This window comes from Trematomus bernacchii, unplaced genomic scaffold (genome assembly GCF_902827165.1).
Source record: "Trematomus bernacchii unplaced genomic scaffold, fTreBer1.1, whole genome shotgun sequence".
In the NCBI taxonomy this organism is placed as follows: Eukaryota; Metazoa; Chordata; class Actinopteri; order Perciformes; family Nototheniidae; genus Trematomus; species Trematomus bernacchii.
In genome coordinates this window covers 5,000,429-5,570,549 of record NW_022987547.1, presented here as the reverse complement: position 1 = coordinate 5,570,549, position 570,121 = coordinate 5,000,429, and the positions used below count along the sequence as shown (strand labels likewise).

At 40.5% G+C, this 570,121-nt stretch overlaps 29 protein-coding genes and 1 long non-coding RNA gene across 48 annotated transcripts in view; 11 read left to right on the top strand and 19 right to left on the bottom strand.

Moving 5' to 3' along the window:
* Positions 1–61,634: 61,634 nt before the first annotated feature.
* On the bottom strand, positions 61,635–140,140 carry LOC117476528 (mediator of RNA polymerase II transcription subunit 13-like). 2 transcript variants are annotated; one of them, XM_034123136.1, is made up of 31 exons: positions 138,662–140,140; positions 122,194–122,431; positions 92,428–92,512; positions 88,459–88,542; positions 79,658–79,803; positions 78,656–78,862; positions 77,243–77,407; positions 76,972–77,128; positions 76,759–76,863; positions 75,261–75,917; positions 74,718–74,931; positions 74,487–74,565; positions 74,279–74,400; positions 73,968–74,046; positions 73,620–73,837; positions 72,563–72,738; positions 71,448–72,370; positions 70,995–71,174; positions 70,649–70,878; positions 70,348–70,546; positions 69,608–69,896; positions 69,264–69,516; positions 68,983–69,171; positions 68,660–68,883; positions 68,422–68,564; positions 67,750–67,908; positions 66,706–66,870; positions 65,767–65,930; positions 64,580–64,744; positions 64,319–64,428; positions 61,635–63,460 (listed from the first exon to the last, which is right to left on the bottom strand). In XM_034123136.1, the coding sequence occupies exons 1-31, from the start codon at positions 138,731–138,733 to the stop codon at positions 63,328–63,330; spliced, it is 6,330 nt and encodes a 2,109-aa protein (XP_033979027.1). In that variant the 5' UTR covers positions 138,734–140,140; the 3' UTR covers positions 61,635–63,327. The 2 variants fall into 2 exon arrangements, with proteins under 2 accessions (XP_033979027.1, XP_033979028.1); XM_034123137.1 differs by having other exon boundaries at positions 73,620–73,834.
* An 11,307-nt stretch (positions 140,141–151,447) lies between these two features.
* Positions 151,448–158,796, bottom strand: mtfp1 (mitochondrial fission process 1). Its single transcript, XM_034123402.1, has 4 exons — positions 158,628–158,796; positions 154,519–154,646; positions 154,057–154,289; positions 151,448–153,524 (listed from the first exon to the last, which is right to left on the bottom strand). The coding sequence occupies exons 1-4, from the start codon at positions 158,695–158,697 to the stop codon at positions 153,458–153,460; spliced, it is 498 nt and encodes a 165-aa protein (XP_033979293.1). The 5' UTR covers positions 158,698–158,796; the 3' UTR covers positions 151,448–153,457.
* Positions 158,797–160,116: 1,320 nt separating this feature from the next.
* lman2la (lectin, mannose-binding 2-like a) lies at positions 160,117–165,347 on the top strand. The gene is made up of 9 exons (XM_034122678.1): positions 160,117–160,306; positions 160,651–160,769; positions 161,402–161,519; positions 161,604–161,686; positions 161,829–161,861; positions 162,348–162,509; positions 162,976–163,090; positions 163,482–163,604; positions 163,804–165,347. Exons 1-9 carry the CDS (start codon positions 160,117–160,119, stop codon positions 163,944–163,946), a joined length of 1,086 nt encoding a protein of 361 aa, XP_033978569.1. The 3' UTR covers positions 163,947–165,347.
* A 382-nt stretch (positions 165,348–165,729) lies between these two features.
* Positions 165,730–174,090, bottom strand: wbp1 (WW domain binding protein 1). Its single transcript, XM_034122820.1, has 4 exons — positions 173,862–174,090; positions 172,622–172,724; positions 172,200–172,367; positions 165,730–171,279 (listed from the first exon to the last, which is right to left on the bottom strand). Exons 1-4 carry the CDS (start codon positions 173,922–173,924, stop codon positions 170,705–170,707), a joined length of 909 nt encoding a protein of 302 aa, XP_033978711.1. The 5' UTR covers positions 173,925–174,090; the 3' UTR covers positions 165,730–170,704.
* Positions 174,091–209,099: 35,009 nt separating this feature from the next.
* On the top strand, positions 209,100–213,627 carry LOC117476703 (apoptosis-associated speck-like protein containing a CARD). Its single transcript, XM_034123411.1, has 4 exons — positions 209,100–209,478; positions 210,530–210,574; positions 212,074–212,121; positions 212,818–213,627. Exons 1-4 carry the CDS (start codon positions 209,235–209,237, stop codon positions 213,081–213,083), a joined length of 603 nt encoding a protein of 200 aa, XP_033979302.1. The 5' UTR covers positions 209,100–209,234; the 3' UTR covers positions 213,084–213,627.
* Positions 213,628–220,227: 6,600 nt separating this feature from the next.
* On the top strand, positions 220,228–223,440 carry LOC117476704 (ADP-ribosylation factor-like protein 3). The gene is made up of 6 exons (XM_034123412.1): positions 220,228–220,293; positions 221,497–221,640; positions 221,750–221,866; positions 222,385–222,435; positions 222,606–222,791; positions 223,068–223,440. The coding sequence occupies exons 1-6, from the start codon at positions 220,291–220,293 to the stop codon at positions 223,113–223,115; spliced, it is 549 nt and encodes a 182-aa protein (XP_033979303.1). The 5' UTR covers positions 220,228–220,290; the 3' UTR covers positions 223,116–223,440.
* A 17,213-nt stretch (positions 223,441–240,653) lies between these two features.
* On the top strand, positions 240,654–252,657 carry pax8 (paired box 8). 3 transcript variants are annotated; one of them, XM_034123294.1, is made up of 12 exons: positions 240,654–241,004; positions 243,381–243,538; positions 246,171–246,312; positions 246,656–246,853; positions 247,126–247,202; positions 247,402–247,527; positions 248,078–248,256; positions 248,482–248,602; positions 248,825–249,064; positions 249,445–249,546; positions 250,793–250,879; positions 252,056–252,657. In XM_034123294.1, exons 2-12 carry the CDS (start codon positions 243,517–243,519, stop codon positions 252,124–252,126), a joined length of 1,365 nt encoding a protein of 454 aa, XP_033979185.1. In that variant the 5' UTR covers positions 240,654–241,004; positions 243,381–243,516; the 3' UTR covers positions 252,127–252,657. The 3 variants fall into 3 exon arrangements, with proteins under 3 accessions (XP_033979185.1, XP_033979184.1, XP_033979186.1); XM_034123293.1 differs by having other exon boundaries at positions 246,147–246,312; XM_034123295.1 differs by lacking the exon at positions 243,381–243,538 and having other exon boundaries at positions 246,147–246,312.
* Positions 252,658–259,416: 6,759 nt separating this feature from the next.
* Positions 259,417–271,015, bottom strand: LOC117476513 (PH and SEC7 domain-containing protein 4). Of its 2 annotated transcripts, none has more exons than XM_034123116.1 (16): positions 270,614–271,015; positions 268,206–268,912; positions 267,838–267,913; positions 267,358–267,679; positions 265,304–266,287; positions 264,585–264,665; positions 264,372–264,484; positions 264,217–264,275; positions 264,030–264,119; positions 263,903–263,946; positions 263,627–263,799; positions 262,950–263,020; positions 262,263–262,411; positions 261,805–261,949; positions 260,927–261,073; positions 259,417–260,244 (listed from the first exon to the last, which is right to left on the bottom strand). In XM_034123116.1, the coding sequence occupies exons 2-16, from the start codon at positions 268,731–268,733 to the stop codon at positions 259,948–259,950; spliced, it is 3,279 nt and encodes a 1,092-aa protein (XP_033979007.1). In that variant the 5' UTR covers positions 268,734–268,912; positions 270,614–271,015; the 3' UTR covers positions 259,417–259,947. The 2 variants fall into 2 exon arrangements, with proteins under 2 accessions (XP_033979007.1, XP_033979006.1); XM_034123115.1 differs by lacking the exon at positions 270,614–271,015 and adding an exon at positions 269,258–269,414.
* Positions 271,016–272,093: 1,078 nt separating this feature from the next.
* Positions 272,094–275,900, top strand: LOC117476514 (oocyte zinc finger protein XlCOF6). The gene is made up of 2 exons (XM_034123117.1): positions 272,094–272,992; positions 273,899–275,900. The coding sequence occupies exons 1-2, from the start codon at positions 272,746–272,748 to the stop codon at positions 275,497–275,499; spliced, it is 1,848 nt and encodes a 615-aa protein (XP_033979008.1). The 5' UTR covers positions 272,094–272,745; the 3' UTR covers positions 275,500–275,900.
* Positions 275,901–279,235: 3,335 nt separating this feature from the next.
* Positions 279,236–280,111, bottom strand: LOC117476633 (proteinase-activated receptor 3). The gene has a single exon (XM_034123313.1). It carries the CDS (start codon positions 280,109–280,111, stop codon positions 279,236–279,238), a length of 876 nt encoding a protein of 291 aa, XP_033979204.1.
* Positions 280,112–288,962: 8,851 nt separating this feature from the next.
* Positions 288,963–302,343, bottom strand: sapcd2 (suppressor APC domain containing 2). 2 transcript variants are annotated; one of them, XM_034123373.1, is made up of 6 exons: positions 301,335–302,343; positions 297,792–297,925; positions 291,318–291,464; positions 290,661–290,762; positions 289,958–290,065; positions 288,963–289,542 (listed from the first exon to the last, which is right to left on the bottom strand). In XM_034123373.1, exons 1-6 carry the CDS (start codon positions 302,116–302,118, stop codon positions 289,414–289,416), a joined length of 1,404 nt encoding a protein of 467 aa, XP_033979264.1. In that variant the 5' UTR covers positions 302,119–302,343; the 3' UTR covers positions 288,963–289,413. The 2 variants fall into 2 exon arrangements, with proteins under 2 accessions (XP_033979264.1, XP_033979263.1); XM_034123372.1 differs by having other exon boundaries at positions 288,965–289,542; positions 289,958–290,068.
* Positions 302,344–306,165: 3,822 nt separating this feature from the next.
* On the bottom strand, positions 306,166–308,279 carry tmem141 (transmembrane protein 141). Its single transcript, XM_034123371.1, has 5 exons — positions 308,107–308,279; positions 307,861–307,927; positions 306,829–306,912; positions 306,610–306,720; positions 306,166–306,332 (listed from the first exon to the last, which is right to left on the bottom strand). Exons 1-5 carry the CDS (start codon positions 308,158–308,160, stop codon positions 306,271–306,273), a joined length of 378 nt encoding a protein of 125 aa, XP_033979262.1. The 5' UTR covers positions 308,161–308,279; the 3' UTR covers positions 306,166–306,270.
* Positions 308,280–309,709: 1,430 nt separating this feature from the next.
* zmynd19 (zinc finger, MYND-type containing 19) lies at positions 309,710–317,021 on the bottom strand. Its single transcript, XM_034123133.1, has 6 exons — positions 316,702–317,021; positions 315,051–315,110; positions 314,837–314,943; positions 314,095–314,235; positions 312,780–312,960; positions 309,710–312,113 (listed from the first exon to the last, which is right to left on the bottom strand). Exons 1-6 carry the CDS (start codon positions 316,750–316,752, stop codon positions 311,970–311,972), a joined length of 684 nt encoding a protein of 227 aa, XP_033979024.1. The 5' UTR covers positions 316,753–317,021; the 3' UTR covers positions 309,710–311,969.
* A 4,143-nt stretch (positions 317,022–321,164) lies between these two features.
* On the top strand, positions 321,165–327,468 carry bspry (B-box and SPRY domain containing). Its single transcript, XM_034123132.1, has 6 exons — positions 321,165–321,600; positions 322,165–322,263; positions 324,835–325,065; positions 325,195–325,220; positions 325,312–325,436; positions 326,225–327,468. Exons 1-6 carry the CDS (start codon positions 321,220–321,222, stop codon positions 326,758–326,760), a joined length of 1,398 nt encoding a protein of 465 aa, XP_033979023.1. The 5' UTR covers positions 321,165–321,219; the 3' UTR covers positions 326,761–327,468.
* Positions 327,469–328,304: 836 nt separating this feature from the next.
* coq4 (coenzyme Q4 homolog (S. cerevisiae)) lies at positions 328,305–343,087 on the bottom strand. 3 transcript variants are annotated; one of them, XM_034123131.1, is made up of 8 exons: positions 342,422–343,087; positions 342,182–342,271; positions 333,404–333,556; positions 331,736–331,832; positions 331,527–331,629; positions 331,285–331,414; positions 330,735–330,828; positions 328,305–329,990 (listed from the first exon to the last, which is right to left on the bottom strand). In XM_034123131.1, exons 2-8 carry the CDS (start codon positions 342,195–342,197, stop codon positions 329,816–329,818), a joined length of 768 nt encoding a protein of 255 aa, XP_033979022.1. In that variant the 5' UTR covers positions 342,198–342,271; positions 342,422–343,087; the 3' UTR covers positions 328,305–329,815. The 3 variants fall into 3 exon arrangements, with proteins under 3 accessions (XP_033979022.1, XP_033979021.1, XP_033979020.1); XM_034123130.1 differs by having other exon boundaries at positions 342,182–343,087; XM_034123129.1 differs by lacking the exons at positions 342,182–342,271; positions 342,422–343,087 and adding an exon at positions 334,233–334,403.
* traf2b (Tnf receptor-associated factor 2b) lies at positions 334,451–348,683 on the top strand. 2 transcript variants are annotated; one of them, XM_034123128.1, is made up of 11 exons: positions 334,451–334,556; positions 339,010–339,212; positions 340,945–341,023; positions 341,189–341,287; positions 343,145–343,306; positions 343,398–343,472; positions 343,865–343,939; positions 346,519–346,743; positions 346,830–347,133; positions 347,379–347,527; positions 348,057–348,683. In XM_034123128.1, exons 2-11 carry the CDS (start codon positions 339,037–339,039, stop codon positions 348,273–348,275), a joined length of 1,563 nt encoding a protein of 520 aa, XP_033979019.1. In that variant the 5' UTR covers positions 334,451–334,556; positions 339,010–339,036; the 3' UTR covers positions 348,276–348,683. The 2 variants fall into 2 exon arrangements, with proteins under 2 accessions (XP_033979019.1, XP_033979018.1); XM_034123127.1 differs by lacking the exon at positions 334,451–334,556 and adding an exon at positions 334,575–335,004.
* A 3,078-nt stretch (positions 348,684–351,761) lies between these two features.
* On the bottom strand, positions 351,762–360,694 carry fbxw5 (F-box and WD repeat domain containing 5). The gene is made up of 10 exons (XM_034123126.1): positions 360,593–360,694; positions 358,979–359,174; positions 358,707–358,864; positions 358,390–358,573; positions 357,600–357,748; positions 356,907–357,218; positions 356,643–356,826; positions 356,265–356,412; positions 354,548–354,760; positions 351,762–353,571 (listed from the first exon to the last, which is right to left on the bottom strand). Exons 2-10 carry the CDS (start codon positions 359,163–359,165, stop codon positions 353,283–353,285), a joined length of 1,824 nt encoding a protein of 607 aa, XP_033979017.1. The 5' UTR covers positions 359,166–359,174; positions 360,593–360,694; the 3' UTR covers positions 351,762–353,282.
* Positions 360,695–361,778: 1,084 nt separating this feature from the next.
* LOC117476717 lies at positions 361,779–362,973 on the top strand. Its single transcript, XR_004555281.1, has 3 exons — positions 361,779–361,915; positions 362,417–362,506; positions 362,589–362,973. It is a non-coding gene; the product is annotated as an uncharacterized LOC117476717 (long non-coding RNA).
* A 1,848-nt stretch (positions 362,974–364,821) lies between these two features.
* LOC117476757 (PR domain zinc finger protein 12-like) lies at positions 364,822–368,641 on the bottom strand. The gene is given in 6 exon segments (XM_034123484.1): positions 364,822–364,903; positions 364,905–365,259; positions 365,763–365,874; positions 366,121–366,276; positions 366,871–367,061; positions 368,424–368,641. Coding segments are annotated over 6 exon segments (1,113 nt in total). The 5' UTR covers position 368,641.
* A 4,481-nt stretch (positions 368,642–373,122) lies between these two features.
* fubp3 (far upstream element (FUSE) binding protein 3) lies at positions 373,123–393,452 on the bottom strand. 4 transcript variants are annotated; one of them, XM_034123144.1, is made up of 19 exons: positions 393,306–393,452; positions 388,876–388,987; positions 386,659–386,692; positions 385,951–386,000; positions 385,726–385,797; positions 384,741–384,798; positions 384,355–384,517; positions 383,122–383,220; positions 382,797–382,901; positions 382,615–382,717; positions 382,071–382,171; positions 381,270–381,483; positions 377,488–377,648; positions 377,156–377,229; positions 376,462–376,541; positions 376,087–376,143; positions 375,792–375,842; positions 375,540–375,673; positions 373,123–374,751 (listed from the first exon to the last, which is right to left on the bottom strand). In XM_034123144.1, the coding sequence occupies exons 1-19, from the start codon at positions 393,399–393,401 to the stop codon at positions 374,743–374,745; spliced, it is 1,773 nt and encodes a 590-aa protein (XP_033979035.1). In that variant the 5' UTR covers positions 393,402–393,452; the 3' UTR covers positions 373,123–374,742. The 4 variants fall into 4 exon arrangements, with proteins under 4 accessions (XP_033979035.1, XP_033979036.1, XP_033979037.1 ...); XM_034123145.1 differs by having other exon boundaries at positions 376,462–376,538; XM_034123146.1 differs by lacking the exon at positions 376,087–376,143.
* A 10,966-nt stretch (positions 393,453–404,418) lies between these two features.
* On the bottom strand, positions 404,419–429,642 carry ass1 (argininosuccinate synthase 1). The gene is made up of 15 exons (XM_034123395.1): positions 429,460–429,642; positions 428,354–428,487; positions 427,225–427,293; positions 426,479–426,667; positions 425,036–425,092; positions 424,851–424,925; positions 423,607–423,677; positions 423,488–423,518; positions 418,122–418,212; positions 414,603–414,687; positions 414,060–414,124; positions 411,295–411,426; positions 409,181–409,337; positions 405,017–405,082; positions 404,419–404,868 (listed from the first exon to the last, which is right to left on the bottom strand). The coding sequence occupies exons 2-15, from the start codon at positions 428,453–428,455 to the stop codon at positions 404,820–404,822; spliced, it is 1,239 nt and encodes a 412-aa protein (XP_033979286.1). The 5' UTR covers positions 428,456–428,487; positions 429,460–429,642; the 3' UTR covers positions 404,419–404,819.
* Positions 429,643–433,638: 3,996 nt separating this feature from the next.
* On the bottom strand, positions 433,639–441,626 carry surf4 (surfeit 4). The gene is made up of 6 exons (XM_034123216.1): positions 441,383–441,626; positions 438,381–438,567; positions 437,528–437,604; positions 437,383–437,426; positions 435,921–436,107; positions 433,639–435,310 (listed from the first exon to the last, which is right to left on the bottom strand). Exons 1-6 carry the CDS (start codon positions 441,428–441,430, stop codon positions 435,044–435,046), a joined length of 810 nt encoding a protein of 269 aa, XP_033979107.1. The 5' UTR covers positions 441,431–441,626; the 3' UTR covers positions 433,639–435,043.
* A 1,812-nt stretch (positions 441,627–443,438) lies between these two features.
* On the bottom strand, positions 443,439–446,002 carry surf2 (surfeit 2). Its single transcript, XM_034122682.1, has 6 exons — positions 445,824–446,002; positions 445,531–445,682; positions 445,248–445,351; positions 444,282–444,455; positions 443,941–444,083; positions 443,439–443,857 (listed from the first exon to the last, which is right to left on the bottom strand). The coding sequence occupies exons 1-6, from the start codon at positions 445,896–445,898 to the stop codon at positions 443,765–443,767; spliced, it is 741 nt and encodes a 246-aa protein (XP_033978573.1). The 5' UTR covers positions 445,899–446,002; the 3' UTR covers positions 443,439–443,764.
* Positions 446,003–446,668: 666 nt separating this feature from the next.
* cunh9orf16 (chromosome unknown C9orf16 homolog) lies at positions 446,669–448,825 on the top strand. The gene is made up of 2 exons (XM_034123109.1): positions 446,669–446,863; positions 447,805–448,825. The coding sequence occupies exons 1-2, from the start codon at positions 446,785–446,787 to the stop codon at positions 448,038–448,040; spliced, it is 315 nt and encodes a 104-aa protein (XP_033979000.1). The 5' UTR covers positions 446,669–446,784; the 3' UTR covers positions 448,041–448,825.
* ciz1a (cdkn1a interacting zinc finger protein 1a) lies at positions 448,679–458,723 on the bottom strand. Of its 2 annotated transcripts, XM_034123107.1 has the most exons (16): positions 458,583–458,723; positions 457,815–458,086; positions 456,251–456,366; positions 455,841–456,082; positions 455,119–455,254; positions 454,192–454,279; positions 453,903–454,015; positions 453,687–453,766; positions 453,271–453,462; positions 453,011–453,141; positions 452,736–452,829; positions 452,506–452,619; positions 452,266–452,403; positions 452,073–452,151; positions 451,857–451,978; positions 448,679–451,577 (listed from the first exon to the last, which is right to left on the bottom strand). In XM_034123107.1, the coding sequence occupies exons 2-16, from the start codon at positions 457,982–457,984 to the stop codon at positions 451,011–451,013; spliced, it is 2,382 nt and encodes a 793-aa protein (XP_033978998.1). In that variant the 5' UTR covers positions 457,985–458,086; positions 458,583–458,723; the 3' UTR covers positions 448,679–451,010. The 2 variants fall into 2 exon arrangements, with proteins under 2 accessions (XP_033978998.1, XP_033978999.1); XM_034123108.1 differs by lacking the exon at positions 453,271–453,462.
* An 844-nt stretch (positions 458,724–459,567) lies between these two features.
* dnm1a (dynamin 1a) lies at positions 459,568–513,860 on the top strand. 2 transcript variants are annotated; one of them, XM_034123048.1, is made up of 23 exons: positions 459,568–459,927; positions 472,271–472,344; positions 474,119–474,268; positions 475,071–475,274; positions 475,919–476,017; positions 477,270–477,430; positions 478,805–478,947; positions 479,022–479,157; positions 480,679–480,746; positions 481,393–481,531; positions 485,859–485,945; positions 486,500–486,570; positions 486,722–486,773; positions 487,947–487,958; positions 489,835–489,864; positions 490,153–490,266; positions 506,065–506,174; positions 507,151–507,262; positions 507,499–507,507; positions 507,721–507,891; positions 508,524–508,765; positions 509,420–509,623; positions 511,593–513,860. In XM_034123048.1, the coding sequence occupies exons 1-23, from the start codon at positions 459,767–459,769 to the stop codon at positions 511,621–511,623; spliced, it is 2,580 nt and encodes an 859-aa protein (XP_033978939.1). In that variant the 5' UTR covers positions 459,568–459,766; the 3' UTR covers positions 511,624–513,860. The 2 variants fall into 2 exon arrangements, with proteins under 2 accessions (XP_033978939.1, XP_033978940.1); XM_034123049.1 differs by lacking the exons at positions 489,835–489,864; positions 507,499–507,507 and having other exon boundaries at positions 459,767–459,927.
* Positions 513,861–515,282: 1,422 nt separating this feature from the next.
* Positions 515,283–534,837, bottom strand: golga2 (golgin A2). Of its 4 annotated transcripts, XM_034123044.1 has the most exons (28): positions 534,698–534,837; positions 533,361–533,525; positions 530,788–530,856; positions 529,626–529,778; positions 528,877–528,923; positions 528,527–528,590; positions 528,050–528,109; positions 527,290–527,370; positions 526,783–526,821; positions 526,605–526,667; positions 526,216–526,309; positions 526,008–526,114; positions 525,865–525,923; positions 525,566–525,707; positions 525,261–525,350; positions 523,902–524,009; positions 523,717–523,804; positions 522,806–522,948; positions 522,383–522,601; positions 522,130–522,243; positions 521,662–521,886; positions 521,335–521,431; positions 521,013–521,104; positions 520,490–520,850; positions 519,649–519,810; positions 519,461–519,567; positions 519,157–519,349; positions 515,283–518,634 (listed from the first exon to the last, which is right to left on the bottom strand). In XM_034123044.1, the coding sequence occupies exons 1-28, from the start codon at positions 534,743–534,745 to the stop codon at positions 518,366–518,368; spliced, it is 3,459 nt and encodes a 1,152-aa protein (XP_033978935.1). In that variant the 5' UTR covers positions 534,746–534,837; the 3' UTR covers positions 515,283–518,365. The 4 variants fall into 4 exon arrangements, with proteins under 4 accessions (XP_033978935.1, XP_033978937.1, XP_033978936.1 ...); XM_034123046.1 differs by lacking the exon at positions 529,626–529,778; XM_034123045.1 differs by lacking the exon at positions 530,788–530,856.
* A 2,344-nt stretch (positions 534,838–537,181) lies between these two features.
* On the top strand, positions 537,182–541,104 carry hspa5 (heat shock protein 5). The gene is made up of 9 exons (XM_034123039.1): positions 537,182–537,402; positions 537,955–538,105; positions 538,229–538,460; positions 538,588–538,725; positions 538,825–538,937; positions 539,039–539,429; positions 539,514–539,751; positions 539,845–540,012; positions 540,119–541,104. Exons 2-9 carry the CDS (start codon positions 537,990–537,992, stop codon positions 540,685–540,687), a joined length of 1,965 nt encoding a protein of 654 aa, XP_033978930.1. The 5' UTR covers positions 537,182–537,402; positions 537,955–537,989; the 3' UTR covers positions 540,688–541,104.
* A 662-nt stretch (positions 541,105–541,766) lies between these two features.
* Positions 541,767–544,751, bottom strand: rabepk (Rab9 effector protein with kelch motifs). Of its 3 annotated transcripts, none has more exons than XM_034123043.1 (8): positions 544,681–544,751; positions 544,071–544,125; positions 543,832–543,986; positions 543,407–543,562; positions 542,942–543,106; positions 542,528–542,677; positions 542,217–542,366; positions 541,767–542,044 (listed from the first exon to the last, which is right to left on the bottom strand). In XM_034123043.1, the coding sequence occupies exons 2-8, from the start codon at positions 544,121–544,123 to the stop codon at positions 541,818–541,820; spliced, it is 1,056 nt and encodes a 351-aa protein (XP_033978934.1). In that variant the 5' UTR covers positions 544,124–544,125; positions 544,681–544,751; the 3' UTR covers positions 541,767–541,817. The 3 variants fall into 3 exon arrangements, with proteins under 3 accessions (XP_033978934.1, XP_033978932.1, XP_033978931.1); XM_034123041.1 differs by having other exon boundaries at positions 544,545–544,741; XM_034123040.1 differs by lacking the exon at positions 544,681–544,751 and having other exon boundaries at positions 544,071–544,532.
* A 7,923-nt stretch (positions 544,752–552,674) lies between these two features.
* The window catches only part of LOC117476632, a 17,538-nt gene continuing 91 nt past the window's right edge, over positions 552,675–570,121 (bottom strand). Inside the window, 16 exon segments of the mRNA XM_034123312.1 lie at positions 552,675–552,879; positions 553,122–553,217; positions 554,279–554,391; positions 555,655–555,766; positions 555,768–556,068; positions 556,593–556,790; positions 557,900–557,988; positions 563,855–563,935; positions 564,017–564,142; positions 565,089–565,174; positions 565,553–565,682; positions 567,395–567,621; positions 568,774–569,204; positions 569,358–569,570; positions 569,709–569,821; positions 569,917–570,121. The exon segment at positions 569,917–570,121 is cut by the window's right edge and continues 8 nt beyond it. Of these exon segments, the coding sequence (XP_033979203.1) occupies positions 552,679–552,879; positions 553,122–553,217; positions 554,279–554,391; positions 555,655–555,766; positions 555,768–556,068; positions 556,593–556,790; positions 557,900–557,988; positions 563,855–563,935; positions 564,017–564,142; positions 565,089–565,174; positions 565,553–565,682; positions 567,395–567,621; positions 568,774–569,204; positions 569,358–569,570; positions 569,709–569,821; positions 569,917–570,121 (2,722 nt within the window). The 3' untranslated portion in view covers positions 552,675–552,678.

Genomic DNA, 570,121 nt, shown 5'->3' with positions numbered 1-570,121 from the left:
AATAATGTGTCTGATTTGAATCTGCCTGAGCTTACTGTAGGTGTACTTTGTACAGCATTCTGTGTAAAAGGTTGAGACCTAATGTAAGCCTTGAATATTACATGGGTAGACACCTTTACACTTAATTAGTATTATGAAGAAGGTTGAGAGCATTCATTTAATGTAAATTATGAACTGCAGGGGTGAATATTAAGTGTTATTTTTGTGTAGTACTGTGTATTACTCCATGCTTTCACTATCTAACCAAAAAACATGATATTTAAAAAAAATGATCTTTATCTTCTCTGTTAGCCCATCACTTTCTATTATGGTTTATAATGCCACACATGAGTCGTGTTACTGCAGGTAAAAGCAGCATAAAGGTCTCGGTGGTCTGTCTGTGTTTCAGAGGCTCGGCCTGTGTGTACAGTGATCATGGCCGACAGTACCACTGGCTACGGTGTGATCAACAAGATGCCTCCAGTGATAGCGTATTCTCGTCCAATATTTGCCCTAAACCTTTTCTTTTATTTTATAACCTGCTTAACAGATGAACAGCCATTTGGGGAAAAGGCAGTAGCTCCACCCTGAGCTCCCTACAGCCGGGTGCTTCAGGCTCTGGTGTGATTTTGCAGGCTGTCAGTGACCCTGGCAGGGATGGGGTAGGACCTCTCTGGTCCTCTCCTCTCTGGAAATGTCCAGGGGGTGTGTAGGGGGATTTAGGGGAGGGTGGTTGCTGGGGGGTCAGTTTATGTTGTGCCTCACTCTGCCCCATTCAGCTATTTGGTGACCTTGCAGGCCAGCTCTGCCCAATGGGGAGAGCAAGGGAAGGGGAAGTGGAGGGTCATGATCCCTGCGGTGCACGTGTTGGACGCAGATGCTAACGCAGCCTGACGAGGGTCTATTGGAAACATATTCTCCGGGCCCTCATCACTTTAGCATGCTCTTTCCTTCTCTTTCTGTGTTTTTCCTCTGACCTGATGGAGCTGAGCAGTGATAGCTGACCTTTTCCCTGACACTGAATTGTTCCGCCCAGCACCATAGGATCACTGTTTACGCACCCCCGGCTTAGCCCTTAGGGAGGAAAGTGTGCTGCCTACACCACATAAGCACTTGCAGACGTCGGCACACGCACACACACGAACAAACACACACGCATACACACACACACACACACACACACACACACACACACACACACACACACACACACACACACACACACACACACACACACACACACACACACACACACGCATACACACGCATACACACGCATACACACACATACACACACACACACATACAAAGAGATCTCACCAAAGAGCATTGTCTCAATATGCACACTCTTCCTCTGTGTAAGTCTTTTGTTTTTGCAAATTGTTACAATGCAAGTCCACCCAGGAGACAACTGTGGAGAATTGTCTGAATACATAATCAACAATGTCGTATTGTGCTGAACCAACAGGGAATCCTCATATATTCACAATCTGACACATGCTCAGGGGTTTATGTGCTGGAATTGTTTCTTGCAAGCTCATATTTGTTCCAGATACAGTGTCTGACTCAAATAGCACAAATGTGTTTCATTATATGCATCGTACCTCCCAAAAAGCCCACGTTTAAATGTCTCGTTTGTTTGTTTGTTAGAAAGCTCCTAATGTTCACCGCCAAGACAAGAGGGATCTCCATCAAAGGGTAGCAGGGAAGTGGATGGAGTAGAGTGTGTGTGATGCTCCAGTGCTTCACCACAGTCCTGTAATCTCCCATCTGGAATGTGTAAATCAAGACTCTGTATACGCTCAACTCTGCAGCCCTGACAGATTTATACAGCTCGAGCTTGTGTTTCGAGGGCTCCAGAGGCAAAGAAAATGTAAACTTTTTGAAACAGTTTATCACTGGGACCAGTGTTGTTTCAAAAGTCGAGCATCATAACCACTTTGGGTGAGAAATTGGTTGTTTTCAGGGTTTCAGATTTATCTGTACGAGTTGCTGTCATTCAAGAGGGCATGGACATACGGTAGGGTAGCTGCCCAATATGTATTAAAGAAGAGGTGATCTTGAAGGTTATTATTATTTAACTTCAAGTTTTGTTTCCCCCATGCAACTATCATCATATAAATTACCCAAATCAAGACTTTACTCTGCAGCTCTAACTAATTCTAGCTTTTCAAACAGTAGATGGAAATGTTGAAATGGGTTTTTGGCTCGGTGGCTGTTTCCCCTTTCTTCCCCAAGTTCGAGGTCACAACTTTAAACTGTGCGTGCGTGCGTCGTGTTTGGTGTCAGAGTTGGGGCGATTGAATGTTGGCGGCAGGGGAGCTGACATCTAACATGAAGGTTAAGTGACAGGCGGGGCACAATAAGGTCAGCATCGGCGTGTCACCCTTCCAGACCTCTCAGGAACAGAGCGGCAGGAAAAGGCCCAGTCAACTGCTTGCAGATGTGTCTGGACGCATGTTTCACTGACAAACACGAGGCAGGCGCCGCTCTCTGATGGTACCACTGGTCACTTCTAATCTGCATCTCTCAGGCTGAGGGAGCTGCAACACTCCAGTCAGGGCCGTCAACTCAACTGACTTTGGCCCTTGACAGAATATTTTGACCAATCTCCTGATAGCTTGCACATTCAGTTAGTTAAGAAGCTCGAGTACTTTGACAACTTAAGTAAGTGTTGTTGTTATTATACCAGTAACGATGCAGCAGTTTGACAAGTAGCAATCGTACATAATTGATGGCATATTTTGTGTTGATCTTGAATCTTTCTTGATGTAAAAGACACATTTCGTGCCGTACCATCATATACAAAAAAGGTGCTTTGAAGTAAACGCAGTCTTTAAAGCACCACTGCATCTCTGACAGCTGTTTTTAATGAATTTGTACAAACACTGGGAACACAGAGTAAGACTTCTCTGAGGAGAGGCCATCCTGCAAAAAAAACAGACTCTCTTAGCTTCTGGAAGTGGCAAATAAAAGAGTTCAGACATTTCATGGGTGTTAACAAATGACAGTACAATTACACATCTTTTAAACAAGTCTTGCAATATAAACAATATGTTGTACAGACAATTCAGCCACACCTTGACATTGGTAGGGACGTATTGTACTGCAAATACCATGGAATTCAAGGGTGTTTAGTTTGATGGTGCTTACTGTAGCAACCTTGAAGGAATACTTTCTCCCAAAGGAACAATTTGTACATCAATGACTTACCCCATGTTACCTTCAATTTGTAAAGAAATGTTGTCTGTCCATTGAATGAAGAACTTACAAAAATGAAAAGTTCTTGATAAAAATGGCAGCCACATTAGACAATACTACTAATATGACTAACACATTAATGATAAAACAACATTTGCGTTATAATCCAAATCTCATTTATCCGAGCTTGTGCTCTTTACTTCACAAATACATGCATTTTTGCTTAAAACCTTACTATTCCAAAAGATTACAAGTGAGAAATATAGGAGCATATGACTGGGTAAATGATACTTTGTCTACACTGCACCAGCTAGGGAGAGTAACCCCCATTTACTTCAATTGATCAAGAATCAAGATTTTGAGAATGCATTCAATAAAAACAGTTTAATAAAAACAGTTTTCAGATGGTAATTGATATACATGTTTTGGGGGGGGAAGTATCCTATTAAGGACCACTATAGTACTGGTGCTGCAGAGTGCCAAGGCATGGGTAAGACATGTAGAAATGGAGTGGGCAGGCCACAAAAACACTGAAGGGATCCATTCCACTTAGTGAATGTTTAATTTAAGAGATACAACATGCATTGGGGGCACATTGGGGTCAACTGGTGGACAGGTGGGACAACACACTGATCGACAGAGAGAAAGTGAGAAGCACAGGAGAAGCAAACAACATACGGGAGGGAGATAAGGAAACATAGAAGTCTTCATCCACCACCTTGACACATGGAGGTAATAGGTCATTTGCTGGGTTATTATGGTCTGCCATTCCATGGAGACAGTTCCTGGCTTTCATGGGCGGCATCATCAAGCTCTTTGCTTTCCCCTCAGATGTCTGAGAGGTGTCAGAGGAGAGGAGAGAAAAGGAGACAGGTCCTTTCCTTCCTGACAAAATGATGCAAGTGTTTGTGAAAGGAGGAGGGAGCCCAGCTCTGCTGCAGTTGCTGTCTCTGGTATGTGTACACACACACACAATAACACACATCGAGCCTGGAATGGTGAAAGCATTACATCGTGTATTGATGAACCCCCTGCATTCACACGCACGCACGCACGCACGCACGCACGCACGCACGCACGCACGCACGCACGCACGCACGCACGCACGCACGCACACACACACACACACACACACACACAGCTGCTCCACCCCACCCCTTCTCCAGGCACTTTAGACAATGAAGACTTCAGTCTGTAAGCAGCAACCTTGGCCTGAAAAAGGTAGCAGTGTATGTGTGTGCATATTTTGTGCTGTTTTTGTGTGAAAGGACCTTAAGGTGAATCTTAAGATTGGCTCAAAAAGAGAAATATCTGTCAATATTTTCTGTCCTCTGTCATCGTCTCGATTTTTTTTCCACCCTTCCAAGTCTTGTTTTTGCCTGATTGTGTGCACCTATTGATTGACAACTGGCTCCAGAGCCACTCAGGCCTCTTAAAATACCAGGCCGGGGCTTCAGGTTTCAGGCCCCGGCCTCGGGCCCTGCCATTGTCTGTGTCTGGAAGGCTGGCTCCATTAGAGCCCAGCCCAGCCAGCCCCATTCAGCCTGCCTGCTTTGTGTACCTCCACCTCAGCCGCCCGCCTGCTACCCAAAGGGTCCTGGCTAGGTGGGGCTGACAGGGTGTCAACAAGGACAAGAACATGGCAGTTAGGAAGAGAGACAGGTAGACAGCACACAGGCCCAGGCGCCTATCATGGCAGCTATTCTCAAGAGTCTTCCCTTTCTGACGCTGCTCACTCATCTTTTGTCCCCGATGGTGTTGGCATTCTGTTCTGCTTGTACAGCTTCACAAGTTCCTGAAATGGGTTGTTTGCAGACAGTACGATGGCTATCACGCCGAGTGTGTGAAAGAGCAAGAGCTCACATTACACATATTTCCCACAAGATGAATGGGTTAGGCAGATGCAATTGAAACTCCGGTATTGTTTTATAGTCAAATCCCCTGCAGTGTTCTTTGAATTGTATTTCTGAATGTTGTTTGTGTTTTAATAGAGCATACATGAAGATTTATCAATCAGGAGTCCCGAGCTTTTATTGTGTATTGCGCAATTATGTGAAGAGTTTGCATTTATCAACAATAGAGCAACAACACATGCTTTTTTTTTCACATGAGTTGAACATGTCATCTCTCTGCCGTCTGCCCTACCTGACATTTTAATCAGGCTGAGTTGTTGCAGTGCCACATCCTCTTAGCCAACAGTCTCATCCGGAGAATGCATGTAATGAAATTTGCCCTAAATCACGGACATCAGGCCGGAGGTCCAAAAGGTTAAGAGGAGCGCAGGGTCAGGTCCCATATAACGCTCCCTGGGCAAAATTAAAAGGGAAAGGCTTCCTTTGTCCAAGCCGCACCGCAGGTCAAGGAGGTCAGGAGGTCAGTGTCAGGGGGAACGCCCGGCTCCACCACACTCAAAAGCTACAACCTCCCCCCCGAAAAAAAATCAAAGATACCTCCCCAAAAATTAGCGTTGTTTTTGATGGTCAGGGTTCAGCCGGGGGCACGCCGACATGATTCGGTGTGCCTTAATCGGGAGAAGAGGAAGTCTATCTCTGCAAATACACACACTTCTGAGGTCAGAGGACAGCACAAGCACCTGTGACATTATTGTGAGTGACTGCACGTGTTTGCGTATGAATGTAGATGACATAGGGACAAGAGGTTTTCGAGGAGCAAATTGGATTCATGTCAGACCTTCTGCTTATTGATAAAGATGACAGATGCTAGCATAGGCATGGCGGGCCAGATTCAGACGTTAACACAGTTAACTGCTATTTGCTCACAGTGCTATTATTCTAAATGGCATTATGGTGGGATGTGTGGATTCAAGACATGCTGGTGTGCTGCGGCTGGTGTGTGTTTAATGTCTGAGCTAGAAGCTGCTGGTTTCAATATTGAATGGGTATACAGGCCAAATGGAAACAGTGGCAGCTGATTGAGACAAATGTTGTTGAGGCCTGATTTCTCAACTGGGAGAGAGAAAGAAAGCAAAAGATGGACACACTCTGTGTAATGATATCACACTTGATAAATGCCACGTAAGTACTTTTGTTGCTTGCAAGGAGATACTAAAACAAACTTCAAGTAGATAGATAATACATACTCGTAGAAAAACAATAGGATTCATTTGAGAATGTTAAAACATAAATGTGTGTTTTTTACTGATTGAAATCCAGAACAAGAACAATCAGATTAAATAGTTTGCGTCTGGTCTTATGTCTTCGGGGCAGATCGAGAGATGTCTACCATGTTTACGTGGAGTGACCCTCATTCTTCTCGTCCATCCCAAGGGCTCTCTTTCTCTCTGTCTCTCTCTCTGTGTCTGTCTCTGCCTCGCTCTCTCTTATCTGACTGTCTGAGCTTGTTGACCCTACCTGAGTTGGTTAGTCATCCTCTCCAGGCGTCACTATGGCAATTTCACAGATGACCATAAATCAGCTGACAGGCTCCGCTATCAGTGAGTGACACATTCAACATCCAAGCAAAGTTTAATGGTGAGCTATAAACATTTATGAGTATACCTTTTGTGTGCAACTCTCTGCTCAAGTATCTCTCCGTACCTCTATCAGTGCTTCCTTATCACACACGCCGTGTCACAGATACAGTGAGTGGGGACAGAATGGGCTATTTGTTCACCTGAATGCTTCGACCCACATAACCTGTTGGTTAAGATCAGTGTCTTTCCAGTGTGTATTGATTTTGTGATTAAATTGTTGAATTGTTGTGGGTCAAAAGGCACTGATAAGGAAACAGAAAGGTGTGAAGACAGTGCTCTGAAAATAGAGACACGGGAGGATTTGTTCTGAGTAAGAGGAATATAAAATAATCCCAGAAATTTGTTTTTACAACACACCCACTTTGTAAACACTGTAATCAGATAAGAGTGAAGTAAAACATGTTGAGTGGTGTTGATTCCCCTCCCCTTACACCTATAAACCATAGCTGTCAAAAGTACCTCTGCTGACCAGCGACAGACAAGTAAACTGATACTAACAGATCAGAACTTCATAATATAACAAACAATGATTTATTTCTTTTTTATTTGTAGCAAACCTCAAACCTTTACTCAATGTTTCACTTGCTGCTGATGCATGTTTCAGAATATTTGGGATGACAAATCAAAGTGAGAAATCCTCGATTGTTAATGACAATCAGTTGTCATCCATCTCAAATGATAAAATATAACAATATTGTTTTTTACTTTCAGCTTTTGACAGAATGCAGGGGACATTGTTTATGGGTCATTAGTCCATTAGAAAGCTACAGATCTGCTGACAAACATATCAACACCTTGGGGCAAAAGGACTGTAAGAAAAAAAAACAGTATGGACACTTGTTGTTGTGAGACAACTGACCTTGTCACTGATGTACATCTGCCTGCAGCAGCTGCTTCTGCTTCTGGAACTAGTTGCATAGCATTGTGATATGTTGTCTCTATGTGATTTATATCCCTTGTATATGCAATTATCTTGTGCAGAGCATTGAACCGAATAGAATGTAATTACAATGATACACTACACAAATGCGTATTATTATAAAGCATAAAGGAAAACATTTCCCTGTACTGTACAATGCAGAACTTTCGATGCTATAGATCAAAGGTGGCGGTGGTGGGGGCAGGTGTGACAGTGTGGGTTTAATTAGAGCGTCAACACCACCACGCTGTACCGGCTAGCTGATAAGGAGAGCAGACAGATGACAGGAGGTGTGCGAGGCCGGTTGGAGACAGTCTTATCTCGGGGCGGAGAAAGACTGCAGCCGCCCTGGCTTCCTCACGCAATGTAGGGAGGGGTGGAGGAGGAAGATGGGGGAGAGGTTGCGATAGGCAAATTACCTGTGAGTCATCGGTCTCTTCTTCCCATGCTATTTAGATAGTCGGCACAAACTGGCACACGTACTGTGGGTGTCTAAGGTTAAATCAGTTACCTACAAGGTCTCAGTGCCACCTTGTGTTGTGGGAATGTCTCATTATCTGCTAGTTAGCTTGAACCCTATTAAGAAGGGAGTAACCTGTCATTTGAGGTAGAGCCGAGCCTGCGCTCCACCAAGGATGAGCTCCAATCCACAAGGTTAGCTATTGAAACAGTCATGAATGACTGAGCTTACTGCTCCTCCCTTAACAAATATAAAATTGAATTAAATAACATATTTACTGTATACAGCTCTATCCAGGCTATATTATAATGATTACAGGTTTTCAACCTAATATTTGCAGGGTGAAAGGGTTACGGTGCGAGTTTAGTGGGGAGATTATGTGAAAAGAAAAAGGTGAGACAGATGTTCAATCTGCTTTTTATCTGGAAGAAAGGCATCAGATGAAGTGTGGGTAAATGGATGACCATCTATTTCTGTTTGTGTATGCTAACATTTATGAGGATATTAAGTCTGTGTGAGATATCCATAAAAGAGAAAAAAAATCCATATAGCGCCGCTGCATTGGCTGAGTGTGTGTGTGTGTGTCTGTGTGTGTGTGTGTGAGACGCTCTGGCTCCTAGCTGTCTGCGCCTTGCTCCCCGCCGCTCACTGCACACCACATTATTTTTAACCCACTGCCTCCGAGAGGAAGCAGGAGACGCTTGGGCCTCTGAAGTCCAGCACAATGAGGAATAAGCTAACACACATACACAGTCACCAAGTCGCACACGTGTGCTCAAACACCTAGACGCACACACCAGCTTTTGTCATCTGCCGACAGACACACACTGGTACCTCCACGCGGACAGACATTACACACTTACCAAACACATTGTCCTTCAGCACCAGACATCCATCCATCCGCTCTTCGCAGACTATACACTCTCCCGCAGACAGCCTGCCTTACCTTGCGCCCCACCCGTCTCCACCGTGGCGCTAGCTGTCCCTGTTGACCCAGATCCAGCAGGTCATCCTGGGTCAGTGGGCTGTAAATGAACTGATACTAATTACAGTAAACAGCACCACATCAGAGCGTGTGTTCCTGCGTGTGTGTTTGCATGCATGCATGAGAGTGGTGAAACTGGCCCGGCTTAATTCACGGAAAAGCGAGGTCCGCATATCAGCCCCGAGCGGCAATCAAGAGTGTTTAATTGTTCATGTTGATCGTCTCGGGTGGGGGCTCTTTAGGATTTAGGCTGAGGCCTCTCATCTATTTTCTAACTTTCTCTTCTGAACAGTTAATCATCAGAGTGGTGATTGGTGTTTGGATTTGGGTTTCGTGGGCCACCAGTAACTTGAATAAATGAAATGGATATAGTTTCAACACAATATTTATATGTATGTTTCACTTTTGGATGACATCATGCGATATATGTTGATGAAAGCAGTGAGCCACCTGTTGATGTGGAATGTGATAGCATGATTCCTTCTCATCCTCACCCGCCGTCTCACATGACTCCGCGCTGTCTAATTGACTCCACTCTCTGTAACTCACCCAATCAAACGCTCCCATGATGCCTCACCAGGAAAGCGACTGACTGACTGAGTGGTGCCTTGTAAGTATTAAACCTCGTGTAGTGGAGACACACACTTATACATACACACACATCAACCCAGTCACTCAGTCAAGGCAGAAAATCTGATTGACTCAACCTCTAAAGGCAATGCCATTGAAATCAGATTACAGATGAGGGAGCCCACAATTTCCAGAGCACCGCACCAACCACAAACGCTTTGGCCTTGAAAACATACACCTCTTACTCCCTCTCTTTCTTCCTTACATACACACATGCATCTAAGCACACACACACATGCACATTCACTTGAAGGGAAAAGTGATCAACAGGGAAAATGATGGCTGGGGGAAAATTGAAGGTAATTAAGTCCAGCCCTCCTTGTCTGAATCGATGAGATGAGGGGTCGCAGGCCCATCTCACATTGCACTTCCCTTTTGGACCCCTTCTCAGACCCTCCCTCTATTCATCTACCTTTTCTATTTATCTTTAAACTCAACGATATACGCAGTACGTTTGAATATGAGTTCCTGAAGTGTGCATCAAGGTTTTCCATTACTATAACTCTAAGAATAGAAATGAGTATTCCTTCACTTTTGCTTCATATGCGTTATTGAAGCAGCCCTCAGTTCTCTCCATGAGGGCTGATGTTGACATCCTGCTTCACAGCCTGTCCAGCCGCCACAGTGTGTAGCCAAACGCCCTGAAAGTGTCTGCCACATTGTTCTCCCACTTGAAAGTCAGCAAAGCTTTGTCAGCGTCCTCTAGTGTAGTCCTTTATCGTATTCACACGCTGTGCTGTATTTTTAGCCCATCCAAGCCCGTTCCCTTTGTTCCGCCAATTCTTGAGCAATCTTTCAGAGCCCCCCCCCCCCCCCCCCCCCCCCCGCCTCCTCCATTGTATTTTTAGACAAAGGTGAAAAATGGCAGACCTGACGGGGAAATATGAAGGACCTTCCCCTTGATGAGGGCCAGGTCTGTCTGAAGAGAGAGAGAGAAGAGGGGGGGGGGCTGCTGAGACTAGACAAGCTGTGTCAAAGCTGGGAGGGCATGAATCCTACTATTGCAAATATAAATAATATATAAGATTATTCCATTTATGTTAAAAAAAGTATTCAGACTAATCGTTTTTTCTACAATCATTAATGTGGTTCTGTTTGAACTGAAACTAATGGAAATACACTGGATGGAGAGACAAATACTACAACTAATGACAGAGTCCTAAAACAACAAACTGTCCCTTGATTATTGGTCTGTACCATTTATTTCTTGGAGACCTAACACCTAACACCAAATTATTACAATTTGATGACTAAACTTAAATGTTGCTGGAGAAGCCAGGCTAGCTGTTTCCCCAATTTTCCGTCTTTGTTCCAAGCTAAGTTAGCCGGCAGTCTGCAATAGCTTTTTAATGAGTGTACGGACAAAAGACTGGAATCAATCTAAGCCCCTGTAAGAAATTAACCAAGTGTATTTACCAAAATGTTTTACTTTTTTGTAATCAAAGACACAGATCGACCACTGTTAGCTTAGACACTGGCAACCTTTGTATTCAAATTATATAAATATTTGATTAAGAACAGTTTCAGAATGATGTCAGAAAATGCACAAGGAATTCAATCCACAGAAGCACCCTTTGATTTAAAAAATAATGTGCAACACTGATGCAGCAAATCCAACATGGATACTTATCATACTGCATTATATCATGCTGCTAGGAAACTAGAAACTGTGATGTGGACATGGTGCAAAATGTTTTGACACTTACCATAATCACTTGATGTTAACGCAAACTAAAAGTATCTCTTGCCTTCATCTAACAAGAACTACTCCAAAAAAGTGATTATTTCAACCTAAACCATAAAGCTTACGTTGAACATATCATAAAATAGCACCTTGTGTCTAGGTGCTTGCATGACAATATGTTAAGCCAGACAGATCCCGATGATACTAACAGCCTGTGAAAGGTTGAGGACCAGATCTTCATTTCAAAAGTCAGGACCCTGCTTTGAAGATGCACAAGATTGACATGTTTGTGTGGCATAGCACAGTTCACCACGGCCAAAACATGTAAGTGTGTGCCATTGGAGACGGACAATATACTGTATCTCATAATGCAAGAACATATTCTATTAAGCATATTCTTCACTGCATTAAATAAAAGCATTTTGAGAACTGTATTATATGCTTTCAAAAGATTAGAAAATATATTTGTATTTTATTTTTGTTTACTTACATTTCTGACAGGCCTATTCGATAACTTCTAAATCCAACTTTTTTAAGTGGAATGTTTCACAATAATTGTGAGAGAGCATTTCAAAATGGAGTCTGACATGTTCACATCGTTGCCAGTTCTGTGTTATCTCTATCAAACAATTAGCCCAGATGTATAGTGACAAAAAGATTGCGTCTTGTTGGGAAAGAGGCAATGGGGCTTGTCCTATGAACTATATGCTGTTTTGAAGCAATCATTGCAGTTGTGCATGTGTGTATAGGTATTTATCCATGTGGATCTGAGAGGGCTGCTTTGCTTCTTGTGTGTATTATCATGTGTCTGCATGGGTTCAGGCCTCAGAGTAACAGATACATCCAGGGAGAGCATTTTACTCCAAGGCTTAATTACTTTTTTGTAGTTGCCGTGGTCCTGAGTTGAGCTAAAGAAGGAGAGGGGGGTGTTGGGTATGCAGCGGAGGGGGGAAAGTCAAGCCACTACTTCAACAACCCATGTTAAGGCGACCGTGTTTCATTTCCTGGTGCCTGCCTTAGTTCCCCTTAAATAGCATTACCTGTTGAAGCCAGTTAAATCACCGACAGCATGATTAGAAGGCCACTGAGGACCCAGAGTCTGGGCAACAAAGCACGAACTAGCCTTTAATTCAATTTATCTTTATAAACATACACATCTGCCTCTGATTTAGCACACATTTTCGAGATGTCTTTTACTGCTTTGACAGAGGAGTTTGGGCTCAATTTACTTTCAAACTGAAAAACACTCTCTGTTTCCAGAACCTCCTATATCTGGATATTGATCATTCTGCTCATAATAAGGTCTAAGGTAGTGAGTGCTACATAAAACAGTACATAAAATATAGTCCTAATGGTACATTAATGAGTAGTAGATCAAAAGACAACTGTATTAGCCTGGATGATATAAATGTCCTGGGTCAGTTCATGGTTAATGAGGATACATGTGTTCTGAATGTATCAGAGCAGATATAGTAAAACATAATTGTGATAAATGTGTGCATTTGTGCTTTCTTAGTTCATGATATTCTGCAGGAAAATCGTTTGAGCAAAAGGTTTTCACATCATTGTAGACAAAGGTTATTGTATGCCAATTTTTTTCCACATGCATGAACATAGCAAAACTATTATTTATTATTTAAATGCACACTTACCTCTTAAATAAGCATCTGCAGCATTAACCAAACACTGATCTGCTTCCCGTTGTGATTATACCTCCAATACAAAAAAAGCCCTTACATATATAAAGAACATTAATATGAATCATGTTCCTGGGGCTATGAATGAGGCACTATATATAATTTAGTATGTAAATAATACCTACATGCTGGCCTTGTTGCTCCATCCAAACATCTTCCCCACATGGGATTCGTGGAGGTGAAAGAAACAGATGGGTGCTGGAGGACATCAGCTGTGGCCCGTTAGCCAGGTCACCATGCTAGCCATTGTCACAAGCAGACTCAATCCTCATGTCTACATTCTCAGGTCATGTTCTGGAAGTGTGGGGTCATGCCCCTTCACCTTCACCCCCACCAATGAGTTAGGAGCCAAACACGATGTAATTACACCCATTTGGCTAGTCGTAGGACTGGCAAGTGGTCTGCTGTCTCCTGTGCCTGTCTCCTCAGACAAGGCGACTCAAACAAGGGCCATGACCTATACCTTTGTCAAGCACGGACCTCTGAGACTATTGGGTGATCAAGCAGGCACTTAGGGCAGTGGAGACAACAGCATGCAATCGTGTTATACAAATGCGATTAATGTATAGTCTTGCACCTAGTCTGTGAAAAGTACGTGTCCCATCTCAACCTGAATCATATTTTTAGAGATGGCATAAATACGGAAAACAGTTTTCTGTTATAACACCATGTCACACTGCATGGTGAGCCACAACAATGCCACATATCATTAGGGTGTTATCAGTGGCTGCATCAAAGGATGGGTAGAGGGAGAAGTGTAACAAATCCTTGGTGCTTTGGATATGATAAGCATCATTTATCACTGAGAGTGCTGCTGGCCCATTAACAACCACGGCTCCATTAGCACTATCTGCAAAGCTTTTATAATGCCTTGTCTGCCCACATCTTTACGTTTGTATGAGGAAATCATTAAACATTGTTTGTGTGAAGCGGATGCAGCTTTTAGGCTATCTAACAGCTCGGCCATGTTCTCTAGGGTCCTGCTAGGTGGAGATGTGGAAACTGCTTTGATTTCCAATCAAACCAGTAGTGAAATGAGTTTGAAACTATGCAAATGTTTTCAAGACATGCAAGACAAATGATCCAAAACAGCGAATGAATTTGTTATTGTTAAATCAGGGAGATTATGGGATTTGAATCTCAGTACTACATTAACTGTAATTGTTAAACATTTATTACATGGGTTTACTTCAGTGGGGTTTCTATACTTCATAATGTTTGTTGTTTTACAGCGTGCATTAGGCTGGTGCTTGTGTTTTCTTTATTTGCATGTGTTTTCTTAAATTGCCATGCGTTGAGCTCTCAGGGCCACTGTAAGACGGCGCCCAAGTCATTCATTTTACTACTGAGCAAGATTGTAATAATTTGGTTAGGCATTTGGGCATACAAATAGTGTGGATTGTGTTACAGGTATGTGTAGGCACAACACATAATGTAACGTGAGGTCACAAAAACAGAAGTTGCAGTCTGGTAATGAACACTGTATATCGGTTAAGAAATGGCAAATCTATGTTGTACTTTGTGAGACATCAGTTCAGCAAGCTTCAAGCCGTTTACCACATCAACAGGACAACATTTAAAAACATTACAAAAGTTACAGGTTTCACCTTTAAAGGGAGCTACCTGTAGCCATAACGTCTGTCAGTGCTTCAGTCTTGGTGGATGGTCGGTAATCAGGTCCTGTGCGCGTCCTGAAGGGGTTGAATAGGTTTTAAAGGGAAGGGCTGAACAGTAATTACCATCTGACCCCTGCTCTAGCTAATGGGGGTAGTGGGGGGGTTATAAGTAATGGGTGAGGGGTGGGGATTAAGGAAAGAGGAGGGGAGGCCTCTCGCTTAGACTGAAGATGAAGACAGTTTTGTTTGTATGAACAGACACTGGAGTTCATTGTCCTCCACGCTTCCTGCGCCCCCCTCCCCGCCAACAAAAAAAATGACCCCCTACTCAATCTGGTGAGGTATCTTTACCCACAAATATATGCACACACACACAGACGGCATTCTGAGCACACATATACACATACTCGCACACATCCTCTTCTCCTGATCAGATGACATCATTAACAATCATTACTGGGACACCAGGAAGTGCAGAGATCTCCGGCTCAGCGTCTGGCAGCACGGGATCAGGTTAGCCTGCTCCAGATGAGAGATTTGAAAAGGAAAGCACCCACCAAAGCTATTTTACCTCGGATTTCAATAATACCTCAGCGCTAAAAGAAGCCACAAAGAAACAATGGTTCAATTCTAGAGAAACAACATCCCACCATCCCTTTTTATGTACTTTGCGTTTATATCCTATACATTTGTTTTTAGAAATTCTTCCTGGAAGCTTTAAAACATATATGTTCACTTGATTTTTGAATGAAAATCCAAAACATGCTTGTAGCTGTTTTAAACTTATAAGAAAGGATATCCAGATGGCGGCTTGATAAAATATTAAAGCATATTTACAGTATTACACAAGCATATATTACATTTAGGGTTCGTCTGATGTTGAATATTTAAATGGAGTTGGTTGATCAGTGTTTTCTTATCCTGTCAATTTAAACTAGATACAGGGCTTTGTGGTTCCTGTGGCCAGGTTAGTGATTTGGGCCGGGGCTGGTGTGTGGTGTGTGCTGGAGCCAGAGTTCCTCTGAGAGAAAGGCCTTCTCTTCAAGTCCAGAGAAAGCTGACACGCCAGGCCTGGGTTAGTCAGTGACAGGCCCCTGGCAGGAAGCTTGTCTGAGTCCATGGGCGTCTCAGTAGCTGTTCTTGTATCACACTAACCACAGCTACCACAAGACAAGCAATACTGCTGTTGCTGTCGGAGGCTATGTTACTGTGATTCGATGCATGCAGACCTTTCTGTGGGACAGGGGAGAACAGCAAGGGTGTATTTTAATTTATGTTAGTGGCTGCTTGCATGCATGCATATGTGCGTGCAATGCTGCAAACACATGTACATGCACGTGTATGATTGAATCTTTGCCTGCCAGTTCATGTTGGTGTGTGTGTGTTTGTGTGTGTGTTTGTGTCAGGACTCTGAAATAAATGCTCTACTAGGGAGGAGAGAAGAGTGACCCCTACTGTCAAAGAAACTGCACACCAGCCCCAACTGTATATAGGTACAGAATAACAGTGAGACAATGAATTACCCTAAAAATAATTTATTGAATTAAAGGTCATCATGATTGCAGATTATCATCTAACACATACAGTTGCAGTCTTAATACAATATAACTGTGTGCACACATTGAGCCATTGTCCAGCAAAGAAAGAACATAGTATTTTAAATGTGGGTTGTCTTCCCAATTGCCTTCACCTCAGACAACAATCATCAGTAAACATCACAGCCAGAGAAGTACTTTTATATGTTCCATCACCATCCACTTGAGCTTTCAGTTTTTTCTCTGAATAGGGGCTATGATTGGAGAATGGAGTGCTGGAAATCCTTTGAAAGGGGAAAACAAAAGGTCTCCTCTGCTGTGATGAAGCATAGCTCTCAAGAGACCAGAACTGGGCCTGACTCAACCTTTCACACAATCGCTGGCCAACAATGCAACAAACCCTGCCCTGGCAAACCTACTATTGTACTGGAGCACACCGCAGCTGTGGAGAATCACATTTAGGTGTCAGAGGCAACAAATGTTTCTTTAATTGGAATAGTGGTATTAGCTCATGTTTCCTCCCTGCTTTATGAATCCCTTGTGCCTATTGTTTGGAAGAACGTGTTGACGTCGCTTTGGCGGCCCCGGCTAATTGAGAGAGTGTGTGTTTGGACCAGGTTCAAGAGGATAGCGTCTCTTGGTTGTGTGTGTGGGAATAATAGTGTGTGCGTGTGCATTATGTTTTGTTTCGTTTTGTTATTTACAAGGTTGTGCGTAAGTCTACGTGCAGGATCCTGGTGCTGTTTATGAGCCTCTCTGTGTTCTCTCGTTGACAGTAAATGTTATACACTTTGTTTATTCTAAATGAGCCTATACACAACCTGACCCTGAGCTAAGTCATTTAGTAATTTCACTCAATTTGAAGAACCCCCCTCCCCCTTTTCAACACTGCACCTAATCTGATTTTCAGACAGATTAAATCAAAGGAAAAACAAAAACAGTGACCATATTTGCCAACATTTGAAATCTTGAAAAAAATTGAAAAATAACCCTTAACAACATGAATGGGTTGCCAGTTTCACGTGCTTAATATCTGATATGCTGTAAATATTTAAAGCACATTTTTTATAAACAAACATATTACCCAGTTTACCGCTGAGATTTTGGGAGCATTATCAGCTTTTGATTATTGAAAGCACAAAACAGAACAATATATTATTCGTAGAGCTATACTTTGTTTAAAATCCCCTGCTAAATGTTTAAATAAATATTCATTTTCTGACCTTCGTTTAATTTCTGGAGTGATTCTGTATTGGCCTGATAAGTACCCGAGTTTTTGCACTCTCCTGATCTTTTCTAATCTGAAGAGATAAGATTATTGGTAATCTAGGGCATCAAAGACACACCAATCCCTTTCCTAATATGAGATCTTAACACTGGATCAAGACAAGTCGCCACAATCCAGGTCACAAGCATGGATAAGAAAGATTAAGAAAGGGAAGCACTCTTGATTTTCCAACTTTCACTTATTATCTTTTTCATTCATGTAGTATGCTGAACAACTTTTAGTATGAAATAATATATTTTGTTAAAACCAGGATAACTTCTAAACGAGGAAGGACAATGTTGAATTACGTCACATCGAATCAAATGGTCACCTTATTCCCCTGAATATTTAGTTTTGATATTAATAGGAGCTGGACATTTTTTAAATACATAGCTTTTTCAACAATTTAACTGCATGTTGATTCTACTTAAAGGTGCCAGACACCATGGAAATCATATAATCCACAGATTCATATGAAACAATGTGTTTACACTATAATCTTTAATCTTTGTTTCAGATGAATAACAAATCAAAGATCGTTGCAAGAAAGTGTGGTGTGTTTTCTCTCATCTCGAGAGGGAACAGGTGCGGCTGGCCTTTGAGATTGGTGTCAACCAGGGATTACAGCATGTGTCGACTGTGAACGCAACTGAAGAATTACTGTCATAAGAAGGAATTGAGATTACAAATATGGATTAGGAGCAGAATGAGACGCAGATAGTGCTAAATTCACAAGATAATCTGTCAGTGTGCTTTGACAAAAATATTCCTTATGTGAAAACAGAATTAAGACGGCTTTAGGGGTGTTCGTGTGAGTGTGTGTGGTTGGGATTATTGCAGGATGCACTTGATGCACTTGCTTGAAGTCTGCTTTTGAATTATAATTTAAAAGAATTGCTGAAATATCATTATATTTATTATTAGGAAATTAACCTTAACTTTGGACTTTAGTCTAGAGTTCTTAATCTAATATTATATCTTGTGTGTTTTTGTGTGTGTGTATTCGTTTTACACATTCTTTTGAGTGTGTCAAGATATCCGAGGTTCGCTGGCCAAACTAATGTGATCAGAGCACAGAGGGAGTGCGGACTGAGTATGTGTGCATGCAGTGGTAGCCTCTGAAGTGAGTGGTTTGGAGAGAATTCATTAGCGTGTAGAAAGGTGGCTAGTATTACACTCCAGTAGTGAAAGTCAGCAGCCTGAGCTGTCCTGTACTCCTCTCTCTCTCTCTCTCTCTGTCTCTCCCTCTCTCTGCGAGCAGTAAAGCTACACCGGCCTGTATGACATTTCCACAGACAGCAGGCCACTGATTAGAAAATGGTCTGCACTGAAACAACAGCCTCCGATCTTTATCAAAGTTTAACATCCCCCCCATCCCACCACCCCAACCTCTCTCTCCCTCTCTTCCTCCCTCTCTCTCTCCCCAACCCCGCTATCTATCCGTCTCGGAGGCCTGTCTCTCTTGGGAGCCAACTATAAGTACTCCATCAGGCAAACCGCATTAGTGTAATTTCGTCCCAGGAAATTAGCAGAGCAGAGCGGCGCCAATTAGAAGTCAATAGCTGGCTTTATTAATCGAGCTAGCCATCGCACTTGATTAGATTAAGCTGGGGCTGAGCTCTCTCTCTCTCTCTCTCTGTGTGTGTGTGTGTGTGTGTGTGTGTGTGTGTGTGTGTGTGTGTGTGTGTGTGTGTGTGTGTGTGTGTGTGTGTGTGTGTGTGTGTGTGTGTGTGTGTGTGTGTGTGTGTGTGTGTGTGTGTGTGTGTGTGTGTGTGTGTGTGTGTGTGTGTGTGTGTGTGTGTGTGTGTGTGTGTGTGTCCTCATGCAGAGAGCGGCAGGTGCTGCTGACTTGCTGATCCTGTCTCATTGTGACTGTCTGCGGCTCTGTCAGAGTTCAGTAATATGTTGATATTGACCCTCTTCGACTGCAGGCTCTTTAGAGGACACACTGCAGTGGGGGCCGAGTTAGAGGCATCAGTTAATGCAGAAACAAGCCAGCCAATTGGATAAATTAAACTGACATTATTATATTAACCATTGTAATCATAGAGCAGTAATTAGCAGGCCACATAAGGAGCATAATATCATAATATCACAGTACAAGCCATAGCCAACCCATGGATAGTGTCATAAATAAAATAGTCTCACAACCTGACTCTATGAGTGTGCTGGTGGGATGATGTGAGAAGCTGTTTACAGTCATAGATCAACATAGATCAGTGGATTTGACAGCTTAGGTGGCATTATTCACTGATACAGAGGCGCACATGAATTTCTTGAAAATATGGATGTATCACGCTAGTATATCCCCTTGATATCCTCTTTATGCGGATTAAAGTGTGAATTTCCTGTTTTATCACTGCCCCTGCCCATATGTGTAATCTGAAAATCTCAGGCCTCACTGACAATCCTTCACAAACTTGTCCTAATCCGTCCGACATATCTGATGGCTAACACCTGTTCCTGAAGGAGCCCAGAGTGGAGAGAGACTGTAGGGGAAGGACGGGATGCAGGAAACAGGATGTATTGAAATGTTGTACTTGTATGTTTCTTCTGCCGGTCTGTTTACAGTACTGTCAGTCTTTCTTCCGTCAGTTTGCCACTTTCTCCCTCCTAAAATAAATCTTCACAATCCGTATCCTGCGAAACACTGGAACAGAGCCTATAGCTTTAACCAAACACACTTCAGACACGTGTGGTGAAGTAGCTTGTTTACAAATTATACATTCAGAAATGGAACGGAAACATACATTAGTGACAACATTGACATTTTTTTTAGAGGCAAAAGATCTAATCACAGTTCATGGCCGCCAGTAAGGGCTCAGGGTGTTACATTTCCAGTTGAAAACACTTGGAAATCCATGGCCCCTGTGTGTCTTTAAAACATGGAGTAAGGGTACCACAAGATAGTCAACACACCCAAACCACAGAAACCCTACTCCCTGAACACACACACACACACACACACACACACACACACACACACACACACACACACACACACACACACACACACACACACACACACACACACACACACACACACACACACACACAGTCACACACACAGTCACACTCACACTCACACTCACACTCACACTCACACTCACGCTCACACAATCACACCAAACACTGGCACCAGTATCCCCATGCACAACCCGGACTGGCAGCCTTTAAGCCAATCTGTAAATCCAGGCATCATCAAAGCGCAAACCCAGCTGCCAGTCTTAGGTTACAATTCATTGCAATCTTTGTTAAAAGAAGTTGAAATATTACATTAACGGAGTTCATCATTCCATCCAGCCACAGATAACGCTAGCATAGCCAAGGCCCAAAAACAACACCAGGCTCCACTGGCCCAGAAAGGACGGCTCCCCCTGGGCCACGTCTGAGAGGCTGGTGGCTAAGTTGCTCTGACAGCTACATGCTTTAACAGATGCAGTTCCCATCCACTGAAAAGGCCTCTTTGGGAGCAGATGAACTACAGAGAATTGGTATGGCCATAGTGGCATTGGTTAGGGGGTAGAAAGATGTGATTGAGTATAGCTTGTTGCTAACTGTAGCTGCTGGACAGAGCTTGTCCACTGTGATTGAGCTCATGAATATCATGGCCTGTGACCCTGCTGATAATATAGTGTCAGCAAAGGGGGGATGCCACAAGCTGAATGTCAGTGAGCTCAGAAAGTTCAACTGCTGCTCTGGGAGGACATGGGCAAATATAGGAAAACATGCCACTGTATCATTGTATTGCTGTCTATAAAGTATTGTATTGTATTTGTTAGGGTTATAAGAACTATAATTTCAATAATTAACTTCGAATAAAGTTTAGCCCTTCACATTACTCTAAACATAGAGTAGAGCAACCACATCAATTTCTATATAAATCTCTTTCGCTAAAATGAACCAGTCAGTATAAATGCCTGCTGTATCCTTTGATATCATATGCCAGGAGCTATAAACTGTACCGCAACAGCAATCAATTGTGCATCATGCCAAGGTACTTTCTAAAGGGTGGCAGTCTTACACCCCACCTACAGATCGGCTTACGGTGCACTTCAATCTCAAATCTAATCACAGAAGCAACAATAGCTGTGAAGGGAAACAAAGCAAGAGGCATTTCATATTCATCTCCCTTGTGTCAGGTGGACTAAGTGCCAGCTGGACTGAAAGGGCTGGCGAGGAAGCAGGTAATGTTGCTGACTGCAAAACAGTCTTAGGTTACCGAGCAAAACTGAAATCATCGATCAGAGCCGCCACGGGGGAATTGTAACTGTGCTGTCTGAAGACATAGAATTTAAATGTTTCTGACAAGGGGAAGTGAAAGAATGCAAAATGATTTTCAGAAAGGTCTGTAGTGAATAATTGAAATGCTGAATGTAAAGAAATAAACCTAAAAATGCTTGTATCTACTCTAAAAGCTAAAGGCTGCTGATAGAACCATCTGTGGTACTCAAAATGTGTGTTTGAGTTTGGAAAAAATCAATTGAAAACATTTCATAATTACATACAGTACTGTCGTGAAGAACCTCATACCCAAAATGTCTGTGCCTTTAAGTAGTAAACAAACAATCAGTCAAAAATATCTAATTGAATTATCCAATATCGACTTTCAAGAAAACATTTCATCAAATATACCCCCAGGTCTTCCTCTCAAAATTGTCAAATCATGGCAAAACATTTCCATTAGTGACCTCTTCACAAAAATCCCCTAAATCTGACAAAGGGCTTATTCCAAACCCATCCCCAACAAACAGCACCATTCACATTGGCTAAATCATGTGAAACATCGCAGAGATGTGACCAGCTGCTAACCTCATCTCTGTAGACTCAAATGTGCCTCGGGAAAACAATGTGAATGAACGAAACCCAGCATAAACAAACAAAACCATAATCTAGGGCTTTTCAACACGATACTCAGTGTTGTTGATATTCCCAATTCTTTCCTTCCATTTATGAGGCTTGGTGAGGACATGTAAATATAAAATCAAAGAGTGGAAAAGACAAAATAGAAAAATGTCAGTGCTGCTGACTGTTTAAAAGGATCATACAAACAAAATGAGGAAAGTCAAACTATTTCCATGCTACTCAAAACAGTACAATATGGAGGCTTGAGGGAGAGAAACTTTCTGATGCTTTCACTAACTTCTTTTTCATCTCTTGCCACCAAAAAGCCTTCTTTCTTTTATTATTTTGAGAGCCTTCGGGGCCCCACGCTCACGTGTGTGTGTTTTTAGGAGGAAAAACACCACTTATTAGGTGTCACGTTGTGTTAGAAGCCGTGACCTGTCAGGGCTCGTCTCGCTACTTATCTGTCACCACTAGGCTGTTCAGTGTCTGCGGGTGGCTTGGAACAGTGCACCTCAATACACATATTTGCTGTTCAAGCATGACCTGAGCAACAAAGAGGTCAGCCATCAAGATGACCCTGATTGTCAAACACAAGTAAATACAAAGACGTTTTAGGAGCTTGCTAACCCTCTGGCTGAATGGACATACACCCATTTCTCAACAATTATCATGTAACTGAAGAGACAGGTAACAAATGAGCAAAAACCCAGTTTAGGAAATTGTGATGATTTCAGGAAAGCCATTCATTTTGGCATGTGTCAGTACAGTATGAAGTTGCCTGAGAAGTAAAGAGTGAAGCCCAAGTTCTTGAGCTTTGCCCCGGTGTTCACCATTTTCCCAGCTATAAATCATGTTTGTGATGGGGCCTCGAGAAACTGGAATGTGAGAGCGTGACAGTGATGGAGGTGAGCTGCCAGACAGGGCGTCAGGTAGCTGCCACACAAGGTTGATCAGCCCCGTGACACGCCAAGAGGCCCGGCCTGTGACATGCCGTGCTGTCCGACAGGTTATGAAGGGAGGCAGGATGGCGTTGGGGTGACAAGAACCAGGGGCTGTCAGGAGGGAAACGCAAGGACGAGTTGTCATGTTCACCGCGTTGAGCGGGCGGCACCATCTTTGATTTTGCTCTGCTGAGACAGCTGTGAATGCGTTGTGTGCATGGTGCTGATGGATGTGTTTATACTGCATCTCAAAGATGAGGAGTGTGTGTGTGTGGGTGTTCCTGTGTGTATGTATTTTGTATCCTTAAAAATGTTTACCAGAAGGCAGCTGATGACATTTTTCTCAAGCATAAAAGTACACTTTATGACTACGTTTTCTGCAAGACAGATGGGTTTCTTGTAAATTATTCTCATGATTTTGAGGAATTAAAAAAGACTCCTTTGTTTTGCGAGTTGCTATTCAAAGGATGCATTCAGAGAATTTGTTGTTCCCAGAGGTTGTGCAGAATGGCAGGGGGCTTCATGGTGGTGGTGCGGTAGTTAAAGCTGAAAGTAGCAAACTGGGTTCTGGTTTTAACCCGCAGGCCAGCCTGGGCTCTAATCTGTGAAGTTTGAATGTGGGCCTATTATGGGTCTTTTGCTGAGTTCACCGGCATTTAGGAGAAATGCAGGTTGGGTTCATTCTTGACTCAAAACTGCATAGGTGTAAATTATAAAATGAATGGTTGTCTTTCTCTATGTGTCAGACCTGTGATGAACTGGCGCCTTGTCCAGGATGTACCCCGCCTCTCGAATAATAGCTGGGATCGGCTCCAACCCCTGCAACCCTCTAAGGGATACGCGGTTTATGGATAGATGAAAGAATGGCAGAAGAAAAACACATCAATGTCACTTTTGTTATTGTTGTGTGAGGAAAGAGATAGTTATTTTAAAAAACTGACACATTTATTTTCCAGTGGTCTAGATGAACATATCAAATTTAGCAAGCTGATTATTTACTTTGCCCATCATCTTAATTTCATAGTGTTTTGTACATATTGTAATCCTGTAGTCAAAGGTAATTGATTATCTAATCTAAGTTAAAAAACAACTGAAAATAATGAAAAACAGACAAAGGTCATTTGGAGTACAACGTGCATTATGCATTAGAAGTTACTGTTTGTTAACCAGCCTAATGCAGCTAAATGAAATGGTTTGAAGCCCAAATGCCTGTTAAGTAAACAGAAAATATGTATTTGTATGCTCTGTCTCCCTTAAAACGTAATTTTTGCCTTTCTGATCAGTTTCTGTCTCTATCTGCTCTGAGTGTGGATGATTCATGGGTCCAGTGCGGATGAATTTGCACATTTACACTGTCAAAAAGTCATGTTAGGCGTGATCCAGCTACCCCAGGCCTCCAACATGACAACCCAATGTGATCCTTGGCGAAAGACAAATGGTGTTATCAGGACCATCTGTTGGACATATTCCAGACGAAGCAGAAGTAAAGTCATCAAGGGCCCCAACTGATCACAGCACCTTAGGGCCATGTTTGAGGCGCCGCTTGAACTCTAGCATGAGGGCGTCGTATTCCAAACATGTTCTTGTGATGCTTTAAAGCACGTACCGGCAATACCTCTCACAATTTTGAATGGAGGAAGACTGTAAAGTGCAAATACGCACACACAGACAATATACACTGAGATTTAGGGACAAATACAATAACAGACATTAATCCCCACCCACTCCCAGCCCCTTCCATTAATGCTCTGTATTTACCTAAAAACCATATCCTTTGTTAAATCTCAGCCTGCTGTTGATTGAAAAGTGTAATGATAGCTGCAGGGGCTTATGCATTAGAATCTGCTATTGGCAATCATTCATTTTCTCCTCTCAGTCTTTCCTCATCCCACCTCTGAAGGGTTGAAGTCACGGTCAGGACCTGTAAATGGGGCTGCTGTTCCTGTCTTTCCACCAATCACAAGACCTGCTTTCGAATAGTGCTGTTCAAGGTCAGATGACAAATAGAAGAGCATGACAGTGCTCAGTGCCAACAGTGCAACACACACACATACACTGTGCTCTATATATTTATATTTAAGTACTACAGCATCCTGTCATGTGAATCACCGTGTCAGATTTTAAAAATGTTCTCACTGACAGCTCCTTGTTTCCAAAGTCGAACGCAAACACCAGTTAAGCAAGATCATAAAACTGTCTCAATTATTTAATTGATTAGTGAAACATGCCCAGGGAAGTATTCTCTTAAACAGAAAAGTCATTTCAGGTCAATTGTGAGACAGAGTGGTTCTTTCCCAATAACAAAGGGGTTGTATGGGAGCCGTTCCTTGCTCATGTTTCAAAAGTTGCCTTTAGATCTTGCATAAGGCTCTGCATACTGTATGTCTCGTCATGTTGTATTTTAACTGTTGTCTCCATGTCAAACAGTTTGATGAATAGAAGGGGAGATGAACAGAGAAAAGCTGGATGGGAATTAGTCTGCAGCAGAGTGCTTCATGCGGCAACAGACAAGAGATCAATATTTACCGACACTCCCCTGCTTTAGACAGCATTCATGTCAGAACGAACAAACAGTCCTCGCTGCAAAGGTAATGTCAGGCCCACACAATATCCCACTCAGGCAGAATACACTCTCTCTTACCTCGTCCGTCCCTCCCTCACCCCTCCGCCCTGAGACAAAAGCAGAGGTAGAGGTTGACAAAAGGTGTCTATGGATCTTTGAGTCTCACACAGCAACCGCAGCCTACATTAACCCTACAATTATCTACTTACAGACCTAATCCTGGCAGTTAAGTGGCTTGCTAAAAGCATGTGTACACAAATGCGGCCGGAGAGCAAGGTGATGACTCTACTCTACTCTACTCTGTCTGACCTTACGGGGGGGCTGAACAACACTTACACAAAAACAAACAAGATAAATACTTGTTAAACTGATAAATGTGGATAACGGACAGCTGAAGGCTGATTTGCATGTTGTGATCTTAAGAAATCGCCATTGGCCGAATGTTTTATGTGCTGCAACCAACAACCTCTCAAGCCAATGTGAGTGTTTGTTTCTGTATTGTTTGTCACTGAGGGCAACTTTGTGGCTTTATGGTAAGATTATTCGGTTCTGCCTTTAAGCGGCATCCTTCCTTAAAAAGCTCATTGCAAGTCTAAGCTGCTTTTGGAAGAAACACTGGTATATTGTGTTATTGTTTGAACATCCATGACAAATTGGTTTCACTGAGGCCAGTATGGTAGATTATAACCATTTGCTGTACTGTACTGATGTACTGATTATTGAACCAAAAACGTTGTGGTAAAGCCATTGTAATTTAAAACATGATTGAAAATATCACAGATAATTTTGCCAAAAATAAAAAAGTGTTGAGTTGTTCATTTATGGTAATGAAGCGAAAAAAGATACTGACAAAAGAGATGACTTACTTTTTAAAAAAAAAGTGCTTAAAGGGCAGAATAAGACTTGAAAAATCTAATGTTTTTGATTTAGTGACAACTTAATATGGAGTTAGCTCCAAAACATCCAGCCTTCAATCTTTACATGAGCCAGGAGCCATTAGTCATATTACCCTTGCTAAAATGAGCAAAAGCACCTCTAAAGGAAAGGGAGAGAGAGGTAACCTGAGCCAGTGTGAATGGACTCATTGTTGCTTTGGCTTAATTAGGCGTGACAAGCGAGGCGTGAACAGATTCCCATCATTAGGCTCTCTAAAAAACCCATTAGAATCAATGGGCCACACTCCGGTCAGACTTTCTGTCTACCAGCCAGCCAGCCTCCTGCCCCTTCAGCAGGACACTGTATAAAGTTACAGCCACCCAGCCACGGCTACCTCAAACAAGGCAACTCTATAGCTGTGGCCCTAACACCCGAGGTAATGCAATTGACGCCACGTTCGAAAAGAAAAAGGGAGGATGATGAGAGAGAGGTAGGGACGTGTGTTTGTGGTGGTTTGGGTGTGCGAGGAAGTGTGTGTACATTGATGTGTGTTTATCAGTGTGTGTGAGAGAGAGCATGCATCCACAAGCATAAGCCTGTCTGCTCGACAGTGAACTGTACCAGGCAACAGATCCCGGCAGCCAGTGTGGCTGATAAACTGCAGGGATTACCAGCCACTTCTGGAGCCCAAGTGGCCCTATCAATACAGGACCGGGCCCATTGATCTGTTGTCTGGACGGGTGCTGGGGCTAATTCCTGGACCTTGGCTCTGAGTGCTCCTCGCTAGGGAGGTGGGAGGAGGGCAGAGATGGGGGAGAGACTGGCTGGCTACAAGTGGCGCCATCCACAGACCCTACTGGATTTGAAGCTCAGTGCGCCATGTACCAACTCAATAGCACAATGTCCACAACTGGCTGATTGAGGCCCATCAGAAGAAACAAGCCAGCCTAACACACTCACGATACATTACTGAAAGACAATCATAATTAATTTCCTTTGTACATGAACTCAAATCACCTAAGATAGCACAATCACAGACAAATTGATGTTGAAGTGAAGTATTACTGCCTAATCTTAAGTAAACCTCGGCCAATTATGACTTCCATTTGTCATGTGAAAAACATCCCTTATTATCTGTAATTCAACCTGAGTGGATTAATTTAGGGTGCTATTCCAAACATTTATAAAGGAACATAATAGAGTTGAGAAAAGAAAAAGGTCCCTCTTGTGTTGAGATGTTGCAAGATAAAAGCTTTAGCCCCAAGTAAGGTCCAGTTACCAGCTCACTTTCACCAAACTTCACTTAGCCAAATAAGTGTACCATTATAATTAATTAGTAAGCAAATTAGTCACTCAAACATTTATCAGTGTATGGTATGCAAATTGCAACGTGTTGACAAATGGAGCTTATCTAGAGTAGAGCAGCTTGCATTAGCACCTCCATGTAATGCCTGGCTGTCAAAGATACGGCCAGTCGAGGAATGGTAGAACCAAGTGAATAGGGGATAGTAGGATAAGAATGGGAAGAAAGGATGAAGTAGCCTACCTGTTGAAGAAAGTGTAAGTAACATGTTTTATTTTTCGTCCGACCTGAGGCGTGTTGTTTTAGCTACATGAACACAACAGGCTGCCACTGATCAAGCTAAACACACACTCACCACTCATGAATCTGTGAGCCATGCCCTGCAGTAAATGTGGTCGGGAACATAAAGGTGGACATTAGGAAAATAGAAGAAACAGTGAAACAGACATGCAGCATCAATATTACTATTGTGGGGGGCAAAAAGGAAAGAAAATTAATAAAAAATAAGATAACAGTTAATAACATAAGATAATATATACGTGATTGTCCCGCAGGCAAATCTGTGTTGAGCTCCAAGCAGCCCTATTCAATATGTCCAATACTCATAAATGCAAAGAAATACAACAATCATGCTTAACATCACATGTTGTGAGACAGTGGTTCTTTAAAATAACAAAAGTCAAAGGGCTCTACTGTGAACTCATTCAGTGGTGGTGAAGCAAGAAGATAAGCACCTACTGTTGAATATTTCATAGCATAACTGTCTGCCTGCCTGCCTGTTGAGTGACAGACTCTTTCTGGCGCTAAGGTCCATGGCATCCTGCACAGCACCCTGAGATACTGGAGCACTCCAACATAGGCTTCACAAGGAGAAATATACTTTATCGATTAATACTCATATAATCAAAACATGTGTGTGCATAGAGGGGAAGGTTTGTTTTAATGGAGAACATAATGTAACAAAGTACTCTTTGTCCTAGGACATCTGCAGCTGGTTTGTAAGCTGATCATAAACAACTTAGTTTTGAAGGACTGATTCAGCAATTCACAAAAGAGACTAAAGCCTTGATCCTATTTGAGTATAGAAACAGTCTATAACCACTGGATTACAAGGTACTGTGTGTGCTATCTTTAGCATGTTAGCATGCTACCATTTGCTAATTTGCACTTAACCTAGAGTGCAGCTGAGGCTAATGGGAATGTCTTTAGCCCTTGCAGTTATTGAGTCATTAACCAAATACCTTAGCAGAGGAAAATATTCAGGATACCAGTCATACCTTTAAGTCTGAGAATTTATAACATAACGCATTGACCTGTGATTGCTAAAGGGTTAGGTCAAATGTGGAAAGGGAATGTGAGATTAACACCTTTTAAGACCTATTTTTGTAATTAGTAGAAATTAGATCTACTTACAGTATAGCACTATATGAAGTCCACAATAAATGTGCCCTGTGACATTTGTTAAACTATTTAAGCAAAGAAAGACGTAATGCTTTCTTTGACATACACACACAAACACATGTACAGAGGATGATTTTGTGCGATACCCTGTGTGTTACTCTAAATGTTGATACCGGGAAATTGAAAACTAGATTTATGACAACAGGTTTGATATAAAGTCTAAAATATACTGCTGAGTGATTCTATATCAATAGCATATACTAAACTTAGTATGTGTTCTCCTCTTATTTCAACCCCCATTCCTCCCTGTCACCACTTTCCCCTCATTTCCCCACTCTCCCCTTATTGGGTCATCTCCGTCTCCCCATTGACTCTCATCTTTCAGTAAAACCATTTTCCTAAAATCAACTCTAAATAACGTTTCACCTCCAAATTCCTTCCAGAGACATCCGTTACCTCCATGCACCCTTTAGAGAGAAAACCCATTCATATTTGATTCCCGTCTGAGCAGAAATGGCAGTAATGTCTCCTGTAATCTTGACGAGTGTAATCAGGCAGTCTTTTGATGGGCTAACTGTCAGACGTGCACTCCACTACTGTGTCAAGAGTGATATTATATTTGGCAGCTGTGTCACATTGTTCTAAAAAGCTTTTCTTTGATTTGCAGACAAAAAGCTCTTGAGAATTCCTTAACTCTATACATTTTCTTTGTTTCCCAACTTCTCTGGCAGAGATCAGAAAAAGGTTGCGGTTCTTCAAAAATTGGGTTTCCTATATGTGTCAGACATATTGTTTTATATATGTGTTGGGTTCTAAATGTATTTGATTGCATATATTTTAAAATACGGAGTGTTGTTTAGGAGAACATTTTATGTTGATATTTAACATTTCAGAGAAGCATACATAAAAAGGAAAAAGGGGTCTATTTTGGGGTGAAAGTGATCAAAAGTGATATAGTTTTAGTAATATTTTCCTTTGAAGTTGAAGGAACTGTTATTTAATTGTTTAAACGATTACATTTTAAATTCCCATTGTCTTAATTTAGTGTCCCCTCTCTGTATATATTTTCAGGTTTTTCCTCAAAAGAATGAAAAAAAAACATAGCGCTCTCTCTCTTAGTTGTCTATAATGCCCCACAAAACTGAAATGAAACAATAAAAACAAAACGTCAACAACAAAAAGTTCAAGTGTCTTTGATAGAAAGGGTCGAAAGATGGCCGAAAAAGGCCGAAAATATTCAAGTGACAAATTCAAAACCACACGTACACACCGCTGCATTTAGTCCAATGTGTTCCATAGCCTAACCATTAAGTCTCACCATTTTTGTTTTTTTATTAACTTTTTGTGGAGTTTTTTACTTTGTGTGGCTGTGCTGGATGGAGACCCAACTACATTTGGTCTACTACAACTGTATATTATTAAAAAGGAGACATTCATACAGGTGTAGTTCTGCGATGACTAGAGTAAAAAAAGGGGGTGGGGGGATCCCCATGCTGAAACGGCTTTAATGTGTCATATAATCGCGACAAGTGTGAAATCAAGCGGGTTTTTTGATGGGCTAACTGTTGAAGTGCTCTCCACTCACATGTCAGGAGTGATATTGAATTTGGCAGCCTTGTCACGTTTTCGCGTAAAAGCTTTTTCTCTGATTTGCTGACAAAAAGGTGCTCTTGAGACACTGATGACGTTTACTTCCATTTCCTTTTCCCTCTTCTGTTAGGGAGGGGAGCCTTCCCCGCCGTCAGCCAAGTAAATCTTCAGAAACCAAACTGCATTGATCTGGTTTGGGGATCAATGGTAAATCAATAAGAATTCCTTTATTGGCTCTTTCCCTCTTCCTTTTCATGCATCAACTTCCTTTGTTTTCTTTAGCTTGAAGCCAATCCTTTTTCAGCAGAATGACTAATACTATTTTTAAACCAATGCTCTGACATGATCTTATTCCATACAGATTGTTTCTCCATGAGGCCCTTGGCAGCATGTCCTGTGTGCATATGTGTGCATTTGACCATTCATGCACGTGTACGTTTTTGGTTGTATGCTGTTTGCGGTGTCAGGGGCCCAGGATCTTCCTAATCAGGCCTGACACCACACCAGAGGCCCCTCATGCTACCCCTTACTAATTTCAACATCACTAGCAACCTCTCTCCACCATCCCTCCACCGGGCTGACAGGGGCCAGACTGTGGCTCCAATCAATCCACGCTGATGGCAAATAGCTTCCAGAGCTATGCCAAGCCAATTATTTCCCACCCAGAACCCGCGTATAGGCTCAGGTGAAATTGGCCAAGCTGAAGAAGAAGGACGGGGTTCATCTTGGGGTTGACATATTTTACAACTACACACTCAAAAAACACACACATCAAACACATCAAAGCAATCACACCACCATTCACTGACATTCTGACAGCATAAGTGCAGTCATAACCATACACGGTAACGCTATCATACGTATTTAAATTTACACACCAGGAGGAAGTGAGGGTTCTGGGGCCTAAACAAACTCAGGATGCCAGGGAGTGTGGGTCTTAAAAAACACACTTCCACAAGGGATCAGGTGACTTCTGATGAGCTCTAGTTAAAGTCTTGGATATCCTCCTCAAGTGCATCCACATTGCAGGGATAATCATGTGGGGAAGTGCAGCCAGACTCTGAGGTAGATATTTTAAGTCAGTTTTCTGTTATTAATATCAAAGAAAAATGGTTAATTGACTTAAAAATCTTTTTTTTTCTGCACATGATTTGATAAACTCAACATTGCCAGAATGTCATTTGAACTGACACAGTGAGATCGCCGTACAGTAACTCATCATGAAACACATGACCGGCTCTCCTTTGAAATGTTGGACTATCTGTGATTTTGAAAAACCACAGCTATCTCTGACATGATTGACTATTCAGCGTGCGTTTTCCCATTTCTGAAGCGTCAAAGCTCCTGTTTTTAACAGCTTTTGCCAAAAACATACAGTCCCACTGTGTGCCTGCAAGCAACACTCAATTGCTCGCTCGTCAGAATAGAGTGACATGTTTACATAAAGGGGGAATGAACTTGTTTTTAAGCTGCATTTGAGCCTTTAAATCATTTATATGACTGACAGGTACAGCTCACTCCTGCAATGACCCCTCTCCCTGCACAGGCCTATGACTGCAAACAGCGGTTGCTCATCCTGTAACCACTTTGCTTCCCCCCCTCTCTCTCTCTCCCTTCGCTGCCTTGTTCAGCTTGTTGAAGAAGATGCTGATGAAGAATTATGTTTTGTTTGTTTTAGTTGGAGGCGAGAACATATTTCACAGTGTTGTAGGTCATAAGGCAAGTCGAGTTCTATGTGGCGAGGGGAGGAAATATGAGCCTTTAAAACTCTTTAAGTGATTCCTTCACTGTCTTGGCCTCTGGGCAAGGCTTGACATGTTTCAACAAACCCAAACCGAACGAGGCCCGAAGCTATACAATGACAGGGAAGTGATTTGTGAGATGTTGTTGGGGCAACATGGTCACAAACTGAAAAAAGGGTTTGAAATGATAGTGGACTTTCTAAAGGAGATCAAATAATATTACTGTATCAGAAGACTTTGAGCAGTTTTTGTCTGTATATTCTTCTCTTATATTAATATGTTAAAGTAAACTTATGTGTGAACATTACATTGCTGAAACTCTCTCTATCTTTTAATATCTCACTCACACATAACGTCACCTGCTCCAGCCTGATCACTTTTTGAATGTGAGCCCTGCCCCGTCTACAGATGTTGGTTGCCAACAGGGTCGGCTTCATGGGGGGTCATTCGCGGGCCATTCCCCCCCAAACGAGTCACTGTGCCCCCCCAACGCAGGGCAGGCAAGCCCTGCCACTTTGCCGTTTTTTTGTTTTGTTATCATATTATAAGTGAAAAAGTGTCCACTAAAAGTCTTTTGTATGAAATAAATCAGAAATAAAGAATACAAATACAAAACACAGCCTGAGGTGTGCTCACTGCTGCTCGTTGATTGGTGAGTTGCTTGACCAATGACCCCTGACCTTTGTTTTGTTGTCATTACGTGGCTGACTGTTTAGTTGTAAGCCCAGTGGCGATCTGTTCATCTGTTATACTGATTATACAGTAAAGCCATCGAAAATAATATGATACAGTACAGTACAAGTACTTCTGGTTCTCTGTGTTTCATTCAAGCTCGGCTCTGTGTATGTGTTAGCATCTGGTTAGCTAGCTATGCTAACGGATATAAAGAGCTGTTTCTACATCAAGTGTGGAGGAGAGTCCTTTCCTGTCAGACTGAGAGGCTCAGATAACTACAGCTCAGTGAGGTAAGGTTAGTACTTATAGTTAGTGTTTAGATAGTTAACTTAAGTTATCTCAGTGGGTCTCAAACGGTTTGGTCACCATTTATGTAAACAAGTATTTCCGAGGAACACCTTTATATGATCATTATAGTTATTAAAAAATAAGAGAATAAATGAAAAACCGGTATGAAATACTATAGGACAGTAAAACAAGAATACCGTTTAAAAGGGGAGTGATTTGTAAAATAAAGAAATTTCATATGGGTGTGGAGAGATGTATCCATAGATCTCTTCATTTTGCTCTCAAAGTGCACCAGATTGATGCATTTAACTTCAATATTTAAAAAAAGAATTCGTCCTGGGGGAGCATGCCCCCGGACCCCCCTAGAGGAGGTTAGGTCCGCCCCAATTAAAACATGTTCACATGAATAGGATACTAAATACATTTGAACACTTTTTATATGGTGACCTATGTCCATATGTTTCTGTTTTGGTGGTCGTGCCACAACCGTGCATATATGCACAAGTCATAGGTGCGCTAAAAAATAGCACTACACCCCTGCAATGTGTGTGAAAACAAGAGACTTTACAGCATGTTTTGAAATTGAAGTTGCATTGGTGTTTGTGTGTTGGTTGTTGACGGCAGTGTGTGCCCCCCCGTGGTAAATGATTGCCCCCCCATTCGATTTGTTCTAGAGCCGACCCTGGTTGCCAAGTACCAGTAGATCTGTACCAACCACAATCTGCCTCTGAATAGTTTCCTTTCTTTTTCTCCCAATACAGATAGTTATAGAGCATTTAAGGGACATGACCTTTTTACTGATAAACCACCACTATTACCAAACTAAGAAGGCAATAATAATAAACGCGCATGGGAAAGCACAGTTGGGGCTTTCCCGCTGCAGGAGTAAGAGTCACACAAAAACTGCTTCTGATTGGCTAAGGGTTGTCAAGAGACAAAAAACATCCAGAGACTTGATCAAGGGCAAATAAATGACTGTAGTGTGTGTGCGTGCAGAATCCCTTGTGCCCAACCTGGCATCCCTCCAGTTCAACTCAGCTGAGTTCTCGGACAAGGAAGAGATAATTGCCCCAGTGATCACTGTATGAGAGAGATTTAGTGTTGCTAAGAACCAACAAATGTCAAAACATCCCTGATCCTTACAACCCGTCAGTTGTTCCTCTTCTGCTCTCAACTGAGAGCCTTGTGGTCAGCTCATTAGGGCTTTTCACACATGTGATTATTCAATATATGTATGAATGTTTTGGGGCCATGCAGGGGAATCTTTCTCAGCATGAGCGCAGAGAAGTACAATCACTCTCTCTGTTGCTCTCTTTCCCCTCCAGTCTCTGCTCTGTGTCTCCTTCACCTCATCACCTCTCAGTGTCCCACCACTGTGAGGGAAGGAAGCCATGAGGAGCATCACAGCCTGATTTGTTTAACGTACCGACTGCTTCTATGAGGTGTGTGTGTGTGTGTGCGCACATGTGGGAGACAACATATCAGTCATAGGAGGAAAGTGGAGGGAGATGAGACTAGATATCTTTAATAGCACCGCATTATTTGACATGAGGCCTGGGTGAAGAGGCGGAAAAGCTGGATGAGGTCCATGGCAGACATACTGCACGCATACACAAACACGTATACACACACTTATCCCTAGAGTGTGCCCCTCCTTGTCAGCCAAGTGGTGCTACGCTTTGATCTTGACACTGTGGGTCAACCCAAACCCTCATCTCTCGCTCCTTTTTTCTCTGTGTCTCTTACACTTTCTCTCTCTCCGCCTGGCTCTGTCTCCCTCCCTGCAGCCGTCTGGATGGCTGGCCGGGCAGCCTTGGGGTGTTTAGGCTCTGGAGGGATCCCAATTTCCTCTTCTAATCATGACATCATCCTGCCTCAATAGGTTAAAGATGTGGCCAGGATATTCCTTGCTTCCTTGTTCTGCAGCCTCCCATAAAATTGCACACATGACATGTTGCCAGCCGCGCCAACAGGCTATGAGTTTCTCAAATATAGGAGTTGGCGCAAATGGGGAAGGAATGCATGCTAATGTTGTTTGGTTAAGGGTTGAATCATGTGAACATATTTGTGCATTTTGTTAGGGATGCAGAGTGCAGCCTATATCCAGGTCATGATGAAATCCAATATTGCTGTTCATCAGTAGTTTGGAGATTGTGTCCCAGGATCAGACTTGATTAAAGGCTAAGGCTGATTAGAGGTGAAGAGTAGCCGCGGCCCGCCTGGCCTGTCAATAGCTGTTAGCTTCACATCCAACAGCTACACCAATCACACCAAGAGTGGCTCATCTGGCCGCTCTCTGCTGAACTGTGAACTCTTCTCCTCTCTTCTCTTCTCTTCTCTTCTCTTCTCTTCTCTTCTCTTCTCTTCTCTTTACTTTACTTTTTTCTTCTCTTTGCTGCATAAAGTGAGTAATGAAAGAGGCCCAGATTACAATCACACTCTTCATTTTCTGCTCGGTCAACAGCTGTGCTTAGCCATCAAGCACATAATGAAACAATGTTACTGGAATAAGTCAGAGCAATATCAGCATTGCCATCAGCAGAGTAATTCTAGCAACTGTTCAAACTGACCAAAAACTATACCGATACTTTTTTGTTATATCATATATATCATATTTATTTGATTCAGAATAGACAGTAAAGTTTTATAGCAGATGTTATACAGTAGGTCTGACAAAATCAGCTGTAAAGCGATCATAAGTTACGAGACATAAGGAATTCATGAGATACCACAAATGCTCTTTTTATGTGTTTTGAGCCTTTACCTGCCTACTAATGAAGAATCGTACCCAGTACATCTCTTTTGATAGCTCTTATCTGACAAATGTATCAGTGCTGTGGCTTGATAAAAATGCACATGTTTTACACATATTGGATTCGCCATTCTGTATTACATTCGTTCCATTAACATTGCCTTTAAATGCACATATCTGTTTATAACAGCAAACAGACCCAGACTTTTGACCAGAGGGATAGATAAATAACTTTATTATTGCAAAGGAAATGTTGTTAGGGAAATTGAAATGAATGCTACTCCTTATCTAAACAAATCTAAGGGCAAGTAGAGGATACAGCTGAATCATACTAGGCACAATATTTCTGCTGCTCTGTTCTTACGTATTTTACAACTTCCATTCATGTTGCACTTGCCAATCCAAATAGAGAAAATGTCTTGTTGTGTCTTTGCCAACACTATCAAGCTGCAATTACAGTTAATCTTGGCCTCTTTCTGCAGTTGGATTGTCAGATCATGTAGAGTGAACGTCATACCTATTGCCTCATATGCCACAAGCACTTCCAGTTAATCAGTTTTCCGCGCCCTTACATGGCACAGCAGGAACAAATGGAGCGCAGCCATAGAAAGCACTGCACTGACTTGGGTGTGTGACATGCTTGAATGTTGAATGAAATGTTCTGCAACTTATTTGTTAAGGTTCCTCCCTTTCAAATCTCATTTGTGTTGATGTGTCAGTGGCACTTCTAGGAATTGACACGCATATTCATAATCTAATACTTTCAAAGGAAACCACTCCTTAAGAGATGCTAACTGCAGATGCCAAGAATAGCAGCAATATATTCTTTCTGTAAGTTCTGCTGCCATGAACTAGGAGTTTTTAAGTAATTGACCTGCATGGGCTCCTGAATATGAGTGCTGCTGTAATAGCTGGTATGCTTAACCAAGTATAAAGAAAATATCTTCCCACTGCTGAAAACTCTGTCCCAACTCAATACTAAATCTCTTTTTATTGTAATATTTTTGCCTTTTATTCTTTGATCCTTTAGTCTGGTACTGTGGTGTTATTCATTTATCCATGTTTATGATGACTTTATCCCTCCAAAGTTATGATGGCTTAGTTATAGCGCTCTGATTTCAATAAGAACACCGCCTAGATTTTAATGAGTCTGGGAGCTAAATGCACTTCTAGATCGAGCCGACTCAAGAGTTTCCCTCTGGTGGTTTGAATCAAACAATTGCTGGGATTTGGGGTCACATTTAAATTCTATATAAAAAGGATAAAAAAAACAGCTTGCCCATTACTGCAGCTGCAACCACACAGGCTTCCTATGCCCTCTAACCAACTGTCCAAAGGTCATTGTGAGCGTTTTTATCCACCTGTTACTGCATCAGCTAACGACAAGGTCTCATGGGCTCGACTTAGGGAAAGGTTTATTTTGCACTACTTGCCCAGAAACCCGAGCCCTGAATTTTAAGTCCACTAGAGTGAGGCTTTCAACCGAGAGCGGGCCAAAGAGTATCTACAGCTCTTAAAACAGATTTCAAGCTCCGCGAAGGACCTCCAGATCCTCGCCAACCCTCAACACTTCCACTTCCCACTGGCCTCTATTGCAGTCAACTTGCATGGCAGTCAAATATATAAGGTCATTGGTAAATATAGAGAATTGAAATTGCAACACCCATTCTGGCCTCTGAAGAAGAGTGTTTATCACCTGTCCTTTTCATCATATATTTTTTGTTGGCCTATTTGAAAAGAAACTCTCACTAAATCATCATATCAGCTTTCTTAAATGTAATATAATGACATGAGTCTTCATTATAGCTATATATGAGGTTTTAGTGTACATAGAATGTTTTATTTGGTTTTAATAATCGCTTTTATATTGCATTTTGAATTTCCTTGGTATTATTACCCCTATTCAATTGCCATGCATTTCAAGAGATCAACACTCTCAAAAGTGCTGAGACGATGTGACACTTTTTATTTGCACAGTGGCAATAAAGTCTTTAGTGCTCTTAATAACAGGCAATTTGCAAACCATTTTGGAATTATTCTCAGACCATTATCCATATTGTAAATCTAATTAGTTTAGCTTCAGTGGTGACCTCAGTGTGAGTGCTGTACTTGACTGATTCAATTCTTTATTTAATATAGTTTTAAATTAACATCTGTCAGACTTAAAACGGCGAATAATCAGCCAACAACAAGACAAGTTCAGAGGATACTCTAGCTCCACGGCAGTTTGAAAGATGCCTTGAGAAATCTCATCCATGGACAGTTAGCTCTGTAATGTTTAGCAGGCTGTCTAGCACACAGCCAGAGTGTGTTTTACATTAGGGAATAAGAGAGTGATACTGTGCTTGAACCTGGCAAGTAGTAACCTTTATGGTGGTATGAGAGGCAGTTGAAGTCAAACTCACACAGCCGTTTTTCATTCTTTTAACTTTTTCATCTTTCTAGCCAAGCTCCCTCTCTGGAGATTATGCTTTTCTCACCGTTGAAGTGAAACCTCTGTTGGAAAAAAAAACCCTGATCTAGCAAATAGAATCACCTGACATTTGTGAAGGAGACATTATACTGTCAGGTTTCTGAAAGCATTCCAGTCCAACAAAACAACATACCGTGAGTTTGATGACTGCTTAGCATGTGTACTCACACACTTACGAGCATATCTCTTCTTTTTATTTGCAAAATGAGAAAGGTGGGAGAGGTGGGGAATTGGATTCCTCCGACCCTGCTGTTCCTAGTCAGTGCGGCTGTAGACAGCTGGGCGCCCACTACAGTTAAGATCAGAGGCCTTGATAACCTGGGCCCTGATTTATGGAGAGCAAGAGGCCTCTGCAATCACCTAATGAGGAAGAGAACGCAGAGTGTTTACATGTTTATTAGATAGCCAAAACCAGCTGTGGACACTTTATTCCTCTCTTTCTCCTTCTCTCTGTCTTATAGTAGATTCAGAAATCTATATATCTATATATCTATCTATCTATATATCTATATATCTATCTATCTATCTATCTATCTATCTATCTATCTATCTATCTATCTATCTATCTATCTATCTATCTATCTATCTATCTATCTATCTATCTATCTATCTATTCATCTATCTATCTATCTATCTATTCATCTATCTAGTATATATATATCTTCAGTTTGTATGCTTTACACTGATCTTAAAAACAAGAAAGACCGTTGGATACCGAAATTGCAGGAGGAAATAAACTCCCTTTTTGATACTGTGGCCAATACATAGTGACCGGTTACAGTAATTGAGATACACCCATGAGTGTTTAACAATGTATATCTGCTTATTTCCTAATCAGTCCGGCACAGGTTACGATCCCCAGCAGACCCTATTGTCTGCGTCCAGCACCAAACTACACCATGTACTTCACGTTCTCATTACAGGAGGTCATGGAAAGTGTCCTCAGTAGGGGCTCGTCTACCTCAGGGCCTTTTCTCAGCTGCAGCAGACTGGAACTTACATGCCACTGCAGCTTCTTGGCTTCTTACTCTGCAACTTCAACATTTACAGTAACAGTTTTATAACCCCCATAAACAAACAATTTACGGTATCTGCGCCTATCTTTGCGGTGGTAATTCTGTTGGTGTGTTTGTACATGTGCGTGCATCCATATGTAGACATTTTCACCGCTTTCTGGAAATCTGATTTTATAATCCACACTGCTGGTTAGGCGCTTAAAACTAAAAAAGAAGAACAAGTTGTGGTGAAGGCGGTTACTTGAGTCACCTCACGTGTATTATGACCTTTCTTTCAACAATGTTCTCTAGGTTATGGTGATAAATGATTGTATGCACACACAAACACAAGCACAACATAACACACGTTCACATCAGCATCTCTGGAATCTCTCACCACCTGGGAAAAACTCTTTGCTGTCCAAAAACGTTAATGCACAACAGACCTCTCTCTCTCTCTCTCTCTCTCTCTCTCTCTCTCTCTCTCTCTCTCTCTCTCTCTCTCTCTCTCTCTCTCTCTCTCCCATTTGGCCTTGTTAAACCTCTGCAAATCAAATCCGCTTTCCATCAGAGTTGTATAATTGTTGTTTTTGTTAAAGGAACGCTGGGGCTTTCAGAGCTAGTCATTCAACTTGACAAGTCTCTGCTGCTGCTTGGTGCTTGTTGCCTGCTGCTGTGTTCTGGTGGAGAGCAGATTGTGTCAGAACCCCTGCTGGATCTACAGATCTACTGACTGTTTCTGATTGACCCGTAAGATCCCAGTGTCAACTTCCCCTGACAGATGGCCGTTTAGGCTTTTGTCAAACTGGAACTTATAGGCTACCTCTTATCATTTGTGCAGGTGCCAGGATGTTTTTACTGGAAAATGTAGTACAGTAATAGCAATGGCATAGTGGAGTATACTATAAACATGTCATTATGAAAAATCTAGTGTGTCCTGGAAAAATGTAATTCAAAGTATTTTTAATTAATTGAATGTTCCATTTAAATGTCATAACAAAAGTAAAGTAAGATATGTCCCAATGCATAAAATGTCATAATATAGATTGAAAGCTAGTATGCTATATTAAAAAAAGTCATTAAAAAAACATAAAACAAACATAAATGCGTATCTGCTTTAGTAAAGACACATAGATGATATAAAATATTCTCCCAACATTTTTTGTAAGAATGGCCTCTAAATGGACTTTTCATGTTCTTCGGATGTGTGCCCTACTTACATACAAAGCAGTATAAAGATCCACAATGTAAATCCTTGACCAGGCAGAGACATGATTTGTTGCAGACTGCCTTGAATTGTGAACCTGCGTGATACCTAAGAAGAAGAGATCAATTCCATTAGGAGTTTATTACTGTCGCACTTTAATCAGCAACAGCTTTACACACCTCCTGATTTTACACAGCTACAGTAACACGCTGGAGGAGCTCAATCATAAGAGTCTGTCGTCTCAACTTCTATCTTCCCTGTCCTTTGCCCTTAGATGCCGACTGGTCGGCGCTCCTAACCGGCCCCGACCCCGACAAATCACTCATTTTTATACAATTACCTCCCGCTCCCTTCCTGCACATGGCTGGGTGCAAGTGTCGCCCGTCTGCCTGCCATTGTGTGCTTATTTTAGGCCTATTATTTGCTCTAACAAATGTGCAATGGGCAGAGTCACTTTCACATTAATAGTTTGCACCCAGAGGGGAAGTCTTCCCCCTCATCATGGATCAAAGGTCTCCTCTATTGTATCTAACTTCCTGTTTCCCTTTTTAGCTACTGTGTGTTGTTTTTTCACACTCTCTCAACCTGCACCAAACCACACGAGCAGTTCAGGGCTTCAGATTGAACACTGCTGTGAGCAACAAGGATGAGGAGGTGCCCTTTGACTTTTAGTCTTTGTGATTCAAAACGAGCCAACAGGTGATTTGTTGAACTATGAGCGAGATACAGGGAGATGCGTAAAGTAAGAGCGTTCTCTCTTGAAACCACGAATCCTCAGATGGGAGGAGATATCTGGATTCTATTGTTGAACTGTCAGCAGAGGTGTCTGAATCTGACAAAATGCTACTTCACCTTTCTCCAGTTCAACTTCCACAGAGGGTAAATGTTAGAGGCTGAGCCGTTGAGATTACGGTGACCTTGATCTTCCAAAAATAAGCTTTTTCAGAGTAGAATAGGCAGCTGTGCGCTCTTATAATCTTACCAAATCATTACATAAACCTGTGCTAACTGGTGATGGTTGCTGTCTTATCTATATCCCCTCAAATGAGTTACTACCTTGCATGACTGATGTCACTTTGTGTCACAGGAAGCTGTACAGTGCAGCAGACTGGGAAGACCCTGGTGTCACAAAGATAAACAAATCACATCTCACCATTGTACTGTGAACAACCGACCCAACACATGTCTCCTATGAATCATACGGACACGTTTGTCTGGGAGATAAAAGGCATTAAATAATCAGGCAGGGAAAGGTCACTGTAACTGTCGGAGTCAAGAAAACACACTTAGATGTAAAGGATTATTCCTCTGTATTCATAACATCAGGACAGGGTAGGAAACACAGGCAGTCAGACAATAATGGTTTTAGACTTACTTTAGCCAAATGTGTTATATTGTCAAGGACCTATTGCTTCAGTAATGGTATCATCCATTTCAATTTCTTAGTGACCTGTTTACAGCATGCTGGTTTTCCAAATGTTTCTGTCTAATGAGTAGTTAAGAGTGATGTAAGCGTGGCTAATGGATCATATCAAGAGGGGCCGTCTCTTTCAGGGACCCATCAATACCATCACTAGTTTCGCCCAAGTTTTATCCTCTTAAAGAATCCGTTAATGGAAACTGTGGATAAACACACAGTCTGCAAACATGTAAAACACAGACATTCATCTGTGTCCCTATAGTACAGAGATGTGATCTGCAGAACACACAGTAAAGAAGTCATGCTTTCTGATTCTGTCATAAACAAATATCAGAAATAGGGGCAGAACTGAGAGGTTGGAACATGGCTTAGCGAGGAGGCGTTTTTTCGGAGCCCATGATCCTGTAATTAGGGCCACACAGAAGGTGAAAGGGATCGCTGTCGGGGTGACCTCTCGGGTGCTGGGGGATGGAGGGTTAGAGTAACTGCGGCCAGTTCTGCGGCTATGGGAGTGTGTCATCCTCCGCTATGTGACGTGTCCATGCTAATGCAGAATGTCCCCGTGGGACAGCAAAGGGACCGAGCCCTGCAGACTTACAGAATGAGCGGTTTGCTCATGATACTTTAGGTCAAACATTCTCCTCCAAGCAAACAGCACTGATGATTTCACAGAAACTGTGTAGAGAGCCACAGCACATTTTCAGCTATTGGAAATTAAGTATTTTTCCTTTTCGGTATATTTCTTTTGTGTGTCATTGGTAAATTCGTATATTTTGTTGCATTCAACAGATGCTATTGTCATAATTGTCTTTTTTGTTTGTCATCATTTTATATGTAAATGTTATTTGCTTATTGAGTGCTGTTTGGGATATATATATATATATATATATTACGTGTGTGTAATACTGTATATATATGTGGTTGGAAATATATTTGTTTGTTAAGACCATTGTAGGTACATGCATTGGAAAGTTGCAGTAGCTATGAATGCTGTGATACATTGCATTGGATATATGTGCAATTCTCTATGTACAATCTATATGTTTGTATCAAATAAACATCAAATGAAGCTTTTTTGCCTAAAAATGTAATTAAAGACCCTACGTTAGCGAAATTAACTATATATCATTAACCTGGAATTGTATTTCCTTGGCCCACTCAAGGGCTACAGTTGTCTCTGTTCTCGGCTTCCTGCTTCTTCAGCCTCTGTGCCGAAGCCTGCGTGTCTTTCTCTCGTACCATGATGGTTATAGCCACACTGGGCACTGCCGGGAACGAGCACAGACAAATTGACTTTATCCTCGTTTGTAAAGTTCAGGGGTCTGACAGACGGACAGACACACACAGGAGGGGCGGAATATCTGTGAGCATCTGTATGTCAGGGAGTCATGAGGCATCTCATGGGGCATGTTTAGAGAGTACAGAGCGGGGTTGAGGGGCGTGGGGGTTAGTGCTGTGTGGAATGGAGCAGACTGAAGGGGGGCAGGTCACTGTGCCTTCAGGCAGGTGGGGGTGGGCTCAGGAGTTAATTGGTAGTTTGTGGTTTGATCCTGAACATTGGTGACAAGTCTGTGTGGCCAGACCCAGTGAGCCCTGCTGCATATTCACTGTGTCGCAGGGCATCGCGGCAACTGTCACAGCTCACCAAGGCACAGAGAAATGAATAGAGGAAGGGGCAATGAGGGGAGGAGAGATGAGATGAAGACAGAGTAAAGATTGATTCACTTTTTTGTATTCCTCATCTCACTTTTCTTTTCCTTTCCTTCTTACCGTATTATACCTAACAGCGCTGTTTGGTTCATTATGAATATGAACTATTCACTTGCCTGCTGAGAAAGGACAGCTATGGCCGGTTCAAAGCCAGCTTTAGTAAGTGGGAGAGGAGGAGAGCTGGGGCCAGAGTGAGGCTCCATGGAAGCATGACGCTGGGGTGACTCAGTGAAGCCCTGCTTCTAATTGTGGCCCAGGGAAACCGTTGTAGCCGGGGTGCGGGTCACCCCGGGCCCCAGCAAGGTTACACTGGCCCTCTTAAACCTGTTGTTGCCTGGCGCTCACATAAAAATTACACCTCGTAAATATGTACAGCTAGGGAGTGTGTGAGGCAGGACGGGGTCAGTTACTTTTCTGAACCCTGCCCTTTAAACTTGCAGTCACCTTGGTCCTGCTGCCGACTGCCTGTTAGGTTGTTCTCTCAGCCTGCGTGGCAATGCGAGACAAGCAGCTGTGTATTACTGGCTTCTCTGTTCGCTGGGTAGTTTTGTTTGCACCTCATGTTGCTTTCAAGCTGTGAAGCACTGCTTATTGTACTTGCTTTGATGTGTTTCTAAGGAGCAAAAACCTTCTTTTGACTCTTCTATTATTTCTAACAAATGATCTCTCCAACACACAAAACATACAGTTTATTTCAATGGCAGGGCACTGGCTCTTACACTGTTAATACTTTACTAACGTTTATTAAGTGGCGATGTTATTCTAGCGCAGACATGCAATGTTAATCTTTGAATTGCCAATGATTATAAACAAGTTCAATTATCTCGTGCAAGTCAGTATCACCTGCGGCAATAAAAGTACAGTATACAAGAAGATTGCACTATTAGGAAGCAGATGCCCCAAAACAGCATTTGTTTACCTTAAAGGGGACCTATCATGCAAAATGCACTTGTGTACGTCTTTTATACATGAATATGTGTCCCCGGTGTTCCAGGGAACTCACCAAGTGTCAGAAAACACAACCCTCTCTATTTTCCTCCATACCCAAATCTCTAAAAAAGGGGCTGCAACGGATCTGATAAAAACTGATCCAGATTTGAACACTGTCCTGACGTCAGGACAGTGGCACTACGGCTATTGGGCCAACTCCACCAATCAGGAGGAGACAGCCACGGCCATTGCCGTTCGAAAGCGCTGGAGACGCTGTAGTACATTATGCCAGGCCAGTAGATGGTGCTGTTCTCACATAATCTGCCCTTGCTAAAACAGAGCTAGAAATGTTCAAATTGAGCAAAATGAGGCATGGCTAAAATGCATGATCTGTTTGGTATTTTGAAAAAAAAAAGTATAAATATGCCTTATATAGGTATGGTCCTACACTATATTATTCAAATATAGCATGATAGGTCCACTTTAAACAAACAAAGACCTCTAGTGGCCATTGTAATAATGATTCAAAAGTTTTAACGGTTAAAGATTGTTTTGAGTTAGCAACTGTTCAATGCTGAGGGTGCTTCAGCAGTTTTATTATGTTTATAGTTTTTTTTTTTGTTTTTCTGTCACATTCCCACCTCTCCTTATCCACATTGATATATTTTGTTGAAATGATTGCGAGCAACTTTGGCTTTGCGGGTTTACTTCATATGTCGTAGTTGTCTGTCTTGTCTGTTGGCGTGTTGATCTACCAAGTAAAAAAGGCCCGATTAACCAGATAAAGAGAACCTCTGTAGCACAATCAAACAATTCTCAATGTAAAGCTGTGTATTTATTGGTTTAATTACAAATACAGTGAATGCAAAAAACAGTAAGAATTTAGAATCACAATAAAAAAAAAAGTGGGCAATGTTTCATAAGGATCATGATTCAGAAGCCTCTCACAAAATCCATTGCCCCCTAATTCTGTCCAATATTATTATATCACTCTATTGGATGGATTTCAATGTAAATATCAATGTTGTTATAGTTCAGAGGGGGAATCAGATGCTGTACATTAAGTTTTCTCTGGCTATGGCACTGACTACTGTATGTGCATACATGTAGAGTTCAGTATGTGTAGATCTGGACCGTTGTAATAAGGCCTCTTTTGTCATTAAGAGTGAGTAATGGGGATACAGGCAATAGAGAGCCCAGGGGAAGGCATCAAAACCTTTGTCAGTCTGATATTGTTTTAGAACGTATTTATCCAGCTTGAGGTTCATTACTCTCTCTCTCTCCCTCTCTTTCTCTCTCTCTCTCTTTCCTTTCTCTGCCAATTTCCCCCTTCTTTGGTTCCCAGGGACCTATGTGGGAACAATAGATGTACAATTAACGTGGGCAGGCACGGGAGAGCAAGCGTTTGATGTTCCTGTTGAGTGGCCTCCTTGCTGAGGGTAGGAAAGCAATGTTTGCCTGTGCTCAGGCTTTACTGTGTGTTTTCCTTCTTTCTGAAGCATATTAGCTCCCATGATTATTAGAATTCAGGCCATAAATAAGCTGATGCCAGGTGCAATATGCCAGAAATAATGTTTACAAAGCCAAGGCCCTCATTACCTCCCCAAGGCCTAAAGTAGGAAGACAAGGAGTGGGAGGAAAAAAAGGAAAAATGCTTTTAAGCCTCCTTTAAGCTCACTTTCATTCTGCTCTTCTTCACTCTCATTTCCTCATGTGCCATTCCTGTCCCACTTAGTGTGACGAGCAAGACAAAGCAATAGTCATGGTAATACCCTGTGGTATCAGTAGCAATATATAAATTAGCCCCAGTAGATCCAGATGAAAATAAAAGGTACTTGTGTCCTGCTCTATAGTGCTTTTTGCTTATGTCAGGTTGGACATATTTTCATTCATGGTGAGAAAATGGGATATTTATAGTTTCCATGTCATCTAATCCATTGGATATTGAGTGAAAACAACACCAACACTAGGAGAGCATGCAAAATTAACATAGGCCACAGATTGTTGGACCTGGATAAAACCCAGGATCATTTTGGCCCACCAGAGTATCCACTGAGCATTACAGTGTATCAAATCAGGCTAATAAAATCAGCACGAATCAGAATAGACAAGATCAAATAGTAGATACAAAATGGCAGGAGATTGCCAGTGTAGGGACAACATATGTGTGTATGTTATAATAAGCACTCACACTTGTATGCACAAACACACATACAGTGCAGAGAAAATAATAGCAAACATACTCGCATGCACTTGAACACACACAAATCAAGAAACATACATGGTGCACCCACTTTCAGCTCAGTGTTGGCAGGTGGTTGTTCTAAATTTAGTTGTGTTGTCAGTGTCTTTGATCAGTGGCGCTGCTGATGGAGGCTGCTGAAGGTTTTTAACAAAAGATGTGGGGAGAAGACAGACGGCATGTCACATAAAAGCTTGTTGCTTTATTGAGAAAGCAGGTTGGAGGAAGTGAATTCTGAAGTGTGAAGTAATGAGGACAAGGTTGAATCTTCTCAGCAAAAGCATAAGCAAATGTGGTTTGGTACAGCTACTGACACAACAAATTACACATTCTCTATAACAAGTACACACAGGAACCAGAAGCCGATGGGTGATCGTTTCAGGTGTTTCGAATGAATAAACAATCTTATCTATGTACAAAATATGTTGATTAACGGTTAATTTACTCTGCAAACAACTTTTTACAGGATACATATGGTCGCTTTCATAACGTTAAAGTGTACAATCGCAATTTTTTTAAATCTAGAAGTACAACATTCCTTTATTTCGGAGAAAACATAGCAAGGAGGTCAGAGGCTGAATTGAAAAAGCACTGGAGAATATGTTTGTATTGAGACTACTACAACAGTTGGTTAGGGCAAACATTTGACATTTGGGACACACTTTCTAGCTGAGAGTTGTATGAAATGACCTCAAAGCATACGATCAGCATCATCTTTAATATTCAACCAAGACACTCTTTTCCCAACCTTAAACAAATGATACGAGTCGCCAAATAAATAACCATAGAACATTTATAATGTTTTATTTTCTTTTTTGCAGGTATTGTAGGAGAACAAACGAAATCTTCTGTCAGTGAGCAGTTTGCAGATAAAGATTTTGTTTAATACCACCGAAATCCAAGGGGCAATGTGTCCTGTAAAATTAACTAACTATTTGTGTTTGTATGTCATTTTCAGGACTATATCCTCTATTGTATAGCCAGAGACTGTACAATGTTAGCCCTCGACAAAGAGGAGAAGGATAACTTGGAAGGAGTTTTTCTTTTTCTGTTTTCTTCCTTTTCTTCTACCATGTCTAAGTGTGTCTAAGACTTTCCATTTGGCTGTCACCTTAGATCTGCTTCTTATCTTCTGAGAACTCATCTAGTCTTCTTGGCAGCTAATGGACCCGGTGTGGCAATAAAATGGTGTATAGTCAGTGTGGTCATAGTGTCAGCATGGGGAGAACCTTACAGTGAGGGCTTTCAGAATCGCAGGTAATGTTGGGGGGTGAATGATAAAAATAACATCTCTAAATAAGGGTAGCAATTTCTGTCACAAAGATATTTAAGTATTTTAGCATGCACACAATTAGATGTTGTGCCTCAATCAGCTGCTTTAACTGAAGCTGATCTGTAACAAGGTGTTCTTCTTTATGTCAGTGTAAGGAGAAGAAGAGGTTTATACGCAGAGGTGTTGAAGCAGTGGAATGACAGATAAAGCTTTTTGCTTCTGTAAAGCAAAATACCTTGATAGACATTATTCTTATAGAAAGACAACATCGCCGAAGAGTGGTGAAATGTATTGGTGGCACCTAAACAAATTGGCAAGATGGAACAACTTCAATCTACTCTGCATAGGATTTAATGAAACAGATACTACTCGTGGAATTGCTGCCAGCTGCACAGCACCATTTGCCGCTGAGAGGGAGAGCGGGGATAAATCAGAAGTCAAATGCCAATACGCCGTCGGCCAAATCTCTCAACCTGATGAAACAGAAGAATAATCAGATTTGGAGATGCTTTTTTTGGGGGGGGGGGGGGGGAAGTTCTGGGGGAGTGGGAGTGTTGGGTGATGATATGAGCAGGATAGACAGAACAAGGAGTGATTTTCCCCCGACTGACTGACAGTCCTAAACAAGGCTGTTCTCTTGTGGGTGGTGGTGAGGGGGGGTGGGGGGGATCACGGGGTCTTGTCCCCCGACATGATCCCAGCAGCTTGGAGAGACAACATAGAGGAGAGATAAAAATGTTCTTTGTGGGGCACTAAGGATGCGTTGGTTGATCTGTGGGTCAGATAAGGGGAGTGAAATTGAGAGTTTGACAGATGAATTAGTCTTGTTATATAACGTTCATTGTGCACAAGGTCAACTGAATGTGTGTCTGTGCACATTTAAGTTCCATTTCTAATGTATTTGTATTACTGCCTGCAACCACGGTGAGTAGATCTCTGTTTGGTTGTCCATGGTGACAAATGTGTGTATCCGTCTTGCCTTTTGCAGGTATTTCATCACCTTGTTCATCAGTTGACACAGACGTGGACAGAAAAGCCTGAAAACAACAGCTACATAGCTACTTCTCTGTCGAGCCGAACACTAGACACCTCGGCTGCCATTGTATTTGCACACTCTGCAGACGCATTCACACACACTTGCCATCACTTGGTTAGCTGCTGACTGCTATAGCATACATTTTACAATGACATTCATTTATCTGTAAAGACTTATTGAAACATGAGATTCCTCCTAAACATGGTATGTAAGTAATAGTTCATGACATAATTCATCCATCACAGGCATGTTTAGACAGGAGAGTTTGTTACACCATAATGTCATAATGTTCTCTGAATTCAGTACTGTCAGAATTGTATGGCTGGATTAAAAAAGAATATCATGAACATCTCATGCAATATCTGTCATAACTAGCAAACATGTCCAGTTACTGCAAAGCAAAAACTATCAAATAAAAATCCTACAATGAAAATAAACAAAAGTAATTCCTTTAAAAAAAGACTAACATATAAACCGATAAAATACATACATTGTATTTATAATTATGGAAATGCATAACATAAACTAGCAATAAGTCTCTCCGAATGCAAGTCTTTGAAGAAATAAGCTGCCATTTATTTATGAACTAGTTAATTATGCCAAAAATAGTTCCACTTTTATTATTATTATTTTAAACAAAACATTTTCCAAATCATTATTTATTATCTGAGTTAATAATTACAAAGTGATCACTGAGTGTCACATCTTTGCTCCAACTTTTCACAATTTCTCTGAAATATTTTATTTTAACCAACTCACTTTGATTTCTCTCCAATGTTTTTTGAGTGAAGGCTGTTGAACCTCATATAATCTTTGGATAGCTTCGTAGTGATTGCACTTTTGTTATTCCATGATTGGCCCTCTTTTGTTTTCACTGGAAACGAGCTCTCTATTTTAAGACTGTAATCATGCAAACACACTGTCCACAACGTCTCACTGTCAACGGGCCGGTTGTTTGTGCGACTCGTAGTGATCCATCCGCCTGTCTGAGTGAGAGAGCAGCGGTAGCAGCGCAGAGAGGGAGGGGGACAGCCGGCTACTGTAATGTGGAAAACACCGGTGCATTGGCTGTAAGGGACGTCAATTTCCTGGGGAAGATTTTATTTTTGTTTTACGCAGTAGATCTTTGATATTGTATATTTTGTTCTGATCTTAGGGGCTTTTAAGTGAAGTAAGTGTGTGTGTGTGTGTGTGTGTGTGTGTGTGTGTGTGTGTGTGTGTGTGTGTGTGTGTGTGTGTGTGTGTGTGTGTGTGTGTGTGTGTGTGTGTGTGTGTGTGTGTGTGTGTGTGTGTGTGTGTGTGTGTGTGTCAGCGTACCAGACATACAGTGTACAGTATCATGCTGCAGCAGCGCCATAGGCAGCACGCACACAGCACTGTTTCCATGGAGCAGAGACAGACAGCAGGCCTGAATCCGATAGAGTAAGATCATTTAAACTAACACTTTACCACCTTAACGACAGGCATGTATGCTTTATTTCATTTATATTTTTATAAGAGTTAAAAAGCAATAATTACGCACTTAATTGTCTAGCTCAAATTAATCAGAACTTATTTCTTGCATGCACGCGCGGTGAAGAGGCCTTTATTATTTGCATCGTTATTCCCTAATTATTAAAATGTGCACTCATTCTGAAATGTCCTAAATGCCTTCATTTATTTAATCTAATTTTAAACTATGTCTGGGCTTGTAATGTCGGATAAGCCTAACACAATGTTTCTTTTTACATTGCAAATGAAGAATTTCAGTAAATCACCTGTAATTGTCCTTATTTTTTATTTCACTCCAACTATATAATATAAATAATATAAGTATACTTCCAATTGGAGATAAAAGTATGCAAAACCCATTACGGATTTTTGTGTTAATTAGGTGTGAACATGTATATTTAATGTAAATGTTATTTTTGAGACGATTGTCCTTTAACGTAACATTTCAACAAATGTAATTATGATTATTTTAAGATTTGTATTATTATTATTATTATTATTTGTTATTGTTGTTGCTATTATACAATGATAGCTATTGTACTATCATTGTCCCGCCGTGTGTCCTGCAGTTCCCTAGCGCCATGCAGTGGACGGAAACTATTTCCAATGCGGTTTCATTTTCCTCTCCTCACTGCCAGGAGGGATTTCTGCTCATTTGGTGAGATCCTTTGATACATCAGAGTTATGATTCCCTTATTCCACTTTAGGTTGGTAACCCTAATATATAAATCCATGCAATTCTTTTTCATAAAAAATATGCTTTTTGACACTTTTGATCGCTGATTACAATTGTCAGATCGTTTTAAAATAGTGCCTCCGCTAAAAAAAAAACGAAACGATTATCCTTTGCCTTTAAAGGGGTCCAGATATATCTTGTCAAAAGCAAAATAAACTTTTGTTCCAGTCAACTTTGATGTCAAAAATCAAAAGCGTTTTAGCACCAAATCCGTTTCAGCAGGAAAGCCTAATAGCCTAATTGGGTCTATCAAGTAAAATTGATACAATAACATCCCCTCGCGCGGTTCAAAGAATGCCCAAAGAAAACTGTGACACTTTTCTTTTTTTCCTGTAATGACCCCTGCAATTTTCATCCACCCGGACTCATTTGCCGTCGAGGGGCGGAAATATTACATGGGACCATTTGAGGATGATTTTTCTTTGAAACAGTTTCTCCAGGTCGCTCCTGAGGGGAGTTTGAAAACATGTCGGCCTTAATTAGCGCTCCAAACATCACACACGAGACCAGGATTGTGCCCTGTTTGGGATTTCACAACAGAATATAACAAAAAATATACCTTTTTATTTGTATTAATCCGTCATAAAGAGTGCACCATTTCTGGACACCACATCTAACGTACATTTACAAGACAATCTATTTTACCGTTGTTTTTTTTTCGATTTCATTTTATCTGTGTCTCTTTGTGATCTTTATAATGTCTATTAAAACATTACAGTGTCCTGCCTAAATTGTTACTCCTAAAATTAGGCCTTTACCTCCCTGTAATCATAATGTTGTCTAATATATTAAATAGTGAGGTAAAAACAAAAATGGCAATAGTGAGAAAAAATATATATTCTTATCTTCTCACTGTTTAATATTTCCTGCACGAAAAAAAGCCCAAAACAGAGCAATGTCGCTCGTTATTTCTGCCTTCCAAGGTAGTTTCCTTTCTTTCTTTCTTTGTTTTATACATGTCCATACACCAAGCTCAGTTTGCAGTTAAATATCATAATAATTGTTCTATATATTATTGTTGATCGAACACTTTTTAATAAATACCTTTAAAAAGCAGATCTGACATATCAAAAAACTGTTTTAATATGAAGGGAGATTTTTTATCAATACATTCTCAGCAAAACACAATATATCAATATGACAATACCAGTGATATATCAGCTTACAATAAATAGAATCATGATTTGTGTTCTGTTGCACTTCTTTTATCCCCCTAACAAAAATATAGAAAAAAATATGATTGTGCGTCATGGCCATTTCAATCACATTACATCAGTGATGATACCAGTCTATACTAGTAATAATTTACTCCAGTTGCCTATTAATCACCTTCCATTAGTGTCTTCTACCGGGCTTTCAGAGGGGTTCCTGCCATGGTTCAGGATAAATTAGTCCTCAAGCCAACCGCAAAAATACAATAAATAACTGCCTTTTGTTCCCGTGTGTACTTTTGCATTTAGGTTGAGAACACAGGCATCGATTAAAATATGTTTTCCCACCATCAGGATTGGGGATGGCGTCCCATGAGATATGAAGGTTGGTGCGGGTGGAGGGAAGGAAAGGAGAGAAGGGAGACTCATGTGCAACACTTTAAAGAAGGAGGGTTCTCCATCTTGCTTTGTCAGGGGGCCTGCTGACATGGGGAAACATCTGCTGTGTAGAAATAGAGATGATGACTCAAATGATATGCAGTCAGAGGGTCTTCCAGCTTAATGTAATGGTGAAAATATGGATAAAACCACATCCCTTCCACGCCTTACCCCAAAAGGTATTGGCTCACAAAACACAAAATATAACTTTTTCTCATTTACACACTCTTAAAAAATCTGGCACGTCAGGGTGTTTGTGTTTTAAAATGAAAGTTCAAAAGATAAGCTGTAATACCCCCTCGCCAAGTGGATCCACACATGTCAAAGTGTAGGCTACCTCACCTTGCGTGCTTGCTGGGACGACTACAACTAAACACATATCAGCAGGGTTGTTTGTTGTCTGCCTCTAATAATCAGCCTCTCTGCCATTTGATCTGGCAGCTGAGAAGTCTGTCTCTGTCTGCTGCATGTTCCTTGTTGTGTTGGTGCACTTGAGTGAAAATGGAATTTTTAGGGGCACGTTTCACCTTTTGGTTAACTCTGCAACAGCGGCTTGTTGATGCTTTTTATGATTAGGACGACTAAATTAGAACCAGAGAAAGCAAAGCAGGAGAAAGATAGACAGAAACTGCTTGAGCGGCCAAGCGAGGACCATTTCTGCCTACTACTTGTTCAAGTATTAATACACAGAGCCAATAAGCCTTGGTTTCAAAAAGATGAATGCTGTCGTTGTTATTGTAATGATAATCAGCATACACAGGGCTTATGGCACGAGGAGGCACACCATTCCTTGATACTGTAGCATGTCCGTTGTTGTGATGATCAAGGAAGACAGGAACAACATTATGTTTAATAAAATGTCTCCACCATGTGTTGATTTACATACAGTTGTGGATCCTCCATGAAAGCTGAACAACAGGGAAAAGGGAACGTGTGCTCATGTTCTCGGTTTCAGGCATGCCAGTAAGTTGATTTATCTTACCACAAGAGGCAGATTTTGAGAATATGCAAAGAGAGAAAGCTAATGTATTATTATTATTATGTGTTCCTCACTCCAATATCTATCTAATGACTGCAGGGTCTCACGATTCTAGCTTTGATTTGGAGCCCATTCTCCAATGTGACTTGAGTGGACTAGCTGAGCTAAGACACCATTTTCAGGAGATTGCAGAGTAAGTGCCTCTGACAAGACCTTTATTTATATGGCACTTGACTTTCTCTATCTCTCTCTGCTGTTTGGGGAAAAGAGAGCAAGAAGGGGAGAAGAAGAGAGTTTTTTTTACTGTTATTGATTGGGTTTTAGAGGATGAAAACCACTATGTGCAGGTCAAAACAAATAATAATAGTAAAAGCAGTTTGCAATAACGCCTTTAGTGACCCTTTAAAAGAAGAAAGTTTATAGCTAGTGTTGTGTTTAAAGTCTGGTGACTAAATATAGTCATCTTCCAAAAGGTTTTCTCATTTCAGATACAACATGATGATCCAGTCCACGGGAAATTCTGCTATTTTTAATAATGAGTTCAAATATGATTCTAGTTTAGCAGAAACACATGAGGAAATAAACGTGTTTCCCTTTACAGGTGAAATGTAAACTTCACATGAGAACACTGATCTGGTTAAAAGGCACTTACATGTGTGTTTGCCCCAAAACACTCTAAGTTTCTGAGTTTTATTTCATCAGACTCAAGTTAAAAAGTATTACATTATATTAGCTAAATATTGCTCTCATAACCATTAACCCCAATAGCTGTTCACATGTCTGTCCAGTGCATGACTGTTTGTGTGGGTGTGTGTCACTAGTGTGTGTAACAAAGACTTCCCCCCGATGACAAATGTTACACATTTATTTAATTGGTCACAGTTGATTAAAAATAATTGTATAGTGTACAATTAATGTTACATTGAAGGTACGGTTCAATCATAGCATTGGATATGTTTAAACTTGTATTATAGGCCTATGCAAACGCCTAGTGCATCTGTTGAGTAACAACTCTCCCTTGTGGGCAGGGAGGACATTGCACGAGTACGGAAAATAAAATCTTAAAAAGCACATTCACCTTTTTGTTTCCCATCATACTGGCTCTCTTGTCTAGAACAATAATAATAATAAGTAATAGTTAAACACAATACTATCACCAAATGCGATACGGTTGAACAATGGGCTGTTGATCTACAAATATTGTGGTTGCTATGTGACAGGAACAGTTTGATGATGGCAAACTGCCACTCATGCAGTTAATTATACACTCTTGTTTTACCTGCGTGAGTGGCAGTTTTCCATCAGCGTATGTGAGGTTCTGTGGTGCCACAGGTGTGCCGTAGGTGGGTGTTTTATAGCCGCTCAGCCAATCACAGCGTTCGCGAACATCCTCTCAATAATTAGATCAAATAACGAATTCAATAATGGAACAATGACACTGGAGAGGACGTGTTTTGCATCTCAGAGGCGTTGATAGGCCTCATCACGAAACCAAGTGGGGGTTGGAGTGCCCAATAGCTTATTGGTTTTAAGAATCAACCATAATACTCAATTTGTCAATTTGTTTAATATTTAAAAAAAAAGATGAACTATGCTATGGCTAAGTACATTATTTAATCTGTTTCAATAATTCAATTTAATTCTGAAAACAAGAGGCAAATCACAGATAGCGTCTATGCACACATTTAGTTTTTAGCATATTACTATGTGTCTTTTAAGTACCATTAGTGCTTATTTATGTCAGTGATGTGATGTATTATGAACAGCTGTTACAAGCATCGGGTTTGCGACTTTCTGCCTTTTAACACACTCATTTGGAAAATATCACCACATACATATTCTAAAGCTATCCACACACATAATTTTGCATTTTGTTTTGCTGCAATCTAATGAACAGGCATACTATTGAATTAGATTTAATATAGTACTCAATATATGAAAGACATGCTTGCACTGTTTTAAAGATAATTTCTGTGACTTAATTATGAAGGCCATTGAATGACTGAATAAAGCATTTTCTCCTCAGCAGAACAGGGACATATAAAATATTTAGTCTTGTAGTATATGAAATGGAAAGAGTAACTACATTTTCAAACTGAATATTCATAATGCCTAACAAACTTCCCAATATAAAGACAAATTGACTACCTTGAAAACCCATATATCTTCTGATTTATCTAAATTGTTTGTATGTTGCTTTGGATAAAAGCATAACAAAAACTATGATCTTTTAACTAGATTAAAGTTCTAAATTGAAATGAATTGGTGGGGGTTAAGATTAGTTAAATACTATAATGAGACAGTGAATACTGAACTAAAAGGAACACTGAAATGATACTAACATATGACATGAATATTATTATTAACACTGAGTTATTTATTTCACATTCGACCAGGAGACCCTTGAATATCTGTGCTACTGATTACAATTCATTCATTCCAGTTCATAAATAATAAACATGTTTAGCCATTGTACCATGATTCCCAAAATGAGTACACAACACCAGTCCACATCCTTGGTTTCCTTCTAGGTCTACGTTCCCCCTCAGCCTTCTTGGACTGCTTGTGGCATACACTCATCAAGGGGATTAATGTCCTTCAAACTTTTATATCCGACATAAATGACAGATTGTTTTCTCTCTTGCGTTTTGATGTGTGCACGAGAGGGGCGCAGAGGGACGGCTTTGAAGTCGGCAGAGCTTTTATCTCCCTCTATTTACATTGGCTAAAGTGTTAAGTGGAGTTCTCGTTTGGCTTAAAGGATGTAATACCCTGCAATGAGAGATTTACAGGAAGGGAAATTGCAAACTCTCTGGGCTCCTTTCTGTGGCCCCCTTCTAACAAAAACTATTTATGCAAATGCAGAGGCTGTGGACGGAAAGCACTCCCAGACAAAATCAGATGTTTCAGAACAGGCTGCCGTGCTGAGTTGGCAGATGTTCTGTCGCTTCAGCAGGGACCCTTTAAACAAAAGCTGTTGATGGCTCTCTGCGCTGAGTGTAAGCCAAGAGCTGCATTTCCTCGGAGCCATCTGGAAGATGGCAGAGTATTTGTTTGGCTGGAGCTGGCCTTGCACAGGAGCCACGGGAAATTGAGGGCACTAATTGAAACGATACTAATGACCCAATAATGGCCACTGACCGCCTCTAATAATATAATTGTCTTCCCATCAATAAAATACAGATCAACTGATAGACTACACTACACAAAAATCAACGTCATTTAACCCTCCTGTTGTCTTCGGGTCAAATCTGACCGATTTACAACTTTCATCAATCATAACTTTTTTGTTTTAGATTCGATTGCATTAAGGCTTTATGATATCCTTCACAGTAGACATTTGAACATGTAAAATTGCTGACCACCACTTTCATTGAATTTTGGATGATTTAGTCAACTTTGTAACATCCATGGTGTTCCCGGTCAAAAATTACCGCCATAAAGAAAAGGAATTAGTAACCATCCGGATCAGATAAAACACACACACACACACACACACACACACACACACACACACACACACACACACACACACACACACACACACACACACACACACACATGTGAATCACACCTGGCACACACAAACACACACACACACAGAACAATTTGACACATTTCCCGCTCTTATGTGCCCATCCCCCCACATGGATCACACGTGACCTGGCACACGCAATACATGTTCAGTGTCTATTCTTTGTATATTTACTGCAGTTTGTCATGCATACCAGTAGTCTGATACAATATTTACAGTTTGAAAGGGTGTTAAATGAAATTTGGTGATGATTAATGGTTTTTGTGTTAATGTAATAGCAGTTAAAACAGGACCGGTCAAATTTGACCGCAAACACCAAAGTAAGGGGGGGAGAAAACGAAGACAATAGCAGGGTTAAAATCTAATCACCCATAGAGTATATATTTAATTAACACTTACAGTATAATGAATCCTTTGGAAAAAGACACCCAACTGTACTAAAAGATACATAGCATAACTCTAGGGCCACAGCGAATTAGATGGAGGCTTTGATGCAAACATAATGCCATTTAAAATACACTGTTGCAATCAAACCTGTGACTCAAATCTGACTGGAGCCCACACCTCCAAAACTAGTTTCTACATGGTTCTCAGGGTATTTATCTACCACAATAACACTTAATTGTGCCAAACCTGGTGACGGTTGAACCTCCCAAACCCACAGCTCTCACATCAGATGGTGATGACCCTGACCCGTACCACCCACAGCTCAGAGTTGAACCCTCGCTGACCTGGCTGGCATATCAGAGGTCAGGCTGATAGGACCTACCACGTTGTCCACCCCCCATGACCACTGTCATGACAGATACCAGACAGTGTGTGTGTGTGCTGTGTGTCCCTTTTCCTCTCTCTTTGAAGTTTAGAAAAATCGGCAGTGTTAGCACCGTCTACAAAGCGGTGTGAAGCTACAGCCCCCAGCTGCCTCCACTTCAGTGGGAGATGGCATGTCAAAACAGCACATGGCTCTGCCCTGCCAGAGTCATGCCTGCAAGTGGAGCACTCTCACGGGTCATCTGGAGCGACACAACAGCCACAATCATTCACACACCTCTGCTCTGTTTTCATTAGAGGACAAGATTTGCATTTATACAAAATTAGAATTACACCAGGCATGTTACTGTGTGTGAAGTAGGAGTACCTAATACACTGATTTGGTGAGTTTTGAAGTGTTTCTCTCTTCAAATTAATTAATTTAGCAGAATTTCCAAGTGCGACTGTGAGTGAGGAAGCACTTCAGCTTTTATGTTGTAAATATACTAATACAATAGTGATTTTGTTATTGTAAATTAAAGTTATAGGCATCAAGCTGTAGAATCTGTAGATCGGGTCGATTCTAAAAACACTTCCATTACATGTCACATTTCAGTTATAAGTGGTTATTTTTGGACATTCTGTTTTATGATAGTAAGCCTGAAATGAAGTGTTTAGTCGACCTCTTAGCTCTCTTAAGAGGGCTTTTTCGAACAACCTTGTTGTCTCTCACAGTTGGCAGAAAAGCGACGTAAAACGTCATTGACTTGTAATTGTGTTTGCGCTAATGCTATGTCAATCCAGAGTCTGGTCTCCTTTGTCCAGTCTGTAGGGCATTTGGCTGCAGCAATACACTTGGCAAGCAAGATAACAGGTGAATGGCCATGGCCTAATAGGCCATCTGTGGAAAACACATTGCAGTCAATTAAGAGTCCACTGCCTCCAGTTGTGGCCATTAGAAAGCCCCACTTCGACAAGTGACTCTTCAGTGGCTTTTACTCTGCCCACTCCTTTTCATACACGCTATCCTCGAGCTGCCCAGTCCCTCACAGACTGTCTTTTTGTCTAGTTCCGTTGTCCACTAGGCTTTTCTAGGTTCTATCAAAATGCAGTTTTCCACTCAAGGATTTGATGTGACCCTGATGGTCAAACAGAGCCTCCTTCACTACCTATTTATCTCTGCTGTCCTGCTCATTTTATTTCCCCCACTACACCACACAAAAGAAACATAGCTCTTCCTTCCTCTGGAGAGGACATACTTGAGAATAATAACATATACACAATAAACTAATTTAGTCCATAACATTTAGCCTTTACTATTTTTCACATGCACGTGCGCACCCACGCACACCTACACGCACTTTAAAAGGGGACATATGTTAATATCTTAATATTTATTCACATTATGATTATATATATATATATATATATATGTATATATATTTTTTTTTATTCAAATCAATAATAAATATCTCTAATAAATCTAAAAACTAGTGTGCTCAACTCATATTTGTTCATTTCATCAAATATAAAGTGTGTTAGATGACACTAATAGCACTAAGGGGAGTGTGCTGAGAATGTAGACACCATTTTAAATTGCAGAGCTGAGAACAGTTCACTATAATAAAGCTCATTAGGTTATACAAATAAGAATTTTTTATTTAAGCAGTATTTCCCTGCGGTGGACTCTCATAATTTCAGACTGATTTCAAAATAATGCGAAAGCTAAGACGTGACAGAGTACATATTTATCTGAGTATATGAAAATCAAACATGCCACTGTGGCGTAGGCGTTTCTGCAGCCTTCAGTTGGCTTTATTTTGAGTACAGTACGACACTAATGTGGCACTCCTTGTTTTTTGGGCTCATTGCCATTTCCTTAGCAGGTTTGTTTTATTTTTTTACCCAGGCCAGCTGATATGGCTAAGTGCAGGAAAGGCTTTTTCTTTATGTGATACAAGTTAACCTGCTTTATGCCAATTTGTGTCTGTGCTTTCCAAAGCAATTTAATCAGCTCTTATGTTTGCACGAGTGAGCCCAACACATCCCATAAAACAAGACTTTCCTGTTGAACAGGAGGGAAAACAGCCCGGTGGTATTCACTCCACAGCATCATTCACTATTTCTTTGATTGGCTTCTAAGAACCAGTCAGTAAACATTGCTCTTATTCAAAGGTGGGGCTATCATCTCATCTTCACCTTCAGCCTCATTCACAATGCCAGAAGTAATGCTTATGGTTATGCAAAAGCCTTATATGTAATCTTTTTGAATGTTGTAAGATGTAGCAACGTTTCCCACCTCTCCACAGGGCAGTGTGTTCTAGTTCCTGCTGCACACTGTATTCACATCGTTTCATCTTTCAACTCTCAAGCTCCATCGTTTACTTTTTCAAAAGAAGATATGAAGCATCATAAATCTAATTGTTACAGGAACGAATTTGCTCAAAACATAAAATACTGTAAATATTCAACTGGATTTGTGTGTTTGTCTAATAGTATATATTTTAATTTGCCCTTCTACTTTGCAAATTGATTATTACAAGCATCACAATACCTCATTGTATTGAATTCATAATTTAAAAGTAAAGAATTCTAAGCAATTAATAAATGTTATAACTCTTTACGTCAATTCAACTCAAAGATCAAGTAGCTGTCAAAAATGTAGTGCAGTAAAAAAAAGAAATGGTCTCTAAAATGTTTTATAGAAGTACAAAACAGAGCCTACCTTATTTTACATATAGTATAGGATTACCCAAGCTGTTCCTACAATAAAATGTGGTGGTTTACAATATTTTGGATTAAAAGAGAACATTGAACACAGCATCATTTTCAAGAGTTTTAATAATTTACTACAAAAGAGTGTAAAAGTAACAGACGTCTCCCACTGAAGTGGATCTGTTCATATTCAAAGTGATGACAGATGTAACAAATGTTTGCAAACTTGCCCACCTCTGTTCATTTGCGTACACTTACTTGGCAATTCAACCTCTTGGCTTTAATTAAATGAGTTTTGCACTGTATACTGTATATCAAAAAAGCTCACAGCAAAAAAATACTTTGATATGAATCACTTGAAAGTAAACCAACCAGCATGAAATGTACAGCTTTAAGAAAATAAAAATAAAAACACAGCTGAAAAGTGTATATACAAACATGCTAGGAGTGGAGCTGAAGAGACAGGCCTTTCTAATGCTTCGCTTGACATCATTTAGTAGCGCCAATGAAATAAAGCATCATTCTTAAATATTTTAATAACCTTGCAATATTCAAAAACCATGGTCTTCTATTGCCTATTTCAAGTTTTTTAGCAGAAGAGGAACACTTTATAAATATAGAGTTTATTGTATCTTCTGCATCAATTAGTTTAATTTAAACTCATTAAATAAAAAGGTAACATTTTCAATATCTGTAGAAAATAAAAACAACAACTTAAATGTTCATACTGTGTCCACTTTTAAAGAGATGGTTGTTTCCATCACCCTTATCATTAAGTGCCTGCTTGGAAGAGGTAATATATATGTATATACACATTTATATATTTATATATCAAATTCTATGACATGATATAATTTGTATAAATATGGCATCTTTACAATTGCATTAACATGACAATTTTATTTCTGATCCCAAGACAATTAACAGTCAATTGGGAAAAGGCCTTGTTTAAGTTTCTCATTTTCTTGTTTTAAATATTAAAAATAAGTCTCAATTATTTGCAAATGTATGTCTTACATCATAAACAACACCTCTGTCCTAACTGGTCAAATATGTTCCATTGTGTTCATATCTACAACACTCTGGAAGGTGAGGAAAAAGTGCCATTATCAAATGCTCCTCCCTTTGGAGTAAATGAGGACCTTTTGCCCCTCAAAAGTTTCATTGACCCACTGCAAGTCCCAAAAAGCTCAAGAGTGCAGTTCTATACAAAAATGTAAAAGCATCTTTGATGAAAAAAAGCCATGTGTGTGTGATGTCATGCCACTTTGCTGGTTGTACAATACGAAGTTATGTGGCTCTGCACGGATGTCACTTTTCACAAGTGAAGGTGTAAAAAAAAAAAAAAAAACCTTGTAGAAAGCTTCTCTGTAAATGTCAGATGCTTCAAATGCCACTAAGAGGTGTGGGACGTAATGCTTTTTGATCAGAAGAAATGTAACATTGTGATATGTCAATAAAATGGACACGGTTTGTTGGATCCATCGGTTTCCCCCCTCAAAAAGCACCATAATGGACCAGTTGTGAAGGCTCAAGCTGTAATGGGTTTGCAGGCTGTCACGATTCACAAGTGACAGTTAGTTATTGTTCAGAGCTTTTCACTTTTCCTATTCAATACATTCCAGGCATGGGAGAGTACTTTCTGCCCTGTCCTTTTCCCCATTTGGCCTTTAAATCCACGTCTACCCGAAACAACAGAAGAGCTCTGGTGCTCTCTGGTGCCCAGAAGGAGGAAGCGTAGGCACAGAGGAAGTGAAGGGAACATCTGTTTCCTTAGAGCTGTCCTGTGAGTCTCACGCTGCTAAAGCATGTTCAGGATGGCATTGTACATCTGGACCAGTACAGCCAGGTGGACGGGCAGGCAGGACTGGCGGTCCTGGGAGGCAGGGGTACACGTCAGCCAGGACAGAGCGTTGTACTGCTCCAATACAAACCTGGGGTTAAGAAAATACAACATATTAGCAATGACAATTTATAATAAAAACTGTCATAATAACTTTATTTATACAGCACTTTTCAAAACAGCGTCACAAAGTGCTTTACATGGATTAAGAACAGGATGTTCAGGCAACAAAGCATGCGGTCAAAATTCCCCAAAACCCAGCCAATACAACATACAGCATTTCAACAATAGCAGCAGTAATACAAAAATAGAACATGGATTTAGAGTAAAACAGAGCAGTGTCATCATTAGTTAAACGCTTGAGACATTCTGAAACCATTTTAATGCTGTTCTAGTAAATCCATCCAGCAAATCTACTTTTATTTCCTTAACCACTAAGTGTGCACTAAAATAAATTGTCACTGTCAATATTGAAAGCAAATATTTATTAAGTATTAATTTAACATATATTACCACTTTGTAGCATATAATGGCTCCCAATTATTTTTAATGTATTTATATTGAGCAATTATAAATGACAGATTGAGATTGAATCAAGACAATTGAAACAACAAATAAACGTGTTTGCACTGTTATCTGATACATACATCAGTTATGATGTATGTCTATGCAAATGATAAGATGTAGATTTTTACTCAAATAAATATTAATATATATTAATAAATAACAGTATTTAATGTCAATATTTACATTTGTGTTACTTTAGCTGAATGTTACACTTACTTATAAACACAGACATTTTAAATAAATCTAAAAAAGTTGTATTAACTACTTAAATAAGACAAATGGCTGCAGGCTTTGAAGGGTTCATCCTGTTTTGTACTCACCCTCAAATATATTCCTATAGAGCAGAAGATAATGAAGTGTAAAGGGACAACATGTCATTTACCTGAGCACATCAGAGGTGGTCTTTGAGTCCAAGGGGTGAGGGGTCCTCTTTGTCTTGTCTGACACCAGCTCATCAGGCTGGGCTATGGAGATGTGGTGGTGGAGGGAGGCCTGGAGAAAAGGAAAAGAGGGGGAAATGTCAAATGTTGAAGCATCCCTGGCTACACCGTATGCATTCTTAATGTTATAGCACATAGTTAAAGCTTTTTTTCTTTGTATTTCTTCTTGCACCCACAGGCAAAGCATACAGAGTTGTGGTTACCTTGAGGAAGAGTGGACACTGGCTCTCAGCCTGCGGACAGGAGGCCCAGAACCAGTGAGGGAGTCCATTGGCTTGTGCAGTGGAGACGTAGTACCCCAGAGCTAGCGGCTGCTGCTTCAGCTCCTCTGGAGGACTGTCCCTGGACATCAGGCGCTCTCCCTGGCTCTTTACAAACACAGGAGAAGGCCACTTATTAATTACAAACCTTCATGGTGATCCTTTCTAATCCTTTGCACTGGCATGACTGGTTTGTTCTCCTTTAACAATAATAAAAACGTGTCATTTTCAAGGCAATGCAAAAAGCATGAAAACAGAAGACCTCCTCACGATATACTGTAGTTCAGCAAATGCCCTTATTGTTTTGTTTCCGATGCTTTTCGTTGTGCTTGAATGCAATCCTTGTAATTAAAAGATAGTACACTGCAGAAAATGTGAATGTTATACTGGTTTTAACAAACAATTATTTTATATCCTCATAAGCTTTTATTCACATTGAGTCAAACTTGTTTCAAGACAACATATATATTTGCATGTTTTGCCCGTAGGTCAATGGGGACATGACATACAACATCCGTATGAAGTTACTATAGCGTGTTAGTACAGCTACACACTGTTCCCACAGTTAATCGGTACTGAAGGAAATGTTCTGTAATATAGGTTGTCAACATGTCTCTTCTACTGTGCCTCCAAGACAAATTCCTATGCATCTATTATACCTGGCAAAACTGTAATTCTGATTCTTGTTTGATAATAAGAAGTGTTGAGTGTCAGTCTGCAGAGAAGACGCTCCCATGCCTCAAAGTACAGAATCACATCTGAACCTGAAGAGGTATGCATTATGTTTCCAATAAAACATTTCTGTAATAAACAGTTGTACATAGCAATTAAAATGTGTCTTATATGGTATATGATTCACTCTATAGGTCACATAGGGCTATAACAACCGGTTTATTTTTTAAGGTATATCAAGGTCACAGATGATATGTTCGCTATGTGTGTGTGTTCTGATCACACCCTGTATTTCACTTATATCCTGAGTCAATGCAGTCTTCTTTCTTTCTTCAAAACAATGTGTATATCACTGTGCTTTTGTCATTGTTTTCCTTTGTACTGTAAGAGGATGTCATTTACTGTACTACTGCTCACACTCCTGTAGGATGACTTCCTTCCACTGGCCCATGACTCACCTTGGTGTGCTGGAAATTTGATCCCATTCCCATCCCGGACGGAGACCCCGGCGAGGGCACAGGAGAGGTGTTGGGGGACGGGTGGAGGTTCCCTGTGATCAGCATCATGTCATGGCCAATGTCGTTCTCCAGCTCATCAGGGAAAGGCAGATCGAACATATCATCTGGGGGGGGGGAAACAAATGATGTTAGCACAGCCCTTATCAACCTAAACTCTAGTCATTAACATGACACATCTCCACTTTGAGGTCCTTTCCAACCAGCACATTTAATATTCAAACAAAGTGGCACAATGAAGTCCATAACAAGGAAAAGCCATCTGTGACTGGGTAGAGATGTTTTAGCACTAAGATGCCACCTGTTGGTACAAAATATTAAATCTGAACCATTTTAAACAAGGTTAGAGTTTTATTTATGTGTCCTGACTAGGCATGTGACAATATAATTTAACATTCATGTTGTGATTATCCTGGTCAAAATAATACAAATGTTATTATCCTGGTAATCATCAAAGTATGCTTAAAACTTAAGATGGCAGCAAGAGATAGTGGAATCCCTTTTACTCACATGTTGCTATCTTACATTTTCTAAATTCAATTTCAGATAGGACAAACCTCTTTTTTAGTGAACATCAAAAAAGCTTTAATTAGGTCATCATTAACCATAAGGTCCCCTTGTCACTAAATGATGAATACATTAAAAAAAAAGTGCAAGATTGTGTGAGTCTTTTCCTTCTAACATAACAATTAATGTTATTTTAAACCAGAATCCATTTTTAATAGCAAGGAGGAAAGATTTCCAAGTCACTTATGTGTCACTCAATATGTTATTTTGATAATTCATCATCATTAACAGGAGTGCTTTCCTCCTATATTTTACTTACTCTAGCCTTAAGTAATTGTGTGATTAAATGATGAGTGTTATCCTGCTAGTTGTTACCATTATTGTCTTCCGTGGGGTAGGAGCTGGGGGCCAGTTGGGTAGTGGCAGAGGTTGGGAAGACGAGGATGTGTGTACAGGAAGCATCCTGAGGCGTGTTCAGCTGGGAGGTCTGCAGGTTCAGAGCAGTACTGCGGCCGAACACTGAGCCCATGGTGACTGCATCTGGACACAAAGAGAAACACAGCACAGGGGTATGTTAATACAAGGTATACCAAACATTTGTGTGAAATAAAATGGACCACGACTACTGCTTTTTCTATTTCTTGCTGAAACTCATTTACAATTGTTTCTTGTTCGCACTATTTAGCACAACAATCTTGGACCTTATCAGTTTTTCAAACATTGTATCACATTAACTGTATTTCTTGACTGTATTATTAACAATTTCGTTTTTTTTCAGAAATATTCAACATACTATATACTATGACTTTAAACAACATTCTGGCTTTTTTCAACATACTAATTATGACATCCTTTCTTTATTTTAGACATGGTAAACTATGACCTGCTGTACAAACTGTACCTGGGTTTTTCGGATATTTTTGATGTACTATACTATGTCGTTTTAAAAAAAAATTCGACATTCTGTTATTTCCCTTTTTTCTACATACTATGTAGCTTTTTCTGACATTTTCGCCTTTTTATACTATGTAGATTTTATTTATTTTTCGGCATACTATACTACATCCCTTTTTCGGAAATCTTCGACATACCATACTGTCGTTTTAAAAAAAAATTGTCGACATGATATTATTTGACATTTTTCAACATACATTGTGTCGCTTATTCTGATATTTTCGACATACTATATACTATGTAGCTTTTTCTGATATTTTCGACATACTATACTATTGTCGTTTTTTCAAGTAAGTATACTATGACTACTACTATACTACTATTAACGCATTGTTGAAGATGTACAAGGCTGATAACGTAAAGGCGTTGGCCTACTTGCTGTGGCTGATCCCTGGACACCCCGGCTCAATTTCAACCCTGCCCATCATTTATGTTGTAGTTTTAGAAAGTGTACAGGCTACTAACCAGGCATGATCACAAAGGAACCTTGTGGCTCCATGGCTACCAGGCAGGCACTGAGGATACTGGGGGAGTCAGCAGCTGAGATCCCACACATGCGACAAGCCTCCTTCAGCTGGCGCCCTATCGAATGGAGGGAATGCTCCCCAAGGAGTGAGCTCCAGTCTGGTTCAGAGAGAGGAAGGGAGATGCATAAAACAGAAGGAGAGAGAGAGATATGAAATAGTCTTTAAATGGATCATTCTCTAATTATTCAAAGCTCTTAAATAATTATTGGGGGATAAGAAAAGAAAAGAAAGGAGAACAAATAAAATAAGAATGATAAAAAGACAGACGTGTGTAAAACAGTGTAAAGGCAGTCCGCTTTACATGTATGAAGTGTATGTCACATAATATTATGGTATCATGGTCATAGTTAATATTGAAGAAATGTCCCTACTTACTGCTTTGTCTTAGCTTGAAGCAGAGACATTTTCCCAAATGAACATTAATTTGTTTTTGTCAATATATGCACTCAGAATCGAATTATAGTGATCTTAAAGTAATGTTTTATCCAAATTAGAAAATAAATCCAAATGATATCTTTACTCAAACAAGTACTTAATATTCCCCTTGAACATGGCTTAAGTGTTTTTCATCAAGACAAGCCTGGCTTCTTTTAAAACAGACGTCACTCACCTTTCAGCTCCCCGTGACCCAGTCTTCCTAATCGACCAATCACAATCCTCCATGGCATTGAGGTCATTTGGATGATCCCAATACACCATTCCCACAACTTCTGTAGTCCCATCTTTCTGGCTGAAACCTTGGGACGTCGCGCTCTGGATTGAAGAAAGAAACAATGAAGAGATATCACAAACAAAAGCAGAAAATAATATTTTTTTAAACTGAGTACAAAAGTAACCAATTCTCTCACCTGTTGGGTACATCAATGTTGATAATGCTAGTCTCTAGGAGCTCCCCCTGCTGGTCGGTGCAGGAAACAAGGATCCAGCGCTGGTCGTGTGATAAGCAGTATCCAACAAAGAGCACATTATATTTGGGAGGGATCTCTGCCCATATCTCCCCTTGTTCTGGCAGCTTGGAACGGGTCGGACCAAGGATGAAGGGGGGGGTGTACAGCTGCAGTGGGCTGGGATGCTGGAGCAGGAAATTACATTTCAAGTAAGAAGTGTGAATTAATATCAGGAGCAAGTATATAATAAACAGTCTGGAAAGTTGATGAATGTATTTGCCTACCTCTGGACTCTTGAGTACAGAATTGACAGTGGAAATGGGTCCAAAGCCGGTCAGTGACTTTATGTATGTTTGTTGGGGCAGCAGACGTCTGCATTGGGAGTAACAGGAGAAGGACAAGGAGCGCAGATGCTGCAGGTAGAAATGACTCTCCCCACTGGCCGGCTGGAGAAGGTACTGGCATGGCACCACCTAGGTTAGACAAATGAAGATAGAAAGTAACAATGATGATGACAGGAGTGGGAGTGTTCTGTTTCATTCTGTAACTCTGAGTATCTCCCTACCTGTAGCACCAGGGCAGGTCTCATGGTCTCAGGCAGAGTCTGCAGCATATCTGTGTAGCAGCGAAGAAGCCCTAGTAGCCAAATGCTACTGGAATCCACCTCGTCACCCTCTTCGTCCTCTCCCATTTCATTTCTCGCTCCACTCGAGCTGAGAAAAGCATCCACTATGTAAATAACAATAGCTGGTGGGTTGGCGCAGCTGTCGATTGAGTCGGGCGCAGTGGGGATGCCGATTCTGGACTGCTCAGCAGTGCTAAAAGAGAGCAAAAGAAAAAAGAAGTTGTATATTTATTGTACTAGTGGGGCTACATTTGAGTTGAGTTTTTTTCCTCAATAAGTCTCACAGTTCAGGGATTTCTGCTGGTGTGTTGGCTGGTGGTGTGGCACTGGAAGGCGCTTTAGAGTCGCTGGTTGCTCCTTGGGTTGTTTCCCCCGTTTGATTTGAGGTTACTGCAGTCGGGGCAGAAGTGTTTCCTGACCCAGCAGTGCCTGGAGCTTGTCCTCCATCAGGGCCCCAAGCTTCAGGCTGCGCTGAAGAGGCAGGCTGGGCTGAGGATGTGGGGTTTGAGGGAGGCTCGACTTTGGGGGGCAAAAAAAGACTGCTGTCCAAAGGCAGTCCTGACAGCTGGGGACCTGCAAGAACAGAAAGAAACACACTTAGTACATAATATTAATAATGTATCCATATTTGCTGTAAGCATAAAATACACCAAGAAACCCTGTAGAATCATCATGATCTCTCCATTCTCTTTTAGCACCTTTCCTTCATCAGGGATTTGAATTTCTAAGACAAAAAGTGATTTCAGCTCTTATAAGTATTTTGAGAGCACTCTCTACCAATCTACCAAACTAGGTCTGTGAGCCTATAAATAACACAACAGGACCTACTTTCTTGACGGACACAGTCTCACCATCAGTCATGATTACAGAGACACAAGCATTTTTCATTTACCTCAGAACGTCTTCCCTAGGCTGTCACACCACTGTACTGCAGGTATTATCTGAATCCGCCCCAGAAATAATCCACCCTCTAAGTGGTGGTATGGGGTGAGTAAATACAATTAGTCATTGTCAATATTCTCACCAAGTTGCTGCTTGCAGGCATATGCATAAAGTTTAAGTTTGCTGAGGTTGTCCGAGTGCTGCTGTCCCGCCCAGGGTCCCGTCACCCACTGGTCCACGTCCAGCTCCTCCAGCTTTTCTGGCTCCACTTCCTCCCCCACTCGCACAAGACCATCCCTGGACACTTTGGTCAGAGGACGGTGCTTCCCCAGGCGGCACGTCTGGAAACAGAGTCAAGGCTTATGTTTATTCTCTGATTAGAAACACTTATCAATATGTGTTGAAAAACTACAATGCTTCCGATTCAGTATCCAATCACTTACCTCGTAAACAGAGCTGAGTTCCTGGAAGAAGGCCCGGGCTGCAGTCAGCAGAGAAGGACTATTGGGACACAGAACCAAATACGCCACATCCCGCTGCCCACCATAAGGCTCCAGCAGCAGCTTCTCCCAAAAAGGTAATGCCAAAGGGGACAATGCCAAGAAGTCCCTCTCCCGGTCATAGCCCAGTAACACTGTAGGGATGGGCAAGGGCTCCGGGGACTCCTCCGAACCTTAGACAAATATAAATAGTACCCTGTTTAGTTGGCTCTATGCATAATATCACAGGCAACATAACGTACCAGACAGAAGATTTGTATTCTGCATAAGATCAAATATCTTGACTCACCGTAGGATCCTCTCCCGGCCATCTTATGGAACTGCTGCCAGGTGAGTGGACCCTGAACATGCTGGATGTTTTCCCACGTCCGTCCTGTTCTCTTCTTCTGGATAGCATCCTGCAGGAAAGGCTGCAGAGACAGCAGCATACGAACCATATCCTGGGACGACAACATGTTCATGTCCACCACTGTGGAGATTGTCGGACAAACACACAAACACACAAAAAGGATACATGAACAACGGATGCACACATGTTAACATGATTCTATACACCAAATAAACAAAAAACACACATAAAACAAATCAATACATAGTTTAGATAACATAATGTCAGCTAAGTAACATTTTCACCAAATATCCGTTAAGTAGGAATTATTTAACGTAGTTTATCACACACTGTAATCCCAATAATGCATTTGGTTATTTTTACTTTGTATACTTTTCTTCAGCAGCTTCTTACCATTTGTGTGCGGCCAGGAGTGAAGAGCGGTACTTCTGACGACAGCTGGATCTACTTTTCCTCCTGTGGGGTTATCCACATACTGTAGCCCCTGTCCCAAGGCATTGTAACAATCCACACAGGCATCACTCTCATCTGCCCACTGCTTTTCAGACGTCCAGCTTTGCAGCAGCGCCCCCTTGCGGCCATGGCAGGAACAGCTGAGGGGGAGATGCAGTGATGCCAGGGAAGAGATGGGCTGCGAGCACTGCTCCTGCAGGAGGACCATGACTAGCGGAGAGGCGGGGGCTGCATCCTGCGTCCGTTTGGCCCTAGGGTCACCCATAGTGGGGTCCCTCCGGCAAAGAGCCAGCCTCCTCTCAGCCGCTCGGCCGACCTCAGAGGTCCGACCAAAAATATCCAGCTCGTCCTCCAGGAAGAGGCCTGTGCCGTGGGCCAGCCGCCTGTTCACAATGGCACTGAAGCCACACATACAGCGGTACTGATCTTCACAAGTGGAGTCAGGGATATACACGCCCACATCTGCTCCTTTGACATTCATATTGCAGGCACAGATACAGCAGCTGTCAAAGTTGCGGTCCTTGTAGACGTTGAGGACGGAGTCTGAGAGCAGGAGGATAGCGTACAGGCTGTGGGCCTCAGGCAGGGAGGGTCCCGGCCGAGCTTGGTGCTCCACAGAGCTCAGAGGCAGGCTGGTGGAGGGGGTGGAAGCCGGGGAGCTGAGCTCAGTACCATCCTGCTTCACAGAACCATGGCCAGAACTTGCAGCGTTGATACCTCTTGGTGTACGAGGGGTGCGGGGGGTGGGCACAGAGAAGCGGGGAGTGGCAGGAGACGGGAGGATGCCAGCAGAGGTGCTCACAGAGGTGGCACTCATCTGGCCGTACTCCTGGTCAGCAAAGTTGTTGACACTGGGCATGTTTCTGAAAAAAACACATTCAAGAACATAAAAATAATATTCAGATAGACAACCAAGATCACTTAATATGTACGAGCAGGATCTCTTTAAGGGCCAAGACTACAAGGTTAACATCACATATTCGTCAACATATAAAATATAATGTGGATATTCAGGATCTCTTAGTGACAAAAGCTTGCCATCTCTAACTACTCACGTGTATCCATCTCTGTTGAAGGTTGCGTTCTGGTTATGCATGACTGGGAAATGCTCCATTTTGGGCATCATGGCCCAGGATGGTCGATAGTAGCATTGCTCGGGAATCTTGAGTGGTGGGAGATTCTGACTGGGTAAGCAGGTGAGCGGAGCAAACATGGAGGAGCCTATCGTTGGCTGGATAAAGAAGATGTAATGGAAAAAAAGTGTGTCTCTTAGTAATACAGAGGAATGTGGTTCACATGTCAATCTAGTAAGAATGCCTTGCAAGAAATAAGTTACTTTAGTTAGCAGGTTACATGTTATGCTACAGTAAACAATAAGTCATGTAAAATCACACAAAACATCAAGTGGGATAATCAAATCTACAATGTACACTCCGTGATCCTTCTATATTAATGTAGCAGGGAAGAGCCCCTTTTTGCTTTTATAATTGACCCCTCACCACCATAATAATGGTTGTATACTGTATATATATTTATAATACATGGTTATACTGTATAGCATACAACACTTTATAAACTATAGAAGCTGTGGCACATTCCAATACAAATCCACTACATTCGGAGTTGACACACACAGTCATTGTCATTAAGTTACTCTATTTTGATCAGATACATTCTGATGCTAAATGTAACCTCTCAATTCTGTTTGCATATTGAGTGGCACTAACAATGCTTGTTGTCTGTGATGACGAGCAGCTGCACTTTATAGTGGCCACTAAGTACCTTCTATCTAGTCTAGTCTATAATTTGCACGTCCCCGCTGCAGTGCGTACAGGTGTCACCACACAGAGATAGCTAATTAGTACGCTACAGGTATCGGTGAACCATATCCAACATGTTGTTTTAGTGCGACAGGAGTGGACTGTCAGTCAGTCAAAAAGTCATTGTATTGACTTTCCCCTTCCCCCTTTATATGAATAAAAGTACATTTATGAAAGAAATGAACCAGCCCAAGACCCTTTTCTCTTCCTAGTTTAATTCACTCAGTTCATGTTTTAACACATGAAAATGCAGCTATATGTGCTGCATATGTATTTGATTGTCTCTCCTCACCTTGATATCCTCCTGCCGTGGACTGGCCATGCCATCCTCAATCTCCATCCTGTAGTCAGTAAACTGGGAGGAGAAGTAGGGCAGCAGGTGGTCCGCTGCCCCACTGTGAGTAGGGGGCTCTTGGCTGGGGAGGTCACGATACGGCGTGATGGGAGAGAAGGCAGGGTGCTGCTCTAAAGAAGGCGGGGTGGGAAACATCCTCTGAAGGTCTGCTACTGCTGAAAGGAGACAGGAATTGAGAAAGAGATGGAGAGAGGAGATGAAAACATTGAGGTGTAATGGGAAAACACATAAAAACTGTACTTAAATAGAAAAGTTTTACATGATTTGCTCATTAAAGTGACTCACTGGATGGATAAGGTACCGCAACTCTCCCTTCTTTCCCCAGAGGGCGATCTTCTGAGGATACTGGTAGCTTGGTTGAGTGCTTGTTGGGGTAAACAGTTTACATATTATTACACATCAGAATACATTTGACTTAATAACACTTTCCAACTTGAACATATTTAGGCATTACACATAATGGTTGATTAGTATACAAATAAATAATATCACAGCTTCTGTTTTCACTTAATCTTTCAACATAAAAACTGTAACTACAGTAAGTGTGCCAGAAATAAAACTGTCAGACAAATGTCAGAATATAGAATATGCCTCACCCCCAACTCTTCCTCATCTTCATCAAATATGTTGTCGAGATCAGAGATGTTGACCACCAGATCTTTCTCTCTGGTCAGAGAAGGGTTGGCTTTGGCAGCTGCGTCATCCTGACCTGATTCGTCTAAGAGAGCACACAAAAAACTTAGGAACAATGGCTGCTAACAACCCATGTAATACTGCACTCTGAAATGATTTTTCTGCACCCACCTGATTTTGGAGTTGAGTTAAAAATGGACATAGCATCATTCCCCTCAGGCAGTGTTCCATTGCTGGTGATTTCTTCTCCCTGGTGGATCAATAAGAATAAAGTAAAACATTGTTTGAAGAAGACATATTGCATGTTTTGCAACAGCACAATCAGTCATGTGATCCACGGTTAGAAAATCATGTGTTGGAATCTAAACTATCACTGTATTGAGTTATTAAACCATGTCCTACCTTAGCCTTTTTGCTGGGTTCTCGCCCTTGACCCTTTAACCTCTTGGAAGAGGAGAAAGTGTATTCGATGTCTCCTTCCTTAAAGTCGTAAGGGTCTTCGCCCGGCTCCCGCAGCGCCTCCACACCCGGCTGCTGTAAAAGGCCCAACGTCTGGATGTGCTCCTTCAGCCTCTCCTCGGAGATTTTAAATCTCTTGTGAGTCTGTGTGTATAGTCTGGAGGAGACAAAGAGTAAAACAAATCAAATAAAGTGTAGTAGTGAAAATGTATTATTTATGTCAAACGTGTTTTCTTTCATTGCCTCATATCTAAACTCATATCTTATTAAAAACTCTTGGTCCATAAATACTTTCATAACACCAGTTCTAACTGCTTAAGCTGCTAAATTAGTGCAATGTGTATTGTTTAAGTGTCGTTTAGTATGACTCTGGCTCAGGTATCACAGGCAGTCTTTTGCAAAAAGCCTGCATCTCTTCATCTGTATTCTTTGCTGGTCTTTGCTATTGACATTTTGCAAAACCCTCCTGTTTTTTCTCGCTCCCACCTCTTTAGTGGAACTCCCTCATTCGCTGTCTCCGCCTTCACTTCCTCTAACTTATCAATGGGGAGTTCACAGGGTCTGAAGTCAGTCTTATCAGTCCTGGGGGTCCTGAAGCCTCTCCACCAGCCCGCCTCATTCTCCCTCTGCCTCAGCAGAGCTGCATACATGGCCGTCTCGCTGTTAATCATCCCCATCCCTGAAGACCCATCCTGACAGACAGGCATATCCATGGGCCCATCCAGGACCTCCAGGTCCTGCCCCTGGGGGTGGGGGCTGAGTGTAGGAGGCAGGGGAGACATTGGCGAATTGAGCAGGGAGTCATGGGCTTTTCTGCCATTGGAGAGGGGTTTAGGATACTTGCAGTTTGGCAGAGGGGCCATAGGCTCCAATGATGGCTCTAAAGCCACAAGACCCCCGAGCTGGGGCCCTCCTGGCGAGTCCTGCTCCAGGGGGCTCTCCTGTGTGACAGATAAACGGTGGTGGAAGGCAATCGTTGCTGGCCTCTTGGATTGTTTGTCAGCCTTCTCCGTCTTGTCACTGATCTTGTGTTTGGGCAGCGAGGGAGGGTATAATGAGGGGCCCGAGGACTGAGGGGGGTTGGCACTACTCTGGGGGTTGTTGGTGGATGTGGTGGTCAGATTCAACTTCTGCTGCTTCAACCTGTAACACAATCAAGTAGATTGACAAACAAAAAAGAATGTGAACAACCTTAAAGGAACTGTTTTAAGGTCATTATTACATAGGTCTTTCTTTAAAGACACAATAGAATCAGAATCAAGTTTATTGCCAAGGAATTTGCTTTGGTATCTGGTGGTGCAAACATAAACAATCTATAAAAATAGGTTGCAAAGTAGGTTAAAAAAATAAATATATAAGGATAATAAAAAATAAGTAATTTTAAGAAACAATTTAGCAATAAAAAAAGGATGCTTAAGAAAAGTATTTACACCAAATTTAAATGTAACTATACAATTAACCTTAAAAGCTAAAAAAACAAAAATACTTAAGACAATAAGTATATATGGCAACCTACAGTGTATTTTATTTTAAAGTGGAAGGCTGTGCAGACATGTGTGCAAAAATGTGCAAAAAGCAGTCGGAGTTGAGCATGAACATGGCTCACAGTATTAAAAAACACAAACAATAAAAATAATGGGCAATCTTTGAGTTGTCCATACTTATTCTTCTAATATTCACTTTTGTTGGGCAGTTTTACAACTACTAAGTCCCATTGATTGTTATCATCCATCTCTTTTCTGCAGAGCATTATTAGTCTCTGGTTTTATTTAAGTTTAGACTGTTATCTGACACTGCATTATTCACAGTATTTGACTATGAAGGATGTTGACTTAAGTACAAAAACTCTCAGAATTAATGTATATTTGAGCATCAGTCTTGTAAAAGTCTATATGTCTTTTGTAATGAAGACAAACACAAAGCTCAGATAATGTATGATTAAATATAATATGATATTGAGCAGTTGGGTGCAGCTCTGTGGTACCTGGAGCAGCTGCAGGATGATCTCGCCCCCAGATCGTTGAAGTCCCACGTGGTTCCTCCATTTGGCACATCCTTCTCAGGCGTCACGTCAGATGTCTGATTCGGTCTGCAGAGAACAAACAGATCCATGAGGACAGCAGCTCACCTGCATCACTGCACCTCCACAATAATGCCACCAAACAGCGGAAACAAACTCGGCGATGGTTGAACTTACACATGCTGTGGCTGGTTGAGATAACACTCCCGCCATGCCTGATGGACCACCTGACAGGTGAGTTTCTTCCCAGAGTGCTTTGGGCTGATGCTGGCAACCCCCATGCTGCTGTCAGGTGTGGGGACACTGGAGACGGAGGTCACAAAGCCGCTGTCCGCTGAAAGGATGAAGTGTGGAGCAGATGTCAGAATGCATGAGTGAGCACATGATTTTGAAGACGTTTGTTTAATGTTGTATGTGATCTCCTGCAGGAAGGTGTGTGTTGTGTCACCTGAGCAGGGCTGCTGCGGTGACGTTGGCGGTGTGAGCGGCACGCTGCAGTGGTTCAGCTCCCTGCTGAGGCCCAGAGCTGTAGGGAGGGGTGGGGGCTGCTCCACTGGTAGGTCCCCCTGGGCTAACAGCACTAAAGCAGCTGGGTATGTCATCCTTACTCCACCTGAGAAGACGAGGAAAAGAGCATTATTCACTTTTATGAAGCAATGGGATGGCCGCTGCTCATTTCTAAGGGCAATGCTTATTGAGCACAATTTTCAAGTCAGTTAAAACAACCAGCGGTGCGAAGTAGTAGAGTAAAAATACTTCGTTAATGTACTTCAATTTTCAATTTTTCTGGTATCAGTACTTTACTCCACTACTTATTTTTCTGACGACTTTTTACTTTTACTTCTTACATTTTTAACACAAATACCTGTACTTTCTACTTCTTACATTTTCAAAACAGGCTGGTTACTTTAGTTTTAATCTGTGTTTGGTGGCGTGATCATTATTATTTAGAGTCATTTCGTGCCTATTGATTTTAACACGATCCGTGTATCCTTCATTTCCTGGTCTTCTCTAAAGAAGAGGGACCAATGAAAACGTTGTCATGTTGCCGTTGTTTAGCATCGAAACATTCATTAACTAACAATGACATTATTGTCCTATTAATATAAAGGGAGGTCAGGTACTCTTTAAAACAGCTGCTAGTTATGGGTACTTTTTACTTAAGTACATTTCGAAGCCCATACTTCTTTACTTTTACTTGAGTAAAGAAGTTTAGTCAGTACTTCTACTTTTACCAGAGCATTTTTGAACATGAGTATGTGTACTTCTACTTGAGTAAAGGATGTGTGTTCTTTTGCCATCTCTGAAAACAACAGCTAGATTTATTTTCTTATTATGCAATACCTTCAATAGAATTCATGTAAGAATATAAGTACAGCGGTATATAGTCAATGCAATGTACTTCCTCCTTATCTATTCATGTAATCAAACAGTTTCACTGCTAATATAAAACATATCATCTTAAATCCCATCGTGCACTTCTTCATTATAATTTCATGCAGCGAAGACAAGACAATGTTTTCTTCTTATAAGTAAAAGCTACTGGAATCCATAAGAGTTTTGATTTGAATCAGGCCAAACCAACGCTGTGGGATCAGACTGATTAGTCCAAGCTGTTGGAGTAACTCCCCGCGGCCTCAATTTCCCTATCTGTCCTCTCATAATTTCCTGAGTCCTCCTCCCTTCCAGTAATTTCCCCTTTTCCACTCTGAGATGCGATAAAAGACTGAGGATCATTGCAGCTAAAGTACACTCCAATAGCACCCTATACACCAATACCTCCGCTTAATAGAGACATGAAATGGAGACAGAGGGTTCCACACTTTTTAAAATCCAACAAACATTTTTACTTTTCCCTTACCTACAATGACCTCAACTGCCGCGTGACAGTTGCGATCATAAGCTTGACCTGCTTCTTCTTTTTCCTTTTGTCCACTTCCCTCTTTCTGTGGAAGTACTATCGGGTAGAAGTAGCTCCACTCCTCCATCAGCTTCCGTGTAGCGGGGTCACTCATCTTGAAGGCCTGACCTGTTAGAGTGCCGCTCAGACCGTATGGACTTAGGATCACTGGGAGGATATAAAGCATGGTGTGATCAGTAATTATCTCTTAAGTGTTCCTGTATGTATCACACATAACACATACACACTGAGGAGGTACATGGTAAGTTTAATGAGTTTACAAAGGGTTGTCCATAATAATCTTTAAAATATCAGTTTTCTGTTCTGTTCCAGCCAATAACAAGTTAAGATAATCTCACATAATCGTCATACAATCAGGAGCTTAACTTTGCAGCAACTTGAACACATTTACTCAAGCAAAACTTAAGTATAATTCTGAGGTACTTAAATTAAATGTTTCCATTTAAGGCTATTCTATACTTTTACAGTTCTCAATACTACAATTCAGAGGGAAATATTGTACTTTAAACTCCACAACTTTAGTCACTAATTACTTACAAACACACTCGAAAGTAAATTAAATGCTTTAAATTAACTAAATCTTGACCAACTACAACAGTAAACTTCTACTTATCAGTATAGAGTAGCATAACATTCACAAGATGCATTTTTTCCCTTAATTCCAATTAGTTTAAATTATTTTAGTATATTTTGTTAATAATTCTTACATACTTTCAGTTATATATACACACTTACAATCTTTAATTAAGTAAAGGATCTGATGAGAACGTTAACTATTGCCGATATAATCTTTGAACAACATGTTTTCTATAACATTGAAGTTTGCATGTTCATCAGTTTCTGGTTGTACCTGTCTTCCATACAGTTTAGCTAATTTAACATTGTTTCTGTTTTGTTCTGTAGAAGTAATCCATAGGGGCAACAATTGCTTCTTGGTGTCACCTTGTACTGGTGTGATGGAGGTCTGTGCGAGGCAGATGTGGTGTTCTGTGATGTGGTATGCAGGCTGGTGCTGGGCGATCTCCACACTCGTGCACACGTTGCTCTCCCCGTGGAGGAAGAAGGAGAAGGAACATGATAGGTGTTCACTGGGGGAAGGAGACAGTAATCATTTAGATTGCGAGACCACAGAAATGCCGAAAACAGTACAGGACTGTCTCCTATGTGTTGACAGTGATCTGATCGACACAACATATTTCATACTGTGAAAAATGTAATGGATTAGTGAATATGAGTTTGCATGGCAACACAGAACCTCTGTCAAATGTAATTACATGTGCACATACCTTCACATTGGTTAACATAATTGAATTGAGATTTAAATCGAATCTGAATGACATTTAATTATGTTAAACCTGAAATTAAACAAACCCATAAATCACATCTATTGAAAAACCAATGTACAAAATGAATACGCCGGTCTTTTGGGCAGCGGCATGACAGATGAGTGCTTTGCTCCAAACAGCAATTTAGAGAACACTCAGAATGTATCTTTGTAAAAGCCCCGCTAAGACCTACCTACATTGATCATCTTCATCATTTCCCACACGGGCTCCTTATTGCAGGTATAAATCCTCATTTGCTTATGACTGATTGTGGTGACTACATGTTTACATATGCAGCGCTCTCTTTATTACACAACCCTGGCATAGTCCATCATGCATTGCTCCTTTTTCTTCTTTTTTAATTTTTAATTTAGTCTTTTTTGGGGCCTTAATGCAATCTCCATAGCAGTTGGGCGTGCTGGACATCATTAACTACCAAGATGGCTTCACTGATGTATATTTTTAATCTATAAAAGATCCTCACCACCTTGGTTTACATCAGACTGACAATAAAGTCAGGTACTGTAATCTCCTTGTGATAACCCTGCTGCCTGTGCAATATCTCCTTTTCCCCCGAGGGAGCTGCTTCTCTTGTCAAGCTGTAATGAATCATCAAATTCAATCAAATGGCCAGTACCATAGTCCCTCATGAGCAGAACTGAACACAGTCTTAAGGGAGCTAAATATATTTGGCATTGACCGTGGTGGCCTCCAGATGGCGCCGAGTGCATCCTAAAAAAGATTCTGTAATTCATAAACATTCATATGCTCTCTGTGATAAAATACATACCCTCCTCACAGGTGGTTTAAACACAATGGCGCTCAACCACAGGAGGAAGAGAACAGATAAAAGCACATTCATATGCAAGCCTGTGACACAAGCGTGCGTCACCTTTGCGCGCGCGCACACGGGCGAACACACAGGCACACACACACACACACACACACACACACACACACACACACACACACACACACACACACACACACACACACACACACACACACACACACACACACACACACACACACACACACACACACACACACACACACACACACACACACACACACACACACACACACACACACACACACACACACACACACACACACACACACACACACACACACACACACACACACACACACACACACACACACACACACACAGCGCTAGTCTATCATCTTCACAATTTTCATTTGTACAACACATGAGTCAAAATGCTTTCAATGTCACTACCCTGCAACCTTGTCCTCCGTGCATCATTACGCCATATGAAGAGCTATATATAGCAGCATGGAAACACTCAGGAGAACAGCTGCAAGTCAAGAGTACCAGCCCAGCTAAGACATGCACATATGCACAAACAATCACAATTTACATTTAGGACATTTAGCCAATTGAAAAACCACATGCTCCAACTGGTTCTTTATAAATAATGTATCTTTATCAATACAAACGGCTAAGGCTCCAAATAATTAAGGAAGTGTTTTTATGTTTTTTGAAAAGGCTGATTTGTTGATTGATTGATAAATTGTACGAGTTTCACTTTCTGTTCTCTCTGCACTGATTAAATAAGGCTGTGAAATGAAGCATCCATTAGAATGTATTCCCTCTTGTGTTGATAATTCTGTTTGTATTGTTATTATATATTTTTATGAGATGTGTCGGGACTGATGTGTGTACAAAAACACGACTCCCTTAAGACAACTCGTAAAAAACGGCAGCACTTATCGAATAGCGGCGAATCAATGTTGGAAATCATCTGTTCTCTCGTTGTATCTCTGTCTCTGCAGGATTAGAGGCTGGAATGAGGGTGTGCTTATGAAGAATTGTTCATCTAAGTGCTCTCAATGAAATCTACCTGATACATTACAAAGAAAAGCCGGGGAAAAAAGGCTTCTGATTAAAACGATCTAGTCATTTATTATAGTATACACAGGGAAAGCTCCGTTATAAGTGATAAACCAGTCTAACCATTAACTGATGTGCAACACTCATGACCTAATATATTATAGCTGCAATAAGGTGCAATTAAATGCGAGTCAGGGAAAAGCAGAACTACAAAAAGAGTATCAAACTGTAGGCTGACGCAGCTTGGAGATTGATGCTCCCTGTCCTTTTACAAAGGGCATTTTTCTGCACAGTAAGCGGGTGTGAGCGTGTGGACACACTGGGCTTCTTGCATCCTCGGGGGACAAATGTGCACTCTGCAAGTGTGTGTGTATTTGTATGCATGTGTGTGAGGACAGTGGACAGAGATGTGAGGCGACTGTGTGCCTGGGCTGTATGAGTACAGGTATTAATAAATGAAGAGGCGTGATGGCTGAGACTCGCCCTCAGGGCTGACAGAGCTGGAGAGAGAGAGAGAGAAGAGACAGAGAGAGAAAGGGAAGGGGGAGAGAGGAGGGGGGGGAAGAGAAAATAAGTGAGTGCGAGCAGGAAGAATTGAGGATAGCAAGAAAGACAGCAGAAGAAGAAGAAGATGGAGACAGAGCGAGCACTGGAGGTGTAACAATTAAGGCTATGCATGAACTGAGAGGAGAAGGGGAAATAGGATAGAAAGGATATTAGGAGAACAAGGAAAGACAGATGCAGTGTAAAATGAAGAGTGAGAGCAAAACGAGTGTGAGAGAAAGAGGAGGAGGTGAATAATTCAGTGCCACGCACTACAACTGCTGCACACATATCGATGAGATCAGAGTTTTAATGGGTGGCTACTGAGCACAATGTTATGGTGAAATCAATCAGGGAATGTAGAAACAGAACACACACACACACACACACGTCACTGTCCATGGCTTTATATGTCTGAGCGTATATTCAGTGTTAACAGCAGAAACACAGATATATTGGGAGCCCACATGTGTATGTACGGCATGAAGTGGGAAGCACAAATGCACACACACAATGCCACAGTTATCGTGACAACATGTGAACGCACGTTTTGTGCATCACACGCACGTTTGATGCCTGTGAAAAGAAGATAAAGCGGCTGTGCTGGGCTCATGTGACAATGTGTGTCTGTTCACCACATCACGACGCCACCAGCCAGCCAGCAGGGGAGCCGGGTAATGTCCGACATGCATCATGGACTTGACACACATGCATCTGTGTGAACAATCACATGCACACAAAATAACATCTCAGTTGTGGGGACGCTCTCATGTCTAAGGAGAAAATAAAACGAAATTAGACAGTGAGGAAATAAACATGTGCACCCTTTTATTTTCCTCGGCTACAGCCATCCAAAGCCTATGATGTGAGCACTGTGTTAAGATATCATTAACCAACACATGCACTAAGCAGACATGATCTTAGATGTTCTCAAATCTGGGGGATTCATCTTCTTAATCTGTACCTTAAAGTCTCTGTCTGCCACCACAGCACCACTTTTATGAGTTATCTTTATATTCTAGAGCTCTCTTCTTAAAGATTCTGAACACTTGTCAAGGTAACACAAGAGTGTCAACATAAATCTCTGGTGGACCGATTAGCGGATGTTTACCGTCTTGTCAGCAGCGTTTGCACACATGCTCTAAAAAGTCAACCGGCACGATACGTTTATTCCATACAAACAAACGGGCCAATAATCCCAGGCTAATGCAGGTGAGTGCATTTGTTCTGGCACACACGCATGATGACATACTAGTATTAACACGAGCATAAGAAGGATGCAGTCAGCTTTATGTATTATTCAGTGGCCCCCGGTGGGTGGTAAGGCTAGTGTTGCTATCCCGATGTCTGTGCTCAAACACTGCTCCGCCAAGATTCACAATGAAAAGGTGCTCAAGGACACAAACTGTACACACTTATCATCGCCCTCTCTACGGGCGTAAGAAGCACAGAACAAATATCAAAATTAGATTATACTTGTTAGTCCTGAAAAACCGCAGCTGTGAATAATTTGAGGTACCATGGGTTTTACTGTACCTCCATATCTGCTGTTCTAATTAAAAAAAGAGGAAAAGCGTAGGTAGGATGTTGCTGTGATGTATCGCCGTCCTCTTTATTGATTTTTACAGAAAGTGCTTTTTTCTCTTCCTCCTCTCTCTCTCTCTCTCTCTCTAGGGTGGTTTAACCTGGTCATATTAGGACTCTAGGGCGATTAAAGGCTCTATGTCTTTAGAAGCCCAAGACACATGTAAGAAAAGAAAAAGAAATGTAAATATTTCGGGAATTGAACATTTAAACAAGGGTTAATAAAAGATTGCTCTCCTAAAAAAAAGGATAAAGCATGAAAAAGAAGACTTTAATGTACTGAAATCAGATAATGCCTCATTCCCCTGTAGTACATTCATATTGTTATGGTCAGAATCTTATGTATTCAATCAATGAGGCATTTCACAGCTCCAAGCTGCTGCATTCACATACAGTAGATTTTCCAGCAACTTCTCTATACAAGCCATTTTACTACTGATGTACTGAATTCAATCAGTGTCATTTACAAAGCAGGGGCTTTTATTGAACATCTGAAAGTATTCAAAATCGTATTGTAGGAGATAGAAAGGTTCAACAAATTAAGACGTTTGGTCATAGTGATCTGGAGAACGAGTTCAGTCAAATGAAGTAGGAATGTATCTCCAGTGACTTCCCGCAGGAATCTCATTTAGCTTTCATTTCTCCAAAAGCACTTGATCACAAAACAAAAATATGGATGGTTAAATCATGAAGAATGAAGGAACAATGAATGATGTCTGAATGAAACGTCTTCACTCTTGAGAAATCATCACTGAACACTACTTCTCAGAACTAAAACGGAAGCCTTGCTTTTCATTGGAGCCTCTATAAAACTGGTCGTTATAGTTCATTCACAGCGAGTGAGTAACGAACTTAACCTTCATCTGTCTGCCAGTCAGGCTGAAAGCTTCCATCTATCAATCAGCCTTTTACATTTTACATGTCACTTGTAACCAATCAAATAATAACCTGGCCCTAAGTCAACCAGCGGGAAAGTCTTTAGAACATCTGGGATCTTACACCATTCACCACATATTCTATATAATCATGGACATTTTTGTTGGAGTTAAACAAGTTAAACGAGCTTTACTTTGAACTGAAATCAGATCCAACAATGAATCGCATGATGTAACATACAACATGTTTTGGCAGAACTAAGGGACTTTCATTCTCTCAGTTATTGCAACTGGGAGTGTAATTTTTTGAAGCCCCGGGGGAAAGATTTAACCAAACATACCAAGTATAGATTTATTCTTCCTTGCTCATTATCGCTGTTTCTTCTCATCTGTCTACTTATGATTACACTTGATTAAGTTACATTCTTTTCATGTTAGGAAGTACTTTGTACAACACCCCCTGGCTTCTTTCTTCCCGAGAACATTTTCCATTAACCAGGCTATTTTAATTGCACAAACAAACACAAATAAACCATCCTGGCATCAGTAAAAATATCGCACAGGTCTTAATACAGATGCATGCCCAGTAGAGCGTTAGTAACATGTGAAACTGTGTTTTTTCATATATATTTTGGTTGATTTTATTTCTGGAGATTCGGTGACCTTGTGATGTGGCCTGACACCAAATGTTTGTTGCCTAGGAGATGGCTAATATCTCAATGTCATTGGTCCCTGGGGAGGAAGGGGAGAGCAGAGGAGAGGAGAGGAGAGGAGAGGGGAGGGGAGGAGAGGGGAGGAGCTTCTTCCCTCAGGTCAGGTAAGGATTTCTGCGATTGTTAAAAACTTTCAATAGACAGAGCAACTTGATTGTGTTTCATGGTGTAGCACCAGAGGACAGCTCTATTACACTGTAAAATATGAACATTATTTATGCATGAGTATATGGCCATTAATGCAAAAGAAAGCTGATAGATGAACAAATATACAGTGCAGTGTACTTGGCATGCATAGAATTGACTGAACTAATGAGGGAGACTGCCTCTAATACATCCATTCAGCCGTCTATAGTAATGATTAATGTACGACCCCCCACCTTCTCTGATCCCATTCACACACTGAGCTATCACACACACACACACACACACACACACACACACACACACACACACACACACACACACACACACACACACACACACACACACACACACACACACACACACACACACACACACACACACACACACACCACACACACACACACACACACACACACACACACACACACACACACACACACACACACACACACACACACACACACACACACACACACACACACACACACACACACACACACACACACACACACACACACACACACACACACACACACACACACACACACACTCTCTGTTTCCCAGTAACTCTCTCTCTCTCTCTCGCTCCCCTCAGCGTCTGATGCAATCCGTTACCAACCCAGAGTGTTTTCCTTCCATTCAGACACAAAGAGAGCACGAGTGCTGTGCTGAGAGAGCAGGAGGGAGGAGGAGGGAGGGGGGTGGGATGGGGGGGTGTAGGAGAAGAGGAGGGTTTGGATGTGTCCTGGATGTGCCAATCCTCGCCATACCCCAGGGACACATATGAGATAAACACTAGATAAGCCTGACAAAGGCGGCGGCGCCAAGGCACAGGAATTGGCACGGGTAAGGAGGCACGGCATGGATATTAGCTCCGAAGCGCCCCCTGTTGGGGGTGAAAGGCATAGTGTGGGAGTGAAGATGAGACAAAGGAGCTGGTTACAGCTGAGGCAGGAGGTCAGTGCATGCCTAACTGAGCAATGTTCCCTCATGGCATGAAAACACTGACGGCCAGGGATCTGCAGGGGTCCTCAGGGCTCACACTGTCAATTGTGGGGCAACACTGCTATTCTGGGAACAAGGCATGGTGTGTGTGTGTATGTGTGAGTGTGTGAGTGTGTGAGTGTGTGAGTGTGTGAGTGTGTGAGTGTGTGAGTGTGGGCATTCAGGACAGCATGTGTGTTTGCATGTGTGCTTGAAGCCAGTAGTGGAGAAATGTGGAAAGAAAAAAATGGCATGGTTGATTTAAACAATGTGAAACACGCTACAGCCACAGATTGCACGCATCAAATGGCCACTGCAGACATCTACATTAGATTTGTATTTATTTTGCTCAATAATTGTTCAAGCTTTTCCTCTTCCTGCTCTGTATCTCATTCCAGGACGTTCAATAATTCACAGACAGAGCAAGTCAGGATTGGCTCAGCAGGGGGCGTACCAGCTGACAACATATTCATACAGGCTGTCAAAACCAAAGGAATTACATGATGTACAAAAGAGACACTCGCACATGTAAATCTCTGCACTCAAAAACTCAACTCTGGGTGTAATTTCAGAGAGAGAAGCTCAACATAGGTTTGAGTGCATGCAGTATGTATGGAACTCAACTCGGCTTCCCACACAAATGTAATTTTCTGATCTTGTATGCTATAACATTTGGTAACTTTTAATGTCAGTAATATTTTATTGATATCTTTATATTTCCAAGCAAAGTATTTTCAATCTGCTAATTAATCAGCAAATTAGACTTGTCGAACAGATACGTAATGTCGAACAGATACCCAATAAAAGCGCAGCCAATCTGTTACAGATGTCACCACCTCTAAATAAATAAGAATAACAAGTAAAGAGCCACAAAATGCATCCATGGTAATTAGAAATATATCATTTTGTGGGGGTGAAATACAGAAGGTGAGAAGTTTGGTGATGTCACGTTGGGTTTTCCACCTGCTCTGAACAGCTTAACTTGAGTTTGCACTTGTGTCAGCAACTTCTTAAAAGCTAATGTTTCCCACTTCGCACAACATTTAAATGACAAGGCAATTTATGGCTTTCCATCTCAATAACTACAAAGTAAATAAATAGCTTTAATGTCTGTCTGCTGATTCTAAGAAATATTCTAACACATTTCTAAAATGAGCTTCTTGACAGCTAAGTGCTTTCCTACTTGGGTACTTAGCATTTGATCAGCGCTATGTTAGGGATGTAAGGAATGTTGAATCCCCATCAGCAGGAGAGGCTGGAGTGGGCAGAAGCAACAAGTTGAGCAACTGTCATCACACCCGCCCCTCTTTTTTAACTCTGTTTCAGTCTCTCTGTCTGTCTCCCACATTTTCCACACACTTACATAGCGTGACACTGACACACACACACAGCCACCCTCCCCTCACCCAGAGAGAGAGAGAGAGAGCTGTGAGAGCTCGGCTCAGCACGGCTCTCACTTCTCGCCACCATTCACTGTCCTGGTTTTTAATAGTCTCACACCATGAGCCAGCTGCTGCAACATCAAGGAGAGGAGAGGAGACAAACACTGAATCACATGAAAGCCATTCAGCCCGCCTCGCTGAGTCACACTTTGACACAGGGTCTCACATGAGGACCTCTGCAGTGTATATTCCTCACATACATGAAACCTTGTAGCGCACAAAATACGCTGAAGAGAATGTCAAAGAGACAAGTGTGCATTTCAAGTTTTTACCTGTTGCCCAAAGACTTTTCTTCCAGTGCGTGGGGCTTGAAGAACCACTTCCCGATCCTCACAAAGCCCTTATCCATCAGACATCTGCAGCAGGAGCGAAGAAAAAGAGAGTCAGAAAATAGGCTTAACATCTTTTAAAATGCACTTTCACAAATGAATCGTGAAAAACAAACAGTATTTTTGAGAGGCTTAAAGAGGTTTTAAATTGATCTCAATGAAGATTTCTTTTTATGCTTCTAGTGACGTTGTATTGGAATGCATCCCATTACAGAGTGTTTCTCAATGACAGCTTCTATAATATCAAGCCTGAGCTTCTTGTTTTTATATTAAGTTGACCTTGCATAAGTTGAATCAGTTTTCAAAATGGTTCTATATAGTGCCGAAAATAAGCAACAACACATGCCAGACAGAATCATTTTGGCTATTTGCCTGTTAGAGTTGTTTTATGACTTTACTTATTATACTGCAGCACCATCCATGAGTTACCTCTGAGCAACACTTGAGATGTGGCCTTTAAGTGTGCAGATAAAAAGGAAAGGTAATCTTCTGCTAATCGGTTTCCCCCCAAAGTGGTGTGCACTTTTACACATAGCTTTCCAAAACCCCTTTTCTTTGGTCAGATCTAAATTTGAAAACATCAAACGGTTCAGTCATCATGCTCCCTATTTGGAGATCCCACCATCTGTGCACGTCTTCGCCTCATGTCAACCTCCTTTCAGAGACAAAACTGAGCAGCTCTGTCAGAACTTCGACTCGTCTCTGTGTGTAGGAGCCAGTTATTTCCCTGCTGGATCCTCTGATCCGGGTCAAGGCATTAAAAATATATATTTCAGTCAGGCTGAGCTATCCAAAGCTTGCAGTCTCCAGTTCTACCATCTTTGGTACAGTCGTATCGACCCAAAACAATACATTTTAGAACATTAACAAATAAACTGTTTTAATGGGTTTTGGATACATAATGACTCAAACCGCTTAATAAGCTCAGTCTAGGCTCTGATAGAAATGATGCTTATCTGATCAGGGCATCCCTGTGCATTGTCACTTCTGTTGAGCCCTTACAATGAATACACTGTAAGTTAGTGAAAGCTGCTTTAAGTCAAATCTGAACTCATTTGAAAAGCCTTAAGAAGCAGCTGCTAAAATGTTGGCTCAATGACAATATTCTCAGTAATTTTTTTTTGCCTTATAGGGGCATTTCAACCAGCTGTAAACTCATAATGTTTACATGTCTAACAACTGGCTGCTACACATGAATCAGGCGCAAAGCTAGTATTGCATCTAATTGTAGATATCCTCCCATGTTTTGCTCTATTTTGGTACCTACCGGGTAATATCTGGCTGTGCACCTGCTAAATGGTCTGTATACTGTTAACCTACTAGCTGCTAACTTTTTCCTGTGTGTAAGGTGGGTTTAGAAATGTTTTTTTAAAGAAAGCAGCAGCATTAAAATGTGATGATAACAGTAACACTGAACAGTAGAGTTATGGCTTGTTAACCCTTAGTTGCATGAGTGGGTCTTTTTTGACCCGGTGAGGTGGTTTTCTTGAAGTATCTTTGTAATTACATTTTTTTATCATTTCATATTCCAGCTATTCCTCAAAAAACTTGTTTTGGATATCATGCCATTTAAATTTTAAATTTACATTTGATACATTTTAAGAAATTGTAGTTTTTGTATTACTACCCCAAGCTTCCATAAGTGGGTAAAAAATGACCCGCATGCATTTTCTATGGGATCCTCTGAGAACCTTTGATTCTTATCACCTGTCAGGTGTCAGGAATACATTCACTGTAGACCACACAGACTACATCACAAGTGACACCTCTCAGGAAGATTATTTTACACAGCAAGATCTGATACCTGTCAGTATAATAATAATAATAATAATAATAATAATAATAATAATAATAATAATAATAATAATAATAATAATAATAATAATAATAATAATAATAATAATAATACATTATATTTGTATAGGGCTTTTCAAGGACTCAAAATTGCTTTACAATATAAGGGAAGGTTAGGGTGGGGGGTATAGGACTAACAAACTTGATCAACCGGCATGGATTGATGGGGGGTGGGCTATGAGTAGACAAGAGGAGAAGAGATGAGTTTTGAAAAGGCACTGGAATACTGTGAGGGTCTCAGAATAGCAGAGATCTTTGCATCAATATGTTCAAAAAGTATTTTTTCAAAATGTAAAAAAAATGTCTAAAATTATAAATAGTGAAAAACTAAATATAAAATATTTCTAGTGTGAACCAAAATATAATACTAAATATTATACAAGTGATTTTTCTTAACCAAAATGGCATAAAAACACATATTATTCTAATACGGGTCTTTTTTGACCCACTTATGGAAGAGTGTAGGGTCCAGTCACTCGTGCATCTAAGGGTTAAAGGAGCTGAACAACACTGATATACTTCACATAGTGTAGCGAAATTGCACAGGTGGCTAGATTTGCCACTATGAGCAACTCCTTACACTTCATCCTACCCATTGTGTATATGAACATATTGATAAGAGCAGCTTCAAAGATACATATTTCAGGAGCGCTTGATTGGAAGGTGTCTCGAGCTACAGTATCACACTTTCAAAGAATTGTGTCAAACTCCAACCTTAAGCACACATTTTTAGAAACCTATTGGCAATGTTTTTGTCTTTATGGGTCATTTGAAGGATTTATGTATCTTTTGTTTCAGTCCAACTCCAAACTCCACATTGGCAAGAAACACATTACATCTTTACAACTAACCACTCACCACGGAGCTCTTAACATGTCTTTTCAAGTGCTATTTCTCTGTGCTTGTTTTGCTGTAATATTTTTAATTGCTTTAAGCCTAGTTGTTTGATTTAGACTTTCTTAATTCAATTGTATGTTCATTCTTAATAATGAAATAATGTAATAATAACAGTCAGGGACAGAGGTCAATTTTGTCTGTACGATATGAAAGACAAAGTTGAAATGATCCATCCTGTATTGAAATAGTAAGCTGTAAAAGAAGTTAGCTTCAAGGTAATAGCAAGGTTAATTCCACCTGCCCCCTATGATGATCACTGATGCTTAACTTAATAGAGAGCAAATATATGCTGCTTCATTTAACAGATGGCTCCGACTCAGAAAGGAGAGCTTTGGGTACTTCGGCAAGTGATTCAGCCCTCAGATTATAATTTCATTAAAGTGTAAAACTGCTGGAAGAAAACTCAAACCGTCTATCAATATGACTCAAAGTTATTTTGTTTGGTGATTTTTTGGAGAAAATCCTTCATATTATTAATATTAAAGTGTGTGGGTGCTTGAATCATCCAACATGAACATTTTCAATTTCAACAACCTATTAAATCAAACTGTTACTGAATCAAAAACCCCACCTCACAATAAGTTATTGAATATTATTATTAAAATAATGAAAGCATGTTTCTATTATTTATAAGCTCTATATAAACCATGTAGCACTCAATAAATACATTGATTTAGCTTTGAAACACATTATTATGCAGCTGTACGCAAATATAAAGACATTTTGGTTTATTAATGCACAGTATTTGTCAAAAATATGATTACAAGACATGTTTATAATAAATATAATATTAGCATTGTCGCTTATATTGTCAGTCAGTATAAATTATTTTTATTCACCAGCCTTCACAAAGCTGATAAGAGGGGGAATTCTGACAAATAAATACTTGCATATATTGTTGCATCGATTCAGTTGTCTTGTGTCTAGAAACCATTATTTATTTTATTTTTTATTATCATACATTTTACCTCCTTGTGTCTATTAACCTGATAACATGTTATATTTTGCTGCATGTACCTGTAAAGTTCTTAAGAATAATCTGAGGGGGATTTCTTGTTGTTTAACTTGTGATGTGTCATTTTGTAAAGCACTCTGAGCTGCAAAGAGTTGTCCTATTCTATGTGCATTTCCCTGTGCAGATAATGAACCTTTTTTCTTTACCTTTCCAGCAGGTTGTGTATGGCCTTGAACAGGAGCGTCCTGCACTCGTAGGACAGCCCACACTCCCAGAGCCCCTCCTCAGCCACTGAAAGAGAAGAAGAAAACAATCATCAGATAATAAATCTCAATATTTTATTATGTCTAATAATAAAAGAAACAGAAATGATATTCTCCGTGACAGAGAAACATCTGCACGCACCAGCTTGAGGATAATAAACAACACATGATTCAGCGTTTAACTGCATGTGTTTATGGCACGCTCTGTCAAAACATGCTGCATGTGCTGATGAGAAAACCTGCACATCCTATCAGAAATCACACTGAAGATGAGGTTGTGTGGAAGCATCGCAGTGTGAGCGTGTGCGTGTGCGTGTGCGTGTGCGTGTGCGTGTGCGTGTGCGTGTGCGTGTGTGTGAGGGTGCTGGGCTGTACAGCTGTCAGGTTGGCTGCAGCGACAGCCCATTCAAACCCCATGCAGTTGACAACAGCAGTTAGTGTATAGAGGGAGTGCGGCTGTATGGTTGCAGGATGACACACATGCTTGCGTGCTCAGGTTTGAACATGCATCCAGAGGAGTTTGAACTCATCCCTTTTTTTTCCCCTGCGATATTCGAGCAGCTCAAGACAAAACGTGGTCAGATCAGCTGCACTCTGCCCGAGCCTCTGACATGTCAGCGGCTAGTTCACACGTGTCAAATGTGTGTGTGTGAACAATTGAACACCCTCCTGATTTCTTTAACCTCCCGACCCCACCCCGACACCAACCCCCATTGCCCTGCTCCTAAAAAGAACACACTCACACACACACACACACACACACACCGCGGCCAGTTAACAGCGCTTCTCTTTGTTCTTTGCCATATACCTGCAGGGCTCCTGGAAGAACTGGAGGATTGTGGGTGGGTGTTGTGTTTGCTTATAGGGTGGTGGCAAACAAACCAAGCATCACAGAAATACACAAGGAAAAAGGAATGAAAGACAGAGGCAGAAAGCCTGGGGGATGGGTGGCATAAACACCAGCAGAGGTTTCTCTTTCCCTTCTCTCTCTTCCTTCATTTGTGTATGTGTGTGACGTGTGTGTACTCATTTCTCCTTCTCTGTTGCTTTGTTGATATTTCACTCCTGTTTTTTTTTTTCTTCTTCTTCTTCTTCTTCTTTCTTCTTCATACCAGAGTGAATGAAATGTCCTTACTCGCCAGAATTACCCTGTAACCATGGAAACGCTGGCGGTGAGAACATGGCGCCCTGGCATTCAATTTCAACACTGGTCCCTCCCGCCCCTCACCCTCCTCCTTCCCCTCCTTTTCCTCTGTTCTAATGCTCCCAACACCCCTCCACCCTCCCCACCTTACCCCCCCTTCACCACCCCCCCCCCCCACCCACCCCTCATTTACTCCTGCTTCAGGGCTCAGACAGGAAGCTCGCTCTAGCCAGCTCCTCTACAGAGCAAGATAGAGCGAGCACCACGAGCAGAATGCTAAGTCTCTGGCAAATCCAGCTCATTAGCTCTCACTGTCTCTTTATCTCCCTCTGTTCAAAATCCCCCAAACTTTTTTTTCTTCTTCTCCCACTCTGCCAATCCTGCACAGCCCATCTTCATTTACTCTCGTCATGACCGGCTCCACAGCAGGCTCTTGACCCCTCTAACTCCAAAACTGTCACTGACTCCCACAAAACACCGCCCCCTCCCACACAGAACTTGACAAAAATGAAGCACACACCCCAAGAAGAAAGGACTTAAAGTCAACTTGTCCACATTCGCTTCCCTAACTCCTGCATGTGAATCGGTAGCGCCGAAGCAGTTACAGTTTTTTTTTTAAAGAATCTCAGCAGTAGCGCATACTCAGATGCCAGAGAAAACATGCAATCTACATAAGACACTCCTGTTTATATTGTAGCTGTAAAGGAGCCAGCTCACTGCAGCGTATCGGCACAAGGTGTGACAAATCACTCTCGCAAGCAAACAAGGTCAGGCATCCACACGAGCGTGCAGCGAACACATCCTCACATGAACGTTATAAATATAGAAAATGGAGTGTGAAATAAAACAATGATTTGATACATTGAAGAGTGATTTTTTTCTGTAGGGATGTGTGAGCCAAAAAACACCATGAAATCGTAATGTTATCAAGCTGCCGCCATGTTTTGAGTTTGTACTGCCTGTTAATCAGAGGAGGAACACAGATGGCCCGAGGGAAAAGCGCACTGTAGACACTAAATGCACAGCTAAGTGCAATAGGGCTTTAAAGCATCATGATCCATCATTCATCACAGCCGGAGCTACAGGGAAGCGCATCATGCCTGAAAGATCTTAAAGGAACTGGATGTAATCAGCCCCAATTAGATTAAACTGAAAGCTCATAATTTATGTTTTTAATTGATTTTCTCTGATAAATGCCAGATTCTTTTAAATAGGCAGATCCATTCTGTTAAACAAATTAAATAAAATGAAAAGAAATAAATAAAAAACAGTATTCTGATTCAAAGACAAAAGTCATGTTGGTTTCCAAAAGAAGAAAAATATGTTTTGTAAAACACAAATAGACGGACTGATTATGTAACAGGAAAAAAATATTTAAAATATAGTATTAACACAATTAAAAAATATATTTGTAATAATAATAGATTTTTACTCAATGAAACTATATTTAACGTTTCATAATAATATTTTTTATGAGCCCTATTTAAACTGCAAAATGACTAATTAGCACCAATCGGAAATGTATATTATGCAAACTCAATGGGCAATGAATCTCATATAAAATACCAATAATACAAATCCTCTGTAATTAAATGATCCAAAAACAGTGTGTGTACTAATATCAGTGTGAGAGCACCATCAGGCAAACAATGGTCAGAACCATTATCAACGTGTGCATGTGTTCATCCTAATGCACGCAGCCTGTGTGAGAACTGGTTCCCACAGTGCCTTAGTGCACAGGCCTGCCTTTGCACGTGTGTGTGTGGTGTGTGTGTGTGTGTGTGTGTGTGTGTGTGTGTGTGTGTGTGTGTGTGTGTGTGTGTGTGTGTGTGTGTGTGTGTGTGTGTGTGTGTGTGTGTGATTGTGTGTGTGTGTGTGTGTGTGCGCGCGCGCGCGCGTGTGTGTGTGTTTGTGTACAGTGAGGTAATGTCCTTACAAATGCACGGTTATTTAACACAACCTTCCTTCCCCCATCTCCGTGCCTCAATGCTCTTAACCGCCGCGCCACCCCAAACACAAACAAGCAGTGATGGAACTGGGTCGCCACTACCACTCTCTGGATTTCCACCTCTTATTCTCTCCATCTAGCACCATCTTTCTCCATCTCTCTCTTTTCCCAGTGTGTTTGACCCTCTCTCTCTCATTTGAACTCTTCTCATCTCTCTTTTGCCTCCCCGGACTGTGTTGGTCTCACACCACTAGAGGGAGTGACCACGCACCACTACAATACTGGGCTAACAAAACACAAGGATGTTATTGATCGAGGGGGGGGGGGGAGAAGACGGGAGTCGAGGTGTGACAACACTCTGTCTCGGACACGATGACCCCTCTCCACATATTTCCTTCCTCTCTCTCTCTTTCATTCATTTGTCTTGGATCAATATCACCAGCAGTATTGGCGTCCAGTGGTGTCTCAGCAGTCTGCAGGCTATCAGCTCTCACTGGGCAATGTGTGTGTGTGTGTGTGTGTGTGTGTGTGTGTGTGTGTGTGTGTGTGTGTGTGTGTGTGTGTGTGTGTGTGTGTGTGTGTGTGTGTGTGTGTGTGTGTGTGTGTGTGTGTGTGTGTGTGTGTGTGTGTGTGTGTAATTTCACACAAAAGCCCACTGCCACTTTACTAATTAGCTGCCCTGCTGCATGTCTGAGTAGAGGTTGGTCTCTGTTTGCTGTGTGTGTGTGTGTTTTGGTGTGATAATGTGTGTGTGTGTGTGTGGTGTGTGTGGTGTGTGTGGTGCATAGCAACATGCTTTAGTATGCTTACGTGTTTTTTGTAGAAGGAGAGAGGGAGATTACTGTACAGATGGACAGAAAGAAAAACCGTAGGATGAAGAAAGAGCTGCAATGATTGGTTGGATAATCCAATAATTGATTAGCAGAAAAATGACTGTTAACTATTTAGATAACGGCTTGATTGTGAACGTAATTTAGTGTGCGAAATTGGGCACAAAATGCTGTTTTCGGAGTCTCAAATATGAAGATTTCCGTTTTTTTTATGGCAGATGAATTGATAATGGAAGTAATTGTTATCTGGAACATAGAAGAGAGGGATAATGACGATAACGAGTCTGTGGAAGTGTGTGATAAGGCCAAAATATGATTGAGATACATATCAGAACAATATCTCCAATATTAAATAAACATTTTTTAATCTTTATGTAAATTATTCATTTTTGTGTGGCTGAGATGAATGTCAGTGTTTAAGGTAATTAAAAAACCTTCTACACATGCACTTGATCATGCTCCTGTGTGAACCCTCAACATACACGACCAGATTTATAATGTAATACAAGTGCTGTGAGAAATTGGACACACTTCTGTAAATGTTTTAGCGTCCTGCAAAGCTAGTACTACATTTTCATGACTACCTGACACGAGTGTAAGCGGTTCATCAACAGCCTGAGGTGCTGCATGAAGTCTGCAGACGTAAAAGAAGAAGATTAAAAGACCATAATAGCTGACTGTTTTAAAAACACAGATCAGGTCAGGGAATTTTAGATCAGCACAAAGAAAGGTCATTGTTAGGTCATCATTATGGATTAATAAGGCACTGCCGATTTTTTATTAGGATTGGATGTTACAGTTCAGTGACACTCCCTCTCGTCCTCCCGCAACTTCATAATTCCTATTTTTTTAGCTACCTCTGACTCAGTTGAATTCTCCACATGGGAGGGAAATTCCCACCAAGGACAAGCATTTATACGTTATGAGCAAAACAGACTTCTAAAAGGTCAGATTTCCCAAAAAACACTCTCATGGACAAGAGAATAACGAAAGGAATAGTGATGAGGGAGACACCAGAAACCCAGAGGGGATTACTTATAGCACTTACAGTCCACTGTCTTTCTGCTCACTGTTAATATCCCAATAACATGCTGTATTACCCTGGCACTGAGCCAGAGTTAATGCAGCTAGGCCAGCAAAAAACAATATATTCTTAATTCATTCAGACAGGGAACATTACACCTTAACAATATGACTCCTTTTCTACTGCAGGAAGTTAGAAATCAGGGTGTTAGGAACATCTTAAAGTGGACCTATCATGCTATATTTGAATAATATAGTGTAGGACCATACCTATATAAGGCATATTTATACTTTTTTTTTTTCAAAATACCAAACAGATCATGCATTTTAGCCATGCCTCATTTTGCTCAATTTGACATTTTTTAGCTCTGTTTTAGCAAGGGCTGATTCTGTGAGAACAGCACCATCTACAGGCCTGGCATATGCTCAGTTGTGGCACATTTCTCCGTTTTGTTCCGTTGACCAACTCATTCTGAGGTCAAAACTGTCAGAGCCCCCTGACCTGAGCTATATACAACTGAGCAATTACATTATACATATTATTTCAAGGATTTCTTTACATTTTAGTGACAATTTCCACCGCTGATTAAATCCAAACTGTAACAACTGTGTTTATTATCATTTATTAGCACCCAATTACTCCATAAACTGCCATTAAATCTGAATATTAACATCCGCAGTGTCCAAAAGAAAGTTTGTCATCAGATATTTCCATGGGACTGAGAACGGTCTCCATCCATTAGTCACAAACATTCTCGACATTTTTGATCAGATTTCACCCCCACGATTTCTCTTTAACATTTATTTGAAACAGCATTAGTGTCCCGTGTAACTGAAGTGAGTTTTACACTTGGAAAAAGTAAGTAGCTCTTTGTTTAAGCCCATTCTTTCTGTTAATCAGCACTTGTGGAGTTTAGAAGAAAAGTTAACCTGCAAGCTTTTGTGTTTCTCTCTTAAATGTATAAGAAATACAGCTCTACAGGCGTAGGTGTTATTGCTCCTGAGACGTTCTGTTTTAAGTCACATGAACATGAGCTGGCTGATATTAAAGCGGAAAAGGTTACAGGGTCAGACGAGGTCAATTTTCATCAAGGACATGATATCACACAGTTTCCCTTAATCCATTGGTATGTAATTGTGTATTTGTAAAACCCTATATCATTGGCCTTGTGTTTAAATTGTTGATACTGATGTGTATTCGTCTCACTGTTTGCTTTAGACATATGGGGGTAAATATGTTCTTGAGAAAGAGGGTATTTCCTTTTCTCATTGCAGTAAAATGCATCACTTTTAATTGGCTCTAAGAGAGATGATCACCATGTGGCATATTTTCATTCTCCCTATCTCACCTTATTTCTACCTGCTCCTCAGGTCATTAAACAGCAAACACCCCTATCCCTGTGACAGTCACCTACAGTTTCTCATGCTCCAGTGACACCGTTTCCTAAACTTTTAGCAACACCTGTCAACACAAGCAGGTCTCTGCAGCGCCATTATACAAACCCCACCACAAAATCCAGAGGCCAGTCAAACTTAAACTCTTCAGGCTTTTGAATTACGCTTATTATCAATCCTTGCAAACCTTAAACAAAGCACAATGACTCACATTGCCTTCATATCACCAGTGATGAAGATTGACAGACTGCTTGTAAACCCAGTTAACCCAGTTTACCAAATGTCTCTCCTATCAACCTTATTATGATGATAACATATCAATAAAGATATCATTTTTAGTGTCATGTTATAGGAAAACATTTCTTTTCATGTACCAAAAGAGATATGTTAAGAGGAGAAAGAAAAGGGAGCAACAAATATTACATTATTATTACATGACAAGTTACTTGTTAGACGCTTTTATCCAAAGCGACTTACATACTCAATACTGTGGGCAATCCCCACAGGAGCAATTTGGGGTGAAGTGTCTTGCCCAGGGACACAACGACATGCTTACTGCAGTGGGGTTTGAACCTGTGACCATCTGATCCCCATACCAAGGCTCTATCCACTGCGCCACACGCCACAAATATAAATATATATAACACATATTTGATACATTCATCAGAACATATATGTCATTTCATACAATTTGACTGCACACATGGCAGGCACTGAGACCCAGAAAGATGGACAGAACAAGGGGCAGCGGTGACAGCGAAGAGGAGGAGGAGGAGGAGGAGGAGGAGGAGGAGGAGGAGGAGGAGGAGAGTGAAGGGATGAGGGGAAAGTCTGGAATCAATTAGGTGACTGAGCCCGAGTTGCTTGCATATTTGTGGGAGTGAGTCAGGCAGAGAGGCAAGAGAAGGGACCAGGGTGTGAGCGTTGTGCCATGAGAATATGAATTCATATAAACACAAGCAAAAACAACAGTAAATGCCTACTTAGTGAGTATTTGGTGACATTTCGCGTGTGAGTATTGGATCAATCCAAATGTTTTTGATGGTTTGTTTCCCCCCCGACAGCACCACCGGACCAGAGGAGTCAGGTTGCAGCCAGAAAAGCCCCACCTCTCCTGAGCTGAGGTCAAAGTGGAGGGTAAGAACGGCTGGCTGGCGCTGACCCAAACCATGTCAACGCAGCAGCTCTCCATATTCCCTTACACAACTTCCCCTCGTTACTTCTTTCTGCACTGAATTCAGAGCACAGTTTTATATCGCTGGCTCTGACGGAGGGGGGATTTGACTTGAATGAAAAAAAGAAGAAAGCTGCACAAGGCTTACGTCTCCCTGTGAGAGGAGCTGAGGTTTACAGAACAAATCTGAATTTGCAGACGTCACAATATGCACAGAGTATATCATGTCACAACTTCCAGAATGTGGTTTATTCACGTGCTATTATTGCTACACAGCATGCCACCGTGCTGCCAGCGATGACCTGGTGTGAATACTAGGAGTCTAAAGCATCTCTGCTGCCGGCATGCATAAAGCATACTGATGAGAAGAGGACAGAGGGATGCAACATGGAGTGAGTGGTACTGTATGTGTGCCTGCTTGTGTCAAATAGCAAGATTAACAGGGGGTTGAAAAGAGGGTATACACGCAGAGGCAGAGAGGTAGCGGTATAGAGGTGTAATTCTCTAAGGAGTCAGCGTCCCCATGTGCAAACAGAGATGTCTTTCCCAGACAAAGCCACACATTTGACATACTGAGTGAGAAGGGAGGCAACCATCATTGGCATGCAGGAAATACATAATAATATATGATAGAAATACTTCATTCAAAACAACAAAGACAAATCACTAAATCGACATGTTAACAACAGCTGCTGTTCTCCTCAAGCCAACAAAGCAGGCAGGAGATATTAATATGGGCTTATGTTCAAGTTTAATGTGGTTTTTTTCCTACTTCTTAGAGATTAAAATCTTACTTCTGCATGTTTCCACATTTGTCAGCTTTCAAAAAAAAAAAAAATTCAGTAAACAGAAATGACACATAAGCTTCCTAATTTATTTAGCAACTCACCAGTCAGTCCTGCGCTCATTTGGAGTGATTCTGTACTGGATTCATTAGAAAGAGCATGTTGACAGTGTCATTTATAATTGAGGGGATATTGACTATATTAATGTGGAGGCGATGGTATAATTAGTGTGATTGGAGAGGATATAGCTGGGGCTATAAAAGCAACATTAAGAGCAAAATCAGATTGCTCTCTAATATAACCTGCTATAAAAACGCATGTGTGTGTATAATTGTGTGTTTAGAGGTTTGGGGTACATGCAGAAAGGGAAACCAGGGGATGGTTCATGGGTAAGAAAGAGAGAAATGGAAACAAAGCAGATTAAAAATAGAACAAAGAAGAAGGGAAAGAGGTCTGCATTAAACAGAAAAATGGCTGAACATTTATGATAGAACATGTATGGAAATGAAAATGGATTCTTTAGATGCTGATGCAGGGGAAAAGAAGGAGTGTGTGTGTGTGTGTGTGTGTGTATGTGTGTGTGCGTGTGCGTGTGCGTGTGTGTGTGTGTGTGCGTGTGTGTGTGTGTGACAATCAAAAAATGAGACAACTGTACAGAGAAAAGCCTACAGAATTATCCCACAGCATTACATCATTTGACAGTCACTTAGCTCATTCAACCCAGCACACACACGCACACACACACACACACACACACACACACACACACACACACAGACACACAATCAAAGCAGCACGCACACAGATCTGGTAATGTTTGGGATGCTGCGGATGGTTGGATGCTAAGTGCCAAGTGATTTCCCATAAGTCACTGAGAAATAAAGAAACAAATGGGACGTGCATGTATTATCATGAAAACACACTTTGTCTCTGTGGTCTCAACTGGCCTCTTAAATGTTATCCTTGAGTTGAAGTTAAAAAATAACAGCATTTAGTGAGAAGGAAAGAGATTTAACACTGTTAGCAACAATTTCTCTGCTGAACTGTATTTAATTAATATTGAAGACGACAGTAATTCCCCAAAATGTTGCTTTAACATGATGTTCCAAGTGTTTGCCAAGTGCCTGCACCTCAATTATTACTGGTTTATTTGCTGACCACGTAACCTGTATTATTATAATATTGTGTATTCCCTTCACATTTTGAGTTGTATGGCTCCCAAACGGCAGCATACATTTCTCATCTTGTTCCATAATTGCTTTAACAGTCTATCTTTTCCTCTCAGATGAATTCTGTTTGTCTGAATAAACAGGAAATAACAGCACCTGTTTATTTATGTTGACGTAGTCGAATGTGGTGAGGATGAAATGTATTTACAATTTGCTATTAATCTAAGCAGGTGCAACTGCAGTGGTGGTCTTTATGGCCACATCCATCTAATGTAGATTTACACCTGGAATATAGGCTTCTTCGCTGGGATTATGTACTGCCCACCCTACTCTTTACTAAAACTGCAATAAGAGCATTTCCATCCACCTGTTTCAGGCACATTTTAATTTGAGCATAACATTTGTAGAAAACCTTTAAATATCACAATCAGGTTTATATAAACTGAAAGTATTATTTAGGAGCCAAATCATTAATGGTTATGAACAGGACCTGTAAAATCCCATTTGTTATTTCTTGTAATTGTTAAAGTAATTTCTTTCTGATTGTTTTGTATAACATTTTTTTAACAAGACAAACATATCGCTGATGACGATGACCTAATATTTTATTTATAAGGAAAATGTATGCTAGAGGGGGTAGGACCAGAAAAGTTTTTTTTAAGCTTCTTCTTGCCCCTGTTGAACATGACAGAGACTATTTGAGAATTTTTTTTTTTCGTTTTTTTTTTTGTATTTTTTTTTTTTGTACTTTGTTATAATTATTATGAGTGAGAAAAAACAAGAAAGAAAATGATATATATATATATTATTATTATTGTTGTATGTTTTGTTTCTGACATGTTCAATAAATTGACTAAAAACAAATATGCCTTGCTGAGCTGGAAATGGTGGTGTAGCAATACAAATGGCGGCAGATGAAAACACCTGTTAGCACCATTGAGGAGAAATGTCTCAAATATGTGCCTTATTTCAATCACGTTTTCCATTGTTAAGTACATTTTACTGGTGCAATGTCACCTCTTCTTCTGCAATGGTTTAATGGCAACCCTTCTGGAGATTTAGCACAACGTCTCTTTATCTCAATGCCCCTAATACCGAATATTTACAGAACAGTTGTGAATGGAAACTTTACTTTGACTGATTTCTTGGAAATATGTGTTCAGTTTGATGTTCATTTAAATAGAAACCAGGCTTATCAGAGAACAACAACTAGAAAGTGAATAACAACACTACTGAGTCATAGAGAAACACTCGTGCAGAACATCCTTCTTCCTTCAGATCCTGACTGAAGATAAACTGAGTGTAGAAGATAGACAAAGACTTCAGGGATTTATATACCTACAAATACTTAAAGCCAGTGACACATTCACAACACTATTCTGCTAGAAACTATCGAATACCATCAAAAACACCTGAAACCTTGACTTCACTTCCTCTTTTCTTCTCACTTTTACTTTTTATAAAGTGGTTTCATCTCCTAAGAAACAACCACAACATCAACCTGGCTCTGAATGTGCCCGTGCTTGTTCATACTGGGAAGATATCCACGTCATTAAAGGAAGGTGGACTCGCATCATTTTCTCTGGCAGTGTAACCACATCAGGGGAGGTTATTGACGCATGATCAAAAAGATGTGTTTGACTCGTTGTTCCAGAGGAAGTGGAGGACTGGAGAGTGGCTGCAACTAAAAGTGGTTTCTGTGTGTTACCTGCAACACCATCTCTGTTGTGTTATTCAGGTAGAAGTGACACTTCCTGTGAACTCCCACTCATTCAGCTGTCAAAATAATGTGTCATGAGTCAAGCAGCTGCAAGCCAAATATCTAAATTAGAGTTTTTTTTAGTACAACCTGAGGATCTAATATATGTAAATATTCGGAATAATGTTAGCTTAACATCATGTAAGCAAGCGAGAGAGAAACATGATTAATATTAATAAGGAAATTGTGTAGCACACCAAAAAATAACAAGCATTTTACTGATGCACATTCAAATTAAACACCAGCAGATTAAAATATAAGAACATGATATCATTAATCACTTTTGCCTGAGCAGTGGAGCTGTAGCATTGTAAAAGGGCCCATTTCTGTGGTGTTGACCCTCATGTTAAGCCACAGATACTTGAGCACCTCATTAGAAGTGAATGGGCCTCGAGGTGGGAGGCAGGGCGGCTATTGAGAGGCTTAGCGGGACTCCACAGGGCTTCCTAACTGCCACTAGAGGGGAGAGGAGAGAGGGAGAGGGAGAGACTGACAGCAAGCCTCTCTCACTCAAGGATGAGGGAGGGATGGAGAGCCCTCCTCTCTTCCCAGGATGCATCATTCATGGCCGTGTCTGTCCCCGGTCCTTAGAGCACTAACAGTGTGAGGATTTATGTCTTAGCACTGCAGATAGAGATTTCAAACACTGCCAATCATCTTATATCTAATGGTAGCCAAGTACAGGCTTAATTGATGAGGAAATTAAACAAAAAATAAATTGAACAATGGAAAGTAGTGACGCCGCATGGTCATAATTCATACCAGGCAAATGTGGGTAGAATCTTATATCACAGCGCTGATGTTTACAAAATGTTCAAAATCTAACTTAATGCGCACATTTAATACGTTTAGATTCCCATTGTCTTTACCACACTTGAGTTTGTAAATATATAATGTTGTACCTTATTATGTTTGTGACTTGACAAACCAAAAGAAGATTCTCGTGTGAGGATTTAGCTTCAAACTCCAAAAGGATCATTTCTGCTTTTGGCCTCATAAGGTCTTATTATCCAGGTTTTATGACTAAATTCTTCAGATTTCTCTGCCATTTGAGGCGGAACTGAGGTTATGGAGGATCAAGGATAAACAGAAATGCCTCCTGATGATGATAGACCGGCCCATCGTGAAAAGAGTGAGGGAATTTATTTTAGTAACATCACTAAGCAGTGACTTTATAGTGGAATGCTCGAAAAGCCAAACAACTAAAAGAACAATACGTATTTTGGCATGCATCTATTTAGTAAGCAATAGTGCGACTGAACAAATGCATGCTATCAAAAGCCAAGTGACAGAGTGCATGCCTTCACTATCAAAACATTGACTTTCATGATTGCTAATTGTTTTAACAAACAGCTGAAGTGCCTATAGGTGAATAGCTATTGTGCAGACATTGATTTTGTGGGTAATTCAAGATCAGCATTTCTGTGCTGCTGATAAAAACGCCATGGGAGAAAATCAATGTGGCCGTTTTGTCACTTGATGCCGGCTGAGGCCTTACAAGCTGCAGAAATCAAAGGCGGCTCGCTCAGGTCGGAAGGAAACGCCAACAGTATTAATCCTCATCACCTATTTCAAAATGTATGAATGTATAGCCTTCATTTCTTTCATCTCTGGCGTTTGGCTTTCATTTTCACATCACAGGTGTCCTGATCTCAGACAAATGCTGAAGTAAGAAGACGTGCTTTTCTTAACTATCTCTACAAACACAAACATTTGATTTAGTTTCCTCTTGTTTCATAGCTCAAGGTATGATTGTGTTTTAGTTGTTTTTTGCATCTATTTAACTACTTTAGTCGAATCTGCTGTATATACGACTGCATAGTTTTGTATGAAAACAACTAAATACTTTTATGAAGAATAAAAATGATACAAAAAACAGGGCTTTACAATCTGTACAACATACCGTTTGACACCTGCTATCCTTAGATGCTTAATTCTGACAAAACAAACACTTATAAATGAAAAATTGAAAATAAATATTTGCCCATTCATACAGTTTATGATGCCTTGAAGGTAACTTGGTCACTCTGAATGAATTCAATTCTGTATCTGTTGTTAGTGCACATAAAGGTTATTGTTGGCAACAGTTGTCAGATAAATAAACAAAATGTACTTGCACTTGTATCGTAAATGTGAATAGAAGTGTGTACAATTATTATTGGCCATTAACATGAACATGAAAACAGCAATAGAGGCAAACTAAGGAAAATACATAAACAGAGGCTTTTTATTTGAATGCGTTCTTCACAACCTGTATTCTGTATTAGCAGTGGATTGCTCATCTTCCTTAACACCCAATTGAAATGTCATGCTCTCCCTCCCTCGTACTTCCCTCCACCCTCCATCTCAGTTTCCCTCCAAACACACCCCTCAACTTTTTCACACCAGTTCCTTCCCCTTCCTAAATCCCACACAACCTCTCTTCTTTCTCACTCTACTTCTTCTTTACTCCTACTCCACACACTCTCCATCGATCTTTTAGTTCCTCCATCTCTTCCTGTGTCTTGCTCTCTCACCAACACACACCAACACACACCAACACACACCAACACACACAAAGCTCTCATTCTTTCAGTTTGTGGCTTTTCTTTCAAAACCGAAAAGCTTGCGAAGGAAAAAACCTACACCCCCCACCCCTTTCTCAGTGCAGCTGGGAAGCTTCACCCCTACCATCTCTCTCTCTCTCTCTCTCTCTCTCTCTCTCACACAACACACAAACACGGTGCGGGGTCAGGAGGTCACAGGCCACCACGCCCTGACAACCCACAAGGGGAGGAGAGAAGAAGAGGAGGCGGGAAGGAAATCAGAGATCCTCCGTCCTTGCCCAACAACATTTACAGACAAGTAAACATGACTGAGGCAATTTTTTCCTCAGCTCTCAGTCTGCTTCATTTCGTGTTTCCTAGCTCACTTCCCTCCTAATCTGTTTCTCCAGGGAAAGTAAGAGAAAAAAAGTTCCCCCCCTCCAACAACCAGTAAATCTGTGACAGCATACTGTATATGTGTCCGTCCAGTTTGAACACAGTCATTAACGAGGAACAGACTGATCCTTCCTCGCAGATTGGAAATGAGAGAGATGTGAACAGGAGGTGTGAAGTGAAAATGTGTCAGTGTAAGTTGTTTTTTGCTGGCAGCAAGGCAAATAAGGAACTTCAAAAAGAAAAGTGCAGAACAACAAACCAACTGCATATCTAACTGCCCAGAGAGAAATCGCAGATGTTCTTCTCTCCCTCCAAACAAACCACTTTTATTCTGCTTTTTAAAGCATGAATTCCCGTCATACGCACACTCCCCTCCCTTTCTCTCTCTCACTACATATATCTCTCCCTTGTCCTACCCCCTCCCTCTCCTTCGTCTACCCGCCCCTCCTCCCCTCTTTTTTCTTGCTCATGTTTTCTCTCCTTTTTTTTGCTGTCATGGAATCGCCGCTTTCCACATGTGACTCACTTTTTCACCAGCCAAAGCCAGACAGAAAAAAGTGTCTCCTCTCCACCTCTCAGACTGGGTCCCTAGGTGAAGCAGCATTTCCTAAGGGGGCTCTTATACCTCCATAGGTCCGTCTCTTTCAGCGAGGTTGTTCCCTATTGAGACATGTGTCAGCCGGCGACCCAGTTCCCGATTCAAGGAAAAAATTGGGAGGCTAATTATTCATTCCCTCTGTTTGAGTTGTGCTTCTGAGAAGACAACCCCTGAAGGAATAAAGAGAAGGAGTAGGCCTTGATTGGCACCCGTACACCCCCACCTTTTATTTGCCAAGGAACTGAGCGTGCTTGCAGACATTCGCCACCCTAACATCACAGAGAGCAACCCAAAAACAAGGGAGGAGAGAGAGAATAAAGCACAACAAAGCCTGAAAAGAGGAGGGGTAGCAGGAGGAGGTGGGGGGGGGAGAGAGGGCTGGAAGAGGCGAGCGTCAGAGGAAAGATTAAATGCCAAGTAAAACTTGTTGACAGAAAAAGAGTCTTGGAAATAATTTAAGATCAGGACTGGATTCTTGGCAGATAATTAGAAGAATCTCTTTAAACAGTTCTCCATTTCAAATCAGCAGGGTTAATCCGATTCTATGAAGGTTTGGAACCGAGGTGTGCTTTTTATTTCACTTTTTGTAATATGTGGAAAGCCAGTGGGGATGAATATCTGCTTGCACTATGAACATGTTACTGTTCAACATTAACTGAGGTTTCTTTCACTTTCATTGACTCTTTAATTCACTTCCTGCTTGCTTTATTATACCAGAATTGACCCGAGTGGCCCTTATCTTGTTAATCTTTAACACCTTTCATGCAAATCCTATTCACTGCTTTATGACTAGAAGTCATAACCTTAAAAGGCTTCCTAACAAAACGTGTGTGCACAGAAATTAATACTTTCACCCACATGTTCAGGTCAGAAACACACTTTACAGCTCACTGGCACCGGCTCTGTGTAACAGTATTCAAAATGCATCCATTACATTACATTACATGTCACTTGTTAGACGCAGTGGGGTTTGAACCTGTGACCCCCTGATCCGAACACCAACGCACAACCCACTGCACCACACGCATCCAGGGAGGATTGCTTCAACGTGTTTGCACAGCCCTCATTATTGCTGCTGTGCATGCAGGGATCACATTGGCACAATGCTAAGCAGGCAGAGCAATGCTGTGTAGCTCTTGGAGCATCGCCTGTGACAACTCCACTTGATAATTTGCCATTGTATGGTATCATTATGATGCTATAAGTAACAAAGGCTGTGTAGGTAGTGTGGAGGCAGAAGAAGAATGAGGCAGGAGAATAAAGAGAAGTAAAGGGGAGAGGCAAGGGATAATAAAACACATCATAACTCCCAACTACCTCCCAGATCCTAAAATTGCACATATTATGTTGGCACTGAGAATTTGTCGGCCCCAGTTTGACCTTAAAGGTGATATTTCACTGTATACAGAATTTCCAGCTGCTCACTGGCATCATCAACATGAGTCGAAGAGCCGGCACTTTGGGATCACCAGTTTGCATCCAGGCTGCGATAATCAGCGAGGTGAAATGGACAGCGTACTCCATTCACTTAACAACCGCTGCTCAGATGCACTTCAGCAAAACACTTAATCCGTCACTGATTCAAGGAGGGCCCTAAGTAGGAGATTGTGGCAGTACTGCGCTGGATATGATAGTGCTATTAGGTGCACAGGTGCAAATACTGTATCTGTCTGCTACTGCTAGAAAAACCTGCACTAGAGAATTACAAATCAAAACTCAGCACTTTAAAGAATATTTGGACATCTTGGAACATATGTTTATTCGCTTTCTTAAAGGGGCTCTATAATGATGATTTCCAGGTTCATATTCGTTTTTTCCCTCTAATGTGACATGTTTACATGGTTTAATGTTCAAGAAGGTCTTCTTCTCATACTGCATGTGCTGCATCACCTCTTTTCACCCTCTGTCTGAAACCAGAGCCAAGTCTGCTCTGATTGGTTAACTGGCCGGCTCTGTTGGTGGTTAAACGCTTAGGGATGTCCCTCCCCTTCGCCTATCACGTACAATGTGCTGGAGCTAGTGGGGCATTTCTGTGACGCCATCTATTTTCGTTAGTTACTTAGTAGGCTACTATATTTGATATTCTTTAAAAGTCTAGTATTGTGTGTAATGTTCTATTTCTAGTCTTCTTGTAATGTACTATTTTCTACATAACTGCAGAATAATTTCATATCTTGTAAGGTTGATGTTCTTTGTGCATTGCCCATGTAAAAAATTAAATGAGATATAACATAACAACATGCACAGTGTTTCCATTATCTGGAATAAGCTAATATTAGCCCATATGTGATCTGGGTCTAGTTATATCGTTTGTTTAATCTGCACAAAAGCCTAAGTGGAAAATTCTTTTACAGGGGGTTATGTGGGGGGGGGGGGGGGGGGGGGGTATTTTTTGGCAGGGTGCAGCGACTTCCTGCAGTTTTGTCATCACCGTGAGGTTGCCAGGCAACCAGCAGAGAGAAGAAATAGCTCAGCACTTAACTCCCCGTAAATCGTGTTTACACTTGGGTTAGTGTATTTTTCAGAGATTCAAATAACTTCTTTAATGAGACAGACTTTGTAGGGCTTTAATTGGAGAGGATGTAAATGTTTCAATACCTGTCCTGAATTAAATACTAATTATGTGGTTCCAACTACAGATACACTGGTGGAAAGAAAGGCTTTTGAAGTGCACATCTGCTGCTGCATCTTTATTCTTTTGTAATGCAGAGTAGTAACAAGCGAAAACATTTTGGCTGATGCCTTTGTTATAGTCACTGTCGCAATGCAACCTTTTTAAATTGGTTAGCAGCGGTGTGCGTGATTAGAACAAGTCAAACACAGACACTTCACTAACGTAGACATAACACGTTTCTATAAAATATAAAATGCTCATTGGTAGGTGCCCTGAATTAAACTATAAGCTACGTCCTTCAAGTGTTAAATCCAAATGTAAAATAACATTGGATTTGGATCCTGTTATAGATAATGAAAGAGTCCCTTAAATAAACAGGAAATGAATCCTGTCACATTACTAACCGAGCATCCTCGCCAGCGGATCCATAACGGTAATAACCTCAAGCTAACCTGCATTTCTGAAGCAGGTGGCAAGTGGTGAGGAGGGTTTGTCTCCACAGGCCAGATTATGAGTTCACAGCCAGACGTGGACAGATGGAGGCAGAGGTTAGCCCTCCGTCCTGCGTTCTGATACACACACACACACACATTTGGCAAACCACTTTTTCACAGGACAATTACCTTGCAACCTCTGCCAGCCCACACTCAAACACACACACTTGGCCAATTACTAACACACACAAGGAATGATAACAGTCACAGTCGCGCCACACACAAAAGAAAACTGTCATGCAGTGTGCTGTACTCACAACTGCTCCAGCTCCACAAAAAATGGCAACCAGCTCTGTTTATGAAGGGCACAGCACCCAGCTGAAGCTTTCTAACACAGGAGACAGACACACTGAGGCGCTCCCCGACATATTTGGCAGAGTTTGTTCCGTTTTTTTTTAAACCCTGTGCCTGAAGTCATGTCCAATTCCTTCCCTCTCTGTTTTGGTAATTCCATTATCTCTGATTATTGTCTCATAAGCATTGCTGCTCTAATCCACTTGTTGGTCACATATCTTTGTTACACCAGCCAACCACGGAGCTGATAATGGACTAGGTTTTTAATTCAGTCCTATCTCGCTGGCTCTCCTTTTGACAGTTAGCTGTGATGACAGCTGAATTATGCTTTGAGTCATTTTAAAATACGATAATGGCAAAAAGGGATTTACAGGTGAATGATTTGTTAGTTTATTTAAAGATGTGGTGTTAAATCACCTCTCGACTGCCTGGCATCCCTGTGCATTTGAGTAAGTCGTTTTCTTTTTCTTTTACTTTCATTTTTGAATTAAGTATGCACATAATTTCTCTGAGACAGTGTGGTTAAGACTCCCGTCTCTGGAACAACATTCACCCCCAGCTAGGATTGATTCCAGTCACAATCTTTTTTTCTGCTGGATTCCCCCTACTTTGTATTCCTCTCAGCTTTATTACAGTTTCAAGAAAGAAGAGAAAAACTCAGTGGGTGGAAGGAAGACTCTTGGTAAAAAAACAACAACATACTGTATAGATATTTCCGTTAGGAGTCTTGATATAAGGGTGACAAATACATCTTAAAGACCATGAAAAAAACACGTCTGCAATGTGATATGGGTCTGAGATGCACAAGATGAATGTTTCAGCCACCTCAGATGAAATTATTGTGATAGATAAACACGCTAACACCTGCTACAGTGTAAAGTGAATGGCCCTCTAACTCTTCCTCCTGCTCCTGCATTCACCTTGACCACATGCTGTTTTGGTGACACACAGGAGCCTCGCCTATGGTGTAAGTCATCAGCCCTTCGTTTTATTTTTCTGCTGTAGATGCTCCTAACAAGATAACGCTACACCCACACACTCTGCAAATCCATAATCAATCTTATTTTAGTTCTCCTTTTTTGTTTGGAGTTTAGCATATTTGTTGGCTGACAAACAAAAATGGCATTACCATGTTCATGATCTGGCTGATGCATTTCATTCAGAGTCATTTGTGATGAGTGCAACAGCGTTTAAAATTCACAAGCCACCAACCCACTGAAAGAGCTGAAGGGTTCAGAGCCTGCACCGCACAACACTGATTAATGAATCTTTATGTATGATAAAGGACATCTGCACATTTAATGAAATTGTTGTTTAAGGATTGTTTAACACTTTTGTACACTCAGAATGAAAAACAAAAAAAGGAAGTATTTAATTTAGCATCTAACCAATACAAACGCATATTTTACTTTGGACAAAGCATTAGTAAGAGGTTAATTATTTATTTTTGAAAGCAAATGCTTTAAAACTGACTCAGATATAGGTTTTGAACGTGTGATGGGGAAGAGGTAATAACTAATGTTCATCCAACTCAGGTAGGAAAGTCATTCCTCTACAGGGAATAAAGGAGACAGCAAGGCCACTGCAGGGAGAGGGATAAATAATTGGACAATTGTACCAGAAGCATGGACAGAAGTCTAGGTCATGACCTGAAAGTACAAAATGAGTTTTGTTTTTAAAGTCAGTATGTATGGCAGGAGCAAAGGGAAATGTTAGGACACTGAGGACAATTCTGGCTGCAGCTCCTTGGATAGGATGCAGGGACGGAATAACATTGTGTAATGTGGTTGGGGATAGTCTCATTTGGGAGATGTGTTAGGTTGAGAACGGCTATGATGTGAAGCTCACACCTCAGTGTGTTATCTAAGCCTCTGCAGTGTTGACAGTATTGACAGGGAGGTCTAGCAAAGGTGTTGCCAAAGAAAACAGCAGCAGAGTCTTGTCAAGGTTGAGCTAAAGTTACTGGACAAGGATTCGACTGGAGATGTCAGGGAGGCAAGAACAGACGAACAATGCTCGGCTGAGATGAAACTTTACCAGTCCCCATGTGTCATACTCCCAGCTGTCAGAGGATATAAAGTAAAGGAGTACAGTGTTGCCGGTTTCAGAGCAGCAGGAGAAAACTATGGGATGTGAAGCGAGAGCCAAAGGCAAGCGTCTATAAGAGAAAAGACAGAGGCCCAGTAGTGAGCCCTGGGGAACTCCAGTGGAGAAGATGATTACTGAAAACAGAGCTCCTCTCTGCAGCCTTACAGGAATCATTTGGACATAAACACATGGAGCAAAAACGTAAAAAAAAAAGGGGGTAATCAAGAAAAGGCATCGTTTCTTTCAGCATTTATTTTCTTACACATTTAATAATTGATTCATATTGATGTTTTAAAGTTTACTCTTTTACATTCTGTATGGTGATTTTTATTTTCTTCTTTCTGTTGACTATTATGTTTAGGGATGCTTCGATCGATCGGTCACCGATCGAGATCTGCCGATACTCACTCTCTACCGATCGATCGGTGCTCTCTAAACATGCCGATCGCGAGGGCCGATCGCATGACGTAAAATACATGACACTTTTCTCTGTGCAAAACAAGCTCGCCAAAATGGCTTCACCGGTCTGGCATTATTTTAAGGTGTCCGAAAAAGACAGTAAAATAGCGGTATGCAACGTGTGTGTGAAGCAGAAATCCTGCAGCTCCACCCGCTGTGACGGAGCGGTGAGCGGAGCAGAACACACAAGAGTTAGACCTAACACACTTAGCTATTTTATCTACCTCTGGAACAAGCTAAACTAGTTATAAATATGTTTATTCTTCACTGTCTGCCTCACACATTACTGGATCAGCGAGCTGCATGAGATACTGACGGGCTGTCAGGAGAGGGAGAGCGGGGGAGAGAGAGGGGGAGAGAGAGGGGGAGAGAGAGAGGGAGAGAGAGAGGGAGAGAGAGGGAGAGAGAGGAAAAGAGAGTGCTTGCTCATTTCTCCCGTGTTATTATCCAAAGTGAATGTAAACTTGAATAATATACATAATTTGAATGTAATAATTAAGTTGATTGTTGTTTGTGGAAGCTCCAGTGAATGAGCCCCATTAACTGAGTTTTAAACATCACTTTAAATGGAAGATTTAAAGTGATGTTTAAATCTTCCATTTAGGCCCCGCCCACTCGATCGGATCGGCGATCGGTATCGGCAGATACTGATTCCGGCGATCGGCCCCAAAATTGGCGATCAGAGCATCCCTAATTATGTTAGTTTAAATGGTGATCCCAATGCATCTCTTATGCAACCAATTACATTTCCAATAGAGACATGAAACAAATATTCACAGAGTACCGCAGAGTAAGTCATTTAAAAGTCAAGGCAGTAAAAAAGTTAATCCGAGAATTCCCTGTAATGTTATTTTACTTTTTTTTTTTTTTTTTAAATGAATAGGGATGTTTTTATTTTTTATTTAATCGTTTATTTGACGAGGGACAGTGCACATTGATGAACATTTAAAACAAATAATGTCCTCGACTAAGGAGTTAATTAGTTTGAAAACGTTATCTGCTCTTAAATCATAAGGTTTTGTCTATATATATATATATATATATATATATATATATATTTGACCCCAAAAATCACCTATAACACTCTCATGCATCTCAGATGGTGACTCTACACCAGCACATCTAACAAGGCTATTTTGGTACTTCACAAGAAATATCAGATGACATAAAGGCTGAAGAATGTGTTACTCTTTTTTTCCTAGATAGTACTTTGTGTGGTCTGTTAGTAAAAATGCTACAGCTTTGTCATCAAAATGTCTGTTTAATACAACAAAGACAAAAATAAACCTAAATGTTGACTTCATGTGTATACCGCTCTATGTAGTTTAAAGGCCGGCAAATGATATTCGTTCTTTGAAGGCTAATTGAGCTTTCATTTGTTCCCGTCTCTGGTCGCTGTAATGTGGCTGCTGATTGTGTGTCTGTATGCAGCCAGCTGTGACTGAAGCTTGTTTGCACCGGACACGACTCAGACACATGTTTTAGTCATTCGCCTCTCAGATGAGAAACACCTTACAGTAATTTTAACCAACGCTGGTTTCTACAGCAGCTATAAGGGTTCATGCTCTGTCGCCTTCACACACAGGCAGCACTGAACTAAAGCACTTTTGATTTTAAGTTGAAATGTGTCTTGATTTTTGTCCCAGATTATATGTCTCATGCATTACTGTCAGTATATAGGCACGGCAAAAAGGATTTACAGTTATTTTGAATAAAGTTACCAGCTGTAGCGTTAATATCATTGGTTACACGCTTCTCACGTTAAGTAAAAAAACGTGAAAAATTCTTACACACCAACTTTTAAAAGGCAATACAAAATGTACCTCTTTTATACATCATTCAAACGTGATAAATGAATCTTTGACAGCTTGTACTGTCAGTATTTACATGCACACATTTGACATGTTAGTAGATGCAAAACCACAGAGCATGTGACACTTCTGCTGGATTATAACAAGGTCCAGATCGTATGTACAGTCATACATAAACCATTGTCTCTGTTCGTGTGTATGTGTATGTGTATGTGTATGTGTATGTGTATGTGTATGTGTATGTGTGTGTGTGTGTGTGTGTGTGTGTGTGTGTGTGTGTGTGTGTGTGTGTGTGTGTGTGTGTGTGTGTGCATGACAGCCTGCTAAGTGCTAGTGTGTGTGTGCATTCATATTTATGACTTGTGTCCAAAATACTATACGTCACATTGTCTTTGGCTGCGCTGGCAACTGCAAGATGCTGAAAACTCATGTGACTCAACAAATTAATTCTGTTTTCTCTCAAAATGTACTTAACCCACACACAAAAGCAAATGCCATCTGAGTTATAGAAAGCAAGCCACAGTGTGTTGAATGTGATGATAAAACACTTCAAATTGAACTAAAGACAATATCAGAGAGTGCTGGAGTACAGTGGGAGAGGAGTAGGGAGGTAACACTGGATCATAGCTACTCATACTGCTGGCACGATCTCAAAGGCATGATTTATTTAGACTAGATTAGTCCTACACTCCAGTGACACTGTGGGATCCAAGGCTTCTTCATCACGACAGCTGCCATAATCACAAGATTTTGTATTAGAATCAGTTTTGTTTATTAGCTCTACTCACAGGCAGCGTTTGTGATCCCTTTATGATGTCAAATAAACTCATAGGGAGTCAGCAAGAGATCAAATGTGCTACTTGAAGCCCCTGAAAAGTGGGTAGCAGGATTTCCAGAGCAGAAGAGGTCTTTAGCTCTAAGAGGAAGGGATGTTATGGAAGCGAGCAGCAGCCAAGCATCAGCAAATATAAATAAATGAAGCACTATATTCCTTCCCTGTCCCACCTTGTCCTCTGTTTGCATGAATATTGTAGCCAACAAAAATTATTTTTTTTTTTTTCCTGTAGTGTGTTATATATGTTTTTGTGCATGTAAATGGTCTGCAAAGGCTAAAATCCCACAGTTCCCTCCAGGGGCGGACTGGCCATTGGGAATACCGGGAGTTTTCCCGGTGGGCCGGTACCGAAGTGGGCCGGTCGGACAATTCACTAGCACCCCCCCCCCCCGGCCCCATTGGACTCCTTTGTTTACTTCTGTAACATAGTGACATAGAGAGGCTCCGAGAGAAAAGTTATCTTTCGATCCACACCGGTGTGACAGTACTCTTCAAAGGGTTCACGAAATATGACTACTACTCTTACTGTTTAACATTTTGGGTTACTTAATGTTACTTCATGTTAAGGCTAATAAAAATGACAAGGCTAAGGCTGTAATGCTAACTAACGTGCTTGCTACTAGCTAGGTAGCTAACTTGATCCAGCCACTCCTGGTCCTTTCATCAGACGGGAAGCGAAAGAATGAGCAAGACCCATTGCTGGTATGATAACAACCTGGTACTAAGCACACAGGCATCTTGTTAAAGTTATCTTATCTTAGCTGTCTCTTATATTTAGTGGAGGAAAACAATTATGACATCAGTTATGACATCAGTTACGCGACTCTGGGATTTGTAGTCTTTCTAGTTGCGTATTTTTCATAGTCTTATATTTCAACAGTTTTACGACAAACTGTGACTGTTTTGACATGGAAATGATTTTTTAAGATTGACAAACATCATATGTGTAATTCATGGCACAATTCAAACGGGATCGAAAGATACGTTTTCTCTCCCCATTGACTTCAATACATAATTTTTCCGAAATAAGGTCCCATGGGTCGGAAGTAGATGGGCCTCCATGGGACCTTATTTCGGAAAAATTATGTATTGAAGTCAATGGCGAGAGAAAGATTATCTTTCGATCCCGTTACGAATCACACATATGATGTTTGTCAATTTAAAAGATAATTTTGCAAGTCAATTTTTTTTAAATGTGTCGTAAAACTGTGAAGTAACACATTTTTTGTGTGAAACGCTCAATGAACTACATCTCTGGTCTCGCACACGTCACCAACACCAAGATGGCCGTCACGTTAGCACATTTCACCTCTTTCTTTCAGAATAAGGCGAAAAGTATTAAAAGAGGTGAAAATCACTACAAGTCTGGGCATGTTGAGAGCTCTCCATACACAAAAGGGGAGTTAGCCGGTTTCGTAAGAGCCAGCATGCGGGACCGGCTTTACAAGGTTTCGGTGAGTAACACGAGTGTAATGTGTAACGTTAATGACATCTCTTACGCAACTCTGGGATTTGTAGTCTTTCTAGTTGCGTATTTTTCATAGTCTTATATTTCAACAGTTTTACGACAAACTGTGACTTTAGTTACATGGAAATTATTTTTTAAGATTGACAAACATCATATGTGTAATTCGTGGCACAAATTGACTTCGATACATAATTTTTCCGAAATAAGGTCCCATGGGGCGGAAGTAGAAGGGCGGGACTTCGCCTCTCTATAACTATGTTACACCCGCGCTTCTATTGGCTAGTGCTCCGACACATTGTATGTGATAGGTTAAGGATCTCTAAGCAGCTGACCAATCACAACATAGCCAGCTAGCTAACCAATCAGAGCCGACTGGGCTCTGGTTTCAGACAGAAGGTGAAAAGAGGTGCTGCAGCACAGGCACTATGAGAAAAATAAAGACCTTTTTCAACATTAAAGCATGGAAAACATTTCAGAGTAGAGGCACAAAATACAGTTATGAAACCTGACAATGAGCATAATAGGGCCCCTTTAATGTAGGTCTACTAAACTGCCTGAGTTAGTGACCTAATGGAGATGATATAAATAATATCTCAAAATATGAATGACACTTTTCACTAAAAGCGCTCTGATGAGAAGGTTGTTAAAGGTAGCTGTCCAACAATGTGTGCGATATACAGTACAAGTCCTTCATTATCCTTCTTGAACTAAAGAGTTCAAATTTAGAACATAAACTCCTGCCAACTTAGTACGACGAGTAAAATATGATTTATTATGTCGCATAAATATAACAATGTCAAGCATATCATTCCTAAATAATGGACAACTACATATTTTCATGGCATTTATATCAATGATATCAGCTGTGAAGGCCCCTGTGTTCTTGTCACCTGTCAAGATTATTTTCTAAATCGACCTCACATCTCTCCTCGCCCGCTCTCTGCCAGCTGAACTGAATTTGCCCCTGATCCCACCTGTTGCAGTGCACAGCCTCCGTGTGTAAATGTGAGACTATTCTCAGTTTCACAGGTCACAAAACAGTTTAGATTATTTATATCTGTCTAATAGCTGCTGGTGGGTGTGCTGAAAAATAATTAATGTGGTGTAAATATAATGAGGTTGTATTTTTATCCATAATTTGAGTTAAAAAACAAACAACAGCCTAATGAGGTGACTTTGAGCTGCTGTGTTGTTGGTGAAACAATTTTAATGTGTGTTATGTTTATCAGAAGTTGCAATTAAAGCAGTTATCTTTTTAAGCAGGACTTGACTGCAAAATTGTACAAAGAATTTGGTATTTTTCTAATTGGTATGTAAAGTTTGTTAGGCAATATCCTCTTATGAAAACACGCCTTATGAAAACTCACCCATTCACTGCTCTGCTGAAAGAAACACTATGAACCGTCTATTTAAAACATGCCCTTTTACACTACTTTAATATTTTTTATGTGACTCAAAACATTATTAAACTAGTGATTTTCCAAGATAAATGTGGCTTTAGCTGTTCAGTCATATATGTATTAATACATTTTACTGAATGGATGAGTAGGAATAATAACACAAAGAAGAATAAATGGATCTGACATGTATTTGCAAAAACTGTTTTTGATTTGATACAACTGGCTGCTCAATTTGATTTTATCTACTGCAAAGCAACTGAATTAGATTGTTAGATCTGATATATTGCAGAATGGAAACAAGATTGGGGAAGACTGATTTTACTTTCAGTTTATCAAAGAAGAAGAAGGTGAAAGAGAAACTTAATACTTTACATAGTGGTGAGTTTCCTGCTATTTCTAACGGATTTTCTGAATGTTCCTGTAACTCCCCATATACTCACAACTATGTTTAGCCAAAGCTGAAAGCAACCAGTGGAGTAAGAAGTACTCAGACCTTGTATTCAATAAATAGTATCAAAAGTTCATTCTTAACAGCAGAATAAAATATACGAAATACATTTTAAAAGTACAATAAAAGTACAATATTTACACTCATATAGTAGTGGTTTAGGACTGCACAAAAAATATATATCAAGCACCGTAAAATTGTACATAAATACAATAACATTTTAGGACTGAGCTAAATCCTAAATATCATGTTGCTACTTGAACTGGACAAATGGCCATAACAAAAGCAGCTTCTTTTTTTCTTTTAATGTAATGACTAGTAATCGTTGCAAGCCATAATCGTAATTGCGATTAAAATACGATTAATTGAGCAGCCCTAATGACTAGGTCAGCCAAGGAACAAGCAATAAACAGGTTGAGACGAAAAATCCCCAGCAGCAACAGACTGACACAGGTGAGAAAGAAAAGAGCAAGAAGTCGAGGGGGGTGGGGTGAATATAACCCAACAATTACTCAGTGAATAGAAACTCAGGTGTGTAGCTCTTTAAGACTCAACACTTAAACGACGAAACTCCCCGTGTAACAGCCTAGTCTAATTTGTAGTAAATCCAGCTTCACTTTAATTAACAGTTATATTAATTAGAGTAAATTGAATACTTTGAGGTTTTGAAGTCTTAATCGGACAAATAAGACATTTTGTGACTTTACCTCAAGCAGATTGTGATATTTTCCCAGTTAATTAAAGTCCATAACACATAAGAAATACGAACAGCAAAAGTGACAAAGTGTACTACCGCCTTAAGTCAGAGTATTACTCCCCTAATAATGCTCTCTTTACTTTGATACATTGATTTATCTAGTTAAATATATTAAATTGAGCAATAGCAGAGTAAATCTCACTGTTCTGCATAGACATATAAAAGAATAGCGACAAAATCCTTTCAGTGACACTTCCTCAATCCTAAGTAACCAATAGCTGTAAAATGTAATTAAACGGGCCAAGATCCTTATTAACTTTAGACCTCAAAGTGCTACTCAAAGGGAGTCATCATTGGTGGTGAAGGCAGCCAGCTAACAGCTTGCAAATTGGGGAGGTAATGCTAAAATGTCCCACTGCAAGACATTTGATATGTGGCTTCTTGTTAGGGATGCATATCGTTGGCTTTTTTTACGATACCGATACTCGACCGATACATATTGTGATACTTTCATGTTGCATAAGGGAAAAATTGAAGCGCTTTATGATATAGTTAACATGTCAAATTAATATTAAAATTAATTGTGGGACTTCTACCTTTTAGTACTGAACAAACAATGAAAAACACGTTTGACAACACAGGCTTGAAGACTGTACATTCCTGTACTCTGATTTTATGTGACAGTAGCAAATGTTTTGAGAGGTTGGATGTGTTGCCGCCTTTCCCAGAAATTAACTTCTTGCAGTGGTTACAGACCCCACCATTCAGACTGGCAGTGGTTACAGACCCCACCATTCAGACTGGCAGTCATATGCAGCCACACTTTAGATTTTCGTGCCGACATCGAGCTAATGAAAAAACGAAAGCTAACCGAAAGGCTCAGACGTTCGGGAGGAAGGTGAAGGGCGTTGATTGGCAATCAAGCCAATCACCGAAGCCGTTGCAAGACGCGCAATCTGATTGGCTGGCGGTTTGGGCGTGGGTTTAAGGATATTACGCCTCACTTTATATATATAAAAATAAAAAAATCGAAAAAGTATCGAAAACCGGATCTGATTTCGGTACGGTATACCGTAGCCGCCAGTAACCGGTATTTCGGTAATACCGGGAACCGGTATGCACCCCTACTTCTTGTTATGCATTTTTGGTCTGGATGCTGAATTTGTGCCACTGACTGTTGGTTTATTTAATCATCAATGTTTTTATAAAGGTCTGTGATCACTACAAAGTAAAATCATCATTGTTAATTGATATCTATTACATGATTTGTAGACAGAGTTGTGATGTCTGGGAGTGTTGCGTAGGCAAGGAAACAAGTTATCTTAGATCCTGTTAGTGATACAAACAAAGCCTAATTGAAATGTACACTGTATCTTTCTCTATTACACAAGCTTGTGCAATCTGAGTAAAGCGCTTTCCACAGCAGCAGTGAGAACATCTGTCAAATATCTGCTGCAGTGCCTGTGAGGCCTTTTCACATCAAGTCAGCTTTAATAGGTTACTGAGGACTTAAATTCTTACTATCGCTTCAACCTCTCCATCCTATGTTCCTGCGTTTTTCCTCCTGACTGTTGTTCTACTAAACCAAACCCAATATAATCCCTCTCCTGTTTCCTCCTCTCCCTGTCTTCTAGAGGCTTAGTCGATATGTTAGACTTCTACACACGTGCGCAGTGAGATAATGAAAACGTTTCTATAAATAGGGACAATAGTGCTGACAGTAGAACTCTTTCAAGTAAGATATCTGTGTAATTTTCACTAACACAACCACACAAGCGTGCATTCACACACATAAATACTGGCGAGAGAAATCTCTTTTATTGCTGTGTGCTTCATCATAGTCCTGAAGCAGCATATTAACACTTGAGTTGCAAAGCAAACACATTTCAGATATGTGCTGTATGAGGCTCAAATATAGGACTAGATCAATGCACCCTACACATCCTAAACAAACAGCACACAGCTTGAATCTGCAGCAGACTAAACACCATGAATCTACACAATACAGTACCCATTCAGCTCCCTTCTGACACACAGGCATTACGCTATATCATAAAATCTCAAATGTATTTGCAACTCGTACAATTCAGATTGAGATTAGTTGTAACACTACACATATGTCACTACTTCTCCGTCAGGTTTGAATACAATCCGCTAAAACCACGACTGTATTCCATGTAATCACTCTCCAGTCTATATAATCCAATGCAACATAATAAAGAGCAATAATACAATTAAACAGTCTGTACAAGCCTCTAATCCCAACTCTCAGAGCAGAAATGGAAGTGAAGACCGATGGGACGGAAAAATAATGAGGTGGATAGAAGAGAGGAGCTCTTTCATTTTCTTCCTCACCTTCCAGCTCATGATGAATGACATCGGAGAGGTTGGGCTCCTCGCCCCACCAGAAGATCCACAGCTCCTTGGCGTCGGGCTTGATTTTGCGTCTCCACACACACAGCAGGTTGGCCTGCACGCAGCGCATGAAGCTGCGCAGAACCGGGTCGTCCTGGGCCGGGGCCGAGATCACCGGGCCGTACTCCCCGCTGCTCCGGAAGCTGTAGCAACGCCATTTAATGCCTGTCAACTCCGCCTGCGGGGGGGAAAAGAGCAATGATTAAAGCTGCAAACAGTCCATTAACAACCTGAAAATATAACGCAGCAATTTTATATACAAGGCATTTTTCTTCAAAGTTATTTTTTCTTTTATTATTCACAAAGCATACATAACTAAAACCACCAGACTCAGGGACAGGTTCATCCTACTGGCCATAAGACTGTTAAACACCTGAACTTTTGAAAGAAGATCCATAACATTCATCTGTTAGCAACTTATATATATTAATATTCCAATTACTTGTATATAGACTATTCTGCACTATTTCCATTATATTCTATTTTATTTTATTTACTTGCACTATTTTATCCATTTTATTGTGTTGCACTGTTGGAGGAGCCTGTGACCTAAGTTGTCCATTGTCATCACTACACTGTAGCTATGCACAAATGACAATAAAAGCCTTGAATCTTGAATAACAAAAATAAACACATCTAGGTATATACATTAACTACATAACAGTTGATAATTCCGAGATGAAATAATAATACTAATATTAATAATACAAATAAAAGAATGGATACAATATTAATACTTAGGTATACATTAATTGTCAAGTCTTACCTCATGTTCCTTATAAATCTTCATTATAGTGTTCTATACTTTACCCATTTATCCCACCTTTCCTCAAAGATATGCATTTGGATTCTTATTCTCATAGTTGTTTTCTCCATTGCATAGATTTCATTTACTATTTTTTATTCATGTACCTTAGTTATTCATGTTTTATTATCTTTGCTTATACATTTGTGTTTTTAAATGCCATTTTATAATATGTTTCGTAATGCTCTTAAAGGTGGGGAAGGTAAGTTTGAGAAACCGGCTCGAGATACACTTTTTGTTATATTCCATGGAATGCTCTTAACATCCCGATAGCAATGAATATCTTAAGTGCTTTGACAAAAATTCCATAAAACAATTTCATCTGTGGAAGCCGTAATACTGTAAAAAGTACGACCAATCATTTTAGCCGGCCCGGCCAAAATAACTGGATGGCCTACCTGCCTGTCAGCTTTCCATCTGTGCACAAACTTATCTCGTGCCCTCATTGGTCATGTGCGCGTTCGTGTGTGTTGGAGGAGGGGCTCTGTAAGGAAGTGGCAGATTTTTTCCGATTGTGTATTTTCAAATTCTAGCGATCTCGAGCCGGTTTCTCAAAATTACCTACCCCACCTTTAATGTCTTTCATTTTTGTAAAGCACTTTGAATTGCCTTGTGTTGAAAGGTGCTATATAAATAAACTTAACTTGCCTTGCCTTGCCTTGCCTTGCCTTGCCTTGCCTTGCCTTGCCTTGCCTTGCCTTACTAGGTTATTCCATTGTGAGTTTATTAAGTTATTATCTTTTAGCAAATTTCTTGTAATTTTTTTGATGATCGCTATTCTTATCCCAAGAAATAGGTATAGGTTTTTCTCTAAATTCAGTTTAAACACTGAGGTAAATGCTGTAACAATTACTTGATTAATTGATAAGTCAATCGACAGAATCTCCAATGATTTTGATAACAAACACATTAATCATTTTTTAAGCACAAGCTCATTTTCTCGAATGCAGGCTTCTCCAATGTGCTGCTTCTCTGTTTTACATCGTTGTCAAATCAATATCTTTGGCTTTTGTGCTGTTGCTCTGATATTTTGTGTGTAGCTCTTCCAATAAAATCACCCACAGATATTAATTGTTAGTTAAAATAATCAGTGTGACTATAAATGTCTTATTTAATTGTAGTTCGATTAATTATTGTCATCAAAGAGCCATGTGTTTATCTCACACCCAGTAGATGGAATGAAACGACCATTATGCACAAATCCATAAGGCGATAGCAGCCTTATTAGTGTTGTGTTAACCTTGAAGCACAGTACTTCAGCGTTCATGGATTTCTTTCACATGAAACAGAGCCTCAGACAATGTTGATTCAATCAATACCGGCGCAGACTCTGTCCAATTATTTTATATTTTCCCTGGCATATTGTTTACACAGCTGTGATCCTCCTTGTGTAAATGTGTTAGCATTTTTAACATCTCCCTGTTGTGTTGTTATAACCTTATTTAACTTGTACCTGCACTCGCTGCTGTTACGATGCGAGAGAGAGTGGAAGAGGAGAGGCAGGGAGTGACGGCGAGACATAAAAGACGGCCTTGAGTGAAATGCAGGGAATTAAGTACTACAGGCGAGACAGCATTGAAATATACGAGGGAGAGGGTGAGAGACACGCGGAGAGGAAATAACGAAAGGGTCAATACGCCTGGCCCAACAGTGGCAGCTTCTCCCTTTAATGTAACAAGGTGATAGGGGTTTATTTGCCTATTGCAGATAAGAGCCAAACTTCTAACTCATTTCATTTCAAAGTTTGTGAATGAGCATAAATAAGCAAACAAGAAGCTAAACACATAAACAGTGACGCTGCGATAGGCATGTGTGCTTTGGAAACTCTTTTTCATGTTTGTTTGTGTCCGTGTGTTTGTATTTCTGCATGAATGAGTGGAGCGCACAAAAGGCATTGTTGAACAGGACAGAGATTTGGCAGGCAAGGGGGGGAGGTGGGGGGGGGGGAGAAATCTCTCGTTGCGTTGCGCTGCCCTCCTCTGCTGTGTTCACCCAGCTGTGAGGATGATATTTGGCACACTGTCTCTGGCACCAAGACATCCAAGAGCAGCTGAGAGAAGAAAAAAAAGACTGACCCATTTTAACACGGGGACAGGTATAAAGCAGCAGCTCAAAGATAATTAAAGCCGTCCCTGCAGTGTCTTTGAGTGGATGAAGAAAAGGAGGCTCCAACGCTTTGATAATGATAGACAGAGGGAACAAGGTAGCCTGTGTGTGTGTGTGTTTTCAGTGTGTGTATGAAAGGGTCGCAGGGTTGCGTCCGAATCCAAAATCCAGCCAAAGCTATGCTGTTGTAGAAGACTGTGAATGAAATCAAAACTAACACCGCAGCATCTTATAGATGAGTGCACACTGAGGTATGCACACGACCCCCAGGAACATCCTGACTGCCCAATGTACACATAATTACAAGCACGTCCCTCCTGTAATGACAGTATGTGTAATGGGAGATATAAACATTGGCTCTGTGATAAGCCAAACCCTAAAATTAGCCATGACAAGGTCAAGGATGGCGTTTCTCCCAAAGACATCTGCTTGCATTGCCTCGTCACTCCCAGTCAATGTCAAAAGTTCCTCCGCTGTTTGACAAAGTCTGCTGCTCCTGAATCAGGAGCGCAGAGGGCGAGGCGAGGAGGAGGGCAATGTCACCAGAAATATTCACAATAAGGGCAAACCAGTTGTTAGTTTTAAAATTCAACACATGCTCTCTGGTGAATTGATTGTTAATGATCCCCTCCAGACACATATTCTGCCTGGAATAATAATTTGAGTCTGATTTGTTTCTGAGAAAAAGTTAACAACTTCTACAATGACATGCGGACATGCTAATAATGTTTATAATGTTCACTTTCTTAGTTTGACACGTTTGCTAATTAGCACTGAACATACAAAGCTGAGGATAGTAGATACGTCATTAATTTTGCAGGTTTTTAGTCATACAACACGCTTTTGGACAAATTGAAATGTTGACCCCGTGAGGCTGCTCAATGAAACATTAAAAGATGGGTATTATAATTCATCCTGAGGGTGACAGGAACTTGGGCACTCAATATAATAGCAAATCAGTCAGAAAGACAATTCACTCATAGCCACAAAACATGTGATTTCTCTTAATACAGAAATTATTTCTTATTAACATACAAGATTGGCTTTTTAAAATAATCATTCTCATGGGTAAACGTCTTAAACTCATTTATGGGTCTAAAGCACAGAGAGACTGATGCCTTCAAGTGTAAAACTGCACATAAGTAATGTTCACAGTGAAGTTCCAACAATCCAAACCAAAACACATGTCTGAGTTGAGAGGGGCGTAAAAGGAGAATCTTCTCACATTCTGCTGCAGAAATATGACTTGAAGTCTAATATTACTACAACAACAACATGTCATTTCAGTTGAAATATTGCGCAAAATGGCCAGAGGCTGCACTGCCTTTCACACACAGGTGCTGCGTATTTGTTAGCCATGTGTAAAGCACCAACCTGACACCCTGCTGAACTTCTGTGGAGGATTATCTGTGGCACAGTTGCAGGAAGAGGAACAGAGCTGCAGTCACATGCTCACAGGGCAGGCCCATCCAAACACATGCCTGCCCTCACACACACACACACTTCACGCACAACAGCTGTGATGACGCGCAGAGCAGAAGTGCTCAAAGAGACTGACATGTATCAGGACGGAGGCAGACATTTTTTCTGGCTGAGGTCCAGTTATTTGTTGGTGATGACAGTGAAGATCTGTGTTTTACTGCCTGTAATGTCTAGTATGTGCGAACATGCATCATGTGTGCCTGGAGTCACAGTAATACCAGTGCTAAAAAACAGCTTATTCTTATTTTGTGTATGAATAAATGATCACTTGTAACAGATAAGAGCAAGCAGAGTAAAACTGTCAAGCGTGTCGAGTTATTATCTCTGCAGCTTTGGTGCCAAATCAGTGTTGTGATTAAAATCCTGTCACGCAAATAAAAACAACCTTTAATCATTTCTTTCAATAGTTCTTTCATTGTTAGGGATAGAAGAATGGGGGGTGAAAGTTCCTGAAGTGCAGACTTTATATTTAGATTATAATCAGAGGATAAATTATACCATGCACTTGTCATTTTAGGTGGTAAATACAGAAAAATGTGTTGTAATGGAGAGTGCCAACTAACTAGGATTAAACTGAGATGAATATACAGTACTTGACAGAAATGCCCTTTTGTGTCATGAGCAGGGGTGATAATAATGTGTTTTTAGGGGAAGTATATATATGGTCTTGAAAATAGCAGGTGAAGAACAGAGCAAGTATGTTTCCAAAAAAGCTAAAACCTCAGCTTCCCTCAAAGCACTGAAGAGCAAATCAACGTTTGCTTTGAGCAGAAGCCTCCGTCTCTTTCAAAACTACCACGAGGGGTGAAAAGGGAAAGAGGTCAAGGAAAAAGACGGCAGATTTTGTTTCACTGTCAATAAAGCCAGCACTCTTCCAAGCCCCTTGTTCTGTTGGTTAGCTAGTTCAATTTCTGATTGAGTGCAGGACCAAAAACAAGATCTTTTCCTTCCCTTGCTAAGACCGACCAAAGCTTTGACCTCACTCTCACCTCTATTATCTTCCTTGTCTCCACTCTCCCTCTCATCTCTCAGCACTCTCTCACTGTCACGGATGCCTATTGAATACACCCAGAAGTATCTCACGCTCTCACTCTCGCCTTTGTGTTATTCCTCTCTTTATGTCTAGTAAACAGAGAAACGATAACAGCCAACCTTATGTTTCCTGAATATTTCGGTGTTAGCACAGAGAAGTTGGAAGAGTGTGCTTAGTATTCTAATACAAATCCTCTCCTTTTTCTGGCAGTGAGATGGTTTATCTACACATTTGCATTCCTTTGTTTTCTTTGAACATTGATTTCAAATAGGAATCTAACCTTAAAACCAGAGTTAAGAATAATTTCCTGACTATAAGGGGAACTGAGCCCCAGCTTGGAAAACATAATCTGTTTCCCAACCAGAGGTCACACTCAGTGCAGCATGTGCTTGTAATCAAGGGGAAATATGGAAGTCAGGACTTTCATCTTTGGCGTACATTGCTCAAACGCTGCATACAACCATGTGGCTTCAACAGAGGAGACAATCATGAGGTTTGTCATTGTTTGAGATTGACACTTACATATAATACATACTGCATATTGTTTGAAGCCCAGGAGCTTCACAATGCAGAGGAAACTTCCGCCACTTAGATAGCAACACTGAGAGGAAAACACACTTGACACGCACTTTGCAGGAATGCGTCTACAGACTGAAAATATGTGTGCTCCTCCTGTTCTTCCTCCAAAAAAACCAACTTGTTGGACCATTTTAACAGACCTCTTAAACTCAAATGCATGTTTGTGTTGGAGATTTTCCACATGGACAAGGGATGTGGTAGCTGCCTGGGACAGCATATTTAAACATTACTCTGGACTTCCTTTTACTGCCACAAATGACATATTAATTATTCAAGTGAAGCTCTATTAAAAATCAGTTGTTAAAATGTTTACAGAATAAGACAATAACAGCATTTGGTTACAAGCTGATGTTGGGGTTAAGGACACTTCTCTATCAGAGTTGCAGCTGATCTGAAAATGTTCATCTTAGTGAAGCCTAGTGCTCTATCAAAGCTGACAGAAAGTGTATGAGACCGTCATCTAAGAAAAATGCCACTTCTTTAGGAATCACACAACGGTGTAAGAGCCTCCCAGTCGGATAGTCTGACAAAGGAGGCACTTTAAGCAATTGAGAGACAGCTCGTATCAGCAGTTTTACCTACTCTGGCACAAGTGAAACACTTATTCTGTCAGAGGGGCATAGCTTTCTCATCAACGTCAAATCAGTTTAGACACTTGACAAGCTGCCAATATTCAGGGTGTGTTCAGATCGCTTGTGATACCTTCGAGTCTTTAGATAAGACTCTCGACTTTATCAGACACATGCAACACTAGCTAGCCATCTCTGTTTCATTCAATGTCAAACAACGGGTGTAATTGAATTATTTCTGACATACACTGTGAGATAACTGGCCCAATAACACTTAATTGAAGTTTCAGCATAAACACTTTTTCTTTAAAGTAACAATCCTTAAGGATTCATGAAATCCAATCAAGAACAGTCTTTGATAGTATTTTTGTCAGCATTTTTCACCAATTCCATTGAGCATTTAATTATAGTTAGTGGTGGAGTCTGCCTTTTTCCCTCTCTCAAGTCAAAATACCAACCTACAGACAAGAAGAAAATACAGATGTTATTGTGAAGTAGTCACAGGATAATATTTGTATCTGTTACAGTGGCTAGTGCTAACCCAAAAAAACTGCCACCACAAAATAAGACATTAGTTATTTTGGAAATGTATTAACACAGAGTAGTTTAAACCAGTCAGCTCTTGTGGTGTGTAGTGGCATGATGGTTTGTTTGCATAATGGAAAAGGCTAAATATTGACTTCATTAAAACAGAGTCTGGCTGCACTGTAAACAGCTACAGCAGGTGCTCTTCTTTTGTATTCCTGACAAAGGAGCTGCTTCAGTAGTGTTTGTAGTCATAAACCACTCTTGCATTCACCACCAGGACTAAAATCTTAGGGATTACAACTTTATTGACAATTTTCACAGCTGCCACAGTGAGGCAGCTGTGAAATATCGAGTATGAAAAACAAATATGAACAAAGAGGATGGCTGTGCTGCTAAGTCAGCGGCTAGAAGTCACCAGTTAGAGGAGCTAGTGGCAGAAATCAGAACAGGCAACGACTCCCTCTTCATCAATTAACCCGCTGAAATAAAATTAACCCACAAGGAGTCGCGCTCCCCTCTGGCATTTTACACCACAAATGAAGAGCGATGCACATTGCTGCACTTGTGAGGAAGCAGGAGTGACACATAAGCACCACACAGGTGTAGAGAGAAGGCCTCTGGGGCTGCATACACTAAACAGATGCTTTTCCTCTGCCTTCTGCCGCCACCTTTACAAGTCCCAACAAAACAAGGGACCGTCATTTGATCTGTGTTCTGCTGTAGCATCCGGCCCTGGGAGGTGAGCAAGCCAAGCGACCTAATTAGAGCAGCGAGAGTCCCCAGGGCTGAGTGACGGATAGACCCGCCAATCACGCTGCAGAAAGCCTCCATCAAGCCATGACTTCTCACCTGACACAAAGAGAGGCGGGAGGCAACAGACGACAGCAGGGGAAGACCAATGAGGACAGCGAGACATTGTGCACAGTGCACTGCAGCAGCTGAAAGGGCTGACAAGATCCCCAGCCATTTGGCAAATAAAACAACACAAAGCTGCAGCGTCAGGTTGCTTTTAAAGCCTTATGGGACAGGCTAAAGCCTTGGCCATGCTTAGCCTAAATTATTAACGTGCAAATAAATAAACCAGTCTCTGCTTTAGTGTCTCTCTGGTGTAACTTAATTACCCGTGACAAGCCACGTGGAGGGAGGAAGGAGCGAAACAGGCAGACAAAGACAGAAAAACTGAGAATCACAGAGAAGGAAAAACAGAAGACGAGAGAAAAAGTAAAAACAGTTGCTAGGCAACATACAACATCTATAGGAATCCAGCAAGGTATTCAATTTTTGAGATTTCTGTCTCCAGGGTTACAGTATAAATACAGTATAATATTTTAAGCTCTTCTGTGGTCTCTTACTTTAAAAGGATCACAAAAGAGTGTATGTTGTCTCCCCTGAGCACAACTACACCTCCATTTGTTCCCCTACAGCTGGAGTTCATAAGCTCAAATTTGGCTGAAGATATTATCGAGCACGTCATACATGCAGGAAAGTCCTGGGATTACCAGAAGCAAGACATGAGCGTTGCAGTATAGGATTTCTCACTGACTTTCTTTACTGAGAGAATGAGAGAATCCCACACAGTAATTGTACAATTAGCCCTGCATGGAGGTTTTCGCAAACGGCTACAAGTAGTTAATAGTTTGATTGTTCCTGAAATTGGGCAAATGGAGCATAAGCGGTATGAAAGATATCTAATTTGGCTTGTAATTTCCTTCCTGCATTGATTTTTTCCACAGGGATGCCATTTCAGATAAAATGACAGTCATGCAGTGCATATATCAGCATGACTTCCACTTGTTTCATTACAAGCCAGCAAAAACAAAATATAAAAGACAAGAACTGGAAAGAAGCAAAGCCTCTGTCTGTATTTTGTGTGGTTGTGTGTGAGTGTGTTTGGGGCCAAGCCATTAACTTCACGAGGGTCACACCTGAACAGGTTCCAACCTGTAACTCACCTGGCTGCTGTCTGTAAGACAGCAAAGCAAACGCATACGAAACGCAAACAAACCGAATACGATATCAAAAAAGTATTCCGTTCACACGAGACGGCTTGAAAGCGCTGGAGACGCTGTAGTACATATGCCGGGCCTGTAAGTGGCGCTGTACTTCTGCCACAAAATACATCAAAGCAGCGAAGAAGACCCCCGAGCATGGTTGCCATGGTTGCCCTTCTGTTTATGCCCCGCGGTGGATTTAGCAACATGTAGTTCATGTAATTCTCCATGTCCACTTGTTGCTGATGGTTGTGGTAGAGGAGCTGTAGATTTTGCACTAACATCTGTAGCATGGTCGAGCTGTAGATGTTGTACTAACATCTGTAGCATGGTCAGTAGCAGTAGCTACTGACAGTAGCTACTGACCATGCTACAGCAGTGAGCAGCAGAGGTGGGGAGAGGTGGGGCTATGGCTTCATTGTTATCAGGAAATGATCGTATAGGGCTTACATGTTTGGCCCCCCAGAGCGTTCCATTTGCAGATCTATCCACCTTGGGACCCGTTATCGTTTGCGGGGTCCGTTTCCGCGTTTCCGTTGCGGCCTTGTGTGAACGAACGGGCTATACGAAAGAGAAAAGTAGCGGATACAACCGTTTGCATTCTCGTGTAAACAGCACCTAAGCTGTTGTTTGCTTACTACGTGGGAGTGGCAGCCAATCAGAGCTTTAATACTAGAGTCCACTGCACTTCTGCCAACATGTTCAACACACACAAAATCTTATGTAATCCCACTCAAGTCCTCCTCTCCTGTCCATTCACTCTTTACAACAGATACACTGGTACCATGCCATGTTCTCTTCCAAAACTACCCTGCCTAAACACTTATCCCTGCAGCTCCTTCAGTCATGACTGGTAAATACTCCATCAAACCCTTTGGGTGTCACTTCTATACTGGAAAGTCCATTTATCCTATGATGCAAGCCAGGAGTGAAATTGTACACATTTTCATTTGCATATGAAAAATCATGGATGTCTGCCTAATTCAAGATGAGAGAGGGAGAGTGCCGTTTGGCAGCACAGGGAGAATCAATGCACCACAAACGGCTGTGAATCAACAGTCTGCATATAATGTGTTTGTTCTAATCAAGTACCCGTCTGATTGGTTGCAGATAATCTCTCAATGGAACATGAACACATGATAATTAGAATTTGCAACAACACAGTAGCCAACAGTAATGTTTTCTCCCTCCCCTTGTTGTGCCGCTCTAAAAAGACACCCTTTCACCTAAGTGTGCTTTAACTGCATTTGAATCCCAGCCAACCACGATATTGGCAAAGCTGTCTGGCTTGCAGAACATATTTGCCCAGTTATAAGCAGGGCAGTATCTACCTGTAAAGAAATTATCTAGAGATGGCTACAGATAGTGTAATGGCACAGAGAGAAGAGGCATCATCAGACAAATGCTTTGTTTATAGAAATGATCTATCAATTAAACATGGCTCAGAGGTGTAGCAGAGGAAGTGTAGCAACACACATCCAAAATGTAATAGTTTGGAGGAAAGTGATTTAAATCTGTGAGGGAGAAAAACACATTTGGAGGAACATGTCTCGCTACATGAGACAGAACATCTGTATTCAGCTGTGGTGGAGAAAAACACTACAGTGTTTAAGGGGGGCATTTATGCTTTTTGGGGTTTCCCTTTCCTGTAGTGTGTTATATATATATTTGTTATGCATGTTACTGGTCTGTAAAGGCTAAAATCCCAAAGTTTCGTCCAGAGGGAGTTTCTCTCCCACACCCTCCCCCCCTGTAAACGCCTCCATTGGACTCCTTTGTTTACATCTGAAACGAAATGACATCACTATGTAGCGCTCACGCTTGTATTGGCCAGTGCTCCAACACATTGTACTTGATAGGCATCTCTAAGCGGTTAACCAGTCACAACAGAGCCGGCAAGCTAACCAATCAGAGCAGACTCAGCTCTGATTTCAGACAGAGGGTGAAAAGAGGTGCTGCAGCACAGGCATAATGATAAGAGCTTTTTGAACTTTAAAGCATGGAGACATGTCACAGTAGAGACACTAAATACAAACATGAAACCTGAAAATGAGCACCATAAGGCCCCTTTAGGAACATTATAGTTTACTTGTGACTCAATATAATGCTGCCATATACTTTTCTACACTTCAATTATCATCAATAAACAGGTGACAAAAATAACTTTTGTGAGCGATTCCAGTCAAAATCAATTTCTTTCATTAAATCATTAACTACGTGCACATACTGATTTCAGAGGACTTTCATTTGTAATGTATTTGTACAGAGTAGCATTATGATCTAAATTCATCTTTCTATCTATCTATCGCAGTCTATCAGTCTGCCAGCTAACTAGCTAATTTTTCAGCAATCACAAGCACTTGGTGGCACCAGCTCCTGGCCATTCCTCCAATCCTCCTGTCCCGCTCAGCCTTCTGTCGCCCTGCTCACATGCAGGAACACCAGCGGGCACTAAGAATAGATCACAGCTGGCACTGCAGGGCTTACATATTTCACACTCAACCCACCGTGCTCCAAAACACTCCTGCCCATCCCGGCCCACTTCCAACTCCGGGACCAGCGGTGGTTCCCTCCCTCCTCCTCCTCCTCCTCCTCCTCCTCCTCCCTCCCTCCCTGTCCATCTTTGAACCGTTCCTCACCTCTGTGGCAGGGCACTGACAAGCCTGCTGCTCAGATAAGATCCATGACTACACTCATGGGAGAATTTAATAGAAAAAGGTTGTGTAGTAAAAACAGAAGGCAAGAGTGAGCAATCCTTGTTCACAAATCATGTTGTTATGGCAGCAAACTATTTGAGGAGCCTACATGTCTGACACACAGAATGCCATGTTCACACTGGTGGGCCACCGCCGGGTTGAGTCCTATTGCGATGACAAGGGATTCCCACAGTAGTGACAGGGGCAGATTAGGGGGAGGCGCCACATGCAGTCTCAAGGTGAAGCCAGTGCTAGCTGTCAAAATTGCAAGCGAGCGGAGCCAAGAGCACAGGTTGGGCGTCGGGGGTGGACTGTGGAGTGAGGAGCAGGCAGATGGAGCTGCTCCGTAGGGCACAAAGCACAGGACTGGGGGTGAAGCCTCGGAAACCTGGACGGATACTCTCCTTGTGTACGAGGACGCTGGCAGGGGTTCAATGTCATCTGAATATTAATTACACTTCATAGTGATGTTTACTTATCAGTCCTTTTCATCACATAGTCCCATGAATCTGGTGATAATCTTTAATGCATTAAATGTAGAAAAAGTCCGGTGAACAGGCAAAAAATAACAATAAATTGATCCTGCTGACAAGTAGTGTATGTTTATTTATTTGTTTTATTTTTTGCCTTGCATAGCATTAATAGAGCCCAGATATTTTGGAAATCATATAGCTTCTTTTTTTTTTTATTAAATTAAGGTTTGTATGTGCTTTTTTTTTTAAAGTCTTGTGCCTCTTGATAATTGTTGACAATTTGAATATCTAATAATGATATTTTGGAAAAAATATATATATTCATTACAAATAGCCATGACATGAAAACACTTTTTTTATAAGAATACTTAAAATCTGGTTGTTCAAGTATTGTGAATGGGATATTTTACAGTAAAAAAATTAATTGTGTAAAAATCAATGGTTGGCAACAGTTTGAACTTTTGTGTATTACAATATCTTATCACTACATGTTACCAATATCTGCAACATGCCAGAATTACATGTAAATTAGCATTAATTTGTTAGTCAAGTTCTAATTAAGTTAACTAGCTCTAAGGTTATACAATTAAGCAACATTTTTCTACAAATTAGAATTTTTGTGCTAAATAAACATAAAAATATATAATTGTGGTATCCTGTCAGCGCAAACAACACGCAGACCTGTATAAGTCCAACTTTATTGATTCTTTGGCCCAGCAGATCATGACACACACTTCATCCAACCTCTGCTTCTTCCTCATACCTTAGCATGCTTGCAATATCCACCACCATTAATAACGAGGAAATGCAAACAGCCTATATTAAAAAGGCACCTTCCCTGATTACCTGCTTCTTCTTACAAGGCACGGCCACTCACCTGCCATAAATCAAGACACATGCTGTTAATGGTATTCTCTCTGCCTCATCTCCGAGCACTTTATTTCCATAGCCGACAGTAGCATCATTATTATACATGCAAGATCTCTATTGGAATACAGTTTGGCTAATGAGCACCTCTTAGTTGATCACATTAGACCTCCACTTGAGGACACTTAATTACCAGTGTTGCACTCTGTCGAGGGGACAGAGGAAGTCCTTTAATTAAGGGCGCTGCATTCTACCTATGTTTGTACAGGCCTGCGTCCTTGGGATATAGGATGTATTAAAAAAAAAACAGAATAAAAGGAGATAAAACATGCGATTGTGGCTGGAAGATACTGTGTGTGCGCATGTGTGTTACATATGTTTGTGTGTGCATGTGGGTGTTTATTTGTTTCCCTCGTCTCCGGGTTGGTGAATGCATCCGTGTGTGTATTTGTCTGTGTGTGTGTATAATGTGATGGGTGTTTGAAGTTTGTCTCCCGAGTCTCGCTGGTTTATAGTGTTTACAATATACTCGCACACACACGCGCACACACACGCACACACTGAGGCTTCCAGCGTCGTGAGGCTCTCGACTGTCTCCATGCATTTCATATTCAGGCTGGGACTCTGGCATCATAAGAACCGGCCCAGTCCACAGAAAGATGACTGTTTTCTCCCTCTCTCTCTCTCATTACATTCCTCTCTTTAATTTTCTCTCTTGCTCTGTCTCACTCTCACCGTTTCTCTCTCAAAGAGGCTGAGGCTAGCAGTCAGGAAATGCACATCAGTCATAATACTTTCCTAAAATGAAAACAGATTTCGCTGCAGTCTCACTCACTCCTTCCTCGGCTAAATACATTCCTCTGTTTCTCCTCTCGTCCTCCACCCTTCCCTCCTCAGTCACCACTTTAAATTAGCACACCAGCTCAGATCTTTTCTCACACTTAACAAGGGTCTTGTTTGCTTTCTGCCACAGATGGATGATCAGCAGCAACACAAGGCAGTTGTTTAGTGGGTTGTGCGATGGCAGCGATCTCAAGTATGTGACACCGGCCTCACAGAGCGCATGACACTAACCTGCTGCATCCTCATAAAGTCCCACAGTATGTGTAGTTATACTTTCTAAAAAGGCACTTTTTATTGATGCTGGTTGCAAAGGCAGACGGTTAAACTGCGAGGGACAAGGTTATTGCATGTAGGAATGCTGTTTAACAGGCTGTCATACCAGAGCGCCATGAGACCTTTTTGTAAGAAGATAGCCAACATGACCTGGAGAAAAAGGTTAGGAAATGTCAACCTTAGAGATTTCATTCTTTAGTTATGCATTCAACTAATGAATATTATAATCAGCAAGTTTTATCGGTGTGTAGAATATCAGAAAAACTGAAGAAATTCCCTCTAGTTTCCTATACACAAAGGTTACATCCTCAAGTTGCTTGCATATCAATTAATCAAATAAGTGTTTCTGCACCAAATTATAAGTGGTGATATGCAACCAGAAAACAACTAAAGCAATAAATCCTATAACATACACATTATGCTGGATCAATACTCCCACCTGCATTAAGATAACAACACTTCAGCCTACACTTCTTAACTCATGTAGCTCAAGTATGTCATTTTCAACATCAGGATGCAATCTGCATCCCTCAGTCTGTCTCTTTGTCTCAGTCCCATCCTCTAACCAGGACACTTGGAGTGTCATTAGTGCTTTGTTCGCTCTTGGACTTCCCTGTAGGAGCCCTGCCAGTGAGCAACCGCTGTGGCACTAGCCAGTCATAAATATTCTCAACAAGCCAGCTGATGGATGATCTCTTTCTCCCTCGGTTTGAAAGGGATGTTCGCAGGGCCAGCACGACGGCAACAACGCCAGGGTGAGTGAATGAAAGCTTGTTCCACGAGGGGAATCACCTCGACTGAGACGTTGACAGAGGCGTAATCGCTGTTTTCAAGTGTAACATGTCAGACTGAGAGAATTTAAGAGGGCTGATACTGGAGCGCTGTTAGGTTTATTTCAGCGTCAGTGCACAGAAATTGAAACAAGATGCTTTTGAATAGCAAAATATATACTATTTTGAGTCAATCACAAAAACTACTGAAATACATAAGAAGGAATGTTTGAAAGTTGTGATGACTACAACGTTTCCTTTTGTCCTTTAAAACAACTATCAACATTTTCACCATGTGACACGCGTTTCCTCATTTTCTTTTAGTGCTGTTGCTGGCGGACAACCTGCATGATCACCTAAAAAGCCCTCAGGACCCCTATGTTGTTGTGGTTCTCAGCAGCCTGTGCCTGAGCTCAGTCTACCGCATGCCTTTCCACTTGGCTGCCTGTTGTAGTAGGACAGTTAACTCGCTGATTGCAGGATGAAAACTGTGAAAGCACACTGCTCAATCTCCTCCACCCGCAAAACCAGTGACTACTGCAAAAACGATACTGCCTGTGGAGTCCTAAAAAAAAACAACACCTTTTTCAGATAAACTGAGTGTGAAAGTGTTGTTTCCGCTGTGTGCTTGTTATATGCTACTGTCTGTCAAAATCGTATTAACCTTCCTCTGGGAGACATTATTATGACCACAATTTGTATATGGCTTTTGTGCATGCTTGTCCATTTATATAATCACAGAACATTGTCACTAATCTTCCCATGTATAACCTGGTGAGCCATTACTGTAGATCATCACATCAAACTATTTTTCCTGAAAACCTTTTTATCATTCTCTGGCTTGAGAAATATTTGACACAGGCAGCTGAACGCCTTCTCTCCAAGTTAGTTGCTTGGCAATGCAACAGAGTTCCTGCTAGATTTCCAGTGAAATGATTATTTATAAAGAGGAGCAGGATCAAACTGTGCTCTTGATGGTGAAAAATGTGTGTTAATCTATTGTTTATCTGCTCAACCCATGCCAGTACTGTAAAAGCATGCCAAAATTAGTGGTCCATTTGTTTTGGTAGCATTTGAAATTGTTATTTTAAGCATTATGTGGGACGTTTTTGGTTTGAATCACATAATAAAGTGTTAGTATTTTTTAAACCATGTTGATATGAGCCTCTGGGCTGAGATGTGTTATTATAACAGTCCTAGAGGTGCAATATGATGCTTTTTCTCGGACCATTAACCCGTGTTAATGATTACCGAATAACAACACCAGAACGGTTCACCTTTGTACAGCAGACACACATGTAAGCGTGCCTCCCACGGTCTTATGACTTGTCAATCACAACTGGCTGGGCGTGTGTGTGTGTGTGACATGCATGATTTATTATGGATACCGTACCAGAGAGAAAATGTTGGAGTGGCAGTCCTCAAGGCTTGCCCCGTTAGCCACCCAATTCGCTGTTGTAGTCATAATCGTCCGCCGTTGGGGTCGTCAGCGCTGGGCATGTCGAAATCCTACATCGGTATCAAACACCGAGCAGGGCTGACAAATAGGTTCCCGTAGTCTGCCGAAACAAGCAGGCTTAACACCTCACAAGAGGTCCAGATAATAGACTCGGGATGGTCGGGCAGAGGAATGGGCGTATTCAAAAAGAAGTGCAGAATGCATCCATGAAACCCCAGCGGATATAATGTTGTAATGTAAATCCAAGCGTGTGCGGGAATCAAAACATTGTTACAAACCAGGTCAGGCGATTCCAAATGTGATCATTGTCAAAGGCGGAGAGCACAGAAATGTATCCATTTCAATCCACACACAGAGGAAGATCAGGCTGTTTCCATATCAGCCTTTCCGCTAATAGTTTCATCATTAAATGAGCATAATCCATGGGGAAACGACTCCTTTTTTTCTTCCGCGCCGAGGAACAGCCCCCAAAAATGCGAAATTAAGAGTCCGAACTTCTTGTTAAAAATACCACACGTTCTCCGAAAACAATTAACTTAAAGCCGAGACATTACAGGCAGGATATCGGATTCCGTCTGCTCCACAAGCTGATGCACCACTTGTGATAGTTTTCGAGAATTGCACGAGCTATTTATAGCCTTCTTTCTTACCACAACCGTTCCTCTCACAATGTAGCTCAGTCTGCCTCGCACAAACAGGCGAGCAGCAGGAATGTTTAATCCCTCTGTTGCTCTTCAATTAAACGGACCGCAGACGAGGGGTCGCTGGGGAAGAAAAGCCCCCGGTGCTCCTCCGTGGCAAGGCGGACAAAGTCGAGCGGGTTCCCGTGTAAACCCCCGAATCATGAGTCAAAGCGTTCAGACAAGAAAAACTATTCTTACTCTCCACCACCAGGAAAACGACAAGCAGGCTTCTGTAGACCGAGGTTTGAAAAAAAAAAACCTTCCTTCCTTTCAGTTTTAAATCATTACGAAACGTCCTCGCGCGGCCACAACAGCCTCAGTCTTGCAGACAAAAAATGTTGTTTTTTTTTTTTCACAGTTCAAGCCAAAGTGACAGTCCTTGTCTGGCGCCGATCGTTGACATAATGTTGCATGCTGCAGATCTTTTCTTCATAAACCACCGCGATATTTAAAAAAGCGAATCCTCATCCTTCTTCTTCGGGGAAATGGTGATTTGATTAATGAATTAAATCCTCAAACATGTGCAGGGTTTTTCAGCGGAGACTGCTTCCTCGTTGTTGATCTCTCGGAGCGTGTTATTGAAATGGTAAATACGTGTGGCTCGAGTGTGTCATCCTCACCCTCTGTGTGTGTTTGCTTTACGCGTAGCGCCGCTGGAGCACGATCGTCCAGCCCACCACGCATTGTAATGTAATGGCGGTCGGAAGCGTATACTACCGAGACTCGCCTTCCCATTTGGCCAAGTTTTTGCTCACGTGATCACCAAAGTCTGGGATTACAGCACTGTTTAGGATCTCTGATGTGAGACTGGATGCGACGCTGGAGAGGATGTGCTGACAGTCAGCAGTTCCTCGACTGTTTCACTCTTTGTTGTTAGGTTTCTGCCTGTCTGTTTATTCAAAGTGATTGAAGAAAGGTTATTGTATATGGAGATGTTTGCTGTGTGATGCATTGGTTGTGTAGAGATCTCACAACAGAGGATGTGACAGAATAGAGGTCAGAATGATTTACTGACAGGGGTGTAAAGTAACTAAGCAGATTTACTCAAGTACTGTACTTAAGTACAATTTTGAGTATTTCAAAATGGAGCTGCTTTCTACTTCTACTCCACTATAATTCAGAGGTAAATCGTGTTTTGCTCCTCTACATACCTTTATTTACTTTGCAGATTTTGATTAATGATGTGAAATAGGATCACCACTTAAATAAGACTTTAGAGTATTATGGAGTATATTTGGAGTATATTTCACAAGCTATCCAGCAAGGTCATTAAAACTAATTGAACATCCCCCACCCCCCCCCCCCCCCCCCAATCTCTACCCCCATGACACCAAAAAATATGTATTGTGGTCACATGTAGTTATTTGTAGTTTTATTTGTTATTTGGTCAGTTGTAGTTGAATCTGTTTTCCTATTGACAAATAAAATAAATTACAATTTCCACTGTAAAATTCATTGTTCATATTAACAGCCCAACAGAGAATTACAAGAATTAGTTTCCCTCAGCTTTATGGAGCATATTGCATTTTCAGTTCATAGGCTTTTTGCTTTATATCACCAGATAACAGTGTTCTTTCCAAGAATGTAAAATAAATTACAGGCTATAAAAGGAACCATAAAAGTTATGTTGCAGCATTAACATTTTGGTGGAGGAATATGAACTCTTAATTCATTTTGTTGCCCTTAATGTAGAAATATATACATTTACTGAGTCACTTCAAGGTTGCTAAACATCCAAACAATTCTCAGAAATAACAGTGGGACTTAACCATAGTGTCCCCAATGGCATTTGGTGCTGATTATGTCATAACTTTATTTGTATCCGTCCTACTATCCAGTCATGTGTGATGCATTGTCATATTTATGTAGACATATTGTTGGAGGATTTGTTTAAACTATAAAAGCTTTAGGTCTTCTCTCAGTTCTCCAATATTGCAGGTGGAGCCCTTTGAGGGTGAAGAACAAAAGATTATGAATACAGCTCCCGTTTCCTGAGGTAGACAGAAGAGGCCATCCAGGAGTCAGTGCATCAAATATTTGTGCTGTTATCAATTATTTATTTTATCATAAATATGTGCTACATATGGTTGGGTGTCTCCTTACGTTTGGACTACAAATGTAACTGGATTTGCTGGTTTTGGCTTCAAACTGCATGTCTTTAAATGTGTTCACATTATTTTCTTTTGACCAATTAGATAATGTATTTGGTAGACAGGTTCTTCTCAATATATGAATATTAAAATATGCTAAATTAAACAGTGGTTTGTCAATGGTTGCAGACCTTTGCACATGGATCTTTAAAATGGTTAAATATTTGAATCATTATGTCAATAAGCTTTTTATCCCTCAATCACATTGTCACTTATTGGGTTGAATGGGCTTTTTCATTCAGGGTCATAAAGGATTTATTTTCCTTGAATGCCCACACTCTTTGATAATTATCTTAATCTTTATGCTAATATCAAGCTTCATGGATCTATTTTAATGTCAGTGTGACTGCATGAACTCACAGTTGAGCCTATTAAACACTCAGTTAGTGAACCTACAAACAGTGACAGGAGAAGTTGATTTACCTTGCCAGGTTTTCCACTGAGCATTATCATATAAAGGAGACAGCTATTTTTTAAGCAAGAGCCATCTTAGCCAGGTAAGTACATGACACAGAATGTAAATGTTGCAGCATGGGGAGTTTCGCATTTTCTCACAGAGACATTTGAACATCAACCCACCATCATGTGATGTGTATAAACGGATGCATAGTGGCAGTAGGTTGATTTCTGTTTTATAATTTATAGGATGTGCAGGCTGCATTTCTCCTAAGTGTAAATCTAACAGAGCTATTTATAGACATCTGATATTCTTTTTGCTGCCATACATCTCTAGAGAAGATCATCATATACTGACATATCCAATCCACTCTGATATAAGAACAATTCTGACATTAATCACTTCATACAGCTTTATGTATTTGAGGAAACAGCTTGCAGCTGGTACATATCGCCAGAGAAAGGGAGCATTTAGTCCAGTGATTCCTCTTATATCTGAAAAGCAGGGAGGGGAAGATATGAATCAGATGGATGAGCGAGGGCTTAGCCTGGCAGTTATTGATCCATTTGCTCCAGGAATGATCCAGAACTCATTTAGAGACTTTTTTTCCTTCCTTTTGTTCAATACATTCTCAAAGGCTTTCAAAAGACTCTCGCACACATTTGGGCTCACTTGGTGCGGAGCTGACCACTTGGTGCAGAGCTGATAGCCAATAGATGCTATCAGTTTGAATAAATCTATTTCAATATGTCACAATTCTTCTCATCAGGCCCCCACTGACTGAACTGTGTGTGAAGAGAAAATATGCATTACTGTTGTGATTAGATAATGTGTTTGTCTACTCTAGACCTTGTGTTTAGTCTTGTTTAGGATAAAGTGGATGCGTATTTGTGTGTTTATCTAATGTTTGGCTCTGTAAAAGTATGTGTGGGTCTTTTATTTATTCTTCTGTAAACTGACAAGATGCGGTAAACTATAAACATACACTCGTGAATTAATGCAGATGTGTATGCAGGTGGCACAAGTCTTTTTGCAGCATGTAAAATATGTTATTTACTCTTTACTTGTTTTAATAGTTTTCCTGTAAACCCTTTAACTCTGATTAAAACAATGTTGGTCTTTTTTTCCTTATAACCTTGGGCTCTCTAAAGATTTAAAAGTATTAGCTGGTTTATTAAAGCCCCTAAAAACATGCATTACAAATCGTTTAGTACTTCTTTTAGTAGGATTAAAACAACAAAGCTAAAGTTTGGGCGCGGGGGGGATTTTCTGTTGGTATTATTTCTAATCTGCTTAATCAGCAGCCAAAAGTGAAGACATTAGCGTCAATTGATTTCATGTTTCTAACTCAGAAACACATATTCTTCTATATAATAATAAAACAAGTAATAAATTAACAAATAAGTAGTTTAAGTTGAATATATGGTTTGCCCGCTAAATCTCTTGTTTTCTTAATGTGTGTTAGAGTTTATAATGGAACAGTGACTTCCTGTTTACATAGTCGATAGCCTTTGATTGGACAGAACATACATGTCCTTATGCTGTAATTGTGCAACCAGATTTAGTGGAATAAGAATTATAACTTTGTGATGAATTGAAGACTAGCTTGTGCCACCAAATCCGGGACTCTCTCTGTGTGGTTTGACCTGATTTGATTGACAGCAAACTACAACTGTCAGCTTTTTGATTTCAATGTTGTTAAATCCTGCTTGCTCTTGAACGTACACAACATTCAATTGTTCTATAACTGCTCCATATTTGGCAGTAAATAGTGGGTGTTTGTTGTGTCCCATCACTCATAGTAGCTGTATGAGAGAATGTGCTTTAATGGCCTTCAATACGTTACAAATAGGTCATGGTGACAAACACTGCTTCTACATGTTTTTCTACATGTTTTGCATACAGCTAACTGTTGGTGTGCTCATTATTAATTTAGGACGAGCACATTGCAAGGGATTATGCTGGCATGGATATCGAGGGGTATTTATTCATACCCAGAGAGCAATGTGTTTCTTTTAAGAACAAGCAGTAGCTTGCAGTATCTTCATTAGTGATTGATGGATCACCGTGTGCTGCTAACACACCTAGCAGCAAATTCTCTCCATAAAATCAGATGAGAGTTTCTCCTCTCTCCGCGGCTCCAATACCTTGGCATTTCCTGGAGCGCGGAGAGTCTGGCTGAGAAGAATAGATGGTGTGCATTATAATGAACATGGGCTGACACCGCCTCATCCATCATTCCACCCAGGAAAATTATAGCAGTGCCAGAGAGAGAGAGGCAGAGAGAGAGACTTTAAATCACAGGACGTCTGTAGGTCTAACTCTTCTTAGACTGTCATCCACTCATTGTTGTGTTTTTTAACTGTCACGTCCAGTCCTTCTGATTTTGCTATCAGACCATTTGTCTGCCTGTCAGTTTAATGTATAGCCACTTTTACTCTCTAAATATAGACGTTGTTACCTAGTTTCCATTGATATGCTTGTTTGATGTCTATCTACTTTCATTTCCTGTTATAAGGTCTGCTGCTAGCAATTCTTGTAATTATCAAATAGTCCGTTGTTCCTTTCTTTGCAATTGATTAACCTATAAAATGCCAGAACATGAAGGCATTTTCTTTCAAATGCACAATGATATATAAAAAAAAAAGAAGGAAATGTTGATGTTTAGAAAGCTGAAACTAATGCATGCTTGGCAACTGTGAGAAACCTTTCCACTCCAAATTATGGCTGAAATGTTATGCAAAAACTAGTAACCCTTAAGGCAGGGGTTCCCAAACATTTCAGCCCGCGACCCCCAAAATAAATTAGAATAAATTCTACAGATGGCCAGTACGCTCCTGAAAAATGTCTATGCACACGTTATTATTAATAATTAAAAAATAAAATTGATTAATACATTTCAAAAAAGATTTTAAAATTAATTTTCATTTTTTATTTGTAATCATCTTGCGACCCCCACTTTGGGAACCCCTGCCTTAAGGCACAGTCCATTGTTAACAGAGGCGGATAGATTTAGATAGACTTATTCTATAGCTATCGATGGCAATGTCAGTCTGTCGGTCAGTTAGTTGGTCTACCACTTTGGCTCAGACTGAAATAACTCTACAACTATTGGATGGCTTGCCATAACATTTAGCACAGACATTCATATTCTCCAGAGGATGACTAAGGACTTTAAAGAACCCCTAACTCATCTTCTTGTGAAACTGGCAGGTCGACAATTATGTTTCCCGTTAACCTGATGGATTGACAAAACATAATTTTACTCATATTCATGGTCCCCAGAGGATAAATCCTATACTGAATTCATCACAGTCACATTCCCTTAAGAACCAGCATTTGTTTGTCATGTTTTATTCCATAAAATGTGGCATATTTATAACTAACATAAATGTTCTCCATAGGATAAATTGTAACAGCTTTGATCCACTGACCTCTCATGTAGCACCGACATCTAATTATGTCTAATAAGTTGGTCATCGTGCTAATTAGCTAATGTTAGCATGCTTTCATGCTAAACAAGGACGATAACATATGTAGGTATTTTTCTTTTGCCTGTCCTGCCTTGTGATGATAGATGCTCCCTCCCTCTGTACTTTGCTGCTAATGACTGTAGTGTACTGTTTCTCTGTTGGCACAGGATGCACTCCATTGAACATGATCCTCTCTCCCCTGTGAGCCCACTACACCCAGTGTAATTCATCCTGATACTCGTTCTGCTCTGGTGTGATTTTATGCACATTTCTCAACGTGCCAAAGATTTGTCTATGAGCACGCAATTGAATTAGATGGAGCACTCTTGTGCTTTTTGGGCTTTTTAATTAGTCTTGTTATATCAAAGGACACACTGGAGGTGACAGCGTGTTTGTGTACCTGTGTGTGTGTCTCTGTGTCTGCCTGTGTGTGCCCATCATCTGTGATCTCCAATGATTCACTCAAGCACTGTGAACACTGTTGTAATGGTGTTTCCGCAGCATATTGATTTCACGATGAGCAGACGATGTCTTTGTAGGATTACTCGAGAGAAGGGAAATTAGATGTTATCTCAAAACAACAGAAGATGAGGAATCATATGGTAAGTTATCTGATTTTGGAAATGATGTCAAGCTGTCAGAATCACTGATACACAGATGGTATTTGTGCTACAAGCCTCATCGTGTTGCGGACAAGGATGATTACCGCAGAAATGCTGTAACTAGTTAATCAAGTGCAAGATGGGAAAGAAAAATATAGATTTTAATTTAAATTGCAAATAGTAGCTTCAAATTATGCAGGGTGGGAGATAGCCTGAAGGTTAGATCAAGGCCTTTAATCCCCTGTTGTCCCAGTAAACCTCCTCTGTGGCCACTATAGAAACCTGGTTGTGTTGCATATTTCAAACTGCAAGAAGAAGAATATGGCCTAAGCCGCGTGCTGCGCCTTCATGTAGAAATATTACCACAGATAGTGTGCTTTAAGTGACCAGCCAGCATTTCCACTTGGCTGCTTTCTCTGATGCCACCTGAACAGAATTCATAGGAGCCTTCAAGCTCCTCATACATAATGTATCGCTGAAGGTCTGCTCAGTTTTCATGTCCTCCTAATTCATTTCACAAAGAGAGAGAGAGAGCATACAGAGCACACAGCTTGTTTCAAATGTGTCAAATCAGGAATCATCACTTCATCACTGACGGCTCCTTTGTTGAATCCAGCGCTGTCATGTTGCTCTTTTTTTGGCATGGATCTTTATTAAGCCAATACATATTGATCCACATGATCTAGGATTCATTCTAGTTTCACTCTGTCAGAAGAAAGGTCCTGATTTCATAAGGAATGCTATGGGTCCAATAGCTTGTTTTCTATTATCATTATTTATGATCATTAATGTTATTAATTGCTTTCACATATGTGATTTCCTCTTTGACCCTGTGTTTTAAGCCTAAATGTTGATTGTCTGTTGACATATTTATATAAATTATTTCATGCTCACTTGTATTTCTAAAGATACTGTTTCAAAAATAAATCACTGAGTACAATTCCAGTAATGTGCTAGTCTCACCCCCCTCCAGAGATTGAAATGTAATTAAATGAACATAACAGGGTAATCCAGCAGCACTCTGCATGCTTTTTGTCTTCACGGCACAGAGACAGAAACTGATATTTATTAGTTAAATGCACAGTGACACGGCACTGGCCTCGCCCTTCATTTTTTATGTGGCCGTGCCTTATTTCTTTTGTGGCATGATTTGATGTGCAGTGATTGTCTTTTGTTTCTCTTTTGCTCAGAGCATAAAATCACTCATGAAAATCAATCCAAACATAGCCCGCTCTTCTGTTTCTCAAAACGTAGCCTTCTGCTGACCTCAATAAATCGACCAGTGAGCGTTAAACATTTCAGTTAGTGCCCTCAAAGTGGCCTTTCCACAAACAGTCCTTAACTAAAGGGGGGCACCGAGAGCTGTGTGTGTGTGTGTGTGTGTGTGTGTGTGTGTGTGTGTGTGTGTGAGAGAGAGAGAGAGAGAGAGAGAGAGGAGCAGGAGCATTGTAGTAACCATTATTGAAGCCCTAATAGAATTATGGCCCATTGCCCATTACTAATGATTTTACTTGATGTTATTTTAAGGGAAGGGATCCTGTTGAGTCTGCCATTTATATTGATGCCAGCTGCAAAGTGAAAGCGAAAAAGTCAAGGGTTATTGCTCTAAAGATGACGATGTTGTCCAGCACTAAAATATCCTGTGTGTACTGGAATGGCACCATCTTTTGTGCCAGAGGATAAACCAAATTGGCTTTGGTGATCCATTCACTTTTTCTCTAGCACCACCATGTGGGTTTGAGTTAGACATCTTAACAATTATTGGATGGATTGTCGTTACATTTAGTGTGCACATTCGTGCTCCGATCAGGAATTATTTTGTTTCTGGAGCTATTATCAGGTCATATATTTCAAATTGCCCTATCATTTTGTTTCTCAATAAATACTCTATAATGATTTCTCTATCATAACTTAGCTCTACTTTAGCGGTAATAAGCTAATGTTAGCATGGTAAAGCATTTGAAACTGTCTGGTTCGGGGTTGGTTCGGTTTAGCCCCCTGCAACCATGATGGGATATCCCAGCATGCACCAGGCAAGGGCTCTCTATTCCCCAGTATCTTATTGTAACATGTAGCTTTTCCCATTTGTAATCTCTACTGAGGAACTGTTCTGCTTGGCTGCTTTCCCTCAGATTCAGTCATCTCCAGTGTCCTCTGCTCTCATGTAGCAGATATTATCTTATCTCAATTTGTAATCCCAACGTTGCACAAAAGCAGTGAAGAAATTAGATCTCTGTTTTCTCTATTCACTCACCTTTTAGCACCTGTTCCTATACAGGGGCAGGTGTCTTTGAAGGGGCAGGTGCTTGAGAGAAACAAAGGGGTCTAAAGACTTAGAGCCAAGAAGGTCCCCCCCCCCCAACCCCACATTAACAAGTTGAAGTTTAAACAAAAGGTTCTGTGTCTTACAGGAGGAAAAGGAAAAGTTAATTGCCAAAAGTGAATTAAATTTAGTTTTTTGTTTACCCATTATAGTATGCTTAACATGGTAATCTAATATTCTGGACACACAGGGTTAAATGAAACATATTTGCTCGGCCACTCTGTATTTGTATGGACCTTCAAGCAAGAAAATAAGATTTACAACCAATTTTTGAAAAATAAATTAGCCATGCAACTTTCTGTATTCAAGATATTAAAATGTAACAGAATAATGCACACAAGCTCAGTGAACTAATTGCAAGGATAATCATTTTTAACACAACCTCGTAGCAAAACCAAATATGCATACAGATAACCACATGTGTTTTTTCAAGCAGCTTCTCTGTATATATCAAAATATATTCAGTATAGCCTCTTTTTCATTCCATTAGACTCATCAGTGTATTTTCAATAACAGACATAATCCAGTTTTGTGGTGCCTTATGGAAAAAATATTGAATTGCATTTCTTATATTGTGTCAAATATATTTCCTCAAACGACAGTATGCTTGTTTATAAAATAACACTTTTTTCACTTTAAAGCATAAATATTTGTCACTTTCGCTTTATCTGGACCAACTTCGGTCCCGATAAAGCGAGAGTGACAAATATTTATGCTTTCTTGTCCTGAGTGCAGCCTTGTTTTCCTGCATCTGGCTGTATGGATATCAGTGTGGGGGTGGAGGCATTTGAGAGGCTTGGGGGGAAAAAGCGGTGAGAAGAGTGAGAAGGAGAGAGGGAGGTCTTTTGGCCACTTGTGGCCTTCACAAGCCGGGCACAAATCATGGAGGGACATGGCAATCTGAGTGACAGATGAACAATGCTCCCATTTTCCAGCCCCCTGCGAACAGGCCCATCCATCACGGGAGGGGAGATTAATTCAATTCATCAGCTTTTTGTCTCCTTGGGCCCCCTAATGCCACCTGATATTGCTCAAGGAGGACTTATAAATGTTTGTGGATTTGATCTGAGCCCGCTTGCTTGACACCAAATTAAAACATTACTCTTTACTTTTAGCAGTAGGCTACATGGGGATTGCCAACAGCCTGCCATAATTCTGATGAATTTTTCTGAACAGGAAAATGTTTGCCAAAGGCAGCGAACAATAAAAATAAACTGGAGTTTGAAAAGTGAGAAGAGCGCAGGATGGTAGTTACAGAAAAGGTCCAGGAAACAAATGTCAAATCATATGCCTTTTATGCTACATGTAGGCCTATAATTAAGGCACGCAAGCAAAGGAGCTTCACTCAATGAGCGATGAAGATAACTTTGTTAAACACATGTGCAGGCAGTTCTCTCTCAACTGGTCAACTAAAGAATGTTAGTTCTAAATATCTACACAAAAAACAAGGAGAATCATTTAGTGGCGTTTAGGCACATATCCACGGATTCTCTTAATTATCCCAACATTTTATTTTTGCATCTTTGGCAAAGTTATTCTTTAAGGTACAAACTGATCTTGGAGCAACATTTAAGCTGGTAAATTTACGGTAGAGTCAAATACAGAGTTTACAGTGTGCATATCTGCAGTTCTGTCAAATTAGGTGGAGCATGGCACCAACACAATGTTAGTGATGACCTCTAGTGGCCATTCCCAAAACTCAACACTATGTCCAGAAAATTGTTTTACAGAACCTTGTTTTCCCATTTAAACCCTGAAACATCCAGACTAATTGTGGAGGGACAGGTAAAACACTGGCGTCATCAATATGACACTTAACAGCTGGTCCATTTACATTAATGTTCATTCTGCTTGCACTTCCACTCACTTCCTCTGATGCACTTCCTTGCCAGATCATTTGGATTTAAATAGAACAAGGAACACACATCAAAGTATAGCCCCATTTCCAGACATACAGCCTCACAGACAGTCCATGGAATAAAGATCCAATTACATAATCACAACATGAAACTTCTTGAGAATAGTTCGTATACAAAATAACTTTATTTTTAAGCATTATTTCCCTTCTGAGGCTGATAGTGAATCCTGCCTCCTCTCCAGAAACACATGTAATAGGACATGCTCAGAGATCCCAAAACCGACACCAGCAGGACGGACACTACCAGAACAATTTTCCACACCGCTAATTCTTCCTCTCCTGACCCTGAGAGAAAACAAACATAAAAACACTCAGTGAATGTAGTCTGGAAAGTGCAGGTTTAACAAAAATGACTTTGATGGTGTGGTTTATAGATGCACTGCTGCTACTAGCCTACCGTCTTCCTTCACGGCATATGGATCTGGAGTAGTTGGCACATTCAAGTCCTCCACTGTCCCCAACTCAACAGCTCCTGGTGGGTTCTGGGGCCAAACAGACTCCGTTTCTGGTAGATATTGTTCATACGTGTCTTCATACTGTGGACTGTCGTCAGGGATCACCCACTGGTTCTGGATGTACTGAGGAATGACTGTAAATGCAGCAATTTCAGCAGGTTCCTCCACAAATAAAAACCTGACCAAATGTATCAAATCCTCTGCTTAAAAGAAGATAATCATTTTCTGCTTACCTGACTGAGCAGTAGATGAGGCCAAAAGAGCCACGAACACAAGATTAAGAACCAACATGACTGTGTTTACTGCTGCTGCTGGGATTCCCTTTTGCCCTTTATGTGGCCACTTGATCTGAAGAATAGGGATCAGCTGTGGCCTCCTGACTCAATCAAGATAAATCACTGCAGCTGGGCTCTTAATTTGCCTGGTCTGCGGTGCCTATGGGTGCTTCAATTTCATTGGTTAAACCGCCCTCTTTCATCTGAAAGTGAGGTAGGTTAGTCAGGAAGCGGAAACTGTGGCTGCACAAAGAGCAAGTTGTTGTGCTGCCACTTGTATCACAGATAGGTGTTTTCACTGAAAGGCCCTGAAGCAGACTAGATTATGCTTCAATGTGTTTTCACAAACATAAGAGTGTCAATCATTATGTTATCAAAGATGCAAATTGGATCTGCTCTTACTTGTCAATATTCGTATTGTAGGAGAGGATTAAAACACAAAGCTTGTCATAGATCATTTATTTCACAACAGATTTTTTTTCTCCAGCATGTCAGAAGTTGTTACATAATAGGAAAACTTGAAGTCCATTGTAACAAGCAGTGCTTCAGTTTTCAACAGCTGCTTTCACATTTGAAAAAAACAATCTTCACATTGTGAAATATAACAGCACACGGAAAACAAAGAATGAGGTCAGATATTTTTTCAGTTAAGGCTGAAAATGTGACTCATAACACCGCCTTCCGAACACACTGCCACATAAGAAAATGTTCAGAAACCTTAACGATAAAAAAGTTGTGTACATTCTGAAATGCTAAATTGACTATGGATATATAGATTTTCACATGGGATACACTAATGTGCTTCTTATAGCAGGAAAAGTGTCATTAATACAAAAACGAGTGGTTGCATTATATTTAAATGTCCCAGTTACAGGCCCATCATGACACTTTAAATGTGTACACTTTGGGGTCTCTGCTGTTTCTGCTATTACAAGTCAAATTGCCTCACATGAAAAACATCTATGCCCTTAAACAAAGTAAAGTAAGGTCTGTGCTTGAGTGAACATCCAATATTGCCATACTGGAGCTTTGAGCATTTGTTTCAATGTTTAAAAACAGCGATAAAAAATATCATGCATTGTGAACCGATCTGGTTATGAAATATTAAACATGTTCACAACTTCTCAGCACATCTCTCCATGACAAAGTGAACCACATCTTTCATAATAAAGAGAATGGGATGTGACACAAACACACTTAATACAATTATTGCTATATGGTACACTACAGTTGTAAAGTTGGCAATTATAACCATTCCTAATACAGCATGTTCCTCTTGGTGACAGCTTATCCAAATATCCAGCTACATTTACTTTCAGATTTTCCTTTTTATTTCACTTTATGTAACAACATAACTTTTGTAAGATATTCACTTGCATAGCTCAGCATGAGATACAGTATTTGACTTGGCTCCTCAAAGAAAATAAATGAATAATACAAACATACAGTTTTGGTTAATTCTAAAAGAATCCCTTAAACCCTTTTCTGCATAGCTACAGCAGCACTGACCTTCACAAGTATTTGAGGAAATCAGCACTACATGTATTGTACATGTTCTAAATGAAAGTAGTCTTACATTAGTGATCGATGTCTGAAACAGGTGTGTCAAACATTTCCCTGACAAAATAAGTTTTGCATCAATTTAGTTTTGCTACAGACTTACTGGCCAACATTTTGTTTAGTATTAGTGAGAAATAAATCAAGTACTTGTGAAGTTCAAATGTAATGTTACTAAAAGTATGCTTAGTTTAAGAAAACCATATATCATTTAGAATAATATAGATTATAAAAAATGCTCCCAATGCAAACTTTGGCTCCCATGACCAACGAAAAGGTAGAATGAAACAATGAAAAGTCAGAAAACACTAGAAACACTCTTCAAAGTAACAGTAAGGCTTGTTTTCAGAAAGAAAGAAAAAAACAGTGACAGATAAACTTTATGTAAGAAATGCATAAGAGTGACTTTATGGCACACTGGCTTTTTGTTTTGGCCTGGCATTACAGTACTACAGAAAAACAGCTAGTGAGGATTTGTGTTTAATGCCCTTAACATCTGGACATGAGGCGAGTTCTCAACTCTAAACCATGAGTTGTGGAGGATTTGTCTGTGAGGAAGATCACAACCATATAACCGCACACTGTATCCCTGCCGGAGAATAATATATAACACAGGGTTTTAACTGTGAATATTTAAACATAATTCATACTGTAAATATATTAGTGTCGCTATCCAGATTGCCCTGAGAGGTTAAAATCAAGGTTCCCAAAGATTTTCATGGAGCTGGACTTCACCTTTAAAACCGTTACATACTTATATCTGGAAAATATAGTTTATTATGCGTTTCTTTGACTAACTGTGGAGTATTGCTCTATGAAATTATTCTTCACACGTCTGTAGTGCTTCACAGAGTGGAGAACCAGCGCAGGTCTGCAGTATGTCGACAGGATCAGTCCTTATTTGTGCTTCTCTTCCTCATTGTAGATCTTTCGAATGCTCACGTCAAGCAGGTAATCCACTCCCCTAAAAAGGCACAGAAAGTGGAAACATTGTTATGTTGGACACATAATACAACATTTTCCAAATCATTTCATAAAAGCAGAAGAGATGTCTTAACATTTTACTGTGTTTCTACTGTGCTGCTGTTCCGTGTTTGTGGCACCACAACTTAGTCACGTGACTGAACCTGCCATTGGTGGTAAGACCAACATCCTTTTTTTACTACTTGATAATGAACGTCAGTGTGAGTGTCTTTTAAAAATGTTTCTCTTAAATCATAACGTGTACATATGCAACATATTTAACAATTTGGTACCATCCAACTTTCCATTAACACGTGACCCTGTTGCCTACCGAAAAAAATATGGGATTTTTATGGTTCGGTATTGAAGTCTTCCATTGCAAGTAGTTTATTTATAATCAAGGAGAATTCTTGGCAAAAACTATTTAACATCATTTTATTTTAGAATATTTTCAGAGGCAGATTAATACATATTACCTTTTAAATCTAACAAATTGAGCAAGATTCCATGCAAAGAAACAAAGGTGTGCCAACCTGTCAATAGGAGAGATGATGAAGGGGATTGTGGAGAGGCCTATAGCCGTGGTGGTCCACTTGCGGACAGGCAGGGGCAACTTGGTGGTTTTCCCCAGCAGGTGCAGTGACGCAGCACACACACGGTTAATGGTGAAGCCCGGGATGATGACAGAGGCGAGGGCCTGCCACACGAACGTGTCGACCACAGCCACCGCTACCCGCGTCGTCTTCCCTGGGTTATCCCCGTGGGCCTTCAGGGACAGATTCAAAATAAGAAAGTGAGGAAAGGCCCAGCTATCACAATGATGTTTCAAATACAGTAGGTTCACAAAATCATATAATAATTTCATTCATGCATTTCTAGTTTCTCTTTTCAATCTGTTTCTGTCAATGCCCCACAGCACGCCTTAGATCAATCTTGTAGTTACTTGACAAATATGAACAATAATGAAGATAACATATACAAAATGAACGTCTCACCACAGCGGCTTTCTTCCCTTTGTCCACAGCATCAGCAGTAACGTATACAGTGGCCACAGCATAGCTGCCCCACACGAAACTCTTCGGCACTAGAGCACGGAAAGCCTCCCCGACCTCATTGGCATAGCCTGTGGACAAATACACAAGTGGAGATAAGACTTAAACCTTTTTAGTCTCCTTAAATAAATCATAGCCTTAGTTAGCGACCCCTAACACGAGACAAAATGCTATTTGAAGTTGATTAGCAAATGGACATTTCTGTAGATACATTTCTTTATCCAGAGTTACTTTGGCCCTGATAATCGTGTAATGAAAATCTATTAACATGAAAGCCCTAGGTACTTTACATTCATTAAAAGAAAGGCCATTCTGAGTAACAGGGCAGTGCATTAATACTCAAAGCTACATTTTCAGTGGAGTCTCACATCTAGGAGCGCTCATGATGTGAAATTGTAGCTCCTCCAAAGCCCTGTACATATATCATGAAATATAAAGTTGTCTAATAAACTTGAACTTTATCTCTGACACTGTGGCAGTGAAACAGAGAGAACCATTTGGGGAAATGAAGTAATACCCATTCCACAAGGTTTGAATAGTTAAAGTGCACCTATTAAGAAGTCACCTGTTCCATGCCCCAAAGAACATGTCAGCTGCTGGTAAGATTAACTCCAGTCACACAGGAATATTATCTTGGGTTTGATGACCCAGCTATCAGAGCGCAGTAAAGTCAAATTCTGCTGCCGCTGTCTCTATCTGTGGTGCCGCTGTCTCTATCTGTGGTGCCGCTGTCTTTATCTGTGGTGCTGCTGTCATAACTGAGGCAAGCACTGTGCAAAGACTGCACTACACTGTGCTGAAAAAACTAAGTGACAGCCAGTGAAACACTGATGGTGACACTTTTACTCTGCTTCTTTTATTCTATGCTTAAAGCAATCAAATCAAAATCAGGTTCAGATAAGTGGATTATCAGAGGATACACACAAGATTGTTATCTTAGGCGTCAACGATTATAATCACTGTACTATGTGGTTTAGCAATATCTGGATGATATAAATCTCTCACATCATTATTAGGTGCTTGAAATGTGTCACTTTCAGCTCTATTCCTTCAGTCTTAACGTTCTACCACAGCCCTGGCCTGATGTTACCATAAAGAGTATCCCATTGACTTCCATGCAAAGTTATATTAAAATATGGGGAAAGGAGAGGACTTGCATCTGCAGATGCTCTGAGTTGAGGTGTTATTGGTTCATTCATGTTTACTATTATTTTAAAAGGGTTTAATGCTGTAATTGCAATTGCATTTTTTACACATGTTAAGATACTGAAGTACATTAGCTTAAAGGTGGGGTAGGTAAGTTTGAGAAACCGGCTCGAGATCGCTAGAATTTGAAAATACACAACCGGAGAAAATCTGCCACTTCCTTATAGAGCCCCTCCTCCAACACACACGAACGCGCACATGACCAATGAGGGCACGAGATAAGTTTGTGCCCCGATGGAAGGCTGACAGGCAGGTAGGCCATCCAGTTATTTTAGCCGGGCCGGCTAAAATGATTGGTCGTACTTTTTACAGTATTACGACTTCCACAGATGACATTTTTTTATGGATTTTTTGTCAAAGCACTTAAGATATTCATTGCTATCGGGATGTTAAGAGCATTCCATGTAGTATAACAAAAAGTGTATCTCGAGCCGGTTTCTCAAACTTACCTACCCCACCTTTAACACACTTAACAGAAATGACATGAATGGCAAACAGTTTTCTCTTGTTTATATAAGAGTAAGAGATGAATAAGATAAGAGATGCACGAGTGAATCATGCTTCCACAGCTTCACAAAGAGAAAAACCTCGCATTACAGCTTTGTTTTTCCAATTGACTTTAAGAATTAGTCAAAGAGTACATCAAACTCTTTAACCTTGAAATGTAATCGTTGTCAGTAAAGTTGAGGACTAAGCAGTACCCAACATGTGTTATAAACTACAAACTCAGCCCTGCCTAAAACCACAGAAGCTTATTTTATCCATTTAGTGACTCAGGAGGGAAATGTATGTACATCACAACAGCAATCACAGGTGCAATAACTATTAGGCTCAATAGGCCTAGCTGTTGCTCATTTCCCTAAATGTTGGTAAAAGGCTTTTACACACAGGACATGTTGACATCAAAGCGGTCAGTGTTTCAGTTTCAGGATCATTGTACTGTGCATGCTGGCTCACTGGCATGACTTACTGGGATACTTGAATAGATCTGAGCCATTGTTGCTACGCTTTTTCCAAATATGACAAGTCCTAACGTTAGGCCTTAAAAAGAAAGCTGGCGAATAGAATAAGACAACTTTATGAAACTTGCTCATAGCTCTAGACCGCTTTGCCTTTAAAACTGCAGCACTGAAAATGTCAGCAGCTGCTAAATCTGGAGCTCCAGAAGCACCTGTTAGCATAAGGTGATAAGAGGTATAATAAAACATGATAACAAGGAGAGAGGAGATAAAATTATCTTGCAGTATAGCACTCAGGTAATAATAAAATCTGCCATGCCCCGGCACAATAGGCTGGGGTCCAATTCTGACCTGAGCAAAGGCTTCAGATTACTCTTTGTGATTCACTGCCCTTCACAGCAAGGCATGATGGTGGAGAGTGTGTGGGGTAATGTTCACAATTAAAGTAGACGTAAAGGAATTAAAAGAGATCAGGAAATAAGAGGACAAATCCTATTGATGACTAATGTAATCCAACAACAATTAGCCCACTATTTATATTTCCACCAAAAACCATATGTCATCCTCCCTGACACAATGTTTGAGTTTGCCCAACTGTCTCATGTGTCTCAAATACATTATTAGATCAATTTCACTGGTGGGGGAATGTCAGCGTGTTGAATACAAAAGTGAATATGTGATTTGTTCCCAAACAAGACAGGTACTGATCTCCTTAGGACAGGCAGCTCATACAATGAATGTGCTCTTTGGCTTTTCCTTCCCACTCAGTTAGAGCAAGTTCCTGCTTTAAGACTAAATCCAGTCTTTGTTGCATAATCACTATCTCAGTTTTTTTCCACATCAGTAAAAAATAATCTTTTCCAGACCTGCAGAAGAGTTTCTGGGAATCAAATGCTGCAAAGGAATTATTCTCCGCAAACGTGTGTACAGATGCATGAAATGTGGGAAATCATTCCAAAGAGGAGTATATCAAATGCATAGTATAATATTAATGTAAAAGAATAAAAATTGTTTTTAATAATAAGCCTGAGAGGAAGTACAAGAGGAAATCTGACAACCCCTGAGAACGGAAATGCTTTTCATCCATGAGTTGCACCATTGTTTTCACATTTTAATGTTAAACTCAAAACATGGCTAAATACACTTACATATTGTAGGACTGCTTTTAAATCGCTGTCAATATGCTTCTCAAAGGAAATGTTTAACTGCACAGGCAGGAACATTAGGGCAAATGATTATGGTTTTTTGAATGGTAAAAAAAGATTGTCATGACATAACATGGTCAGTGCAGGAGATTAAAGCATGTTCACCAGGAGGACTGCATACAGTGACAACTGCTGCAGTATGACTGCCCTTCAGACCTTTTTTCCCTGTACATACCTTTCTCAGCTAACAGCTCATTGGGTGATAGTGTAACCAATATCATTAATGCCCCTTGTGTTTGGATATAGAGTATCTGCCCCTAGAGTAGCACAGCAGGGGAAACAGGAAGTAAATTCTACCTGCCTTATTTATCAGTCTGTTCATGAGGGCGTCTCAGTGTGGTTGTGACTCATTGTTTTAACTTGCAGAACAACCTTGATTGAGAAAGACCTGAGGTACACACCCAACTCCAAAGCTAACAGTTCAAAAGCAGCTGAATATAGTTTGGAAACAAAGCACCAACAACGATATTGTAGTCCATTCTTGGACGCTGTCCATTTTTGTCCAGTGGAAACAAAATGACCTCGCTATAAATAGACATTTTACCAGCTATGCTAACTTCTAGCTAGCTAGCATGCAGCTCCAGGGTCATGACGGCTCCAGTGTAACGTTAACTGGAATTGTTACAGTCGGAAATACAGTGAACGGAGACGCCACACATTATACAAACACGTCAATACATACCTAAGAAGCGGACCCATGTGTCGCGATAAATGTCGACCGTTTTGCTTGTTTTTTCTTCAATGGGATCCATGCTTTCCTTCTTTTACTCCATCCCCCAGTGCTGTAAAACATACACTAGCAGTGTGAGCATTGAGTAAGCCGACACACGGCAGGGACAGTGAAGGGGGCGTGGTCTTCACACAGCATCCTGCAGAGAAGTCCCAACACGCTGCTCAACACAGGGCGGAGGCAGAACTACTAGTCTTTCAGATTCTTTACTTTATTGATCATTTAAATTGTATACTCTGACTTGTCAGCACATGACATGGCCTACAAGGCAAACATATTTAGTATTACATTGAAAGAGATACTAGTTATTTTACAAATTGAGTTTTTGCAAACAAATCATATAATCAAATGTTTTCATATAAACATCAAACGGTTAAGGTTGGGGTCAGGGTTTCCGACCGGAAAACAGACATTAAAATGTGTTTGATCAGCCTACATCAGCTGTTGGTGGAAACACGGAAACATGGTGGAAAACACAAAATAAATATATAAAAACTGAATGATTATGTTCTCAATTAACAACTGGAAGAAATATGAAAATACCAATTGTGTTTTTTTTATAATTACCATATTGAAAGTACCGTTATGGGCAACTCTCAGGGGACTTAAATGTCCTAGGCTGCATTTGTTTATGTTCCACATTCCTAACATGGTTCTAAATGACAGTCCCACAAACAGGATAGTGTTCCAGCAGCAGAGGACTGGCTGGTTTCTGTGGCTCTGGGCAAAATGTATAGAAGCTGCTGTCTCCTGCTGTGGGCTCGTACATGATGGGAGATCAACAAACAAAGAGCACAGGGGGCAACGTGGGTCAGTATGAGCCAACAGTTCAATGTTGTCCTGGGGCCCTGCATGAAAGTGTGGGCCCTGCATGAAAGCGTTCTAAAGCAGTGGTGTAGCAGCTGAAATGCAAATTTAGGAGCCAGCAATGCCCAAAGCAGAAAGATAGCTCACAGAAAAAGTGAAGCATTAAAAAATGATGTAATATAAATAAAGACATGTTGAATATGTCACAGCTTACTGTTTAAAAAAAAAATATGATTCTACTGTAGTTTCATCTTAAATGTCAGAATGACAACAATTAAGCAGATGTATAATCAATAAATGAGAGAAGGTATGTAATAAGGGTCAAATTACACATTATTCCACTAGTTATGCTTCTTTAAAAACTGACTTGCTGGTTTCCCAACGAATATCTGGATTACTAATAGGAACAGGATTATTGTATTTTTGCTAATTACAGTCATGCCACATATGTATAATATTATGTTATAATTGATTATTTTTCACATTTGACTATCTATAAACGATCGTACCGAACACCCAATAGAAAACGAGAATTCTGATTGACAGTCGAACGGACCAATAGTGATGAGCCATGTCACACAGGGAACCAATGGCAGGGAAGCACACCGTTCAGTGGGATGAGTTTTGACCTACGATGGCTGCCGCCAGCATGAGCTATCATTATAGGGAGCCCAAATCCCCATTTAGACGGAAAACAATGCCTTTTAAATCATACTGGACTTTCGCTTTTCTTATTTGTAATGCAGCATTGTGTTTTGCCGAAGATGAACATGAAATGGAGGAGTTTTTGAAGCGGGAGTATTCCCTTTCCAAGCCTTACCAAGGTAACAGTATTCGTTATACAGCCCACTGTCACTGGGGCAGACTGACAGATGCTTCCAGAAGAATGCATTCAGCGATTAAATCACATATAAGCTTTAGCTCTATTCATTTTACAATGTCTCGATTATTCTGGCATGCTTTCGTTCTCCAGATAAAAATATCCCTGATGTAACATTTAGCCTGTTACTGTAATAAAGCCATAGCCTATGTCCTACATTACATTGTGTTTCATTAGACTGTGTTTGTCTAGTTTTTCTCTGTTGTTTTGCAACAAAGCAGAGGCTGAATGAGCTCTATTGTGCTGTGTCATCTTTTTTCTTGCTGATGATGCTATTTGTGTGCTCAGGTGTGGGATCCGCAGGCTCCTCCCACTGGGAGCTGATGGGTGATGCCATGGTAACCACCGACCAGGTGCGCCTCACACCTGACAAGCAGAGCAAGCAGGGGGCAGTGTGGGGCCGCCTGGTGAGTAAAACATCAATTCACCCCATTTACCAGTTTTTAAGATCCATCAGGCTTAAGCTATTGCAGTCTACTTGCTACTTTACTCCTTCCCTCATGAATCTGGCAATTTGTTGAATATCAAGCAAGTTATCAAGAGTCTGGAAATATCAACAAATATTTCTACAGTAGTGTTAAGAGTGGTTGTACTGCCTATGTTTAAGTATGGGTTTGGTGTGGGAGGATGTTTTGGCAACTGGGTTGGTGCTTGAGACAGCCTGTCATCTTCTGAGCTGTAATCTTATCTGTCACTAACCAAGAAAAACACATCGTCTGCTGACCATGATTGTGTTTAGTAAAAAACCTCAAATCTCTAAAACGCTGACCCAAATACTATCTGACTCAACAGAAGACCCTTTTCCTCTTTTTTTTACCACTGAGGGCTAACATGGACCAGCTGTTTCCCTTTTCGATTAGTATTTCCTCTTGACTTGACCTCAACTCTGTGACGCCTACACAGTGCTAAAGAAAACACTACTGAAAGAGAAACAGACTTCACCTTAACACATCAGTTTTTTAAATCAGAATGATAATGCCCATTTGTTGGAGCACACACTTTATTTCAGGTGTTTTATCGAACTTGTGTGTGTTTCTAGCCTTGCCATCTGACAGACTGGGAGATGCAGGTGCACTTTAAGATTCATGGACAAGGAAAGAAGAACCTGAATGGTGACGGGCTGGCCCTTTGGTACACTAAGGAACGTATGCAGAAAGGTAATCGCTATACAATATATTATTTATATAACTTTACTTCCAATCTCTATTTTTGAATACATTATCAACACTATTATTTTCCAGGTCCTGTTTTTGGAAATATGGATAACTTCACTGGCTTGGGTGTGTTCGTGGACACGTATCCCAATGAGGAGAAACACCTAGAGGTATGCTGGAGCAGTCACTGCCCAGATCTAACCTGTTTTTGGAAAGAAAAGCAGCTTTTAAAAAAAATCATAGACGAGTGCTCTTGCAAATTTGTGTTTCATGGCTGTCTTTGTGTTCTTTTGTGCAACCTTTTGGAGTCAGGCGCAGAAGAAAAGATATACTCCTCGCACTCAGGTAATCTGCGTTCTTTAATATTTGATCACAATCCTATGTCCATTTAACAGCCTCCATTAGTGCTTCTCTGTCTGCAAACATAACCTCAGTGTTGATTGATCCCTGCATGGTTGCCATGTTGTCTTAACCGGAGTTAGATGAAGAAAAAAGCATGCAACTAAATGTGACATTCATTGTAACACTCACTACAAGTTTGTTAATAAGGGATTTTTCAATTCAACCTAATGAACAGCAGCTTTTTTTAACACCAAACTAACATAGTCTAATTGCAAAGGCTTACTTTTTTATTAAGATAAGTACTTTATTGATCCCAATTTGCGACATTAGCATTAAAAAAAAAGTAGAAAAATATACATGTCTAAAAGCAGGATATCATATATACATGTGAGGAATGGAATATTAAATGTGTGTGTGGTGTAAGATGAGGGACTGATTTTAAATGATGACCATATCCTCATCGCTCCGTTTCCTTTCTGTGACCACAAGAGGATCTTCCCCTTCGTTCTGGCCATGGTTGGGAACGGCAGCATTAGCTACGACCACGAGCGTGACGGCCGGCCCACAGAGCTGGGGGGGTGCAACGCCATGGTGCGCAACCTCAAACATGACACCTTCCTCTTCATCCGATACGTCCGCCGCAGACTCACAGTAAGAGACTCTGATCCACGATATTAAATGTGCCTAGCACACGACGACACTTCCTCATGTGTAAACAGTCACACCTCTTATTAGCATGGTTGGCTGAGTTTGGCCTGGTAATATTTATCCAAGCTTTGTTTATAAAGTGTACCTCTGATGTAATCATTTTGAGTAAACTAAGGGCTAAACTAAGAATCTAGGCAGAAGCATATCACACATATCACTTTAAGAATGCAAAGGTAGGTAACTTTGAAATATAAATGATTTTGTCATTATAGATAAAACGATATTGGTATACGACTAAATCCTTCTTCAGAATAATGCAAAGGAACTACAAGAGAGCTTTATATTTAGCTTTGTTTTTACTCAGTCATTCAGATAGCACATTAAACCTATTTGGCAAAAGAACTGAGACATGTCAGGCCTTCATATCCAGTGAGTCTCTATACGTTACTGAATTGCCTCTGTTCTTCAGGTGATGATAGACATCGATGGGCAACATGAGTGGAGGGACTGCTTGGACATACCCGGGGTCCGGCTTCCCAAAGGATATTATTTTGGAGCATCATCCGTCACTGGAGACCTCTCAGGTAAACTATCACTATGCCGAAAAGCGCCCCAATAAAAGCTCATCCAATTAAAGATTTATTGGACCATGATAAACAGACAGACAATACTATTATTATATATAATAATGTGGAGGCCCATCATTGAGGAAATCGTGAAAATGATCACAAGTGAAAACCTTTTTTATCTCACTATAATGGTAGAGAAGTGGACAAAGCCTGATGTACGAGTGTGTATCCTTTCCCCAAGTAACCCTTTTCCCAGTTTTACAGTACTTATTTTTCTCTCCTAGTTTTAATTCTTATTCTTGTCATTTGACTTTTGAACATTTGCAGTGTGAACCCTTTGCCCACCTATTTACTTCTTCTAAATATGTTTTCTAATATAATCATATTTTCTGCTGCTCTTTCATAGATAACCATGATATAATTTCCCTGAAACTCTACCAACTGACGGTGTTTCGGAGTCAACAGGAAGAGGAAGAGGAGGAAGAGGAGATAACCATACCCAGTGTGGATAACTTTGAATTTCTTAAATGTAAGACACACACACACACACACACACACACACACACACACACACACACACGCACGTCTTTGTCTTTGTGGGTTCACCTGCTCTCTCCTTGGCTGTCTTTCTGCTGCATGTCACTCTTTCTGTAATCTTTTATTTATATGTTTTTAAAATAATTGTCCCCCCCCTTTCTTCTCTTTGTACCTCCCTGACTCTCTTCCAGTCGGTCTGGTTGATGAAGGGATGAGTGGAATAGCCATTTTCTTCGCCGTGCTCTTCTCCATGCTGGGCCTCATCTTCCTCATCGTCATCGGCCTGGTGGTCTACAGCCACTGGAAGGAGAACCGACGCAAGCGCTTCTACTGAGAGGGACTGTGACAAAAACAAAGATGGAGGTGGTGATAGTGAAGACTACTGAGGTCTGAGGACCCAAACCGCACTGAGACGCTGCTGTCGGAGTGCAGCAAGTTGTTTTTACCTGAGAAAAAACACTATATCGACAGGAGACGGAGTAGATGTATCACCTGCTACTCAAAGCCATCGTCCAACTTTGCCATTGGTCGTTATGAAGCAGTAGGAAGAATTTATTTCTGTCCTCCGCCCGTCTGACACACACCAGCTCGGCCTTACCATCTCTGCCTCTCTACCTGTTACTCAGCATACGTGCAGTGTGACATCTTATGAGCAGCTACATTTTCCCCCGTTTGCTGTAGTTGACAAATAGGTCATTCTGAGATTTGTTCTTGTGCTTTTTTTTTTATTTCACTGACTTTTATGGTTTTCAAATATGATATATAAGTATCCAATGTTTTCCAATCTACAGTATGACTTGAAGCGCTAACCAAATAGCACTAAAAACAATTTAGGCCATCCGTACTGTAGCTACATGCTAACATGAGATGCATTTGTATTCAATCATTTGGAGTATACACTATATAGTATGCTGTATATTCTAGTAGTAGTTTGCATGGCTTTCATTTAGGTTGTTAGTTATGAGCTGTTGCACATCATTGTTTACAGTATGCCTGACCTTTTGATGTGTTTATGTAAAGCGTATATGGAAAACCGGCCTGTTTAATTGATGCGTGTGGCAAATATTTGGCTGTTTCAAGGAAATATTTAGTCCGGATTTTTATTTTTAACAATTAAAAAAAAATATAAAAAATATTTAGATTATTTATTTTTCATTTCCCAAGATGTTATTGTAGTCCCAAAAGATTAGAGCAAACTCCTCTAAATATATTTAAAACAAATTAATTTAAATGTTGGATGTGGACTTTGCACTGAAGAGATTTTTAATATTAATAGACACAAAATTATTTATTATATATATAACTATTTTCCTTTTTGCTGAGAGTTTTCTTTGCACATTGTACACTAATATTCATGTTTGTCTGTGTTGTTTTTAACACTACCACTGTGTTTCTGTCATACCTCAAATGCTCTTACGAAGAACGAGTAAACATGCTGGCTCTGGAGGGAGCTGTTGCTCAGCGTTTGTTAAGTTCTGGAAATGTTTGCAGGCCTCATGTCAACATCATATATCTTTCATGTGTTGCTTTGTTTTCAGTTGTGCAATAAGTGAGGACTTCCTCATTTCATGTAGCCACTTTGACAACCACCCAACCTTATTTACAGTATATTGTGTTTGTTTTGTATGACAACCATGTTTCCTCTGTCACCCACGTGTTACATTTTTAACCAATGTGTTTGTCCTGAACTATTTGTATTTCCTCATTAAAGACCAACAAATAACTACATTGATAATGTGTGTGAAGTGTGTTATATGTAAGACAAAATAAATGTTCCTGTGTACCAGGTAGAAAGTTAAATATAAACCACTTTCTGAAAATAGTGCATTATAGAAAAGCTTGTGCCTGAGCATCAACATCCTAATGTTTGTATGACATAACCTCCTGTCAACAATTCAGGCCCACTCAGAGGTGCTTTACATGAAGCCGTGAGACAATCCTCCAGATCCATATCTCATCTTTGTCATGTTAGGTGGGGCCCATTTCCACTCAAGTGCTCAAGAACTCTTTTTGTGGAGTGAACACATGTTTACAACAACATACCAGGACCCTGCAAAAGGCTACTTGAGGTGAAATGGAAACATCAAAGGAGTCAAGAAATGGCAAGGACTGTTCAGTTGAGTGCCAATCTTTGTTTTATTAAAAAAAAAAAAATACAAATGATGACTCAACAAATACATAGCAGACTTCATACTAAAACCAAAGCATTTTTATCATTCAGTGCTTTAATTCATAATATAATAAACTCATTTTGGCTTGTTTAAAGTTTTTTGGGAAACAATAAAGAGTCTGTTGCCTGTTTGAAGATGCCTGCTTCCTTCTCAAACTAGGCTATTTCTGATGTTTGGCCCAACAAGAAAATCCACATAGCTAAACTGTGGCGGCCCCATCTGTTTGGTATTATCTAAGGTTGAGAATATGTTTCAGTTTACAGGTTGTTGGACAGAGAAAATAGTTAGTTCAAAATGTTCCTTAACAGCCAAATGTGTCCTGGTTTAATGTAAGCCGACTGCAATCCATGTTGAGGTCGTTCAATTGTTTATTATACAAAACGTTTGAAACTGATAGACTTGTTATAGCTGGGATTAAAAGGCAACAGTCAGAGAAAATTCATCAAGATGGAGAAAGAAGATAGCTGTTTCTAAAACTGAGAAAACCAATGAATCGAATTAGTGCAACAAAACTCAGGGATGGAATACAGATTAAAGATATCAGGAAGGAATTCATCCAACATAAACAATATATTCAACTTTTTACTCTGGCTTCATCCACTTACTAATGTGGTTTATCTGTGAGCCAGGAGTAGAAGTGTTAGTGGTTGGAAAAGCCAGAAAGACGGGGAAATGATATATATACTAAAATTGCTTTTTAACTCAAGCCCCTCACACTGAAGCATACATTCTGACCACATCAATGCAGTAGCATTACAAGTTGTATTTTACACGTTTTCTTAAACAAATACATGTACGCACACCAACAGAAGATTACAGTACAGTGCAGTGCCACAAGCACTCAGTTATATTGCTCGTACTGGTGCCCACAGACAAGTAACAGAGAAAGTGAGAAAGGGGTCGCAGCATATAACAGTAGGTTAATGTTTTTGCATAGCCTAGTTGAGTAAACTACAATATATACAGAGATGCGTGATGCAGAAAAAAAAGACATTTTACAACAATGGGAAGAACTGCTTTGGCTTCATGAGACGGGTCAAAAATGTTTGAATTGAAAACTCTAGCACTGCGTGATAACCCTGAGAGTGGGAAACCAAATCGTCACAACCACACACACACGGGTGAAATAAGTCACGATCTGTGTAGCATGGAGGTGACTTTTGGTAAATGATTCTGTCTGGCATGAGTGGATGTGCCCTCCTGTCTCCAAGGGTCCATATGCGAAGCGCTTGGCTACAGTTTGTGTAACCAAGACAGAGGCTGGTAGTCCATGAGGAGCCAACGGGGCGAAGAGAAAACGCCCGAACACGCAGCTAAGAAAGAGTCATGTGGGGGATGGATGACGCATCACGCACCTCCGTCGACAAAACAGAAAGGCAAAGTTTAAGCCTATAAAACAAACGTACACAGTCATATACAATCAGCTGTTAAATATGAGCTCCACCACAACATTGAAAGAACATCCAAACCAACACATGTTCAGATAGTGGATCTCGGCAACTGTGGCTTTAAGTGATCAGCACAGAGGCGACCAATCACACGGTGAAATGGATGGATGTGTCCACGACTGATATAGCCCTTAACCTCGTGTGAAAACCAGGGAGGCTCGGTCGTTTTTGGCAAAGAAAAAAACAATGGACCTCCAGTTTCACTAGTCACCAAAGAACCCCCTATCCTTCCCCTCATTCCTCACCCCCCTTCCCCTATTATTTTGTCTAAATATGTATAGAAATAAGCAAAAATGCACCTTAGTAAAAAGGTTAAAAAGCAATCTCTTGTAGGAGTTCATTTTCACCCTCCAAACACAAAAAGGATGAATAACAACAAAAACCAAATGTTTTTTTTCCTCATGCTTTCAAGCCAGTTAATATAACAAACTAAGTTCGACCATATCCGCGTAACAAAAACAATCGCATAATCTGGTCATCACTAACTCCATCAGTGCCACATTTAACTAACTAGACAGTTGTTGTTTTTTCCGACGAAACCACCCGTCAGATACAAAACTACAGAACGTGTGACGCTTTAAATCCTGTGGCTTTAAATGTTTACAAACCACATCCTCTTTTCATAAAGCAAGCACACTTTTTCAGAACAAGCTTTTTTTTCTTTCTATCGATACAAAAACACTCCGCTCTGAAGCAACCATGCTTAGAACAACACAACTATTACCATTGGAGAGAAACTACATCTACGTAAGGCAGTAGCACGCCGCATACAGAGGCTATATGTTATTGTGCAGCTCCATAAATAAGACATTTGCTCTCTAGAGATGCAGCAAGGCAGCTTGAGGTGTGTTGGTCAAAAAATGTCTTTTATTACTTCTGTGTGCAGTCAAGCTCACAGTGTAACAGCTCCTCTGGAAAGGTCGTCGTCATGTTAGTTTGACTGCATGTTTAAGCACCTGCTCGACAACACAAGGACCACAAACCTTGCAACAGCACTTATGAAGTCAATGAAAATGAAACTAAATATTATTTAACCATTTTGTTTTCCCTCTATATTGATATTTTGGTGCACACGCTCGTATTGTTTTCCTATGGGCCCTATCATACGAATCGTTGTGCAGAACCCAGTGTCGCATCATGTTAAGAGGCCAAGAATTTCCAAAATGTGTCTTTGACAGAGTTGTTTTAGTGCTGAAAATAAAGAGACATGGCAATTAGTTTTAATAGCTGAATAAATACACCAGGCAAGCACGACATGTTGGCTTTTACTCCCCACTTAGCCTGCTGGAAAAGTATGAATAGAAGCTTTGATTTAAACACGTTTGCAACCTGTTAATGATAACTGGAAGTTAGGTTACTGTGCCTCGGACATGTTTAATGCATTAATATACAACAGACTATTGCACCAGAGAGGTAACAGTACTTTGTGATCTCGTTTGAAGCAGAATGACTGACGGTCTTTACAATGCGCCCGTTTTGACACACAGTATCAGGAGCAGACAAATAAAAGGCTGTTGGACATTGTCCCAAACTAAATACCCTAACGAAACATTTACTGACTTATCAGCTACTGCGCTATGGACAGACTGTTATCTTACAATTTTGTTTCGCGGTGGTTTTCCTATCTAACAATTACTAGTTTTACTGCTATGCTTTGAATACATACTGTACAGTATAATGGGCAAACAACATGCAACACAGAGGAGTTTGCTGTTAATCACAACAGATTCTGCAGCTGTGCCAACACTGGCTGCAGAGAAGAGCTTGCATCCACCTCAATTTGCTGCCAACGGAAAATACCACTGCAAATCCATCACACTGCTAAGAGCTACCGGGGCCACACAGTGCCGGGACTGCATCAGCTAACTAGCTAACATCACTGCACAACGGCATAGCATGGCACACACAGTCATCACAACACAACTTGATATAGGGCAGCTAAAACCAAACCAGTCTATTTCTTTACACCCTACATCTGGTACACAGATTTGTAGCCACTGTAGCCCACTATCATTAAAAGAAACAATGAGAAAAGCAAGTAACAAATGGCTAGAAAATACTAATCAAATCAAATTTTAAAACACAGAAATTCATGCCTCATGCAAAATACCAGTGCTTTTATAGTTAACCCACCTTAGTGCTGAGAAAGTATTACAACCAGATGCTTCAGCACTTTAAAGATATTCAAACACAACTCAATCACAAGACTCAACCCGTCCCTACTGCACTATAACATCCACTCACTGGAACACACTCTGGCAGCCCCCGTCATGGGGCTTTGTTGCAATAATAGTGACACCTGCGGCATTTACTGAAGCATAGCTGGTTATAAAATGGAAAAGAAAGCAGGTATATCCTTCGTTATGAACATCCAACCTATAAATTAGAGTGAGGATAATGGTACACTCTGACGCAACACAGTTAATAAAGAAACGCTAACACAGAGACGCCACAAGGCTTTTTGTGAATTAGAAAATGGTGCCAAGCCCTCTTGGCCATTACAATGAATGCAATGCAGCCAGAAACCAAAGTAGGGAGATGATGTGCACACAATCAATAAATCATTAAAAGCTGGTCGCTCCCTACCTACAGTTATGCCAATTGCTGACCACAACATGAATAACGAAGAGGAAAAAAGGGCTGGGGGGTGTATGACACTTAAAACAAAAGACAAAACTAAATGTCCTTCTGGTATCGCTCCTCTGCTGTTTGTGAGTTTAAACTCCCCCACTCTAGATGCAAAAAGTCCCACAGACCTGACACCAGAGGCTGGTTGCCATGACCTCAGAGCTGACATCATCGTGCAGCTGTGCTCTATATTCCACAGCACACACACACACACACTAACGAACACAAAGCTCTGGGGGAAATGAAATGTGTGCTCCTGTTGGTTCATCCAGTTCTGGTTTGTCTTTTCCCTCCTCTGCTTCAGAGTCATAGCATGGACAAGGGAGAAATGTTGTTGACCGTGTTGGTATGCTCCAAGCTGATCGTCCCTCCGGAGGTAAAATGTCAGACGAAAGGTTGGCCGAAATGTCCTGACCAAGGAGAGTGCAGAGACAGAAACATGATGACAGTGCTCGAGGAGAGGGTAGGAGCGAAGAAAACAGTCGATTCTGGTTTCAGTCACAATCAATCGCTGCCTTCTCACTACCTCATAAAGGTTTTATGAACAAATGAAGCATCCAAGTGTGTTTGCTGGTTTCCCCACTAAAGAAAAGCAAAGCAAAAAAAGAAAAAAAAGCCACAAGTTTGTCCACATAATGTGTTATTCATCATTCTTAATCTGGAGCCATTAAGGATTAGTTATCATCATCATCCTGACGTCACGCCTGCGTTAGTTTCGAATTTTTAGAATTAAACATAATGTGGTGATGATGATGGCAACAGATATGTCATATATTGCCCTGCGTGAAGCAGAAAGCCGTGCTGGTTGGCTGGTTAGTTAGTTAGTTAGTTATGTAGGCAGGGGGTCACACCATGTGGTCTCCAGTGCTGGTGCTGGCGGTCTGGCTGGGCAGCTCGGGGGTGCGCTCCTTCTGTCTGAAGGCCTGCTGCCGGGGCCCGGAGCAGCAGTCCTGCCCGGTGACCTTACACATCCGGTGCTCCTCATCGCTTTCCTCCTCAAGCCCTGAACCCTCGTCTATGTCCAGCTGGCAAACACACACCTCAATTCCTGAGTCACCGGTCACGTGGCGTCGCCGAGTGATAAGCTCCTCATCCTCCTCTTCCTCCTCCGCCGCCGCCATGAGCGAAGCCTCCACGAGCGAAGCCTCCACGAGCGAAGCCTCTACGTTCTCCTCTACCACACACTGTGCTTGGACCGACACCGACACAGCTTCCAGATCTGGGGATGAGCCTGAAGCCTGACTGTCGTCCCTCGGGGCTGCTTCAGGCAGGGGGTGAGGCACTGCAGCAACTGGCTGGCTCAATTGTGGAGGGAGTGATGGGGTGGTTTCAGGGGGGTTTTCAGAGTAAGGAGGAGGCGGTGTTGGGGGGTGACCGACCACCTCTTCATAGTCAGGAAGCTTGCAGTCGTTCCAGAACCCTAAAAGTCAGCATATACAGAAAGCTTTAGCATCCAACCAACATTCCCATAAGTAACTGTACATACTTTTCATGCTTTAAAAATAAGTTGTTTTAAGTATTGATAAGGAAAGTGCATCAGGTAAATATTCCAAATGTACTTTGCTGGGATATTATTACACTCTACAAGTAGAAAAGAGGGTTGGAGGTTGTGAAACTGCTTCATAATGTTTTTTGTTTTTTTTAAAACGCTGTGCTACATTTGTGTGTATCTACCAGGATCAACTTTCCCTTTGTCAAAACCTAATCCAACCAACCCTGAGAGCACTCAATTACTAAGTTTACATGCACATACATTTAAAATGAAGATACATTTGAAGATGGTAATATCACTGCATAAATCAGGGTTATATGTTTAAAGTTGTACTGTTAGATGGCATGCCTGAGGACATACCCTCCCTGAGTAAATTGAAAAGGCTTGTTACTACATTCCCATGATATCCTCATGTAAGAGCTGCAAGAATATATGCTTGTCAGGGTCTCTGTTAGTCACTGTCTGTGTATGCTCAAAGTCAGAGTTGTGTTCACATTCTTGACTTCAAGTCAAGCAGCATGGTCAGTCTTGTTTGTGATATTAAGGGGCAGGATATCAACTTTCAACTGACATTAGGGTGGCATCTCTGATGTCTGATGCCATACTGACAACTGAGACTTTGCTCTCCAATATACACACAGGCAATTTGCAACAGGGTATACCAAGGTCAGGATGAGGATCAGCACCTCTAATTCAAAGGTTATATCTCTCTCGGAGTACAAGGTGGCTGTTTCATTCACAAAGGGCAGGGAACAGCTGCTCCTTGTGTGTATGCAAAATCAGATATGCCCTATCCATCTGACTATTACATTCTGGGAGGAGGGATCTTTACGTCCAAGACTACTCACTTAGATTGAGCGGTGGAGGGGAAATGAAGGAGCTGGAGGCTCCCTGGTAGGCCATGAGGCTGATCTCACGTTGACGCTGCTCCTGCTGAAGGCGCATCTTAACCCTCCGGTGTCGGTAAGCACAGCAGCAGCTAAGCATGATGATCAGGGTCCATACCAACCAAAACCCTATGAGAGGTGAGAGAATCACTGTCATCTTATCATCAAATACTGGCAACTGTTTTTACTTTCTAGTTATTTTTTTGCGAAAGTGAAACTAATTTCTGGAGTAAATATCAGACACAAATCAACACAAATCTAAGAGTATGTTCTCTTTAATCTGAATTTAGTGGGACAATAGTGATGGGATACAAATAAATGTTGTGTGATTAATGTTAATATAGAATAAGGAGAAATAAATAAACTAAAGAATAGGAACTTACACCAGAGCTCGTAGTAGTAGGTGCAGCACTCAGTCTCTCCACAGCAGTACCCCATCTCACAGCGGTACTGTTCATTGTTTACCCCGAAACAGAACTCCTTCCCCTTAAATACACACAAGAGGTACAGAAAGTGAGAGTCAATTCCACAGGTCAACAAGAAACTGCAGAGTTAGCTTTCGGTAAACTGACAAATGTAACCTTATTGTGTTTCCACAAACAGGCTTAATTAGTTTAGCCTGTTTGTGTAAATTAGTTTCTGTACACATACAGGCAAAAGATTCAAAGGTTTTATTGTCATATGCACCATTAACTACAGTGTAGTTATGGTAAAGAAAATCTTGAGTCCCAGTCCCTTTCAACAATGCAACACAACTATAAATAAGACATAATTCAATAAAACAATAAAATTGTGCAAAAAGAAACAGAATAGAAATAAAATTGTGCATGAGAATGTTGCAAGTGACCAATGCAGGAGAAGTACTATATACATGTAAAATAGACTAAGACAAGATAAAACAGAAAGTGAAAATAAATGCTGTACAAGAATAAAACACTGCTTGTTGTGGTAACAAATAACAGTGACAAAAGACACTGACGTTTACATTTTTATAAAAGGCTCAAGGCAATAACAACCATCACTGCTAAATGTTGCAAACGATAGGCCTACAGTAAAATTGTGAATTACTAACATTAAATTGTAATTTAACTACGTATGTGATAATGACAATAGAAGACTGTAACGTCACTGTTACTGGTCAAACGAGGTCAGCAAGTTACGCCAATAAACGTTAGTACAAATACAAATGTTACATTTTCATTGCAAGTGTACCAATATTGTCAACGTAATTTGAATACAATTAAAATTGTATTTCATCAGGAAAGCAAACCGGACAAACTGGGACTGCCTGCCTAATATCAACTACTAATATACACGTCAATTTGCAGGGTACCAGTTAGCACAACGGCTAACGTTAATCTTGATACCCTTGGTTAAAACTGTTAAATCCAGGTGATAAAACACAGCCATGTATCTTGGAGTTAAAACTTAAATAATCAAACTGTCGAAATATAAATCAAAACTTTGCCTAACTGACGTCATCCGCAGGATACAGCAGCAAACCGTGCCCCGTTTCCTTTGTGGAGGAGACAAAAAGGCTCGGCTAAAGGCCTTCACCACCCCGGCAGCAGCGGCATCGGCTGGAAGCCTCGGCCGACCCTGGGTGCACTAGCGGCGGCTTACCTGCACTAGACAGGTCCCGGTACAAAGAAGACCTACAATGGATCCCAGTGCTTTCTGCGGCATCTTGCTGGGGTGTCGGCCGTTGACACGACGGGAATCATAAAGCAGTCGGTCAATGAGATGTCTTGTTGAGGGGGACTGCGGGTTTAAGCTTCAGTCTGTCGCACTCGGACATGTTTTTGTTGTTCCTTGACTCAGAAACAGCACTACTGTAGTAAAGAGAAACGACGGCAAATGGACTGTAGAGGGCGCTGTATGTGCATGTGTGAAAATGTATGATCTCACAAAATCCAAGTTCAAGTCCTGTTATTTATCCTTAAAATGAATTAATCACAATAACGTGTGAGTTAATATACTATGCTAGATCTCTGGCATATGCTACCTACATTTGGAAACAGCAGAGCACTTTTGTTATGCTTGTCACACAATTAGAAACATGGAAATCATTGCATGACAGGATGAGCACGACAGGATGAGCTACAAAACCATATAAACCTTTTCTACTTCAAAACTATATCTACTAAGGAGTTATCTAAAGGAACAAACTTGATGCATTTCTCAATAAAAATATAATATTACATTACAATATTATAAGATCAAAAAATAATGACATGGGATAAATGAATTATCTCTATTTAGCAAATGTAGGGTGTAAAAAAGGTAAAATGCACCAAGGCTAGGAAACTATGATCTTATGTCTGAATATAACTTATTCTAACCTCTAGCTCAGATTAGCATTTTGCTTAAAAAATTCAAATATATTGCTTTAACCCTCTATTAGAGCTACAGTGATGTGGAGGGTAAGTATTAAGCAGATATAGACCTCCTGGTTTCAGACCAGAGGATTCTACCTTCACCAAACACAGAGCTCTAGCAGTGATTCTGGATAAACTGAGGCAGAATCTAGATGCCTGTAACGACGAGGCAGAGACACTGGGGCCGTGTCTCAATTCAGGGGCTGCACCCTTCGGAGTACGCAGCCTACGCGGTCCACGGAGGACCCAGCCCACGTAGACCGTAGACCGGGTAGGCTGCACCGAGCGGCCTACGAAATGAGACGGTCTACGGAGCGCTTCGTATTTACGTAACGTGATACGCGCTGTTCGGTTGCGCTGCTCCAGCAGCCTGCTAGCAAATTAGCTTACAAGCTAACTCAGCTGAAAAGGATCCAGAAACTTTACTTTTACTTTAACCATTTTTTGGAGATCACCGACGGCGATGAAATAAAGAGGACCATGGCCAGGTAAATAAGGTCAAGCTGTTCCTTTAGCCCCCAGTAATGTTACATTAGTAAGTTAACAAGTAAATTATATAGCTGATGTAATTTAATCATATTATTTCATATTTAAAATAAGTCTTAATTTTTCTGTACTAATAAAACAATATGTTTTTTTAAATGAACAACAGCATGTTGTATAGATTGATTCTTAATAATATTAGTGTTCTAATCTTAATAGCTGTGATTATAACAGTTTATATTCTCCTTCTTCCCCTAAACCAGCAGATGATGTCCCACTGACCCCAGGTCAGCACCTCTAGGTCCAGCAGCACTGTGACCCCCTGCTCTGCTGAAATACACAATTAAACTTTTTCTATGACCTATTTTTTGTATTAATACAATTAAACTGAAGACAGTTGAATGACCTAGAGATATCCTATTATTCCACTGCTTATGTACACATGTTGTAAATGAAATAAACAATGTATTTAAGAATTACTATTTTAATTTAATTTTGTATTTTCATCTTATCACAAAGTAGAGGTAAGAATATATCCATCCTCTCTCTGCAGCTTCATGTCTTCTATTATTATAACTTTCATCATTGAGACAGAGGAAATCAATCATGCTATTTAACATCACCAGCAGTAACACAAATATCAGCAAAAGTGTGTTTATGGAGTTGTTTATTTGTATTATATGTGCAGCAAGTATATAGAAGCAGCTGTTTGGGGAATCAGACAGACTCAAGCTATAATCGTTAAATATCTATTAAAAGAAAGGACACATACAAAATCATATTCTGAAACTAAGACACAAGTCTGTAGGACGGCAGTAAGCAGAGGTCTGGGTGGAGGATGTTCCTAATCACCGTTTTGCTTTCTCCAGCACCTCGGGGTGTCCAGGTGGATGGCAGCTCTGTCCTGATGATCCGCTGTGCACTTTTCAGATTAGGGGTCCTTCTCCAGCAGATCCATTTCTCCAGAATTGTCCTAATTACAGAGAAAAACAAGAGAAAAAGAAAAAGGTGAATTAATCATATTAAACACAGCAGGGTTGCAAAAGTATTATTGCAAAATTTAACTCTAAGCATTTCAGACAAACAATCCCTAAAGGATCATTTAAAATAATGTACTGTTCTGGTTTTTAAAAAACTAAAGAGATGAAGACAGTCACACGTGCATCCCTTTGACAGCACGGCACAAACTAACATCAAGCCAAAGGCTGCTGTCTATTTTGGATTGTCTTATTATTATGGGATTAGGATAAATTAAATACACTTTAACCTAAATAACAGATGATTAAATCTGGTGGAAATATTTAAAATAGGCTTTTCTTTTAGCCCTACCTCAAAGCAGCATGAGCTGAATGAAAAGGTTGTAATGTTGTCCCCAAGTTTAATAAACAGTAAAACATTGCAAAATGTCAGAGAAATAAAGCTAACAGCAGCTACACGTCAGGGTACCATTTTATAAATCCCACCGTACTGTAGGCTATACCGGTCTAAATGTTTTCACTTTGGACTATTTATGTAATATAAAGTATAACGTATCTTTAACAGAGCCAAGATCTCTGTATGACTTTAGTAAACTTCGGAGTTGAATTAAAAATAAGTGTAAACAGTGCAGTACGTCCAGCTAGCTAGTTAGCGTCACTAATGGCGCGTTTCCACTACAGCGCGCAGCCCGGTTTAAGAGGGCTGTGACGTCAGCGGCCCGTTTGTGGTTGCGTTTCCACTTGGCCTAGTACCGGCCGGCGGGTCCTAATTCACAGTTTTTCTGGCCTCATAAAATCGTGGGGCCAGGGCCAAGACAACCGGGCTGAGTTTGTGACGTCAACGCTCTCGGCTGCTGATTGGTCGGAGAGAATAGTCACAATCTGCGCGCGAGATAATCCATTTTTACAAACAGCATTTTTGTTAACAGAGGAGCTACAACAATGGCAAAGAAAAGCACACCATGGTCGGTCGAGGAAGTGACGACGTCCATTATATTGCAGATGATAAGGTCCAGCGGGTGCTCGACGGGACAACTCGCAATATCAAAGTCTTTCAGGAGGTCTCTACACAGACACTGGACTCTCCAACGGCGTTACTGGAGTCTGCATGGTACGTTTTTGCTAACGCTCTGTTATTTGCTTGAAAGCTTTGTGTCCCTATCTGTTCTAAAGCTCACTTCTAACAAATAAGTCTATTTTATCCTTACATTTATGTTCGACAACCCATGCTTTTATGGAGCCCCGAAGGCTAGCTAGGCAGATAGCATTAGCGAGAGCTATTGTTTGCTAACACCATATGTGCCATTGTTTACGTTCAGTTTGTCTTTTCTATAGTTGTTGTTGCTATTTATAGTATTGTGCTGCAGTAGTTTGTGGAATTTACAAGTCATGTTTCTGTTCTAGATGATTACATTGGGACTAGCGAGGAGGAACAGTTCCGAACAACGTCCTCTGCATCAACAGCACAAACCGAGGAGGAGAGGATCTGGCCCTGCAGGAACGGCAACTGGCCCAGCAGAATCAATGCCATGTCTTATTGCTTGTTGATAAATAATTGCACCCACCAGCGATCACACAGAAAGATGGCATCATCTAGGCGTCCCTCTGCAGTCAGAAATATCATAAACACCATCGTCCACAAAGCACTGTACAGGGGTTTATGGATTTAAGAGAATACTTATGACAGTGAAACCTTTATCATCTGTTGCAATTAAAGCAAATAAGAGAATAAATACTTGGTTAAATAATACATTTTAACTCTTTAGCAGGACAACTCTGCATACTGTTTGAAATTGAGTTTGCTAGCTTGAGGTCCTCCTCTAAAACATAACATTACATATTTTGTAATGGTATTAAGAATACATGATAAATACATGTAGTAAAAATGACTCAATTGTAATACCCTCGTTGTGCTAGACTCAAACACATTGCTTATATATTTCAAAGAGAAGAGAACAAAAGAAAACACCTATACAAAGAGAGCGGTGCACAGCGCTTAATATTTACTTGCACTATATTTCTGTTGATCTGGGTTATTGTGTTGCACTGTTGGAGGAGCCTGTGACCTAAGATGTTCATTGTCATAACTACACTAGCTATGTTCGTATGACAAAATAAAAAACCTTGAACCTTGAGGCTGTGTCTTTCAGACAAACCATCATAATCATATTATTTTATGCTGTGGATACTTTAGCCTCCATCCATGTTAACAATTTTTTACACTTGCATTTATGAATATAGTTCTGTTGTGTTTTACACTTTTGTATTTATGTTTATAGTTTGCTTTGATATTTGCTTAATTTATTAGATTATTATTATTATGGGGGCAGTACTGGTGCTTGAAATTCAAATATTTACTAAATAGTCAATTCTGATAACATTTTTTTGGTTTAAATAATTTGACAAACACATGTATGTGAAAAAGAAAAGATGTATTTATGTTCAATACAATACAATAAATATTTAGGTATTACATTATAGGTATTCAGGTAGCGCATCAGACCCTCTCGTATGTCCCTGCCCTACTCTGCACCTTGTGCCACTGCTACCCCTGGTAGACGTAGGTTTTCCTCAGGCATCCTGAAGTTCTCCACCCACTGAGTGTGTGTGAAAGATGGAACAATCACATTCCACCACTCGGTAGCTCGGTCGGTAACTTCTGAAATACACAAACAAAAGCATACATATTTTAATACGTAAAAGTGGTAGCTACAATTAATTAAATACTTGAAATACTTTGGTCGTATAGGGAGCGTGAGCCTAAACACATTGCTAGTTAGCGAACGTTAGCTTACCAAGTAGCATTGTAGTTAGTAGTGATTCGAGTCGTCCTGTAGTCTCTGCGGCGTAGGAGGACTGCCCGAACTCTCGCGTCAGCTTCTTCTATACCTCGTCTTGCTATACGTCGCCTCTTTCGAAACAACTCTTGTCTATTTCTTGTGATAATAAACCACACAGCAAAAAACAAGCAAACGATCGCTTTCACATCTCCACATCCTCCATTGTTGTGTCGCATTGAAGATGACGTCACGGCAGTTTTAAGCAGCGTCGCTCCGCCTACACTGCGTTACTATAGATACTACCCCAGTTCCTAAACTGTAATGGAAACGCGCCATAAAGTGAGCTGGTCCTAACGAGGCCAATCGCGGCCCAGCCATACCGAGCGGGGCCGAGCGAGGCCGTGTAGTGGAAACGCGCCATATCGTCACATATTTATCCGTATTATTTAACGAAAATGTACGTTTTAATGCCCCTTGGGTTTGACGTGTGTGACGTTAGTTAATTTAAAGTAAGTTAAAACCTGCAGGTCACCCTTGAAAAAGAGATCTTTTGATCTCAAGGGGCTTTCACCTGGTTAAATTAAGGCTACAAACAAACCCAATACTCACATTTATTAGTGATTCCTCCACTCTCTCGCTTGCTGCTGCTGCTTTTAAATCCATTCTGCTGGGGAGACCGGAAGCCATTTCATTTGAAAAAAACTGTGGGTGTTTCTCAATCGCGAGTACGCTTGCTTGGTAGCACATGTCTGCCGAGCATCTTGCTTCAGAAGCGAGTCAAGAATACTTCCTGGCATTCGGAAAACTATGGCCGTTTCTCAATCGCGAGTAAAGCTGCTTCAGAGCCACTATTTCAAGCATACTACGTCATCGAGTGCCGCCGAAGTACTGTTCCAATCTCCAGCATACTTGGAAATCTACCGAGCCCGGCGTACTCCGTTTGGAGAAATATCGAGGCTGCACATGAGTAGACTCCGCGGTCTTAAAATCCCCACAATGCTTTGCGCACGGACCAATTTCCCCAAATCTGTGGCGGAAGATGTAAGGCGCGGCCTCTCATATGACGCACACCTGCACACTTGCTAGCCTGTTCCACTCTTCGTTTTCCAAATGTCAGGAAGTATTCTTGACTCGCTTCTGAAGCAAGACGCTCGGCAGACATGTGCTACCAAGCAAGCGTACTCGCGATTGAGAAACACCCGAAGTGTGGAACACGCTAGCAAGTGTGCAGGTGTGCGTCATATGAGAGGCCCCGCCTTACATCTTCCGCCACAGATTTGGGGAAATTGGTCCGTGCGCAAAGCATTGTGGGGATTTTAAGACCGCGGAGTCTACTCATGTGCAGCCTCGATATTTCTCAAAACGGACTACGCCGAGTGTTTCTCAATCGCGAGTAAAGCTGCTTCAGAGCCACTATTTCAAGCATACTACGTCATCGAGTGCCGCCGAAGTACTGTTCCAATCTCCAGCATACTTGGAAATCTACCGAGCCCGGCGTACTCATGGATGTATAATAAGAACTGGATACAGCGTGGGAGGCGGGGCCTCATTCATTCCTATGAGAGTTGCTCATTCGCGCATGATGATAAAATGGCCCAACTTTTGAGAGAGCGAAACGTCACAGATTACCCGGCATGCCTGAGAAGTACCCGTATGTGCGCTCATAGCGCATGCGCAACTTTAACCATGCCCCCCAAAATGCTCGTTCACATCAAGCACGTCAATTTGTCAAGGATATGGTGTTGGCAGGAAACCCGGCGGAGCACGTGTCGGCGGGACCCCCAACAGGACAGGATATGGTGTAGGCAGGAAACCCGGCGGAGCACGTGTCGGCGGGACCCCCAACAGGACAGGATCTGGTGTTGGCAGGAAATCCGGCGGAGCAGGTGTCGGCGGGAACCCCAACAGGACAGGATCTGGTGTTGGCAGGAAATCCGGCGGAGCAGGTGTCGGCGGGAACCCCAACAGGACAGGATCTGGTGTTGGCAGGAAATCCGGCGGAGCAGTTGTCGGCGGGACCCCCAACGGGACAGGACATGGGGTTGGCAGGACCCACAGCGGATCAGGTGTCGGCAGGACCCCCAACGACACTGGACGTGGAGTTGGCAGGACCCTCAGCGGAACCCCCAACACCACAGGACCTGGAGTTGGCAGGACCCCCGGCAGAAGAGTAGTCGGCGGGACCCCCAACGGGACAGGACATAGGGTTGGCAGGACCCCCAGCAGGACAGTAGTCGGCGGGACCTCCAACGGCACAGGACAGGACATAGGGTTGGCAGGACCCCCAGCAGGACAGTAGTCGGCGGGACCTCCAACGGCACAGGACATAGGGTTGGCAGGACCCCCGGCAGAAGAGTAGTCGGCGGGACCCCCAACGAAACAGGACATGGAGTTGGCAGGACCCCCAGCGGAACCTCCAACGGACCAGGACATTGGGTAGGGACTTGAGAGGGGACTCGAGAGGTGACTCGAGAGGGAACTCGAGAGGGAACTCGAGAGGGAACTCGAGAGGGAACTCGAGAGGAGAATTGAGAGGAGAATCGAGAGGAGAATCGAGAGGAGACTAGAGAGGGGATTAGAGAAGGGACTTGGAAAGGGACTAGAGAAGGGACTAGAGCAGGGACTTGAGATGGGACTAGAGAGGGGACTAGAGAGGGGACTAGAGAGGGGACTAGAGAGGGGACTAGAGAGGGGACTAGAGAGGGGACTAGAGAGGGGACTAGAGATGGGACTAGAGAGGGCACTAGAGAGGGGACTAGAGATGGGACTAGAGAGGGGACTCGAGAGAGGACTTGTGTCGGGTTGTACGCCGATAGGACACGGGGAGCTGGAGTCGGCCGGAACGCCGACAGGACACGGGGAGCTGGCGTCGGCTGGAGAGCCAACAGGAGACGAGGTGCTGGAGTCGGCCGGTACGTCGACAGGACACGGGGAGCTGGAATGGGCCGGACCACCGACAGGACACGAGGGGCTGGAGTGGGCCGAACCACTGACATAACACGGGGGGCTGGCGTCGGCCGGGGAGCCAGTACTGGAGCTGAAACTGGAGCCGGAACCATGGCTGCTGGGGCCGGAACTGGGGCCGGAACCATGGCTGCTGGGGCCAGGACTGAGGCTGGAACCATGGCTGCTGGAGCCAGAACTGGGGCCGGAACCATGGCTGCTGGGGCCAGAACTGGGGCCGGAACCATGGCTGTGTGGGCCGGTTCTGGAGCCGGAACCATGGCTGTGTGGGCCGGTACTGGGGCCGGAACCATGGCTGCTGGGGCCAGAACTGGGGCTGGAACCATGGCTGCTGGGGCCAGAACTGGGGCTGGAACCATGGCTGCTGGGGCCAGAACTGGGGCTGGAACCATGGCTGTGTGGGCCGGTACTGGAGCAGGTACCATGGCTGCTGGGCACGGAACCGGAACACGGAACCATGGCTGTGTGGAATGGTACTGGAGCACGGTACCATGGCTGTGTGGGCCGGCACTGGAGCACGGAACCATGGCTGTGTGGGCCGGTACTGGAGCCGGAACCATGGCTGCTGGGGCCTGTACTGGAGCCCAAAGCATGGCTTCTGGGGCTCGGGCTGCTAGCCTGGACTTGCGACTCCTTCTCTTAGGAGCCTTTTGGAGGCTCCGTGGACCTCCAAAAGCCAGACGAGTACCCGAGAACGGCTCCTGGACAGGAGCAGAAAATGGGGAAGAAGCAGGGGTTGACTCCAGACGGAACACACCGAGACGTATGGTGTCAGGTTGGGAATTGGGAGGCAGGGGGCTAGCATGCCTGGGGCTAGCAGGCCGGGAATCACATGTCGAAAGGAAGTCCAAAATCCAGTCAGGTAAGAACTTCACTAATCATGGATCCACTGTTGCCACCTGGTGAGCCTCTGCCAGAGCAGCCTCTTTCTGCTGAACACTGGACGCTCCCCTCCACCTACCATAGCAGCAAGCCAAAGAAAAGGTAAAATTGAGTAAATCCACCTCAAATGGATCATCTGCTGGGCCCATTTCTGGTTAGATCCTTCTGTCAGGGTTGAGTGAAGCAGGCAGGACCCAAATGCAGATAACACAGAAAATACCTTTATTTCAAGGTTTACACGGTGACAAACAGAACACTACCCCGTGAACACAGTCACAGACCAACAAGGATCTAACAAAGACAGACAGAAAAATCTGAACTTAAATACACACAAGACTAATCACACAACAAGACACAGGTGAGGAGGGAGGAGAAAACACAGGGGCTCCAGGTGAACACAATCAGGAAATCAGACACAGGAGGGCAAACATAGGCCCAATCCCAAACCACTCCCTCGACCCTACCCCTCCGTGGCGGAGTGAACTCCGTCTGTAGCCACACTCGCAGCTCAACGAGGCTCCCTCCTGTCAGATGGAGGGAGTAAATACAGCGGCAAGCATTGGGACAAACTCCCCTCTCTCCGGCAGAAACAGGAAATGCCGTAACTGTATGTAACAACGGTTTCAAATCAGCATCTCTTAGACAAAAAATGTAAATTAAGAACTCAAATAAAACTCCAAACATCTTTCATTGTGTTACTTTTTTGTAAAGCTCTTTTAGTTTTAAACCTGATGTTTATAAGCTTCTTAGTTTTTTTAGACTGCAACAGTCTGTAAATATACACAACTTTATAATAAAATGCACACATTTACCTTTTTCTAGACTAAACACAGGTATGATCCTAAGTTAAAAAAATATGAGGTTATCATGAGGTTGTTAACATCGCAATTTATCAGTGGATGTTTGCTGGAACTACTTGTAAACAGCGTGTTTCCTGACGGACACACACAGCGTGACTCCGGTCAGGTAGAGACCGGTCTCAAGTCAGCACCGATGCAGACTCGCTGTTTGAGGGCTTGATAGCCCACTCCCCCTCCACACCTCTCCACACTCGTTGGTTTGGAACAGCACTTAATGTGGCGGACCCTCCGCGCGAACGCGCAAACGGAGGGGTAGTGTGTAGGGGTAGGGTGTAGGGGGCGGTTTGGGATTGGGCCACAGAGACAGGAATGAACAGACAAGACAGGGGGTGAACACTTTTCAAAGTAAAACAGGAAACCAGAGACAGAAAAAGACAAGACAAAACACAACACAGACAGATCGTGACAGTACCGAAGTTAAAGAACTCAGAAAATAATCTCTTATCGAACTGAGGCTCCAGTCAAGTAAAACACACTGACTGCGTCTCTACATGGACATCAGTAAGCCGTTTATGAGTATTATCCCGGTTATGATCATATTGGGGATATGGTGTTTACATGAGCACAGAGAGATCGGGTTATTCATGTTCCCTATTTACATGATAAATACTAGTAACCTGGCATTTCGATGCCTTTTCTCATCTAAACTATTCAGTATTTGTATCTCTCTATCATGACATAAAGACGAAACTCCTCTCCAGAAGTGAGACGCCGCCGCTGCCATCACTGTTAACTGATTAACTGCTACCAGCTGATGACTTATGTTAGAAATTAAAATCAATGTTTTATGGCATAATTTAGTTTAAACATTCCGTCAGCTTAAAAGCAGTTTTATTCTGAAAATCCTTCATTTCCGGTTAGCATTAGCATGTGGCTAACGTTTTGAAACCGTGAATTGAAGGTGAAATGACATGTGATGTTGTACACTAAACACACTGGGATTAGCACTCATTTATTGATGCTGAATAACGTTTATCAGGGAATGTTTAAATAACCACAGACACCAGAAGGATGTAATTTAGCAACAAAAAAGGCAGGAATTGCATTGGACCCGCCCTCCCGACGACGCTGGCCAATAGAAGAAGACCTCAGATGACAACAGGAAGACCAAGCCAAGAATCAGGCAGTTTTCTCCTCCTGACCTGGGCTGACCAACAGATGGGGAGAGTGTCTCCGCTTGCAATTTCATTTGTAAACCACCACATCTTTTGTGTAATTAAATGCTGTTAACTTTTATAAGCTTGCCTTGACTCTTTTCAGTCTCTCCTGCTCTCGGGGTTCAAGAATATCTAACACTTACTTTCCTCTTCTTTGAAATTTTTTTTCTTATGTCCATGTTGTCTGGGGGAGAAAACATATCAAACCAAGAGATCGTCAGCTGTATTAACCATTTCCTGAACATTTGGTGTGTGTGCCTTACCTCCGCTACCGGCATCGCTTCATACAACAGATCTGAGCTGTCCAACTATGGCAACACTCCTTGAACATGCGCGCGCTATTTGAGAATCTGCCTTGGTACAAAGTAGCAGTGAAAACATGGTACGGAGTTTCATTTATTTGGGCATTCTCTCAATAAGCAAGTGGAATATGGATTTGATAGTGAAGCACTGACACAGCGCTCTACAAAGTGATGCGAGTGGATAGGCCGATTCACGGACTTTCCGCATAGTAAAAGTGGGGGGGTCTAAACCAGGGCTGCCAACATTTGAGTTCAGCTTGGAGTGAGATTTTTTTTTTGGAGAACCGAAAAAAGAAACGTTCATGTGTACAGTGTTACAAATGTATTGAACATGTACAAACTAGGGTTTCCCATTAATGTACCGGGCGCTGCATATAGGTGTAAAACAGAGGTAAAGTGCTATTTTATAAGTGTGTCACCTCCTCTAGGGGCAGGGGCGGACTGGCCATTGGGAATACCGGGAGTTTTCCCGGTGGGCCGGTACCGAAGTGGGCCGGTCGGGCAATTCACTGTAGGGGAGAAGGGGGTAAGTTGAGCCAGTGGGTAAGTTGAACCACCCCATGTAACCAGGCAACGCCTTATAGTTGTAATCACGTGACCAGAAATTATGCAAGCTCCTCCCATTTCTCATTGCCTGTGAAAGAGAGATGCTCATTGTGGTCTGGTAAGTAACGTTTTTTACAAAAAAACGTTTTTTGCTTGTCAAAGTAAATTTTCTAGATGTCAGCTATATCGGCTGTCATGTCAAAAAAAATGTATCCAGGTTTAAACAAATATATTGTATATGTTGATGTGTTGGCAGCGTATTAAACCATGTGAGTCATTAAGCTAAAGATTACTCTGAATTTTAATGCTAGACTATTTTTTCTAAAATGGTGGCTATGGGGTAAAGTGAACTGTGGGCCTTGGGGTAAGTTGAGCCAGTTTTTCAATGGAGAAATTAATGAAAGTAGGCCAAGTTGAATTTACCCTGTGTTTGATTGGTAAGATGTATGAAATTGTATCACCATTTGTATGATTACTTTTCCTTTTAACATGTTAAAAAAAAATCAATCAATTCAATTGAAATTTATATAAAAAATATTTGAAAAACTAAACTTGTATTTGGTTTGTTATTTATTGTTTAAAGTTACCTTTAAGATTTGTTGTAGGTATACCTTAACCACGGTACTTAGGAGACGTCATTTGTGTCTGAATAACGTTTTGTTCATGAGTTATTGATCCGTGAAATCAGAATCTCCCAATATCGTTCCAACTTTACTGAACTAAGCCAAAAGACCGTCTCATTTCGTAGACCGCTCAGTTTGCTGTTCCTTCACTTTATTTTTATATTTATATACATTTATTTTGGACGAAAACTTAGCGTGAGGAAAGGCAAGTGTGGCGTGAGTGCGTGAGATATGGGTTAATTGCGTGACTCTCACGCTCAATGCGTGAGTGTTGGCAGCCCTGTCTAAACTAATCATTTAAAAAAGTGGGGGGGACTTGTCCCACCCTCATATAATGGCTGCGACGCCCATGCATGAGGTACCCCTCAACAGAGAGGCTCCTGAATGGTGGAAATAACTCCCCATTGACAACAGGACAGCAGAAAGTCTACACATCTTCAGACTGAAAGCCCACCTGTTTTGCTTGTACAATTTTTAAGTAGCACTTATTTAGCCCTTGTAAAACTATAAATGTGTTTAATAATTGCTGTTCTTATCACTATAAATCAGTATCTAGAAATAAGTAATATGTTGTTGTATTCCCTCTGGTGTTTTCCCAAGTAATATGAATAGTGGGTTCTTGTTTTGAGAAATTCCAAAAATATTTGACATGTATCTTATAGCTGTTTCTCAGAAGCCACACAAAACCAAAATATATGACCATGGTTGGCCCTCCGCTCCCCGCATTCTCTGCAACATTTTTAAATGAGATTTTGTTTATACTGACTTTGATTTGGGGTGTCTTGAAGTAACAGACGAAAATCTTCCATGTGTATTCTTTCCAGTAGTTTGAGTTGGTTATGTTAGAAATGTTTTAGCACATTTGTTCCTATTCTGCTAATGGTATATTGCAGGATATTTAAGTTTCCCCATGTACTTTTTAAATTAATAATACTATGTTCATCTTGATGGTTAACTTGTAATATTGTAATCATCTTAGTTAAAAATGCTGTTTCCACCCCAACCTCTGCTGCTGAATTATTGTATATATTGTTACTAAAAGCGCTTGTCTTTGATATTATAATGATTACACCAGAAAGTCAGTCTTTGTGAGATTTATTTTTTCACATGTTTCCCAGCCACAAGATTATTTCATTCATTGGAGGCCTCAAAGCTGGGTGAAGGTATTGATGCACGGATCAATGCAATCCTTTAGCGCAGGAGCCCATTAAGGATGTCTGTAAAAAAAAGGAGAAATAATCTTAAACAAAACATGTGTCACAATATAGGGAAACAAACTGTGACAAAAACATATTAATCAGGATCATAATATGTTTATTAGTCCCACAGAGAGGAAATGTACATTGTTACAGCAGAAAAGAGCCAAAGACAACTTAATGTTACCTAAAGTATGCATAAAAAAGAGTATTAAAGATTAAAAAAAGAAATTATAATTAAAGAAAGTTACACATTTTACAAAATACACATCCTGTAACAGTTCTAAGGATTTAGCAGCCAGGTATATATTGCACAGTTTTAGCAGCATATACATATATATTGCACATATTGCACATGGTTGGTATTTAACAACAAGGGGTGTTATAGTCTGTGTTGTAGTGTGTGGTATTGGTATTTATGGAAATATTTTACGCCTTTCCTTCAAGTACTATACTTAAGAAAGCGTTTTAGTTACTTGTGGGGTACTTAACATGAATAATCACAGTTCCTTTTACTCCAGGGGCGCCGCCAGGGATTTTGGGCCCCATGAAAATATATCACATTGGGCCCCACCACCAGGCACAGGCCACGCCAATTAAACATGACAAATTACAGGTTTGTCATGTTTTCTAATTTCAGAACTTGGTTTTGGGCATGAGAGTCCTAATGATTTAACGCATTTGTTATGTTTATCATGTGAGACAAAGTCCACAGTTCTCGTTTAGTGCTAAATTGTAAGTTTAATAATGTTCAATTAATGCGTGTTTAACTCGTATATTCAATTGTTATGAAAGCAAAGATCTTAACTTTTTAATCACAGATATTTTGATTACATAAAAGGATGTTATTCTTTTTATTTTGTTTTAGATAAATAATTTCTTATTGAGTTACACTTAACTAAATAAGGATATACACTGACATGACTCGAGAGGAAGTCGGGCGGGTCCCTGCTTCCTGCTTCCTGCTTCCTGTAATATAAGGCGGTTACATTTCCTAAACTGTGTAGAAATATAAGAATAAAGGCTATTTCAAGTAAACCCTCATCGATTAAACGTTGTTATTTGTTGCTGATAATCTGCAAGCAGACATGTAGGGCTTGATGTTCTTCAGTCCAAAAAGTTCTGTTCACGTTCTGCATCAAACAATGAAGTACTCACTCAGTTGGTTTGCTTCTTTGTTGCATTTAATCTCGTTCAATAACTCCGCAGCCACTACGACAGCTCCGGTCTCATCGAAAATGGAAAAAAGGACATCTGTGATCTGCAAGAAGTCTCTCCCCTCCACCTTGTTGCGATCGACCTGCGGCTCCTCTTTGCGGTGCACAAGCTCGTGGCAGAACTTGGCGAAGTTTTCCTTTGACAGGTTAGACAACATGCTTTGTACAGCCTTTCGTTTATCCATTTTTCACCAACAGATGTGGGACTGCCGTGACTTTTTCTCCCAGACCAGCAGCAGAGGACACAGAGTTTACTTTCCTTTTCTCTTGAATCGACTGCTGCCTCGAGAGGAAGCAGGGCGCCCCTCCCTACAGCACGTGCGCAGAGCGTATAGGGCCTCATATCGCGCTAGTCCAGCCTACTGCACTGCATTGCATTGCAAATATTGGCTTACATTTGTATTGGTCTTTTGTTTCCCCATTACTGGAGTCCTTTTTTGTCTGCATGAGACCCCCAGACTGAAAGATACGAAAACGACTACACTGAGAACAACATACTCATTTTTGAACCAACATGTCTGAATCCTTGTCCAAGAACTGCACCTAAACTTCAGTGTTTATTTCGCTATGAATAGAGATGCCTGAATCCTTTTGTATTTTTGCAACAAACTGTAAAACATTATCCATGCCAACGTAGTGGTTACGGAAATGAGCATGCACAGTATACGTTATTTATTCAATGCTTATGGTTTAGAAAGTGAAAATAGACACAATCCTCAGTGGACAAAGCCAAAGGTCGTTCTGCCTGCCAGGAGAGCAGCCTACTGAAAGATATCTTATCTCTTGTAAATAAAGCTTTTAGTGCCTACAGCCAAGGCTATGATTGGGATAGGTACTTGGTGTTAGTATTACCGAATGTATGGGAAGGCAGCACTTTATGTAACCTCTATTAAATATCAACTCATTGACACACGGCTGGGTCATAGTGAAACTTGGAATGTTACAAACAAGACGCTGCATGCAGATGAAAATTGGTTCGCTCTGCCAACAAACAGGCTTTGAGAAACGAGCTGATTAAAACTGAGCTTTTAAAATGTGTTCATGGGCTGCAAACTGTAGTGGCAATTTCTTATATTACTTTATATCAGGGGTCACCAACCTTTTTTAGGGTGAGGGCTACTTTCAAAAAATAAATTAAGTCGGGGGCTACTTTTACTTTTTTTTGTTTTTTGCAGTGTATATATTTAGCACATTTTAACATTATTATATGCTTACCTTTAACCTTTGTGTGCTGTTTGGGTCTGTGGGACCCGTTTTCAGTGTTTACTAAAAGAACATGTATGCAATTTAATTATTTTAACCTGCTTTATTTGGGGGTGGACGGGCCTCACCTCCTCTAGGGGGTCCGGGGGCATGCACCCCCGGGAAGATTGTTTTTAAATGTTGAAGTTAAATGCATCAATCTGGTGCACTTTGAGCACAACATGAATTGATGGATACAGCTCTCAACACTTAGATGAAAGGGAGCTGTATACTTTTCAATAATCCAAACATCTTTAGAATATGATCACAACCAATAACAAATCATTTAAACTTGTTTATTCTTATCTTATGTTACCTAGTTAGCATTCTTTCTTTTTATTTATGCTTATTTTACTAATCACTCCCCTTTCAAACTGTTTTTTGTACTGTCCTATAGCTAATACACATTGGAATGATTTCTTACTTTATCTATATTAAATAGATAAAGGTGTGCTCTCCCTAGCTCTCTCCCTCCCTCCCTAGCTCTCTCTCTCTGTCTCGCTCGCTCACAGAGGCTGTGTGCTCCTCCGTGGCGATGACGGCTTGCGTTAAAAAATAATAATAAACATATTTGTAAAGTGGGGGGACACAAACGGGATTTCGAAAAGAGCGGGGGATATTTCCCCCCTGTCCCAGGTGGAAATTATGCCATGCGTGTGCGTGCGTCAAGTGTAATAAATATATATGCAAGTTGCAACACACACACAGTAAAACTCTGCCCCTCATGTGTGTGGCATGACTAGGCTGTGTTCAATGGGGCTGATGTGTTGTGTAGATTCTGCCAGAAGGAAAGGTCAAACTCCTTATGAAGCGGTGAGGTGCCGCTCCACATTGCTTTTCTTCCCGACTGCAACGCTGGTCCCGCAAATCAAGCAAGAACGTGATTGGTCGATATTCATTGTGGGGGTGGGGGAGGAGGGGTGTTAGATAGATATAGAGTTGTAGTAAGTAGATAAGAGTTCGCTATGATTTAGGTTTCGTTTATGCATAGGGTAGATTCTTTTAATTACATTTCCTTTTTTGTTTTGTGTATTTTGCCCCGCGGGCGACTCACGTTGCCCCTGCGGGCGACTAAGTGGCACCGTGTTGGCTACCCCTGCTTTATATGGTAAAACCAAATGATGATATTATGCTGAGAAACTGTTTGGTCAACTCGACCTGTTGTATCACACGGTAGCTTCCTGCCAAGGTCGTACCTGTGGAATCATGGGATTAGTTTTGTTTCATAAAGATAAAGCAACACTTTCTCAGAATCAAGCTAAACTAAGAGTTTAAGAGAAAAAAAAACGCAGTCAAGCAAAATAAATGTAATTAAAAAAATAAAGCCATAAGTTGCAAACAAATCATTTGTGTAATCATGTAAACTATAAGTATTTTTTATTTGTTTTAACACATCTTTTTGTTTGCAGTTCTCTTTGCTTCTTTCTCAATGATCAGACTTTTGCTCTCGCTGCAGCTTTCTCGTTTACGCTTCCTCATTTTTTGTTTTCAATTCTGACACAAACCTCCCAGGTGGGCGGGACTTTCAGGGGTGCGTCCCCATTGGCTACTCAGTTTTTGAGTGACAGCCCAGTGCTCCAGCGATTGTACAGTGCAGGCAGCTGCGGTGCGGTAGCTGAGCGTGGATAGAACACCCCCAGAAGAACCAGCATTTCAATTATTATAATACTACAAGTGAAAATATATGTAAGTTACATATATTTTCACTTGTAGTATTATAATAATTGAAATGCAGCTGCCTGCACTGTACAATCGCTGGAGGACTGGGCTGTCACTCAAAAACTGAGTAGCCAATGTCACTCCCTGTTGTTGTACCTTTCATTGACTGCATGGCTGCCAGCTCCTCCGTGATTTTGAAGTCTGTAGTTATCCCACGTAGGAAGATGAGTAGCTGGGCAGTGTCACGTACATCGCAGCTCTCATCCAAAGCCAAGGAAAAAAAGTCAAAGTTGACCGCTCTGTTCTGCAGGTGAAGCTCCAGATTTCCCGCGATGTCCTCAATTCTCCTCGTAACAGTGCGTCAGGAGAGCGGCACTTTCTCAAATGCCTCCTTTTTCTCCGGGCATATTAGTGTCCAACAAACACTCCTTAATGAACTCTCCGTCCGAAAACGGTTTACTTTTAAGACATAACTCGTCTTGACAGCTGCATCTCTGGATGTGGAATGTTTTGTGAAAATGTGTTGTTGGCTTTGCAGCTTAGCTAGCAAAGCATCCGACCCCTTTGCCCACTCTTCCTCAGACAGGTTCTTGTATTTATCTGCGTGTTTGGTAGCATAGTGGCGACTCAAATTGTACTCCTTGAACACAGCGACCTGCGCACCACAAACTAAACACACAGCTTTACCTTTCACTTCTGTAAATAAATACTTAGCGGTCCATGTCTTGTTGAAAACGCGGCATTCAGTATCGATCTTTCTTTTTTTGCCCTTAGCGGACATTTCGAGGACTAGCCGGCCAGCATCACTCGTCGCTGTTACGGCATGCGCGTTTACGTAAATAAATTAAAAAAACAGCAGCTTCCTTTTCAAAATAAAAGCAACACAGTTAGAAAAGTATTTACGCCATGCAAGCAATACAGCTGTGTTGCTTTTATTTTGAAAAGGTTGCTGTTTTTTTTCATTATGTTATAATTTATGATCAACCTCACACGGGCCGGCCAAGGCCGGCCCGCGGGCCGTAAAATGCCCACCCCTGGACATGATTACACAAATGATTTGTTTGCAACCAGAGATGGGGTCGTTACTAAAAAAAAGTAATATATTACATATTACATATTACTTTAAAAAAAAAAGTAATATATTACACTACTTCGTTACTCTCTACATAAAAAAAACAAAAAACAGTTTGAAAGGGGAGTGATTAGTAAAATAAGCATAAATAAAAAGAAAGACTGCTAACTAGGTAACATAAGATAAGAATAACCAAGTTTAAATGATTTCTTATTGGTTGTGATCATATTCTAAAGATGTTTGGATTATTGAAAAGTATACAGCTCCCTTTGATAGGAGTGTTGAGAGCTGTATCCATAAATAAATGTTGTGCTCAAAGTGCTCCAGATTGATGCATTTCACTTCAACATTTAAAAACAATCTTCCCGGGGGTGCATGCCCCCGGACCCCCCTAGAGGAGGTGAGGCCCGTCCACCCCCAAATAAAGCAGGTTAAAATAATTAAATTGCATACATGTTCTTTTAGTAAACACTGAGAACGGGTCCCACAGACCCAAACAGCACACAAAGGTTAAAGGTAAGCATATAATAATGTTAAAATGTGCTAAATATATACACTGCAAAAAACAAAAAAAAGAGGAGTAAAAGTAGCCCCCGACTTATTTTATTTTTTGAAAGTAGCCCTCACCCTAAAAAAGGTTGGTGACCCCTGATATAAAGTAATATAAGAAATTGCCACTACAGTTTGCAGCTCATGAACACATTTTAAAAGCTCAGTTTTAATCAGCTCGTTTCTCAAAGCCTGTTTGTTGGCAGAGCGAACCAATTTTCATCTGCATGCAGCGTCTTGTTTGTAACATTCCAAGTTTCACTATGACCCAGCCGTGTGTCAATGAGTTGATATTTAATAGAGGTTACATAAAGTGCTGCCTTCCCATACATTCGGTAATACTAACACCAAGTACCTATCCCAATCATAGCCTTGGCTGTAGGCACTAAAAGCTTTATTTACAAGAGATAAGATATCTTTCAGTAGGCTGCTCTCCTGGCAGGCAGAACGACCTTTGGCTTTGTCCACTGAGGATTGTGTCTATTTTCGCTTTCTAAACCATAAGCATTGAATAAATAACGTATACTGTGCATGTTCATTTCCGTAACCACTACGTTCACTGTAAAAATATTCACCGTGAATTCACAATAAATACTTGGCCAAATTTTGCATGACTTTCACAGTAAGATTCACAGCAATTTACTGTGAATGTCTACACAGTAATGTATTGTAATTTCACACCCATGATATTACAATACATTGCTGTGAATGTCTTCACAGCAATGTATTGTAATTTCACACCCATGATATTACAATGCATTGTTGTAAAGGTAAAACTGTATACTGTAACTTCACAGCTTCAATGACTAAGGAATTACTGTGATATTACAGTATGTTACTGGGGAATTACATCATTTTGTTGTACATGCATTACAACAAGGGCCTGTACTTTTACATTTCTATTGTGAAAGCAATGCAGGAGTTGCCAGTAATTTACTGTGAATTTACAATGTGTACTGTGAAAGTAATGCAAAAGAGTTGCCAGTAATTTACTGTGAATTTACAATGTATACTGTGAAAGTAATGCAGATGAGTAGCCAGCAATTTACTGTCAATTTACAATGATAGACGTGCATAACTGTACTCCCCAGCTCCGGTACTTCCTGGAGGAAGCTCATACAATGGTTTCCTGTCAAATACTATTGGATGACGTGACTAATCACGTCATCCACATACAGCAAGCAAACATGCACAAAAAGCATCTCACCCGTGAGTCCAGTTGGGTCAAATCAAATAGGCTACAATGTAAAAAAGAAAACTGCCAAACAAAAACCCTTAAATTAAAGTAAAATACTTTCACTGAAATAAAGTGCTGAAGCAATTAATAAACAGGAATTGTCCTTAAAGATTTTACAGGAAAACACTGTAGTGTTACGGACCGTCTCCACAGCAGCGTTAAAAAAATCTTGGAGGTGGGCGTATCTGAAGCTTGGGGATTTTTTGCGAACAACCAATCACATGAATCTCCCGCCCGCGACATACGAAGCAAAAAAGCCCATAGTAAACTGGATATAAACTCCCCAAAACAGGCGAAAACATACCACTGTCTCTGCCACCTCCCTCCATGCCTGGCTCCTCCGGTTTATATCCCGGTAGGTCTGGTCATAAAGCACCGGGTGATTGATTCGCTACCGCTAATTTCTCCTCCATTTTTTGGAATATGAGGAAATGACCTGCAGTATGTCTCTCCCAGCATACACGCCGTTTGATTGGCTAGAGCTTGAACGGTCAGATTTGCGTACACGGGATTTGATTGGCTGCCGCTTCCACCTCAGCTTCAAAAGTTGAACATTGTTCAACTTTGAATCCTCAAAATCCTCAAAATCTCCGCTCGCCTGCCCACAATGCATTTCGGCGAAAAGTGAGGGAAAGTGACGTCACCCCATTCAAAGTGAATGGGCAGAAGCGTTTCAAGATTTTTTAACGCTGCTGTGGAGACGGCCCGTTACAGATGTTTCCTCTCTTTTCAAAATCCATTGTCTTAAAATGTTACATTCAAATACCTTAAATAAAGTTCTGATGAGAAAAACAGTTTTTTACATTTTTTTTATTAGATTTTTATGATCAAACACAAAAGTAAATGCAGAACCTAAAGTTCTACAGGTAGAATACTGTTATTTTACAGCTTTTTTCTAACATTTTCCAATCAAAGACGTTCAATAAAAAGACAGCACAAAATGTTCTGTAGGGAACAATTACTATAAAAATGTTAAAACTTAAAATATAAAAATATTTGTAGAATTATACAACCATTAATGAATACAGCATTTAATATTTAAACATCTACTTATAAACAGTATAAACAAAAAGTAAGTTTAATTTTTTAAGATTACTTTGAAACATTCTCAACTGAAAATAACAGAAATTACAAAATGGCGACATATGTTCACATTGTCCATTTGAAGGAGCAGTGTGCAGGATTTAGTACGTCTAACAATGGTAGGTTCCAACCAATGGATAACTTGTTCACTCACCCTCCTATCCCAAGTTTGTAGGAGAATGTAAATTGGCTGCAAAAAACTTGAGGCCCAATCAAGTTTCCTCTGTCCATTCTGCGCTACTGTAGATGTGGCAGTGCAACCTAGAGGACAAAAAGACAACAATTAGTAAACCATAATGATGAATGTTATTATCAGCAGCTGCCAATAGATCCTCCATCTTGTATGATGGACCTTTGAAGCAGGGTTGGAAACTTAAACACACTATTGATTGTAAAACAGTTCTTGATGGCATCCCAAGGGAATTGATCAAATGCTAAACCCCTTCCAGAAAAAACAACTTTCTAATACCTTAGAAACTACAACTAGGCGCTGGCACGAATGCAATGCTTCAGCTTCCTACAACTTTAAAGCTGTGTGGATGTGGCTCTATGAAGAGTTGTTCATATTTTTCTCATTCACAGGGATGCAAACTCATCAGGTATGAAAAAGGTGACAAGGATCCGAGCCCCCCGACCCCACGGAATATCGGCTTTAAAATGAGGAATAACATAGGATTTTAGCTGTCAGAACAACTAAAGCAGTTAATAATAACAGAAACGCCAAAGAGTCACATCTAATAGAAATGTATAAAAGCATTTATTTGAATTGTGTAGCAGTCAGTTTATAATTTTGGCAGCACTGTTGAGCATTTTGAAAATGTATTTTCATGCCTCTGTTCAAGGCTTAGTCTTTCTATCTTCATAGCCAGAGGTGTAAAGTAACTAAGTTCATAAACTCAACAAGTACTATACTTGGGTACAATGTTGAGATACTTGTACTTTATTTAAGTATTTCAATGTTCTCCTCTACAGTTCAGAGGTAAATGGTGTACTTTTACTCCACTACATGTATTTAATAGCTTTAGTTACTTTACAGATCTGGATGAATGATGTGAAATATAATCAAGTGTTAAATCAGACTTTAGTTCCACCTGGAGTAAATTCACAAGCTACCCTGCAGTATACAAAGTCATTCAAACTAGCTGCACCTTTACCAGCTTTGAGAACACTTTCATGATCAATCATTATAAAACATATCATATATATTATTCTGAAATGGACCAATCTGCACAATGACTACTTTTACTGTCGCTACTTTCACTATATTTTAATGATAATACTTTTATACTTTTACTTGAGGAACATTTTGAATGCAGGACTTTTACTGTAACAGAGTATTCCTACATTCTGGTACTTTTACTCAAGTACAAGACCTGAGTAATTCTACTTTTACTCAAGTACAAGACCTGAGTACTTCTACTTTTACTCAAGTACAAGACCTGAGTACTTCTACTTTTACTCAAGTACAAGACCTGAGTACTTCTACTTTTACTCAAGTACAAGATCTGAGTACTTCTACTTTTACTGTCGCTACTTTAACTATATTTTGATGATAATACTTTTGTACTTTTATTTGAGGAACATTTTGATTGCAGGATTGTTCCTACACTCTGGTACTTCTACTTTTACTCAAACCTGAGTACTTCTACTTTTACTCAAGTACAAGATCTATACTTATACCACCTCCGTTTATAGCCTATGAAAAAAACTATTAGAAAACGAAGGCTAAAGCTGACGTTAGCAGATAGTGACAATGTATGCTAGTTAGCTAGCTCAACGATAATATTGCGACAGAAAAACTTTTCAGTGCACATCACGCTCTGCCGCTCTGAACACCTGAACGGCCCGTTCTAACAGCTGTTCACCAGCGGTCCAGTCTGTGCCACAGTGACTCCGGACCACACAGTTAATATTAACGAACGCACCCGTAGGTAATGTAGCTGCTGAAGCTAGACCATCATCGCGGAGCAGCAGAGCCTTATTATACATCCATGAGCAGAGCCGACAGGCAGGAAGACTCGAGCACACAGCTCGCGCTTCATTATAATATAAAAAAAGAACACCATGCGTGTCATGATGGCACATAACAGCTCGCGGCCGCAGATTACTCCGGGTCCCAGACCCCCCCCATACCCCAAAAATATTTTTATTGCAGATCTACATGAATCACACAAACGACCTATTTTGGATTCAAAACGGCGAATTTCGCCGAAAGGTGACAAGTTTGCATCCCTGCATTCATTTCATAAGTTTAGAAGGGCGGAACATAGTCTAACAACAGTTAGCTTTTGTTAATGTTACCTCGAGGCAAACTTGTGAGACTTGTTTCTGAAATCCCTTTCTCTTAAAGTGAATAAATAAAAAAACAAACAATGGAGCTTACCCTAAAACTAACCACTGGATTGCTTGTCTAACATGACCTAGTCCATAAATGAGGTAAGGGTGGGAACAATCAAACGCACTCTCGCAGGCACTGCGTGTTAGCGAAGTACAACTGGGATTTCGAAGAGGAAGATATGCTTGGTCAATTCTTAATAAAAAAGCAAAAGTAACAAATTGAGCACTTGAGTTTTCATTAACAGCGCTTAGCTACAGCTGCGGAGCTTCGGTCAATACCGCTAACAGTCTATTTCCTTAAAATGGTACATATCGCTGAATCTATATTTTCATCTTCAGTTGATGAAATCTGCATAATGTCCCTGTACAATAAGATTCGAGCATTTTGTAATCCAGTGAGGAAATTCAAGACCAGTGAATATTGATTGATTAAACAACACTGAATAAAATTGTAGGGTTTTCTTCAAACTCAGACTCTCTGCTGCGGCTGTACCTCAAAAGACAAAACAATTGTCTGATGATCTTTGTTGAAAAAGGTCTGATTGTCCTGTACATGTACAATGTGGGGTATTTTTAAATACTTTACTAAACCACATTGAATATTATGTTAGACACAAGTTATTACTCACATATCAAAGTCTTTTCATCTGCAAGATGGAAGAATAGCTGGGTGCTGCCTGGAGAAACTGATGAGGGACACAGGCTGGCGTCAGCACCTTTCCACACAGCCATCACATCTTCTCTTCCATAGTCTTTACTGTCCACTGGTGCTCTGTCAAAAGAGTGAACATCACAGCTGTCATGTTAACCCTTTGTTACACAACATAAAACCAACATGCGTCAAAAGTGACCCGAATTAGTTTTAATTGTAAATATCTTTGCAATAAATTACTTTAATCATTCAGGATTCCAGGTATTCCTCAATTAACCTGTTTTGGATCAACACCAAATTTTAATTTTTCCTTTCTTACTTTTTGAATACAAATCATGTTTGTATCACTACACTTCACAACATGGGTCAAAAATGATCCGTATTATTTTTGCTATGTTATTTCATGCATGGCTGAGTGTTTCTTTACTATACATTTTCAAATCTATTCCTTTAGTCATTAATATTCAAAGTATTAATTAAATGCCTTGTTTTTGATTACCACAAATCATTATTTTCATTCTCCCGTTCTTAAAGGGCCCATGTCATGGCCATTTCCACTGATCATAATTACATTGTTGAGGTATACTAAAATAGATTTATACTGTGCAATTTTCCAAACTCACATTGGTTTCGCATACAGCATCTCTGTCAAGCATGTGTATTCAGCAGTATTCACTTTCTCCACTAAACGACTCGTTGGAGCTCTTGCCCCCCCCTCCCTGTGAGCCTAGTGTGCTCCGATTGGTCAGCTCGGCCACTCGTTCTGATTAGTCAACCACCAGAGAGGCTGCGCCCATGTCTAACAGTGCTTTTCCCGGCTGCTCTCAGCGTAGCATCAGTCTTATCATGGCGTCGGTACAGCCGTATATTTTATATACATATATATTTTTAACTGTTGTTATAGAAGAGTGTGACGGCCCCAGGGCCTTTGTCTTACGATGGGGTGGAGCTGAAGAGGCTAATCAGCACGATCACGGACACCTCCGGAGCCGAGGTGCTATTAAGCCCAGCTGCCCGGAGTCACACGACGGCCCCAGTCTCTCTCCAAAGCGGCTGCAGGAAGACTAACTCTGCGATCCTCTCAACCACCTATCTCTGCATTTACCACAATAAATGTGCCGTGGTTTTGTAAACTCGTGTATGTCTCCTTGTCTTTCCGTTGTGGCCTACGAGCCGCTCATAACAAAGAGTAAGTTATTTTTACCCGTTATAAACTACTACTGTTTGATGAGAAATCAAATCATGGTTTGCTATATATGAATTCAGGGAAGAAAGGATAGGCCTACTAAGTATTTCCATTAAACTTTATTTTTAGAAATGTACAAAATGAACATAAATATACATATATACACACGGTATATCATCCATTCCTCCTCCTCGCATCTTGCCTGCACACAGTCGGTGCGGTGCCTTTTAGCACGAGGCCTCAGTAGTAGTAGAAGGCCCTTCCCCGTCATGGATTGTCCGCCAGGATCTGGCTGGACGAAATCAAATGCAAATCACAAAATATTAGAGAAACTTAGTTGTTTTAGATTCGTTAGTAGTAGTTGTGTAATGAACAGCTTGCCTGCTAATATGCTAACCTAGCTTTGTTTACCTTGGTAGCTAACACGATATGAACGTTAGCTTGGAGGAAAGGCAACTATAATGCAGTGTAATAAAACTACTATGAACAAAAGCTAGTGGTTCATATTAGGCTAGCAATAACGTGTTTATAATTGCAATCGTATACGGGTATTCTGCTACCATACAATGTAACTTGCATGAATACATTGTTTTGCGCTAGCATACAGCTAGCCTCGTTAGCTACCTGCAGTATATGTACTGTCACAATGTACGGTAAATCACCCGGAGTATACTGTATGAGTATTCCGTGTGTGTGACTGCAGACATTCTCCTGCCATGACAAACATGTAAGGCCATCTGCTGACATTGTAGTTGATATATTTAAACGCTAGCAACGTAGCATCACAAAAATGTTTTTCCGACCAAAACTAGCTCTAGCTCCGTGTGTTAGATCGGTTGCATACACGCTACGCCAGCTATAATGTAATTACGTTTCGCGACTGACCGCACGGCAAATCACCCGGAGTATACTGTCAATAGGTATTTTGTGTGTGAATGCAGACATTCTCCTGCTATGAGATACATGTATGCAAGGCCATCTGCTGATATTAGAGTTGATATATGGAAACTCTAGCAACTTAGTTAGCACAGTTAGCACTGTGTCAATGGCTTAGCAGTCCAACACAGTTTACACATTTAAACAGTCTTGTTTGTTAAATACACAAATAACAATGCAAACTTACAGGTTGTATACCCAGATCTTCCCCTGCTCCAAACGGTCCAAACAAGCTGTGCATATCCGGCCTCAAACTGGGCAATGTTTTGGAAGCTTTCGTCTGTGAAATGCCGGTTCTTCGAACCTCTGGAGGAGGAACACGCCGCTGCTGGTGTGGCCATAGCTCTTCGGGATTGGTCCATTTCGTTCCGGGTACCGCATGACATCAGGCGGTACCCGGAAGAATCAAATGGGCAGTGACGTATCTCCAACGAGGCGTTTTGGGGAGGTATTTTCTGTGTTAGAGTTTTACTCGCTACAGCAGGGGTGGGCATTTTACGGCCCGTGTGAGGTTGATCATAAATTATAACATAATGAAAAAAAACAGCAACCTTTTCAAAATAAAAGCAACACAGCTGTATTGCTTGCATGGCGTAAATACTTTTCTAACTGTGTTGCTTTTATTTTGAAAAGGAAGCTGCTGTTTTTTTTATTTATTTACGTAAACGCGCATGCCGTAACAGCTACGAGTGATGCTGGCCGGCTAGTCCTCGAAATGTCCGCTAAGGGCAAAAAAAGAAAGATCGATACTGAATGCCGTATTTTCAACAAGACATGGACCGCTAAGTATTTATTTACAGAAGTGAAAGGTAAAGTAGTGAGAAGGGACAGGAACGTGAATGGAGGTGGTGTCTGCATGTACATACATAAAGACACCAATTTCAAAAACCGTACTGACCTGCATCATGAAAATATTGAATCTGTGTGGGTTGAAATTCTTTTTGACAATGCTAAATCTGTAATAGTCGGGACAATCTATAGACCACCGGAACAGAGTGACTTTTATGATACATTAGATGGGTGTTTGGCTGATGTGGGGGATGTAGAGACAATTATTATTGGAGACTGGAACACGGATATGCAACGTAAAGACACGTCCGTCTTCAAGTCCTTCAGTAGGATTTGTGATCTGCACGGCTTCAGCCAGCTAATCACCCAACCCACCCGGGTATGTGAAACAACACAAACTACCATTGATCTCATTCTGACCTCTGACAGGTCCAGGATCTCCAGTAAAGGGGTTATAGCATGCGGTTTAAGTGATCATTATATGATATTCTGTACCCGCAAAAAGCTAAAACAAAAGGCCGGCTGTCACAAAACAGTCATATCTAGAGACCTCAAAAACTACTCTAGCGAGGCCTTTAACCTAGAACTGGAGAGCCTGGACTGGTCAGATGAGCTCAGTGGTACACAAGTTGAAGAAACATGGCTTGGTTTCAAAAACAAATTCTCTGCAATACTCAATGATTTGGCCCCCCTAAGAACAACCAGGGTAAAAAATCGCGCTGAGCCGTGGATGCACTCCGGCATACTGACCGCCATGAAAACCAGAGACAAAAAATGCTCTGAGTTTCATAAAAGTCAGTCAATGCTTTCCAAAAGCACGAGCAGTGAACTCCAGGCCCACGTGACTGAACTAAAAATTGAAAGAAACAGACTAAGAAATGACGTAAGCTCCATGATCAAAACTGCCAAAAAGAATTTCATCAATGACAAAACTGAGGAAAACAAAAATAAACCCCGTGAACTTTGGAAATTACTCAATAACCAGCTTGGCTGCAGTAAAAAACTCAAAACGAGATTTTCAAACGTAAACATAAAGACAGATAACAGGCTCATCACAGACAAACTGGATGTGGCCAAGTACTTGAACATTTTTTTCACAAACATAGCCACAACTCTTGTAAATAAATTACCCTCCCACTCAGGGCTTTTTGGAGTAGATCACATCATGACCTACTACAAAAACCTAGGGGTACGCAAAGATGATTTCAGTCTAGCAAGGGTAACAACAGCAGAGGTACTCATTAAACTGAGCGCCCTCAAACCTAACAAGGCCACTGGCCACGACAATATCCCCTCCAAATTCCTCAGAGACACAGCAACCGCCATCTCACCAGTCATAGCTCACATAATTAACCTCTCCATAAAACAGGGAAAAGTACCCAAAGACTTCAAAATTGCAAGAGTAACCCCCCTGCACAAAAAGGGCAGCAAATTGGACCCAGGCAACTACCGCCCTGTTTCTATACTTACCTCCATCTCGAAAGTCATGGAAAAAATAGTATATGAACAGGTCGAAAAGTACCTCGCAGAAAAGAAACTAATCTATGAATTTCAATCTGGCTTTAGAACATCCCACTCCACTGACACATGCCTTCTTTATTTGAACGACCACATCAAACAAGAGGTGGACGAGGGTAAATACTGCGGCATGGTGATGCTGGACCTACAAAAGGCTTTCGACACTGTCAATCACCCCATTCTGATTGACAAGCTAAAAGCAATTGGTTTTGATAAACTATCGGTGAGCTGGATGCAATCCTACCTGGAGGGGAGAGAACAGATGGTGGAGGTAAACGGTACTCTGTCCCCCCCCCTCCCAGTGAGCTGTGGTGTTCCACAAGGAAGCATATTAGGTCCGTTACTGTTCCTAATTTATGCAAATGACATGTCATCAGCATGTGACTGCAACTTGTTCCTGTTCGCGGACGACTCAGCCCTGCTGGTCTCTGACAGGAGCAGATTGCAGGTTGAAAAAACCCTCAGCTCCGAGCTCGGCAGAATCTGCACCTGGCTCGCCGATAATAAATTATCATTACACCTGGGTAAAACAGAGTCCATTCTCTTCGGTTCGAAACATAATCTCAGCAAATCCGACGACTTCTCAGTTGCAGTGGGTGACATTATTGTCACAAGTAAGAAGGAAATTACATACCTAGGATCTATTCTTGAGGCAAACCTCTCCTGTGACAAAATGGCATCCAATGTAATAAAAAAAGTCAATCAAAGAACTAGATTCCTATACCGGATCTCCTCTCTGGTAAACAAAAACACCCTGAAAACTCTGGCAGGAGCACTCATTCAAGGGTACTATGACTATGCTTGCACGTCATGGTACCATAGCACCTCCAAGGCGCTAAAAATAAAACTTCAAACATCGCAAAATAAACTGGTCAGACTACTGCTTGACCTTTCATCTAGAACCCACCTCACCTCTGCCCACTTTGACAACCTAGGATGGCTTAGAGTAGACGACAGAGTACAGCTACTTGCAATGGGCCTGGTCTACAAGATCCACTACACCTCTATGGTACCCATGTACATGTCAAAATTCTTCCCAAAGGTCAAGGAATACCATGATCATAACACCAGAGGGAGCTCCACAAATCATGTAAAACCCAGATTTGGCACAAAAAAAGGGGAATACACGTTTCGCAATTATGCCACATCAAGGTGGAACGCTCTTCCCACAACTGTAAAGGAAAGTAAAACTATACTTACCTTCAAAACCTCTCTTAAAGAGCACCTTCGGGGGAAAGCATTGCAAAACTGGCCCCGGTAATGGTACAAATCTCAACCTGTCGTACAATGGACAGCTTCCCCCCCCCCATCTATGTATATACTCGCATTTTAGACTCTGTTACTAACTGTATATCTGTAGACTTGGTATGTCTTAAATGTCCGGTTAGGATGTATTAGAACGAAATCTAAAATGAAAATTGTAAATAAGCCATCTGTATGTAAAAAACCACCTGTATGTAAATTGTAAATAAGCCATCTGTATGTCAAATATGTCTTATATGTCTTAAATGATATGATGAATTGGAAATGGGGGACCCTGATGTAAACAAGACGAAAGTCTTTCTCTGGTCTGCATCCCCTTAACAATTGTATGTTTTGAGCTGTACTGTACTGTACCCAATATACAAGCTGTTAATAAACTTTTCAATCAATCAATCAATCAAAGCTGTGTGTTTAGTTTGTGGTGCGCAGGTCGCTGTGTTCAAGGAGTACAATTTGAGTCGCCACTATGCTACCAAACACGCAGATAAATACAAGAACCTGTCTGAGGAAGAGCGGGCAAAGGGGTCGGATGCTTTGCTAGCTAAGCTGCAAAGCCAACAACACATTTTCACAAAACATTCCACATCCAGAGATGCAGCTGTCAAGACGAGTTATGTCTTAAAAGTTAACCGTTTTCGGACGAAGAGTTCATTAAGGAGTGTTTGTTGGACACTAATATGCCCGGAGAAAAAGGAGGCATTTGAGAAAGTGCCGCTCTCCCGACGCACTGTTACGAGGAGAATTGAGGACATCGCGGGAAATCTGGAGCTTCGGCTGCAGAACAGAGCGGTCAACTTTGACTTTTTTTCCTTGGCTTTGGATGAGAGCTGCGATGTACGTGACACTGCCCAGCTACTCATCTTCCTACGTGGGATAACTACAGACTTCAAAATCACGGAGGAGCTGGCAGCCATGCAGTCAATGAAAGGTACAACAACAGGGAGTGATTTGTTCACGGAGGTAAATGCATGTGTGGAAAAGTTGGGACTGAAATGGGACAAGCTGGCAGGCGTGACAACGGATGGTTGTCCAAATCTGACAGGGAAAAATGTTGGACTATTGAAGAGAATGCAGGATAAAGTGACAGAAATTAACCCTGAGCAGAAATAGGTATTTTTGCATTGTATTATACATCAGGAAGTGTTGTGTAAGTCAGTGTTAAAAATTAACCATGTTGTTGATGTTGTAACTAAAATAGTTAACTTCATCAGGGCAAGAGCATTGAATCACAGACAGGTTGTTGCACTTTTGGAGGAAAGTGAGACTGAACATCGTGACATACCCTACCATGCAGCTGTCAGGTGGCTCAGCCTGGGCAAAGTGCTGAAAAGAGTATGGGACCTGAGAGAAGAGATTCAAGACTTCTGTGTGAAGAAAGGAAACGACATCCCACAGCTTTCAGATGCAGACTGGATGGCAGACCTTGGTTTTGCTGTAGATGTGACTGCACTAATGAGTGAACTAAATGTCAAACTGCAAGGCAAGGGCCTTTTTGTGCATGACATGTACAGTGCAGTGAAGGCTTTCATGAGAAAGCTGCAGCTTCTCTCAAGCCAAATGGAGGACAACATTCTCACGCACTTGCCAACACTGAAGGAAGCCACACCATCAGCTGATCACCTCCAGAGGTACTCATCCATGTTAGAAGCACTGCATGGTGAGTTTTCAAGGCGATTTAAAGACTTCAAAACAGTTGAGAATGAAATGAACATGATCTTTTCCCCATTTACATGCCATGTGGATGATGCACCCAGTGATGTTCAGCTTGAACTCATTGACCTGCAGTCTGACACACTTCTGTCAGAGCACTTTAGGTCAGTCTCACTGCCTGAGTTTTACTCTTCCCTGAAAGAGGAGAACTTTCCACACATCAGGAGACGTGCTCAGAAGATGATGGTCCTCTTTGGATCTACCTACATATGTGAACAGACATTCTCAGTGATGAAGTTCAACAAATCCAGATACAGATCCTCTATCACTGATGATCACCTCTCAGCTGTCCTTCGCATATCCACCTCAGACATTGAACCAGATTTCCGTGCACTTGTTCAAGCCCAAGACAGACTGGATTTTTCTCACTGAACAAGTAAAATTAACTGAAAAACAAAAATCAAAAGCACTCATTTCTTTTTGTATAAAGCTGATTCATTTCTTATCTTTAACATACTGTAAAACACCTTTTCAGTATTGGTATATTGAGCAGAATTAAGTTCAACTTATTTTTGATTCGGCCCCCCAACACAGCTCGAGTTTCTGAAGTGGCCCCTTGTAAAAAATAATTGCCCACCCCTGCGCTACAGGGTGTACTTTGAGGGTTTTGACTCTGCACACCGTTTACATGCATAAAAACCTTCATAACACACAAGGGGACGGGTAATAACCGGAAAAGCATGACATGGGAGCTTTAAATGATGAACTAAAATAGTTTAGGCCAAGTGTGATAAAAATGCAAAAAGAATTACATACTATAATTTTAGCAGTGATTTGGACCAAGCATGTATGATGTAGTAATACAAAAACTATTTTAGTTCACAGTGTGACATTAGCTAGTCATGTTAGCTTGTAATATATAGAGCAGAGCTAACTAGCAAGTTAGCTAAACGTTAGCGGTTAGCCGTTTATGCTATGCTAGCTGTAACTAGAACATAACTAGAACTATAACTGAACATTAACTAACTGGATACCACTGTAAGAAAGCTGTGAAACTTTACAATAAACTTGGCGACAACACTGTGACACCCCGCTGCATGTTTATGTGTAATTCTCCCGTGATGGAGATGAGGGTGGTGCAGCAACACTGCAATAAGCTGTAAGCTAACGTTAGCTGCCACCTGTTAAGACCGGTTTCCCGGGCGCAACATCTTGCAAGAAACAGCATCTCAGGGCTTCTCAACATTTAACAACCTATTAATCATAACGGGAAGAAACTCAGCTAACCAGAAGAAGAAACGTAACCTTAAATAAAAAATAAAACATTCACAAACTAATGATATTCTAAATACATGTTTAACTCCATTACAGTCGCAGGACTCACCAGATCTCAAGTCTTCTGTTCTTTGTTGACGACGTCCCGATGCTCATATTTAACGTGTAGATGTAAAACGATCCCGATATTAATCCATAAACTCCTGCAGCAGAAATACAGGAGACCCGCTCAAACTGACGTGGATGTTTCAAATGTGAACGACAGGCGCAGACAGTTCTCATTGGCAGGTTTCTTCGATTACGTTTATATTAACCAATCAGGAGTGTTGTGGACTCATTCCAAACATGCCTGACTTGTCTGCCGTGTTTGGCTGAATTCTATTTCAAGTGCCGTAGCTCTGGCTGTCGGCCAGAATCCGAAAACCATACATTATACTGCATGTAAGACTATAACTAACCCTTATTACTGTATATTGACCAATGGGAAAAAAAAACACAGCAACATAACACATAAATAAAACAAGGATAACTGTGACTTATTGTTGAGTAAATAACAGTGTGTGTTTTAAACCTTGGTCCTCCCTGCAGAGATTTCTCCACTTTCTATGATTTTTTTTTTTTTTAATGATATTGTCAACTGTAGATGTTTACAATATAGAAAGTTAGGAATTTCATGAAAACATATTTATTTACTTTTGTTTCAACATTGGATATTTTGTGTTTGTGGTGGATTCAATCGAATATTGAGAAAATGATTTATGTAAAAATGTTTGACACTTTTTTTTTACAGTTTCATGTGTAGGTACCTTAAAATTACAAAGAAATATCTTAAAGTCTTATAATAGTAATACACTTTTATATTACGAGGAGTTACATATTTAATTGCAGATAATAATTTTTATTTTACATACATCTGCATGTATTTTCTGAAAGTGCAAAAATACTGTAAATATGATATAGTAAATGTACTTTAAAAAAAAAAATGAAATAAATGTTATTTGTTGTTGTCAAAATACTTAAAATAATGTTTTGGGTTGTTAATTTATAGTTCATATCTGTAATTTTACGGGATTTTGCAAGTTATTTAAAAAAACATAATTACTATAAATTTTTTTTTATTTCCTGTAAAATTAGGATCTTTTTTTACAGTGTATAGAATGTCTCAGTTCAAATCTTCCAGACGGTTTGAGAAGTAGGCTATGCTGCAGGACACACGCCGGTTAGAATAGTCTATTCTGCACATGTGCAATGCTGCACAATTCAAATTTTACAGTAATGGGTTGTGCTATTACAGATGATTTTGAGTACAGTGCTTTACTGTGAAATAATAGTTAAATAATGTCAAATCCAATTTTACTGTAGTTTTATAGATATTTTGTTGTGATATTACAGGGGCTTTTTATTACAATATTTCTCTGTAATATGATACTCTTAAATGCTGTGAAATCCTTGCAATGTTTACAATATTGTTGTGATATTACAGGGGCTTTTTATTACAATATTTCTCTGTAATATGATACTCTTAAATGCTGTGAAATCCTTGCAATGTTTACAATGTTGTTGTTATATTACAGAAGATTTTGATTGCAGTATTTTATAGTTAAATGCTGTGAAATCCAAGGATACAGTCCTTTTTACATGTATTTGTTGGGATATTACAGGGGGCCTTGATTACAATATGTCACTGTAAAATAATACTGTTAAATGTAGTGAAATGCTGGTACATTTTTACAGTGTTGGCATGGATAATGTTTTACAGTTTGTTGCAAAAATACAAAAGGATTCAGGCATCTCTATTCATAGCGAAATAAACACTGAAGTTTAGGTGCAGTTCTTGGACAAGGATTCAGACATGTTGGTTCAAAAATGAGTATGTTGTTCTCAGTGTAGTCGTTTTCGTATCTTTCAGTCTGGGGGTCTCATGCAGACAAAAAAGGACTCCAGTAATGGGGAAACAAAAGACCAATACAAATGTAAGCCAATATTTGCAATGCAATGCAGTGCAGTAGGTTGGACTAGCGCGATATGAGGCCCTATACGCTCTGCGCACGTGCTGTAGGGAGGGGCGCCCTGCTTCCTCTCGAGGCAGCAGTCGATTCAAGAGAAAAGGAAAGTAAACTCTGTGTCCTCTGCTGCTGGTCTGGGAGAAAAAGTCACGGCAGTCCCACATCTGTTGGTGAAAAATGGATAAACGAAAGGCTGTACAAAGCATGTTGTCTAACCTGTCAAAGGAAAACTTCGCCAAGTTCTGCCACGAGCTTGTGCACCGCAAAGAGGAGCCGCAGGTCGATCGCAACAAGGTGGAGGGGAGAGACTTCTTGCGGATCACAGATGTCCTGGTTTCCACTTTCGATGAGACCGGAGCTGTCGTAGTGGCTGTGGAGTTATTGAACGAGATTGAATGCAACGCAGAAGCAAAAAAACTGAGTGAGTACTTCATTGTTTGATGCAGAACGTGAACAGAACTTTTTGGACTGAAGAACATCAAGCCCTACATGTCTGCTTGCAGATTATCAGCAACACATAACAACGTTTAATCGATGAGGGTTTACTTGAAATAGCCTTTATTCTTATATTTCTACACAGTTTAGGAAATGTAACCGCCTTATATTACAGGAAGCAGGAAGCAGGAAGCAGGGACCCGCCCGACTTCCTCTCGAGTCATGTCAGTGTATATCCTTATTTAGTTAAAGGTAGGGTAGGTAAGTTTGAGAAACCGGCTCACGATACACTTTTTGTTATATTCCATGGAATGCTCTTAACATCCCGATAGCAATGAATATCTTAAGTGCTTTGACAAAAAATCCATAAAAAAATGTCATCTGTGGAAGCCAAAGTACTGTAAAAAGATGGCCTACCTGCCTGTCAGCCTTCCATCTGTGCACAAATTTATCTCGTGCCCTCATTGGTCATGTGCGCGTTCGTCTGTGTTGGAGGAGGGGCTCTATAAGGAAGTGGCAGATTTTCTCCGGTTTTCTCTAGTCTCTGCCCCTACATGTGAGGTCGGCCCAGACCCTAGGGGTTTTTAAATCTACACTAAAACACACTTCTTCTCTCTGGCTTTCTAGTTAGAGCGGAGCACGACTCCTGACTTTTCCTTGTGTTTATTTTATTTTATTTTTTATATATATCTGTTGTAATTTATTGTCTTTTATTGTGATTGTAGTAATGTGTTTTTGTTACATGTACAGCACTTTGGCTCGACCAAAAATCGCTTTTAAATGTGCTATATAAATAAAACCTGATTTGATTTGATTTGATTTGATTTGCATCCATCAAGTGAAATATATTAGAGTCATGTCAGCCTCTCTGCAGTGAGTAGATCATTTCTCCTCCTGCTGGAGTAGTAGTGTTTAGACAAGCTCCCATTTTAAACAGCCAATCACAGCAGGCAGTGTTAATGTGTCCTACATTAGAAGTGTATGTCAAATTGTCATCCGTCATATTTCGTGCTAACCATATCTGTCTATTTTTGCAGTGGAAGCTACGGGTGGACCGTCCTCAGAAAATGGATCGAGGGACAGTGAGTTGTTTATCTACATTAGGTTTCCTTGCTTATATAAAATAGAAAAACTAGTATAGGATTCAATTTATTTCAAAAAGCGAAAAGTCTTTAGTTCACAAAACTTGAAAGCCCCACACAAAAGACAGTGGAGAGATTTGCAGGGAACATCTTCTTCAGAATTTGCAGGTTAACATTTCTCCTCAAACTGCACCCTTCACATTGACAACGACATTGACTTGACACTATGTGAATTTGGATGTACAGTGATAAAAAAAAAAAAAGTGTGAATAAATGGTGCATAGTAATTTAAGGCTGTGCGATATGGACATAATCACATTTCCCAATATTTCTGGTCAAATACCTCAAAATTGTAGGGTTTATAATTACTGCTTTCCCAAAATATGTAATGCAGTAACACATTTTGTTGACATTTTGAAAATAATAGAATACCATCAGTCTTAAAGGTGGGGTAGGTAAGTTTGAGAAACCGGCTCGAGATACACTTTTTGTTATATTCCATGGAATGCTCTTAACATCCCGATAGCAATGAATATCTTAAGTGCTTTGACAAAAAATCCATAAAAAAATGTCATCTGTGGAAGCCGTAATACTGTAAAAAGTACGACCAATCATTTTAGCCGGCCCGGCTAAAATAACTGGATGGCCTACATGCCTGTCAGCCTTCCATCTGTGCACAAACTTATCTCGTGCTCTCATTGGTCATGTGCGCGTTTGTGTGTGTTGGAGGAGGGGCTCTGTAAGGAAGTGGCAGATTTTCTCCGGTTGTGTATTTTCAAATTCTAGCGATCTCGAGCCGGTTTCTCAAACTTACCTAGCCCACCTTTAATTGTTTAAAGTGGACCTATCATGCTATATTTGAATAATATAGTGTAGGACCATACCTATATAAGGCATATTTATACTTTTTTTTTTCAAAATACCAAACATCATGCATTTTAGCCATGCCTCATTTTGCTCAATTTGACATTTTTTAGCTCTGTTTTTGCAAGGGCAGATTATGTGAGAACAGCACCATCTACAGGCCTGGCATATGTACTACAGCGTCTCCAGCGCTTTCGAACGGCAATGGCCGTGGCTGTCTCCTCCTGATTGGTGGAGTTGGCCCAATAGCCGTAGCGCCACTGTCCTGACGTCAGGACAGTGTTCAAATCTGGATCAGTTTTTATCAGATCCGTTGCAGCCCCTTTTTTAGAGATTTGGGTATGGAGGAAAATAGAGAGGGTTGTGTTTTCTGACACTTGGTGAGTTCCCTGGAACACCGGGGACACATATTCATGTATAAAAGACGTACAAAAGTGCATTTTGCATGATAGGTCCCCTTTAAGGTATTTTCTTAAACTGGCAACCAATGACAGTGCCTGTATGTAAAATGAATCTTACATTTCCACATTGATTGACCGTATTTTGCTATGTTGCTGTGTGCATGAAAAAAAAAAGCATAAACACCAAACCTGTCCATCATTAAGCAATTTAAATGTTCCCTCAATTTGTTTCAGCTGCGGGACCCTCAGCTGGAGGGACAGCTCGATACACCATGGTAGACGGTGGGTGCACACTTGATTTTGGTTTGTGATCCCCGTGGATCAGTCACTAATCAGATTTGACTAGCAACCCAGACTCTGACTATAAAACATACATGCTAATTTACTTCATGATGAATATTTAGAAAAGGCTTTACTTGTTCTAAATAAAGTCTAGGCTAAAGACCAATGTAAGAAACTGATAACGGCTGCATTGTTGTTAAACAAATAATTTGACACTTGGGAAATATTCTTTTTTGGTTCTTTCTTTGCCTTATACGAAAAGAAAGATAAAACTCTAATGTTGAGACATTTCAACCTTTTTTTCTCATTCTTGGCAAGAAAATCAATATTTGCATGTCCCATCATCAAAGCAGAAGATGTGAGAGGTTTAATTAATTGCATTTGGAGAAAACAAGTTTGTAATTGTTAGAAGAAGACCTTATTTTTTCAGATGTGCTTCGTTGGCAACATTATCAATCCACTATTCCCAAAAATAATTAACAATTTCTCTAAAACACAGAATATGCATCAGGTTTGTGTAGTTATCCCAAATTATTAAACCAACCTTCCACGGACCCACATGCAGTTAAACTAATACTATACACATACATTGAAAATAAAGAAGTCACTGTTATAGAAAATAAAATATTAGTTTAGAAATGCATCAAGTTGGCTTCATGGTATCAACACTTTACTCATTATTCCCTCCTTCCTCAGGTCAGCACTTCGTGGATAAACATAGAACCGAGCTGATCAACAGAGTGAACTGCATTGGAAACATTCTGGATAAGCTCTTTGATGAAGAAGTCATCCAACAAGCGATTTATGATACAATCAGGAAAATCCCAACCAATCAGGAGCAGATGAGGGAACTCTTCAGTGGTCCCCTGAATGCAGCAGGGCCTCGTGGCAAAGAAGTCTTCTACAGAATCCTTGAGAAAGAGGAGAAATATCTCATTGATCAGCTAAAGGGAAAAAAGTGAATGTTGTATGTAGAGAAATCCATTTTTAGAATAAAAGTACATTACATCAAGAAAGAAAATGTCTAAAACTATTACAATGGGGAAATAGTAATGTAAATGTCTCTGTGGGAGTTCTATAAAATATAGCTTTTGCACCTTCATGTTTAATCATAGCTCTTGCCCTTTTTTACACTTGGACCAGTCATATTTTATAAAATGAATATGTTTTCCTGTAAGGTTAAAACCAGATTCAGCAAACCATGCAAGTCATTCATGTAATGTAAAGATGTAAGAAATGACTTTGCCTTCTCACCTGACATGTAATGTTTTAATACAGCAAATCCCAGATGGATTGAGTCTGCTTTTAACCTATTTTTTATAAATTAAAGGATGCTTGATCATGAATGATTATCCTTAGGTTTTGCATGCAGATTTTAATTTTGATTATTGTCTTATGTGCTAAACGATTCTATTGTTGTTTTTTCCCTCGTGAAAATATGTTTACTTTTGGAGGCCAATGTTTTCTATTTTGAAATACATTTTCAATAAACTCTTATAAATATTACACATGTCGAGTGAATAGAGTGTTTTAAAAGTTGAAGCAGACATAATGATGTAATAGTCACACCAAGTACTTTGCCGTATTTAGTGCCGGCACTCAGTGCCCCGACACTTATGACCCCAGGGCATTTAGTACAGATCGCGTTCACACCGGAGTACTTTTCCCTGAGGGAAGATTACGCAAATGAGCCGCTGACGTCACTTCGTCTTCTTCTGCTTTGGGTTTACTGGCAGGCAGCAAACAACTTCACGGTGTATACTGCCACCCGGAGTCCCCGGCCGGAGGTCCCCGGAGTTGGGGACTGGCTTCAGTAGAAGCTGCTGGGACTCCCAACAGCTTCTACTGAAGCCTTCCGAGTAAATCGCCAGAACGCCGACACCTCCTCATCGCCACCGCTCCCATGTTTTGTTTTGTGTTGCCATAAGTTAGTCTCTCTGCGTTTGTGCGCTGGGCGAATGCTAATGCTAATAATGCTAATGCGAGGATAATAAAATGGCGGCTCTACAAAACATTTCAGAGTTGTACGGGGCGTGGTTTGCAATTCGCCCAGCCAACCAGAACTGGGGCACTTTTTTCCCCCAGGAAAGTACGATCTCTCAGCAGGCACTAAAATGGGGGTAAAAGTTCCCGAGATTAAGTGCTCTTTTTGGTGTGAACGCGACATAAGGGGTACTAACGGAACTAAACGCGAAAAGTACGGTGAAAAGTACTCCGGTGTGAACGCGGCTAATAGCCGCGTTCACACCAAGTACTTTCCTGTACTTAGTTCCGGCACTAAGAGCCCCGGCGCTTTTAACCCCAGGGCTCTTAGTACAGATCGCGTTCACACCGGAGTACTTTTCCCTGAGGGAAGATTACGCAAATGAGCCGCTGACGTCACTTCTTCTTCTTCTGCTTTGGCTTTACTGGCAGGCCACAAACCACTTCACGGCGAGTACAGTAGGTGGCGGTATGCACCTTAAAGTTGTTTGCAATCCGCTGCAAAACAAGAGAAGAAGAAGAAAAACTTCCCGCGTATACTGCGACGCCCACCCACTCGCTGTACATTAGGCGTCTGTTGTTTACCTTCCGACCTCAGACATGATGGAGATGGAGTCGACTGAAGTTGTGCTGTTTGTGCTCATGTTATACAGCTTTGTAACTGAGTTAATGCAGCCTGAGCAACTTGCGTACAATAACAAAACAAGCCGAGCACGAGTGGTGATGGAGAACGCTTTTGGCAGACTGAAGGGCAGGTGGCGGTGCTTGATGAAAAGAAACGACTGCAAGATGGACAAGATCACAATCCAGGTGGCAGCATGTTGCATATTACATAACCTTTGTGAAAGTAATGAGTACAGGGACGAATGGACTGCCTTACCGGCGACCCAGCTTTATGAGGCATCTGAACAGCGTGTAAATTGTAAACATTTTGACAATAAAGCTAATCTTTTGTACAGTGCTTTTGTTTCTCTTTTATTTTCCAGTCAAGACAGGCAACATTACAATAGTGTACAGTGTGGCAATATAATAACAATAAACTGTGCCAGGTGTGTTGTATGCTCTCTCAGCCGGCTCTAAAAATGGGGGTAAAAGTACCCGAGATTAAGTACGATTTTTGGTGTGAACGCGACATAAGGGGTACTAACGGAACTAAACGCGAAAAGTACGGTGAAAAGTACTCCGGTGTGAACGCGAATGGCGGATCGTGGAGCCCTTAATAGTTCCCCGGAAGTTAGCTTGCCGCTGACTTCCGGGGAACTATTGCGGCCAGCAGCACAGTAGAGTTGCAGCATAATAGACTGTTCGTGATGGACTTTTAAAGGTAAGAAGACGTTTAAAGATTTATATTGCGGATATTATCAGCACATCTAAGTCAAATGAACATGTGTATTAAAGGATGTTAGTGGATTATCCCTAAATCTACTGATTTAGGGAACGTTTACAGATAACAGATTAGGCTAGGATACCGGATAAAGTTAGCAACACACGTTAACCATGAACAGCCTATTAATCCGTTCTCCTAATGTTATTTCATCCAACGTTGTGGAATTAGAGAAAAAGGGCTTCTTAACGTGCTTTTATCCCCTTCTCCCTCTTTCAGCACAAGAACCCCAGGGGGATTCAATGGAGCCTGAAGACCTGCAATGAGACCCTCACCCTGCACCTGAGTCTCAACTCCCAGAGTTTTGCAAGCCTCTCCCTGTTCCTTATTTTTATTAAACAGACATTAAGCTTCCCAATGGTGTGGTCTTCGTTTTGTGAAAAATATGATTACCTCACATATTTTGTTGCGGTTGTCTGTTTTGATTTTTAAATTGCTCCTGCTGACTTGAGCTAGCAATTTGTTCCTCCTCTCTGTGTCAGTGGGGAAGCCGTACATTCTGATTCTTACTCCTTTCTCTGAGCGATTGGAGCATCCCCAGGCAGCACAGCAAACCATGGTGGAGACTATATGCCAGGACAACACAGAGGAAAAGGCACAGACACACTGCATGACATGCTATTCAATGTTTATTGAATTCCATGTATTTACAATGGATGTTCCTAAAACAACACATTTGACGTCATAATCATGCTGCTGCTAGTCCTTTGATAGTCACCTGTTGGTCTCCTGTCCTTTCTGAAAGTCATAAAGATTACATTACTCATTTAGATTACTTATGTCCTCAAGTACCATGGGATTACTGAAACCACCATGAATTAAAAAAATGGTAGAAATGAATCTAATCTAAATTTTGAAGCATTCCTTGCCATCCCCTCCCTCTAAATATATCAAACATTAGGAAGTGATGCTCCTGACTACCATACCTGTTTAAGAAGATAATATTTGTTTTAAATAATTCAAAGCAATACACAACAGCAACAGGCTCTTTAACCAAGGCAACGTTAGCCTAACATGTATATGTTAACAAGTAAACTAGCTGTTCACACTATTCCTAATATTACCCATAAATATTAGCAGATTCTATTTTATTTTAAAACATATCGATGTAAATACATACACATATCGGTATGTTGTATAAATATTGCAAATCAAAACCTTTATTCCCTAATTATTACCAAAAATCGTAGTTCTATCTCTGGTAATCATGCATTCATATGTCCCGCCACGAACTTCCGGGGAACTATTGATTCTCCCTGGACCACGTGACGATCAAGTATTTTGGACTTCCGTTGTCATAACTCTATAGAGTGGCGAAGTCCCTCCCACTTACTTCCGGGGTATGGGACCTTATTTCGGAAAAATTATGCATTGAAGACAATGGGGAGAGAAAACTTATCTTTCGATCCCGTTTGAATTGTGCCATGAATTACACATATGATGTTTGTCAATCTTAAAAAATCATTTCCATGTCAAAAAAGTCACAGTTTGTCTTAAAACTGTTGAAATATAAGACTTTGAAAAATACGAAACTAGAAAGACTACAAATCCCAGAGTCGCGTAAGTGATGTCACAATTGAGACACTACGATACACGTATAATACCGTATATATACGATCAGCGCCATATAGATAGAATCTATCTATATGGCGCTGGCTAAGATAAGATAACTTTGTGCCTGTGTGCTTAGTACCAGGTTGTTATTATACCAGCAATGGGTCTTGCTCGTTCTTTCGCTTCCCGTCTGATGAAAGAGGAGTGTGTGGATCAAGTTAGCTACCTAGCTAGTAGCTAGCACGTTAGTTAGCATTACAGCCTTGTCATTTTTATTAGCCTTAACATGAAGTAACATTAAGTAACCCAAAATGTTAAACAGTAAGAGTAGTAGTCATATTTCGTGAACCCTTTGAATAGTACTGTCACCGGTGTGATCATTCTATAATACACAATTTAAGCCCGGGGGAGAAATGCTAACGCTAACGCTAGCGATCTTCTCTACTTCATGCTATCTGCACAAATGGTTGACATTAAACATTAAAACGACCAGGCAGTTCAGAGAGAATCAAAGGAAGGAAGGCAGGCATGACATTCTTCAGGACGTGTTTCATTGTAGTGATAGTGAGGGTAGTCTCTTGTGTTGACAAGACAGTAGTGACGGCCATCTTGGTGACGTGTGTTGTTGACCAGAGATCAGATGTAGTTCTTTGAGCGTTTCACACAAACAAATGTGTTACTTCACAGTTTTACGACACATTTTTTTTTTTTGACTTGCAAAATTATCTTTTAAATTGACAAACAACATATGTGTAATTCATGGCACAATTCAAACGGGATCGAAAGATAATCTTTCTCTCTCCATTGACTTCAATACATAATTTTTCCGAAATAAGGTCCCATGGAGGTCCACCGGAAGGGGAGGGACTTCGCCACTCTATATGGCGCTGGTGTGCTCTCTCATACCGAGTTCCCAATGAGTAAAGCCTTAGAATAACTCTAAACAACGAACATAAAATCATATTTTCATGTTAACAATATTGTATTTATTCCAGTTGAATGATTGTGATTGAAAAGCCTAAGGAGGCTGGTAAACATTGCAAAGAGGGATTTGTATTCCTTAATAATATTCATAAACGTAACCATGTTGTAGCCTGAGAAAGGCTAAACCATATCAAAGAATACATTTATTAACTACATTATCTCATTTAGCTGTAGCTTTTATAAACAACAAAAAAGATGTATTGTTCAGTCGTTGAACCAGGGGCCAATCACAAAGCTTTGATGCGTTCAAGTGCATTATTCTGGCACAGGAAGATTATGTTATAGGACATTAACGATAAAACTGAATATTGTTGTTCTATTTTTAGACACATCTCGCGATCGACTGGGAATCTCCCCGCGATCGACTGGTTGGGCACCACTGCTCTATGGCATACTGTTGCCCTCAGGCAACAAACCACTTTTTTCGACCTCACACTGGCCCTCTAAATATTTTTATTTTTATAAATATACACAATGTCACCTGACATGCTGGTGTCCAATAAAATTAGGGAATTATATGGGTGTGGCATTTTGTCTGGGGGTGGAGCAGTCCTTTCTGCAAGCAAAGCTGCAGGGGACTCAGGGCCACCCATAGACTGTATATATAAATTGGGCCACCACTTGGTAAGATACATTTAACTTTTTAACATATTTGAAATGTACACAACTTAAAATAAAAAATATATGCATGTGCATGAATACGTAAAGAAGTATATTTGATTGTTTAAATACTTATTATGTATTTATTAATTATCTAAAACTATGTTTTTTTGTTCGTTGCCTCAGGGCAACACTGTGCCACTTAGACCACTTTTTTCCAGGCAATATCATGCAAGTGTGCAAATGTGCTCAGCTGTAAAATGATAAACCTAGTCAATGTTTTTACTTTACCATTTACTGATATTTACAGGAAATGGACACCAAAACATGTTATGGGCAGAAGGGACACGATCAGGCTGTTAGGGCTATTCCGTCTGACAGTGAGGACAGTGAAGGTCAAGATAGGGTTAGGCACACACATACATATACATACACATACCCTGAACGTATAATTCAACTGAAAAACCAATACAAAAATAAATAAAATAAATGATACATTTATATTTACATTTAAATAAATAATATCAAAATAATAAATACCAATAAACAAGATCAACAAATATTTTGGAGCGCACTTCAACAAGCTACTAAACATATGTAAATATGATAAATACAAATAAATTAGACTAAAATAAATTAGATCAAATATGTTGCAGTGCACTGTCACAACCAAGCAAAGCAAAATAATCGTTTTTTTCGATTATGTTGTTTTTGTAATTGTGGCAGGCCAAAATCGTAATTGCGATTAAAATACGATTAATTGCACAGCCCTAATACACACACACACACACACACACACACACACACACACACACACACACACACACACACACACACACACACACACACACACACACACACACACACACACACACACACACACACACACACACACACACACACACACACACACACACACACACACACACACACACACACACAGGCACAGACACACACACGCATACGCATACACAGACATATACAGACATATGCACACACATGCACACACACACACACACACACACACACACACACACACACACACACACCACACACACACACACACACACACACACACACACCCACACCCTCACACACACCACACACACACACACACACACACACACACACACACACACACACACACACACACACACACACACACACACACACACACACCTACACATGTACACACAAAGAAAACCTTTTGAATTCATATAGAGTTGTTTTTTCTATTTCTTCTGAATTGTAGAAATCCTTGGTGTTTCAATACCCTCGTAGCACAGTGTTGCCCTGAGGCAACAAACCAACCCCTGGTTGAGGGGTGTGGGGGGGTCACATTTTATAATTGATATAATATCAGGGACCCCTAAGCTCCTAAAACACATGGTGAACATTTTTTTTCCTCCCAAAATAAAAAGTCATGCCATAGAGGGTTAAAAGGGAAATATATAAACAATTCATCAATAAGAAAACTACATTTACAGTAAGAAATGTCTGTCTTGTGCCAAGAGACACCCAGCTGTCACGTTGTTAACTCTGACGTCTCTGTTCTCCTGGCAGCAGAAGTTAACAGCTGTTCTTACAGGAAGCATGGGTTAGAAAGATGTTAATCCTCTCAGTCTGAACAAAGGGTCACAGTACCAACAGCACCTGAGGATAACATGGTGAGTTTTAAACTGTACAGCACTGGCTGCTTTGGAGTCACATATTTTAAACATTTTTGTTTATATTTTTGTATTTTTGTTTTAAGTGTGTGTTACTGTAACTAGCTTCAGCTGGCTAACATGTCATGGCAGCCAAAAGAGATACCAGTAGGACACGTATACTTTTACTAAACGTATTCTACTTACCACCACTATCTCCTTTTATTGTTATGATTCATAGTTTAATGTCCGTCTGGTATAATTGTGTCATCTATATAAGGACATTTATTATATTATCAAAAAAAAGCATAGATTAACACTTGTATTGTTTATGTTTGTCTTGCATTGCTAGAGTTAGATGTAATTGAATTGTACCAAACTTAATTATGTAGGTAGATAAAATACACCTTTACTTTTGTGTCACCGTTAAGTTGTCAGTGTTCAAAAATATTTTTTAGAGCAGACATTTTGACCTGTCATGATAAAAGCACAGGTGACTAATTTCCAATAAATATTCTAAAAAGATATTCCAGGGAACCAGCATGCACAATACCAGGGGCTTCCCAAATTGTAATGTTTTAAATACACCTGTACCTTTTATATTTTGACATTGTCTGCCATGGAAAAGGTATATGCAGGCTTCCTTGTTTTGGACCACATTTTGATTTAATACGTTTAAAACCAGTTGTTACAGAGGAAGAAGTCAAACTGTAAAAACAACACAATATTAAGTTACACAATCAGGAACAAGCCAAAGAAAACAATTGAGTTTTAAGATAAAAAGAAAAAAGATGTGCAATAAATAAATAAATGCCTCAATAAATGTGTCCATTTATATATTTACAAAAAAAGACTCTACATCTGGCACATTGCACATGTTTCAGGTCAGTGGGAGTGCAGTGACTGCTTGAGCCAAAGCCTTCTGGACAACACCCACTCCCTGTGCACATGCTTAATCTTGGCCAATGATAGCTTTTGGCTCGTGTAGGTCTCTGCAAGCGGCTAACAGCTAAGTCCTCATGCTTTAGATAGCTCTTGCTATGGTGTGAGTGTTTAACCTCCTGTGCACGCTGCATTTGGTTCCTATGCCAAACCCTATGGCCTCTGATGAATGGGGCTTTACCTCATACAGCTTAGACCATGTAACAATGACATGAGAAATTGCTTCCAGGGTTATATGTAATCTTTGAGCCTGCTCTAACATGCACTCTGATCCAACTGCAGGGCCTGTTGTCCATTCTTCGGAGGCTGAAGCAGACCCCAGATCAGGAGGTGCGCTTACTGCTGCTGGGCTTGGACAACGCTGGCAAGACCACTCTGCTGAAACAGCTGGCGGCGGAAGATATCAGCCACATCACCCCCACACAAGTACACAAAGGCACACATCCAGAAGTTGAATCTCACGCTGTGGAAATATCATATTGTGTTACCATTGTCACACATTTCCTCACATGGATACACATGTTATCTTCAACAGGGTTTCAATATAAAGAGCGTTCAATCATCTGGCTTCAAGTTAAATGTGTGGGACATAGGAGGTCAGCGCAAGATCCGCCCCTACTGGAAGAATTATTTTGAGAACACAGATGTACTGGTAGGTTGGCTTTGATGTACTTACCTGTTTGTAAAAATAGCTGGAATGAACTCATGTGAGCCCAAAGACTATCTTTAGTACAGTATGCTCAGGAAAAATGCAACACCATTTGTTCTGAGCAGTCTAAAGTCTTGACGTATTTAAATTACAATCACTAAAAATTGATTCAAGACAAAATGGGAAATCTCATAACCGGGTGTATATTTGATGTTTTTCCATTTCACATGAGTGCATAGCTTCTATATGATATTCAACTTGTTGTGATCTCATTGATTTAAATGCTTGATTGTTTCTGAGATGCTTTCAATTTTCTTCTACTATTTTTATTATTTGGCACATAAGATTACTGTTTTTCTAAAATAAAATAAACCATATATACAAATAATAGCATATTCCCATGTGCCCAAAAGCTAAGTAAAGTATGATAATAAGAACACACTTTTAAGACAAGCAGTATTACCTATTTTGAACATTTTGAGATGTATAGATCGTAATGTCTATGACTGTGTTGTTTGCAGATCTATGTGATTGACAGCTCCGACAGGAAAAGGTTTGAAGAGACAGGTCTGGTGAGATGCAAAACGGTTTCTTTCTACATTATTTCTAGATATTTTAAATGTAAGTTACAGATTGTAATTACAGTTTATTCATTTCTAATTTTAAACAATATTGACTGCAATTTAAGCCAAAAATCTGTATTATTTAGTTTGCTGCCATATGTTTCTGTTTGTTCCTGCAGGAGCTGGCTGACTTGCTGGAGGAGGAAACGCTCGCTGCTGTGCCACTGCTGGTTTTTGCCAACAAGCAGGATCTGACGACTGCCACCCCAGCGTCTGAGCTGGCAGAATGTCTCAGTCTGCACACGATCCGAGACCGCATGTGGCAGGTCCAGGCCTGCTCAGCAGTCACTGCTGAGGGACTGCAGGTAAATACAGTACACACTGTCAGCAAACACACATGCATACACAGCAAGGGTTGAGACAGGGTGGGCTGCAGAGTGGCGCCAATTGCCTCTGCTGTGGGTATTAAGAACTTACAGAATATTGGCATTGATTACTTTACTTGAAGTATTGTAATTTAGTATCCTGCTGCCTCTGGGTGTAAGAAAAGAACGTCTGCTTTTGAACTTTACATATTTATGAGATTGCTGAGATTTTTAGATACAAAGTTAAGTGCTCACACATATTCTGTTTCTTTTCAGGACGGCATGAACTGGGTTTGCAGAAATATAAAGTTTCGGAAGAAATAATTCAGGAAGAAAAAAAGATCTATGAAGAATTGCAGTTGCACTTTACATTTGACATACAGTGATCTCATGCACGATACAAGGAGGCGACAGAATGTGTTTCTTTTTATTTTGGTCATTCTGTTTAAACTTGGCAGTATAAAAAACAAGTAGAATGTCTCAATACAGTGATGTTAAGTGATCTTAACCCTTTCAATGCATATGTTGAAATGTAAATACTGTATATATGAGGGTGTTTTCTTCTAACTGCACACAATTTATTTTTGTAATATGTTATTTTTAATGTTATTAATTTGTAGGCATTCACTGTCGTAATAAAATGCAATATAACTCAGTATTCTGTGTGGTGGATTAATGACTGATAGGTGTCGTAAGGCTGTGAATCCCTCATCTTAAAGCTAGAGGGCGGCCTTGCGCTAGTGTTGTCTCTCACAGCCTAATGCCCAATTATTACATCCTTTATTTTCCATGAAGGATGTGGCATCCTGTGCCATATTTGATTTGTTAATGTCATAATCACCCATCTTTTATCCAGTCACTATATTATGTTTTATTGCCAGCTACAAAGTCTAGTTGTGAAATATTGTACGGCCATAAACAAGGCAGGCATTAATCAGCCCATAATTCATTTAGTGATGCTTCATCTTTATGCTCATTCACTTCCACAGAGCTGCTTACTGTCACACTTTATGTTCAGGGACAGAAACAAAATCTGTATCATGTACTACAAAATGACCATAACACACAAACACCTGCACAGGAAACAGTCCTCGATACACCTCTCTTGCATACACAATAAACCATAGAGAAACACCTTGGCCATTCAATTACTCAACTACTCACCTTGTTCACCATGGTTTACCACAAGGCAATTGCATTTTCTGTCTATTTTTCTATTTTGTCTTTTGTAGCACATTTGCCACAAACCCCACTAATCTCTGAACTGGCCGAGTGCTCCGCTGTGGTCCTATAGGGCATTTACATACAAACCTTTTCCAGGACTAATAGCTCTCCAATACAATTTGCATTTATATAGCCCCCTTCATACCAACATGATTTGGCGCCTTTGCCCACGATAAAAATAAACCTCCTCCTTTGGCCTTGAGTTACTGCCCTGCTGCTGCTGGTGTTCATGTGTGTACCTCCACGTGTGTAAGGTTGGTTGATTTTAATATGTCATAGTTGCCTGATCTTCCGATGTAGACTGAAACATGTATGGAAAGCCTCAAAAGAGGACCCCATAATGATTCAAAATGGACTCTGGTCTCGTTTAGTGTGTTATCCGCAATACAGTAAATTTCAATATTGTTGATACAGCAGTGGGGGACACTTGACCTGGGCAAAGAGACACAAGGTAAATATTAAGCCACAACAGATTGGTACCTATAGTTATTCAGTTTAAGCTGCTTTCAATTTGCTCAGACAAATGCATCCAACACTTTTACAAGGCTCTGTGGAGCATACTTCAAAAGGAGGGAAAAGTAATGAATAAGGAAATGAAAGTCTACCATGTGAGACTGAGAATAAAATGCCCTCTCTTTCCCTCTGGAGCGCTTAATCATTAACATCTAATCCATGTGATTATCACCCATCCTGTAAGAAATATACCCAATTACACATAGAAGTACTCTGATAAATCTTTCCAATTTTATCTATCAATAGTATGTGCGTCACACGGCAAACGCTGTGAAGTGCCTTTAAATCCCAAATGAATAAAATTGGATTTAGCAAATAGAAGAGTGGATTGGAGCAACCAGTCCTCGTTACCTCTGGCTCTATCATGAGCGAGGTGAGGGGCAGTCAGGCCTGCAAAGGGCCATAAATCACGGGACTTTCCCAGCTACTCAGCCCAGCACAGCGGCCTCCCACACAGGGGAAACGAAGGGCAGAGAGTCTGATTGACTCTCAGGGCCAGAAAGAGAAAAAAGGGGGGCGAGATCCTGTGACTTAATTAAAGTGTTGTGTATCTCACACACTGTAGCTACAGCTCAGTCAGTTTGCTACGGAAGCGGTTTGGGATGCATCAGCGTTAAGACTCAGATTAATCCAACGCCAAGCAGATTTGAAGAAAAATGCATTGGTACTTTTGAGTTGCGTGCTGCTACTGCCATTAGGAACTACATATATTTGTATGCACTTTATGTGGCCTGTCATGTTAAATGTTAAAGGATGTATTTGTCCGTGTCTGCTTTAAACAGATGGAGAAACACCATAATTATAATGGTACTGCAACACAGGTAATTCTTGGGTACAATATATTGCAAGTAAGACATCTACCATACACTGATTTCTCTGTGTAACTGGGGAGGAAAACAGGCCCTTATCATGAAACAGGGATCAATACTAACAAGGCTATGAGTTGAGAAACATTTTTTTAAATGCATCAGGTCCAACCAATTTGACCAGGAACATGCATGTTTAATCATGATTACAATTTTTTTAAGGTGTGACTAAAGGCTTGAATAGAAGACAGCAAAACTGCTCCAGAAATAATGCGTCTGTAATAAAGGAAATAATTGTTTTTGCTCAAGCTTCTCAATAATAAGGAATTACTTCTTTTTTTTTTATTTGTACATTTAATATCTTTAAGGTTTTGGACTTTTGGTCCAAGTCTACAAGCAACATGAAGACATCATCTAAGCCTCTGAGAAATTGTGAGGGACATTTTCCTACATTCTTTTTGACATTTCATAGACCACAAGATTAATCAATTAATCAAGAAGACAATAGGCAGATTAATACATTAAGAACATAATTAGTTGCTTCACTAATCAGTCAAACTAATCAGTGTCTTGAAATGTTATCACAATATTGTTAAGATCAATAATGTCTTGCATAAAGCACATGTTACTGATTATTTGCACTATGAGTATTCAACTTAATTAGAAAGGACTGATTGAGTAAACTGTAATATTAAATAGCATAAATAGTTGACTACAGATGCAGCTGAATCACTCAAATGCATCTGTAATGTAATAGCAACCTCTTGTCCTCTACCTGGACTTGTAATGTTAAAGTGCTCTTCTGATCTCTCTTCAAATAAAACACCCATGTACCTTGTAAGCTGCTACGACCAAATTGAATCTGGCTCGTCCCTCCAGTAACAATTACAGTGTTTGGGATAGTTTGTTTGGCCAGCACAGCCTCCCTCCTGCCTCATTCCCAGGCCAATCCTTTATGATTAAGCAGATAAGTGGTACTGGATGATAAAACAAACAACAAATGTCCACATTCCTCTCGCTCCTTTGATGTATGTGTGTGTGCCTCTCCGGAGGCTCTTACCTCTTCAAGCCCCCTCTGCTATAATCAAACTGCAGAGTCATAAACAGCGAGAGATGGGGACTATAAAAATGATCGGGAGGCTCTATCAGCTGGGGAGAGAAGTTCACACCTCGGAGCGGGTCAGCATCAGAGCGTGTGGGGGTCGGCCCGGTGGGGGGTCCACGGCTCTGTTTGATGCGACTGAGACAGAAAGCAGAAGGGAGGCATGTTGTCAGGCTTTAGCAAGGGGTTGTGTTGTAATACAGTTGGATGCTACCAGAAACTTAGACCCACTTTCAGGAGGGTATCAGTGAAGTCAGGGATGAGAGCAAAATCAAACTATGTCAGGGTAGGGATTATGTCTCGTGTTTCCTGTTTCAGATGATGCTTCTACTGCTTAGTACGATATACTTTGCAGAACAGTTTGATCAAATCTGATCTCATTTAATTACACACGTTTTGGCAATTATGATGTGCAGAAACCTCAATAAATGTTGACTAAGTAACAAACTTAACTTTGCCTTAACAGCTGCTTACTAGATAGAGCTTTAACTGGGATATTTTGTATGGACAATCCTTTATTATTGATATAATATCTTTATTTTGTGTTATTCAATTACATATTTTTCAAGACAGCTTACATTGTATTATTATCGTCGCTTTGAGGACACGTTTGGAGTCTAAGAGTTTGTTTGGTCAGGGGTATTTTATGGGTGTTTATTTATTTGGTTTCTGCTGTTCCATTGCACATTTAATTTTCCTAGACATAATTTTAAAAAAAAATGTCCTTTTGTGCAAATAAAGACCTTCGTGAGTGACGTTTCCTCAAAATAACCTGAGTGCAGTGGATAAAGATTTCCAACAAGTATAATTTCTAAATGACAATTATTTTGCTAATCAAGTCCCTCCTTTGTGTTTAAGTCCTTCCACTGCAATTGGAAACCAATCATGTCCAATAGATAATAACATGGGTAAATTGTGAAGGACATGAATCAATAACTGACTGACTGGTGTCTCACTCTTCACTATCCCGAGGTCAGAGGCCATACTCTTGACCCCTCACCGACCCCTGACTCCGAACTGCACTGAGAGGAAATAACACCTTCCATCGTCCCAAACGTCCCCAGATTGAATGATTGCTCTTATCATTTGACGGATCTGGTCCAATTCTCTTTTCTCTGTCTTTGCTCCCCCACACTCCCTCGTGCCTCCCCAGCACTCATAATACCACTTTTTATCACCTCTCGCTGAAACAGAGACCCAGCGCCATCCGTCATTACAGCACACGCTGACAGCTCCTCACACATGCATGGATTTTTACATTTGACTCAATCCAGGGGCTTACTTTACTGTAACCGATTCAATATTCCTCAAATGAGCCGACCGATCTATATACACGCCACAGCGGATGGGATGATCTATAGCACTGCCTTAATACATTTCCCAGGCCTCAGAGACTGGCTAGTTTAAGGGACAGAGCATAATTTGTGCAATAAAAACATAATTATTCATTTGACTTGCTTGGTAATTTATGTTCTTAGGCATAAAGCTAAAATGTGTGTGGATTTTGTGTGTCTTGCATGCTGGTTTCTGTGTGGGCGTGAGTTTGTGAGTTTTAAATTCCTAACTACTACCTAGTTTCTAACAAGGGAAAATATCATACTAAGCTAACATTAAAGGTGGGGTAGGTAAGTTTGAGAAACCGGCTCGAGATACACTTTTTGTTATATTCCATGGAATGCTCTTAACATCCCGATAGCAATGAATATCTTAAGTGCTTTGACAAAAAATCCATAAAAAAAGGTCATCTGTGGAAGCCGTACTGTAAAAAGCACGACCAATAATTTTAGCCGGCCCGGCTAAAATAACTGGATGGCCTACCTGCCTGTCAGCCTTCCATCTGTGCACAAACTTATCTCGTGCCCTCATTGGTCATGTGCGCGTTCGTGTGTGTTGGAGGAGGGGCTCTGTAAGGAAGTGGCAGATTTTTTCCGGCTGTGTATTTTCAAATTCTAGCGCACTCGAGCTGGTTTCTCCAAAATTACCTACCCCACCTTTAACTTAACAAATGTTCAAGCTAATGCTGACAAAACCTTTTCTGATTTGAGGTATTTGAAAGCAAATCCTTTTTGACTGAGGTTTAAAGCTCTTTCTGAAAAACGCATGTGCCTCTTGCAAGATTACCAATGTATGTTCCAAATGTACAAAACTATTCATAAGACTATAGGTGAGTATTGTTATTTAGTTTGCATTGGTCAATAATCGTACTATTAATTTACTACTACTACTACTACTACTACTCATATTACTACCACTACACAGAGGGAAGCTAATTTGTTTATTTGTTTATCCATTAGGCTAATTTGAGTCAATAATTTGAATCAACTTTTCAAACAATTATCTAGTATTTGTTTTTACTTTTTCAACAGTTTATCCATTACTTTTTTTCAATCAATTGTTTTCATTAGTTTTAGCTTCCTGTTTAAACCTCTGTTATCTTGCTAATGAGTTTTCACCCTCATCAACTCTGACCTAACTGCCACATGTAATGTAGGCTAACAGCAGACTCTGGGTTGGTACCAGGGCCGGCCCGTAGCACTGGCGTTATAGATGTTCGCCTAGGGCGCCAGATCTGGGGAGGCGCTGCGCTGGCAGCTCTGGGAGGGAAACATTTTTTTTTTACCGTTGGTGCTCATCCTAATTTTCGGCCTTGATGTAACAATATTCATAATTAAGTAAATGTAACACCCTTTTCACCCCGGTTACACTTTTCATTTGCCCTGTACGATGGGCGCTGTAAGTGATGAAAATGGGGGATGTTGGCTTATCAGGCGCCCGCAGCTCACAAACAAAGTGTGAGTAAGCGTGGGAGCCAGCGAGGGAGAGAGGGAGGGCGCACCGGTACCGGCGCTGTTGTTATTAGCATCTGGTGCTAGCTGCTCTAACGGATATAAGAAGAAGATGTTTCTACAATAATGTGGAGGAGAGCTCTCCTGTCAGACTGAGAGGCTCAGTGAGGTAAAGTGTTTAGATAGTTCACTTTAGTCTAAGTTATCTCAGTGGGTCTCAAACGGTTTGATCACAATTTATGTAAACACATATCTCCAAGGCACTCCTTTATAATTATTGGGATAAACAGGTTTGAAATCATTTCAATGTATACGATAGGACAGTAAACCAAAAATATCGTTTAAAACTGGAGAGATAAAAAAATATGCATGAATAAATAAATGTTAAAGGTGGGGTAGGTCATTTTGGAGAAACCAGCTCGAGTGTGCTAAAATTTGAAAATACACAGCCGGAAAAAATCTGCCACTTCCTTACAGAGCCCCTCCTCCAACACACACGAACGCGCACATGACCAATGAGGGCACGAGATAAGTTTGTGCACAGATGGAAGGCTGGCAGGCAGGTAGGCCATCCAGTCATTTTAGCCTGGCCGGCTAAAATGATTGGTCGTGCTTTTTACAGTACTACGGCTTCCACAGATTTTTTGTCAAAGCACTTAAGATATTCATTGCTATCGGGATGTTAAGAGCATTCCATGTAATATAACAAAAAGTGTATCTCGAGCCGGTTTCTCAAACTTACCTACCCCACCTTTAACTGTAAAATAACAACAAAAATAAAACAAGTTACATTTATTTGTTATTGGCTATAGTAGGTTATTGGTTATATTCACATACTTATTTGATTATTAAAATGTAAACCGATATTTTTCATATGGGTGTTTAGAGTTGTACCCCCTAGATCTAGTCTCTAGTAATGTGTGCTCAAAGTGCACCAGATTGAAGCATTTTTCTTTAAAATGTTCAAACATTTCTTCCCGGGGGGGTATACCCCCGGACCCCCCTAGAGCAGTGGTTCTCAACTGGTCAGGCCTCGGGACCCACTTTTTACTTGGTCAATACATCGCGACCCAACATTTTGAAGCACTCAAATCTATTCAACAAAAAATCGTGCTGTAATATATACGCTTTTGAGCATACAATATTAATAAAAGTGAAGTACAGTGCATATATCCCTTATATCCCTTCACAGAACTAAAGTATGCTTTAAAAAAAGGTTTAATGAGATGATGGAATCAAAGCTGAACTATATAAAAAGGCACACATGCTGAAACCCAACCCCAGCAGGGGGGTCTGGGGGATTCTCCCCCAGGAGATTTTTAGAAATACTAACATAAACTACGCATTCTGGTACACTCTGAGAAGAAAATCGGGCCTTAAAAATAAAAGTTTGAGTTTTTCCCCAAAAAAAAAAAAAAAAAAATTCAATTTTTTTTTTTTCAACTTTTTTTTCTTCACTCACACATCCGCGACCCACTCGAAACGGGTCCGCGACCCACTTTTGGGTCGCGACCCACCAGTTGAGAACCACTGCCCTAGAGGATGTGACGTCCATCCCCAATTCTATTGTGTATTCCTTGGATACTCTATTGATCTTTATCTTTTCTATTGTACGATTCTCTGGCTGGGGGGGCGCCAGCTAAAATCTCGCCTAGGGCAGCAAATTGTCTAGAGCTGGCCCTGGTTGGTACGACCCTAATTAGTACTGTTGGCCTATGTGGATACAGCATTTTAGTTGTATTAAGATCTATATTATTTAAATTAAAGCTACTCTTCAATCTTTCTATATACCCACTAGCAACTGCAGATGTAGGCTACTTCCTAGGGAGAGGGAAATATCTGATTAAGCTAACGTTAACCTATATTGTGTTTTTTGTTCATTTATGCTAACATAATTTAAGCCAAAATTACTTTATTTTCTACTCTGAGGTATGTGTAGTGTCATGTAGTAGCATTTAATTACGTTTTAGATCAGTCATGCCAAACTTATTATCTCCTTTAGTCATCGCTGTAAACTGATAATATGCTAGCAAGCTAACAATAGCATTGTCCGTTGGTTCAGTTACAACTGGCAGTTTTGTGTTAAAACTTCCCTATGTTAAAACGTGTTTGTCTGATGCAAAATTCAGTGATATGGAGTAAATGTAAATATCTACTTATAAAACACTAACATTATAACTAGCCTAATTTATGAACAGCTTCTGGAACAACCTACAGAAGTAGATGCAGTTTAACAAAGAGATATCACAATGCAAAACACAAACAGCTTTCGGCTTGTCTTTAAATAAAAATAATCTACATTTCCTGAAGCAATATGAATAAAATGTTGATGTTTCACGTTGCCATTATTGCACAAATCTCTTAACTGTTGGGTCTGACAAACTGAAATTGTGTGTGTGTGTGTATGTGTATGTGTATGTGTATGTGTATGTGTATGTGTATGTGTATGTGTATGTGTGTGTGTGTGTGTGTGTGTGTGTGTGTGTGTGTGTGTGTGTGTGTGTGTGTGTGTGTGTGTGTGTGTGTGTGTGTGGTGTGTGTGTGTCATGAAAGAGGCTGAGGTAGTAGAGAGAAGGGAAATATTGTTTGTCTTTTTATTTTGTTTATATCTCCCTGCCTTTTATGGCCTACGCTGAAGCTTTGCGAGCGGCAGAGAGGGTAAAAGAGAGGGAGAGAAAGAGAGTATTCTCAATTTCCTTCTAAAAAGAAAATTCATTTGCAGTTGCTAATGTAATGTCACCGTTGTGTTTACTGAGCGTGGATGATGTATAGGGGATGTTGCATTGAGTGAGACTGCTTAATGATGCATAGAATTAAGTCTGTGGCTTTCAGCTGAGCTCCCCTCTCTCTCTCTCACACTCTCCCCTCCCTTCTCGCTCAGACTCCCGTTCCCTTCCTCTTTCCTTCCCTCCCTTTTACCTCTCTCTTCGTTTAATCCCCACCCTCCTCCTCCTCCTCCTCCCCCCCACCACACCAACCTCTCTTTCCTCTCAGATGCAGGCTGTCTTGGACTGTTGGCCACACGTTGCTCTGTGCTCTGTTGCCTAACTCCATCAATCACTGCGGAGGGGAGAGAGTGGAGGGGAGGTGGGTGTTGGGGGGTAAAAAAGAATAGAAATAAGATATGGTTGGGGGGAAAAATGAGCGGGATGAAAACACACATTGGGTATAGACATCGTACAGTTTTTAAAAACCTGGAGGGAAGAAAGCAAACGAGTGGGAAGAACACCTCTTACATTTAATGATCCGCTGTGCACGATGGCAGTCCAAATAATTGCCTGAATACTGTGTGAATATATGGATGCAATTGTGTTATTACTGGCTCTAACTATGATTGTAAGTGTGTTGGGACTAGGGGACGGCGATGATAATGATGATGATCATGATGATGTGATTTTATGCTAACGGTTATTACCTGAGCGAGCTGACTACCTGAGTGGGAGGATTGAGTTGCAATAGATATAATAACGATATATTTGAGGTTACTAGGGAAATGCGTTTCCTAATTCATACATCAGGGAATAATGCGACTGAAATACACCTGTTTGTTTTTTTGTTCTCCTGACAGCTACATCTGTTTAAATTACAGATTCGTTTGAAAAAAAAAACCTTAAATGGTTATTCTTGGAAATAGCTTTGGTGGATTATGTGCTCACTCTTCTGTTTCATAAGCATTAGAAACCAAACCGCATGTTATGAAGATCCTGCGGTGTAGTGAAACTGTCATTTTGTGATTTTAGAAAAATTAGATATTTAGAAAGATCATCTGTAACATAAAATGCAGCACTGAATGGCCTCGTGATGATTTGCATGTTTATTGTTTAATAAACTCTCTAATATAACAAGCTTTTTTCAGACTGGATCACTAAATTGAATTTCAATGCTATTGGGATAGTCATTTTGAAACGTATAAATGTGAAATTTGGTCATGTCAGACTTAGAGGTAAAATATATTTTCTAAGTTTTGGCTTTACCAAAATATCTTTAAAACATTTCTTTATATGTTTAATCACCTAGGGTCACTATCTTGGAAGATTTGAATTACCTGCACAAAAAAATGTTAAATAAAAAAAGGGAATAAAGTATGCATTTACTGTGTCATAATAAAATGGAAAAGCTGGAGCAGAAATAATTACAAGGAAATACATTTTGATAATTCACATAGTTTTGATGTATCTGTAATCTTACTCTATTGTTCATGCTCTGGGCTTGGTTATTTAGTTCAACTAAGACACATTTTGTGGCAAGATTTTGTGGAAATCCCTTTTCTGTTTCATTATGGTAATCCCAGGTCCCGAGAATTATTGTTTGGTCTGGAGGAACTTGTCTGACTCTGCACCTCATGCAACATCTCTGGGATGAATTTAAGAGCACTAATGATCTTGTAACTGACAATTCTCCCAGTACGAGAAGGCTTTCATAACATCCTAATAACGCCCATAGTGTCTTAGTGAGATGTCCAACAATCCCAAATGGGAGGAACATTCAGGTGTCCACATTTTGATTTGGCTAATTGTGTGATCAGACGTGTCCGCCCAGAGTTGGCTGGTTACACAACATATGATGGCCACTTCAGCTGTGTGACAGTGTTTTGTTTGCGTGTTGATTTTACAGTTTCTCTCTCTCTCACATCCCACTCCTTCATCTCTCTCTCTCCCCCTTTCTCTCACTCACTCACTCCATTGCTCCGTTGTGATCCAGCTGTCCACCCCATTCATCATCCCGCCACTCTCCCCCGCACAGAATTATTATTTCTTTGATGTGTTACTAGTTGAAAACAAATCCATTTGTCTGGCCATCAATTTATCATCTGGAATGGGGAGTCACACTTGAGTTGTAGGGGCAACCACATTTTCCCAATTCCAACTCGCACTGTGTGGGTGTGTGTGCGTGTTTGTGAGGTGTGTACGTGCGTGTGTTTGTCTACATGTTTTTGTTATCGGTGCACATGAAAAGCATGTATCATGTTTAGATCAAAGCTTTCTGTACATGTGAGGTGCAGGATGAGAGAAATCAAAGGTAAATAGAAATGATGGGAGGAAGTGGAGGGAGGAGTAGTTTGAGAAAGTGAGTGAGGAGAGAAAGGTGGGAGAGAGAGAGAGAGAGAGAGAGAGAGAGAGAGAGAGAGAGAGAGAGAGAGAGAGGGCTTCCCTCTTCCTCCAGTCACCCTCCTTCACCTAACGTCTGTGATAATTTATCACTCCTCCTAGCTTGGCTGACAAACTATTTGCAGGAAAATGAGTTTTTCCGCCACGGATTTGTCCTCTGGGAATAGAAAGGAGAGCTGCTGTGTTTTTATTCCATCACGCACACACGCACACACGCACACACATACAGATATATGGTTGTTCACGTGCACGCACAAACACACTGGCACACACACATGGATTGAGGTCTCCAGTATTTATTGGGGGGAGGGGGAGGTGGTTAAGATAAATGAGGTAAATTAATAGAGTCACTGAGGGAAAAGATCTGCTTCCGCACCAGCAGATCTGCAACTGACACACAAGAGATGAGCACATACACCCCCCTTAACTCCCCTCTTTCACTCCCTACTTCACCTGCCATCCCTCCCTCTCTCTCTCCCTCTCTCTCACTTTGCTCTCCAGTCCTCCTGATCCCTCGTTTGCCCTCCCACGGATGACAAATGTAACACTCAGACAAACAGCGATCAGGGCCATACAGCATAATGTCAGCTTAGATCAACACTGGGACAAAAGCAAATATCACAGCATCAACACTGCATTACAAGCACTCTGCCTGTGTGTGTGTTGATGTGTGAGTGCCCGTATTACGATGGCTGACCCGGGTCACTGGATTCCAATCTCACTTTCAACCTCATCAACCAAGCTATTGACAATGTGCTTGACGGAGAATTACACGACAGTAAAGGCCTAATTACATTGCTATTACCCTGGGCTGTCCATAATCGTCAAACACGACGCATCAGTGGGACATCGCGGCAGTAAATCTGCAGGCGCTCTCTCTGCCTCTCTTAATGCCTGTTTCCCACACAGTGTTAACATTTGGCTCCACTTTATCGTCTGTTGACAGCAGAGACAGACAAATATACTCAAGTCAGTCACACTCACATTATATCAGCCTAATAAATAGAGAATTAGATGTGTGGAGATAAACACACCTCAACTTTAAAAAGTGTCTATCATATCAAGATAGACAATACATATGTGGTGCTAAACCTTTCATTTTGGCAGTTCACTGGTTTTATATATGAGTCAGACACTTTATCTGCTTGTCAAATATTTCCAAGTAAAATTACTGCTAGAATACATCATTTGTTGGGTCTTTAAGTTAAGGGTGAAGAGATGCTTCAGATGTCACAAGCAAAAAGACAAATGGAAAATAATAGTATTGGGGTATTTTTAACGACCACTCCCAAGTTACAAGAAAACTTAGACTCGATTGTCATTGGAGCCGAATGTCTGAACCGATATTCATGGTACGTTTTAATAGTTGTTGTGATTTTACTTCAAAGCACAAATGTCAGTCTCATAGTAGCATTGAAGGAAAAAGTCAGGGGATCACCAAAGATAGTAGGGTTCATCCTCATGAATGTCTGTACAGCATTTTATGGCAATGTATTCAACAGTTGTTGAGATTTAAGCAAAACAGTTGGAAAAAAACACTAATCCAGATGATGAAACAAAGTGTTTTGGTTTTTCTCGCAGACATTTCCTAAGCTTGCTAACAGACACGTGCTTTGACATTTTCTGCATTACAGCAACCCTGCTGTTATACTGAGTCTCTTATACTATCCATTTCTCTCTGTGTTCTCCACTTGTAAGAGCAGCACCTGAGTTCCCATGAGGACTTTCATCTCCGCACCCAAGAAACCATCATAGCCACCTATGTGATGCCCGTCTCCATGGACACCGACTCTGACTGACAGGCATGAAGACGAGGTCCACTGTGATGGACCGCTCTGATCATCAAAGTCTACCGCAATCACTAGTGTGTGTCGATGGGGGTGTGTGTATGTCTGTGGTCAGTCTCACCCACATTGAACTCATTCAGATAAATCATTAAAGTTGGTCAATTCTGACATTATTTTAGAAGAGGGAAAAAATTGATATGGTCTGTAATATGCCAGCAGAAACAGAGCTGATTAAAAACTTGATTGAAGAGTTCCCATCTGACCACCAGTCCAAATTGAATGTGGGCTAAACACAACTAAACACCACTCCCAGGCCAAACCCCTCTGTTGCTAATGGCCATTACTGCCTGTGTGCCATTGTGGGCCTCACAATAGCAATCACGCTGGGATTTTGTGTGGGGCTTGCTGGCAACAGTTATTAGCCTCCCAAAAAAAACTTAAAGGGGGAGCAGTCAAGAGAAGAACAAGAAGATTTGGGGTCCTGCACAGGGGGGAACGTCAGCAGGAGGGACAGGGTGCGGGGTCAGAGGGCAACACCAAAGCGGAAATGGGAGGCACAGGGGGAACAATGGACGGGGCTGGACTAAGACAGACAAAGCTTGAGGGAGGGTGGACAGTGCACAAAACACAGGAAGATGAGGAGAAAAAGATGAGGGCACAGAATGGAGGGGAGCCAAAACAGATGGTAAAGGCTGCTAGGGAGAAAGAGGGCGGCACTGAGAGGATCAAGGGGAAAAAGCTGAAAAGAGATTGGCAACACATACATCATGACAGTAACACACAAACTGACTGAATCTCATATGGTAACAAATTGGCAGGACATACATACAGAGGTTAAACAAAACTCATATGGACTTCACTTACTCTTAATGGAGGTATGTCTCAGTTCTTATGGCACACTGGGACATTTGGTGTCGTCAAAAAGCTCTTATCAGAATGCAGACTCTCCAGGAATTAAGCCTAAAGACAGAAAAAGTACATTTCAGTGAACAAACTATGACTATATCTTTCAAAATATATAATTATTCTCCCGGGAATGTCCAAATTAACCAAGTAAAAAGGCAAAAAATACACGTTTCAGCACTTGTGGGATGGGAAATCATCGCCCTAATGGGATCATCAATAGTGAGGTGTTTCTGCAGCTATTATGACCTAATTATCTGGCTCATCTCGACTCGCTGACCACAAAGAGGACGTGCGCTCGCTTTGCTAGATTTATAAAAGTTGTCATTAAGCGGGTGCTTTTTCCACGGGAAGCATTCATCTTTGCGGGAGCGCGCAGACGAGCAGAGGTGCGATGCATAAGTGAGTACGGGAGCGAGCATCGCGAGTCACACTTCTGCTTAGTTTGCGAGAAGGATGAATTCAAAGAGAGGATGCACTTTGAGGGAATAAGGAAAGAAAACATATATACAAATATTTAAAATTAAAAACGGGTATTAAAGTTACTTTGTGGTTTGAAATTGATTTTTACCGGGGGTAATTTTGCTCCAAATTGTGCGCAATGTGTTTTTGGCTAGACCATATTTCTAATATTCCATGTTATTATTTACAGTTTAGATTCTCTATGGTGCTTTAATTTGACCTGTAAAGTTTAGTTAAGTTGTTTGCTCTAATATCCCTATCCTAGAATGTGATATACGTGCAGAATTACTAAAAGCCTGCACACAACATATGCTGATATGTGATCTGAAACCACTGATTTTTCCATCGAAATTCAGTCATTTCCAAATTATGTTGTGCTCTGCATTAGCATTACGAGTCGAGTTGAAATACAAGCAGCAAAATAGTTATGCATGTGTCCTTATCTCGGCAGTCGGAAGTGTTCGCTCTGACCTTTTACCCTCTCCTCTTGTTGCCACCTGTCGCCGCAGGTTACGCATGCTTTTTCTGCGGACATACAAACTTTGCTCGGGGAAGTAAATCCGGAGGTAGAACTGTCAACAAGACACACCCGGAGACAAGAAAGAAAGAAAATACACATTGCATTTTTCTTTCAGAGTTCATTTATAGAATGTTGTTACTAGAGGAAGGGCAGCAAACTCACTTGTTCTCCTAAAATGAGAATGTGTCCCATTATAATGTTTGGGCACTTTTAATACCACTCGGCACTCAACATTTGTATTCCTTGCTAAATTATTCTGAACCAGTTTAATAGAAACTCAGAAGCATACTCGAGTCAATACGTGTGTTGAAGGTTTGATGTAGTCTGACAAACTGTGTTTTATGAATCTCTCTGACACATAATTCAGCACTGGGATAGTGCTCATATTTTAAGTGCACGAAGGGCGAAAGAGAAAACATGCACCTCACATCTGACGAGGTTTAGTGTGGAAATAACCATTTTTTTCATCGTTTTATAACATATTAAAACATATTCTACAACAGCATTCTTATACTTGTATTTATTTTTCTAAAATGATTTTTCAAAATGTAGTTGCACCTCGTCAACTTTACGCTCAGTAGTAACACGATTACATGTAGCCGTAGGCCTACATAAAAAACCTCTTAAATTGTCTGTTTATTGAGACAAATAGCATCATTGGAAAATTAATACTTAGTAGAATTTCTAGATTTTTTTTGTTAAACTGTAATTTTCTCCCAACTCTTTTTCATTTGTTTCGTTTGAAAATAATGATTTGAGTCACTATAAAGCCAATAATAACAGTAATTCTAACGAAAATGCATTTCTGTGTGTATGTCTTTTTGGATTTCTCTGAATGTTTCCACAGTTAAAACTACATTATGATCAACTATTCCTCTCCTTTCACTGTTGTCAGGAGCGAATTGATGGCATTTAAAAGGAATAATGTTCTCTCTGAATTACCGACACCTATCCTAAATGGCATGATTGACATCTATCAGCATCCAAAGTGCATGAATGAAGGAGGAAATCGCGAAGATGCTTCAGGATATTTTTCTGAATATCAGCCTCTATGCGTTATGAGTCCGGATTTAGGGCGTGTGTGACTCCTGCCCCTTGGCAAGTTGAACCATATAATTACGCTCTATTTTAATTCACAGTATCATCATGATAGATACCAATCTGAGAGTTTAATCCCTTGTTAAACTCTCGGTCACCTCTCTTTCTTCTGCCACTTTTCCCCTCCGGGCTCTTGTAATTTCTCTCTGGTCACTTTACAGAGGACTGTCTCGGTTTCCATCTCAGGTTATGATTCCCTTTAGTCTCCTGACGGTTGTATTTATTTAAAAACAGTCGCCCCATTGTCCTGCAGAGGCCCTGATGGCAGAAGAAAGAAGGACTTCAATCACAAGCTGGCGAGATAAGGACTGATGTTGCTTTTAGGTTCCCTTCTCTTGTTGTAAGCCTGTCGTGAAGCTGGAGCAATTCAATCTCAGATCAACCGCTACTTTAGGCAAAAAAAAGTGTATTTTATGTGTTTTATATTATCCTATGAAAACTCCCCTAAGAAAAGGAAAAGCTCCAAATGGCTGATGTATAAACCTGGTTTTCTATCAGACAGGCGACACAGTGCCATGGATGCTGTCGTTAGAGGTGTTGTGTTTGTTTTACAGGCTTGTGAGAAACAACATTAACAGCGTTTTAACTCAGGGGGATCCTGACACCCTGGTGTGACATCACGAGCCCTGCTTCACGCGGGGCAGAAAGTAAAATCAAGTCACTTCAATGAAGCTTCACGTCGTTTCCATGCATGCAAAAAACTCCTTTAGCAAAACAATTTAGAGCATTCCGAGGAAGCAACACAACGGTTGCATGCATGCTCTGAGCGAGTTTTAATTCTATATATTTTATCTAGCCAATAGATGAAGAGTAAATCAGCCTTTGCTGTGCTTTGATCTAATTTCATTCAGAAAATACATTTCAGGAAAAGAGCAAGTCAATCAAATTTGATCCATGCACTCTTTGTTTTTAGGCTTTCCATTAGATTCCAAATTAATCTTAATTAGAATGTAATTTAAGATCAGATTTGACAAGAAATAGACTCCTCTTCCACCTGATTTGATATTGTTTCATGATTTAAGATGTGTTAACTAATTTAAGAAAAGAAGAAAACATATGTCTTCATCATGACAAATGCAATAATTGAATAAAGACATTTACTGTTTATGAGCATTTCCTCCCCTAATAACCATCTTGATTCACTGTCTGAGCTTGGAAACAACAATAGGCTATTTGGCGATAAGAACCACATCCATCTTTTATGTCTTTGCAGAAATGAAGGTCCGAGGCTTGGACCGAAAATCAGCTTTTACGCATTTCTGCTTCTTGCACAAAATAGTCCCCAATTAAAAAAGTGTTATAACATATTTTGGGTCACGATAAATTCTACTTCCGTGTTCAAACTGCAACTGTTTTCCTCGGTCAGGTGTAGTGTACCTGTCAGGGAGAAACTGTGACTAATAGCAGAAAATCAGACACTAACTCGTGTGAAAGCGGCGCGCGGACCGGTGTCACTGCGCGTACAGTCTAATTAAAGCGGGGCTGTCGCTGCAGGTGAACGGAAAACAAGCCGTCTCCTTGACAAGTGTTTCCGTATACAGTCACTCCGCGGGTGTAATGCATAGACTGTGGTGTAATGCCATCAAAACACAGGGTCCGTCATCTTTTCTTTTTTCTTTTTTTTGTATTCTTCTCTTTTTTGTTGGGGGCTGCTCCTCTATTTCCCCATAAAACACACCCCCTCCTTCCTCCTCCTCCAATGGCTGCAGTGCTCCCTCCTGCGCGCAGCCCCGGTTGGATAAAACCTGGCTGAGTGTTGGCAGCGCACACACACAACACACAGCAGCCTCCGACACACACCGTGTTGTATTATAACAACCACCAGAGTCCTCATCGTTTTGGATAATATATCAGAAGATCCGCAGCAGGGGGACGTTTTTAATTTGAGAGGCATTGTTAAAAAGGTAAGATCTCTCTTTAATTTCTCCCTCTCTATGAATGCTATGTGATGTCTGAATGGATGAATCGGTCCGCAGTCCTGACACACAGCGAGATGTAAACGGAGCAGAGGAGGCTTCAATTATCCCCAAAATACGCACAAGACAGCAGGCTTAATGTCGTTCTGATTTGGGGAAACATTGACAAATTAGGCATTGTAATAAACAACAGTTTATTCGGATTAAGGTGTAAAAGGGTGACCCATCTTCAGATTGCGGAAAGTTTTTTAAAAGACAATAATTATCATCCAAATTCACCGAATAAAAGCTGTCGCCATTGAGAGAAAGAGCTGAATAATTTGGGTAATTTTCCAGAAGTGAAGAGCTTGTGTTTTTATTTTCTCTTATATAGCTTTCATTCAATATCCGTTTGAATTACTTTGGGCCCAAATAATTGGCTGAAAGCTGTAGTTTTTATGTCTTAAACATTATATTTTCTGTCATCTGTTGCAGGCGAGTTGAACTCGTGAAATGACTGTGAAAAAAAGAAAGAAATGAAATACCAAAACATGTTGAATTGTTCCTTAACATAAACTGTTAGTTCATGAAAAAATTAAGCAAGTTTAAATAATTTACAGAAACAGTCAAATACAAAAACAACTTCACATGTGTTAAAATGCTAAATGTCACTTTAAACGATAAAATGACAGACTTGTTAAAAATATATTAAAAACAAGTTTGCAACAGGCTGTAGAACATGAATTATAATTATTAACAGGAACAATTAATAAGAGTAAACTAGTATTAACATTATTACTAAACTATAATTAAGAGCCTCTCAGTTACATTGACAAGTTTTTCAATGTCATGATGTTTTTTACTTCCCTATAAAACCAACACTAATTGCAACGAAATGCTACTTTATTCATAGATTTTGTATTTACTGAGATGTATGTTGTTTTACATTATCTATTATTATAGGCTTATAACTATAATATGACTTTTGCTACATTTTTATTTTTGACATGCCTATTTTACCTCACATTTTAAATGATGTGTAATTTTGGAAATATGATTCTAATCAGCTGCTTTTAATTAAACATTTTACCAAAAGGTTTGTAATTACATTTAGCTTTAAGTTAATTCATTAAACTCACACGAATTGCACTACATTTTCAAGTGTACTTGAATATTTCTGTCAATAAAGTTAATCCCCACACAAAAGACAAAAGTAGACAGTAGAAGTTATAAGCTGCAAACGAGAATACGTTTTATTTTTACTATCATTTCATTTCAAACCTATATTTCACCAGATACTATAACTTACAGATGTCGTCAATCATTACTTGTCCTAACAGTGTTTTAATTATTAATGAATGTAATTATTCGGTTAATTTTAAAGTGTCCACCCAGCAGGACATGACAACACCTGACTGACACGCTTACATTGCATTAAAACAGGTCCATGGAGTAACACTAAAAGTGGCTTTAAACATTTTTGATTACATTTTATTCCAATAATTGTAGTTGATGGAAATGAAGCAGTACTGTTTTGACTCTGTGTATTAATAAAGGGGTGTATTTTTGTGTAAAATATGACAATGTTTTGCTATCAAGACTGTGGAGTTGGAAGTTAATCCAATAGAGAGAAGGCTCACTATCAGACAATGTCTATACTGCTTCCATATGTACAGCAGATTTAGACCCTTTTAGTGAAGAGTGGCGATCAGAAGATTTTTTCACATCTCTGAAGTCCATTCTTATTTGGTTTTCATTTAATTTGAGTCCAACAAATGAGACATAAAGCAGCACTTTCTATCTTTAAGAAAACATTTACCTTTTTAATGTCACTTAAGACATTCTGGCGAATTGATTCAGGTTATTTTTTGTATTGTTAAGGTAAATCAATCAGTCCTGAGTGATTCTCCTTTCTCCAATGTTTCTTTTTCCTCTTACCAAATCTACTCTACATCCCAATGCACATATATAATTCTCTATTTTTCTGTTAAAAACCCAAAATAAAATAAACCCTCTGGTTCTAATAGTTAAAAGGAGATTGATGAGACCAGTCAATCCTGATTACAGAGCGGTTAATGAAGGGAAATTTTATGTATAACAGGAGCAGCCATCTGGGTTGGCCGAAGGGGGAAAAGAACTCTCATGTTTTACAAAAGCTCATTATTCAATTATAGTTCTTTACATAAACACAGACACACAGGCCTGTTCTATTTAAAGTTAAACTAGAGAAAGACGGACAGATTCAGCTCATTTGAAGACAATTGTCAGCATCTTATAGCTGCATTTCCCTGCAGACACTCACAGAGTGCCACCAGCTGAGTGTTCGAGCTCAGAGGCATCCCATATGACAAACAGCCAGTTTGATAAACCACTGTCCTCCTGCAGCGTGTGCTCCACAGTGCGCTCAGGAGCACACTCATGCCAGACGAAACAGGACGGGGAGTAAAAACACTTTAACCGGGACAGCGTGGAGCCGACCGTCACGTTCAGCTGGTGGAGCAAGGACCACAATCTCAGGGATATGTCCAACCACGCTGGAAGAGGTAAATACACAACATAAGTTGGCCTCTCAGACTCCTGTGAACAGTTTAGCTGAACACATTTGAGAATTGTGATCCGTCTTCATATTAATAACCCCTCAACATCAACTTTTCCCCTTTTATTTTTCCCTTATGAAGCTTGAAATAAATTATCTTCCTAATCCCCTATTTAGTATTCATGAACAGTATACAAACATTAAATAAATGGTTCAACACACACACAATGATGTGGACTACTTGTAAGCGGATACATGTTTTGTTTGTATTTAACAGTAGCTTATTCTCTGGGCATACATGACACTAGTCAAAATATGTCTTCATTGGAGAACTGTACATTAATACACACCGTCACAAAATGCCCTTCTGCTTACATTATAGTGTGTAACACCATTAATTTAATGTTTTTATACTGATATAAAGGAGTAACTATGACATCAAGTTACCATTATGAACGTGTACAGCTCTATATTGGTCCTGTGATGCTTTCATGTAAGTTGTGCATCATTTGACACAGTGCCAGACCTATATTTGGCCTCTTTGGAAACTTTGGGATCTCCACTTGAATTTGAAATAAAACTGTGTTGGATGCTTGTCTGTATGGCATTCAGCCCAAAACTGGACACTGTTTGGAGAATGTAGGCCTACAATGGGAAACAGAGAGGGGTCTTGTCTGCACTTTGATTCTTAAAGGAGTGAACAGTTATTTTTCCTCTGGTCGTTGTGCAGGACATTGAGGAAATTAATTAGTTGGCACTCACAGCTGTCAGATATTAATGTATAGCAATCCTCCTCTGATCTCTCTACATCTATCTATCTATCTATCTATCTATTTATCTATCTATCTATCTTAGCTATACTTTTCCTCGTAATGAATTCACGCTTTGTTTTTTTTTGGGGCGTGCACACGGTGTCTAGTGCACTGCGCGCGTTCACGTGCGCGTGCAAGCCGCCCCCCGGGTCTGCTCGGCTTTAATATCCTGCAGGTTGATGAAGCTTGGCGGGGAGATTTTTTTCCACACTCCGCTGGCAGCGTTAATAGAGGTCCCCCCCCCCCTCCACCTCTCTCCCCTCGCTCCCCCCCCCCTCTCCCTCCCCCCTCCCCTCGGCCTCTCGTCCGGCCGCTGTTTGATGTGGAAATGAAAGCTGGGAAAAGGCTGAGAAAAGAGAAGCGTCTCAATGGGTTAAATTAAAAGCAATGGTGTTCTTGCAGAGTCACCACCGTGCAGTCTATAGAGAAGATGTGCAGGCTGCTGCTGTTGAACGCAGCGCGCGCGCTTTGTCTGCTGCTGTTTGCCGGGAAAAACCGCTCTGTTGTTGTTGTAGGATGGTGTTTTAAAGGATCAGGCTTTGACAGATCTTTGGGGTTTCATTAAAAGTGCAAAAATATATTTGATAGTCTTATGTCAGTCAAATAGTGGCAGTTCTATTTGTTTTTTTGCAGTTGTTCCTGATCTTGTATTATTTTCAGCATTTAAGTACAAAAGCATTAGTATCTAAATGCCATGACATTGGAAATCAGCTTGCTCATTACCAAAGTAACTTCTTATGGTAAAATACAAATGTACTATAGATAGTAAAGTATATAAACAAATATTCTTTCAGTAGATAACAATAATACACCATGATTTATAATGAATGGAAAATACACTAATCAGTGGCAATATAAATGAGAATTGTGAGAACAAGCCTGCAGGTATTATTATTTATAAGCCTGGAAGTCATCAAACAATAATACATTTAAAAGTTAAAGCTTTGCTGCTGGGCAAAGTTTAATAGGGGCATAATAAATTGATATGCATTATTAATATTCATATAAAATGTTATTTTTCTAAACAAAATTAATAGTGACAAATGATTTAAAAACAGACTCCTCAAAACGTACACTAAACCTTAGTTTATTGATCAATTCACCTTAAATGTCCCTTTTAAAATAATTGTTAATAAATCAACCCTGAACATAACAATCTTCTTCAAGGTTTGTTTCTCCTCGCTGCTTTCATCTCCTCCTGTGTCCTCGACTTTTTAAATGTAAACCTTCATTATGCTGCTGACAACGCCGCCACTGCTACAGTTATTTATTACAGTTAAAGACCGAGCTAATCTCCAGCCTGCTAACGGACGGATGAGGAATGTCGCAGGTCATTTTAAGAGAGACAACATCATACTCATGTTTGTGGAAATATCTACTTCGGTATAGGTTTATAGAACATATATTTAGTAACTTTACTTTGCTATAACATCCCTGAGGGCTACACTCAGGTTTTATCCTCTTTTATGCTTTTTTGACAGCTACTTTATCATTATCATTGCAACATTAAATTAGTTGATGATGCATTTCATATAGGAAGAAGCTTTGCTTGTGTGTGTTTGTCATTTTAAGCGGTGCAGTGTTTGTGTGATCCATCCTTTGTCAATGAGGGTTAGACCACAGGGATAGCTTTTAGGGATGCATAGTACACTCCTTTATAAAGTTTGGTAGCTTAAAAAGTAAGTTTTGGATGGGCAGCGTGTGTGTCCAGGTGTGTGTGACTTTGATGTGTGATGACGTTGGCATTTCTCAGGTCTCATGTTCCTAGACATTTATGAGTGTTCATCCCCCCTCCTCCCCCAGGTCATGGGGGTTTTAACCAACTAGGTGGAATGTTTGTTAATGGACGTCCACTCCCGGAGGTGATCCGGCAACGCATCGTGGACATGGCTCACCAGGGGGTCCGGCCCTGCGACATCTCCCGGCAGCTCCGAGTCAGCCACGGCTGCGTCAGCAAGATCCTGGGACGGTAAGCGAGTTTCCTAACATTCTGTTAATCAGCCTGGTTGTGTTCTTTGACCTCTGAGAGACTGATTACGTAAAAAAAACATTGACTTTAATTACATTTATTATGTCAACAGCTTCCACATAACTGTATTAGGTTAGTTAAAAGCAATACAATTGAGTTTAAATAAAACAGTTCAACTTAATATTATTGCTTTCAACTAACCTAATACAGTTTTCTGACATTTGTTGACATACTACATGTAATTAAAGTCAATGTTTGAGTTTTTTCAGTGTACAAGGAACACTGGCTTTTGTGTGACAACCAAGCCTAAAGTAATGACTGAACATGTTGTACTCTCTTCCAGATATTACGAGACAGGCAGCATCAAGCCTGGAGTGATCGGTGGCTCCAAGCCCAAGGTGGCCACCCCGAAAGTTGTGGATAAAATCGCAGATTACAAGAGACAGAATCCCACCATGTTCGCCTGGGAAATCAGGGACCGACTGCTGGCGGAGGGAGTGTGTGACAGCGACACGGTGCCCAGCGTGAGCTCCATTAACAGGTGACAAACTGAATTATGAATGAAATCATGTTAGCAGTGAGCCGCTGGGGCTCAGCGGCATGAAGATATGTGAAATTTTGAGTTCAAAGAAAGATGAATGAGGAAGGTTCAAAAAGAGATTTTGTGATTTGAAGCTAAAATCTCTCTGAAGGTTCAAGAAAAAACGGATACTTCTGAACTTTCCGCTTTATATGCTATCATTAAACCCAACATTCACAGTTAGTGGTAAAGGTAAAATTCCCAGTTACTCATTTTAGTTATTTTTGTTTCAGAATAATTCGAACAAAGGTCCAGCAGCCGTTCAACCTGCCTCTGGATGGAAAAGGCCTGAGTCCAGGACAAACCTTGAGTAAGTCTTTCCCATAAACACATGCACAATGGAGGCTGTATCGCCATCCATATCAGCGAGAACTATCATGTGACGGGGAAGGATTAGGGTTCAAGATAGAGTGCGCTCATGTAGGATTAAGCTTGTGACCTTGTGGCATCTACAGTATCATTTCCGCTCTCTGTCTCAAATCTGTCTGTCTTTGTTTATCTCCCCTCAGTCCCGAGTTCAGCCGTCACCCCTCCAGAGTCTCCACACTCAGACTCTTTGGGCTCTACTTACTCCATCAGCGGACTGTTGGGTATCCCTCAACCCAGCGCCGAGGGCAAGAGGAGCCATGACGACAGTAAGAATTAGATCAAATGAAGGAGACGCCCATTATTGGGACTATTTTTGTTTTATTGTGGCAGTGTATAGGGAGGAAGCCATTACATTTGTATCAGTTTAAAAGATGGAAAGGGGTGGTGCTCCATTTTTTTCCAATTATAACTTTTTAAGGTTAATGTTTAGTTTTTGATTGTTTGACTGTTGTACACAATGTATTAGCACCGGCCTGAATTCATTCACTCAAAATATTACACATTTTTGATTCAATGTTATATTTGACCTTTTATTGACCTGCTTTTCAGAGTGGGCCAAAAGGCACAAACAGAAAGGGAGTGTTGAGTTTAAAATTCTCATAAATTGAATTAAAAATGTTGGCTCATAAAGAGAATTTTGAGGCAGCATTAAAAACAACACGTACAGAATTCATTCACACCCTTTAATACTAACCTCATGATAACCTTTTTTGGTTTAGAGTCATTTCAGCATTTACACTTTTGCCCAAAGATATTCAGATGTCACAAAAGCAAAAGAGATATTTGGCTCACCCTCTTCTCCTCCGCGTCTCTCAGGTGATCAGGAGAGTTGTCGGCACAGCGTTGACTCTCAGGGCAGCGGGGGCGTCCCGAGGAAACAGATGAGACTGGATCACTTCTCCTCAGCCACGCAGCACCTAGACTGTGGGTTTGATCGTCACCACCACTATCCCCCAGACTCATTCAGCTCGGCCTCTAGCAGCAAGACAGAACAGGTAAAAACACATCTATTATTGTCAACATTCACCCATGTTTATAATGTGGTAATGCTTAAATGCAGCTCTTAAGTAAGCACACAAATTATATAGATACAATTTTATTTCAGATGTATTTGAAACTTGAAAAATGTATACTCTGACTTTTTTTTTTCACGTGTACACATGCATATTTATTCCTTTTCCTACATGCCCTAATAGCTAATCCCTGTTCATCATCCCCAGACTTTGTACCCGCTGTCCCTCATCAATGGCAGCCTCGACGAGGCCAAGACCAGCCTCTCAACATCCAGCTCCGCCATTGGACGGAATCTGGCGGCGCACCAGGGCTACGCCATGGTGACCGGTGAGTCTTAATGTTAAGATAATGACCTTTGACCCAAGCACAAAGTCGAAGCCCTCAAAAAGCTGACCATCAGCACCTTTCAGCCTGTTGCACACAGCGTACCCACGTCCTGACGCCACTCACTCTTTGTTTGTTTTCGACATTTCACTTTTAGTTTGTCACTCCGCTCATGTTCACCATTCCTTTTCATTTTCTCACCCACCCTCACCCTGGCCGCCTCAGACCCTCTACAGCCCCTGCCGCTCTGTCTGAAACAGGAAATGTCCCCAGAAGTGACCAGCACGAGCCCCTCCCCAAACATGGCCGTGTCCAACCTGGCCTTCGTGGAGCTGCAGGCGCTGCAGAAGCCCCTCTCTGTCAGCAGCAGCTGCAGCCACTCCAACCATTACCCCAACGCCTTCAACTCATTCTCCCATCATGCACCAGTGTACGGGCAGTTCAGCAGTCAGTCTATCATCTCAGGTAATGACGGCATCCATCTCATTCATGTTCATGCTCATAATAAATGTGTTTGCATTTGTGTTGTCCAACTTCTCACAGGGGGCAATTAGCACATATGGTTATTTTTATTATGCACAAATCCAATGTTTGGTTGATTTAATTGAACGTTTAAATAGTCAGAAATGAGAAACAGTCGGCATAAACTTTCTTCTTTGATTATGATGTTTTGTGTAGAACTTGAATACACTACATTGTAATTGATTTAATGACGAATTATTTAATTTGCAATACAGTGAATTTTCTGTGCTGCAAAAACAAACTGCAAACGAGAGCATCTTGTGCTGTAACAAATATAAAACAGTAACTTCCTGATGTTAAAGTTGTGTGTTGTGTGTTTTTAGGGCGTGACATGGTGAGCTCTACCTTGCCGGGGTACCCTCCTCACATCCCCTCTCCGGCCCAGTCAGGATACTCCTCCTCCGCCATCACGGGCATGGTAGCAGGTACTTTTTTTAAGCTTGTTTTCACCTCGAATTACAAAAGTCAAATGGAGAATTAAGAGGGAAAATAGAAAGAAACCAAATGAGGCAGGGAGGAAAGGAGGAAATAAGGGAGGGTGATGGAGGAAGAGAGGATTGTAGATTAACAGGAAGAGTCAATGAGTAGGCAGGGTGGTGAGCTCTGTGTGTGTGTGTGTGTGTGTGTGTGTGTGTGTGTGTGTGTGTGTGTGTGTGTGTATGTGTGTGTGTGTGTGTGTGTGTGTGTGTGTGTGTCTGTGGGTGGGTGCACGTGGGCCCAGGGGGTATACAGGGAACAGGCTGGGGGTTCCACCCTGCTGCCCACACCCCCCACCCAGACACCTCTGACCACACATCGCCATGGGAACCAGGGGGCCCAGGAGGGAGATGCAGGGTGGGCGGAGGGGGTGTAAAGTCTGGGTATGAGCGAAGAGGAGGAGGTCTTTGTGGTGTGTGTGTGTGTGTGTGTGTGTGTGTGTGTGTGTGTGTGTGTGTGTGTCTGTGTGTCTGTGTGTGTGTGTGTGTGTGTGTGTGGTGTGTGTGTGTGTGGTGTGTGTGTGTGTGTGTGTGTGTGTGTGTGTGTGCATATGCGTGTCTACGTCAGGATGCCTGCATACGACTAGAGAGGGAGAGAGAGAGTGTGTGTGTGTGTGTGTGTGTGTGTGTGTGTGTGTGATGTGCCTTTTTTATTTGAAGTCTGCCCTCCGAAGCGCGAAATGAGAGGGTCTGATTTATTATTTTTCTGGTGGGCTCGCTGTGAGGAAGCGTTGATACACAATTACTGAGGGAAAGGGGGGGGTTAGGACAGGAGGAGGAGGAGGAAGCGGGATGGGGTGGGGGGGGGGGGGTACCGGGATTCATTCCAGCCAACATAATTACCAATTAGATATTAAAAAAGAAAAAAGAAAGAAAGAGGAGTGCCAGAGAGGCTAAAGCAGGAAGTGAAGGACGGAGAGAGGAGGAGGAGGAGGAGGAGCGATGAAGGGGCTGCAGGAGTGAGGGCTGCATGCACCACTGGGTCGGGGGATTTCACCCTCAGCCATCCACCTGCACCACAGATTAATGGTTTACAGGCTGCACTAACTGTTGGTGAATTGTGAGCTAAGCCTGAGCAGACGCTGGCACACACACACAAACACCCCGACTCTGTAGATCTCTCTCTATAACAATAACAGTATTTGTAGCGTCCATGTCTCCTAGCTGGTGTTTGATGTTATTTCCTGTCTCGCAGCAGGCACAGACTACGCGGGTCAGACCTACAGCCATTCACCCTACACCTACAGCGACGCATGGAGGTTCACCAACTCAGGCATACTGGGTGAGTCAGGAAACATTGCTTCTGTTTGTTTAATGATGACAACCGTATGCATTCCCTCGGATTATAAACTATAATGGTATCATTGTGACCTCCATAATAATGAATTTGACCTGTAAAAGTCCCACTGAGAATTTAGAAAAAGCTTCTACTGGCTTCACAAATATTTCAACATGACTCAAATTTAAATAATGGCTTCAGGAAAGAAACCGAACCAGGAAGTGGTGTGCAAACCGCCTCACTCACATGTCATATAAAGCAATACTGACTAAAGGCTTTGTTTAATAAGGAGAGTGTCATTGCAGTTGGATACGAAAGCAATAACATCAAATGGCTAAAATGAACAAAGAAAGGAGGAATTTGCCAAATTTACAATCAGATGCTCAATTTAAATTACTTTTCACAGACAGGAAAATATGAATGCACATTCACAACATTACATGTCTTCATTTGGCAGACAACAACAAAAGTCATGCGTATGAGGGAAAATCCAAATGAGATGACTTTTAAAGTATCACAACAATCAGTTATGTTCACTGACATTGGGGACATCCAACACATTTATGTCTGGACGTCTGAGGTAATAATGGAGCAAGATCACTGTATGTCACTAGCAGAGTTATAGGGATGAAACTCTGGATCAAAATCTGGGTTTTAAAGTGATACCAAAAAAATGCAATGTAAAAATAGTTAGTTCATCGCCCTGTTTTTGTCCTCATGAAAACTATGAAATAACATTAGAGATGCAAAAATGAGTCCACTGACAAAATAAGTCAGTCAAAGAGTCGGCATGGACTTTAATAATCCAGGATGGACATGTTTTACTATTTCTGACATTACAAACACCAGACGATAGCTGCCTACACACGAGACAGCTTATTTTCCAGAAGTACAGAGGCATGTAACCATGAGGAAATCTCCTCCACTGTATCCCTGATCAAACTGGTCTGAAAAGGAAAGTCCTGTATTCCTCTCATCTTTTCACTTATTCTGTAAGAGTCATAAGTGGGTTTAGGACTCAATCCAGTCTCGCAGGACAAACAGTGGGAGCAGCTCAGACATTCAGCGTCACCATCTGCTGTAAAACCTCAGATAAGATGGATAAAGAGACTAGAGTCTGATCCACCACCACCAACAACTCCCTGTTTTAAAGGCCTCCATCTGTGTCTCCCCCCACAGGTTCGCCCTATTATTACAGCACGGCCTCCCGCACCGCTCCTCCGTCTACAGCCGCCTACGACCACCTTTAGTCCCCCACTGCATCATGGGACATGTGACTCAACCTGGGCCAAGACAACATCAGCTGACACGTCTGATTTTGGACCAAGGCATGAAAGTCAAAACTGGATGTGAACTTGAGACTCTTTTTTACCACACCTGCTCATATGTTATTTATTTGTCATTACTGGTACTGTTGCCCAGGGTAACTTTGACTCATGCACGTTTACACATGGGTACAACTTCTCCCATGTTTCCTGAGACTCAGCTTGACGTCTCACACCAAGATGCATTTTTTTCAGTATAGAGCTCTTTAACGCTGTTTTGGCCAAAGACTTTCTTTCATCTGCAACTTGACACTGATCCAGTGGATAGGGATATGCAACTTCTTTGTACTGAATATGCCTGCTTTTGTTTACAATACTTTTTGTCCTATCATCTCAAATTGATTCATTCTCTTGATCTGTGTCTGCTTGCAAATTAATTTCTATGACTTTGTAAATTCAGACCTTTTCCTGTACTGAAAATAGACTAAAGGGTGACTCGTTCAATCACAATTACAACACAATGACCACATAAGCCCCTCAAAGATTATTAATGTATTTGTCTAGCAATATGTACATATTGTAAATGATGAATTACTTATGGGGAAGTGATGCAATTTTTCTCAGAGAAAGATGAGGGAGGGGGGTGATGGTGATTTGGCTACAAAAACCAACAAGGCTTGAAATACATTTGTTTTGCTTCGAGAAAATGTAGTTTGTTGTCATGCTGATGTTTGGTAAGAACTGTGACTATTTTTTCGTATACTGTTATTAATATTATTGCAGATGTAAATAATGAATTTCTAAAGAATTATTTTAATTAAAGCATGACAAATTTACTTGTGTTTTTCCTGTTGTCTTTTTAAAGAATGGCTTACATTTTTACAAGATCAAAATCAAGCTGAGGTATTTGAAGTTTATTTTCAAGAGCATTTAACATATCTGCTTCTATCGCATAATGATTATTATGATTATGGGTATTAATAGCCCTAACACGCTAAATTCTGATGAAAATGCTGGCATATATTTTTCTGCAGCTCTCAGCATTTTTAAAAGGACGAAAGCAACGATCCTGAAAACACGCGCATCTGTCTAATTTCTTTTTTTATTTTCTGCATCATGTAGTTTTATTTGCAATTATTTCTTCCCTCTGTGCGGCTTCGTAATTGCGCGCGTTAACGACGCCACGGTTCGGCGCTGCCGCGGCCCACCTGGTGCCGCCGCGCGGGACGGCGCGAGGATGATGGAGAGGGAGAGGCCGCGCGCGCTCCACCACCGAGACCTGCACCACGTGAAACTGTCACGAGCGTAGAAAGAAGCGTTGAACATTGCACATATGTAGCGATTGCTCTAGAATGTTTTATCTATTTTAATTTTACAATCAATTGAGTAACAGGTAAATACCGATCAGAAAACAAGTGTTGTATGCCTTATAATAGGCTAAATGTAATTTATATAGGCCCAAAATAAATGCAGACAAAGTTTAAATTATAAAAGTAAAAATTTAGCCATCTGATGTTTTACGATTTTTTTTGTGACCAAATATTCATCAACAGTAATCTATGTATTATTTACCAATATTTCAGTAATATGAAAAGTAATGTATTTTTTCAAATTAAATATCAGTTGTTTATTTCATTTCTTTTTTGATTCCTATTGATTTATTATTTGGGTAACCATGTCTGTCCTGTTAATAAAATCATAATTTTTTGTTTTTTCAAATTAAACTGTGTCTAGAATATTTAGGATATCCATCAGCGGGGTGCGCTTGAACCTGCTCCATAGAGCTGGGTTTATGCTGTTTGGTCTCATTAGACCACACAACCTCTGCAGTTATTCTCAGTTCGCAAACTTCTGTGTGGTTCATGGCCTAATTCATCATAAAATAACACATCAAACCTAATTATACAACTCTTGAAATGACTGTATGAACGTTTTTTTCTGACTTCTGAGACAATCACTTAAAGTCCTCAATATCAGTTCAGTCGGAGCAGTGTCTGTCTGCTGATGAAGATCAGCGCTGACGTCTTTCTGTTTACAGTATGCACTTCTCTTTCTCTCTGCCTCCCCAAGCCTCTCCTCTCCTCACATTTCACCATTTTCCTGTCTCACCTCCCTACACCCGTCTCCTGCGGCCACACTACTGTACACACCCCGTAAACTTTAAACAATAGCTGCACTTCATCCCATTGTGGTCCAAGTGGCATGGCCCACTCCAGACAGCCCATCAACTGACTGGACCCTCATTCTTTCCTGTTCCCTGCTCAGGCATGCAGAAACACACACATCCATATACACTCTTACGTACAGAGGAGCTTTCAAGTGCATGCGTCACAGGGACGCGGCACATTTTCACTCAAAACTATTTCAAATTCCTAAACCCGCTTAAAGTCTGCCAGAGAAATAACAGCAGTTGGAGTTAAACATTAACAGTCCAACTGCCAAAAGAGTAAAACATAAAACCTTAGACTGCTACACAGAAGCCACAGCAGAAATAACTCTTCTCTGTCTCTCTCTGGGCCTATTAGCGAGGAGGTTTCGGGCCACAGTGCTTCTGGTAATGAGCCCGGCAGCACAATACAGGCACCGGGCCGGAACAGCTGAGGGCAGACAAAGCTGGCAGGACGGGGCGACTGGGACTTACTACATTTAACACAGAGCCATACTAACACTGTGTCAGTGTGTGAGTGTGTGTGTGTGATGGAGGAAGAGGCATGTGTCCCATCACCATTATGGGGACAAACTCAAAGACAGAATGGGGGCCCCTGGAGAAATTGCTGCCAAAAAGGCAGCAGAGGAGTGTGTGGCAATCAGTGGGATGACGGGTCGGGGTTGTCCTGCGTCAGTCATCTGGAAAGTTCTCCACTTATCTCCGGGCCCGAGACACTGGGCCAACCAATTCAGCCCGGGCAAATAAGTATTATGTAGGCCGACAGAATTTGCCCGTCTAAATGAGCTGCAGAACACGCTGTTGTTTTAAACGTTGAATGGTAGCGCTGCTGTGTGGGCCCCGTGTTTGTGGCCCTTGAGAAAACCTAGATTGTGTGAGTGAACCCATCACCTTGTTTGTTAATTGTTTTGGACGAAGCATGACGGATTATTCTGATCTCTTTGTTGTCTTTTTGCAATGAGTCATTATCTTTTGCTCTGAATATTTGTGTGAGATTCTTACATTGTTGTGTTCACTTCCGCAATACCAGCTTTCCATTGTCCTTTGGTTTCATATACTTGCATCAAGATAAAAGGTGCCATTGTGCTTTGACCCACTCCCACTGCACCTTTCTGGCTCTTTGAATTGTGCAAGCTGTGTTTTTCTGTAATTTCCTAAACCAAAAATCCAATAATCAGGTCCACCTTATGCAGTGATTAGTCAGGTGTGCCCAACATGACAATAGGCAGAATTTTAAATTCTCTCTTTATCCATCTTCACACTTAAAACTACTCCCATCACTTCTACAGCCATGCATGTACAAAGAAACAAAGAACTTAAAACCAAAGTCATTAAAAAGCATCCTCATATGGACATGAATATCCATAGTTAGTTTCATGGTAGTCCAAACTACTTTCAAGCTGTCAACCACATCTCTCGACCTTCCTCAGCCTAAATCTTCAAGATGCATTTGAAATCATCAGCAAGAACAACGTCGTCGGCAACTTTGTACTTCTGATAACAAAACTTTCAAATTTAAAAACCAATAGATGGTAAGACATTGCTCAAAGGATCACCAAAGTCAGGAGGATTCATCCTCTGGGAACATGAATAACAAAAGAAAAATGATGCCAATCAGTCAATGTAACTGAATCCTTTGACCATTGATCATCAGTGACCATTAAAGTCCTAACAAAACTTCATAGCTATCCATCAAACAGCTGTGGAGATATATTAGTCTGGACCAAAGTGGTGGACCGACCACCCGAATGTTGAGAGCCTCCGAACACCTGAGCGGACTTCAAATGACAACACCTTCCTCACATTTCAAGAAGATACCTAATCTCCTCCACCTTTAACCATAATGCACCTGGAACAAATGTGCCAGTCAAACAGAGCAAAGTGGTCAAACAGAGGGTGTTTCTGTGTGGAGCAGCGAGGGGAGGAAACACAGGTGCCCTGTGTCCGACCAGCCTATTAAACAACACACTGGCCCTGAAGGCAGGAAGCTGCTATTGACTGGAAGACATCAAGAAAAACGCACCTTTCAAAGCACACACACATTCAGCACTATACACACACACACGGAGGTGGATAAAATCTGCCAGGTATCAGGTACTGCCCTGAGGGAGCGGGTTGACCTGTGGAGGCCGGGGGGAGTCAAACACACAACTCATTCAACATCACAACAGTTCCCGATAATGCGGTTTTATCCTTCAACTGCACCATAGTTCAAAGATAATACTTCAGAGAAAGAATTAATGCAAATATTTATAGATCTGGAGATAAGATGGAGGAGATACATTCACAAACATTCTTGCTCTGCTTTCTATACGTCGCTTTAACCCATGGAGCGCCCACCGGTGTGTTTGTCCTGCATCTTAAAAGGCCACCGAGTCTGTGCCCGAGGACTGTTGTCAGAGGCAGGAGTGTGTGTGTGGAAGAGGAGAGGGCAAAAAGAGGTCATGCGTTTAAATGCCCTTAAGCAAGGCACTTGCCTTTACCCCTTCTCAATGAGAGGCTCCTTTGCTACAAAAAGCCAGCATTTGTTAAAGGGCTCTGATGAAAATCTAAAGAGAGATTCATGCTTGGGTCTGATAGGCAAATAAAATGAAATGTCTGGCCATGAGAAAAGCAAAACTAATGAGTGCAGTCTGCAGGGGGAAGAGTCCGGAAGGGAAATATGTTTTTCTCCAGTGACTCTCATTACGTTTAAATCAAGTTACAGCGATAAAGGAATAACACTTCTCACTGAAAATTACACTATTGTGGGATTTCATTCACTGCTGGGTTTGTATAAAAAGTACAAGACATGTCTGGTTTAAGTGGACGCTTGGAGAGAATAAGAAGCGTGTTTAGTTAATGTCTCGGTGAAAGAGGCGAGTGGAGTCTGAGTGAAAAAACAAAACCACTGAAAGGACCAAAGAGAGGCTTCGAGGGCCCTGGACGGAGAAATCACAACAGCAGCAGTCAAGAGCGAAGGACGGAGGTGGGGCTGTTTTTTCAATAGCCAGAGTGGGAGAAATCAAGTGTTAGTCGGATAAGAGATAAAAAGTAGCAAGTAGAGCGTGCGAGGCGTCAGCAGCAGATGGAGAATGTGCGTCAGGAGGAGCATTCAGGCCGGGAAACAAACAGGATGAATCGGAGTGTTTACAGTAAAGTTTATGTTTGCTGGCACTGTTTGCAGGTGCTGATATTTACAGGGCATTTCAGAGTGGATGTTGAGCAATGTTCAACGCAAAGTAGTGCGAGAGGGGGAGGAGGAAAGCGTAAAAAAAAAGGCTGACCTTACGTGTCGGGGTCTTTATTTTTTTCGAGCCTATGCTGGACAAGCCCCTAATGATCACAACTTGAGCTCTTGCCTTTTTAATTACCCAGCCAGGCCTGACTGAGTCTCACAAAGCTCGAGAATGGAGTCGCGCAGATGGAACAAAAACAGGCCAATTCCTTAGGAAGGATGCCCTCTGAACCCAGCAGCTAATGCAGCCCCTGCTGCTCCAGCCGTCATTATTGTTGTTGGAGAGAAGGAGAGGGATGGCACTCCAAAACAAGGCCACCACCACCGCTCAAGTCATGGTCCACAGGCCAAGTGAGAAGAAGCTTTTGGTGGAGAGGTCCGGTGTGACGCCAGCACACAACGGGCACCTCCAGTACAGATTGGGTCCCAGACAGTATTAAACATTTCAATTTGATATGAAGAATAGCCACTAATGGCCGCCTCTTGCTGTAACATTTCGTCACAGCCCCGAGAGCATGTAGGTTAGTCGAGATGGCGTCGCCTTTCAGCGTGGCCTCCCGCCTCTCTAGAGGAGCCATGATGGCCCCGGGCCCCTGTCACTCACGAGGCCCATCAGTCACCCTCATCTGCAGAATCTGACTTTATCTTAATGAGTTGTTGTTATTCCTGTGAATGAATGGAGACTGCTTCCATTACTAGGACAAGAAGTTGAGCATTATCACGTTAACTATCACCGCAGATGATCAGTTAAAGCCGATGTGTGTCAAGGAGGGAAAATCTTAAATAAATCTGAACGAGGAGCTTCGGATTTAATGAAACGTCCGATTGTCCAGCCTTGATCCAATCCGGACACCCAAACAGTCCCTGTCCGTATTGTCTGTGTTCTTCATTGCGTTTCCTATTGTCACATCACATTCCTGTGTGAGTGTGTGTGTGAGATTTGGGGAGGGGGGGTCTTAATTCCAGACATCCTGCTCTTATTGTTGACCGCCCCAGGTCGACTGCTGCTCAACATGTCAGGCTGAAAGAGAACAAACTGGAGCCCGTGCCAGTGAGAGCGATCACACACACACACACACACACACACACACACACACACACACACACACACACACACACACACACACACACACACACACACACACACACACACACACACACACACACACACACACACACACACACATATGCACCAACGCGCACACACACACATATTCACACACTCCCACTCTTGTCTGCCTTTTTGTAGTTCAGAAGACTAGTAACAATAATCATTCAAATGAATACATGCAGTATTAAAAGTGCGCCGTGATTAAAACAAACTATCTTACCGATTTTCTGATTTAACTCGAGGTAATAGTATACTAGTTTGATCAATCTGTCACTCTCACTGTGGCCCTGTGACTTATATTAATATTTTTAAAGCCTTCTTAATCTATGGTATACGTTTCATAAAGAACGTTTTTTAGATTGGAAAGTACATTTTCTAATTATTTTACATTGTATACGATTATGGAAGTGCAATCAGGATCAAACACACACATTTTACTGTGTTCAAATAATAAGATTATTATTAATAATAATAGTAGTAATCATAATGATAATAATAATAAAGCAGAGTCTACATTTTTCTAGTGCAACAAAATCTGAAAAATCCTAAATCTTCCTTTTTCTTTGTTGAAATATGAACACTGCATCTTTACGTTTATTAATTTGCACAACTGCTGCAGCCACCTTAGTAAGTTAGTTTGTATCTAACACAACAGCTGCCAAATACCTGTAACTGTTGAGCCAATCATTGTATTTGTTGTATTTAAATTCAAACTTACCAACAGGAATCTCAGATCAGTATTAACATCAGTAAATAGTTTTACCCATATTGAAAAATGCATAGAAGTAACATTTTATTTTGACCTAAGACGAAAAAAAATACATCACATTTTGGAAATAAACCCTTCATTTAAAAACAATATGTAACAGAGACATCCAAATATTATACACATATTACAAACCATAAAAGTGCAATGGATTCTGTTTTTAAAACATCCTGTCCCCGTCACTCACTCACAGTTCTGTTGTACTACAGCAACCTCTAGTGGTTGACATTTTAAAAGGCAGAATATTGCCCTAGGTAAAAAACAATAACAAATGAAAGCAAAGTTGTACCATTTTGAGTACCATAAAAAAACAGAGTTAAGACAAAAAGCGAAATAAATTATGTCCAGACATTTTGAGTCGCTCAGCCAATGAGTCAGGTTCCCGCTTTGTATCCTGAGAGAGATTGAGGGTTTTGGATTCCCTGAGGTTTCTTTTTGTAAAAGTGCAGAACAAAAACCTCCTGAGGCAGATATCCACAAAATAACAGTCCCACCAGCATGTTTCTAAAATCTGCTTTTCTTTTTATCGGTCATAAAAATACCTTTTAGTTCTCTTTATTCCATCGAGGAACAATGGTCCTGCGGTAAGTCCGTCTTTCTGAGATGTTACGTCTGACTTTGATCACCGTCGGGAGGGCCATCTCCAGGTCCAGAGAGGGGCTGGAGTGGGACTTTATCAGCCTGCCTTCCTCCTCCTCCTCCTCCTCCTCGTCCCCCACAGAGTCTGCAAACACAGCTTTATCAAACTGCTTCAGGTCTGTGATGTTCAACACACTGGTGCCGGTCTTATTCGATGCCTTCCATGCCTCCAGGCACTTGATGTAGATCTCATAGCGGCACATCTGCGAGGTTATTGTAAAATTAGTTATAATCAATTTTTTCACATAATATCAAAATGATGTAATTTCAGCTGCTTTACTTACTCCCTTAAGGTCTCCTATCATGCAAAATTCACTTTATGACGTCTTTTATACATCAATATGTGTCCCCGGTGTGTCAGGAGACTCACAAAGTGTCCGAAAATACAACCCTCTCTCTTTTCCTCCGTACCCAAATCTCTAAAACGGGGGTTCAACGGAGCTGATCCAGATTTGCTGCCGATATTACATTATATCGGAAATGTGGGCAGGCTTTCTTTTTTTCGGCTCTCTTTATTTTTCAGAATCAGCACTTTAGTAACAGGGCTGCAATAGAGGGATATCAGGCATGGCTACAATGGGTGATCTGTTTGGTATTTCGAGCAAAACACTTCATAGACATGTTTTTTATATATCTGAGACCTATAATATATCCCTAAGAATAGTATAACAGGAGACCTTTAATGGCATTCAACCGAATATACTATGGATTTCAACACATTGGAGGACATCATCTTGGAAAACAATGATTTTCATGGACGTTTTTCACTATTCCCTGACATTTCATATGACAAACAACTAATCTATTACTTGAGAATAATTGTTTGATGCAGTCGTATTTTTCCCTCTTGTTCACACAAGCTTTGCCTGACAGCGCGGCCATTACCTCATGCTGCAGGTACTCCGCCCTGACACGATGCTCCTCCAGCTCCCTGGCTTTGGCCTTTCTGCCCTCTGGCAGGTTCTCATGCAGGTACGACAAGTCATCCTTAAAGGACACCAGCATTCCTGCATAAGACATCAGCTGACGCTCCTGCACAGGGAGGAGCAACACATACAAATGAAAATGCATGAGATGCTAATTCTGCTGAGGAAAAAACAAAAGAATGGGAGGACACAAGATGTACCCAATACTCTATTACATCTAAAGAGGAGAATTGTTCAAGGAGAGTTCACTAAAGGAAATGTGCATTATACGACTAATGTGTGCATTGAAATATTTTTTTCTTTAAACTTGAAGAAAACGTTCAGTGGGATTTGTGAGAAATGAAAAGGCACCTTTGTTCAATTCATTTAGCCTCAGCTTATTTTATGACCAGTAGTTTATAGGGAAAGAAGATAGTTTTATTGCTATTTAACAGAAAATGTTTTTTTATCATCTAGGATTATAACAGAACTGTTTCATGTAGCCACAGTGGCCACCGTTCAGCCGAATGTACATAGTGTCACAAAAGAGATTGTTCAAAAATACAAATGTGAAGTTTTTTTCTAAATAGAGAACAAAAAGCAGGATTAAGAAAAATTGTGATTTTAGGAAAATGTATATCAAGGTATTTGCTTATAATATGTCTTGTGAATTATGACTTTGAAGTTTCAACAGGTCTTTTGAGACTGACAATGCAAAAAAACGAGCTAGATTCATAGCACAAGTCATTAAGTGTAACACTAAGCCGATCATCTAACACATATTGAAATAACGTAAAAGCTTACACAAAATTGTAAATATAAGATGTGAGAACAGATAAGAGGGGAATGGGTGTGTACCAGGGTGAGAGCGGACTGTGAGCAGGGGAGGACCGGTCTGAAGAACTTCCTCTGAGAGCCGACGGCGGCGGGGAACGGAGGCGAGGAGTGGAGCGCCGCGACCAGGTTGATGCGGCCGATCCACGAATACATCTCCAGTTTGGATCTGAGAGGAAAACAAACAGAGACAATGATTTTCCGACTCCTTGACACTCACACACACAGAAACACACACACACACACACACACACACACACACACACACACACACACACACACACACACACACACACACACCACACACACACACACACACACACACACACACACACACACACACACACACACACACACACACACACACACACACACACACACACACACACACACACACACACACACACACACACACACACACACACACACACACACACACACACACACACACACACACAAAGAAACACACTGCTGGGACTTACGAGGCCTGGAAGAGGAACACCCTCCAGTCGGCCGTCTGCAGGCGGAACACGTGAGGCTTCTTGTTGTAGCCGGCCGCCTGCTCGGCCAGAGAGTGGTGCACGCTCACCACCACCTCCTCGCTAGTCGGCTGCTCCTTCCTGTAATCATCCTGACACACACAAACACACCACACATTTCCTATACTGAGGCAAAAACAAATATTTCATGATGGCATTGAGTGCTATTTAAAAACCCTTTTTAAGGCTGTACCAAGTGTACCGAAGCTTCTTCCATTGCGTTGACATTTGACTTCTAAATCAACATTTGAATGCTGCATTTTTTTCTTCCGGTTTAAACCGTGATTCAATTAATTTAGGCTACACTAATATTATCAGTGTTATATCAATTGTAGAATTAGATTATAGCGGTGGCTGTGTAGGATCTTTTCCTATTTCTGTGTTAAAAACATTGCCAATAACTCCAGAGTGTTCTCCAATAGACAAACTAAATGGCAAGAAAGATGTTATTGATTCTATTAACAACATTTTTCATCTAACATTTTTAGGGTGATGACATCATAACATCTGATGACAGACATTCAAAGCTTTATTTGAAAATACTCACTAGGAGCTTCAAATGTGAGAAATAGAAAGACATTTGGTACAGCCATTATACTAACGGATAATCCTAAGAGCTGTGTAACCGACCTTCTGCAGGTAGAGGACCATTCCTCTCAGCACCCCGTAGAAAGTCTTCCAGCCTCTCTTCCCCCACGGAGCTGCAGCACAGAAACATTCAGCAGGTGATTAACTGACAAGAGCGCTAACCCATGGTGTTATACAGAATACAAATAGATTATCAATAGGTCAAATAATAACACATTTAAAATTAAGAAAAACTAAAAGGAAACATACAAAGCATTAGAATAAACATTTACAACACCACTGCCACATTAGAATTTGCATTCTCATATTGTCCTGTAAGGGTCAGAGTTGTGCCTCCTCAGGTTGAGGCTGAATGACTGTGAAAAATGTTTTATGTATGCAAATATAATTTTAAAAAACCAGTTAAAAAAGTTGTCCAAATTAAGTGTTTGCCTTTAAAATAACAATTTGAGTAAATAATGACTGTCTCTTAGATGATTCTCTTACCAGCTGCTCTTATTTTGCAATACATCTGGTCTATTTCTGACACATTGGCAAAGACAAGGAAATCCTCAGTTCACCATAATGTTATGTTCCCCAAAACACGCCTCACCAAACTCTGTCCGACATAGTATCTAATGTTGGTGTTGATGTTTTAATGTCAAAATAACTAAATCATTGATATTGTTTTAATATTGGAATTATCTTCAGAGGTATCCTGACGTCTGTGTCTCACTCACTGCGTTTGCCGTCGATGTCGGCATGCAGCTTCCTCTGGAGGAACCCCTGTTTGACCACAGAGGCCGTTTTGTCGTGAGGAACGTCCTGGAAGGGGTTGGCTTCTGAACGCAGCGGCGCATCTACTCCGGTGTCATCGTCCGTCAGCACAGAGCTCTTCAACTCCTCTTCGTCACTTTAAGATGCAAGAACAGATGTGTGAAAGTACATATGTAAAGCATGAAGAGGAACAGATGATGTGAAATTACGTTATATAATATTATTATCAGAGCACTTACATAGCCCACTCCAGCGGCTCACTCTTTATTGAATTGTAAAGACTCTGCAATTTAGACAAAGAGAAACATTGTTAATTATTGTACTTCATTTTGCTTTCTTATCAAATGAATTCAGTGACGGTATTACCTTTAAGAGATCCTTGCTGAAGTTTTCTTCTTCGTTCATCCCATCCAGGTTAGACACAAATTTAGACGAGGACATGCATTTTCCTACATTCTGTTAAAACACACAAAACAATACATGATTGACTAAATGCCTCACTGAGATCATCTGGTAAACATCGTGATGGTAAACAGTCATAAATATGTCCCACCTGCCCGTGCAAGTCAGTGTTGAGAAGCATTAAAGCGCACGTGAGAGCCAACACAGACTCTGGGGAGGGGGGAAAAAGAGGGACAATTACACATCCATCACATATGAGCGCTCAATGCTGTATCTCAAGCAGAAAACAACCTGACGGAGGCTCACCTGAGGAGGTGAAGGTGTCGGGGTTGCACTGCTGGAAGCGGCAGGCGAAATGCTGCAGCACGCGCTCTCTTTCCTGCGTCTCTCCGATCAGCACCACCACTTTCAGAAAAGATCTGCGATAGAAGGAAGCGCAAAGAAAGAAAAAAAAGATTACGAGATATTTTATGAGCGTGTTTTGTTACTGCATGAATTTCAGGCTCCTAGAATTCTTACCTCAGGGCATGATCGAGAGTTTCCCCGGTGAAGTCAAAGAGTTTCAGGTATTCCTCCCCGACAGCACGACTGAAGTCATTGCTAAACAGAGACAAAACACATTCTGTATCAGCGTTGTGACTACTTTGTACCTTACAAATCATATATTTGAGACATTTTTCTGGGTCAGAAAAGGAAAACATTCAAATTATTGACAATATGTTGTGAATGATAATTGGTGGTATTTAATATAAATTGGATGCAAAGGAAGAGGGTGTGGTTTGGATTGTTTGAAAAAGACAGCTTCTTGAATATGATGGCCAAGATAATATATATCAGAATGATTATAAGAAATGGTTTGTAAGTGTTCAAAATAAAGTCAAAAAGATTAAAAAAACTAAACAATTTAACTGTAATTTAAAACATAGTATAAAATAGTCAATGAAATCTATAGATTTTTTTAAATGTGAAATATCATTACCCCTTGTTTGTGCATGTCCGCTTGTATTTAAAAAAGGTCTTTATGCTATCATACATATTTGTTTGTATGTATAGTTTCTAAATATTTAGGTGTGGAGAGCTGAGACAAAATATCTTGAATCTTGAAACAATATCTTGAATCAGACTTTCTGTGAGAGTGTTCTGGCTAAAGCAAAAGCCTCAGCTGCAGCTCTAGTGGCCAGTTGTCGGTAAAAAATTAAGGAAGGTTGGAAAATATCTTAATTATAATATATGCTTACTCTTTGTCTAAGTGCTTCACCACATCTGCACGTTGGACATCCTCCAACTTGAAGAGCCGCAGAGCGAGGCGGCGGGCCATCTCTCTGTTCACCTCGTCTATGTTCATTTGAGGCGCTGCCGTCACAGGAGGTGGTTGCTCTCCATTTGCTACGACTGTTTGCCCCGCTCCATCCTTAGCACCTCCGTCCTGGTCGCCCTGATGTGACGTCTCCGCCTGTTTGTCCACCTGATTGAACTCGACCTGGGTGTCTGGAGACAGCTGCTCTGTTGTTTCTGACTCATCTGTCTCTGGCCGCACAGCCTGCTGAGAGAGCGCCGGCCGAGACAAGTCGCTCGTTTGCAGCGTCTGCTCATTCTGCACTGATGGCTCCGTCTGTTCTCGCCGCTCCGTCTCCCCGGGGTCTTCAGCTTCAACGCAAACTGTCTGCTCTGACTGAGTGGAGTCCTCTGGCAGCTCTGCATTTTCAGGTTGAGTTAACTCTCCTGTCATCTCTGGTTCCAGATGTTGTGACTGTCCTAACTGGTCAGAGTCTTGAGACACCTCTGCTTGAATCTGCTCTGACTCTTCAGTCACCCCCAGCTGAGAGGACTCAGCGTCTTCCGGCTGAGAGGACAGCACTAAATCTGGTAATCTGGCTTGGTCACAATCACGTTGATCTAAACAACTTGTCTCCTCCAGTTTCTCCACTATCTCCGGTGATTTTTCTAGGCTCTCTGTATGATTTTCAGCAAGTTTTGACTCTCCTTCGCTGTTGTCCTCAGCCTGTGACTGTTCAGAGTCCTGATTTACACCTTCGCACATTTCTGGCTCTTCAGTCCGAGCTGTGGGATCTTCATGTAACCGTTCCTCTATCTCTATGTCCTCATCAGTCCCAGAGTACCGCCTTTCTTCCAAGAGCTCCGACTGCTGCAGATCAATTATCTTATCTGGGTGTACGGTTGGTCCAGAGTCAGCGGCTTCTAGTGGCTCTGCAAGAAGCTCCCTTCAAAGTGTGGATGAGAAATGCACTTTAGTTAATTAGTGTACTTCTCTTGAAAGCACTCCTGGCATTAAGACATCTCTTAGTTATGAAGCATCCAGACCCTTATGATCGTCATATATTGTGTTCTCAGGATAAACATCAAACAAGGTAAAGAAGCTTTTAGTTTCTATTCTGCCAACCTGTGGAACAAGTTTCCCGAATACCTGATGTCTGCTCAACTGTCCTCATTTAAACCAAGGCTTGAAACAGTGTTTACAGCTGCTTTCCAATTAATTCAAATCATTATTTTTGTATTCTTTGTTGCAATTGTTTTTTTTATAAATTATTTTTCTTAACTGCTTATTTGCTGGATTTTTTCCTTTTTTGTATTTGTATTTTTTTTTGTAAATGCCATTTATGTAATATAAATCTACACCTGTAAACACTTTGGATTTCCTTGTGCCTGAATGGTGCTCTATAAACAAAATGGCCTTGCCCTATAATTAGGGCTGTGCAATTAATCGTATTTTAATCGCAATTACGATTTTGGCCTGCCACAATTACGAAAACAACATAATCGAAAAAAACGATTATTTTGCTTTGCTAGGTTGTGACAGTGCACTGCAACATATTTGATCAAATGTATTTGTATTTATCATATTTATATATGTTTAGTAGCTTGTTGAAGTGCGCTCCAAAATATTTGTTGATCTTGTTTATTGGTATTTATTATTTTGATATTATTTATTTAAATGTAGATATAAATGTATCATTTATTTAATTTATTTTTGTATTGGTTTTTCAGTTGAATTATACGTTCAGGGAAATCAACAGTTAAAAAGATACTGTTCAAATTATTATTTGTATTTAAAAGTTCAATAAATGGATGTTTTCAAAGTCAATGAATAATCGTATTTAATAATCGTGATATCAATTATTGACCAAAATAATCGTGATTATGATTTTTGCCATAATCGCACAGCCCTACCTATAATAGCACATTACGCTGTATCATGATTAACATTACGGATGCAGTTTCTGGTAAAAGACACTTCCTGTTCCCCTTCTTAACTTAGGTTTATTTTACTCACACATCATGCAGACAGCTGGCAGCTTTTGCTTCTTCACTTTCCTCGGAGCACAACACGTTTATCTGCTCCTTATCTTCCCCCTCGCCTTCTTCCTCGTTCTCAACACCATTGGATGAAGGTTGCTCTTCCTCAGAGTCTCCCTGCGGAGTCAGCAAAACGGCGGGCTCCTCCTGCTCTTCTAGTTTTAAATTTACGAAACTGTCCGATTCATCTTCGGAGCCATCGATTTCTCTAAGAATGTCGAGTAAGTCCACAGAGTTAACAGGATCTGACGCTGCCGAGTGTGCCTCCTCTTCCTCTTCCTCTGTTCTCAGTAAGATTCCTGGAAGAGTGTTAAGAAGGTGAACATCACAGTTTTTTAGTTATACCATTTAGAATAAAGATGAAAAGGCCACAAGCTACCACGAGTGTGAATACTGAACTGAGAAAACACTTGAAACTACACAACTCATTAAAGTTGCCTCTCTGAGTAATACGTACCGTTATTACTGTCTGACAGCTCATGTGGTGAACCTTCCCTTTCCTGAGTCGGCAGCACATCTGCAGAATCACATGGCTGGAAATTGCAACACAGACCATTGATCATGAACATTAGTGGTGGGGAAAAAAAGCTTGTGATTACCAGCGGCAGCACGAGAAGCTGCACTCTGAGCCTCATCTGACCAACATTATGTCCACTCTACCACAGCAACCCAAACATGTCTGAGGCGGTGAGGCCAGAGTGAAGTAGGAAGTGTTAATGACACAGGAAATTTGAAAGTGTAAACGCACATAGAAATTTGAAATATGAAAGAGTTTGAAAATAAAGGCAACACTTCCTTTTATAGCTCCTTGTGTACGTTACATACCTCTGAGATGTTTCCTGTCCACTCTAGATTTGAGTTCAGAAGCCGTGAATTAAAACCATCTTCTTCCCCTCTGTCACCCTGTGTGAGGAGCTCAGCGTTCACGCCTTCAGATGAGTGAAGGGCTGGGGAAGTGGTCTCTCCACTCGTCACGGCACCAGAGTCCGGCTCATTGGCCGAGCTGCTGTCAGTCATGAGTGAAGGTCCCTCTGCGGAAAGATCTGGCATGTCCCACTGCACTGTGCAGAAAGAAAGTGGAGGACTGCTGCAGGGCATGGGTTGCATCGACCATTGTATCTGCTCCCACTCCTCTGCCTCCTCAGAAGCCTCTCGACCTGCCGCCGGGGAGAGATTGAGTTGATCTTTCCCGTGTGTCTGGTTTATCTCTGCCTCTGCGTCACCACACTCGGCGCTCTCCTGCTCTCCATTCACGTACCGGTGGTCGATGGAGGTCCATGAGTCTTGTCGAGGCTCCTGAAAGACTGAATCTGGAACATCTGGCAGAGAGGAGCACACGTTTTCCTCCTCCATTAGCTCGTATCTCCGTCAGTTCCGTTGCTGGGTCGTTTGTGGTTTGGGTGAAAGACGCTGTAGCTGTAAAGGATGTCTCGCTATAAAATGTCTTCCTCTGCCGTATCAAGGTTGATCATTTTGTAAGATTCCATAAACCCTGAAGAATGTAACAAACTCCAATGTCGCCATTCACAGATCTGTAATAAGAGAACAAATATGAAAGTTAAAAGTTATTTTACCACACACCCATCGTGAGGAGAGTGAGACATTCCCTCTCAATGCTGTTAAGCCTGACATCCTGTAACACATGCCAAACTGTTTTGTGAAACTGATTCTTCATGAAATAAAAACGAAATGTTAGGTAACCTGTTAGGTAAATGGTTGTAGAGTTATCGTATCTATAAGATTCATAGTTTGTATTTGGTTCTTATTTTTTGTCTTTTCATCCATGAGAAACAGTATGTTTATAACTACTGAGAACACCATTTCAAATTACAAACTAAAATAATATCTTTACAACCCTGATAGCAAAAAACACTCACCACTTGTTTGCCCAAATAATCCAATCTGGAGAAAGTTTATGTCTGTTTTTGAGCCTGTGTTGCTCATTTGTCAAATGTTTTCTAACTCTCTGCGTGGTGCAGCAGGTGTGACTCTTGGCATGTTTGTACTTCCTGACCACAGACACAGAAAATCAGTCAAGCAAGTCAGCGAGAGCGATAGAAGGAGAAAGAGAGGTAGAGAGAGAGAGTATGGTGTGGATTAAGAAAGAGACAGAAGGTGGAGTTGAAGGGCTGTTTCTGGTCGGCCGTTTAACTGCCTACGTCCTGTGTTTATCATTTTATCAGCACACTGTGTGGTGACTCTGGGCAAAGGATAAAAGTGTGAAAGGATTACAGCGCAAACCAAGGCCAGCTACACAACATCAACAACAAAATGACATCTGTGTTTCTACTGGTGATAAACACAGTTAAAATGTCACACCTCATATTATATCTATCTTTCGCTCTGTGATACTTTTTGATATTTCTATTCTTTTCTGACTTTCTTAATTCTATTCACGTCACGCAACCAACATCCGGGACCGACCATGACCACATTTCCTGTGTGGGTGCTCACTTCTCAGTTCCTGTCAGGGTGCAAGTGCTACACAAATATGCAAGATGGTTTACAAAGATTAACAAAGAGGGTCACCTAAACCTAATGATGAAACCCTGTTGAAACTAAAAGTATGGAGATACTGATATTAAAATTATTCAAAGTTTAAGCGTTCCTACCATAAGATTTGTAAGTAAGAATCTGACAGTTTAAAAAAATGGGCGATTATGATATCATACAGTACTGGTTATAATATCTTGTCTCTCTTGGATCAAATGCTGTGTTTCACATGATAACACAGTTGATCCTCTGCGTGCATTGTTATCCACAGGGGCAATGTTGATCAAATAAACACTGCTCAGACGCATAACAAATGCACGCCGGACATTTCCAGAGAAGCTTTTTTTTAGCCTTCCTCAAATAGAAAACACCCATAAAAATAAATGAGAAATAGTTTCAGTTTTAGTCAAACGTTACTCAAACAAACTTGCAGAATGCCCCAACAGGGGGATACCAGGAGAAGTTGCGTACAATGAATGGGAAGTCATTACAGCACACCACAGAGAAAACATCAATAAAAAAGAGGAACTCAGCCACAGTGAGTGAAGTGAAAGCTGTGGAATGACTTAAATGTTTGTGTGTATAATAATAGAATTTGTCTAAGGAGGATAAACACTCCCTGTGTCTTTCATTACTGTCAGTTAGCTTGGCACAGACATTAATTTAAACATATTCAAACCTCAAAGAGCTAAAATAAATCTCATTAGAAGGAATCTTTTCAACTGTGAAGCATGACTTACCCCCTCCAGGCTCTTTAAAGCACCATCATATGATCGGTAGACTTGTGATGTTTTAAGTCTTGTGGGAGGGAGACACACCGCTGTGTTTTACTGGGTTTATCCCGCTGTCAAAGTGCTGCACCTTCACAGGCACACAAACACATGCACACAAGCATACAAGTAACCCTCAGTTGATTATGTCTGACCCTGCTGCGCACAACAAACAAGCCTCACATTCACTCTCTTTTAGCCGCGCAGCCTTTGAGTCTGTGGTGTCGCATAACAATGAATGCAAGTCACAAGTCCTAGTCCGGACTAGGTCCTCCTCCTTCTTCTCCTTCATGCTTCCTGTCCATTTTCAAAAATTCAAGATCAAACTTCAGTCTCCCGCTGTCCTGTTCTTCTCCCAGCAGGTATAGCTGTGAAAAAAAAGGAGGAGAGAATTTGATTGGCAACGAGGAGGAGGAAGGAAAAGATACAGTGTGATTGGCGGATGAGCTCAGAGACACCTGAGAGGCCTCCACACCCACCACACTGAAGGCATGCAAGCAAACATACAGGTGAGGGGAGTGGCTCAGCTTCATTCCTGCATATGACATGAGGAATTATGTGGTAAAACCAGAAGGTACCCTGATTCAATGGACATCAGTCATCTTCATTTTGGTTTACTGTCTGGCTGTGGGCAGAAAAGCCTGTTTAACTCAGACATGGGTTGTTCTAAAGGGCTTACATATAAAAACGTATTAACTTGATTCTTCTTTGATTAGTTTTTACACATTCTTTTTGATTTTATTCGCTTTAAATCTTTTTTGTGTATTACATTTTCCTTAATTCAACTGCTGTAACGACTTTATAATTATAATAATACAAAAATTGTTTAAGCATTATCGTTAGTAGGTGAATCATTTGCCATCATTAGTCACATGACTGTTAGCAGCAGGAAAATCGTTATTTATCATTAGTAGTACCATTAATAATATGTATAATCGTACATAGCTTTTTGGCATAACAAAAAGTGCTGCATACAATTATAAACACTTTTGTTCTTCTTTATTTCCGTTAGCTACATTTACGTTAAACGTTAAAGCATACTAACTACCTAGGTGTAATCAAAAACGTTAGAAAAAAACGTTAGTGGACCTTTGTTATTTATATTGAGTTTGATTAAAATTCATTTTTAATCAACATTTTTACATTATAAGTGTTAAATCACAATAAGCTACACTCTGTGTAGCTAACAAGCTAACCTTATTAAACATTGTAAGCAGTGTCATTAGCATGTATAGCATTCAGATAACCGTTGGTATTAAAATATTAGCATTACCTAGCATTTATGTGAGCATCCTTGCAGTTGCAGTGAGTTAGTTGCTAGCTAGTGGTTGTACTAGCTGATTTTGCTTAGTAGTATTAGTAGTATTATTAGTAATGACCAAGTAGTACTGCTGCAGTTTTGCAGTCCTTCCTAATGTTATTTAAACACCATTTATCACCGTGGTTATTTGTGTAAACAGCATCCTAGTAACGTTAGCTAGGGCCCCCGCTAAACCACTCCCCGCCACACCAGCAAGGGGTGCTACACAATTTTTTAAGAAAAACAAAACCATCATCTCCTCTCCGTCACTTTCGTGCGACTGCTTCTGCTTTGTTTGTTCCGCACACGGCAGCAGCAGCAGAAGCCGACTGCACACACCAGGGATGTATAAAGAGAACTGGATACAGCTCTGTTCATTCCTATGAGAGTTGAATTTGGTGCATGAAGCCCAAAATGGAGCTACTGTAGATTAAGAAAGTACCCGGATCATCCGGGGCCTTTTGTTTACAGAGCGTGCTCACGTGAGTTTCCCTTAAACCCCACCTCCGTTGTCGGCTCAGTCGAAAAATAACTCTGGATTTAACATATAGCGCATTTCACAACTTTTACCCCCTAATGATTTAAATAAGGGCTATGCAATTGTTCGTACTGTGTATTTTATTTAGATAAAAAAAATATATATACGGTGATTTACAGACGTCTCTTTGGGACAAAATTACGTCACTGAAGGTGTAGTACCACTGGTTGGCCACTACGGCCATTCCAAAAATCGGCTTCAACGACCGGCGCACTTCCTGTGGCTCGCTGCACACACCCACTTTTTATACCGATACTTTCAACCATGTACAAACCATCTGGCGAGTTGTTGTGCTCAGCCACTCGGTCTACCATGGCCAAGCCGAGTGATCTAAAGATGTTCCTGGAGTCTTCTCTGAATGAGATCTTCAAATCCACAGTGAGCGACATCCTGGATTCAGTGGACAGGACCCTGTCCGAGTACCAGGGCACAATACACAGGCTCGAGTCCGAAAACGAGGGCCAGAAGAGGCTGCTGTTAGCACAGAGGAGCACCGAGTCTGCTGCTAGAGGTATGGTTGTCTACACTAGGTCAATAATGGAGGGGTGTCTGTGTTTGTCTCGACAGTGGAGCTTCATGCAGCTGCTGACCTTTTGTTCTAGCTTCCCTCGCGTTGTCAGCAAATTGTGTCTGTGTATGTGTTAACCTAGTAGACATCATAAAAGGCAGCAGTAAACGGAAACTGCAAACAGACGTAAACATTGACGAACATTTGATGTAGGAAATTGGCCGGTAGATCACTGTTTAATACAGTACTAATTACACTGTAACAGGTTTATATACTGCGAGTAAGGATGGTGGTAGAACACAGGGAATTCTACCATACACAGTAGACTACAATAGATAGATGTGTATCAAATACAGTTATTGTGCAATGCTGTTTTAAAAATGCAGCGCCTGGATAATACAATTATCATGTTTGTGATTAAAACTGGCTATTTAAAGGTGGAGGAGGATTTTTTGTCAAAGCACTTAAGATATTCATTGCTATCGGGATGTTAAGAGCATTCCATGGAATATAACAAAAAGTGTATCTCGAGCCGGTTTCTCAAACTTACCTACCCCACCTTTAAGTGTAAAACTGGTCACTGTTTGTGACAAAGATGCAATATCCCTCAGCTCTATTGAGCATTTCAGTGTCTAGCATCTCATTGTTTATGTTTTTCTGGCTGACAACTACACTTATATCCACCTTAATATCCACCTATAACACACAGCTATTGCAGGAAAATGTATGCAATTTTAAATGATAAGCAGTTTGTTTCTTCCATAATCACGTTCAAGACTTATTTTACTTATATTTCCTTGTACTTCTGTCAGCTACTCAACCATTGTGGCTGTAATGTAGATTTGTACTACTCTATAAATCACAGTCTGTACTAGTTTGTTCATCATTTTGTCTTTCTCTTTGTTACAGATCCTCGTGAACAAGATGCCACTGAAAAGTTTTCCTCTTCAGAATGGAACGATTATCCCTTCGGCTCGACGCAGGGCACGTTCAAGATGTCCATATGCAGCAGTGACAAGAAGAGCTTCAGGAGGAAGCAGAAAGACAAGACGAGGGAGAACACATCCTCTTCCTCCTTTTTACTGCAGCCTGATCATATGGAAGAAACACAATGTGTGAGCACAGCCGATGTAGGCATTATCATACAAAACGTGTTATCTGTTAAAACAGAGCCTGGCCTGGATGAAAGTGGTGCTATTGACCTCTCCCAGCCTTCATCCCTGCTCAATCTAACAATGAAAACCGAGAGCACGGAAGTCAATATTAGCAGTCATGATGCATATGCGCCTATGCCGCCATCTACAGGCCTCGAACAAGACTCCAGAGGAAGTGACAGTGAAGTTAAAGTCACCATTGTTTCTGACACCTACATGCAGGATGGACAATTAATAAAGACTGAGGAGGAGCAGAATGGGGTGTCACAGTATGATGGTGACAATTTACTTTTGAAGCAGGCGTTGAGGTATAACCCTGAATCAGAAATAGACCCTGAGGCGGCGGTTACACAGGTTGTGGAGCCAGAAGTAGAGTCACATGAGGAAAACGCTGCAGTTCCTGAACTTTTAGAGGTTCCTGATAACTTCTTACGCTGTCCTACTTGTCCCAAAACATTTAGTCGAGCCTCCTCTCTCAACATCCACATCAAGACACACAGCGCTGAGAAAGCTCACATCTGCAGCTACTGCGGCAAGCGCTTTGGACGAGCTGATCTCCTCAGGTCCCACAAGCGTATCCACACAGGAGAGAGACCCTACTGCTGCAACATCTGCAGCAAGACGTATGCCCACCCCAGTCAGCTCAGGATACACAAACGTGTGCACACCGGAGAGAAACCCTACTCGTGCTCGCACTGCGGGAAGCGCTTCAACGAGCACAACCAGCTCAAAGTCCACCTGCGGACTCACACCGGGGAGAGACCTTACAGCTGCCAGGAGTGCGGCAAGACGTTCAGCAATGCAGGTAACCTTCGAATACACCAGAGGATTCACACCGGGGAGAAGCCGTACTGCTGCGCTCAGTGTGGGAAATGCTTCAATGGCTTAGGGGACCTTAAAACCCACTACAGGATCCACACTGGAGAGAGGCCCTACAGCTGCGAGCTCTGCAAGAAGACCTTCAGCCAGGCGGGCCACCTCACCATTCACATGCGCATGCACACGGGAGAGAGGCCGTACAGCTGCAACGAGTGCGGCAAGAAGTTCACGGTGGCCAGCAGCCTCAAACTGCACCAGAGGACTCACACCGGAGAGAAGGAGTACAGCTGCTCGTTCTGCAGCAAGAGCTTCAGCAGGTCGGGACACCTGAAGAGACACGAGCTGGTGCACACCAAAGAGAAGGTGTTCCTCTGCAGCCAGTGTGGTAAGACCTACACCGACCAGTCGTCCCTCAAGAAGCACCTGAAGGTGCATGCGATCAAGGAGCAGAAGGCTCAGAGCGAGGGAAGCACCAGTGAGACAGAAACAAACCAACCTGCAGCCTCAGAGACGCTATCAGACACTGATAGAAGTTAGAACTAAAGGGCCAATAGAAGAGACTAATATAAAAGCTGAGAAAGATCAAGAGACAAGGTTACTCTGATACAGAAATACATCTCACAGCCTACGTCATATGAGTATCACTGCTTTATCTGTTTATAGATGATTTAGTTTTCAACTGCTACCTAAACTGGACCTCCTGGATTGTATTTCGTCTATCTGGTACCTTAAACAACGCACTGCAGGAGAGCTGACATTTTGCAGGGCAGTTGATGTGTGCTCTGGTTCAAAGCACCAGAAAAACGTTTAAAGGTCCCATTTTTTTTTTTTTTATGACATGCTTCTCTGGTTATTACCACGAGTATAGTGACGTAACGGCTCCTCACACACACACTCAGCCTTATCTTTTCTCAGGCTGAGTTCCGCGGTGTCTCGCTGTCTCGCAGACCCCCCGCAGCAACCAGGAAACTACACCAGTAATCCAGCTCACACTGTCCGCTCCTCGAGCCTCAAAGGGCGGAGCAGCGAGCCCCGCAACGTCCCGCCAACACGCAGCATTCTCATCTGTTTGTCATTACTGGTGTCATTTTCTGGTTGCTAACAAACGCCATTGTAACACAAACACTGATGTTCCGCTGTAACGGTGGAGTGGGCGAGCTGACCAATCAGAGCACAGTGGGCTCATAGGGAGGGGGGGAGGAGCTCCAACAAGCCGTTTAGGACAGAGAGTGAATACATACGCAACATCTCCAGACTCCGCCCATCCCTTTCTCAATCAAACACTGAAATCCTGGTCAATGCATTTGTCACGTCCCGCATCGACTACTGTAACGCCATCCTCTCAGGCATACCCACCAAGCTCATCAACAAACTACAAATCATACAGAACTCTGCAGCCCGGATCATCACCGGCACCAAGGCCTCAGAACACATCACCCCCATCCTCATCCAACTCCACTGGCTCCCCGTTCAATCACGCATCAACTTCAAAAATCTACTGCTCACTTACAAAGCCCTACATAACCTGGCCCCCCCCCCTATCTGGCTGACCTTCTTCAGGAGTACACCCCGTCTCGCTCCCTCCGCTCCTCCTCTGCTGGTCTGCTAACCGTCCCCACCCCACGCCTCGTCACCATGGGTGCTCGGGCTTTTAGCTGCACTGCTCCCAGACTCTGGAACTCCCTCCCCCCCGCACATCCGACAGTCAGACACAATCACCATATTCAAATCCCAATTAAAAACCCACCTGTTCAAATCTGCCTACTCACTGTAGTGCTCCCTATTATATGTTTCATTTGTGTCCACTTGACTGTCTCCTCCATGATTTCCTGTTTGTGTTTTTATCATGTTTTGTTGCCTATTAGCGTTTTATTTATTTATTTTTTAACAAATTGTACGGTGTCCTTGGGTGTCATGAAAGGCGCCTAAAAATAAAATGTATTATTATTATTATTATTATTATTATACTATACAGAGATGCTGTATGAGAAACCAATGTGATTTTGAAAAATTGAACAATGTAAATCGATCCTAGTAGACCTCAACAATGATGATCAGTGGAAATGGCCATGTCATGGGACCTTTAAGTGGACCTCAAGGTTGAGATCCTATATGTCTAACTGCTGTTCCCGAGATCACGGTTTTACGCAAAACATTGTACATGGTTTTTGTGGTACGGTGCAATACACTGTTGTATTTGCTGTGGTTTATTAGCTCCAAGTATTTAGCAATAAGTTATGATTTATCTATTATTTTCTTTTGACTCGTTAAATCGAATGTTCCTCTTGTGAGACAGATAATGGGACCCTTACAGAACTGTTCTTTTAAACGTGTGTATGGCACCAAATGTTGGTAATATAATGCTTAAAAAGAAAAGTTGTTGAATGCCTGTCAGATTAGCAGGATGCCTTTTCGACCTCCCTGCTGAAGCAACACACTGTTTTTTTCTGTGGTGCTTACGTTTGACCTTGAAAATAGAATATCCCCACAGGGGTCAGTTAACAATAACGATATCATTGTTTGAGAATTACACCATTTAAGATGCTTCTACGCACATGTCAACATTTTGTATAGTAGCCAGAGTGTTAGAAATGTGTGCCGCACCAGTGACTTATGATAAAGATTATAAATATATTGCTGTATATTTAGCTTTAACTATACATCCAGCAGTCTGTTCCATTGAACTGACACGAATGTATTTGTGTAATAACGTGACTAAAATAGTGTTGCTGCAAATAATCAATATCTATTGACCAACTTTCACTATTGAATCAATAATTGGTTTTTCAGCCATGTTGATCTAAAACGATGTTGAGCTTTTAGAGGTTTTGTTTTCACTGTGCTAACAGGAAGCTGACGCACACAAGAGGAAAACGTCATGTTTATGATGATAGGGCTTCTGTTTGTTTGGAAATTGGTTGATATACCTCCACAGCGACGTAAACACTATTAAACTGAGTGTTTTCCACTAGGACTTTATTGTAACCTACATGTGTGTTTTGTGTCTAAATTAAAAAGAAAGTGAACCAAAAAACGTTTATATGTATAATTGATTTGAAATGAAACACGTTCTGTGAGGTCTCTTTATGCATCTGGTACAACAAGAAAAAGCAAATATAAGACAGTATATACAGTAAATCAATGTCTGTGCATACATACAATAGTTCCCAGTGTTTTTCCCTGAAGGATACATTAAATAAATGTTGCACAACTTTACAAATGTGAAGGGTATAGTTTTCTCACTAGTGAAGCCACACATGTTTCAACACTTAATGCTTTTAGATACTTTTTGTTGTGACTTGGCCACTATTATTGGAGACATTTATTTGTACTTGTCTCACAAGGAATCAGAGCAGGTTTGTTCTAAAGCAGGACAGTGAAGACCTTTACAGAATAAATACCTTTATTTACAGTTATCCAGGCAGGGCAGGGCCAAAACAAAACAGAACAGAAATGTTCCTGACAACGACACACAAGGATCTGACGAATACTGACAGAAAACCAGAACTTAAATACATGCAGAACTAATCCCAAGGACAATACACATCTGTGGAGTGCAGGAAAAACACAAGGGTAGCAGGTGAAAAGGTAATCGGATAATCAAATAGGCGCAGACAGGAAGTACAAACAGGCATAACACAGAGGGTGACCTGACCATTTCAAGATCAAACCGCAAAGGCGGCCGGATTTAGACAAATAGTTGCTTTTCAATTATTGTAGATTGATGAAAGTGTCATAATTGAAGTATTTAGAAACTATTAGGGCTGCAACAATTCATTTGACTATCAATCTATGTGTCGATTATTTCCCAATTATCAAACAATTGTTTAGTCTAAAAATGAGAACGAAAAATTGGGGACAAATTGCCCATCACAATTTCTGTTTTCTTTTGACCAAATTATTGATTAATCAACTAATTGTTTAGGCTCTTGTATCTCTAAAACCCAGACAAATACAAACTCTACAATCTGCATAAGTAATTCCTGAGTTAACTGTAAAGTTATTTGTTTATTTGAAACCATTTAATTAGAAAATGTAAACTTTTGGGAAAAACGTTCATGATGTTATCAGGTAAGGATAATTTAATGAAATCTATTAATTTACTAAATATTCATTTTAAAAGTTTTGTCTCATATAAGCCCTCTTTGAGGGACCCACCGCACAATACATCTAGTTACTATCAGCATTTTCAACCTCTGATAAAAAAACAAACATACTATTTATCAAAACAATAGAATATTCATAAATATAAAAATAATAAAAACATGTATCCCTATTGAATTTCGGTGTTGCCTCTGTGGCAGCAGTTGAGCTTCACCTTGGACAGATAGAGCATGGGCTGAATGCTGCTGCTGAAGTCCATCAGACCGAAGGCCACGTAGTGAATGTAGCAGCGGAACACGTCCGGAGAGAAGTAGTCCTGGAAGGGGAAGAGTGCGACAGGCGGGAAGTAGTTGAACACAATGATGGCCAAGATGATGAGGACCATCTTGAAGGCTCTCTTCTTCACGGGATGCATCTCGTCTCTGGCCGGCCCAGACTGCTTCAGCACCCAGAGGATGGAAATGTTGCAGAACACCATGAACGCAAAGGATGCGAGGATCATCCCCGTGAAGACCTTCTCGAAGTTGACAATGTTGCCCACACATTTAGCCGCTGCGTAGGCCAGGGTGATGACCCAGACGATGATGGCCAGGATCGCTCTGTGGTTTCTGTCCTTGAGCTCGGTGAAGGTGATGGGGTGAACCACGGCCATGTAGCGGTCCAGGCAGATACAGGACAGCAAGAGAGGCGAGGAGTCTTTGATGCCGTAGAAGAAGCGCAGGACGTACCAGGTGCTGCTGGTGGTGAGGAAGACGATGTTGGCCAGCTCTAGCGGAGGGATAAGACAGAAGAGCAGGTCTGAAATCGCCAGGTGGGAGATGAAGATATCTGAGGTGCAGGAGTCCCCCTTGTTCCTGTGGATGAGCCACAGCACCATGAGGTTGGCCGGGATGCCCAGGAACATGTTGATGAACTGCAGGCCCAGGTAACAGATGAGAACAGCAGGCATGGTTCTGCAGGTGTCATACACCGTCAGCTCGGAGGTGCTGTTCATGGGTCGGTGGGAGATGAAGAGCAGGGAGGAGTTGATGTAGGAAACCTCCATGGCGGCAGGATCAGAGGACCCCAAAGATCTGTAAACAGAAGAGACAAAAACATATTAGTTATTAGAGACAATAGATGCAATATACTTTAACCTTTTTTGCTCTTTACACAAAAGGAGAACATTGTCCATGACTTATCTATTTTGAAAGAATATTATTTACTCAAATGTAAGCCCTCTTTGATACTTTAAGCGTGTTGCTATACACGCAGGCTCTGCATGCACAGCAAACCACCACAAACATTCTTGATCTATGTATCCAACAACCAAAAAAGGAGCTACTTGTTCACCACAACCTTAAATAAGAGTGCGGAACAGGACAGAAGAGGAAGACTTGATTGCAAAAGAAACACCACTTCAGTAGAAAGATGCTTATTCATCTGGTGAAAATTCCGGTATTTGTCAAAGATAGCAATATATATTGCAGTTAAAACATATTTAAAAATAAACAAATAATAATGAATAAATATTAGATGTATAATTACATGTTAAACTCAAGTTCAAAGTGTGTGATGAGTTTTTGAAAATGAAAGAAAGTGCTGAGTGACAGTTTCTTAACTTTTCTATTCAAACAAGGTGAATGAGCATGAGCTATTATATGCTTGATCATCATAGCTTTTCCACTATATATTCAAATTCATATGATGACATATATCGTTAATATGGAGTTTGGAAACACAAATGTAACTCTAAATGCAGTTACACCGTGGATATCTGAGAACCAGCACTTGAAAGTAAACGTTCTTAACTTGTCAGAATTCATAGTAATCCCAAACTTGTTCTGTGAAATATATACAGTATAATAAGCGTTGTTAAAAAAATAACTGCCAACTCATCAAGCAAATATTAATACTGCTGGTCCAAAGACATGCTTTCAAAAAGCAATGAATAAAAGTGTGTATTTTAGTAGCTAATGCACAGAGAAAAGGTAACACATGATGCTGCGGTATCAAACTACATTGTCTTCAAGTGATATTTTCTGACAGAACAAAGGTTAAAACATAAGGAAAAATGCATTTTACTCATGTAGTATTTTAATTTAAAAAACAAACTGCACTCCAAGTGGTCTCATGCATATTGTAAAACCCCAATGTTCTTCTATTCAGTTTTGTATGGAAAGTGAAGCCTCTTACCTTGATCTGACACTTAGTCGTGTACAGAACTGATCCTCTCTGCTGTCTCTGTCTCACACTCTCAGACTCTTTAACCTACTTCCTTTTTTTTCATGAAGTGCCACACGATGCAACGGCTGTAGGTCAAATGTTGCTTTATGAAAGGGCTGACAATTGTTTGCCTGCCTTCCTAAATGTTTGCATGTCTCCCTATATGTTTGCTTGTCTCCCTATATGTTTCAACCAGGTCAACATTTCGTCTATCTCTGTATCTAAGGGAAACATGCAAATATGTAACCTGACAATAAAGACGGCCATGCAAAACTAATCTAATGAAATCTGCAGAATATTGCCGCTATAAAAGCAACGGCTACAAGACTGAAGAACTGTACCAAGAAATAAAAACATTCATGTACAACTAGTGTTTAAATGAACAGAAGTAACCAACATGTCACTCACCTGAGAAAGAAAAGTAATACTGCTGCACCTGGTGTCCCCTCTCTCCTCCTTCTCCTTGTGTGACTCCTTGGTTGTCAAAGTGTGAGTGAATACTGAGCCCTCCCTTCAAAGTGAATGGAAAACATATTTTGAAAGATGACCCAACACTTCAGGGATCCTGATCATCCAACACAGCTTTGAGACGAGGGTAGTGGAGGATGAGGAGCCACACTGTCTGGTATGGCACCATGTACATCCATCACTCAATTAAAAGGAGGAAATGAAATAAATCATTAGAGAAGGATGGATTAATGATTTAAAAAAGGATGAAAACGAATTATAGAAAAGTGTCTAAATTAGTTGGTGGAAAAACAATGAAAACAGGTTTGTGTTTGGACGTGTTGTGGCAAGCCATCATCCATTCACACCGATTGGCAATGATGCAACGAACCAATGGTGCCTGACGGAAAAATCGTCAGTAAACAACTGATGCAACCGTCCAGAAAATGACTTCTGATTCAATTCAGTGTAACGATGTGTAATATGTTACGTGAGGCTGACATGTTCAAGGTGTGATGTCCGTCGGTTTGAATGTGCTGCACCCAACTCTCAGCTCAGGGACGGGGATCTCCACTGAGAACTGCAGATCACACTCACGGTAGGTTTTTCATTGTTTTACTGAGTCTTGTTCATGGCATCTACATATAGCGTTGTTTTTTGAGGGATTGTTAACCCTTGTGTGGTATTCGGGTCTGTGGGACCCGTTTTCATTATTTAGGTAAAGAAAAATGATATGATAAATTATTTTTTCAAACTCACACTCAATGGCCTTGGCTCATTTTCTGTGAAGAACATTATAGTCTAGCAGGAAGGGCCCTCAGATTTTGAGGTACCCCTACCCGAGGTAGAACAAAACACAACAATGATTTTCTTATCTTTAGGGTCTCCCATTAATGAAATATATTGTGAAAAAATGTTTTTTGGGTTGTTCTTGAAAGAGCCAAATTAGACCAATATGGGAAAGGTGACAAAAAGCTGAGGTATGAACCGTGGCTGTCCTACATCACCAAATAGTCAGACAATTATTTACTTAAAAAAATACTGAATTATAGTCCTGTAAACTTAGCTTTAGTTTAGACAGAAATTGTACTTTTTGGTGATAGGAACATAGAACTCAATCACTTTTCTCTCATTTATCAGAAAAACAGAAATCCCTAAAAAATATACCATTACTGAATTGGACATATATGGACATATCTGGTACAGTTCTATTGCAAATGAGATTTCTTTAGACATAGGCCTACCTCTTCTCTGATACAGTCAAATTCTGAATGAGGGATAAGTGGCATAATAGCCTATACGTTAAGAATGCTCACTCTGAGTCTGATGGTCATCATATTTGGAGAGGGAAATACCAGGTGGCTGAACTACATCACCAAATAGTCAGAATAAGAGTAACCCAATACAATAAAGTGTATTAGTTCTAAATTGCAAACCTCTAAAACATAGGTGTAAATAGTACAGGTTTTATTGAAACTGGAACCTTAATTCAAAGTACAGTATACAAATCATCAAATAATTCTGTGAGAGGTCAAGTATATAGATACTAGAATAGAATGTTAAATGTCAGGTTCCTCACAAACGTTAGGGGAAACATTTTGACATTCTGCACAGCAGGTGCAGAACTCCGTACAGGGAAGGCCAACAGAGAGGCACTGGCACTTTCCACTCTCTCCACACTTTGCATCTTTGCAATACAAGTGAGTAATGTGTCTCACTTCTGTAGGTTACAAGTGAGTAATGTGTCTCACTTCTGTAGGTTACAAGTGAGTAATGTGTCTCACTTCTGTAGGTGCTAGGGGTTTTGTAAATAGCACTGGTTGAATGGCCCCATCTCTGACAATCCACCCCTTGCCAACAGGACTCCATAACAAGGGTTTGAGTTCGGGCTGTGACACCATATCGCTGTCTGAAACATTGCTCTTTGTACATGTTGTTGGAATGCATCCTCTGGCGACAGATTTTCCGAGGCTGCATCTGTTGTTGATGCAATTATGAACCTCAGTTCTTCCAACGTTTGTGCACATCAGTTCATTTTCCTTTTTCTTTTTTCCATATAGCAGAAGCGCAAATTCTCTTGCGACTGGCAAAGACTCTTCCAAGCTGGCAGAGTCCAAAATGGGCCAGATCTTTGAGCTCGCTGAGATGGGTCTTGAGTTTGGTGAATGCTGTTGTCTTTCCTATTCTGTACAAACTACTTGTTGTGCCACAGCGAAGGGGGGGGGGGCATGACATGCTGGTAGACAGTTAGACATGTCTTTTCCAATTTGTTCACAGTGTTGATGGGGACATATCTCTCTCTCATTCCATGGCCTGCAAACATGTATTTGCTTGCATAATATATGAGCAGTATTTCCACATCTGTGTCATCAGACCTCACAATGATGCAGGAATATGACTCTGCAAGATGTATGGCATGGAGCACCATCCTTGTTTCTGCCTCCTCCTGATCAATGTACAGTGATGTCAAACTGCTGACTCCTGCTGTGCAGATGCTCTTCACCTCCTCCCCTTTGTCAAATCCTGAGTGTAGTCTCTGTGGGGCAGCAGTGACAATGTAGTTGCTCACAAACATGCACAGTGCAGTCTTGTTTCCACTACTCCACAAGTACTTCCTGTAGTTTGGGAAAACATTTTTGCCAGTGATAACATGTGTAGGCCTTCCATCACTTGCACCTCTCCAGGTCTTTGATTGAATGTGGGCCGTCATACCTGTCAAATACCATGACCACACATTTCATTTCTTGTTTTCTATATATATATATATATATATAATATGTGCCAAACACTCTGTATGATTATGTGAATGGGTGTGTCAATGCAGGTGCATTTAAAAAGGTGCAGACCTGTAATGAGGACCCAGCTCTGAAGAATGACACCAGTGTTATAACCTAAAGCAAAACAAATGTCCCAAACTACAGGAAGTACTTGAGGAGTAGTGGAAACAAGACTGCACTGTGCATGTTTGTGAGCAACTACATTGTCACTGCTGCCCCACAGAGACTACACTCAGGTGACTCCATCATCTTGGCAGGTGGATTTGACGAAGGGGAGGAGGTGAAGAGCATCTGCACAGCAGGAGTCAGGATGAGGAGGAGGCAGACACAAGGATGGTGCTCCATGCCATACATCTTGCAGTGTGTGTGTGTGTGTGTGTGTGTGTGTGTGTGTGTGTGTGTGTGTGTGTGTGTGTGTGTGTGTGTGTGTGTGTGTGTGTGTGTGTGTTGTGTGTGTGTGTGTGTGTGTGTGTGTGTGTGTGTGTGTGTGTGTGTGTGTGTGTGTGTGTACAAGGTTGCAACATTGTTGATAAATTCAAGCACCGACACCTGTCTGCTCTCACATTCCCGCATTATGTTTTTGCGGGAACCAATCTTTATTTTGTTCACACTCTATCCCAGCTGCAAATTTGGGGCGAGACACAATAAATAAAGCTTTGCCAGTTTGGGTCCTTATCACAACTGATCAAGATGGCCAAACGATTCTCTGCTCAGAGGGCCTTGCAAATGATTTTGGAAGAGAGAAAACCTTTTGATGATGATGTAGACTAGAGGAAGAGGCTTCAGAATGTGAGGGTCTGACAGTGACTTTGAAGAAGAGGATGAGATTGAGCATCAGCTAGTTACAAAGAAAAGACGAGCCACAGGACCAGCCGGTCAGCGGGCAAAAAAAACAAGTAGCACTTTAATTCATTAATGTGATCTAACAATGTAAAAGGGCAAATATTAACCATATATGCTGTTTATATTGCTTGCAATTGAGATGAAGTAAACATCTGTTGAGTAGTTTAACATAAAATAGTTTGATTGTGTTGAATTGCCAAAAAGGCAGCGGGTCCACCAGACCCACGAACACTGGCTGAGTAACACAAATATGAACACCATACAAGGGTTAAATGACCTTACAGGTGACCTTTGACTCAAAGTGGTTAGACATCTAAAGCAGTGGGTGTGAGAAGTACTCAGAAATGTTACGGAAGTTCATTCGTAAAAGTATGTGTAATAGCATCAAAATATACTTGCATAAGTGTCAAAAGTAATATTACTGATTTTGCTAAATGGATTATTTCAGAATAATGTATGGTATCATATGATTGAATTATAATAGTTCAAACGTTATTGTTTAAATCACTTTTATATTTTATTGAGAACTTCTTATTTTAAAATAAAACGATTAATTGGTTGATTACATTTTGTTTTCTTTATCACAATCTAAAAGTAACTATGCTTTCAAATGAATGTAGTAAGCAGCAGACATTTTAAATACTCGAGTAAATAACCCCAAAATGTGCTTCAATGTAGAAAATCACTTTATTAACATCCCCACCAATGTTAATATAGTAAATATATAATACTATATAATCGTGTTAATCTCAGAATAAGAATGCAATGTTAAAATAAAGGCTTTTTGTATATTTTAGAATTAATCAATTGGTTAGTGTCCTGCAGCTTATGTTGATCTGTGTGTGTTGGCTGATGCAACTCGACCCAGGTTTGTTTTTCTTCAGTCTGAGAACTTGTTTGTACTGGTGTCAGGTTCACAGGAGATGTGTGTCCCTCCTCTAAAGTAGAAGATCCTCACAGGTCTGTTACATTTTGCACCAGACCATAAACACACAGAGTTGCTTCTTCAATTTAGAGATCTTTGGAAGGTCTGGATGTTGTAATGTCACAAACACAGTCAAATGTGGCAGTTGCAGATTTGTAATATGAATGTATTTTCCCATCACAAACAGTAGTACAAAGATTACAATTGTTATTTGGTCTAGACATATTTTAAGTGATATTATCAGAGGTACACAAATAGTTTTTCTAGCAGCTATTGTGTGAGATTAAGATCAAACCTTTTTATGGAAAATGTGACATTATACAATGTTTGCACATAGATGTGATGAAATGAATGGGTTCATGTTATACTCCTCATTAAAACAAGCGGTGCTAATCACATCTGAGGACGAAGTGGAAATGTGGTGCATGAATTACATCAGATCATACTCAATGTCCAGGGACATTTCCCTAATTTATGGCAGAATAACATAACCGAAATGAACAGACACTCGGCTGACAGATATATTTGTGGAAAGTTTTTCATTTTAAACAACTCGCTAATTAAATAGAGACACTTGCAAACACTTCCCATGACTAAAAAGAAGTAAAAAGACTGAGTGGTTAGAGTAGCTGAATTTAGTTTTTGATAGACTTCAGAAATAAGAAATAAGGTTTGATTTACAATATATTTACAAAAATCTATAAAAAGATTGTCCTGATTAAGCTTCGTTCGCCGTTTTTTTTTATAGCCGTTTTCTCAAAATATGACATTTCAAGATGATGTTTATCGTGTGTTGCTTTTTATTATTCAAAATCAATAGTTTTACACTTAGATATAGGTGATATTGTATTGCAGTACTGTAAAGAACAACAGAGTCAGCGTTGTTTGGTCATATTTATTATTTTACATTTCATCTGAAGTTTTGATAGGAAGCTGAAGAAAAAGAGTTTCACTCACACATAATGTAGCTTGAGCAGCAAAAAACATACAATCAAACAAGTGGGAAACAGACATCAACAATATGCTATGTGCAGACATCCCAGCAGTACCGTACAGATCCATTATAAAACTACAATGTTTTTTCTTCTACCGCCACCCACTAACTAAATATTTCTCATGTAAACTTTGTGGATGGCCGAATATTTTTATACTTTTAGTCTAAAGTCAACCAATCCTGAAAATATGAGCCATGCAATAATTCACTGAAAAGACATACAGGGGGTATAGCACTAGGTAGCCAAAGTGATTTTCTTTAGTTTCTGACGTTACATCAGAAGATCTCCCAACTACGGAGCCCGGGCCCCGACACATTCACCGCCTGCCATGTTTGTCTTCCTCAATTCTCGTCTACGTGCAAACTTCCAAACTTCTCTCGTCCGCCTCTGCCTCTACATCTCAATGGCTTGTAGGCTGTCCTCCCATCTTTTCTCTTTTCAATCTTAAAGAAAATCCTTAAAACTCACCAAAGGTCCTAACAGTAAACATGCTTCTATAATATATAAAACAAATATTTTCAGTAATCCCTGTCCCTCAGTGTTTCAAATGGAACATGCTAAAAACCCAGAAAGCCAATGTAAGGTAAACATATTCATTTACATTAAAAGGAAAGGAATACTGAAAGACATTGGGCAAAGTGTATCTTATTATCATTTCAATCGTACCAAACTAACAAAAATGTAATTGATAGGTCATAGCAAGCAGATGCAGCTGGTGATTTTCATATTTAACTGTAAGAAAATGGCATTTTATTCCAACAGAAATCCCCCCCCCCGCTAAAGTTAATGATTTGATGTTGCCTGTATAGTCAAGTAGCATGCAGGAACACACAAACAGCAGTCTTTAAAGAGGAGTGGAGATCTCTGCAGATGCTTTAATCCTACAATAATGGGAGTGATGGTATGAGATTCGACTGGATATTTTTTGTTCAGTCTTTTTATCTTAGTTGGAGTGTTAAAGGTCCCATGACATGGCCATTTCTACTGATAATAATTCCATTGTTGAGGTATACTAGAATAGATTTACATTGTGCAATTTTCCAAACTCACATTGGTTTCTCATACAGCATCTCTGTATAGTATGTGTATTCACTCTCTGTCCTAAACGGCTTGTTGGAGCTCCTGTCCCCCCCCCCTCCCTCCCTCCCTGTGAGCCCAGTGTGCTCTGATTGGTCAGCTCGCCCACTCTGTTCTGATGAGTCCACCACCTTTACAGCGGATCACCAGTGATTATGTGTTACAATGGTGTTAGCAAAATGACACCAGTAATGACAAACAGATGAGAATGCTGCGTGTTGGCGGGACGTTGCGAGGCTCGCTGCTGCGAGGAGCGGGCAGTGTGAGCTGGCTTACTGGTGTGTTTCCTGGTTGCTGTGTGGGGTCGGCGAGACACAGCCCGAAACCAGCCCGAGCACACACACACACACCCGCAGCCTGGCTGTGAGTCTGTGTGTGTGCTCACACACAGACTCACAGCCTCGCCGCATCCCGCCGTCTCAGGCTGAGAAATCCGCGGAGCTGCAGCTGCCTGAGAAAAGATTGAGTGTGTGTGTGTGTGAGGAAGTCCGCGGATTGGTCCATTTGGACCAATCCGCGGACGTAACGTAACGGCTCCGCGGATTGGTTCTTTTGGACCAATTGGTCGATTGGGTCGTCGTTACGTCACTTGGTTCCCGGAAGAAACAAATGGAAAAAGAAAAATCTCCAACGAGGCGTTCTGGGGCAGCATAGACAGGTCTTTTCTGTGTTAGAGTTTTACTCGCTACAGGGTGTACTTTGAGGGTTTGTGACTCTGCAGACCGTTTACATGCATAAAAAGCTACATAACACACAAGGGGACGGGTAATAACCCGGAAAAGCATGACATGGGACTTTTAATGCAGGAAAGGAAGTGAGTAAAAATCTCGAGTCAAGTCATTCGGGTCAGGTTTTCTCGGAGTGTTCACATCTAGGTAGTGCATGGTTTGGTTTGGGGTGGAGTGGAGTGGTTGCATGCTGCAGTCCAGGGTGTGGGCGTGGCATGGCTACAAGGTGCATCACTGCGGGTAAACAACAGTCAGCTGACAGTCTTATCAAAGGTAGCTTGGGACCAGCATCATGGAAATTCTTAGCTGGTGCTTAACATGCTATAGTTTGGGGTGGAGTGTATCGGTTTTCAGATGAAGGTGGAGTCCATGGTGCTGGTGTCCTGCGCACCGCGGGCTCGGGCCTCAAAAAGCTGTTTTATCAAGGCCGACTTCTCCTGCTCCAGCTGTGTGATGCGCTCGCTCCTCTCCGTCACCTCCTGAGAAGATTCAAGATTCAAAGATTCAAAGGTTTTAATGCCATATGCACATAAGTTACAGTGTAGAAATGGCATGAAAATCGTCTGACCCAAGCTCCTCCAACAATGGAACATATATAATAAAATACAAAAATACAAATAAAAAATAGTGCAAGATGTCTATATACACGTAAATTGAATGATATATACAAGAACAGAATGTAAAATTTAATATTGTACATTAAGATGAAATTAAATACGGTTTATTATGGTGATAACTATTTAGATAAATAAGTAAATTGCAAGTGGACAAACAGATGAATGTTTATCGAGGCACAGAGTTCAGAAAATGGATAAAGTGATTCACTGAAAACATCCACTGACTGGTAACTGTTAGTGACTTCTATGTATTGGCAGTGTGCAGACTGGGTCTAACCTGTGTGAGGAGTCGGTTCTGGTCCTTCAGTCTCAGGATGGCTTGTGGGGGAGCTGGAACCGGGGGCTGCGGGTTAGCGGCGGTCTGAGCAGCGCTGGAGGGAAATGACTGCTGAGAAACAAAGAGGAATCAAAGAATAGTTTATAATCAACCTACTTGTTAAATATACTCAGCTTCCCATAATCATGTACAGATTGGAATTCCCCTGAACTATATTTTGTGTTTGAGTATTTATACGAATTTCATACGAATTTCCCAATAGCAAGTGTTTTATACTAAAAATCAGTCCGGCAAACTCAACCGCCCCAACTCGGTACCGCTAGTCAATTGTCAACGTGTGCTGTGCTAGTGAATTGTCCGACCAGCCCACTTCGGTACCGGCCCACCGGGAAAACTCCCGGTATTCCCAATGGCCAGTCCGCCCCTGATTCCTAGGCACAGCAGTTAGCATACTAACATGCTCACAGTGACGTTTACCTCCTTGATGATATGATAGAAAATAATAACTTTGTCCACACATATTTAAAAACAGGACTCTTGGTTTTAAAAGATTACATTTGACCAGGTGATCTTCAAAATGAAGAAGTCCATCCATATGATCATTTATATTCACTATAGATGTAGATTGTGAGACATTAAGAACATTTAATTTAGCTAGATTTACAATAAATGCAAAAGATTAAATGGGGCAGTCAGCACTCACCATCCCAGAGCAGGAAATAAGGTCATTAAGGCAGCGGTTGACTTCTTGCAATTTGGGTATTAGGACATTCATGCGACTCTGATTAGCTTCTGTGAAGAAATCCTGTGAGGAGAGAACATAAAATACATTATGTAAATACAGCAGTGGTGGATACAAGTAGTTAAAGGTCATAAAAATGTCATTATAAAGTGGGATGATTATTTAACAAACCAATGACAAGCTTTGGTAAAGCAGGTTAATATAAACTAATAAGGAAATACTCTGAGGAAGAACATTAAATATTTTTTTAAACAATATATTAGAAGATATTCTTTTGCTGCCAGTGCATATCAAAAACACTGAAGCACTCCGTTAAGAATAAATTACTTCCTTTCCTTATCCTCAAAAAATAAATGCCTTCATTTTGCATTCTTTATAACGGTCAGAAAAGTCTGATAGTTTTTAGGTTTAGAACAAAACAACCAAAACACTCAGTTCAACAGCTATACATTTGTATTATATATATCCGTTTGATATATCCTCATATGCCAAGATATTTTCGACATTTGTCCTTCTATCTATATCAATAAAACTAAAAATCATCAAACAACAAAACACAACAGGCCTCATCTCCAATACTTTATATCTGAGCGCTTTAGACAGTGAGCTTGAACTGACCGTGCAGTGGGAGTTCTGGCCGACCTGCCTCTGCCTCTCTGTCACATTGTGGATTTGGCCCTGGTACCAGTCTCGGGCCCGCTCCACCACCTCCAGGCCCGCCAGCAGAGAGTCCTTCTCCTGCTCCAGCTCTTTCATTTGCTTCAACTGTGTGAGTTAAAGGTTAAAAGGAGGGGTAGGTTGTTGAAGAGTGAAAAAATGGGGGCACAAAAGGGAAACATTTGATTAGAAATAGTCAAATAAAATAAAAACCTGAAGTCATTTTCTGTATAGACCTCACTGAGGCAGCAAACGTGTCATTGTAATCACTCGAGAGATTAAAGGGGCCCTATTATGCTTTTGGGGGTTTTCCCTTTCCTGTAGTGCAGGGGTGCCCAATACGTCGATGTCGATCGCAAAGGTAGTGTGGGTAGATCGCATGGCATTGAAAAAAAAAAAAAAAAGTTTGCCTATCATCCATCCTTACTATGGCATTTGCCACTTGATTGACGTACAGGTAAGCCAGTCTGAGATCTCATATTTTCTAACACGCAGCTCACCATGCATGCGTGGTCAACCGCGCCAGCTGCAAATCACCGGCGAGCTGATGACCTAGTTAGCCTTCCAATTTATACAATTCTACTTAAGAAAGGGTATAAAATTGACATAATGACCAAACATTTACTGAGTTGTATTATGCCATACGGGTTCATGCAGTTATGCAAGGTACACCAACATAAGGTATACTCAGTATATATATAAATAAATATATGTTTAGCATTTTTAATGTAGGTAGATCATTTTGACTTGGTCATTTTAAAAGTAGCTCCCAAGCTGAAAAAGTGTGGGCACCCCTGTAGTTTGTTATATAGGTTTTTGTGCATGTAAATGGTTTGCAAAGGCTTAAATCCCAGAGTTCCCTCCAGAGGGAGTTTCTCTCCCACACTCCCCCCCTGCCTGAAACACCTCCATTGGACTCCTTTATTTACTTCCGCATCATAGTGACATCACTATGTAACACCTGCGCTTCTATTGGGCAGCGCTCCAACACATTGTATGTGATAGGCTTAGGGACAGGACACCTCTAAGCGATTGACCAATCACAACAGAGTCAATCAGCTAACCAATCAGAGCAGACTGGGCTCTGGTTTCAGACAGAGAGTGAAAAGAGGTGCTGCAGCACAGGCAGTATGAGAAAAAGAAAGAGCTCTTTGAACATTAAAGCATGGAGACATGTGAACCTGGAAATAATAGCGTAATAGGGCCCCTTTAAGATTAAATCTAATCATTGACGGCGGCCAGCAGTCTGCATTGGTAGACAAACTCCAATCTTTTCACACAAGGGCATCTGCAGCCAACTCTTTTGTGCTGTCCGAGACAATGGTGCCGTATCAATTGTGCCGGACTCTCTCCCATCCTGAACAATGTTTAGAGGAGCAATCACCCGGGTGTCATGGCAACCGCACAGCAACCTAAGAATGGGGTAAACAGCACTTCAACTATGGCCGCCCCAGTGTGTGAAAGAGAAAGAGATGTGTGTGTGTGTGTGTGTGTGTGTGTGTGTGTGTGTGTGTGTGAGGCTGCATTGAGTTGTGCTGACCAGGCTGTCCACACTGCCACAGTGCAGGCCTCATTGCTGGCATTCAGCCACCTGGTGTGTTATCTTTCTATCCACCCATCGCTCCATCCCTGCATCCCCTGTGAAGCTCAGTAAATTCCCCCGATCATCGCTCATCAGTGCTGTTTAAAAAGGTTGCGCGAGAAACTTAAACAGGACAAGGGATTTAAGAGTCTGACATCAAATCCTGTGCAACATATTTGTGCTCTTTCCCAAAGAGCCTAAAGTGAGAGAACAAGAGAGGAAGGGGGGGTTTTAGGGAAGGGGAGGGGTATGAGAGGTCCGTCTAGAATGAAGCATGACCCAGTGTCAGGCTTCATGAATATGCGGTAGGTCCACAGGCAGGAAAACCCACTGTTTATAAAAGAAAGAGAAAACACACACAGAGAGGGAGCAGAGCAGCACATGGCTGAAAGGTTAGGGAAGAGTGTGTGCATGTATGTTTGTCATGGCTGAATGAACAGGCGTGAATACAGTACAACAACGCGCATACAATAACATGACGCCTGTTGCCCAAGCTGTTCGACTAAAAACACAAAGAAGAACATAACGGCCTTTCAAACTGGATCTACAAAGCACCACGAAACCGTGTGTTCTGAACATCAATACAACAGCAGCTCAGAGGCAATATACAGTTCAAAAGTCCCTGAAACAAAGACAGGGTTACAGCCGGACGAACAACCCTGGATATATCCTAATACATCTGTCCAATATTCTTTTCGATCAGTTGGTCAACTGAAACAGTATAAAACCTAAATATATTCAAAATAGTGGTATTTCAAAGAGAGAAAAGCAGCACAAAAACATGACCATGATATATTAGTACTTTTTCTCTGTTAAACCAATCAACTAATTTCATCCACTCATCAACCCATTTCTGCATATCCTAAAACTGAAGTATTACAACACCCCCGGTTAACACTAATGAAAAGACCCAATGTCCTTGGAAATATCATTTTTTTCTTAATTGATATGCCAGTTACTCTTGAGATTAATCACTTAGTTGTTACTTTAGGATATATAGAAATCCATCAAATTCTAGCTTTTTTATAAAAAAGGACCGAAGATATTAAGTTTAAAATGATACAAAACAGAAAAAGTAGTAAAGCCTCACATTGCGAGACACTTAACAGTACATTATTGGTAGTTTTTCTTGAGACAACTTGAAACTTGATTGTCGATAACATCCTGGCAATCTGATAACTACTTAAGATGGACAACACCACAGAATGTTAGAGCCATAGAACAAGCCCTAAAGTCCCTAAAACCAGCCTAAATAAATAGTTCATCTATTTCCCCAATCGTATTTCTCTCAACTCAAAACAACCTGGTGCATATCTAGCGGATGTTGAAATGTAATCATTACAAAACCACCACAAAGGCAAACTTTACTATCCTGCATCTCTTTTACCATCGCTGTCTTTCTGCCATCTGTCTCCCCCTCTCTCCCTACTCACCCAGAGGAAAAAGTGCAGGGCCTTGCTGCTGTACAGGCCGCTGCTGAGGGGGATGAACACGGTGGTGTAGGCAGCCAACACGGCTGTCCAGGCTGGGTCGGGCCGCCCGAGCGAGTCCTCAACTTCCACCAGGCCCCTGGGCCCGACCCGGCTCACTACCATCAGGGCAGCAGGGGGCCAAATCGGCCTGGGTGGGAGGGCCGGAGGGAAGGGGGAGGAGGAGAGGGGCAGGGAGGGAGGGGGGGTCGGTCAGTCTGCCTCTTCTGACATAGAGGCCGAGAAGGAAAGAGACGGAGACATAACCAGGGAGAGAAAGAGAGCTAGAACAGAGTGAGAAATGGTGAGGCAAAGGGGAGAGACGCAGAGTGAAGGGAGGCATGGGCTCCGACTGGAGGGTGGGAGGGGCAGAGTCAGGGGGAGGCAGCGAGCCGAGGGGTGGGAGGGGAATGTGGGGGCCAATAGAGAGGGAAGAGACTCTACCAGAAAACTTTTTCCTGGAATTTTCCGGCTTCTACTGTTTTCTTTTTCATGTAAATACAATATTTCCTGCCCTCCAGGCTTCATCACTGTTATTTCCAATCACACCCTAAAACATTGTTTAGACCTGTCAGACCTCTGTCTCTCTGAACGTCCTTTGCTACTGATCCTCTATCCTTTACCACAGCAAAACAACTCAAATACTAACAGATACCAAAGAAAAATCATTCAAAATGTGTCATGTGTAACATCGACACAACACTTTGACTGAAGACTCAGTTCTTTCTAATACAGTGGAAAGAAATTATGTTCTCAATAGCCGCGTTCACACCGGAGTACTTTTCACCGTACTTTTCGCGTTTAGTTCCGTTAGTACCCCTTATGTCGCGTTCACACCAAAAAGAGCACTTAATCTAGGGAACTTTTACCCCCATTTTTAGTGCCTGCTGAGAGATCGTACTTTCCTGGGGGAAAAAAGTGCCCCAGTTCTGATTGGCTGGGCGAATTGCAAACCACGCCCCGTACAACTCTGAAATGTTTTGTAGAGCCGCCATTGTATTATCCTCGCATTAGCATTATTAGCATTAGCATTCGCCCAGTTCACAAACGCAGAGAGGCTAACTTGTGGCAACACAAAATAAAACATGGGAGCGGTGGAGATGAGGAGGTGTCGGCGTTCTGGCGATTTACTCGGAAGGCTTCAGTAGAAGCTGTTGGGAGTCCCAGCAGCTTCTACTGAAGCCAGTCCCCAACTCCGGGGACTTCCGGCCGGGGACTCCGGGTGGCAGTATACGCCGTGAAGTTGTTTGCGGCCTGCCAGTAAACCCAAAGCAGAAGAAGACGAAGTGACGTCAGCGGCTCATTTGCGTAATCTTCCCTCAGGGAAAAGTACTCCGGTGTGAACGCGATCTGTACTAAATGCCCTGGGGTAATAAGTGCCGGGGCACTGAGTGCCGGCACTAAATACGGCAAAGTACTTGGTGTGAACGCGCCTAATGAGCAAAGGAATAAAGCCATCCCACTGACTGTTAACCTGTTAAGCACTGAGCCTGTTTTTCAGGTCTCAGGCTCGAAAATGACATTCCCAGAACAAATGACCATATCTTCCCTTCTAAAAGGGTTAAATTAATAATCTTTTTTCTCAAAGTAATGATAAACCTGTGAGTTGGATGTAGAAAAGTCAGAATCAATATAGATGTTTTTTATTTTAAAGAAAATTCAGATTGAACATAGTAAAAAACTGTAAATTATAGTGTCCGTCCAAAAAATCTTTTTTACTTATAGTGAAAACTACCCTTGGATGATGGTAAGGTACACTAAAAGCTTTAGGAATCCAAAGTACAACATATAATAAGTACCCTGTATCAAGGTTGATGCAAAACAAGTGACATTTGACCTTTTTAGAGAGGTTTAGCAAAATAAACTCCACCTCTGAGGTGATTTGGGTGGAAATGGGGGTTTTACCATTTCTCTGGAACCCATTGGTCGATTTTGGTGATTGACATCTCTTTCTGACCGTTAGAGCCAATAGAATCGAAGGGGAATTTCCCCACACACACACATGGTCAAATAAAAAGGTGGGGGCTTTGCGCATGCAGGTTTGCATCAGAGTGAACCTATCTCTCGCTCTGACATCTGGAAACGGAAAAGCAGGTTTAATGCTTATGGATTATCAGAAATCATTTCAAAGGGACACAGACACATTGGATTAACCTATGGATTAACTTCAGCAGCGTTTTTATAGTTTTAATGCCATTGAAGACCACTTTTGACCAGACAACGACACAGGTAAGCCATGTTAGCGTTTTTAGCTACCTAGCGCCACATGTTTTGATGTCTGTTTTTGTTTATAAAGTCGCGAGTTCTTATCATAGAGTGATAATGTATGTACCCATCGATTCTGTGTCATCTCACGATGCGAATCGATGTGTTGGATGTGCAGAAAGGATAAATAATAAGGTTTTATGAGTGAGTTTCGGTGCAGTAATCTGTTAGCATTTTTCGCTCGTTGCTAATTCAGAGGCTCAGCGTTAGCATTGTGTTTTTTTTTTTGGACAAATAAATACAAATGATCAGTTAGATGAGTTTCTTCCCGTAACATGGATATAAAACATTCATAGTTTATTAAATGTTAAGATGCCCTCAGACACTGTTTCCTGCAAGATGTTGCGGGAGGGCCCCGGTACCGGGGTCTCTCGGGCTTAACAGGTTAACATACTTTGATGTTATTTGTTTGTTCTGTCACGAGGGAAAAATCTTTGTTGTGATATCATGTTGCTTGATAAACACTTAAAAGACTGTTTTGCACGCAGGAGTTTTTTGTGTTAGTGGAAGACAGTATCAGTGAAAAACTGCATTATAAAATACAATGAATATTCTTTATTTATTAGTGCCTTTCGTATACATTTCAATGTTCAATTCATTTAATACAAGTGTATTGGAATTCAACAAGCAGTCTTTTTAAAGCAGTATTCTGAGGGTCGGCAGAAAGCCATTTTTATCTATCTATTGCAACATTTGACAGTGTTATTGCATATTTTCCGACATATTGTGTTGACCTAGCTGTAATGTAAACAAAAAGAGAAAGAAGAGTTTCCAAGCTGCAGTAACATCTGTTTTTTTTAGGTTTTTATATTTGCCTGGCCTGTGATTTTACCTCAAGACCAAAGGTTTTTAACTAAAATAAGTGGTATTGTAAGAGAAGCTGGGTGTTTTACAGGTAAATAAATAGAAACTGGGTGGATCCACAGAAGACCCACGCATTACTAATGTTGACACATACCTGGTGTGCTGTTCAACCAGTTATTAATGGGAAAAACTGTGCGCATGTACAGCGCTGACATTCAAATCTGATTCTAAGAGAAACATAGGTTAGGCTCAAGCCCAGGCGCGTGTGTGTGTGTGTGTGTGTGTGTGTGTGTGTGTGTGTGTGTGTGTACCAACCATTCCGTAATCCACTCCGTTGGATATGGTATGCCTCCTCTGCTCATCCCGACCTCGCCCATGTCGCCTGGAGACACCGGTAAATCCTGATGCTGATTCGCTCTGGGATCTTGGTAGACCTGATTTCCCAACACCTAGACAAATGAAAAACACACAGATTGAATCAATTGCGACACTGTGGTCTGGTATGCACTCAGCAGTTTGACTTGTAGTCTGTTGAACATAACATAGAAAAAAATACACTGTACCATTTTTTTTATGAGGACAACTAAAAATATGAAATGCACTTCCTAGAGGCAGTGCTTTAAAATAATTACACTGGGCTTGTAATGACACATGCATGCAATTAAACAATTATGTCTGTTTTCTTATTCAGGGAAAACTCAAATTGAATTATCATAAAAAGACCAATTGCCAGATTTACATTCAAGGTAATCAAGGTAAGTCTCAAAATTCTGACTCGGCAACAATTTGTGTTTATTGCACATTGTTTTAAGTCCATCAGCAACAGTAATCCATCCGTTTAAAATGTAAAAATAAGTGTATTGTAATGCATTGTATTTGATTCTTGGTGAATAATAAGTGCATTTCAAATCAGTTCCTGGTGATTAAAGGTGACATTTAATCTCCTTGGTCAAAAAACCTCCATGCCTGCAGACAGACAGTAAAGAAGAACATCTTAAGTATAACAGATAAATCATTTATTAAGACACAGCAATGCGTTCCAGCTGCCAGTGTGCACCACAGGAGGGAGCTGTACTATCAATCATGGTCCCTTCTTTGATTACCTTACTAGGATGAGTTCAGTGGAGCAGAAGGAAATATGTGAAGTATCTGAGTTCAAACAAACTTCAGAGAAAAGATCTCAGGAGATTTAACACAAGACTAATCCTTGAATTAATGAAACATAAACATTTCAACAATTAGGGTAGGGCTTCCTAAAAAGGCTAGTATGATTTTTTTTTTATCAAGAGAGCCGACTGAGTGATTTTGAATTTGTGAAGACTAAGATGCATGTCCACTTTAAAGTAAAAACAGGTATTTAGATGTGCGCTTCTAAACTTACTTTTACCTATGTTGTGCTTTGGGAAAAAATGACAAGCAAATGCTATCTGCCAAAAAAGAACATGTGATATGATTGAAAGCTATTTAATAGACCTTATGTTGAGATTGTTTAGTAAACTGCCAAACTCAAGGACGATTGTTAAAACTCAACTCAGTTGTTATAAAGATAAAAAGAAAATATGTCTCTCTCTGTTGGTTTTCCTACTACTCTCATGCAATCTCTGCTGCTGTGTGTTTGTACCTTTTCAATGCAGTTTAAAAAACATGTTTGATGAAGAGTTGTGAATGGTGTGTGACCTTGGCAAAGCATCTCAGTGGTATTTTTTCAGTGGTATTTCCCACATATTAACTGAGGTATTTTATCAGATTTTAACTCTTGAGTGAACACCACTGCTGCGTTACAGAACCACAAAAAAAGTGATGAGAGTGGCAGGACTGTGTGGTGATGGTGTTGGGGAGGATTTCACCACTGCAGTGATTCAGTGAGCCATGGCCTGTCTGCTGTAATCTGTCCTAATCCAGCAGGGTTTGGCTGCATGAGAGAGATTAGAGCATGGACATTACCCAACAAAAGTAAGGGGACATAATATATTTGGACAGCACTTTTTACATTCAGACAAAAAGGGAAATAAATAATATGCTGCAGGGATTTTCTACAATACAGCCACAAAAGCAACTGATGTTTAACTGTAAAAAGCATAACATTTGATATTTCTAAATTACAATAATAGCATTATACAGGCCTGATACACATATAAAAATGAGGATTTATAAGTAAGTAACAAGGTTTAACAGTATTGCACAAATGAAATGAGAACAATGAATGAGATGTGGTATATGAACGAATGTTATTAAATACTGTAGCATTAAGATATACTTTTTATATTTATTTTTAACTGACAAAAATCAGACAAAAACTACACAAAGTTATGTGATCTATTGGCCAGGCAGTGCACTTGCGTACTATTTCTCTATCTGAAAAAAAACACTCACTTACACATGAGTGTAATGCAAGTGTTAGAAGCTGTGAAAGCCCTGAGGGACGAGGAATGTGCAAGTGTCACTCTTATAGCTCCGGACAGGCCTGGCTATAGACTCTAGAGGGATCATGCAAACTCGAACAGACGTGGTGTGTGTATGTGTGTGTGTGTGTGAGTAAGAGAGAAATGTGAAATAGCTCTCCCTATAAATGTGAGATAAAGAAGAACGAAAGTGAGTTTGTATGAGAGCGAGAGATAATGAGCAGGCAAACTGGGAATTTACTCAGCAGCACATGATCCAACCTACATCTTACTCACCAAAGAAAACTGAACAAATGCACGTGCATACATCTGACCATTTTCCTTTCCAGAGTCAGCCAGGCCATGGCAGGAATGACTCTGCCTTCTCTACAAGGCAAACCCTCAAGATAGATACATTCTGCAGGAATTTCTGACACGACCTCTGACCTGACCTAGGGTTAACAACCACAATTATTCAACTAACCAGCAGTCACTTAACCAGGGCATGTTTAAGCTGTGACATAACACTGATATACCTGAGAAGAGTGTTGTCAAAAACCAACAATAACTGTTGTTGACCCCCCATTAAGGATTTAGAAAAAGAGTGCCTTTTAAAGTTAAAATGTTTACATGTCTAAGGCTCCCTCTGGATGACATTTGCTGACATGCAAATGAATGCACACTGCAAATGGTGTGCACTTGTATGCACTACATGGATCAGTGCATCCAATTGAATTAGAATATGAAATCGAAGCTGGAAGACTGCAGTGGACTTATCAACGCAGTTATGCACATAATCAGGTGGCTTGTTCATGTGAATTTATTTTCAAGTGTATTTTGCTCTGTGTTCTGGTGTGTGTTCGAGGACACATATACTCTATCTAAGATCGAATCATCCTCATGCATGTTTTTTGGGGTCCAGATAAGAATTTGTCTTTGTTTTAAGTCAGCAGCAAATTGAAACTAAGGCACAAGTTGAATTTCATTTCAATTTTTTGACAACTTGGATGGGAGTGAAATGCAGATACAACTGCAGGTTGTAACTGTTTTTTTTTTAATATAATTATAATTGAATATGTGTGACTTTTGTACAGTTATTAAGACAAAACAAGCCATTAAAGACATCATCTTGTGCTTTTATGGAAACCACTTTAGAAGGAAATGAACCATATTTGTTTTAAATAAACACTGCAGCATTAGTTGAGCAACAAATGTATCAAATCGTTGTGGTATAGTATACCACAAAGTATAATATGTAGATATAACTGCATGACATCATCCTCTGTTAGAGCTGTTGATTGGCATACGAGATCAGAGCTCAATTGCATTTTGTATTACGAGTGTGTGTTGATGTTATTGATTTTAACACAACAGGTTAATTAGTTATTGACATGAGTCCTAATGAACCCAGTGAACTGTCCCCAAACCCCCTCACACACACAACATTATAACGATTCACTTTCATGGTACCACTTACTTGATCCTTGTAGCTGCGGCGACTCCAGAGCGAGAGACTCAATGGACCTGACCCGGCTCTGCTGCGGCTGTATGGGTTTGGGGGCATGGCCCGGTTCGGCCCGGTAACCCCCGGCCGCCGGAGCCCCTGGGTTCTGCTCCAAACCCCGCACGGGCCTCTCAAAGACCGCTGGGTACCGCACCGGTCCACACGCCGGGTACCCGGGCGCCTCCTCCAGCCTGGCCCGGCTCTGCAGGGAGGAGGTCCGGTGCTGCAGGGTGTTGGTCACGTTGCTCGGCCCCAGCGGACGGACCTTGTTCTCCACCCGAGTCCCCACGCTGCATGTGGACAGCGGGGCGGGCTTCTGCTGCGGAGCCTGCTGTGGGTGCACGGCGGCGTGGGCCTTGAAGTGGGCGCTGTGCTCCGGGTTGAGCATGGAGTAGCGTAGCCCCGCGACGAACCGCTCAAAGGTGAGGCAGCCATGCGGTGGGGTGACCCTCCGGAGGCAGCTCAGCACCCCGCCGGGCAGGTCCCGGGTGTCTGCCCCCTGCCAGCGGGTCTCTATCTCTGAAATGTGGACATAGCCTCTGCCACTATCATCCAAAATGTCAAACAGGGTCCTCAGGCTGTGCAGGAAGGCTTTGGGCAGGCCATCTGTTGAATAGTCCGACTCTTTAGGGTGCACTTTGGCGGCTCTAAAGCCCTCCGTGTTGCCTTGATACACTTCTTTTCTTGGTCCAACTCGGCCGTAAATCGCCGAGGTCCCGTTCAGTTTGCAGCCCTGATCGGTCACTATCAGAGCCATGAATGAGCTGATAATGCACGCCGACTAATCAATCAAAAACACACAAGTTCGCTAACTTTGTATAAACACGCAGCACAGAGCCCAGAACAATACAATAAATACAAGCCTACTGAGCAGGAAAATACATGTCCTAATAAAGCTTTTTAGGCTGAAAATGTCCTACAATTCACTGTTTTGGTCGTCCACCTTCTAGTCGAAACTTCGCTGGTCTGATCCATACTTTCCTTTTTCTACCCAGGACCGCCCTTCAAACGGCTGTGCGAGAGCGTCCCAGGACAACCGATTGGTCGCGGTGTGCACGAGCTCAGCGCTCATTGGTTCAGGCTTGAGGTAGGCTCCAGTTTGAGTTGTGCTTTTGTTATTACTAATGCTGAGACGTTATTCATAAAGACTGCATATGATCACCCCCCCCTACACATAATCACAAAGAGCTGGATAGACTATCACCTTACAGCCCACACACACAGCGGTAATGAGGAGCAGAGCCCCTTTGTTTCATCATGAAATAACTTGAAACTTTGTGTGGAATTGAATATGTCATTTCAATGGTTAATAGTTAATCCATTTATGTTGATTATATGTTTGTAAAATCCCTGTAAAGTTAAACACACTAATGATTTGATGGCATATCTGACTGTCACAGTAAACCTTGTAATATAATTTGCTGTAATGTTGTGAAATGTCTTTACCCATAAAGGTCCCAAAGAATCCTTCAATGTGGATTTTTTCGTAAATTAGTTTAAATGTAAAGCTTTACATTTGGAGATAAACAGCTACCACTGCCAGAAGGGCTATACAATTGTCATCTGAAAAATAACTAAAGCTGTCAGAAAAATGAAGGGTATTAAAGCACAACATGTACCTTTATGATGAAGTATAAAGTTACATAACATCTTGTTATGTAGCTTAATTACATGTTTTGTTTTATTCCTACCATACCCTATTTTACCCCTTTTTATTTCCATTACCTTGGCTCTCTACAAATGTTTGAATTTGTGTTTAAATGTCAGTTTTAGGGGGATTTGTAACAGTTTCAATTGTAAGCATAAATCTGTTGATTGATGTTGTTACACTCAAAAACAGCCCAAATGGGTTTACAAGGGGCAACAATGACAATGTAATGTCATGTAATGCTATCTTAATGAAGTGTTAATGTGTGTTTCTTCCCCCCTTTTCCCCTGCATCTTGGCAGATTTGAGATGATGTAACGGGATGTATTACCAGTCAGGCTGGAATAGCTGAAATCACTGTGCTCCACATCCAAGCACACAACTCAAATCCAAGTTTCACACAAAACACATTGCAAACATCTCTGTTTTCAGGTTAACCTCTTCTGTTTTCTCTTCGTTTAGTGGTGAGTCACACATGTCTGTGCACAGACCCATGTTTATCTCTGACCTGCCCAGACTTGAGCTCTCTTCTTGTCGTCATCTGTGAAATCTTCAGCAGTGATTAATGTCAAGGTACTGCACTTTCACAAAAGACTTCCTGTAATTGACCAACCTGTTGTACCAGGTATTGAATCACACATGTTTCCATACTTTGATTTCACTGTACTTTTTTTTTATTAGAAAAGGGGTTGAACGAGAGGACACACAATCAATAAATCCCCAATTGCTGCTCCCCCTATGAAGGTCAATCACACACCAGTTGTTATTTTGTTAACACATCAATTTGTTGGATTGATCATGACCTAGGGCAAGAGAGAGATCTAATACCCAATAATAGTGCTTCAGAGTATAGATTTTGATTTCTTTTTCACTGTGGGGCTGGAATTAAAATGCTTTAATCAGTGTTTGTTTTGGGGCGTTTTTGCTGGTTGTTATATAACAGAGTCAGACAGAAAGAGAAAGAAAGAGGAGAAGACTCACAGTCCAGTTGCAGCTCAGCTCCCTCGCCTCACAGGGTCAGACAACTGAGCACTAACTCCTGCCCTCCTCATCTCCCTTTCTCATGATGTCACGCACATTCAGTGATGCCACACACACACACACACACACACACACACACACACACACACACACACACACACACACACACACACACACACACACACACACACACACACACACACACACACACACACACACACACACACACACACACACACACACACACACACTTTAGGTTTTATAAGGCCTGCCAGTGGTTGCAACGCGTGCCAGTTTATACCGCTGTTTGTTTTAGTTATTGAACATGTACAGATCCTCAGTTCCAGAGTCACTATCATGTACGAACACACACACACACGTACACACACGTGCACACACGCACACCTCTTTCCCTCATTATCTCCTGTTTCTCTCAAGTCTTTTCCTTCAGCAGTATCAGCGTTCATGTGACAAAGGATTAGTTTTGTATGCAGAGAGACACCAAAGTGAATTGTAAAGGTGTTAAATCAGATTTGAATTATAGTGGGAGGATGTGAGCGAGAGGAAGCGATAGTGGGGGTGGATTTAAGCTGCACAAAAATAGAGTAGGAAAAAAGAACATTAAAGCAAAGCCAATATCTTCTCTTCTGTTATTCAGGTTACCTTTACTAGGAGGCAGTTTCTTTTTCACAGACACTGTACAAACGTGTGTCACTGTACCGGTTTGAGCTTGCAGAAACAGTGAACTCTTTTTGCTTGTTCTCAGTTAATCAAGGGTCTGGACTTTGATTGTTTCGTTTACTCGGGGTAAAAGCTTGAAAGACTCTATTGTTTCAATGACCTGCACTCCATGGTGCAGGATGTAAGTGATTAATACCTTATTGTACAAACTAGTACAGCTTGAGTCCCTGCGTGTGTGTTTAAAAAAAAAGCTAAATGTAATCAAAAGCACACATTTTATGCATGTGTATTAAAAATGTTTAAATTAAGGATCTCATTTAAATGCATTTTAAGTCATTTTCAGCAGAAGCACCACTGGTAGCAGTTTTTGAGTCAGAATAAAGATAAATTTTTCCACAGGTTTGAAGGATCTGGTCGGACACTTCTCGACCTCTACTCAATATTCACCCATTTTAAAATCACACACAGTTCATAACATCTGTCATTGTGAAGGGTGATGGGAGATGGCATGATTTAGTTCAAAATGTAGCTTTAAATGTGGATACTTGCCAAGGAAAGATCCGCACCGTGCCACATATGACGCTGAGTCCCATGTCTGTATGTATGTAAATACATTTATTTTCTCGCTTGTATTTTTCATTATTATCTCTGCTATATATGGTATTTTCTGATCTTTGCAATTCCAATAAGGCACCTTATACTAAATTACTGGAATATTTCATTATAGAGATCTTTTGTTCAAAGCATTTTTTTTTTTAGCATTGAAGATTGTGATTTATGTTTTTATTATTACACATCGTCTTCAGAGGGTCATTTTGTTGCTTGTTTCATGATACTTAGTTAAGAGTAATTTGGCTGCTACACAATTGCACGTTGCCCTTGGGACTCATGAAATACAGTTGGAATTCCCTTTGGACTCTTACTTTGAATGTCATTATTTTGGATACACGGACAAATTGCTGCTCAAGATGTGTCACAATTATACATTACTTTTGGTTTCTCATACCTTTCATCGTATAAATTACAATATTTGGTCATAAAATGTTATAATGTTCAAATATTTAAAAGGATGAATCATTAAAAGGTGATTTCTTCTCTGTAGTCCAAGAAATATATTATTAAACTCATCAGTGTGGAATTTAAATCCACACATGAACACAGAAACTGGTCACTTACTGGTTTGGTTAACCGAACAGTAATCCAATAAAATACCCAGTGACAACTAGTGGTTGGTTTTGGCCGTGCAGTGTTAATTCTGTTGCATGTCAAACAAACACATCCAAAAAATAATACCGGATCACAAGCTTAACGTTGGATTCCTCCTAAAAACCCAAACTAATTCCTGACCTATGATTCGGGAAACACATCTGTTTATCCACACAGTAATGCTGTTATGAAATACAGAAGCTCCACAAACTCTGGAACATGACTTCATTCATTTGATGTATTACACCAGGGTGCCAATAAATACAATATGTACCACTTCACAACCAGCACTTTTTCAAAGTTTATAATTTTCATAATACATTAAGTATTTTTTTTAATGTATTTTTTTAAATGTGTCGTTATATACAGTAGATTCACACATGTGTTTATATTTTCAGTCCATCACATCACCATATTTTGTCTTCTCATGTCCTTTTGATACCTCTGGTTCAGACACTGAAAGATAAACACAGGGAGAGACACACATAAAAACATTAAAGTCTGCAAAGTGCCTTCATTTGGTTTTTTATGACTGAGGAAAAGAGCTGGCATAGATAAATCTGCTAAGAATACTGATAGAAAAATGTATTCACTTCAATAAATTGCTGATGCATGTTTATTTAAAAATGACCCAACAAGGCAGTTACTACGTCAAACACATCTAAGTTTCATAACCTTCAAATATGAGCCATGGGGGATGGTGAGCCGGTCTGTGTCCACACACTGAACTCACCCTGTGGTGGAGATCTGTCCGGGACTTTTCCTGTCTCCAATAAGATCCAAAGGTCTGCGCATTTCTGCGTTTCCCAGCGAGTTACAGCATAACTCCCTACTGAAGACCCCACTGAGGGAGAACAGAGAGGACAGGTTAGAGAGGGGGGAGGTAAGATGGGAGGAAACGTTGAGAGTCTTGAGTGCTAAACCTTTTATAATATCAGGTTTAATTTCTCACCTATTGAAACAAGCAGGTTCCACTGTAGAGGATAAGGAAGCTTCTTCTGGAGGATACTCTGAATGGCAAATAAACAGCCAGCACCTGTAAAAGCAACAAATAAATGACACATCTCAATGACATCTCTTTTTGGGCTCTCCCCCTTAGTTAACTCATCTATCGCTTTGGTCCAAGACGACTAAACTTTAGAGTTAATTCGTCTTTTTCTATGTTTTTAAATGCTGAATGACATATTTCCTTGCGACAATTAACCTTTCACCGAGACATTTTTGTTCCGTTGGAGAAAATAAAGTAACCTTCACCTTATTTAGTGATGATGAAACGTTAAAAACTCAGTGTGACTCAGATTCAGTATCCTGTATCCATAACACTCATTTTTATTTTGACAACATAACAAGGCCTCACTGTCATCCTGCATATACAGGTTTTATTTTTCCTTTTGTTATTTTTCACCTGCTAAAGATCCAAGGAGGATCAAAACATTGCCAACTGTTTTAAGAATAAATAAGGCAGTCATTACTCCTTTTTCTATGCTAATGACCAATAAAGGAGCATCTGCATGTGATGTGTGTAGTATACCATCCTATTATAAGATAGGTGTAAATCTCTTTATATTCAAAGAAAGTCCAAGAATTAAGTAAACTACAAATCTAAACGTATCTTAATAAAAGTCATTACTCTATGTTGAGTTCAGGGTGCACCATGTAATGAAAACGCTCTGCTTTACTGATACCAGAAACATTTGCAGATTATAGCTCCCTCTTGTGGTAAACATTGGTCAAAGAAAATACAATTGTCTGTAGTTTTATAGGTCGAAATACTTCTTATTTGTTGTTAATCTATGGACATGTAGGAATTTAGCTAGGTCAAATATAATCATATGTGAGGTTCAGGGACTGATTTAGGAACACTAAAATAACCAGTGGCATGAAATAAATAATCCTCTATGATGAGAATAGAATAAATATGTGTTATTTTAGTGGTATTACACAATTAAAATATATATATTGTAGGTAAATAAAGAGTACTTACCAAGTACAAAGGTCCCAGTCCCCTTCATGAAGGCACCAGACTGACAGGCAGTATAACTCTGTAAACCCTGTAGGACCAAGTGACAACAAACAGACAGCTTTTACTACACACTTTAAAAACATGTCTATGCAACTACACAATAGAAAAGGCACAATGTGTGCAGCAGCTTATTCACTGGACAGTCTGTGCCCTCCAGTGATATTCAGGCTGCAGAGATAAGAACTCAACGTAAACACAAAAACCCACCGGATGTCTCGCTGCCACCGCATCGTCCACTTTGGTGAGACCGATATTAACCATTTTGTTGACGGGGATGAAGCTGGAGGTTAGATGGAAAATAACATTAGCTCATGCCGAGACTGTACACATAACTCCTCTGTTATAAAACTTCCGTACTGCAAACCAACAAATCCAGAAAGAGGGAGGAACAGCTGTTTGTGTGAAACACTAGTGACGCCTAACGGAGAGGAGGTAGTACTGCAGCTTCTCGCTAATAAAACGTTTATGTTCACAGGCTGCAAAACACAAAAACAGCACTTTAATCGAAGAAAGAGTGATTATTCTGGTTGGATACAAAAAAAGAATAAAACCTAATATAACATTACAATAACACAACAAAAATATAAATTATTAAGGCATTAAATAATACAACAACTAATAATATTATATGTTTTTTTTTAACCAAATATCTCGCAGAGGGGCGTGGGGAGTGGCTCCTTATTTTCATCTAAAGTAACAGACAGAGAATCAGTACTTTTGAAACAGGGCTGAAACAGAGGGGATTATGGGATGCTGCAATGCACGATCTGTTTGGTATTTAGAGCAAAACACTTCAGAGACGTGTTTTGTATATATCTGAGACCTATAGATGAAAAACAGTATAATAGGGGACCTTTACATTTAGACCTTATTGTATAACTTTGACCACTAACATGCTTGCAAATAATTGTAAACGTTAAGCAGCATTAACTTTAAGGCCCAGTTAACAAACTAAAATTGGTGTTTCAATAAAGTCCTCTCAGTATCCTGTCTTTTTGTTTGTTAAACGCCATGTGTGGCCCCAGGCTCTGCCACAACAGCAGGGCCCGCCGACCCCTCTGTTGAACCCTGACACCACACTGACCTCAAGATGTAGGAGAGAAGAGAAAAAGAAGAAGAAAGAGAAGACGGTGGAGAGAAGCCAACTAAGTAACAACACAGAGGCTTAAATTACCACCCATCTGTTTCTTGTTACACAGGACAAAGAAGAAAGAATAGATAGACTCCAGAGATGCAAGTTTTAAAGCCATAGAGTTGAAGAAAGGCTTAATATGTCTTAAAGACATTCTAAACAGAACACATTGACTACAAATATAATTTGTAAGGGATCAAATATCAACAAGCCCTATGGCATTTGTCACATCACATAAAACTACTTCTTATCTACAACTTGTTTTTATTTTCCATTTATCAAATAATTATTTAAAAAGAGCACTTCATACAGAAGATGAAGCTGGGAATGGGAAGTCAAGGTCCAAGGGATATCAGATTAAAACAAAAAGGGTAACACTTGATCTATTTCGTTTTTAAAGGCCGTATGAAAGCATTTCCTAAAAGGCGTATAACAAGCTATAAGGTTGTTTAAGGCAAATGCAACTATATAAATGTATAAATTAGTTAACTTCTTTACCTTCTCTTGTGGGCACACACAGATTTAAAGGGAAAAGTTAAGAACTATAACAGCTATAAAACCTTATTTCACATTTTAATATAAAAGCCTTAGATTGCTTTTATTACGAAACGACTTCCCATGTTCTGTGACCAAATCATTTCCTACGTTGTGCACAAGCATCATTGAATGGAAAACAGGTTAAGGTTTATTTTTATTTATCATTTTACATTGGAAAAGCAACGGTCAGATATCCCCTCCCCCCCCTCCCAACTTGACTTCCATTCACATATTGTAGCTCTTTTATTTCTAGGTGATTAATGTTTATATTCTTACAAAACAAAGATTTCAGACACAATCTGTACACTCCAAAATCCAAATCACACCCCTCCCTTCGACCCGTCGATGACAAATAAGCTAACATGGGAGCCAAATCTTTAGTGCAGTGTTGAAAACCTGTTCGCACACACACATACAAAATAAACAATCAACGAGTCGCATGTACATCTGTGAGTTACATGCTTACTAAGTGTCTGGACTCCTCACCTAAGACACGAGAGGAGACGTTAAGCAGGTGCGCATTGTAGGAAATACAAGGAAGGCAGGCGATTAAGGATAAAATTGACAGAACAAATTTCACTTTGACTGTCGTGGTTCCAAATGAGATGGTTCAGTTCATAAAACCACTTTCCAAAGTACAATTCTCCTAAAAAGTTGTGTAAAAGGGGGGAATTCAAGTTTTACGCTTCAAGACGTCTCTCACATGGAAGATTTTTTGTGACAATGATGGTGTGCAGTGTTTTCATGGAAAATCTGGAAGGGCAACACTGAGGAGGACTCACTTATTAATTCAGGATCAGGAAAGAAAAACAAGAATCAAGTAACAGGGTTGAAATGTTCAAGCCCCTCCCCCTTCCTGCCCAAAGAGATGTGACATAAAAAGGTCCCATATTGTCCATATTTTTTATAACGTTCGCCTTCAAATATCACCAGGACAAAAACATGTTTCACAATCAAATGTTTAAATAAATATAGCTCCATTGATAGAATTTCTATTAAAAAAAAATAACCCTTAGAGCAAACTCTCACACAAGAAACTGCCACCCTCCCCCGACACACATACCACAACCCTGAAGGTGCAAAAAGACAGGTTGTCTGTTAAAAACCAGCGAAATAAGACTGACTGGAGGGATTTAAACCAGTAGATACAGGAGAGCCAAACTACGGGTCATAGTAGACTTTGGCAGAGATAATGATCAGAAAAGAATGTCAGAGAGAGATGGATACTGTGTGTCCGGAGAACAATAAATTATTATTTTGTGATCACGAGCAAGCAATTTCTTATACGGTGACCAACAACCATTGTTTCTGTTGCATCATAACAAGACAAGAACTTTAAAACACCCAGAACTGCTTTTTAAATACTAACTGGAGAATTTTGAAAATGCTGATTGAAAGAAAACAAAAATGTAATCCAGTTTCTTACAACGTGGTACCAAAAGTCGAATCAAATTGATAGAAAAAGAATAAACTGATGGGGCGAGAAACTTTCTAGAAAGAAATTAAAGCCTTTATTTGGCAGCTACTTTATTCTATAACAGTGAAGAGATTTTAACCCACCAATTAATGCTTAAATATGAATTTTAAAATGGTGTAATATGGCCCCTTTATGAAGAGAAAAGTCATACATTAACCCTGCCCATAATAATAATAATAATAATAATAATAATAACCCACGTTGAGCTTTTCAATGTCTTTCAGTACACATTGGCAGCACAAACACATACATACACACGCACTCATACACACTCAATACTGGTAGTGTGATTCAATCAGTGAAATATATCTGATGTGTGTGGGCTGCGTGGGGGGGGTATGACGGACAGGGAGGCGGCTAAGGTGTCGATGACCGTGAGGAAGCAGCCCTGTGCACCGGAGAGGGAGCAATACAGTGAGAAGGTCCATGTCCCGTTGTACCAGCTGAATGACCGGGGTCCCCCGTTCGCACAGACGTCACCACACCCACAGCTGGGGGGGGGGAACTAAAGTGGATGACGACAAGTGTCCATGTTGTGGTCCAAAGAAGCTTGTCCAGTTCTTCGACAAGATAACCTTTTCCCCCTCGCATACAAAATCCATAGCAGCAGGTAGAGCTCGAGGGTCTCCCTCCTCGAGAAAAATAATGAAAAAAATAATACCTTTTCCCGTCATCCAGCAAGCAAGCTATGGAGAATTACAGTTCTGGGAAGTGGCAGATGTCTTTTTGCTTTTACTCTCCTTCCCCTCCTCCATCTTCTTACCCCTCGAGTCCATCAATCAATCAAGCTACCAACATTGTCCTCTGTCGTTAGTCTCTTGTCAGCAATTTCCCCCACTTCATCCCCGCTCCCATCCCACAAGTCCAACCCTGCCCTCTCCTGTTCTCCCTCCTCCTCCTCTCCCAGGCGAGGGTGAGGGCAGATCATCGCTCGGGCTCCGACTCCAGGGCCAACACCCGCTTGCGCTCGCGACACTGCTTCTTGTGGGCGGGCCAGTCCCTCTGTTGGCACTGGGAGCCGCAGTAGCGCGCCACCTGGCAGCGGCCGCAGATGTTGAACTCCCGGAGCTGGGGAGAGAAGAGACGCACGTTAATGTTTGTCCAATTTGCAGGACTGTTTTACACATTTTCCAAAATCCAACTGAAGCATTTCATAAGCTTTTCCAACACCTTAGCAACGTGGTAGACTACATAATTTGTATATATAATACACATGCAGTATTGCTAATTTCAGATGAAGAGAGAACATTGCAATTTAATAATTAAGTAATTTTTTCACGCTTTTTCAAATATAAAGCAAAATAAAATCACACAATAAGATATTATGCATAATCAGGGTTTTATACAGGTGCTGGAAATCCTTAAAATGCTTGCATTTTAAATTTCATGGATTTTTTCCTACATCATCCCTGAATAATTTCAACAAGATTTTTATTTTTATGTTTAGAAATTAAATGTAAACATTATCATCATTACATAACCACGAACTTCCTCATTGTCACTCAATGACTAATTGATGGTTTACATATGAAACTTCTTTGTCATTTTTAGTGTTAATAGTAAAAATAAATGCTATTTAGAATTTGGATTGGATGAGGGGAACATTTTGTAGTTTTCATTTTTTCCCCTTATAACATAAATAAAATGTAATTCAAAAACGAAAAACATGAAATGGATTCAAATCTAACAATAATATCATAAACATGCAACAAAGTGTCCAGGGACAGTACATACCCTCCTCTCGATGAGTGAACAAGGAGGATAGTGACACTCGTAGTAGGTGCAGGAGCACTCCTCTTCCTCCACCAGCTCCCCGTTAGCGTTGTAGTAGCGTGTGCGGCTCAGCTCCAGATACTGCTCCTCCACCGGGTCGGCCGGCACCTGCTGGATGGCCAGCCAGTACAGAGACTGCTCTCTGCACACACAGAGAACATGGGGAGAAACGTTAGGCCTCGTAACAATAAATATTAGGGATGCTCCGATAGCCAATTTTGGAGCCGATCGCCGGAATCAGTATCGGCCGATACCGATCGAGTGGGTGGGGGCTATGAGGATCTTCCATTTAAAGTGATGTTTAAAACTCAGTTAATGGGGCTCATTCACTGGCACTTCCACAAACAACAACCAACATAATTATTACATTCAAATGAAGTACATTATTCAAGTTTACATTAACTTTGGATAATAACACAAATAACGGGAGCCTCTCTTTTCCTCTCTCCCTCCCTCTCCTGACAGCCTGTCAGTATCTCCTGCAGCTCACTGATCCAGTAATGAGTGACCCGACAGTGAAGAATAAATATATGTATAACTAGTTTAGCTTGTTCCAGAGGTAGATACAATAGCTAAGTGTGTTAGGTCTAACTCCAAGTGTGTGTTTCGCTCCGCTCACCGGTCCGTCACAGCGGGTGGAGCTGCAGGATTTCTGCTTCACACACGTTGCATACCGCTATTTTATTGTCATTTTCGGACACCTTAAAATACTGCCAGACTGGTGAAGCCATTTTGGCGAGCTTGTTTTGCTGCGCACAGAGAAAAGTGTCATGTATTTTACATCATGTGATCGGCTCTCACGATTGGCCTTTATAGAGAGCACCGATCGATCGGCAGAGAGTGAATATCGGCCGATATCGATCGGAGCATCCCTTATAAATATTGATGAATACGCTGTAAGAAACCGTATATGATGGGCTTTTAACCAGAGGAACATTAACGTTTATCTATAACTCTCCATAAAGTAGAAGTGTCAGCCAAACAAAAATACAAAACAACATGTTTTAATCATTAAATAAATAAGAAAAAAAATGTCAGTACATGTCAGAATCAGGTAAACATTTACTTATTTTTCTGAGCAATTGCTTATATCTATTTTGCGGTCCCTCGAAACAAGACAAATTGCGGTTGTGGAACACAGGCTTTGCTATTGCCTCACAGAATCAGACTGGCTTTGCCTACAGACACAACATCCAGCTCGTGCAGTACGCTATGTTCCTACACAGAGATAGAATCATAATTCAGCCACTTAAAAAAACGATAGCTGTGGTCTTACCTCTGTTTGCTGGAAATCTCCTCCGGCTTGGGGCTCCAGCCCACTGGCACCAGTCGCAGGTTGTCTAGCCGGTTGTCCACGGTCACAGAGTTGATGTGGATGACCTGAAAGCTGGGGGCGATGCCTCCTCTGTGCTTCTCCCTGGGTCAAGACAAGTATCAAGATAATAAGTCAACCAGTCTCTCAGCAGTTACAAAATAACAGCGGCTCATTGAGATGTCATCCACTGATGTAGACGTGCTGGGTAATGTCCTTTGCGGCACCTTGTTTTATAACACTTTGGTAATTTTAAGGACAGCATTTATTAGACATAAGAGGTTTTATACTTACTCTAGGTAAAAAAAATATGTGTAGCTCACCATACTTAAGATAAAGACCAATAACAAGTGACTGTTAATGCCAAACTTTTGAGATAAAGTGTACTGGTCCACTGTTCCTTTTGACATAAAGCTGATGCAAACAGGAAAAGTCTTTGAAGGACAGAGTCAGCTACTAAGAACCAGCCTGCACGGGTATAGATAAAAATCCTGTTTCTTGATATAAGAAGCACAAAGAGAAACGCAGCTGATGCAACCCTAGGTTGTCCAAGGTTTCAATGATGGCTGCTGCAAAGTGCCCTGTTAAGCATTCATCTTGCAAATGTAACTGTTTTTGATCACGTTCTTACAAGTTTAGGTTTATTATGACTCTTTACCTCAGACAGACAATAAGTCCTTTGTGAATATATGAACAAATTACTTACCAGAGCAGCTCATGCAAAGGCCTTCCTGCCCAGCGGCCTTTGCCAATGTCGAAAGCGTAGGCAAAGATTTTAGCTCCATTGCCATCTGCATCTACCTCCATGCGCGCCTGGAAAAGAGACAAATGTCCTTTAAACATTGGCAAAATCAGAGAATGCAATTTCATCAATACTTTTATTAAACATGCAGACTTGTAGCTGAATCCTAATTGATTACCTCAAACGCATAGTTTTCCACAAGCGGTATGTCCTGTTCATCAATCAGTGTATATTTTGTCTGAAATCAAAGAATGGAGAGAAAATATGTTAATGTTAAAGAACCACAACTACTACATTATCAGCCATCTTCTCATGACCTGCCAATCTTTTGGGCGCTTTACATGAAACCCAATGCGTAAAACAATATGAGAAAACCATTTAAAATAATGTAAAGGCTTCTCCCCTAGGGATTCACAAATAGCTGTTTCAGTAGAATTTATTCAAATACATTTTTTTTTAAATCAGCAAACTATTCAAGAATGTAATCTTAAAAAAATAAAAAATGTTTTTAGCTACAAGTATTCTGTCCTCTAAATAGATTATTTCCAAATGAGGCTTTAGTCTATACTTATGCATGCAAGTATTCTGTACAGACTTGCAAAGTCAAACAAGACTGCTTATTAAATATAGCATGTTTTCCGAAGGCTAGTACAATAACAAATGATGAGCAGTTGTAGGTATGTTCAAACACATATTTTGGACCTACAGGTGACAGCTGCAACACAGACATAAACATAACCCTAAAAGTACACGTCATCACGAGAATAAGCTTCAGCTGTTTCGATCCAACATTATATCAACCACATCTGGACTCGAGATGTTGCATGTTTTTAAAAAGGACCATCAGAGCCTCGTGTTGATCTGTATACCCGAGCACCTCTGTAGGAAGGTGGGACTTCCTCACACGCACGTGACAAGATACCAACACAGCAGCCCCACGCTACACAGAGCATGGTACACCTCAGCACAGGGTGGTGGTGTCCACATACCAAAAGGTTTAAACATGCAATGTGACACTTTGTCTCGACTGCCAGCCCATTGTTAACAGGAGTGACATTATAAATAAGGTGTGTGACTCCTGACTGTAGATGTGTCACTCAGCAGGTGGGTAACTGATTCCTCACAGATTCAACTGAAAAGGCTCTGGACCCTTTATCTTGAGTGTCTTGTTGTGACACACATCATTCAGCCATAGTTTAACGCGCCACAAGTGTTGAATAGTGAATAAGGAACTAAAACACAAAAAAAGATGCACGTGTACGGCCACAGATGTTGAATAAGTGTGCCATCCTGTCTATGCTTTGTCACGTTGCACAAAACAAATCAGTTGATGGAGCATAATGGCTTCCTCATTAGCAGACACTTCACAGTGTAATCCAAATAACACAGCTAGCGTGGCAGTGCTAACACTAACACCGACCGTTATAAAAGATAACAACCACCGTCGAACAGAAACAAATAAACACTATCTCCATTTCTACCCATCACCGGTAACGAGAAAATACGACCCCATGTGTTTACATGTGTGTTATTATTCCAAGGTTTAACGCCAGATAACAGTAACCCGCTACATGCTAGTTAGCGTTAGCTTCGAGACTGTGTGGTGGCGGAGACAGAATACCAGTCTGCCTCGGCCGGCTCCTCTAATCCGTGCACTGCGAGTGAAATCACTAACGCTGTGCTACTCCAGCAAAGGTAATGGGTTGATAACCATTAAAGCTGTTCACCAGCATCGACCCGTCACTGCGAAACCATTTTCCATCGCCTTTTGTGGTCCCCGCGGGCCCTCCTACCCCGGCCGCACATGGCAGTTCTGGGATCCAGCTCACCTTCCCGGCCACACGGCCGAGCCGCACGATCCCTAGCTTGAAGTCCGACATCAGGAGGACGGGCGGCGCAGACACGTATCCAACCGAACCGGTGTTCAGGTGTAAAGCTCGCCGGGGCAGCCCCTCAGCCCCGCTGTGATGCCAGTGTGGATGAACTGGGTGTCTGTTCGCCCTGACTCCGGGTCTCTCCGGCAGCAGCCTAGCCTCGGTGACACACCACCGCTGCTGCTGCTGTTAGCTCAGGAAAGCCGAGCTGCTGGGGGCGGGAAGGAAAGAGCCAACAGTGAGGCCGTCCAATCAGCCGGGACGTTACGTTTTCTCTCATACGTAACGTCCGATCATGTCGTCCAACAGAAAACGACTATTTTTAACGACTGTCTGTTTCAGGTATTACGTCATTACACTCTCGTGACAACTTCCACCTTTTTTCGCGCGAAATGTTTGACGGGTGGATAGTGGCCAGTGTCAAACATGGTTCAACAATAATATTCAATGTGTCAAACAGTTGCTTGACCCACATTGTCTTCTTATGAATTATTCTATTTCATGTCTATTTATAATATCTTAGTCACCTCAAAAAACGTTGCTACTTTAAAAGATGCCAATCCCAAAGCTGTGTTGATGTTATTTTGGGGAGGCACTGAACATAGAATGACACTAATAGGAAAATCTATTTGCTAAACCTATAACTGAAGGATCAGATCCCTCTTTAAGAAATACAGTGTCAACAAGTTTGGACCTATCTTCAAGATAACCTTTTTGATCAGAAACAATTTATTTTTCAAATGCTTCATTGATGCTATCCAGCAAATACTTATTTGCAAAGAAAAATAAATGGCACTAATGTGAATTGCTCCTTTTGTGTTTGAAAATGAAACAACCATGCTTGTATACTTTTACATCTCAAACCGCAAGTTATGTTGAATATGACTCTCATGATTTTTTTGATTTTTTTTTAACTTTCACTGAATTCACAAATCAAATCAAATCAAATCAAACAAGGTTTATTTATAAAGCACATTTAAAAGCGATTTTTGGTCGGGCCAAAGTGCTGTACATGTAATAACTACAATCACATAAAAACACATTTCTATAATCACAATAAAAGACAATAAATTACAACAGATATTTAAAAAGAAAACACAGGGTTAAAGTCAGGAGTCGTGCTCCGCTCTGACTAAAAGGCCAGGGAGAAGAAGTGTGTCTTAAGAGTAGATTTAAAAACCCCTAGGGTCTGGGGTCAAAGGTTATTTATATATTTGCACAATGTAATTGTAATGAAGGCTAACATCCATTGGCTGAACAGGGGTAGCCTAATAATAATGGCATGTCTTGATGTCTATCTTTGAGTTTGGTATTCAGTTCCTTTAATAGATCCATGCCTTTTACTCATCTGCTGAGCCGTATTTGACGTAAAAAATGTTGCTGCTAAATCAGCTTGATGATGTGAATTGAGTATTGTAGCCTATATGCTGTACATCAGTGTCACATCCATCCACTGAAAATATAAAGCAAAAATAAAGAAATCATTATAGAATGACTGCCCCTTTTTGAACATATATATATTTGAACTATACCTGCAATTTATACTTCCACAAATTCAAAGGAATGTACAACTTATTATTTTCATCCCAACACTCATTGATGCTCAAAGTGCAGGCCCTATCCTTGTTTTGATCCCTCAAAATGATCTTAAGGACCTGACACAGCAGCGTTTTCTTGCAGTTAGCAAAGCAGGTGAGCACCCTCTAGGGATCAGGATCTGTATCACAGAAAACTTAGAAGATTTAGGAATAATTAGGAAAACAGGAGTTTTACTTTAAAAACGTTTTCATTCATTGTTGATGATCAGCAGGGTTTCCCATCAAATCTTATTTCAATTATATAAGGCATATTTATACTAATTTACTTTAGTTAATTTGTGTATTAGTGTATTGAAAAGTTAAAGGTGGGGTAGGTAAGTTTGAGAAACCGGCTCGAGATCGCTAGAATTTGAAAATACACAACCGGAGAAAATCTGCCACTTCCTTACAGAGCCCCTCCTCCAACACACACGAACGCGCACATGACCAATGAGAGCACGAGATAAGTTTGTGCACAGATGGAAGGCTGACAGGCAGGTAGGCCATCCAGTTATTTTAGCCGGGCCGGCTAAAATGATTGGTCGTACTTTTTACAGTATTACGGCTTCCACAGATGACATTTTTTAATGGATTTTTTGTCAAAGCACTTAAGATATTCATTGCTATCGGGATGTTAAGAGCATTCCATGGAATATAACAAAAAGTGTATCTCGAGCCGGTTTCTCAAACTTACCTACCCCACCTTTAAACATATGTAATGTTGTTCTTAAGAGGAATAGCATTGGTGAGTTAAAGCGGTTGCCTTGTGCCAACTCAACGTGTTTGCAACATTACATTTTTGTGTTGTTGTTTTTACCTTTTTACGTATACAGTAGTCCATGCGCTCTGTCTGAAGTTGATGATGTAAAGCCTGCATGGCTAGTTCTTCCCATTACAAAACAGCTTTTAATGTTGGAAACAATAGCAGTCCTGTGCCTTTGCTTTTCCCATTTTAGCTGAAATGAGGAAGCACCTTGTCTCAGCCCGAAGGCACCACTTTTTTTCTCTCAATCACCCCTATCGAGTTACTCACAGACGTGGAGCTGGGAGGTGTGGCATTTCCTTTTGTGGGTTTGAATTTCTTGAGATTTGATCTGTTTCCTCCCAAATACATGTGTAGCTTTAACAACAAGTCTTTCTTTTAAGCTTAGTTTTTAAAAGTGATGGGATGGAAAAGGATAGAAACTCATGTGAAGCCTTTTACTCCCCCTTTAAAAAAAACAAACAATTGTCATAATTGTTCTCTTCAAGGAGTTAAAAGTAAGTTAAGGGGAATATTTTATCAATTGCCTCTAGGATTTTATGACAATATTTCATTGGCAAATTGAATGAACATATATGGAAATTAAATTCCAATAAAAAGTCAAAATAAAAGTCAGCACAATGACTCAAGAACGGCTCATACATTGATCATTTTTGTTTCACACAATAAACTGTGAAACACAGTTTATGCTTTGTTTAGTTGAAAGTTTGTTTAAAAAGATACATGCAACACCAATGTAGATGAAAGTCAGGACTTCTTGTGTAATCCTTATATGATAATAGCTTATCATGGTATATGGCATAATCACATTGTTCAGTAATACATTTACGATTATAAACTGGATATGTTAGTAAATGTTGTGGAGTCGGACACACCCTACTGTTGGTTTATAAATGGAAACTGCTTCTACTAATACTTCTTGAGATGCTGGTTGCAACCAAAACCAACTCACTGCAGAGTCACTATAAATGAATGAGCCTGGCCATCGATGAAACAGACCATCCTTCTAAAGAACATTTGTTGTTATTGTCTCTGAATTCATAAGCTTTTCCAGACAGGGTGTTACTCACTTTATTGCTGAACAGAGCTGTCCCGAGGTGTGGCTGCACCTGATCTCTGGGCACACACATATGATGAAACTGTTTATCCATCACACCTCTCCGCCCTGGAAAATGTGTTTATCCTCTCCCACAGTTGTTTTCTTCTCAATATGTACATAGTTAAGTAAGCAACTTCCAAATGAAATTACTAAACTGAAACAATCCTTGGCTGGATGACATCTTTCTCAACTGTTAGTTTAATTGTACAGCACTTTGGCTCGACCAAAAATCGTTTATATATGTGCTATATAAATAAAACTTGATTTGATTTGATTTGATTTAGTTTAATTGTTTTAATAATTATCAGGTTATCATTATTCAGAATGCTGATGTCGTGAACAATGTTTAACAAACAAAAGAAATAAATAAATTCAATTTTGTTGTCATGTGAATAGTTTGTGAAGAGTTTTGTCTAATGTAAAGTTACAAAAAAAAGTCATTTAATTGTTTTAAAGATCAATTGGGTTATAAAATAGTTTGCATATACAAATGGGGATATATAATATAAAAGATAAGGGAAAAAACATTCCTAATATAACAGTGAGAGGCATTTTAACAAAGTCACCCCTCTTAACTGTTTATGAACGTTTTTTTTAATATCAGATAGTTCAGACAATGTTTTCTGATATTCAAAAATGTAAAACAATGGCAAATCATCCAAACCATAGTCCAATGTTTTCAATGCAAAAATAGGCAAAGTTCTTAAGTGACCAAAAAAATATATTTTTTAAAGGTGGAGAAACTGGACATTAAAGAAGGTTTTAAAGAATGAAAGGTATACATATGCACATTGTGATGTTAGCTTTTTATAAGGCAACTACTAGAATATAAACACCAGCTTGTGATTTATTAGGCAACAACACAATTCTAAGACGGTTATCAGCTGACGCCCAAATCAAACAACTGAGAACCAGAAGAGCAGAACGTTTTTTTTTCCTCTCAGCTCTGACCTCTTGTGTCCATGTTACTTCCGTGTTCTGCTCACCTGTTCCACCTGTATTACTGCGCCGCAGCTGACTGTAGGTGCGTCTCGATGCACCTGCTGCGTTATTCTGCCATGACCGAGGAGCTCACGACCTGCGATTTAACATGCCCGTCTTCACCGGAGAAGACTTTGGATGTTGTGAAAAGTAAACCGATGGATTTGGAGCAGCCTATTTTCTCGGTGCTGAGCGGCGGGGTGAAGCAGCAGCAGCCGGCGGAGGGGGACACCGCGGGGACACCGGCTGCGACCACCCCCGACACCGAGTCCGGGATCTTCTCCGGGGAATGTGAGCTGTGTGTGGAGCATGAGTCCGAGCTGGACTGGTTCTGTGGCACCGAGCAGAGACTCATCTGCTCCCACTGCGCTATCGTGGGTCCCTGCCACGGACACTCTGTGACCCCTGTGGCCACCAGAGTAACCGCAGTCAGGGTGAGTGAACTGCTAATATTGTATATTATGTCTGTTTTTAAATGTATTGCCTGAGTTTTGGCATAGTTTTATTGATATTAGCTTTAGAAATGTAAAAGGTAGATATGTTTTCTTTATGAGGATACCTTCAGGGATAGATAGTAGCCCAGGAATGTTACTTTCACTTTGTTTGAATGTTTGTTTAAACCTTTTTATTTGCCCTGTTATTTGCTGTTAGACAGGTTTAACAGATTTTCCTCATCTGCATTAGAACATATCATTCTAGATCCTTTTAAGTTTATTTTATGAAAGAAAATGTGGATTTTTCCTACTTCATTCACTCACTCTGTTGAGGATTGTACCTGTTATTAAGTAATAAGGACTCACTTAAAAGTGTGGAGAATAATGCTCACATATTTGACAGTGTAAAATGTGTAGTTAGTAATCCTTTCTTGGGTGCGCCACAGTTTGCATGTAGTTTTTCTAGCTGATTCTTATGCATGGTATTTGAAAAGACAGGATTTTCTTGTTGCGTCTCCTCCAGCTGATGAGTATGTGTGTGTGACTTTGTGTGTGTTTCAACAGAACCATCTGGTAGATGTGTGTGAGAAATTGCAGCTGCAGGCTCTGAGGATTGAGAGGTTTATCGAGCAGACGCTGACAGCCAAAGAGCAAAAACTTCAGGTGAGAAACACATGTGATCCCCACCCACTAAACCACACACTAATGATCACACACAGAGGGGCCAACCTCAATACAAACACATTATCAAGTGAAGCCAACAATATTTCACAAGCAGCCTATGTCGGCTGGCTCTGCTTTATGAAAAGTCCCATGTGACAATCTTCATGTGCTTTGCAGACACGGGTTGAATGTTATGTATGTGGAACCTACTGACCCTTATCATAAGGCATTAGGATTCTTTTCATTGTCAATTCATGTGTCAACTATTTCTTCTGAATAATTGTTCAATCTAAAGTATGTCAAAATTAATTTAAAAAATAGCATCATCCCCACCCAAATTGCTTGTTTAGTCCGAATAACTGTTACAAACCACAAATATTCAGATTTCAATGATGTAATAACGGATATAAAGCTTGAATTAGTGAATGATTGACATTTTAGCTGACCGTACATGTGAAACCGTTATTGTCACATTAGTAGGGAGGAAACATTCACAAAATGTCATGTTTCATGTTTCAAGTAAGAATACAATTGTAGTTATTTTGAATATTATGGATTTTAATTGTGTATTTTTCCCACTTTTCCTTTAACTATTATAACAGTAAGCTATTCAGATAATTTTAACCCAAAAACACAATATGTTTACTAGGCATGTATAACTTGCTGATTCAGCCATTCGACAAAGCAAAGGTTGCCTCTTTCAGTGCACCCTTATTTATTAACCTCCCTGAGCACAATGGGTGTCTCAAGTTTTCAGAGGGTTACAAGTTACAAGTTAACACTAGGAAATCAAACCTCAAGCAAACAGTAAAGGCAGGTAAGACAAATATGTAGATACCTTATCTGAGCAAGAATCAAGTCCCCAAACAAATGTTTTCTGTAACAACATTGCACACATTTAAACTGTGAAAACAAAGCATTGGATTGAGAATCTGGTCAGTGAATCTTTGTAGCTGTTTTTGTTTGTTTAAGGCCATTGTGTGAAGTGTCAATAACTACCTGCTTTTATGGCGCCCACTGTCGATTGGCTGCATGTGTGCAAAGAAACATGGGCGGGACACTATTTTATCCTCATGTTTGATTAATTGGATATTGTTCTGTATGACAACCACTGTCTGTCACTAAAGATCCCACTGAAAGAAGAAAACAGTCCTTAATGATCTCTGCCCCTAAGACCACTTGCAGACAGAATTGCAGCTCGATAGGCTGATCCCCAAAAAGAGAATTTTATAGTTCAGTTAAGGGCTTGGAGGCTAATTCAATTGGAAATTGTGTTTCTTTTGCCAGATGTGTTTAACCTTTCCCTCTTTCTAGGGTTATGACTTAATGTTATTGCCTACTTTGTGTGTTGTTGTATCACGGTTTTGAACGTATCTTGATTTAGACAACTATTGCTTCTGTCTTGCAAGACATCCTTGGAAAAAAAGGAAATCCCAATACCAGAATGAACCTGCTTAAATCAAGTTTTTTTGTCTTCTTTTATTTTCAAAAGTCATAAAATGCTTCAATACAAATACCTACATTTAAGGCAAGACATACCAAAATAAATAATAAAATAAAATAAACATAGACACATGAACAAAAAGAAAGAAAAAAGCAACAGTAGCAGTAGTAGCAAAAACTGCTATTGGTAACCATTCTCCCTCACAAAATCATCAAGACTACATCTCAATTCATCTGAGTCTCTCCAAAATAAGTTGTTCTTGATTTTCAACTATGGAAAGACCCAGACTGAAGTCGCGAAAAAAATTAGCTTTACTTCTTTATTAACAGCTGGGGGGATTGATTGACTTGTATTGCCTGTTCTGGGAACAGGACGGAGCTGCCATCCATGGAGGACCTTTACTCCCAGCAGCTCAGGAAGAAATCCCTCCGGATTATAAAAGACCCCCATCACCCCAGCCACAAACTGTTCTGCCTGCTGCCGTCTGGCAGGCGTTACCGCAGCATCCGGACTAAAACCACCAGATTCAGAGACAGTTTCCTACCACAGGCAATAAGACTGTTAAACACCTGAACTGCTGAAGCAAAATCTGTTAAACACCTGAACTGTTGAAACAACATCCATAATATTCATCTGGCTGCTACTTAGAAATGATTTATCTATCTATCTAATATATCATATTCCAATAACTTGCATATAGACTCTTATTGCACTATTTCACTATTTCACTTTTTTAAACAATTTTTCTTTTCCTTTTTGTATTTACTATTTACTTGCACTATATTTTTCTGTTCATCTGTGTTTTGTGTTGCACTGTTGGAGAAGCCTGTGAACTAAGATTTTCATCGGCATAACTACACTGTAGCTATGTTCGTATGACTAAATAAAGAACCTTGAACCTTTATGTAATGGTCGTTTTCACAAAATGTTGCTTAAAATATGTTTTAGTGCATGATTTGAAGATTTTTATAAAATTGGAATCATTACACATGTGCTCGAGAATCTTAAAAGTTAAAATAAACCTGTGTTATATATGAAGAGATTTAGTAATGCAATCAGATAAAAAACATGTAATTTGTTCTCCACCAGAAGTCTAACATTTATTTTCCTTCTCTCTGTTGGCGTAGGTAGGGGCGAGCAGGACCAGGGAGCATATCCTGGCTCAGGTCAGCGCAGCGCGTGAAGCCCTGGAGGAAGAGGAGCAGCGTCTCCTGGAGGAGGTGCAAAAGGAGGAGGAGCGGGTGGAGCAGTGCCTCCTCACCCAGAGAGCCCACTGGAGCAAAGCTTTGGCAAATCTGACGCAAACACGCTCCGGCCTGGTGCACACACTGACGCACACTTCAGATGCACAACTGGTGGTGAGAGACAACAACATTTTTGTTCAGGGACGACTGGGGGATATTTTTGAACAAAAGAAGAACTTGTGCTAAAATAAGTGTAACCTGATAATGGTCATTCATTATCTATAATGCTTCCTGTGTTTTCAGACCAGTGTCCAGGAGATAGCTGAAAGGTAATTTGTTCTACTTAACATTTCTAGTGAATATTTCTTTCTTTCTACATACCAGAGAGGTCACATTTGTTCTTCTCTTGCTGTTTATCAGGGTGGAGGCGGCGGATGGGGTTGGGGAGCCCTGTGACACGGAGCAGCTCAACATGAACTCAGCCTGTAGCGACAGCAAGCTGCTGAGGGGCCTCTGGGCCACTGCAGTGCTGCTGGGGCCAAACGGTTAGTGCAGTGTTATTCGATCCTCATGGAAACCTGATAGATATATCAGGATCATTGCCCACAACTATAATTGTAGTTAGCATAACTGCAAATAGGTCTGTCACAACATTATAGTTTCTATTCCCATTTATTGTGGACAAAATGACCCAATAACAATTTTATCAACAAAGAAAAAAGAGAATTAATCTTTACCTTTTTTAATTGTGCATTTTTCATCACACTTAAAATACAACTGTATTGACGTGGACAGAAAGTCCATAATTACAACTGTACAAAAGTGTACCAAAATAAATGAAATCTTAAGGACCCTGAGTTATTTACACAATATTACAGACCTTAATAGTCATAGTAGAAAAAGCCCAGGTTTAATAATTGTGTTATTAGCTACACATGTGCTATTCCCACAATGATAAAACATTTCTACTTTTTTTTGGGTATATTTTGCCCACAGAACTTGTCTGAACTTATCTAAAAATATATTGTTCATAATCAGTAATATACATGATCCTGATGTATATCTCTCCCTAGCTGGAAACAGCAGTGATTGTTTGGGGCCTGGAAGGTTTTGTGTAACTGAGCAAGTCTTGAAATAAAATGAAGAAATAGTAAAGGTAAATAAATAAAGAAGCAAATTAAAACATACATTCAATTTACTGTATCTCACAATTTTATTTTAGATAATTCTTTACATGATTTTGGTACATTGAACAACATTATGTTTATTTATCAAGCAATTTTTTCATCTATAGGTTTCTGACCATTAATCCATATTTGTCCTCTTCCCACAGCTTATGGATCATTTTATTTGAAGTTTGATGAGCGCACAGTGAGCCCTCTCCTGTCCCTGTCTGACGACTTCTACACTTTGACCTTCTCCAACAAAAAACATCGCCAACCGCTGCCCTACGACCCGGCACGCTTCGACTGCTGGCCCAACGCTCTGGGCTCTCTGTCCATGTCCTCTGGCACCCACAGCTGGGTGGTGGATGTGGGGGAAAGTGGTGCCTTCAAGGTGGGGGTCTGCTACACCTCTCTGGAGCGCAAAGGCTCAGGGAACGAGGCTCGGCTGGGGTACAACAGCCAGTCCTGGGTGCTATCTCACTACGACGGGGACTATTCCTTCTGCCACGCGGGGAGGAAGGAGCCTCTGCAGGTGGCGAGGAGACCCCAGAGGATCGGCCTGCTGCTGGACTGGCCCAGTGGGACGCTGTTGTTCTACGAGCCAGACTCCAGCACTGTGCTGCACTCCTTCACACATTACTTCAACGCCCCCCTGCTGCCAGCGTTTGCAGTTACTGACCGCAGCATCACCATTCTGCACTGACACGCAGCCAAAAGACTCAATGACCTCAAACATGTGAAGATATTCTCCAATGTAAATATGATCAACAGCAAATTATCCTCCATCTGACTGTGCAGTTATGAAAAGGCGTGAATTTGTATTTATTTTATTATTAGCTGCTGAATCTTTATTTTTACTGTTTTTAACAATTTAATAGATTTTAATTTAGAAATAATCATATTATTTAACTTTATATGTAAAACATTATAAATTAGTGCTGTAACAGTATTTTATATGACTGATGATGATTGGTTTTTTATTTGAATGTTTTCTTGCATCAGTTTGATCTGTGTATTATAGACTCTTTACAGAAAAAAAAAAAATTCCACTGGTTGATTCAGGAATGTTTGTAATGTTGACAAAGTAACTCTCAACAGAAATATTTTATAATGATGTTACTGCATTATGCTCAGTAAACCAGTTACCAGCTGAAAATCCCACATTCGTTCTTTTCTGCAGGAGCAGAGTTTTGTTTTGTGTCTATTTGCCATATCAGTTATCCTGTTTAAGGACTCGGCAGGAAAATAAGATATGCCAAGAGAACCAAAAAATAAAGTACTTATATTATTACAAGTAAACATACAAATACCACAAAGTGAAAATAGAGTAAATCTATTAGTAGTCCTTGATTGAAAATGTTACTTGATATGTTGGAAATACACTTTAAGTAATAAATTGAGCAGAAATGTGTCCTCTTTGTCTTTAATAATTACTCAGAGGTCGAAGTGATATCTTCACAATGTTTGTTTCATATAACCAACACTCCAAACCTCAACATTATTTAAAAAATAAATAGAAAAGAGCAGCGAATCCTCACAGTTTTGAAGCTGAACATTGTTCTTGCATTTTTAATTTTTTTAATAGTTGACAATTACATTCTTTAAATCAATGAATAGACTTAAAGTTTCAGCTATACTTAAATATTTAAAAATGTTTTGTTTGAAAAGAATCTTAATTTCTTAAGTGCCAAAGCTCTCCAATATTTGAAGTGGAGAACTATATTGTTTCATATAGTTCCCTCCCAAATAAAATGAAGTAATAAAACATACTCAAGTTAAGTGCAGGTATCTCAAATTGTTCCGTATGTTACAGTCAGGATACTTGAGTACATTTTCTTAGTTACATTTCACAACTCGTTAATATCTGTAGAGTTAATATAGTCATTTTCTATTAGTCACTTGGCTAAATCAAGCAAAGGCTCTCAGGTGAGAAGGATGTGAAGACCCTAATACGTGAGCCCACAAAACTAAAAAAGTTTTTAGTGAGTCTAAAAATCTGATAAAGAGACAAACTGTGATTCAACCTCAGATCATGACGCAGAGCAGATGTGAACACTTCCTCCACTTCACAGAGTATTTTTTTAGAAGACCACCAGGGGGCAGTAATGTCAAATGAATGAATCTTTAATCCAATTTTGTAGAATAATCTTAATTCATTTAATGTGGAATACCTTCATATTTCTGTTTTAAATTCTTCAGTGTACCTTAGATGTAATCCCCTTCAATGAGTTTTCAATGTATACATTATTTTGCATTTATTTGGCATATTTATTTATTTATCAAGTCTTCATTTATTTTGGCAGCTTCTACAGTGAATGTAGTGGATGTCCCAGGATGTAGCGATTACATATATTTATTGTGATTACAGTACTATGTGGTGTAACATTGTATCAGCCAATTCCTTCTAGTCAGGCTATTGTAACAGAAGCACTGTGGATAAAAACATCTTTCCATTAGGGTCCATCAGATTTCAAACTAGTGTGTATTGTTGAACGTGTCCCATGTGATTTATCATTGAGTGTGTAACCTAAAACATGATACAGATTGTGAGTGAAACACATCATCATAGTTGTTACATTTTTACATGCAGTTGTGCACATGCTTATCTTGTGCATTGTGTCCAAATAAACATTTGCTTAGTGACCCTGAACTAAATGTATGCTGGGAGAGTATTTAATTAATCTCTTCACGTTTGACACTCATAACTAAACTAACCCTATGATGAAATGTTTCTTACTGAGAATGCTTGGAAGAAGATTAAAGGGGATTGTTTGCTTATGTCATACACCTGCCAAGAAATACGTACTTTCTGTTCCTCATCATGACCGTAAATAGGGGATGCATCATATTTATTTTGAGATGTTGATAAGATAACAGAAGCATCTGCTCCTTTCCCATCAATTAGTGTGCAACTGCAATGTGAAAACTATGACACTGAATATAGTCCCGATTATAATAAACTACAAAATGTGTCACGAAATAACCATTTAACAATTGGCATAACAGTTATGCTCATGGATCAAAATTAATATAAGAGATGGCTCAATACCATTCTGCAGGCTTTTAATATATAATTGGTATCAATGCACTTTGCAAAAGAAGCCATTTAAAACACTCATGAATTGTTGAAAGTGCAGCTTTGTGCAAAAGTTAAATCTGGGTATTTAGAATAACAGAGGAAAAACAATTCTAGTGTAAAATACTTGATATAACTCAACACTCAATGTAGCCTACACGTCAATGACAGTTGTTGATTGTTTAGGCTAATGTATAATATGGGATTTTACATTGTTCCCTGTCTAATATCATATCCAAAACTCAGTAAGGGATCAGTGCATCCCTACTTTTCAAACCCGATTACAGATGACACACCAGTTTATAGGTAATATTTGATAATGGCATAATACAGTTATTAATGTACTTTTCTTCTTTAAACCAATACACACTTCCTCTCACATTCTCAACAACAGTGACTGAACCTGTCATTTTGAACCGGATCTTTTCAGCAGCATAAGGAAGGCATAAAAACTCAAGCAATTCATCAGAATAATTTACGGCACTCAAAGTGATTCACATAATTGGGAAACCCAAAGTTTAGTATCTGTGCAATTTCCTCACTTCCTCAGTAGTTACTAACGTCCATCTCTAGTGTACGCCCCTTCAAATGTTTCAGTTTTTCCCAGCTTAAAAAGTCTTTAGCTAGGGCGATTCCTTCATTTTGCTTCTTGTTTTGTTGTTGTTGTCTTTACTCATGTGTTTCACTTCTTGGTAGCACTGAGTATGACAGGAGGTGGCTCTATGTTGAGCTCTTGTCGGAGGTCTTCGATGTTCTGCTCCCATCGTCTCTCGTAGAAGATACTGAGGACGCAGCGGGCCCGACGACCATTGTGAAGAGCCCAAGGGCCCAAGGATGTGAACAGCTGCTGTAGACGGCTAGGAGAAGGGGAATTGAGAGGAGGAGTTTAGCATGGTGCCAGAATGTGTTACCTATACCAGTTCCACCAAAAAGCACAGCTTCAGTTACTGAATGAGGAAGGATTACTGATTTACAGTTAACAGTTTCATCACAACGGTAATAATGGTTGGTTTGTTTCCTCTTATTGTCTGAGCAGGACAAATGCCAAAAAGTAGTTGCTTGGTGGGCCATATATATTTGTCAAAGTAGTGGTAATGCTTTTTAACATCTATGTGTTATTTACAGATTAAAGGCTGAGTCCTATGTAGCCTAAGAGGCCAATTCAATTGAATAAATGAAATCACAAATCCATATTTGGTAAGAAAATGTATTGCCAACTGTGTTTCACTTTTCAACAAAAATGCAAAAATATTCAGCTTTCAGCATATATTATGACAGACTAAATATGTCATCTGGTTATATCACAATTGAAATGATTATAAAACAATTGGTAAATCAAGAAACAAATTGAGAAATTAATCCCTGATGAAATTGTTTTTCTTTGCAGGCCAAAACTATTCAGAGCAAATCAAAGCACCGATTCTGCCTCCATCAGCTTGGAATTTTGCTGAGTTGAACAGTTGAGCTTGAATACTATATTGAATCAAATATTTTCACTCAAACTGTAACTAACTGTACCTTCGCTCTTATTCCTACGGAGCTGGCTGCTCTTACTCTCCTTGGTACAGTACTACGTTGCAGTTTAAAATCTGGTATTGTACCTTGGATTCAACCGCAGTGGCCCCAGCACAGCTCCAAGCGTACACATGGGAAGGCCAGTCTGAGCAGCTTCAAACCATTTCACTGCCACTTCACCTGAAAGCAGAAAGAACAGAGAGAAAAATACAAAGTTATCAAGATTATAACCTTATGCTTTTGGTTTTTCAGCAATTTAAAGAAAAACTGCTGGGTCAATGTACATAATACTTAGTAGAAGGATTTAGATTTGTTCTAGAATGTTCTCCAGGTCAATCTAATAGTGCGTGGTGAGCAAGAAAAAAAAGCTCACATCAGCATTTTGTAGGAAAGGGCTTTGTAGAGCAGGCTATTCTTATAGACAGTTGGGAAGTAAAAGAAGGAAATAACACATGAAGTTGTAGTGAGAAATTCATTGTTCTGTCAGACACCAAATGTGTGGCTCCAGGTGCACCCTACCACTAGCATTGTTTGCCAAGTAAAAACATCTTCCTTTAACTGTATTCATTGATTTGACTGTAGAGGCCACATTTGTGCAGGATGTGTTGGAAATGTAATGACTAATATTTTACTCACCCAACATATTGGTGGGCATGCCCAGTAAGGTGTGCAGTAAATCATGGACCTCTCTGTATCTCTGCATAACGTAAGCTAACTCCTCATTGTCCACATATTTCACGTCTGCCCTTGAGTCTGGAGTCACATGCTGACACAACAGGAAAGGGAATCCATGAGTGAAGGCAAAACAGAAACTTAAAATCAGGGAATTCTGAGGAAATGTTAATCTTGTTGTAATCAGTCTTAACACAAACACTCACATTGTCCTCCAGGAAACGACAGTATTCCCTCCCAAAAGATCCGTCGGGCAGAGAGGCCATCTCGCTCAGATTAAGCGTAGACAGACGGATTCTGGGCCTTTCTCTGCATTAACAAGTAAAACTGAATATACATTTCATTCAATGTATAGAAAATACTGCTTAAGAGCGCCTATATTAAAAAGCTACTGAATAGTGTTACAGTGACTCACGATAGGATAGTGTAGCCTTCAGGGTCGTTTCTCATCTTTTCCCTGAGATTTATCAACGCTAGGTGTCCTGTTGTCTCCCCCAGCACTGCAACCATGTCTGTAGGGAGAGTTTTATGAAATTATCCCCAATGCAATGAGTAAAAAAAGCTTAATTTGAACAAAAAGGAAATTGTTTCACTGCACTGTTATCATATTTTGATAGTCTTTAATGTTGTACTGTTATATGTGTGCTGTTTGTCATTTGTTATCTGTACTCGAGTTTCCCCCAGTGGGACAATAAAGAACCAAAATAAGAATAATGATATGCTATGAAATGTACAATATAGAGATTTTATGAAAATGTTATTACAAGTCCAATAATAGATTGTCAAAAAATATGTGGTACATTTAGGCTTAACATTTGTTTAACTTGTGACTAGCATCAAATTAATAGATTTAAGGGGCATTCCATAGAAGTTACCCATAAGGCTCAAATAACTCACCACAGAGAGTATTACTCAGCCTATGAAAACAGCTGTTCATTATGTGGCTTTGAAGGAGATTTTTAAAGTCTGGAAAAAATGTCTGGCTCAAAATGACAAACGCCAATGTCATCGTTTGTGGAAGTTAGAATGACCTGGGTGTTTGCCAGGAAGGAAGGGGCACAAGTTTAAAAAAAAACACTAAATCTGTAGGATCTATCATTTATGGATATCCCCCGATACTAAAAGTGAAAAAACACGACAGGTGTTAGTGCTCTCTTCCTCCAAGAAAGTCTCTGGGTAACTGCACTAAATGATGTGGCCTCTCTTGATGTATAATTTCATTTCTGTTTTCAAGACCTTTTAGAAGCATGTACCAGTGATCTCCAGAGAATAAAAGATTGAAAATGACTAACTGTACTTGAACAGTTCATGATAAAATAAACCCACGGTACTGCCCCTGACTCTTGGTTTCATTCGACTGTAAAATGATGCATCAAAGTCTTTGTTTAAATTATAAATGTTAGAATTCATTAGGCACTGTACTAACAATTTAGTTGAATTTACCTCCAAAAACTAGTTTGACCAGATATTCTTATCACAAGGTTGAAAAACTGAATTATTTTTCAGGGCTTTAGTTTACATTGTGTGGTTTTCAGCAATGAACTCTGGGATCTTTTTCAGATAATATTTCTGAAGGCTCAGGAAAACAGTAATGTATGGAAAGGACTTTTGTTTATGTTATTTGTGTTATTTGAAAAAGCTATAGATTTAGAGTGAAATACTTGTTCATTCCCGCTAGGCAGTAAAATATACAGGATTTTGATGAATTTCTAACGTAAGGAACATTAGGGGGTTTTCTATTGCATCACCGGCAGAGTTATCTCCATATTTGTCTGGCTGTACAACTGTATTCAGCCATAAAAGGGAAGGCTATTTTGGGGTCTTTTTTTAGATTGCCTTAATTTGATAGTTGAAATACAGGTTAAGGAATGCAAGGGGGGTGGCATGCAGCATGTCATCAGCCAGATTAAACCCAGACGTTAAAGTAAGCCTATAGTTGTATCCGTCTTAACCACCTTGCCCTTTAAAATACATTTATGAATCAAAATAAAGAACAAAGGGAGATGTAAAGTGAACAATAGATATGCACAGACAATAACAAATAATGCATCCTGAGCCCCATGATATTATGTGTGAGTCTCACCATGTCTGTAGGGGTTTTGTAGTGCAGCCACTCCTGACCCCACAGCCAACAGGGCTTTCTGGATGGGAGTGGTGTGGATATGTCCAGGATACAGCCCATCATAGCAGCCGTCTGTAAACCTAGTGCTACTGCTGTGCACCTGGTGGACACACACTGTTGACAAAAAGAGAGAAGCAACATTAAAGGACTGTTTGACAACTGGACCAAGACAAAGAAATGACACACTAGTTAATATTTGTTTTATTGCACTCATAGAACAATAATAACTCATGCACACCAATTCAAATACAATTGATCTACAGGAGCTAGTAAAACCAGCAATATACTATTGCAAGATGTAGTGTACAACACAAGTCCTGGGACAGTATGTGCTTATGTTGGAGAGAAAGAGTGTATGTATTAAAAATCTGAATGTGCAATGAGATATATAAAAAGAGTGAATAAGATCATCGAGCAAAAGCTACTTGTCTTCATTCATAAAAGTCATTGACGTGAGAAATGTCATTCATAAATCACTGACATGTATTTAAAGATAACTACAATGATCTTCACCTACTGTGGACAAAACCAATCATCTTACTATGTAATATATAATATAGCATTAAGTTACAACGTGAATTGTATTAGCTAGTTACATTTATATGATGATAAACATAGCTGTTGGCTTAATAGTGAAACTGTTAACTCTCTGCAAACAAGGCTTCGACATGCATCAAATTCTATCTGAAAACAGTTACATTTCATCTCGATAGCTAGATTTTCTTAAAAGCCATGTTATGTTAATACTTTTTATAAAATAAAATGTAACGTTTGCTGTAGAAATGCATACCTTTTGAGAGCAAAACGTATTGTGGCTGAGTCAACCGCTGAACACTTCTACTGAAGGACGGCCACATTGTTGACGCTAATGCGCATGCGTCATCTGCTATTGCAATCGCTTTCGTCTCCGGTGCAGCCCGGATGAGGGGGCGGAGTCGGACCGTTTAATATTAACACTGAACAGTCCACAATTTCGTTCCACACAGCTGCCTTTTATAACAAAGTAAGCGCACTTAGGAATATAAACGTAAACATAGCTAAAGGTTGGCCTGTCCTTCTCAGGCAATAGCGGACGAAATTGTGTTTTCTGCAGAGATATTGTCCAGACACCAAGGTTAGTTTGCTGAGCTTGTGTTTCTGCTTACCAGGGCAATAGCTTAGCATTTTACTAACTGTTACCAAAGTGATAGGTTAGTCAAACACCGCGTATCTTAGCAAAGTAGCCGCCTAGAGTTGCGAAAGTAAGCTAACTCCACCAACCGACAAGTATCGTTAAGTTAAAGTGCGAGAAAGCTAATTGTTTAGCTACCCCATTGCTTGTTTTTCAGCCAATAACACATCCAAAAACCATTTTATATGATACTTGCAGATGTTATTCGGTAGCATAAAAGCACTGTGTAACTTCCCAGAAGACAATGTATGAGTGTGTCTGAGGGAGGTATGACTGAACAGCTTACAGTCCGTGGTTTAAATACTCTGTGTGACGTGGAGGGAGTGACTATAAGTACTAAGGTTGGGTGTTAGTGCGTTTTGTCGGATATCAGGGAAACTTAGCAAGCTGGGTGAGTTATATTTTGTTTTGTGTTTGAGTGCAATATCTCAGAGAGGTTTGCAGTCCCTTGGCAGGGATTTTAAAGAGACACTGAGCAAAAACATGGCGAGGGCAGGGAGAGCAGATGGGTTTTCTCTGGCTTCAAATGGCTGCTACTAGATTTAAAAAAAAAAACAGGACGTGAGAGTTGTTTGTGCTACTAAAGTTATTCATATGTAGACTAAAAGGTAGCTTTGGTTGTATTTTACATTCAAGGATATGTTTTGATTGAGAATGCAGCTTCTTGTGTTCATTCTTTCACCATTCTTCAACTGTTATGCAATTGTAACTGGAAAGGCAGTTTGAAAATACTTTTTTTTTTTATCAGAGCTCAGTCTTTTAAGTGTAGGGTTGCTCTCATAGTACTTGAGTTCTTCTTTGTGGCATGTTCAGTGAAACATAACAGACTGTACTGGTCGTTGGATTACACTTCTCAGCATGGTTGAGTTCATGACAAAGGAAGTCACCATATGGCTTTTACATGCCTGATTTAATGATAGTTTTAATTGGGTTTATAATAGCTGCTCTCTCAAGGTTTCTATGGATACATAGCTAAACAAGAGAGGGTGAGTATTAGTGTACAACTAAGGCTTGGCTCATTTGCCCTTTCTTCTACAGTTGGACAAGTTTAAACATTGGAATTTGTCCAATCTGTGAGTAAATATGAGTCAGCCTGCAATGGTGATGTGTCAGAGAGATATCAGGGAAAAGTAGTGTGGCTTTCCACTGATAAGCAACATTGAGCTTTTTCTAAGAAGTGTGTGACAGAGTTCTGCTTGACGTTAGTATAAAGTTATCTTGGGTGGAAGGTGACACTGAATAATTACTAATCATTTTTGTAGGAAATTCTATGGAAGATGAACAGGGTTGTAACATTGTACCCATCCTGCATTTGTGTATAACTAAGAAATTGAAAAAAAAAAAAGAAGAAAAAAGTGTGTGTGTTGTGTTAATATGTTTACCTATAAACTCATAAAAAACACAGAGCATCAACATTAGGAAAACAAAACATCATAATAGTTTAGACTCTACACTTTAGTGTATGACAACATATTGGAAAAAAATGCTTTATAATGCCATCTTTAAAGTTGGGATTTATAATAAATGTATCTTTAGCTGCTTAACTTCTTGAATTAAATAGAAAAGTATTGATGGGAGTATGCATGTAACTTGAAATATTATGTAACTCTCTTTATATTCTTAAGGCTATTATTGCTAATGGCTACTAATGAATTACTGGTCATATGATCCCTTGGAACCATTTAAGTCCCATGATAAGCAAGACTCTAACTTTTAGTCTTGTGATCATGACATGTTTATTGTGAAAATTAGATTTGAGGTTTGTGTGCCTGTTTTGTAGATTTCAGTGTACTTGAAATGAGTTTGTGGGCGACAGTAACCAGTAATTGCTAAGTGTAATTGATCTTGTTTAAGTATTTATCCCAGAACCACTATTGAGCCCACTTCTCTATACAGATGTCATCCTAACTTTTATGCCACATCAGCACATTTGTGTAAGCCTGTGTCAGCCTCAACAGTGAAGCCTGTGTGACTTTCTATTTACAGAGGCTCATCATTTTCATAAAGTTTGCCTGTCATTTTGTGCTTGGTGTACTTTCCCTTCAAATAATGAAGGTTGAAAATATATTGGAATAACCAATGGAACTACTTGTTGTGTGTTTTTTGTGTAAACATCAGTGGCATTTGAATTGGCACAGAATTATAATTTATGAGTTTAGTTTTATAAGTGTTGACTTTAGCAGTTTAAAAGGTGGATCCAACCCTGCTCAAAGCTATTTGGCTTGGCTTGTATTGTCTAGAGTTCAAACCAGATAAACGAGGCCTACATAATAACATTCTGGCTGCACACAAGAAGAAAGATTTCAAAGGTTAAATTATTCTGTCGTGGCATGCAAAGCTGTAGAGTGCTCATATTCGAAGCCCAGTTTCCCAAGACACTTACATTAACAAAATGTTGACATGCAGTACTTGCATGCACAAGCATACAGTAGCACACCATTTTCTGCAGCTGTCTGTAATATTAAGCCCATTTGGCACTATGACTGGCAAACGGCTGTATGCATATTTTGTCATGGAGAGCTCCATGTAGGTGTGGGGGAAAATGTAATATATGACATCTGCTGGTTTATTTGGAAAACACACCCCACTCATTTCTCAACCATAAGGGATTTATTTAATGACTAAACATGTAACTAACAGATAAGACCTTCAAAGAGCAGACATTTCTGAGAATATTTTTGTAAAGGTTTCTTATGCAAAATAAGTACAACCACAACCTTATTTCTGCACTTCATGCAGCCAGCTGTCAACTATTCACATAATAGGCTTTGTACTCTGAGTTACCATGATGTTGCATTTTACTTCCATCATTGAAGAAATACGGGTTTAAGCCCTGGCAGTGTAGCTTGAGTTAATCTCATAAACACTACCATAGCTTTTGAGTTGGAAGCTGATGATAACATATATCTTAGCCACAATCAGTGGGGTTTCGTTTTTGGTTGTTAAAAGAACATAAAGTAATGGCTGATGGTGCATAACCAGCCACGCTTACTTTAAGCCTCGTAAGCAGGTTATAGCTGTTTGGATAAGAGGTGGAAAGTCCAGTTGCATTGTTTGACTTCGCTATGGGGAGTAGTGTGGTCATAGTGCATAAGAGAACAGAGTCGACTTTTGCTCCACTTGTGAAGAAAGTCACTTACAACAGTAAAGGTCAGTTCATATTATAACCATAATAAACTAATATACACCTGTTCCCCCTCGCACTAAGCAATACTAAGGCAACATATTATTTAATTGGTAGGAAAACACGCAGACTCCTCAAACTAATTTAATCGGTCCACATTTACTAAGGTGTCATTAGGGACACTTCCACAAGGGGGCACCAAAGGAAGAGATATTCAAATCCTAAAAATAGGGGCTTTACATTTACAATCTTACATTATTTTAATCAAGGATACCATACAATAAGAGTATTATTATAATACTGCAGACTCTGATCCATTAGGCGTTGTGTTGTTGTCTATATATTATGGGCAGAGCATATAGTAACCACTAGGTGGCAGCACAGAAAGAAGTGCGAATTATTCGTTTTTTGTAGTGACTATTAGTCTGCCGTAGAAATCCTTTTTTTTTGCTTAGTTAATGTGGCATACAGTTTTCCTGACTCATAGCTTGACACAACCTTTGTTGAGCAACATTTGAAAGACTTTTGTTATGCAAGAAGAAAAGATCCAGCAGTGAAAGATCGACCACATGATGGTGCTGCAACCAGCAGATGACCTCGTTCCTTTTTTATAAGAACATTTGGAAAGATATCTTGGTGTCAGTGGATATCAGCAGATAGCTCAAACTTTGCACGCACCTCATATATCATATAGACTTTGTTGATAAGGAAAGCGGAAGGACAAGCCATTCTACCACGATGTACAATTTAGGCTTACAGCAAAGACATGCTAATGGTGAATTAGCCAATACATTATGGCTAAAAATGTTTTCCTTTCATGATGTCTCATTAAAATGAATTTGCTCAAAGGTTCCATTGTAGCCTCAACGGTTTTACATCTATTTGAATCTCATGCAAAGCCAATGGTTTTTGCATTTCTTTTAAGAGAACCATTCAATGTTCTGTTTGCAGGGTGTAGCAGCTGAATGTGACGCGGTTTCACCATAATATATCAGCCTTATTATCCTGTCACTGTACACATATTTGCTTTGGGCATGCACGGTTGACATATTGCACATTCAGTACAGCTGACATGTTCTGACACTTCCAATAGGTGTAACTCTGAATTACACAAGCAGTTGCTGATTCTCTAAGGAATTAGGGTTCACCCTTAATTAAGATATAATGTCAGAGTAAACACATTGACATTGCACAAGTGTTGTGAAATGTTCTTTACTTATAAAAGTCTTGGTTTGCATGTGTGGTATTCATGTGTGTGGTATTCATTCACAGGATATTGCACCAGATTGATGGAGAAGAATGGCCTACATCTCGATGGACTGCCCCAGCTCTTTACCCGGGATTCCTCAAAGTGTGCTGTCAGTGCCCATGGAAAATAAGTACAAATGTCAGCAGTGTCACCAGGTCCTGAGGAAGCCTGTCCAGGCCCAGTGCGGACATCGCTTCTGTGTACACTGCTTCAAGCAGCTCACCAGGTACACTGGAGGTCCACAGACCCTCCTCAGCCGTGTGAAATTCCAACCCCTTCACCCCCTAATGCTTACCCTCTTACCGGACATGCTTCAGCACATCCTGTGTTCTTATCTCTGCTCGCCCTCTGGGTTTTTTGTTGCAACCAAGATCAATTACTTTACTCAGGCCCCGGCTCCACGAGGACAAATACGGCAAAACGCATCGGAGTAACGCAAATGCAACCGCAAAAAACCTTCCGTCCCCACGCAATATACACCGGATTGTGTCAAGCTCCACGAGACGGCTCCGTTTACATCCAAACGCTGGAAAAGCTGCAGTACATATGCCGAACCTGTACGTGGCGCTGTAACTTCCTCCACAAAAGCAGCAACTTCCTCCACAAAAGCAGCGAAGAAGAATGGTTGTCATGGCTGCACTTCTGTGTATTCTCCGCAGTGGGGGCCGACAGAACAGGGCAGAGTTTTTCGCCGGTCAGTGTGTGTTAAAGTTTAAATCTTCCGGACAAAATTATAAAAGTGCCGGTCAAAGGTCTTCATTGTTATTTATTGAGCTTTAAAACAAATGAATAACGACGATATAATGATATATAATCATCAAATACACTGAGCCTGTCTCTTTTTCCTCTCTTCTGACAGCGTCAGTGTCTGTCTCATGCAGCAGCTGATCCTGTAATGAGTGACCCGACAGTAAAAAGGAACATATTTATAACTAGTTTAGGTAGTTTGAGAGGTAATTAAAATAGCTAAGGGTGATGATCTGACTTGAAGTGTGTGTTTTGCTCCCGCTGCATCACAGCGACAGGAGCTGCGTGTCTCCGTCCTGTCAGATTAGACTTCACTCGCGTTTATGTCCATATCGAGATAAAGATAAATAATCTGAATTCAAGGAGGAGCTCCTGTAGATGTTGCACAAAGAACTGTAGCATAGTCAGTAGCGACTGGAGCACGATAGCAACCCTGCGGGGGAGAGGCGGGGCTATGAAAACGAATGACCGTATAGGCGACTCCACGGCCCCGTTGGACCCCCCAGAGCGCTCCGTTCCCAGATCTATCCACCTTTGGACCCGTTGTCGTTTGCGGGGTCTGTTTCTACGTTTCCCTTACGGCGTCGTGGAGCTTAGAGGGCTATACGCATGAGAAATATGCGGATTCAACCCGTTTTCGTCCTCGTGGAGCCGGGGCCTCAGACTCATGACTCACATGACTGGACTCTTTTACTGAGTGAATCACAAGGATCTGACCCTGCTCATTCTAAAGGTGTCCATTGTTTCCTTTTCTGTTTCTTATGTCACTGAGTCATGCATTGGGAATTATTTACGGATAGACAGTTGTTTCACATGATGTTTAATCATACTTTGGCAGTATCATTAAACATAAGGTCATTACATAATTTTAACAACTATACATAGAACCATACATTAAACTAAACCTCAATAGCATGTACGTACTTTCAAAACAACCCCTAAGATGGTCACATTTGCTTTTGTACATTTCAGTATGTGTGAAACATGTACCTAACCTTTATAACCACACATGAAATTGAGGTGATTTCACATGACCTATTTGAAAACCACTTCTGCATACTATATGGGAAAACATCATGCTATAATGATAATTTCACATCTACTTGTTTGTGTGTGTTCTTCCTGTTAGACATTATTCTCATGCTTTCCCCATACATTATCAATGTCAATGTAGTGTGTTTTACAATAAAGTCACAAACCTGTTTTTTCAGTTCTGGCCCAAAGCCTTGTGAAGCCTGCCGCGAAGAGGAGATATACGAGGAACCTTTTTCGATTCTAAATAGTAATGAGGTAAGTAATGAAGTACTCCTTTTGGTCAGCCAACATTTTTATTTCATGAGACAGCTTGCCTTGCCTCACTCCCATCCTGATCCAAAAGAATGTTTCCTTCACAACAGCCTTACACAATGAGACCATAATATGCTATAATAATAATAATGTTCTTTGTTCGCCCAGGCATTTCCAGACAATGCAGCAGGACGAGAAATAGCAAGCCTGCCTGCCAGGTGTCTGAACGAAGGCTGTGATTGGACAGGCTCCATAAAAGAGTATGAGGTGAAGTATAAATACTTTTTTCTTTTGTCATTGTGGATGTATTCGCTGCTTTCTACTTGAGTATTTTTAACCATGAAAAACTGTCAGTTTACTCCATCCAAACCTGTCCTGTCAGTATTTGTTATTATTTAGAAACACTTTTTTACTCACACTGGGTTTTCTCTCTCAAATATTCTACATTCTGAATCGGGGCCTCATGTTGTACTCATGTTGGGTGTGTTGCATGCTTGGCAGCGCTGCTAGAGCAGAGAAACAGGAAGTGAAACTTGATATGCAGCCTGGAAAGTCCCCATGTTACCAGTTTGGATAACAACAAGCACTCAGTAGGAAAGTACCAGAATGAATAAAGGACACTCGAGAATAGCGTGTATACTTATTCAAGGTTGGGTTGACCATGACCTGATATCGAAACTAGATTTAGGCTACACCAAAAGGGAAATCCTAAATGTATACACTGTGAGACATAAAACAGGAACAGCTTCAGGCAGAGAGAGACACGTCATTCAAACACAGTGTTATCTATAAACACAGAAAAGCCCCGTTCCATAATCACTAAAGCTGTGTGTGATCTTTGTTCAGTTTTTACTATAAATACCTATGTGTGTTTGGGGGAGGGGGATTTTAGAGTTTACTTCCTGTTGTTTTTTCTGTAAAAACACAGCTACACAGTTATCCTATCTAGCACAACACAGGAGACATAACGATAGTGTCATGGCAGGAAACATTCAAACACCAAGCAGATGCTGGAGATTATATTTGCATGATTTGCAAATGTGGTTCTGACCGGTTAACCTGCTGACGCTGTAAAGAAAAACACGTGCTAGCAACGACAACATGGTCAATATTTGATTACAGTTTTTAAGAAATGATTACTAGGCGGTGTAAGACACTCACGTGTTTGTGGGAACATTTGTGTGCTGCTGTCTTAGTCACTGTCTTGTGGAAAGTGTTGCGATGTCTTTAGTTAGCCACACACCGAACTAGCTGGAAAAAACATGGTGTTAGAGTGGCGCAGTATCGAAAGGGATTTGACTCAGAAGCTGTTAAAAATGATTCATATTGGGTTTGGTTATTCATTTCGAGAATTGACGGTGTAGCGTGTCTGAAAAGTAAAGCGAAAACAGGCTAGCCTACCTGTGGTTCCAGCTCTGTGGCTCCTGCGTGTTGTTGCTTTGTTATGAAAGAGGAAACGCTCACATCCACAGGCTCCACCTCACATTCGAGCTCCACCCCGTTCCTTTCCCGGCATTTTTCAAAAATATATTTTTCAAAAAGATATTTTTCATTATACAACACTTTAAAGAGCTAAATCAAAACATCCTTTTTACAGTTTCACGCACTTCACTTTTTTATTTCTGAGCTTCTCTTTTTTGTACCTTATTCCTCATCTTCCATTGACTTCCTATTTACGGTTAGATGTTTGAAAAAGTTCTCTTTTTCAAGTCTCACTTCTTTTAATCATTTGTGTTTTAACATTCATATATTACAAACAAATTAATTGTACATCTCAGAATAGTTCACCTAAATGAATCACTTGGGTTTTTTATGCTGCGTAGATCAATCACATAAAAGTTGTTTTGTTTTTCCACATTTCAACTGTCAGAACATTTAGTCTGTTCCCATGAACGGGTGTGGCTGGCATTTGTACAGAGATGTAATCTTAACAATGATAACATAACTGTCAAAGAAGATTTACTGACAAGGTTCAATCATCTTTCTGTTGAATTACACCCTTTGCATGTCTGCTGTTGAACTATAAAACACACCTGTCGTTCTTTGGTATCATTAAAAAGACGGTGAATACCAGACACATATAGGAAGTAACAATTATCTAACTATATATCTGTCCTCTGTTAGGCTCAGCATGAAGGTCGTTGTGAACTTGAGCGGTTAAAGTGCGAGGCCTGCCAAAACACGATCCTTCTTTCGGAGAAGGACAAACACAATGAGAGAGAATGTGAAGAAAGAACGCTAAACTGCAAATACTGCAAAACATCCTTCAACTTTAAAGAGATCAAGGTGAGAGATGATCTAGTGTAAAGCGGTTGCTAGTGGATTATGTATGAACGGGACACAAAATAATATTATCATGCTGCTTTGTGTCTTTTAGGCCCATGATGAGATCTGTCCAAAGTTTCCCTTACAATGCAAAGACTGTGGCAAGAAGAAGATCCCAAGAGAAAAGGTTTGAGCTCTTCCTTCAATGATTTACTGTAAGGGTGATTAGTTGGCATGGAAATACTTGGCAATTTCCTCTCTGAACAAAGGCTCTTAGCTGCTATAATCTTAAAATAAATCTTTATTGCAACTCTTTGTACTGCATATTCCATTCACTGACTAGATTCATGCTACAAAGAGCCTTTATTGCTTTATTATGCCTGCAATATAATTGATCTGGTTACGAGATGCATGTGCATTCCCAAGACTAATCATCTGAAAAATGAAAGTATTTTTTGAAATGGGGAATGAGTGCCTAAGTTTCTTTCTCTCCAACACACTTTCACTTTTCTGTTTCATGTTGATACAATGTTTGAAGTTTGCCTGCTGACCTTTTGTATTATTTGATTCTACCTTCAGTTCAGTGACCACAGCAAATCCTGTGCCAAGTCAAAGAGTGCCTGTCCCTTCAGTGATGTGGGCTGTAAACATGTGGTACGTACGGAAATCTATTCAAATACAATGTTTCTATTGTGTTGTTACTTTCTTTGTTCTCTATTGACGCAGGCCCATACTAATAAGATAAGATAACACTTTACTGTCAGTTGAAATTATATTGTATCTTGCATCACATGCTCAAAGCAATGAACAGAATGACAGGACAACAAATTAAGGAAATCTACCAGAGGCCTGTACTACGAAGCTGGATTTTCGCTTAGCCGGCTAAATTCAGGGAAATCTCGGGCTTTCCGGTCCTACGACGCTGGTTCTCTTTCTAGCAGGCTAGATTTCCATGGTAACTTATGCTGAGCGGCAAACCTGCTCCGGAGCAGGTTAGGTGGCAGGCTAAGAGATCAACTCAGTGAAAGCACTGCCTGCTGACCAATCAGAGCTCCGTGTGCGGAGTTTAAAGCGATCAATTCATATGACAGGAGGAGAAAGGAAATACAGTTTAAACTGCCGTTGCAGGAAAGACGACCGGCCAAAATCAACTGACTGTGTGAATGTGAAAATTAATAGAATATCCCCTCCCATCTTCAGAGCAATCTGACTATTATAACATTAGCGTTAAGAAAGCTTACTTAAATATCTGCCACAACATAAGTAACCGGATCAGAGTAACATTAAGTACAGTCCGCGGCACTGTGAGTGCAGACGTCGATGTGTCCCATTATCATTGATATCATATCACATCATAATGTATCATATATTTCCTTATTTGAGTCAGCTTCTTGAGCCGTATCTGGCCGTGTAACACTCACAGTGTCACATACTGTATGCAGAAGTATTATTTTAAGCAACACATTAAATTGACGAAACACTCGAGTCAAATTCTCCTAATTAAAGTCAGATCCACTCGTGTCTTGGACGGGGCAGTGATTTCATAAACCTGTTAATGTACGCATTCAAACACTTTTTCTTTTACCAGCTGTATTCACCTTGCAGGTGCAGCTATGTGGCTTTTATCCTGGGTAAAGTGTTTAAGTCATGGATGTTTAAAGTTTAACTTCCTCATATTTTACTAATATTAAAGTTCACTTTTCATTCAGGAAGTATGACGCTGCGCTGTCAGTACGCTTCTCCATGTTTGTGATTGGTCGAATGCTCCAAATACCACCCCTTTCATGTGAACGCGCACCTAACTAGATAGGACACGGCTGGCTTGAGCGATCCACTTGATATCCAGCGTCGTAGTACAGCTTAGCGCCAGCGCGTATGTTTTGGATTACGCCAACCGGCTAACTCCAACATATCCAGGTTAAGTTGAACCAGCTTTGTAGTACAGGCCTCTGGTCACCTTCCAGCACACACACACACACACACACACACACACACACACACACACACACACACACACACCACACACACACACACCACACACACACACACACACCACACACACACACACACACACACACACACACACACAACACACACACACACACACACACACACAACAACACACACACACACACACACACTCACACACACCACACACACACACACACACCACACACACACACACACACACAACACACACACACACACACACACACACACAACACACACACACAACACACACACACAACCCACACACACACACACACACACAACACACAACACACACACACACACACACACACACACACACACACACACACACTATATTCATATGGATACAAATACTTTATAGACTTTCAAGGAAATCTGCTTCTTGCTTTGAGGCCAAGAGTAAAAGTGAAGATGAATACTGTTAATGTAATGCTACTGACAGGAGAATTGAGATTAGGTTAGCATAAAATAAGGGAAGTGGGTGAATAGAGCTGGCCTGGCTCAATGCCAAGGCAACTAAATATGTCTACTTTCCTTAAAGACACATAAATATAGACAAGTATACAGAAGCTACCAGTCTTTATGCTAAGCTAAGCTAAAGGCCCTCTGGCATTCAGATGTAGTGTGGAATTTTCTCTGAGCTGGCTTCACTGGTAAGCAGTGGGTGGGCTCAGTTACATAAAGATGATGTCACACATGTGTGCACCAATCAGGAGTTAGCAACATTTGAATTTAAACCTGAGTATAGTTGAGATTGTAATTTATGCTGCAACGGCTGCAACTGAGAAAACTCCTCCACACACAGTCCTGGTGATTAGATGGGTTTGGCCTGCTTAAACTGTCCTAATAAAATAAATATAAAATGTTATATAATAGTCTTGGAACATTTGATGTTATCAATGTCAAGACTTCAAACCAAGAGATCCATTTTGAGCATGTTTTAAATGAAAAGAAACTATGATTGGTAAATCCTGAAAAACGGTCTATATTTTGCTTATTAAAACACGCACAATTGTATTCAACACCATTATGTCCTACAGTTTTCAAGGTTTCAGTTCAGAATCAGAATCATAATACCTTTATTAGTCCCACAGATTGGAAAGTTACATTGTTACAGCAGAAAATAGCCAAAGGCAGCTTAATGTTACCTAAGTAGCATGCATAAACATTTTTTTTAAAATATTTAAATAATAATAATAATAATAACAATAGACCTAACCAAGCTGGGTTTTGTTTCTCAGATAGAGAACGGGAAGCAGAGCGACCATGAGCACAGCAGCACCATGGAGCACTTGCGTCTGCTGCTGCCCATGGTGCTATCCATTGCCGTGCCGCCCAGCGATGCTTCCGGTCCCGGAGAGTGGCAGGAGGACTCAGGTCTGGGCCTGTACAGGGCCCCTGAGGAGGGGGTCAGTATGGGCTCTGGAGCTGCAGCCTCCAGTCAGTCTATGGACCTAGATAAAAAGGTGAGTCTCAAGGATTACATGCTCTTTCCTAAGATCCTACTTTGAATGAGGGTCTAAATATATCTCTTGCTGTTTTTCTCTGACAGGTAAAAGCTTTGGAAAACATTGTGTGTGTCCTGAACCGAGAGGTAGAGCGCAGCGCAGTTACTTTAGAGGCTTTCGCACATCAACATCGTTTAGACCAGGACAAAATAGAAAATCTCTCCAGTAAAGTGCGTCAGCTGGAACGGACAATCGACATGAGGGACTTGAAACTGTCGGAAACTGAGCAACTGGTGCGGGAACTTCAGTTCTGCACCTTCGACGGGATCTTTGTGTGGAAAATCTCCGACTTCTCACGCCGCAGACAGGACGCCGTGGCCAGTCGAACACCTGCTATGTTCTCTCCAGGTGTGATAAAAGACCTATTGAACACCCATCATCCATTTCAAAGGCCTCTGTTCTCAGCTGAAAGGTTCTTTTTGAACTTGAGTAGGCTTAGATCATGTGGTTTATGTGATGGGTTGGCGTGCAGATGAGGGAAATTCCACTTCCCTACACCCTTGTTGTTGAGGGAGTGAACATGTTACTCCCTCATGTGACACATGACCTTTGTTTTTAGGCTCTGGTTACATTCTTCTTTTTCCTCCTCACAGCATTTTATTCCAGCAAATACGGCTACAAAATGTGTCTGAGGCTGTATTTGAATGGCGACGGGACGGGTCGAGGGACTCACCTTTCGCTGTTCTTTGTCGTCATGAGGGGAAAGTGCGACGCTCTGCTCAAATGGCCCTTCAGTCAGAAGGTAGCAAAATGTTATCACTAGTGGTGACTCATATTATAACACACTTTATAATCTGCATGCAGCACTGAATAATTATACTTAATAGTACTACATCACAAATTATACACATCCGATTATCACACAGCATTTTGTAATCACTATAAGGTCAAGTATTATAATATTAACGATACAACTTTTTAACAAGCACAATGGTGTATTATAATTCCCGTTCCTATAATACATTATAATCTTTATTAACACATACAAGCAGTCCTTGGTTGCTTAAAGTAAAGTGGACAAAAATATTGTTAAGTGTTTGCAAGAAAACACAAAAAACGCTTTTGGACGATAAAAAACTGAAAGCTGGACAAGTACATTGCACTTAATGATGTAATAATGTAATTGTACCAAAGACAGTCTCTCTGAAGACTGAAATCACTCAAAATACAGATAATACCTGAAAGAACTTAATACTTATATAGACATGCTAAGTTGCTAACTCACAGTTGCCAGGACGACTAGCTGAAACAGTCTCTTTCTCTCTCCACAGGTGACGCTGATGCTCTTGGATCAGAACAACAGGGAGCACATCATCGACGCCTTCCGGCCCGACGTCACCTCCACCTCCTTCCAGCGGCCCATCAGCGAGATGAACATCGCCAGCGGCTGCCCGCTCTTCTGCCCGCTCGCCAGGCTGGCCGGCAAGAGCCCCTATCTGAGGGACGATACCATCTTCATCAAGGCCATCGTGGACCTCACAGGCTTGTAGGGTGTTTCTGTGGAAGCTACACCAAAGCAAACTGAGACAACAGGACACAAACTATTATTATATAATATATATTATTACATAATATGATATAGATATGCACTGTATCTAAGACATAACATTTTATATATCTAAACTATATATATTAAGAATGCCACCAGTGGTCCCTTTAAGACGGAGTTATAAGGGTGAGTTAAATAATAACGGTTGTCAGCTGTGGTGGTTTAAGTATCTATTTTTTGTAGAGCAAAAACAACAATTAACAATTAATTGTGTTTGTAAGCATCTAGGATGCAGGCACTACTGTGTCATACCTGTCTGTCTGTCTGTCTGTCTCTCTGTCTGTCTCTCTGTCTGTCTGTCTCTCTCTCTGTCTCTCTGTCTCTCTGTCTGTCTGTCTGTCTGTCTCTCTGTCTGTCTGTCTCTCTGTCTGTCTGTCTCTCTCTCTGTCTCTCTCTCTGTCTCTCTGTCTCTCTGTCTGTCTGTCTGTCTGTCTCTCTGTCTGTCTCTCTCTCTGTCTCTCTCTCTGTCTCTCTCTCTGTCTCTCTGTCTCTCTGTCTGTCTGTCTGTCTGTCTGTCTCTCTGTCTGTCTGTCTGTCAGTCTCTCTGTCTCTCTCTATGTCTCTCTATGTCTCTCTGTCTGTCTCTCTGTCTCTCTCTATGTCTGTCTCTCTCTCTCTCTCTCTGTCTGTCTGTCTCTCTCTCTGTCTGTCTCTCTGTCTCTCTCTCTCTCTCTTTCTCTGTCTGTCTCTCTGTCTGTCAGTCTCTCTGTCTGTCTGTCAGTCTCTCTGTCTCTCTCTATGTCTGTCTCTCTCTCTCTGTCTGTCTCTCTGTCTGTCTGTCTGTCTGTCTCTCTGTCTGTCTGTCTCTTCTTTTATTAATACATATATAGAAAAGTGATTCAAACAGTAAGAAACACATTTTTATTTTATAATATAGTATCATCCGTCATCTTAAAGGGACCCTGTTGGCATTTTTGTAAAAGCTCAGAAATTATAACACATAATATGCTTAGTAAAATCGTTATAATTATTATAATACTCGACACTCCAGTCTACATTATGTTGTTCTCTACACCCGGGTCAAACGTAGAGGCAATCTGTTGCCAGTAGGAATACAGAAGCATGTCCTGTTCTGCACCTGGCCATTTGAACAGTGCAACATGCTGGAATTAAATCTAATAACGCTATATAAACTGATACAATTAACAAAGTGAAATAATACACTCCACCTGAAATTCCCTGTGAATCAAACTCCATGTTTTTATGCCTTTTTGTCCTAAGCAGATGTGTGGTAACATTACTTTCAGGTGGACAACCTATCAAACAATTACAATATTGAAAAACCACTCATTTCTGTATCATATGCTGCAGTGAACCTGTTACCAAAACTAGGTCAGTCCTAACAGCTTAATAGCTCAAATGTATAACAAATAAGGAGAAATGAAAACAAATCAAACATTTTGAGAAAAGGCATTACGTTAACCGCCATGACAAGGCTGGAGTTTATATATATAACAGTTTATAGCAAGCTCATATTGTAAAAAACACAAATTCCTGCTTTTGCTTCTAGTAAATAGAAATGTAGTTAACTATATATCATAATAATTTGTCTTTATCATAGTTATTATACATTCATTTATTTGTATTTGTTCTATCATACTAGCGTACTTTTTGTTTTATATACATATATGGAATTGTACATTTTGCCTTAAACATTAACACATAATTAATGAGTTCAAATCATAATAAAGTACTACAGTATATTTCACAAATGACACCTTTGTTGTTGCTTTTGTCTAATTACATGTCTTTTATTTACGGTGTACCATGTTCTGCTGTTGGAACATTCTGTTTATTTATTGTATATTGTATGGAACATGCAATATGTCCATTGTTTAATTAAACAACCCAAAAATAATTGGGATAGAAAATGTAAATCTTTAAGGATTTGAAATATTAAAAGAAATAACCTTGAGATTTTTTAAATGATATTGGGTCTTTCCTTTTTCTTGATATTTTGTAGACCAATAATTGATTGTACAATAAACAATTGGCCCAATAATGTTAATAAATAAGGAAAATAATCATCAGATGCAGCCCTACTAGAGAAGTAAATCCACATTTTAACGAGCTAGCAATCTGAGGGATTCTTCTTTACAGATGGCCGGTAGCATAAACTGTTTGAACACAGTTCAAAAAAATTGTTCTGGGCTCTTATCAAAAAAGTATTAATTTTTTTATATAAGGGGGTTATAGTATGTTGAAAAAGTGGAAGAAAGTCATAGTACAGTATGGCGAAAAAAGTTTAAAAGAAAGTCATGGTATAGTTTGCTGAAAAAAGTTACAATAAAAAAGAAATGATAGTATAGTATTTTGAAAATAAAGTCACATTATAGTATGTCTAGAAAAAGTGAAAAAAAGGCCATAGTATAACATTTATTAAAAAATAAATGAAAAACTTTATATGAATTTTCTTCAATTAAAATGTTAATGTGAAATGAATTGATGACAAGTCAGTAATCAAAACATGTGTGCTTGCATCGTTTTCTATTATATGAACAAGGTAGCACAGAGGTATAGAAAATAACATTTTGTGTCACTCAAACGTTCATTTGTTGAGGGTCCCTAAGTGAAACCCTGTGGTTAGAGCGAGGGCTCGATGAGAGCCAACCGTCCTCTGAATGCTGAACGTGAAACTGAGTAAGAAGAAGAAAATGTATTCGCCTGTCTTGTTGCACAGAGATTTGAAATAGCGGATTTTATTCACGGCTCTGAATATGCATCACAGAAGTAGGTGCCATTTAACAAGAAGGTGAGACTAACCGTCACCAATGGGAACATATTTCTTGAAAACAAAACCCCTGAATAAACCACAACGCTAAATGTGAAACTGTCGCAAATAAATGTGTTGTTTCCTTTATACATAGTCTATGGTCGTTTAAAAAATAACTAGGTGTTAACCGGTACCTCGTTTGAACCATAACTGGAACACTAACACGGCTTGGTTTGGCACGGCTCGGTTAAACTGGGGCCTGTGGGGAAAACCATGCGGGGTTGAGATGAGCTGTCAGTGTCAAAAGCACTGAGGGTATTTCTTTCTTATAAAACCCATTTGTTTCAGTGCAGTGTGCTGACATTAAGAGAACATTAGCATATGGTGAGGAATGTGCGACATCTGAGGAAATGGTTAGACATCTGTGGAAAATCTTTATAATTAACATGAATTATGAATTTGGTGGATTCCAATGACCTCATTTCATTTTTAGGTTTAAAAGAACAACATTTTCAGATTTCCTTGTTGATAGCGAGCTGTTAGATTAGCATGTTAGCATGGCTGTGGACCAAGGTTTAAAATCTCTCCACCTGCAATGGAGGAAAGAATTTAAGTCAGACATCATTTGTATTTGCCAGAACAGTAGCAGTACTTGGAAATGTGTTTACTGTAGACGTTCAATGGTATAATAAGAAAAGAATAATAATCGTACACTTTTGCAGAAGACTGGCCATTTATGGCATGTTTTTTATTTAAGGGGAGTTGGAAAAGGACATCAGAGGACAGGAAATGATTTACAAGATGGAGCTACAGTAAAAATGACAGATAAGAAAGTTGTAAAAAGGAACCAAGGAGAAAGTTTCAAAAGGGAAATATTTTTCAATGGGAAGATTCAGCTGAGAAAGAAATTCCCACAGGTTACTCTGAACATATGAAATGCACCCACGTTCATAATTAAATGAGCGATCATTGTCGCAACATAATTCAGCAGGGACTCTCAACAGAAATAAAAGTATCTTCCCAGTAAAGTACCTGAAACTTGTGGGGCTTCAATTGCAACTGAAAGCATCAATGTTTTACTTTTGGTTTTCTCCTTCAGCGTACAACCTTGAGAGGACTACAGGCATGATAAAAAAGATGGGGGTAACATGTACACAGAAACATTTAAAGAAAACAGAAAAATTATCAGACTTTTGAATATAGGGCAGCAGAAAGTTTGCTCCAATTAATAATGTTTTTTAAATGAAAGATTTAGGTGACATTTCTTATTAAACGTGTCCAGAACAGTCTGCATTTGGACATTTTTCAATCTGTTGAAATAAGATACAACTTTAATGAGCTGCCAATTTACTGAACGTATTCATCCAATATCATGTCAATGTTTAGACTTCAAGAGGGGAACAGCAGATACATTTTTAGATAAAAAAACAGCCAGGAGAATCTTCTTGTAAATGTGTCAGAAGTCTTAAAAGGGGGTTTGCTCTACTAGATGTGAAAAAAAGGTGTTTAAATACAATTCTACATAATAAGGACCCACATACCAATAAGCCACAAACAACATTTCTTTTGTTCACAGTCACGCGTAATGATCCTCAGCAACTATTCTCGATTAAATAACTCAGTAATCCTCCTTTGGACAGAATAAGGTTTGATCATTTTTGGGGCCACAAAAAATGGGGATGGGATTTAATAAAAAAAACAGGCAGACTGCCGCTAAATGGTTTTATAAGTCTTTGAAAACACCATTTTTGGAGTGTGTTTACACGGGACATCAATTGGACAAAGCCAGTAGTAAGAAAGGACATTTCTTTACAGCACTTTGCCTCTGATGAGCCGGACATGACGTCTCTGCAGGACATTCACAAACATTTACACCTCAGGTCCAGGAGCCCTGACCTGCTCAACATTACAGATAAAAACGGACGTCTGTGTGGTGCATTCAGGTGTCAGCTCTACACTACCTCTACCTGTGAGAACATCTTACTCCTGTCAGCAGTCTGTCGTCCTGGTGCAACAGCGCTCTCTTGTGGCTACACCCTGAGTCGCATCACATCTCCTGTTACCTGAGCGCTGATGTGTGGCACAACACAGTGAGCTCAAGCAACACCACCGACTGTAACCACACTGTACATATACATGGAGTGTATATAAATATATTCACACCGCAGAGGAAACATCGAGCTTTCCTCTCCTCTCCTCGCTCTCTCTCCGCCTTCAAGTGTTTTCCAACCTGACTCACGGTTTTCCGTTCACGCTGCTGCTTGCACACGTTGAGTTTTTGTTGCGGCTCAGCCAGGAGGACAGGAGGCCGCGGGGCCGGTGCGGGCGGTGCGGGGCCTGCGCCAGGCGGACCATGCGGGGCGAGCGCCACACCTTAATGGTAGAGTCATCGCTGGCGGACAGCAGCAGCTCCTGGTCCGCCGGGCTGAACGCCACAGAGTTCACCACGTCGTCGTGAGCCAGCCGGGCCAGACAGATGTTGTAGTGACGGTCCCAGATGTAGCCGTGCTTGTCCTCTGCTCCGCTGTGGGGGGGGGGGGGGGAGAGATACGTCAGTGAAGTATTTTATAAATACAGAACTATTTTTCTCATAAATTCTTCTTCTGATTAATGTCTCTTTTAATAGCAATATATTAGAAATAACCTAGTTGTAGAAACCATTAAAAAAAAAACTGTATCAAGTTCCAAAAAAGTCCAAGTTACATAACATCTTAAAATGTCTTGTTTTGTCTGTCCAACAGTCCAAACACAAAGAAAAACTGCTTTTTCCAAGATAAATGAAGCTGTTAATTTCGAGCATTTTTTCCAGTAAAAATATTTACATTTATCAATTAGTTGATTTAAAGGTAGAGAAAATGAATCAATGATTTGTTTCAGCTCTGAACGTCACCTTATGTGAAGTCACTAAAGAAAACATGGGGCGAATAGACCAAACTAACGTGCAGAAGGTCATTTTTTTACAAGTAAATATTGAAGCATACGTTTGCATTTTCCAAGTCTAATAATACCCATATGTGTGAATGCCCGTTTGAAGAGTTTGTGGAAATATATTCAGTAATGTATCAGTCATTGTAGCCAGAAAAGTAAAAGTCTTCATGTTGAGCATCCTACAGAGTTATTTTCTTCCTAACCATCTGAGAGAAACATTTCATTTCCATCTTCTATTTTATTTTGCTCCTAAATGAAACCTCAAATGTAATATAGCAAGTGTTTTTCTTACATTTTGTAAGTTGTCAATGCCAAAACAGTTAAGAATCTACAAATGACGTGCATGATGTATAAACAGAATCATTGTGATGCATCTGTCTATATAATATGCCAGGAAAACAGTTGTTTCAACGACACGAGTTGTCAATTTGCAGTGACAAGTTCACCACAATTTCAGTATCACTTCCTTCACACGGCCACTAAAGGGCAATACCCAGGTTTATTAACGGTGAAGCCTGCATCTGTGAAAGCTGCATATATCGATGGAAAGTTAGACGTCTTTGTCCACTCACCTGGCAACAAAGTCTCTGCTGACGTCGAGGAAGATGAAGAAGCACTCGTCGTTAGGCGTGAAGGCTCGGTGAGCGCGCAGGCTCCTCCTCTCCTCCCTCAAACTCTTCAGATCGATGACATGGAGGTCGATCTCCTCGGCGATGGGAGGAGGAGACATCGGGTCAGAGATCACACACCCCGCCGGCCAAGCTCGACTATTCACATAAAGGTACCTGATCCATAAAAGGAGAAAAGTGACCTTAAGAGAGGTGACGCCATTATGATATATAGTGTTTTTCATGTTGTGAAAACAAAGTGTGCTTACACATTAAATGGCAATAAGTACGCAGACTAGGGATGTTAAGATTCACCGATTCGCATCGGTGCACCGGCATAAACGTTCAAGATGCGAGTGCACCGATTGAAAGAGAGCACATCGGCTACAGTTTGGGTTGAACTCGCGATGCATCGATTGTAGCGTCTTTGCATCGGTAAAAAAACGATTCATTCATATAATATCCCCTCATCCTGTCAGCACTCAGCAGAGACGATCTTTGATCTTTGCTTCGCCACTACGGAGGCCGAGAGTCTCAGTTATCAACACACATGGAAGTCGAGGAGAAAGAGAAACACAGCGCACCGAAAAATACCTACAAATCAAACGTTTGGCAACACTTCAGATTTTTCAAGAAAGACGGACAACTTGAAAAATCGCTCGCAAAGTGTAAACGATGCCGTGCGGCTTTAAAGTACACAAGTAGTACGAGGAACTTAGCGACGCACTTAAAGAGGCGACATGGGGTCTGCGGCTGAAAATAAAAACCTGAAAGTTAGACATGAGTTCAATCACTCAGTGAGGTGTTCTGTCAGTGAGAGTGGTGTTTAGTTTACAGCAGCCTGTGACTGCCAATAATAGTTTAAATGTCTTCCCTACAATTGTAAGCAGTTATGAAATACCTGTTTGTGAAAGGTTGTTTTCTTTATTGTTCCTATAGAAACCACTGCTTTCTGCTCACTGGTGAGTTAGCCTATGAACGAGTGTTAAGCACATCAGGCTGGCAGTTGTATGTGCATTGCACTATGGTAGTTGTTATTTGCACATTGTTAATCCTGGGCAATGCATCCTTAAATTGTTTAACTGTGAGGTGTTATACAATTGAACTGTACTCTGGAGACAGAGAACACTACTACACTTGTGAAAAGGCCAGTTTGTGAAAGGTCCAAGTGTTTGTTTTTTTTAAGGTAAAAAAGAAAAAAAGAAGCATGATGGGATGCGCAGTACTAGTAGAGAGAAGCAAATATGTGAAGCACTTTTTTGTTAATGTATGATTTGGATATAAGGAATAAAACAAAATCCTCTGTCATACCATATTGAATTGTATCATTATTTTGCATCGTGTTGAATCAAATCGTATCGAACTGTATCGCAACAGGGGTGAATCGTATCGTATCGCATCGCATGGTGTTTCAAAGGTATCGTTAATGTATCGTATCGTTGGCAGCGTATCGAGATGCGCATCGTATCGGCCTCAGTGATGGAGATGCACATCCCTAACGCAGACACACAGATTAGATCAATATGATAACAGAACATCTCATCCATTAAAATAGATGTTGGCTTCTTTAATCCTTTTCAGACCGTCACAGTCCCCATTAAAGTTCACACCTATATGAGCCTGCATAGCTTATTTCCCACATTGAACTGAAGCATGCTGAATCTGTACAACATTTACTAACCTGTGGTCTGGAGAAAGGCCCATACCGATGATGTGTCCGTGGATATCAATAACATGGTCCAAGGAATCAAAAAACTCATCTGAACTCCGCTCTTCCCCGAGCACGGGACCGCTGGTGGTCATCTGCTCGGGCTTGATCAGCTTAATACCTGAGATAGAGTTTGATATAGAGCACATTTCAAACAAACGTCGACCAGAAAGAATGAAAACACACGGGAACGATCAGATAAAAACCCATGCATAGCTATGAGAATATAAGTAAATCAATAGAAGCATAGTATGATATGATGAGAGCAGAAAAATAGAGAATAAAATACAAAAACATGTATCTGTATCTGCATGCTTTAGCTTTGATGCCGCAGCCTTGAATGGATCTTACCTATCTGGTGAGGGGAGTATGTAAGGCTGCCGGTGGTGAAGAGTAAGTACGTTTTGTCCTCTCCCTCCCCGGGGTCAGAGGGCACGATGAGGCTGGGGTCAGGGGCCTTCGTGTGCGCTTTGCCCATCATCTTAGCCAAGTGGGTCTCAATCGCCATCTCCGTTGGACCTACATTTTTACGGCTCTAATAGGAGGCACGAAAAGAGTCCGAATGAAGAACAGTATCGCTTCAAAGGAACAGCTAAAACTGCACCCCTTACTCACCTGTATAACGTTCTCTATGCCGGAGATGGTGGGCTGAGCATGGCGTGCGGTGGGGAGCCTGGCAGCCTCGCCCAACTCCCCTTCTTCCTCCTCTTCCTCACTGCCGGAGGCCCCCAGGTCAAAGAGGAGCGGCTGGTGCTGCTGCTGCTCTTTCTGCCTCCGAGCCTGGGACTGAGCTTCGTAGTCCAGCACCAAGTCCGGGTTGTCATGGCGACGGCAGTGAGCCACCATCACTGTGCGGATGGTGCTGGCGTTGACGTTCTGGATCTTGAAGAGGCGCTTGACTACGTTGACGTTTTCCGATTCAACATCCTGTGGGAGAAAAGGAAAAGGATGAGGAGGTCGGACGATTGGGAGGAAGAGTTTTATTTTTATTCAAGAATGAAGACATACTTCTTTATTATCAAACCTGTGAGCTTCTTAGTTAAACCAAAACAGCAGAAATGTTTCACAAAGGACCACATTTTTTACAATTTGTAATATTATATCTATTCAATGTTGATTGCAACAGTGGGAAAAAGACACCAATTGCAGCATGTGTCAGAGAAACGTGTGAAGACTTGAAGAGAATTCTTTTTTTTTAAGTTGCTCAAGAAAATTACACAATCCCATTATCCAGCCACAAACTACAAGCCAAACTATGTTCCTGTAATTCTTCATCTCCACGTGTCTGCCAGTAGCTGCTGTTCTCACCTGGAAGGCTTTGTTGAGCCAGAGCACGGAGCAGGACGTCATGTTGCCGATCCAGTGCAGGTTCCCAGAGATTAGATGGGTCTCATTCAGCCAGCAGCCAAACACATCGTACGGCTTGTTCCTCACACGCGACAGCAACGTGTAATTATCTGTGTGTTAAGAGACATGAGGAGAAGGAGAAGCACAAGGTCAGGAGAGACTACCACTAAAGATGATTGGGAAAAATAAAATATGTACTTCACAGGGTTCATACACTTTTTCACCAATGATTTTCAATGACTTCTCCATGACCTTTACCTAATTTTCCATGACCAAAAAAATAACTCTTTCTCAGCGGTACCACTGAAAATGGTTTATTTTAACATGGAACAGGAAAATAAGGTCTGCATCTGAAACATGTTGTGCCTATCTAAAACAAATCAATTTGTTAAGCTAATAGGCTTACTAGCTTCTGCACGCTAAAGCAACTCAAATCTCTCCCCAGCAAAATACCTCGTCAGTTAAATGCCATTTTACGTTTCATTACTATACGATACAGTATTTATTATCATTATAGTATTGCTATTTCGGCGATTAGATAAAATATAAATTATATTTGATGCAACTTTAGTTACATTTCCATTACTTTTCCAAAACTTTGGGAAAAATATTGTTTTCCATAACTTTTCCAGGGCCTGGAATTAGCATTTTGAATTTCCATGACTTTTCCAGGTTTTTAATGACCGTAAGAACCCTGACTTCAACAGAAAATGACGAGGCATGACTGTTTTGGTATTTTCGTTGTACTTACCCAGACTAATGACAGCTATTTCCCCAGACGAGGAGTGGTGGGGGCCCAGGTAGACCCCGGACACCAGCAGCAGGGTGTCGTCAGCATTGAACTGGGAGAACTGGGTGTAGCCCCAGTTGAACTGACGCATGCTGGAGCTGTGCACCATGGAGATATTTCCATCTGGCCGCTCTGTGTCCCATAGCTGCACACAGGAAGCCAGAGGACAGGATAAGAAAGAAAAGAGAGGGGATGTTTATCCTTCAATTCCGGACTGCAAATAATCCAGAAAATAAGATTTGCAATAAAAGTAACCTGAATAATGGTTTAATGCCTACCTTAACGGTGCAGTCTTTGGAGCAGGAGGAGAATCGGTGACCCCGGTGAGAGAAGGCCAGGTGGAGGACTTGGTCAGTGTGCTCTACCAGCGTCTGAACCTCCACACAGGGGATGCAGTCAAACAAACGCTTGAACTCCCTGTACCATGACACCGATGCTGCACAAAGGAAGATAAGGGGATATTTAAAGTTGTAAACAGTCCATGAATTGATCAACGAAGCTGTTATCAGTGACTTTTGTTTTGACTTCTTCAGTGACTTTGATTATTTACCTGGGTGTCGAGGTACAGGGCGAGGTATGCGGTAGAAGCTGTAGAACAGCTCCCTCCACAGGAACTCATCTCTGGAGACGGCCAGCCACTGTCTGCAGACCAGACCAGCGCTCAGCACGGCTTCATGGGGCAGACGCAGGAAGATCTCCAATACCAGGCTGTCCGGCAGAACTGGCCCACACTCCATCCTAACATCCTGTGAACAACACACACACACACAGAGGTTAGGTCATGTGAAAGAAACTTTAACCCCTTAACATAGAGTTCTGCAGTCATTAAAGATAGTCAATACTTATTCTAAATCATCTATTTCCATCTTGCTATCAACTTGTTCAAAATATTATATGATAAGACAAAGTTAAACTATGTTTTATTGCTTTAACATTCAATTAAACATTTGTAGATGTTTGTGTAATATTTTACTTAAAATCTCAGCCAGATATGTATTTGATATCTTAAAAATAACAAAAATGTGTTGATTTATTTAAAATGTCATGTTATAAATACATGTTTTTCCTTTTTTGTATAAGTGGTATAAGTATTTATAAAAACCTATATACAATTATTCCAAGGTACAAACAAGAAGGGGGTCCCCAGAATACTCGTGGATATTGTAAGGGGTACATGTCTGAAAACTTCTTATCTGGAAGATGTAGAATCTTCTGATTTCCAGATCATCGATTTAAAAAATAATGTTGCAGCACTACTATAAACTGAGGAAAGAATTGAGGAGAGAAACTCTGAAAATGCATAGGTATAATCATTTTCATATTCTTTTGCCCACTACAACCTTAAATAACTACAGCCCCCTCCCCCTCTCAGGAGACTAATTTGAGCCTGGCAGCTGGGAGCTGCTCCTCTGGTTTGTGTTACAATGCCAAGCCAGCACTGATGTGTTCAGCCAAACAGGTCTCCTGCTGTCAGAGCAGCTCGATAAAGCTATCACCGTCATGTTTGGCATGTCAGTACATTTACAGATACTCCATAATGGCCTCTTACCGTGTAATTTTTTACTCAGAGCTGCCATAGAAAAAGGGAAGCATAAAGAAGGCGTTTATGTACAAAAGCAGAATGGGACAGAGCCATGCTAGCGTGGCATTTCCTAAATAACGAGCTAAAAAAAAGAAGGGGTTTCAAGCTAATACACTTAATCACAATCAACCAGTACTGTCGTCTTCCTCCTTCTAAATGAATACAGCTCTTCTCTGGAGAAACAACCCGTCGTGTGAAGATGACCTAACATGGACATTTTCTTTCACTGTGCGTAAAACTCATAACAAGTTACTGTGTTTGCACTGAGAATAAACTGCCCAGCATTCATACTGTCCTACGACACATTAACTAGCTACAAATCTGACATTTAGCTGGCATTCTGTGTGTTTGTTCAGCAAAATCCGTGAACAGATTAATTTATAGCTATGCTAACCAGAAATGTCAATCCAGCTAACGTTAAGCTAAGCTAGCTAACTAGCTGTTAGCTGACATTTGTTTTCAACTTATAACTACGACATTTATTTCTGGGAACTCGCGGTTACTTTCACAAACAGATGCTTTCGTTGCAGTTGTAAATAAGCTTGGCTCAATACAAAGTTGTTGACATAAACTATGACCCACCTGCTGGAACAAAGTATGTTGGAGAGAAATCAAACGGATAGCTAGCAGTAAAGGCTAGCCACAGAAAAATGACAACAATCCTCCACAGCAGCGGTGAATCGACCGGAATCAGACTCTACCAACAGATCACAACATCATCGCGCCAACAAGGCCAAATCAATCTATCCCTGATTTACTACCGTTTTAGAAAATAATAGAACAATAATAGTGTGCAATCCTTCTGGAAGATTATTTCTCATTATGTTGTCCTTTTGCTAGTTTTTTTAATTTTCTATTCATTATTTATTTTGTCCATTTTTTAAATTTCTTTGCTAAAAAATAACAACAACATTGTCATTATTATATTTAACTTAACTTGTTTTATTACAATGTCTATATTAAAGTATTTCCTGATTTTCATACAGCTCTATGAAACCATGAAACCCTTACCCTGACATTGTTTATGAAACGTGAAGCTTACTAAATACTTCAACACCTCAGAGTCTCAGAAGCAAATATTGCACATGCTTAAATAATTAAAAACTGGCTTCACCTTTACCAGCTGCAACACTAAAGTGATGTACATGCATTAATCATCATTATCCAATAATATAGGCTAATATGCTACTGAAATTAATCATTCTGAAAGAAAAAAACGTACTTTGATGTAAATACATTCTTCCAAATGTTAGACATAGTATGACTAACTGTGGTATTGTTACTTCTACCTTAAATATCCGAGTATTGTTTACCTCTGTTCATTTCCTAACTTATTCTTCGCATTTTGAAAAAATGACATTTGTTTCCTTTATTTTTACAACCTCTTAGCTTTATCTGGAAATGGTGAAGATTACAAATTGAGAAATAAGAAGCCCATACTTTATTTTTGGCTTTAAAATGACACAATCATTTTGTCACTTCATATATCTTATAAAACATACAAATATACTTCCCAGTCTTTGCACCTTGATTGCAGTTGTTATCACAACCAAATGCTCATGATAGACATATGACTTGTTATTTGTATTACACTTAGGATGAAAAGATCCCTCATCATTGTCTGTTCTTATCTTACTGCCAGTGGCAATACCTCATTTTTTCCTAATTTTCATGTCTTTGAAGTGAATGTGCGAGGGAAACATAAGTAATACTATACTTCCTGTATCTATGTGGTGACCCTGAGTACCAGTGTCTCTGTAGGGCAGAAATGCTGTGTCATTGTCTCATAGTGCATGTCAGTGCAGACACATCATTACACTGACCACAAGGAAGCAGATGACTTCAAGACACACTGGTAAGGAGGAATAACGCAAAGTGGAGCCATGCTGTGACTGCTGTTCTCCGGTGAGTATTCAAACATCATAATACAGTTTTATGGCAACATGCTTCCTAAAAAAATGTATTTGTGATGAGATACATATACAGCATTATTGTTTTGGTGAGGAACACATTTGAATAAAGTCTTAATTCCTCTTGTTTAATCTTACTCTATTTTATAGGTCGATTTTAATCATACCTGCACTTTACTTTCACCATTATGTCTCTTGCAATTTTTTATTTATTTTGTATGTCTTCACTTTAGTTAAAATTGTTGGAGGAGCCTGGGATTTAATGTTTGCATTTCCAACTACACTAACTGTTGTGCATTTGACAAAGAAGACTATACATCTTTGAATCAATGAATAACCTGAACAAACATAGTATGCTATAGTAAAATGGAGCATGTTTAACCTGATAGGGGTGGAGTCAGGTTACCTGCCACAACATCATCTCACCAGCAGTGTGGCGGATACTACAAACAGATAAAATAATAATTAATGTCTGCTACACATTGTCTTCCTTCAGTTCTGCGCCATGCCTCTGAGATGGTAGCTTCTTGCTGTGGTTCTCCAAAGAAGGACAGGACTACAGCAGGATATCTATACCAGGATAAAGGTGCTTTTAGTTTGGGTGAGATGGTACCATTTTTGAAATAAGTATTCATGTAGATGGTCTAAACTGTCTGGTGTTCTTCAAGGTGATGAGCAGAACGTGTGGACAGTCTCCAGTGATGGAAAAACATCCAGTCAAAATCCTTCCTAATTCCTCTGGGCAGAGGAGAAGCCCACCTTTCTCCTCCATTTTATTTATTTCTTAAATGTATTTATTTGCAGCATGTTGATCTGTGTTGCTCTGTTCTTGTTTTAATGATGACTTGTCCTGAAAACTTCTTGTTGGGAAGTTGAGTAATGTCTGACAGCAGACAAGTTCAGCAGTGGCTCAAAGGTTAACATTTACTGTATTTACACAACATTTATATGGGAGAAATGCAATGTGGTCAGCACAGAAAAGACATCCAGTCACATAAATAAATGGTTGTAAAGATCATGTATCAATAAACAGTATGTGTTATTAAAGTGTCCGTACATTGATTCTGCAGGAAAAGCACACTTTTCGCTCAAGACTCTTTTTTCCTGGGTATCTGGCGCCATCGTGTGGAAGAAAAAAGGATCTGCAACTACCTGTTGCCTGAAGAGAGACAGCCAACTGGTTCATTTAATAATAAGATGTTATATTTTAATAATATTCCAAACAAGTTTTCACTCACTAGCTCATCATAAGGAACTTACTAAATCACTAAATTGCAGTACACAATATGGTCCACCATTCACAACTGCGCATAAAATGTATGATAAAAAAACACATTTAAGAAAAAACGATGATAGACATATATTTCAGAAAATGCTTGCCGTTATTATCAATTAAATGTTTTAAGCTGGAAATAAAATTGTCTTTGGGCCATTTTACAGTTTAATAAATAAATAAAAAACACATGCACCCAGACTCAGCATAACATAACAACACCTGCCAAAATAAGGTTGACATTTAATTTCGATAAATCACTTCTGTACAGGACAAGTTGCCACTATATGGGTTAATACATTCAGAATTAAAATCATTCAGAATTATTGTTTCATGTCAAAAAGTGCACTTATAAAAGAAGTGTTGGTACCACTTTATAAGACTAGCCTTATAAAGGATTCATAAAGGGTTTATAAATAGGTTATTAATTAGGTTTTAAACACTTTATTAATCATTAAGAACCATTTATAAACCAATTCTAACATAGTTTTCAGACATCAACACAGGCTCACTATTTGGCAAGATGACTAAGCCTTATATTGGCTACCTAGCTTACTTCGTCTTCTTCATCAGCCAACATCCTTGGTATCTGTTGTTCACTGAGTTGATTCCCCCCCTTCCATCTTGATGTTTCTTGGCATCTCTTTATGACCATTTATTTACGAGTTACTAACATTTATAGTTGCCAAAAGGGAGCCTTATTGTAAAGTGTAAAACACATTCCCATTTATTTATGAGTTACTACCATTTCTAATAAGGCTTAGCAGTACAGATAAATGTGGGCTCACTATTTGGCAAGCAACCGGTCACAGCTGCCCTGTTTATCTCATGTCTTATAAAAGCTTATTAATGATGTATAAAGTGTTCACAACCTAATTAATAAATTAATTACAAACTATTCGTAAACCCTTTATAAGGTATAGTCTTATTGTAAAGTGGTACCGAAGTGTTTAAGTGATGGACTCTTTCCTCTTAAATGTGGTATTTTATCTTTGAAAGTGCATTTAATTAAACTACACTATGCTATATTATGGACAGTTATATTTTGTTCATCTCATACTATATTATAAGATAAATCACTGTCAACCACATGAAAGAGAAGTAAACTAAATGTTGTAATATCATATCATATTTATTTAGAATAGAAGAGAGCACAAATGTATTTACATTCACATGTACAGTAGCATACAATACAATTTTACAATTACACAACAGTATAGTATACAGTCTGTGCAAGTTTAAGTGACAATCTCAGTTTACAGTGTGTGGATGCGGCTGAAACAATGTACACTGGATTCTACTCACTGTACAAACCTCTGACTGTGTTTCACCTGAGCTGGTGAGGATGTGACGCAGAATAAACACAGTGTAAATATGACAGTGATATATGACACTTGGTTTAAAGATTACACAGTAAACAACATGTTTTGAAAAATCTTCAGAGTTGCACTTCAGCATCATCACTATAAGCAATACAAAAAGGCAACATATTGAAATGTCTTTGTGAGATGCTTTATCACATCAGTTCAGTTCCTTATGAAGGCCTGTCTCATCATCCGGGTCCATTTTTACTTCTTCCCTCGTCTAAAGTGCAGCGTTGCCTGTCTGTCCCCTCCATGTTCCTGTCATCATAGCACCATGGTGGGGATGTGGTGCACCATGGGGGGCATCTGGTGCTGGTGGGACATGACCGACATCTGCTGGGGAGGGGGGGGACACTTTGGATGCCATCTCTGCCGCGTGTGCCATCGGCTTGTGCCGCGCGCTCTTCTGGTGAGCCCTGAGGCCTGCCAGCTGGGAGTACGCGCTCTGACACACGTGGCACTTGTAGGGCCGCTCGCCGGTGTGCAGGCGCACGTGGTTCCGGAGCGTGGAGGACTGGCTAAAGCGGCGGTTGCAGAAGCGGCAGACGAAGGGCTTGTCTAGCGTGTGAATGCGCATGTGAGAGCGCAGGTTGCTGCGGGAGTTGAAGCCACGGTGGCAGATGACGCAGCGCATGCGACCTGCTGTGGTGGTAGGGGCTGGAGGGGAGCACGAGGCAGGGCCGTCATAGGGGTGGACCTCATCTGAGAGAGGAGACAAAAAGGGGGGAGGATTAGTTTAAAGTTTGGCTCAGATTTGGGCTGCTTAGTTACAGTGTTTTATTTTCTATTTTATTCTGTATATTTTATAGTGTGTAGATACTCTCTTGAATATATTCATTTTCTTCTGAAAAACATTAAAATGTGTATTTCTTATTTTTTTTATTATAAGTGACTGTCAAAATGCTGTTGTGAAAAAACTATTTCCCAACTTTGGATAAATCTATCTATCTATCTATCTATCTATCTATCTATCTATCTATCTATCTATCTATCTATCTATCTATCTATCTATCTATCTATCTATCTATCTATCTATCTATCTATCGATCTATCTATCTATCCGTGTGTTTTTAATCTAAGAAATATTAAAAGTAATGTATCAGAACCTAACAACAATGATATAAACTGGCTTATATCTGTAGCCTATGTTGATGAACAGATACAAAAAGCTGTAACCCTTAACATTGTTACATAAAATGACTCACCTTTGGTTTTCTTCAGGTGTTCTTCATCTATTCCCGGAACTCCAGGGATTCCCAGGAATGTGTTGAGGGTGTTTCCGTACCAGACAAGAAGCTCCTGGTCCGGTGGGATAGTCTGAGAAAAACAGGGAAAAAGGTCAGCAAATAAATATGTGATTTAAAGTCGCTTCTCTGGTGCAACCATACGACCAAAGATGCCAAACTACAGAAATCACATAATCAATTTTCATTTGGGCCAACAGGCGGCGCTGCTCTAAAAGTCATTTACATACTTGGTGGTTGTCAATAAAACCCTATTCAGTCGCCACAGGGCCGAGTCCTTGTTTACAGATCAACAGAATTACTTAAAGTCTATTCTCACCTCCACTGCCTTGTAGAAGATGCTGCTGCCGATCTGCACCACCTCCAGGTTTTGCTCCTGTTCATTCCTTGCGCACTTGATGTAAGTCATCCAGCTGCGTTGGTCCTCCTGACTGGCATCGATGAAGTAGCGCACCGTGCCGTCTTCATTGAACACCTAAGCGCAAATCAGCGAGGAAAACAGCGTCAATATAAGGCGGAAGTTATAATACACAGACTCTGGATCACGGACGGTCTAACACTGTGCTTGGACCCCCCTGTGGCCCCCCTCCAAAATAATAAATCATGATAATGCAGTGTGTGTTGCAGCCAATACTGTGCTGTAACTTCGGCCTAAGATAACATACATACATGTTTTTTTTCTTCCAGTATGTAATTAAATACATTGAAACTAAGTTACTGAAACCATTTTTTTTAAAGAAAATAAATATCAACAAATATTAATGAATAAAATAAAAACTAAGTTTGGCTTCATAAATATTGTATTTATTAACCAAAACGGCATTTAGGTTAAGTAAGTAACTATACTAAAATTGTAACAAAGTCATTGACTCACATTCTGTTATTAAAACAAAAATAATGGTATTTTAATTTATTTTTTGTGCACTATTTTATACTGAACTGAAAAATATTGAATCTTGAACACCGTTGGGAACAATGGTCTAGAACAGCCATTGCCTTAGATATCTCTGGTCATAATATTCATCCATAAAACAAAAGGGATCATTAAAAAACATTATTCTCTGCTCACCTCCCACATGAGGTTGTTATTCTTCAGCAGGTCCACGTGCTCCGGGGATATGACCCTCCCTGTGAACGGGCCCATCTCGGCCCCTGCTTTGATCCAAGTCTTTGAGAAGATGCCCAGACCCTCTCCAGGGATGGAGCTCTGCGCGATGATCACCTCACTGGGCAGCACCAGGCTGGACAGCTTCTGCACCTCTGCACAAAGAAGAAAGAAGAAAGGTTAGCATGCAAAAGGGAAACATGTCAGAAAACATTATATCTGTTTTAATGCCCGAGTAATACTGCGCAAAAATGCAGCTCCAGGAGACTAAACTGTTCAGCAGGATCTCATGAAACAGGATTGCTGAAAAAGTCCTGAAAGCAGCAAATGGACTGGATCTTATTTTAGTCACGAAATATTAAGCTACACCTTATCCTCCGTTTAATTCGATTATCTGGTTGAATTGAAACTTTTTGTTGTGTAGAAAAACTCCATAGGAAAGCATTTTCATCCGCACCAGAAAGGGAGAAAAGAAAAAACCGTGCGGTTCTTTAATGTCAAAATCAAAGATTTTTTTTCTGTGAGCCGAGCCGAGCAGGGGTTAAATGGTCCTCTATTGCCCAGGGTCCAACAATTTGTCATGCTTCAGATGTGATATTCATTAAAGTTTACTGGAAAAGAAACGGCTAATTCCAAATTCATTATCCTTTTAAGAACTTTGTAGCAATAAATTTGCGCTGAAAGAAACTAGGACTTGTTTAAAAGACTCAGGAATTTCGGCAACAAAAAAATGGAAAGGCGATTAGATGGTTGACATGCAATGAATAGCATTAGATTTAGCCTTCACGGTGCATTATGCGAGGAACAGCAAATCTTTTAAGGAAGGAGAGAAAGAGAAAAGCTCCGGAGCCCCATAGCTGCCAAGAGAGGAAAAGAGACTGTCCGGAGATGAATGCGGGATAAAACCCGGGACATCTCAAAGAAAAGAAACCTTTCTCTCCTCGAGGTTTAAGTGGAAACTTTCCCAGGTCAAGCACAAAGTTAACCAAATGAATTTAATGCCCTGCGTCTTTCAATCAGCGGCAGTTACACGCCTAACAAGCCTCTAAACGCGAGGACCAGAGCTCTATAGGGTTAACGCGTTTAATGGGTCGAAATAAAAGCAGTAAAATGAGAGAAAATGCAGAAAAACAGCAACAAGTTAGTGGGAAAAACTTTGGTAAATAAATGTTTGGGACGGAAAGGGAAGTTTATTTGAGTGTCTCTGCAGGATGTGGGATTTTCTTGAAGTTAAATTATTATTATCAAATGGGAAAAAAACAAATGTGGCTGTAATTGTAATTACAAAAAAAGTCCTTATGGAGTTCTGTGATTAACTTTTTCGGAAATTGCATACGGGACACAAAATTAAATCATGTTATTTATTTCCATAAAAAACACATACAATAAAATTAAAAAATATACTGAAATTAGGCAGCAAACATGCAATTAAAAGGCCCAAACATGCACAACAGTATGATAAAACAGAATTTACATGTATGAAAATAGCCCCATAATAAAGCAGAATGTCAGCCTACCTCCGACGAAGGACTGCGCCAGCACCTCGGCGGTGAACGCGGTCTTGGGGCTGCTGCTGTGCCGCTCCTCCGCCAGGTGTTCTCCCAGCACGTTCCTCCACCTGCCGTACAGGAAGCTGTGCAGGATGTCCGAGGTGATCACGTCTGACAGCGAGCGGCTGGGACACTTAAATCCAGACTTGAGTGCCAAAGCGTCTGCGGGTAATACGGAGCCCATGTTGCAAATCAAAAAAGAAAGCCCCCTAAAATAAAAACAGCTGCAAGTGGAGAAAAATAAGCAAAAGGAGTATAGGAGAAGAGTTGGACACCTAGAGCTGCTCCTCAGTGCGTCCTTGTGCTGCAGACTGTCTGTGCGTAAAGCTGCCCTGCAGGCTGTGAGGGTCCCTTTATATAAGTGGCTGGTGTGACCCCTGTCTAATTACTTATTAATGACACACCCCTCACCAGGAGGACCTGCCCGCTGCAGCGCACCAGCAGAGACACTGAAACACACAGCAGACAACCAATAAGAGGGGCCACACGTTATTTTAGTCATTATCTGCACTTAATGCATAATCATTTAAATTACAGCGAGGTTTTTTAGATAGCTGCAAATGCATCATAATTGCGTAAAATGATAATAAATGCGTTTTAAATTATTTTAAGATCAGAAAAATGTAAAGTGTAGTGCTAAAAAAAGCCTTGTGTTGCAAAAATAGATCATAGAGTGCAAAAAAAAACCAACAGGTTGCTCTCTATGGGAATATGAATTTAAACACTTGTACAACATTTTAAAATAACAGTGTTTCAGAAGATTATAAAAGCAGGTTTTCTGAAAGTTTAATTGATGGTTTTAAGTTGTTCTGCCCGCAGAGAGAAGTGGGTCATTGAGTCTGGGAGTTGCTCGCCCATTTTTTTCTCATGCATTTGGTATTCATGTGGTGGTAATATTATTATTTTTTTGTGAGGAGTTAGCGCGGGAATAACAAGAATAGAAACAAGCTCGACGTGGAGTTTTTTCTTACAGCATTGTTCGCATGCAAAAAATGCAAAGCTGCTTTGACCGTGGTTCACTTTTTCAAGCCCTTGTTGAGGTAAGCCGGTTTAATATTCATGGATGTTCGGAGCCCCCTCGGTATTGTGACAACGTTTAGATGAGTATATACGGCCCTTTTCTTCTCTATAGTCACAGTCTTCTGTGTTTTTTCCTCTCTTGCCTATATTTTCGGGCTTGATGGACTGGGGGCTAAATGGGCAGTTTTGCTTCTTTCAGCAGAGAGGACATCTTTATTCCATCCCCGGCTCACAGGTTTCCTATTCAGCTCCCCTCCAAGTAATGTCAGGCCCCTGAAAAGTGCTGCAAATCAATCTTTCATGGTGTTTTGAGGGCAATTTGACATCCATGCACTCCTCTTTTCACTCCAACAACTACAAGGGGATTGTCCGAGAAATGGGCAAGTTGTGCTCTCTCTTTCTTTCTCCCTCTCTGGGACGAATATGGATTATAATGTAATGGGAAAGAAGATATGGCAACTAAATACAATAGCGGAGGGTTTTTTTTGAGCTGGGGAGATAGTGAAAAGGCAAGGTGAGTGACAGGGCACGAAAAAAGATTACTGTGAAACAGCTGCTTTTTATGAGCGGGCCCCTCCTACATTTGTCTCCTTTTCCCAGATGAAATTTCTCTGCTCTTTCAATGGGATTCTTTCTCATCTAGATTGATTTACATTTATAGCATTCATCGCACAAATCCGAGGTAAATGGCGGGGGACAGGGGGTGGGGCCGCTTCTTTATTAAAGAGGAATTAAATGAATTGAATTGGGGTAACGCATGGATTTGATTTGCTTATTTATGCATTAACCTATGGCATTATGTGGAGCTGGTAAAGCCGCGGGCATGTCAGCAATAGCAAATCATCCTGCTTAGCTGTTCCATTGTAAAACTATTTAAGCTATTATTCTGTCCATTTAAAGCTTATCAATTTAATGTGGATGATTGACAATTATTGCACAAAGAATGCGGTAATTCTTTTATTTCAAAGAGCTGGTGGGAAACCTATCAAAGAAAATCATTTGTTTGTAGATAAAAAGGAGAATTTAACGCTTATCAGGGGAGAATAATAAAGGGAGAAAAAAGACTCGGTCATGTTTAAATAATACATGTGAACGTTTAAGCTTTAATGACCAAATAACTGACAATAAAAGACGGCTTTGAATATAAAATTCAAAATAACTAAATAAAAATCTGAAATTATCTTGAGATTTTGCGTTAAAAAAAATAAAGTTTGTGGCGCTTTAGAAATAATAAAGTAACAACATTTTCTTTTTTTAAAGTATTTAAAAAAACATAAAAACATAAAACACGTGGCAAAAAAATAGTCTTTGTCACATTATGAATCAGTGACTCAACCTTGCTGCGGGGAAACACACACACACACACACACACACACACACACACACACACACACACACACACACACACACTCATTAAAAGCAGATTAAGGTGTCCTCCACTGTGCAGGATCAGCTCATCTGTTGCATAGGTGAGTGAGGTGCTGGAAGTCCCTCCCCCGGCCCCCCCCCCCCCCCCCCCCCTAAAAGAGCCTTTCCTCCCCCCCTCTGTTGTTGGAGAGAAGGGGTAGTCAGAAAAGACACCTGCCTGATTTGACCTTAATTTACACAGCAAGAAAAACGTTTTTAAATTGTTAAGCCTTAAATATTGAATACAAAAACGGATTCATCCTCTGCATTATAAACATTATCACTCAGTGCACGAACATCTCACTCCACATGCATTTCATTCTGTGAGTACTGTGTTTATGGACAAATCTGAGGAACATGTCATTTATTTAAAATGTAATTTAATATTAACCGTATTATGTCTCTCCTCAATTATCCAACTACTTACTTTGCCAATTCAAAATGTAAATAATAAATATAATCAGCTAATAAATTATGATTTCATGTTATAAATTGCAATTAGCTGACCTTTATGAGCTGCAACATTAGTGATATTTACACATGAATATTAATATAACAGATAAAACAATCATATAACAAATTATTCTGAAATTAACTTTTTTAATACTTTTATTAGATTTTGATGCTTAAACTTTTGTACTTATTTTAAATGCAGGACCTTTGGTACTACCTCTATTAAAATATCTGCTTTTAAGATCTGAATACTTCTCCAGTGCTCTACAGACAATACAAACAGATCAATAAGACTCAAAGAGAAAACCATTCATGACTATAAAGAGGATTTATTTTAAAAGAGTGATTTAACCTACAGACCTCAGTGTTGGAAACTTCAAGTAAAAGTAAAAAATTCTTGCATTTCAAATCCAACTTTAGTAAAATAACAGGATTAGTGTTAGATGAATGCAGCTATTTAAAGTTTCATAAATAATTACAGTCTATTATGTATTAACATGTAGATACAGTGCAACCTTTCCCTCAGATTTACAGTAAAGTATACGCCTACAGAAACTGCAATGTATCCATTTTAATGTGGAAATAAATGTGCTGTAAGTTTTTTTAAAGTGTATAATATTTTACTTTGATATCTTTGCTCTTATTTTAAAACAGATGTCTTCAATTACACTGTTTTGTAGCTTATATGAAAGTCAAAAAAGCATATGTTGAAAAATGGTTTTAAAATCTGAACCAAAATATGTTTTCTTGTTCCTGTCCATAATGAAGGGGACAAACACTAAACACACCTCCTACAGCAAATGACTGTTTATTTGGAGGGTTCAATTTCTGCAGCATGATAAAGGAGAAATAAAGTGTCCAAGAGTGGTCTATATACATATTAATGTTACCTCTCGCCACATCAGTCTGATCATGGAACGACTAAATCATCAGACGGCCACAGAGGACCCCAGGGTCAGGAGTGTCCTGCGGGACAGTGCGCTAAAAAAGGAAGAGGATCAAAATCAAGGGCTGGATTTGGAAACAGCTGCAGCGCATCAATGCAGCGGACGGTATGGGGCCGCCAGGGTCCACTGTGGCAGGAGCCCCCCCGCTGAGAGCAAAGATGTGCAGTGACAAAGCTGAAAGAGAGAGGGGGGGGGGGGGCTGAGGGATGAGGTGCTGCTGCTGGACAGTTAACATGTGCAAGGATGGCAACATGGAAATGTTACAGGGTTTGTTTAGGGAGAAATTAGATGTTGAAGAGAAGGAAATTGAGCAAGGCAGAGATTTAAATGAGACATGATACAGAGGAACAAACCAAAGTCTGGTGGCCACAACTTGCAACACCATCCTGTTTGAAAAGAATGAGAGAGTCATCTTTAAACACTCATTGGGTCAATAACCCCACGTGAAACCTCATCTGATGTGTTTGACTTAACAGGCCCATATGATGCAAATGCAATGCTAATGGGAAATAAAGACTGTGCACATAAACAAAATCCCAATAAAGTCAGGTGTAAGGAAGAACATCTGATTTGTTTCTGAAATGTCTTAAGAAAAAATGATTCTACTTTACATAAAAATGCTCATATTTTAACACTTTTTTGATTTTACCCTCAAATCAGAAACAATTGTGTACTTAATATTTTTGAAATAATTTGCTGTTCTGTTTTGGCAGCTATGTGTTAATAAAATGCACCTACTTAAACGTTAAAACTATAAAGTGATTGTAAAGTGTAGCAGTGGAAAAGTGCTGCAGCTATTAAGAACTTGTACCAATAGTTTTAGTCAGCCACAAGGGAGGCTTGCGGAACATTTATTTGAATGCGAGAACTTGCAAATAACTATAGAAAATATATATTTTCTGCTTATAAAACATGAGAACAAACAGTTGGCCTATATATCTATTTCTATGCATCATCTAAACTTTTCAACACCAAGAATCAGAATACAACAAAAGTCACATTATCTTTTCACACAATCATCTCTAGCAGTACACAAATGTAGTCTGGATTTGTTTTAATACATTGTTAACTGTACATATAAGGAAAAGAAACAAACACCATAATTAGACATTTTGAAATTATATCCCTTTTCATTAAGAAATGACGTTAATACCAGAATCATTTTTCCATAATGATGCATCATTTATATTAGATCACACAAAGAAATAAAAAAATAATTAAAAAGTTATTAGCATTGGACTGAGTCCAGCGCCCCCCGGGGTCCAGAGCAGGGCTCAGGGGGGCGCTGGCGAACTGGGAGGTACCAAATAAGACAGCTTTTGATCATAATACTTAAAACATAAAAATACTATATTAATTATTACACAGGTAGAAGAACAGCGGCTTAGCAGTCTTGAATAGTTCAGGTACAGAACATACACAAATCTACCACTTCTTAATTTTCTTCATAACAAGATGCAACATCAAATTTCAAATCACACATTCACAATCTTTGAACATTTTCAGTACGAAAACAGAACAGAAAAACAGAGGGACAGTTTTCCTGCAACACTGATCACAGGAAAAAAAAATATTTTTTGTATATAAGTATATATGAAACATATATATTTTAAATTAACAGTCAAATATATGAGCGTATATACATAGTTTTACAAGGTAGCAAAGGCAAAGAAGCTATTTGCAACATCCCCCTAAATCCTATCATATCAGATAATTGTAATAAATTATCCATGACATCTATTTGAAAAAAAAAAACATCTTAAAACTACAAGTTAAAAGTCGGTCAAAATATTAGAGAATCATCTTTGTTTTCAAAAGTGAAATAAGATATTGCACCTTTCTTAAACCAGAGTACAATAAAATGACAATGAAAAACAGCATACAATGCACAACAGGAATTAAATAAGAACTATTGCCACTGGCTGACATTATTCCGTGTTTTAAACCGTGTAACAAAAATACATTTCCTGTAACAAAACATCACAGTTTCATTTCACTGAATTATGTAAAAGGAAAACATTTTTAACACATCTTTTTTTAAACAATGACATATGACAAATGGTATTCAAGACTGCTAAGCACATAATCATGGTTTCATTTCAACAAAACTAGAAAAAATAGATCATATTGCCTTTTGAAATGTTACAACTCTTGGGTTCATTTTGGCGGTACAATCTGAGTCAAAGACAGGAAAACATAGAAAAACAAAAACAGCTCTCTCAAGTCCAAAAAGGGATCCCAGATACTGTCTATCCAAAATAACAGTGTACACAAGCATTTAGTAACAAATAACTGTTCCTGATTTTTAGAAATATTACTTTATCATATAAGTCATTCTACAGCTAGTGTTTCTCACTAAGAAAAAAAGTCTTCAAGGCGTTGCAAATCTAAACCCCCTCCGTTAGAAAAGGGTTGTTTTCATCCTCAGTGATTCAAGTCTGTCCCCTGGGCGTCTTCTCCTAATGATCCTGGAGAGGAAACAGTTTGCTCATCATTGCTTTAAATAAATAAACCCATCTGGTTAAACTCACATTTGTTCAAAAAAATCTGGCGAAATTTTTGATTTTTCTACTTTCAACAAATTACATCAGTAAGAATTGTGTGATAAAGCTTCACTGTGAAACAAACACTTAAAAACCACATGTGCTAAGTGACTATCAAAGTTGCTGCAGAACTACTGATAGTTTTAACTGTGCTGTATTCGTTTTCAGTCAAATGTGCTAATAATTGCATTTCAACGCTGATTTAATAAGACAGCTAAGTGACAGCTGTTTTTGAAATGCACGATTAAAAAAAACTAAAGTAATTGCGTTTATTTTGACTGATATTGCAATTACGATATGATTCGCAATATTGGAGAGTTTTAATTTATTATCATACTCCATCATTGAATAGTATATTGAAATGATTATGGTGTGTTTTTTTAATAGAAACCGTACCAAACTGTAGAATATGATTTGTAGGCCCAGATATCTCTGCAGCTCCGAAATCACTCATTCAAAATGTTATTTAACACATTTTTAGCCTTTAAGAAATATTGGGATTCCGGCAATTTGAATATTTCACTTGTCCATAATCACAATTTGAATATCATTTTAATGAATTGTGCAGCCATAGAACCAAATGGGCTTTGAGCTGATTGACAAGATAAGAAAGTATTGAGAAAAACACTAACACGGTAGTTTTTTTAAAATCATTTTATAGGATTTGTTATAAATAAGCTACCAGCCTGATCCTGCAGATGTGTGTTTCTCACCTGAAGGCCCGGGGCTTGTGTCTGCTGTGCCTGGCCCTGGTTGAAGTAGGCCACGGGCTGCCTGTAGAAGTCCACCCAGGCAGCGTTGTAGTCAGGGTTAGAGCTCTGCTGAGACGCAGGACCAGCGCTCTGGCCTGAAGAGGAGGAGAGGAAACGTAAGTAAGCAACAGACGAGCAAAATAAGTCACACGGAGGACAGAGCTAAAAACCCATCCTTCAATCCCCATGAGAAAGACTTCCAGTAGCTCTCACCCCAGGCTTTGTTGTACTCGGGAGCAGAGCTCTGGGCTTGGTTTTGCTGACCTGAAAACAAACAGGTGGTTACATTTTGTTTTTTACAATACAAATCTTAACTAAAACTTTTATCTAACCGTTTTGCTGAACAGGGTTTTAAATTAAAGTTAGAAGGATTTATGCCTATAATCTTTCCTAAATGCATGATTGTATCAGGCTTGTGTGACCAGACAATAAAGAGTTTAAGGAAAAATAAATGTCTTTGGAAAAAGTTATAGAGTGACACTTAATCAAAAATATCATTTTCTCTTGCCTAGCTTTTTATAATACTGCTCCCAGTCCATCTGGCCCGTCTGGGATCCATTGTGACCTGAAACCAGACACAGATAATACCAGTTACTGAGAGAGCGCTCTGCTTTTCACCTTCTGCTCTCATCTGTTCCCTAATCATTTCCATCGACGGCACATTTCAAATCTGTCCATAGAGGAAAGAGGTGGTTAGCCACAGGAAGCAGAACCATCACAGCCTGCTGCTGACTTTGATTAAACTGCAGTGACACACAACTGTGATCAAAATAAAATGTGCTTTCAGAGCCAAATGTATGGGCTTCATTCCTTCATTGCAGCTCAATTAAATATCTCGGAAAGGATCATATTTCCTTTTTTTGGTCGAAGTGTCTTCACTTACTGTGGTCCTGCTGGCCTTGAGGCTGCCATATTTGAAAAGTTGTCCCCCATCCTCCGGGCATGAACGTCTGATTCCCACTTCAGAAAAAACAAACAGACAATGCAATGTGAGTATTTACCTTAGGAAGACATCTTTAAGGCGTGTTCAGACCAAACTCCAGTGAAAACTTGAGAAAATGCACACTTGAAAGTATTACTTCACCTTTCAAATGACTACTTGTTAACTCAATTTCTCATCGCATATTAAATTGGATTTTGGAAAATAATTAGTTCATCTGGCAAGCCTTCACATTGATCATTTAATAAACAAAATGCATGAAAAGTGCTTTCACAGACGAGTAGCGCACTTTCAGGTTTACTGCATCTGTAACACATCAAAAATACGTTTCAGGACTTACCATGTGATCATTTGGTCACTTTTCCACAAGCCTTCTCCCTTTTGTCTCAGAGCTTCAGGTGACCACTTATGGCAACTATTTTCTCTTCCATTTCCGATATTTGGACGACGTCAGTAGGATATTAACGCTGAAATGCTTTTGTTACAGACGCATACTCAGTCGCCTGGTGCTTTGCTTTATTTGTAAGCGGACTGCGTGAATTTTCACCTCCGAGTTTGTTTTGAAAACAGCTTTACAGATGACGTTGTTACACTTAAGTCTGCTTAAGTGGACGTTGTTAGAGGAATGGAGGCTTACTGTTGAGGAGGAGTGGTTGGTCCTTGGTTGTAGGGATTCATCCCGAAGCTGCTGTTGCCTCCCATTCCTGGGCCCTAGAGCGGAGAAAGGGAAGAGGTGGAGAGTGAGAGACCACACTTGTGTTTAAAAAGGAAGCCAACAGGCAAGGTCAGAGGGCAGGGCCGGCCGCTGATGCACTCCATTAAGTCCATTTGATGGATTCTTTATGTTTAACCTCTGGTGACATCCTGCCGGCCACCAGGCCCACAGCAGCGCCGCAGCTCTCAGTGACATGTGCGCTCATGAATATCAGGACACACAATAGCGTTTCGGGCCTGAGCCAGACCACCTACCCCAATTCTCTCATCGATCAGCTGCCGGGCCTTTTCCAACTGCTGAGGGGTGCCTCGGATGGAGAAGATGCGCACGTTGGGGTCGGTGTTGGGCGGCGGGTTTCTCTGCAGCTCCACGTGGGCACGAGACTGCTCCTTGATGTTCTTGATGGTTTCCCCACCTGGAGGAGCAGCAAGCGATAAGGAAGAATATAAACAACGGCTGCTAACAATGACTAGTACAAATGTGTATTGTAGATTGATCTGCTGATGATTTCCCTGGTCTGAGGAAGTCAGAAGTTACAGGAAGATAACAAAAAATCATATCATAAAAGATCATTAAAAACACAAAATCCTCACTTTGAAAAACCAATCAATTGTTCAGTTGGCTTCCCAGAGTTTTCAACCAATTCTGTGTCAATTGACTTATTGGTTAATAAACTAATTCTTTAAGTCCTGAATCATACAATCATACAACATGTTTTTGTATGTGGCTCAATACGGTTGTAAAAAAAAACCTTCCTGATATCAGACATTTGGGGATTTTGCTTCCTACATTTATTGTAACTTTGCAAAAGCAACCATATGACGATAATGCCTACTTTACATAGAAATGAGAAAGGAAGCAGGGTTTTTGTTGTCCCTCTTTACGTAGAAATGAGCTGGACACTATTCATGTTTTCATACGTGTTGCGTCTGAAAACCAAGTGAACACAGACACCACACATCTTGGTGTTATGCTTGTTTTTGGTCAATACTCAGAATTGTAACCCCAGCGTTACCAAGTCTGTAATCAAATGGTTTTAAGTTTCCTGAAGACGTGAATCTGCAACTCATTAATGGGGACCCTAACCCATCTCTACCATCTTCCCCATGTGGCATGAAGCCAGAGAGCCATCACACAGACTCCCTTCACTAAAGTGGTGCGATAGATGCTACCTTATGAAGACTCTGGCTTGTGTCTCTGCACTTATCTATTCTGTGGTAACGTCCATGCAAATCGGGAAACAATAGGAGACATCTCCTGCACACCTCCCCCCCCCCGCTGCATCAGATGCCATTTTCCCGACGTGTGGGGAGAGCAATTACACCAGCAGGGAGAAATGAAACATAGCTGGCAGGAGAAAAGGGGACAAAATTGAAGCGTATCCTCCTTCTGGGATATCGTTTGTCTCTTTTAGCCTTTTCATTCTTGACTCGGTGTTGTCCTGTGTGATGAGAGGAGGGAGTGAACAGGGGGCACATAGACGCTACCCCCCTCCACAATACCCATCTGAACCAAAAGGGCTGAGGGTGCTTCCCGGGGGGACACCGGGGCTGTCCCAACATCAATTACACATTTGTTCACTTGTGGCTGACACTCGGATGACCCTGGCTGACCCCCCAATGAAAACGCTCATCAAAAACCTCTCCTCCTCCCCAAGCCTATTCCTTGCTGCCAACAGACTGCACATGGGCCATTAACCCATTGTCAACCAAATGAAACTTCTGCCTTAATGAAGCCATTATGAGCTCTTCTAGTCAGACAGCAGAGAGCAATGAAGACCCTGACTATTCATTTCATGGACTGGGCTGTAGTGAGGGCAGATAATACCATCCTTATTAATGAGACTGGTTTAGTGAGCTGGAGAAAAGGAGGGCACACAAAAGTGCAACTGGTGACCGCATTCAAGGCAACGCCAATGAACTGGTTAGCTGCTGGTGGGGGGGGGAAACTCTCAGGCCTCCAGGGAGGAAAACATCCCAGAAGGAGCAACAAGGACAGGTCTAACCCAACTGCAGCTTTGCATTTGGCAGAATGCTCAAAATCAATATTATACTGAAAAGAGTATTTTTGTTATACATATTTAAATGTATAAAGACATAGTTAGTACCTTTAAATCAAGAAATAACTAGCTGTGCCCCCATGGATAGAGTTGGTTAAACTGTATTGGTTAATAACCCTTTCATAAAACTTGGCTGTCTATGCAGTAGAAGCTAAATAGTTCTTTATATTTCTCTTTTTTTGGAGATATACAAGGCACACCATGACCAACTGTTAATCAAAGGACTCGCACACAAAGATACAACTAGAGGAAATCTAGAGTTTCCGAACCACCTAACCTGCATGTTTTGCACTGTTTAAGAAAATTCACATATGCACAGAGAGAAAATGCAAACTCCCCTATTTGGCATTGTGTGGCTCTTGCCAAAGCTCACTTCTACATGTTGACAGGAGGAGCTGGGCATTGAAGCAGTAAGCCTGAGATTAATAATGTTGCTGCTGAGTCACAGAACATTTGACTTTACAATTTATCTGTGTGAAGCAAACCATTTACACTGATTTGGCATCTCAAATTATAAAAAAAAAACTAAAAAAAAGGCATCACCACAACTCCACTTAAAGACAAGAAAGAAAATAATTGAATTTTGGCTAAGCATAGGAGAACAAAAATCCACTTGCTGTACAATCCGATAGCATTTCTATCTCGCTTCAACAACGTTAGATTGTTCTGTGGAAGTGAAAAAACGACTTTAACTGATAAGGGTACAGAAATGTCAAACTGAAGAGTGAAATTGTATTTAGTAGTAAATATTTGTAATAATGACTTAAGCAGTAGACTTCTACAGAGAAATAACACAAAAAGGGTCCTCTTATTAGGTTTTTTATAGAAATGTCCACTTTCAGGTGAAAAAAACCTCCACTGTGAGATTTAACTGAAAGCAGAGGAAAACCTAGAAAGTGGACCTTTGAATTTTTGATTTTTAAGCTCAAAATTCATGACTTTGGTATTATAATGCTCGTTACGGCACTGAATTCATGGCGTAATAAAGTCTGAGCAGGTTGGTGGGTGGCTTGATTCGTCAAGCTGTGTGTCTGTGTGTGTGAAGGGGGTCAAAACGGAGGGGCAATGGGCTGCATATGGCATCGTAAAGATATTAATCACCGCACCCTTTAAGGGGCGGCTGACAGCACCCAGACCCACCGCCATCCCGACCATATTGGCCCACTTCATATGCTAATGCTCAGAGAGAGGGACGCAACGCCCAGGTTTATTTGTTTCCCTCTCCCCACTACATGCACAAAAGCCACTTGACATTTCTATTGCCATGTTTTTATCTTAGGTAAAGAGGCCCACTCCGAACCCGCCCACAACTGCAAGCACACACACACCAAGGAGACATGCATGCACACACACTACTCTCACACACACACACTCGCAGCCCTTTCCAATGCAATGGTCAATGACTTTTAAATAGCTGGCAATAGAGTGGGCATGAATAGCCAATAAGCTAATTCCTCCTATTCATTCCCTCGCTGCACTCTATTGGGCTGAAAGACCCTCATTAGATGCCAGGCAGCCTTCCACATGATTGAGGGCTGTTATTATGCACCTTTAACAATTAATGTCACATTACACGCATTATCCCCGTCATTAAGCCCTTAGTGAAGCCAATGAATGCCACTTGTGCTGTATACATGAGCCCTGGAGAGAGAATAGGAGGGTGGTCACTCACCCCTCCCCTTCTCATCAGTTTCACGCAGTGGCCGAACACCAAACGGCATTCAGTTATTAAAAAGAGAAAAGGCAATCTGGCGACTTGCATTATACCCTTATTAAGAGTTTCATATTGATGGACTCTATTATTTCTCTCAGACAGCCAGAAACGGATTAGCTCAGGCACGCTCACCCCTAAAAGCAACTTTTAAAGTGAGCTAGCAACCACAAAAATAGTATTGGCTATATACACAAAGAACCACCAAACGGTTCACTGAGAAGCCAAATACAATACTAGAAACTGAATGGAAATATGTTCTTTACCTTTGCCAATCACCAGTCCACACTTGTCAGCAGGTACTGCATATGTCACCTCCTGCAGTCCTCCAGAGCCTCCACCTGCTCCTCCTCCTCCTCCTCCTGCTGCTCCTCCTCCTCCTCCAGCTCCACCACCTGCTCCTCCTCCTCCACCTCCTCCTGCCATGTTGCAGTCACTTCGGCCTCTGCGTCCCAATACACCTCCAAACCCATCTCGCTCCTACAGGAAGGGACCCAGAATGTATCATAAGTTGGATAAAAAAAGTTCAGGCTCCCTGTATAAATTCCTTACAATTTAGAGATGATTTTTAATGGATATTTAACAATGGCATTCATTCTTTATTTAAAACTCATAACAGAAACTTTTGCAGTTGATTTGTTTTTACCAAAATAACTACAATAGTGGGTTGCATTTTCTTTTTTTACATTTTAAATTCCCTTCAGTGGAAGTTTTCTCTGGGCTTGCATAACCAAACATCTTAAGAAATTATCAGAGAACAAACAAACCGTAAGACCAAAAAGTAAGGTTTATTTTTGGTCAAAACAGCAGTGCAATGTGCCAGAAAATGGTTGCATCTTAGAAACTAAAAGGAGCAAAATTAAAGTACAACATCTAAGATATGCCCACATATGTAGTTCATAAAAACATTTTTTTAATGCGGAACACATTTTCTTAAACACAATGTGTTTTATTCATAACAATTTTATTTTTCATGTGATCTAATGACACTTTTTTTAGACTAAATCTAGTAAGTTGGCACAAATGAGTTAACTGGACAGATGTTTGCAGAAGGCAGAATCACTAACCTGAGCAGTTTGGACCAGTTCATTGATGAGATGCACCGCATGGTGGCAGTGGTCGGGCTGACCCATCACCTGAGCAACTCTGTCAGGACTGACTCCATCATCTGGACCACAAACACAAGGGACACAGAAGGTCTTTCAATGCTCCGAGATGAAATACTAATTAACTTCCAAGTGCTTTAAAATACAAGTTAGTTAAGTCAAATGAGCAAAATACCATATATATATTTTTTTATTTCAGTGACTTGCAGGTTTACATTTAAAAACGGAGTGAGTAGTGGATAAGTGCTAACAAAAGTATTGGACATGAATCAAAATCTGTCCATGAATGATGACGGTTGTGAAGGAGCTCAATCACTACTCATTACAGCTGTAAACCAACCAGACTTTCACCAACTAGTATTCCCAAACAAATGACACAAGCTGTCTTTAACGCACAGATACATGTTGTTGGGTTTCAAGATTAAAAGGGCGGCCAGTTTAAGAGATTACACATTACTACTTTTAATTATATTAACTACATTAGGGCGGGTTTTTATCTTCGTACCTTGTTTGAACTGGATCCTGACCCCAGCATCGTTCTGAATCTTCTTGATCATATCTCCGTTCCTGCCGATGATGATGCCAACAGCAAATCTGGGTACAACCACCTGGAACGATAAGGACAGTGAGAGGAAAGTCATAGAAAAAGGAGACAAATGTATCTTAGGTTGATAAAGTGATTCTTACATCCAGACTGCTTCCACCCATTTTGGATCCAAAGTCTGCTCTGCCGACCCTGAAGTCTCCCTGGTCCTTGTCTCGGATCAGCTTCACCACAAGTTCACGGGCTTGCTATAAAAAAAAGACACGCATCTTCATTTCTTATTTCTATTTATTTTACACAATCAAATATTTTGACAAGGATGTGGAACATAACATAAGTCCAGCTGAATTTCTCTTAGTAAACAAAGATGTTTTCAAATGTTTTAGTGGAACACTGAAGGCATAAAATGTGTAAAATTGAGTGTAAAGTGAAAGCTGGTGACACGCAGTGAGCTCTTCGGAGACCGACCTGCACTTTGTGGGGATCCCCCGTGATTCTCAGGGGCTTGTCCGCTCCAGTGGGCATGGGGTCATCCTGAATCATTATCATCTGCACTCCTGTTCTCTCCTGCAGGGGTACAATCACACACCAAAGAGTTACCTGGGGCTCAAAACACTGTTCACTCAAAAAAACAGGTTTTAAAACCACCAAACAGACAAATTCAACATCCGATCCTGGAGGCTTTTGGAAATGTGTTATCATTACATCAATTTCTTATAATTCCACATCTTTTATTGACTTTCATCCTGAAGCTGGATATCACCAATAAAAGAACAGGGGTCCAAAACATTGTACAACTGGATCCAATTCAGAACCAGATGTAGGAGGGCATCCCCTTTTCAATGTGCTACTCTGCCAAGAATGTGGTTTAGATAACTGAGATTCATCTGCTCCTTTATATTACATGTCATCCTCTACTAAACACAGCTCTACTACAGTTGTGTGTTTATCGCAGTCTGTCCCCAATGATGGTCAGAGAAATGTTTGACCATTGTGCCCATCTTTAGAGTGGCTCTGTAGTCTATAGCAGGGGTTCCCAAAGTGGGGGTCACGAGATGATTACAAATTAAAAAAAATTTAAATTATTATTAATAATAATAACGTGTGCATAGACATTTTTCAGGGGCGGTATTTTGGGGGTCGCGGGCTGAAAAGTTGGGGAACCCCTGGTCTATAGGACAAAGTCCTCTAATATATAATGTTATTTTCCACATTGAATGCAATACCTTATTTGACCTGAACTATGAATTATTTATTTTCACAATTGTTGCCCCTGAATGCCAGTTTCTTATGAGGAAAATCAAACAAAATTATTTTAATTAAAGTAAAGGCTGGGGGGAATATTTATTGACTTTTCAGTCTGTGTCAATAATATTAACAATTATTTTGGATTTTGTGCAGAAAGCCAGGAAAATAGCATGTATGTAATAGCAAAGGGAAAACATCTTAATCTGATGACAAATAGGAGAAACTACATTTTGAACCCAAACCACTAGATTAAAAAAGCCTCGTGCAAAAGTAGTGTGAAGTTATGCTGTGGGCTAAAAAAATAATAGTTTTTCGGTAATTTGGCTACGGTGTTTATAGTCGAAGCTGAGGTTGAAGTCCAAAAGTTAAACTGACTTAAGACCGACTAGATAAATATGGTTGTTAAATGCATGTTTTTACAGTAACTTCTGTACATTCAGTGCAGTCCCACACCTGCAGCTGTTTGATGGTCTCTCCTCCCTTGCCGATGACCAGGCCGACCTTGTTTGCGGGGATGAGGATCTGTTGGATCGAGCTGTTGCCGTCCATGTCGCTGTGGAAGCCGGGGCCGTACCGACACTGCTCCACAATCTCACTCAGCAGCCTCTTGGCCTGGCTGTCGGGGGAGGAGCGAGAAATACATTTGTCATCACATACAGACTACACACAAAAAAAACTCTCCTGCGTCGCATTTCTCTTTGTCCATGTGAAAGAGGTGTTCAGGTGATTCAGTGACTGATGAGGAGCAGATGTGAAAGAGATTAGGGTTCATGCCCTCTGTGTCTCAACAATAGGGCACACTTTCAGTAAATCTGTCAAAGTTGACAGGTGAGACTTACTCAATGTTCTCTGGGCTCCCAGTCAGCGTGCAGGGCCGGTCCAACATGCCTCCACTGTCTGTAACAAAAGAAGCACAATTAACAACCAACTAAGAACAGAGGTGAAAACTAAAAGACTCTTACAACAGATTTGAATTACTCTTCTGGCTTCAATTTTTGCAAACTGCTCTTAATGTTATTCTGTGGCTAAACAGTTTTATGTTGTTCCTTTTACATCAATACCAATACACACAAGTAGTGTTTAAGTATTTCCAACACCACAATTGTGCCTCATTGGACATGATTTAAGGTGATCATACAGAACTACTTCTTCCATTAATTCATGTAAAAACAGCCTTCTACTTCCAGTTTTCAAACACACATTAAAAGCAGGGAAATATGCAAGTGAAGGAACAATAAGTAAAACATGTGATTCATGTTTTCAACATAGAGTAAAACCAACTACAGACCACATTTAAAAAAGACACATTCAGCTGTGGGCAAACTTGCGAGCTTGTTCAATCTAAAAACAACAGTCACAAGACTAATTAAAAATGGTTATCTGTTGTTTACTACACTGTAGTCTGATTACTGACGCTAAAGGCTACAAAGTGCAACATTGGCGTGGATAAAAGAAATACAAGATTCACTGATCAGTATTGAAAGCTCAGTTCGATACAATATTGATAAGAATTGGAATCATTACACCCCCTAATAATTGTATTCGACCCAAACCAGAGATTTGTTGAACATACATTTTTATAAACTTGAATGGATATTACTTTTGAAAGGTGTAAATGCTCAAATATTTCCAACACTACGAAAGGTGAAAAATACAACCAGTCTTTAAAATGGCCCCGCATTTTACTGCCTACTTAGTGTGTGGTGGAGGCCTCATTTAAAGCCATGTTTATGACCCCTGACGAGTCGATGGATATCATAAAAGAATCACACTAAACTCAAGGAGAAACAAGGGATTTAAATAATGTTTTTAATCATAATTTACCTGAAGCAATCTGGATTTTACAACCCGATTCCAGCTGAATTCTTGAGATCTGCTCTCCTCCTTTTCCAATGACTATAGAAGAGGGGGAGAGAACACACAAGTATTAAGCCTTTTGAATTTAGACAGGGGCCTCAGGCAGTGACCCAAAAACTGAGTAGAACGTCAATACTGATGATTACATGTCAAACATTCATTCAGACTATAATGAACTGAAGAGCTACTTACTGAATCCCACCATCTTATCAGGCACTTTGAAGTCTTCTGTAGCAAGAGCCCTGGGAGAGATTAGGACATGATCAATAACACTGGATGACCAAAGAAAAGAAAACCATGTCAAATCAAAAAGTAGGGCTGCTTTCCTGAGCGGAGAGTATTTGGGCTGCTACTAAACGTCATCATTTATCGTATCGGTTTATTAAATGTCATATTGAATAGTGCACAGTATAATTGATTTGAGCACAGTTTGACTAATTCAGTTATTTTGTCTGACCAACATCTAAAAACAGAGTTTACTTTTATATAGTCAATATGAAATATTCACTTTTGAGAAGCTGCCACAACCAGTGAATTTTGATCATTAATACGAATACAAATTCCTGATTTGTTGAAGTTGTTGTTGACTAACTGTTGTTGACTACTTGTATTACTTATATGGACTAATACTTTCAGCTCTAAAAATATAATTCTCCGGCAGATTTTTTTATTAAAGGTTTTTTGTTTACTTTCTTTTAAAGCCAAAATGTGAATCAGAAATCCTTTATTCGTCACACAGAGAGGACATTTACAGAGTTACAGAGAAAGTGCCAAACATTTGCTGCTTACAGCTTTCTCAAAAACTCTTAAAACTACTGAACTGAGGCACAGAGTAAACCCCAGTAATACATAAAGGGCATTTAAAGGAACATGAACAGGGATGTGAGTATTTCTGCTCACCTTTGATGTACCATTGCACCGAGGTGGTTCCCTACTGAGAGAGGTGGGAAAACAATTAAAATGTAAGATCATGGTTGACGATGAATAATACTTTGAATATCTGTGGAAATGACACTGGAGCAGAATAAAAAGAGTGAGTCATGTCTGGAGGGGACGGGAGCAGATGGATATGTTTCTGCCAATCCTTCATGTTTGTGTCTGACCCGCAGCGGGGGGCTTTCAGCCGCATGGTAATCAGGCCTGTGAGTGTTTGAGTGAGTGTTTCAATCAGAGCCGTTCAGAAGAGAGAGAGTTCAGGTCAGCGGCTGCTGGTCCTGAATTGAATTTCGACATGTAGCACCAGGCAAGGGTCCTGCAGGGTCAGTGGAGGATGTGCTGCCATGGACGTGAACACCTGAGTTGATATCTAGCAACTTCAAATCAATTTTATGGTCGTTTGCACTGATTTCACTTCCTCTGGAAATGCACCGGGGTTAACGCTTGAGAATGGAACAGCTATGAATATAAAGCAGGAGGTGCACCGAATTCATACAAAGACAAGACGGTAAAATAAAGTCTATTTGTATACTTTGTAGGGCTGAACCAAGTGTCCCCCTTTTTTTCTCCATTTGAAGATTCTATTGAGGTTTTTTTTTTTTAATTGTTTGTTGCCATATTTTGAAGATATCAGCCAAAAATAAATATAAATAAAAAAGGCAGAAAACTATTTTTGAAAATTACTACATCCTTTTTTACAATATACTAAGACTTTTTTTTACTTTATAACACTCACAAATGTTAAATATTGTGCCGCCCACACTGGAATCTATTTAAAAAAAAGTATTATACTAATTATATTGGTGTCAAAAAATAGAAAAGCATTACAAAAACGTTAGAAAGTTGATTAAAAACTAAAGTTACAACTTTATGTATTATGTTTTGAACTATTTGACTAATTCAATAACTTAATAGTGAGCTAACTCCAGAACTAGAAAGATACCAATTCTGTTATTTCACAAGTATTTGTGGACAACCTTCAAAGAAGAAAAACTGAGGACAAATGGTTGAAAACAACAGCGCATCAAATAAAGATAAACCAGAATTGCAACAATTTATCTCTCCATGCATTCAGGGCTGGACATCATTCAAACAACCGTGACAAGATAAGAGGACGACGGGATAAATGACAACCGCTTCCCCTTCATGGATATGAGACGGATCAAATCTGTGTTATGTGTGCAGGCACAGCAAGTAGAATCTTCTTTCACTACAATGCACCGGCAGATACTTAATACTCCAAACAAATATGAAAACACAAAACCATGGCTCTCATTTCAGAGTGAGTAGTAGCTGTGGCTTCATTCCCTCCAACACATGTAATGTGCTTTATTATCCCTCCTTGAGATAACATTTAAAGTGTACCTTGTAGAGTTGCTGACCACTAGGTATGCAATGGAAAAACCCATTGTGCGTTTTGTTCAAAGCCAGGTATTTGCATGAAGAATGTGTCAACGACTAAATGGTGGTCAAATTACTTATCCATTGTTGTGGTTCCTTATAGAAATAAAACCAGTTTAGTTCATTTTCCATTGGCTAGTCAGTGCCCACACACATTACACATCTAGTTTGTAAGTAGATACTAAGCAAGTAATCAGTGTTGTCTGTTGATGGATAAAAAAATAAAAAAAGTGTCCCTACCTTCTGGAAAAGAAGACCATCAAATAAATAGAAATGCTTTGCAATTATTTCATAAGCAAACAAATGCATCTGCACATTAGTAAAGACTAAAGGGGACACATGCACGTTTTAGTGAGTTACCAGAAGGTAAACAAATGGTTATTATGTAGGGGCCGTTTTGCATACTTTACAAGTCTCAAAAAAAGTGAAATGCTACATTGGGTTATTTCCTTAATTGCTCCAAACCATCACTGTTGAAGCTTTGGTTTGAACTGAAATCGTGTTCATTCACAACTTGTAGCTGACTGGTAAGGGAAAGATCCTTCCCAAACTGAAAAAATAATAGTCTGAACAGCTAGAAAACTGCCACTTTTCTGCAGAGACTAGATAAACATTGAGAGCTTTTATATAGCAGCATGGTGTTTTCTTTTTTGAAGATGTCCACATTTATGTTAGAAAGGATAAAAGCTAAAGCATTAGACAGAGTGGTTGCGAGTATATAAATATATCAGGACATTCAGCCGACATGCATCCGTGATAAGCATGTGTGTGAGGGCTTACCTCCATTGTCTAGTGAGCGCTTTTGGCCTCCAAAGCCGTAGAGGGAGGGGTCTATGACCGGAGGGGAACTGTTCATGATGGGCATCTGGTCTCCTCCCATCTTGGCTGCCATCTGGAGACCCAACACAGTAAGACAGATGGAATAAAAGGTGAAAAGTGGATTTGTGATGATATTCTCTTTGAACGCACATTTCCTTTCAGAGACAACCCTTCATGATGAAAGTGACACATTTTCTTTTCTTACTGCTTTCTTAAAAGCATCACGTTTGCTGTGAAATTGTGTTATCTTTTTGACAGCAGCTGAAAACTGCACTTTGTAAATCGGGGAGGAGACTGCTGTAGTTCCAGTTGAGGCTACCGCTGCTTTCCTCGAAACATCCATCATGGGCCAGCTATCACTGACTATCACTTTGTTATACTTACACTGACAGACGACACGGATCATCACAACACACGTCAATTCCTAAAACGATTGGATTTGCTTGTAGACAAGTTGCAAGAAAGTTACAACCAGTTTTTGCAATTAAATAACTTTATCAGACGGCAGAAAGGAAAGTGGGAAAATTGACTAAATGCAGCGAAGGAGGAAAGACGTTCCCCCGCATAAAACTTCAAGACGAGTGCATTACGGCTAAGCTTAAGTAAAAACCAATATATGTCTACTTTTATAATGATCCACTTGCCAGCCTAAAGTAGATGCTTGAGCTGTGCCGTGATGGACATTTAAATCTGCACAAGAGCGCCAACAGCATTTTCCACTACCCGTTAATCTGCCACCTCTTCATCCACACTAAAGTATAGCATTTCAGAAAATTACACAAAATTGACATCTGTGCCCGATTGGAATTTCTTTCACAATATGAAAATATCTTGACAGCAATTAAAGTCCTCCATCACCTTCAGGGATGATTATCTACTTCAGAGAACCACCAGTGGAAGTGAGAGGGGAGCGGTGGAAATAAAGACGCAGAAAAGGAAGCAGGTGTGTGGGGTTGATGTTTTCCATGACATTTCTGTAGCTGTGCATGTCAAGCAGCCTGGAAAGCATTTGAGATGGAAAAATACTTACATTTTGAGTGCAATTAGTGTTATTCCCAGATATGGTTAACTACAGCTGGGTAGATACCCGAGAAGCATCTCCCCGAACACCTGCTGGTTTTATAACCCGTTTTCATTACAGAAAACTGTAGGTGTATGTTGTCATTGTTTTAACAGTATTTTTAGCGATATATTGAATTTATATCCCAGGTTTTGTTCAGAAGATAAAGGATCTTTTTATTATTATTTACAAGCTTAAGTGACTTCTGGTGATCAAATTGCTATCGAGTCATCATTGTTCTACACGTATCTATTGCTTGTTTAGTGAGAGGCAAATATGAAGTAATTTTCTTTCTTACGTTGATCATAAACACTGTAATCCAAATGCATGCATCTGTACGGAGCCCAGCTTGATGCTGGAGAGCACTTTTCACATTTAAAAGAGGTTATATATTTGTCCTACGCCCTAATTACGCAAGACAATGTCCACAGTGGATAAATCTTAAATGCACGATTTAAGTTATAGTATGTTATACACATGAAGAAAAAGAGCTTTTACAAAAAGATCCCAAGTCTAATCAGTTATCTCTAAGCACCACAGCGCAGCAGTGTCAAGTATTTATGAGCCAGTATTAAATCACTGATTACTTTTTCCTCGTCAGAACAACTAACTGTTTATTTGTCTTTAAAACATAAAAACATATAAATATGAACAACAGAATAGTGCTCTATTAAAAACAAAGTAAAGGGACAGAGAGCAGGAGTGGGATAAAGGGCGAAGATTCAACAGACGTGTCGGGTTGTACCTAATCTTAGCTGTGATTTGCCGTTTTTTATTAACCGACTGAAAATGAGGAAAGATAAGTGATCTTTCAGGTGTTTCACTGTGGCAGGGCCTTTATGAAAACATTACTGTTGACAAATGTGGTTTTTATTTATTTTTGAAAGTTTAGTGTAGACTGGGTCTTAAGTGTAATGACGAATTAAGCTAGTTTGAAATCACATACAGAAAACAGAAATCTATCTTTATATTAAAAAACAACAACACTAAGTATATTCATATACATTGAGCCTGCCAGCTTAGAGGATTAAAGCCCTTAAACTAACTAGGACAAATGTATCTTGTCTGATACGGATTCACGCGAGTGTACCTCAAATTATAAAAAGGTGCATTTTTGTATACATACACACGCACACCAGAGGCAGCAGTCTGGTGGATTTAGTGGCAAAAAAAAAAGCCTTTTACTTAAACCTTCTGACAGTTCAAACCTGTTGACTTATACTGAGGCCACTAGGTAAACACCACTGAGGATTGGATGAAAATCCTGTGACATGTGGTCACATGTGGAAACCAAAGTATGTATAGTTTATATTTAGGGTCCAAGAACACCTTGTCCATTGGGCAATGTGGCACAACTGTTTTGTCACTGATCTACTTCACTATTCATGACACTCACTGTGGACTTTTTTAAAATAATGTACTTGTATGTTTATTATTGATTTACAGAGAGCTATGTCAATCCTAGTGTTTAATATCGGGATAGGTACATTTAATGACACAAAGATCCTGGAAATAAACATAAATAAATACACATAACAATAGCGACAAGCAGGAGGAAGAACGCTACAGGAAAATGATAGGCTTACTGCCTAGGTCAACATCCTGTGATTTAGGCTAATGAGTTAATGGACTTTTTGTGTGCTTTGGTTTTGCCGGCTCTAATAAAAGTTAGGTAGTCAAACAAACGCTGAACATTACATGAAATGCATTGCGTGCATCTTAAAGATTTAAATGTATGGAGTGTAAAGAATCAAAGAACAATCTTCCACTTCCTATTTTTGAGACATGTGCCACATGGATGTCATATGATAACATGCAAAACCACATGACTAGTTCTGTTTCTATAAGGTAAATAGAGGCAAATCCACAAATTACCATCAGCCACAAATGGGCAGACATAAATAGCCCTTTAAAGGGGTTTTTATGCAAGTTATTCTGAGGTTTATCTTTGACTATTAACGTCAGTATCAATGGCCTTCTGCGATTAATGATGCAAGAGTGAGGTTACTGCCCACAATTTAATCTCGTATAACCTGTTTAATTATTGCTAAGAGGTGACATGTTCCTTCACCAGTGGCAGTTTGTGGTTTTGACATCTTGTGAAACTGCTTATGATCATATGTGTGAGAAAGTCTAAGGAGATGTCATAGGGGGCTTTAAAAGCATCATGACATACACTTAATGACATGTATGTGAAATGTCATGTTTTAAAATGGGTGTATTAAAATGAAAGCAAATGTGCTAAATTATTGCTTAAGATTAAGGGGTTAAAAAAATGCAGGGACATTTCATTTGTTCATATCTTAAAATATACACAGGGGAGCTCAACTGGTAGCTGTATGACTAAAGTCCAATTTACAAACTATTAAGAGCAGCAGTGTGTACTTATCTTCTATTACAGCATAAGTACTGTGACCCTCTCTGCTACAGTCACTACTATCTGAATATCAGGTAAACAGGGGAAGAATTGAAATACAGAAAGCTTTTTAAATGAAATGTTCAGGTATTTTCCGGGCAGCAATGGAAAAATCCAAGTGTGCTCAACAGGAGAAGTGGAGGGGGGCTTATTTGAACAGATGACGTTACATTACATACATGGCCTTACTCCAAGGCTGCTGCCATTAGGACACAGAGTACCACACACGCTAGCTAGCTAACACAAGCTAGCTTCCACACGTGATTTATATTACGCTGAAAATACGCAACACGTTTTATACACATGGTTATTTTTAAGTTGCTGAAGGGAAATGGTGGAGTGTAAGTGTTAGTACTGCATGTGATCACTGATTAAGCTCAGTGCGTCTCTTTAACTGGGGCAACAGCCGGTTATACTTAAGCTAACTGAGGACTTCAAAACTAGCAAGCTAACTTTTTGACAGCGTGTCCAGGCTTCGTGTTTAACCTCATTATCATCTTTCGTCACGTTGTGGGTCGAGCTGCAGGGTATCAAACTTGTGATAGTAAGTTAGCATGCTAAGCTAACTGCAACTTATGTGGCTTGACAACAGGTTGCAGTTTGTCGGCTTAACTTACAAAAGTTGCACAAACTTCGACATCACAAGAGGCCTTCGTGTTTTTGCGTGTAACATGGCTTTGTGTGGTGGTTTTGACAGCTTTGACACGACTACTTAACACGTCTTCTGTCCCGAGTTAACTCTAATCTGTTCCCTCAGCTATGCTCTCTAGGCTACTTAACGTTAGCTGGCTAGCTAGCTGGGTGCATGAGGAGTGTCTGTAGTAAGGGGGTCCTGGGTGACCAAAGTCCTGCCCTGCCCAGCTGTCAAACCCGCTGTCTGCGGTCCGAAAGCGGTAACCGTGTGTCCGGTTTTACCTGTCGGACCCGGCGTATTGTGTCTGCGAAGTCATCTTTCGTTCCGGGCTGAGCCACCGAGGCCTGTCCCTGAACCAGCTCCGCCATCATCATCATCCGCCTCGGCAGCTGAGAGCCACACTTTAAAAAAAGAAAAAAGGAGCTGCACACGTGCCATGCCAAAGCTTCGCGAGCCACAAGATCTCGCGAGATTCAGCAAAACCCACACTTTAGGAACATCTTTTACCATAACATTTTATACTAAACTAACTTTATTTTTTGGTAAAATCTCACATTCAAAATAAGAAATGGATTGACTGTAAACCAAATGTTCCACATTTTTTGTTAGAATTACAACAACATGGCACCACCATTAAAAATTAGAAGGCTTTATATTTATATATATTTATATATACAGAATCAGAATCAGAATACCTTTATTAGTCCCACGGAGGGGACATTTGCATCGTTACAGCAGGAAAGAGCCACAGACAGCTTAATGTTACCTATGTTAAGAAAAAAAAGTACTAAGTTACGATATAATAAAAAATATAATATAAAAAAAAGTTACACAATTTACAAAATACAAAATGCAAAAAAACACACCTTGTAACGGTTCTAAGGATTTAGCAGCCAGGTATAAATTACACAGTTATTAACGGCATATATATTGCACATATAGCACATATTGCACATAGTTGATTGGTATTTAGCAGCAAGGGGTGATATAGTCTGTGTTGTGATGTGTGTAGGGGAGGGGGGGGGGGGTCTACTAGGGGCTGTGTTGATTGTATAGTCTGACCGTGCGGGAAGGAAGGACCTGCGGTATAGTCTATGGCTATAACCCAATGTTTGTGTGTTTGATAAATATTTTACTTGAAATGTTACCTTTTGTTTTTATCACAATTTTCTTTATATCTCTTTCTTTATTTCTTTGAATATTTCCTCTTTTTAAAAAAAAACTCTTTATGTGTATGGTTAACCCTGTTTTGTGTGTATATATTGAGAAAGTGAAATGAAAACATGTTCATGTTCACCATAACAAGAGTGTATTTTGTTTTTGTAACACAAAATAAATATGTTTAGTTACCGTGCCTGATTGAAATGCATTTAATTGCTATATTGAATTGGTTAAAAGTCTTAATAAGTGGGAAACTAAACAGTGTAGGGCCTAATACAAAACAGAATTTGCTTGTTTAGCTGCAGAGTTTCTCAAAGCTCAATATGATATCTGAAAAATGATTTTAATTTTTGTTCTTAACTTAATTTCAAAGATATTTGAGTTTACAATGTTATTGAAATACAGGGAATCAGCTTATCATCACATTGGAGAAGCTGGATCCATTTCAGCCTCAATAAACTGTATATTGATATGCACAGACATAGGCCTATACTCAATTTGCTTAACTTTCCATACATGGAAATAGTCATGAAATAAAACAAATTTAAAAACTATTATTAGAAAACAGATTATAAGAAGACATCAGTACATTACCAACATCCAGGATGTGATGCTTACTGATGCCTTCATCACATTTCTCTTTGGACTTTCTGTCATTCTGAGGTTACACAACATCAGCAAGCGTTGCTTTCCAAAATATTGCATTGAGCCTATTCTAAATTTACTGAGTTTCCATAGTGTTGTAAAAAAAAACAACAACAACAGAGAGCCTCAACTTACATCACACAGCTCCCTCTACAGAGCCATAGATGTTTTAAACAGATATTTGCTATTTATAGGCCCTAACAAAGCAAGCTGTCTAGTCAGAATAAAAACAAATCCCATCCAACACAACAGAATGAACATTGTGGAATATTGTTACTTTTCTTCCTTGCTGAACATGTGGAAACATCTATTGATGCACATCTGGAAAATGCCAGCAGCCAGACAGAAGAAAGTAAAATTGCTGCACATTTTCAAACTGTTTATGCAAAACTGTTCCTGGCCCATAAGTTGTATCCAAACCTCAATGAGAAAAGTTCGACCTTAAATGTGTGGTCCAACAGCTTTAGAAACGGTTATTTAGGGGTTTAGCTTTTCTTCAGGAATAACGCATCAGGATCATTTTCTGACCTATGAATAGTGGTGCCTTCTACCTGATATTAAAGGTTTCAAATCTATCAGATCTCTTAGGTCAAAAACATGAAACGGCATAAGCAATAAAAGTAAATGCACTAGCCTAAAGCTTATAATATATTTGATAACATGTGCAGTTTGCTAACACTTATAACTGCAATGCAACATGGTCCTGCAGCTGCTTTAAAAGGGACAATTGACCTCGACCTTGAGACAAGCAGATTGGCATGTTGTATCTTTCAGACATTCATTCATACAGATATCAATTTCCCTTCCCTGTCAGCCCGGGGCATTTTATCACCTCCAAAAAAGAGGCAAGGAAATTAAGTGGGAGCTGAAGGCTGTTCCCAGGCCAGCACCTCTAAATGAAGACCTCCAATTTAGCATGACTGAAGTATGATCCCAGCTCCGCTAACATATTGCTACCATGTGCGGTCCAATGTCTTCAAGGTGGCTGGGCAGTGATTTTAGAGCTCTGATATCAAAGGGTGGTCGTCATATACAGCCTGCAAATACATGCATATAAATAGTTATTATGAATTCAGCCCCATTCTGGTGTAACACCGTGGAAAGTAAAGGCAGTTGAAGCAGGTGTGGGTCTCTGGCATCCTGCCGATCTAACGGTGGGAATTGAGTTAGTGTTGACCAAGTCTGTGTGTGTTAGATACCGTAGCAGACTGATCAAGTGTCACACATACAACACACATAGACTAACACACACACACAGCTTCCTCTCCGTCATTGTCCTGCAGAGAATAGCTTCTTGTTCCCAGGGTTCACTGTCATCAATTGATCCTATCTTCAGCAAAGCATTTCAGTCTCTCAAGATTTGAAAGTTCAAGAAATCATCATATATTTTTGAGGTTATTTTCATTTCAATAAATTATATAAGAAAATGCGAGGTTTTATGGTTAGACAGGTGGAATACATCCCCAGCTGGACAACACAGCATTTATTTATATAAAAAAAGGAACATCAATATTGGCACACTTACTCTTTTTAACTACTGAGCTTTTACCTCCTCCTTTCTCTTCCTCAATCTCAAAAGAACAGGCCACATGAAACTGTAATTGCTTTATAATTGCCACGGTTCTGCTATGGGCGTACATTTCTAAAGGCAGGATACAAGAAACGGATAGTGTTTCCTCCGGAGACCTCAGAGGTATCCCTGCACAGCTTTCATTCATGAACACATTGTTCGTGCAGGGGAAAGCAGCGCATTAAAGAAAGTGCCTGTAACATGTTCATATTTGAAAAAGACATTGGACAAATTTGAAGTCTAATCTGTAGCATCCTTTAAAACTTGCATTAGTAGTGCCACTTTACAATGTATTGTTCTAGCTGCAGTAAAATTATCTATTTGTTATGATTTGTATGAACTTTTGCAGTAATTCAGAAATATACATATGAAACTTTGCTAACTGAGTTTAAATCTCTGTCAGTGAAATAAAAATAAGAACATCAAACCTGTGTAAAGGTTAAGTGATAATGCATCAGCAACAGAAAGCCACAGACTGAAATAACAAGAGATTAAAAAGGGCGTTTTCTGCAAATAAAAACATAAGAAAGTGAATAAAGAGAACAGGAAGTTGAAGTAACATACAGGATAAACAAACAAACAGTTTTAACAAGTTGTTGATCACGTCACTTCTTTTAACACTAACTGTATTTATATTTGCAAAATGTGTGTATTTGGCTTGTCTTGTATCTTCTGTCCTTGCTTTTGTATCTTGTTGTTTGCACCTGATGTTCATCCCTATATTCTTTGAAAAAATGTAGTTTTCTATGAGCTGCACTGCACTGTATGGAGGACAATGACATCCCTCCCATCTTATCTTATCTCTTATCTGTTCTTGAGGGAGAAGATTGACAGATGAAAAGGATAAACAGACCAGCTTTGTCCTATAATAGGACACATACACTTCTACATCCTTGTTTTTACCTCTCTTCTATTTTACTTTGCAGCCTCCTCCTCCTCCTCCACAAGCCACTTTGCTTTGATTCAGCTCTGTATCTGTATTTTAAATGACTCAATTACATGGGATCCCGCGGTGAAAATTACGGATGTTTTCCACTATTTCTCTCCACCGGGACACCATGACCCCTCCCTGGCTCCAATAACCGCCTTCCTCCTCCTCTTTCCTTCATCCCTTTCTCCACCTGTCCTATTTTCCTCCTCTCCCACTGTTGCCCAGCCATCTTCCTTATAAATGTTTACTTTGCTGCGTGTTTCTGCGACTGAGAGGGAATAATAGCTAAATGGTCTTGTTTGTGAGCTCTCGGCACGGCGAATTGACAAAGAGTGTTGTTGCAGGTAATTCTTCTGCCGCGACCACACAACAAGCCACAGAAAATAGTTTCTTAAGGATGATGGTTCCAACACAAACACCAGGCATGACAGAAATAAAAGCACATCAACAGGCAGGGTATAGCAGAGATGGACAGAGTGTTTTTTTATTCATCCAAAGCAAAGCAGTGTTGTGATTCTTTCACAGCACTTTAAGCCCCCCAGTTTACGGGGCTCTGAGGCATTTTAAAAGTGCTACTCTGTTGGTGCTGAATCTGCTTTCAGCATAAAACCCTCACCTACTGCTGTGTCTTTCATACTCACTGAGGTGCAAAGCGGCAAGTAATGCTCAACAAAAGTATACGGTTGGAACAGCTTTAAGGTGGCAATGCATCCACAAGTCCCATGAAGCAAAACAAGTCTTCCTCGTGCAAACAAAGAGGAACAGACTTGGCCAGCTTGACTTGTTTTGACTCAAAGGACACAGCAATGTGTAGCAGTGACAGAGTGATGCCCTGAAGACAATGCATTACATTTTGTTGAAATTACTACTTTTTCTTTTGCATGCTTTATTAACTTTTACACCGAAAATATAAACCATTGACTTTAGTTAAATGTTTTATGTCAACAGATTCCACATAACTGTATTAGGTTAGTGAAAGCAATAGTATTAAGTTGAACCTACTATTTTTTATTTAAACTTAATATTATTGCTTTCAACTAACCTAATGCAATTATATGTAATATTTTTAAATAATCAATTTATTTAAGACAATGTGTCAAAAAAGTTCAGTTTAGAGTAACAAGGGTATCCAAGGATACACTTGTATCTGTGATTAACATAAAATAATATGCCACTCTGTCTCATTTAATTAACATAGAAATACGTTTTTGCCCCAAATTTCTTCATATGTGCGTTAAACACTGAACGTTCACATGCACTTCCTCTTTTGCCCGACACTCCAACCCAAATCTAGACCTTCAATCACCCCAACTCAACAAGTGATACATATACTGTATATTGTGCATATTATGTAAGCGTGTTGATATCAAGTCCTTCCCTATAGGCGCCAATTGAGAGGGACCATATGAATGAAAGCCACAGATATAAGCAATGCATATTTGATCACAAAAAAACCTATATATTAATGTATTTTCTAGGCTCAATACTAAAGACCAGTTAAACACCCAACCCCAACAGCCTGCGTACCCTGTGGTGTAATTTAGGCACCATCAGATAAAACCTACAATGCATTACCATCCATCATAACACACGCCATAACAACCAAATAACCAGCGCCATTAAACATTTAGATCATCCAAGGGATTTACTGAGAGTGCGGAAGACAAAGCTACCAGGACAGCCACCTTGAACCTGATAGGCCCTTCATCCATTCACCAACATGCGGGCCAACAGATCGAAGAACATCAGAGTGTGTGCCAGCAAACAAACCCGACCAGTACACCCCCGGGAGAGGAGGGGAAGGGGAGAGGCAGGAGACAAGTCCCTTTCAAATGAGGGAGATAAATCTATTGATTTGAGATCAGCATGTTGCATTACTGCTGCTGCCCCAGAGGAGCTGTGGAGGAGGGGATACAAGAGAAGGTGGTTTGAAGCCATGCAAGTGGCATGGTTTGAAAGATTTGCTAATTCTTCCTACAGTATGTGTCGGTTTCATTAACCCTAACCCTAACCCAGACTGAGATATCTCAACAACCTCACCACAATTCTCTCCATTGCCACTAAGATACCCTCACTTTTAATGAATTTACATTTTGTCAAATTTTGAGTTCTTTCAACACTTTGGTACCTGACTATTTCCCTGCAAAGCTAATGGCCTTCCCATTGGCCTCAGCTGTACTTTGTGTTTATTAGTAAATGTTTGCATTCTAACACGCTTAACTATTATAACATTATATCTGCCTAACATTAGCATGTTAGCATTGTCCTTGTGAGCTTGTGAGTTTGATCACATTAGCATTCAACTTTGATTCACTGAAAGTACGTGACAATTCATATTTTAGGCAAGCTTCAATGCATTCAAACACTACAATACTGTACCAGGCTCAACAGGTCCAAACAGATACAACATCATCTTCTGCAACTTTGATTTTACACTTTACTTTTGTTATGGCCATAACAAGCAAGGTATACAGTGTTGATGTATGGCCCTAGCAGATGCAGGTATTGGCTAATCTTGTAACTGTGCAAACATGAGGGTTGATGTTAGAGTTATCACTCTGCCAATATAAATCTCGGAAGAAAGTAAATCGGCATATTTCCCAAAAGTCAGATTCTATTACATTTTGTATTTTTTTAAAGAAATACAAATTGCCAAAGGTAAGTTACCTATTAGTCAATATAAACACAAATGCAGCTTCTACCATAACAGGGTAATTGAATCCATCTTTGCAAAAGGTTATTGATTCTTGTTCTGCTGACTAGTCTAGTCAGTGTGTGTGGTGGAGCTACATTTTGTTGTAACAGGAGACTGAAGTCCTCACGCTCATTAACCCTTTTAGTTGGGCAACATTGAGCAGCAGGCAAAATATTTATATTTTTCCATCAATATTTCATCACCAGCTCAGGCCAAACAAAGCCAGGGGCTTTGGCCGTAATGGTCCCATCTGTCTATAGATCTTAAGGACATCAGTGTATGGGTGTCCTTTGACACCAGAAAATAGGCTTCGACATGAAGGAAAAACACTGCACTCACACTCACAGGATCCATGGATGTTAGCTGCCTGGAAGGCAAAGTGTGTCCTGCTTTATTTGGATGTTTCCTCACAGATGGTCTCTTCATGTTGGAGCAGGAGATCAAGTTTCAGGAGTTTGAATGAAGTGGACATTTCAGCTGTTAGGACAAATCAGCTCTGTCCAAATACATCAAAGGCATTTTTTACACAAGCAGCGATCTGAGCCACATTTTTTATGAACTAATTAATACCACTAACAACTGCTGGAAATGTCTAATCACCTCTCAGCTGATAAAAGGTTTTCTGTCCTGGTTTGCTGAAAATCACAGCTACCACATTAAGGAAAGTTTGTTTGATCAGCCTGACGGTTCTCCTTAAGTTCAGACAACATTAATGATCATGAACTGATCATCATTATTACATTTTTATTTGACTCCATATAGTTCTACCTATGGATATAAAAAGTATAAATATCAATAATTAATTAATAGTAATCCAACACTATCAGCATGGTATCCTGCTCTGTAAATTGTTCATTGTGTCTTAGCAGTGAGAGTGACCTCATCTTTGCCAGGCCCATTAGCTTCCAGCACAAACCACAGGGGACGAGTCCATTAACCCCTTACCTGCTCAGTAAAGAAGCATTAAGTGAAATGTTTAGAAACAAGGAGTAATTGACAGTTTATTGAGAGACCACTGCACTGATAAAATGTGGGATATTTATAAGAGCAAAGTAACAGACAAACAAAAGATTGAGGCAATGAAATTAACAGTGATCTAAGTTGGGGTGTTGCACTATATATGTATTAATACAACTATGATTTATTTATATTTATATCATTGTATATCATGTAAATAATGCAACTGCTCTTAAATGATTTTCATTTCTTTCTGTTCTTGCTTTATCCCACTCACCCAATACACAAATACACAAGTAAATGTGTAATACATTTGCCCAAAAAATAAGATTTTCATAAATGTTTTTGATTGAAAGCATTTTGTATTTTCAAATGTTTTATATTGCTTTGATATCATTATCGTTGACGCTTTTGGCCTCAACACTTGTGTCGTGAAAATCTAATCATGACAGCAATATGAGAAACTTAAATGAAATGTATCACAAATTGAAATAGCAAATGTTCAAAATAAATTCTATGGAAATCTGGAGACGGGTTGACGGACATTAATGGAGCCCAGATACAGCTCACCGCACTCGGGTTACGCAAACCACAGCGCAGGAGAGCCACTTCTGCCTCTAATTGGTGGTAATTAACCCCCCATGGTCATTGTTCTTGTCTCATTGTGTTTAAAGAGGAAAGGTCAGTGAACATGGGAGCCTTTTCCACTCAGACAGGTAGCTGAAGAGCCCAGATTGAATGACAGAGAAATATTCTGATGGGTATAACACTTCCTGATGTGCTCTGTTCAGGTCGTTATTTCCTTTTGTCCCAAAAAATGAATATTACTGTTGCTGAGAGAAAACCAGGTAAATGTAATGTTGGTGATTTTTTTTGTTTGTACTACGCGTGTTAAGAAAGCTCCGTTATCCCTCGGCTATAATGAGAGATCATCTGGCTAAAATCACAGTTTTTATTTTTATTTCTGAAACGACGAGACAAATTTGCACTCATCATTCTTATTGGCATGGCACCTATTTGACATTTTCGATTTACAAGACACAAAAATGTATATATATATATATATATATATATATATAAAAAAGAAGCTAATAAAATACAAATATAAAGAAAACAAATGAAACCCACACTTCCTATAGTGAAGTGTTTGTCATTTGAAAGTAGATTTTGAATTGGCAAGCCATAAGTAAAGATGAGATTTATTTTCCAAACATCATAAAGATTAAATTCACCATTCCCAGAAGCTACAGATCAATTGCATTAATATGAGAACACATATTGGTTGTCAGGATGTTATTATAACTTTGGCAAGCCTCCTGGAAAAGGAGAATCCAGACAGTCCATGTGTGTCAAGAGAATTCTCTCAATATCCACAACTGCTTATTAGTCAAATGAGTGTGTAAACCCTTTAAAACATGACTTGTTAAAGTTTATACCTGCAGACTTCTGAGAAAGTTAGGAACCCAGGTGCATTTATTAGGAGATTTCAAACTTTTTAACTGAATCATTACCAACTCAAGTAATTCGTTTCCACTTAAAAACTATTTATAAAAGAGTCTCTTATTAGAAAGTGCCACCAAACGTCTAGGTATCGAGTGTTGCTTCAGTTTCAAAACCTTGAAGGATCCATTTCCAGCATGGCTGCACTCTCTTTGCCAGCGGCCCTGTGCACTTCATCTCAAGAGGTCATGGGCCTCGACCCTGAACAATGGCCTCCTTTGTACGTGTGCTGTCTGAGAGTGACAAGGACTTGAAGGTTAGTCGACCTGGACTCCTGAGGAGACACGGTCGCACAGGACCGTCCATTAGGGCTCAGTCCTGTGACGCCGCCAACTTTCATGCTGCGCTATTGTTACCCTGCTCTCCCCTGAGAGGTGGACACAGAGTGGGTAATGAGGGGTAATTGGTCCAGGGTCAAGGATGATTAATTCCCTTGGTCAGGTGTCAGCTAGTTTTCATACCTGGCTGGCTGGTAGACAGGGAGGAGGGAGGGGAAGGTGGAGGGAATATGAGACGTGGAAAATGAGTGGGGTAAGGGGATGTGAGTCGAGGCGTACACATACATGGACAACCAGAGATTGTTTACTAAATAAGTCCCAGAGTGGACCTTTCATACAGAAACCAACTTTCTATTCCCCAAAAAAAACACAGGTTGTACACGACCCCTATCACACCAGTATACATTTCTCAGGATCATATCTTTCCAAAAAACAAAGTTGAAAGATCTTCCCCCTGCAACCGCTGAAGCCAGATTGAGATTGATAGCTGTCCCCATGCCTCCTACCTCCCCTTCAGCTTGACTGACTAATCTGAATACCTCTCCCTCATTCTAACCGGGCAATTTTGGACACTGATTATCCTGCAACCTGTGTGTGCACGACAGTAAATGCAGGGGCTGGTTGGTAATTGACCAGGCAAAGACTGAGACGCCTGCCGTGTAATTGAGCGGGGGCTGAGGGGCTCTAGCAGGACTGAAAGGGTCCGAGGATCCCTCTCTGCCCATTAGACCTGGCAGGGGGTCTCCTGTGCCTGTGGACTCCACCTTGAGGCCCACACCGTACCCGGCAACATAATACGTGACCGACACCTTTCAGTGGGGATCGGTGCACAGAAACAGCTGCTTTGTCCCAGAGACTGAAGGACGGGGTAATGATTTTAACATTTAACATTATATGAACACGTCCTTATTCTCCCTGACATTCACTTGAACTGAAATGGGATTTAGATAAGAAAAGCCTCCACTTGTTTGAGGTGAAAATTGTTTTTTTAAAACTTATTATGCAGGTGGTTTGACTTCTTTTAAGTTTTCAGAAATAATACAAATGTATTCATCACTTATTTGTAGTGTCATATTATTGTAATTTGCCATTTTACATTTAAGGAGGAACTGATGTTAGTGTGCATTTAAGTCTAAAGGTCATATAAGCGAGACTGAGAAAAACATCCATTCATACCAGGATATCGATTATTCAAACAAAGGTATAATATACTGAATTTAAATGCTTCTCCCCCCTTTCTTCTGTTCTCTAAGCTCAAAGACCCCCTGTGGTGCAGGGAATATGCATATGTGGCCAATTGCTTTTTCTTTCCATCTGACTTGTGCCATTTGAGCTCAGAAATGGCCTCATCACTTCTGCTCCAGCGGCTATCTGCAAACCACCATGCTGACTATCGCTGTGCAAAATTCACGCACTGCTACCGCTTCATCTGCATATTGTAAATATGATCCAGTGTCCGCGCTGCCCTGAAATATTCACGGGGCAGCGACTATATACGGCTATACAGTTAAACAGGCAGGCCCTGATAAATAGGCAGTCTGCCAAAAATTAGAACAAATAATCACCTACGCAATTAGTCGCAAAGGGGCTGTTTTCTATAGCCAGTTTTTGCTTCATTGCAATGCTCATTATTTACCACAAAGAGAAAAGAAAAAAACGCATTTCAGTCTGCTTTATTCCTGAAACAATTATTCCCTAGTTACAATGTTTGTACTGACCTACTGATGCATAAAAGGAGACAAACTAAAAAAATGAAATACCAGTAAATACATTCTAAAAAAATGCTCACCCAGAAAAAAACTATTAATCACCTGTACATCTAATTCTAACTATTTTCATGGTATTGTGTAAAATTTTTTATATTTTTCTTCTCTATTCATCACAATAGAAGCGTAACATTTTGCAGAAAGCGTCTAGTGTGCTAGCTAGTGTGCTAGATACCCTAAATATGACTAACAGTAGACAATAAGGCAAAAGGCACAAAGTCTAAACCTACTACTGCTTAAGACAGCAGAGAGAGGAGGAAAGAGAGAAAGATGGTTTTCAGGACTGCACAAGTTATTTCTTGACGCTGGAGAGACCCTGCAAACGGTGGTGTTCCCTTAACCTGTGGAGGAGAAGAAGGACAAAGAATAAGGTGGCGGATTAAAGGCTAGTAATAAGGTCTAAACATGTGGAACAAGTCGCTTTAATAGACATTTCTGACTGTTCTGTGCAGCGGTTGAGAGATTTCTTATAGTGCAAGGGATGCTAACCTGACAGCATTAATCCTGATGAATCCAGAGGCATCACATGGGTCGTAGTCTCCCTGCACGTCCATGCTGTTGGGAAAATACGTTTTTTTTTTTAAATAAGCTTGTGAGTCAACAGAGACCGATCTTCAAATTTGCTAGAGGAAAACATTGCTATGAGCAACTACGAAGGGAAAGACTTACAGGAGATTGTGCTAACAGAATGATTTCAATGTTTGGTATCATTGCAGTAAACACAGGAGCCTCATCAACTACTAGGAAACCTGGATCATTGACAATGCTTTGAAATGATATTGCGATCGATCATCCTCTGAATGCTCGTCTTTATCATTGTTTGTGTTGAATAACCGAGGATCAATATCTGCAGAATGAAAACTGGCTCATGTACACAAGCACACAACAGACGCACATAACCCATTTTAAAACAATCCCATCATATCAACACTGAGCTAAGTGTTGAGAGGATTTTCTAATTTGATTTTTCTGTATTCAAGTTTATCCGCTTGTTCTTAAAAAACAAAACAAGACGCAAATCTAAAACTTGTGCTACTCTGCTTCCATGTCATTGAGGCTGTCATCTTGTCTTAGTGTGTGCGAGTGTCTCACAAAGAGTGTCCGTGTGCTGTGTAATTACAGCAGTTTCTACCTGCAGTGCTTAATACACTCCTTAATACACTGAGTCCTCTCCTCCCTGCGACACCCCCAGCTCCAAGCTCCCAGTGTACAGCCTGCACGCCTTCTTCAAAAGCACTTAGCAAAAGAGGAAATTGCCAACAATTGATAGGATAAACACTATAAAAAGAAAGACCGAGTGACTAAATCATCTACTCTCAATACAAGGCTCCCTGCCCGGCACCTGAACACCATTATGAGTGAGTGGCTTTAAAGAATATGTGTGTGTGTGTGTGTGTAGCTGTGAGCATGGGATATTTTGTGTATTCCTTTAAGAAACCCTGCAGTCTAATTGAGAGTGGAGCCAGCGGACAGTGAGGAGGGAGACATTTCTCTCTCAGAAGGGTGCGGTGACGGGCTGTATTACCACTGTGTTAATGACGCCGTTTACTGTTGCCTGTGGAGAGCCAACAGGATGTCAGCGGGGGCTTCATGCCTAATCTGGTCTGTGTGTGTGTGTGTGTGTGAGATTGTGGCAGGTCGTCATGAAGTGGTAGATGAGTGTGCGTGTGAGAAACGGCAGCTTCCAGGTGTATCACTGTATGGTACACTACATGTATGCATACATCTGCACTCTTTTAATACGTTTTAATAAAGCATAATAACTTCATATGTACAAATATACATATTTTGTGACAGAAGAACAATAATTGAATTGGACTGTGGGCAGTAGAGAAATGATGGTTACTTATCTAATATATCAATTTATCTGATTAGTGGATTTATTTTATGTTAATATTTCAAACAAATATAATATTATACAAATATTTCCAGTCAAGTTTCCTTTATGATATGTGCAATTTATTAAGTAAGGGATAATGTGCAGCGAGGCGGTCATTATAGGGAAAAGAACACCCGACAGATCAGATCTTGATCAGCATGAAGGGTGTTCTTTTCCCCATAATGACCAAGTCGCTGCACATTATCCCGCTTATTACATGGCCACATTCTCAACAAAGTCACGACATGACTCCCAATATTAATTGAAATGCTTTTATGGATTTAGAAAATGTTTTTATTGATTTAAAAAATAGTTGTATGTATTGGTTTAAATTGATATGCATCCGCTAAGAAAAATAGTCCGTTGTTACCGTTTGAAATACGTAGGCGGAGCTTTTTGATTACAGATTTGAAAACATCGTTGTTGGCTTTAAAAGTAGCACAATTCATGATGTCAAACCTTGGAAAGTATCTAGATATCCCTGCCCTAATGCCAAAGTAACTGGCAACTGAATATGTTTTGCCGTTTGATGTCTATGTCTGGACCGCTGCGTAAAAAGGAGGGTTTCTGCCCGTTACTTCTCCGCTGTTTTCTTGTCGCTATTCTCTTGTCAAACTGTATACAGTTAAATCGACGGAACTTCTTTGTGCAGATGTGAGCGTGCTTAACAACGGTCAATAAATCCTTGACAGCGGTCTGTTTGTTCTGTTCTGGATTAACAACGTGTCACGTGTTCTGAATTGACCAATCAGAATAGAGTATTCAACTAAGCCATGTAATAATTAACAATTAAAGTCACCTTTGATATCAAAATGTATTATTTAAGATAAGATATTATTAATCCCAGTGGGGAAATTCAGGAGTTTAAACCGCAAAAGGGTAAGATTGAAAAACAGGACAGCACAGATTCACACAAGATTAAAGATTAATACAATTAAAGATAACATTTAAATTATATAAAGTTAGGTAACTTTAAAATAAGAAATGATTTGAAATGAACATATATACATATTTGGGTCATATATACATATTAGATATATTTACATGTATGTGAGCCGGTAAATCCTTCCCTAAGATTTTATTTCAAAAACAGATACGGAGATTATATAAAGTAATTTAATGTTTTTTATTATTAAATATTGGAGACAAAACATTGGTTACATTTAAACCAACTAAATATTTGCAATGGATGACCAGAAGGTAAGAAAAACGTGCTAATTAAGAACCACATTACTTGAAAATAGTTGTTGTTCTTCATTAGCACGGTTTAAGGATGTGTGTCACTCTGCATGACTACATTTGAAACTGATTTGTGATGGTTTTCTATTGGGGTTGCTTGTTATGTGCTCCCTCATGAGGAACCACTGCCCCATCTGTCAGGGGCCTCCAGGACTTTGTGATGCTGCAACACAACACCTCAGTCTCACTCATGTGTCGGCCCAGATAAGAAATGTGTCTTTACAAGGTCAGGTGTTGAACTGAGAACGCAAGACTTCATCAGTGAGAGTTTCTTAGCAACTGACTGGATGAAAGATGGATGAGTCGTAGTTTATCTTGAGAGTGACTCAGCAGTAAAGTAAATAATGTATTACTCAACACAGAATACTAACAAAAACTGAGACAAAGCTTTATCCAATACAATAAAAATGCTATGTGTCAAAAGGAAAGTTGAACCCAAAACAGAATTTTTTTCTTTTTTCCTGTAGTGCAGTTTATCAATCTAGATATATAAGGAAAAAAGGTGACACTAGTGATTAATACTATTTCTTTCTACTTAACTACTCCAACACTTGGCAACTTACACCAAGGCTACACAGATTGATAAATAGCAACACAGTTAAGAAGAAATGTATATATATTTTTTTATATTTTGGGGAAATGTCCTTTTTAACAGGCTGAATGAGTACAGTGTCAACTCTATTTATCTCTCTCACACAGGAGAAAATATCCATCCAAATTGAATGGCTGACCATGTGAGACATGTCCTAGCTTTACTCTTTCTGACCTGCTTAACTAGCATGACACCCAGGTACTTTCCTTTTAAAACCCAGAGAAATCTCCTCCCTCCTCTGGCTGAAAAGGCCATTAGCTCTCTGACTGGAGTGTGTGTGACTGAAGAGGAGATGGAGAGGCATATGGAGGGTTTTTACTTTGGTCAGTGCTGAGCCTGGCCAGAGGGCATCAGGGGTCAGCGTCCTGAACAAACCCACTGTTAGTGCAGCTAAGAGGCCACGGGGGTGCTGTAGGCGGGGCTGAGGTCGGGTCTGCCCTCCAGGAACTGAGCTTGACACTTCTCTGATGTCTTTGTGAGGCAGGGTCGGTTTAGTATGTTGATGTAGAGGTCATAAGAGAAACTTGGGCGAGCTGACCTAGCAACAGGCTGATTGGTGAACATGTGGAAGAGGCCGCACTGTGCCAGGAGCGGCCAAACACAGCTGTCAAGAACAAGCACACACTTTGATTCTCTGACACATGGCACAGGGTTTGAACATCAAATTCAATGAACTTTCAAGGGTCTTTTCAAGCTCAATTCCCTTAAAACTAGAGGACCAAAAACTGCATAGTTGTAGGTACTGATCATTACGTTCACACTTTTTGAGGAAGGTTGCGCAAATGCAGGAGACAGTTTAAAAAGTAAAAAATCCTAAGGACTATTTTTGTCAAAATATATAAATGTAAGAACTGTTAATGACCCCCATTTGTTTCCTCAGACATACACACTTTCAATGATTGGAACACACAGAAACACAGAATGACATTATGTCCTTGCTTACCTGACCAACTCTTCATTGTAAAGGGACTTGGGTGACTCTCGTCCCATGATGTAGACCTGGCCCTTGAAGACAGACAGCTGTACTTTGCCCTCCACATTCTCCTGGGACTTGTTTATGCAGTGTCGCACAAAATCACACTCGGGACTGTACCAGAAACCTGAGGCGAGCAAGCAAACAGAAACATATTTAAATAATATATGGTGAAGGTTTGTTTAAAACTGTTTTAGTTTCTATTGTCTCATATTTGCATTCATATATATATATTAACATCAACTATTATAATGTATTGTTATCAATTAGAACATTGGGAAAACTATACACACGATGGAAAAGTGGAGAAAGAGACTCCTCCTCTGTACATCTACAAGCGTGTGTGTGTGTGTGTGTGTGTGTGTGTGTGTGTGTGTGTGTGTGTGTGATGCCCACACACTTTTCTCTTTCATGAGCTGAAACTGTGTTTTGGTCTCATTTCTGTTCCAGGTGAAGTTCATACTCCCCTTTCTTTTGTCTCATTTCTCTGACCTGGCCCTTCAATCTCTGAGACAGATGGGCGAGATTGTGTCTGTATATGTTCAGAGGTCGGACACGCCCCACTCAGCGGGGGTCCTCCTCTCATCAGCGGCTGACCTCCACCTCATCATCTGGCCATGTTCAAAGACACAAACCTTCCCCGTCTTGCTGCCTCTGGATTGGCACGAGGCGTCCGACATGACACTCTAACACAGGCGCAGTTACATTTAAAGCCGACTAGTTTTATTCCTTCTTCATGTTGGTTCTGTGTACATGTTTCTCTATATGTCAGTGATTTTCTTCATTCAATGATTATTATTTTCATTATGGATTCTTCAATTACATTTTGTTTTCAATTTTAAAGCGAGGATTTATATATGTTACATTAAACAATAAGGATTTATTATTTACATGAAACCACCTTTGATTAAATCTCTCTAAATCGATGACAGAATTAAATGACACATAATACACATGTAGCTGTTGTTTACTTCCCCCTTGTCCATTGCTAAATCTGTACTGCGCTACATCTAATTGCTGCAGATTCTCTTGTGAAAATGTGTTTGGGTAATTAATAACGTATTTATGCAAAACAGATGCAGGACAGGTGGATTGTTAACATAAGCCCCATTGCCAACAGTCTGCTATCAATCTGCAGACTCATTAATGATTTAAACACACATTGGGTTTAATCTCTGCCCTGCTTCTGGAAGTAGCACCTTTGTGTGTGTGTGTGTCCTTTCTCTGGAGGGTATAACTGAAGTGGCCTAGTAGTCAGTCTCTAATGGCACTGATCCTATTATGTGGATGAAGGTGCAGGAGACTGGAGACAGAGCAGAAGGGATGATTAAGACACCTGAGCCGAGAAACACACACACACACACACACACACACACACACACACACACACACACACACACACACACACACACACACACACACACACACACACACACACACACACACACACACACACACACACACACACACACACACACACACACACACACACACCACACACACACACACACACACACACACACACACACACACACACACACACACACACACACACACACACACACACACACACACACACACACACACACACACACACACACACACACACACACACACACACACACACACACACACACACACACACACACACTTCAGTCTACCGATAGTCTTTCTGCCTATCGGTCCTGCATGTCCGTGCTGCAATTTTGTGTTGCTTATTCCAGGAATGACACAAACATTGATATACGGGCTTGGTCTAGTTCTATATCTGACATGTACAACTACCAGTGATGATCACCCATATGATTTTGTAAAGGCAAACAATTTAGATGGTGCAAATGACAATAAGGCATAATTAATCAGTTAGGTAAATATGAAGTCTTTATGGACAGTTACTGTGGATGTGTAATGCCCAATCATGGTATTTCTAAGTAGCTTAACCTGTACCGAGATAAATATACTGGCATGCCCTTCTTTAAAGTTATGACTAAGCAATGAGGCCAGAGATAGAGGGGAATGAAAGACAATACATACAACAGATTAAGTGAAACCATCTTATTAGAGCGTGTATTATAGGGACTTACCGTTGTAGACGAGTTCAGCAAATTTGATCCCGAGGCCCTGTTTGATGCGACGCACTTCTTTGTCCATGGTAAAGGTCTCAATGTCTAAATGAGCCTGCAACAGAATTGTGCCTCCTGGGGTTTCATAAATCCCTGACAAACAGAACAAAAAGAATACACAAAATGTTGTACCATCCATCATGTTTTTGAGACACAAGTTATAGATATTGTAGCAAATAGTACACATAATCCTCCACCACATCACTTAATTTTATCACAACAAGCACCTCCGTCCACATTGCCATCATCAGAGGCCATTCATAGGAATACAAGCCCTGTTCTTCTGACACAAAGCTCTATTAGCAATCAGCCGCCTGACAGACAGGCCTTCACAGCGCTCACAGAACATGGATGAGCCTGTCCTGTGTAAATGACAGGGTAGGAGGCCCCTGCCAGCCTGGAGCCCGGACCTGGGCTCTGCCTACCCTGCAATTTACCCCCTCTGGACAGGGAGGGAGGGGTGAGGGGAGAAAAGATGAGGTAGATGGCAGGAGAAATGAAGCTGTCAATCGCATGTCAGCTAAAACAAAAGGGGGGCAGTGGAAGTGCTCCCCGACAGATTTGACAACAGAAATTGGAGCTTTATCAATGACATCCATTTTTGTCAGGGCTGAAATTGTGAAAAAACTGAGTGTAGGTTTCCCAAGCCAATACATGGTTTCTCATCATCTGTCAATTTGAATGATGGTTAAATAAAAATGGATTTACTGCCAACCAGAAGTTTTGAAGCCAACAAAAGACAGCTAAATGTCACAATTTGAGTGGTGTATTATCTTTAAAACGTGTTTCTGCCATTTAAACAGATTAACACTATTTAATCTCTTCCGATCTGGGAAGCAGCTCAAATCTGTAAGACCCCAAACACTCCTACAGCGTTCCTGATCTGAAAATGGAGAAGCACCGTCTTTATGCTGGCGGCCAAGAGCTTAGCAATGCTGCTAATTGTCTAAATCCTCAAAAGGTTTCCACCTGAGCTAGAACGGCTTGTGGCTTTTTAGTGATCCAGGGCCACGGAGGGCACGTAGGGACATTTCCGTTGGCTCTATCAGATAAATCAGATAAAGATGCCCTCCAACACAACTTGGCTTAAGTACCCTAAAAGAGAGCTGGCTTATCAGCGAGGAGCAAACAATGAAACGCTATCTGGGCAAGCTCCGACAGTGGCAGTTTAGTTAAGCTTAAAGAGACAACACCCCCAGTGGTTTTGGAGTTTTAACTCTTTCATACGGTTACTGCAGGTATGCTAACCACGCTGCAGGCCTGAAGGGGTTCAGGTCAGGAATTAATTCTTCCTGAGTTGATCCCCTTTAACCCTTGGGCAAAGAGTCCATCATAAACAGGCAACACATGTTTAAAAAAGCAGATAACAATCTTTAAATGAAGATTTAAGTACAATTTAAAGTGAAACTGTGCTATTTAGAGGAGGGACATTCCTGTATGAGTAATGTCAATACATGGAAACTACATTTAAAATGTTTTTGGGGCTGTGAGAATGATTTCAGTGCATCAGTCTTTGAGTTTTGACAGTAGCAAGGACTGGACGTCAGGCAGCCTGTTAATGATTAAGAGACACAGCAATTTCCGACTGCTTTTGATAGGTGCACCTCCGCTAACGCCATCACCGGCGCACAGGTCAAAGGCCTGACAGCACTGTGACAGGTGGGAAATGTTAGTCTGACACACAGGCTGTTGAATGTTTTGTAGCACAGTGACAACATTCTTGACAAACCATTTCAAACCCCCCCGCCTCCCTGACCCCACACAAATAAAAATGACCCAACACAAATAGGTATGACATGTGCCCATTCAATCCCTCCCATCATCTATTGTGCTAACAAGACTGCCAGTCCAGAGGAGACCAACATGTACACTTGATGGTAGTTATTCAACCACTTGGACACCTTGTGCTCCACCTCTTCCTACTGCTTCAGTGGAGGAAAAAGCGTTGATCTTTTGTTCAGTCGAGGGGAGAGAAAAGTGGGCTTCCCATTTTCCAATTTCTACCTGCCAAGTTGCGCCACAGCTACAAGTCTGTTGGCCAGTCAATTTGCCAATCATAAAACATATGGGGGGGGGGGGGGGGGGGGGGGGGGGGGGGGGGGGGGGGGGGGGTGCATCATGCAAGGCCAGGACGGCTCACTGCCCTCGTGTATTAGCTGCAGTAACACATGTAGAGATCTAACAAAGGAGCTTTTCAAGTTGCCTGTTGACACCAGAGATAAAGAGACAAAAACATCCCTGTGCGACTGCATGTGCACATACGTGATCCACTGTGTATTTGTGTGTATCCAGTGAAGCGTGTGCGCCGTTATCTTGTTCGCAGTGTGGGTGTTTTCTGTATGTTTGTGCATGCATAAGAGAAGGAAAATAACTTCAGTGGCTTTTATTCCAGGTGAACCAGAGAAAAACCTTTCCTTGAAGGAGAGTGTGTTTTTCATTCGGCCCGCTTTTATGGAAGTGGAAAAGCAGGTGTGACAAAAAGCACTCATGTAAAATAACTGCAAATTGCATGAAAGCCCTGGACAGACACTGAAAGGAAAGCTTTTGAATGGATGTAGAATTAAAATATTCAGACGTTTTTCAGAGAAAGTGCCAATATGTCTCCCTGCATATTACAGCGTATATCACTGTTTGCCTATGTGCACCTGTCAGGCTGATTTGTATAGAGAAAAAAAAATATCATTACCTAGACAGTTGAAAATAAATATAAATGTTTAATTCCTTACCTCTGGACTTCATGCCAATGAAACGGTTCTCTACGATGTCAATCCGACCCACGCCATGTTTTCCACTAAGAGAAGGAGGGCCATACACATTTCAGTGGAGCAAAACCTGCTAGACTCAAACATAATTATAATAATTATCTCTTTATTAATTTATGAATTAATGAATACAGAGAAAATAAAAAATAAATAAATCACAGCCTTATTTTAATAATTGTCTTAGTGAAATGTCCAAACACCTATGAGCATCATTGGTGTAGTGATAAGAAGAAGCTTTTGCATCTGTTTTGTTCATCATCTACTTTCCTAAAATATGATATTTAGAATAGCAAAGCTAAAAAATAAAAAGAATTCCCTTGACTATACACATTTATTTGACATAATACATTTAGATCTACAAATGTTACAATCTAGTTTTCGATGCATGTAATGAAGAAGCAACTTTAACTTAAACAGATGCCTTATAAAAATCAATTACAATGTATAAAGTTAATGACAATTTCACTTTCAAATAAAAGCTTTAATGATAATAGAAAAAAGGCTTACCCAATCTCATTGAGGTATGAGAAGATATCCAGGGGCGAGTCCTTCGATGTGCTCTCCTTCACATTGGTCACCTTCACAGGCACTCCTAAAGGGGAAACAATATTTATTATATTACTAACTAATTTGTTTCTTATTTATAATCTTTGCCCTGAATTAATTGAATTTCATTTGGAACCCATCTTTGGGATAGTGTTAAGAATTTAATAAAACCATGTCACAATCTAACTGGCAGGAAGAAAAGTAGAACATTAGCACATCGGTTTCATGCTCTCCATTGGAACAATGTTTATTGCATTTTTCAAATCATAATTTGATGTTAAAGATTCAAAAACTGAAACAGCAATTAATGTAACATGTTCTTCTTATCTTTGTAAGTTAATAGAAATGTGTATTTTGATTTGAAAATAAAAATGTATTTCTTGTCAGAGTTTGTTGAGTGTGTTTTGTCCAGTTTGTAGATATGATATCAATGTTTCATAAATATTGCCTTTAAACACAGAGCTGTCATGGTCATTTTGGGTGTTTTTAGGAAGAAAAGAAAACACACCTGCGTGCATTTCTATGATAAAATTCCCAAAAAGAACAGAAGTCTAAAGGCTAATCTACAAGCAATGCAACAACAAAGATTCATTCTAGATTCAAAGGCTTATTGTCATAACATATACAAAACTACGGTGTAATTATGTTATGTATGAAAAACTTAGATTTTACAAGACATACAAAAATAAATATAAAAAAACAATAAAAATAGTGCAAGCCCAAAGTGATTTTCAATTATATCAGATAATCAAATCGACAAATAATCCGCAAAAAACTAAATTGATACCTTACAGGAACAGTTAATCGACCAGTTTGTGAAATGGCTTTTAAGAAACCAATTATAAAATAAAAAAATCGCAAAGACTTGATACAATTTGCTGACAAGTGCTCATTATCTCAGCCACTGAAATCAATAGTTGTCAGCTAAAAGTAAAAGCCATCACAAAAGGAGGTGGTGAGAAAGGCTAATAAATTCAAAGGCCCAGCTCATTTGAAAGCTGTGAAATCGTGGGCAGGCCTTTTCCTAATTCAATTACACACGCAGCTTTGTTACCCATACTCTCCTTAGCGCTGAGATTGTTTGCACCACTGGGTGTTTGTGTGTTCATGCGCATGTGCAGGAGACAAAAAAACCCCAACAAGTTGCAGATTCATCATCATCCATCTACCTGGTATCATGTCTCAAACACACACACACATTTTCTTTTCCTTTTTTTAAACACCCACGCTCAATCCACACACTTCCTCTCCAAAGCCTCTTAAACCAAGTACACATCAATCACTGTCATGGACCTGCTTATTCATGGCCTTCAATGAGCAACATGGGGCCAAAGGTGGAGGCGCGGAAACAAACACGAGACATGGCTGTGTGTCCTAGTGTGTGTGTGTGTGTTGAGAAGGGAATATAACCATGTGCGCACTACACAAGAAGAGGATAAGATCTGCTGATGTTCCCTCTCCATCCGTAACAGTGCTCATTCCTATACACACACACACTTTAGCATGCCTGCAGTTGTCAGTCACACAGCTTTGAGGTGAAGAGCAGCACTTCTGTTGGCCTTTCAACCGGCGCTTACAAAGCTTTGATAGGAATGACACGTGAAGGACTTGACACATTTTTTCAGACAAGGGCTTTGTTAATGGCCCATTCTCATATCGCGGGAATCGTGCTTGCTCCCATGGCAGAAGAAAAACCTACCTCCCAGTGCAGGAGAGGGCAGTGTGGATGGTGCATTATCAAAACTGCACCCCCTCCCAGATACCTAATAATTAGATTAAAAGTTCAAATAAATTAAGTGTCTGAACGTGGGAGTGTAGGGGCTGGCCTTTCGTCCCTGCGCTCTCTTTTTGCTCGCTCTCGCCATCATACGGGTTCGATCATTCACTGAGGGGTCTTTTTCTCTCTCCGTGATCCTTTTCTTCAGTTTTTTCGCAGCCTAACAGTGCAGACAATGGGAGCACAGACACAGTTGTAGGAAAAATTACTGCTTTACATTTTTCCTCTCTGTCTCTTTTTCCTCTATACTTCTTTGGTATGAAAAGAGGGAGGGATGATTTTTTTTTTTTTCCTTCTTAAAATAGGGAGAGAATCTGGGAATGGAGTGTTTGACGGGGGAAAAGGTTCCTGTCGTTAAATATTCTTTTTTAATCAGTGAGAAAACTTTGGTGAGAAAGGCAGGGATGAAAAGGTGGGAGGGGGAATGAAATGAAACATTCTTGTGCTGATCTTGTGCTCAGAGGGAGGAGTAGGCTCGGGCCTTTGTGTGGACAACTAAAACAGCTTTTGTCATAGAGTGCTCAATAAAAGGCACAGAGAATATGTGTGAAAACGTAGCGCAGGCCTGCAAAGAACCCGCGAAAGCAGACTCGATTTACTACTGCATCTCTGTTTGACAAAAGCATATCTCACCTCCAGCTGAACTGACACCAACCTACTTGTTTCTTTGAGAAACTGCTAACACTTTACCAGTTTCCCAAGGAAAATATTCAGAACACCGTTTCAGTGCAGATACATATTGACTTCTCAATGGCATTTTAATCGTCACTTTCAGCAGCTTAAGTGGTCACAAATGTTCCCACCAACTCTTCTGCCAACCTTCTGAACTTCCCTTATATTACTATTACAGCTCATAAAAGCTGCCCATTAAGTCAATATGATCAGAGGAGCTAGTGTCTCTCCTCCGATTGAAGTTAGTGATCTGCAGCCTCCACTAGTGACCAGGGATGAAGGGACATCTGTGCCATTTGCCCCAGGCTGGGATGTTTCTTGCCATTTACTCTTTACGCAAGCATGTGACACTTTCCACTATTCAGCTCGGCCCTCTTGGCAATATATCTAATGAGCGTTTCTCTGGCCCCTCAGGGCTTGGTGTATTAGCTGGACTTAATGCTTCCGGCCTGTGTGTGCCCTGGAGCTAAACATGGCAGCTTTGGATCGAGTAATGCTGTGAAGGGTTAAGGATAAGTCTGGGTGGTCAGGAAGGGTGATAAAGTGCAACAAGGTCAGTGTGAGAGCTGTAGCCCTGCGGCCATAAACACCAATGTTAAGTAATAAGGAAGAACGTGGACCCTGAGTGAGGATGGACCCTATATCTCATTGATGCATCAGAGAAGTTCAGAGCTGATAATTAGATAAACAAATTATGCTAAGTAAACCTATAATAGGAAACAGCCTATAGCAGCCAATCAAATGTAATCTGACCTAAAATCTGACATATTGCAAGCTCAAATGCAAGAGACCAGGTTGCATTAAACAGACAAACACCAAATCAATTTCACAAATACAAGGCCGATTATATTCCAGATGTTTTAAATTGTTCTACTTAATTGTGTTGCAGATCTTTCTTATATATAAAGGGAATTAAAAAACGTATTTTGTATATATTACATATTTTTTGGCATTAGGTTTTTAAAAACTGTTAAGGTGATAAGGTTAAGACTGACATATATCAACAGGTGAACCGTGTATGAGGCACAAACCGTTGCTGAACTCTATCTCCAGTACATCGGGGGTGTTGGGAGACTCTTCTGGGTTCTTGGTCATCAGGTACAGGTCAGCCGGAGCATTGCTCTGAAAAACACACAAAGACACACACTCACTCTCTATTTCACACACTTGATTCCCCTCGATGAATAACGCGGACCTTCTGAGACCTCATCAAAGTGCGGATGGGGAGACTATTGTGTGAGGTGATAACGTACAACTCCAGACATAGCGAGAGAATAAAAGAGAGCATGATGCGTGAAAAAAGGGAAACCTGAAAACACCATCAAGAGTTGAGTGGGGACGAAAAAAAAAAAGAAAAAAAAAAATCAATGTTCCATTTTTCTCCTCTATTTGGTTCATTTTCCCTGCGAGGCCCTTCACCACAGGGGGAAGACGGGGTAAAGTGGGAGGCAGCGAGAAAGAGAAAGGACAAAAGAAAGAAATGACTCCTATCCACGAGAATAGTGAACACTTGACAAGTCAAATCACACCTGATAATATAAAGGAAACTATTTGTCCTCAATATTATTCTGCCTGTCTGTGAAAATCTTAGATCTGTTGATTCTATCATGTACCTTTGTTGCCTACATGCGTTCACTTTCTCTTACCTTCCAGTTTTCCAGTTTTGATTTTCTGACTGACATTTCCCTTTTATTCTATTTCAAATGACAAATGTTGAACATGGGCATCACACAGCAAACTCCACACCCTAAATCCACTAAAGTTGTCCTGGGTGACAGATGTTTGTTGTTTTTCCAGATGGTGGGAGCCAGTAAAGATTGCAGTAAGTCAGCGTTGGGACCTAAAAGAGCGTGGCAGTCTGACGTGTCCGCCCAGCGATGTGGCCCTCCAACAATTACACAGCATTAGGACAAGGCGATGGCCAATGTCTCCTGAGCTGAGGCAAATTGCAGGGGGACTATGCAAAATAACTACTGGGTGCATTTAAATGGAAAGCTTTACCAGACACTAAATCATCATACAATAACTAATCGGCATCGGCTCGTCGCCTGTCAGTGAAGAGAAAACGAGCAGAGCAATCACTTTCCTTCCTTTTAACTAAACACCAAAATTGACTGGGAAGGCGCCCGTCTTCCTCTCCTTTATTTTCTGCCTCAGTGCCCTGAAAGATGCCAAATGAGAGTGAACAGGAGAGGGGTGAAATGACTCCCCTAAAAAGCCTTTTGATGCATACTTTGAGGGGGAGGACGATGGACTGAATTTTAAATACTGGAGAATGTGAAAGTATATAGTTCCTGTGGTGTTATAGGCTGCTTGTAAACCAACGGTTAACATTTCCAATCTTCAAATAAAACACAGTGCATATTAGCCTTGTCTGTATGTGTTGCTAACTTATGGAAAAAATTGAAAAGTGTTTATTATTTTTATGTTTTTTGACATGTTATGCACTTCTTAAACAAGTAGGCCAAGATTAAGTCTTTCTGCAAAATACAGATGGCTCCCAAACAACCCCTTTTTCTTTTAGCTTTTAATGAAGGAATATCTCGATTTCTGGTTAAGAAAGAATTAAAATGTATTTCCAGTTTTAGTTTATTACCTATTTGACTCTCTTTATTGCACAAAAGTATTTACTACTTAACTGCATGGCTTAGATAGAAGTCTCATTTTAGAAGGAATTCCACTTGTTGAATTAAAAACAAAGTTAAAATCTATAAAGTCATGCTTCTGGCTGAGGAACGCTTGAAAACTCATGCATGCGCTAACCAAGAGAGCTCAAACTTACTCTTGGACTATTGGATACAAAGAAAAAAAAAGGGAATAGGCTTGTTTCCAGTGAGCCAGAGATCAATGCATTTCAATTCAAACCCCCTGCAGGTGGACCTGTCCCAAAGCCATGGCCCTGAAAGAGTGGAAAAGGTAGAGACAGAGAGGGCGGGGGCGGGGGGTATTGGTGGGAAATGGGGCATGAAGCTCACCATCATGTAGCGCTGAGCAGCTCCTTTGGCAGTCTTTGCTCCTGCCATATTGTTGTGCTAAACGTGGCCCATACAGCAAAGAAGAGGGCTGACGCATGAACTTAAAGCAAGTACATTTCTATCTTTCCACATATTAGTTGCCTCATTGGTTTTCAATTGAAGCCAACAGAGCCAAAAGAGGGAGAGGTGGCAGGAGGGAGAGGGGGAGGAAAGAAGGGGAGAGTTGAGAGGGAGATAGAAGAGAAGAGGATGGCGAAAATCTATTTGGCGCAATGAGTTGGAAATGACGCTTAAATCACCATGTTTCAAGTCTGTCATTGTCTTTCAAATGCAAACATGGTAAATTGAGACAAGGATAAATCAATATACGCATACTGAAGAGACATTATATTCTTAACACCACGGTTGTTTTGGTTAATGCTATGTCCTCAGATGAATTGAATGAGGATAACAGGCACTTCTACATTGAAGCAAAGCTATAGAGATAGCGAGTTGGATGCAGGTAGCGCGGTCTAAGTATAACAGGTCAGACCAATCACACCTGAGGGCAGCGAAGGCCGATTACAAACACTGACCTCCTTGCTTCAAAGCACACGTACAAGCCCACTTCCTTCCCCTACAGGCATCCTATGTCTGTCCTTCTTTCCAGCCAGCCATGCGACCAGCAGAAAACAAGATTTCATTTCCTCTAGGTGAGCGGAGGAGAGGCGTCACGCTCCTTTACTCCTGATCAACACGAGCAGCGGCGCATCAGCTCCCTGATCAAAGAGCGCGGTGGGCCCGAGGAAGCCCACTGACACAGGCTATAATTAAGACTGAGGTGATGTTTTAATGACTCAGGACGAGTGTCAGGCTGCCTCAGGCTGGGCCCTGACTGCTCATGTGTGGAGGAGGTATGGAGAGAAAACAGCGGGGTGTGGAGACACCTAACAGATTGCTGATCAAATCTGATGAATACCTCAACATAAGAAATTAAGAGACATGTCTATAAAATGCCTAGACAGTACTATAATAACCTACGGATGGATGATATGGTTTAAATCTTCAATGGCAGAATTAACAATTTTACAATGCAATGCCGGGTATGAATCCTAATATGAATTGGAATTCAATTGAGCAAAAATAGAAAGATAACTCCAGATAATCCTGTTAATTAAATATAAAATTACAAAATTCTTTAAATGCAGTATATCCATAAAGTAGTCCTTTTAACTGTTTTGCAATATTGCTTTAATGGTTAAAACAAGAAAAGATAGATTGAGGACATTTTAAGAACATTTTAAAGTTGGAGTGTGATACATTTTATTTACGACAACCTCTATTCTACACATGATAACACCAGTTGCCCTGGGCACATGTCTTCACATAGGTTAATGCTGCCAGATGGGGGTGAGTTAATAAAAAAAGTCACCAGGCCATTGTGCTACAGGCAAGGTGCTCCAGGGTTATCAGGAAGGATACAGTGTTAATCATAGAGTAACCTGAACTCTGCTGACTCTTATCTACAGGAGAACATATGAGCGACCATTTGGACATTTCCTAATCTGACTGTGTTGAGCAGAGAGGGGCCTTTGTACGTTGTGGGGTTTGAATAGTTGAGGTCCGCCCTGTGCCTTAAGGGCTGTAACTGGAGGAGAGAGACAGGCTGATACAGAGAGGAGATACTTAGAACAAGATGACCTCTTTAAGATGACCCTGTGGGTCAATCCGAATCTGTCATGTTGGTTTGAGTTGGGTGAGAAATTCTCGTTTTTTTTCATTTGTATTAATAACCTGCTTTTAAAACCCATGTAAATAGATATTTAACGTAATAATTATATTAAGATGTTGTTGTTGTTGTTAGTGTGATGTTGATGTTTACTCTGACCCTAATTAACAAACTTGGAAAAAGTCCAATTACCAGAGGGGGACGTGCCCCCAGAGATTTTGGCTGCTAAAAATTACTCAATAATCCCAGCTTGTTTCAAAGTTCCAAATATAATGTTGTGCCCTGTGTAATGTATTCAAATCCTTTTATCACTATGGACCCATGGACCATAAATATTTCATTGAATTTAATGCCATTAATCGATTCAATATTGGAGTAAATGGTCCAACACAAAACCCCTGAATGAAATCAGTTACACAATACTGTCATCATACATCGCTATGCCATTGAGCCGGTTCGCCTCATTCTTTTCAAAACATTTCTCCACAGGCCGACCACTAAAGAGGCAGCGGAGGGGTGGGAAAGGGACAGAGAAAGAGAGAGATAGAGGTCTGTGAGTTACAGTGCCCTGCCCCTGCATCTCCACTTCAACAGAGTGGGACCCCTCGCCTCCTTGTGACACCCCGTCCATTGGGGACTCATCTGTCTGGCGCGCTGCCTTTGTACTTTACTGTTACTGGTGACATTTTGGTGTCACGGTGTCACGATGAAATGGCTCCCCTCCCACGTCGCAGCCCGCGGCGGCGCAACCAGTGGAACAATGAGGTCCCGAGGAGTTGGGGCTGGAACTCAGGAGGCCCCAGCTGGGCGCAACGCCCTAACCCTTCCCCCTCCCCGGCTCCCATGAAATCGGGAATTAGTCGAAGCGTTGCTGACGACAAGTCAGTGTCTGTGTGTCCCAGGCTCTTCCCAGGGCCCGGCGAGGACCCGGGGTGAGGAGAGACAGAGACACAGACACAGCGACCAAGGGATGCGAGCTTTGGGGGTCATCGGGGGCAACCTGTATGTACTGCGCTGGCCTGTGACCCCAGCAGAGATCAAACTCTGATTCACCCATGGCACTGTGGGAGAGAGTGTTGTGTTTGTCTCTGGTGGGGGTGGCATGGGTCAGCAGAAGGGACCGTAACAGTGCTGCTGTGTTATTTTTAACGTTACTCCAAAAAGGGTGAAACAAATATATATGTTGTTTGTTGTTGACATTATGTGTTTGTGAGACGGTAAATATTTACTGTACTATATAGCAAACTGTACCAATACTAAAATCTATTCTTCAAGGGCTGATGAATGTTTTGTGTACATCGACTGTCCAGATGTTTATGCAGAGCCTCAAGACATTTTATCTTGAACTTTTTATGTGTACATCTTTCTTTCACCTGTAAAAATAGTGCTAATGGCTTCAATTAGTTTTTGCAGATTCTTGTATGATGGGATCAGTGATTTAGATTAAAATTAAACAGTTTGGATTAAAGTCAGAAATGTCATTGAGCATACATTTCTGCAAAACAAAAATATGGTATTTAAACAAGTGACTTTCCTGGAATTTAACCAGACCTTTTCTTTTATTACATTAAATGTGTCGGTTTCTTAAAGTATTATATCAGCACACTCATCAAAGAAGGGGCAAAAAGAAGGACAAAAGTAATACCTAATAGTATAGGACAGGAAAGGAAAGGAATCAGAAATGTATTGTCATGCCATTAGGAAGTGGTCTTACCTTTGGATTCTCCAGGATGCCGGACTCATAGCTGTAGAAAAAGATCATATAGAAAATTACAGTCTATTATTTCTGATTGAAATAAAGAAGTAATATAGAAACGGAAGACTCCTACCCACCTTATATGCATCAGGTTGGCATCCATGCTCCATGGTGCCTGAGGAGTGACCGGCACAGGGATGCCATGTTTCTAGAGTTTGACATAGAGAGAGAGTTGTTCATTTACACACTGTTACATACCTGAAAGCTAAAAGTACATAAAGGTAAGAAACTATAAATCAGGGCTATACCTGCCTGTCAGAAATCTGAAAATACAAGGAACCAAGCAAACTATTTCTAGCGGTTGGTTTTTGGCATGCTGTGAAACTAAATTGCATTGTTTTCCTCACACTGCTTTTGTCTTAAAGAGACGGCAGTGAAAAGAGCAAAAACAATCAACCAAGAATGATATTTTTGTTATGTTCAAAGGGAAAGTCAAGAATGTAGTGTTTTAAGATTGTGAGATATCAGTTCTCCAACAAAAGAGTGGTGTTCACTAAAACACCATGACCACCCTCTAGTGGGGAAAAACCACAATCTAATGGGAACATATGAGCCGTGTGCAAAGGATTGCATGCATGGTGAAAATAATATAAATCTGAGAGTGGTTTAGTTAAATGTTAATAATCATGGGTTTGAAATTAAATGAAAGCAGAGAGTAGGGATGTAATAATCAATCTTTAAAAAAAGGATTGAAAAAAGAGCAAAGGGAATTAAATAAGGAAAGCTCTACCAACGCTCCATACAGATGTAAAATAAGGACAGGAGAGTATTCGAGAATGGAATAAATTGAAACAATAAATACATTTTAGGGCTTTTTTTTACAATAAAATGCAGCACCCATATTTCTGTAATCACTGCTTTTCTTTTCTTAATATGCTCCTGAGAAATCATCCTAGATGCTTTAGAGACATTTCAAATGTAATACTTTTAGGTTAAACTTTCATTACATTACATTTCATTTAGCTGACGCTTTTATCCAAAGCGACTTACAATTACCAATTACAGGGACATTCTCCCTGGAGTAACTAAGGACTAAGTGCCTTACTCAAGGGCACACTAGTGGTGGTGTTCCTGGCGGGATTTGAACTCACAACCTTCCGATCTTCAGCCCACCTGACTATCCATTAGACCACCACTATCCCTTTCATCTGTGACATATTGGATATTTTTGTGGAACAAAACATTTTTGGACCTTATTTTCTGCTGTTTGGACATTTTATAGACTTTTTATTTAATCTAAGATTTTCTATTGCCTGCCCTAGATACCATTGAACTGAAAAACTGATTTTTCCATTTGACACAAACAGCCAGATGGAGTTACCTGTGCGTAGTCCATCAGATCTATTCTCCCCTTGAAGCGGTTGTAGAACTCGGGGACCCTCCACGGTGCGATGATCTGCACAGAACAGACGGAGAGAGTGTCGGCCTCTGCAGCACTTTCATTTTTGAGATGCTGTGTCAAACAGTTCCAGCCATAACCTCCATACAGTAAAACAGCACACCTACCTTAACCTCAGGGTAGAGGGCGTAGCATGTGAGCTCAAAACGTATCTGGTCATTGCCCTGCAAAACACAAACACGAAGGCTCAGCGTTATGTACCACATGTGAGACAGTGTTCACCTGAAATTCTATTAACAGTTTAAAATCAACAACAGGAAATGAAAGTGTGCATATAAGCGCTGAAGTTGTCATAATTCAAATAACAGTTTTGTGCAACCAACAGTCTAAATCCCATATATCTTATTACACCAAATGTACAAAATTACTAAAATATATATTTTTAATAATTGCAGATGACTTTTCTTTAATAGATGAATCGCCTAAGAATTCAGCTGTATTGCACAGCAGTGCTTGAGCAGTGATAAAGTTACATATAATTATTTGAGGTCTGTATAGTATGATGTGGTATCTGTCTCCATCTACAGGAAAACTGTGGACACTGCATTTCATCAAATGACAGTCAATAATATATTTCTGTAGAAGTGTAAAAAACTTGGTAACGGTATTGTATATTTAAGCAATAGCTCACGACAGGCCGTGGTATATGCTCATTATATCACAGCTAAGGGGCGTGGTTCGGCCCGACGCGAAGCAGTTTGCTTTTCAGCCCAACTGTATACTGTTTATCTCAGACGCGGAGGGATACTGACTTGTTGTGAAAAGTAACTTACAATTCTACCCGTGGTATACGCTCAGTATACCACGGCTAAGAACCAATCAGATTGCTTGATTTTACTTGTCCGTTTTATAATAAACGTTATATTAAATAATTAAATAAAGAGGATTCCTTTATTCATTGACAATAGAGTAAAAGTAACAATAATACTGTTCATAACATTTTACTTAAAATATTAGAGCCTTATATTAGTCTAACATCTATTTTAAAGTGCTTATTCTGACCGAAAGAGATGAGAAGTAATGAAAACTTTAACCAAAGGTTTAAATGATTGTGCTTCTTTCATCACTTAATTTCTATTATTATATTGTCATTTTGTAATGAGAAAAACAACAACTTAGAGGACTCCATATAAAAGCATCCTGAACACATTTTCTTTTTTCTCTTACATGCACAATATGTGAAACTGGCTCTGAGGAGGGTGGACTTCTGTTGCAGATTGGTTAAAAAAGTTAATGTTCAACATCATGTCCAGACTATGGACAGTGACCCTGTTATTTTGTGTTTAAAATTCAAACTGGCTGGGGCATGCTTGTGGATCCGGCACAAAGCCTGTAAACACAATTCTGAAGGTGTAATTCCAGTGAAGGAAACTAGTCATTATTTCCATATCATTCCCCAATTGTACTTGTCTATCCAAACTCTAGTCTAAGGCAAGTTTATGTTGATATTCTTTAAATAGATGTAATTTGGATCTGGGATTTAGTCATATTGGCAGATTATTTGTCCTCCTTTCTCCAGAGTATAGTCTCTCGTCTGGGGGTTGGTTTACCTTTCCAGTGGCACCATGGGAGACAAACTGGGCGCCCTCCCTGCGTGCAATCTCCACCTGACTGCGGCCGATGCAGGGCCGTGCGACCGCCGTGCCCAGCAGGTATCGGTCCTCATAGACCGCATTGGCCTGAACTGCGGGCCAGATGAAGTCCTCCACAAACTCTGAACGCAGGTCTTCAATGAAAACCTGCACAAGAACGGATGTCAGGACACAGAACCATTTATATATTTCCCTTCTAGGAAAATAACTGATTGTTTGCCACAAAGAAGCTTTGTCTCATAATATAAGCATGTATCCTTTAAATCTGAATAAAGCAGGTAATGATGTCCATTCGTAACAGTATGCTATGACATTGTATTTGAAGAGGCTGGAAACTTGCTTTTGCTCAATATCATTGCATTTTAAGGCCATAGAGAACATTCAAAAACACATTTTAAACACTTGTTCACTAGTGTTACAATATGTGCCATGAGGAAGCTCTGTCGTCTGATAGGATAATTTTAATTTGACATCTATGTCAATGTTTCCCTTCAACACATGAATGCTAGTTTTTATTTAAAAAAAGACCAATATGGTGCAACATTAGAGGTACAGGGGACTCAAATGTCCCTTGTTTGGACCTTTTAAACATATATCAGCATTCTGTGAAACAGTCTACAGATTTCAGTATTTTTTCAAGGTGAGAAGATTTCAAACTACTGATGATCCCTTAAAGTTACAGAATCTTTCATTCTGTATCTTACCTTCTTTGCACCAAGTTTTTCTGCCTTTTTCCGGGCAGCTTCAAAATCTTCATCTTGCCCAATGTTGGCCTAGAAGAACACACATTAAATTGCGCATTAAAAAAACGATGTGCAGTCACTTCGGTTTCAATCCTGTGAAATAACATGCAAGCCCTCCATATATAGACCTTGGCTCATGACTGCGCAAGTGTTAACTCTGTCAATCGATGATCTTAGAATTCAGATCACGTCTGTTGAGATGTAGAGGCAATCTCCTCTCAGAAACCAAGCATGCACAGCACCGTATAGGGCCTGAAAAGGCTGCATGATCTCCTGAGCTGAACACTAAACAAAGGACCATTTTCCTGTTAAGACAAGACACTAGACAAAACAGACAATTATGCAGCATTAACACATTACTATGCTTTAGATATTTTTAGTATTTTATCATGTACATTTCGTTGCTTTTCTGATCATACCTTTCAAGTACATTAGGATGAGTCACATGTAATGCTACAGTTTAATACATGTAACAAAACCAGTCTATGACACTTTTAATTAATAAACTCATAATTTGTGTGAATTTAACTTGCATACCAGGTGCATTATTCATTTATTATCGTGTAATTTTCAATTTCTGCCTGACTGTTTGTTGACGCAATCTTCTCTGACAAGCTGAAACATGTGCGTGGTTTCATCAAAATTCAATTAGGCATTGGATCAGTGGCTTCTATTCTCTTTTCTACCCCCCCGGAAAGGCAAAAAGGGTTGGAGGGCTGCGCCTCACGTGCCACGGCAGTAAACTACAGACAATCAACCACCCCTCCCCCACACCAGATCACAAAACCACTGAATGAACAGTTAGACAACAAGAAAATCTGCCTGCTTTGCACTTCTCAACTGCCCCAGGGCAAAAAGTAAATCCAGTTAGATTTGTGCTGGCATTATCAAACCAAATCCTCTGTTGTTGAGAGTTAACCGGAACTGACCCTTTGCAGCCAATGGAGAACTCGTACAAATGGAAAGACAAATTGCATCAGCTTCCTGAAAACAGTGAATCATAAAAACGGCAAAGATACATGACATGCCAAAGCAAGTGGTTAAAAAAAACTGACTTAAGACACCTGTTGCACAAACTGGTAAACCTTACCAAGAATGCAATCACGTCGTAGCCCTGCTCCTTAAGCCAAACCAGAATACAGGATGTGTCCAGTCCACCGCTGTAGGCAAGAACCACGGTACCTTTAGACATGATGAGGGCCTTCAGTCCAACAGGTAGAGAATCTGTGGAGAGACAGCAGACAGGGTGTTATATCAGTCACTACGCTGGTGCAGGATGCAATGTTAAAGTGAGTGTTACAACAATCTCCTGCAGATAAAAACTTGATTAAATTTTAGAAAAACAAGCAATTTGACAATGCCAAATTGGGCTCAGGGAACTTGTGATTAGCATTTTTTCTGACTTTTTAAAGAAAAAAACAATTACATGACTGGATGACAGTTTAACTAATAAAGCAAATAATAATAAGGTGCAGTCCTAGCGATCAATAAGGTGCTCTCTCAGAATCATCTACCAATGCAATGAATGTGCTTTAAAGGTAGTACCATTGTCAGGTGGCAAATATCCAGCTTAATGAATAGTTGCTCATCCTTCATTTATTTTTAAATGATGATCAGTTTTAAAACATTTTTCAACCATTGGATTAATCACTCAACACTTGTCAGAATATGGTATGTATTTAGGGTGGAAGTTAGTGATCAGCATTGCTTAAGGGGGATGACATCTCCACAGGTGGTTTCCTCACTCAGTTTCTATTCAGAAGATGAGTGACAAAATGTGTTATCTCAAAACAAAGCTTCCCAATGTGCCAGAGCCACAGGGAATGGAAACGAGCTCATGTTATGTGGATAAATGAATTTGCACGTGGTCAAACAGCTTCTGTCAATACATTTCAAACCACCCTAACCCCAGTTTGTCTCTCCTGTATCCTAACAACTTGGCATTTGGGAAGCTTGCAATCATTAGCTAAACATATTGTTTTCCCAATGGTTGGGAATAGCTAGCTAACAACATAGCATATACGCTACAAACCACGCAGCAAGAATGTAAACGTTCCACTCATGTCAGTTGACAAGACACGCCGTTGTCACTAGATAGCCTACTGCCCAGTAAAGTCAAGGCGGTCGCTGCTCTGGCTGACAAATTACATCATATTCATTCTTAGTTCAAATATGAAAAAGGTTGGTTTTACTTACGATAGAGTGGGTTTCGTGAGTAAAACAAACGTTGTCCGGAAACGTATTGGTCGTCAGTGTTCGGTGAGGACTGGAGGAGAGCAGTGTGTTTGATTCAGCGGCTGATCCGGTCTGACTGGTCCAGCGCACATTGCGTCATCCATAGACCTCGAGGAATACTGAGCTTCCTGTTGCAGCTGTTCATTCATTCACACAAGGGTGTAACTTTGGTTTGAGAAGTGGGGGGGACACAAAACAGGGGGTCCTCCGCAATGAAATATTTTCTCAATTTAATTCCATTTCCTGCCTTTCTACAAATATATTAGGGACTATAGTGTTAACAAATCCAAGAAAAATGTGTAGTGTATATAATGAGTGTGCACACTTATCTAGTGTCCTATCCATGTGAACCTGTTTTATTTGTGATTACCTGACATCCTCTAGGGGGGTCCGGGGGCATGCACCCCGGGAAGATTTGTTTCTTTAAATTGAAGTTGAATGCATCAATCTGGTGCACTTTGAGGGCAACATTAAGAGATTTATGGATACAGTTCTCAACACTCATATGAAACAGAACTGTATATATTTCAATAATCAAAAAGCTATTAGAATATGCTCACAACCAATAACAAATCATTGATAAACTCCTCTCTCCTATCTTTATCTTACCTAGTCTGCATTTTTTCTTTTTATTTATGCATATTTGACTAATCACTCCCCTTTCAAACTGTGTTTTTTATTTTTGTACTGACCTATAGTACACATTGGAAGGATTTCTTAACTTATTTTATATACAACTATATATTACATAGATGGAAATATTTGTTTACATAGATGACCAAACCGTTTGAGACCCACTGAGATAACTAGACTAAAGTTTACAACCTAATCACTCAGAGAGTCCTTTACCTCCCTGAGCTGACGTTATCTCTCTCAGTCCGACAGGAGAGGACTGTCCCTCTCATTATTGTTGAAACAGCTTCTAATCTCCGTTAGCTCCGAGCTAGCACCAGATGCTAACAACAACCCACGTAACTCTCTCAGGCCCCGGCTCCACGAGAACAAATACGGCAAAACGCATCGGAGTAACGCAAACGCAACCGCAAAAAACCTTCCGACCACACGCAATATACACCGGATTGTGTCAAGCTCCACGAGACGGCTCCGTTTACATCCAACCGCTGGAAAAGCTGCAGTACATATGCCGAACCTGTACATGGCGCTGTAACTTCCTCCACAAAAGCAGCAACTTCCTCCACAAAAGCAGCGAAGAAGAATGGTTGTCATGGCTGCACTTCTGTTTATTCTCCGCGGTGGGGGCACATCCATGGGTGGGGGCCGAGGGAACCGCGCAGAGTTTTTCGCCGGTCAATGTGTGTTAAAGTTTAAATCTTCCTGCTTCCTCATGCAGCAGCTGATCCAGTAAGTAAACCCGACAGTAAAAATAATCATATTTATAACTAGTTTAGGTAGTTTGAGAGGTAATTAAAATAGCTAAGGGTGGTGATCTGACTTGAAGTGTGTGTTTTGCTCTCGCTGCTTCACAGCCGGAGGAGCTGCGTGTCTCCGTCCTGTCAGATTAGACTTCACTCGCGTTTATGTTCATATCGAGATAAAGATAAATAATCTGAATTCAGTGTGCAGTGTACTTTTGCGGAGGTGAGCAGCAGAGGTGGGGAGAGGCGGGGAGAGGCGGGGCTATGAAACGCATGACCGTATAGGCGACCCCACGGCCCCGTTGGACCCCCCAGAGCGCTCCGTTCCCAGATCTATCCACCTTTGGACCCGTTGTCGTTTGCGGGTATGTTTCTACGTTTCCCTTACGGCGTCGTCGAGCTTAAAGGGCTATACGCATGAGAAATATGCGGATTCAACCCATTTTCGTCCTCGTGGAGCCTACGCCTCAGTCTCTCTCTCTCTCTCTCTCTCTCTCTCTCTCTGTCTCTCTCTCTCTCTGTCTCTCTCTCTGTCTCTCTCTCTCTCTATTTATCTCTCTCTCTCTCTCAGTCTCTCAAAGTCCGACAGGAAAGAGCTCTCCCTCTCCTTATTGTTGAAACAGCTACTAATCTCCATTAGCTCCGAGCTAGCACCAAATGCTAACAACAACCCCCGTAACTCTCTATGTCTCTCTCTCTCTGTCTCTCTCTCTTTATATCTCTCTCTCTCACAAGATGCGCTTGTGCCACACACACACACAGACGCTCCTCCGTGACGATGACCGCTTGCGTAAACAAATAAAAAGAAAAAGTGGGGGGGACACAAATGGGATTTTGAAAAGTGGGGGGGACATGTCCCCCCCTGTCCCCAGTGGAAATTACGCCCATGCATTCACATGTTGGAGTCTTGGACAATGTTTAACAATCATGCAAGGGAAGATATTCTTGAGTTATACGAATTATTAATTAGTTCTAAATCAGAAATCAGAAATCCTTTATTTGTCCCGCAACAGGGAAATGTACATTATTATTACAGCAGCAGATAAAGGGGGAGAGGAGAACAGACTTACATTTTAAGAAATAAAAAATGACCAAGTATGCAAACGTTATTAATAATAGGAGAACAGAATAAGTAAAACACAAAATAGCAGATAAGTACACCATGGTAAAAAAAAGTAGCAGTATACTGTATATATATATTTTTAAAGGGACCATATTGAATTAAAGAGGTAGCTGGTAATGTATGCCAATTGTAATAGAAAAATATTATACTCACTTACTTAATTTAATAATATCATTGTGTGATTGTTATTTGCTAATGTTTATCTACTTTCCCTTTCAATTCCTTATTAAGAAGATGTGTTGCAGTGTTAGTTACACTCTCTGTTACCTTCAACTCAGTTAATCTGAATGCTCCTTTCATTATCACTGTTGGGTTCAGAATTCCAGAAAAGACAGACAACTTCTAAGTTTAACTATTTATTGTAAAGAGAGCAAAAGATATATATCACTTGGCCAAGGACTCATCACGTCTTGGAAATCACAGCTAGTAAAGCTATAATCTGTAACCACCAAATCCGTCAAGAGCCTCGAACCTCGTGCGACAATACATTTTATTACACAGGGCGTTGCCCGTACATTTTTGATTGGTCAAGACTAGCTGAATGGCAACACGATCCTCCAATCATCATCCGGCCGGCTGGCGAGGTCCCTCCCTACTCTGTTTTACATAATTTGTTTTCTCTAACGTTTCTTCAGATATAGCGGAAAACCATAATGTTGCTTCCTAACTCTGCAGACTGTATGCTCTCTGTATGACTGACTGAACTTTCTTGCAATAAATAAAATACGACAAAGACAGCTGAATGGTTTGATTCTCTATCCACATTTGATAAATAAATTCCCACCACAAAATAATCTGAGAAAAGAACATCAAAGAAATAAACGTGAATTGCAGGAATTTATTATTAGGAATATAGTCAAATATATGTGGCTTTAATTTTGACCACTTCTCTTTTAATTAATCTTTTCTCTGAGGGAAGTGCTATGATGAGGATTTTTTAATTTCTTGATATGGAGTTACTTTACTAATAGAGATATCTTGAAAATCTGGCAACCCCCATTTCATAAAGACAGCTACTTGTGATAAGGCTCACGCTGTGGCATCCCATGAACTTGACAATATAACAAACAAGAGTGGATTATTTCATCAAATGTAGGCCTTAATTTAACACTCATCTTTCCTTCAATAAAATATATACTCTTTACAAAAAACAAGTGATAAGAAAAATGCAGATAAAATAACCGATATATTCATGTGGAAATCCAATTTATAAAAGGTCCTGCATTCAAAATGGTAATAAAAGTAACTGATATATTGTTAGCCTGCTATGTTGAGATTGAGGTTGAGCTTGATTTAACTTATTTATACATAGTTGTAGTAAACAAGCTCAAGCTATAAACCTAATAGTGGTTAAGTATTTTGAGACCCCGGTCCCCTTCAAAGGTTCACAGAGTACATGTGAGCTGATCTGTTGGGAGATGATTAAGGGAGGACAGAAGAAAAAACTAGTTTCAAATAGTACGGGAAATGTCTATGGAGCTGCTTAGAAACTGGGAAGCAAACTCTAACTCTGCTTAATCCTCTATTAAACTCTTAATTAGACTATAATTCCTAAATGTAACTACGATTTGAAACTAGCAATTCAAAACATACTCTTAAAAGTGAAATGTTTATGGAGGTAATAAATCAATTGAGACCAAGTTCAGTTTCTGATAGCCTTTTACACACTCAAAATCTTTTCAGTAACCAGTGAGTCGCCCCCTTCTGGATATTACAGAGAATGCAAGTTATATTAAATATGGAAAACTAATGTTTTTTTACTTTTCATTCATTTCTTTCTGTTATACCTGAAATGCACTTGAAAGGATGTACTATACTGCATGTTTGTAAAACCATACAACAACATATGCATGGCTCATATGTAGATCATTTATATTAATATAATTATCTGATGGTGCGACAATGTCCTTCAGCCTCTTTATGGAACATAATCCAAGAACAAAATAAGAGCTAAAACCTTGAGACAGTGACTTTATATTTTTGAATTTTAATGTTGCCATGAATTTCCAAAATCAAAAAAAACAAATGATCGAAAATACAATATAAACTTCTGAAAATCAATACACTGAACTTTTTTTTTATTTTAACTTTTTCTTACACAGGGCAAAAAACACAGAGCAAAGACAAAGTCCGGATGGCTAGTGACTCTGTTAGTCCTCTTTGCTTTTCTAGATCGCAGAATATGTTTTTTCACAAACATTGAGCCTCCCCCCCTTATTATACTTTCAAATACAGTTCACTAGTCAGGCATTTGCAAGACGTACAGTACAAAGTGCCCAATAACAAGTCCTGGAGCTAACAATTGCATTGAAATTTCAATCAAGCATGACTGCAATCCACCACTTTGTATACAACGTCCCACCAGACTCGACTTCCCATGAACAAGAGTCAGTTGAGACTGAAGGTGTACCAGATGTATTGAAAGGCTAGGGTGTGAAAAAAAGATGGGAAGCGAGACCTGGAGATTCAATGCAATTTGCTGTCAAATCAGTGCACAAGTTCGTTATGGTGAAAAATCTCAAAACACTCCAAGCTCCAACGGCAGAAAAATATCAACATGCTCGGGTGGAAACCCAAAATGCTGCACTTGATCCAATAACATGGTTTTATTCAGAAAATATGAACATTAATTTATTATAACTCATGGCCTAACACCAGTGAAATACAATAAATTGTTTTCATTCCTTCTGCACACAGAACAATTAAATCTCTTCTTCCAGTCATCATCCACTAGGTGTTAACCTTGCACTTTGAAATACACGGTCCTTTTTTATTCTTGTTGTCATGGGAAAAAAAAGGACATACAAGAATGGTTTAGAAAAAAAATCAAAAAAACAAATATATTAGTCTGGAGGAAAATAGAAAAAATGTCCATAGATGGGCGAGGTGGTGTCTGTGGATTTGGCCAAATAAAAAATAAGCTAGAAAAAAAAAGACCTGTTGTACCCTGGTTGGTGGGAGCTGGAGGAGAGGGAGGGTCTTTGTGTCCCAGTTGGTGGGGGAAGTTAGTGGTGCTGTGCAATCCTCTCGTCTTAACCCCCTTTGCCTACCACTCCTTCTTTTTCTCATCCATGGACACTCCGCCAGGTCCAAGTGCCACCACCAGCAGCAGACCGCCGATGACCGAGGTGGTCTGGAAGAAGTCGTACTTGAGGAAGTCGTGCATGGGCTTGTAGGCGGGGACGGTCCAGAAGGCGTTGAAGTAGATGTTGATGGCCAGAAGCCAAATGACGAGGGTCAGAGCCGCCAGCTTGGTTTTGAAGCCGATGGCAACCAGGATGATGAGGGCGGTTCCAACCATGTTCTGCAGGATCTGTGGAAGAATGTTAAAGTAGCTGCGTGAAGATCTGAACTTTACAGTGTGCGGTTATCATGTAAAATAGACATCAGTATGCAAATTCATTTGCAATGACTCACTGAACTAAAATGAATAGAACCTCAAAAGCTTAACTGTTGTGGAAGCTTTGGAAAGTGAATGCGAGTCATCCTAGTACATTTGATTTGTTTTATACTTCTTCTTCTACCTCCGTCTTCCCTCTGTCAACAGAATTGTCATTTTGACTCTGTTTTTTATACAGATTTAAACAAACAAGATGTATTGTGTTAATTATTTAGCACTAACGGTGTAAGACATAATATGTTACCATTGGGAAGAACCAGGCTAGCCGCTTCCGCTGCTTCCAGCTTATTATAAATAACTTATATTCACATAGCCCACAGACATGGGAGTAGCTGCATCATTCTCCTGTTACTCTAGCAAGAAAGTAAATAAGCATATTTCGTAAAATCATAAATGTTTTTAATTGAACTCTTAATCTAATTACGTTTATGTCTTTATCGATATGTTTTTGGTGGCGTTGCATTGGTCTGAAGATGTTATATCCATCCATGTTAAAACTGTTTATGTTGTTGTCAGTACTCACAGAGAAGAAGTTGGAGTCAAAGTGCAGCAGAGTCATGAACATGAGCACTAGCAGTACTCGACCGCCCAGCTGCATGTACTGCTTTGGAGAGCTCTCTCCCATGGAGGGCACTCCAGCGAACATGCTCTTTCCTTCCGAACGAGACTCGGCCAGCAGCAGCAGCAGACCCCCTCCGAGGGCGAGGTTTCTAGGAGAGGAGAGAGGGGGGTTACTTTAGGACAGTGCCAGTCATAAAACATCTGAAAAACACACAACATTGCACTAATCTTATAAGGAACTAATTAATGACACTCAGAGGTTGATCAGCGTGGCTGCAACATGTTCTTCTTAATATTATGAATCTGTTATTTTTTCCAAATAAACACTTACTGATTTGGTCACGCCAATCAGAGCCCATATTGATATTTTAACTTACTTTAAAAGTAGCCAGTGCTAAAAAAATTGGCTTCCTTTTAGAAACTCTTTGATTGCATAACTTCTCCTTCCAGCACTTACATTTGCCCTGACTTCATACGACCAACATCACATGAATTAAAACATACAGAAAGCAGAAACAGCAAAACTCGACTGTAGAACTGTATTTATGGGATTTCTCTGATGGCTGTAGACTGTTCTGTCCTGTTGATGTTTAAATAAATCACAGGTCTTGCTCACAGTAATGAATGGGTTCTGCTTGACAACTGAGTCGCTTTCTCATTTAGTACCATAGCAAGTGAAAATGTCCAATGCTGCACTAAAAGCATTACATAGTGCCAAATGAATAAGGTTAGTTCTGAACTGTGAACAGGAGCAGTACAATTTAAAATGTTAAATGTGTATGTATATTAGAATTAGGGCTGCACGATATATCGTGTCGTGACGATAATCGCGATATGCGCGATATTCACATCGCGTGGAAATTAATTATAATTTTTTTTTTCTTGCGATATTAAGTAGGCAAATTAACTCAAACACGTCATGTTACAATTATTTTGCTGCTTGCTACAAAAGGAAAACTTGCGCGAACCACCAATCACAATCAAATCTCCAAAACAAACGGACCCGGTGATTAAAGGTAAAAACACTGAATAAAGTAGTTTCATGTGTTTCTCCAGGGCAGTTTGGCGCTGCTAACCGAGCTAGCTCAGCTAGTTGCTCTGATAACTTAAGATCCAGACGTCCGTGACTAAAATCCTTCATCCGGTTAAATATAGTTAAAAAAATACCAATTGTATAGCATTAAAGTTCAAGAAAGGATGGTTTGTGGGAAAAAAACGGTCTTTTCTTCAATTCCTGTATGTTTTCATATCGCAATATATATCGCAGGGGGGGAAAGAAATCACAATGTCAGTTTTTTCCAATATCGTGCAGCCCTAATTAGAATCAAACAGGCTTTTTATGTCTAGGAGTCATAAAACAGGTAAAACCAGATGTAAATATTCCAATAAATACAAATAGAGTTTGTTTTACGACTGACACTTACCTCATCAGAAATTTAAGGTCCCATAAAATGCTGTATGCAACAGTCTGGTAGGGGTAAAAAAAACAATAATACAAAAAAATAAGGATTAGTTACAAAGATACATTGCTTGTGTACAATAGAAATGTAATAATATAATTGTTCTCACCTGTAGCGCTATGATGCCAAACAGTCCAAAGCAGGCATACTGTACAAAATTTCTACTGAGGATGAGGACACAGCCACCTGTTAGGACACACACACACACACACAGTTATGGTAATTATGTCTGCAACACACTGCGTTGGCTTTCAACTTTCTTCTTTATAACGACAAATTGAAAATGCAACAGTAATAGTTATAATTTCTGATAGATCATAGACATCACATTTGACTGAAAGAACAGCATTTTTGTACAATGGTTTCTAGATTCGGCATATTAAAAGTGAAGTCACACCGAGTTGTGTGGGTGCTGATTTATTTAACGAAATATTTTTTTATTTGGGAGGCAGTTTGCAATGTGTTTAATGAATTCAGGGAGGCATTTTCACACTGCAATTCTGAAGTGATCCGTGGACAGGTAAGCTGCCTTTTAGGCTCATTCAAGTCTTGTCATTTATCTGTGACCTCTCTAATCTGCTTGATGGTTTACGACCCCGAAGTGAAGTTCACTGTGTTTGTATCTATTGCACAACAATTGGGGCTAAAAAGCACTTTTACTTTATACATATTTGCCCTGAATCACAAACCTATTTAAATGTTTGAGAATGCCACAAATTGTTTTTCATATTGAAACTGATGTCTTACATTTTTGGTAAAGCTCTTAGCTTCCACTACTTCAAGCACACTCTTGTATTGCTGGCATTAAAAAAGCAACATCCTTTGGTTAGCCATTCGAATTACTTGTTAGTGTTGTGTAATACTCCACCCTGTAACCCGACAAAAAGATGCAACTTCTTACTTTCAAAATCTAATTTCATGTCCTGACAGTAACCTCACAGCACTGCCTCCCTTTCACTTACCCAGCTGTCCTACGAGGTTAAGCAGCACAAAGCACGTGGCCAGGAAGTAGCCACAGCTCCAGGTAGCCTCAATGTAGTCTCTCTGCTCGTGCCACTGGAACCACATGCGGATGCCATCTTCCAGGAAGGTGCTGATGAGACAGAGACGTGCCAGGTGGGGCAGGTACTGTTTTGTTACCCGCAGAAACTGGGCAAAAGAGGGCGATAAGAGGAGAAATTATTGACAAGAAACAGGATGGCTTATAGTGCAAAGAGGAAGATTCAAAGGATGTGGTTTCTGAGGCTTCGCTGAGCTCGTATACAACAGCAGAACTCAGACGTAACATTACTGGGTGCCCAAGCTGTAACACAAATACTCAACTGTATTGAACAGTCACCTAAAGACTCCTTTACAATATTCCCACCTGTTACTACTAAACAGATATTAGAGTTTAAAATCATTAAAAGAAAATAAGTCATCAAGCCTGCTAGTAATTATTATTTACATTGGCAATTATGTGGATGGGAATCAACCCACAATTGCAAGGCGAAGTGAATGTCGCAACAGTCATTTAACACTGAATTGCTGCCTTGGATAGGCTTAGCTAGCAAAAATAAATTCCAGAGAAACCCTAGTGCCACATAGCACTGACCCTTGTAAAAAAGGAGAGCGAACACCATAATCTGAAGATATGGCAGATGGTGTGCTACCTGTGGAGAACGTTTTTACTTTGATTTAGTAACCTGGGTAACTGCAATGTGTAACATAAGTATACAAAGTGGATCAGCGTTGGTCTTTTTACCTTTTAATCCACTTTAAGACTAGAGTAGCCCGGTTTGACATAGCTGCTATTTAGATGCCAATATTGATTCTTTATAATTTCATTACAACAACAGCAGCAACTTTTTATTATAAAATGTTTAAAACTAAAAGAAGAGGTTAAAGGTGGGGTAGGTAATTTTGGAGAAACCAGCTTGAGTGTGCTAGAATTTGAAAATACACAGCCGGAAAAAATCTCCCACTTCCTTACAGAGCCCCTCCTCCAACACACACGAACGCGCACATGACCAATGAGGGCACGAGATAAGTTTGTGCACAGATGGAAGGCTGACAGGCAGGTAGGCCATCCAGTTATTTTAGCCGGGCCGGCTAAAATGATTGGTCGTGCTTTTTACAGTACTACGGCTTCCACAGATTAAATTTTTTTATGGATTTTTTGTCAAAACACTTAAGATATTAATTGCTATCGGGATGTTAAGAGCTTCCATGGAATATAACAAAAAGTGTATCTCGAGCCGGTTTCTCAAATTTACCTACCCCACCTTTAAGAGGTTAATCTGTACATGATGTTCTACCCATTCAGAATACCCATCTTTAATATTCAAGCAAAAAACAAAACCTACAAAAGGTATACTAACTACTGATCATACAACTGCTTATGAACATTTTGCACCGATTTCACAAGGCAGAATGTTCCCAGTGTTTAAGTTATTTTGTCATCAACAAAATAACAAATCCTCAAAATAACAGGGTGTGCCTCTGGGTTACAACCCTAAATAGCTTGATGTTAAATTATTTTGAGTTGAAGTATGATGAATGTTTAAAAAAAAAACAATAAAATACCCTACGATCTTTTCTCAAACATAATTCATGAACTGATCCTTAGATAGTACAGTGACATAGTAGAGGTAGTGTACTGCCCACAGCTCCTCCTACTGAGCAGTCCACATCAGCACTGTCAGACCCCGGCAGCCTATCAGTGTCCACCAACTCCCACTATGACGACTGCTATTTGGTACATGAATGGATGAACTGGGAGCCAATCCGAGGTCGCTGCAACAGCCTAGAAATAGACCATTTTGTAAAGTAACGTGTAAGAAACATGTTAGCTTGGGTCAAAATGGGCTTGCAGAGTTTGTTAAGCAAATAAAGCAAAAAAGTGTAGGTTCCCTTTTTCTGAATGTTTTACAATACACACTCGTGATAGGAGTGTATAACTTCATCAGTCGTGATTAGATTAGGGAAGAGCTGCAGTGTGTGGCATATCGATTGAGTTCAGTCAACACAGCTGCCATAACAGACACAAAACTGACTCTAGTACTTGATGATTAAACTGACAGTACTACTAAAATGAGATTTAAAAAAAATGGTGGCTTATCCAGCAACAAAACAAGGACATAAATCCAACACTACTGCACATAACTCTTTTCAGCCAGACTGCAGTAACTTTTAAAAGGACAGAAGGTACAGGAAACAAAATCAGAGCTCTGGGACTTTTTCCAAATTCTTCACAGGACCATGAGTGACACAGGCAAACCTGACATCTGATATTGATAACTCAGCTCAACTCTAATAGATTAGAGCATTGCCTGAAGTCATAGCAGTACAACAAAAACAGACAGACACAACTATACAAGGCAGCTGTTGCATGTTTTAAAAAAGTGAAGTTAATGTTTATATTCAGTTATTTGGTGAGTTGTGTGGAGTCAAGGCCACATGCAGAAGCTAAGATTAGGAAAACCAAATGCTTCTGAGATATGTTGCAACTCTAAGCCACAAGCAATGTCAAACACTAAGGAGGGTTAAAACCAAATATGCCTAATAAGTATTAGCCAATAACTTGGAGGCTAAACTGAGTAATTTCACAACTGCTGTCTGGCACTGCCTGGCTTAGATATTACTATCTATCTACTATTACTACTGGCACATATATGTAGCAAATATCCTTATTGATATTGATTAAACTAGGTTGTTCGCTCCCAAACATATGTCAGTTTCATTCTGTCTGTGTGAAATAATAATGCTAGCTAATCCATCTGGAGACACATGACAACACCTCAACCAGCTGTCATGCAAAAACATTAGCGTAAATAAGCAAGCTAACTGTAACAACACTTATTGAAAAGGCTTCACAGCGTTTCAGGAAACAGTTAGGAAGAGCTGACGCTACTTCATGCAGAGAGAAACTAGTTAGCCGCTACATGCTAACAGCGGCTAACTGTCGTGCTAAAACTGAAGTTACCTGGTCTGCCACGTCTTCGGCTGTGTTCATGAGTTCTTCCTGCCCCATGTTTCGTTAATATAACGATTATTTTAATAAGTAAAGATCAGCGCAACACAATTTTGATGTGTTCGGTATTTTTTGCAGGCAGCGTTTGAACTGCTCCTCCCACCGGTTAACGTTATTTACTTGAAGATTTCCCGATCGCCTGAACGCAGAGAAAGGCCGCCTCCGCCCCACAATGCCCTGCGATTTGACGAGTGAGAGCCCCCCTAGATGGTACTGCAACCGCTGTATGCCACGTATACTGATCCGTACAGGGGCTTGAACCAGCTTCAGTGTTGTTTACAGGTTTTTACTGATGAAATGAGCACAGGATTATTATCTTCACCTCACCTCAATTCATTTTTACCATAATCTGTAGAATTAGTCTTTGTTCGGCCTTGCAAACGCTGCACACTCTCATTTAAAGTAGTTTATATGGATGGTTTCACTTTTTGGACAGATGTTCATTCCTCTTTGCTAAAAATGTTTATTATGGTCTATTAATCATTTTATAAAAGTAAAGCTGGCACATTTAGTAAGTGATGACATGTAATTGAGTACCAGTTTTCAGGAGCAGTGAACAATTTAATTTAACTGAGAGTTACATAATAGTATTTTTCGAAAATGCTCCAGTCTGCATAATAAGTACTTTTACTTTTGGCAATTGAAGTCTATTTTAAATATTTTTACTTATCTTGTACTTTAATACAAGTTAGATTTTGAATGAGTATTTATACACTGTTCTTGCTACTTTTAGTAAAACATGCCTCTTATTTTTCTATAATAAACTTCACTCTTTACTTTATTGGAAATGTCTATTTATAGATAGAATTATTTGACTTACTGCTTTTATGATTCTTCATTTGTTGTTATGCTCTAACATTTCTATTGGTATCTTAGACTTAGATTCTAAGTCTAAGATACCAATAGAAATATCTTAATGAGAAAACCTGTTGTAACTAAAGCTGAATTTGAAAATCATAATTTCAAAGTACTTTATTGAAACAAAATACAATTATTGAATGTGTAAATGAATGAATACAAAAACACCAGGCTTTTTCACAGAAGTAAAAGCTGCACACACAAGTCAAATAATGTAATGAATTTTAGTCATGTTTATTAATTTCTGCCTTCAACTAACTATTAATGCTGCTTCTTATTTGCTAAAAATGCCTGGCTGCAGCTTTGTGAAAGGAAATCTGAAGGAGGCACTGTGGCTCTTTAACTGTCGAGACCAAGGCCTTGGGGAAAGTCTTAAAACATATGTACACTCTCTGATAGCAAATGATGACGAGGCTCAGAAGAACAATTTGGTGGTTACACAAGATATTTTACAATGCCTGTTCATTCCTCTTTGCTAAAAATGTTTATTATGGTCTATTAATCCTTTTATAAAAGTAAAGCTGGCACATTTAGTAAGTGATGAAATGTAATTGAGTACCAGTTTTCAGGAGCAGTGAACAATATAATTTAACTAAGAGTTACATAATAGTATTTTTCAAAAATGCTCCAGTCTGCATAATAAGTACTTTTACTTTTGGCAATTGAAGTCTATTTTAAATATTTTTACTTATCTTGTACTTTAATACAAGTTAGATTTTGAATGAGTATTTATACACTGTTCTTGCTACTTTTAGTAAAACATATGTACACTCCCTGATAGCAAATGATGACGAGGCTCAGAAGAACCATTTGGTGGTTACACAAGATATTTTACAATTCTTAATTACATGTTAACTAGATGAATTAATGCAGTGCCTGGGCGGAGTAATTCCAAATAGTCTTCAACTTACTGTTTTTGTAGAGAAAATGTGTACATCCTGGGGGAAACATTAAAAGAAACTGGAATAGCTGTTATCTACAGCTTAACATCATACTGAAAGCTGATGTAGCTGTCAAAACTGTTTGCATGCCAAATCGCAAATGACTTGGTAATAGCTTTTTCATACAGTACCTGCTAAAGTCACTTTTTATAAAAATCTATATTTATTTTCATCTTCTTCAGGCAATGAAATAAAGAGAACACAGACAATGTTTGTAAATCCAAATCGTTGTATTTTATACTAGAACACTTGGTTGCAAACCAGACAATACAACTTATCCAGTCAAAATGATGTGTTTACTGCCACTATCACATCTTCCTCCTTACATAAAGCAGCCTCTTCAGAACTGTGCAACATCACACCTCTGACAACAGACACATTTTCACATGCAGAAAATATGAAAGATCGAAAGGATGTTCACCTAGGACAAGGTCAGGCTGGCTCTGAAAGGAATACTCCTCCAAACTGGTCGTGCTGTGTAAATCCCTGACAGATTACCAGTTATAAAAATACTATATGTATATGGTTTCTCTTTTTACTGTCCATTGGGCACTTTAACTGGTTTCTTACTCCCCGATTTCCAGCGGTTATTTCTGAATTTCTTCTGAAGACCACCCCCGCCCTGTTCCTGAAAAAAATGAATGAAACAATAATTAAAATAACATTTCATCAGTGACAAAAACAAAGAATTGATTGTAGATTTCTACAGACCTTTTTGCGTTTCTGCTGTTGCACCTGCGTATCCACCTCCACCTCCATCTCTTCATCTTCATCTGTCTGGAAGTCATCTTCCTCCTTAGCTGCTTTACCCTCTACAACTTCTTCTGGCTCGTCTTTTAAACTGAACATCGTAGCTGTGGGAACATATAACAGGGTTACAGCAAACTAAAACCCCTATCCTAAAAGCCACCATTCAGATGGACAAGTGATTTAATTCATGAGGTTTTGCCTGGAGTTAAATTCTACAGACCACCGGGACGCACAGTTAGACATAATAACCATAATAAAAAGTGGACAAAGATGTCTACAGTGTGTGCATTTGGGATACTGACGGGGGTAGAGGTCACTCATGCTGTCTTCTGAGTCACTGTGATCCTCGTCACTCGATGAAGTTCCCGCATGTGTTGAGGTCTTCCCCCGACTGGCCTCCTCTTCAGGGTCTCTGGGCCTTTTCCGTTGTTGTCTTGCTGGAACATAATCAATCCCTAGCTCCACACACTCATCATCTAGAGCAGGAATGAGACAGTCATGTTAGTAAGTTGAAAGTGGAAATAATAAAATATGTCTGAGGTTGAATAGCTTGACTCAATATTGATCATACTGAGAGAACAATTTTATGGTTTTTGTCTATTCATAACTGTTAAAAGATGTGAACGCCCAGATTAAATTCTGTGTAACTGCTAGGCAAACATATAGCTCTAAAAAGAATGGTGTGATAAACGTTTAGTAATATTATCAATGAGTTTCGAAGGACCAAGGTACAATGGCAACACTGATAAGAACTGAAATAATACTACAGTGTACATATAAAATAGATGGTGAAGTCCATCAGTACAAATCTTTACGTGAATATTGTCACAAAATAACTGCCTGGATTATTTGGGAATGGAAGTCTTATAAGGTGTATGGCTGTACTCAACAAAAACAAATCTTACTCGACTAACACTCATCCACCAAGGTCAATTAGTTCATCAACACATCTGTAAAATGAGATTCTTCAAAAAGAATCAGGCAAAAGCTCCACTTTAAATATTGTGTTTTACGAGAGATGTGCTTATAAAAGTAAATGTTAAACAAGCAGATTTAGAAAGATTCTCTTGATCATAACAGTGATACATAGAAATAAAAAATGTAAGTAATCCGATCATCATGATAGCTTCCATTTCCTTCCCGGATTAGAATATCACACGAAAAGTCTGTGTCACGAAGGTTGTATAACATACCCAACTGTTCAAAAGCAGTCTATCACAACCTGTAAAGAACAAGGTGACATGCATGCAGATAAGTAATGGACTGACATTTTTCGAGGGCTTTCTTGAAGCGTTTCCCGTTGACATGTCTTAGGACATGATGAGGCTGCCGGTTAAGGTGTCTGAGGGTCAGCCTACAGAAGAGCTGTTTGCTGGGAAACAGACAGGAGGCATCACATTAAAGAGATATCACACAAATGCAGATAGCTACACGCATTAAGACATGTTCTGAGTGATGATACATTATAGCATTCCTAGTGCAATTTCTGCAAGTAAGATTAGAAATGTGATTGTCTTAATAAATAACATGGTAAACATTATTCTTCCTTACGGTTGTTTTGAGCTTGGTACAACATGTGGTTCATACTGTCTGTAGTTGAACTCGGCAGTCGTACTCAGTTTCTCATATTTCTTCCCTTTAGTAAACGCCTGGAGCTCCGTCAGGTTGCATGGAAACTCATGGCCATTCAGAGTGCATTTGATCTAAAAACAACAAATTAGGTTACCATGCAATCATCACAACACTTCACCCTGCATGGGTCCATGTGATCATTTAGCATTACGGCTAGCATCACATTGTACGACAGTGTGTTTCGTGAGATCTGATGGAATTAGCTCGCCAACCTTTTTGCCATCTGTAAACTGGAGGAAAGGATGGTTAAGAAGAAAGGCTTTGACGTCCGCAGGTAATTCCTCCATAGCTTAAATAACTAATCAAAACAGATTTATCGGTGTGTGAATAGTCCAACCCCTTACAGGAAATAGTGACTACACGTGGGCAAAGCATGGATGGGGCAAAGGGTCAGGCTCTGTTGCATGATATGTTGGCGCCATCTACTGACCAAAGTTAGGTAGGTCAGCTTTAACGATTGGATTAAGCTATTCAGCTTTAATTGTATTTAATTTATAAACAAGACCATTTGATTAAATAAATGTTGGTTATCCAAGTAAAGCTTTACGTTTTCAGTATTCTTCATAGGAAAACTGATCAAATAAGATATAGAGGGACACTAGTATTATATAACTGTCCACAATAAATCTGCTACAATGACACAGACAAGTCAAGACTAACAGTAAACTCAAGAATGCAAAAATAAACGTTAATTGGATAAAGTCATGTGCTCTTAGTGCGTCAAGTCAGCTGACAGGCAGAATCTCACAACTCAAAATCAAAGAAAAAATAAGATAAGATAGTTCACTCTGTCCATATTTTCAGAAATCATAAGAATGGTCGATAACAAGCTGTGGTAGTGAGTGGTAGAAAGTTTAAGAGAAAAAGAGGACATTTATCGAAAACGTACTCTTGTAATAGTAACGTATCAACACTTGAAAGATTTTCTGAGGTGTAGGGTTGAAAACTATCAACTCAACTATCGGCCAGGTTATCTGTACAGAGTGACTGCTCGTCTTTATTATTATAGCATCTTTGCTGAGAACGCAAAACCCCGCCCACATTTCCCCCACAATCCATTACTTCGGTAAACAAATAGCGGGTGACAAATGTCAAGTAAGCTAGCTACGATAGAATAAAGTAACAACAGCGCACTTTTTCTATAATACAATAAAAAACGTGAATATTTATGCAATGTCTGGACCAAATGGAGATCCACACATCTCAATTGACGATGGTATTATCGACGACGAAGATGAATTTGAGGAAGAAGGTAATGCACTAATGTGGTCATTCATTATAATCGGTGTAGCGTTATTGTAGTGAAGGATAATCACTCAGGTCACGTTCAGTGTGCTATTTCAGAGGTTTTTGGTCAATAAAGTCATAAGCAGCCATTTAAATTAGATTTACACCTTCACCTGATGTTAGGTGACACTGACTTTGAATTAGCTTAGCATTGTTGAGGGGCTTTCTGATTGAAGCGTGTTAATATAATTTTGAACTTCTGCATATCAATCATATCAATACATGTATTCTTATGGGTTTTCAAAGTGACAGTAGTTGCGTTGCTCTCTGTTTGTAGAGCACATATAAGATGTATTGAATTATCAGTGCTGTCTATCTGCTTTTTTTTTTTGCTCGAGATCTTGTTCAAATCCTCAAATTAAGAGTTCATCAAAGTGCATGTGTTCAGTAGACATTTGATTGAAATCTGTTTAAAAGTTGTCTGAGAATAAAAAGAAACCAAATTATTCTAAATTAATTGTTTTAAAATCAGATTTAGTAACACTATTTAGTTTTGTAAATTGTTGTCTTTTTAAGACAATTTTTTTTTGTGAAATCTCTAATTTAATCTCTTTATTTCTTATCTTAAAGTATATTATACACAGGTTAAATACTCAGATTTTGTGTTGGTTAATGATGGGGATTATCAGATTTCAATATTTTTTCTCGGCTTAATGAAACACGGTACATCTCAAGCTCTAATTAAGGCTACTCTCCTCTTGCCTGTCTTTGCCAGCTATTTACGCAATAAATATGTTCCTTATATTAATAGGAAGTCAAAACAAATGGTACGTTTGGAAACCTTAATCCTGTCCAAAGGAATGGGGATCCCAGGGATAAAAACATAGAAGCCTCTTTTTATGTTAAAGACCAAAAACTATTTTCTCAATAGAAGCTCTAACAAATCTCTTTCATGCATATCCACAGAGTTTGAAGCCATCAACTCGGCGCTGGATCAGATCAACTCCTATCTTGATGATATAGAAGATCGTAATGATTCACTGAATGGCAAACTGCACGAACTATTGGAGTCAAACCGGGAGGCCCGACAGGAGTTCAAGGCCCAACAGCTGCAGACTCCGGAGGAGCAGCTTTGTCCTGCAGAGGGGGACGAGTCCTCCAGCAAGGAAGACTTGGACAAGGACAAGGACAAGGGGGATTGAAAATGAATGATGATGAGGAGGGCTAAGCTCAGCAAAATACAGGGATGTAAATATTTATGAAAGTATCTAACTTCTGTCTTATTGACTACCTGGATCTGATCTCCTCAGTAATGTCCATATCGTTTTCCTCCTTTATTGAACTGTGGTGTTTGCTTCCACAACTGATCTTAGAGTGACCTCTAGCAGCTTCTTATACAAGTTGTAAACTGCAGTGACCTGGGAATATAACTGTAAAATCTCCTGCGTTGATGTTTAAAAAGCTAATCAGGCCCAAGTGGGACATATTGAGAACAATTCTAAAGCCAGGATGACATATGAACTTTATTAAAAAGCTGATGCATTTTTTATTTTAACAATACAACATGCTGATATATATACAATGACTTGCTCAATGTTTCAGGATTTGTCCACGTGTGTAGTGTTGATCCAGTTTTGTGTCGTCAGCTTTCTGAAATGGTATGTTCTTGTCCCAAAAAGTAAATATGCAAAGATCAAATGTCTACCAGTTTGATATAGAGTTGTATCTGTAGCATGACTGTAAATGTGCTGTCCTGTTTGTGTTAGGATAAGTCATGCTAACAAGTGTTTGTATAAGTTAAGTGACCACAAAAGTTAAAATAAAGTCGACCAAGTGCGGGAATTGTCAGACATTTTAATATAAATTAAAATGAACCCCCCCAACAGAAAACAAAAATCCCCAAATCCATAACTTCCAGCAGTTAGAAAACATCCCGTTTATTCACCTCCATTTAGTCAGTAGCTGAATAAAAATACAATAAGAAACATACAGCTTTGTCTGAAATTATCTTTTACATGTCCTTTTCTCTCTTCTGTTCTGAGCTTCACGTCTTCATCATAAGTACGTGTCATGTGACCAGGGGCGCCGCCAGGGATTTTGGGCCCCATGAAAAGATAATCACATTGGTTACTTAAACATTTATTTCTTAATGTTCTAAAATTGTTTGGGCCCCCGTCAGTCACGGGCCCTTAGAATCGTCCTAACTTTTCACCCCCTTACGGCGCCCCTGCATGTGACAGTCGCCACCAAGACTACAATAGTTGCTACATGCGTCAGCAAACCACTTGTGTGCTTCAAAATATCCTTCTCAGATGTGGACGATGAAATGTTTCCAGAACGTCACACTAGTCCCCAAACCTTGTGACTGCTGAAATGCTGGAACCAAAGTTACACATTTGTATGATCATAGGATGGTCTACTGTGTGACTGCTACTCAGTTAGTTTGTTAAAATAGAAACACTTTCCTCCTCACAATAACTGTGGTTCCTTCTGTCCAGTGTATAGCAAACACAAATATCTTAGAAAATCAATGCAATGATAAATTAGAGGAAAATGAGCAACTACCACTAACAGCATTGTAAGACAATGGAAAACACTTTTTTTCTGAATGCAGGCACACTTTACTATCCATTCTACGCTTTTATCGTTATGAATTATGAGTTAGAAGACTGATTTGTGGGTCAATCTTTAATACCCAGCAGCATATACATGTCTAAACCGACGAGCTTTCAAATATCCAAATGAGCAGATAGTGCAGACTTGTGTGGATTCTTAGTTTAGAGCCTGTTGAATCCCAACACATTTTAAACACTTCATTGTGAAAAAAATAACATGAAATAAACTGGACCCCCTGCTCCCCCCAAAACGATACTAAAATGCCCTGAACAAAGCTTTGATCAGATTCAAGGTTCAACATGTCTCAACACTCCATCTAAAAGTACCCTGTTTAACACTTTAGTTTGAAAAACAAAAGACGTTATTCGCCCAAACACTTACATTGCTTACATTCTCCTTTCAGCTCTCTATAAGCATGTGCCATTGTTGAAAATGTCTCCACTTGTACGTTATATTAAAAATAACAATCACTCTTCTAGCTAGCTTAATAATGAGCAAAAACAATATCCTGATCCTTGAGGACAGCAGGGTGGGAAATTAACTTTTTGGAGGGACTACCGGCCTATTTGGTTTCTTGAACGCAGCATAATTATAAAAAGCCTAGATGCTCTTTATTTAGGGGTCATAAGCTATTACTGAGATTTTAATAAATAGTTCTGAAAGACGGGGTAATTGCTCTTTTAAGCAGATGTCAAATGCAGATCTCCTTGTTTGGGAAATGCATGTAATACTTTACATAAAAAAAACTGTATACGTGTGTATACTATACGTTTTTATCAGTGTCTCAATCCCATTCTACTTGTTAACAGTCAATTATTTGCAGTATAGTTCCCTTGTGGCTCTGTGTGGTTGTACTTCAGCTGAAGACATATGGTAAATGGTCATAAATAACATTTTACACAAGATAAGATTTGTACCTGATGATGGAGCGAGATGAAATTAAGGGGCCGCTAAAGTTACTACAATTTAAATACACTTTTAGTTTACTTGGGGGGTTCACAAAGCGTCTTTCTTTTTTTTTACCACCTGTGTGCAAGTGACTTTTTGAGTTAACTACACATTGCAATAAACATGCCGAAAAATGCTTTGATTTTAGTAAGAAGGAAGAAATTGGGACAGAATGTGTATCGAGTTGATAGTGGGTACCCAATATAAGAAGCTTCTCTTTATAAGGAAAACAGTTTGATCTGAACTACAATGACCTAATGTGTATTGCTGTAATGTAGTGGTGAGGCTAGAGATGATACGACATCATTCTTTGACCGCAGGCCAACATTTGGACACTTACCCACTGGTTTAACATGTATGCTATAGCTGTCAGGTGTTAATTTCCCACCCCGGGAGAGCATCACATGGGAAGTCATGTTCCACCATGATGTATTATCAATCTTCCTACATGTGTGTGGTCAATTCACACTTTCCGACATGGAGAGAAGCGGGGCTGCTCACACCTTGGTCTCAGTTTCATGAAAGCACCTCATCACATACGGACACATCCGGTCAGTATCAAGTTACATTTCTGCCAGGTTCCACTCTTTCCCCACCTCCTCTCTGACTCAGCGTCTGTTTGTGGCCCTCCCCGACTTGCGTTTGGGTTTAGCCTTTGCCTTCTTTTTCCCTGGGACAGCAGGAACCTCCTTCTCTTCCTCCTCCTCTTCCTCCTCCTTCTCCTCCTCCTCCTTCTCCTCCTCCTCTTCTTCTTTAATAGCATTTGGCTCCTCTCCACTGGCAGCAGGAGGCTCAGCTGGCCCCTCCATATCTACAGAGTCCTGGGATGTCTCTTCTTCATTCGTTGTCGTCTCTTCTTTCGTTGTCTCTTCTTCATTCGTTGTCTCTTCTTCATTCGTTGTCTCTTCTTCTTTCAGTTGGAGGCGGAGCTCTTGGTCTGTGCTGTCAGTGCTGGTGGCTGAGGTGCTGACAAAGTCCTGTGAGGTTGGTTCTGCTTCTTCCTCCTCCTGTTGCTGGGTTTCTGGATTTGTCAGTAAAACAGAGTTTTCCTCAGGGGGGGAGGTTTCCACAGAACAGTCTGTGGGGGTCTCGGTCACAGGAGGCCTGAGGCTGTCTGCAGCGGGGAGACACTCTCTGGAAGATTCAACAGCGTCGCTCTTCAAATCTCGGTACCTCTGAGAAGACGAAGCATGAATATATATTACAAATACAGAAGGACATTCTCCAAGGGAAACACACGTTAATGCACATCTTTTTACATGCAGTAAACCCTCGAAAGAATACTGGGATTGAAGTTGCCGTTCAACAATCTGTGACACAAAACAATTCACACAACTATGAATACTATAATTAGTAGAAACAAGTAGATCAACAATAGTTTGTGCCAGAGATAATCAGTTATACTCTTTTTTTAAGTAAAAAAACAAGGTGAGTAAAAGAATGGAAAGACCAACCTTGAGCTTCTCAAAGTGCTGCATTGATTTGCAGTGGGTGTGCAGGGCAGAGGATTCAAAGTGGTAGAACTTGTTGCAGAGTCTGCAGATAAAACCTGCGACTGGAACAAAGAAACTGGACCCTGCAGTAAAAGAAACCAAATAATTAACATCGCCTGAATGTTATGGGTAAATCCAAACAATAACGCGTAAAAAAGGTCACTTAAAAGGACTCACCATAGACTGTGTCAGCGTCATACTGCTCGTCACTGGCCATGTCCTTCAGAGTCACTTCTTTAACGGAGGAACAGTCATCCTGTCACAGTAAACAAGTATAGTTTAACAAACTACAGGGTCCTAATAGTGTTATTTTAGATCCTAAGAGAATGTGGTCCGAATTGAAAACAAGAAAAACATAAAAGCAAATCACCTGTTCGTTCATCTGTTTATCCTCTTCCTCCTCCTCCACCTCCTCCACCTCCTCGCCCTCCACCTCCTCCAATGAGAAGCCCTCTGTGTCCAGCTCCGTCAGCTTGCCTAAGGCCTCGCAGCCCTCCTGTTCCTGAAGCTAGTGAACAGTACAGCATTAATATTTCAATCCGTCTTCATTTACGGGGGAAATACTAGCTTGTTGTTAAAACGTTTTGAAATCATTATAAAACACAGATACCTCCTCCACTTTCCGTCTGTGATCCTGAGACCGCAGGTGCTCCACAAAGATCTGGGAGGTCCTGAAACGTTTCTTGCAGACAGTGCAGGAGGAGATGACGGCTCTGCTGGCAAGCTGAGGAGAGATGAAGGGACAACAGGACATGAATGATTCTTCACATTTGAAAACAACCAGAAAAGCAGTTTGAACCATTTTGATAAAGAGATGTGCTTATCTATAAGCAGGTTTACTTTGTGTTCCTCGGTGCGACGGTGCTCTGTGAGGCTACTGGTGAAGTGGGTGTGACAGGTGGCACACCAATGCTTCAAGTCAGACTTCTTCTCTCTGCAGAAAATAAAGACAATATTCATAAATCTATTCATGAAAATGAGAAGCTAGGAAAAAGACCCCGTTGAAGGAGACAATCAAAAAGGTGCTGACTTATCTCCCTTATCTTTTGACTTGAGAATGGTTTTAAAAAATGTATAAAAGACACAAAACAAATGCATACTGCTTTAAAACTGACCCGTCTTTAATTGCTTCCTGTAGGGACTCGTGCACTCGTGGCATCAGGGTGACCAGGCAGGCATTGCTCATGTGTTGGATCTCCATCATCCTCTGCTGGTGCGAAACACTGTTCATATGACTCTTGAAGTTCTGAAAAAAAAAACAATACCATTAGAAGATAATAGTTTATGAGATAACATGCATTATACGTTTCCCGCAACCTTTCAGACTAGCTAACCAAGGCCTATGTATGTGAATGTGTGCGTCCATTCAACATACTTGCTGGTTGTGGCAGGTAATGCTGCAGAGGTAGCAGTAGAACTTATTGGTGCCATCCGCTACACCCTCCTCTTCCTCCTGGTTGTCTGCTGAAGCTAAAGAGGCGTCTTTCCCCTCTGAGAGGAAATCCCCCTGCTGGTCCTCTTCACTCAGCCTGCCCGATGGGGACGTAGCTGACAAATGGCTTTGCTCCTACAGAGAGGTTCAAACCAGAACTAAACCCAGTGTCCCAAAGTATTTATGTAACTGAGGTATAAAGGCGATAAACAGGAGGCCATCAGATAGTGGTGGTCAGCATTGAGCACCACATGACCCACGTAGCGTTTGCAATAGTGATTTAGCGAATTCACAATAGATTATTTAGCGTTAAAATTACTTTGTCTATGACCCGACTATGCCAAATAAAGACTCCTCACCTCAGTAGCTCTGCTCTCCTCCAGTGCCTCAACAACATCCGACCCCCCAGGGGAGCCTGCTTCCTCCATAAGGATGCAGTCTGGGAAAAGAGGGTAAAAAAGCAAAAATCGAAGTTATCATCTCAACTGACCTAAACTACACTAACATTAAATGACTGCTCAGTTAAATAAAAGTAGAGTATTTAACCATCTACTCAATGTTTCTGGGGGTTTTACCTCCAGGCTGGCTGTCCTCTGTGTTGCTGTTAGTCTCTGAAAACAGAAGATCCCCATCTGTATCTGCGATGGTGATCGTCTCAACAGCACAGTGCTCCTTGGGATTCTCTGACCTGCAGTGAAAATAACAAGATTTAGCAAACGAACAAATAACAAATCTTTAGGTTGGTGTAAAGTCCTTCCATGATCCATATTTCGGCTGGGTATTCTTGCTGCCTCCATGGATAGGACATTAACACATTAACACAGTGGCTGTAGGAGCCATGGCAATAAAAAACATTTTCCATACCCATCTGTCCTCTGCTTCTTCACTACAGGTTCTTCAAGTTGCTCCTCAGACGACTGCGTTGGTTCATCCACTTCTCCCACGGCACCATCTGTGCGTGGAAAAGACAAAAAACAAAGTTGGAAATAATCACAAAGAACATTTTCTATACAAACAAATTATTCTACAAACAAATGCTCACCATTAAACTTCTTCATGAAGTCTTTAAAGTCACACATGACATCGCCTTAAACCTTAAAGGTCCCATGTCATGCTTTTCCGGTTATTACCCGTCCCCTTGTGTGTTATGTAGCTTTTTATGTAAACGGTCTGCAAAGTCACAAACCCTCAAAGTACACCCTGTAGCGAGTGGAGCCTCTTACACTGTGGCGCGCTTACACTGTAGGTGCGGCGCCAGCAACCAGGAAACCACACCAGTAACCCAGCTCACACTGTCCGCTCCTCGCAGCAGCGAGCCGCGCAACGTCCCGCCAACACGGCACCCAGACCCCACGCAGCATTCTCATCTGTTTGTCATTACTGGTGTCATTTTCTGGTTGCTAACGCCATTGTAACACATAATCACTGATGTTCCGCTGTAACGGTGGTGGACTCATCAGAACAGAGGGGGCGAGCTGACCAATCAGAGCACACTGGGCTCACAGGGAGGGGGGGGCAGGAGCTCCAACAAGCCGTTTAGGACAGAGAGTGAATACACATACTATACAGAGATGCTGTATGAGAAACCAATGTGAGTTTGGAAAATTGCACAATGTAAATCTATTCTAGTAGACCTCAACAATGGAATTATGATCAGTAGAAATGGCCATGTCATGGGACCTTTAAAGTTTTCATTACTTCTCATCTCTTTCGGTCAGAATAAGCACTTTAAAATAGATGTTAGACTAAGGCTCTAATACATGTTTCAGTGCTGGTGATTTGCAGCTCTACCTGTTTCAGTCTTGTCCCCTGTTTCAGTCTTGTCCCCGGCTTCATTGGTACTGCTAGCTGCTGGTTGGTCGTCTGTGCTCCCTGAGGCCATCTGTTCGCTGTCCCTCTTCCTGTCAGGCTGACGGGCTGCAGCGTCCTACACAAGAGAGACCACGATAGGATCACAAATATACAACAAAGTCTGAGATAACATTGCAGCTATGAAACAAAAGTGTCTCATAGCACAAATCACTGACAACAAATTGTTGTGTTTGAATTGAGTAACGTTGTTCAAATACACTTTTGTATCCAATCAATTGTCCAAAACCCATGGGTATTTAGTATACCATTGTAAAAAAACTGTAAATATTTTCATTTTTAGCTGAAACGTATTAATTGTTCTGCATTTATGCTCAAAAACGACCAATGTAATTACTATCACTTAATAAATAACATATACAAAATAATGGAGAATAATTCTCTAACCATAAACACATTGATTAATCATTTCAGCTCTACTATCAATATCAAATAAAATATACAAAATAACCACATGTTTGCATTTGGGTCAAATATGACTTCATTACAATGAAAGCATTAGCTGAAGTTATAAACACATGAGTTGATGCTTGCTGCATCAGTTCTTATATTAACAGATGTTTACTTGTTCTGACTAGTCTAAAGTCAGACCTAAATTAAAGTTGTCAATAATGTCATAATCATAATGGTGCTTTTGTAATTACTGCAGTAGTGGTGGAAGAGGAGGAGGAGGAGGAGGAGAAGGACGAAGAGGCTGTGGTGGGGGTGTTGTTGTTGTTGTTGTAGTAGCGAGCGTGCTGGTGGTACTGTCGGGCAGCTGGGTAACCCATCATGGGGGACTTCATGGCCATGCCCATGGGGACCGGGCCGAGCAGAGAGTTCCTGGACCCGGCAGTGAAGAACTGACGGAACTGCTGTCCAGCCATCCCAAAGCCCCGCATGCTACCTGAACGAGCATGAAAAGAGACGCATTCGTAAGAAAAGACGCACATTTAAACACCTTGGAAGCTAGTTTTCCAATGCTTCTAAACACATTGTCTGTGTAAATGTCCAACTAAAATGTGCCTGTTCTTTATGATTTCCAGTTGTCTTTTAACTTGAATCCAAACTGTACCCTGCATCTGCTGCATCAGTAGGGCCCCCTGCAGCATGGGATTGGGGGCCATGGACCCCTGGCACATGTTGACCATCCTGGGAGGAGGGGCTGACTGCTGAGCGCCAGGAAGGGATCTGCGCAACAAATACACATGAGGAAATAAACATACAGCATCATTTCATAAGTACATTTGCAGATATATGTTTTATTCAAATTATTCATCAAACCTGGAAATGTATTTTACGCATCAGATATAACATGGACAAAGCTGCACACAAGCTGCTAATGTTCATTCTCATTCTCATGATTATGATTGTTGTGTGTAAGTGTGGCGCAGCTCAGATATGGATTAGCCTTTATCAAAGATCTTTCTATATCAGCTCTGGCGCAGATTCTATTTCAGGTTTTATTATATTCTTTTATAGCAGAAATTACAAGGCAATTTACAAAAACATATGTGTATTTGTCATTACATTTAACAAAGCTGGTACAGTATAGAGTATGAAGGGACAATATGCTGGCCGCTGCTTTTTCTCGTCCTCAGAATAAAATCAAAGGGACCAGCTGACCTGAGGATTAAAGATAAGAGTGACAAAAGCCGACAGGTACATGACAAATGCCCACAGCGTATGTTATGGTTTTATCATAAGTGAAGATAATAATTGCCAGTAATCCTGCAATTAAAAGTGTTTTATATAATGTGCAGTTTATCAACACTACCTTTGGGCAGGCCAGATAACAGGCCTTTGCCAACTCTTAATACCTGATACAGAAAGACAATGGTGATTTGGTTGGAGTTAGAAGTTCTCGTTGGTCACAATAACAAAACAAACTTTTAAGAAAAGTAATATCGCATAGCTGCTTTTCTATCTACTAAATGTACTTCATAATAACAAACATAACATATCCTACCTGGATGAAATGCCCCAACAACAAATAACCAGAGGTGGGAGAAGCATTCAGATCTTGTACTCAAGTAAAAGTACAAGAGTTTAGGAATACTCTGTTACAAGTAAAAGTCCTGCATTAACTCACAGTTACTCACAAAAGCATAAGCATAAAGATATACTTAAATTACCAAAAGTACTCATTATGCAGATAGGCCCATTTCAGGATAATATACGATATGTTTTGTATGCTGCTCAATAGCTTGTGAATGTTACTCCAGGTGTAACTAAAGTCTTATTTAAGTGTTGTTTATATTTCACATCATTAATCCAAATGTGCAAAGTAACTAAAGATATGAAATAAAAGTAGTGGAGTAAAAGTACACTATTTACCTCTTGTAATAATTGTAGTCAGGTATAAGACATTTCAAAAAATTGAAATACTCAAGTAAAGTACAAGAAAATTGTACTTAAATACATGTATTTAGTTACTTTACACGACTGCAAATAATTATGTATATAGACAGGCTTTACACATATTCAATTTAAATATATACTGCCCACTGTACACTTTAATTAATCACAGAAACGTACAGTGGGGCTTGTGTTGTGGTTTAAGACTCAGCCACAGCCAGCCCCACATACCTCATCCGGAGGGCCCTGCCTAATCACCGGGCTCGAGTTAACGCTCTTACCGCTGTGCCTGGTGGTGGTGATGGGCGACATGATGCCGAGGAGGCGGCTGTGGCGGAGGGGGAGGCGGAGGCTGCTGCTGGAAAAGTTGTTGTAGCTGCCGCAGGTGTTGGTGAAATTGTTGCTGTTGTTGCTGCTGCTGCTGCTGCTGGTGGATGTGCGGATTGAACATAACGGGCTTTAATTTCCTCCGTTGATGTTACACAGTGTAAAGACCACCAGCGATAAGGTGACACTGTTTTAAAAATCCTCAAGAGGAGGTCTCTGAGAGTCTCTGAATGGAGAGAGAGAACAAAGTTGTGTCATTATCTGTCCCGTTGTCTTTGTTGTACAGACGCATTCAATAACAGTGCGCACCTCCTGAGACAGCGAGTCGCTCTCATATTTCGAGATGACAACTAGCTAGCACTAGCATGTAAGCTAACAACAATTTTCTTTTTTTGGTTTGCATGGTTTATTTATCATTTATTCACCTTGTTAGCTAACATCATAACGGGAACCGTGATTTTTTAGAAGAGAGCGTCATGTTATTCAATAACGAACACAAAATAATGTTAGAAAAAATGAACAAGCTACACCTGCTATGAAACAAACGAAGCTAGCTACATTAGCCACCGCACAGTGACTGAACACAACAAGTTAGCTTAGCTTAGCTTAGCTTAGTTTAGCTTAGCTTAGCTTCACAATAGCTAGCAAACTTACGGATAAAAACACAGCGGCTACAGGGGTACTATCTACATTTTACTATAGCAACCGTTGTAACGACTTACATCTCACAGAGGAAAGCAGCGATGTATTGTTGATAATCCAACTAAAATAATAGCAGAGAGTTAAATTATTTCTCTCAGTCCCGGTTCAACTCGCATAAAGCAGCGAACCGTCTTCAGTCAGTGTGGTGAGGTTACAGCACTGTGTCGCCCCCTGGCCCCTGGTGGCTGTCTGGAGAGCTGGAAATAATATGCTCACATCATAAAATAGCTTTAGATAATGTAGCTATTTATGATTATAATAAAAAAGTTAGTGATTCATTCCAAAATCACAGTGCCCTCTTTAATTAAATATCTCTTATACGTTTTTAAGCTTTTACATTTTACACTTGAAACACTAGCTAAATGTAAATAATTCATAAAAGTGGAACATCATTTTACACTAGCATCCACTGGAAACATTGGAAATGGGAAATAAATCATGTTGAAACAAACACTGCATTGTAAATATATACATTATATACAGCAGTAAACAATGGGCTACATTATAGTAGATGTATATTATAATATTATTGTAGGTTATAGCTTGTGTCGATGTTGTACACATAAAAACACTATATACCTGTATTTACAAATGTTTTCAATTGTATTTATTTGGTATTCATATTTTAGTACATACACCATATTTGCATGCTTTATTTTTACATTAGATAAGAAGTTGTAGCCCCCTGGCCTCTGTCCAGGGTTCTAACAGATTCAGCACCATGGACAGATCTATAAGTCTGTTTGGGCAAAAAACATTGCAACTATACGTAAAATGTCCCACCTTCAACTTGCAAAAAACAGTCAAACAAGATTTAACTTTAGAGAAAAAGATAAACAAGACATCCCTTTACTGTAAACAGCACAGTTTGACAGAAAACTACTGTGAGAGTAAACCAGTGTCACCACCAAGCGGTGTGCATGGGGAACTGCAGGGATCTCTCCAGAGTCCTCATCCTCCCCCCTGCTGCGCTCGGTGGAGAGGAGTAGTGTACATGCTCGGTGACGGAGATAGTCATATAGCTGAGGTGATCTGACACACCGAGGGGCTGCAGTCAATGAGGGGGATAACCGAAAAGTGATCCGGTGTGTGCGCAAAAAGTCCCTTGATACGCGAGGGTGGCGAGGAGGGACGAAGAGGAAAATAAGAGATTAATCCCTCCCTGCTCTGACAAGGAAGATAGACTGCCCATTGCATCGCAAAGATGGGGAACCAGGGGATGGAGGATTTGATTCCTCTGGTGAACCGCATGCAGGATGCCTTCTCCTCCATCGGGCAGAACGCGGACCTGGACCTGCCGCAGATCGCTGTGGTGGGCGGCCAGAGTGCAGGGAAGAGCTCGGTGCTGGAGAACTTCGTCGGGAGGTAAGTAGCTTTTCCAGGAAATGCATGTTGGTGCATCACACAAGCGGACGCAATCGCTTTCATTTTTTTTTTACACTTAACCCCGTCCCCATCCCCCCCTCTGAGGCAGCTTTGGATACACCTCCCAGCCTTGGTTAAAAGGTTTACATGGTGGCACCTTTCACCAGTTGTATCCCTCTTTCACAACACCAAGGCGAGGAGATTATTTTGTTAGGCCGACATAAATCCCTGATGAAGTTCATCTGATGCATTCAGAGATCCACACAATGCTGTTGAAATGACTTTGCATTTAACATCAAACCATAAGTGATTTAAGTGTGACATTTTTCTAAGTGGGTTTCTAAACTCTATAACTTGGTCCAAAATGTCACACATTTGCACATGTTTATCAATACAAACCTTATGACATCAGTCACAGGGGCAGGGGCAGCTTTTACGCTGACTTCCTACACACAATTACAGGCACCTTGATGGATGTGTTGTTTGTTTTCTGTGGCAGGGCTACCATTTTGATGTCCGAATCAGGACGTGTGTGTGTGTGTGTGTGTGTGTGTGTGTGTGTGTGTGTGTGTGTGTGTGTGTGTGTGTGTGTGTGTGTGTGTGTGTGTGTGTGTGTGTGTGTGTGTGTGTGTGTGTGTGTGTGTGTGTGTGTGTGTGTGTGTGTGTGTGTGTGTGTGTGTGTGTGTGTGTGTGTGTAGAGAGGTTTCTCACTGTCAGAGCTGCTGCTGATGCAAAACAAAATGAGGGGAACAAATCTGATCTATTATGCTGCAGTATGACCTTGCATATCAAGAGAGAGAGAGAGAGAGAGTCCACCTGAGCTTTGAGCCGTTGCAGCTCAGCCCATCTGTCTATCAGTGCTTATGCTGTAAGTGAAGCTTACTAAATGCAGGCAACAACATTGGTGTCACTACCTTACTGTTGTCAGCTCTCTATGCTTGTGTTTCACTTGATCTGAAGATTTTTTGTGGTCTCATTCCTGTGTGTGTGTGTGTGTGTGTGTGTGTGTGTGTGTGTGTGTGTGTGTGTGTGTGTGTGTGTGTGTGTGTGTGTGTGTGTGTGTGTGTGTGTGTGTGTGTGTGTGTGTGTGTGTGTGTGTGTGTGTGTGTGTGTGTGTGTGTGTGTGTGTGTGTGTGTGTGTGTGTGTGTGTGTGTGTGTGTGTGTGATTCAGCAGTATTTCCTGCAAGGTCAGACTGTAGTCACTCTTTGGCTCCGAGCCAGTTCAGCACTACTTTGAAAAAGGCCTAAGTATCACAAGAACAGAATGTAATTTAAACTATTGGAGAGAGTCCACCTGTGCAGTAACTCACAATATTCACGTTCCCTCTTTTCTTACATTGGTTTCACAGTAGGTTCTAAAGGTTCCCCTGATGATGGCCAGAGTGCTTATCCCCACTGTAACAGCTCAGTAGGTGAGGCATGGCCACTGTTTACACGTCAGGGTAATCCACACTTAATGCTACCTGCATCTCAGCTTTGTTTAAAAAGGGCCATTTTTAGAATTAAGAAAAAAACTACACCCATTTAGCATTGCACTATATCCAAGGAAACAAGAGATTCACTTTAACAGTAACCTTTCATCATGTTGGTTAACATTTTGGTGACATTCATAGTTAAACAAACGCACGTGAAAACAAAGCAATGTCAGAAATGATTGATTCTATGTCCATACTTTGTACCATAATAATTGTGAAAGGCCTACATAAAAAGCAAACTTTACATTTGTAGAATATATGTTAACTATATATTTACAGCTCTTTTTGAAAGGTTTTGCTCAAATATCAGTTAATCAATGAAAAACACAGGATTGTACTTTTAAGTAATTACTGTTAAAAGCTCCACTTTACACTCATTAAGGGGGCTCAGCTGTAGTCATGGAAACAGCTTGAGTCTAATTACACTGCTTTACCCGAGGGACCGGGGATGCATCATGACAGAAGGTAGAGAGGGAAACATATGAAATATTATTACAAGGACATTTATAAAGATGTCAAAGGATTTGTTTGTGTGTGCCAGTAAAAGCTGCAGTCTGCATCCTGTCATGCAGTGTGTGTGTGTGTGTGTGTGTGTGTGTGTGTGTGTGTGTGTGTGTGTGTGTGTGTGTGTGTGTGTGTGTGTGTGTGTGTGTGTGTGTGTGTGTGTGTGTGTGTGTGTGTGTGTGTGTGTGTGTGTGTGTGTGTGTGGTGTGTGTGTGTGTGTGTGTGTGTGTGTGTGTGTGTGAGAGAGAGTGTGTGTCTGTGTTATTGCATGCTCTCTCCTAGTCCAGCTGCAGTGACGTCGCTCAGGTCCTCCCATCCTCCTTCTCCCCCATTGTGTTTGCGTTATCTTCCCTCACCCACCACCCACTTACAACACGCTGTACTGTGTGTTTAGTTGCCACAATCTTTCTTCCCTCCATCTCTATCTTCCATAGATGCCTCTCAGACAGTCATTTCATGTGATGTTTCCACCAAACCAGCTCTCATCTTTGGCTACTATTAGGCAAATTGTTCTCCCTCTTAACAGTTAATATTGCTGCTATCGGTTAGCAAAGACAACCAATACAAAAGTATAGAAGACGTATACATATAAGAGACACATTAAGGAATATGATATGAATATGAATAAGAGCTTGTTTGGGTTTCCTTTTATCACGTCATGCAAATTATAATACATAGGTTATATGGCTTTTACGGACACACTAGCAACTAGAGAATTGATTTAAAGGAGTTAGAAACCGCTGCTCCTTAGTTCACAATGACACATTTCCTTATAATCTGGATTGCAGGTGTAAATCAGGGACAAGGACAACCTCTTAGGTAAACAAGCTGAGGAGAAACGCAGTGCCTGAAGGTATGAGGGAGCATGTGAGGATGCTAAGTGTTTCTTCTCTGTCCTTCAGCACTTTTTGATCCTGCTTTCATTATTTGTCCTCAGAGAGAGTTTTCTGTTCTCTTTGTTTTCATCGCTCAGTTCTCTGTTTATCACCTCGGTTCAACTTCCCATTCTCTGGGTTTGTCTGCTTCATTCAGTTTAAGCGCTTTGTTGTTGTCTGAAAATGAAAGTGCCCCACTCCAAAGTAGAGGCAGCTAGGTTAAACTAAAATGACAGACATACAGACACTCTCTCTTTTTGAGCAATTTACATCAAAGTCTGCCATTACAAACAATTCAGTTCATTGCTTTATTGTGTTCCTTTCTTGTCTTACACAATAACATGTTTAGACATGTTTGGCTGGTTATCTAGGGATAACACTTTTTCTTCTATTTTTGGATGAAAAGCAGATTTTCATGTTTTGAAGTGATAGGGCAGTAGATATCTTTTTAGGCTGCATATAGTGATTATTTTCATTACCGTTTCATCTTTTTTCCCCCTATACATAGATAACCATTTTAGTCTATAAAATGTAAAACAAATGTAAAATAATGTAATCAGCAGCTGCCAGTTATAGAACAGATAATGACACAAAATAAATCAGTTGCTGTTAACAATAACGCTTGTCATTAAACCCTGTCATTTGACTTAAAGCAACAATAAATCCATATCAAAATAGTTTAGTTTAATTGAATTAGCCATTAATACATTTCAGTTCCATGTTGAACACACAGGTTCAGCATCACTGAACGGTCCTCCTCTACCTTTGTCCCATATGCCTGCGTGTAATTCCACAGTTAAGAAGACAGTTTCCTGCTTTGAGACTGAGCACAACCCGTTTCCCACCCTGGGTCGGTCACACAGTCTGTTAGCCTCCCACGAGTCTCATTATCAGAAACAAAGCGAGATGTTCCCGCTCTCCAGAGCCCGACACAGGCCGGGCCAGCTGGGGCAAACCTGTGTGCAGGTGAGGACGTTTGGTGACATGTTGACATTTGATTAAATTCAACATTATTACATGAACAGAGGCACATTGTATCTTAAAATACGAGTTGATTTAGGCTGTCTTTTGGTGATTTGTGGTTATAGAGGATAATTGCTTTTGCACATTAATGTTTTTATGCCTAATTTAAACTGTTAAATTATATCAAGCAGTGTGTACAAACAAGTTTCAGTATGAAAATGGGCGGAATTTTTTTTTTTTCATATTTGGTTATGTTATTTGATTAAGTTAATAGGCGATACAAACTAAAGTCAGGTACAAATCCATCTATAATAACTGTCTAAAAAAGCATAGTATGTTCTTATTTTGGTCCTGAATGCACTTTTCAGCACCAAGGAGAGCTCTTCCAAAAACAGCTGATACTAAATCAGCATCACAGCTGCGTTCACCCGTAAATAGAACAAATACTGAACATAGCATAGAACTTAACTTTCCTCTTAGAATAGCTTTTCATGTTTATTATTAATATGATCGTGATAGCTTAAGGATACCCCTGTTTATTGTCAGCATGTTGGATTACAGAAACAACAACAGAAACCTTTTGTTGTTGTAACTCTCATTGTAAGCACTCCATGAATCTTTTTTGCAATAATTACTTAAAGGGATGTGGGGTCAATAGCTGACAGTATCATGCCGAAGGAGGAATGAGTCACATCATTTACGACGTTGTCCTGGGATGTACTCAAACCCAGGAGGCTGCTGCCGCTGCTGCTGCTGCATGGTGCGCAGCTGATCCTAGTCAAGCTCTTTTTTGTATCAGTGAAGACTGCAGGCACCAGCGCAAAGCAGAAACATGAAACTACAACACACACACTTTTCTCTCCCTGCTGCCTGCCAGCACTATTCCAACCCCCACGCAGAGATTAAGTTAATGATATATAGCTGGTTTCATGAGTTACATAACACAGAGAGGGCCGGAAGCATCACGATGAGCAGCAGCAGCTTCCATCATAAAGATGAGGACAGTACAGTGTCTTCATTGTTGTCAAATAAAAGGAGGGGGTAGTGATATAGAAACACAGGGAAGAAGAGCACTTTAATGATTTACAGATGATGATGCTGCGATTATAGAAACTACCCAGCAGCATTTAAAAATTCCTGGTTCGTTCTTAAAAATAAACAAGTGAGTCATTAAACAAATACATGACCCTGTACTGTGTACAGTGATTAAACAGTCTCTTAACATTGTGTCCAATACTAATAGGGATGCAACCAGCAATTATTTTCATCATTGATTAATCTTAATAATTGATCAATTGTTTGATCTTTATAAGAAGAAATAGTGGAAAATGGCCATCAAATTGAGCAAAAAGCCCAGCTGTACTTGTTTTGTCTAAGCAACCCTTCAAACTAAAAGAGTTTGTTATCATCATCATCAAATCCTTGCTGCTGAGAAGCTATAATTAGGTCATTCTAAGCTTTATTTCTTTAAAAATATTTAAATACATATCAGTTTTTGCAGGATCTTTTTCAGGATATAAGAAGTAAACTGCTACACCAAAAAAACAAGTTGCAGCTCTTAAAGTATTGATAAAAACATTGATGTAAACTATATTTGTCACATGTGAGAGGGAAATCAGTCAGGGAATGACAGACTTGTCCTGATACTGCTCCACAGGATTACCACTAATCTCTGTTTGGGCCGTAGTTCACCTGCAAATCACTCTCCCATTGGCTCTGCTCTAATCTGGATGACCACCATCCAGCAACACGCCATATCATTGGCTCCTTCTTCTACTGTGTCTGACAGCAATATGTGTATGTCGTTGTGTGTGCCTGTGTGTGTTTGCATGTGTATTTCCATCATCAAAAAACAGCCTCATCTTTCTAAAACCCAAATACCGCTAAGAAGGGAAATTGCCTGTTTCTGCTGGTTCAGTAATGTCAGAGCTGCACGCAATAGAGCAGGATTAGATTATTGGAGTGTCTGGAAATTGGAAGTGATGTGACGCACATGAGGAGACCAACAATACAGCTTGTTGAGTTTGTGTTGCATCATTTTGAAAGATTAGATTTCACATCTCACTCCCATATTGGCCATTCCCTTGTTTTCTAAAGCAAGTCACAGCATAAAAAAAACACAAGAACATCCAACCAATCTGGAAATGGTGTGATATATTATATATTTAAGCCTCATTGTACTGATGCAAAGTGAAGTACTGAGAGAAAAGGTCATGTGATGTTCACACATTATGTGGGTATTGTTTGTACATCACTGAATGTGTACAGTTTGAAACAAATAAGTTATGAGTCACTACTCCAAGCCAGTGTGTGTGTGTGTGTGTGTGTGTGTGTGTGTGTGTGTGTGTGGTGTGTGTGTGTGTGTGTGTGGTGTGTGTGTGTGTGTGTGTGGTGTGTGTGTGTGTGTGTGTGTGTGTGGTGTGTGTGTGTGTGTGTGTGTGTGTGTGTGTGTGTGTGTGTGTGTGGTGTGTGTGTGTGGTGTGTGTGTGTGTGTGTGTGTGTGTGTGTGTGTGTGTGTGTGTCAGACTATGAGTGAGTCAGACTATGAGTGAATTAATGATTTAGTGGCTGAAAGTTTATTGAAAAACATATCTCTGTTTGACACTGATCTGTGAGTAACACAAGACGCTAAAGGAAATCAATGAAATTAATCTGATTGGGGCTCGGCTACGACTCTCCAAAAGTGATGCTCAGCGTTTCTGTGACCTCCCCCGACCCACAGTATTGATTATTCAAAATCCTTTAAGAAACTGTTAATGGGTCAAATAACCAGGCAGTGTGCATTTTTGTTTTATCTGATTAATTCAAATTTGACAAATCAATATAGTGCACCACATTCATTTAAAGAAAATACCCCCATATATATTAAATGATAACCTAAACTATAATACATTGGCTAAATATCTGTTTATGTTGTCATGGCATGAATAATTAACAATATTATAGATGGACAAAGTGGGTAAATGTTGTTTCTGTACTGTGTGCACTTATAGGCAAGTGCTTGTTGAAGGTATCTTGTTTTGACCTTAACTTCTCTATGTTCTCTATTGTTCTTCCCTGCATCATGTCTGCACAGCATAACCCCATTGAAGCTGTTAACACCTACAGATACTTAGGCATCACTATAGATGAAAATCTCTGCTTCAAACCACATATTGACAATCTCTTAAGGAAATTGAAATTAAAACTGGGATTCTTTTTTAGAAATAAGACCTGCTTCTCCACAAGTGTGAGGAAACGGCTTGTAGCTGCCACATTTTTGCCGCTCTTGGACTACGGGGATGTTGTGTACATGAACGCCTCAGCTCACTCCCTTCATCTGCTGGACGCTGTCTACCATGGGGCTCTGAGGTTCATAACCAACTGTAAACCCCTCACACACCATTGCACGCTGTACTCTTTAGTCAACTGGACATCATTATCAATGCGCAGATCACTGCACTGGTACAAACTCATCTATACCGCTATGCTTGGACTGCTGCCCCTCTACATATCCACTTACATATCACACAAACAGTACAGCTACAGACTACGATCTCAAAATGACATCACTCTGTCCGTCCCCTCAGTACGCACGGCGCTTGGGAAAAAAGCCATATCATACTCTGCCCCCTCGACCTGGAACACACTTCAGCAGGAACTTAAGCTGACCAGTTTGATACCCATCACAGATTTTAAACTAATTTAAAAAAAGCTGGAGAAATCATCTGTGGGTGTTTGCACCTGCTATATCTGAATACTGTATATGGATTTCCATGACTACTTTTTTTACGATGTTGTATTTTAGTGTTGCCTCTGTGTTTAGTGTCCTGTCTGTCTGTAACTTTGTGTGGTAGTGTTACCACTGACAGGTCTCTCTTGAAAATGAGACCTTGTGTCTCAATGAGATGTTACACCTGTATAAATAAAGGCTAAATAAAAAAAATAAAAAAATGTCGTCTATCCTCTCTCTTCCTGTAGCAACAAATAATTAATATCAGTTTAGTTTGCTTGACGGACCAGTTTACTCCTTTTTTATTTGTTCTTTTATTCTTCTCCTGTGTATCTGTGGGTAGGGCAGGTGGGTTGTCTCTGAGCTTTTGGAAGTCATGTAAGTGTGAGTGTTTTCATCTTCACTTCACTGTGGGGGGGGGAGGAAAACAGAGAGACTGTCCCGCTCTCAGCAGGATGAGGTAAAAGATGAGTAAACAGAGAGAGACAATCTTTCCCATACTGTAGCAGTTTGTATAGGTGTGTGTTTGTGTGAGAAACTGATTCTGTCGGTGGCTTCTCCTCTCTTTTTGGAGCATCTTTGTGATGGCAGTCTGAGGGGAGGATGAGGAGGAGTAAAGTGAGAAGAAGACCTGCAGTTAGAGCCATCTGTCTTCTCTAAAGGGTTTCCAAATACACACAATCTTACTTACACTGGCAGGCAGGTAGAGCAGCAGATGGACAGACACACATTAGAGTTTCCTTTGTTGTAACAAGCCTCTTTAATTATAACAACAGTCACTGAAATCATAATGAAGCTCACTGCTGCTGTGTTGTTCAGTGTAGCAGCTGTAGAGGATTGGCAAACATTAGCTATGATGTCTTTTCATAATTTCACTTTCCAACAAAGCGCAGGTGGGAAAGGATTAGGAAAGACTGATCTGCAGAACTTGTGATTAAAACACTCACAGAAATGTTAACTTTGATGGCTTTAAGCAATCTTTTGTCACTTTGAGTTGTTTGAATTCGAATGATTTTATAGTCTATTTTTGATTTGATCACTGCCAATAGACTCACATGTTTATACAGTATGTTGATCCCTCTCAAAGTATGAATAAATAAACACCAGAAATGTACAGTTAGGGTAGTCGGACAGCAGAGTTGAATGGAACGTTTCCGGTATAACCGTAAAATGTATGTATAATTAGTGTTACTAGTTGGTATACGGTGGTTATACTAAGCTAACTCACTTATGGTTCCAGCTTCATACAATTTGATCTTCTCCTGTCACTCTTAGGCAAGGCAAGGCAAGGCAAGTTTATTTATATAGCACCTTTCAACACAAGGCAATTCAAAGTGCTTTACAAAAATGGAAGACATTATGAAAATGGCATTTAAAATCAGTCATTAAAAAGAAAAGATAATAAAATAAACATTAAAAGAAAAAATACATGGATAAAAGTTCAAAGTTACAGTGCAGTTTAAGATGTGAATAGTTCAATTAAAAGCAGCGGCAAAAAGAAAAGTCTTCAGCCTGGATTTAAAAGTAGTAAGAGTTGCAGCGGACCTGCAGGTTTCTGGGAGTTTGTTCCAGATATTTGGAGCATAATAACTGAACGCTGCTTTACCATGTTTAGTTCTGACTCTGGGGACAGAAAGCTGACCAGTCCCTGAAGACCTGAGAGTTCTGGATGGTTCATAATTTAGCAGTAGGTCAGACATGTATTTTGGGCCTAAACCATTCAAAGCTTTATAAACCAGCAACAATATTTTGAAATCTATTCTTTGACACACAGGAAGCCAGTGTAAGGACTTCAGAACAGGAGTGATGTGATCCACTTTCTTAGTGTTAGTGAGGACTCGAGCAGCGGCGTTCTGAATTAGCTGCAGCTTTCTAATAGATTTTTTAGTGAGACCTGTAAAGACACCATTGCAGTAGTCGAGTCTACTGAAGATAAAAGCATGGACAAGTTTTTCCAAATCCTGCTGTGTCATTAGTCTTTTAATCCTAGATATGTTCTTTAGGTGATAGTAGGCTGATTTAGTAACTGTTTTAATGTGACTGTTGAAACTCAGGTCAGAGTCCATGACTACACCTAGACTTCTGGCCTTTATCTTGTTGTTTTGAACATTGCAGACTGAAGCTCAGCGCTAACTTTTATACGTTCTGCCTTGGCTCCAAAAACCATTACCTCAGTTTTATCTTTGTTTAATTGGAGAAAGTTCTGACACATCCAGTCATTGATTTGTTCAATGCACTTACTCAGTGTTTGAATTGGAGCATAATCTCCTGGTGAAATTGTTACGTAAATTTGTGTGTCATCCGCATAGCTATGGTAACTTATTTTGTTGTTTTTCATTATCTGAGCAAGTGGTAGCATGTAGATGTTAAAGAGAAGAGGCCCCAAGATGGAGCCTTGAGGTACCCCACATGTCATATTTGTCAACTCTGATGTGTATTTACCTATAGAAACAAAGTTTTTTCTGTCCTTTAAGTAGGACTCAAACCAATTTAGAACTGTTGCCGAAAGTCCCACCCAGTTTTCTAGTCGGTCTAGTAATATGTTGTGGTCAACAGTGTCAAACGCAGCACTGAGATCTAATAATACTAACACTGAAGTTCTGCCACTGTCTGTGTTTAAGTGGATGTCATTGAAGACCTTTACAAGAGCAGTCTCAGTGCTGTGGTTTGGACGAAATCCTGACTGGAACACATCCAAACAGTTATTTAAATGCAAGAAGTTGAAATGAAGTTGAAATTGAACTGTTGAAATACAACTTTTTCAATGATTTTACCTAGAAATGGCAGGTTTGATATTGGCCTGTAATTGTTCATTACTGAAGCATCTAGATTATTCTTTTTTAAGAGCGGTTTAATGACTGCAGTTTTCAGGGCCTCTGGAAAAATACCTGAGTGAAGAGATGTGTTTACTATATGAAGTAGATCTGAGGCCATGCAAGGAAAAACATCTTTGAAAAATCCTGTTGGAATAATATCAAGGCAGCAGGAGGAGGATTTCAGAAGTTGAATAATGTCCTCTAAGTTTTTACCATTAATCTGATGGAATTGTGTCATGGTGTTTGAATTGATATTAGGTGGACATAGGGACAACACATTTGCTGTACCTGATGCAGAGGCACTGACTGCTTGTCTAATTTTCTGAATTTTGTCAGTGAAGAAGGAGGCAAAATCATTGTGGATAGAAATTCAGAGGCTACTGACACTGGGGGGTTAGTTAGTCTGTCGACGGTAGCAAACAAGGCACGTGCGTTGTTTTTGTTTTTGGTAATGATGTCAGAGAAGAAAGACTGTCGTGCGTTTTTCAATTCCAAATTATAAAGGCCAAGTCTCTCTTTATAGATTTCAAAGTGAACCTGGAGATTTGTTTTTCGCCACCTACGTTCAGCTTTTCGACACTCTCTTTTTTCTGTTCTCACGGTCATGGCCTTTCTCCATGGAGATATTTTCTTGCCAATCACTTCCTTTACCTTAGTTGGAGCAATGGTATCTATAACATTTTTAATTTTTGAATTAAAAATGATCTACTAGCTCATTTACTGAGATGTTAGCAGGGGAGAGTGTGGATGAAAAATTATGAGTAAACATTTCCCTAGTATTTTCAGATAAATATCGCTTTGTGGTTACCTCTTTCTGAACATTTTTGTGAACAGAAATAGAGCTCTCAAAAAAAACACAGGAATGATCAGAGAGTGCAACATCAGTCACCACAACCTTTGAGATATTCAGACCCTTTGAGATAATTAAGTCCAGAGTGTGCCCCTTATTGTGCGTGGGCTCCGTCACATGCTGAGTCAGTCCATAGTTATCAAGAACACAAAACAGTTCTTTAGCCCCTCTGTCCTGGGGGTTGTCAGCATGGATGTTAAAATCACCAACAATGACTAGACGGTCAAAGTCAATACACACTATAGACAGCAGTTCAGTAAAATCATCAAAAAAGCTTGCACAGTATTTGGGTGGTCTATAGATATTTAGGAACAGAGCTCGAGAGGAGCATTTCAGCTGAAGGGCCACATATTCAAAAGAAGCAAAGTCCCCATAAGATGTCTTCCTGCATTGAATGGAATCATTGAACAAAATAGCAACTCCACCCCCTTTCTTATGCATTCTTTCCTGACTCATAAAACTAAAGTTGGGAGGGGTTGATTCGATAGCATTTACCAAAATATTCCTTTAAAGCTAGAGTACAATGTTGGTCTTATTACTAACACTTATTTACAATATACAATCAGAGAGAATGATCTAATAACATCAAATAATAGTAGTGCCTTTCTCTGGTTTAGGTCACATTTAGAGCAAAAGCAGTTCAGCTCATGACTCATGTATCCCAACTGCCTCAGGCTTTGCTTCAGGTCCAAACAGAGGCCTCATCTATTTCGTGGACATGGCACTCAGATAACAAAGTATGTTTTATTTCAAAGAAACTTTAAAATACTCTCATGCTGACAATATAAGATGGAAAACTATAGTATGTCAGTATGTCTCTTACAGCCCCTTGTTATAGCCCCCTTTTCTTTTTTTTATCGTTCTGGTATAGATGTACAATAAAATAGCAGAACACCAAAAAGGACATTAAGTCTGTTGGGACCAGAGCTGTTGTGTGAGTGTTTGTTGTTATTTAGCATTGCACTGCACACACAAACACGCATTTACACTTACTTCTGGTCTGCACTTTGCTCACATTTCCTCACGACGCTGATTCATTATCACTGACTCATGTTCCGCTGAGTTTCTGACATGTTGTGAGTCATATTGTTGTCTCTTGTATTGTTGTTTGTTTAACTGACTATCTTCCCCTCTGTCTGCGTTACAGGGATTTCCTCCCCCGTGGTTCTGGCATTGTGACTCGTCGTCCTTTGGTTCTGCAGCTCATGACCTCCCCCACAGGTAAAAACATCTAACCCATAATACATCTGAGGGATCTTTGTTCTGTTAGTGATGTGTTCATCTTGTATACATGGATTTAGGATTGTATTTTCCTGGGTGGAACCATAGACAGTGTTTTCCTACCTCTGTTAGAGAATAAAAGGGTCTTCTAAATAAAAAAGTAGAAATACATTTTATTTTACGGTAAGCTTCTATCAGGGTTCTTGTCTTTATCGCCTGACTAGAAGAGAGATACTAGGATTCAAAATATAGGGTGGATTTAAAACATGCTGTCGATGAATTGATAATGAGAGTTATTTTGAAGCCTTTATTTTGGAAATGTTTTATTTGGGAACCTTTTTTTATTTTGTCAGTATCTTCTGTTCTCTTCAATTATGTGGGAGTTTGGTTAAAGACAGCATATTGGGGTCATATAGCAAATTAGACCTTAAAGTAATTCGGCACTGGTTTTGACATTAAACATCATCAGCACAACTCTTTCCCCTTCTCCACTCACAAACACTTGTGGATGGCAAACTAATTCCCTTCTTCCTGAATGAAAAAACCTTTTAGAAACTTTTAGCTTTTAGTTCAGACTGTTGCACACCTTCACTCTTGCCTGAGGATTTAAAAAAGCCTTCCTCCTCCACACTTCTCAAGGGATAAACTTCCTTTGGCATCTTTTCCTCTTCATTTATTTCTACAAACTTAACCCTCCTGTTGTCTTCGGGTCAAATCTGACCGATTTACTACTTTCATCAATCATAACTTTTTTGTTTTACATTCGATTGCATTAAGGCTTTATGATATCCTTCACAGTAGACATTTGAACATATCAAATTGCTGATCACCACTTTCATTGCATTTTGGATGATTTAGTCTACTTTGTAACATCCATGGTGTTCCCGGTCAAAAATGACCGCCATAAAGAAAAGGAATTAGTAACCATCCGGATCAGATAAAACACACACACAAACATCCACCGACACACACACACACACACACACACACATACTCTAGATGTGTTCCCCCCCTTATGTGCCCAATGCCCATGTCAATCACACCTGGCACTCACAAACACACACACACACACACACACACACACACACACACACACACACACACACACACACACACACACACACACACACACACACACACACACACACAGAACAATTTGACACATTTCCCGCTCTTATGTGCCCATCCCCCCACATGGATCACACGTGACCTGGCACACGCAATACATGTTCAGTGTCTATTCTTTGTATATTTACTGCAGTTTTTCATGCATACCAGTAGTCTGATACAATATTTACAGTTTGAAAGGGTGTTAAATGAAATTTGGTGATGATTAATGTTTTTTGTGTTATTGTAATAGCAGTTAAAAAAGGACCGGTCAAATTTGACCGCGAAGTAAGGAGGGGGGGGAAACGAAGACAATAGGAGGGTTAAGAGAAATGCATCGTCCTCCTGTTACCATGGTTACACTTCATTAGATTGTTGCAAGGTCTGCTAATAAGCGTATCCTTTCAGCCTGTTCAGAAAGAGTAAATCAGAAAATATACAAATTGTATTTAAATACACGCTTTTGGCTGCTGTATGATCGTCTGCCAGTATATTTTAAACTGTGTCAAGGCTCACAGAGGCAACATATTCTAAAGCTCAGTCCCATTTGCTGCAATTTGCATCAAAATGAGTTTTTCTCACTTAATCTCACTGAAATCACAAACACTCCTTTCCTTTTTTACAATTGCACTTTTAATGATTACTCCTATTTTACCTTATCTTCCAGAATATGCTGAGTTCCTCCACTGTAAGGGCAAAAAGTTCACAGACTTTGACGAGGTGCGGCAGGAGATCGAGGCAGAGACTGACCGCATCACAGGGGCCAACAAGGGCATCTCCCCAGTGCCCATCAACCTGCGGGTCTACTCCCCTCATGGTGAGAGATGCAAAACTCTTATTTTTTTTTTTTGAAATTATTTTCTTATTCAGCTTTTCACATGTACACAGTCATAGATAATACAATATTCTCTGTAAGCCTTCTGTAGTTAACAGTGAAATCACAAATCAAACATACATATTTGTGGATAATACAGAGGCAGGCCTCACTGACCTTCAAACATGCTATAACATACAGTATGAACATAAACACGAACAAGGTTATGGGGGTGTACCTGCAACTTATTCAAACAAGGGGAGCATAGAAATAAATACTAAAAGCAAAAATCCCTTCTTGACAAATGATGGTCGTATTGGTGTAACATATATTATCCATTTTTCCCATCTTGACAAAAAGATTCCCTGTTGCAATCTCAAAGCAAGGGTTATCCTTTCCATCTTGAAAATATCATAAACATGTCAATGCCAAAACATGTCAATCCACTCATCCAAAGTAGGTTCTCCTGGTTTTAACCACATTCTGGTGATGGCCTTCTTGCAAGCAGCACTCAGGATCCGAAATAGATATTTATCTTTAGAGGAAACAATTGCTGGTGGTAAAGCACCCAAATATAACGATTCAAATTTAAATGGAATGCCTATCTGAAAAACCTTTTGTAAAACTCCATGAACCTGCTACCAGAAAGGATTCAATGATGTGCAAGACCACAAAACTCAATTTCTTCACAGATTTGGGCTGACTTGTCTTGCATGTGTGATCATCAATCATTTATGTACCACCAAGCTTTGAAGAAGCTCTTGTAGTTCTCTTATCTTCGTCCTGTTCTCTTCTCCCCTCACAGTGCTGAACCTGACCCTGGTGGACCTGCCGGGGATGACCAAAGTGCCGGTGGGCGACCAGCCTGCAGACATCGAGGCGCAGATCAGAGAGATGCTGATGCAGTTTGTCACCAAGAACAACTGCCTGATGCTGGCCGTCTCCCCGGCAAACTCTGATCTGGCCAATTCTGACGCTTTAAAGATTGCCAAAGAGGTCGACCCTCAGGGTGAGTGTATGCACACACACACACACACACACACACAGGCACACACATGATTACACTATGTGCAAACTGCCAAAGGCTAAAGTAGAGTAGGGTCACACAACTCGGTCTTCATCTGAACTTTAAGTGTTTTTTTTCAGTTTTTCTGTGTTTTACAAATAAAGTTTATTTCAAATAAATGCTTTTTATTAGTATAAGAGTAAACAAAAAGTGTCCAACTTGTCCACTGTAGTGATAAAATGCTGTCTTAATTTGTAATCATGACATGTCATTTATTGAAAAAAATACTTTTCATTTTCATAGAAAAGCTGAATTTTCATAAGAATATTCATTCAAAACAAAGCTTCAGAAACACTTCTTACATAACATCTATTGTGCAGGACTTGCGCTTGTACTTAGTATCGTAAGTATTTCTATCTTGTGATATTTTTTCATTTTCTTCGGTATGCATTTACAGCATACCAATTATTTTCTGTTTATTCTTTTAGATCCAATTTCAGATTTGGTTTGCTATAATTGAGCTGTGTGTGTGTGTGTGTGTGTGTGTGTGTGTGTGTGTGTGTGTGTGTGTGTGTGTGTGTGTGTGTGTGTGTGTGTGTGTGTGTGTGTGTGTGTGTGTGTGTGTGTGTGTGTGTGTGTGTGTGTAGGTATGAGGACCATTGGTGTGATCACAAAGCTGGACCTGATGGACGAGGGGACAGACGCAAAGGAAATCCTGGAAAATAAGCATCTCCCACTCAGGAGGGGTGAGCGCACACACACTTCACACGCATAACTTTTTTTTGAAAGACCGACCAATCAATTCATTCCATTGATTTTTTTTGGCATCTTGTGTTACCCACAGATCTGTTTCAGACAGAAATATTCATTAAATAAACGTTCAGCCACTGAATCATTCATTTATACACACACACACACACACACACACACACACACACACACACACACACACACACACACACACACACACACACACACACACACACACACACACACACACACACACACACACACACACACACTTTGTTCTTCTCTTTTTAGGGCCCTCACAAAAAACCACTCTGTTTCCCTCTTGTGGTAGTAAGGAAGTCCTACTAAAAAATGCTCAAAACCCTAAAAAAAAAATACAGAAAAAGTGCAGATGGATGTAAGGAGGAGGTTATGATGAAAACATTACTGAGTGAGAAATCAAAAGACAGAGAGAGAAATGTGGAAGAGGGAAAAAGTAGCAGTTAAGAGAAAAACAGTGTATGTAGGAGCTGGCGTGTGTTTTGCGGGCTGCCCTTTATTGCTATGTGCTGATGCGGTACTTTTCTTTTCCATTTGCACTTGGTTAGGACCCAGGCATGTGCTTTTGAATATTTTCCATGTCTTTTGTTTTTTTTATATGCCCCCCCCTCCCTCTTTCTTTTGCTCCCCGTCTCTCTCTGTCTAATCTGGATGTTCACATTTTACAAGGCTGCTGGCTCACAGTTGCATTTGTTATAGAGCATGAAACAGCCTTTAAGCGAGTGATGCATGAGAAAACTTAACTGGAGGTGAAATAGGATCCGCGTGAACTCTCCTCTCACTTTTTATTCTTTCTGTCTTTAAAACTTTGACACACACATAGAGACATTTATCCATCTTCCCTTCCTTCCTATCCTCTAATCATACCGCCACTTTATTCTTTTCTTGAATCCAATGTCCTCAGAAATGTTTTTAAAAGATTATTAAACACAGTTTTAAGCGGTTTGGTTCTGGATGAGCTGTTCATTTTTTGTTTAACTGATCCGACACAGTTTAATCTCGCATTAGAGCAAACTGGGATTGCGCCGGGCTCTTTATTTTCTATATATGAAATATCTTCCATTTAAATTTCCAGTCAGGCCACAGCTATTGAATCTGTTCCAGTCTGCTCTCAACATTTCCAGGAAGTGATAAAAAGAGTTGGATCTGTTTTTCTGCAAATCTCTCAGCGTTGCAGACTGCATTGTAAAATGTCTCTTGTGTGTCCAGGTTACATTGGGGTGGTGAACAGGAGCCAAAAAGACATAGACGGTAAGAAGGACATCAATGCTGCTATGGCCGCTGAGAGGAAGTTCTTTCTCTCCCACCCCGGATACAGACACCTGGCCGACCGTATGGGCACGCCCTTCCTGCAGAAGACCCTCAATCAGGTGTCTAAAAGTAGTGAGAGTGTCAGCAACAGATTATTCAACGTTCATTGCATCTATACTGAATCATGACAGATCGTACATCAAATTATGAGTCTGTTTTTTTTCAAGCAATGTCATTTTAAAGGTCACCTATTATGCAACATTAACTTTTTCCTATCTTTTATACATAAATATGTGTCTCCTCTGTGGAAAGAGATTCTGGAAGTTTCAGGAAATAAAACATGTCCTGATCCATGTATATAAAAACCTGTCTGAAAATAAGATGATCAGATTTTGGCCACTTTATGATGTCATAATGATTTTTGGGCCAAAAACCAACCAAGGTAACCCCCGCCCACCTTATCACCTGAATCTCCTCCTGGAGCACCATTAGGCGCTTTCACACCGGAGTACTTTTCCCAGGAATAGTTCCGATAGTTCCTGGGATTTTGCGTTCACACCAAAAAGATCTGGAACTAGAACTTTCAGGGACTTTCCTGGGGAGAAAAAGGTTCCAATTTCTGATGGGCGAATTGCAAACCACGCCCCGTAAAACTCAGAAAAGTTTTGTGAAGCCGCCATTGTATTTGCTGGCATTAGCATTAGCCCAGCGTACCAAAGGAGAGAGACTAACTTATGGCAACACAAAAAAAAACATGGGAGCGGTGGAGATGAGGAGGTGTCGGCGTTCTGGCGATTTACTCGGAAGGCTTCAGTAGAAGCCAGTCCCCAACTCCGGGGACCTCCGGCCGGGGACTTCGGGTGGCAGTATACGCCGTGAAGTTGTTTGCGGCCTGCCAGTAAACCCAAAGCAGCAGAAGAAGAAGAAGAAGTGACGTCAGCGCCTTCATTTGCCTAATCCTCCCCCAGGGACTTATTCCGGTGTGAACGCGATCTGCTCTTTAGTTCCGATGAACTAAGTACTGGGAACTAAGTACGGCAAAGTACTTGGTGTGAAAGCGCCTATTGTGTTATTTTTAACCAAATATCTCTCAGAGGGGCGTCGGGAGTGGCTCCTTATTTTCATCTAAAGTAAAAGACAGAGACTCAGCACTTTTGAAACAGGGCTGAAACAGAGGGGTTTATGGGATGCTGCAATGCACGATCTGTTTGCTATTCCGAGCCAAACACTTCAGAGACATGTTTTGTATATATCTGAGACCTATAATATATTGATGAAAAACAGTATAATAGGGGACCTTTATTGTAACTAAGATACTAGTAGTCGAGTAAACTGTACAATATTGCCTTCAGAAATGTGGTGCCGTAGATGTAGATAGTGACATGAAAAGGAAATATCTAAAATTGAAGTGCCTTAAAATTGTGCAGCACAGTACTGAATGTACTCAGTTACTTTCCACCACTGGTTCTGACTCTGACCTTTGACCTGCACAGCAACTGACCAACCACATCCGGGACACCCTGCCGGCCCTGAGGGCCAAACTGCAGAGTCAGCTGCTGTCCATAGAGAAGGAGGTGGAGGAGTACAAGAACTTCAGACCTGACGACCCGTCCCGCAAGACCAAGGCTCTGCTGCAGTGAGTACACACAGAGGAAGACATCAGATACAAACTGAATAAAAGACTGAACAATATTTCTGTCCTCTCCTCAGGATGGTGCAGCAGTTCTCTGTTGACTTTGATAAATGTATCGAGGGCTCCGGGGACCAGATCGACACCGCGGAGCTGTCAGGAGGCGCCAGGATCAATCGCATCTTCCACGAACGCTTCCCCTTCGAACTGGTTAAGGTCTGTGTCTTTCAGATTTAGTTTTTTGGGTGGAGGATTTCAGAATCAGAATCAGAATTAAGTTCATTGCCAGCTACGTTTACACATACAAGGAATTTGCTTTGGTTTCTGGTGGTGCATGAAAAAAAGGCTGCTTTGAAACGAAGTGACTAAGTGCCTTACATGGTTAAAAAAGGAATAAAAAAAAGAAACCAAGATTCAAGAATCATTAAAATAATTGATACATGTTATAATGGAAATAGAATTCAAAAGACAATTACATAAAAAGACATGTTGGAAATGAATGAAATCTTGCATTTATAACTAGCTTCTTTATTTTTCATTAAATATCTGCTTTTGTGATAGTGATTTAAAATATGTTACAAAATTAAAACGTACTGATAACATCTGTCGTATTGGTGTAAAATATTTGGGCTCAGGAAATTCTGGTGACTTTACATTTTTTATTAATACTACAGTCCAAAAAGGATCCACAGTGACTTAAAAAGTACAGAGTACAAACTGTACAACTGCCAGTGTGTGCAGCTTTAAAACCTGAAGGAAATACCAGAAATGAGCCAGAAAAAAGGAAATTCTTTATATCTTTAAGAGTTTATAAGAAAAATGAGGATATCAAAATGTCCTATACGTGAAACACATGTTCTCTCTGGTTCCCTCAGGGCTCTCTCATTCTGGGTTTCCGACCCCGACATTCACTCTCAGTTTAACAGCTACTTTTCCCATTGTCCTCTCTTCACTCTCACTTCACCTCCAACATCACCTTCTACCTTCTGTTTCTCCCACTCTGTCTTCATATCCATCCACATTGTATCCCTCCCCCACATCCTGCTCACCTTTCACATCATCCGTCCTCTAAGCATTTTACCTCACCCCTTCTCGGTTCAAACATTTCTCTCTCAGTTAGCCTGTCCCTCCCTTTCTCTCCCTCATTTCATTCATCCCTTCCCTCACCCTCCCTCTGAGGATATAACTCTTACCCTCTGTGACGGAGGCTTTAGAGAAATGGCCTGTCTGTTTCCCACAGTGAGAACAGAGCAGGTTGCTTCCTAACCAGAAGCTTGACTCATAAAATAGTTAGGATTTATATCTTCATAATAAATGCTCTTAAGGAAATACCTTATCGAAGAAAACAGGGAATGAATGAGTTACTGAAGTAATTCAAGTCAGGTGCTTTAAAAATGAGATATAAAGCAGATTTCTATATAGAAGGCCAGCTGTTATATCTTAGTATGAGCAACATTTGTGGAGGAGTAAGCATGATAAAGGTTTGCAACTGATTGAAAAAGATCTAATTGCAATTATTTTGACTGATTGATATGTCATTTGAGATGTGTTAGTTATAATGGTGGTTATTTTAGTGAGGAATTTTGCTGAACAATTTCAATTTTTTTCCCAGCCCCAGTTCCTTACATTTTCAGCGTGTTAATTGTTATCAGCTGACATGGTGTTTGGAAAAAAAGAATTGAGAAGTAACGGACATATTATAAACAAACCTCCCTGTTGTCTCTATTTGTTTTACAGATGGAGTTTGATGAGAAAGAGCTTCGCAAGGAGATCAGCTACGCCATCAAGAACATTCATGGAATCAGGCACGTCCCCCCTCCGCCTCACCCCTCCCTTTCTTTCTCTGTCTCTCTATCTCAGTCACTTCTGCTGGCCAAGCTGCTTTTAACTGACTTTTCCTATCTAACCACAAATACCTCTATTTTCTTGCGCTTTGTTGAATACTAACGGCATCAATACACTTGGTGTGCGCATAAACAGAAAACTATTTTTTTTTATTTGAGTGAGTCTATAAACTGTATTGTCTAAATGCCATAAAAAATATAAAACGTCATCTTAATTTGGTGCCAAAAAAGTATCTAGTTTCTGAATCGGATAGTAACAGGATATAGTGAGAAGGAGAAGATGTCGGATTTGCGGGTAAATGTGTAAAATGTTCAAATAAATAATATTATATTTTAGAGTATTTTTAAGTACAGATTTCTTGAATTGAATTGATATTGCAATATATTTTTTAGAAAATGTTGAATTGTAGTTTTTGCCTCTCTTTTTGACTAGTTTGTGTCTGATTATATTTGGGGAAAGCTCAGAAATGGAGGATGGATTCTTTACAATTAACAATCTGAAATTAACACTTTTTACCCAACCCTCCTCCCTCCTTTTTTCTTCTTCTTCTCCACCATCCTCCTCTGTTTTTTTGGCCCTGTGGCTGGTTCTCTATCTGTCGGGCAGAACTGGCCTCTTCACCCCGGACATGGCCTTTGAGACCATTGTGAAAAGGCAGATTGGGAAGATTAAAGAGCCTTGCACCAAATGTGTGGACATGGTCATTTCTGAGCTAGTCAATACGGTTAGGCAGTGTACCAAGAAGGTAAACAATCAAAGTAAACAGTGGATAGCACTCTTTGTCTTCAACCCCCATCTGCAAAGTCCCTCTGCTGTTCACTCCCTGTAACCTGTGTGCCTACTGTACGCTTCGGACGCGTTTGTCTGAACAACGCTGGCTGTTGTAGAAATCTGTGATGAGGAAAACCAGTGTGGAGGCTGAGCGGTTATCAAAATATGGCTGCCTAGAAAATATGAAATATCAGAGCAAACTTGAGTTGACTTTGATTCAAAGGCTTCGCTTTTACTTTAAAAAAATCCAGTTTGAACAGATGATATTACCATTAATGCTTGAATCGTATTCATGCACATTTATTTTTTAGTGACCTCAGTTTGGTTGTTTTGGCATAGTCATTTGGAGGATTTTGCACTGCTTCCCAATTCCACACTAACGGCCCGTCCACACAGCGGCGTGCGTTGAAAGCTTCACCATTCACTTTGAATGGGGTGACGTCACTTTTCGCCGAACTGCATTGTGGGAAGCGAAGCGGAGCTTTGCTGGCGTGGCTCGCTGCAAAAGTTGAGCAATGGTCAACTTTTGAAGCCTCGGCAGAAGTGTCAGCCAATCAAATCATATGCCAGTACAAGATCTAGCCAATCAAACCGCTGCTTGTGTGTCAGGGGCGGGAGATTCATGTGATTGGTTGTTGGTCGAGTTTCAGCCCCCCCCACCGGCAAGCTTCAACGCACGCCGCTGTGTGGACGGGCCGTAAGGACTACTATATACGCTCTCATAGTGCACTGTTTCTGCTGACTGTATACATTAAGTCAGTGTTCTTTTTCTAATAGAAAATGATGCAACATTACCTTTTTAATGCCACTTCCATTTCAATGTAACCCTTAGAAGGAACTACATGTATTTCCTATGGAGTTCTTCTGCACACAAGATATTAACTTGTTGTCGCAAGATATTACTTTATAGTTATTTTCATCTTATTTGCACATATAAGTATGTTGTGTGCAAAACTAAGAGCTGGAATTTATTCTGGAATTTGGACACTTTTCTTTAAACCTCCTGCTAAAGATTATATGCACTAAGTAATAATTTCAAATAGATTTTGTAGATTTACCAAAGTAGTTTTCAAAGTACTGGACTAAAATACTCTTAAATAAATACAATGGTATTCACATTTTATCATGATTTAAAGAACCTGGCAGCCATATTGGATGACCTCAGCGCCCAGACTTCCTTGTGAGTGAGGCTGCAGCCGTGCACCTGCAGCAGACGGGAGCCATGACTTTAGTTTTGAACTCCTCCACAGGCCTCTGGGGCCGCACTCTCAGAAACAGACCCTTGTGAGTGTGGCCAGGAGAAAAAGCATGAGTCTTTGTCCAAATTGATCCACTGTGACCAAACCATTTTTACAGCGGTTGGACTGCAACAACCTGGAGGCCCTGGGAAAACAAATGTTAGGCTCCCACTGGAAGTCAGAGGTTTAAAGGAGGGGTGGATGGAGCAGAGGGTCACACCAGGAAGGATCAGGGTGTTATGGCTGACCGTCGGGGGTGCACAGCTGCTGTCTCGCGGTGCTTTGAGTTTCTGGCTGGTGGAGTAGTGCAGACTGGAAGCTCTCTCTATGTCTTCTTCTTTCTCTCACCTTTTCTTTCTGTGATCTCTGTAGATAGAGAGAGACTCCAGCGCTGTCCTGTACTAGAATGACTTCAGGGGAATCCAAATGTCTCACTTGCATTTTCCTTCTTCTGTGCTGTTTACCCCCCCCCCCCCCCAACCCTCACACCTCTCCTTGTCTTTTTATCTTGTTTCTTCTTTTCCATTCACAATTCCCATCCTCCTCGTTTGTGTAATATCCTTTTCCCTCGCCATCTGTTTTCACTCTTTTGTTTTTTTGTCCAACGCCTCCACTTTTTCTTCGTCTGACCATTCCTTTAAGTCGTCTTACACATTTTTCATTTGGTGCTTTTACTTCTCCTTTTTACCAACCTTTTTTTGTTTTCTTTCATAATTATTTATTTTCCTCCTCCCCCCCGTGCCCCCTGCCTACCCCTACAGGACGGGGCTGTTCACCCCCGATCTGGCCTTTGAGGCCATAGTGAAAAAGCAGATCCAAAAGCTGAAGGCGCCCACACTGAAGTGTATAGATATGGTAGTGAGCGAACTCACCTCCACCATACGAAAGTGTAGTAACAAGGTAACATGCCAAAGAGAAGCTAGCCACCCTTTGCTATTGCTTTTAATCACATGTAAGGGTAGACCGATGGCTGGGCATTGAAATCAGGGGGTATTTGTTTATATGTTAATATAAGCTCATTAGATGTTTAAACACATTACATTTTATTTTACTAGTTAAATTGACCATCGTAGTTTAGAGCATAAGCATGCTAACATTTTCTATTTAGTCATTAATGAAAGTAAAGCTGAGGCAGATGGAAATGACACACATTGTTATTTTGACTTGATGATGGCGCTAAATGTAAATGTAGGGTAAGTCTGCCAATACTTATATTTATAATTAATATGTTCAGAAAAATTAATAATTGTAAACTGACTAAAGTGAAAAAAACATTGGAATTTACTGTAGGTTATGCATATGCAGAGCAGGTCTAATATTTACAGATTAAAGCAGAAACACTATTATCTAGATTCCTCAGCCAGCAGAAATCGGTCTATCCTTACTCCAGATTTTGCTACTATTTAGTTTGCAAATTCAACTTTTTAATTTTGTCTTGGCAATTATTGGTCCTTTTATGACTAGTTAACTAATTGTTGCTTCTCAACCTGCATGATAAAGACTTTTATTTGACATCATGATGTCATCATTGATTTCAGGTTTGCTAACAGCCCTTTTTCCCTTTCCTTGTCAATACGAGTTAATAATAAAGTGACTGATTGTGTAGTTCCACTCACTGACCCAAGGAGGGTCTTTATATTTATCTGTTGTCCTCCATCCTGTCGTCCTCTAACCCTTTGAACCTGCTGCTTCCTTGCAAAACCCAGCGTGACCTCCTTTGGGTTTCTCTTCCCTGTCACACTAAATGTCACCTTCAGAGACAAACAGTATTTAAAGATACTGTCTTATAGTAGACAGTGGTTGGGAACATCACAAAGGGGTCAGTTTGAAGTCTTCCTCCATCCCCCTTTCTCCCATCCCTGCCTCCCTGCTCCTCTGCATTGCATGTCAGTCTGAATCACTGTGAGTGCCTCTGCCTGCAGCCTTGTTTATGAAACACAAACATTTCTTTAGACAGTTTTTATGACCCTGAACACCTCAGCCTTTGTCTATCTTCAAGTTGCAATGCACCTTTCCAGTGGCACAAATTATGTCACTTTCAATTGATTGAAAACATCAACAATTTATTGGTTTTGTGTTATTTTTCAATATTGAACTAAGCTACTGTATGGTTGCTCTTCAATTCAATGTGACAATACACGTTTTATTGCTTGATTCTATAACATATTTACCTTTCTTTCAAAAAAGACACATGATAAAACAATTAAAAACTATAATATTTATATGCAGGCTATCTTGCCAGTGTTTTCTGAGCCTGGATTAGTAGCGAAAGCAGCTCTTCCTCAGGCTATGCTGCTGTTCTCTGACGCATACAAGTGACACATTAAACTGTACATCACATTTCTTGCAAGTGCCTCACACGTCAGAAGACGCGGGGACACAAAGAGTTGAATGGCACGATGATTGACACTGTTATAAAGCATCTATTCATTATGGATGTCGTCTGCTTTGTAATTGGATCCAATCCAGGAAGCAGTAAATCTGCTTTAGAGCCAGAAAGAAGTCCATATCCATCACTCAACACAACCATCTGACAGACATGAAAGATGCATTGTAACTTGCAGCGTACTACTCTCTTTCTTTCTGGCGCTGTGATTTTGTTTTTCTTATTTTTCCTTTTTTCTTCACACTTCTCCAAAAGTGTTTTGTGTCTCATTGGAGGCCCACCAGCGTCTGCGTTCGTGGGTTTGCAATGAGCTCATGGAAAAAAAGACCCGCAGTGTGCTGGGAAAAGGAAGCTTTTCTGCCAGATACATTGTTTATTCCGTTTGTGTGGTAATATCACAGACTTTGCACTATTCTCACTATTCTTCTACATTTGTTGCATAATGGTAACAAATGTATGTAATTGATTCTTAACGCAAATCCACCCACTGGTCCCAGACTAGAGCTCCGTCTGGGATAACCCTGTTTAAAACGTCACCTGTTTTATTATGTTTCTGTTACTTATTTAGTTGTATTGGTGGAACTGAGTGTTGTGGTTCAGTGAGGTGAGAATATAGTGGTGTACTGAAGGTTGTGTGTTTGTTTTTACTACCTACACACTTGGCTCTGTGCTCACAGCTGGCTCAGTATCCCATGTTGAGAGAGGAGATGGAGAGAATCGTAACCCAGCACATCAGGGACAGAGAAAGCCGCACTAAGACCCAGGTAACACACAACAAAAATGTTGAGTACGGACCAAGTTAATTGTATTAATAATTTCTAAATTGTCTAACTGTCAGGCAAACATTGTCATTTGTAACTTCATTGGGAACGTTATGTGCAATTATCTCAGTATGTTTTGAATCTTTACTAAGTAGGTGATTAAATTAGTTTTCACTTTACGCTGCTGCAACACAAACATTTCCCAAATTGGGATCAGTAAAGTAATATCTTATCTTATCTTATCTTATCTTACATATGCCACAAGAATCAATTTAAAGATAGAAAAAATGTGTTGAATAAGGTTACTTTGACTTGGGTAACATTTTGGTGGTTTCTGTTTTAAATGATAGCATTAAAACAACACTCATGACAGTCAGCCTTGCACACCAAATGAACATAAAAACTAAATTTGCGAAGCTATGAATTGATCCTTAGGAGATCAATAAGTGGACATTTAGTGATCTATCATATATATTAATCTTGTGTTAATAATTATAATGATGTACTTTTGAAGCTTTGGCAACATTTAAAAATAAAGCCACTTTCTCTCTGTTCAGGTGCTGCTGTTGATAGACATTGAGTTGTCGTACATGAACACCAATCACGAGGACTTCATCGGATTTGCAAAGTGAGTTTCTCTCTTTTCTTCTTCTCCATTATAGAGAAATATATATATATATAACGATGCACAGTCACTGCGGTGATTAGTGCTTAGAGATTTAGCAGTTCATGTGTAGTTTAATACCATAATCCTATCTGATTTTTATTTTTTTGTGTAGTGCTCAGCAGAGGATCAACCAAATCAACAAGAAGAAGGCCGCTGGTAACCAGGTACTTTGATCACACTAAACACACTATCATCGCCATCAAATACTACCAGTTTTATGAGACGTTTACAGGTTTTACTACAGTACAGCCATAGAAACAGGCTGACCTCTGGAGTGTGTTTCGTCTGTTGGCCAGCAACGTAACATCTGAACTTCATACAGTCTTTCCCTGAGGCTTTATTCTGTTAGCACTCAGCTCTCTGTTTTGTCCATGCTAAATGTAGCACGGCTATACAGTATCTTATTACCCTGGGCAACAGTCCATGTCTTACATAATGCAGTCCTGTACAGTGTGTGTGCATGTTACACACTAATGTACAGCAGTCGTCCAATTATGAAACATTTTGTCCCTTCGGTGGAAATCAAGGATAATCCAAACAATCATATTAATTAAAAACACACACATACTGGCAATGTTACAAAATCCTGTCAAAAAACGAAATCTTTCCATCTGGATCTTGAACTGCATTAAATGAACAAACATGTATTGTATTAGTATGACTGTTTTTTTTCATTTTAGTAAGTGCAGAATGTGAATTCTTTTTTTAAATAATGGTGACAATGTTATGAAACAAGAAATAACACATTTTTTAAGTACCTCATGGTTTCGTTTTTCATGGGTTTACTTTACACAAAATGAGCACAATAAATAGGATTTGTTAAATGTGGTTTATAAACACACCATTCGACAGTGGCCCTCATTCTCGGCTCGACAAGGGTTACGGTGATGGACAACAGGTGAAGGCCAACTCCAGATGTCTTGCTAAATTTGAGCTGTGCCTGCCGTTTTCTTAGCTTCCTTTGGGATAGGTGCTTGCGATCTAGCACCTGGGTTGCTATATTTTTATATAGGGTGATGCCAAGAAACGTCTAAAATAAAGAAAATACAAAGAGAAAATACAGGCAAGGCCACACACTTCGGATCAAATAACACATTGACATTAACCGGTCAATGACTACACACATACTATACATATGAGGTCAAATAAACACACGTTGCATGATTTACATTCTGCTTTTGCACATAGCTCTTACATTTTTCCTACATTTTAAGATTATTCTCGTCAGCTCTTGGTGTGCTGGTGTTTATATTCTGTTGCCTGTTTCCTTTGAGTGATTTCTTCTTTTTCTGTGTCTCGTCCTCATTATCTTCCTCCCTGTGGTGTTTCTGCTTCAGGATGAGATCATGGTGAGTTGTGTGTGTGTGTGTGTGTGTGTGTGTGTGTGTGTGTGTGTGTGTGTGTTGTGTGTGTGTGTTGTGTGTGTGTGTGTGTGGTGTGTGTGTGTGTGTGTGTGTGTGTGTGTGTGTGTGTGTGTGTGTGTGTCTGTGTCTGTGTCTGTGTCTGTCTGTGTGTGTGTGTGTGTGTGTGTGTGTGTGTGTGTGTGTGTGTGTGTGTGTGTGTGTGTGTGCATGTATGCAGTTATGCTTTCATGCATCTGTGCTTCAGTCTTTACGCTCTGCATACGTATGTTACGTGTATCTTTATATGTTTAAATGTGTGTGTCTCTTATGTGTGATGGATTTGAGCTGATAGTGGATTCCTGACTGTTTGTGAAATGAGCTTCATGCTAACTACCAGTAGACAGGCAGGTGGCTGAGGTGGAGGATGCTTGGCTGCTGCCCTTTCCTTCTTTCTCAGATGTGTCACTTACACAAATACACACACTTACACTACAAAATGTACGTTATTATCCTACAGGGCTTCTTTACGCTTGGTTGAGTCTCGGTTTGGAGAAGCTAGTCATTGCTTTAACCCTGAGGCAGGTTAGCTCTGGTGGTGAAAATACACCCAACACCAGTCATTTGAACTACATTCAAAGATTCAAAGGCTTTATATAAAGGTTGCAATTGACTAATGTGCAAATAAAAGCAGAACAAGTAAAATATATGAATGTAAAATAGAATAAGATAAGCTATAAACGTAAATAAGAATGTAAAATCAAATACGCTCAAGTGGAATAAAATACTGCTTATTGTTCAAATAAATAAATACATGAGCTGTAAACGGACGAATGCTATAAAGATTTGAACGCTCTGAACAGAGCTCAGTCATACAAAGAGACATTTACTTGTGTGTTCTTGAATTGCATCTCAAAGAGGAGTGGATACGGAATAGATTTTCTTTCCTTGGAGAGAGTTATCAAAATGTTTTATTGACAGGTCACTAGACTTCCTCTCTTTTATTCCCTGCTGTCTCTCCCCGATTCACTGCAGTGTGTTAGACATATGTCACCTCCATAGATGTCAGTTGTAATAACAACCTCCCAGATCGGGGTCAAAGGTCAGGGGCACATTGTAAACAAAGTGGTGATCTTCACTTCCTGTTTACAGATGGATATAGTTAGCCCTACAGCTTCTGTTCTCTTGATTTAACACCCTCCTGACCTCTTGGATTACTAAATAGAACTTTATTTTAAAACTTAGTCCAGATCCGAAACAAATCTTTAGATAAAAAAAATATTCTGAATAATGAAAATATTAAAAAAAGAAATGCTGCTGAGAGTGTTGTATGTAGAGCCCTCTGTGACAAATGGGTTTATATTTTGTCCTTCAATAAAAAAAGCGCCTGGTGTCTCTTTAACTTAATCCAAGGCTTGAAGTCGGTGTGCAGACGTTACTTTAAAAACCTCCTTGGACTTGGAAATGTGACTTTTCCGGATGCCCTTTTTGTCTCTTATTTGATTATTTTACTCCACTTCTTCAATAAAACATCAGATCCGTGACTCTTTCTACAGCTTAGACACTAGGCTCACTTTAGAGGAAATTAAACATCAGAGGAAATGAAGGTTGAAATGAAAGGGAAGTGCATTTTTGTCAGTTAAGCTTGATCACTCCATGACTTCTCCTCAAAAAGCACATACTGTATAAACCAGTCCGGCTCCTGCATTTCATTGCATGGCCTCAAAAAGGTTTGAAATTGGCCATTCTTGTTGTAGCCTCCTCACTCCCCCTGCCCTGCTTGCTGTCCCCTTGCCAGCTGTTATGTGCTGGTACCTGAACAACATTGTGTACTTGGCCTTTAACAAATGCCCTGCGTTGGCGTTCTCTCCACATTCTCATTCAGCCGGAGAGAGGAGTTAGCGATCGGTTCAAGGTAAATAACACGCACACCATGTACTGTATGTGTCTATAGTTTCCTTTTGGTGGAGAGAATGAACTACGAGAAAGAGAGTGTGTTTAGTCAAGTAGGTGAGCGTCTCCTTAGTGTTGTTGTCACTTCCTATCTCCACTAGAAGCAGTGACATTACATTTGACTGTGCTGAGCATACATGTTAGTGATGTGCATATCTGTGTTACCAGCACAGACTGACAGATTGGGTGTTTTGCCTTTAGTATGTTATGAATAATCATTTTGCTTTCTCTGCTTGCCTGTGTGTCTCAGGTGATCAGGAAGGGTTGGCTGACCATCAACAACATTGGGATCATGAAGGGAGGAGCCAAGGAGTACTGGTTCGTCCTCACCGCAGAGTCCATGTCGTGGTACAAAGACGATGAGGTGAGAAGCTGTTCACACACAATCTCATGTAAACACAAATATTAAGATCACACCTGTACATTTCTGTATGAGGACACTTAAAGCCGTTTTGATTGCATTAAAATCAACTCAACAAATTGCAAGTGGTCCGAAAAGAAAGACGTGTTGCTGTATTGTGATATATTATTATGTAGGTAGCAGTAAGCTTTGTTTGGCTCATGCATATGCCCATGTAAAAAGGTTGGCTTAATTCCGGGAGCCTATTTAAAAAGTAGTTCAAATTGTTGAATTTAGGGTCATGCTAAAAGTAGAAAAAAAGCATGTTTGGAAAAAAAACCCAAGCTGTATTTACAATTATTCAGTTATACATCTGATTGTTAAAAAGCTCCATTTACTTATGCACGGGATAAGATATCTTCCCCTCTGTCTGAACAGCATCAAAAGTATACTGTTTAACAACAGACCAATATATTTTCCTCCAAAATGACAATACCAGGAGACATATTTCAGTTGAACGAGTTTCCATCAGAGAGATTATATTCTCTTTTTTATCCAAACTGTATTCCAGCTCACTACGCTGGCAAAAAAACAGTGGTTGGTCCGACTCCTTTGCAAACTGAGATGTTTTGACCCGGCGTGCTTTTTAGTACTGGATCAACTGGTCAGAGCGATGTCCCATGATGCTTTGTAGGACTATTAGGAGCTAGCCACAGTCTCACTGTCTCCAGGCCTTAGCCACAGCCGCTCTGCTCGCTAACGTGTGTGTGTGTGTGTGTGTGTGTGTGTGTGTGTGTGTGTGTGTGTGTGTGTGTGTGTGTGTGTGTGTGTGTGTGTGTGTGTGTGTGTGTGTGTGTGTGTGTGTGTGTGTGTGTGTGTGTGTGTGTGTGTGTGTGTGTGTTGCATTTAGAAGGCCTTTTACAAAGAGTCAGGACCCCCCAGCATGTCAGACACCGAAGCTGGCACACATATGTGCATACCAGAGCCCCCTGCCCTGTTCCCAATTACACACACACACACACACACACACACACACACACACACACACACACACACACACACACACACACACACACACACACACACACACACACACACCCGCACAAGCTGCTTTTAATAAACTTTCTTTATTTCAAAGAAAGGGCACGAAGTGAGCAAGGGACTGGATTGAAGGGGAGGAAAAGGGGGAGGAGGGAGGAGTGTCTCTTGTTAGCAGCAGAAGTAACAAGGACCATGTGAAGTGAGAGAAAGTACGAGAGATGGAATTAAGAGCATGGGGGGGGGAGACAGGGGGGAGGAGAAAGGTCTGCGGTGGACGTTTTTCTTTATATCCTCCCTTTATACATTGCCCCCTCATACATCCTCAAAGATTTAGGAAATACTTCTTCACCCCTCCTTCACTAACTTTCTGTCTCACTCTTTCCTTGTCACCCTCTCCTTCTCTGTCTCCACCCTCAGTCTCTCCCTCGCTTCTTGTACTGTATATTTATTTGAACATGCAGGGAGACCCAAAACCAACACATGGTGCCGGTGTAAAAGCTCAGTGCAAAGGTTGAAGAACAAAAAAAAACCTTTCCATTTTGTATTTTTTTTTCTATCCAAGCTGAACATTTCGAAATAGTCCGGTCACACAAGCTAACACGCACTAGAGGTTAAAGTACTCCTGAGAGCATTCACTCACATGTGCACCTGGACAGATACTTGCCAAAATACACACAGTTGATAAAATGCTGGAAACTGTTTTATGTTTAAATTGTGAAAAAAAAGGTATGAGAAAAAAAGCTTTTGCAAATGTGCAGCAACATTTTATTGACTGCCTCTCGTCATGGGGAAAACCCCTGCCGCAGCCTGGTAAAATACACACACATACACACACACACACACGCACAAACACACATCCCCTAGACACTAATAATAACTTTCAACCCAACTGTTGGTGCCAGGATGTTTTGGTTAGTGTGTGTGTGTGTGTGTGTGTGTGTGTGTGTGTGTGTGTGTGTGTGTGTGTGTGTGTGTGTGTGTGTGTGTGTGTGTGTGTGTGTGTGTGTGTGTGTGTGTGTGTGTGTGTGTGTGTGGTGTGTGTGTGTGAAAACCTTCTGGTCTGTATTACCACAGGACATGCCAATTCTTTGAATCAGGCTGCTCTGTAGCTTAAAGCTTTCCAAAGCAGAGAGAGAAGTAGGGCGGGAGATGTGAATGGAGAACAAAAAAGGATGAAAAAAATAATGACCCACACGGCTGTGATTTTATGGACCGTCAGCACATGTGATATCCATGTATTTTTATAATCAAATTCATACATTTAAACATAGACCTTTTCATTTGTCACTCAGAGACAGATTAATAATATGAAGATATTTAAACTTTGCTGTCCTTTTAGTGGCTGTATTTAGCTTGGGTGCCCCGTTTGGCTCGTTGCGTGTGTGTGTGTGTGTGTGTGTGTGTGTGTGTGTGTGTGTGTGTGTGTGTGTGTGTGTGTGTGTGTGTGTGTGTGTGTGTGTGTGTGTGTGTGTGTGTGTGTGTGTGTGTGTGTGTGTGTGTGTGTGTGTGTGCGTGTGTGTGCGTGTGTGTGTGCGCGTGTCTGCCCGGGTTTCCCTGCTTCTGCTGTAAAGCTGCCAGAAAGCCAGACTCGCCTGGTGATCCCAGCTGTAAACATCCTGGGGGGAAACTTCAGACTGCCGCTTCCAAAACACCTACCAGGAAAATGTCTGCCATAGGGTGTGTGTGCGTGTGCGTGTGCGTGTGTGTGCGTGTGTGTGTGTGCGCGCACGTGTGTGTGTGTGTGTGTCCTGGGGCCGCGACATAGTGGCAGGGCTCTAAATGGAAACAGGTTGGTTTGCGGTTTTCATTCCTGCAGACGATGCTCTGTGATGGGACACCCTAACCCGTGTGAACGTATCTACCCTCTACTTTGTGCTTTTGTACACTTGAGAGGGAGCAGGAGTCCACAATTGCATACTGTGGGTTCGCTTTATCAAAGACAGGCGGGCTGGAAGATAAACTGCGGCGTTGGTGAAGAGATAGAAAACAAAACATAATGGAAAACGAGCCAGGGGGTCTTATCTAAACTTGTAGCGTTTCACATGACGACACCAACAAACACTGAAGCCGCAAGCAATTTTCCTTCTTTTTTTAGAAGGGCTATACAAAGACTCGTAAAAATGGCGTATAGACAATGACAGAGTGGCTTTTCTTTTAACATTTTTGCATGGTGGCTTCCTGCCTCTCTGCACATTACATGGTCATTTTGAGGTAAAGTTGGGTTGAGACATAATTGTACATTTTGGTCGAGAGCGCAGGGGGATCACCATGTGTTTGAATTATCTTTTTTGGGTAAGTGTTCATTTCTTCTGTGTGGTGAAATCTGTTTTTGGTTTCAGTTCTCGGTTTGATCTTTTTGGTTTTGCAGAAAAATAAACAACATATTGGTGAATGTCATGCAACCATCATTTGTGTTCATATGAATGTCATTCTGTGGGTCAATATGAGACTCCCCATTCAATTTCTGTGACTGAAAAATAGCTTGAGGAAAGAAATATAGAAACAATGTCAAATGGATATCCAAGCATCTTTATTCAAACAACAATTTTTACAGTTTTATCATCATCAGCTTTCACTTTTTTTGGATCTATAACAACTTAAAGAGTACAACAAAAATATAAATAAACTGTAATCTCATGTCCCTGTAAACAGATTTAAAATAACATGCGCGACTCATGCCTCCATCACTCATAAATCCAACATAGGCGAGGGCCAGGCCTCTGTGGTGGAGCCTTTGGGTGCTTTATTTAGGCACGTGGCCGAGCTTGTCCAGATGGAGAGGGGTGGTGCTGCGTGTTCCCACAGCTTTGTGCCTGTTAGATGCCCTCTGAAGCGCTCTCAATTTCTTTCTTGTCACTTTTCTTGGAAGCTGTAAGTGGTCCCGTGCTTCCCCGGCCAGCCTAACCAATGTGCAGACTACTGTACAACCACTACTTCCTGAACAGGTAGTCTGAACACTGGGCAGGCGGGCTGGGCAACTGAAGGATCCTGGGATGAATCGTGAAAGTACACACTTTCATGACGAAGATTTACACACTCTCTACTTACTGCGATTCCCGTATCAGACTCTTGGGGCCTGCTCCCTCGGCTCTCATAATCTGTCTGCTAAAAAAGTGCTGATAGTGCTGGCTGGAGGAGAAACAACATGAGGGATGGATGAAGGGCCTGGCAGGGAGGTGGAGGAGGAGGTGGAGGAGGCGGAGGAGGAGGAGGAAAGGTTAGACAGAGGTGATAGCCACTGATTGGCAGATTCAACGACATTCCCTCCTGTTTCCCGCTGTGAGAAGAAGCATTCCAGACGGAGCTCTGCAGGAAAAACACCAGACGCAGAAAAACATTCATGTTAAAGTGTAACAAAAATACTTTAAAAATGTTTATATATTATTCATTACATTTGGTCTATTGGTGGGATATTCCTTTTTTAAACGCAACAGAAATGAAGCGCCATTTTCTTGGCAAACCCCTTCTAGCGTTTCTTAAAGAAAAAGGATTAAAGCAAAGAAACAACACATACAGTAGGGATGGAGAAAGATGGGCAGACATACACAAAGGGGTCATACCCCATTCCCGCAAATTCGTACAACACAAACGTATTGGTCCCCGCTGACCTCCAGGCCAAGACTAAATAAACAAAAACCAGGACATTTCACGAGACATTAAACATTTTGATAAACTGATGAGATAAAGCTGCCTTTAAGCCAGATCTGTGGTCCCCAAGTGCGCTCAGTCTCTTATGGCTACAAACTAAGTAGTGAATAGTTGTGGTCAGTGGGGATCACACTAAGTCTCACCCAACACCTTCCCACCAGAATACATAACTATGAGTCTCCTTGACACATGCAAAGCGGAAATAAATATCAGAGGGAATACTTGCGACTCGACATCTCCACTCTCTCAATCTTGCTGTCTTGAGCGAAGTCTCTTCTTCTTGGCGGATATCTGTTGCGTTTCCTTCTTGTCTGTTTAGCCCCAATTCCTCTCCCGGCGTCCGTTCATTCAGCACTCGTACACCAAAATCAGGACATTGGTGTCCAAATACATTTGGATTTGCTTAGCATTAAGATTAGCGAAAAAGCCGCGAGTGAAGCGAGAAAGTTGGACCGGCTGGAGGCTCGACGTGGCAAAGAACTGGCCATCAAGTTTCTCCTTCGAAAGACAGAAGGAGAAAAAGGAAGGAGAGAGAGAGAGAGGAGATATGGAGAGAGAAGGAGGAGGAGCTCGCCAGCCCCCCATTTTTCCTCTCCTCTCTTCTCCCTCTCTCCCCTCCCTCTGTCTGGCTTCCCCCCCTTCCCTTTCTTTCTTTCTTCTCTGGCTTTTGGGGAGAAAGTGGAAGGTCAAAGGTGAACAGGAAGTGAGACGCATTCATTTGGCGTGTGTGTTGTAAAGTTTGGAAAGGGAGTGAAGGATTGGCTGCAGAGGAAGGGAACTTTTTAGTGAAAGCTTATGTGGGAAGATGGGAGGACGCCTGCGTTAGATGTGTTTCGTAAAGCGCCTGCATGTTCGTCCCTTCCATTTCAGTGTATATGCACATCTCTGCTTATGGTACATGTGAGTGTATATGTGGTTTAAGTGATGGATGTGTGTGTAGGAGTGAGAGCAGAGGCTCCACGGTCTTTGTAGCGAGGGCAGGAATGTCGGCGTTTTCTTGGCAAGCGAGAGGAAGCCTTGTAATAACTCCAGATGTGCAGCCCTGTGGTCTCCATCTCTCTCTTTCTCCCTCTGTTTTTACTTCTAAAGCTGATTTCCTCTCCCTGTCCGACTCGAATAAAGGGCCCTTTATGCAGCAGCCTTCGCAACACACACACACACACACACACACACACACACACACACACACACACACACACACACACACACACACACACACACACACACACACACACACACGGACGGGGGGTGCTGGTGAAGGGTGACATACTACTGGTAAATCAGAACCAGGGCGAAAGAGGTTGTGTGTGTGTGTGTGTGTGTGTGTGTGTGTGTGTGTGTGTGTGTGTGTGTGTGTGTGTGTGTGTGTGTGTGTGTGTGTGTGTGTGTGTGTGTGTGTGTGTGTGTGTGTGTGTGTGTGTGTGTGTGTGGTGTGTGTGTGTGTGTGTGTGTGTGTGTGTGTGTGTGTGTGTGTGTGTGTGTGTGTGTGTGTGTGTGTGTGTGTGTGTGTGTGTGTATAGAGGTGGCCAAGGCTGTATGTTTATTTTAGCTATGGTTTCTGAGCTCCAAATCAAAGCAGGCTCAATCCCGGGAGAGACGACTCAGCAGTACAGGCAGAGATGGAGGGATGTGGAGGGAAAGTGAGAGGAAAATGGAGATGAAAGAAGGAAGCAACTTAAAAATGTGGGGCGAAAAAAGATGTACACATAAATATGAAAAATGTTGTTGAGAAAGGAGCCAGAACAGAGAATCAATCCTCATTATTGTTGCAGTAAAGTTTGGAGTTTTAGGGATTGGAAGGAGTGAATGTTAATGGGTGGGTGGGGGGAGCGCTGCGGTCGCACCGACATTGTTTCCACTGTTTGGATGACCAGGCAGGCAGCTTCTTTTTCAAACTCTTAGTCAGTAGAGCCAGAAACACTGAGAATGTATGCACACACACATGCAAACACACACATATACACATATCGAGTGTAATGCGTGATTCCATGTTATTGCGTCTTGTCATGAAATACTGCTGGTTAACATTTTAATGAGAAGTTATCAACTCTATTTTTCCCATTTTTGTATTTTGATATTGTATAAAGCAAACGACTTTGTCAGTTTATGCGTATGTAATTGTATCTTTCAAGTGTTTGCATCCGTGTGGTGAGACTTAGCTTGTAGATGCTGCTGCCAAACCCATACAGGCCGCCCCACAATGTGATCTCCTGTATTTTATACAATTGTTAGCAATCAGCTGTGAGTGGAAGCTCAAAGATATTTTTCAAAAAAAGATAGCATGTCCAATCGCAATTATTCTTGTTGGATAACATGAATGCAAACCACAAAATAGCTTGGTTTTATTTTTCCCTCTCACTCAAAGTATCACGTTATTGTAATGTCTCTGTTAAAATGAAAATCTGGATTATTTTTTAAGATATTATCCAATATCATAGTGTTATAGTCAAAGGGAAAGTGGTATTAGAGGTATTTAGATTCAGAAATATAAGTAACAATACATTGAAGTCCTGCATTCAAGATTATACTTAAGTAAAAAGGACATAACTGTTTTTTAGAAAGGTGCTATTGTTGTGTGGATAGTTTTAACTACAACATTGTTAAATAGTTTGATGGAGTTGTGCTCAGGCTAGGGATCGGCCCCCTCTTTAAAAAGTATTTCAAATGAATAATTGAGTTGGATAGAGGCAAACACAAAGTTCTGCCACACAAATTCATTTGATTGACTTTTCTCTTATGTTTGACTTTTTGTGACATTTATTGGATCATTTTTTATCTCTTTGGGCCTTGCATATTTATTTGAATGAAACCATGTGAGGAGTTTAAAGCTGAAATGTATTTAAAGTAGAACTGCCAAAGACATCTGAAATGAGTAAAAAGTTCAGTATCATCTTCTGAGAAGTCATGAACTAAAAGTATAAAGTAAATAGTAAAGTTAGGTATCCTACATGTGTGCGGGCCTTTTATCAATTTTGAATAGTTCAAATACAGACACACACACACTGGTGATAACACAAGATAAACAGAAATGTTCAAATAGCTTCTCTATCTTGCCTGCCTTTTAAATGTTACAACTATTAGACACAAAACTCTACTAATAAATCTACTGAAGTTAATAAAAGTTAGCAAATATGAAAAAAGAACATAGAAGTAATGGACCAAATGATGGAAAAATGGTAACAATGGCACTCAAACGGGTAATGGATTAATAAGAGTGTGTCTTATTTAAAAGGAAAGAGTAGAAAAGTGGGTTAGAGATTTTGTATTATTTATTTATTTATTTGACAGGGACAGTGCACATTGATTGACATTTCTGTAAATGCGCCAGAGTTAGCCAACAGGCTATTTTTCATCTGTAGTCTCTGGACAGATGTTGAAAGTCATCCTAAAAAAAAAATTCACTTCAAATGACAGGTAAATACATTCAGTAAAACAACATTCAACATAGATGCTTATATTATGATAAAAGCATATATAAAAACTCAACTAAAATACATATTCACAAAGCAGACAGATAGCAACAGGTCAAGGCACATGTACAAACAGAGCGTTGTAAAGTGCAGATTGTGTGAGAAACAAGAGAGGAGTGAAGACCGCAGAGTGTCCGAGTGGGCCGGGGAGGTACACAGGGTGGTTTGTGGGATAATTCAACGTTTATCCTGCCTAACTGATGAGATAAATGAGTAATGTTTGTTTGTTTGTCATTCTTTCTACCTGATTGTTCCGCACATATCCAGAACATCATGTCAATACACAAATCATTAGAGAAACAAAGCCTGGGATTAGACTCAAACAGGAACCAGACAGATAAAAAGAAAACACACTCGTGCACTTAATGTCTTCTAGCATATTGTATTCGGCGTGTGTGTGAGTGTGTGTGTGTAGTTTGTAATTTTGATATGTGTGTGTGAGACTCTGCAGGCTCCTTTGAAGAGGGCTTGACAGACATTTACTGCATGTGTATAATAACACAAGACATGGACTTTAGGGTGTCATTTTTCATTTAATATATTTTCATGTTGTTTTACTTATCTTATAAATCGTTTTTTTGTTTTGTTTTAAAGACTTACCTGAGATCCAATTGACTCTTTAACCTTGACATAAGTGTGAGAATTTCAACTTAATAAATATCACGTTTTACAAGACTAGATTTACTGTAAATGTGTTAAGTAAAAAAATAAACCCTCTCCACCCTTGGAACTGCCCACTATTGGCACTATTATGTCATAAAAATAAATTCAGCCCCAACATGCCCTCAACAATATTGATTAAGAAGTGCACATTTTATACTCTGGCGGTTGGTTTTACTATAAAAAGTATTTTAGCAGTTCATTTTGGCCTTACTGTATCTGGATCATGCAGTTCTGACGTATGAAGGACTGCAATGTGCTAACAGGATTAGGGTTTGGGATTACCACCCTTCCTGGTTTTCCCCTAATTTGCATTTTATACAGTAATGCCACAAGTTAATGTTAGGACTCTACATAATAAGCATTTACCGGTGTGAAACCTTTGCCAAAAAGTTGCAGCTGAAACCACCTGAGTAACTTCACACACATGTGAACGTTTTACCTTAATTTATTCTGACATCACACGCTCACCTCACATGTGAGTGTTTCAGTTTGTACGTTTTTTCCTCTTATGCGCCCGCAATTACATCTAACAGTATTTGCTTCACATGCAAAAACTAAGAGACTGGTCACAGGTGTTTGTCAGTTCCCGGCTCACAGATAAATATTTTTAAATCCCTAATTGTGAGTTACATGACTTTTCTAAATGTATCTTTGCAAAGTTAAACACAGTTTGAACAGAGCTTTGCCCTCTATCAGACAGCAGTATAGACGTGAGGGGATTTTTACGTGTTTATATGGTTAGCGGGCTGCGGTGCCCCTTCCCCCTTTCTTTTACTCTTTGGTGGTCAGCAGTGATTGATCACATGTCCCGGCCAGCCCCTAGGTTGTAACACTGACCTTCTGCAGAAGTAAACGCAGAGCAGATAATTAACTGCTTGGCAATTAGCTGCCAAACAGGAAGGTATCGCTTTGACCTGCCAGCCGGTGTTTGAAACCGGAATGCTGGCTGAATGTGTCATTGTCATGTGGACACTTGAGTTCCAGAAAGTTTATTTGTGTTTGTGAGCATTCCCACAGGAAGAGCTGAGCAGAGCACAAAGGCTGTCACTTTACTAAAGTCAGCTGAATCAGCTGAGATTGGAGCAGAAAAAAACGAAGTAATGATAGCGAGAATCACCAGCCAAACTAAACATGTCATACAATAAATGCTTATTTTTTCACTATAAGAAAATGTGAGCGTTATCCCTGTGAAAATGGACATTTCAGATTGGATTTGTTTTCCTGAAACATTTGTCTAAAGCTGACAAGGGAGATATAAAAACCTTTGTGTCTGCTGATATCAAGTAGCACTTCCCATGATATATGAAGTATTATAAAGTGAGGACACTGGCGCGCTGCCCAAGGTGATTTGTTATGAGCGTTATTGCACAACCTTGAAGCTCAATGAGTCACCGACAGCTGTGTGTTTTTATACATTGTCCCAGAATAGCTCCAATCTATCTGTTCCCAATAGCAATGCTCTCGGCCTAATTGTTTGCTGTTTGGCAACACGTGGACTTTACTTTAAATAATATCCAAACAGCATTAAAGTTCAAATGTTGTTTCTTAAAGACAGATAATCACTAAACTTAGATATTGCTCGCCTAAGTGTTTTTCATTTTATACCGTATGTAGACTCAGCAATATTTTTCTCTTTTTATAGCGGAAAAAAACGTAACGTTCGCCACAAATGGAATCATTTTGTAATTAATGTAATTTGATTGAACAAGTATAATTTGGCATTGAGTGTAGAAGCTAAACAATCTTCACCACAAGTTCTTCAAACACAAGTCCCCTCTTTTTTTTATGTCTTTCCCCTTTCACATCACGTACACATTACAACCATTTTTTGAGAGAAAAAACTCAATAGGGCAATGGTGGAAGAATGGAGGGAAAGAAAATTGGAGGGAGGTGAGGAGGAGGGTTGTGAAAATTGCCGTTGGCTGCCACCCAGGGCCCAGTCTTTGTGGTAATGAAGGGTTAGAGGCAGCGTTATTGCTCCCAGATGCCGTGCGGCTTCTCTGCAGCCCTTTGATGCATGGCCCAAGTCACCAGGACTTTTCTATCAGACTCAGATCAACATACACACCACACACACACTCAGACACACTGAGATATGCAGCCCCTTAAAACAACATGGATGCTGTAAAGGACTATCTTCTTGGTTTTGCCCACCAAACTACACAGATATGTTACAAAGTGTTAATTGGATATGGTTTGTGTAAAGCCCCCATGTGTGCGTACATACTGTATCGTTTCTGTGTGTGTGAGAGAAAGGCTGTATTTCATCCACATTTTGAATTAGTGTTTGAGATGTTTTTTGGAAGGTATGCAGAGTGGTGGAGTGACTTTATGAATCCAGAAGTGAACTTCCTCTGGCTCCTCATAATGAGCCCGCTATTACTCACTAGCAAAATAAAACCATGGAAAGTACTTTGCTCCAAACGCCACAGGTTAACTACCAAGTGCAATGCCTGTGTGTGTGCCTGTGTGTGTGTGTGTGTGTGTGTGTGTGTGTGTGTGTGTGTGTGTGTGTGTGTGTGTGCGCGTGTGTGTGTGTGTGTGTGTGTGTGTGTGTGTGTGTGTGTGTGTGTGTGCGTGTGTGTGTGTGTGTGTGTATTGAGACAGCAGGTAACCAACATAGTATCCCAGGTTAAAGAGTCAGTTCCCCCTTTGTACTACTCCTTTGCTGTTTTGACTGGTGTGCAAAACCTCATCATAGTGTGTTGTCACAAGTTGTTTTATACAGAAGTTAGCCGGCTACAAGACTCACAGTTCTTTACAATAGCATTTAAACACAAAACAATTTCCACCACTCAGACCCTGTTGCTATGTTGATTTGAATTGGAATGTTTGTTTTACTCTTCATTCTATTTCAAATGTTGGCTGATGTGTGATTGGGGCAGTCAGAAGCAACCAAAGATAATGGCAGACCAGCAGAGTTGTAAAAAAAACGTTGATAAGAAGAGCTTCTGGTCTGTCATGGAGGATGAGTCCATGCATCGTCATCTCAAACGTGAAGCCTACAAGGTGGCTGACCTAATTGCCCGAGACTCAGCTAACCGGAGGACTACTAAATACAAGAAGGATGATAGGACTCCTGGAGAAAGTGTTGAGGAAAACTTCTGGACCTTGATGGAGGATGAGGCCATTCATGCCCATCTGAGGCAGGAAGCCTTTAAGGTAGCTGAGATGATCACCAGAGGAAAGGGCCCAAGTCTCAAAACCGTGGAGGTTAAAATCCCGCCTGAGGTGTCCATCCCTCTGCCATCTTTCACTTCCTCTCCTCCTACCACAGACAAGCCATCTAAACAGACTTCTCCAAAGACTGATGAAGACAAGCATCGACTGAAGCCCTGTCCCAAACTAAGCCCGGACAAAATCTTCAAACTGCTTAGCTCTGATGACTGGCAACAAAAAATGTATGGTTTAACATCTATCCAAGACCTTTTACAGAATCACCCGGAGGTAGTGAAGGCCACACTTCGTAAAGTATGTATGGTTGTCATAAAGGAGGTTAAAAACCCGCGCTCTATGGTGTCCTGCGCTGCTATTGCCATCCTGGGTGAGATGTATGCTCACCTCAAGAGGACCATGAATGACTTTGTGGAGGAAACAGGCCACGCTCTCATACTAAAAGTGTCTGAGTCCAACAAATTCATCCAGCAGAAGGCTAATCTGGCTTTGGACGCCATGGTTCAAAACTGCAGTCCCAGTTACATTATTAAAGCCCTGAGAGCGGGGCTGGGTCACGGCAGTACTGCAGCTAGAGTCAGCGCTGCTCTGCACCTCAGCCAGTTGTGCCACATCCTCGGAGCCACACAGACACTCACAGGTGGCAAAAACTTCACCAAACACTTCCTAATTGCTGTTAGCAAAATATGTGTGGATGCTGCTGTGGACGTGAGGCGCCACGGACATGACATCGTCCAAAATATTTCCAGCCACAGCGCCTTCCGAAAGCAGTGGCAAGAGGCTGTCCCGGAAAATAACAGACGTATGCTGGAGGGACTCGTGAATAAACTTCAAAAACAGCAAAAAAGACCCGTGGCACAGGACTGTGATAACGTCACTGTTGATGATAACTGTCAATAAATGTCTTTTATCGATTAAAACTTGAGTCCTTTATTTAAATCACACAATGGCTTAAATGTTTTAAAAGTCACCTGTTGTGCAAAATCCACTTTTTCATGTCTTTTATACATAAACATGTGTCCTCTCTGTGTAAAGAGATTCTGAAAGTTTCAGGAAAAAAGATTGGCTCACTTTTTGTCCTGATCCATTTATATAAAAACCTGTCTGCAAGTGAGCTGATCAGATTTTGGCCACTTTATGATGTCATAACGATTTCTTGGCTTGTGTAACCATTAGCCAATAACCACCCAAGGTAACTGCCGCCCAACGTATCACCTGAATCTCCTCCTAGAGCACCATTGTGTTCTTTGTAACCAAATATCTCTCAGAGGGGCGTCCTCCTTATTTTCATCTAAAGTAAAAGACACAGAATCAGCACTTTTGAAACAGGGCTGAAACAGAGGGGTTTATGGGATGCTACAATGCACAATCTGTTTGGTATTTCCAGCCAAACACTTCCGAGACATGTTTGTATATATCTGAGACCTATAATATATTGATGAAAAACCGTATTATAGGGGACCTTTAAGATGTTGCTTGTACAATCTCCCCCTCAAATAATTAGACTCCAGTGGTGAAATGTGCAAGTTTAAATGCTGTTTCCAGGTCCATTTTTAATGTGGTGTATTAGGTCATAGTTTTGCAAAAGGAAGGGAAGTCTACTGACAGCTCAGTAGTGCGTTAGCCATCACACATCCATACCTAGCCGGCAGTGTCTGTCTCTCGAAAGTGGATTTACAGAGTTTGGGATTCATGCAAAGTAAAATTGCAGTAGATAAAGGTCAAATAAAGTGTGTGTGAGTGTGTGCTTCATATGTTTTTCTCTCGTAAAGCTAATAAATGTCATGTGTGCATCTGTATGTCTGAGTTTGTTTTCTCATGCATCCCTTAGTGCGTGCTTAGCGTCAGAAATCTGTACCTTTGGCTGCTATTGCTGGCTGGCTTTTATGGGAGCATATGGGAAAGCACTCAACTCCCAACTTCCCTCAACACAACTACACACACGAAACAAAACACACACATGCAAGACTGGATAGAGAAAGGATACAAACGAGGAAACTGTGGGGATACTGCAATACTACTCACATGCAGACCTTCTTATTTCATGTTTTCATTTTCTTACAAATTGTATTTGTCGGTGCATCAAAATTATTCTTACTTCTCTTAGTAATAACCCATATTAATAATATTGTTTCTATCTGGTTTTATTACATACTTAGCCATTTACTCTTTTCTTTAATTCAGTTTCTATGTACTTTCCCCCCTTCTTTCCCGTTCCTTTCCAACTCCGCTGACTGGATTTACTGGCCAGAGGAGAGGAAAATGTATGAATCAGTCCAAGGTTGCTCAGTCCCAGGGAGAGGGAACGCTAGAGAGTGAAGGAACAAGGGAAAAGAGGAGGGGGAAAAAGATGAACAGTGAGGCAGAATAAAAAAGGAGGGAGATGGAGAAGTTACTGAACAAACTCAGAGACGGAGGACGGGGACCTCTTAACCCTATTTATGATGATGTCAGCAGTCTGGGGCAACTGCTTGTTTAGTTTCTTTCGTATAGAGGACACCTGGGGTTACCGTCACAGCCAAATGTGTGTGTGTTTAAGTGTGTGTGTGCATGTGTGTGTTTGAGCTTTTACATGCATTTAGGGGATTTGACCATTTGGCTGCACAGGTCATAAATCCTTTGATGAAGGAGTTTGGTCACACACACACAACCCCCTGTCTCCTTTTCTCTAACACACATGTAGATACACACACACACACACACACACACACACACACACACACACACACACACACACACTGGGTTGGGCAGGGCAGTCCCGTGGTTAGCCATCCAGATGGTTCTAAGGTTAGTTAGAGACTACGCTCAAAGGTGCTGTTTGCAACCAAAGCAGTGTGTGTGTGTGTCTTTGTGTGTGTTTTTGTGTGTATTGAGAGTATGTTTAAAGAAACTCATTCACCCTGTACTATTTTTGGCTTCTCTTTTTTCAAAATAATAATTTTACCGTCTATAGTAAAAGTTCACACAAGCACTCAAACACAATCTCTTTAAAGAAACTTCCCTTTGGTAACAATACACTTTCAGGAGTTAAACCACAACTCTGTGTGTGTGTGTGTGTGTGTGTGTGTGTGTGTGTGTGTGTGTGTGTGTGTGTGTGTGTGTGTGTGTGTGTGTGTGTGTGTGTGTGTGTGTGTGTGTGTGTGTGTGTGTGTGTGTGTGTGTGTGTGTGAGCGTGCAGGCTGTAGCTGACTAACTTTGAGGTTCCCTGATTCATAAATAGCTGGATGTCTGGATATCACATGTTGTCTGTAGATTTACTAGTACAAGAGATTTCTACACTCACTGGAACGCGTTTTTTCCCTCCCTCCCTCTCTCTCTCTCTCTCTCTGTATATATGTGTTTCTCATTTGTTGCTCGCCCCTTTTCCTTTTCTTTTTTTTTTACCCTGCACAACTGTAATCAAAACCACAGACTTGAGGGTTGTGTGCGACTTTCCCATTCGTCTCTCTTGCCTTTTTTTCTTTTTGGCTGCTGTTAAATTTAATATGCGAGCGTTCACTCCTGATTTCCCTGAGTTCTTTTATCATCTTTTCTTTTGTGTCTCTTTTAAGTTTCTGTCATTGTTTCTCTTAGAGTATAAAGTATTCATACAGTGTAGTAGATCGATCATTCCACAATAAAAACCCTGTAATGTAGCTTGAACGTTTGCAGTGGCTCTTTCATTTTGGTCTACTATACAAATAGAAATGTTTATGTAAAACACTATAAAACTCTATGGCCGTTTTTTTTACTTTTAAGTCCAATTCCTTACCTATGGAGAAAGTCAGTCTCTTTCTTTCTCTTGCTCACATGTGTAACCGTTGTGTTTCTCTTCCGCCTCCTGTAGGAGAAGGAGAAGAAGTACATGCTACAGGTGGACAACCTGAAGCTGCGCGATGTGGAGAAAGGCTTCATGTCCAGCAAGCACATCTTCGCCCTCTTCAACACCGAACAGAGGTGATATTATACATTTGCACACGTCAAACTACACACATGCAGCAGATACATATTATTGATCACATAACAGCAAAGTTAAAATTATAAAAATAAATTCAACCTGGCTTCTTTGTTTGCTCAGACTAACAACCGAACAAAGCAACGGCTAAGACAAGCACAATTACCCTACAAATAAAATAAAGTATTACATTAAAGTAAAGTAAAGCAATGCTGGAAGAAGCTATGTATATAATGATATCACACATGGAAAACATCCATTACAAACACATCATGCATGCCAACATGCGAGCAGGCCTCACATGTTGAAATTGGCTAAGGAAAGCAGACTTAAACAGCTTTGTACACTGTTGTGAAGTTAAATGTTAAACACCTGAACTGTTGAAACAACATCCATAACATTCATCTGCTACTTAGAAATTATTTATCTATTTATCTAATATATCATATTCCAATAACTTGCATATAGACTCTTATTGCACTATTTCACTATTTCACTTTTTTAAACTATTTTTGTATTACTATTTACTATTTACTATTTACTTGCACTATATTTCTGTTTATCTGTTTTATTGTGTTGCACTGTTGGAGGAGCCTGTGACCTAAGATGTTCATCGTCATAACTACACTGTAGCTACTGTATGTTCGTATGACTACATAAAAACCTTGAACCTTGAACCTTGAAATCTATAACATAAGTAAATAATAGTCAAATCTATACCATAGTTGAATCTTAATCAAATCTGTATACATCAAGTATGTTAGTAACCATTGCAGCAAAATAAGTGTAGAGTAGTTCAAATATAGACCCCAATATTTGCCTCTGAAATGTAGTACAGTCTCACGGTAATAGGTCAAAGTCATTTCCACCGCTGGTTCAAGGGAATATACAGCTGCTCAGGTTACACATTAGGGGTAGTAAAAGAGAATAGAATGATATCTAAAAAGATAAAGATCACTCAGCATTGTGCGTCCACAGGAACGTTTATAAGGACTACCGTCAGCTGGAGCTGGCCTGTGAGACGCAGGAAGACATCGATGCCTGGAAGGCCTCCTTCCTCAGAGCCGGAGTTTATCCTGAACGGATCACGGTGAGATTTTATTTTTTAATGCATACATAAATAGGCCAAGGATTGGAATAACAGTGTTCATATATAGTAAGTTGATACTTCTGCGAAAACACTTTATATCCCATATACTATTATTTTTGCTTTTTTACCAATTTGCTTGGAGTTTATTTAAATGTTGCCATCTTTCTCATGTGCTACTCTATCTGTCCTCTTTCAATGTCTGTTTTCCTCATCGCTGTTTCACCTTATACGAAAAGGAAGGACAGGTATGTTATGTTGGTCATTTTCATAACTTTTCGTTTTTTTATATGACGTGTCACACTTAGTTTATATTGAGATTGCGATTATGTTTTAACCATCTTATTCCGAGTTGCCAGTCATCTTGAATCCTGTATCTTCTCTCTCTTCTTCTCAACCCCTGAAGCTGAACTGATTTTAAACTCTTATGTCCTCTGTCCTTCCTCTCATCCGACCTACAGAGCGAGGGCAGTGATGAAAACGGCTCCGATAACATAATGCACAGCATGGACCCTCAGCTGGAGCGGCAGGTGGAGACCATCCGTAACCTGGTTGACTCCTACATGGCCATCGTCAACAAGACCGTCCGTGACTTAATGCCGAAGACCATCATGCACCTCATGATAAACAATGTGAGCATCAACTGAAATTTAATGTCCCAAACCTCTAAAAAAACTAAAAAGAACAGACCGTTTTATAACAAAATATACGATACGATTATACTTTAATGGTCAGATCAAGTCTGAAATTGGACTTGCATCACAGCAGCTCCATGTGTTACATCAACATAGACAAATATCAAGACATATTTAACATAACAGCACAATCACTGAGAGACATGCTCAAAGACCCTTTAGCGTGCATTTGATCTGGGATTCAGCTCTGTATTTACTGTGAGGATGGACTGATGCTCAAAGGAGTGCTTCAGTCTGACTTTCTTGAATTGTGGGACCCTGTATCTCAGCCTCACTAGGTTATTATGGTATGCTGAGTCATAAAGTCTCTGACAGGATTGACCAACAATCTTTGAGCAGATTTTTAACAGGTGGAGCAGTTTGGATTTTAAAGCTGTTGACAAACACTTGTACCAGGTAGTATTGCAGTACTGTAGAATAGAACAAATTTAAATAACAACAGAAGAATTTCTCTGCTCGCCCCAAAAGACCTAAGGCGGCGGAGACAATAAATTCTTTGTGCTGTCCTTTTGCACAGATATTCAATATGGTCTTTCCATGACAGTAGATATCTCTCCCATTTCGTCCAGACTAAAGAGTTCATCAACGCAGACCTTCTGGCCCAGCTGTATTCGTGCGGGGACCAGGGCTCGCTGATGGAGGAGTCTCAGGAGCAAGCCCACCACCGGGACGAGATGCTCCGGATGTACCACGCCCTGCGGGAGGCCCTCAGCATCATCGGTGACATCAGCACAACCACTGTCACCACCAGCATGCCGCCTCCCGTGGACGACTCCTGGCTGCAGGTGCAACGGGCCCACATGGGAGGAAGGTAAGAGACGAAGGGAACGGGCTGATGAAGAGCATTACAGGTTGTTTTTGGAGACACTACAGCAGAAATATAGATTTTTTTCATGCACTGGTACATTTTAAGATTTTTGACTTTTTCTTATTTCCATAACATATCGTCTTTCGGTAAAAACTACAAAAAGAAAACATCCAAATTACGCACTTAGGCGTTTACTTACTATGTCTATTTTCTTCACTAGATTTCCCCTAAAATAACAAAAACTAAGCATTAGTTAATGCCTCATTTGCATATTTAAATATAAAATGTGACCCCTATTTACCTGTAGTCGTTTCCTTCTAAATTTGGTTTATATACTTCTACTGTAGGCCTCAAGCATTCACTTTTTTAACACTTGCAACAAACTTTCCATTTTTATTTACTTCTATAATGTAAAGCTTCTTTCAGAATGGTTTGTCCTTATAAGTCATGCCCTGATTTATATGATGTTTTACTATAAACAAACTACACATTTATTTCTACCTTATTCACCTTTTGGTAACACCGTTTATCCTTGAAGTCAGAATATTTTTGTTTTATTTGGGTTACTATATAACTATAAGAATTTGCGTTTTATTATCATAATGTTTCTTTATATTTGTTAATGCAGTAGTTGATGTCTCCTCTGTCTTCCTCCAGGTCTCCAGCCACCAGTCCCACTCCAAACCGCAGAGCTCCACCAGGACCTCCGACCCGCCCGGGCTCTCGGGGGCCTCCACCTGGGCCTCCACCCGCTGGGGGCCCCCCTGTCCCGTCCCGCCCAGGGGCTTCCCCGGACCCTTTCAGCGGGCCACCACCCACTGTGCCCTCTCGGCCTAACCGTGCACCCCCAAGTGTGCCTAGGTGAGTCAAACATGAGAGGCCTTTCAAACAAACAACCCTACCTCACATCATATTCTTACAAACCTATTTGAGTTAAGTTTGACACAGATTACATAACATCCAAACCATAGCTTATAATATTATGCGAAGATATCCAGCCTGAAGTGTGGATACTCTATGTTACTAAGGGGGATGTGAAGAATCCTGGATGAGGGGATGAAGGAGGTAAATGAAAGTGGAGAGCTCTGGTTGTGTTAGAGGGTAGATGAATAGAGTGATAGAGATTCCTCAATAGATCAATAGACAGATATAACTAATCGTCAGTGATCTTATTTCCTCTTTTCTTGGTTAAGGTAAACATGTTGGTACCTTTCTGCCAGCATTTTGAACTTTCAACACACTGTTAACCATCACACTCCACTATTCATCACTTACACCCACCTCACCACTGTCCTATTAAGAAATGTGCACTTTAAAGAAGTGACTGTTAGCCTTAGCAGGATTTTCTTTTCTGTTCTTCATTAACCTTATCTGCTTTGTGTGTGTCTGTGTTTGTGAGCTGGCTTTTTTTGTTATCACTGTAAGAGTAGCAGCTTTCCTTTTTTAAAGTAAGAGACAATAACGTCATTGAGCAACGTTCTCACCTGCAAATGCAGCTTAAAAAATGGACTTTGTCAAGACTCTTAATCAAAAGATCTTTCCATCACTTATTCTGGTCTGTCCGAAGTGAGAGCTCAGCTCATGCGACGTTTGTCTCTTCCTGCACTGTAACTGTTTGCACTCCTTTTCTCTTTACCTCCTCTTCATCCCTCTTTCCCTCACCACACCTCTGTCCCACACATGACTATTGTTCCTTCTACAGAATCACAATCACTGACAAATGAGGAGTCTCTGGTATGTTTGGTACTCTCCGGCATCTTCATCATCATCATCATCCCTCTTTCTCTTCCTCTCAGGAGGCATCTTTTCACTGCATGCCATTTTCTTTTTCTCACTTTCAATTTTCTCTTCTCAGAGTGCTGCATGGGCAAACACACACCCAGGTCGGAGCTGAGGGTGTGTGTGTTTGCTTCAGTGTTTGGGCTGACTTTGGATGCGATGCTAGTTCATTTATTAGGTGGTGTCGGTTGTGTTATTGTGTCTTGTAAAAGAGGACATATCTTAGATTACAGCATCAATGAGTGAGACAGGACTTAACTTTCCAAAACCTGAAATGAATGGTTGTTCTTGTGTTGGTGTTGTATGTGAGGTAGTATGCCATGATATTCAACTTTGTCTCCAGTTGTCTAATATTTTTGTTTAAAGTCATGGCATCTGTCAATCTCCACGTTCAATATTTTTTATAATTTAGGCAAGGCAAGGCAAGGCAAGGCAAGGCAAGGCAAGGCAAGTTTATTTATATAGGACCTTTCAACACAAGGTAATTCAAAGTGCTTTAAGGTAGCACTGCAGGTGATTCCCCAAACATCTTTCAAAGGAAAAATGATAGTTTTACCTTTTCAGGCATCTAAAAAAATGCTTAATTATGACCCCTCAAATGTAATTGTAGTTATTTTCTTAGAGTTTGTTAAGTGTATTAAGGGTTTTTGCAACACCATATGATTATTATAAGGATTACAACAACAGAGTTTAATAAATAGAGGTCTGTTTAAGTGCATGTATTTAGACAACACTATAATAATGCCTGCATTTGGCATCTAATGCTAACATATCTGCAATGCAGTCATGTACCTGATATCTCTGTGATATTGGTTATGTTTTGGGGGTTTCTTCCATGTGTTATCTCATGATATAAGTGACTGTTTGAGTGAAGGTTATTGTATTTGTGTGCATGAGTAACACATGGGGGCCTTTAAATAACAATAAGTATGTATAAACTATAATTCAGAGTTTAAAACGAAGACTGCAAACACCTAGAGAACATTAATCCAACTTGTTCCCGTCCTGTCTTCTTTGTGTCTGTCCCTGTGCGTTTGTGTGTCCATGGCAGTCGGAGACCCCCCCCTTCTCCAACCCACTAGACCTCTGAGCTCCTCCCTCTCCCCGCCCGTCCTCTGTCCCACCTCTGGATGAGAAGCCGTGGACAGCAGCGCCACCTTCCTGTCGTTTTCCTTCCACAGCCGACCTGAGCCGGCTCCCCTTCTCCTGCTCCCTTTCCTGCAAACACACACACATGCACGCAAACAAACACACACACCTTCTGTCTCACACAGAGTTGCAGAATACTTGAAACACACTTGCATGACTGACATACGACCATGCTGCAGAATTTAAACAATGTAAAGAATATACAATAATTTATACATTGTACAGTGTATGCGCACATGTGCATGCACACTGCCTATATAAATACCCAAAAATATACAGTATATATTTACATCCTGCTATTAAACCTAAGGTGGAAGACATTTGAGACTTAGCATGCCTGAGTATTACATTATACTCCAGCCTTTCTGATGAGTAACCTGGCTGCTGACTGACCTCATTTTTACTCTTAAACATTTGTCTTATTTTGTGTTTCTTTGCGTGACTAACTCACCTTATATTGCCGGTCATGCTTGAAGTAAAAAGTGTTTAATCAGACGTCTTCAAAGCTGGGTAAAAAAAATATGATAGCTACTGTAAAATAAACTGACACCAAATGGAAAATCAAGATCAGAATGTCCTGAGCAAATTCTTCAGTGCAGTTATTTTGACAATACATGTTTTTTATGAGGAATTAATCAGCTGGAAACTAAATATTTTGTTTTGTTAAAACTTCACTGAACTTCTGCTCTCTGTTAAGTCACGTGTCGCTTATATTCCTCCCCTCCTCTTCTTTGAATCTCTCCCTGATATCCACTGATCAAGTATGGAACAGACTCACTATCACTCACTCATATTACACAAGGAAGAAAGGATTGAATGAAATAAGGGGGGAAAGGATTCCCTTCAGACTCCATGACTTCAGATACCTGCACAGACAGGAGCTGATGCCCTTCATCCTTTTGTCCCTCCTTCTTCTTTTCTCCCCTTGCACTAGTAAAGGGATAATCTGAAGGACCTGTAGTACACTCCCGTAAGCCAATTCACATGCCTGTGTCACAACCACCTCTTAAAAACACTGTCGTCTGTGCCTCCACAGAACCTATGCAACAATGCAAATCTATTTGTATTGGCATAAAGAGGGGCTCTTTTTCCCCCGTTTCCTCCTCTTCTCTTCACAAACACTTTGTCATTGCGTTAACTTATTGAGGCGGGATCTAAATAGAAAGTGCAATATATGGAATATCCTTCTGCAGACAGCTGCATGCCACTGTAACACAACAATCAGTACATTTTAATCTGAGAGGAAGGGAATCTGTGGCCTGGGTCGCACCCTGAGACTGTAGAGAGCTCCGGATACATCCTTTTTAATCAGAGGGAATGAGGTCCCTAATGGGAAAGGTTTCAAATATTTGGAGTGTTTCTAAGTCAATTGCATCATGCATCAAACCCTCTGATACTGACAGGAATACTTTTACATTTTATCTTCATGATCGGCTATTTATTTTCTCTTTTCTTTTCTTTCTTCCTTCTCTCAGTGGTCACGGGGGTGAGTGAGATCATGAAAACAGCTACAGTCTATGCATTAAACTATCCTCCTGTTTCACCCTCGCATTGCTGTCTGAGAACGTGTGTGTTCAACTCACCTTTTCACCACTTTTGCACCTGAACTCTGCTGTCAGTGTGATGTTGTTTTTCTGACCCCAAGCAAGAATTACCAACCCACCGGCCTCAAAAACCGAGCTCTGTACCTAACTGATCTTTAAAAACCACTTCAGTGATCCCTTGCAACAGAAACACAAAAAAGCATATTATAGTTATTATTTAACAGTAAATAGTTTAACTTGGACATATCTTATTGTGTTATTATGTATATGTGTGGTGCATCTTATGAGACTTGTGCTATACCAATGTCTAGAGAATTTAGTCTGCTGAATATTTAAATTAAATGAGTATGTGTATAAGGAAATGATATTGGAAAAACGTATACAAATGTGTAATGCGGTTATATATGAGGACATTAGCAGGTTTCAAACTTACTGTAAGATAGTAACAGAGAGGTATTTTTTTGTTTCTTGTTTCTCTCTGTGTGTAGAAGAGCAGAAAGAGAGTGTGAATTTTTGGACTGCAGAAATCAGCAGGTCCTGCATATGTTTAAATTGCTGTGGATGAAATGATGACTTTACCCAACAGGATTGCTTTGTCAACCCATTAAAAACCTCAGTGTACTGAATGACGTTTCCTCTGTTTCTTCTTTTTCTCTTTATGGTCGTTTATAATATGTTCACAACAGCTATCTTGTATTTATTCAGGCAGGTGAACTTCATTTTAAAATAAATAAAAAAAAGTTATCTACAAATCTGTAATTTTGTTGAAATATTCACTCTTCATATACTACAAGACTAGTCAAGTGTTCGCAGCTCTGGGGGACTGTTAAGTCAGAGCAGTGCATTGAGCTAAATGCTAACATCGATATCCTAGCATGTTTACACAGACATTGCTAACATAGAATATAATCTTTTAATGGTCACACATGCAGAGCACACAGCACACACAGTGACATTTGGCCTCTGCATTTAAACCCATCCTAGTACCAGGAGTCTGGTACTAAGAGCAGTGGGCAGCTATTGTACAGCGCCCGGGGAGTAATGGGAGTGAGGGGGGAAGGGGGGTGTCCGGTGCCTTGCTCAAGGGCACCACGGCAGGGCAGGATGTGAACTGGGACCTCTCCAAGTAGCAGTCCACACTCCATATTTAGGTCTGGTCGGGGACCTACGGCTCACAGTCCAAGCCCCTACTGACTGAGCCACTGCCGGACCATGACATGACATGCTAATTTAGCAGGTAGCAATAGTATGTTTACCATGTTCCCTCTTAGCGCGGCAACTTCTTTTGCTAAAGAAGGCTCCTACTTTTCACAAAATATAGTTAGTGCTGCAGTTGATGTTATTTATGTACCTTTAAACCCAAGTATTGGACACATGTTTTTTTTTACGTTTGCATACATAAGCTTGGTCTTTTAGAAATGAATTATCAGCAGATGAATAAATTACGAAATTATGAGGACACATTAAAGAAACCAGTTTCATTATAAGCCACGAAGGGACTGGTTTGGAGTATTAATATTGTTTTCTTTAGCCACAATACAGTATCCAAAAGGTGAAAAATATGAGTCCATTTTGCCACCGGAATTAAGGGTTTCAAATTCACAATAACAAATGGTTTTAAAATGATTAGCAAGTTTTTCTGAGTGTAGTATTTCATTGTGATAATGAGTGAGTAAAAGGAAGGCCACTTTCACAGCAGCCTTCTGACTTGTCATATGAGGCAAAGCACAGGTGTTACTTAAAACATTAACTAAGGTTCAGCTCAATCAAAGCTATTCCAGAGAGCCAGCCTGCACAATAAACTGGCATCCCATAGTTGAATGTTTTTGTGATTGATGCTATGTATTACACCTGTGCTTTTCAGAATGTCTGCACTTAAAAAGGAATAGAAAAAGCCCAGGTGTAAATAATCAAATAAACGATGAAATCCATTTAGCTTATGGCCCCCCCCGTCGTTAACATTATTAGCAACACCTGTTCCTTTTTTCTCTTATGTCAAACAGCCCAACGTTTCAGAGTATCCAAATAATGGAGAAATAGACACACAATGTTTTCAAGTTGCTCAATCAGTTTTATTCAGGAGAAGGAGAGAAAATATTACTCAAGGGAAACAAAACAAAAAATCAGAAAGCTTCTGTCAGAAGCAGCCCTCGAACAAATCAGTTCTCTGAATGATCCTTCATTTCCATCCACTTCTATTTTACATTAAAACTGATTAGTTGAGATACTAACTTATTCCAAATAAATAGAATATTTTCTTAAGTCAATCTTTGTATTAAATCACAGCCAGTCAGTAACCGCCCACACCTCGACTCTGAACAAACTTCAGACACACAGTCCGCACTGCCAGTGAACATGGCAGAGCAGCACTTCCCCCACACACCAGGCATAATGAATATACAATATGTTACACAGTTACAGTATTTACACCACCTCTTTTCCAGTAAAGACAATAAATGCTTTCCCATTGCTTTTCGTTTCAATCACGCATTACATATTTAACAGGGAATTCGAAATTATGGAAAGTAATTTTATCCCAGTTGATTTCATAAGCCCCGCAAAAACACTAAAGTTATTTTTATTGTATATTTACCTTTTGGTTAGACCAAAAACTAAATAAAGGAAAAATATATATTGTGGCATGTTTCAAAGGAAACCAAAAAGTGACAGAATGCTAAGAAGCGAGGAATTTTTAAATCAAGAATGATTAAGTACATTTATCCCAAAACCACCTGGTACTATCAAAGTGCTGTGGTTTAGGGAAGACGCAACAATGTTTACTTTGCCTGTAAAAAACACCAGGTACATATGGCCTCCACATATGACTTTTTCGTTCTATAATAGGCAAAAAATACCACAATTTGCACTAACACTTTCTGTCCTGTTGCATTCAGTGATAAATATCAAGTGTGCAATTCAATAATCGAACAAATGTGTCTTCTACCTGAAAGTAAAACACATCAGAGGATCTTAAAATTCAAAAACATCCAAATGAGAAGGTTAAAATACCTCCAAAAGTAGTGAGTGGGATTTTAGTAAGATTTGCAGTAAGACCCTCATGTCCTTGCATATTCAAACCATGGAAAGACTCTAAAAAAAGGCCTTTGCCATGATTTGGTCCTTAAATGGATATTTTAAGCCGTGATAACTCTTAGTTATTAGTAGCAAAGGGAAAGAGCTTTACAGTGAAGAAGTGTCCATCAAATCAATCCATCCGCCAATCTACATTTATGAACAAGAGCATCTCTCATGTAAAGCTAGGCACTTGCAACATCTTAAGTTCAGAAAAAATCCTTTCCAATGCCCAAAAGAAAATGCACATGTTGCACAACACGTTTGACTAGTTTCGGAAAGAGATGTTCATTTTCACAAATTCTGATTTATTCCCACAGCTTTGGGAATAACGTCACATGCTCCTTCTGTTCATATTTACAATACATCCTCCAAGTGCAACACTGCACACACACACACACACTTTCAATCATTTGCATCAGCTGGAACCCTCAGCTTTGGTGTGGCTTCATAGGATTCAACGTTTCCTCCACAGAATGTATTAAACAGGCTTTGAAGCTCTACCACTGTCCAACCAGCCACAAAGGACAGAGCCGAATGAGAAGCTTTGTACAGTTTTAGTGCAATCTTATAAACTGATAGAACTCTACAAAAAAGTACAACAGATGCAGCTTCGTCTGGAGAGGAAACAGTTTGGATCTCACACACACGCATCACGCACTCTCACAGTCCAGTTGTAAAGGATTTGCATTCATTCATATTTGATATGTGGAACTACAAGCAAATGTAACTGGAAGAAACTGGTTCTTATCAATAGTGTCAATGTGTTTAGAAACTTAAAGACCCCATGAAGTTATGGTTCGGGATGAGCAGCTTTGATAAGGGAACAAAATAAATAAATAGTGAGTGGACGTTTTTTGATGAGGCCAACAAAATGTCTGAGATTAAGGAAATTTGAAGAAGAAAGATGAATTATGAGTGCAGATAAAGAGAATTTACCATACTTCCTGTATCCCTCGAGTTATTGCACCGTATCTCTATCATGCTAATGACAAAGATAAAGTACAACTGGGAAAAAACGACAATGCGGAAAGCAGCCCAAAGCACAGCAACCACAGCTTTATAATTGTTCTGAATTATAAATAATTACAAAAGATTCTTTAACAACTTTGACTTAAATGTGTTTTCTTTTATCATGGGGTCTTTAAATTGCATCTATCCCCTCCTTCTCTCAGTTTAACAGGATGTTTGACATCACAACACAAACATTTCACATGTATTAACATTACACACTGTACAGACAGACGATGGTTTTCAGTGTTTGGAGGAGGAGCTAAAAGGTAGAGAAAAGGAACAGTACCGATCTGCGACACCTGCATCCATCTGTTCTGAACCTCATCATGTAACTAGCAAGCTTTTGACTTGACTACATAACAGCGCTAACAATTCAAAAGCTATTATGTGCACTCTTAACTTGACTTTTAACTTACATCTCACTCTGCATCTCTCTTCTCCTCGTGCACCCTTTCACCACCATCATCAGCTCTCCTCTCATCACACAAACATACGGGTAAATATCCGGGTTATTACATTCAAACGTGATGCTCTTTTTTGGCATTTGTACAATGAATTTTTGTAAAACTGATATTTGCACTAGAGTGAAGTTGCACACAAACAGGCTCCTTATTTTGAACAGCTCTTTAGGTACTGTATCAGAAAGGAGACCCAATACACGGCCCCTTTATTGCACTTATGTGTAAAATAGGAGACGAGGGATGGTGAATAAAAATGGTGGTTTGGAGAATAATCAGATACTGGTTATCTCTCTGGGAAGAGCATCATAGACAAAAAAGACAACGTAGTAAACAACAAATAGATAATACTCTCTTTTTAACCATGCACATTAGTGCCACCACACAGAACTGGGAGGGGGTGTTTTTAATGTAACCGGGTCAAACACATTCTGGGACCAGTGTTGCAGGGTGCCATATTTCTTCAGGAGTGTTTGTGAGTATATGATCAACAAGCTACAAACTGTGGTGTTCAATAATCCCCAGACTTCAAGACATGTCCAATATCTCATACACACACATCGACCTCTGTCTCACACACACACACCTCACACCACCAGGATCTTGACTTCGTCCTGCTCGTCAGGCCGGTAGAAGAAGGGGATGCAGGGGTTCTCCCCGAGGAAGGGGGGTGACCTGAGCGCTCCCTGGGGGTTCTGGATCTCTTGGAGCAGCTGCATGATCTGCTGGGCTGTGCCGTCCTCTTTGGGCCCCAGGGACTTGGAGTCAGTCTGGGACGTCCCACTCGACTGGGCCTGTGACGAGGGGGCTTCCAGGCCGGGGGTGGGCTCCGACAGAGGGATGACCTCCATGGCTTCTGCAGCGGAGAGAAAGAGCGGCATGGTTCAATTATACAGAATGTATTCTTAATAATAGGAGCAAGTGGACACAAAAGGACACCAGACATATCATTTACATTAAGTGCAATATATAGTTTGACTATGTATCATTGTAACTACTGTATTCTAGCTCACTTACATTATGGTGCGACTTACAATTCTAACTGTTTGTGTACGTTTTTTTTATTCTGCCTCTCTTTTATTTAATATTTTGCCATCCTTTTTCAATGTTGGCCTTTCATTTGCTGCTGTTACAATTATATTTTCCCACTTGGGGACAAGTAAAATAATTCTGATAGCTAACTGCTGACCTTAGTTTGTTTAGTGAAGTCCAGTTTCACTGCACAATTAATCTAACAGTTCCTGATTAAGGTAAATGTTGGCTGCCCTAGGTACATTTAGCTTTAAAAGGGGACATATTTAACCGTTCGACCAACCTTGGAATTAGTATATTCATTTAAGATGTAGCAATGACATACAGTAATACCGGTTGTGCCTACCTGCTCCGCTGTCAGCATTAAGATGTGTGTGTGAATGTGCTTGGTGCTCTTGGTGTGTGTGATCCTCCCCAACAGGAAGCAGGTCGGGGTTCACTGAGCCCGCTCCTGCCACAGCTGCGGTGTAGCGGCTGTACCAGTCGTTCCTCTCAGACACCAGCCTCATCACCAGGTCCTGCAGCTCCGCCAGCTTCGCCTGAGGGACAACAGAGAAACGATTACTGACAGAAAACGGAGCAAAAAACATACAGCAAAATATGTGATTGATGGTTATTTTTTTAAATAACAAAAGGTTGCTTCACAGTACCTTCATCTCCTCCTTGTCCTGGGCCAGCATGCTGATGTAGTGCTCCTTCTCCTGGTGCTTCTGCTTCATGATGGCCCGCTGACTCTGGTACAGGGCTATGTACTCTCCTGGAAAGACAAAGGTAGAAGGATGATGAGTTTTGAAATCTTTCCAAAAAGTATTACAACAAATAAATCCCACTGTCTCACCGATAGTGTCAGTCTCTCCAGACAGCTGGATGCAGCGGTGCTCCAGCTCCTCCACCCTGTCCTTCAGGTCGGCCTTCTCTCTGATGAGGGAGGTGAAGCGCTGCTGAAGCTTCTCCATGGCAGCTTGCAGAGCCTGATGAACTTCCACCGGCACTCCTCCTTCTGGGAGCGGGATTGTAAAGTATACAGATGGTTTAGCTAATGCACCACAGATACTTTCTCATCTTTATAAATCAATCTAATATAAATCAGGCTTAACTTTAAAGGTCACCTATTGTGCAAAATTCACTTGTTCATGTCTTTTATACATAAGCATGTGTCCCCTTTGTGTAAAGAGATTCTGAAAGTTTCATGAAAAGATATTTGCTCGTTTTTTGTCCTGATCCATTTATATAAAAACCTGTCTGAAAATGAGCTGATCAGATTTTGGCTACTTTGCGATGTCATAACGTTTTTTTTTGGGTTGTGTAACCATCAGCCAATAACCAACCAAGGTAACACCCCCCACCTTATCACCTAAATCGCCTCCTGGAGCAGATTTTTTTAACCAAATATCTCGCAGAGGGGCGTTGGGAGTGGCTAATCTAAATTAACAGACACAGAATCAGCACTTTTGAAACAGGGCTGAAACAGAGGGGATTATGGGATGCTACAATGCATGATCTGTTTGGTATTTCGAGCAAAACACTTCAGAGAAATGTTTTGTATATATATCTAAGACCTATAATATATTGATGAAAAAGAGTATAATAGGGGACCTTTAAGAATAGACACTATAATCTAGGTCTATACATAATAATAAAAAACATTTGCATGCTTTCACAGACCCTATCCTCCTCACCTGAATGCTCATGGCCGTGTTCACAGTGACTGTGTGGGTCCTGAGAGGGATCGTGCTCATGGTGATGGTCGTGTTCATGGTGATGGTCGTGGTCATGATCATGGGGATGGTCATGATCATGGTCCTGGTGATGATCATGGTCGTGGTCATGATCATGGTGATGCTCGTGGTCATGCTCATGATCATGGTGATGGTCATGGTCGTGAACATCTGTGTGGCTGTGGTGCTGCTGCTCCAGGCTGAGGGCCATAGAGGCCTGGTGCCTGGCCGCCATGTGGTGCCTGTGCTCCTCCTCCAGTTGCCTTCTGGCCTCGTCCCTCTCCGCCTCAACCCGAGACAAAGCTCCACGGATAAACTCCTCCTACATTACAAACAATGTATCATTTAAACTGGTATAGCCCTGTATGTATCATGTAAGCGGCCATAATGTGGCATAAAAGGCAAAGCAATGGAAGTTCGACAAATCATCTAAGCATATTTGAATGAGTCGTTTTTTGTGAAGAACAATCATCACCCTCCTCACCATGTCTTTCTTGCTCTCAAAGTCTTCTGGGATGACTATGGAGGAGGACTGCTCTGGGCTCTCTTGCATGGACTGGCTCTCCACTCCATCTCCTATGTGAAAGAGTGACACATTCAAATTAAGACAGGAACTGCAGGTCATGAAGATCTACTATAAGAGGGTGTCAGATCCTTTTCAACATTCATGTAGTGTACAACCACTTTGGGTACTACATTTCAAAAGGTTATACAAAATATGCAATCTGAAGAAGCTTGGATAAGCATAGTAAAAGAAAAGGGTTTAAAAAAGTACCAGTGACATACGAGTAAAAGACTAATCTTACCTTGGTCTCTGGCCGAGCCAAGTGCTGAACTGTTGAGCAGATCCTTCACCTCCACCTTCAGCTGCTCGTTGTCTTTGACCAAAAGATCCAAATAATCCTGTAGGGGGAGACAGAGAGTCATTCAAATGAATTGATGTATGTTTGTGGTCACAGAGATAAGTAAGGCACATTGACAGAATGTGAGGTTACACAACATAGTATCAACATACTGTAATACACTGACTCCAGACCCTTTCGAATCACTCTCATATTATAATAGTTGATAAAGAGCTTTAGGGCAGGATTTTTACTAAAGTATTTCATACGCCTTATTTCTGAAATGCACACCTGCGCTTGCTTGAGCTGATTCTGACTGATCTCCAGGTGCATGCGGCCCTGGCTCTCATCGTGCTGCAGCCGGTCCATGAGCTGGATCTGCTTCAGGTACTGGTGGTGGATCTGTTCCCTCTCTGAGACCAGGGTCTGGTAGCCGGCACAGTACTGCTGCAGCTGGGCGGCCACCTGGTCCCTCTGCTCCATCAGACCCTGAGTGTCCTGACTCTTCTGTTCCAGCTGAAGAAGAGGGAACAAAGAGGAAATAAATGCCAAAGAAAGCAGAAAACAACTGCTTACATTTTATTAAATACTTTTCAGGATGCCATAATCACACATTTCTCTGTTGTGTTAATGCACTGTCTGGGATATAATTATTATCTAAAACATAACGTTTGTAAAGGATATAGTGTAAGCATAGTAAAGACAGATAAGGTGCTAAAACTGACAAATGACACAACTTCAGCCGTGTTTTGTGTGTACCTGCTCCTTGAAGTTGTGCAGTTCCTCTTGCAGTTCACCCATTCTGCGAGCAAGCTCCTTTTTCACATGTTGCTCTGTCTGGATGGCATCGGTCAGCTCCATGTTCTCATTGGTCTGCACAAATGAAGGAGTAACAGGAATTTTGGATTAAAGTCTCCCACCCTCTGAGCTAACACTTAGCAATGAATGTACTCTCCAAATGTGTGAGAAACCTTTCAAATTATTGTTACAGAGAAATGATTTACAGCCTCACCAGTTTGACAAATCCGTTCTGTAGCTCAGCCAGCTGGTCCTTCAGCGTTCGGTTCTGAGTGAGAGCTCGGCTAATGGTGGCCTTATCTGACTGAACATCCTCTAACATGCGTCGGCGGTCCCCGTCCTCCTGGACCTGGCTCTCTAACTGCCGCTCCAGCTCTCCCAGACGCGTCTCCTGCTCTGTACACATGCGGCTCAGCTGCTCGTTATCTCGCAGCTGGGGGAAAGATAACAGAGGGGAATATAAGCAACTTCAAACCATCGTTGAAATATTAAACAGAACAAATCAATGGGTATAGCTTTCAAATGTTAGGGACACAGAACCATGATACACTGCCGAACACAATATTCCAATATTATCCAAGAAATAAACTAATCATTAGCAGAAAAGGAATGCTCTAAGTGTGTGCGTAAGGCATACCTGTGCCTGGTACTGTGCAGTGAGAGCGTCTTTCTCCTGATGCAAAGTGTTGAGGGCCTCCTGCAGAGCCACCTCGCTCTCTGAGGGCCCCGAGGACTGAGGCTCCGCATTATCCTGAGCCTCTCTCTCCTGGGACAACAACGCTGGAGGAGGAGAAGAAGAATGACAGGTATTAGATATAATCATTTTGCAATAACAAATACCTTGTATGCCCGGTATTAAGCATGCTACAGCTCATATACAGTTCATCTCTTTTCTTTTGTAATTCTAATTTTTATTTAATTTTCTATTCAGAACAAAGAAACATTGGCAGTACACTGCATAAACAAATCCCTCTCCTCCATGGTCCTGGCATTGACATGAAAAGACATGGCATGGAAAAAGTAATATAATAATAATACCAAAATAGGATATAAGGTATATCAGCAATGGAAAAGAAAAAGTGTGCAATTCTTGGTAAACATTCAAATTAGATAAAGTCTCTGACGGCCTTTATGTGTGTCCAGAAACGTTCCCAAGTAGTATCATATACAGTATATTTAAGTTTTTAAGATTATGCTAAAATAAAGTTTTCAAACTATTTGAAACCTCACCAATGTTATTCCTGCAACGGAGGGAAAAAAGACTGAAGCACGGCGTTAAAGCCTTTAAAAAGACAAATGTTTGGGCGATAATTAATATTTCAACACCAGCTTACAATAGTGTCAAACATCAGTCTCTTTGCTCTCCCCTTGACCCTAGAAGCACCTTATCAAGTGTACAGTGCTGCAAGATAAGGGGAGCCATTCTGTAAATCCAACTACGGTCAGGCAGTCGGACATTTTATTTACCAAGCGTAAACAGGCAGCTTAAGGAAGGTCAAAGCCAGGATCAGGTTGAAGCATTAAACAAGGGCAGTGTGGGCCTCTCACCTGCAGCATGTTGCAGCTCTGTGATGCTGGCTTCCAGTTCTTGGACTCGGTTGATGTTTCTGTCCCTCTCCTCTGCTACCAAAGAAACCTGCACAGAGACAGGGATTCACATTTAAATCAATAAGTCTAATGTTTTTCAAATATATTGAACCATATGTCTAAGCTAATGTTATCGTGTAGTTCACCTGTGTTAGCAGCTGTTCTGTTTTGTCCTTCCATACACGGCCCTCCTCCTGGATCTGCTCTGCATAGCAGTCTCTCTCCGTCTGCAGCTGGGATATCGACTCCATCAGCTACAGCATCAAAAACATTAAGGGATAAATACGGTCAACATGGCAAGACTTTATTATCATAAGAGATACAACAGGCCGCTTTGTTTATTTAAAATATATGTTTTTAAAAAGTATTACAGGTGGGGTAGGTAAGTTTGAGAAACCGTCTCGAGATCCCTAGAATTTGAAAATACACAACCGGAGAAAATCTGCCACTTCCTTATAGAGCCCCTCCTCCAACACACACGAACGCGCACATGACCAATGAGGGCACGAGATAAGTTTATGCACAGATGGAAGGCTGACAGGCAGGTAGGCCATCCAGTTATTTTAGCCGGGCCGGCTAAAATGATTGGTCGTGCTTTTTACAGTACTACGGCTTCCACAGATGACATTTTTTTATGGATCATGCAAAATGCACTTTTGTACGTCTTTTATACATGAATATGTGTCCCCGGTGTTCCAGGGAACTCACCAAGTGTCAGAAAACACAACCCTCTCTATTTTCCTCCATACCAAAATCTCTAAAAAAGGGGCTGCAACGGATCTGATAAAAACTGATCCAGATTTGAACACTGTCCTGACGTCAGGACAGTGGCGCTACGGCTATTGGGCCAACTCCACCAATCAGGAGGAGACAGCCACGGCCATTGCCGTTCGAAATCGCTGGAGACGCTGTAGTACATATGCCAGGCCTGTAGGTAGTGCTGTTCTCACTGAATCTGACCTTGCACAAACAGAGCTAAAAAATTGCAAATTGAGCAAAATGAGGCATGGCTAAAATGCATGATCTGTTTGGTATTTAAAAAAAAAAAAAAGTATAAATATGCCTTATATAGGTATGGTCCTACACTATATTATTCAAATATAGCATGATAGGTCCACTTTAAGATATTTATTGCTATCGGGATGTTAAGAGCATTCCATGGAATATAACAAAAAGTGTATCTCGAGACGGTTTCTCAAACGTACCTACCCCACCTTTAATATGCTGCTTTTCTGTATCACATATGGAAAGGATTAGGAGAAGCAGGAAAGGCAAAGGGATATCTCATGGGTCATTTGATGCAAGGAATGTGAAATGCAAGGAAAGAGGCTGATGAGAACAGGAGGTTGGCTGAGGAATGTTTCTATGAAAGGAAGGGAAACTAGTGGGGCATTCAATTATGTTGAGTTGTTTTAATGATAATGGAAGAATAAAATAAAAGTTTAGCCACTAGCATAACACATATGCAGATAACTGTAGGAGAAAGACCCTCCGTGTTCACAGACCTGGTGATTGTGTGCCTCCAGCTGCTGCTTCTCTCCCAGCAGTAACTGGACCTGCTGGGCGGCATTAGAGGGATCTGACTGGCTGGAGCACTGGAGGGGGAAAAAAAGGACAAATACTGACATGAAATGCAGGTAATAGATGATAAGAAAAAATCGAATCGGGCTGCAAAGAAACATTTAGGGATCTTTATTGATACAAATCCCAAACAATGGCTTTTTTGTTGTAGATTGGCTATAAAGTCCAAAGCTTGTAATTATTGTTAAGACGAAGATCAGTATATATGTGTGTCTGTGTTTTAATGCACCTGTTGCAACATGAGGTCAGCTATCTCGAGTCTCTTGCGAAGATCTTCCAACTCCATCCTCATTGCTCCATTCTCCTGTGTTCTCAGCTTTATCTGCTCTGACAGCTCTGAGCCCTGCTGCTTCGACTCCTCACTCAAATTGCTGCGAACACAGACACATGCAGAGGTTGTTCATCTAAACTACAGATTCTTATCAGGACTTGGGAGATTTGCTCACGCCATCTGTTGGGTTTATGACTAATCTTTCTTTGATGACATTGTTATGAAAACCTTCACCTTGTGAAAGTTAAGTGACTTACTTTAGTCTAAACACCTCTAGTCTCAGGCTGTCTCGCTCCTTTTCAAACTCTTTGTTTTGCTGGAGACAAAAAGGAAAACATTTATTAATAACACCACTTTTAAATGATTTCAGTTTAGATGTGAACACTGCGATGTTGGTTACCTTTTCAAACTGTTTTTGCTGTGTTGAGACAGAAGAGAGAGTTCTCTCCAGCTCGGATACTCTCTGCTTTGTTCCCTGCAGACGGTTATTCAAGTCCTCTGCCTCAGCTGCACACACAAAGACACAAACACACTGTAAACTCAAGTCTTGCAAAGATTAGAAGTTTTGATTCAAGTTTATGTACGGCTGATCATTAAAAAAGACACACCTGCTTTCTGCCGCGCAGCATGTTGTGTGTATTGTAGTGCTGTTTGTAGCTCTGATTTCTCAGATACCAGTATTCCAATAGTCTGGATGTGAACCTATGGACGACAGAGGGAAGGTGTTTCAAGACATAAACATGAACTTCTTTATTAAATCACGATATAAACTAAATACACAACTTAGCATGCAGAGAACATAATTAACTCCTGTCAGAGTGAGCAAATGGGGGAAAGCTGTGTTCTCGGATAACATTTGTATCAATTATATATCAGGGTGGTACCATGGACTCTGACATTTTACACTGATACATTACATGGATGCATTAAATGCTCCTTCCTTCTTAAAATACACCGTCCTACAAATTGAATGTGTGTGTTGGGCGGAAGAAGTTACCTGTAATTGCTCCCGCATGGCTCCCTGCTCTTTCGAAGATTTCTGATCAAATTCTTTCCGCTCCTGGAGAACATAAAAAATGATATAAATGAATCACCGGGAAATAGGTCAAAGTTCAGTAAACTGGAAAAATAGACACAGGAATGAACAGACAAGGTAAAAAAAATAATCAGTTTACCTTTTGCAGCTGTTCAGAGAGCACCTGAGATTGCTGTGCCTGCCAGACCAACAGGATATACGTTTAACTTCAGCAAAGATCAACATTTATTTCATCACACCAGCAGAAATTCTGACACAAAATCCCTCAACTGCATGCCTAACAGGACAGGGATAGTCGTAAGTATATGAATAATAAACCTGTTATCTATGTTATGTTTACCTTTTAGGTTTATATGAAGCTTTAAGTTTTCTGCTGTTAGTGTGCTACAATTAAGCGTCTACCATGGAAGCTCTGACTAGAGTGTGCAAATAAAGAGAGGCATTCTATTGAACCATCGTGAAGGATAAATAAAAAAAACATGAAAACCATGCATGTCTTATTCCAGTGTGGTTATAAAGATGACATGCAGAATGCTTACAGGGCATGCTTTTCTGTGATATATGTGGGACTGTTGAAAGGGGGGGGGGGTTACTAGAGACACACACACACACGTGCGGACACATAGACGCACACACAGCCTCTTACCAGCTGGTCTAACTTGGTATTTAGCTGAGAGTTTGTTATGTTGCTGGACTCCAGGGCGGCTGACAGCTCCTGGTTCCGACCCTATCACGTGCACACATGCATCCGGGAGGAGAAAAAAAAAAAGGAGAGAGGGATATTGTGCTGTGACAAAAGTCAAACAAGGAGACGATCTGTGACTTATTAACATGGAAGCAAACAATAGCAACTTTATGAGGGGTGTAAAACATGAATAAAATAATTGAAATATATCATAAAATACATGATGGTTGTTAATCTGATTAATGGAGTATATTGATGTAACAATGTGTTTTTGATCTTTATGTTAAGCCCTCACCAGAGTTTTAACAATCTAATCTGCGCTACAGTAACATGTCAATGGCTATTTACCATTCTTTTTATTAGAACCTGCTGATATCAAGTCACGATCCAATACTCATTTCCTCGATAATACAGTTCCACAGTGCACACTTCAAGTTGATAAGGTTGTTAAAATCCATTCAATGGACTGTTTGTGCTTGACAATTGACTAGCTCTGTATTGTTCAACATAGATATTACCTGTCCCCAAGCTGGACCTTCATGTTTTTTATTTAGTTTTACCAAAACAAACCCTTTCAGCAATATGAAGAAGTCCTAGGTGTACTCATGCTACAGGGCAGCCACTTTACTGTGAATCACATGGCCTCAATGCTCTTGTGACAGACCATGACCTCAATTACTTTTAACTAATAGTTTTAGAATATATTAGATTTCCATCTTACCTCCAGCTCTCTCTCACCCATGGCAGGGGGACTGTCTCCATTCACATACGCAGCAGATGACTGAAAAGACAAAGACAAGCACATCAATGCAACACGGAAAATTGTATATATTTCAAGGTGAAAAACAGATTGTATGAGTGTCTGATTACTTCTGTTAGTAAGCAATAAACTGTTAACTGTGTCTCAGAAACAGACAACAAGCAAACTCTATAATGTGTTGCACTAAACAAATAGAAACACATGAAGCAGCTGCACCAGTTGATGCTGTTAGTGTGCGTGAGGCCTTTGGGAACAACTGGCACATTTTAAAATTCTTCCAGAGCATTCCTGCCAAGAATAGATGCATCACACCATGGATGAAAGTGCTCATCAGTGTTGGTGTTTAATTGTTAAGTTTTACTATATGTATGAGAAAGATATGTGTGTGTGTGAGTGTGTTAGAGAGACAGGAAGACATTGGCGCTGCTGAAATCTTACCCCAGAGACCAGGCCGTTCAGCTGCTGTGAGAGCTGTCGCAGGCTCTCTGTGGAAGACAGTGGTCTGCAAGGCAAAATACAGAAATAATCAATCATACATTATCCAAGTCATTCACTAAGTTGTATACCTAATTAATGACAAATATTATGTTAAAGTGGTCTCTGCATAAAGTGCAGCATTAATATAAAATGTGCTGATGATAAAGTTACTTAATAGAACGAGCTGTTTCAAGAGGACGTTTTCTGCCCTTGATATAAATATATATTTCCAAATGATAAACACAGGGTGTTAAACTGCAGCGTTTAAAGATACAAGGGTGTCATGGACAGCGATAAATCAGGTAACCCACCTTTTTTCTTCAGTTAAACTCCCATTGCCATTGGTGTCGGTATAGTCCTACAGAAAGATTGATAGAGGAATAGAGAGTGAGAGCAGTAGACAGACAAACAGGAAGGAGCAACACAGAACATGTTCCCCCTTATCTAAGGATGTACATAAACAGAAAATGCACTGGATCTTATCGGCTTCGCTCAGAGAACTTTTTTCCCCACTGAACTGGGGAAAAGGGCGTTCAGTTACGCTGCCCCTCAAGCTTGGAACCTGCTTCAAACTGAGCTGAAACTCAGAGAGCTGGTCTCATTAAATACATTCAAAGCAACTTTAACTGACCTTGAAGCAGGCCGCTGTGTCTGTAAATGCTTTGGCTAAACTTGGTGTATGACTGTGTTGTGATTGTGTGTTTTTTAATTGTCTGTAACTGTAAAACTGCCTGTAACTGTGCTGTTACCATTATTGGGCCAGGACTCTCTTGAAAAAGAGATTTTTAATCTCAATGAGACCTATCCTGGTTAAATAAAGGTAAAATAAAAATAAAAATAAAATGTATAACTTGTGTGGTGAGAAATTCACATTGTACAACCTAACAGAAACAGTAATTCTGTTTTTACAACACACACATATATCAGTAAAAATGCAGCAACTGGCAATAGACTGTAATTATGCTCCGAAGTGAGAGATACGGAGGTTTAAAGGTGACAATACAACATATGACTTGAGAAACAGAGACAAAGAGATAGTGACGGACAGAAAGACACACACCTGCAGGTCAGTGTTGTGACCGACAGACTCGGGATTAGTAGGAGTGTTAGCGCTAGCGGGGTTAGGCACAGGCGAGCCGCGGTCAGGCTCTGCCTTCGGGTCCTCCAGCAGCTGGGGGACTGGTGACCCGACGGACTCCACGTCAGCAAAGGTCTGATGTGACACACACACAACAAATGCACACACTGGTTTAATGCCAAGAAAACAAGCAGTTATGATGCAACAGAAACATGGAGGCCAAAATTATGCAACTTTATAAGCTTTTATATTTATTATTTTGGAATAGATACATTCAGACTCAATCTTCTGTGAAATGTACAGATATGATAGTCCACAGCCTAGGATGATATTAGAATGTAATAGGAAAATGCAGGGATTTTGTCTATTTTTATCAATTGTTTGGTAAATTGCTAACAGAGCAAATAATGCAGGCTCTTTTACAGATGGTGAAAGATATAAAGCTGTTACGCTGCTGCCAATACTTTTTCAAAACATTTCTGCCCATGGCAGTCTTTGAAACGTTAGTAGAATAAAAGCACTGAACAAACTCTAACTATGCTGTTTAAATGCCAACGTGGAATTAAATGACTGACAAAGAATCCCTCTCTGTTTCGCTTACTCTGAAGCTATCATAAGCAATATTTTTATAATAATCTGTAACAACAAAATAACCCTCTTAAGAGTGCATGTATATCAGGCAGTTAAAAAGCTAAAACAAACAAACAAACACAAGGGTAGCAATGAAAAATGTTTTAAAAAGTGAGACAAACAAACATTTTGTTTTCTAAAAAGCATGCCTGCATGATGCACCCAGACAGAGATTTCACAGGCATGCATATACTCATACAATCAGCTGTATAGAGATGGTGAACTCTAGAAGATCATTGGCATAATCTAAGGGAAAAAACAGTGCACTCTCTTGACATGGATTTAAAAGCCAAGCACCAATACAAGAATTTGCACTTCAAATGTGCCCCATGCTTTCTGGACTGTGTGAAAAAGAAAACACATGTGCATCTGATGCAAGAAGGAGGTTAGAATGGGGAAGCGAGATGAGATATTAGATACCACACAAGAGTGGCTATTTACAGCAATGTCATGCAGAGACAGAAAAACACAGTCATGGCAGGAAGAAAGAGAGGAAAGAGAGACAGACGCTCACCTGACTGTTGCCATTAGGAGGTAGAACTACTCCATTGCTTTGACTAAGTGCTTTCAGAATATTGTCAAACTACAGGAAGAAGAAACAAGGGAGGAAGATGAAAGAGATGCAAAAGGGTGAAGAGAACAGTATAACCTGCTACAATAAATCCTAGGAGGAGGTCTAGAAGTAATACGGATGGGTAATAAGGAGAAACTGGTCCAAGAGGTCAGAAAGATTTCCTGCATCTTTTTAAACCAATTACAAATAATAATCAGAATTACCCTTGACTGTCATCAAAATCACAGAGGGGCAGCGCTGCATTTGTTCAAATGTTGTGTTTGTGGATTGGAATAATCTCTAACTACATTTCCTATGATGCTTCATTTTCCTCTGCAATTACATCTATAAACTAAACACACTAACCTTTTTACATTTCCCCTTGTCACCTGATCTGCCAAGTCAATAATTATTGTCCTGTCCTATGACTTACCTTTACAAATAAAATAGATTTTAAAAAGCCTTCATTAAATGTGTTGTCTTTCTTAGAAGCTAAATAACGGTTTGGGTAAGACATTTATACAAAATGCATTATCTTTATGTATGGCAATTATTGTAAAATGTTTCCTCTGCTATGATTCCATAAACAAAACTTGTTGGTTACTAGGAACATCATACTGTTTTACGTCTAATTCAGACTATAAGGCTATTCAGAAAAAACTAAACAACAAAAGCAAACATGCTTGGGGGAAATATTGTAACTCAGCAGCAGAGTTGTCACTTGCCCAGATTCCAGTAAGGCTTTAAAAACCTGTGACAACTGACCTGTGTGTCAAAGCTGTGTGCTGGAGTCACATGGCTAACTGTGTGTCCTCAATCGCACTCTCAATTTGGTTATGAGCTTTAGAGCAGAACACACAGCTGTAGACTGTGCTTTTTATTAAAATGTTATAGATGTCAGAGGTAGAAAATGTTCAATATACCTGATCCTTAGCTGCATCATAACACTGTCCACTTCATCGCGGGGTTGCGATGCAGGGTCAGCTATTTTGACTCTATTCTAGTGTCTTCTTTCTTAGACAAACACTATTTTTATCCTGTCACCTGAAGCCTGTACTATGAAGCCGGATTTTCGCTTAGTGGGCTAACTTCAGGGAAAACTCGGGGTTTCCGGTCCTACGACGCTGGTTCTCTTTTTAGCGGGCTAGATCTCCATGGTAACTTATGCTGAGCGGCTAACCTGCTCCGGAGCAAGTTAGGTTGCAGGCTAAGAGATCAACTCAGTGAAAGCACTGCCTGCTGACCAATCAGAGCTCAGTGTGCAGAGTTTAAAACGATCAAGTTATATTACAGGAGAAAGGAAATACAGTTTAAACTGCCGTTGCAGGAAAGACGGTCGGCAGAAAATCACCGACTGTGTGAACGTGAACATTAATAGAATATCACCTCCCATCTTCAGAGCAATCTGACTATTATAACATTAGCGTTAAGAAAGCTTAAGTAAATATCTGCCACAACACAAGTAACCAGATCAAAGTAACATTACGTACAGTCCGCGACACTGTGAGTGCAGTCGATGTGTCCCATTATCATTCATATCACATCATATCACATCATAATGTATCATATATTTCCTTATCTGATTCAGCTTCTTGAGCCGTATCTGGCTGTGCAACACTCACAGTGTCACATACTGTATGCAGAAGTATTATTTTAAGCAACACATTAAGTTGATGAAACACTCGAGTCAAATGTAATTAAAGTCAGATCGTGTCTTAGACGGGGCAGTGATATCATAAACCTGTTTAAACACTTTTCTTTTACCAGCTGTATTCACCTTGCAGGTGCAGCTATGCGGCTTTTATCCTGGATAAAGTGTTTAAGTCATGGATGTTTAAAGTTTAACTTCTTCATATGACTAATATTATAGTTGACTTTTCATTCCGGAAGTATGACGCGCTGCGCTGTCAGTACGCTTGTCCATGTTTGAGATTGGTCGAATGCTCCAAATACCACCCCTTTCATGTGAACGCGCACCTAACTAGATAGGACACGGCTGGCTTGAGCGATCCACTTGATAACCAGCGTCGTAGGACCGTTTAGCGAGAGCGCGTATGTTTTGGATTAGGCCAACCGGCTAACTCCAACATATCCAGGTTAGGTTGAACCGGCTTCGTAGTACAGGCCTCTCAGGTCAGCAGATACATGTCAGTACTGTGTGTGACTGATAGCAATAAGGAAAATATTTGCCAACTTTATAGTAATTCAGCCATATCATTTTACAAGCGGCAACATATTTTGTGATAAATGGCAGCATGAGTTTATTGCTTTGCCTGGCACTGTCCATATGAAAAAGTTCTAAATTTGATATATACATTCACACAACAATGAATGTTGTCTGCCCAGCTCACATAGAGTATGAATGCTTTCTAATGATAATACAGCGTTTAAAAAAAGGAAAAAGAGATGATGTCTATTTCACAGGATTCCACAAGATTTGATCAATCAGACATAAGAATGACACAGAAGACTGACCTACAAAGGCGAAATGTCAAGCAGGAAAATAAATAGAAAGACCGTCCAGACTGACTTACATTGTCTGGAGAGTTTCTGCCTGTTGAAGATGCATCATGTTGGTTCAGTCCCTTCACCTTCCTCTTCTTTTTGGCCCCTGCTCCACCTCCACCACCACCTCCTCCTCCTCCTCCCTTTTCCACTCCCACACTAGTAGGAGAGCTCTTCTGCTGAAACTCCTTCAGCTGATCAGCACATAAGAAATGAAAAAATAGGTGTAAGAAGTGCAGCAATCAATACTGACAGACAGAAAACTATACTGCTGACTCTCTAACAACATTAGACTTAATTGTGTTACTTTCAACCATCTGAGATGAAGCAGGTATGGACTTCTCCAATCTAACAACTTATTTACTGTCATTTTGACTTGCTCGCTTATCAGCGTGCTGTTCCCACATAGGATGGAGTTGATAACAAAGATCAATACAACACTCTGTTGGGGACAGCTGTTGGAGGGGACCATATTATGGATCATATGGGAACTACTGGAGTTGCCATTTCTAAAGTGATTGGGTTGAATCCGATCAGCATCGCATCTAAAGTGTTATCAACACGACCATTCCTCCTCAAAGAGAGTGGGACAGCAGGAATGCTGACGAGTCATTTCTTGAAGCTAACATTTCACAGCTGACGAGGCCATCTTTCGGACCAGCCTCACATACAGACTATGCTAACACACTCAGCAGCTAAAACACACAGCGGGACAGGGAAGAGGGGTGTCAGCTGTCAAAACACTCCCCGTCATTCCATCATGCTAACTCTGCTACAGTGATAGCTTAGCGTTTGTTTTAAAATCGCTGTCTGTTGACTATTCCTTTAAATCATTTAAACATCCTGCAGACAACACACAAAGCTACCCGACTGCAGTGTAGCATTTATCTACACTCACACATAGCCAACTATTCATTAGTTAGCCTGCTTGCTAACGTTTAAGTGCCTTAGTTAGCGAGCACGTTAAGGTTTGCTAATAACCAGATAACCAAAGCTAAAAGACACATTAAAATACACATTAAACCATTGGGCAAAGTAAAGTCAATCACTTACGAACTAAACAGCATTAGACGCCATAAACGCCTCAAATAACTAAAAATAGTCTTCATAATCTGGGAAAGTTAATGCTATCAATACAGGCCCCTAAGAAGCACCGGTCTCTCCAGCGCATTGAAGCCTCGAGAAGAGCAAGGGAGGCGGTACAAGCATCAGCGCAGAGGTCGGGCGACGTGTAATGACAACACCCCTTCTCCGTGCAGAAATGAATAACAACACGAAAGAAAACACCGGCAACCAAACCCGCAGAGGAGAAACAGGACCAGCACTTCCCATGTTGTAAAGCCGGATCAGTAGTCAAATACTGTACCTTTTTCTTAGCTGCAGCGAGTTTTATTTGCCTGCTCTGGTCGGCCATACTGCTACTGCTGCTGCTCTGGTCAACGGACCGAACCACGTCACCAGTTTGCTGTCTGTTGGTGTAACTACCAGCTGCCGGTAGGGGTCGCAGGCTGGGTAAAAAAAAATCTCCTTCATGCAGTTGGATTTGGACACAAACCTACGGAGCCCCGGGAGGGACATGCATGGTGGGAAGAATCAAAACCAACCTAATTTGTGTTTGATAACATTTTTTATTATAAATATGCACATGCCTATATAATTAATGTTGTTGATATGTCTGCAATATATGAAAGGTAAGAACTATTACATTCCCTAAGCTCAGTAAAGTGCCTATTCCTTCATTTGTTTAAAGCAAATACATCAGAAATGTATAAATCACTAAGCAGGATACACTTGGTGTGTTCCTAGTAACATGTATTGACATGATACAACAAACTAAGTTTGAACAATTCTCAAAAATGTTTTAATATGACAAGTATCTCAGAGTTTAAAATGTTGAGCTACACAGTTTTTAAAAAAGGTAACATTGTTCAGAAATGTGCAACTCTTTAAAGTTTAAAGTCAAAATCAGTACACTTACAGTTTACATATTTATATATCATTAAAAGAGCAGTACTATGCCATTGTACAGTATTTACATTTACATTCTGGCTTATCCAGTACTATTTTACATGTCCATACCTATTCCTTATTTCTTGTATGTCTTAAGTGTATTGTATGTTGCACTGTGGAAGGAGCCTGGAACCTATATGTGTTAATGCCAACAACTAAGCTGTAGCTATTGTGCAAATGACAACAAAGTCTTTAAATATTTGAATCTTGAATATAAGATGTAATATACTGTCAACGACAAATAAAACAAAGGACATATAATTTACAATGTTTCCTTACTTCCAGTCTGACCCTCAGCACTCCAACCATGGAGGGACTTTAAAAGGAGACCTTAACTTGGCTAAATGGAACTTGGAGACATAAGTCAGCAGAAAGCAAGAGACATCTGAGGGTCAAAATGATATTTTTTTCCTTGATTCTGCAGTTCCTAATAATAATAATGTTGTTGATGTTACCCTGTTAGAAAAACCTCTCAAACCAAACTATCTGTTCCATGGATTTTCCTTTTATTAATTGTTACTTATGTAATTTTCCTGATGCATGTACAATACTTAATTCAGAAATCTTCAAACAAGATGATTTGCTTTGGAAACTGAACTGAATTAAACTCAGCACAGTGATAGAGTTTTTTGGTAATTATCACTTAGCCTGACATACCAAGTAGGCCTAAGCATGACACGGCCTGCAACTATAGGCTACAACAAAAGAGGGCTGGGTGTTTGTTGAAAATACATAACAGGTACTGTAAACATTACAATGACAAATACATGTGATTGTGTAGTTACAGTACTTTCTTTAATATCCTATATTAAAGCTAGCATACATATACAGATTTTTAAAAATGTTCATAAACACTGAAGTGTGGCCTTGGCAACCAGTTCAAACAAGATGATTTGCTTTGGAAACTGAACTGAATTAAACTCAGCACAGTGATAGAGTTTTTTGGTAATTATCACTTAGCCTGACATACCAAGTAGGCCTAAGCATGACATGGCCTGCAACTATAGGCTACAACAAAAGAGGGCTGGGTGTTTGTTGAAAATACAGAACAGGTACTGTAAACATTACAATGACAAATACATGCGATTGTGTAGTTACAGTACTTTCTTTAATATCCTATATTAAAGCTAGCATACAGATTTTAAAAAGTGTTCATAAACACTGAAGTGTGGCCTTGGCAACCAGTTACTTAACCCTGACCTATTTATACTTTTGATATAGAAGATTGTTTAAGATAATCCAGTGTATGTGGTTTTGTTTGATATGTATTGTAACCTGCTTAACCTACGTTGTATTAGGCAATAACATACATCTGTGATCAATTTGTGATCAATAAAACACACAAGTTAAAACTAGATAGTCAAATTAGGCAGGTTTAATTTAAAGGTGGATGTGTTAAGCCATCATTTGTGTTTACATTATCTGATGAAATGTCCTGACAATCCAGTTCATCTGATGTAACACACTTTGCTCTTAGGCTATTTACATGCATATTACACAGTGTTTGCACATTTCTTACTCATGATTGTGTCATCACAACTACTAATGATACCAACACTACATCATGTAGTCTACATGAACGCAGTTGCAACATGAGAATGAACGTCAGTCCAATTAATGTGGGCCCATTATTCTTAAAAAAAACAGGAGTAACTTCAAATGTACAAAATGTGAAAATGCACCCTTCCTCAATCTTTAGAGTGGCGTGTCATTGCTCCAACTGTGTTCATGAATACACTTGACAGACAGCCAATCAGCATCCGCACGGTGGGCAAAAGCCGTGACGTGTCCTCGACCCGATGTGTGCAAATCAGCGGCCGACAGCGTGCCGGTGGAAACCAATCAGCACGTTCCAACGAACAGCTGCTCAGCCAATGGCGTGCCTCCACGATGGGAAAGAAGTGACGGCTTATATATGAAGAGAGCACGGTTCATTCAACATCATTACACAGAGGCAAGAATACAGAATACACCGAAACTGAGAGATACACCGCTATAAGAGGCTGGAACCAGTTGAGGCAACGCCAAGGCCGTTAATTCATTGACAAAACTGCAATTAAGGTATGTATACGCATTGTTGTGAATATGAATGTGAGACAATGTAATATTTTGTGACACAGCGTTGGTCCTCATTTTATTAGTTTCATTACGATAAACCTGCCAAATTTGACGATGTTAAGTTTACATTAGTCTTTTAATTATGAAGAGAAGACACTGATTTGTGATATACCATGCATTAAAACTTGTTTTTAAGAGCTCCTTATGGCAAAGCATTTTTTCCTGGCATGTCTGCTAGGCACGCTAACGTGGGTAGCTAGCTACCGGCGAATAAAAAAAAAGAAAGGAGACAGTGGTGTTAGCACTCTGAAGAGGCAATCGGGCTCCACCCACATTACCCATAGTCTTTCAACGCTTATATTTGACATTTTCGGGGATTTCTAAGTAAAGGTTACATTTCCCATCTATCATAGGTCTATACATGTATAGTGTATGACACTATCTATCTAACTCTACCATTAGCTGTTAAGTTGGCGACCTGAACTTTGTAGACAGCAAGCACATGTAATGACGAGAAAAGACACGTTTGTTAACACTGTTTTTTATTTCCCCCAGATTTCTTCTGTAGATCAGAGTTCAATCAAGCAAAGATGAAGTTGATGTGGGTAGTAATGCTGGTGGCCGGCACAGTAATTGCCGATGACGACGACAAGAGGGAGAGTGTAGGGACTGTGGTTGGAATCGACCTGGGGACCACCTACTCTTGGTAAGATTAAAAAAAATCAAAAGCCCTCAGGCTTCATGGCCTTAGAGGACAGTGATATGATACAACTTGCAAATTGTGAAATGACTATTGAGTGATTTGAATTTGTTTCATGTTTTCCTGTAGTGTTGGAGTTTTCAAGAATGGCCGTGTGGAGATCATCGCCAATGACCAGGGTAACCGTATCACCCCATCATATGTTGCCTTCACGGCAGAGGGTGAGCGTCTGATTGGTGATGCCGCCAAGAACCAGCTGACCTCTAACCCTGAGAACACCGTCTTTGATGCCAAGAGATTGATTGGGCGCACTTGGTCAGACTCTACTGTGCAATCTGATGTCAAGTACTTTCCCTTCAAGGTGAGTTTTTATTATGCATTACAGTGCAGCCCAACTAAATGCAACAACAATTATCTGTCTAAAGGTGTAAAGATTGAGCAATACACTTTTATATTTATACTAATATGGATACATGTTCCTCTTTTAGGTTACTGAGAAGAAGAGCAAGCCTCATATTCAGGTTGACATTGGAGGTGGCGTGATGAAGACTTTCGCTCCAGAGGAAATCTCCGCCATGGTGCTGACCAAGATGAAGGAGACTGCTGAGGCTTATCTGGGCAAGAAGGTACAAAAACCGGAAAGATAATGTTTGTCAAAGGTTAAACTACTTTTAAATAAACATGTTCATTTTATCAATAATTTAACATTTTCATCTTTCCCTCAGGTCACACATGCTGTGGTAACTGTCCCTGCCTACTTCAATGATGCCCAGCGCCAGGCAACTAAGGATGCTGGAACCATCGCTGGTCTGATTGTTATGAGAATCATCAATGAGCCGTAAGTGTCTAATGATTTATTCATCCATTTCCCTTTTTTTTTTTAATTGGGAAAATATTTCCCCCCCTTCCTGTATTATAATATTTAATTGTATTCTTTAGAACTGCTGCTGCCATCGCTTATGGTCTGGACAAGAAGGACGGCGAGAAGAACATTCTGGTGTTCGATCTGGGCGGTGGCACCTTCGATGTCTCCCTTCTGACCATTGACAATGGTGTGTTTGAAGTGGTTGCCACCAATGGTGACACTCATCTTGGAGGTGAAGACTTCGACCAGCGTGTCATGGAGCACTTCATCAAGCTGTACAAGAAGAAGACTGGCAAAGATGTCCGCAAAGACAACCGTGCTGTGCAGAAGCTGCGTCGTGAGGTTGAGAAGGCAAAGAGGGGGCTGTCTGCCCAGCACCAGGCCCGCATTGAGATCGAGTCTTTCTTTGAGGGAGAGGACTTCTCTGAGACCCTGACCCGCGCCAAGTTTGAAGAGCTCAACATGGTAAGTTTCATTCCAGTTGCATACAAGCTAAAAATAAAACCTTATGTTCACCTTTTTTTAACCTTGCCTTTTTTACTTTTCCAGGACCTGTTCCGTTCCACCATGAAGCCTGTACAGAAGGTAATGGAAGATTCTGACCTGAAGAAGTCCGACATTGATGAGATTGTGCTGGTTGGAGGCTCCACCCGTATCCCCAAAATCCAGCAGCTGGTGAAGGAGTTCTTCAATGGCAAAGAGCCCTCTAGAGGCATCAACCCTGACGAGGCTGTGGCATACGGAGCAGCTGTGCAGGCTGGAGTGCTGTCTGGAGAGGAGGACACTGGTATGTAATCTTCATTATACACTGTAGTGTATATTTGACCGGTTGCAGCTTGCCAACTTTATTTTGTTAACTAAACATTTTCCTCTCTTGCAGGTGATCTGGTTCTTCTCGATGTGTGCCCCCTGACTCTTGGTATTGAGACTGTTGGTGGAGTAATGACCAAGCTGATCCCCAGGAACACAGTGGTGCCCACAAAGAAATCCCAGATCTTCTCTACAGCCTCTGATAACCAGCCTACTGTCACCATCAAAGTTTATGAAGGTAAGACAAGAGTACATTTGCCAAACATAATTGAACATGTGTCATTTTATTTTTTGCAGACAGAAATGAAATATTGCTCCAGCTTAATCGTCCATTTTCTCCATAGGTGAGCGTCCTCTGACAAAAGACAACCATCTGTTGGGCACTTTCGACCTGACTGGCATCCCCCCTGCCCCTCGTGGTGTACCACAGATTGAGGTCACCTTTGAGATTGATGTCAACGGTATTCTGCGTGTCACCGCTGAGGACAAAGGCACAGGCAACAAGAATAAGATTACAATTACAAACGACCAGAACCGTCTTACCCCTGAGGATATTGAGCGCATGGTGAACGAAGCCGAGCGCTTCGCTGATGAGGACAAGAAGCTCAAGGAGAGGATCGACTCTCGCAACGAGCTGGAGAGCTACGCCTACTCCCTGAAGAACCAGATCGGCGACAAGGAGAAGCTTGGCGGCAAGCTGTCTGATGAAGATAAGGAAATCATCGAGAAGGCAGTGGAGGAGAAGATTGAGTGGATGGAGTCCCACCAGGAAGCTGAGCTAGAAGATTTCCAGGCTAAGAAGAAGGAGCTGGAGGAGGTGGTACAACCCATTATCAGCAAGCTTTACGGTAGTGCGGGCGCACCACCACCTGAGGGAGCCGAGGGTGAGCAAGAGGAGAAGGATGAGTTGTAGGCAGGATTCAAGTCTTCTGCCACCCCTTGCCTCTCTGGTAGTTACATCTAGATGTGTATATATTGGACTGATGGGACTCAATAGTGAGAGGAATGGTTGGGAAGGGGTGGCGATAACAAGCAACCATTCTGAATCTTCTGAAAGACTTTAAGATGAGTTTCAGTGAAAGGTGTTCTCTTCGCTGTGAGGCGGAGATATTCGTCAGCCCGGATATGAGGCTAGCTGCTGCTGTTCTCAGGCAGTCCTGATGGGGTTCTGTTGTGGGTGGGGGGGTGGGGACAGGTGTTCATGGGTCCATTCAGTGTCTGTGAGATCAAGAGATTGTTATGTTCACAGGCATCACTAAAAGTTATTTATTGAATCTGGTCATTGTACTTCAGGAAAGACATTGAAATAAATGTTTGATACAAAATGATACTTGATTTGTCCTCTTTTTTACATTCATATATAATTGAAAGATCAAAGCATGTTTTTGTCATGCAAGCGTGTGCACTGTGCAAATTACAATGCATTAATGTCCAACTTTTTTTCTTAGCACAAATATTTATGCTTCAATTAATTACATTTTGTTTCATTAACAGAGGGTTTATAAAGAAAGGATTGACCTCTAGCCAGTTTTAGTGTTTCCAAAATGGACACATCCTATATTGAAAATTAATTGAAATATTCTATTTATTTCTCATGCATTTGATTTATTGCATACAGTTATGAAAGACAGCTTTGCTAATTACTGTACTGTCAGATTCAAATACATTATTGCACTAAAATGTTTCCGTAAGGTTCAAATACAACTGGTCTAGAGTTAAATGGTTTACAAATAGTTATGCCAGTGGCTACTAAAACACAGCTTGGCAGGGGGTTCAGTAAGTTTATTATCAGACCTAAAAATAAACTGTGGGCTGTACATTTCCACTAAAAATAAAATTTGTATTTGTGTTCCGCATCTGTATTGGTGAATAGACCCAACATAAATGTATGCAGATTACTTGAATTTAATATAAGCATTATTTAAACCGCATTTGTAAAGGAATGACTGTCCTGTGCTTTGAGCCATAGACGCAGCTGATGACTGCAACGAGTGGTTCTTTACAAACATTTTATTCCAACTTTGGTAAATAAATATTACAACATCATGTCACTACAGTCACAACACAGTCATTATGAATGACACCCTGGGTGTCCATTCCTCCAAATACAAAGGCCAGGTTTATTGTCTCTGAGGCTGCGGGGCTGTTGGCCTCCTCCCCATCTCCATCCCCCTCACCACACACCTTCCAGGGCAATACACACATGGAGTGGTCCAGGCGGTTGGGGGGCATGTCCCCTTCAAACTTCATGAAGACCCATCTACATTTTTCTGCAAACAGAAGGTACACTGTTTCATTTAAATGTTATACAAATGCAAAATAAGTTGCTGTGGTGTACAGGAACAACTACACTGCCCCCTAGCATTTATTTATGCAGTCAGTGTTATGTACAGTATGAAGTAACACTTTTCAGTCACAGGCATTAGAAAAAAAAAGATGTACCAGTGTTGAATCTGTACATGGAGTTGCTGGCGCCATCTGCAGTCATCCCCCCAAAAATGTAGATGTTTTTGCCCAGAACGACAGTAGAGTGGGCTGCTACTCCTGGTGGGATGTCTCCTTTGGTTTGCACTTTCTCCCACGTCATGCTCCCTTTAAACAGTACACACATAGTTTTATTTTCTTAAACAAAACAAGCTTCCCAAGTTCTGAGGCTCAACATTGTAATCCTGTATGATCCTCTTAGATAAATGCAGCTAGGAAATATATTCACTTAGATCCTCTTATTATGATTAAGGAGAGTTCAGGCTTACTTGTGTCAAGAGAGTACATGTCATTGTGAAATTTGTCTCCAGCCATGCCACCATGAATGTAAATCCTTAATCCAACTGCTGCAACAATGTGTCCATGTCTGGCCGGCAGGTTTTTGCCTTGTGTTTCTGGTTGGGACCAGGTGGAAGACTCTGGAAACACCAAAAGATAAAATATGTCATATATTTAATGCAGATTAAGATAGCTCTACAGGTGTTACTTACAAAATTAATGATATCTCCTTTTGTACCTCTAAAAAAAATCCCTTAAGACATTTTAGGCCCAGGATCATTCACTGAAAAATCAATGTAACATTAAAGGCTGGAGCAACATTACCTTATGTGGGTTGTTATACAAGAAATGTCAAAACAAAATGTAATCTGTGTTAGAGATGTTAGACATAGTTGAACATATACCTGCATCAAAGACATGGAGTTTGGGGTCTGAGACAGGTGCAGCTCCTGCTTCTCCGCCAGAACAGACATATAGTCGGTCCCCTAGGCAGGCTGAGTTAGTGTGATATGTCCTGGGACCGGGGGGTTTGCCATTAACCTCTACATTCTTCCAGCGAGACTCACTCTCTGGACACACATGCAAAAAGTGGGAAATACTGAGAAATCTTTGGTCACATACTATACAATCCAACTGTCTGTCACAGAAACAACATTGGTTACAACACTGTGAAAAAACATACGGCCTTGTTACTTCCATTGAATACTTTGAATTTGTTTGATGAAGAGAGTTTACAAACAATACAGCAACTGATTTCATATAGTAGATCAGTAACTCTTTCTGTGTACTAAGCCCTGTTTCTGTAATAACAGTGCAATGCTACAAATGGAGATGACAGATTACTTGGTGAATTTAAAATGAGGATTTACCTGCTAGCTGTATGCTCTGGACACAATTGCGATTGCCGCTTTGCTGTGCCCCTCCAAACACCCACAAGCTCTGAGGGCAGCTCTCTGGCACAAAGCTGCAGTGTTCATAACGTGTCTCCAAACCCTCCCACTCCGGGATGTCCCATTCATGATTATCTGGTGGGTTCAGAAAGAACACAAATATAAGGAAAGCTCGAGAATACAAATGTAAAAGGAACAAAATGATGATCATGCCAAGTACATAACAAATGAATATGTTTAACCAATAGGGTGCTGTGTTAGCTCACCTAATGTCATAATCATTCATCAGTGAATGCAATATAAACTACTTCCATAATATATTTCTTTACACATTTTTGGTGAACAGTTTAAAAACACAGTTAAGCATCATATGTCTGGATCGGTTGTTTGCTGACAGTTTCTACCTAGATTTATGATATGCGAATGTGAGAAACTTCCGTTGGGGTTGGCTCCCCCTACAATAAAGATTCTTCCTTTTCCTCCATCTGCAGATGGGACAAACGTGCAAGTGTGACCCACACTAACACCTGGAGCACTGCCCCTGGGTATCAAAGAATACCTGTTGACAACAAAACAATTGGGTAAAAGGTTTGCTCATTACATCACTATGATAAGTACAATGAAATTATATGAATTTACTTACCAAATTCCTTCTTTGGGTTTATCAAGAGGATCAAGTACTGGGAGAAACTCCATGGCTGTCAAATATACATGAATTAACTTGGTGTTACTGTTGTTTTACTACAGGGATCAATCTGTTACATATTCAGTGTTGGTCCGGTGCGATAACAAATAGCTAATATATGACAAGCTTTGGCCAAAATCATTGTTGATTTTTTGACTTATTATTCTGATAAAAAGAACTCCCTATAAGCTAATGGTATCCACAGAAGCCATTAGCAACGTGAAATCTAGCTACGATCGAAGCAACAACTCAAATATGTTTGAATAGTTCCTCTTGTAAAGGATTAGAGAAAGGCGGTTTGTAGAACACACTCGTTAGCAGGTAAATGTTGTTTTATTTAGCGACAATGTCACTTAGAGCACGCTAAGTACAGATACGTTGCTAACGATACATGCTAACTAAAAGAGAGAAAACTACTTCCTCCACACTGACCTGTCCTTCCGGGTGGAAAGGGGAGAGTGTAATTAAACTGAAGTCCGTATCCTTTTGCACCACTTTCTTACGTCAATACAGCGGTTATTATTGCTACATGATACTGTGTTAATATATTTTAAATAGAAGTCCAAACCATTGCACAGCTGTTCGTTTAAGACAGGACGCAGATGTTACGCTGGCAACGTTGGTTGCCATGATTGAGACAGTTCCAAACGTAGTTGTCATGGTTGCCCTATGCGCATGCGCAGTTCACTCAGCCTGTCAATTCCACCCGACCGCTACCGTGTGGTGTTATTCATGCTAGTTTATCAGTAGCGACATGCAGATGTACACAGGAAATATTGGTGAGTATTTATTCCAGAGTAATTACTATTTTGCTCTGAAATAGTGATATTTAATCATTTTGGAGTGTATTTATTACTCATAGCTTCTAGAGTGCGATCAAAAATGCAGAGTCAATTCTATTGGAGTTAAACCATGGCCACGCTGTAACGGAGGTGATCTCTGGGGCCATTGATCTCGGTCTCCGTTACGGATTATATAGCTTCATTATTGGCGAAGTATATTCATTTGTTCCACGCTAAAACATTGCACAGGAAGCATGTGATTATATATAATTTATGCATATATTTGTCACGATCTGTCTGTGTTTTAGTTTGTCTGTCTCTGTTTTAGTTTGAAAAGTGTTCCCCCTCCCGTCTTGTCTGTTGCTGGTGATTGCGTTCACCTGGTGCCCTGTGTTTCTCCTCCCTCCTCACCTGTGTCTTGTTGGTTTGATTAGTCCTGTGTGTATTTAGGTTCTGTTTTCCTGTTAGTGTGTGTGTGCAGTGGCGTTTTTATATGTACAAAAGTGGTGGGGCACAAAAAACTTAGATGTCTATATATAAGCTTCTGCAGTGACGTGCAGTGAGGTTCATGGCTGGTGAGGCACTGGCACTGACTCTTCAGGTTTACAAATATTATATTTTGACCTAAACCAAAATATAATATTATTTTCAAAAGCTTTTTTTGTCTGATGCTTCGATTAATTTTAAACAGACAGTTCAACAAAAGGATACCCAAAAAATGTAATTTTATCATTTAAATATTGAATTGTTCTCTCTTAGTAAGATCCCATTTTCAATAAAATGGCGGTCTTACCTTGACTTGAAGATGAAGTCCATTTGCCTATCCTTCTGGACAAACATTTCTATTACTTTTTTGTAAAAGTCCTCCTTATCTTCTTGTAGTTTCAAAAGTCTATCATAAATCTAATCCATAGATTTATGATAAAAAAATTATAAAAGTAGGGTAGACATGTGGATGTTATCCGGCTAATCAAAACGTGCATTTATCTAACAGGTACGTTTCCCACAGATCTTATTTCGAGCTATTTTCTAAAATCCTCTGGAGAAATCTCATTGCTTTTTTGTGCTTACTTCCTGGTTTTAGGATGCGCCACTGCAGCTCTCTCGTCTCCTCTTCACACACCACACTTTTCGCGGCACACGTACTTACAGCCAATCAGCTCTGAATGATTTGAGATGACGTATGGTGGGTATGGTAGCTCCGTGCCCCTCTGGTCATTATTTTTTTGCCACACACATTACATTACAAAATACTCTGAGCATGCGCAGTGAAGTTTTTACAGTCACCGTTGACTTCACAGCGAGAGGGAGGGGCATAATCAGGTTTTGTCCCACATGGCTCTAAACAGCTCAATAGGCACACACTGTGACTGTAGACACACTAATTAGAAGAACACAGACTAAAACAGCAATGTACAGACGAATCAGATGATTAAACATGATCTTAAAATATATTTTATATATTTTTTTATTTATTTTTTTGCATTTTTGTAATCATTATTTGTAATACTTTCTGCTGACACTAGGTGGGGCTGTGCCCCACCTGCCCCTAATGACCAGTCGCCACTGTGTGTGTGTGAGATCCTTGGTGCTGGTGACTGTGTTCACGTGAGACAGTCATATTGAGGCTGTGTATCCTGTACCACAAAGAGGAATAAATGCCCACACCGGGTTGTATTTGAACTCTCTGCCTCTGCCTCCTTGCTTGGTCGGGCCGCTCAATGGTCAGCTTCACACACGCCCACTCATGTTCCTTAAGCACTTTGGTTTATTGACCTTTTTTATTGTAAAGATCATTATGGTTAATTTATTCTATTCTGAGTAAAATTACCTTCTAGTTGGAGTGAAATGACGTTCGATTGGGAGTAAAATTACCTTCTATTATGAGTAAAATGGCAGTAGAGTTGTTTTTAATATACACTACATAGAGTAAATAACCATTAAGCAGAGTCAAATCTAAGCACATAATAGAGTAAAATGAACTCTAAAAATACAACTCTGAACAAAGAGTACATTTTACTCTATATAGGTTGGGACCAAATGTAATATCTTTAGAGTAAAATTTTCTTCAATTTGAGTCAATTTTACTCAGAGAAATGTACTGTGTACTTACCTTGTCTTCTCTTAAATGGAAAAAAAAGTGTGGAGTTCCATACTGAACACACCGCCTCTGACTCCCTTTCATCGGCTCTACAGCTCATTACATTGACACATGCATTATTTGTGATTAAAATAATGGTTGTTGGTAATGTATTAGCGACCCCCACAGATGTATGATTTCACTGCGCCCGTGGGAGCTCAGTCCCCTCCTTATGGGAGCTCAGCTCCCATTGGCTCCCACATAACTCGAACCCTGCATGCAGGAGAACACTCGTAGATCTTCTGCAGACATCAGTGGAAGCATCACAGCTGATTGTATTAAAGGACTACTCCTCGTCTGCCGTCTTAAACAGATTTGCACCAGAAGATCGATAATAATTTAATTTCCGCAAATCCAGTACAGAGTGTCTGGCAGCTGTTACTCTAAGTGTTAGCTTAGCTCTGTCAAAAGATGTATTATCAGTGCCTAACAACACATTATATTTGTAGTGTTTCAGGGACAAAAATATAGATTTTCTGCTGCATAAACCATACAACCATACCTTTTGTCCACAGAGTAAAACCAAACATGGACGAGCAGTTTCTTGTTATTATGCTCCATATATTTATATTTTGCTCCCAGAAAACTGCAACTCTTACTTCTTTTAAATCCAGGTGAAACCCCTTTTTTTAATATATATATATATTGTCTCTGATTTGTATTATTATATTATAGTAAATTGTGTTATATTATAATTACATTCTGTATTGTATTATATACATTTAGATTAGGTTAGATCAGGGTTGCCAACTTTGGGTACCTGGCTGGAGTGAGATTGTGATATCATGGGTTTAATTTGGTTTAATTACACATATGCGCACGACATGACTGCTATCGTGTCAGCAGCGGGACCTTAGCATATATATAGGATATATATACAATATATACAAATACACAATAATGGACACAGACTATAAAGGGCACACAGTTTCATTCACTAATGAAAGTCAAACATGTTTGTTTCCACTGTTGTATTGTGTGCCTGTCGCGATAAGCAATTAATTGACTTATCGTACGATAAATAAAAATGAACTCGATAACTTTTCTGACCTCGATAAATTTCCATTTACATGAGGATGTGACTAGCAGTTTGAAAGGATGTACTTGAATTATTATTATATATTATCATTATGTCAGTGGTCTAAAATGGTCATACAACGGTGCCGACAATATTATCGTTTATCGCAATAATTTCCGGGAAAATGTATCCAACAAAATTAATTATCGTGAGAGGCCTATACATGAAACACACACACACACAAACAAATCTACAGACTTACTCCAAACTGCCAAATATATTCATTAAAGGGCCCATGTCATGGCCATTTCCACTGATCATAATTACATTGTTGAGGTATACTAAAATAGATTTATACTGTGCAATTTTCCAAACTCACATTGGTTTCGCATACAGCATCTCTGTCAAGCATGTGTATTCAGCAGTATTCACTTTCTCCACTAAACGACTCGTTGGAGCTCTTGCCCCCCCCTCCCTGTGAGCCTAGTGTGCTCCGATTGGTCAGCTCGGCCACTCGTTCTGATTAGTCAACCACCAGAGAGGCTGCGCCCATGTCAGTGCTTTTCCCGGCTGCTCTCAGCGTAACATCAGTCTTATCATGGCGTCGGTACAGCGGTATATTTTATATACATATATATTTTTAACTGTTGTTATAGAAGAGTGTGACGGCCCCAGGGCCTTTGTCTTACGATGGGGTGGAGCTGAAGAAGCTAATCAGCACGATCACGGACACCTCCGGACACTACGGCCCCAGTCTCTCTCCAAAGCGGCTGCAGGAAGACTAACTCTGCGATCCTCTCAACCACCTATCTTTGCATTTACCACAATAAATGTGCCGTGGTTTTGTAAACTCGTGTATGTCTCCTTGTCTTTCCGTTGTGGCCTACGAGCTACTCTCATAACAAAGAGTAAGTTATTTTTACCCGTTATAAACTACTACTGTTTGATGAGAAATCAAATCATGGTTTGCTATATATGAATTCAGGGAAGAAAGGATAGGCCTACTAAGTATTTCCATTAAACTTTATTTTTAGAAATGTACAAAATGAACATAAATATACATATATACACGGTATATCATCCATTCCTCCTCCTCTTGCCTGCGCACAGCCGGTGCGGTGCGGTGCCTTTTAGCACGAGGCCTCAGTAGTAGTAGAATCCCTTCCCCGTCATGGATTGTCCGCCAGGATCTGGCTGGACGAAATCAAATGCAAATCACAAAATATTAGAGAAACTTAGTTGTTTTAGATTCGTTAGTAGTAGTTGTGTAATGAACAGCTTGCCTGCTAATATGCTAACCTAGCTTTGTTTACCTTGGTAGCTAACACGATATGAACGTTAGCTTGGAGGAAAGGCAACTATAATGCAGTGTAATAAAACTACTATGAACAAAAGCTAGTGGTTCATATTAGGCTAGCAATAACGTGTTTATAATTGCAATCGTATACGGGTATTCTGCTACCATACAATGTAACTTGCATGAATACATTGTTTTGCGCTAGCATACAGCTAGCCTCGTTAGCTACATGCAGTATATGTACGGTCACAATGTACGGTAAACCGGAGTATACTGTATGAGTATTCCGTGTGTGTGACTGCAGACATTCTCCTGCCATGACAAACATGTAAGGCCATCTGCTGACATTGTAGTTGATATATTTAAACGCTAGCAACGTAGCATCACAAAAATGTTTTTCTGACCAAAACTAGCTCAAGCTCCGTGTGTTAGATCGCTACGCCAGCTATAATGTAATTACGTTTCGCGACTGACCGGCAAATCACCCGCAGTATACTGTCAATAGGTATTTTGTGTGTGAATGCAGACATTCTCCTGCTATGAGATACATGTATGCAAGGCCATCTGCTGATATTAGAGTTGATATATGGAAACTCTAGCAACTTAGTTAGCACAGTTAGCACTGTGTCAATGGCTTAGCAGTCCAACACAGTTTACACATTTAAACAGTCTTGTTTGATAAATACACAAATAACAATGCAAACTTACAGGTTGTATACCCAGATCTTCCCCTGCTCCAAACGGTCCAAACAAGCTGTGCATATCCGGCCTCAAACTGGGCAATGTTTTGGAAGCTTTCGTCTGTGAAATGCCGGTTCTTCGAACCTCTGGAGGAGGAACACGCCGCTGCTGGTGTGGCCATAGCTCTTCGGGATTGGTCCATTTCGTTCCGGGTACCGCATGACATCAGGCGGTACCCGGAACTAAATGGAAGACTCAAATGGGCAGTGACGTATCTCCAACGAGGCGTTTTGGGGAGGTATTTTCTGTGTTAGAGTTTTACTCGCTACAGGGTGTACTTTGAGGGTTTTGACTCTGCACACCGTTTACATGCATAAAAACCTTCATAACACACAAGGGGACGGGTAATAACCGGAAAAGCATGACATGGGAGCTTTAACACACTCTCACTCTCATATACTGTACTCTTTGACTCTATGTTGGCCTAGTAGAACAATAAGCAGCAGACTTTTACTTTTTTATCATTTCTACTGGATCTTAGATCTGCGCATGCGCTCCAGAGTATTTTTGTTGGGTAATCTATGGTAGGGCTAACCCATACAGTGGTGGGGCTTAAATCAGTATTTGCAATGTAATTACATACACGCTCCCCCCGACAGTGAAACGCCATGCGTGAGGTTTAGATTATTTCCCTGTCTCAATCCAAATTGAACTGTATGAAATAAAAAGGCACATTTGTCTTGTAGTAAATAAAAAGGGCGACCTGGAGCCAATCCTGCAACAGGTGAAAGAGTTGACATGCTGAAAACCCAACCCCTGCAGGGGGGTCTGGGGGGATTCTCCCCCAGGAGATTTTTTAAAATCCTAACATAAAATAAACATTCTGGTACTCTCTTGAGAAGAAAAATAAATAAATCTATTACTACACATTTAAAAAAATGAATGCCATATTATTTTTTTGTTACTTTGTTCTGAAAGCTGAACCTGCTGCTCCTCACAGAGAGAAGAGGGAAGAGGCTGTGTGAATTACTTTACATTGTGGATATGGGTGGATAGCCCCCATTGTTCTGTGTGTCAAAATGAAAGACAGCCCACACACCTATCAATCATCAAACCGTGGGGTCTTATTTCATTACGTGTTGATTTCTATCAACACGTAATGTTGTATCGATGTATAGAGATGTACTACCGCAAAAGTATTCTCCGTCGGGACTTCCTGCAACAACACCACGCCGTTATCGTGATTCTGATTGGCCAGAAGACATTATCAAAGATGTTCTATTGAGAAGACGATCACTACGTGACAAAAGTTTTCAAAACCGTTTCTAGTCTTCGTATTCTTGTTTTTGGCGTGAGAATAGTTTGGGCAGCGTGAGAGCGTGAGATTGAGAGTGAAAGCGTGTGTCACACGCCAGATGCGTGAGAGTTGGCAACCCTGGGTTAGATTAGTTCAACTTTATTCGTTCAAATTGGGATTTCTTATTTTTGTCAGGGCAGAATGTTAACAGGCATTACACTCGAGTTAGAAAGAAAATGACTCGACACTAAATACATATCAACAGTAGAAAATATATAATTGTGTTTTTTTGCACCACGTCTTGATGTCTTTTATACATACATATGTGTCCCCGGTGTGTCGGGGAACTCACGCAGCGTCAGAAAATAAAACTCTCTTTTCCTCCGTACCCAAATCTTTTAAAAACGGGGGTACAACGAGCGGATACAGATTTTATGCTGATATGACGTCATTTCGGATGGTGGATCCACAGAAAGTTGCTATCAGAAACAAAGGCCGTGTCTCAATTCAGGGGCTGCACCCTTCGGAGTACACAGCCAACGCGGTCCACGGAGGACCCAGCCCACGTAGACCGGGTAGGCTGGACCGAGCGGCCTACGAAATGAGACGGTCTAGCCTACGGAGCGCTTCGTATTAACGTCACGTGATACGCGCTGTTCGGTTGCGCTGCTCCAGCAGCCTGCTAGCAAATTAGCTTACAAGCTAACTCCGCTGAAAAGGATCCAGAAACTTTACTTATACTTTTTTACTTTAACCATTTTTTGGGGATCACCGACGGTGATGAAATAAAGAGGACCATGGCCAGGTAAATAAGATTAAGCTGTTCCTTTAGCCCCCAGTAATGTTACATTAGTAAGTTAACAAGTTAATTATATCTGATGTAATTTAATCATATTATTTCATATTTAAAATAAGTCTTAATTTTTCTGTACTAATAAAACAATATGTTTTTTTAAATGAACAAAAGCATGTTGTATAGATTGATTCTTAACAATATTAGTGTTCTAATCTTAATATGTAGCTGTGGTTTATAACAGTTTATATTCTCCTTCTTCCCCTAAACCTGCCCAGATGATGTCCCACTGACTCCAGGTCCAGCAGCACCGTGACCCCCCGCTCTGCTGAAATACACAATGAAACATTTTCTATGACCTATTTTTTGTATCAATAAAATTAAACTGAACTTAAGACAGTTTAATGACCTAGAGATATCCTATTATTCCACTGCTTATGTACACATGTTGTAAATAATGGTTAAAACCTCAGTAAATGAAATAAACAATGTGTTTAACAATTACTATTTTAATTTAGAAAAAATGTTCAGCAGTAAAACAAATATCAGCAAAAGGTTTTATGGACACACACACACACACACACACACACACACACACACACACACACACACACACACACACACACACACACAGTTTTTGATTGCACCGTGGTTGAACTCTGCAAAAGAGATAAGAGAGCAGGGGGGGGTCCCTCTCTCCTCTTCCTCCTCCTCATCCTCTCTCTCCAGCTCTCTGGAGCGACACGTCAGCGTACAGTTCTGGAAAACAGATTTAAAAGTTTATCATAACTATTCCAATTGTTTTGGGGCCGACTTAGACCCCTATAATACATAATATACTCATTCTTTAAGGCTTCAAAAGGCTACACAAACATGTCTAAATGATTGAAGTTGAGGCAAAACCCTACAGTAATTGTTCAAATTATAAAAACGTATTAATCTACAGGGGCTAAAAACATATCCATTTATTGCTTTTATAAAATATTTATTTAAACTTTTACCTGGTAGAGTTTATTCAGGTATCGAGTCATGACAGTGAGGTAGGCCATCGACTCCCTCACATCCTGGACTCTCTTCACAAAGAAGCGATCAACAACCTGATACACACACACACACACAAACACAAACACATATACAAAAGACAACATATATACATCAGAGACTCAAACAAATCTTGTTTTGTGATTAATGCAGTGCACATTAAGAGCCCATTTACACGCAAACGCATACGAAACGCAAACGAACCGAATACGATATCAAAAAAGTCTTCCGAGACCGCTCGGGAGCGCTGGAGACGCTGTAGTACATATGCCGGGTCTGTAAGTGGCGCTGTACTTTCGCCACAAAATACACCAAAAGCAGCGAAGAAGACCCCCGAGCATGGTTGCCATGGTTGCCCTTCTGTTTATGCCCCGCGGTGGATTTAGCAACATGTAGTTCATGTAATTCTCCATGTCCACTTGTTGCTGATGGTTGTGGTAGAGGAGCTGTAGATTTTGCACTAACATCTGTAGCATGGTCAGTAGCAGTAGCAGTAGCACTAGCAGTAGCTACTGACAGTAGCTACTGCTAGTGCTACTGCAGTGAGCAGCAGAGGTGGGGAGAGGTATAGGGCGTACACACTGAGAAGAAAAGAAAAGAAAATGTGTTTTTTTTATCAAAAGATACGGAGAGTAAAAGCAAAGAAACTCATTACAGAAGATTGAACAATTTTGATATGTGATAAAATGTTCAAATGATTCATCAAGTGCAAATTAAACTTAACAAGATGCACCCTATGTACCTACTTTTGGACATGCACTTGAAGACAGACATTTATATACATTTTAAGTATCCATATCTATTCATATATGTATGTTAACAGTTCCACCGAATTATTTTATTGTTATTTTGATATATTTCGCGTTTCACTCGTATACCTGCTGCTGCTTTACCGATAGAATAACCCTATGGGGATTAATAAAGGTTTATCTAATCTTAAATATGATAATCTTCTTGCATTTCTACATAATATCCAAATATCTTTGGGTTATTGACCATTTGGCAAAACAAGCCATTTCAAGTCAGCATGCAGGGCTCTGGTTAACGGAGTACATGACTAATAATTTGATGGAGTGACTCAAAGATAAATGGGTTGACGAAGATGCATTTTCTTCACCTTCTGTTCCCTGAAGCGCCCGTCGATGATGCTGCCGCACAGGTCGTCCATCCTCTTTCTCTCGATGATGTAATCCAGGACGAGCTCACGGCCAACGGGGGTCCGCAACTGACCTGGAGTCAGAGAAAAACAAAATGATTACGAGTTGGAATTTATAAAAAAATGGGGGACATTGCAGAAGCGGTGGACGGTTAAAGTGAAAAGACTAAACTACGGTGAGGAAATGTTGAATACGGTTCATCTATTTGGAGAATTGTAAGCTCTGGTTGTGGATGTGCTTTTGCTGTATTTCTGTTGAATTTGTTAATTTGCAAATGTAATTATATTCTTGGTCTGTACTTTAAACTGATTTCTACTAACTGCACACTTTTTATTTTAGCATTATTTTGTCATCTGCCATATGTCTAATGTTCGGTTGTGTTTGTGTAATGTGATAAATGTAAAAAATCAATGAATACATGTTTACAAATTGATTGGCTGAAACACCAAACAGATCATTGCAGCATCCCATAATCCCCTCTGTTTCAGCCCTGTTTCAAAAGTGCTGATTCTCTGTCTGTTACTTTAGATGAAAATAAGGAGCCACTCCCCACGCCCCTCTGAGAGAGATTTGGTTAAAAGAACACAATGGTGCTCTAGGAGGAGATTCAGGTGATAAGGTGGGGGGGGGGGGGGGGGGGGTTACCTTGGTTGCTGATTGGCTAATCATAAAGTGGCCAAAATCTGATCAGCTCATTTTCAGACAGGTTTTTATAAAAATGGATCAGGACAAAAAGAGAGAGAATCTTTGTTCCTGAACCTTTCAGAATCTCTTTCCACAGAGGGGACACATGTTGATGTAGAAGAGACATGAAGAAGAGGGGACACATGTTGATGTAGAAGAGACATGAAGAAGAGGGGACACATGTTGATGTAAAAGAGGGGACACATGTTGATGTAGAAGAGACATGAAGAAGAGGGGACACATGTTGATGTAGAAGAGACATGAAGAAGAGGGGACACATGGTGATGTAGAAGAGACATGAAGAAGAGGGGACACATGTTGATGTAGAAGAGACATGAAGAAGAGGGGACACATGTTGATGTAGAAGAGACATGAAGAAGAGGGGACACATGTTGATGTAAAAGAGGGGACACATGTTGATGTAGAAGAGACATGAAGAAGAGGGGACACATGTTGATGTAGAAGAGACATGAAGAAGAGGGGACACATGGTGATGTAGAAGAGACATGAAGAAGAGGGGACACATGTTGATGTAGAAGAGACATGAAGAAGAGGGGACACATGTTGATGTAGAAGAGACATGAAGAAGAGGGGACACATGTTGATGTAGAAGAGACAGGAAAAAGTGGATTTGTTTTTTACGTTGTGTTACCTGGAATAGGTGCGACCTTTTCCCGAGCGACCCACAGGAAATCTCCCACGTTGAGCTTCCTCACATCGAACGTCACTCCGTTCATCTGCAGCTCTTTGACCAGATCCTGCTTCCGCTTCACAAACACACCAACAGTTCAGGAAACACACGCACGCACGCACGCGCGTGCGCACACACACACACACACACACACACACACACACACACACACACACACACACACACACACACACACACACACACACACACACACACACACACACACACACACACACACACACACACACACACACACACACACACACACACACACACACACACACACACACACACACACACACAGGTTTTCCTGAAAAGAACATCCCAGGAACGACAACCCTCGGCTGGGCAGAGGAGATCGGCCTCTCTGTAGGTCTGGGAAAAGACGGTTCAATTCCTTTTATTGTATTTACAAACAGTTCAACAATACAAGTGCAATCATAAAACATAATGGAGATATTTCTGTCTAAAATATATATTACTAATAAATCTACAATTGTTGAGAGTTCATGTATTTTACAGAAACATTACAAGCTAAAACACACGTAAAGTCCACGTATTGTCGTATATAAAAGTAGAAAGCACCGTATTTTTATTTATGTATATAGTTGACCTATTTTTGCATTTTACTTGTACGTTTCTGTTTCTTTTTGGACTATATTTATTCCTTTTTATGTCGTAAATTGTTGGAGGAGGCTGGGACTTAAGATTGTGAAAACCAAGACCACGTTATTTTGAATCTTGAATGTTTAAATGGTCTCTAAACACTTAGTCTATCAGTCCAAACACAAACATATGACAAAAGGAAAATAATGGTGCGACTTAAATGCATTTCAGAGTATAGTTACATGTTGAGATAATGATACGTTTTTTTCCCAGAAGTTTTGAAGCACACTCACTGTATTCTCTCCTCTTCCTTCTCCTCTTCGTCATCATCACTAACAGTGAGGTCCACAAACCCCGGGCCACCCTCCTCTCCCTCCTCCTGCTTGTTTCCTTCACTCCTGGCCTCCTCTCTGTCTCCTTCTGGACCTTTAGTTCCCTCTAAAGACTTGAGGCGCTCCCCTAAAGCCAGACCCTCTTCTGTCAGAGAATACCTGAAGAGGGAGGAAGAGTGAACTACATTTAAACGAAAGGGAAGCCCCCGTTTCCACTTCAAAACACTCTGAATTGCTTTCCGCATAATCTGTTGGTTGCAAAAGGAGTTTAAGTCTCTCTGTTTCACTCCGATGACCTGAGAGCAGGTTTTAACAATGTTGTTCAGGCTGTTCCTGTCTTTCAGTGTAAGGCTATTGTAGGGTATTTTAGCTCTGAGCTCAGGATTAGCTGAAAGGACTCCAGGAAGCTTATTTACAAGTTAACAGCGTTTAATAAAACAACGATACGATGATACAATGAAATTGCAAGAATGGTTGGTTATCCTTGATGGACAGCTGGGAAAGAGGGCGGCTTCCAGCTGGCTTCTCATTTTATAATCTGTAGGCTTCTCCTATTGGCTTAGCGTTGACGGGGGCGGGTCCAAGGCACGTCCTGTCGTTTTCTGATGTTAGTTTTACAATCTTCTAATATGTTGGTCATTTAAACATTCCCTAATAATAGTATTGTAGCGTCAATAAGTGATGGTTAAAGACAGTGTGTTTAGTGTGCAACACCACGTGTCATTTCTCCTTAAATTCACAGAAACACAAAATTAGCTACATGCTAATGCTAACTGGAAGTTGACGATATTTACTCGCGAAAACCGGAAGTCGAGTGTGTGAACATCCGGTTTTCAGAATAAAGCAGCTTAAAATAAGAACAGTGTATTCATTTTAAGTTACGCCATATAAATATAGATTTTATTCCTTACACTATGGAAAAAAAGAAAAACAAATAAGGCTCTCAATGAATGCTTTGGTAAAAACAACAAAGAATGACCGGCCTGACAGAGAGAGTTCAGTTTGCGAAGAAGGTGCATTGACCCCGCTTCACAACACACTCAGTATTCCCATCGAATGTGCGGTGGTCGTCGAAAATGGTGCCCAAGTATTTATATGATGTGACAATTTCAACCTTGTCATTGAGTATGATTCACTCCTTAGGAACATCCTTGTGACGTCTTAAGTCAATTATCAATTCCTGGGTTTTAGAGACGTACGTGTGTACGTGTGTGTGTGTGTGTGTGTGTGTGTGTGTGTGTGTGTGTGTGTGTGTGTGTCCTCTGTACCTTGCAGGGTTGTGGGTCTTCATCACCAGGTTCTTCTGGATCAGAGTGCTCACTGAAGACCAGGCCGTGTACTTACTGCCCAGATCTGGCTACAGACACATAAAGGTTAACTAAATTAAAATACAAATATTCAGGACGCTCTGATCAGGGTACCCTGTGCCGTCATATCAGTCAATAAATGGCCAATACAAAATTGTGCTCAAGCTAATTTTGTACCAAAAACATTAATATTTCATGCCTACAGACTCAACATTTTTTTGAATAAAGAGTATTATTAGGAAGTATTTTCTCTGCTTTTGACGACAATTTTTGAGTAATAATAATGGTTTATTGTTAACAGGACATCCCAAAACAAGTCCCTTTTTATATATTAGTTTCAGAACATCGGTGTGTTCATTTTCACTATATAATCTTCCACAAAGAACTCCCTTAATATTGAGTAGAATAGAGAGTAGGAGTCAGCCATCTTGTTGTTGTTTTTCAAAAATGGAATGCCTGGGCAAAGTTACCCAGAATGCATCTTCATTGTTGCCATGGCCACATCTCTACATGTGAGCATTGTGCAGAAATTCCAAGTGATGTCATGATGATGCTGTGATGTGCTTTGTGACATCATCGATAGTTCCAAATTTGAACCTGCAAGGAGACAAGTTTGAGTTTTAAGGCATAGCATATCTTGGCTTAGCAGAACACCCCATGAAATTCTGTTTTTTCCCCGTGAGAAACAGTTAGGTATTACCAGTTGCTACTGTGTGTGTATCATTATCATCTTAAAAAAACATGTCCTGCAATAAGGAACAAGTGGAAATGGGAGGTGACTACGCTGGAGTTAGAAGGAGTCTTGGGGCAGTTGAAGAACATCTCAAGACCGTACATGTGGAAATGCAATCCATACAAAGACAGTTCAGCAGCTTTCCAGCGCTGGGGGAGCAGTTTGACGCTCTGAAGGCCGAGGAACGTGTCTTGAGGCGCAAATGTGCCTACCTCGAAAAAGAAGGGAGGGTTCTTAGTGAGAAGATCGAAAATAACGTTACCGTAGAGGCGATGTTCCAGGGACTAATCCAGACAAACAAGGAATTGGAGCGTGAACGACAGACCCTCGAGGGACAGATGTTTGACAAGCGAGATGTGCTGGATTGCATCGATGCTATCAAAGCCAAGCATCAAGCTGCACTATGTGAACAGAAAGAGCTCGAAGCACAGATTACAGAGGTGCGTTCATCGATCCAAAGCTATTCTGCTGCAGAGGAAACGCTCGATGCATTGAGAAGTGACGCAGAGGAAACCATCAGAGTAAATGGTGACCTTGAGGAAGAACTTGAGTGTCTCAAGCAAAGGAAAGAGCAACTTCAGGATTGTTTCCAAGTGTCTAAGGCAGAGACAGAGACGGTTTTCCAGAAGAACCAGGCTCTGCAGCAGGAAGTGGATCACTGCAGGGAGCTTGAAAATGAAAGCACGGTGCAGTTTGAGATAGACGAAATGAACCAGTTGAAATATGAGGAAAGGAGCCAAACTGAAGACTTGCAAGAAGAGATCTTTGAGCTTTCAAAGAGGCTTCTGGGTTTAGAGGATCTTCAGGGGTCATACAACATTGCGAAGGAAGAAAGAGAGTTGATTCTCCAGCGAAATCAATTGTTGCAACAAAAGAAACACGAGTTGTGTCAAGAACTTCAGAATGAGGACACCATTAGGGAAAGTTACAACGCAATGGTGACAGAAAAAGCCGCCATGAGTCTCGAACATGTCTCCCTGCGAGAAGAAGTTTTGCAGCTCAAGAAAAGGCATCTGCTTTTCATGAAGCTCGAGGACTCTTACAAGGAGGCGAAAGCTGAGAGAGAGGATGTTATGAGGAAGAACGAGGCTTTAATGAACAAGATCCAGGGTGTGAGCAATGAGGTTCACAAGGAAAATGATCTCATGATCAAGTATCAGGCTTTGATGGCATCCAACGAGACCTTGAGGTGTGATAGTGCCGCCATGGGGAAGGATCTCGTGGATCTTAACCTAGAGATTGGTGTTTTGAGGAAGGGTCGTTCTCATTTGCTGACATTCGATCACTTGGATGGTTTGAAAGCGGAACATGACCTCCTGCAAAAGAATCTGGATGATGCCAACGAAGAGATTGATAGTAAGAAACACTTTAAGCATCAACTGCTCAACCTGGAAGTCAGTGAATCAGCCTTCCAGGTGAAGCCGCTGAGGGACAAAAACACAGCGGTTCAGAATTCAAACGGCGATCAGGACCGAATTAACAGCGTGAATGTGAAGAACGTCACCGTTGACAATGACTTCCTTGAACACATGAAAACGGTTCAGGAGAATGAAGCTGCACTATGTGGACAGAGAGAGCTCGAAGCACTGATTACAGAGGTGCGTTCATGGATCCAAAGCTATTCTGCTGCAGAGGAAACGCTCGATGCATTGAGAAGTGACGCAGAGGAAACCATCAGAGTAAATGGTGGCCTTGAGGAAGAACTTGAGTGTCTCAAGCAAAGGAAAGAGCAACTTCAGGATTGTTTCCAAGTGTCTAAGGCAGAGACAGAGACGGTTTTCCAGAAGAACCAGGCTCTGCAGCAGGAAGTGGATCACTGCAGGGAGCTTGAAAATGAAAGCACGGTGCAGTTTGAGATAGACGAAATGAACCAGTTGAAATATGAGGAAAGGAGCCAAACTGAAGACTTGCAAGAAGAGATCTTTGAGCTTTCAAAGAGGCTTCTGGGTTTAGAGGATCTTCAGGGGTCATACAACATTGCGAAGGAAGAAAGAGAGTTGATTCTCCAGCGAAATCAATTGTTGCAACAAAAGAAACACGAGTTGTGTCAAGAACTTCAGAATGAGGACACCATTAGGGAAAGTTACAACGCAATGGTGACAGAAAAAGCCGCCATGAGTCTCAAACATGTCTCCCTGCGAGAAGAAGTTTTGCAGCTCAAGAAAAGGCATCTGCTTTTCATGAAGCTCGAGGACTCTTACAAGGAGGCGAAAGCTGAGAGAGAGGATGTTATGAGGAAGAACGAGGCTTTAATGAACAAGATCCAGGGTGTGAGCAATGAGGTTCACAAGGAAAATGATCTCATGATCAAGTATCAGGCTTTGATGGCATCCAACGAGACCTTGAGGTGTGATAGTGCCGCCATGGGGAAGGATCTCGTGGATCTTAACCTAGAGATTGGTGTTTTGAGGAAGGGTCGTTCTCATTTGCTGACATTCGATCACTTGGATGGTTTGAAAGCGGAACATGACCTCCTGCAAAAGAATCTGGATGATGCCAACGAAGAGATTGATAGTAAGAAACACTTTAAGCATCAACTGCTCAACCTGGAAGTCAGTGAATCAGCCTTCCAGGTGAAGCCGCTGAGGGACAAAAACACAGCGGTTCAGAATCCAAACGGCGATCAGGACCGAATTAACAGCTTGAATGTGAAGAACGTCACCGTTGACAATGACTTCCTTGAACACATGAAAACGGTTCAGGAGAATCAAGCTCAGCAGGCCAGGAGATAAAAGCCACTAACTTATCTGCGGGTTTTCTCCGGGAGCACCGGGTTTTTCCCAAAATGTACGATTAAAAAAACAAAACATTAGTAAGATGTGTTACCATGACATCAGGGGTAACTCCGGGGGCTACGTTTGTTTTATAGCGATGTACAATTTTCTTAATTCGTCAAAAGCATAAATAAATAAACAAATGTTTTTATTTAATTTAAATTTCTATGTTGGTTTGTTTCTCTTTAATCATGCAGTGTCAAATGTTGTCTTTAAAAATGTCAAAAACCTAACCCTAACCCTAAACCTAACTCTAAACCTAAACCTAACCCTTATAATCTTCATACTCCTTGACTTTTTTCTGATAGTTTCTTCTACAAATGATTTTTGGTGAGAAAAACAATAAAAACTAAAATAAGTAATAACTTAAGTCTATTGGTGTATCTTGTATTGGCATATAATACCATACTGCACATATTCAACTCATATTAGGTATTAAAGCACATGTGTCAAACTCAAGGCCCGTGATGGATTTAATTTCGGCCCGCAGGATCATTTCTAATTACTATTAGATCTGGCCCGCCGGTATATTGCACGCACACCTTCACTCAATCCTGAGGATTTCCTCAGCTCAGAGCCTGAGCCCAAACATTGATGAACTTGCACCCAAGATGAGATGCCAAGTATCTGGCATAGCATCACAGAGCAGCACACTGAGTTTCAATGGATGTTTCCTTCTGCACTTTTTTTCTTGGACAACAGGGCATGTTTGTTTTTTCTTTGAGGGAAATAGTTTTTTTGAAGCTGTTGTTGGCCTGTGGAAAAATGTAATCATAAGAAATGACTCCGGAAAAGCTGCAGATAGAGCCATAAGAAATGAATGCAACTGATTATTTAATGTTTAATGTTGTTTTTATAGGCAATAATTTAAGCTTTGTTAGTTCCAGGTTTAATATGTGCAATAAGTTCATTTCAATAAGTTTTGCAATAAACATTGAACCAGTCCGGCCCTCGACTAGTACCCATTTTTTAATTTTGGCCCACTTTGTATTTGACACCCCTTGTAGTGGCATCCAAGGTTTCCTTTTGCCACTATAGAGCGGGGTTGACGACACACAATCCAAAGCAATAAGCAGCCGAAGGTTTTCAGTCAAAAAATGTAATTTATTAACAAAAAAGTATTGACTTAAATAGTCTCAAAATAACAAATCTAAATCAATATTTCGGCGATATACTTTCTTATATAAACTATACTTTGCAGTCCAATTTGCAACACTAATTTCGGTTTACAATTTGCGGTCGAAAAACTGTTCCGCTCCCCGTCTCATCAGGTCTCAGAGCACCGCGGCTGTCTTCAATTGCCTCACGTAAAGTGGACCTATCATGCTATATTTGAATAATATAGTGTAGGACCATACTTATATAAGGCATATTTATACTTTTTTTTTTTTCAAAATACCAAACAGATCATGCATTTTAGCCATGCCTCATTTTGCTCAATTTGACATTTTTTAGCTCTAGGGCAGATTCAGTGAGAACAGCACCATCTACAGGCCTGGCATATGTACTACAGCGTCTCCAGCGCTTTCGAACGGCAATGGCCGTGGCTGTCTCCTCCTGATTGGTGGAGTTGGCCCAATAGCCGCAGCGCCACTGTCCTGACGTCAGGACAGTGTTCAAATCTGGATCAGTTTTTATCAGATCCGTTGCAGCCCCTTTTTTTAGAGATTTGGGTATGGAGGAAAATAGAGAGGGTTGTGTTTTCTGACACTTGGTGAGTTCCCTGGAACACCGGGGACACATATTCATGTATAAAAGACGTACAAAAGTGCATTTAGCATGATAGGTCCCCTTTAAATAAACACCGGAAGGTACAAGGAAACAGATCATATTTACGATTTAAAATGATGAATCATTTCATCAAAAGATATTCACCATGGCAATATAAATCATTTTCCATCATTAATTCATTTATCAAATTATGAATCTAAATAATAACTTTGACTTCATTGTGGCTCTAACACCCCTGCTTTAAAGAGTTCATTATTCTGTGTCATAATAATGCTTCGTGGTCATTTGAGAGCGTCTTCCCGTGTTAAACTGTTACAGCCCACATGCAATAATCCAATACTTCAACATATTGGTGTTTAATAAGGTCAAAAGAAACGTATATAAAGGAGGTAAAAGACTGACAGTTATGCACCAGAAAATCTCGATTAGTGCCGTCGTCATTTTAAGTTAAGTTGCTACGCCATAAAACACACGATTATATTTTAGCGAAAGCAAAACGATCATTTTCAAATATATGAAATCATGTTTAAAATCATTAGTCGTGTCAAATCCTCAATTTATTTGGTTATCAGCCGTGTAATAAGCGGGTTTAAAGGCAGCTAGCCCGTCTTTAGCTATAACAACACATGAGAAAACAGAAGCGTTGTTATGTTGTGTTGTAACAAATACTCCACTTACCACAGTGAAGGACTTATCGCAGAGTTGCTGAGCTTCTGCTTGGAGCTCCATCTTAAACATGTAGCCTTTGCTGCCTGGGATCTGGAGAGAGAGAGACATCACATGAAGCCACGATGCAAAACATGGAGGTATTGTATGGAGATGTGATGGAGGAAGGCGTACCTGAGACACTCTGTACAGTGTGAGCAGAACAGCGTAACCTCCAGACCGTCTCTGGGGAATGTACTCCCTCTTCTTCCTCCCTCCTCCGCCTCCTTTGTTTTTCCCTTGATCCCCGGCTGCATTCTTCTACAAGGAAAGTTAAACAAAAGAAGTCACAAATAAGAGGTTTTCAATGACAAGTCACCAGTGTTGGGACTAACGCGTTACAAACTAACGCGTTACTGTAACGCAACTACCTTTTGCGGTAACTAATAACGTTACTAGTTACCTATTCCCATTCAGTAACGCCGTTATAGTTACTGTGATTTAAATGGGTGCGTTACTGCGTTACTGAACCGAATCTCCCTGCGGATGTAACTTACAGGCGATGTCCTCTCACAGTACCATGGAAAAGTGAAAGTGACCAGAGAGGAGTGATGATTGGTTAACGCGGGGTAACATTTCAGGGTAAGCCAATCAGAAACAGAGTTGGGCGGGTCTTGCCTTATGGGGAAAATACACAGACACACAAACACTTGCTAACACACACACATACATGGCAACGCCCACCACCAGCACACACACAATGGCAGATGCAAGTATCAGCGAGAGCAGCAACTTGGATATATAACCACTATTTTCAATTTGTGGGGATAAAGGACGCAAAAAATATTACGGTCAAATGTAAACTGTGTGCAGGACAGAAAGCATTGTACACGTCGAATAACAGCAATGCCAATCTCCTGAAGCACCTAACTAATGTACATGGGGCTATAAAACTAGTCTTACTGTGCCACAGAACAACACAAAAACTTGTATTTGTATTGTTATTATTTTTAAAGTAAAGTAACTTGTTACTAGTTACTTTTATAATTTAGTAACTAATAAAGTAACTAGTTACTTCTTTGAGAGCAGTAACTATAACTAGTTACTTTTTAAAAGTAACTTGCCCAACACACACACACACACACACACACACACACACACACACACACACACACACACACACACACACACACACACACACACACACACACACACACACACACACACACACACACACACACACACACACACACACACACACACACACCTTTCTGGATGGATCCAGGCTGTTGTTGTCCTGTCGGCCAGCATGGGGCGCTCCTTCAGGGAGAGAGTGGATCGGAGCGTCTGGACCTACAGGAAAAGTGTGATACATTTTATTGCAGCTTGAAGTAAGTGAGTATTTGTTTCCTAGCCTTGCCTTTGGGTATAACTCCTAGTACTGCAGATAACTTTTTTTAAAGCTACCCATGTATTCTCTTTTAGCTTTTTGATATGTTCTTATATTTTTCTACATCAGGCTTTTCTTGGTGTATTGTTTGTAGTTTTTTTAATGTATGTTTTTCATATTTGTTGAGACTCCCACTCTTAAATAGCTCCCAATTTCACTAGTTTCCCCCTCTTGTATTTACACCCCTCTCACAATGCAGGCATCAATGTATTTCTTTAATGATCTTGTATTGTAAGTGAATGAATGTAATCCTGAACCCCCCCCACTCCTCTGTTCCTCACCGTTCTCTCTGAGATATCGCTGCAGTTTCTGATCCAGTATTTTACAGATGCCGTCTCCAAAGCTCTGCAGGATTTTGGCCTCTTTGGCGTTTTGAAGCGGCAATGGATATTTGTTCAAAGAGCTGATGGCCTGCAGAACAAGACAGAAGCAAACGTGAATTACAAACAAACAAACATCAGTGACTTTAAAGCAGTAACTGTACATCTGTTGTGTACACTTTCTCTTGTACCTGGGGTTGCTTTTATACAGGCTGCACAAACAGCCGACTGAAAGACAAAGTGTGCAAGCAGAAAATATAATGTGTGTTATCCTGTGACTTTAACAAGACTGCTTTATAGTTAAAAGTCTAGAAAGAAACTTAATGAACAACATATGCAAACCACAGGTCATTATATGAAAAACTGGTGTTTTTAGAAATGTAATTTATTACTATTTTCATGTTTTTTCAAGGTTGTGAAGGATTTGCCATATAAGTGCATGACTTCTTTGTTATATGAAGATCTGTTTCTTCTTTCCATATGTGTGGACATAATAGGGATGGGAATTTGAAAGCAAATGTATATTCGAATATTCGACCCCCAAAAAAACGGTTAACCGATTAACCGAAATGTACATATCCTATAAAAAAAATAAAATGTGGGAAAATATTTACTAAGAAAAATTTAATTTTGGAAAATAAATAAATACATGTTCAAATAAGTATAGAAACCAAGTCGAATTTGTCAAATGTATTGAACTGGTGATCACAGTTTGAACAGTTGACAGCTATAGGCCTACAGCTTTCAGGATCATACACGAACAACATACGGGTTAGGGTAACGTAACCCTATTACAACAGAGATCAACAACCTATAACAGGGCCTATGCACAGAATGCAGCTATTCAATACTCATTCTTGTTTAAGAATATGAGCATGTCTACATGCTCAGGGGAGAGGCGGGTGCGGAGGCGATTCACATTCAGGCCAGCTGTAGAGAAGACCCTCTCAGCTGGAATTTGGGCATAAGATGAGGTTTGAGTCTGCGTGATCTGCGTGTAGGGAGGGGCAGCAGCCATATCATTAGCTAGAACTAGCTAGATCTGATGGATTTGGACATAATCCAAAAAATGAGTGAAGTATAACCGGACGCGAGAGAGAGAGATCAGCACCTGCAGCTCTGCCCGCTGTGAGGGACCGGTGAGCGGAGCAAAACACACCTTTAGACATAACACACTTAGCTATGGCACTGTCGTATACATTGAATTATTCCATTTGATCATATGTAATAAACTTAGGCACCCCTCCCAACAAAAAAAAAAGTAATTACAATAAAAATATTCATAACTCGAATACCTGAATAATTTCGAATATTCTATGAATCGTTCCCATCCCTAGTACATAACATATGAATGCATCAGATATTACAATTAAAAACTATAATGTAGTATTACTATAAAACGGGCAATTCTGAAAATGTATATATGTTGTATTCAGTTTTTTGCTTTATCAAAGAAAACCTGGTCAAATAATGTCTGTCTGTTAGTTGGGAAATTATTTCACACAGTGACACACGGTGTGACACACACACACACACACACACACACACACACACACACACACACACACACACACACACACACACACACACACACTAAAGTAAGAGTAAAATATATCCTGTGAGGTAGTGTAAATATGTTTGAAATACATTTTGAATGCAGGACTTTTACTTGTTAGACTGCATGAAATAAGGTTACAGGGTATTTCTTCACAGTGGTATTACTACTTACTATAACTGTAAAACCTAACAGTAAATAAAGACATGACATATCAAGACCTGAGCACTTTAACTCTGATGTCTTACCTTCTGGTAGACGTACTGCAGCTTCAGGCCCTTCTCTTTGGCGGCGTCCCGCAGCTCGGTGAGCCACTGGAGGAACAGAGGGTTGGGGCAGGAGGGCAGGGGGCGTTTCCGACCCAACCGGACTTGTGGAAGCAGAGGTCTGGGTGGAGGATGTTCCTGATCGCCGTTTTGCTTTCTCCAGCACCTCGGGGTGTCCAGGTGGATGGCAGCTATGATGATCCGCTGGGGTTAGGGGTCCTTCTCCAGCACCACGGGGGTCCAGGTGGATGGCAGCTCTGTCCTGATGATCCGCTGTGCACTTTTCAGATTAGGGGTCCTTCTCCAGCAGATCCATTTCTCCAGAATTGTCCTAATTACAGAGAAAAACAAGAGAAAACGAAAAAAGTGAATTAATCATATTAAACACAGGGTTGCAAAAGTATTATTGCAAAATGTAACTCTAAGCATTTCAGACAAACAATCCTCAAAGGATTATTTAAAATGATGTACGGTTTTGGTTTTAAAAAAACTAAAGAGATGAAGTGACAGTCACACTTGCATCCCTTTGACAGCACGGCACAAACTAACATCAAGTAAAAGGCTGCTGTCTATTTTTGATTGTGTTATTATTATGGGATTAGGATCAATTAAATAAACTTTAACCTAAATAAAAGATGATCAAATCTGGTGGAAATATTTAAAATAGGCTCTTTTTTTAGCCCTATCTCAAAGCAGCATGAGCTGAATACAAAGGTTGTAATGTTGTCCCAAAGTTTAATAAACAACAACACATTGCAACATGTCAGAGAAATAAATAAAGCAAACAGCAGCTACACGTCAGGGTAGCATTTTATAAATCCCACCGTACTGTAGGCTATACCGGTCTAAATGTTTTCACTTTGGTCTATTTATGTAATATAAAGTATAACTTATCCATAACAGAGCCAAGATCTCTGTATGACTTTAGTAAACTTCTGAATTGAATTAAAAATAAGTGTGAACCAACAGTACAGTACGTCCAGCTAGCTAGTTAGCGTCACTAACGTCACGTATTTATCCGTATTATTTAACGAAAATGTACGTTTTAATGCCCCTTGGGTTTGACGTGTGTGACATTAGTTAATTTAAAGTAAGTTGAAACCCAATACTCACATTTATTAGTGATTCCTCCGCTTGCTGCTGCTTTGAAATCTACTCTGCTGGGGAGACCGGACAGGAGTAGTATGAAGCTGCAGCGTCGGAGGCTGCAGTCTCAGGACCGCACTCCCGGGACCGCACTCTCAGGACCCTAGTTGTTTTGCAACATCGCCACCTCCAAACTGCTTGTAGCAGATGGAAGAAGCACAGGAGAAGTGTGGCCTTAGGAAATGCTTTTCCCAGAGCTCCCCTCTCTGCCCTACAGTCATCTGTGATGACCAGTTGTGGCCCTTCGTGTCCTCTGCCAGCAAAGCCCTTCTCTCCAACAACTTGTTTGAGCTGTTCCAGCCCTTGAGCAATAGTCTGCTCATCCTCAGACTGGCAGAGGAGAATGCCCAGAGGGAGGCCACCTGCACAGCTGTGGGTCAGGAGGAGGAATACCCTGCAGTTCTCCCTGTCCATATTCCCTGAGGAATCTATGAAGCACAGCTCCCCACTGTGCTTCAGTTGGTGCACTTTCTTCATAAGTGGAGAACACACAACCACAAGAGGAGCTCCCTGGGAAGTTGTTCCCAGGAGAGCACAGGTGTCATTACACTTATTGTTGTAACTCTCCACTTGAAGCTTGAGCGCTGCCAACATCGTGGGACCTGTTTGCGTGCCATACTCCTCCCTACACACCTTGTGGAACAGTCTGGGTAGAAAATGAATTAGTTGGTATGGGTGTCACTTACATGCAGTAGAAAAGCGTATTTGTATTCACTGAATACATCATAGTTTTTATTGCATCGTTATTTATATAGTGGGTAGTAGGTATCTTGACCATGTTTCCAGATGTGATACCCACCTCTGTACATAAGGCAGGTCGGGGCAAATCTCCCTGTTGGCCGACACGTACACATAACGCTGCCCATACTCCATTTGGAGGTCGTGTTTCAGGACCGACAGTGCAGATGTTGGAGTGTGGCCAATTTCAAAGAGCCCTGTGAGTATGTTGTTTGCCTTTAACCCAACATCTCGGTGGCGGATGGCGTCCGCAACAAAAAGATTGTGGTTGTGCCTGTTTATTAGAATAACCTTAAATGGTAGGTCAGGCATGTGTGGGTCTTCGGTCCTATAACATAAATCAATATATATATCAATATTATGTAAAAAAAGCAAAACGTGAAATAATAAGTATGTGGATCAGTAAACTCACTTCATTTCCCCACGAGTACTCTTGAGTGTCGTGTGCATTTTTGCTTGACAGCAGGTGTTCTTGCTGCTTTTGGCTGCTCTCGGGTTCACCCTATGCTGACACTTATAACTTGCCTGAACAAAATAAAGCAGATTTATTATAGTACAGGTCAAAGTAAAAAGGATAATTAAAAGGTAACTTCAAGAAATATCAACAAGACAACACTTACTTTGAAAAGCACCCGCTTCCCCAACCTGGGTCGGGTAACATCCACCCTCCATGTCACCCCTGATGACCCCTTCAGCTTTTGTACCCACTCCTTGACCTGTTCCACAGTGTGGACATCCAGCCTCAAAGTGGCCTCAAAACCAGTGTGGTCCCCCAGTGAAACCACCTCTTCATACTGGCACACGTGGTATCTGAACTCACCTGGT

Excerpts from the sequence above, each read along its gene's own strand:
- LOC117476528 (XM_034123136.1), bottom strand. The coding sequence starts at position 138,733 with ATGACTACAACAGCGAATTGGGTGGCTAACGGGGCAAGCCTTGAGGAC. Across the intron at positions 74,566-74,717 it reads AACCCAGCAAAAAGGCTAAG|GGAGAAGAAATCACCAGCAA; the intron begins GTAGGACATGGT and ends TTGATCCACCAG. Across the intron at positions 67,909-68,421 it reads GGGTCACGGGGAGCTGAAAG|ACTGGAGCTCACTCCTTGGG; the intron begins GTGAGTGACGTC and ends TCTCTGAACCAG.
- mtfp1 (XM_034123402.1), bottom strand. The coding sequence starts at position 158,697 with ATGGATCCCATTGAAGAAAAAACAAGCAAAACGGTCGACATTTATCGC. Across the intron at positions 154,647-158,627 it reads CACATGGGTCCGCTTCTTAG|GCTATGCCAATGAGGTCGGG; the intron begins GTATGTATTGAC and ends ATTTGTCCACAG. Across the intron at positions 153,525-154,056 it reads ATCATCTCTCCTATTGACAG|GGGAGTGGATTACCTGCTTG; the intron begins GTTGGCACACCT and ends GTGCCTTTTTAG.
- lman2la (XM_034122678.1), top strand. The coding sequence starts at position 160,117 with ATGGCTGCCGCCAGCATGAGCTATCATTATAGGGAGCCCAAATCCCCA. Across the intron at positions 163,091-163,481 it reads CGTCACTGGAGACCTCTCAG|ATAACCATGATATAATTTCC; the intron begins GTAAACTATCAC and ends GCTCTTTCATAG. Across the intron at positions 163,605-163,803 it reads TAACTTTGAATTTCTTAAAT|TCGGTCTGGTTGATGAAGGG; the intron begins GTAAGACACACA and ends ACTCTCTTCCAG.
- wbp1 (XM_034122820.1), bottom strand. The coding sequence starts at position 173,924 with ATGCCGCAGAAAGCACTGGGATCCATTGTAGGTCTTCTTTGTACCGGG. Across the intron at positions 172,368-172,621 it reads CTACTACTACGAGCTCTGGT|GGTTTTGGTTGGTATGGACC; the intron begins GTAAGTTCCTAT and ends CACCTCTCATAG. Across the intron at positions 171,280-172,199 it reads CCCTCCACCGCTCAATCTAA|GGTTCTGGAACGACTGCAAG; the intron begins GTGAGTAGTCTT and ends GCTGACTTTTAG.
- LOC117476703 (XM_034123411.1), top strand. The coding sequence starts at position 209,235 with ATGGATAAACGAAAGGCTGTACAAAGCATGTTGTCTAACCTGTCAAAG. Across the intron at positions 209,479-210,529 it reads CGCAGAAGCAAAAAAACTGA|TGGAAGCTACGGGTGGACCG; the intron begins GTGAGTACTTCA and ends CTATTTTTGCAG. Across the intron at positions 210,575-212,073 it reads AGAAAATGGATCGAGGGACA|CTGCGGGACCCTCAGCTGGA; the intron begins GTGAGTTGTTTA and ends AATTTGTTTCAG.
- LOC117476704 (XM_034123412.1), top strand. Across the intron at positions 221,641-221,749 it reads GCCACATCACCCCCACACAA|GGTTTCAATATAAAGAGCGT; the intron begins GTACACAAAGGC and ends TATCTTCAACAG. Across the intron at positions 222,792-223,067 it reads TCACTGCTGAGGGACTGCAG|GACGGCATGAACTGGGTTTG; the intron begins GTAAATACAGTA and ends GTTTCTTTTCAG.
- pax8 (XM_034123293.1), top strand. The coding sequence starts at position 243,517 with ATGTCCAACCACGCTGGAAGAG. Across the intron at positions 247,528-248,077 it reads CAAGAGGAGCCATGACGACA|GTGATCAGGAGAGTTGTCGG; the intron begins GTAAGAATTAGA and ends CGCGTCTCTCAG. Across the intron at positions 249,065-249,444 it reads CAGTCAGTCTATCATCTCAG|GGCGTGACATGGTGAGCTCT; the intron begins GTAATGACGGCA and ends GTGTGTTTTTAG.
- LOC117476513 (XM_034123116.1), bottom strand. The coding sequence starts at position 268,733 with ATGGAGGAGGAAAACGTGTGCTCCTCTCTGCCAGATGTTCCAGATTCA. Across the intron at positions 264,120-264,216 it reads ACACTGACTTGCACGGGCAG|AATGTAGGAAAATGCATGTC; the intron begins GTGGGACATATT and ends GTGTTTTAACAG. Across the intron at positions 263,800-263,902 it reads GAGCCGCTGGAGTGGGCTAT|TGACGAAGAGGAGTTGAAGA; the intron begins GTAAGTGCTCTG and ends TGCATCTTAAAG.
- LOC117476514 (XM_034123117.1), top strand. The coding sequence starts at position 272,746 with ATGTACAAACCATCTGGCGAGTTGTTGTGCTCAGCCACTCGGTCTACC. Across the intron at positions 272,993-273,898 it reads CACCGAGTCTGCTGCTAGAG|ATCCTCGTGAACAAGATGCC; the intron begins GTATGGTTGTCT and ends TCTTTGTTACAG.
- LOC117476633 (XM_034123313.1), bottom strand. The coding sequence starts at position 280,111 with ATGGAGGTTTCCTACATCAACTCCTCCCTGCTCTTCATCTCCCACCGA.
- sapcd2 (XM_034123372.1), bottom strand. The coding sequence starts at position 302,118 with ATGGCTCTGATAGTGACCGATCAGGGCTGCAAACTGAACGGGACCTCG. Across the intron at positions 297,926-301,334 it reads GCCGCAGCTACAAGGATCAA|GTGTTGGGAAATCAGGTCTA; the intron begins GTAAGTGGTACC and ends TCATTTGTCTAG. Across the intron at positions 290,069-290,660 it reads TTATTTCCTGCTCTGGGATG|CAGTCATTTCCCTCCAGCGC; the intron begins GTGAGTGCTGAC and ends TTTGTTTCTCAG.
- tmem141 (XM_034123371.1), bottom strand. The coding sequence starts at position 308,160 with ATGGTTAATATCGGTCTCACCAAAGTGGACGATGCGGTGGCAGCGAGA. Across the intron at positions 306,913-307,860 it reads GACTGGGACCTTTGTACTTG|GTGCTGGCTGTTTATTTGCC; the intron begins GTAAGTACTCTT and ends TTGCTTTTACAG. Across the intron at positions 306,333-306,609 it reads GGACAGATCTCCACCACAGG|TGTCTGAACCAGAGGTATCA; the intron begins GTGAGTTCAGTG and ends TTTATCTTTCAG.
- zmynd19 (XM_034123133.1), bottom strand. The coding sequence starts at position 316,752 with ATGTCGGACTTCAAGCTAGGGATCGTGCGGCTCGGCCGTGTGGCCGGG. Across the intron at positions 315,111-316,701 it reads TCGGCCGTGTGGCCGGGAAG|ACAAAATATACACTGATTGA; the intron begins GTGAGCTGGATC and ends CTTTGATTTCAG. Across the intron at positions 314,944-315,050 it reads TGGAAAACTATGCGTTTGAG|GCGCGCATGGAGGTAGATGC; the intron begins GTAATCAATTAG and ends TCTCTTTTCCAG.
- bspry (XM_034123132.1), top strand. The coding sequence starts at position 321,220 with ATGCACCTGCTGCGTTATTCTGCCATGACCGAGGAGCTCACGACCTGC. Across the intron at positions 322,264-324,834 it reads CCAAAGAGCAAAAACTTCAG|GTAGGGGCGAGCAGGACCAG; the intron begins GTGAGAAACACA and ends CTGTTGGCGTAG. Across the intron at positions 325,066-325,194 it reads CTTCAGATGCACAACTGGTG|ACCAGTGTCCAGGAGATAGC; the intron begins GTGAGAGACAAC and ends CTGTGTTTTCAG.
- coq4 (XM_034123129.1), bottom strand. The coding sequence starts at position 334,299 with ATGTGGCCGTCCTTCAGTAGAAGTGTTCAGCGGTTGACTCAGCCACAA. Across the intron at positions 331,833-333,403 it reads ACAAAACCCCTACAGACATG|ACATGGTTGCAGTGCTGGGG; the intron begins GTGAGACTCACA and ends CTCTCCCTACAG. Across the intron at positions 330,829-331,284 it reads CATGCCCACCAATATGTTGG|GTGAAGTGGCAGTGAAATGG; the intron begins GTGAGTAAAATA and ends TTCTGCTTTCAG.
- traf2b (XM_034123128.1), top strand. The coding sequence starts at position 339,037 with ATGGCCTACATCTCGATGGACTGCCCCAGCTCTTTACCCGGGATTCCT. Across the intron at positions 341,024-341,188 it reads CGATTCTAAATAGTAATGAG|GCATTTCCAGACAATGCAGC; the intron begins GTAAGTAATGAA and ends TTGTTCGCCCAG. Across the intron at positions 343,940-346,518 it reads ATGTGGGCTGTAAACATGTG|ATAGAGAACGGGAAGCAGAG; the intron begins GTACGTACGGAA and ends TTTGTTTCTCAG.
- fbxw5 (XM_034123126.1), bottom strand. The coding sequence starts at position 359,165 with ATGGAGTGTGGGCCAGTTCTGCCGGACAGCCTGGTATTGGAGATCTTC. Across the intron at positions 357,749-358,389 it reads AATAGCTGTCATTAGTCTGG|ATAATTACACGTTGCTGTCG; the intron begins GTAAGTACAACG and ends CTTAACACACAG. Across the intron at positions 356,827-356,906 it reads GCATAGAGAACGTTATACAG|AGCCGTAAAAATGTAGGTCC; the intron begins GTGAGTAAGGGG and ends GCCTCCTATTAG.
- fubp3 (XM_034123144.1), bottom strand. The coding sequence starts at position 393,401 with ATGATGATGATGGCGGAGCTGGTTCAGGGACAGGCCTCGGTGGCTCAG. Across the intron at positions 382,902-383,121 it reads GGGATCCCCACAAAGTGCAG|CAAGCCCGTGAACTTGTGGT; the intron begins GTCGGTCTCCGA and ends TTTTTTTTATAG. Across the intron at positions 375,674-375,791 it reads CGAGTACAACAAAGCCTGGG|GCCAGAGCGCTGGTCCTGCG; the intron begins GTGAGAGCTACT and ends CCTCCTCTTCAG.
- ass1 (XM_034123395.1), bottom strand. The coding sequence starts at position 428,455 with ATGTCTAAAGGTACCGTGGTTCTTGCCTACAGCGGTGGACTGGACACA. Across the intron at positions 414,125-414,602 it reads TCATACCTCAATGAGATTGG|TGGAAAACATGGCGTGGGTC; the intron begins GTAAGCCTTTTT and ends TCCTTCTCTTAG. Across the intron at positions 411,427-414,059 it reads CATTGGCATGAAGTCCAGAG|GGATTTATGAAACCCCAGGA; the intron begins GTAAGGAATTAA and ends TCTGTTTGTCAG.
- surf4 (XM_034123216.1), bottom strand. The coding sequence starts at position 441,430 with ATGGGGCAGGAAGAACTCATGAACACAGCCGAAGACGTGGCAGACCAG. Across the intron at positions 438,568-441,382 it reads CCGAAGACGTGGCAGACCAG|TTTCTGCGGGTAACAAAACA; the intron begins GTAACTTCAGTT and ends TCTTTTGCCCAG. Across the intron at positions 436,108-437,382 it reads GACCTTAAATTTCTGATGAG|AAACCTCGCCCTCGGAGGGG; the intron begins GTAAGTGTCAGT and ends CTCCTCTCCTAG.
- surf2 (XM_034122682.1), bottom strand. The coding sequence starts at position 445,898 with ATGGAGGAATTACCTGCGGACGTCAAAGCCTTTCTTCTTAACCATCCT. Across the intron at positions 445,352-445,530 it reads GTACCAAGCTCAAAACAACC|CAAACAGCTCTTCTGTAGGC; the intron begins GTAAGGAAGAAT and ends TCTGTTTCCCAG. Across the intron at positions 443,858-443,940 it reads AACAGCAGAAACGCAAAAAG|GAACAGGGCGGGGGTGGTCT; the intron begins GTCTGTAGAAAT and ends CATTTTTTTCAG.
- cunh9orf16 (XM_034123109.1), top strand. The coding sequence starts at position 446,785 with ATGTCTGGACCAAATGGAGATCCACACATCTCAATTGACGATGGTATT. Across the intron at positions 446,864-447,804 it reads AGATGAATTTGAGGAAGAAG|AGTTTGAAGCCATCAACTCG; the intron begins GTAATGCACTAA and ends GCATATCCACAG.
- ciz1a (XM_034123107.1), bottom strand. The coding sequence starts at position 457,984 with ATGTTCAATCCGCACATCCACCAGCAGCAGCAGCAGCAGCAACAACAG. Across the intron at positions 455,255-455,840 it reads CCTCTTCCACCACTACTGCA|GACGCTGCAGCCCGTCAGCC; the intron begins GTAATTACAAAA and ends TCTCTTGTGTAG. Across the intron at positions 452,620-452,735 it reads GTCGCACCGAGGAACACAAA|CTTGCCAGCAGAGCCGTCAT; the intron begins GTAAACCTGCTT and ends ATCTCTCCTCAG.
- dnm1a (XM_034123048.1), top strand. The coding sequence starts at position 459,767 with ATGGGGAACCAGGGGATGGAGGATTTGATTCCTCTGGTGAACCGCATG. Across the intron at positions 479,158-480,678 it reads TCCCCTTCGAACTGGTTAAG|ATGGAGTTTGATGAGAAAGA; the intron begins GTCTGTGTCTTT and ends TTTGTTTTACAG. Across the intron at positions 489,865-490,152 it reads GAGTTAGCGATCGGTTCAAG|GTGATCAGGAAGGGTTGGCT; the intron begins GTAAATAACACG and ends TGTGTGTCTCAG.
- golga2 (XM_034123044.1), bottom strand. The coding sequence starts at position 534,745 with ATGGCCGACCAGAGCAGGCAAATAAAACTCGCTGCAGCTAAGAAAAAG. Across the intron at positions 521,887-522,129 it reads TGCACAACTTCAAGGAGCAG|CTGGAACAGAAGAGTCAGGA; the intron begins GTACACACAAAA and ends CCTCTTCTTCAG. Across the intron at positions 521,105-521,334 it reads TGGCTCGGCCAGAGACCAAG|GAGATGGAGTGGAGAGCCAG; the intron begins GTAAGATTAGTC and ends TCTTTCACATAG.
- hspa5 (XM_034123039.1), top strand. The coding sequence starts at position 537,990 with ATGAAGTTGATGTGGGTAGTAATGCTGGTGGCCGGCACAGTAATTGCC. Across the intron at positions 538,106-538,228 it reads CTGGGGACCACCTACTCTTG|TGTTGGAGTTTTCAAGAATG; the intron begins GTAAGATTAAAA and ends GTTTTCCTGTAG. Across the intron at positions 538,461-538,587 it reads TCAAGTACTTTCCCTTCAAG|GTTACTGAGAAGAAGAGCAA; the intron begins GTGAGTTTTTAT and ends TTCCTCTTTTAG.
- rabepk (XM_034123043.1), bottom strand. The coding sequence starts at position 544,123 with ATGGAGTTTCTCCCAGTACTTGATCCTCTTGATAAACCCAAAGAAGGA. Across the intron at positions 542,678-542,941 it reads ACTCCATGTCTTTGATGCAG|AGTCTTCCACCTGGTCCCAA; the intron begins GTATATGTTCAA and ends TGGTGTTTCCAG. Across the intron at positions 542,367-542,527 it reads CATGTACTCTCTTGACACAA|GGAGCATGACGTGGGAGAAA; the intron begins GTAAGCCTGAAC and ends TACTGTTTAAAG.